This window comes from Chiloscyllium plagiosum, unplaced genomic scaffold (genome assembly GCF_037043375.1).
Source record: "Chiloscyllium plagiosum isolate Xiang-an unplaced genomic scaffold, Cpla_swu_hap1 HiC_scaffold_22, whole genome shotgun sequence".
Lineage (NCBI taxonomy): Eukaryota > Metazoa > Chordata > Chondrichthyes > Orectolobiformes > Hemiscylliidae > Chiloscyllium > Chiloscyllium plagiosum.
This window is the reverse complement of record NW_028270160.1, coordinates 12,525,912-13,102,627: the sequence shown is the minus strand read 5'-3', so window position 1 is coordinate 13,102,627 and position 576,716 is coordinate 12,525,912. Positions and strand designations below refer to the sequence as shown.

General features: G+C 43.6%; 3 protein-coding genes across 8 annotated transcripts in view; 2 read left to right on the top strand and 1 right to left on the bottom strand.

Moving 5' to 3' along the window:
* marveld1 (MARVEL domain containing 1) overlaps positions 1-2,426 on the top strand; it is a 3,067-nt gene extending 641 nt beyond the window's left edge. The window contains exon 1 of the mRNA XM_043712991.2: positions 1-2,426. This exon is cut by the window's left edge and continues 641 nt beyond it. The gene's annotated coding sequence lies outside the window, so the exon portion shown is untranslated.
* A 110,610-nt stretch (positions 2,427-113,036) lies between these two features.
* On the bottom strand, positions 113,037-496,597 carry LOC122561310 (zinc finger matrin-type protein 4). Of its 3 annotated transcripts, XM_043712992.2 has the most exons (8): positions 496,376-496,597; positions 487,493-487,597; positions 473,834-473,926; positions 367,814-367,973; positions 345,682-345,885; positions 208,829-208,925; positions 135,326-135,719; positions 113,037-119,579 (listed from the first exon to the last, which is right to left on the bottom strand). In XM_043712992.2, exons 2-8 carry the CDS (start codon positions 487,595-487,597, stop codon positions 119,538-119,540), a joined length of 1,095 nt encoding a protein of 364 aa, XP_043568927.2. In that variant the 5' UTR covers positions 496,376-496,597; the 3' UTR covers positions 113,037-119,537. The 3 variants fall into 3 exon arrangements, with proteins under 3 accessions (XP_043568927.2, XP_043568929.2, XP_043568928.2); XM_043712994.2 differs by lacking the exon at positions 135,326-135,719; XM_043712993.2 differs by lacking the exon at positions 487,493-487,597.
* Positions 496,598-542,708: 46,111 nt separating this feature from the next.
* Positions 542,709-576,716, top strand: part of zfyve27 (zinc finger, FYVE domain containing 27) — a 192,914-nt gene continuing 158,906 nt past the window's right edge. Inside the window, exons 1-5 of one of the 4 annotated variants that reach the window (XM_087998752.1) lie at positions 542,709-543,475; positions 549,889-549,959; positions 553,007-553,193; positions 559,026-559,121; positions 561,817-561,929. In XM_087998752.1, coding sequence (XP_087854878.1) covers positions 543,153-543,475; positions 549,889-549,959; positions 553,007-553,193; positions 559,026-559,121; positions 561,817-561,929 — 790 coding nt within the window. In that variant the 5' untranslated portion in view covers positions 542,709-543,152. The remainder of the gene's footprint in view (positions 543,476-549,888; positions 549,960-553,006; positions 553,194-559,025; positions 559,122-561,816; positions 561,930-576,716) is intronic. The other 3 variants (XM_087998753.1, XM_087998754.1, XM_087998755.1) reach the window with 3 other exon arrangements.

The following is a 576,716-nucleotide window of genomic DNA, read 5'->3' as shown; positions in this document are numbered from 1 at the left end:
TTAAAATTTGGGACAACCCTCCCACCTCCAAAACAAAATCAATGATGTGGCCAGTTTTGTGTTTCTCATTTCCCCCTGTTGTCTAAATGAGACAGACACTCTCTCCAGAGATTGCATTTACTTATTCGGGTTTTCTGTTTTATTTTTAAAAATTGGGACAACCCTCCCATCTCCAAAACAAGATCAATGATGTGGCCAGTTTTATGTTTCTCGTTCCCTTTCCCCTCTGCCAAACAAAAACAGAACATTGGACACTTATAGGATTACGGACTGGGAAATTGCACCAAGTGATGTGAAAAAATTCAGAGAGGAAGTTGGATTGATACAGTCATTATTGCATGCATTGGAATTTTCTTTTTATCCTGAATTGAAGAAGTTGAGCACGGATCATTTCCACACAGATCTTCGTGAGATAGGCAACACTGCTCCTGTGTTTGAGAGAGAGCGACAGAGACTGAGAGGGAGTTGTAATTTGTTGGCCTGTGAATTCACTTATAACTTTCTCCTCCACTTTCTGCGGCCCCAGATCAGCTACAACATTCCACAAGGATTTTAGGAGCTGAATAGATTTCCTCTCGGCAATCCGAACTAAACATCTGTGAGCACTGGTTGCTGGAAAAGGAGAAGGAAGAGACAGTCTGACTGGTTACCTTTCAGAATGGCTTGTTGTAGCCTGAAATATCTCTATAACGACATCATGTCCCAACAAATACTTTATTTTGTGGCATTAAGTACTTAACATAGCTGTCATTCTGGGCAGGATGACAGAATTCTGTTTATTATTATTATAGTATTCAACGTATATGCCAGGTGGGGGCTGTTCCCAAGTCTTCTGTCTTTTCTCTTAATAGCCAGTCTTCAGTGGGTTAGTCAGCCCTGTTTGCTTGTCTCTGGAACACCGTGCTGTAAAACAGCTGCTGTCTGAGCAGCACAAGCTTAGACATGTTAATGTAGTTTGAGATTTTACTAAGTATTATGCACATTTTTAAAATGTATATTTATACACTTTAATGCTTTACTTGCAATGGTGAAGGTTTTGGATATATTAGGGCACAGAGGTTACAAAGTAGACAGGATTTCAGCCTAAGAACATGAAGGAATTTGGGAATAAGTGACTGACTTGTGAGGCAGGTAGGATAATGGGCTCAGGAGTCAATAAGACGTTTCTGGGGAGAGAAGAGAATGAGTAGATGCATGGGTTTGGGGTTTATTGTCAGAACATCAGTCTTTTGGGACGGTCTGAGAAGGTGGGTGGTTGGGATCAGAAAATGGAGAAATTGGGGCAGCACTGTGGTCCGGTGGTTAGCCCTACTGCCTCACAGCGCCAGGGATCGGGTTACATTCCCTCCGTCAGGGGATTGTCTGTGTGGAGTTTGCACATTCTCCTCGTATCTGTGTGAGTTTCCTGCAAGTGCACCAGTTTCTTCCCACAGCCCAAATATGTGCAGGTTAGGGCAGATTTGCCATGCTAAATTGCCCATAGTGTCACCAGGGATGTGCAGGCCAGATGGATTAACCAGATAGGCCAGATAGGAAATGCAGTTACAGGGATTGTGTAGGGGAATGGGTCTGGGTGGGATGCTCTTTGGAAGATCAGTGTTGACTCGATGGACCAAATGGCCTGCTTCCCACACTGTAAGGTATCTGTGATTGTAGGTGGGTCAGTGAGTTTGGGAGATGGGGAGAAGGTGAGAAACACTAAGTTTCTTCCCACAGATCCTCAGCAAAAAAAGAAGCTGTAACTCCATGCTTCTCTCTCAGCAGACACCAACTCAGCACCTTGTAAGGACTGCCAATTGGCTGTGAATGAATTGCCTTCCCTGTGGGGATAAGATTGTTCGAAGAAAACATTTATAATTTTAGTAAGGAGAGGCCTATGCACCTGCGAGCTGCAGCTCGTGGCAATTTTGTATTAATTATTTTGTATGAAGAATGCCCAGGAGTGGAATCTAATCAAGGGGTTTGGTGGTTTATACATTGAATAGCAGATACCTGGGCATAAGTTACAGGCTTGAATCTAACTAAGGATTTTGTGTTTTCAAACTCTATTCATGAAAAGCCAAGATTTATTTTTAATTGATAAGTTGTGATTATAAACACCGTTAAGATTAGCTACTGCCACCAGAATTTGATTTGTAAGGACGAATTCCGTATAAAAATTGTTCTTTTGTGAAATTCTGGTCACGTTCTGCTCCCAAGTATTGGATGTGGTCCTATTGCATGTGACTATTACAGCTTTGGACCTTTTTTTTAGCACATTGGTATCAATAGGAAAAACCACACTTAAATCCAGTTGCTCTGATTCTACGCATCCTTCTTGTTTGATTTTCCTGACCCATTACATATATTGAGGAGAAAGTGAGGTCTGCAGATGCTGGAGATCAGAGATGGAAATGTGTTGCTGGAAAAGCGCAGCAGGTCAGGCAGCATCTAGGGAACAGGAGAATCGACGTTTCGGGCATTAGCCCTCCTGAAGAAGGGCTAATGCCCGAAACGTCGATTCTCCTGTTGCCTAGATGCTGCCTGACCTGCTGCGCTTTTCCAGCAACACATTTCCATCCCATTACATATATTACTATCCTTCCCCAGTCACCTGTCGCCACCATCACCTTCATGTAGCTTTATATCTGGTTTGAAAAGAGATTATTATTTCCCTTTTTGGCTATTTTTCTCAATTTAAGTGCATGGTTATCAGGTTCTGGGATCCTTGTACTCAAATTTAATTGCTGGTATCTTCCTCCCTCTTTCTGACATTTCTAATTCTTGCAAAAATCATCTTCCAAAAAATTCCATAGATTCTAGTAATATTCCTTCAGATTGGAGGTAGCAAATGTCACCCCATTGTTTAAGAAAGAAGCGAGGTAAGCCAGGAACTACAGGCCTATCAGCCTCACATCGTTGTTGGGAAATTGCTAAAGTCTATCATAAAGGCCATGATAAATGGATAGGAATGATCTGATTGGCACAGTCAGCACAGATTTGTGAATGGAAAATCACGTTTGACAAATTTTGGAGTTTTTGAGGATGTTGCTCGTAAACATGATAAGGGGGAGTTGATGGACGTGGTATATTTATGTTTTAGAAGGCTTTTTGAGAAGGTCCCCAGTGGGAGATTGATTAGAAAGATTAAAGCACATGGAGTAGGCAGTAATGTAGTGGCATGTTTTACAGATTGATCAACAGACAGAAACCAGAGAGTAGGTGAAAATAGGTCATTCTCGCTTTAGTAGATAGTGACTACTGGGATATTGTAAGGACCAATACTTCGGCCCCCAGCTGTTCACAATCTGTCAAGGACTTGGGGATGAGGACCAAATATATAATATTTCTAAATTTGCAGATGATACTAGGCTTTGCAGGAATGTGTGTTCTGAGGAAACTAGTGAATGGGCAAGAGCGTGTTAGATGGAATATAATGCAAAAAATGTGACATTATGCACTTTGATAGGAAGTAGAAATATGCACAGTATTTATTAAATGGTAAGAGGTTGACTATGTAGATGTGCAAAGGAACCTGGATGTCCTTGCCAGTAACACTGAAGGTGCAGGAAGATATTATGAAGGCTACTGGACTGTTAGCCCTTATTGCAAGAAGTTTTGAGTACAGGAGTAGTGAAGTCTTGCTTCAGTTATCTCTGAGTTTGGTTAGACCCCACCTGGAATACAGTGTGCAATTTCAGTCCCCTTACCTTAGGAAGGATATTATTTCTATAGAAGTGTCCACCAGATTTGTTACCAGGATGGTGGGACTGGTCTCTGAAGGACCTGTATTGCGCCTGCATTCTCCAGAGTTTCAAAGAATGAGAGGTGATCCCATTGAAACCAACAACATATTTAAAAGTATGTTTAAAAATAAGGGGGATGCCATTTTAGACCGAGGTGAGGAAACAATGTTTTACTCAGAAGTTTGTGAATCTCAAAATTCTCTGTGCCAGAGGGCTGGGTAAGTTCAATATTTGAATATGTTAAAAGTACAGGCTAATGGGTTTCTGGTTATCGATGATGGAAAAGGTTATGAGGATGGTGTAGGTAAAATGCATCAGCCATAATTTTAATAAATAGTGGAGCAGACTCAAGATGCTGAATAATTTCCATCTCTTCCTACGTACCACCTTCTTACGGCATTCACTGGGTTGAATTGTTTGGAGGTCTCTGTCACTCTTGACCAAACAAATAGGCTTGAGATAGAGTAGCGGGGAGGCCTTTGTTTATGGTTGGATCAAATATTTTGTGTCCTCCTTCCCTGGTTTCTCAAGAATGAGCATCTCTCTTCCCAGATTGTTTGGTGCATTGTTGGAAACATGTGGAGGGTGTACCACACCTTGCCAACGGCTGGCACACTTTGCCTTTGTTCAGGTCGGGGCAGCGAAGTCTTCTGTTCCTTGTACCCACTTGGGTTTCACTGGCATTCCCATTGGTCAATAACAATACAGTAACATGATTCACAGAGTTCTGTATTATTGCAGAGCCGTGGAATCATACAGGATTGAAAGACCATTTGGCCGTTGGCATTCATGCTATGGCTCTTTGAGAGGCATAAAAATCTTTCTCCCTTGTTCTTTCCAACTATTTATGCTTTTAGAAGTTAAATATAATGTTAATCAATTTCACTAAAATGGCGACATGTTTGCGCACCAAGTTCTTTTTTATCGCGGACTTCTAGGCCCAGGAAACTTACATCTACTTGGATTTATGTTTTTAACAGGTTATTCTGACTTATGACTCTTGGTTATATTGTTGGATAGGCATTGGTTTAATATAGATTAGTAGCAATATAGATTTGTTAGGGCCATGGGACCTGCATCGTAATGGGGAGCATTAATCTTTACAAGGGGTGTGGAGTCATTTTCTGATATTGTAGGATTCATATCACAGATTATCAGTGATTGAGAGAGTCAGAGACAGAGGCTGATGATGGCGCCATAGGCCAAGTAAGGCAGAAACTTAATTCTGTTCCTCCCTCTTCATGCCTCACCCTCACGCAAGGTGGCATCTTCAACTGGGAGTTTTCCTGGAAGGTTCTATCGCGTGACCTTTGATCAGACCTTTCACCTTCATTGGTCTATCCACCATGCACCTCCTTGCTAATTGAAATGGGTTCACGTTGTGATTGGATGAATACAGACTGGCAGTCAAACAGTCATTTATTTACACATTTCCAACTTTTTTTCCAATTAATATAAACATTGATAAAAATATAGAACAAACTCATACTTCTGTTTACTCGCTGATAATTTTCTCTTTTCTGAAGTATTGCCTTTGACAGTGTCTTAGAGATCAATTCCAGATCAATCCTATAAACACCATGGGATCTACCAGGACCTAAAAGAGTATAGGATGTTACCTTGAGTCATTCCTAGTTGAAGGGCTTACCTTCTGAAGAAAAGTTGAACAGTTTGAGTATATCCATTGGATTTTAGAAGAATAGGAGGTGATCACATTAATACATATCAGATCTTAACATGATTTAACAGGGTAGACTCAGAGATCCCTCCACTTTACCCCCCTTATGAGAGAGAATGGAATTAGGGGACACACACTTTAAGAACAAGAAGTCTTGCTTTTAAGGTGGAGATAAGGACCAATGGTCTCTCTCAGAGAGTGGCTAGTCTGTTCATAATAAAGCAGTGGTAGTTGGGTCATTGAATTTATTCAGCACTAAGTGAGAGAGATTTTTGAGAGATGAGGGGTTCAAGGGTTATGGGGTGCAGATAAGAATTTGGAGTTCAGACCTCAACATAGTCAGCTATGGTTTTATTAAATGGTGGCACAGGCTGAACGGGCTAAATGGCCTACTCCTGTTCCTAAACCCTGTGTTCCTATGATGTTGTAGTATTTTGGGGAATGTTTGCGATGCATCTTCCATGTATTATATATTACGCTTGATATTCATTACCTGATGCCAATAGGTTAGCTTTTAACTGTATTCTTGGACATCATGTACACACTTGACTGAGAATACAATACAGTGTTATTGTATTTTTTACTGTTATTAATAAGCTGTTTACCTTTAAGATATTCTTAACAATGAGTGTTTGTTTTACACTGTAATGTCCTTCCAACTTACCTTTACATACTAAACCAAAGAGATTTTGAGTAAACTAAATTTCTCACAGTTGGCTTGTTCCATGCATAATGATGTTTCGGCTCCCTTATCTCCCTCCTTTCTCTCTCTCTCTCCTCAAGGATGTAGCTCATCATTTCACTCCCTTGAAGAGCATGCCCAAGGTGCTACTCATTACCTTTGCAGTGAGAGAGGGTTTCAGTTCCTTCTTTATGGTGTTATGTTTGCACTGAGCAACACATTGGTCAGAGTCAGAAGTCACGCAACACCAGGTTATGGTCCAACAGACTTTTGGAGTGCTGCTGCTTTGTCAGGTAAAGTCATTTGACGAAGAAGCAGTGCTCCAAAAGCTTGTGATTTTAAATAAACCTGTTGGACTATAACCTGGTGTTGCGTGACTTCTGACTTTGTCCACCCCAACACCTCTACAACACATTGATAACAAATCCCTGTTTTAACAACCCGGAAAAGCCATCTTGTGTTTACATATTAAAGACTTTCTGCAGGAGTACCTCAGGGTTCTGTCCTCGGCCCAACCACCTTCAACTGCTTCATCAATGACTTTCCCTCCATCATAAGGTCAGAAGTGGGAATGTTCACCGATGATTATCTAATGTTTAGCAATGTTCACGATTTCTCAGATACTGAAGCAATCCATGTTCAAATGCAACAACATCTGGACAAAATCAAGGTTTGGGCTGAGAAGTGGCAAGTGATAGTTGTGCCACACAAATGGCAGGAATGACCATCTCTAATAAGAGGCAGTCTAGCCACCACCCCTTGATATTCAACAGTGCTACCATCTCTGAATCTCCCACTATCAACATCCAAGGGGTAACTACTGAGCAGAAGCTCATCTGGTCTTGGCATATAAGTACATGACTACAAGAGCAGGTCAGATGCTAGGAATCCTGCAGTGAGTAACTCATCTTCTGACTTCCCAAAGCCGGTCCACCAACTACAAGGCACGCGTCAGGAATGTGATGGAATACTCCCCACTTGCCTGGATATGCAGCTCTAACAAGAAGCTTGACACCATCCAGGAGAAAACAGGTCACTTGACTGGCACTACATCCACAAGCATCCATTTCCACCACTACCAATACTCAGTAGCACAGTGTGTACTGACTATAAAATGCCCTGCAGAAATTCACCAAAGATTCTCAGACAGTATCTGTCAAACAGGTGATCACTTTCATCTAGAAGGACAAGGCCAGCAGTTACATGGGAACACCATCCCCACCAGCAAGTTCCTATCCCAGCAATTTACCATCCTGAATTGGAAGTATATTGTCATTCTTTCACTTGGCTGGATCAAACTCCTGGGATTCCCTCCCTATTGGCATTATGGATCTACCTGTAACATATAGACTGCACCAATTCAAGATGGTGACTCACTACCACCTTGCGAAGGACAGCTACGGACAGGCCATAAATGCTGTCGAGAGGGTGGTGCTGGAAAAGCCCAGCATGTAAGGCAGCATCTGAGGGGCAGGAGATTCAACATTTCAGGCAAAAACCCTTCATCAGGCAATAAATGCTGGCCAGCCAACAATGCCTGTGTCCCAAGAGTGAAGAAAAAAAGTCTTCCAAGAATTTAGATGAGGAATAGTAGATATCCAAGAATAAGTTAACGACTGGTTCTAGATGCTTACATTAAACATTCTCAGAGCAGATACAGAGCAAACCTCCCTCTGCACTGTCTTGATATGTCAAGGAATATGAGGCAATGGACCAAGTGCTGGAAAATGAGATTAGAATAGTTAGGTGGTTATTTTTGACCAGTAAGATGGGTTGAAGGACCTTTTTCTGCGCTGTAGACCCTTATAACTATGGCTATGACCCATCCAACACTCCCAAGACAGGTACAGCAGAGGGTTAAATGGAGAGTAAAGTTTCCTCTTCACTGTCTCCATTAAACATTACTAGGACAGAGACAACACAGTGGTTAGATACAAAGTAAAACTCTCTCTGCACCTTCCTGATCAAACACTCCCAGGACAGGGACAGCACGGGATTAGATACAGGGGAAAACTCTCCCTCTCCTAAATCTACTAAATTTCTTCTACTGTTTTAAACTGAAAGGTAAGTTACCTCTACACTCCATCAAACACAGGGCAGATAGTGGTATGATGGCAGTGTCATGATGCTAATAATTCAGACAGACAGCCTAATGCTCTGAGGACTTGGATGAAATCCCAAATCTCATCTCAGCTCCTGGGCCTCTCTGCAGAAGTTCCACAAGGTGTTGTCCTTGGTTCAACCATCTTTAGCTGCTTACTCAATGACCTTCGTACCGTCATAAGGTCCATGGGGATATTTGCTGATGACTGCACAATGTTCAGCACCATTCACAACTCAGATCCTGAAATAGTCCATGCCCATTTTCAGCAAGTGTTGGACAATATCCAGGTTGAACTGACAAATGGTAAGCAACATTTGTGCCACCGACCCCCCCCAAGTGCCAGACAATGACCATCTCCAAAAAGAATTATCTAATCATCAGCTCTTAACTTTCAAAGAAATTACTATCATTGAGTCTACTCACTTCCTACATTGACCAGAAATGGAACTGGACTAGCCATAGAAATATTGTTTGTATGAGAGATCAGAAGCTGGGACTGCTGCAGTGAATCATTTACCTCGAAACCTGTCCACCATCTACAGGACACAAGTTAGGAGTATTTTGGAATATTCCCTACTTGCCTGGATAAGTGCAGCTTCAACAACACTTAAGAAACTTGACATCATGCAATACAGATCAGCCCTCTTTATTAGCACCACATTCACAAATATCCACTTCCTCCACTACCGACGCTCCATAGCAGCAGCGTATGTAATCTACAAGATACACTGCTTCACTAAAGTTGCTTCGACAACACCTTCCAAATTCATAATCTTCCATCTAGAAGGGCAAGGGCAGTAGATTGTTGGGAACACCAGCTACTGCAAGTTCCCCTCCAAGCCGTTCACCATCCTCACTTGGAAATATATCGCTGTTCCTTCACTGTTGCTGGTAAATGTCCAGGATTTCCCTCCCTAAGGGCATTGTGGATCTACCTACATCAATTCCAAATGGACTGCAGCAGTTCAAGAAAGCAGGTCACCACAATCTTCTCAAGGGCAACTGGGCACAGGTAATAAACGCTGGCCCAGCTAATGACACCCACATCCCCTGAATGTACCGAAAACATAAAAAACAGCAGCTGTTGGGATTTAAGTTCAATTCAAATCTAGAATTGAAAGCTAGTCTCATGACTATGAGCTCATTGATTTTCATAAAAACCCAACTTGGTCACTCAAGGAAGGAAGTTTGTTGTCCTTAGTTTGTGGAATCCCAGAATGACACCGTTGTGGTCGACTCTAATTGGCTTCTGAAATGGCTGAGCAAGTAACTCAGTTCAAGAGCATTTAAGGACAGGTGATATATTTTTGTAACGATCTTTGAAAAGAATTAAACATTTAAGACAGCTGGTTATGTCATAACATTTGACACTCCAGTCTATTCTCTGTACACTCTGTCAGTTGATCTGTAAGCAAGCAGCCTGTTAGTCATCCAGCTCACTATATGGGTAATTGTAATTTAATTAAACATATAAGTCAGATCATAAAATCCCTATAATGTGGAAGCAGGCCATTTGGCACATTGAGTCCACACCAACCCTTCCATATAACAATCCTTCTCCCTACTTTGTCCCTGTAATGCTGCATTTCCCATAGCAATCCATCTCGCCTGCACATCCTTGGACACTATGGACAATTTAGCACGGCCAATCCACCTAACCTGCACATCTTGGACTGAAGAAACCACATCACCCAGAAGAAATCCACGTAGACATGAAGCGAATGTGCACACTCCATAGAGACAGTCGCCCGAGAGTGGAATCAAACCCAGATTCCTGGTGCTGTGAGGCAGCAGGGTTAACCACTGACCCACTCTGGAATTCCTTCCCTAACAGCATTGTGGGTCGACCTCCACCAGTACCAGAGGGACTGCAGCAGTCAAGAAGGCTGCTCACCATCACCTTCTCAAGGACAACTTGACACAGGTAATAAATCTGTTGTATATGTATTTTATATGTGATTGGAGATGTCATATTAGTGTACATAATTAGTTAGTATACTTTCAGATATCTGACCTAATACAAACCTGACTATGTGGTATGAGGAGAGATGTGTAGATAATCTGTGAGACCACTCCAAAATGAAGGGCCCTAGACACCTGTATGCACATCTAGGCAAAAGTCAGGACTGCAGATGCTGGAAACCAGAGTTTAGGCACACTTTAACCCCAGGGCATCAATGTGGACTTCACCAGTTTCCTCATTTCCCCTCCCCCCACCTTACCCCAGTTCCAACCTTCCAGCTTAGCACTGTCCTCATGACTTGTCCTAGCTGCCAATCTCCCTTCCCATCTATCCACTCCACCCTCCCCTCTGACCTATCACCTTCATCCCCACTCCCATTAACCTATTGTACTCTTTGCTACCTTCCCCAACCCTCCTCTCTGACTTATCAACTCCATCCCCACCCCCATTCACCTATTGTACTCTTTGTTATCTTCTCCCCAGCGCCCCCCCCCCCTCCCATATTTATCTCTCCACCCTGGAGGCTTCCTGCCTCTATTCCTGATGAAGGGCTTTTGCCTGAAACATTGATTTTCCTGCTCCTCGGATGCTGCCTGACCTGCTGTGCTTTTCCAGCACCACTCTGATCTAAACCCCACCTGTATGCACATTTACTATAGTTAATATTTAAACTGTTACAGTCCCTGAAAACTTTTGAATCTAAAATATATCTCTAAATATACCACTGGCAGCTTTTTTCAAATCATACTTTGTTTGGCAGAGCCCAATGAAGTTCACATTTCAGCACAGACTTTCTAAGTTGCTGTAAGCTGCCATGATTGAGGGCTATCATTTTCTGAGTGAGTGGGCAACTCATTTTGAGATTATTGCTCTGTTTTTCTTGATATTGAAATTGAAATGGCCCTTTGTGAATGTTATTGCCTCCATCAGTCACACTGACAAGTTGAGTCATGAACCATTATTGAGTGCGTTGTTAATCTTAGTAGTGGAAGACAGATTGGGATGTTTTGTAGTATTGCCTCTGTGAAGAAATATCAAGGAAAGAGAGGACTTGCATTTTTGTAGCATATTTTACATCCTCAGGATCTCCCAAAGTGCTTTTAGCCCATGAGCTATGTTTGAATCAGTCATTTTTGTAATATGGCAATCCCTTTGCAAAACTGTCACAAGTAGCAATGCAATAATGATGAGATAACCAATATATGCATTAATATAAAAGCAAAGTTCTGTGGATGCTGGAGATCTGGAATCAAAATGGAAAGTGCTGGAGAAACTCAGCAGACTTGGCAGCATCTGTGGAGAGAGGAATAGATTTTTTGTGCAGTTGATCGGGGGTTAAATGCTAGCCAGGACACTTAATATAACTCTGCTCTTCAAAATAGTACCATGTGACTGTTTACATCCATCTGAGAGGGTAGAGCTGGTTTCATATTTCATCTAGAAAACAGAGCCTCCAATAGTACAATATTTCTACAGTAATAAACTGGGAATGTCAGTCAGACGTTGGCTCGAGGTCAAGTTTTCAGTTCCAAAGGAGAAATCTTACCATTGGGATTGCTTTCAAATTAGAAGGAAGATGCACATGTTTAATTTTATATCAAACTCCCCCTAATTTGTATGTCACTATTAATTTGCAATGTCTTTAAATAGGAATTAGTTCTGTTTTACAGGGGTACAATAGTGCAGTAATGTAAGTGGTTCCATTCGTGCGATTTCTCCAATAAATCTTGTAGTTAAAGAATTAAAAGAACAAAACACATATGTCAGAGTTTGGCTCAACCTCAGATTCCATAGTTTATTGAACTCATAAGATTGCCTCCCCAGTACAGATCCTTCCATGACCTTTACACAATACAAGCATTACTTAAGCTCATACTAATTACCACAGTTCAAACCCCTACAACTTGCACGCATCGACACAGTCAGTGACTGTTGTTGATTGTAGGCCATGATTGAGAGATAACCAGTTTCTGTCATTTCCCCACTGCAGTAATTATGCTGTGGTTTCCTTTTATGATGATTTATTTCACAAATATCGCAATAACATCTCATGGTGCCTTGTTGCTGCATCATCCAGTGTTTAACACCTCATTTATCCTTGGTTTATTCCACAGTGTGGTCTAGACAGGATTGATAGGACACAATGTTGTTTAGGTCACAAATGTTGGGAAACATGAGGCTGTAGGATTGATGGATGTGTTAATGCCTCTTTGTGCCATTGTTTGTGATAATATCACTTCCAATTGTTTGTGATAATATCACGTCCAATCTTTCATTGAGGTATAAACAATGACTGCAGATGCTTTAGGGAACATCTCTGGGACACCCGCACCAATCAACCACACCACCCTGTGGCCCAACATTTCAACTCCCCCTCCCACTCAGCCAAGGACGTGAGGTCCTGGGCCTCCTTCACCACCCGACGCCTGGAGGAAAAGCACCTCATCTTCCGCCTCGGAACACTTCAACCCCAGGGCATCAATGTGGACTTCACCAGTTTCCTCATTTCCCCTTCCCCCACCTCCCCCCAGTTCCAAACTTCCAGCTCAGCACTGTCCCCATGACTTGTCCTACCTGCCTATCTTCCTTTCCACCTATCCACTCCACCCTCCTCTCTGACCTATCATCTTCATCCCCACCCCCATTCACCCACTGTACTCTTTGCTACCTTCCCCCACCCTCCTCCCTGACCTATCACCTTCATCCCCACCCCGACTCACCTATTGTACTCTATGCTACCTTCTCCCACCCCCACCCTCCTCTCATTTATCTCTCCACCCTTCAGGCACTCTGCCTGTATTCCTGATGAAGGGCTTTTGCCTGAAACGTCGATTTTCCTGCTCCTCGGATGCTGCCTGAACTGCTGTGCTTTTCCACTCTAAATATTTTGTGCACCACTCTAATCCACAATCTTTCAATGAGCCAGGGGTTCTGCAAGGTTATAATCAACCTTTATAATTATTAATATTATATAAAAAAGGTAATGTCACTTTTTTTTAGTAGACCACAGAGCTGCTGTCTGGTTAGAGAGACAGAGAGAGAGAGAGAGGGACGGATGGTGTGGTTTAATCTGAAAGTCACCACACCTCAAGCATGGGGAAAGGTTGAGAAGGAAAGTCTTTTGTGGTAACCTAAATCCTGTGCAGGAATTAACCCACTTTATCTCAGCATGTTGCATCACAAACAGTCATCTATGCTAACTAACTCCCCTTATCTCTGTATGTTGTGTTTGGCGATCAATATTTCTTACAGTTCAAGGTCACATTTGGTTTTGGTTGTTGACCTTAGGATTTTACAGTTCAGTGGAGGTCTTTCAGTAATTTTAATATTGAACTAATGCACTTGTGATAAGAGCAAAATGCTGTAAAAAGTAAAATAGAAGCAGGAAGTGCTGGAGGAAAACAGTAGGTCTGGCAGCAACTGTGGAGAGAGAAACATTTTGAGTCTGATACGGCAGGTTCATAGCTCCTTGAAAGTGGAGTCGCAGGTAGATAGGATAGTGAAGAAGGTGTTTGGTATCCTTTCATTTATTGGTCAGAGTATTGAGTACAGGAATTGGGAGGTCATGTTGCAGTTGTACAGGACATTGGTTAGGCCATTGTTGGAATATTGCGTGCAATTCTGGTCTCCTTCCTATTGGAAAGATGTTGCAAAACTTGAAAGGGTTCAGAAAAGATTTACAAGGATGTTGCCAGGGTTGGAGGATTTGAGCTATAGGGCGAGGCTGAACAGGCTGGGGTTGTTTTCCCTGGAGCATTGGAGGCTGAGGGGTGACCTTATAGAGGTTTACAAAATTATGAGGGGCATGGATAGGGTAAATAGGCAACGTATTTTCCCTGGGGTTGGGGAGTCCAGAGCTAGAGGGCATAGGTTTAGGGTGAGAGGGGAAAGATATAAAAGAGACCTTTGGGCAACATTTTCACACAGAGGGTGGTACGGTATGGACTGAGCTGCCAGAGGAAGTGGTGGAGGCTGGTACAATTGCAACATTTAAGAGGCATTTGGATGAGTATATGAATAGGAGGGGTTGGGTGGGATATGGGCCGGGTGCTGGCAGGTGGGACTAGATTGGGTTGGGATAGCTGGTCGGCATGGACGGGCTGGACCGAAGGGTCTGTTGCCATTCTGTACATCTGTATGACTCTATGACTCCTTCAGATCTAGTAAACTGACAGCTGGATTAGTAACAGAGGAGAGATTTGGCTATGTTTTTAAGTTGTACCATGGGAGTTTGACAATTCTTATTTGCTCTTAAAATAGTTTTGGAATTGAAATCTGGTCTCAGCAAAAGTGACCATAGATGCACTGGATTATATTTAAAAATTCCAGCTGGTTCATGGGTATCCTTTAGGGAATGAGGCCTTCTGTCCTTGCCTGGTCTGGCTCTACTGAAAACAAAAAAAAAGGATATCAAAGTGGGCCAGGCAGCATCCTGGAGAGAAAACAAGCTAACGTTTCGGGTCTGGCTGTGATCTCCAGCATGTTTTGTTTTCAGTGCAGATTCCAGCATCTGCAGTAATTTGCTTTGACTTCGTCTGACCCTAAATGTGATTCCAATCCCACACTAACGTAGTTTCCTTGTCTAACAAGCCTCTCAGTTTTATTAGAGCTGAAAATGTGTTGCTGGGAAAGCGCAGCAGGTCAGGCAGCATCCAGGGAACAGGAGAATCGATGTTTCGGGCATAAGCCCTTCTTCAGGGCTTATGCCCGAAACGTTGATTCGCCTGTTCCCTGGATGCTGCCTGACCTGCTGCACTTTTCCAGCAACACATTTTCAGCTCTGATCTCCAGCATCTGCAGACCTCACTTTCTCCTCTCAGTTTTATTAAACTTCCACACAGATATAGAAGTAGGTCTGAATGCAGGCCTTGCTGGTGATACTGTCAGGCCAGGAACAAGAATAAAACTTGCAGAGAAAGCACTTGGTCTGAAGGGGAAAGTGTTTCTTTTCTCACTAGGACACCTTTAATCTTCCATCTGAATCATCTATCTTCTATTTAAATAATGCACAGAGAGTGGTTAAGGCAAATAGATCTACTTGAGGAGAAGCTGGATAAGCACACGTTGGAGGAAGAAATGAAAGGTTATTATGATAGGGTGGGATAAAGAGAGTTAGGAGGAGGCAATAAATACAGCAGGATCAGTAATGCCAATGGCCACTATCATACTTTCCAATGGCATGTTCCTCATGTCTTTGTGGTAAGGTTGAAGGCTCCTGTTCATGCAAAGGCGCAAACCATCCATTGATTGCTTAACTATGTCTTTGGGACCAAATACAGGGAAATGTCCCAGGAGAGATGCTAAGGGGCTGAATGGAGCAGTTTTAATTGTTAGCTGCAGCTCAGTGGTTAGCACTGACCCCATGGAATTAATAGGTTCAGGCACCAAATCTTGCTCTGGAGACTTGAGCAAATAATTGGGGCCAATGCTCCATGTGCTGTCATCTAATGAGCTGCAAGCCTTGTCCAACTCTCTGTCCCACAACTTTTACTGAAGAACAGATAAGTTTTCCCTAATGCCCTGGGTAATATTTCTTCTGCAACTGATCCCGAAAAAAAAACCCACAGATTTTCTGTTCTTGGAATGATGAATGCAAGTGTGTAGACTTTAGTCTGGTCATGACCAGAGTGTTGTTTGTGGGATCTTCCTATGTACATGATTTCCTATGTTGCAACAATGACTGTGCTTTAAAAGGTACTAAACTGGCTGCAAAACATTTTGGGACGTTCTGAGGCGCCACACAAAAGCAAGTATTTTTAAACTGGTTTGTATCTTGAGATTTTTGAAAGACAGCGGAGGAGAGAACATTGGAAACAGAGGATCAAGACAGAGGGGAGACTGGAAAATAAAGAAGAATGGTTGCTGGCAGAGCGTATGCTGTAAATTTTCTGGTCACCATGGTTTGTGCGTTCTTTTGACTAAGACTCGGATCTCATAACATTGGCATACAATGATCTCATTCATCAAACACTCACAGAGCTCCCTGTGAAGGGGAACCCACCCTTTCAGTGATGTACAGGATCATGAAGGATACATAATAGCAATGCAATTCATAATAACTGCCCTTTGGCCTTGTTCCAGAATAATGCTTCAAGAAATCCCTTATGTAGGATTTCACTCTGATGCCTTTGCTTGACAAGAAAATTGAAAAGTAACATACTAAGTATTCACTGCAGAATGTTGGTGAGGTAGTGGTAGTGGCTAACAATCGGAGGCCCAGGCTAATGATCTGGGACAACATATTCAAATCTCAACATGGAGTAAAGGGGTAGGCCACCTGGCCTGTTGAGCCTGCTCCGCCATTCAGTAAGATCATGGCTGATCTGTTCATGGACTCAGCTCCACTTACCCGCCTGCTCACCATAGCTCTTAATTCCTTTACTGTTCAAAAATCTATCCACATTCGACTTAGAAACATTTAATGAGGTAGCCTCGACTGCTTCACTGGGCAGAGAATTCCACAGATTCACAACCCTTTGGATGAAGAAGTTCCTTCTCAATTTGGTTCTAAGTCTGCTCCCCCTTATTTTGAGGCTGTGCCCCCCTAGTTCTAATTTCACCCACAAGTAGAAATAACCTCCCTGCCTCTACCTTATTTACAGAGGAACCTCAATTATCTGAATATCAATTATCCGAATATCGGATTATCCGAAGGGGATCTTAAGGTCCCGATAGAAACATTATGTCAAAGAGCTGTTTCAACCCTTATCGTGTCTTTTGTTGACAGGTACAATGATTAAAAACGAACTCAGCTCATTGAAATGTTACCGAGAACAGTCCTGGACAGTCCAGGCACCGTCTCTAAATGTCTGACCTCCCGTCCTCTCTCTCTCTCCCCCACACTTTCCCTGGAGTTCTACACAGGGGTGAACCCTAAACCCCCATCCCCAGATAATCCCTCCAATGTTGTTCTGTACAGGACAGAGGTGGAACCTGTCAGAAAGTTGTGTGTGTGTGTGCGCGCTATTTGGAGACTTACCCCAAAAAGGCAGCAGCAATCTTATAGTTGGCATCCAGGCCGGCTGCCGGCTGCCCTGGAGGGGGGCGCGGATGGGGGGGTGGGGTGGGGGGTTGCTGGTTGGCCGGGGGCATGGACGGGGGTCGGATGGCAGGTGGGAATGGATGGGGAGTGGTGGGGTTGGGGGAGCAGGGTTAGAGCTGCAGGATTGGGAGTGGATGGGAGGGGCAGTGTTGGACGGGGTTGGGAGGAGGCAGGGTGGGGGGGGGGTGCGGATGGATTAAGGAGTTTTGTGGTGGGTGGTAGAGTTTTGTGGTGGATGGTGGGCGGGGTCTCACGCACGGTGTGCTGCTGCCTAGCCTCCTGAACGGGGAGCAGACCTCACAGAAAGTTCTGAGCCCCAGAGGAAATCAATTAACCAAATAATCAATTATCCGAACGAAATAGTACCCGCCCATCTTGTTTGGATAATCGAGGTTCCTCTGTATTCTCTTCTGAATATTATGTTTCTTTAAGATTCCCCCCTCATGCTTCTAAATTCTAATGAGTACAGTCCCAGTCTACTCAATCTCTCCTCATAAGCCAAACCCGTCAACTCTGGGAATCAACCTGAAGAACTTCTTCTGCACCCCCTCCAGTGCCAGTACATCCTTTCTCAAATAAGGAGACTAGAACTGCACACAGTACTCCAGGTGTGGCCGCACCAGCATGCTATACAGCTGCAGCAAAACCTCCCCATTTTTAAAGTCCGTCCCTCCAGGCAAAATTTAAATTCAATAAATAAATCTGGAACTATCAGCACATCTCGTGGAGACCATGAAATCATCATTAATTGTCATAATAACCAAACTGGTTCATGTTCTTTGCCTACATGTGACTTCAGACCCATAGCATTGTGGTTGATTCTTAACTGTCCTTTGAAACAACTGATGCCCCAAACCCATGAAAGAATTGTTAAAATGATGAATGCATGACCTTTGTTACATGCAGGTCTAATTTCCTGGTTTATACCAGGCTCTGTATCATCATTCCTGTTTAATTTTCTACGACTTTTAAGTAAAGGCGCCTTTCCCATGTCTTACATGTTTATAACGGGTAAGCATACATGTTGTAGAAAATTATATGATGTTTTATTGGCTCTGTGATTTATATTAACAAATTTGAAAATAGAATCAAAAACGCTATTTCTAAATTTGCAGATGATACCAAATGTTGGGGGGGAAGGGGAGGAGGACTGCAGCAATTTCCAGGAGAACATTAGTAACCTTGTAAAATGTGCAAATAATTGACAAATGATAAATGTGAGGCTGCATATTTTTGTAGGATGAATGAAGAGGTCACTTATTACTGGGAAATTGCGAATCTAGATGGGACAGAGGAACAAAGGAGTCTTGGAGTGCAAACACATAAATCACTACGAGTTGTGCTACTGGTTAGCAAGGTCAGAGCAAGAGCAAGTCAAGCACTGAGCTCTGAGGGATCTCAGAGGCAAAATCCCATATGGATAAGTACGAAACCCATATTAAACCAGCTCAAGATCTACTGGCACAAGGTGGTCTTGAGCTGGTCAAATCTGGATTCAGGTGACCAGGATACTAACTGTTCTATTTATCAGAAATCTGGCACTGATAATTTTCATGACTTTTCAGAACGGACTCTGATTACCCAGCAGTAAACGCCAGATTGTATCTTTGTCTCAGTGTGTGCACTCATATATAAAATCCAGTTGAATGTTATACTCGTTGTCTTCTTCTATTTTTGATTCAGCTGCTGCCCACCCTGACTGCTCACTGTCACAATCCCTGTCCCCTCTCTGAATACCCACACTCACCAATTCTGCATTCCTCCCCTTCAATCTCTACCACCCTCACAGGTCTTGCCCCTAACTCCCCACCCTCATTGCTCCATCGCCCTCACAGTTCCTGCATGCCCCAATCCATCACCATCACATATACTACCCCTGACTCTCGACATCCAACATTCTGTCCCAACACTCCATACCGTCACAGCTCTCATATAGAATAGAAATGTTCCGAGGTTAAATCTGTATTGAAGCTTGGTTAGATCACACTTAGAATACCATGCATTGTTCCAGTTTGCCATATTATATAAACGATATTGGGGCACTGGAGTAGGTGCAGAGAAGACTTTTTTTACAGCAGAGAGTGGTGGGAGCTGGGTGGCAATGTCGAGGGAGCAGGTAGGCTTTTGGGAAGGCAAGTAATTGCTGTCCTAAGTATCAGGAAGAGTGGGAGCTCTAACCATGAAGGACTCTTGTGTGTTGTTAAGGTAAGGCTTTTCAATTTATATTTCTTGTGTATCGTGTGATTGATTAAAAGTTTAATTGGTTAATTGAATATGATCATAGCAGAGAAGTACTAGAAATTATTTAATACATAAATTGTAAAAGTTAATTAAATAAGTAGTTCTGGCTGGGCAGATGATTTGCTGTAGCTGTATGATGTGGGAGCTGGCTGATCCCATTGTGAACGGCAGTGACCACATCTGCAGCAAGTGTTGGTTGCTGGAAGAACTCTGGATCAGAATTGATGACCTGGAATCTGAGCTTAAAACTCTGCAGCACATCTGGGAGGGGGTGGGGGGGGTGCTACCTGGACGCTCTGTTTCAGGAGACAGTCACACCTGGTAGATTAAGTAATTCAAATTCAGTTAGTGATCAGGGACATCAGAGTGTGACTGTAAGTGAGGCAGGTAGGGGGATTCTGAGATCAGGAGTGGAGGAGCCTCAGCCCTTGACCTTGCCCAACAGGTATGAGATTCTTGCTCCCTGTATGGATGAGGAAAAGGGCTCTGGACAGGATGAGCCAGCTGACCACGGCACCACGGTACAGAAGGCCATTCAAGACGCGGGGAGCAAAAAGACAAGTAGTTGTTATCGGGGATTCTATAATTAGGGGGACAAATAGTATCCTATGCAAGCTGGATCGGGAGTCCCGCATGGTGTGTTGTCTGCCCAGTGCCAGGGTGCAGGATATCTCTGATCGGCTCGAAAGGATATTGGAGTGAGAGGGGGAGGATCCAGTTGCTGTGGTCCACGTTTGAATGCACAACAAAGGCAAAGCTAGGATGGAGGACCTGTTTGGGAAGTATCAAGCACTAGGAAGGAAATTGAAGTACCAGTCCTCAAGGGTCATAATCTCCGGATTACTGCCCGAGCCACGTGCCAATTGGCATAGGGATAAGAAAGTTAGGGAAGTAAACACGTGGCTAAGGGATTGGTGTGGGAAAGAGGAATTCCATTTCATGGGGCATTGGTATCAGTTTTGGAACTGGGGAGAATCTGTACCATTAGGATGGTCTCCACCTGAACCAATCAGGAACCAGTGTTCTAGTGAAAGGATAAACAGGGTGATCAGTAGATCTTCAAACTTCTGAGTCGGGGGGAAGGGAAAGGGAAAGCGACAGGGAGTATGGAGTTAAATGGAAAGATAAGCAGCAGGTTAGCATGGGTGCAGGTGGGTTTAAGCTCGAGGTAGACTAGGAATGCAACAACAAGGATGGATAACTCAGGACATCTTATGATTTCCAATATCTCTAATAATTATAAGAAAGTCAGCATTAGGGCACTTTACTTGAATGCTTGTAGTAATCATAACAAAGTAGATGAATTAACAGCACAAATCATTGTGACTGATTATGATGTGGTAGGCATCACAGAGTTGTGGTTGCAGGGGGTTCACGACTGACAGTTAAACATCCAAGGATTCACAACTTATCAAAAAGACAGGGAGGTGGGCAGAGGGGGTGGGGAGGCCTTGTTAGTTAAGAATGAAATTAAATCTATGTACCAGGAAATAGATAGGGCATGTCAGAAAGGCAGATGATGGTGATCACGGGGGACTTCAATGTGCAGGTGGGCTGGGTGAATAATGTTGCCGGAGGATCCAAAGAAAGGGAATTCATGGAATGCTTACAGTTGGCTTTTTGGAACACCTTGTGATGGAGCCCACAAGGGAGCAGGCTGTTCTGGACTTAGTGCTATGTAATGAGCCAAACCTTATAAAAGATCTAAAGTAAGGGAACACTTAGGAGGCAACAATCATAATATGGTAGAGTTCAGTCTGCACTTTGAAAGAGAGAAGGCAAAATCGGATGTAATGGTGTTACAGTTAAATAAAGGAAATTACAGGGGCATGAGAGAGGAACTGATGAAAATCGACTGGAAGCAGAGCCTGGCGGGGAAGACAGTAGAGCAACTTGGCAGGAGTTTCTGGGTGTAATTGAGGACACAGTACAGAGGTTCATCCCAAAGAAAATAAATATTATCCGGGGGTTGTTGGGGGGAGTGGGGGGGGGGGGGGGGTGGGATTAGACAGCCATGGCTGACAAAGGAAGTCAGGAAATGTGTCAAAGAAAAAGAGAAAGCCGATAAAGTGGCGAAAAGCACTGGGAAATCAGAAGATTGGGAAGGCTACAAAAACAAATAGAGGATAACAAAGAGAGAAATAAGGAAGGAGAGGCTCAAATATGAAGGTAGGCTAGCCAGTAATATTAGAAATGATAGTAAAAATGTATTTCAATACATAAGAAACAATGAGAGGCAAAAGTAAACATTGGGCTGCTCCAGGAAGGCTAGTGATGGGAGATAAGGAAATAGCTGAAGAACTTAATAAGTACTTTGCGTCAGTCTTCACAGTGGAAGACATGAGTAATATCCCAACAATTAAGGAGAGTCAGGGGGCAGACTTGAGTATGGTAGCCATTACAAAAGAAAAAGTGCTAGAAAAGCTAAAAGGTCTAAAAATTGATAAATCTTCTGGCCCCAATGGGCTACGTCCTAGAGTTCTGAGGGAGGTGGCTGAGGAAATAGTGGAGGCATTGGTTGTGATCTTTCAAAAGTCACTGAAGTCATGGAAAGTCCCAGATGATTGGAAAATCACTGTTGTAACCCCCTTGTTCAAGAAAGGTTCAAGACAAAAGATGGAAAATTATAGGCTGATTAGCCTAAACTTGGTTGTGAGTAAAATTCTAAAATCTATCATTAAGGATGAGATTTCCAAATTCTTGAAAGTGCAGGGTTGGATTAGAACAAGTCAGCATGGATTTAGAAAGGGTAGGTCGTGCCTGACAAACCTGTTAGAATTCTTTGAAGAGGTAACAAGTAGGTTAGACCAGGGAAACCCAGTGGATGTTATCTGTGTCAACGTCCATAAGGCATTTGATAAGGTTCCTCACGGGAAGCTGCTAAGTAAGGTGAGGGCCCATGGTTGTTGAGGTGAGCTACTGGTATGGATTAAGGATTGGCTGTCTGACAGAAGGCAGAGAGTTGGGATAAAAGGTTCTCTTTCGGAATGGCAGCCGGTGACAAGCGGTGTCCCACAGGGTTCAGTGTTGGGCCGCAGCTGTTCATTTTATACATTAATGATCTGGATGAAGGGACTGGGGGCATTCTGGTGAAGTTCACCGATGATACAAAGTTAGGCGGACAGGCAGGTAGTACTGAGGAGGTGGGGAGGCTGCAGAAAATTTTAGACAGTTGAGGAGAGTGGTCAGGAAATGGCTGATGAAATTCAACGTAAGCAAATGCGAGGTCTTGCAGGCATGGACTATTTTCTAATACAGGCATGGACTATTTTCTAAATGGTGAGAAAGTTCATAAAGTTGAAATACAAAGGGATCTGGGAGTGCTAGTCCAGGATTCTCTAAAGGTTGAGTCCATGATTAAGAAAGTGAATGTAATGTTGTCATTTATCTGAAGAGGGTTGGAATATAAAAGCAGTGATGTGCTTCTGAGACTTTATAAAGCACTAGTTAGGCACCATTTAGAATACTGTGTCCAGTTTTGGACCCTCAGGATGGACATATTGGCACTGGAGCGTGTCCAGCGGAGATTCACATGGATGATCCCTGGAATGGTCAGCCTATCATACAATGAATGGCTGAGGATCCTGGATTGTATTCATTAAAGTTTAGGAGGTTGAGGGGAGATCTAATAGAAACTTACAAGATAATGCATGACTTAGAAAGAGTGGACACTGGGAAATTGTTTCCATTAGGCGGGGAGACTATGAGCACAGCCTTAGAATTAGAGGGGGTCAATTTAGAACGGAAATGAGGAGACATTTCTTCAGCCAGAGAGGGGTGGGCCTGTAGAATTCATTGCCACGGAGCACAGTGGAGGATGGGACATTAAATGTCTTCAAGGTAGAGAATGATACATTCTTGATCTCATAAGGAATTAAGGATTACGGGGAGAGTGTGGGTAAGTGGAGTTGAAATGCCCATCAGCCATGATTGAATGGCAGCGTGGACTCGATGGGCTGAATGCCCTTACTTCCACTCCTATGTCTTATGGTCTTATGGTCTAAGATATATAAGAATGATACCAGAAATGTGTGGGTTTACAGGTTAGGAAAAGATCTGTGTTTCTTCTCTTCTAAAGAAAGAAGGATGAGGGATCTTTAAAATTATGTAAGATTTTGAGATAACGGATATGGGGAGAACGTTTCCACTTGTGGGTAAGAACATAGACCCCTGGGCTTGATTCCTGGTGATACTCACTCGGGCGACTGTCCACGTGGAGTTTACACATTTTCCCTGTGTCTGTGTGGGTTTCCTCCGGGTGCTCCAGTTTCCTCCCACAGTCCAAAGATGTGCAGGTCAGGTGGATTGGCCACGCTAAATTGCCCATGGTGTTCAGGGATGTGCAGGCTAGGTGGATTGGCCATGGGAAATATCAGGTGGTGGGGTTGGGTCTAGGTGGGATGCTCTTTGAAGCGTCAGTGTGGACTCGATGGGCCGAAAGCCTGCTTCCATTTGCCGAGAGGTGCGAGGGAGGAGCGAAGGACTGCTGGGAAGGTTTTAAGTGGGTGAGATCTAAACCCGAGACCGTCCACTGTAGGGCCTCCCTCCCACCCACCTCCTCTAACCTTCGTCAGAGTCTGTAAACTCAGTAAGTTTTCAGGTTTCTTTCTTTTTCTTCTCTTCCTTTGTTTAGTCCTGTGCGGGCTTTCAAAGTAGCGGGATATGGATGTTAGGGCAGTTGAATGTTCCTCCTGCAGAATGTGGCAGGTGAGAGACACTTCACATGTCTCTGCCAACTACATCTGCGGGAAGTGCACCCAACTCCAGCTCCTCGAAAACTGAGTTAGGGAACTGATGCTGGAGCTGGATGAACTTCAGATCATCCGGGAGGCTGAGGGAGAAATTGAGAGGATGTACAGGGAGGTGGTCACTCCTCAGGCACAGGATAAGGACAGCTGGGTTACAGTCAGGGGGAGGAAAGGGAACCGACGGTCAGAGCAGGGATTCCCTGTGGCCGTTCCCCTCAGCAATAAGTATACTGTTTTGGATACTGCTGGTGGGGATGGCCTACCAGGGGAAAGCCATAGTTGTCAGGTCTCTGGCATTGAGCCTGGCACTGTGGCTCAGAAGGGAAGGGGGGAGAATAGAAAAGTGCTAGTGGTAGGGGACTCAATAGTTAGACGGATTGACAGGAGATTTTGTGGTCAGAAATGGGACTCACAAAAGGTATGTTGCCTCCCCGGTGCCTGGGTCCGGGATGTTGCCGATCGGGTTTTCAGGATTGTGAAGGGGGAGGGTGAGCAGCCAGAAATCGTGTACATATTGGCACCAATGATATAGCCAGGAAAGGAATTGAGGATCTGAAAAGTGACTACAGAGAGTTAGGTTGGAAGCTGAAGAGCAGGACGTGTAGAGTAGTGATCTCAGGTTTGCTACCGGTGCCACGAGATAGTGAGGTGAGGAACAGTCAGTGAATGCAGCTTAACACGTGGCTGTGAGGCTGGTGCAGGAGGGAGGGCTTCAGATACCTAGACCATTGGGATACCTTCTGGGGAAAGTGGGACCTGTACATGAAGGATGGGGTTGCACCTGAACTGGAGGGGCACAAATGTGATTCAGGAGGGTTTTTAACTCGTTTGGAAGGAGGGGGTGGGAATCAGAGCCACATATCTGAGAGGGGGACAGTTGCAGATGGGGCAGTGACAGGCTGAATCTATCGGGAAGGTTTTTCATGTGATGAAACAAAGGGATTGGTTAAAGTATGTCTGCTTCAATGCAAGGAGTGTCCGAAATAAGAGTGATGAACTTAGAGCATGGATCAGTACTTGGGGCTATGATGTTGTGGCCATAACGGAGACATGGGTTCCACAGGGGCATTCCAGGATTTAGAATGTTTGAAAAGAATAGGAAGGGTAGTAAAAGAGGAGGGGGTGTAGCATTGCTAATCAGAGAGTGCATCACAGATACAGAAACGAAGGTTGTTGAGGAAGGTTTGTCTGCTGAGTCAGTATGGGTGGAAGTTAGTAACAGCAAGGGAACAGCCACCGCATTGGGGGTTTTCTACAGAACCCCTAATAGCAGTAGAGAGATTGAAGAACTCACAGGCTGGCAGATTCTGGAAAAATGCAGATGTAGCAGGGTTGTTGTTGTGGGTGATTTCAACTTTCCCAATATCGACTGGAACCTCCTTAGTGCAGATGGTTTGGATGGAGCCGTTTTTGTTAGGTGTGTTCAGGAGGGTTTCCTTACTCAGTATGTAGACAGGCCAATGAGGGGAGAGGCCATTTTGGATTTGGTGCTCGGCAATGAGCTAGGACAGGTATCAGATCTCGCGGTGGGAGAACACTTTGGTGACAATAATCACAACTGCCTCACATTGAGCATTGCCTTTGAGAGTGAAAGGAACAGTTACATAGGGAAGATATTTAATTGGGGAAAAGGAAATTATGATGCTATCAGACAGGAGTTGGGAAGTACAGACTGGGAGCAGTTGTTCCACAGAAAGGGCACAGCAGCCATGTGGAGACTGTTTAAGGAGCAGTTGTTGTGAGTGATGCACAAATTTGTTCCTCTGAGACAAGTAAGAAGGGGTAAGATTAAGGAACCTTGGATGACGAGAACAGAGGAGCTTCTCGTCAAAAGGAAGAAGGCAGCTTACGTAAGGTAGAGGTAGCAAGGATCTAGCACAGCTTTAGAGGATTACAGGCTTGCTAGAAAGGAGCTCAGAAATGGACTGAGGACAGCCAGGAAGAGGCACGAAAAAGGCTTGGCAATCAGGATTAGGGAGAACCCAAAGGCATTTTACTCATACGTGAGGAATAAGAGAATGACCAGGGAGAAGGTAGGGCCGATCAGGGATAGTGAAGGGAACTTATGCGTGGAGTCTGAGCAGATAGGAGAAGCCCTGAATGAGTTTTTTGCTTTGGTTTTCTCGAAGGAAAGGGACCTTGTTGTGAATGAGAACTTTGAGGAGCTGGGATACAGTCTTGACCAGATCAAGATTGATGAAGTTGATGTGCTAGAAATTTTGGAAAACATTAAGATTGATAAGTTCCCAGGGCCAGACCAGATTTATCCCAGGCTGCTCCAGGAAGTGAGAAAGGGGGTTGCCAAGCCGCTGGCGAGGGTATTTGCCTCTGCACTCTCCAAGGGAGTCGTACCGGAGGATTGGAAGGAGGTGAATGTTGTTCCTCTTTTCAAGAAGGGTAATAGGGAAACCCCTGGCAATTACAGACCAGTCAGTCTTGGGCCTGTGGTCAGCAAAGTTTTAGAAAGAATTCTGAGGGATAGGATTTATGACTATTTGGCAAAGCACAGTGTGATTAAAGGCAGTCAGCCTGGCTTTGTGAGGGGCAGGTCATGCCTCACAAATCTTATTGAGTTCATTGAGGAGGTGACAAGACTGGTCGACGAAGGTCGAGCAGTGGGTTTGGTGTATATGGACTTCAGCAAGGCATTTGATAGGGTTCCCCATGGTATGCTCATTCATAAAGTCAGGAAGTATGGGATACAGGGAGATTTGACTATATGGATTCAGAATTGACTAGCTGACAGAAGGCAGAGAGTGGTTGTAGATGGAAAGTATTCTGCCTGGAGGTCAGTGTTGAGTGGGGTCCTGCAGGGCTCTGTTCTTGGGCCTCTGCTCTTTGTAGTTTTTATAAATGACTTGGATGACGAGGTTGAGGGGTGGGTTAGTAAATTTGCAGATGACACAAAGGTTGGAGGTGTCGTCGATATTTTAGAGGGCTACTGCAGGCTGCAGCGCGACATAGACAGGATGCAGAACTGGGCTGAGAAATGGCAGAATGAGTTCAACCTGGATAAATGCGAAGTGATGCATTTTGGAAGGTGGATCACGAATGCTGAATATAGGATTAAAGACAGGATTCTTCGTAATGTGGAGGCACAGAGGGATCTGGGTGTGCAAGTACAGCAATAAGAACAAAACATGTTGCAGCAACTCAGCAGATCAACCCGTGGAGACAATGTCAATGACCATTTGGCCCATCCCTTTGCTGGATTTTTCATGGTTCTCATGAATGGATCCATGAATTAATCGCATGGATTCCAAATAAACCATCGCTCCTCCTTGTAGTGATTGTAATGAGGTCAACCAGGCAGACCCCATAGAATATGTCATCATGCCTCAGCTGAGGGGAGAGGTTGAGAAGGAGAAACAGAGGGATCTGGGTGTGCAAGTACATAGATCCCTCAAAGTTGCCACCTAAGTGGATAGGGTTGTTAAGAAATCATATTGTGTTTTGGCTTTCATTAACAGGTATATAGAGTTAAAGAGTAGCGAGGTTTTGCTGCAGCTCTACAAGTCCCTGGTGAGACTACACTTGGAATATTTTGTCCAGTTCTGGTCACCCTCCTATAGGAAAGATAGAGAGGCTTTGGAGAGGGTGCAAAGAAGGTTTACCAGGATGCTGCCTGGACTGGAGGGGCTTGCCTTATGAAGAAAGGTTGAATAAGCTCGGACTTTTCTCTCTGGAGAGAAGGAGGAAGAGAGGAGACCTGATCAATCGTACAAAATAATGAGAGGAATGGATGGAGTCAATAGCCAGATACTTTTCTCCAGGGCAAGATTGACTGGTACGAGAAGTCATAGTTTGAAGATATTATGAGGAAGGTATAAAGGAGACGTCAGGGGTAGGTTCTTTACGCAGAGAATTGTGAATGCATGGAATGCGTTGCCAGCGGTGGTGGTGGAAGCAAAGTCATTGGGGACATTTAAGCAACTGCTGGACATGCATATGGATAGCAGTGAGTTGAGGGGTGCGTAGGTTAAGTTAGTATATTTGATTAAATCTCGGCACAACATTGTGGGCCAAAGGGCCTGTTCTGTGCTGTACTTTTCTATGTTCTATGTTAATATGAATTCCCTGATTGGACCAGATTAATAGCCCCTATCAGGGAGCCCTGGCTGACAAACATAAACAGGAGTGTCAGAGGTTGTGTTCACCCTAATAGCTGGCTCTGAGGGAACTGGATCAGTGTCAATGACTCTCCACATGTAAATAAAGAGTAACTTGGTGACAGGATACCAGCCTCTGTAGAGTTATGTCACTTCTCTTCCCCATAGCCCTGGAACCTTTCTTCACTTCCTTCAAGTTGTAGGTTACTGCCGAATTTGATTCCAATGCATTTTTTAAGCATTCATTCCAAACCACAACAGCACAAAAGGATTTGTCATTCCAGCTCTGTTTCTTTAGTCAATCACTTCAAATCTGTGCCTTCTGGTTATTGATTGTTCTATGAATGGAAACAATTTCTCATCAATAACTTCATCAAAATAATTTCTGAGTTCAAACATCATTTCACCTACCATCCATGATAATCATAATTTTTCTATCAATCCTCCTCATCCACCTTCCCTGCTCTATGAACAACTTCAGCTTCTCCTGTCTCACATGACCACAGAGGTTCCTCAGACCTGGAACCTGTCAAATAAATCACATAGTTTTTCCTTAAAGCCTTAATAAAAATATAAACATGTATGGGGCAGGGAAACAAGGTAAATATCTTTTAAATCCAAAGCAACTTTTTACTGTGCAATTTTACAGTCTCAGGAAGTACCAATGAAGAACAAATGGTCCCTTCCTTTCTGAAGATTATTAATCACTTGCTGATTTCTGTTCCTCAGATTGAATGCCTGGGAATGTGGTGAGGTCTCCTATCTAAGGAACCATTGCAGCTTGTCAACATCCAATATACATATGAACATGTGAATTATAGACTGGAGGAGGCCACTCATCTCTTTGGGCCTGCTACGTCATTAATAAGATCATACATGACCGGAATACTCCACAATCCCACATACTCCCAATTATCTTTCACCATCTTGCTTTTCGAGAATCTATCCAGTCTGAAAAATTTTCATAGATTCTTCCTTTGAGGAAGAGAGTTCCAGAGACTCTGAATCATCTTTGAGAAAGATATCTCCTCATCTCTGTCCTAAATTGACTTTGTAACAGTGACCCCTAGTTCTAGATTCTCTCACAAGAGGGTGGCACAGTGGTTAGCACTGCTGCCTCACAGCACCGGAGACCCAGGTTCAATTCCCGCCTCAGGCAACTGTCTGTGTGAAGTTTGCACGTTCCCCCTGTGTCTGCGTGGGTTTCCTCTGGGTGCTTCGGTTTCCTTCCACAGTCCGAAGATGTGCAGGTCAGGTGAATTGGCCATGTTAAATAGCTGATAGTGTTAGGTGAAGGGGTAAATGTAGGGGAATGGGTCTGGGTGGGTTGCTCTTCGGAGGGTCGGTGTGGACTTGTTGGGCAGAAGGGCCTGTTTTTACACTGTAAGTAATCTAATCAAATCCATGTCCATCCTGCCAAGACCTCCCAGGATCTTATAAATTTGAATTAAGTCACCTTTTATTCTTCCAAACTCCAGCAGTTACAGGTCTAGCCTGTCCAACCTTTCCTCATAAAACAACAGCTCAATTCCAGGGATTAGCCGAGTAAACACTCTCTGAACTGATTCCAAACATTTACAACAGTCCTTAAATCAGGGGACCAATCCTTAACTGTATTCTGGACCATAGACAATAGGATCAACAACTTGCCTGCTCTTGGTGTCACAGTTGATATATAATCCAGAAAGAGTTTGTGGAGAAGTTCAAGTCTTTTGGTCTTGTTTAGCACCATTGCTGTGAGTTGAAGTTTTGTCACAGCTGAGTACAAAGTGGCAGAATGGTGTGAAAATGGACTAGTTGCGACAGTACCATGGTGCCCCAACAAGCAAACAAAAGCTAACTCTTGTCTTTAAACACTGTCTCATTGAGACTGGATTAGAATTAAAAAAAACTTGCATTTCTGCAGGGCCTTTAGCAAAGGAATTTGCCCAAGGTGCCTCACAGTACCGTTTTGATAATGATTTACATAAGGAGGATAAAATCATATGGAACAGAAGAACACTTTGTCTCATTGAATCTGTACGGCCAAAAATACATTGCTATCTACAGTAGTCCCATTTTTCCGCCCTAGGTCCATAGCGGTGAATGTTACACAAGGTCACGTGAGAAAAATGGGTAGATGAGTCACAGGGCAATGTGTTGAATTAGTTGGCTTAGTAATAGGAAACAAAGAGTAATGGTTGATGTGAAAACAGAAGTTGCTGGAAAAGCTCAGCAGGTCTGGCAGCATCTGTGAAGAGATATCAAAGTTAATGTTTTGGTTCCGGTGACTCTTCCTCAGAACTGATGGCAACACCGCATCCGGAACATTAACTCTGATTTCTCTTCGGGGATGCTGCCAGATCTGCTGACCTTTTCCAGCAACTTCTGTTCTTGTTTCTGATTTACAGCATCCGGAGTTCTTTCAGTAATGCTCGATAGTTGCACTTGTGAATGGAAAACTGTTTGAAGTGGTGTTCCGCAGGGTTGGGTGTTGGGACCCCTGCTGTTTGTTTTATACATTAACGATTCGGACTTGAACTTGGGAGACGAAATTGGGAACTTTGCAGATCACACAAAAACTGGTTGTGTAGTGTATAGTGTAGAGGATAGTTGTAAGCTCCACAATGATATGAACGTGTTGGGGACATGGACAGGAAAGTGGAAGATGGAGGTCAACTCTGATAAGTATGAGGCAATGCATTGAGGGAGCTCAGACAGTAAACAGGAATACAAAATAAACGTTAATATACTGTGAGGGTAGATGAAGTGAGAAATCTTGGCATGCAAGTGCCCAGATCCCTAAAGTTGGCAGTACAGGTACGTAAGGTTGAAAAGCAGTCATATGGAATGATTTCCGTCATTGGCAGAAGTATAGCATACAAAAGTAGGGATTCAATGATGAGGCCACAACTGGAGTATTGTAGGCAGTTCTAGTCACCATGTTACAGGAAGGACATGATTTCTCTGGAGACAGTGTTGAGATTTACTAGGATGTAACCAGGGCTGGTGAATTGTAGCAGAGAAAGTGAGGACTGCAGATGGTGGAGATCAGAGCTGAAAATGTGTTGCTGGAAAAGCGCAGCAGGTCAGGCAGCAACCAAGGAGCAGGAGAATCAACGTTTCGGGCATGAGCCCTTCCTGAAGAAGGGCTCATGCCCGAAACGTCGATTCTCCTGCTCCTTGGATGCTGCCTGACCTGCTGCGCTTTTCCAACAACACATTTTCAGTGGTGAATTGTAGATACAAGAAGAGAGTAGTATATTGGGGTTGCTTTCCTTGGAACGGAGAAGGCTGAGGGAAGACATGATTGAGGTATACAACCTTGTGAAGGGGAGAGATAGAGTTGACAGGAGAAATCTGTTTCTCTTGGCAGTGAGTTCAAAACCTAGAAGTCATTGATTGAAGCCAGGTGGCAGAAGGATGAGAGGGGGCGTGAGGAAAACATTATTCACACAGTGGGTGGTAGGTGTGGAATTTGCTGCCTGAATCGGTGGTGGAGGTAGAGACCGTAAACTCTTTTAAAAAGTACCTAGATCTGCACCTTTAGTGCATGCAAGCTGCAGGACTATGAGCCATGTGCAGGAAGAGGCGATTAGAAAGGGCGTCTGGGTGTTTTTGGGTTGGTATGGACAAGAATGGCTCCCTTCTGTGCTGTATCATTTCTATGGTTCTATCTTAAGGCCAATCTTAGAGAGATGCAGAGATGTTTAGAGCGGGAATTCCAGAGTTTCTGGACCTAGACGGCTGACGGTAGGGCTACCAATGGTGGAGTGATTAAAATCAGGGTTGTTCAAGAGGCCAGAGAGCACAGAGATTGAGGTGGGTTGGATGGCTGGCGATGACAAAAGAAACCAAAAATGTGCAGGTTTGGTGAATTGGCTGTGCTAAATTGCTCATAGTGTTAGGGATGTGTGAGTTAGGTGCATTAATCAGGGGTAAATATAGGGTAGGGGAATGGGTCTGGATGAGTTACTCTTTGGAGGGTCAGTGTGGACTTGTTGGACTTAATAGCCCATTTCCACACTGTAGGGATTCTTTGATAAGGTGGAGCCAGGCCACAAAGGATTTGTCGAGGCGAAGAATTTTAAAATCAACACATTGTTAGTATGGAGTAAAGGGTTAATTACTGGGAATAGCTGCTGAGCATATGCATAGAGAGCTATCATAGATGTCAGAGGACATGGACGTGGAGCCTTACTCTGTTTAAATTCCATAAAATTCCCTCCACAATGCCTTGTGACTGGTTATGGTTCATAAAGACAGTTCATGTCCACCTGCACAAGCTTAGATCTCAGCTTATTACACAGTGGCAGATGGTGACCAGACCTGGAACTGGAGGCAAGCGGTAATTAGTGCTTGAAGTGAAAGTGAGAGACAAGAGAAAGTTATGTTTGAAGAATGAGGCCAGTCCTGGAAAAGGAGAGAAACTCAATAGCAGCAGGAGGCAGTGAGTAACAGACTCCAGTACCCACTGAGGCACTGAATAGTGAAGATGGACAACCTGTGCTAAACCTGCAAAAATGTGAAAGAAAACCCAGAGTGAAGAGTGTGATAAACAATAAAAGTTAATAGGCTGAAGTAAATTTAAAAATATTACAGTCATTCAGACATCTTTACAAGGACAGAAAAGAAAACTGTGGGGCGGCACGGTGGCTCAGTGGTTAGCATTGCTGCCTCATAGCACCAGGGTCCCAGGTTTGATTCCTGCCTCGGCCGACTGTCTGTGTGGAGTTTGTACAATCTCCCCGTGTCTGCATGGATTTCCTCCGGGTGCTCCGGTTTCCTCCCACAGTCCAAAGATGTGCAGGCCGGGTAAATTGGGCCAGGTGAATTGGTTATGCTAAATTAGTCATGCTGCATTAGTCAGAGGGAAATGGGTCTGGGTGAGTTACTCTTCGGAGGGTCGGTATGGACTTGTTAGGCTGAAGGGCCTGTTTCCACACTGTAGGAGATCTAATCTAATCTACACTCAGACATTGTGCCCGTGTGAGGAAACCGGAGGTAGTTGACACTATTAAAGGACCCAAATGATGGATGCTAGTCCCAGCCAATCTGGAGAGCACATGGGTGGTAAGAGAGAAGCCTGAATTGTAATGGCAGAACACATAAAGGGGAGCTGGCAGATGTAGTATAGTTTGATTTGCAGAAGGATTTTAATAAGGTGTCTCAAAAGGTTTTTGCACAGAAATGAGCTCACAGTATTGAGAAATCTGTTAGCATCGATTGAGGATTGGTTAACAGGAGATGGAAAGTCTAGGTGAATGGGTCTTTTTCTGGCTGTGTATTGTAGTGCCATGAAGATCAGCTCGAGGGTCTCAATTTCCGATCTCCAATTACTTGGGGGAGGGTGCAGCTTATAATGTCTCCCAATGCGCTGACAGAGGGTGTGTTGTGCTGAGAGCTTGGGGAAATCGGCAAGACAGGTTGAGAAAACTATATGGATAGGAAAGGTTTAGAAGGATATGAACCAAGTGCAGGGAGATGGGGTTAGTGTGGATGGACATTATAGTCAGCATGGACCAGTTTGGGCCGAAGGGCCTGTTTCCATGCTGTAAGACTCTATGACTCTATTACAACATAAAAACAGATCACAGCAGTCTACAAGTGTCCGGACATGAGAGGAGGAACAAGTGGATTTCTTCCCGGGTTGGGGGGGTTGGGAGGGATGGAGTACAGCAGGACCATGGGAGGTGCTGAAATCTCCTGATCCTGCTGTCCCAGAAGTTGAATTCTCACATGCCGGTAATGGCAAGACACCAAATCCAGCATTGCATATGGGGCTATTCTTTTGGATGCTCGGCTACAGTGAGACCAAAAAGTCTCATACTGGCATTCACTCAAGTTTGGGACACAGGAGATATTAAAGTCAGTGAAAGGGTAGCTGCATGCTACACTTCACTGCAGTGGAAGTGGGATCACAAAGACTCATGTCCCTAACCAATGCATTTCTTGATTAATTGTGGCTTTGAATATTCTTTAGTTAGCAGACACTATGGACTGACGCTTACGTAGTGTACCAACATTCACACTTGCCTGTTATCACTGCAGCTCCAGAACCACAAAGGAAAAGCAGACCCTTCATTGCTCTCAAAAGCAAAGCTACAAATAGCAGGAAATAAAAGCAGCAAAGATGAAGGTGACCAGCCACAAGGGGGCAGACCATACCTTAATCTGGTCTTTCAAGGCACAGATAAGAGCCCACTAACATGTTGCTTAAGGCCTTGGATCTTCCTGGACTTGTGGTTTTGGTCAACACTGCTTGTGAGGTTTCTGCTGTCAGATTTGAGGACATTCAATCCTTTGTTGAAAAAGGGAACAAAGAGGCGATGCTGTTATTTCTTTTACAGAAGCAACCAAGGATGTGCGGCAGTAGCAATAGCTGCCATGGTTGGATAAAACAATTCCTCCCTGTGAAGAAAGCTGGACCATTATAAGGGAGCAGCAAGCAGACCTTAAATTAATTGAATCACAACCAACGAAGAATGAAACTTCCAAAATTTCTGTAGCCAGCAAACTCACCACAGCATCTAAAATGGTTCGGATTATGAGTATGATCATAGAATCATTGAGTCATACAGCATGGAAACAGACCCTTCGGTCCACCTGATCCATGTTGAACATAATTCCAAACTAAACTAAGCCCCACCTACCTGTGCTTGACCCATATCCCTCTAAATCTTTCTTATTGATGTACTTATCTAAATGTCTTTTAAATGTTGTAACTGTACCTGCATCTACCACTTCCTCAGGAAGTTCATTCCACACATGAGCCACTGTCTGTAAATAAAATTGTCCCTCATGTCTTTTTAAAATCTCTCTCCTCTCACCTTAAAAATGTGCTCCCTCGCCTTGAAATTCCCCACCCTCGGGAAAAGACACCCATCATTAATCCTATCTATACCCCTTATGACTTATAAATCTCTATAAGGTCACCTCTGAACATCTGTATTGGAGGTTAATACCTCAAGTGAAAGAGAGGAGTAGGTGGGATGGGGTCAGGGTGGAATATGGGAGTAAAATATTAAATGTTCGTGATTAAGTGGCACTATAAAAAAATTTGACTAAGATGTGAAGTAAAAGGTTAATTATCAGTTTGCTCTCAGAATAGCTACTGAGCATGTGCATAAGGAACAATAGAACATTGAACAGTCAGGCACAGTACAGGCCCTAAGCCCTCAAGCCAGCGGATAAAGGAGGAACAGTGGTAGTCTGGTGCACTGACCTCTACACCGCTGAAGCCAAACGCCAACTCGAGGACACCTCTTCCTACTGCCCCCTCGACCATGACCCCACCCCCCATCACCAAACCTTCATCTCCCACACCATACAGAACCTCATCACCTCAGGAGATCTCCCACCCACAGCTTCCAACCTCATAGTCCGGGAACCCCGCACTGCCCGGTTCTACCTCCTTCCCAAGATCCACAAGCCTGACCACCCTGGCCGACCCATTGTCTCAGCATGCTCCTGCCCCACTGAACTCATCTCTACCTACCTCGACACTGTCCTATCTCCCCTAGTCCAGGAACTCCCCACATACGTTCGAGACACCACCCATGCCCTCCACCTCCTCCAAGACTTCCGTTTCCCCGGCCCCCAACACCTCATCTTCACCATGGATATCCAATCCCTCTACACCTCCATCCGCCATGACCAGGGCCTCCAAGCCCTCCGTTATTTCCTCTCCGGACATCCCCAACAGTACCCTTCCACCGACACTCTCATTCGTTTGGCCGAACTGGTCCTCACCCTTAACAATTTCTCCTTTCAATCCTCCCACTTCCTCCAGATCAAAGGGGTAGCCAAGGGCCCCAGCTATGCCTGTCTCTTAGTTGGCTACGTAGAATAGTTGATCTTCCGTAATTACACCGGCACCACTCCCCACCTCTTCCTCTGCTACATTGATGACTGCATTGGCGCCACCTCGTGCTCCCGCAAGGAGGTTGAGCAATTCATCAACTTCATCAACACATTCCACCCTGACCTTAAATTTACCTGGACCATCTCTGACACCTCCCTCCCCTTCCTGGACCTCTCCATCTCCATTAGTGACGACCGACTTGACACTGACATTTTTTACAAACCCACCGACTCCCACAGCTACCTGGATTACACCTCTTCCCACTCTATCTCTTGCAAAAATGCCATCCCGTATTCCCAAGTCCTCCGCCTCCGCCGTATCTGCTCCCAGGAGGACCAGTTCCACCACAGAACACACCAGATGGCCTCCTTCTTTAGAGACCGCAATTTCCCTTCCCACGTGGTTAAAGATGCCCTCCAACGCATCTCGTCCACATCCCGTACCTCCGCCCTCAGACCCCACCCCTCTAACCGTAACAAGGACAGAACGCCCCTGGTGTTCACCTTCCACCCTACAAACCTCTGCATAAACCAAATCATCCGCCGACATTTCCGCCACCTCCAAACAGACCCCACCACCAGGGATATATTTCCCTCCCCACCCCTTTCCGCCTTCCGCAAAGGCCGTTCCCTCCGTGACTACCTGGTCAGGTCCACGCCCCCCTACGACCCACCCTCTCATCCTGGCACATTCCCCTGCCACCGCAGGAACTGTAAAACCTGTGCCCACACCTCCTCCCTCACCTCTATCCAAGGCCCTAAAGGAGCCTTCCACACCCATCAAAGTTTTACCTGCACATCCACCAATATCATTTATTGTATCCGTTGCTCCCGATGCGGTCTCCTCTACATTGTGGAGACTGGGCGCCTCCTAGCAGAGCGCTTTAGGGAACATCTCCGAGACACCTGCACCAATCAACCAAACTGCCCCGTGGCCCAACATTTCAACTCCCCCTCCCACTCTGCCGAGGCCATGGAGGTCCTGGGCCTCCTTCACCGCCGCTCCCTCACCACCAGACGCCTGGAGGAAGAACGCCTCATCTTCTGCCTCGGAACACTTCAACCCCAGGGCATCAATGTGGACTTCAACAGCTTCCTCATTTCCCCTTCCCCCACCTCATCCTAGTTTCAAACTTCCAGCTCCGCACTGTCCCCTTGACTTGTCCGGACTTGTCCGACCTGCCTAGCTCCTTTTCCACGTATCCACTCCACCCTCTCCTCCCTGACCTATCACCTTCATCTCCTCCCCCACTCACCCATTGTACTCTATGCTACTTTCTCCCCACTCCCACCCTCCTCTAGCTTATCTCTCCACGCTTCAGGCTCTCTGCCTTTATTCCTGATGAAGGGCTTTTGCCCGAAACGTCAATTTCGCTGCTCGTTGGATGCTGCCTGAATTGCTGTGCTCTTCCAGCGCCACTGATCCAGACTCTGAGTAAAGAACCTACCTGTGACATCTCCCCTAAACCTTCCTCAAATTATCTTAAAATTATACCCCCTCATGATAGACATCCCTGCCATGGGAAAAAGGCTCTGGCTATCCACTCTATCTATGGTTCTCAACATCTTGTACATTTCTATCACTTGTACACTTTTATCCTCACTCTCTGGCTATCTGGTGGAAAGCAATGTTCTATCCATGTTAGTACCTTGTCTCTAACATCATGGGCCCTTATCTTACTCAGCAGCCTCCTGTGCAGTACCTTATCAAAGGCCTTCTAGAAGTCCAGATAGGTAACATCCATTGGCTTTCCTTGGGCTAATCTGCCATTACCTCCTGAAAGAATTCTAATAGATTTGTCAGGCATGACCCCCCAATGAAACTATGCCGACTTTGCCCTATTTTACCATGCAATTCCATGTATTCATAAGTCTCATCCTTCACAATGGTTTCCAAAATCTTACCAACGACCGAGGTCAGGCTAATCGGCCTATAATTTCCCATCATTTGCCCTACTCCTTGCTTAAATGGGGGATTACATTAGTGATTTTCCAGTCCTCTGAGACCCTCCCTGACTCCAGTGATTCCTGAAAACCACCATTAACGCCTCCACTACTTCTTCAGCTATCTTCTTCAATGGTGTAGCCCATCTGATCCAAGTGTTTTATCCATCTTCAGACCTTTCAGTTTTTCTAGCACATTCTGCTTGGTGTTGGCCACCATACTCACCTCTGCTCCCTCAACTCTCATGAATTTCTGGGATATTACTCGTGTCTTCCAGCGTGAAGACTGACGCAAAGTGCTTATTCAGTTCCTCGGCCATTTCTTTGTGCCCCATTATTACTTCTTCAGCAACATTTTTCAGTGGCTCAATGTCCACTTTCACCTCTCTTTTGCCCTTTAAATATCTAAAGAAATTCTTGCAAACTTCTTTTATATTACTGGCTAGCTTACCCTCATATTCAATATTTTCCTTTCTTATTTCTGTTTTGCTGTGCAAACAAACAATGAGGTAAAATAGGTTATTAATAGAGGAAAATAGGAAAACAGTTGATTAGTCTTTATTCCCAGGTTCTGTTGTTAAGATGATCCTTACAACGCTTCTGCTGGTGAGCATGTTGCTTCAGTTTTTTTTCTTCAGTTGCTTCCACTGGATGGTAAGATACACAAGGTGGCTGGTACACTTAATAAAGAGTTTCTGATTTGTTGGTTAAAAATCACAGCTTACTACTACCATTGCTGAAAAGATTAACTAGTTTACTTCAGGCTTTTAGTGAGTTTTGACTGCAGAGAACAGTCTGCTTCCTTACTGAGGAACACTCTCTCTTTGTAATTTGTTCCCAATTCCAAGCTATTCAGTTACCTGAGAACTAATCATGCAGTTTTTGGACAAAAAATAGCTCTGTCACTGATAGCTGTCTCTAGTCCATAGACCAATCAATGTCTTGTTCAAACAGATACCTACACTGCCGACCATGGGCCTCAGGTTATTTGCTTTTCAAAACGTCCAGCACTCTTGCAAAATGTTGATTTTTAAAACAGCTCTTTCTCACTTCAGTCCCCCCAAAAAATCACATTCCTTATTCTTAGCCCTGAGTATATTCAATGAACCAGCCTCCATTACTCTCTGGAATCAAAAATTAATGACCTTCTGAGACAAGAAATTTATCCTCTTCTCTATCTGAAATAGGAGATTATTTTCAAAATGAATCCCCTGTTCTAGACTTCACTGATGAATAATATCCTTTCAGCATTGAACTTGTCATGTGGCCTCTGAATGTTTAATATTTTGATCAAACCACTTCCCATTTTTTCTAAACTTCAATGAGTTTAAGCACAATTTGCTCAGCCATTCCTCAAGACAACCTCATTCAGTTGAGTGAATTTTCTCTGAATTGTGTCCAATCAAGTGTCTTCTTCCATTAGTAAGAGGATCTAAAATGCACACAGTGTCCTAGGAGTGGTCTGCCTTGTACAGGTATGGGACAACTTCCCTACTTTATAATCCATCCCCCTTACAATAAAATCCAACATTACACATACCACATGAGCCAACACGCACTGCAGCACAGAGGAACTATGCAGAGCAGAGGAAAATCACGTATACCGTGTATTCAAAAAGAACAGGTACCCAATGAATGTAATCTGCCGATTTCTCAGCAACAAACCCAAACAAGCAGACAAAACACGTCCAGAAACCCTAGCCACTCTTCCCTACATCAAAGACATCTCGGAAATGACTGCCAGACTACTCAGACCCCTCGGCATCATGGTAGCCCACAAACCCACCAACACATGAAAACAGCAGCTAATGAACTTGAAAGACCCTGTACAGACAATGAGCAAAACTAATGTTATTTACAAAATACCATGCAAGGACTGTAACAAACACTACATTGGACTAACAGGCAGAAAACTAGCCACCTGGATACATGAACACCAACTAGTCACAAAAAGACATGACCCTCTCTCACTAGTATCCTCACATGCAGATAAGGAAGGACACCACTTCGACTGGGATAACACATCCATCCTAGGACAAGCCCCAAACAAAGACATGCATGAGAATTCCTAGAGGCATGGCATTCCAATTGGAATTCTATCAACAAACATGTCGAGTTAGACCCCATCTACCACCCCCTGAAAAAAGGAACAGGAAGTGACTTCACTACAGGAAATACCATCACCACAGGAAATGGCATCACCAACCCAAAGAAATCCAAACGTATAGATAGAAAGCAGGAATTTTCAGCATTGCTTCTTCTGAGGCCCACTGAAGATGTTACCTAGTAGGGTAACGAAATGTCTGGAAATGAACCTTCCAGCTCAGCGAGCAAACCTACATGCAAAACGTCAACCTGAGCTACAAATCTTCTCAAAACACGCTAATTCCACATACCTTCCTAATTACTTACTGTACTTGCTTACTACCATTTTGTTATTCATATATGAAGACAGCCATACCCCTTTCTACTGCAGCATTCTGCAGGCTTTCCAATTAAACAATATTCTCCAGTTTTATACTTCCTGCCAAAATGCACAAACTCACATCTTTCTGTATTAACTCCATCTGCCAAATTTTAGCCCACTCACATGTTTATCTAACACTTTGCAAACTCATATCTTCTCTATAACTTGCATTCTTATCTATTGTGTTGTCAGCAGACCCAAATAGTTCAAACCCAGCACCTGTCCCTGTGGCTCTTTATTGATTACAGTTTGCTAACCCGAAAATTATTTAGAACAAGGTAACATTTTGAGTCCAGATGACTCTTCATCAGAGCTATTCTGTTAGTTAGTCAGTCCCTCTATCCATGCTAACACCAATACCATAAGCTGTATTTTTATGCAGTAACCTTTTACATGGCACTTTATGAAATGCCTTTTGAAAATGCAAATGCACCACATCTAATGGTTCCCTTTATCCACCCTGATCATTACATCTTTAAAAACTCAAAATAAATTTGTTAAACACAATTTAAACTTCACAAAATCATGTTAAATTATGATCTTCCAAATCAGAGACAATGTTCAGAATAATAGATTTTCCCAATGACAAACTAGCCTGTGGATGGCCAATTGTATCCTCTGAAACTATTTCTCTTAAGACCCTAGGGTGTGGATTGTCAGATGTAGTTTTTCTCTACTGATTATATTTATTTTAAGTTTCTCTTTCCTTTTTGCTTCATGATTCTTTTTTTCACTATTCTGACAACAATTTAAGTTTACTGGTGAGAAGACAGACACCAAACGCTTTCTTCAAAGCTTCTGTCTGGTTCTGCTCTTCCATTATTAATTCAACAGTTTCATAATCTAAAATAGCAATGCTCACCTTTTCATTTTTCATTTTCATTTTAAATGAAATTCTACTTGTAGAAGCTCCTACTGTGTTTTCTTTTATATATCTGACTGGATCTCTTGTAGCTTAATTTCTCCCCTTTTTGAAGTCATCTTTTGCTGATTTGTAACTTGTTTCCAATTTTCTGGCTTATTGCATTCCTCACAGCATTGTATATAATTTATTTCAAGGAAGAAAGTTTAGCATTAAGTAGATTGTGGCAACTAAGTATAGCTTAAAATAAAGAATTAATTCTAAGTATGCACTTAATCTGAGGACTAGTTGCTGACAACAGCTCTACCTTGACTATGTCAACTGCTTTAGATATGAACCACCAGGGACTTGGAAAGCAAGTGGGCAGGAACGGAGGTCTAGCCTTTGTGAGCTGTGGGCTTCTAAGAGTATCATTGCTCATAGTGCCATCACTTAGGCACTGCACCAACATCCAAAGCATGTAACATTTTTCTATCTGTATTACCACTCCAGCCACTAATACAGCGCTGGCTTATTCCAGAGAAGGTACAACAAGCTCCAACAAACCAATTACAACCACAAACAGAAAAAAAAACCTGGGGTCTTACCAGAATGGAGAATTCTTCTGCCAAAAATTTCAGCGTGGCAGCTTCACTTGATAGCAGGTGCATCTACAATACTCACTTTCGCCAAGCAGGTTTGTATGCTCTGACAGGTTACCCTGGAGCCTGGTGTCAAATTCTTTGCGAACTACTGGCGCAACTGAGTCCACCACAATCAGTTTTATGCCTTTCAAGATAATGTTTTCTTCCAAGGATTCCACTCTTTTCAGCACATACAAGCTGTTATGGAGTTCTGAGGGATGGTCTCCCAGGAAAAGCTTTACTGTCAATGAAGTGGTTTTTAAAAAATTGTTGTCCATGTTGTGATATTTGTGCATTCAAGTCCCCTTACAAAGACTGTAGGAAAATAAGTAAGCAAGCCTTTTCTTTTAGTGATGTTGTTTGAGGTATAAACATTGGGCCAGGACAATGGCAGGAAATCTCCTCTTCTCTGAAAATAGTGTGGTGGGAATCTTTCAAATCCACCAGAAAACAGACAGCCTTGCTTAAAGGCAGCACCTTTGGCAGTGCAACCTCCCTTTAGCACTGCTCTGGGAATACTAGCCCAGATCATGTACTCTTTTAGGACTTGAATCTTTGACATCAGAGGCAGCAGTGTGACCCTCTGATCAAGGCTAGAGAAAAAAAGATTGCATTGTTCTGTAAGGGTGTATCCATGGAGTTTTGTTTGTATAGAAACAGTATTAATGGACCATTGAATTATAATAATGAAGTCTTAAAAACTGACTAATTACTGTTTGGATGATAAATTAATTGAACAAAGTACAGTCTCTGTCAACTTCATTAGTTGCAAGTGATGAGTATTTAGGGAGATTGTTGCTATTAAAACAACTTATGCATAAATCAGAAAGAACTCCATTTGCAGATTGATTGAAGCAGACAAATTTCTCTGGCGATGCCTGGATTGCCTTACATTTAATAAAGATTTATTTTGTTCCTTCTCTCTCAACTTCTGTGAACGTGGGATTGCAGGATGGGGGTATTCTCACGGTTGCTCTTTCCCTGAACCGTCAGTGGAAAGCAGTCCCGATTACGGAGAAAGGAATTATATTGTAGAGAAGCAGGCCATTCAACCCATTTGCACGGTGCTGCCTCTATGAGGGCATTGACTGCATGGGCCTATTTCCCATTTAGCCTGTACTACTGAGGTGAAGCCAAGGCTCATTTTAGATTAGCTTAGATTACTTACAGTGTGGAAACAGGCCCTTCGGCCCAACAAGTCCACACCGACCCTCCGAAGAGCAACCCACCCAGACCCACTCCTCTACATTTACCCCTTCACCTAACAATTTAGCATGGCCAATTCACCTAACCTGCACATCTTTGGACTGTGGGAGGAAACCGGAGCACCCGGAGGAAACCCATGCAGACAGGGGGAGAATGTGCAAACTCCAAACAGGCAGTTGCCTGAGGCAGGACTTCAACCCGGGTCTCTGGCGCTGTGAGGCAGCAGTGCTAACTGCTGTGTCACCGTGTTGCCCATAAGACATCTGGATGGGTAAATGAATAAGAAGGGCTTCAAGGGGTATGGGCCAAGTGCTGGCTGTGTTGCCATAGTCATACCAGACCAAAGGGGCTGCTCTTTTATTAGAGAGAGAGAGAGAAAAACACCTGGTGGTGATTTAATCTGAGGGCCACCAGACCTCAGGCAAGGGAAGAGGTTGAGAAGGAGAGGCGTTCATGGTAACCTCAAATCAGTGATGGGGATTGAACCCACACTGTCCTGGAAACCAATAACCCAGCCAACTGAGCTAAACCAATTCCTAAACAAGGAAGAGTAAGGGGTGAGAACTAGCCTCACTGATATTAACACATACATTCAGATGCAGATATGTACACATTCATAAACATAAACAAACAAATAAAACACTCACATTCATATCTTCACTCATGCACTCACACATATCCTCTCACACACATTCAAGCACTTGTACACAGCCTCATATACACATGCACACATATACACATTCAAAACACTGATATACACACTTGTACTCACACACCCACAGGCACACACACGTATACACATTCAACCACTTACAGGCTCATGTGCACAAACTCACATTCACACGCTAAGTAGACTTGTGGGTATGCTCACTCTGATAAATTAGTTTATGTACTCACATATACATATCTTTTTATACACTCATTTGTGCATTCAAATACACACTCATGCATTTATGTACACACATAAACAAGTAAATACATATATGCATCAGTGCAAATATATAAATAGTCATATACACATTCGGTTGTAAGCATTAATACACCCTCAATAGCCTCAAATATATACATAGACAGAAGGTTACCTGATGAATGAGCAGCGCTTTGAAAGCTTGTGGTTTCAAATAAACCTGTTGGACTATAACCTGGTGTCGTGTGACTCCGGACATTGTCTACCCCACACTGACACCTCCATATCATATCCACAGACACACTCAAGTACACACATACATATACATGTAAAAGGTACAGACACCCCATTTACACTTGTACACAATTTCAAGCAGGAAGGACAAGACAGCAGATACCAATTTTGCTGTCAGGGATTTGTCAATCTTTGTCTTATGCTGCACTCAATGATGTAACATGCCATGTCTTTGGGAAATCACAGTGATTGGACCTTAAATATAATTAATTGGTTGTGAAGCACTTGGGGACAAGTCAGAGAATTGTGATAAAGCTCTAACTAAATATCAGTTCTTAATGTTTTCTATCATGGGATCAATTAAAGACAAGAATGCAATATCAACTTAAAATAATTGACCGCAAGCAAAACTCTGAAGAATTCCCCAGTGATTCATCCTCATACACCCAGAGTGAATTTCACAAAGCTCCAGTTTTACGTACGCACATATGAATTAGGAGCTGAAGTAGATCAGTCAGCCACTTGAATCTGCTCCAATGTTCAATACGATCATAGCTGATCTATGTTGTAAATTATTCATTCCTACCTACTTCTGATATTTTCAGTACGCCTACCTAACAAGAAACTGTCTCCATCTTAAAATATACTCACTGACTCGGCCTCCATCGCCTTCCGAGGCAGAGAATTCCATAGTTGCACAACTGCCTGAGAGAAAGGATTTCCTTAACGCTACATTAAAATGGCAACCCCTAAATTTGAAGCAGTGCTGCCTTAATTCTGGACTGAGCCACAAGAGGAAACATTCAGTTCAGGACCATAGAATTCCTACAGTGTGGAAGCAGACCATTTGGCCCATCAAATTCACTCCAACCCTCCGAAGAGCATCTCACGCAGAACCACTCAATGCCCATAACCCTGCATTTCCCATGGCTAACCCACCTAGCCTGCGCAACCCTGAATACTATGGGCAATTTAGCATAGCCAATCCACCTAACTAGCGCATCTTTGGACTGTGGGAGGAACCAAGAGCACCCAGAGGAAACCCCACACAGACCTGGGGATAATGTGCAAACTCCACACAGACAGTTGCCCGAGGGAGGAATTGAACCCAGGTCCCTAGAACTGTGGGCAGCAATACTAACCACTGAGCCACCCACAATCCTACTCACATCGATCACCATAGCATGGATTGAAAAGTCATCACTTGCAGCACTGTTGACTTTCTGCTGAGTCTTCTGTGTCTGACCTTCTGTTCTGCCATCCTATTGAGAAACTGTACCCTGGGGTACTGTCAAATCAAAGCAAAAACCAGGGGATGTGGGAGCAGATGTAGGCCATTCAGCCCATTGAGTTTACTCCACAGTTCAATGAGATCTGATAATTCTCAATTCCACCTTCCTGATGACCTCTTATTGATCAAACTTTTGTCTGTCCCCTCGTTGAATATAATTATTGACCCAACCTTGACAACCCTCTGTGTTAACGAATTTCACAGATTCACTGCTCTCTGACAGAAGAGCTTCCTCCTCATCTTGGTCTTAAGTAGGTGCCCCATTGCTTTGAGATGATCCTGTTAGGTCCTACATTCTCCTACAACAGGAAATAACCTCTCCACATTTACTTTGTCAGGCCCTTAAGAATCTTGTATGTTTCAATAAGGTCTCCTGATTCTTCTAGACTCCGATGAGTACAGGCCCAATCTTTCCTCATAACAACATTCCTCCATACCCAGTGTTAACCTAATGAGTCTTTTCTGGACTGCCTCCAATGCTAATATACTTTTCCTTAGAAAAGGGACCCTAAACTGTTCACAGAATTCCAGTTGTGGTTTGATGAATCTCTTCTATAGTTTTGGCAAAATTTCCTTATTTTAAAACCCTTTGACATAAAGGCCAACAGTCCATTTGTCTTTACGATTACCTGCTGAACTTGGATGCTATAATTTATGATTTATGCATGAGGACCACCAAACACCTCTGCTTTCTGCAGTCACTCCCATTTAAGTAGTATTCAATTCTTCTTTTCTTCTTGCCAAAGTTCATACTTTATATTTTCCCACATTATATTCCATTTTCCAAGATTTTGCAGAATCACTTAACCTGCACTACAGAAGTATACCTGAAGAAGGTGCTTGGAGCCCGTAGACTGCCTACTAATTGCTGCATGTTTTACCTGATGCATGTGTGTGTGAAATTGTATGTATGTATGTGTGTGTGCTTGAGTTTGTGTGTGTATTTGTGTGTGTATGTCTGTGCATGTGTGTTTGTGTGTATTTGTAAGCATGTTTGTGTATGTGCTTTTGTTTTAGTGTGTCTGTGTGAGAGTTTGTGAGTGTGTATGCACGTGTATTTGTGTGTATGTGTGTTTGTGTGAAAGTGAGCTTGCATGCATGTCCCGTGCATCTGTGAGAGTGTCTCAGCTCACCCGATGTTGAAAAAGTCTTTTCTGTTTGATTACCTCCAGACATGACCATTTACAACTCCCTCAACACCCGTCACTCCCACCATCAACACTCTGCAAATCCAAAACCCTTCCACCCCTCTCCTGACTCAGGCTAAGTCCCATTCATTCATTTCCCTGTAACCTCTGACCTACATTACATCCTGCATAAACGATGTCTCAATAGCAAATCTCTAACAATATTGGATCTTTGTTTACAAATTTTTCTTTAGTCTCTCAACTTTATTTATCTGCTTTTGGGAGGTGAGCATTGCTGACTAAGCCAGCATTTATTGCCCATCTCTAATTGCCCTGAAGAATTTCTTCAATCGTACAAGACACCCACAATGCTGATGCAGAGGAAGCTCCAGGATTTTGATCCAGTGACACTGAAAGAACGGTGATATATTTCCAAGTCAGGATGAGGTGTGGCTTGGACGGGAACTTGCAGGCGTTGGTCTTAGCATGTATTTGCTGCCCTTTGGTTTTCCAGATAATAGAGATTGTGTGTTTGGAAGATACTGTTGAAGGAGCGGCACCCAGTCAGGCAAGTCTAAAGTATTCCATCACATTGCTGACTTTTGTCTTGTGGATGGTGGGCAGCTATTGGAAGACAGGGAATGTATTGCTTACTGCAATTCCGGAGAACTGGCTATGTCTAAACTTCTTGCCCCGCACTATACCAACATATCTACATTCCCCTATTTCCATGATGTGCATCCAAGTGCATCTACTGGTGACCATGACCTAAACTTAGGTTTAGGGAAGGACTATCCAATCAGCATCCCTCTCTTCCATTTAAACGCTCCTTAAATTCTACATTACCATTTTGCCTCAGCTTTTGGTCAACCATCCTGAATATGTCCTGACATGGTTCATTGTCAAATTTTACTTTATTAACAGATATTGCCTTGAAACATGTTGCTATGGATTAAATACACAGCTTTATAATACTGTTCCATTTTAAACATTTTTTAAACCTTCAATGTAAAATTGAATCGGTTGCAAAGGGAGATGCGGCTTTTCATGAAAATACTCAGAGACAGGCTCCCGTGTAATCTAATCATGGAAGGAGGGGCCCAAGTCAAAGCTAATTGAAAGTAATGTGGAAGTTTAATATCTGAACATAAATAAGGAGAAAGCTAGTCTTACTGTGTACAGACTCTCAGGGCCAGGTTTCCGTGGAGCTGAGCTGATTCAGGAGCCATTTGAAGTTGGAGTCAGAGTTGACTCTGGGACATTGTCCCCACTCCAGGTAAAACCTATTGCCAATTTTCATCAATGTGGGATTAGAGTCTGGGGAATCTTCCAGCATGAGTGATTCACCTCAACATTGAACCTTCTAAGAAGCATATTGGCTCGAAACATTCATTTTCGCGAGACCAAAGATTTAAAGATGCATCAAAGTTTTAAGCAAAGAAATGTCTTTCTCTCCAATCTGTATTTGGTTCTCAGGTGAAGGGGATGGACGAGGTTAATGTATGGAATTTGGCCAAAGCAGCAAATCTCCAAATCACTGCATGTCTTTTGAAAAGTCAATAGAGAAATTAATCACTGAATTACCTGCTTGGCTGATTTAAACATGAAATTAATTCCTCCAATAGCCATGTAAAAGAGTAATTCAGCCCATTGACAGTGAATACTAGGTGCTTGTTAAACCCCAATGGAACAATTGGTATTAATGAACCTGCGTGTTGGTATAATTGAGAGAGCTATTTATATTATTATGAGCCAACAAGGAGCAGTTCTTCGTAATAAGTCTGTGATCAAAATGACATCCCAGAGGCAATCACAGCTGCTGATCGATGTGTTTAACTACCCCTAAACCTTACCTGAAGTGAGTAGTTTGGAAAGCTGAATAAAAACAGAAAGGGCTGGAGAACTTCAGTAGGTCTGGCACCTACTGTGGAAGGAAAAACAGAGTTAAAATGTTGGATACAAGTCATTATTAGACTTGAAAAGTTAACTCTGCTTCTCTTACTCTACAGACCCTGTCAGACCTGTTGATTTTCTCCAGCTCTTCCAGGTTTTTTATTTCAGATCTCAAGCATCCACAGTACTGTGCCTGTATATTAGCTTGGAAGACCAATGTCATGTTGAGACAGACCAAGCCTGCGACACTCACATTGCATGAGTGAATAAAAAAAATGTCAGAATGGAGGGTCCTAGATTTCAAAATATCAAATTCCATTTTCTTATCATCCCTGAGCTCACAGACCAAATCCAATGAAGCAACATTTTGATTTTAAAATGCTCATCCCTCATTTTCAAATCACTCCATTGCCTTGTCTCATGTTATCTTTATTACAGCCCTACAACCATTCGAGATGGGTTTCGACAGCAATTGATGATCGTTCCATGGTCACCATCAGTGAGACTAGTTTTTGATTAAAGGCAGAGAGCAGGATAGTCATAGAGTCAAAGAGATGTACAACACAGAAACAGACCCTTCGGTCCAACTCATCCACGCCCATGGGATATCCCAAATTAAACTAGTCCCATTTGCCAGCATTTGGCCCACATCCCTCTAAACCCTTCCTATTCATATGCCTATCCTGAAACCTTTTAAATGTTAGAATTGTACCAGCCTCCAACACTTCCTCCAGCAGCTCATTCTATACAAACACCACTCTCTGCTTGAAAAAGGTACCACTTGGATCCCTTTTAAATTTTTACCTTCTCACCTTAAACCTATGCCCTCTACTTTTGGACTCCCTACCCTGGGGAAAAGACCTTGACTATCCATATGATTTTATAAACTTCTATAATGTCACCCCTCATCCTCTGATGCTCCAGGGAAAATGGCCCCAGCCTATTCAACCTCTCCTTATAGCTCAAAACCTGGCAACATCCTTGTAAATCCTTTCTGTATCAGTTTCAAGTTTCACAACATCTTTCTCATAGCAGGGAGACAAGAATTGAACGTGGTATTCCAAAAGTGGCCAAACCAATGTCTTGTACATCTGCAACATGACATTCCAAAGATGGAGAAATTCAAGAAGGGAATTCTGAAATGTTAGAACTAGAGGAGAGAGGGGAAAGATATAAAAGAGACCTAAGGGGCAACATTTTCAACACAGCGTGGTAGGTGTATGGAATGAGCTGCCATAGGAAGTGGTGGAGGCTGGTACAATTGCAACATTTAAGAGGCATTTGGAAGGGCATATGAATAGGAAGGGTTTGGAGGGCTATGGGCTGGGTGCTGGCAGGTGGGACTAGATTGGGTTGGGATATCTGGTCGGCGTGGACGGGTTGGACCGAAGGCAGATGTTTCCATGCTGTACATCTCCATGACTCTGTGAGATGGCTAAAGAGAGATTAATGTTGGAGCAATGAAAGTTGTTCTGACCAAAGTTTACTGGACTCGAAATGTTAACTCTGTTTTTCTCTCTACAGCTGCTGCCAGACCTGCTGAATTTCTCCAGCACTTCTTGTTTTAGTTTCTGCTTTCCAGCATCTCCGTTCTTTGTTTTTCTTTTAATGAAAATTGGGGATGCAGAAGAGGCCAGATTTGAACAGGAACACTGAAATCGTAGGGGGTCGTGGCACTGGAAGGAATACAGGTGTAGGAGGTGGGGAATGGTTATGAAGGGATTTGAATAAACAGATGAGGATCTAAGAGTTTCAATATCATTTAAAAGTTTAAGCAGCAAAAGACCAAAAGCAAAGCTGACTCATCAAACGATAAGGTGAAAGTGAGGACTGCAGATGATGGAGATTAGAGTTGAGAGTGTGATGCTAAAAAAGCACAGTAGGTCAGGCAGCAACCGAGGAATAGGAGAACCTACATTTTGGGCAAAAACTCTTCATCAGGAATGACCCTCGGGGGTGGAGAGATAAATGGGGGGTGGGGGGGGGGGGGGGGGGGGTGAGGGGGGGGGGCTGGGGAAAGGTAGTGGAGAGTGCAGTAGGTGGATGGAGGTGGGGGTGAAGGTGATAGATTGGAGGGGAGGGTGGAGCAGATACGTGGGAAGGAAGATGGACAAGTAGGACAGGGGGTCATGAGGCCGGTGCTGGGCTGGAAGGTTGGAGTTGGGGTAAGGTGGGGGAAGGGGAGATGAGGAAAATGGTGAAGTCCACATTGGTACCATGGGGTTGGAGGGCCCCGAGGTGGACGATGAGGCGTTCTTCCTCCAGGTGTCGGGTGGTGAGGGAGTGGCGATGGAGGAGGCTCACGATCTGCATGTCCTTGGCAGAGTGGGAGGGGCAGTTGAAATGTTTGGCGGGTGTCCCTGAGATGTTCTCTGAAGCACTCTGCAAGTAGGCGTCCAGTGTCCACAGTGTAGAGGAGATCACATCAGGAGCACCAGATACAATAAATGACATTTGTGGAAGTGCAGGTAAAACTCTGATGGATGTGGAAGGATTCTTTGGGACCTTGGATGGAGGTGAGGGAGTGGTGTGGATGCAGGTTTTGCAATTCTTGCAGCGACAGGTGAAGGGAGGGGAGGGGAGGTTGGGTTGTTGGAGGGCGTGGACCTGACGAGATAGTCATGGAGGGAACGGTATTTATGGAAAGCGGATAGGGGTGGGGAGGGAAATACATCTCTGGTGGTGGGGTCCGTTTGCAGGTGGTGGAAATGGCGGAGGGTGATGTGATATATGTGGAGATTGGTGGGGTGGAAGGTGAGGATCGGGGTGTTGTGTCCTTATTGCGGTTGGAGGGATGGGGTTCAAGGGTGGAGGTGCGGGAAGTGGATGAGATGCATTGGAGGGCATCATCGACCACGTGGGTAGGGAAATTGCAGTCTTTGAAGAAGGAGGCTATCTGGTGTGTTCTGTGGTGGAACTGGTCCTCCTGGGAGCAGATACAGTAGAGGCAGAGGAATTGGGAATAAGGGATAGCATTTTTACAGGAGGCTGGAGGGGAGGAGGTGTAATCCAGATAGCTGTGGGAGTTGGTGAGTTTGTAGAAAATGTCAGTGTTGAGTTGGTCACTGTTGATGGAGATGGAGAGGTCCAGGAAGGGGAGGGAGGTGTCTGAGATGTTCCAGGTGAATTTGTGATCGGGGTGGAAAGTGTTGGTGAAGTTGATGAACTGTCCAACCTCTTTCGGGAGCACGAGGTGGTACTGATGCAGTCATCAATGTTGTGGAGGAAGAGGTGGGGAGTGGTGCCGGTGTAACTCCGGAAGATGGACTGTTCCACGTAACCGACAAAGAGACAGGCATAACTGGGGGCCCACCCGGGTGCCCATGGCTACCCCTTTTGTCTGGAGGAAGTGGGAGGTTTCAAAGGAGAAATTATTGAAGGTGAGGACCAGTTCAGCCAAACGAATGAGAGTGTCAGCGGAAGGGTACTGGTGGGGACGTTGAGAGAGGAAGAAACGGAGGGCTTGGAGGCCCTGGTCTTGGTGGATGGAGATGTAGAACGACTGGATGTCCATGGTGAAGATGTGTTGGGGGCCAGGGTAATGAAAGTCTTGGAGGAAGTGGAGGGCACAGGTGGTGTCCTGAATGTATGTAGGGAGTTCCCATACCAGGGGGATAGGACAGTATCAAGGTATGTGAAGATGATTTCGGTGGGGCAGGAGCAGGTTGAGACGATGGGTCGGCCGGGGTAGTCAGGCTTGTGGACCTTGGGTAGGAGATAGAACTGGACGGTGTGGGGTTATAGTACCACACTCTTCACAATCGATAACAACATTCGACCAACACGACAGCGAAACAGATGTTGGAATCATATAGGAGTTTATCAAATAACACAATTAATCCTCAACAATATTTTCAGCAAGCCCTAGTCAAATGCAGCGTATTATTTTCAAAAATTGATACTGATCATTTAGGGAGATGGCCGTGAAACTTCTTTGCTTTTGAAGTTTCTTCCACTTTGAAGTAGCAATGCTCAGTTGTATCAATCCCTCAGGTCTCTAGTACGCTGATGTTTTAGCACACTGTGGCAGAACAGTTTAAAAGTAGTCTTTTAGATTTAAACTGACTTAACCTCAAGAAGTTCCAATGCACTTCACAGCCAATGAGGTTAGTGCAGTCACTGCTGTGATGTAGGAACAGCAGCAGTCAACTTGTGCACAGCAAGATCCCATGACAACAATGAGGTAATGAACAGATACTATGGCTTTTTAAGGACGTTAATTGAAGAATAACGTTTGGCCAGGACATCAGTGAGAACTCCCCTGCTGTTCTTCAAAATTGCGGCCTTGGGATCTTTTATGTTTGACTGACAGGGAAGAGGGACCTTGGTTTAACATTGCTCCTGAAAGTCAGCATCTCTGACAGGTCAGCATTCCCTCACGTACTGTGATTGTCATTCCTATAATGTGCTGAACTCTCTCCAAAATGACTTGATTCCACAATGTTCAGAGGTGAGAGTGTGACCCACTAAGCCACGGGTGAGGATGACCCACATTCAGTCCTCTGGCGCTTTGACCAAATGTCTCTTTACGCAGAGCATGGTGGATATGTGGAATGCACTACCAGCAGTGGTAGTAGAGTCAGGCACATCAGGGACATTTAAGCGACTTTTTGGATAGGCACATGGAAGATAGTACAATGAAGGGTATGTAGGTTAGTCTGACTTTAAAGTAGGATAAAAGGTTGGCATAACATTGAGGGCTGAAGGGCCTGTACTGTTCTGTACTGTTCTGTGTTCTCTGGTCACTCCTTATCAGTCAGTGTTGAGGTTATTCTGATCAAGAACTGTACTCCCACGCATGCAGTCACACAGGTCATTGGGTAGCTTCTGATTTGAAAACCACTTGATCCCAAACCTTCCCTGAAACCTCTGTAACACTGCTCCTTATTGACGTCCTGGCTGTGATTGATTAATTTGACAGAAAGTGAACCTGGGTTATTTGGCTGGACTCCATGTTGGCTGTGTCACAATTAATACAGTCACTGGAGGAGTGGTTGGGTGGGGGAGTGAGGTCACCATCTGAATCATAGAACCATAGAATTTTAAAGGACAGAAGGAGGCCATTTGGCCCATCATGTGTGTACCAGCTCCGAAAAAGAGTTATCCAGCTTGTCCCACTCTCCAGCGCTGTTGCTGTGGCCTCCTAAATTCATCCCTTTCAAATGTGTATCTAGCACATTTTAAATCCTAACAACTCTCTGAGTAAAGAAGTTTCTTCTCATCTCCCTCCTTGTCAACAATCTTGAAATTATGACCTCTAATTACTGACATGCCAACTAGTAGAAACTAAATATCCTTCTTTTCCCTATCAAAATTGTTCATACTTTTGAACACCTCAGTAAGGCCACCTCTTAATCTTCACCGTTGTACAGTGAATAAGCCCAATTTTCCTTATCTTTCCTTGTATCTAAAATCCCTCATTTCTGAAATGCTAAAGAGAGACTCAATCAAGGGGTGGTGGTGTTTATCGTTCACTCAGAGTCTGTGTTGGACTTCCACCAGCAGATTGTAGTCTGGAGCTATGGATAGTGATGGGAGAGGCTCCAACATTCTCTCCATCACACAACTGGACAGGACTCTCTCCCACTCTTACTGCCCATCATTGGCACACATTGGAAGAATTTGCAGATTGCTACTCAACCTGTTTGGCCATGTTATCAACATAACTTTCTGGACCATCAAGTCCTGGAGATGGCATTTAGACTGAGAGCTTCTGGTTCAGAGGCAGGGACACTATCCACAATGGCAGAAGAACTTCCAGTTAAGTGTTCTTTGTGTACAGTCTTAAGTAACACCATTTATTATATAAACTGATTGCCTGGAGAGTGTTGAGTGTCTCATTTCATGTCAGCTGCTGACTTCTGCAAAAGTGGGAACTGCTATGTAAATGAGCAAATGCACAAACCCCTTCAGGCATGGATCTGCACTGTCACACTCCGTGTTGCTGGATGGCTTGAAAGAGAATGCTTTCCTATCAGCAACAATTATGCAACGACTTTAATGTAGTGCAACATCACAAGGCTGTCCACAAGAACGATTACCAAACAAGATTTGACACTGAGTCACGTAACAAGTCATGAATACCGATGACCAAGAGACTTGGTCAACACGTTTGGTTTTAGGGAATATCTTAAAGTAGAAGGAAAGGGGGAGGTTGGAGAGGATCAGAGAGCTTAAATTGAGAAAGCCATACTGAATTAATAGAATGGATAGATACCGTCTTTCCAGTAGGAAGTGAGGAAGACACAAGAAGTGGGAGAAGAGGCAAGAAGACTGAAGGAAATGGACACATGGAAGCATTGAAACAGGTGTAGGAGTAGGCCATTCGGCCCTTCGAGCCTGCTCCACCATTCAATATAATCACGGCTGGTCATCCACCTCAATACCACTTTCTCCCAATACTCTATGATCCCTTTAGCCATAAGAACTATATCTAAATCTTTGTTGAAGACATTCAATGTTTTGGTCTCATCTGCTTTCTGTAGCAGAGAATTTCACAGGTTCAACACTCTCCAGGTATTGACATTTTTCCTCATCTTTGCCTGAACTGGCCTACTGTGCATCCTTCGACTGTGGCTGTTAGTTCTGGACTCCCTGGTCATCGGGAACATCCTTCCTATGTTTACCCTGTCTAGTCCAGTTAGAATTTTATTGGCTTATATGAGATTCCTCATCATTCTTCCAACTGCAGTGAAAACAGTCCAAACTGAGCCAATCTGTTTTCATCCATCACAAAGTGTAAGCCAATAAGATAGAGGGAAATAAGTAGAGACAACAAGAAACTGTGAAAGAAAGCTACAAACACATATGATTCGGAGATGCCGGTGTTGGACTGGGGTGTACAAAGTTAAAAATCACACAACACCAGGTTATAGTCCAACAGGTTTCATTGGAAGCACACTAGCTTTCGGAGTGACGGTCCTTCATCAGGTGAAGGAACGGCGCTCCGAAAGCTAGTATGCTTCCAATTAAGCCTGTTGGACTATAACCTGGTGCTGTGTGATTTTTAACTTTGTACAAACACACAGGCAGAGAAAGCAGTGAATGAGTTTCCAGTGGGTGTTTTCCTATGGGGACCCTGAGCCTGGCAAATGCCATCAGCCAAGCCCTTGGCACAACCTTGTGGAGGGTGTGGAGGAAGGAGATCAACGTCAGAAGTGTAGGTGATGACGACAATGTGGTCTAGGCCACTTTTGGAAAATGGCATCTGTGGTGAGAGAAACAGGGTTAATGTACTGAGTCCTGTGTGAGTCTTATTCAGAAGAAGAGTAGGGAAATGGGATTAACATCAGAAGTGCACATGTAAAATCAGTCACACAATTAAATAGTGAGAACTGCATGGGAGCAGGAGTTCGAACCTCATGTGAAGAGAATCTATATAATGGTCAAGCTATAAATAAAGAATTCTTGCAGAGATATCTATGACTACAGTAATAGTACTTTGGAAGACTAACTAAAGTTTTACCCCGAATGTGTACAAAAGTAAAAATTCAGAAAGAAGCTTCCTATTCAGCTGCCTCTATGCTTGTTGTCCTATTAAGTTGCCTGCAGAGAAGTCATCCAAAGAAGGACTTGTGGTTTGTAAGGCCATCATGACAGAGGGAAACCTTTCTGTAGGATTACAGTGGACAAGGTTACAGCCTGACTACTCTGTGGCCCCATCAATGGGGAATGAAGCCTCCAGCTCTGATTGACCTTCCATCGGGAGGCTGCCTCCATTGAGGCAGGAATTTTCAGAAGTGGTTGGGGAGCTGGTAAGATATTGAGAGAGTACTGATGCTGTTGCAAAATGGCCCCTAAGTTGGGGGCTAAATACCCCAATTGGCCGACTTTCATGAACAGGCCCCCAGTCCAAGCTCCCAGGCCAGGTACGGAAAGGTTCCCTGTCAATGGAACTGCACTGGGGAGCTGTCCCAGTTCAGCTCCTCCTATTTTCCAGGATAGGACCCTCTTCCATCCCTGATTCCCTGAGGCCTGGAAAACTCAGTCTCTGCGCTAAAAATATCAAAGCAGATGTCAATACAGGAAGAACGTTGGAAAACCCAGGTTGGTTCCGAGCTCTGTGTTTTGGAGATAAAATTACAGCTATGGATGAAAAAAAATGAGGAAGAAAGAGGTTAACAGAAAGTGTGAGAGAGGGCCAGAGGGAAACAGAGGAATCAGTGACAGAGATAGATAGAAACAATAAGAGGGGATGAGTGATGTGAATATGAGGAACAGGAGGAGACCATTCAGCCCCTTGTGCCTGTTCCACCACTTGGTTAAATTATTTTAGATCTTTCCTGTTCATTAGAGTCATAGAGATGTACAGCATGAAACAGACCCTTTGGTCCAACTTGTCCATGCCGACCAGATATCCAAACCCAATTAGCTCTCCTTATTTTCATTTCCCTTCATACCGTTGCTGAACAAAATTCTACAGAAATTTTCATTTGAGCCTCAACCTTCACATGTTTTTGGGTGAACGCTGTTTCCAGATTTCCAATGGGCAGAATCTCACAGGGGTTTGAGTGATGTTGGTGATGGTAAGATTTGTTGCAGAACTGGGTAAGAACTCAGGCATGGTCTATCTCAATGTTAGGGCCAACTCGCGGCGTCTTTTCTGCACCTACCCCTGAGTAACGAGGCATGTTTCTCACTAGGCAGTTGCCAATGAAAGGGCATCATTGCTCGTTAACTGACCATTAATGCTAACCATAACTCACCTTAATAATCAGCTTCCTATCTTACCAAACAGACTAAACCAAAAGCTGGGCTGAGAATTCTCAACATGGTAATCAGAGCAGGAAACTGGTGAATTCAACACACCCCTGACTGCAAACAACATTGGACACGGGGCACCAATATCTCAGGAGCACTGGCTACATGCATCCTCTCCCTCTGACATGTGCCAGCTTCTAAGAGCCATCAAGGCATTCTCTGATTCACTTACTGCACTTCAGTGCTGCATCTGAGGCTGCACCAGTAACTCTTACTGTATTGCTGCAGCAAGGACAGTCAGAGACACGCATCCACCTCATGGACTGCACCAGGCTGCAGCTCCACTTGCTATCACAGCACTCACTCACTCTGAGCCTACCTACATGCTCACATCACCTTTGCCATTCATTGCCTGGCCTTGCCTTCTTGCACTTTGCCACAGCCACACATACCAGGCTATCTTGTCTTCCCTTGCTGTTCAGCACAACACAAAGCCAAGAAGCTTCTCATGCTTGGTAGCAGACCTCAGTCAAGTCAAGGGGGATAGTCAGGGGGTTCTAGCAGTAAGTTAAGAGCAGCTTCAGATCCCAGTTCAGGGGCTGGGACATAGTCAGTCAGCCGCTCAGGATAGTCAGATGCTCTCCACATACAGGGTGAGAGCCGAATGTTGGCTAGCCCACCACCTGGCTTTAATGTTTGCTGCACAGTTGTTGGCTGTCTTCCTCCTGGAACGAGACAGGCACAGGTATGGTCAGTGTTTTAATAACTCACATTGTGATATCTTTCAGTAGCCCCCTGTTAGCAGTATGAAAGCTGATATACTTGGAGCATCAGTGACAATGTTATTTCTTCATTTCTCAGTTCAGGTATTGTGGGAGATAACACTGGGTGGCACAGTTGTTACTGTTGGTACAGATGGGGGTGAGGTGTCCTGAACGACTGAGTAGGTGGCACAGATGGCATGCATGGTTACTGGTCCCACGGGTTGTTGTGAGTGACAAAGTGAGGGACGATATTGCATGGAATGATGAGAGTGGTAGAGCATGAGCCTTGCTGGGATGTGGGTATGGTGGCAGAGTTACCTTGTGAGATATCTGAGGGAAGATGGTGGTACTTACAATGCATACTCACAAATTCACACCGACCCTCTCTCATACATGCTCTCTCTCATACACACACACATACATACGCCCCACACTCACACCCATGCACACATCCTCTCACAGGATTATACCCCATCACACTCACACACACACACCTTATCAAGTTTGCACACATGCAAACACACACTCTCTCACGTGCACTCACATGCATACACACTCTCTTTCTCTCTCTCATGCAAATACACACACATATAAGTCTATGGGGTGAATTTGTATTTGCAGAATTATATTTGCAGTTACATTCTATTTTGCTCAAAAAATGCACAATCTGCAGGCAGTCAATCCATGTAACATTTTATAAATTCCTACTTTGGAAATAGAACCAGTTTGACTCAAGATTGGGATACAGACAGACTCTAACCTCACACCTTTAATGCATTGTTTGAGTTGAGATGTCACCTTTTTTTTATAAAACCTTAAGTTGTCTTGAGAACATGACTTAAAAGAAGTTCTGGGGGTATATATTAATGAACTGAAACCTGCAACCCATTCTAAAAGATGAAAGACTTAACAACAATCTCGGTTTATTCAATATATTGTTTCAGTTGCATCACACTGAAACTTTTGCTATAAATTCTGTGTCTTATGGTCCTGCTTCACAGCTACCTGATGAATGAACAGCACTCCAAAATGCTTCCAAATAAACATGTTGGTCTATAATCTGGTGTTGAGTGATTTTTAAGATTGGAAGAGGACGCTGACCCCCTTCCCACATGATGAGTCTTCCTCCAAATGGCTGAGACTGCACTGACATGAGTAGCAACCTTCAGTGTTCTTTCCTGAGCTGGGAGAAAAGCATATCTCGAGTCTGCAACACCCTGCCTAGCAGGATTTCCAGGAACCTGGAAGCAGAGAGGAGTGCCAATCGCCCCCTGACTGCCATGGTTAGGGCAAAAGTCAAGAACATAGCTGTGGACTGATTGCACTTGTTTAGATGCACAACAGGCTTCTAAAGATGAGCAGGGCACAAGGGATGGTGATATTATGGCAGACATCTGCTAAGTGATGAACTGTTCTGGGCATGGTGCGTATGTGTGTGAGAAGATGGAGTTAGAATTGGATAAGGGAGCATCAAAGGGTTTACAGTAGCTAGTTAATGAGGTGAGTTTGCTATAATGCATTGAGAAATCTCAGGAGGTCTTGTGATGAGAATCCCTCCAGAAACCTTGGCACAACTCAGACTTAGCCAGAAAAAAGTAAGATTCACTTGGAAGTAACCAGCCCTTATGATTTCCTCCCTGAGGTTTGGTGCTCAGATTTCAGTTGGGGCCTAAGCAGTAATTTATAAAGTTGTAACATAATTCTCACTCCTTTGCGATATAGCTCCCTGGAGATACATGGTCTCACTTCAATAAGTTTAAATTCCTTTCAGACCTGTTCGATATCTTGTATTGACCTCTGTACAGCAGAGAGAGAGAGAGGCAAAGAGAGGTGCAGTTGAGTCAGAAAAAAGGAGAATGAGAAACAGAGAAAGTAAGGAATTGACTAGAGTATGAGATGTAAAGACTTACATATTTAACCATCAACTCATAAACCCCTACAGGCACTGTTCTGCTCTGTAACACACAGTGTCATTGGATCACTTGCAATTTCTATCAACTTGAGTGCAATTAAATGAGAGAAGGCACTTCCCAGAAGCATTATTGTGCACAGATTTGACACCAAACCACTCAGCAAACATTGGTCAACTAACCAAAGGACCTAGTAGGTTTATATATTGTTTGGTCATGACATGTGGGTATTACTAGCTAGGCCAATGTTTGAGATGGAGATGGTGAATCACTTTTTTGAACTGCTACAGTTGTGGGCTGTACTGATGCACTCACAGTACTGTTAATGAGGGAACTCCAAGATTTTGACCCGGCGACATTGGAGGAACAATATTTCCATATCAGGGTGGTGAGTGGCTTGGAGAGGAACATGCAAGTGGTGGTATTTCCATGCATCTGCTGCCCTTGTCCTTCTAGATGGTAGAGAGTTTTATAATTTGCTGTCTAAGACTTGAGCTACCATGTCCTGGATGGTGTTGAGCTTGTTGAGGGAGTTGTATCCATCCAGGCAAGTGGAAAATATTTCAACGCATTCCTTACTTGTGCCTTGTAGATGATGGACAGGCTTTGGGGAGTCAGGAGGTGAGTTAGTTGCTGCGGGATTCCTATCCTCTGACCGGCCCTTGTAGCCACTGCATTAAATGTCAAGTCCATTTCAGTGTGTGGTCAGTGGTAATCCCAAGATATTGATAATGGGGGATTCAGTGTTGGTAACACCATTTGGAGATGGTCATTGCCTAGCATTTGTGTGGTACAAATTTTACATTTTACTTATCAACCTAAGCCTGGATATTGTCCAGGTCTTGCTGCATATAAACATTGACTGCCTGGAGTCACATTAGGCTAGATCAGGAAAGATGGCAGATTTCCTTCTCTACAGGACATCCATGAACTAGATCAATTTTATTTTGCAACAGTCAATAATGGTTTCATGATCACCATTAGACTTGCTTTTAATTCGAAATGTATTGATTAAATTTAAAGTTACATCAGTTGCTGTATTGAGATTCAAATCCATGTCCCCGATCAAGACCCTGAACCTCTGGATTAGCAATCCAGACCAAGATTGGTTGACAAAGTGAAAATGTGGGAAAGAGATGGCATAGTATTGTAAAGATATGGAAATAAGGACAACAACTGGAACTTATAGAGCTCATTTAGAGTCGTAGAGATGTACAGCACAGAAACAGACCCTTCAGCCCATGCCGACCAGATATCCCAACCCAATCTAGTCCCACCTGCCAACACCCGGCCAATACCCCTCCAAAGCCTTCCTATTCACATACCCATCCAGATGCCTTTTAAATGTCGCAATTGTACTAGCCTTAACACAGTATAATATCCAAAATAGTTTCATTCAAATCTCATTAGATTAAATGTGCACTAAATTAGAGAGCTGACCAAAATCTTGTTATTTGAGTCATTTTAAGGGTCATCTTGAAGGAAGATTGGGAGAAAGATGTCTTTCAGGAAACTGCCATCCTTACCTGGTCTGGTCTATGTGTAACTCCAGACCCACAACAATGTGGTTGACTCATCACTGCCCTCTGGGCAATTAAGGATGGGCAATAAATGCTGGCCTAGCCTATGACATCCACATCCTGTGAATGAATAAAAAAATGCTGGATTAGAGAGGGAGTTTGAGAGTTTATAGAGAGATAAAGGGAGACAGAAAGGCCCAAAATGAAAATTGACAAAGAGAGAAGGAAACAAAGGCAACATACTTGAAGAAATGTCATTGGACTTAAAATGTTAACTCTGCTTTCTTCCACAGATGCTGCCATATCTGCTGTGTTTTTCCACCAATTTTTGTTCAGCGTACTTGAAATTAGCCAGAACAAGGAACAAAAGTGTAAACAGGAATGTAGAAGAAGGGGGAAGAGACATATGACAGACAAACACAGCAAGATAGAGGTAATAGAATCCAAACATAGAGTTAATGTTTCTTTTCCATTGACCCTATTCCATCATGGACCTGAATGGTTCCTGGACCCAAAATGTTAACTCTGCTTTCCTTCCAGACCTGCTGAGTTTTTCTTGCAATTTTTATTTTTGTTTCTGATTTACAGCATCTGCAATTCTTTGGGTATTTTTTGTTTTGCACATAAGTATAGTTAAACCTGGAGAAATAGATATAGATGCAGAAAAGGGAGACAGCAATGGAAGCAGAGGCAAGGAGAGGTGAGGGAGATAGAAAGAGAGGCAGAGGGAAAGATTGATCAAATGGGAAGTAGGAGAGGTACAGAGAGAAAGAAACTGGCACCTGCAGTTGAGTCTGATTGTAGAGAATTTATTCTTGGCTACAAGAGCAGCAAGGTTGATCAAATATTTAAGGGAATGTATCATTCCTCATGGGAGTGCCCTGGAATTCATGGCTGACTCATGGGGCCATGCAAGATTATGGATTTTTAGATGACATTCAATTCTGTTTTATAGTGATTACTGTCAGGTCACCGATCCATCAAATTCTCCTTCTTGCAATTTGAAAAACCAATAAAAAGCAGCACATCCAGATTAGTTCAGTCAGTCTTTGTTTTGATAAGAAAACACATTGCTTTAGATTAATTCCCATGTATGTAAAGAAAGTCCACTGGTGAGCTCACCAAAACATGGGCTCACATTTAATATCAGCAGTACTGGGGTAGTGTGGGAAGAGGAAGGGGAAATGCATTTATATAATGTCTTTCACAACCTCAGGATTTTCCAAATCACTTGACATCCATGAAATAAATTTTGAACTGTAGTTCCTACTGTCACATAGGAAATTCAGCAGCTCCATTTGCACATAGTCAGCTCCCTAATCAAGCAAATATCAGATAGTCTGTATTAATGAAAATGGTTGAGACGTTGATATTAATCAAGACAATACTTATATTATCATTGTAACATAGAAATTGGGTGTGGATTTGTGGTATTGAAGAATTCAACAGATGTTTATTACAGCTAATTATTATACACAAATATTGCATTGACAGGCGCATAACTGTTTGGGCTAACATTAATTTATTAAGTTAAAAATCACACAACACCAGGTTATGGTCCAACAGGCTTATTTGGAAGCACTAGCTTTCTGAGCACCGCTCCTTCATCAGGTTACTGCCAGTCACATGTCATGCTTCAATTTATCCCTGGAGTAAGATAAAGTCTGAGCCATTTATTTCTTCAGATCCCCTTCATTGATAATATCACGATCATGTCTCTTAGATGTATACGGAGTGTGAGGATAAGAGCCGGGAGAGCAGTTGGTTGAAGTGGTGTCAAGCAACCTTTTCTTTCTTTTAACTTCTCATCCAAAGGTTTCTTCTCCTCCACTAAAAAACTCCCTCAGTACTGGGAGTGTCAACTGGATAATTTTCAAATCTCTGATGTTGGGCTTGAACTAGTTGAGGTGCAGATCAGTTTTGGATATCTTTTAAAAAGTTCTGTCTTCTTCCCCTTTCTTAGTAACTCAGAAATGTTTGATTTGAAAATGTGACTGATTCCTCTGAGTGAAAGCAGACTGCTGTATCATTGTGAAAGCCATTGATTACATTGTTACAAGCCAAGAACACAACTGTCCCACTCACTACTTTCTTAATTCCTTAGATTTCTGAGGGTTCCCTCAGGGAACATAATATCTGTGAAAAATTCATACCTGTACTGCATTAATTATAACCTTTTTGTTTTATTAGTAATGGGATTTTGTCAGAAAGTTGGAGAACTGATTTGATAAGAGTTTAGGTCCAAGTATCCTAGCAACTACCTACTCTTAATGTCCACTGAGGTCAAAATGGGAGGTTTTGACCTTATCTGCTGCCTCTGAGGCATCTTGCCATTTTCATCTCTCAAGTCATCTCTTAAACATTGCCAAACCTGTTTTAAAAAAAAACCAAAATGGAAAATGCTACTAATTTAAAGACTAATCATTTGGATGTTGTCTTCGACTTGCAACCCAAAGAGTCTGAATTACATTGAACCCCACACCTTGAACAGTCAAAGGACATCTTGGAGCCAGTCTGACACACCCACTGCTACGAAAGGTGTTATAATTTCAAATTGCAATTTCTCTTTTCTCTTTCACCACTTACATCCCATGCATTCTCTCCAAGATATTCAAAACTTCATTGGCTGTATCCTATCTCATATATTGTCCTGTACATAGTATTCAAGGGAAACTTTGTGGGCCTGCCTCTATCTTACCCCAGGACTTGATGGCTAAGGAAAGTATGTTTGTAACTTATAAATCCTTCCAACACACTATACATAATATTCCTTCTTCATGGAATTTTTCAGAATGCCTGCTCCCTAGCAATGTCAAAATCCTGATATTCTAATCTCACCAAAATCTCACTTCACCATAACTCCACTACCTTCACTGTGTGTTTCTTCAATTGAGTATCAAGAAAGCATTTCGAACAGGGATGTTAGATGGATAAAAGGGCTTGTCCTGCCTGAACCCATGTTACTTTTCCACTTTAAGTCCTTTTTCATCCAGGAATGTAGGTTCCGAGTGTAGGCCAGTATTTGTTACCCATCCTTATCTGACCTTCAGGATATGGTAGTAAGCTAGTCTTGAACCACTGCAGACCGCTTGGTATGGGTAAACTCTCAGTTCTTTAGGAATGGCATTCCATGATTTTGACCCAGTGACACTCAAGGGATGACATTTTAGTTTCAGTTACAATGACCTTCTTTCATAGTCTAAAAGTCAATACAGATCTGATACCTTTAAATGTATTTACCTTTCTGTAACCTTCTCCTGCAAGGTGTTCTTTGCTTTCCTACAAAGTCCCTGCAGATTGGCTGTAGACATTCTACATGTCTGCAAATGATCAGTTCTGTGCAGATCAGATGGTGACAATCTCTTTCTAAGCAGAAATCAGGCCCATTGCTCAAATCTGAATAGATTATTTTCTATTTGTTCTTAAATTACTGAAGAGATTTTAATTCTAATGCCTGAATTAATGCCAGGATATTGGCTACTGTATCCCACCCTACCATTCAATGCCCCAAAATAATACTTTGCAATGTCTTCTTCTTGTCCTTTGGCATGTTTTTATTAATCCACAGGATGTGAGTATCAGTGGCTCGGCCAATATTCATTGTCCATTTCCAACTGCCCTAGAGAAGATGGTGGTGAGTCACTGTCTTGAATCTTTGAAGCCAATTTTGAGTAGGGCCATTGACAGTGCTGTTAGGGAAGGAGATCCAGGATTTTGACCCAGTGATCCTGGAGAAATGGTAATATATTTCCAATTCAGGATGCTGAGTTTGTTGGAGGGGAACTTGCAGCTGGTAGTGTTTCCATATATGTACTGCCCTTGTCCTTTTAGATGGTAGTGGTCATGGGTTTGGAAGGTACTATCACAGGAGTTATTGAATCTTGTCAATGGTACACACAGCTGTGATGGTGCGTCAGTGGTGGCAGAAGTGGATGTTGAAGGTAGTGGAGCAATAGGCTCATGGAGTGAGAAGATAACGGAACAGTCTTCCATGATGCATTAGGCATGCCGCAGTTAATTTGGGAAGTCAGATGCAGGTCAGGGGAAGGTCAGTTATCCCTTAAAATCCTCCTCGCAGATCTGCCTGTACCCCCAATAAGGCTGTACCTTCAGATTTTAGAAACTGTTTTGTAGCCAGTAATGTACAGAAGAAACTTATAATTATATAGCACCTTTCACAACCCAAGATGTCTCAAAGAGCCACAGATCATTATCTGTGCATTGTACACTGTGAGTTGTAGCCATTGTTGGAATGTAGGAAACAGGCAAGTCAATTTGACCAAAGCAAGCTGCCACAAACAGCAAAGTGAGAGGGACCAGATCCTATGCTTTATCACACTGATGTTGGTTGGGTGAGAAGCACTCTCCCCTCTATGTTTTCCTGCTGCTTTGGGACTTCCGAGATCTGTGTGTGGAAGTGGCTTCTGGAAGTGGTAGCACTGCATCAGCATGGTGATTGGCCTATATGGAATTTCCCAACAGCTACACAACCCCATGGCTCTGCAGCTTCAAGGGAATGTTGGCGAAAAATGTTAGACCCCAGGACAAACTTCCTCGCTCTTCTTCAAACATTGGCAGGGGATCGGTTAAAGCCACCTGAGGGGAGAGGGTGGACACCAAGCTTAATATCTCATCTGAAAGATGGCACCTCTGACACGTACTGCTCCCCCAGCCTTGACTTGCACATTTGTGTCCGTGGAGTGTGGATTGTGCCCACTACTGTCTGGCCGAGAGGTGAGAATTACCTGCTGTACTAGAATTACCTACTGACATAGAATAACATAGAAAAACGGGAGCAGCCCATCAAATCCCTTCTGTTGATTAACATGATTGTGGCCGATCGTCTATCTCAACCCTCTAGGCATGCTTTTTCCCACACTCATTAACACCTCTATCTTCGAGAAAGTTATCTATTTCTGTCTTAAATAATTCAGCGACTTGCCTTCTGCAGGGGAGAATTCCATTGTCTGAGCACAGGAATGGTTTCTCATCTCAGTCTGAAACAGTCTACCCTGTGTTCTAAGACTATGACTCCTTGTTGTGGACACTCAGCCAGGGAAAAATCACCCTTGCATCTAGTCTGTTCGACCTTGTCAGAATTTTATGTGTTGAAATAACATTCCCTGTCATTCTCCTAATCTTCTAACTGACCCAATCTCACTTCATGTAACAAAACTGCCAGCCAGGAATCAGTCTGGTGAACTTTTGATGGCTTTTCTGAGGAAAAGAGACCAAACTGCACACAATACTCCAGGTGTGGTCTTGCCAAGGTTCTGTACAATAAGACTTCCTTCCTCCTGTAGGAAATGCCTTTGTCATGAAGAGACGATGACCTAGCGGTGTTATTGATGGACTGTCAATCCAGTGATCCAGGTGATGTTCTGGGGATCTAGGCTTGAATCTTGTCATGATAGGTGGTTGAATTTGAATTCAAAAATTGAAAAAAAACCACTGGAATTAAGAGTCTAATGATGAGCATGAAACTATTATTGTTTTGAAAAATACCCATCTGGTTCGTTAATGTTCTTTAGGGAAGAAACTCTGCTGCCCTAACATGGTCGGGCCTACATGTGACTCTGGAACAACAGTGAAGTAGTTGACTCCTAACTGCCCAATGGGCAATGAATGCTGGCCTAGCCAGCAACACTCACATCCCATGAATAAATAATAGAAAAAGTACTCAAACCCTCTTGCAATGAAGCCAACATACCATTTGCCTTCCTAATGGCTTGTTTTCAATGACTGATGTACAAGGACACCCCTTTACACATCAACATTTCCCAATGTATTACTGTTTGAATATTATACCTGACATTCATTGCAGAGGGTGCAAGTTTGTTCAATGATACCAGGAGTAAGACTGTAGTGCAGCATTTCTTGTGGGTGGGATGGTGGTGAAGACAGGCGTCCCTTGAAAGTATGATGTGGAGTGGGAGGAGGTTGGAAGCACATCCACTGTAGTTGGGGAAGAACAAAAAACTCTGCCTTAAAGCTCTCAAACAAATATCCCACTGTAATCCGAGGGTCAACTTGCTCATTGCAAATGGGCAAATTTCCAGCTTTGTCAATCAATTTATTTTTGGATGTGCACGGGGAGTTCAGGCTGTAATGAGAACATTCATCCTGAACACCAAACCACTCGCAATGTTTACTACACTCTTAATTGCCGTCTTGTCGATCAATGTTAGTGTCCTTAAGTTAGTTATTTGATTCAACACACTATAGACTTGTTTCAACCACATAAATATTTATTACCACCAGCCTGAGGGTGTCTTCCAGTTGGAGAAATATTCCTATTATTAGCCTCTATGGAAAGGAACCTTCATTCTCATTAAGAGAGTAAATGTCTCTTGAGCTGCAATCAGCTTTTAATAACTCCTCTATCGACCCTTGGCTCTCACCTCTCAACATCTCCGATTGTAAAGATAGTCCTTCCATTCAGCAATTTAAATTTCATTCCGGTGATCGTAACAAAGTTTCTTTGAGAGAAGAGCTTAAGAAGTGCCTTACAGAAGGATGTCTTAGAGAATGTGGTACTTATGTTCAGAGAGACAACTGAAGACTTGGTTGCCACATTGCATGGATGCGAGTGAAGGTGAAATGCAGGTCATAATGGGAGAGATGGAGAGTTCTGGGGGGGGTCAAAATTCTAAAATGCTTGTGTTGCTGTAGCAGGAGCCAATGTGGATCAGTAAGCATTGCGGTGATGGCTGAGTTAGATGTGGAAACGTCTGGATAACCTAGGTTGATTGCCAAGCCCATCAACCCCTAATATGGACGCTGAGATTGGGGAACATTCAACTCTGGCCCTTAAAAAGATAGGAACATAGAAGGAAACTATTCAGTGCCTCAAGTCTGTTCTTTCATTGATTTGGATCATAGCTGATCTATATCTTGGATTCAACCATCTGTCTCTTGTCACACAACTCTTAATCCCTTAATCCCTTTATCCAACAAAGATCTCCCAATCCAAGTTGTGAAATTTCCAATAGCATTTTCAGGGACTGAGTTCTGGATTTTCTCATACCCTTTGTATGAAGAAACTTACAACTCAGGTGAAGGCCATTCAGCCTATTGTACCTGTGCTAGATCTTCGAAACAGCAGTTATGATATGTCCCACACCGCCAAGATTTGTAAATAGGCTTCTTATCCTTGAATGCCTGTCCAACTCCTTTCAAAATTATGAAAATTTCCACCACCTTTTTTGGTTGGATTGTCTTGATCCCAGAACTCAAAGAAGATCTTTTTGCCTGTAAACCTTTTCCCATTGATTTTAAACCTCTGCTCTGTGGAAGGTGATGTTCTAATAACAGTAATGTTACTGGACTGGTAATGCAGAATCCCAGGTTAATGTTCTGGGGACATGGGTTCAAGCCCCACCATAGCATTTGGCAAAATTTGAATGGTGACTACTGTCAATTGTTGTGAAAGCCCATCTGGTTCATTCGCATTCGTAAGGGAAGAAAATCTGCTGTTTTCACCTGATTTGGCCTACATCAATGTGTACCTATATCTCTTAAATTCCATCTGGGCAATTAGGGACAGGAAATAAATGCAGGCCTAGCGGATCAGGCCCACATTTTGTTAATGAAGAAATTTAAAAAAAAAGCCTAACTTAGAGGCAATATTTTTTCTCTATCAAAACTTATGTTAATGATAATGCTTGAGGAAACATCGCTATCAGGGATTGATTAACTCTGTGAGTTAGTTTATTTAAACAGTAAAACACATTATAAAATATGAAAAAATATTACAGTAAACCAACTAATTTCAGTATGTATGCAGTTTAGACCTGAAGTAGACTACCATCACTGTGAAAATTTCTAATAGGTAACTTTTCCTGTTGATGCGATGAATTTCTCCATAATTCCATCGTCTTTCAACTTCTTAATCAACCTTTTGTGTGACATTTCGTTGAATGCTTTCCTCAAATGCAAATGTATAATGGGCTGAATTGTATGGTCTAAAACAGAACAGCTCTTCTTCAGTTCTGATGAAAGGTCAATTGACCCGAAATGATAACTCTGCTGTCTCTCCACAGATGCTGCCGCACCTGCTGAATTTTTCCAGCAATTTCTGGTATTGTTACAATGAGAGGGGTTGGTGTGTTGCAAAGTGCAGCGTTGAAGTGCAGAAGCAGACTGTAAATGGATCGGGATGCGCTATGATGCTGAGGGAGGCATCACACTCTCTGCTGCGAATCTTTGAACTATCAACTTGTTCAAGTTGTCTCATTACTATTGGCAGAGTGTTGGCACTCTGACAACATAAGTGTGGGCATCAGGGGAGGGAAGGTTCAAGTCTGACTGTGATGCCAGTCCATAGTGTACATGCTTACAGTGGAGCAAGAGTACAGTATTGTTGATAGCACCTCAACTACTCCCCCTACTAGATTGTAGACAAAGTTAAAAATCACACAATGCCAGGTTATTATCCAACAGGTTTATCTGGAAGTACAAGGTTTCAGAGCGCTGCTCCTTTGTCAGGTAGCTAGTATGGCAGGATCTTCGGACACAGAATTTATAGTAAAAGATCAAAGTGTCATACAACTGATGCGATGTATTGAACAAACCTAGATTGCTGTTAAGTTTTAATCGCTTAAAATGAAGATGGAAGTTTCGATTAATTAATATGTAAATCCAAGTCACAGTCCGAGACAACTTCAGGTTTTATCAGCATGAAAAAGAAGGTGACATCTCATTTCTGACAATGCATTAAAGGTGTAAGGTTAGAGTCTGTCTGAATCTCAGCCTTGAGTCAGACTGGTTCTATTTCTGAAGTAGGAGTTTATAAAATCTTGCATGGACCGAGTTGCCGAGCAGAGCATGATAGCCAAGTTCGGTACCCAAAGGGAGGGCCTCAACCGGGACCTCTGGTTCATGTCACACAACAGGTGACCCCACTGCACTACACACACTCACAGACAGACGCATCTACACACACATATTCTGACACACGATCACATTCACACAGACCCTCTCTCGTACACACGCTATCTCTCTCTCTCTCTCTCACACTCACGCACACACAAACATATAAGTCTATGGGGTGAATTTGCATTTGCAGATACATTCTATTTTTTTTCAAACAGCAGGCTGTTGGCAGTCAGTCCGTGTGACATTTTATAAATTCCTGATGAAGGGCTTATGCCTGAAACATCGACTCTCCTGCTCCTTAAACAACCACCCAATGAAGGAGCAGTGCTTCGAAAGCTAGTGCTGCCAAATAAACCAATTGGACTGTAACCTGGTGCTGTGTGATTTTTAACTTTGTCCACCCCAGTCCAACACTGGCACCTCCACATCATGGATTGTAGACAGCACCTCAACTACTCTTACTGTGTAACTGGACTCCTCCTAATGGATTGTGCCAATGCTGGATTAGGGTGGATGAAATAAAAAGTTACATGACACCAGGTTACAGTCCAACCCTCTTCTATACCAAGTCCAACACTCACCCGTCACATGCTTTTGCCCTTCCCCCTCCCCTCTTTAGCCTCCTTGAGACTCCCCCCAAAGCCCCACCCCTGAGCTTTGCTGCATATTCACCATCCCCCCCGACGTTGAACTCTCTGAGGCCAAATGGTCTGTCCTCACGTTCATGCCCCTCTGCCCCCACCTCCACGATGTGGAACTCTTCTTCTGCTGCCTCTGCCAGTCCTGAAGAAGGGTTACACTGGAAATGTTGACTTCTCCACCTCCTGATACTGCCTGGTTTGCGGTATTCTTCCAGCCTCCTGTTTGTCTTGCTATGAAGGTGTAGGAGTGTACTGTACCTTTAAGAAAGTTAAAAGCTAGCAGAACTACCTGACAGCACCAAGTGTTCTGAACAAGATACAATGTAACCTTTTGGTTCAACAGCTGGTGTAGCTGGTTGCCTGGAGATAAAAACAAATTCCAATCAGTTTAAATTATACACCAAAAAAAACAAACTCTAAGCAAGTTTGAATTTAGCATATTGACAGTATTAAAAACTAATAACAATCCGATGCTCTGGGGGTATAAGACCAGGAAAACGTGAACAGTTGAGAGAGAACTGCCAGGAAGATACTAAGAGGAGCTTTGACAGCTGCCTGGTTTTGAAATTTGAATTTTTTGGTAAATCTTAATGGGGGTTTTATTGGAATAGTATCGTAGAAGAGAAAGATAAAAGATAGATTCGAGAAAGGAGTTGAAAAAGGTTGTTAGTTAATTATTCTCTGTTATACTTTAAGAAATAAAGTTGTTAATTTTTACTTTAAATAGCTCTTGGCCTCTCGAATTTTCACACGTTACTGCATGGGATAAATCGTTTCTGCTTGCAGATTTAAATTAAACAGGAGGGTTTATCCCGTGTCACAACAGATTGGGGGTTCATCCAGGATTTGAACAGTTTGAGACTTGGATTTGTGATTTGAACTGATTTGAATAAATTTGGGGTATGAAAAATCCCAGCAGTTTTAAACACCTACAGATTATTGCCGAGATAGAGTCATAGAGATGCACAGCACGGAAATAGACCCTTCAGACTAACTTGTTCATGCCGACCAAATATCCCAACCCAATCTAGTTCCACTTGCCAGCACCCGGCCCATATCCCTCCAAACCCTTCCTATTCATATACCCATCCAAATGCCTTTTAAATGTTGCAATTGTACCTGCCTCCACCACTGCCTCTGGCAGCTTATTCCATACATATACCATGCTCTGTGTGAAAATGTTGCCCCTTAGGTCTCTTTTATATCTTTCCTCTCTCACCCTAAACCTATGCCCTCTAGTTCTGGATTCCCTGGCCCCAGGGAAAATGCGTTGTCTATTTATCCTATCCATGCCCCTCATGATTTTATAAACCTCTGTAAGGTCACCCCTCAGCCTCCAATGGGAAAACAGCCCTAGCCTATTCAACCTCTCCCTATAGCTCAAATCCTGCAACCCCAGCAACATCCTTGTAAATCTTTTCTGAACCCTTTCAAGTTTCACAACATCTTTCCGATAGGAAGGAGACTAGAATTGCATGCAATATTCCAACAGTGTCCTAACCAATTCTTGTACAGCTGCAACATGACCTCCCAACACCTGTACTCAAAACTCTGACCAATAAAGGAAAGCATACCAAACACCTTCTTCACTATCCTATCTACCTGTGACTCCACTTTCAAGGAGCTATGAACCTGCACTCCAAGGTCTCTTTGTTCAGCAACATTCCCCAGGACCTTATCATTAAGTGTATTAGTCCTGTTAAGATTTGCTTTCCCAAAATGCTGCACCTCGCATTTATCTGAATTAAACTCCATCTGCCACGTCTCAGCCCATTGGCCCATCTGGTGAAGATCCTGTTGTAATCTGAGGTAACCCTCTTCGCTGTCCAATACACGTCCAATTTGGTGTCATCTGAAAGCTTACTAACAATACCACTTACGCTCACATCCAAATCATTCATATAATTGATGAAAAGTAGTGGACCCAATACTGAACCTTGTGGCACTGCACTGGTCACAGGCCTCCAGTCTGAAAAACAACCCTCCACCACCACCCTCTGTCTTCTACCTTTCAGCCAAATGACTAGTTCTCCCTGTATTCCGTGAGATCTAACCTTGCTAATCAGTCTCCCATGGGGAACCTTGTCAAACGCCTTACTGAAGTCCATGTAGATCACATCTGCTGCTCTGCCCTCATCAATCCTCTAATTTACTTCTTCAAAAAACGCAATCAAATTTGTGAGATTTGATTTCCCACGCACAAAGTCATGTTGATTATCCCTAATCAGTCCTGTCCCTCAGGATTCCCTCCAACAACTTGCCCACCACTGATGTCAGGTTCACTGGTCTATAGTTCCCTGGCTTGTCCTTACCATCTTTCTTAAACAGTGGCACCACATTAGCCAACCTCCAGTCTTCTGGCACCTCACCTGTGACTAGTGATGATACAAATATCACAACAATAGGCCCAGCAATCACTTCCCTAGCCTCCCACAGAGTTCTAGGTTATACCTGATCAGGTCCTGGGGATTTATCTACCTTTATGTTTTTCAAGACCTCCACTACTTCCTCCTCTGTAATATGGACATTTTTCAAGATGTCACCATCTATGTCCCTAGACATAAGAGCAGGAAAGCGTGAATAGTTGGGAGAGAACTGCCAAGCCACCAGCATGTACACTCTGCCCAAAACACAGCTCCCTTAAAGGTACCTTTATCAATCAGTGACCTGTGAAACAGAAATCCCTAGGAAGAAGAAGAAAATCTACAGAAGAAAGATACAAAGAGAAGGTTCGACAATTGCCTGGTTTTGACATTTGAATTTTTTTGGTAAATCTTAATCGGGGGATTTATTGGACTAGTGTTGTAGAAGGGGAAGGTAAAAGATAGGTTAGAAAAAGGAGTTGTAAATAGTTATTATACTTAAAGAAAAAAGATGTTAATTTTCACTTTAAATTGTTCTTGGCCTCTTGAATTTTCACAGATTACGACACAGGATAAATCTTTTCTGTGTTGCTGGTTTAAATTATGCAGGAGGGTTTACCTGTGTCATAACAGTCTATTATAGTCCAACTGGTTTACTTAAAATCATAAGCTTTTGGAGCGCAGTGCCTTCGTCAGGCAATCGAGGGCTTATGCCCGAAGCATTGACTCTCCTGCTCCTTGGATGCTGCCTGACCTGCTGTGCTTTTCCAGTGACAGACTTTAAAACTTCCTCAGGTTAAGTGGTACAGTGCTGGATTGAAGACAGCTCCTCAACAACTCCCCCTACTGGATTGAAGACAGCACCTCAACAACTCCCGCTTGGCAGTGAAACTGAAGCTCCCCATTATGATTGGAACCAGAAAAGTGTTAAAAGGGAAACAGGAGCTAACCCTAGGACATTTGCTTTTGTGAAGAGTGAAAATTACTGTTAGAGACCAGAGATGCAATTAAACCTGCAGTAATTTCACAAACTATCTGTCCAGTTTGTTCACTCTCTGCCTATCCTCACACATTGAGGGAGTGCAGCGTAGGTTCACAGGACAATTCCTGGAATGGCGGGATTACCTTACACTGAAAGACTGGAGCGACTGGGCTTGTATACCCTTGAGTTTAGAAGATTGAGAGGGGATATGATTGAGACATATAAGATTATTAAAGGATTGGACACTCTGGAGGCAGGAAACATGTTTCCGCTGATGGGTGAGTGCCGAACCAGAGGACACAGCTTAAAAATACGGGGTAGACCATTTAGGACAGAGATGAGGAGAAACTTCTTCACCCAGAGAGTGGTGGCTGTGTGGAATGCTCTGCCCCAGAGGGCAGTGGAGGCCCAGTCTCTGGATTCATTTAAGAAAGAGTTGGATAGAGCACTCAAGGATTGTGGAATCAAGGGTTATGGAGATAAGAGCTCAAAATGTGTTGCTGGAAAAGCGCAGCAGATCAGGCAGCATCCAAGGAGCAGGAGAATCCTTCTTCAAGGAGTCCTTCTTCAGGAATTCAGGAATCTCCTTTATGGAGATAAGGCAGGAACAGGATACTGATGAAGGATGATCAGCCATGATCATATTGAATGGTGGTGCAGGCTTGAAGGGCAGAATGGCCTACTCCTCCACCTATTGTCTATTGTCTCTATTGTCTATTGTCACAGTTAGCTAATCGGAGCCAACCACTGCACTCCCCCATTAACTGGCTGGTCCAGATCATAGCATTTGATCAATCATTTGCCCCATGACTGCAATCATATTTCACATTTTTGATGCTAACTTAATTCAACCATTAAACTAATCTGAGCCCTCTCAATTTCATTTCCTCAGACCCGGAATGTCACATGGAGTGAACACGAGATCCTTGCACTGTTGGTATTCCATTGGGAGATTTTGTTTTTGAGTGAGGCCATTCTTATTGAAAAACGACTTTGTTTTGCAATCTAAATGAGTAAAACATTTCAAGGGCAGTACAGGAGTAAAAATTGGACATAAAAATTGTCATTGAGCCATTTAGGCCAGGTAACCGAGAGCTTGGCCAGACAAATCGGTTTTAAGGAGAGTCTTAAAGGACGTTGAAAGATTTAGAGAATGAATTCCAGAGATTAGGATCAAGATAGCTGGGAGCACGATTTTCACGAATGAATTGAATTGAATTAGAATTAGCTTTACTGTTACATGTACTCAAATGTGTGCAGTGAAAAGTTTACAAGTTGCCACTTAGGGTGCCATCTTAGATACCTAAGATACATCAGTACAAGTTCTTAGAAAAGAAATTAGAAAAATAAAGAAATAAGAAGTCCAGCATCACAGATCATAGGAATAAATGAGAGAGTACAGAAATAAAAAGTTCAGGACAACAGTCCTTCAACCCAATTCACGCTGGTACCTAGCCTCCAGTCCACACTGGGCCTTGATCCCAGACTGCGCTGGGCCTTGACTCCAGACCGCGCTGGGCCTTGACTCCAGACCGCGCTGGGCCTTGATCACAGACCACACTGGGCGTTGGCCCCAGACCGTGTTGGGCCTTGACTCCAGTCCGGGGTTGGGCCTTGACTCCAGACCGCACTGGGCCTTGACTCTAGTCCGCGCTGGGCCTTGACTCCAGTCCACGCTGGGCCTTGACTCCAGTCCATGCTGGCCTTGACCTTGAGGCTGGAAGTTTAAGCTGAGCCCATGTCAGGCCGGAAGACTGCCACAGGCTACTGAATAAATCAGGATGACCCAGAGGCCAGCATTGGAGAAACATAGCCACGATTTTGGGTCTAAAGGTTGGGGGTGTTATATCGGTAGTACTTTAATTTCTCAGTATTTTCCTTTTATTAAATATTTGCCTTATGTTAAATTGAAGCACTGAAGACCAGATGGCAAAATTTAATAGCTTGGCATGACTGGTTGGCAAAACACTTCAGGAAAGGAGCAATTAATACAATAGATCCTTGAAATCTGAGTAAGTTCTATTGCTTATAAGTCTTGCAGGACAGCTATGTTGTTTCATGTGCATTAGTGAAGGTCACAGATCATGCAATCAAATACAGTATAATTAAGACATGAGATGAGCAAAGCCCACCATCAATGATGAATATTGAGCAAGTGATTGGCATTCTCATAATTGGCCAGGGGGTGGCAGACCTGTGTAACATAAGGACTCAACTTCACAAGGCACTGTGAAGTTTGGAATGAAATTGACAGATTCGAAAGGTTAACATACAGAAAGGCAGAGACCCTGGAATGAGTTACAGAAAGGAATCTAATTGAGGGGTTCTGGAGGTTTATGTATAGAATAACAGATACCCAGGTGTGAGCTAGAGAAAGGAATCTAATCAAGGGGGTTTGTATATAGAATAATAGATACTGGGACTGAGTTACTAACTGGAATCTAATCGAGGGGGTTTGTATATAGAATAATAGATAGCTGGGACTGAGTTACTAACTGGAATCTAATCGAGGGGGTTTGTATATAGAATAATAGATAGCTGGGAGTGAGTTACAGACTGGAATCCAATCGAGGGGTTTGGGGGGTTTATATATAGAATTACAGATACCCAAGAGTGAGTTATAGACTGACATCTAATCAAAGAGTTCAGGTTGGTTTATATTTAGAATAGCTGATGCTCAGGAGTGATTTACAAACTGGAGTCTAATTGCAAGGTTCGGGTGGTTTATGTATAGTATAACACTTACCTGGGAGTGAGTTACAGTCTGGAATTTAATCGAGGGGCTTAGGTGATATATAGATAGACTAACAGATACCTGGGAAATGGGTAAAGGGAACACAGTCATGCTGCCCAAACCTATTTCCTTTCTGTTTAAACACAATGACTGACCTGGTACATAGAGGCAGTGTATGCTGCTTTTAACATTGAATACCAAAGTAGGTTAAACATAATTTCTTTGTCTTATTCCTTCTTGGTTGCAACAATAATTTATATCTATATAATAGCACGTTTGATGTTGTAAAGTGTCCCAAGGTTCTTTGTAGTGGCATTATGCCCCTGTGCCTGGAGAGTTGGCTATTTAATTCCCCAGCGTGATAACCTTCCTTTGTGGCCTTTAATTTCTATGACAAGCTCCGAGTTACCTGCAATATCAAATTATTGACTGGGCTAAGTCTGGACTGTGCAGAATGAAGTTTCACCTCATCTGAAAACATCTATTGTGCGTAACCTGCTCTTGTGTGAATCAAACACCACACAGTCTATCGTATTCACGATTGGAATGCAGATGAGATAAAGCAAATTGCCTATTCCTGGAAGGATTGACATACTGGGAATTCCCAACTTGTATAAGTAAAACTTCCTCATGGTATCATTCTGCCTTTTCCCACTTCTTTTTAGGGTAATAACCAGTGCCAACTATTACATTCATTATTGCACAAGTTTATAAAAAATAAACAAATTTGCAAAAGAATAAGAAGCTTGGTTAAACCGATAACAGAAGAGAAATTTTGTGAGTGCTGAAAATCAGAAAGAAAAGTGCTGAGAATATTCAGCAAGTCTGGGACTATCTGTGAGGACAGCGACAGAGCTAGCATTTCAGGTCTGTGACCTTTCGTTAGAACAGGGGAAGGTTAGAAAAGTCAAAGCTTTTAAGCGAAGACGAAGCCAAGTCTAAAGGGGAATGGTAGCTGTGTGGAAAGCAGGATAGATTAAATGACTGAAGGAGTGATGGTGCAAGGTGAAAAGGGATGGTAATTGGACAAGTGAGAAAGTCATTGATGACCTTCATAGACCTGAAGCTGCCTGCTGAGATGGAAACTAAGACAGAAATACTTTTAATCAATCAGTTTAGAGATATTATTACCCATCTCTGGAGCAGGTGGAATGTGAATCCATACCTCCAAGGTTAGAGGTAGGGACACTACCACTGTACCATAAGCTAAAATGAATAACTCTTCTTGATAAATCGAGTTAGTTGACTTCTTCAGTCTTGTAACTCTCATCTAACATCTCAAATAGCTCAGCTGTTCCCTGTTTATGTATGCTCAAAGTTAATTATGACCCAATCCTTATTTCCCTTAACCCAGACCTAACTCTCTGACTCTGAGTGAAGTGGTCATAATTAGGCTGAAAGTCTGGAGAAAACACTCAAGGGAATAGGAGGAAAAGTTTATTCACACAAAGGGTTTTGTAAGTTCTGAAATCAAATGAAAGGACGGTGGAATCAGATTCCACAGAAACTATAGCGAGGAAATTGGCACATGCTGCTCTTGAAGATGAGCAACTTTCAAGAATAAGGGAGAAAGCAGGAGTATGGAACAAATTGGACATCCTCACAAAGAGATGGGCTGAATGGTCTTGTACAGTGCTGTAAGCCAATGGTCTAAGCTGAGGTTGTTCTCCTAACAGCAGAGAATGTCTAGGGGAGATTTGATGATTAAAGTCATCGACAGTTTTGGAGAAATGTCCATCGTACTTAAATCCAATTCACCTGCAGACTCCCCCCAGAAAATCTGAGGGCAGTGGCATATGATTCACTCTATAACAATTCCTCTAAGGACTGATTTAAAAGGCATGGTTTAGGTGTTGCCAAATTTAAGCACTCCCAATATAATGGAGCAGCTTGGGATTCTAAATCAGGGTAACAGCTGGGACAGCATCTGGATGGGAGCCAAGTAGAGTATGTCTTGGTGCAGACGTGAATGCTTAAAGTGTGATATTCATATAAGATCCTCCGAAACAAACTGGGAGGAAACTAATGGTGTGTGCATTTAGAGATATTGAGGGATAGAGTCATAGAGATGTACAGCATGGAAACAGACCCTTTGGTCCAACCCGTCCATGCCGACCACATATCCCAACCCAATCTAGTCCCACCTGCCAACACCCGGCCCATATCCCTCCAAACCCTTCCTATTCATATACCCATCCAAATGCCTCTTAAATGTTGCAATTGTACCAGCCTCCACCACTTCCTCTGGCAGCTCATTCCATACACGTACCACCCTCTGTGTGAAAGGTTGCCCTGTAGGTCTCTTTTATATCTTTTCCCTCTCACCCTAAACCTATGCCCTCTAGTTTTGGACTCCCCGACCTCAGGGAAAAGACTTTGCCTATTTACCTTATCCATGATAAAGCATATTAAAGCTGAAGTCTGCCGTGTTTATTTCTTTGCATATTTAAGGTAAGGCTTCGATTAAAATGTTGGCAAATGGGACTAGATTAATTTGGGATACCTGCTTGGCATGGATGAGTTAGACTGAATGGTCTGTTTCCATGCTGTACAAATCTGTGTCTCTATAAGAGCTCTTCTTCTTGATGTTGTTGCCCAGTAGCCCATGGGAGTTACCTCCCCCATAGGCAGGGCAAGGAGACTAGTACGAAATATACCCCATGGCAGACACTTTCAACTGAAAAAGATAAAAGAAATGAATACGTAATTAACACCTTTTTTCCAGCTGCTATCAATTCTGAAGAAGGGTCACTGGATTCATAACATTAACTCTTGTTTCCCCTCTCCACAGATGCTGTCAGACCTGCTGAGTTTCTCCAGCAATGTCAGATGTCCAGTTTTTAAAAAAAGTGGCTTATAATGTTGCAAACAATAAACACAAGTCTGAAGATTGGGAGTATCTTAGAAACCAAAGAATGGCGAGCAAAACGTTGATTAAAAGGGAAAAATGGAATTGATTAATTTATCGTTGTCTCATGCACTGAGATACAGTGAAAAGGTTCGCAATGCGTGCAATACAGGCAGATTGTATCATACAAAGTGCATCAGGGTAGCAGAACAGAGTGCAGATGACAGCTGCAGAGAAAGTGCAGAGAGAGAGAAAACAGAATTAACAGAATCAGAACAGAATCAGAACCAGCCAGGAATATACAAATGGACTGAAGGCCTTTCACAGGCATATAAAAAATAAGAATGGCTAAAGTCACCATTCAACCCCTGCAGACATGGGCAATAATCACGAGAAGTGGAGAAGTTGCAGAGATGTTTGACACGTGAATGTGTTTGTCTTCACAGTTGAAGATATACCTGAATTAGTAATCAAAAAACAAATGAGAGTGAGGAATTTAAAGATGATTAATATCAGTAGAGATAAAATATTGGAAAAAGGTAAGGAACTAAAAGGCAACACAATCCCAGAACCTGATGACTAATACCTAGGGTTTGAAATGAGGCAGGCACAGAGATAAAGAACACGCTGGTTATAATTTTCCAAAATTCTCTAGATTCTATAAGAATCTCAGCAGATTGGAAGTTAGCAAATGTAACATCTTTATTCAAGAGAGAAGGGAGAAGGAAAATGGTAAATCATAGGCCAGTCAGTCTGATATCAATCATCAGGAACATGCTGGGAACTTTTATTGAGCAATTCTTAATAATGTGCTTAGAATATTATTAGTATAATCAGATAAAAGCTAAAGCAAAGGCAAATCTTGTTTGACAAATTTATTAGAGTCTTTTCAGTCAAAGGGGAACTAGTGTTTTAAAATTAAAAACAGACAGTGGTGGAGAAACTCAGCAGGTCTAGCAGTATTTGTGGACAGAGAAATGTTTCGAGTCCAGTTTGACTTTCCTTTGGAATTCTCTCTCCACAGACCTTCAGAGTTTCTCCAGCAACTTCCATTTTTTAATTCCAGATTACCAGCATCTGCAAAGTTTCGGTTTTGAGTATTTTTGGATTTTTGCAACATATTAATTAAGGTGCTGCATAAAATGTTAATATGCAAGATGAGGGCCTTGTGGAGTTGGTGTAATATCTTAACCTGGATAGAGGAGTGGTTAACAGACAGGAAGCAGGGAGGGGCATTTTAATTTGACAGGTTGTAACTACTGGAGCGTCACAAATATCAGTGCTAGTCTCCGCTATTTACAACCTATATTAATGACTTAGACAAAGCAACCAAGAGTGTGCTGACAGCACAAAGTTCAGGTGACGCGGTGGCTCAGTGTTTAGCACTGCTGCCTCACAGCACCAGGGACCTGGGTTTGATTCCACCCATGGGTGACTGTCAGTGTGGGTTTCTGATGGGTGCTCCAGTTGCCTCCCACAGTTCAAAAATGTGCCAGTTAGGTAGATTGGCCATGCTAAATTGCCCACAGAATGTGTTGGCTAGGTGGATTAGCCATGGGAAATGGGGACAGAGGGTGGGCTCATCTTTGGAAGGTTGATATGGACCTGATGGGTCAAATGGCCTGCTTCCACACTATAGGGATTCTATGATTAAGTCGGAATGTAAGCTATGAAGAGAAGACAAAGAGATTGCTACAGACTGGCTAACTAAGATGGAGTATAGTGTGAAGTAATTATATATATGTTCATAAGAATACTTTTAAAAAGGCATAACTTATTTCCTTTGTCTCCAAAACCTGTGAGGGCACTGAGGCCACTTATAGTTGCTCCATTGATATCAATGAAAAGACCTAAGGCTCTAGGAAAATTAATGCTGAAAATGTGTTGCTGGAAAAGCGCAGCAGGTCAGGCAGCATCCAAGGAACAGGAGAATCGACATTTCGGGCATAAGCCCTTCTTCAGGAATGAGGAAAGTTTGTCCAGCAGGCTAAGATAAAAGGTAGGGAGGAGGGACTTGGGGGAGGGGCGTCGGAAATGTGATAGGTGGAAAGAGGTCAAGGTGAGGGTGATAGGTCAGACTGGGGTGGGGGCGGAGAGGTCGGGAAGAAGATTGCAGGTTAGGAAGGCGGTGCTGAATTCGATGGATTTGACTGAGACAGGGTGGGGGAAGGGGAAATGAGGAAACTGGTGAAATCCGAGTTCATCCCTTGTGGTTGGAGGGTTCCTAGGCGGAAGATGAGGCGTTCTTCCTCCAACCGTCGTTTTGTTGTGGTCTGACGATGGAGGAGTCCAAAGACCTGCATATCCTTGGTGGAGTGGGAGGGGAAATTGAAATGTTGAGCCACAGGGTGGTTGGGTTGGTTGGTCCGGGTGTTGCAGAGGTGTTCTCTGAAACGCTCCGCAAGTAGCCGGCCTGTCTCCCCAATATAGAGGAGGCCACATCGGGTGCAGAGGATGCAATAGATAATGTGTGTGGAGGTGCAGGTGAATCTGTGGCGGATATGGAAGTTTCCTTTGGGGCCTATCTCAGGCGACCGAATCAACACGGACATCTACTACAAACCGACCGACTCCCACAGCTACCTGGACTACACCTCCTCCCATCCTGCCCCCTGTAAAAACGCCATCCCATTCTCCCAATTCCTTCGACTCCGCCGCATCTGCTCCCAGGAGGACCAGTTCCAAAAACGCACAACCCAGATGGCCTCCTTCTTCAAGGACCGCAATTTCCCCCCGACGTGGTCGACGATGCCCTCCACCGCATCTCTTCCACTTCCCGCTCCTCCGCCCTTGAACCCCGCCCCTCCAACCGCCACCAGGACAGAACCCCACTGGTCCTCACCTACCACCCCACCAATCTCCATGTACAGCGCATCATCCGCCGTCATTTCCGCCACCTCCAAACGGACCCCACCACCAAGGATATATTTCCCTCCCCTCTCCATCAGCATTCCGTAGAGACCACTCCCTCCGTGACTCCCTCGTCCGATCCACACCCCCCACCAACCCAACCTCCACTCCCAGCACCTTCCCCTGCAACCGCAGGAGGTGCAAGACTTGCGCCCACACCTCCCCCCTCACCTCCCTCCAAGGCCCCAGAGGAAACTTCCATATCCGCCACAGATTCACCTGCACCTCCACACACATTATCTATTGCATCCTCTGCACCCGATGTGGCCTCCTCTATATTGGGGAGACAGGCCGGCTACTTGCGGAGCGTTTCAGAGAACACCTCTGGGACACCTGGACCAACCAACCCAACCACCCTGTGGCTCAACATTTCAATTCCCCCTCCCACTCCACCAAGGATATGCAGGTCTTTGGACTCCTCCATCGTCAGACCACAACAAAACGACGGTTGGAGGAAGAACGCCTCATCTTCCGCCTAGGAACCCTCCAACCACAAGGGATGAACTCGGATTTCACCAGTTTCCTCATTTCCCCTCCCCCCACCCTGTCTCAGTCAAATCCATCGAATTCAGCACCGCCTTCCTAACCTGCAATCTTCTTCCCGACCTCTCCGCCCCAACCCCAGTCTGACCTATCACCCTCACCTTGACCTCTTTCCACCTATCACATTTCCGACGCCCCTCCCCCAAGTCCCTCCTCCCTACCTTTTATCTTAGCATGCTGGACAAACCTTCCTCATTCCTGAAGAAGGGCTTATGCCCGAAATGTCGATTCTCCTGTTCCTTGGATGCTGCCTGACCTGCTGCGCTTTTCCAGCAACACATTTTCAGCTCTGATCTCCAGCATCTGCAGACCTCACTTTCTCCTCTAGGAAAATTAGTCTAATGTTCGTCCAGAGCTAAGATATTCCTTAAAGCATGGCATTCTGCACTTAAAGTGGGCTTCGGGAGAGGAAGCGGGGGACTCACTAAAACTCCCTTTAAACTATGCTTAGATCAAGAGAAAGGGTTGAGCCAGAACCAACAGCAAGGTATTTGTTATAAAAGTAGGAAGCAAGGATGATTGAGAGGGTTGGTCAATGGCTGTGCTTTATGAGCATTTCATTGAAACACATAATAACTGCAATTACTGGCCTGAAATCTAAATGACTTTTTCCTTATGATATCCTCGTACTGAAATGAAGTCCTTTCATAATCTATTAATGAAATTCTGAGACATTAGTTTAATGCCAGAAATTTCATTCCTTGCTTGCACTTGTTTTGCTGAAGCATCTGCTCACTGCTCGTTAAAAAAACCTCATCTGTTACCCAGAGCTGTTGGATTTAATGTCCCAAGGCACATCAATACAGACTGATTAATAATTTTGTGGCCATCTCCTCTCATTCCCTCTCTCTGCTTTCTCTATCTGTATCTCGTTTCTCATTTCTCATATTCCCATTTAGTGTTTTTCATTATTATTCTTATTGTCCCCATTGGGCCTCTTCTTCATTTTTAATTGGTTTCTAATCTCTATTTATTTACAGCATCCTAAAACTTCCAGTTGTTTTCTTCTTTCACAGCAAGTAAACTTACTCTGTAACTTGTGCAATTTAAGAAGAAGCCATGTGTTCCAGTTCCTCCTTTCACCTCACTTCTGTGAGAATGTTTCTTGTCTTCCTAATCCAATCCAAATTCTTTGTTGGCATTTTCCCTTGCTAGTCGCATGTGACACCCCAATAAGATGGTGGTCAAGAGGGGTTCTGCAGTTGGAGCTCTCCCGTTCCACCCATTCTTTATCTATTTCTCTCTCTTTACCTCCCTTCTCTTGGCCTTGGACACCTGGCCCTGGCCTCGGACATGGAGGGTGGGGGAGGTGAACAGCGTTCCTGAGCAGAACAGGGGCTGTGGCCCAGTGCAGTGCGTGGCAGTATCCAGTGGTCAGGGCATGTGGAGGCCCCCTGTGCCATTCTGCTGCGGCAAGCCCTTGAAGAGAGACTGTGATGTTTGTCTTTTGAACATCTTGATTTTATGACCTATGGTTATACTGTGTATGGCTGTAATATAACCTCGTTTCTTCATTTCTCTATTCTGTAACTAACGATTGTACCTAGGTACTCTGAGAAAGTGAGGACTGCAGATGCTGGAGATCAGAGCTGAAAAATGTGTTGCTGGAAAAGCACAGCAAGTCAGGCAGCATCCAAGGAGCAGGAGAATCGAAGTTTCGGGCATAAGCCTTCTTCATATGACCTTACTCTGAACCTAAGGTCATGATTGGAGATGCCGGTGATGGACTGGGCTGTACAAAGTTAAAAATCACATAACACCAGGTTATAGTCCAACAGGTTTAATTGGAAGCACACTAGCTTTCGGAGCGACGCTCCTTCATCAGGTGATTGTGGTTAATCACCTGATGAAGGAGCGTCGCTCCGAAAGCTAGTGTGCTTCCAATTAAACCTGTTGGACTATAACCTGGTGTTATGTGATTTTTAACTTTGTACCTAAGGTGGTACTCCGTGTTAGTGACATTGTTACACCGTTACTAATCTGTAACTAGACAAGCTCTGCCTAGGTACCTTAGTACCCAAAATGGCGCTATAAATGGCAACTTATACACTTTTCACTGTTCTCATTTGAGGACATGTGATAATAAAACTAATTTAATTCATTGAATTGTGACAACTTTTCATTTAACTCATCTACCTGATGTTTCATGCTGCCAATAGCCAGATTTAGCAGTTCCTCAAAATTAAAATTCATGTTCTTAGTTTCACTCATGGTCTTACCCCCCCACTAACTCTGTAACCCTTTCTAGCCCTCAGAATCTTTGGGATCTCAAACAAGAGCAAAATACTGCAGTGGCTTGAAGGGGAACTGGCAGGTGGTGGTGGTGTTCCCATGTTTTGGCTGCCCTTGTCCTAGATGGGAGTGGATTTGGAAGGTGCTTGGTGAATTTCTGCACTGCATCTTGTAGATAGTACACACTGCTGCTACTGAGCACCGGTGGTGGAGAGAATTGATGTTAGTGAATGTGGTGCCAATAAAGTGAGCTGCTTTATCCTGGATGATGTCAAGATGCTTGAGTGTTGTTGGAGCTGTGTTCATCCAGGCAAGTGGAGAATATTCGTCACACTCCTGACTTGTGTCTTGTAGATAGTGGACAAACTGTGGGGAGTCAGTAAGTTACTCACTGCAACGTTCCTAGCTCTGACCTGCTCTTGCAGACACTATTTATATGGCTTGTCTAGTTCCTGTTTCTGGTTAATGATAACCCTCGGGAACTTGATAGCGGGGAATATGGCAACAATAATGCCATTGAATGTCAAGGGGTGATGGTTAGATTCCATCATGTTGGAGATGGTCATTACCTCAGACTTGTGAATGGAAGCAAAATAAAAGCAGAAAGTACTAGAAATGTTTGGCATACTTAGCAGTGTCTATGGAGAGAGACAGATAACATTTTGAGCCTAAGAAGAATTTCTCTCTCCATAGACACTGCCAACTCCCTATGTGTCTTGGTGTAAACTTTAATTTGATAAAACTCCCATGAAGCCAGTTGGGGTGTTTGACTATGTTGAATATATTTAAATATTTAACATATTCTTAAATATGTTACAATTGGATGAGTGTTGTTCAATAGCAATTGCTGACTGACCTCAGATGGGATTGTGATTATGATTTTATTCCTATGATTGTATTTGTCTAAATTTTTAAGGAGGGAACAAGGAAGAGTGATGAAGGCAGTTGATGAGGTCTCTGTGGATTTTAGCAATCCTGTTGATAAGGTCCCACGGGAAGACTGACTGAAAAAATATAAACCCATGGGATCCAGGGAATGAAGCAAGCTGGATACAAAATTGGCTCAGTGACAGGAAACAAAGGATAATTGTTGGTGGTTATCTTTGGACTGGAAAACCTCGCCTCGAGCTGTGTTAGTCAGTTAGTTAGTCATAAATGTCAGAGCCATGATCAAGAAATTTGTAAATGACATTGGCCATGTGTTTGATAATGAGTAGGGAGACTGTAGACTGCAGGAAGGTATTATTGGTGGTCTTGGGATATCTGGTTGGCATGGATGGGTTGGACCGAAGGGTCTGTTACCATGCTGTACATCTCTATGACTTTATGACTCTAAGTGTTAGGTGACATATTTGGGGAGGTCAAATGAAGCAAAAGATTGAACAACAAATGGGAGAATACTGAGAGGTTTGGAGGAAGTGAGGGATCTTGGAGTGAACATCCACAAATCCCTGAGTGTTCCAGGACATTGCAACAAGGTAGTTGGGAAGGCAAATGGGATCTTTTCCATTATTAAACAAGGTATAGACTATAAGAGCCAGAAGACTATGTTGGAACTGTGTAAATCATTAGTTGGGTCACAACTTAAGTGCTCTGTGTAGTTCTGGTCATCTCACTACAGAGAGGATGTAATTGCAGCAGGGAGGGGACAGAGGGGATTTGCAAAGATGTTGCCAGGACTGGAACATTGCCATTTCTACTCCACAATCTGAAAGTCTCTAATAAAGACTTACATATAATTCTGCTACAATTGTTGAACTCTAACCAGATCAACCATATAAATAGTGTGGCTACAAGAGTAGGTCAGAGACTAGGAAATGTGTTGACCATTGACATACTCCCCACCTGCTCCAATGGCACTCAAGAAATTTGACACCATCCAGTACAAAACAGCCTGCTTAATAGACTTTACATCTGCTGCCTTCGATATTCACTTGCTTAGCAGTGTATACAGTCTACAAAATGCACTGCAGTAATTCACCACAGCTCCTTCAACAGCACCTTCCAAAACTACTCCCTCTGCCATTGAGGAGGAAAAGGGTTGCAGATACATGGAAACACTTGTAAGTTCCCCTTCAAGCCACTCACGAATCCTGACTTGGAAATAGATCACTGTTCCTTCACTTCAACTAGGTCGAAATCCTGGAATTCCCTCCCTAATGGTATTGTGGGTTCATTTGCAGCAGTTGAAGAAGGCAGCTCATAACCACCTTCTCAAGAGGCAGATAGAGATGGGTAATATATGCTGGCTCAGCTGACAATACACACACCCAATAGAAAAAAACATGGCTACCTATTTTTGGAAGCCAATGTTAAAAATTGGTCTTCACTATTTTAAAGTATTATGTAAGTCTGGCATTGCATTCCTGGTTATCAGTCATGGTCTGTTTGCATTTTTATAACAGTTTTAATGGAAATTAATTTGGTAACAGTATTTTAGTCTGAACAATATGATTTAATTTGCTTTATAGTTGGCAGATGTGCTCATCGGGGAACATGTGCAATTTCTATTTGTTAATATACCATAATTAAAATCTGACTCCCACTGACAGAATAATAAGGGTGCAATTTTCAAATGGTAATGGTAGTGAACCCACTTGTGGGAGACATGATTTGTTGTGCATGTTATAAATAAGCATGAATTATAATGAGAAAGATTGATTTGGTGCAGAGTGTAACATGAGATTGAACACATGGACAGCCCAAAGATCACAAAGCAAGAATTCTTTCTTGCATTGGCAACCTGTCATTACAAACATTGCAGGAAATTAAGGTTAAGCAAGGAAGTCAAAACATACATGTAGATTTAAGCCTATGGTTTATATCTGGTTGAGGAAATTGTTGTATCCCTGATTCTCCTTCTCATGAAACCTCCTTCCCCCAAAGACACACTTTCCTCGAGAGATTGTTTGTTCATATATGCCAGCTAACATGCCCAGCACCCTCCCTCCCTATTGCAACCCTGAGCAAGAGACTCTGTCACACGCTTCCTCATCACAATCTGTCTCCACTTCACTCAGGCTGTCACTCAATGACATTTCAGGTTCCACATCAGCCCCTGAGTGAGCTGCTCCACTTCCACATCTTCCACCGGACTCCTGGCCTCATGCAACTCTCCTCCCTCTGTCACTTGTTTTGAGATTGAGCCCTCCTCACTCCCAAAGTTATCAGTTCAACAACATGGGTGCAGCCACTCGATGTGTTCAGGAAACCAGACATTCTTACTGTTATTCTGACCCCTGATACTGCAATTTCAGTGGAATACCCTCAAAGAAACTGAAAGCTCAGAGTTAGCAATTTTAAAATGTTTTTCTTCTTAGCACCTCTCCCTCAGGTCTTTTAGATGCCAGCTTGAATCCTTGGTGTAACCTTGTGTGATGCTTGGTTGTTCATGCATCGATCTAGCCATCTCCATCAGAGGGTGTGGTGAGCTCTAGGGGATGGTACTCTGAAAGGTACTCTGGCCATCTTTACTCTCTGGCAGTAAGGTGCATAGATAGTCATGTAGAGTACCCTCAAAGTTTGGTGCAGCTCTTAGGAATGCCATAAGATCTTGCCAAGCTCCATCTTGCCCTTGAATTTACACCTCGATTACCGTGACTGCGATATAGAACACCAAAATAGACAAACTAATCGCATACTAACTTTCTGTCTGTAGTTGAGGCCTTTAGGTCACAGGAGAGTGTGGTTTGCATGAATTGGGTGAAGACTTTTGTGAATTGCTTGGTTGGAGATGGCTGGCATGAATCTTTGGGAACAGTGAAGTACTGAGTGCAGTAAAAGCATAATAGCAGCTAATGGGAGTAATCCAAATTGAATATATAAGATGCCAATTACCAGACAGCCAAAGCAGATTCAATTCCTTGAGGGACAGACATAAAAGTTAGATATTAACCCAAAAGCTAGGCTGTGACGCACAGTTAAGGTGTCTAGCAGTGAGTTAACCAAGTTCTGAACTGATTAATTGATTTAAAAAGTCAATAACAGTGAGTTAAGGTCATTCTTAGATGGAGGCTTAAAGAAATTTGATTAGAAAGAAAAATAAAAATTGGGAATGAAAATTGATGTTGCCATTTGAAGTATCAGAGCCCTAACAATGAAGTTCATGAAATTTTTACAATTCCAGTTTTGTTGGCCAAATAAGAAATTTTATCGATTTTATTCATTAAATTATAAACAATCAAATAAAGGAAGGGAGTGAATTTGTTCACATGATTAAGAATTCAGTGTGAGAATGCCACAGATGCAGAAAAAAAATCAATGCCAATGACATCACGGTAAACATCTTTGATACAGTCGAAAAACCATTGAATTTTATTGATTGATGCTGGTTTGAAAGACTTTCTACCCACAGATCTTTGGAAACGCTTCGGCCATCTTGGAAAAGGAATATCTTTAGTTCATCTCCATGAAGATGCCATATTGTTAAAGGAAAACTGAACTTTACATTGAAAACAGCATTAAAGCAATGGAAAATTCAAAGACCTTCAGTTTTAATACCAGATCAAACTTCATTACAACAAAGATTCTGCAACAATGTTAACCAACAAAGAAAAAAGCAGGACAACAAAATGAGTGTACTACAAGGTGATTAAAATTCTAAAAATCTTTATACAAATCAAGAAAATCGGCAAGTGCCTTACAACGATCAAATAAATTTCATCTAAACCAAGCCTTCTACCAGAAAATGTTAAGCTTTCAGATTCATTTGGTTAATCAGCAAATTGCCAGTAGTGAAAAGCACATTTGCTAAGATTTCAAACAGCTTCAGGATTGGACACCAACTCAAAAGTGGTACAGGCTCGCACACGTCTCTACAACATGGAAAGAATGTCAGATCAAACGATGCATGAATAGCAGACCAATAAGAAGCAAACTACATTTGACAATCTCCTAGCAGCTTTTCATCAATATTTCATTTCAAAAATAAATAGGACACTGTTGATCATGTTTCAATAGCAAATGTCAACATCCAGGAGCGTAATTTTAAAAATTCATTCATGGGATGAGGGTGTCACTGGCTAGGCCAGCATTTGTTGCCCATCCCAGTCGGCAGTTAACCATCTTGCTGTGGGTCTGGAGTCACATGCAGACCAGACCAGGCAAGGATAGCAATTTGCTTCCCTGAAGGACATTGAACCAGATGGATTTTTCCAACAAGCATAGATTTCATAGAATCATAGAATCCCTACAGTGTAGAAACAGGCCCTTCAGCCTTACAGGTCCACACTGACCCTCCGAAGAGTATCCCACCCAAACCCATTCCGCATTACTCTACATTTACTCCTAATCTACACATACCCAAATGCAATGGGCAATTTAGCACGGCCAATTCACCTAATCTTTCAACTGTGTGAGGAGACCGGAGCAAACCCACACAGACACAGGGAGAATGTGTAAACTCCACACAGACAGTCGCCCGAGGCTGGAATCGAACCTGGGTCCCTGATGGTGTGAGGCCGCAGTGCTAACCATTGAGCCACCATGCCGCCCCATAACAATGGATTCATGGTCATCATTAGGCTCTTAATTCAATTTGGTCAATGCTAGGATATTGATAGTGGGGGATTCAATGATGGTGGTACCATTGACTATTAAGGGTCAATGGTTAAACTCTCTGGTTGGAGATGGTCATTGCCTGGCATTTGTTTGAAATATGTAGCCATGAAAATTTTAAAAGGTTCTCATTTGCAGAATTGTTGTTCATCTCTTAAGTAGATCCGTCATTGAACTTTCTCACTCAAAAGAGGATCTAACAAGAGAACAATTTTTCAAATAGCAGCAAATTCAGAGCGTAGAAAACGTTTGAAGAAACAGCATATGGCAAAAATGCCATTTAAAGAAGAACATTCTATAGAGCATATTGACTAAATAAAATACAATCAGCCAAGAGACAAGCGGGGACAAGTCTTTCATCTGAAAAATACACCCTACATGATATTTTATTTATTTAGTTTAAAAATCTTCAATGTTTGTGACAACTCTGGGAATAGCAGGGCTTGGTTTCCAGTGTGTGTCACCCCAGTGAGACATGATCTTGAACGGGTTGTGGCGTTTCTGATAAGGCCAGCATTTATTGTCCATCCCTAGTTGATCTGGAACGGAGTGGCTTGCTTGGCTATTTCAGAGGGTGATTATGAGTCAACCACGTTGTAATGGATCTGGAGTCACATGTAGACCAGAACAGGCAAGGATCGTCAACTTCCTTCTCTAAAGATCCAACTGGGTCATCGTGTGTGCTATCTAAAAGATGCATTACATAATTTGCCAAAGATCCTCAGACAGCACCTTCAAAACCTATGACCACTTCCACCTAGAAGGATAAGGGCAGCAAATACATGGGAACACCATCCCGTGCAAGTTCCCCTCCAAACCACTCCCCATCCCGACTTGGAAATATATTGCAGTACTTTCACTGTCACTGGATCAATATCCTGGAATTCCCTCCCTAATGGCATTGTGGGTCAACCCACTGCAGGTGGACTGCAGAGGCTGAAGAAGGCAGCTCACCATCACCTCCTCAAGGGCAACTAGGGATGGCCAATAAATTCATATCACTGGACAAATAATCCAGGGATCCGGAATAATGTTGTGCAGAGATTGGTTCAAATGATACCATGGAAGGTGGTGGAATTTAAATTCAATTAATAAAATCTGGAATTGAAAAGTCATCCCAGCATTGTTCTGAGGAAGGGTCACCAGACCCAAAATGTTAACTCTGATCTCTTAGCAGCCAGACCTGCTGAGCTTTTCCAGCAACTTTTGTTTTTGTTTCTGATTTACAGCAACCGCAATTCTTTCGGTTTTTATGGGTAATAAATGTTGGTCAGCCAGCGATGCCCACATCCCACATATGAATTTTTAAAAATGACAATTGATGATAATTAATACATCGCTGTGACGAGTTTTCAATTCTGGATTTTATTGTATGAATTTAAATACCACCACCTCCTATGGTATAATTTGAACCAATGTCCACACAGCTTAGCCTGGATCCTGGGATTACTAGCCCAGTGAAATGAATCACAAAAAAAATCATCCAAGTTCAGTGAATAATAAGGAAGGAAAATAGAATGTTGGCCTTTATTTCAAAGGGAATATAATATAACATAGGGAAATTTTGCCAAAACTATACAAGACTGCAACTGAAATGTTGTGAACATTTTTGGGTCCATTATCTAAGGAAAGATGTACGCTGCCAAAGGAAGCAATTTGGAGAATGTTCACGAGATTGATCCCAGGCAGGGAACAATTTACATATGAAAGAAGGTTGAATAGATTGAGCCTGTACTCATTGGAATTTAGAAGAATGAGAGGTGACCTTATCAAAGGATATAAGATTCATAGGGAACTTGACAGGATAGGTGTAGAAAGGTTATTTCCCCTTGTGGGAAAGATCAGGGAGCATAATCACAAAATAATGGGTCATCTGTTTAAAATAGAGATGAGGAGGAATTGGCTGGGACATTAAGTATTTGTAAGGCTGAGATAGACGGATTTTTAATCAGTAAGGGAATCAAGGGTTACAGAGAAAAGGCAGGAACATAGAGTTGAGGATTAGTACATGATCTCATTGAGACATGATGGGCTGAATGGCCTACTTCTTATTGAGTAGAGTGTATTCTATTTAAACATTTTGGTTTCTCAGTCGGGAGTGCAGCTATTTGGGAAAACGAATGTCACCTTCTTAGAATACAATGACTCAGAATTTCTCAGAACACGTTCATCATTTATTAAAGTGCATGACATAGCATGCAGTGCTAACTGGGGGCTACATTAACCAATAGAGTAGTTTTTTTTATAATGAGCAAGTGAAACTCTGCATTTGGAAACCTTAAAGGCTCACTCTACCTTTGAAAAGGTCACTTGTCAGCTGTGGAAAGTGATTAAACGTTACAAGTAGCTTTCCCACTGTGGGACAGAAATCAATTGAAACACAATGTCCTGACTTCAAAGTCTCCCGGTCCCACGGGGTCACCGTCAACACACATTTTAAGATAGTTGCAGAAAGCTATGTTTTCAAATCTTACGTCCTTTTCTCGTTCAGCTGATGAGGCGGCTGCAAATGAGCTGAGCACATTTTTTGATGGTGTTCAAGGACTAACTATCATGACTAATGGGGAACTTGACATGAACTGTTTGCTTATGTTGTGAGTTGCTGTGACCTGATCCATGCTGTCTGAAAGAGTCCGATTCAGTAGAGAATGGAAAATGGATACCTATTTCTAAAGGAACAATAATTGCTGCCTTTGGGAAAATAGCTAGTTTGGGCATGATGGGCAGAATTGCCTCCTTCTGGACTGTTTGATTTCATGTTTCAGTGTACATAAGCCTTTAGAATCTTCAATATCCTAGAGTCACAGATTTAATAAGAATATCCAAAATACTAAGGGTGTTTGAAGAGCAGATAGAGGGAAACTCTTTCCTTTGGTGGGAGGGTCAGTAACAGTAGATTTGGCGTTAAGACAATTGGGAAAAGAACCAGATGGAGGAAGAGAATTTTATTTTATGTAGCGAGCTCTTTTGATCTGGAATACGCATGAAGTGAACTGGTGCAGTCCATATTTTGGACAATGCTACTTCCCAAGATGTTGATAATGTCAGAATTCAGGGATGGTAATACCATTGAGCTTTAAGGTTGAAGGTTAAGTTCTCTTTTATTGGAGATGGTCATTACCTGGCATTTCTGTGGCATGAATGTTAATTGAGACTTATCAGCACAAGTCTGGATGCTGTCCAGCTGGTGTGTGTATGGAATGAGCTGCCAGAAGAAGTGGTGGAGGCTCGTACAATTACAACATTTAAAAGGCATCTGGATGTGTATATGAAATAGAAGGGCTTTGGGGGATATGGGCCAATGCTGGCAAGTGGGACTAGATTAACTTTGGATATCTGGTCGGAACGAACGAGTTGGACCGAGTGGTCTGTTTTGACGTGGTTTCTATGACTCTAATTGCACTCTTCTTCTTTCATCTCTTCTATCTCTTTTAAGAAAATTGTTAAAATCTTTGATCAGGTTTTTGGTCACCTGTCCCTTATACATCCTCAAGTGGCTCTATGTCAAATTTAATTACAACACTTTTGTGAGGTATCAAGGGATGTTGTCCTTTGTTAAAGGTGCTAAGCAAATGCACATTGTCATTACAAATGTGATGTGATTCTTAAGTAGGGGTCTGTCATATTTTAGAATATCATTATTTGCTAGATCAAGTGCCTAATTGTGCTCCCATTATATAAAAAAAATGCATTCAGACATATATTGTGTTCTCCATATTGGTTAACCCATCATGCTTTTTCTTCATGTTATTTTGCTACTATTATTCCAGTAATGAAAGGTATGCTGGGAATGGGGGCATGTTGAAGTGAAGTAGATGGGGAGGTAATTGTAAATTGCAAGAAATAAATGGGGAGGCAGGCTAAAGCTGTGACACCTCTACAACAGCAATTGATGCCAGAATAATTGTAAATTTTAAAGGTGACATTGATAAACGTTTATCATTCTTTCTATTATTTGATGGTAATAAGGGATAGAGAATAAAGATGATCATGTAAAGCAAGTCACAGAATGGTAGAGATGACTCAAAGGGCTGAATGGTCTCCTCCTGTTCTCGTGCTTTAACAAAATAACATCCCACCAGATAATAACAAAGATTCAAAACAGGGGCTGATATGATTCATGCAGGGCAATGTAGGAGAAGGAACTGGAATATGAAAAAGAAATAATGTTATTCTGCCTTAGCAAACAACTAGACTTCATCTTGCACCTAGGCAGCTCACAGCCTTCAGGATTCAACATTGTATATAACAGTTTCAGAACATGATCACCCTCCTCCATGTCAAAGATTCAAGAACAACTTCTCCCCAATGTTACTGGACTTCAGAATGGACCTCTGAAACTTTAAATTTAATGTTGATCTTACACTTTATGCACATTCTCTGCAACCATATCATCGTATTCCTCACTCTGTTCTATAACCCTAATGCGGGGAGAAAGTGAGGTCTGCAGATGCTGGAGATCAAAGTTGAAACTTTATTGCTGGAACAGCACAGCAGGTCAGGCAGCATCCAGGGAACAGGAGATTCGACGTTTCGGGCACAGGCCCTTCTTCAGGAATGAGCAGAGAGTGTTCAGCAGGAGAAGATAAAAGGTAGGGAGGAGGGACTTGGAGGAGGGGAGTTGGAAATGTGATAGGTGGAAAGAGGTCAAGGTGAGGGTGATAGGTCGGAGTAGGATGGAGGCGGAGAGGTCAAGAAGAAGACTGCAGGTCAGGAAGGCGGTGCCGGGCTGGAAGGATCCGGCTGAGACAAGGTGGGGGGAGTGGGGATGAAGAAACTGGTGAAGTCCAAGTTCATCCCCTGCGGTTGGAGGGTTCCCAGTCGGAAGATAAGACGCTCCTCCTCCGACCGTCGGGTTGTTGTGGTTTGGCGGTGGATGAGTCCAATGACCTGCATATCCTCGGTGGAGTGGGAGGGGGAGTTGAAATGCTGTGCCACAGGTTGGTTGGGTTGGTTCGTCCGGGTGGCCCAGAGGTGCTCTCTGAATCGCTCCGCAAGTAGGCGGCCTGTCTCCCCAATATAGAGGAGGCCACACCGGCTGCAGCGGATGCAGTAGATGATGTGGGTGGAGGTGCAGGTGAATCTGTGGCGGATATGGAAGTTTCCTTTGGGGCCTTGGAGAGAAGTGAGGGGGGAGGTGTGGGCGCAAGTGTTGCACCTCCTGCGGTTGCAAGGGAAGGTGCCGGGAGTGGTGGTTGGGTCGGTGGGGGGTGTGGATCTGACAAGGGAGTCGCGGAGGGAGTGGTCCCTGTACACCTCCATCCCCCATCACGAAGGACTCAAAGCACTCCGCTTCTTCCTTTCCCGCCGTACCACCCAGTACCCTTCCACCGACACCCTCCTTCGACTGACCGAACTGGTCCTCACCCTGAACAACTTTTCTTTCCAATCCTCCCACTTTCTCCAAACAAAAGGAGTAGCCATGGGCACCCGCATGGGCCCCAGCTATGCCTGCCTCTTCGTAGGGTATGTGGAACAATCCATCTTCCGCAACTACACTGGCCCCACCCCCCATCTTTTCCTTCGCTACATTGATGACTGTATCGGCGCTACCTCGTGCTCCCACGAGGAGGTTGAACAGTTCATCCACTACACTAACACCTTCCACCCCGACCTCAAATTCACCTGGACAGTCTCGGACTCCTCCCTCCCCTTCCTAGACCTTTCTGTTTCTATCTCAGGCGACCGAATCAACACGGACATCTACTACAAACCTACCGACTCCCACAGCTACCTGGACTACACCTCCTCCCATCCTGCCCCCTGTAAAAACGCCATCCCATTCTCCCAATTCCTTCGTCTCCGCCGCATCTGCTCCCAGGAGGACCAGTTCAAAATACGTACAACACAGATGGCCTCCTTCTTCAAGGACCGCAATTTCCCCCCCGACGTGGTCGACGGTGCCCTCCACCGCATCTCCTCCACTTCCCGCTCCTCCGCCCTTGAGCCCCGCCCCTCCAACCGCCACCAGGACAGAACCCCACTGGTCCTCACCTACCACCCCACCAATCTCCATGTACAGCGCATCATCCGCCGTCACTTCCGCCACCTCCAAACAGACCCCAGCACCAAGGATATATTTCCCTCCCCTCCCCTATCAGCTTTCCGTAGAGACCACTCCCTCCGCGACTCCCTTGTCAGATCCACACCCCCCACCGACCCAACCACCACTCCCGGCACCTTCCCTTGCAACCGCAGGAGGTGCAACACTTGCGCCCACACCTCCCCCCTCACTTCTCTCCAAGGCCCCAAGGGAAACTTCCATATCCGCCACAGATTCACCTGCACCTCCACCCACATCATCTACTGCATCCGCTGCAGCCGGTGTGGCCTCCTCTATATTGGGGAGACAGGCCGCCTACTTGCGGAGCGATTCAGAGAGCACCTCTGGGCCACCCGGACGAACCAACCCAACCAACCTGTGGCACAGCATTTCAACTCCCCCTCCCACTCCACCGAGGATATGCAGGTCATTGGACTCATCCACCGCCAAACCACAACAACCCGACGGTCGGAGGAGGAGCGTCTTATCTTCCGACTGGGAACCCTCCAACCGCAGGGGATGAACTTGGACTTCACCAGTTTCTTCATCCCCCCTCCCCCCACCTTGTCTCAGCCGGATCCTTCCAGCCCGGCACCGCCTTCCTGACCTGCAGTCTTCTTCTTGACCTCTCCGCCTCCATCCTACTCCGACCTATCACCCTCACCTTGACCTCTTTCCACCTATCACATTTCCAACTCCCCTCCTCCAAGTCCCTCCTCCCTACCTTTTATCTTCTCCTGCTGAACACTCTCTGCTCATTCCTGAAGAAGGGCCTGTGCCCGAAACGTCGAATCTCCTGTTCCCTGGATGCTGCCTGACCTGCTGTGCTGTTCCAGCAATAAAGTTTCAACTATAACCCTAATGCACTTTATATATTATGATCTGCCTGTACTGCTTGTACAGTGTTCTACACTGTAAGTAATCTAATCTAAAATAAAACTTTTCACTGCACCCAGGTATATGTGACAATAATTAATCAAATCAAAAGTCAGTTACCCAACCCCACACCCCTAGGTCCTATCCACTGTTTGCCTATCTCTTTTATCACTCTCTCTCTGGGCTCCTGCCCCATGTAATCTATTCACTTCCACCTTGGATTAGTGGTGCTGGAAGAGCACAGCAGTTCAGGCAGCATCCAAGGAGCTTCGAAATTGACGTTTCGGGCAAAAGCCCTTCATCAGGAATAAAGCCCTGATGAAGGGCTTTTGCCAGAAACGTCGATTTCGAAGCTCCTTGGATGCTGCCTGAACTGCTGTGCTCTTCCAGCACCACTAATCCAGAATCTGGTTTCCAGCATCTTCATTGTTTTTACCTCATCAACATAAGTACCATCCTTTCTCTGTTATGTCAGTTCTAATGAAGGGCCACTAGACTTGAAACATCAACTCTGTTTTCTCTCTACAGATGCTACCAGACCTGTTGAGTTTCTCCAGCATTTTCTGTTTTTATTTCACATTTTCAGCATCAGCAGTATTGCATGTACATTCTGGAAGTTGAGATGTTGGGGAATTTTTGACTTTGTGCAATAGTATACAATAGCTGAAGGTGAATTAACTACTGTCTTTATTTACTACATTGAACTATGTTGAATGTACAATACGGAAATGGTCCATTCGGCTCAACTGATCTTTGACACTATTATACAGCATGCAGATATATTGGCTTCCCTTGACTGACTTTGTTGGAAACAGAAATTGGAAAAGATGTGAAATGGATTGCTGATTCTTCTTGTTTAAACCTTTGCAAAGTCTCGTTTTTGGCTGGAAGCAGGATTAACCATGAATTACAAACCTGGAATTGAAGGATCCGTTTGACTGTGAGGATCTGCACGAAGCATGTGGTATGGGCCAGGCCAGACCCCCTCAAAATATTTTAAGAAGCTAGCATATACCCGAACTTTTTCTTACGGATGTAGGATTGCTCGCTGAGCTGGAAGGTTCATTTCCAGACGTTTTGTCACCCTACTAGTTAACATCTTCAACGGGCCTCTGGGCGAAGCACTGCTGATGATTCCTGCTTTTTTGTTCTTATTTTAAAGGCAGATGTGAAGTGCATATTCCAGATGTGATGCAGTTGGTGAAACCACTCAGCTTTAAGCAAAACAGAATTTATTTACACACTACAGCCGAAACACGAACAAAACAAAAATGGAATTTAGAACAACTTAACTATTGGAAAACTTAACCAACCCAATACAGTAACTATTACTCATGAACTATTCCAATACTGTAACATCCCACAAGTGCACCCCTTGGCAAAAAGATAAATTCCAACACAGATTCTTACAGGCAGGATGGAAGAATATCCAAAGGGATTTCTGAAGGAGGTCAGAGGAGTTCTTTTGTGAAGCTTGCAACTCCCCTGGACTCACACATCTTGTGGCTGCTACAGTTAAAAACAAACTCGAAAAAAACCTGAAATGGGAGAACTGGCCACACCCCTTCCATTGTTAAACTTAGACCCTCAGCACCTCTGCCTTTACGACCTCTCTTCAAAATAACTAAGGACAAAATAACCTTTCTAAAGTGACAGCATTGTCACACATGAAACCACCAAACAACAGTCTGTTAATTATTTTTGAGGTGTTGATGTTGCTAAATGTAGCAACTGTTTTGTGCAAAGCAAAGTGTCATTAGAGTACATTATTGAAAATGTATTAATATCATTAGTTGGATGCATTAGCTCATTAATTTATAAACTGAACACTGAGCATGTGCGTGCGCGTCTTGATCTTTTGAAAAGAACAAGTGTTAATGCAGAGGACACAGACTACAGCAGCAACATCGTCACATTTTTGAAGAACACAAGCTGCTTGAATGGAGTCATTGAGCCTGCAATGCTTTCAGAGAGAGGTCAATTACCTAGTTTGTTGGAATAAAGTACATTGAATTTGAACTCAGGCAATGGGAGAGAAATGGCTCAGGGGTAACAAAAACCTTTAGTTCCTCTCTCTTTCTCTGAAGCACCCATCAGAGTCGAAAGCCCACTGGAAAGCCTCATTACTGCATAGAACATAGAACATAGAACAATACAGCACAGAACAGGCCCTTCGGCCCACGATGTTGTGCCGAACATTTGTCCTAGCTTAAGCACCCATCCATGTACCTATCCAATTGCCGCTTAAAGGTCACCAATGATTCTGACTCTGCCACTCTCACAGGAAGCGCATTCCATGCCCCCACCACTCTCTGGGTAAAGAACCCACCCCTGACATCTCCCCTATACCTTCCACCCTTCACCTTAAATTTATGTCCCCTTGTAACACTCTGTTATACCCGGGGAAAAAGTTTCTGACTGTCTACTCTATCTATTCCCCTGATCATCTTATAAACCTCTATCAAGTTACCCCTCATCCTTCGCCGTTCCAATGAGAAAAGGCCTAGCACTCTCAACCTATCCTCGTATGACCTATTCTCCATTCCAGGCAACATCCTGGTAAATCTCCTCTGCACTCTCTCCAAAGCTTCCACATCTTTCCTAAAATGAGGCGACCAGAACTGCACACAGTACTCCAAATGTGGCCTTACCAAGGTCCTATACAGCTGCAACATCACCTCACGACTCTTGAATTCAATCCCTCTGCTAATGAACGCTAATACACCATAGGCCTTCTTACAGACTCTATCCACCTGAGTGGTAACTTTCAAAGATCTATGAACATAGATCCCAAGATCCCTCTGCTCCTCCATCTTACTAAGAACCCTACCGTTAACTGTTAAAGTGCATTGTGTGTGTGTGTGTGTGTGTGAAAGAGAGAGTGAGAGTGCGTGAGTCTGTGTGTGAGAGGGAGACTGTGTGTGTATATGTGTGTGTGTTGTTGTTTTTCAAGAGATATTTTTCAATAAGAGTACTTGGACATGTTTGTAATTTTTATTTTTTTAAAAATAATATTAACAATCGAATTTGCTTGAATACGTTTTTATGTAATAAACTACTTTTTCCTTCACTAACTTCAGGAACTTGGCTGACTTGTTTCTGAAACTGAGCTACGTATAGCTTAATGTACACTTGCAATTGTCAATATCACTTTTTAAAAAAATTCTTAACTTTGTACACCCCAGTCCAACACCGGCATCTCCAAATCATTTTTAAATTCCGACACTGTTGTGGGCAATGAAGGAATATGACAAGGAAACAAACTCCTAACCTGGTTGAAATAACTTTTCGGATTATTGACCTTCAATCCATCAGTCTTTGAATTGAACTCTGGAGTCTTCCACTTTATGCCTGAGAGAGCAGATTTGAAAACTACCATCTGGGACTGTGCTCCTGAACTAATTGGGCATTGCCAGCGTAGATTTGTGAATGGGAAATTGTGTTTGATGAACTTGTTGGAGTTTTTTGAAAATGTTACTAACAAAATTGATACAGAATGTGGTACAATTACATTTTCGTAAGGCTTTTGATAAATTCTCCATAGCAGGTTGGTCAGAAAGATTAAAGCACGTGGGGTAGGAGGGAATGTGCTGTCATACATTAGATTAGAGTGGTGCTGGAAAAGCACAGCAGGTCAGGCAGCATCTGAGGAGCAGGATGCTGCCTGACCTGCTGTGCTTTTCCAGCACCACTCTAACCTAGACTCTGGTTTCCAACATCTGTAGTCCTCACTTTTGCCTAATGTGCTGTCATAGATTATTGATTGGTTGAAAGACAGGAGTCAGACAGGAGGAATAAATGGGTCATTCTGCCATTGGCAGGCTATAACTTGTGGGATACCACAGGAGGAGATTGTATTCTCTGGGCTTGTATTCTCTAGAGTTTCAAAGAATGTGAGGTGATCTCATTGAAACCCACAAAATACTCAAAGGGCTAGACAAGGTAAATGCAGGGAAAATTTTTCTTGGGTGGGGGTGCCACTTAGATCAGAGATGAGGAGAAGTGGATTTAGAATCCCTACAGTGGGGAAAGAGGCCATTCAACCCATGAAGTCTGCACCAAACCTCTGGAGAGCATCCCACCCGATGCCCACATTTAACATGGACAATCCACCGAGCCTGCACATTGTGCATTGTGGGAAGAAACCAGCACACCCAACAGAAACTCGCACAGACGCAGGGAGCACATACAAACTTCACACAGACAACCACCCAAGACAGGACTTGAACCCAATCCCTGGTATGGAAAGGCAGCAGTGCTAACCACTGAGCCACAGGACCACCCAGAGGCAGTTTTTACTCAGAGGCTGTGAACCTTTGGAATTCTCTACCAGAAGTGTGTGGAGGCTTAATATACAAATATGTTTAAGGTGAGATTGATAGATTTCTGATTATTAATGGCATGCAGGGTTATGCTGATGGGGTGAGTAAAAGAGTTGAAGTGTTCAATCACCCATGATCATATTGATTGGCATAGGAGGATTGATGGGCTGAATGGCCTATTTCTTTTCTTATTTTCTATGTCCTCTTAATCCTGCACTGGAAACACCAACCTCGAATATATGTTGAATTACTCGAGCTCATGAGCTTCTAACCCTGAGGTGAGATGCTACTATTAACTGAGACAAATGAATACAGAGTAATCCAATGTTAATTACATGCACAATTTAGCAAATTGCCATTTATTTTGTGATTGTTGTCATGCATTAATACAGCCTGGTTGAAAAGTACGGTAGGAAATGCAATTATTACAAGCCATTAATCTATTATTTGCTGAGTTGTTAATGTTTTATTTGCTTGACTTCTGCTGAGAGATTCCTTCACTTTAAAGCATCTAAAGCCCCAGGATTGGATCTGGATTTTAGACCTGACTTTCCAACAGAATTCCAAGGCCAAACATGAGGAATATTCTCCGAAATAGCAGAGAGGATTCTGAGAATTCACATCCATGAATCCTGGTCCAAGATGACCCTCTAATTTTGCTTCAGTGTATCAGACTTTGAGATGGAGTAGATAGGAAGGAACCAGTTTCTTCCAGTAACCAAACAGCACCAAGTTCAGATAACAGAGGGGATGAGGAGAATATTTTTTTAACATGGTAAATTATGATCTGGATTCAGCTCCTTGGAAAGATTTTTCTTGCATTTTTCCATACTGTGACAGATGGTGCAATGACCGGGTCATCCGAGGTAATCAGAGTTCCAAATTCTTCTTTCTTAAATGCCTGGCATGCAGAAGCAGGATGAGACTCTGAGGAGGATCAGAGTATCTCAAATACATATCTGTCACAAACTGATAAATCTGATTCCATGACCATAAATGACCATGACCACACAGGTGGAGAATTGGAATTTCAGTGTGACATGTTTACATTGAGTTCTGCATTGTAAATGGGGAATTGGGTATGGGGAATTTATAGAACATAGAACATAGAACAATACAGCGCAGAACAGGCCCTTCGGCCCTCGATATTGCGCCGACCTGTGAACTATTCTCAGCTCGTCCCCTACATTATCCCATCATCATCCATGTGCTTATCTAAGGATTGTTTAAATCTCCCTAATGTGGCTGAGTTGACTACATTAGCAGGTAGGGCATTCCACGTCCTTACCACTTTCTGCGCAAAGAACCTGCCTCTGACATCTGTCTTAAATCTATCACCCCTCAATTTGTAGTTATGCCCTCTCATACAAGCTGATGTCATCGGTCTAGGAAAAAGACTTTCACTGTCTACCCTATCTAATCCTCTGATCATCTTGTATGTCTCTATCAAATCCCCTCCTAGCCTTCTGCTTTCCAATGAGAACAGATCCAAGTCTTTCAGCTTTTCCTCATAAGACCTTCCTTCCAGGGCAGGCAACATCCTGGTAAATCTCCTCTGCACCTTTTCCAATGCTTCCACATCCTCCCTGAAATATAGGGACCAGAACTGTACACAATATTTCAAGTGTGGCTGCACCAGCGTTTTGTATAGTTGCAGCATGATATTGCGGCTCCGGAACTCAATCCCTCTATGAATGAAACCTAACACACCGTATGCCCTCTTAACAGCACTATCCACCTGTGGCAACTTTCAGGGATTTATGTACATGGACTCCAAGATCCCTCTGCACATCCACTCTACCAACAATCTTTCCATTGACCCAGTAGTCTGCCTTCCTGTTATTCTTCCCAAAGTGCATCACCTCACATTTAGCTGCATTGAACTCCATTTGCCACCTCTCAGCCCAATTCTGCAGTTTATCCAAGTTCCCCTGCAACCTGTAACATTCTTGCAAACTGTCCACTACCCCACCGAATTTAGTGTCAACTGCAAATGTATTAATCCATCAACCTATGCCTGCATCTAATTCATTTATAAAAATGACAAACAGCAGTGGTCCCAAAACAGATCCTTGTGGCACACCACTAGTAACCAGATTCCAGGCTGAATATTTTCCGTCAGCCACCACTCGCTGCCTTCTTTCAGAAAGCCAGTTTCTAATCCAAACTGCTAAATCACCCTCAATTCCATGCCTCTGCATTTTCTCCAACAGCCTACCATGTGGAACCTTATCAAAGGCTTCACTGAAGTCCATGTATACCTCGTCAACTGTCCTACCCACATCCACATGCTTGGTCACCTTCTCAAAAAACTCAGTGAGACTTATGAGACATGACCTGCCCTTGACAAAACCATGTTGACTATCTGAAATCAAATTGTTGCTTGCTAGATGATTATAAATCTTATCTCTTATAATCCTTTCCAAAACCTTTTCTACAACAGAAGTAAGGCTCACTGGTCTATAATTACCTGGTTCATCTCTACTGCCCTCCTTGAACAAGGGCACATTTGCAATCCTCCAGTCCTCTGATACTAAACCTGTAGACAATGATGACTCAATTATCAAAGCCAAAGGCTCTTCTATCTCCTCCCTAGCTTCACAGAGAATCCTCAGATAAATCCCATGCGGCCCAGGGGACTTATCTACTTTTACTCCTTCTAGAATTGGTAACACCTGTTCGTAACTAACCTCGATCCTTTCTAGTCTAATATCTTGTACCTCATTCTTCTCCTCTACAATATTCTCCTTTTCCTGAGTGAAAACCGATGAGAAATGTTCATTTAACAATTCTCCGATCTCCACAGGGTCCACACTCAACTTCTCGCTTTTGCCAAAGTGCTCATCTATCAAGAAATCAAACACCTGGCCTGGTTCATTACCATGTACCAGATCCAGTGTGGCCTCCCCTCTTGTTGGCCCTTCGGCGTACTGTGTCAGGAAACCCTCCTGTACACATTGGACAAAAACTTATCCATCTGATGCACTAGAGTTTTAGCATTTCCATGTTGGGGAAGTTAAAGTCCCCCATAATGACCACCCTGTTCCTTTCACTCCTACCCAGAATAATTTTGCTAATCCTCTCTTCCACCTCCCTGGAACTCTGCGGAGGCCTATAAAAAACTCCAAGCAGTGTGACCTCTCCTCTCCTGTTTCTAACCTCAGCCCACACTATCTCAGTAGACGAGTCCTGGTCAAAAGTTCTCTCAGCCACCGTTATACTATCCTTGACTAACAAGGCCACGCCTCCCCCTCTTTTACCACCTTGCCTGTTCTTAATGAAAGATCTAAACCCTGGAACCTGCAACATTCATTCCTCACCCTGCTCTATTCATGTCTCTGAATTGGCCACAACATCGAAGTCCCAGATACCTATCCATGCTGCAAGCTCACCTACCTTATTTCGGATACTTCTGGTGTTGAAGTAGACACACTTCAAACTAGTTTGCTGTCTGCCAGCACATTCCTGTGACCCTGAAATCCTGTGTCTGTCCTTTCTACTCTCATCCACCTGTACACTGCAGCTACACCTCCGGTTTCCATCCCCTGCTGAGCTAGTTTAAACCCACCAGAATAGCACCAACAAATTTCCCACCCAGGATATTAGTACCCCTCTGGTTCACGTGAAGACCGTCCTGTTTGTACAAGTCCCACCTTCTCCAGAATGAGCCCCAATTATCCAAGAACCTGAAACCGTCCCTCCTGCACCATCCTTGCAGCCATGAGTTCAGCTGATATCTCTCCCTATTCCTTGCCTTGCTATCACGTGGCACGGGTAACAAACCAGAGATAATCACTCTGTTTGTTCTAGCTCTCAGCTTCCACCCTAGCTCCCTGAAATCCTGCCTTCCATCCCTATCCCTCTTTCTACTTATGTTGTTGGTACCTACATGGACAACAACTTGAGGCTGGTCACCCTCTCCCTTCAGGACCCCAAAGATATGATCCGAGACATCAAGGACCCTGGCACCTGGGAGGCAACACACCAACCGCAAGTCTCGTCTGTTCCCAACAAACCTTCTATCTGAGCCTCTAACTATTGAGTCCCCAATGACTAAAACCCTCCTCCTTTCCCTCCTTCCATTCTGTGCAACAGGAACAGGCTCTGTGCCAAAGACCTGGGCCCCACTGCTTGCCCCTGGTAAGTTGTCCCCCTCAACAGTATCCAAAGCGGTATACATGTTTTTCAGGGGAATGACCACAGGGGATCGCCCCACTGACTGTTTATTTCCCCCTTCGAACAGTCACCCAGCTTTCTTCGTACCTAGGAGTAACTACTTCCCTGTAACTCTTATCTATCACAGCCTCTGCCTCCCGAATAATCCGATGTTCATCCAGCTCCCGCTCCAGTTCCCTAACACGGTCTTCAATGTATAATTTCAGTTACATCACACGGTAAACCTTTGCTATAAATTCTAATGCTGTACAATTGTGTCCTCCAGAACCCCCTGATGAAGGAGCAGCGCTCTGAAAGCTAGTGCTTCCAACTAAACCTGTTGGACTATAACCTGGTGTTGTGTAATAATTGATCAATTAAACCTGAGATTGAAAGATTTTAGCAGGACATTTGTATAAAAGGATGTAATGGTCAGATGGAGTCAAGGCACAGATAAACCATGATGTGAATCATAAGCAGAGTGAATTTGGAGGGCTAAATGGCCTCCTTCCATTCCTACGTTGGCAGAATGAAGAATTCCAGAAGAGTAATCCAGAATCCTTAATAATGTGGGATCAGGCGGAACGGGAGGAAAACAGAGGTAAATCTGTATTTCAAAAGGCAATTGTATTTTGGCAGTTTCAGGAGGTCATAGAGTCATGCAACCATACAGCACGGAAATCTACCCTTCAGCCAACCAGTCCGTGCCAACCATGTTCCCACACTAAACTAGGAGAAAGTGAGGACGGCAGATGCTGGAGATCAGAGCTGAAAATGTGTTGGTGGAAAAGCGCAGCAGGTCAAGCAGCATCTAAGGAGCAGGAGAATCGACGTTTTGGGCATGAGCCCTTCTTCAGGAATGAGGAAAGTGTTCCAGCAGGCTAAGATAAAAGGTAGGGAGGAGGGAGTTGGAGGAGGTTCCAAAGCCCCTCCTCCAAGTCCCTCCTCCCTCCCTTTTATCTTAGCCTGCTGGAACACTTTCCTCATTCCTGAAGAAGGGCTCATGCCCGAAATGTCGATTCTCCCTGCTCCTTAGATGCTGCCTGGCCTGCTGCGCTTTTCCAGCAACACATTTTCAACCCACACTAAACTAGTCCCACATGTCTGTGCTTGGCCCATATCCATCCAAACATTTCCAATTCATGTCACGTGCACTTTGATTTTGCATTTTTAACCGTAAAAGTATCAAAATGAATCAAAATAATAATGTTATATTACTGAAATATAATAATGACAAGAAATCTTGAAGAAAGCTTGCAATCTCAGCCAAAGGTTAATAGTTGTTCTTTTGATGTTGCAATAATAGCAGTCAATTTGGGCACAATGACATAGCATTTTTTTAATAAGGATGTTTCATGAGAAATAGATATTGGCTAGTGGCTTGTGAGATATGTACTGGCTAATGAATGGCAGAGCAGATTTGAGGAGCTGAATGGCCTACTCTTGTTCCTATTTCTTATGGCTAGAACTCAGGGTAGAACTCTGCCTTTCTTCATCAAAATATGGTGGCTCAGTGGTTAGCACTGCTGCCTCACAGCGCTAGGGACCCGGATTCAATTCCAGCCTTGGGTGACTATCTGTGTGGAGTTTGCACATTCTCCCAGTGTCTGCGTGGGTTTCCTCCAGGTGCTCCGGTTTCCTCCCACAGTCCAAAGATGTGCAGGCCGGGTGAATTGGCCATGCTAAATTGCCTGTAGTGTTCAGGGATGTGTAGGTTGGGAGCATTAGTTATGGGTAAATGTATGGCAATAGGGTAGGGGAATGGGCATGGGTGGGTTACTCTTCAGAGGGTCAGTGTGGACTTGTTGGGCCAAATGGCCTGTTTTCACACTGTAGGGATTCTATGGAATAATAATGGGAAGCTTTGACATTCACCTGTCATCAACTAACGTCTCATCTGCACCTCTGACTGTGCAGCACTCTCTCAGTACTGTGCTAGGAGATTCAGTATAAAGGGTTGCACTTAACCTCTGAAGTGGGACTTGATCACTTGACCTTCTTGTTTAGCAGCAGGAGCACTAACTCCTGCACCGTGAGTAAAACCAACGACACCCACATTAAAATAATTTAAAACTCACATTTAGGATGTAATCTGATCTTCCTAATAAGACACGAGCCTTTCATGATGGAACTGAAAATGTGTTGCTGGAAAAGCGCAGCAGGTCAGGCAGCATCCAAGGAACAGAAGAATCGACGTTTTGGGCATAAGCCCTTCTTCAGGAATGAGGAAAGTGTGCCCAGCAGGCTAAGATAAAAGGTAGGGAGGAGGGACTTGGGGGAGGGGCGTTGGAAATGCGATAGGTGGAAGGATGTCAAGGTGAGGGTGATAGGCCGGAGTGGGGTGGGGGTGGAGAGGTCAGGAAGAAGATTGCAGGTTAGGAAGGCGGTGCTGAGTTCGAGGGATTTGACTGAGACAAGGTGGGGGGAGGGGAAATGAGGAAACTGGAGAAATCTGAGTTCATCCCTTGTGGTTGGAGGGTTCCTAGGCGGAAGATGAGGCGCTCTTCCTCCAACCGTCGTGTTGCTTTGGTCTGGCGATGGAGGAGTCCAAGGACCTGCATGTCCTTGGTGGAGTGGGAGGGGGAGTTGAAGTGTTGAACCACGGGGTGGTTGGGTTGGTTGGTCCGGGTGTCCCAGAGAGGTGTTCTCTGAACCGTTCTGCAAGTAGGTGGCCTGTCTCCCCAATATAGAGGAGGCCACATCGGGTGCAGCGGATGCAATAGATGATGTGTGTGGAGGTGCAGGTGAATTTGTGGCAGATATGGAAGTATCCCTTGAGGCCTTGGAGGGAAGTAAGCGGGGAGGTGTGGGCGCAAGTTTTGCATGTCTTGCGGTTGCATCCGCTGCACGCGATGTGGCCTCCTCTATATTGGGGAGACAGGCCACCTACTTGCAGAACGGTTCAGAGAACACCTCTGGGACACCCGGACCAACCAACCCAACCACCCCGTGGCTCAACACTTCAACTCCCCCTCCCACTCCACCAAGGACATGCAGGTCCTTGGACTCCTCCATCGCCAGACCATAGCAACACGATGGTTGGAGGAAGAGCACCTCATCTTCCGCCTAGGAACCCTCCAACCACAAGGGATGAACTCAGATTTCTCCAGTTTCCTCATTTCCCCTCCCCCCACCTTGTCTCAGTCAAATCCCTCGAACTCAGCACCGCCTTCCTAACCTGCAATCTTCTTCCTGACCTCTCCGCTCCCACCCCACTCCGGCCTATCATCCTCACCTTGACCTCCTTCCACCTATCGCATTTCCAACGCCCCTCCCCCAAGTCCCTCCTCCCTACCTTTTATCTTAGCTGAAAATGTGTTGCTGGAAAAGCGCAGCAGGTCAGGCAGCATCCAGGGAACAGGAGAATCGACGTTTCGGGCATATGCCCTTCTTCAGGAACCTTTTATCTTAGCCTGCTGGGCACACTTTCTTAATTCCTGAAGAAGGGCTTATGCTCGAAACGTCGATTCTCCTGTTCCTTGGATGTTGCCTGACCTGCTGCGCTTTTCCAGCAACACATTTTCAGCTCTGATCTCCAGCATCTGCAGTCCTCACTTTCTCCTTTCATGATGGAACTGTCATTTTATGTTCAAAAAGTACAAAGCTCATTGTTTCCTAAATAAGCACCATTTTAATTATTCCTCATTCTGTACTTGTCACTAACACGTTGAATGGCTCTTTAACATGCAATTGAATTAACGAAGTTAATTGTTCTGCACTGTATGCTTGCAACACTCAAAGCTGTGCACTTGGAACATATTGTTTAATGTGAATGAGTGATAGCTGTAATTTTACACCTTGGCATACATTTGTAATGAAAATGGATGCTGTTCATTCTTGCCATATACTCATTAGAGGGAAGTGTTGTCTTTGTCCTTGCTGGGCAGCCTTCATCATAAGAACATGAGGATGTCATTCAGCCCCTCAAACCTGACCACCATCCAATTGATCTATACTCTTAACCCATTTTGGTCCTGTTGTTCTATAATTCTTAATATTATTAACTAGACTGAGTCATTTCTGTGCAGTCAGTGTAGACAATGCTTGGATGGTGTTAATGGATTGCAATTCTCTGAAGGAGTCTGAATGGCAACATGCATCTTGTAGCCTGGATCTATTGAGGCTTCAATGTTATTTTAATTCCTATGGCTGACCAGGAATCTCCATTGCTTTTACTGCCTGCCATGAGTGTGTGATTTTCAGATTAACACTCAACCTGTTTTAGTGTGTTGTGAATGCACCCTCCTTGACTATCAAATTCTGGATGGGACTTGAACATGAAGTTTTTTGACTCAGTGGATACTTGTTCTGCCACAGTTTTATTCTATACTAAGTCTATGCTTTATTCTATACTAATTAGAATGATAGAATCCCTACAGGGTGGAATCATGTCATTCAGCCCGTTGAGTCCACACTGGCCTTCCGAAGTGCATCCCACCCAGACCCAATGCCCTACCCAATCCCTGTAAACCTGCATTTCCTGTGGCTAATGCACATAACCTGCACATCCCTGGACACTATGGATAAGTTAGCATGGCCAGTCCATCCAATCTGCACACTTTTGGATTTTGGGACGAAACTGGAGCAGCTGGAGGGTACCCACATAGGCACAGGGAGAATCTTGAAATTCCACACAGACACTTGTAGGTGGGATTGAACACAGGTCCGTGGCGCTGTGAGACAGCACTGCTAACCACTGTACTACCGATTATGTCGGAATCTTCCTTCTTAGAAACCTGAGAACACACGAAGGCCATTCGGCACCATAAGCCTCTTTCAGCATTCAATTATATCACGGGTAATCATACCTTCACTCTGTTTACCCAGCTTGGTTCTATAACCCATGGTACTCTTATCAACAAAAGTCTAGCAATCTATGTTTTGAAGTTTTCAATTGACCTCTAGTTATTTTCTCCTGTGGGGCAAGACAGGTTCAAAATCCCCTCACCATTGTGCGTCAATTATATCATCCTGGAACAGTCTAGCTTTATGTTTGAAGCCATAATTCTCATTCAGCACCTCTCCACTAGAGGAAGTAGCTTTTCTCTATGTACAATGTAAACTCCAATAATAATCTCATTCACATCAATTAAACCAATCCTTTATCTCCTACACTTTTAGCCAATGTGTTGCAGTGTCCAGTGCAAAATCAAAATGAAGTCTATCCAGAACTTTATATAACCATGTTTCTCCTTCGTATTCCAGTCCCCTTGAGGTAAAGGTCAATATTTTATGAGCCATTTAAATTATTTTTCACATTTGCCAATATCGAAGGCAAAACATTTTGATACTGAAATTATTTCTTTATAACTTCTCCTATAACCAGTCATTCCTTTTCCAAAACTGACCAAGATGTGACCATATCCCAGTCCTTGTAGTGAACTGTATACAATATGAATGATTGGATAATCTCTCATCAATTATGTGTAAATGAATGGCATTGATCTTACCTATATTTTTGTATTGTGTAACTGCCCCGTCCACACAGAAATAATCCAGTATTCACTCGGAGATGTTGCTGCAGTTTTGTTCATGAGTTCTGTTTGCTGTGACACATGCCATTTTATTTTAATAGACTCTGTAGACTGTTTGCTCTGTAGCAAGTTGTTTAAATTGAATGTGTTTCCTGAGTAAACAGATGGCTGTAATATTGGCTGTTTTGGAATAAATCCAGATGGAAATCCTGACCCTGTCTCTAACTCACTGGAACATCACGCCATTCTTGTTAAAACCCCTGATAGCTGAGTGTTGTGAGGAACTCAATTAAAATAGAATCAACCCAGAATTAGCTAGCACCAATGTTCCATATGTGATCAGAAAGTCAGGAAGACACACAGAGATATTCAAGTGGCTTAAATATGACCAAACTAAATCAATAATTCTGATTTTGTTTCAGAGCAGAACATATTTTATTGTGAAAGTAATCTAAATACCTTTGTAATGGAAAATGAAACAGGTACACAATTGAAGGCTTGTTTTCAAACTGCACTCTCATGAGTCCACTGTGATATTTTATGCAGCTGTAATGGGATTGTATGCTTCCAGCAATTTTTTTTTATCATTCATTATTCAAAAAGGAAATATCATGACAGTTTACAAAATACATTTTGATCAATACCCCCTCGCCCAACACCATTCCCCCACCAAAACAAAAATTCAATTTGACAAAAATATGACTCTGGAAGGAAATGATTATATTTTTCAATACATTTCACAGTTGCCACGTTGGAATATTTGAACTACATAAAATGACTTAAATGCTTCATTTTTAGATTAGATTAGATTACTTACAGTGTGGAAACAGGCCCTTCGGCCCAACAAGTCCACACCGACGCGCACCCACCCAGACCCACCCCCCTACATTTACCCCTGCACCTAACACTACAGGCAATTTAACGTGGCCAATTCACCTAACCTGCACATTTTTGGACTGTGGGAGGAAACCGGAGCACCTGGAGGAAACCCACGCAGACACGGGGAGAATGTGCAATCTCCACACAGTCAGTCGCCTGAGGCAGGAATTGAACCCAGGTCTCTGGCGCTGTGAGGCAGCAGTGCTAACCACTGTGCCATTTTGTGTGTACATTTGTTGGAAAATATGGAGGCTGGCTTTGTGAGATAATTGGAGAGGCATAATTGTTCTGACTGCAGTGTCTGAGATTTGTCTCCTATCTTCAAGTGCAGAGGTGTGTATTTGAAGGGAGTTTAACACCCAAAAATGGATGAGTTATGGTCAGAGGGATGTGAAAATGTTTTGAACTTCCGATTTCTGCTTTTGGGTTTTAACAAAAGCAAAACAGAGAAGGAACGTGGACAAACTGCTCAGAGAGGGAAGTTGGACATTTCAATGTTATGATGAGGCTGTGGGCCTCATACTTGATCCCTCTTTTAGGTTCAATCCTACCCTCACATCTCAAGGGAGGCACGGACATCCTCAGGGGAAAGGTAGGCAATTTTTCAGCACTGTCTGTGGGCCAGGAAGAACGTGACTCGTGCCTGCAAACTAACCTCATTCCCTCTCTGCAATGGGACACTCCAAGATCAGAACTCTATTCCCTGTTATTGGATCTGCCTGCCAATAGCATCATCTATTTCTGCCGCTGCCAAAATGGCCTCCAGGATCACATCCCCAAATTTCATGAGGGAAGACAATCATTTGGTAGTCATGTCATATTTTAATGCAAATTGGAGACCCAGGCTAATGCTCTGGGAGCACAGACTCAAATCAAATTCAATTCATAAATCCAGAATTGAAAGCTAGTTTCAGTGATGGGTGATCATGAAACTATCACTGATTGTTGGAAAAATCTGTCTAATGTTCTTCAGGGGAGGAAATCTGCTGTCCTTACCCGATATAGTCTGCATGTGACTCCAGATCCGCAGCAATGTGATTGACTCTTAACTACTCTCTAAAACGGCCAAGCAAGCCACTCAGTTCAAGGCAATTGGGAGTGGGCAACAAATGTTGGCCTTGCCAGTGATGCCAACATCCCATGAAAGAATAAATTCCACGTCATGCACCACTCATCCACTCATCTTGCAATCTCCACGATAAGGAGCAGGATTGCATGTTCAATAGGGAATCAAACCATGTCAATCAGACTGGCTCGCTGATGGGGAGTCTGGTGAGTCAAAACCTTTGACGGTGTGGTTCAAACTCCGCACACCAGAGTTCTGTCCCTCTACCCTTGGGTCAGTGTCTGTTCTGAATGCTGATGTACCCAGCATTCCACCCATTTTCTTTTGGACAGTTACCAAAAGCTTGTCAAGGAACAGCTAAACCTCTGTTTGGTGTTGAAAAAGGAAGTGCGAGGTACTTCAGTGTTTCTGTTGATGTCAACTACTGGATTTGTGCGACATCGCTGAGGTCCCAATTTTCACAATATCAAGTGAACATTTTGATGGACAGCTCCAACAGCTTAGTTTGAGCATTTAAGTGAAATTCATAAGGGAGTCATGGAAGGAATTTCAATGCATCGAATGCTTTATAGTATCAAGAAGAGCATATTTTCTTTCAATATTGGCACCCTCAATCAATAACTAATTCAATAGGCATCCTGACAGAAAATAAAGTTACGTCTATGCTGGATAATAGGTGAGTTGGCATGTTAAGGCTAAGAGTTGTGGGTGGGGTAGTGAGAGTTGGCATGAGTTAGCATTAGTGGTCTAATGCCTCATGGGATTGAGTGGGGGCGTAGAGATTTGACAAGGCATAGGAAATGGGTAGAGGGCCAAAGGTTGTCATGGAGATATTATGGGCCATGGCGGTGGGTGGAAACTGGGGCACAGGTTGGCATTGAGGGTGTTTGGGTCACGGCGATGGTCACAGGGTAATAAGTGGCATTGATTGACAGAGTGAGTGAGGCATGGAGTGAGAGGGGAATTATAGGAGCAGAGCTGGAGGGAGGCTTTATTCTTAAACACAGCACAGAGTGCTTTCTGCTCAGCTCACCTCGGGAACCAGCACCATCCCCTGCTTTTATTGGGTCATCTGGCCTGAATCTCAGAAAATCTGTCTCCCGCCCTCTCCAGCTGGAAAGGTGGACGTTCCTATGCTCATGGAGCCGGGATTTCTTCCATCTCTGCACCCCTGGCTTGGGAACAAAGATCGGGGCCTCCAGGTTCTACAATCCATGGACTCCAAAAATCTGATTTCATTGGAGAGATCAGATGATTAGAATAGCCAGCTGCCTCTGGAAACTCTGTCCTAATCCTATCCTCACAAAAAGGAGTGATGCCAGGGTTGGGGCTTGAAATTTAGATCTTCACTTTGTTTGTTTTACCAAAATGCAATACCTCACATTTACCCAAATTAAACTGCATCTGCCACTCTTCAGCACATTGACCCAATTGATCAAGATCCCTTTGTAATCCTTTGTCCATTGTGTCATCAATTTTGATGTCATCTGCAAACTTACCAACCCTGCCTTCTATATTCTCATCTAAATAATTTATATAAATGACAAACGAAAGTGGACCCAGCACCGATCCCAGTGGAACACTGCTGGTCATGGGCCTCCAGTCCAAATGGCAATTTAGGGTCTGAGTTGTGTTATTAATAAGTCAATTTACAAGCTTCAGTCCCTTCTGGGATGTTGGATATCTCAGTTGGTTGGATGGCTGGCTTGCCATGACAGAGTGACGCCAACAATGTGGGTTCAATTCCCACAGCGGCTGAAGTCACCGTAAGGTTCTCTAGCCTGACCCTGACTTGAGGCACGGTGGCCCTCAGGTTAAATCACCACCAGCTGCCTCATTCTGGTGAGAGAACAGTGTAATGATCCTCTGGAACGACGGAGCTTCTACCGATCTCCTTTAATTGGCAATTCTGTCTAGGAGACAACCCGCCTTTCTGCCTGGCAGATGCAGGGAGTTGCTCCCAAAATGAAGCTAGACCGCACCAGAATCCTAATGTGATTCTGCCACACCTCACCATTTATCATGTGATTCAGGCTCCTATAAAATTCACTCAATCAAAGCCAAGAGAACCAAGGAGCCAGCAAAAATTAGGAACTGAAGGAAATTAGAATAGCAAAAATGTTGTACTGGAGAAATTAATGGGATAGAAAGTGGATGAATGCCCTGGCCCTAATGATGTACATGTGGGAGAGCTGAAAGAGGAGGCCGCTGTAGAGATAATGGATGTGTTGGTGGACAGCTTTTAAAATTATATATGTTTTGGAATTGCCCCTGTAGATTGGAAGGTAATAGATGTAACACCATTACTTAAGAAAGGAGAGGAGAGAAAACCTGAAAACCAGTCAGCCTGATATCAGTAGTAAGGGAAATGTCAAAATCTATTATAAAGGATGTGATAACTGGACACAGACAATAATGGTAAGGTTTGCCTATAGGGCAGCACGGTGGCTCATTGGTCAGCACTGCTGCTTTACAGCACCAGGGACCTGGTTTGATTCCTGCCTCAGGCGACTGTGTGGAGTTTGCACATTCTCCCCGTGTCTGTGTGGGTTTCCTCCGAGTGCTTTAGTTTCCTCCCACAGTCCAAAGCTGTGCAGTTTAGGTGGATTGGCAAAGCCAAATTGTCCCATGGTGTCCTGAGATGTGAAAGCTAGGTGAATTAGCCATGGGAAATGCAGGATTAGAAGGATAGAGTAGGGGGGTTGGGTATAGGCTGGGATGCCTGTAGGAGGTCGGTACAACTTGATGGGACAAATGGCCTCTTTCTGCACTGTCGGGATTCTATGATCTATGATGATTTGGCAGAGTTAACATTGACTTATGAATGGAAAATATTTTTCACAAACCTGTTAGATTTATTTGAAGATGGAACTAGAAGAATAGAACGAGTGGATGTGGTGTATTTGGATTTTCAAATTTTTGCTTATGTCCAACACTTGAGATTAGTAAGGACTAAGCCAAATTACAGAACAAGGTGAGGTAATATATTAGCAGATTTTGAGAATTGGTTAACAGACAGAGAATAGAGAGTATAAATAAATGGGTTGACAAGCTGTGGCTAGTTGGGTAACACATTGACTGGTGATTGAGTCCCAGGTATTCACAATCTATATTAACAATTTGGATATGGGGGCCAAATCTCATATTTCCACAAAACTAGGTAGGAAAGAAAGTTGTGGGAAGGATACAAAACAGCTTTATGGACATTTAGATAAACTGAATGAATAGGCAAGAACATAGCAATGAAATATAATGTGCTAAGATATGAAGTTATCTCTTTTGGTAAGAAAACAGAAATTAATAATTCTCAAATGGTGAGTGACCGGAAGTGATATCCAAAGGAGCATGTGCATCCTTCTTTGTGAGTCACTGAAAACTAACATGCAAGAATCAGGAAGGCAAATGGTATATCGACCTTCGTTGGAAGAGGATTTAGTACAGTATTACTGAAGACCTTTTGCAATTGTACAGAGCCAAGGGTGAGACTGCACCTGGGGATCTTGTGTGTAGTTTTGACACTTGCCATGGAGGAAGTGCATCAATGAAGGTATACCAGAGTGAGGTGCAAGATGCTGGGGTTAATCTCTGCAGAGAGATTGAGGAGACCAGATCTTTACTCTCTCGAGTTTAGAAGAACGAGAAGTGATCCCTCATTGAAGTATACAAAGTTCTTACAAGAATCATCTCTGCCAGGACAATGTTTCCCCCTCGCTGGGAGTCTACATCCAGGAAACACAGTCTCAAAATAAGAGGTAGGCCATTAAAGACTGAGGTGAGGAGGACATTTTTCATTCAGAAGGTGGTGAATGTTTGGAATTTCACTCCCCAGAGGGTGCTGGAGACTCAGTCATTAAATATGCCCAAGACAGATATTGAAAGCCTTCCAGATGTTGAAGATACCAAGAGATATGGGGGTATGCTGGAAAATGACAGTGAGGTGGACCAGCCACAAACCAGTTGGATGGCAAGGTGGCATGAGGGACTGAATGGCCTTCTCTTGCTCCTATTTTTGATATTCCTGTTGGTCAGGGGCTTGATCAGGAACTGGGAAACACTATCATCCACATTGAGTGGAGACATCCATTAAAAATGATTCAAGTGGATTCAAATATTGGACAAATCTCAGAGAAATGTCATTTTAATGGTTGCATACAGCAGCAACACAGGTCCTGGCCAGAAATGGAGATGACTGGGTAATCCCTTGTTCATCATACACTGGTGTAACTGACGGGAGTTCAATTTGGATTACATAACTCTCCTCCTGTTGCCACATTCTGTTGGAGAAATAGTTCTGTTTTTACCAGGAGCCATTGCTGTGGTTCAGTCCTGTTTAGCTGGGGTTTGCTGTAGCTGTGCTTCGTTGGGACTCTGTTGAAATCAGTTCTGTTGGACCTGACACTTGCCAGAATTCCTCCTGGCCCCAATTCATTAGCTGACACTCTGAGGGCAATAATTACTCCAATGTTTCTTTTCACCCAACATCTTTCAGTGCTGAAAATGATTAAAAATATAGCTTGACTGTTCCAGTGATAATTGCCTGGTGATCTGGGGACCAATTCCAGAATGGGGGAATGCCAATCTCTGAGAGAAATTACAATGGAAATATTATCACCCAAGCTCCAATTATCCACTTCCCAATTTGGCAGAACCTTGAGTGGGAAGCCAAATGGTATGACGTCTATTAGTTGTTTCTGTTTTTTTGCGTTTTTGACAAGATAATTACTGCACGAATGAGTAGGATCCTTCAATAAGCTGACAACACCCACCAGAGGAGGGCTAGCAGCCAGAGATTTCATGTAATTGGCAAGAGGGTGAGGGAAATTAGATTTTTTTTTCCCAATAAATGGTTATAATCTAGAATGCACCATCTGAAAATAGTGATGGAAGCAAATTCAAAGTAATGTTGAAAAGGGATTGGATAAATACTAGTAAAGGAGATGTCTGCAGGGCTATGGAAAAAGAACAGGAGAGGGACTGGGGATTGGGATTTGCTGGGTAACTCGTTCAAAGGGCACACATAATATGACGGGCCAATTGGCTTCTTTCTGTGCTACATGCCTCTAAAGTTACTCAGTAGGGAGTTTCCTAATATTGTGGTTAATATTGAACAAAGACTCAATACCAATCACTACTGGGTTCATCTGCAACATGATATAAATGTTTGAATTTTCACGTGGAACGGTAAATGCTAATTTCACCTTCCCCATGATAAAAAAAGCATTTATTGTGACCTGTACATTGTAGATTAAAGATTCGTTTTGTTCTCAAGAAATCAGTGTTCAGCCTGAGGTCCCCCTGCCCTTAATTTTCCCCAGTCTCTGCAGTTGGGGCACAGCGCCCCCATTATATCATCTTCATCCTTGAGAAGAAGTTTCTTCAGGGCTTTAGAGTCATCGAGACATAGAGCGTGATTCTCCTTCATCGTCTCTGGCCCAAGACGATTTTAGTGGGTTCCTACTGATAGTACGAACAACTCCCGACTCCTGTGGCCTGAGGCTGCAATATAAAAATGTGAAGATATTTCAATGGAGATGGGAGAGAGTTAGGAAAGGAGTTGACAAATGCATTGGACCAACAGTGACACTTGAATCATACAGACAAGATTTATGCCTGATCAGTACTACTGAGTAACTTAGTGGTAGATTGTTATGACATCATCATGTGACTGTCAGGTGATAGAAGATGAACTAGAAAGACTTCAGGCCATTTCTTGTCCAACATTTCCTTTATTCTCAGGTCAAATCTGCCGAGTTGCAATTGATTATAGATGGGCTTGGTGGGCTGCAACTTACATTTATATTCATTCGTGAGGGTATGAACAGCACTGAGATGGCCAGCATTTATTACCATCCATAATGGCCCTGGAGAAGGTGATGGTGAACACATGTTAGGGAGGTACACCCACAGTGCTGTTAGACTGGGAATTCCAGGATCTTAACCCAACGACATTGAAGGAACAGCCATATATTTCAACTCAAGATCATGTGCAACTTGGAAGGGAACTTGCAGGTGGTGGTGATCTCATGTTCTGTTGCCCTTGTCCTTCTAGATTAGTGGTGGCTCAGTGGTTAGCACTGCTGCCTCACAGCACTCGGGACCCGAATTTGATTCCAGCTTCGGGCAACTGTCTGTGTGGAATTTGCACATTCTCCTCATGTCTGCGTGGGTTTGCTCTGGGTGCTCCAGTTTCCTCCCACAGTCTAAAGATGTGCAGCTCAGGTGAATTGGCCATGCTAAATTGCCCATAGTGTTAGGTGCATTAGTCAGAGGGAAATGGGTCTGGGTGGGTTACTTTTCGGAGGGTCGGTGTGGACTGGTTGGGCCAAATGGCCTGTTTCCACACAATAGGGAATCTAATCAAAAACTGCAGATGCTAGAATCCAAGCTAGACAAGTAGGGGGCTGGAAGAATGCAGCGGGGCGAGAGGAGGTGGATGTGGTGAGGTAGAGATAGGTGAACACATGTAGTGGGTATGACCTGGCTGATTGATGGGAGGAATTCCCATCTATTTGTATTTACTTCTCCCTACCTCACCAGCCCACCACCCCCCCCCCCCCCCCTTCATCTGCAGCTCCCCTTACACCCACCCCCAGTCCTGAAGAAGGGTTACACCCGAAATGTTCACTTCTCCACTTCCTGATGCTGCCTGGCTTGCTTTGTTCTTCCAACCTCCTGCTAGTCTATTTTGTCCTTCTAGATGGCATAGGTCAAGGGTTTGGGAAATGCAGCTGAAGAAATGTTCATGAGTTGCCCCATGATTTGTGCGTTTTGTTTCAAACTAGTGGGGGTCCTTGTTGCCAAACATTCTTTTATCATCTTTCCAAGAACACAGAGGTCAAGGAACAATAAGTTTAGTTCTTGTAATGAGTTGAAAAGCCATCCTCAACCTTACCAAGTTCTTTGTCCAGGAACGGACTCTCTCCAACAGACCACTTTGTCACCTGAAGTTCCCAGGATGATGAGATGGACCAAAGGAGAAGGGCCACAGGCTGACCAGTGCCTCATGAAGCCTGATCATAAAGCCTATCAGCTGCCGTCAGGACAGTTGGGAAACAAGGATTTGAAAAAGAAAAGTTCTCTGAAGAAAGTGTGAAATTTGCATAAGGACTATCTTATGGAGACAAGTTACAAAGCATAAAACAGGAGGAGGATGTTTTAGCTCCTCTGGTCTCTTGTGTTTTTCTCGACCACAAGGTTGTTTGACACTATCATCACAATTATCCACGGACAGATTAGCAATAGATCCCTCCTACAAAAGTCTTCATCCATTATTTAATCGATTGATGCTTAGATTGCAATGACACTATCTGGAATCCCTCCAGCTCCCGAATAACAAGTTTCTAATCTTTCCCATCAATTAACCAATGCCTACGTAGCAACAGTGTGATCAACTTACAGAAATACCTCGCTGACCCAAATTTCCAATTGTTACCGAGAATCAATCTGGACAAAGGGAAGAAAGGAATTTGATCTAGGAGATGGATATAGCATTTATATAGCATCTTTTTTTTAGATTTCAAGGCATCTAGTGAATCTCTTAAGAGTCACACAGCTGATTGTAGGTAAACAGAGCCATCAATTTTCTGCAAAGTACAATCCCACCTAACTGCAAGTTAGATTTATTGTTACTTGCTGGTCCCCTTACTCTGTGCCCTTCCTGGCTACTGTCTTACAGAATTGTTTAATAGTGCAGCTCAGAAAATGGCCATTTGGTTTGTTCAAACGAAAAGATCTTGGCTATTCACCCTATCGATACCCCTCATGATTTTATAAACCTCTATAAGGTTACTCCTCAGCCTAAGATGCTCCAGGTAAAATAGCCCTAGCCTATTCAGCCTCTCCCTGTAGCTCAAACCCTGCAACCCTGGCAAATCTTTTCTGAACCCTCTCATCACTTGCCTTTCTTTATAACCTTCTCCATCCTACAACCTCCCACACTCTATTCTCATACCTTTGGTTTTGGTTGTGGCAATGGCAACCTTTACTGAGACTTTATCTGAATCTCAGGACTGACTGTGAGTTATACTGCTGCTGAACATGCGAGCAGCAGCAGTTGTAGCATTAGTTTCTCAATTAAGTTAGTTTAACTTAGATAGATTCAAGGTGCTGCCTTTTAGAAAAGCAAATCAGAGCAGGACTTATACAATTTGTGGTAAGGTCCTAAGGAGTTTGCTGAACAAAGAGACCTAGGACTGCAGGTTCATAGCTCCTTGAAAGTAGAATCGCAGGTTGATAGGCTAGTGAAGAAGGCATTTGATATGCTTTCCTTTATTGGTCAGAGTATTGAGTACAGGAGTTGGGAGGTCATGTTGCAGCTGTACAGGACATTGGTTAGGCCACTATTGGAATATTACGTGCAATTCTAGTCTCCTTCCTATCAGAAGGATGTTGTGAAACTTGAAAGGGTTCAGAAAGGATTTACAAGGATGTTGCCAGGGTTGGAGGATTTGAGCTACAGGGAGAGGCTGAACGGGCTGGGGCTGTTTTCCCTAGAGCATCGGAGGCTGGGGAGTGACCTTATAGAGGTTTATAAAATCATGAAGGGCTTGGATTGGATAAAGAGACAAAGTATTTTCCCTGGGGTGGGGGAATCCAGAACTAGAGGGCATGGGTTTAGGGTGAGAGGGGAAAGAATCAAAAGTGACCTAAGGGGCAACGTTTTCACACAGAGGGTGGTACGTGTATGGAATGTGCTGCTAGAAGACTTGCTGGAGGCTGGTACAACTGCAACATTTAAAAGACATCTGGATGGGTATATGAATAGGAAGGGTTTAGAGGGATATGGGCCAGGTGCTGGCAAATGGGACTAGAATAGGTTGTGATATCTGAACAAATTGGACCGAACGGTCTGTTTCCATGCTGTCTATGACTCTAGTTTATAATACAGTAGAGTATATATGCAGCAATAGTTGTCGGAGTCATCACAATATATTGGTAGTAGAGAATTAATGTAATTATTAATACAGGGAAGGATGGAGTAAAATACTGTAGGAATATTTAGGTCCTTTAGAAAAATGAGCAAGCAATGTGGGCAGTTGTACAGTAATGCTTTTGAAGGCAAATTGCAGATGAACAATGTTATTGGAAAATAATAACCAAACAGATTCAAGAACAGCTTCTTTCTGGATGTTATTAGACTGCTGAATGCACCACTTGAATTTCAAATCTAATGTTGGCCTTACATTTGTGTGTTTCATGGTGTGGCTGTAATCTTGTATGCCTTGCTTGTCTAACCCCCCCACCCCCAAGATCTGTATGTCCCTGTATGTTATGATCTGCCTGTGCTGCTCGCAAAACAAAACTTTTCACTGTACATCAATACATGTGACAACAATAAATCAAATCAAATTGAATAAATCTGGACCAGGAACTTGGGCCTATATTAATATAACAGCAATTAAGTAGCTCGAGATTCTTCATCAACAACTCACTTTCCGTCCCCACCACCAGCAATACTCAAGAAGCTTGACACCATCCAGGACAAAGCAGCCTGATGGATATTATTTAAAGGGAGAGACATTGTAAATTCTACAGTGCAGAGAAATGTTGGTGTCCCTTTTCCTTTCCAAGGGACATGGGTATCGCTGGCAAGCTCAGCATTTCTTCATTGTTAGTTACTGAGTGGTTTGTGTGGCTGTTGCAGAGGGCAATTAAGAGTCAATTACTTTGCTGTGGATCTGGTGTCAGGTGCATGCCAAACAGGGTGTGAACATTGAAACACAGAATATAGGAGCAGGAGTAGACTATTTGGCCCATCGAGCCTGTTCAACATGATCACGTCTGATTAGTTCCATGTTCCTACTTGTTCCCATATAACTCAATGACTTTAGACATAAGAGTTATACTGCTTCTTTCTCGAAAACAGCTGATATTCCTTTGCCAAACTCTTAAACCTGATGAGTTCGCATAACAATGATGACAGATTCATGGTCATTGTTATCAGGTTTTCAACTTTCTGATTTGCCCTTGCTGCAGGATGTGGGCACTGCTGGCTGGGCCCATATTTATTGCCCAATACTAACTACCCTGGAGATGGCTGCTCTAAATTTATGCATCAAATTTAAATTGCACCAGCTGCCATGAGCATGGGCCTCTGGGTTATAAATCGAGTGACTTTTAACACTGGGGAACCATTTGACTCTACCACACAACATCAACATGCGGGTACAGCAAGTAATTAGGATGGCAAACGGGATGTCAACATTATAGTAAGGAGGATTGGCTTGAAGGGCTGATTGGTCAATTTCCTGTTTCTCGATCTTATGTTAATCCACTATCTTTAACTTTCACTCCCTCCACCATCAATGCTCAGAAGCAGCAGTGTGTACCATCTCCAGGATGCACTGCAGCAACTCACAGGGCTCCTTTGACAGCACCTTCCAAGCATGTGAATTGTACCATAGGACATAGAAAAGTACAGCATAGAACAGGCCCTTTGGCCCACGATGTTGTGCCGAGGATTAATCCTAATGTAAAATAAACTAACAACTTACACACGCCTCAACTCACTGCTATCCATGTGCATGTCCAGCAGTTGCTTAAATGTCCCTAATGGCTCTGTTTCCACCACCACTCTCTGCATAAAGAACCTTCCTCTGACCTCTCCTTTAAACATTCCTCCTAATATCTTAAAACTATGACCCCTCGTACCAGTCAATCCTGCCCTGGGGAAAAGTCTCTGGCTATTGACTCTATCTATTCCTCTCATTATCTTGTATACCTTGATCAGGTCTCCTCTCTTCCTCCTTCTCTCCAGAGGGAAAAGTCCGAGCTTATTCAACCTCTCTACATAAGGCAAGCCCTCCAGTCCAGGCAGCATCCTGGTCAACCTTCTTTGTACCCTCTCCAAAGCCTCTGTATCTTTCCTATAGTAGGGCGACCAGAACTGGACACAATATTCCAAGTATGGTCTCACCAGGGACTTGTAGAGCTGTAGCAAAACCTCGCAGCTCTTAAACTCAATCTCCTTGTAAATGAAAGTCAAAACACTATATACTTTCTTAACAATCCTATCCATTTGGGTGACAACTTTGAGGGATCTAAGTACTTGTACACCCAGATCCCTCTGTTCCTCCACACTGCCAAGAATCCTGTCTTTAATCCTACATTCAGCATTCGAGTTTGACCTTCCAAATTGCATCACTTCGCATTTATCCAGGTTGAACTCCATCTGCCATTTCTCAGCCCAGCTCTGCATCCTATCTATGTCGCGCTACAGTCTTCAATAGCCCTCGATACTATCGAACATAGAACACAGAACATTACAGCACAGTACAGGCCCTTCAGCCCTTGATGTTGCGCTGACCTGTCATACTAATCTGAAGCCCATCTAACCTACACTATTCCATGTACGTCTATATGCTTGTCCAATGACGACTTAAATATACTTAAAGTTGGTGAATCTACTACCATTGCAGGCAAAGCATTCCATACCCTTACTACTCTCTGAGTAAAGAAACTACCTCTGACATCTGTCCTATATCTATCACCCCTCAATTTAAAGTTATGCCCCCTTGTGCTCACCGTCAACATACTTGGAAAAAGGCTTTCCCTGTCCACCCTATCTAACCCTCTGATTATCTTATATGTCTCTATTAAGTCACCTCTCAACCTTCTTCTCTCTAACGAAAACAGTCTCAAGTCCCTCAGCCTTTCCTCGTAAGACCTTCCTTCCATACCAGGCAACATCCTAGTAAATCTCCTCTGCACCCTTTCCAAAGCTTCCACATCCTTCTTATAATGCGGTGACCAGAACTGTACACAATACTCCAAGTGTGGCCACACTAGAGTTTTGTACAGCTGTAGTATAACCTCATGGTTCCGGAACTCCATCCCTCTATTAATAAAAGCTAAAACACTGTATGTCTTCTTAACAACCCTGTCAACCTGGGTGGCAACTTTCAAGGATCTGTATACTTGGACACTGAGATCTCTCTGCTCATCTATACTACCAAGAATCTTACCGTTAGCCCAGTACTTTGCATTCCGGTTACTCTGACCAAAATGAATCACCTCACACTTGTCTGCATTAAACTCCATTCGCCACCTCTCAGCCCAGCTCTGCAGCTTATCTATGTCTCTCTGTAACCCACAACATCCTTCGTCACTATCCACAACTCCACCGACCTTAGTGCCGTCTGCAAATTTACAAACCGTCCCCCATAACCGCCTCATCCAAGTCATTTATAAAAACTACAAAGAGCAGAGGCCCAAGCACAGAGCGCTGTGGGACCCCACTCAACACTGACCTCCAGGCAGAATACTTTACATCTACAACCACTCTCTGCCTTCTGTCAGCCAACCAATTCTGAATCCAGACAGCCAAATCTCCCTGTATCCCATACTTCCTGACTTTATGAATGAGCCTCAAAGGGCAAGGGAAACAGATACATGGGAGTACCATCACTTGTTATTTTTCTTCTAAGCCACTCACCATCCTGACTTAGAAATCTATTGCCATCCCTTCACTGTCACTGGATCAAAATCTGAGGAACTCCCCCCTCTAATGGCATTGTGGGCCTGCCTACAACTCATGGACTGCAGTGGTGCAAGAAAGCAGCTCACCACCAGCTTCTCCAGGGTAACTAAAGATGAGTAATAAATAAAGATAGGGATTCTATGATTCTTTGATAACTATAAAATGCTGGTCTGGCCCGTCTTACTAGGAACAAATAAACAACTGATCTGTCAACACAACAAGTAAATGTCTTGAATTTTAATTCATTCATGGGATGACGGCATCATTGCCCATCCCTAATTGCCCAGAGGGCAGTTAAGAGTCAACCACATCGTTGTGGGTCGCAAGTATATCAGACCACGTTAAGGATAGCAATTCCCTTTCCTAAGGGACATTAATGAGCCCGATGGATTTTTCCAACAATCAGCAATGGATTCATGCTCATCGTTAGACTCTTGATTCCAGATTTTTTTAAAATATCGAATTCAAATTCCACCATGTGTCGTGGTGGGATTTGTACCTGGGTCCCCAGAACATTACCTGGGTCTCTGGATTAACAGCTAGGCCATTGCCTCCCCCACTGTCACAAGAGAAAGTAAAGTTGTGCCACTAGAAGGATGAATGATGAGTAGATAAAAGACAGAAAATCTACCCCTGTACAGAGTATTTGTGAGGCAATCTTTACAGAACTGTATGCAATACTGGGCTCCTGCAGGTGCAGCATGCAATTAGGAAATTAAATCGTATGTTGGCCTTGAATACAGGAGCAAGGGTGCCTTGCTGCAGGTCTACAGGGTCTTGATAAGATGTTGTTTGAAGTATTGTCCGTATTATTGGTCTCCTTATCTCAGAAAAATGAACTTGGCCATAGAGGGCGTACAATGGAGGATGACCAGACTGATTCCTGGGATGGCAGGTTTGCCGTACAAGGAGAAGACATTGGTTGGATTGAGTTGACTAGGCCTGGAGTAATTCACTGGAGCTTAGATGAATGACAGGACTCTCTTTGAAACATATAAAACTCTAATAGGACTCGACTGACTGGATGCAGGGATGATGTTTCTCCTAGTTGAACAGTCCAGAATAAAGGGTGATGCCGTCAGGATGCAGGGTCATTTCAGACTGAGATGAGGGATAATTTCATCAGAGGGTGATGATCTTTGAAAATTCTCTACCACTGAAAGCAGTGGTGGCCATGTCACTGAATAGGAAGCTAGATAGATTTTTAGAAGCTAGAGGTGTCAAGGAGCAGGGGGATAGAACAGGAGCGTGGAGTTGAGATAGAGGATCAACCATGATATTATTGAATGGTGGAGACAGCTCCGTGGGCTAAATGGCCTACTCCTGCTCCTATTTGCAATGTTTCTATAAGATGGTCACCAGTAGTTCCAATTAATAGTCAAGAGAAACTTACTTGCCTAGAAAATGGCTACAATGTGCAATTTGTTACCACAGGAATTGTTAAGGCATTTAAGAGGAAGCTGGAGATTCACACGCATGAGAAAGGATATGCAAAGACTGTGAAATGAGAGGTGAGATGGAGTTTCTGGGGAGCATTGATACAAGTTCGGACTAGTTATGATGACTGACTTCACTCTGCGCTGCAAACTGCATGTTTTATCAGTTCATTCGTTGGATGGGAGTGTCGCTGGCTGGACCAGCATTTGTTTATTGCCCATCTCTAATTGCCCTTGAAAAGGTGGTAGTGAGCTGCCTGCTTGAACCGCTGCACTGGTGTACCTGTAATCCCATTAAGGAGGGAGTTCTAGGATTTTGACCTGAAGACACTGAAGGAACGGTGATTGGTGGGAATCTTGCATAATGTGACATTCCCATGTATCCATTGCTCTTGTTCTTCTAAGTGGTGGAGCTCACAGGTTTGGAAGGTGCATTCTAAGGAGTCTTGTTAAGTTGCCACATTTCATTTTGTAGATGATACACATTGTGCAGTAATGTATTGTAATGTATATAGGTGTTGTTGTTGTTATTGATTGAAATATAGCACAGCAACACTGAGCTGCTTTTACCCTGGATCACCTAACTACTCCTAACCTTGAGGTACTTGACATGTTCACTGGCTGAAGGGCTGGATAATTTTCCTGACTCACCATCTTTCATATAGGTGAGGAGAGATGGAAAAAAAGATATAAAGAAAAGTCGATAATTTTAATTGAATTTACTGGATAGAGAAACTCACCCTTGGCCTTTATTACAGCTGAGGCTACAGATTTACGACACTGCAATGTATTAGACATTGAGAATAGACCGATTCTGCAACCCACTCCCATTGCCTGATATCCCGGCCATCCTGAAATGGAAATGTTGCGCCATTTCTCTTGTCAGCCCATCTTTTCAGCTGAACGTGCCACTCTTTAACGCTGAGTGTAGTGTCAGAGGCTGTGACATCTGACCTCCAGCAGTCAACACTGTGTATCTTTCAAAGAAAGTTATATATCCACAAGTAAGAGCCTTGGCGAGTTGGCTGAAAATCTTTCTTGTTATTTAGCACAAACAGACCAATCATACAATGAGGATTGGCACAGCAATAATGTGGGTTCTTTATTTGAAGATCAGATCATGCACACACAATAGTAACTGGGAAGCTGTATGGAACATTTGGACTGGTGCTGTGCTCTGTCGACAGAACAATGGCTCTGCACATCACATCCTCTCTCCTGGCGAATAGTGATGGACAGTAGTTTAAGATATGCCCCTCAAAGATACAACACAACACATGCATAGAGTCATAGACTACAACAGCGAAGACAGAGGCTCTTCAGTCCATCTTGTCCACACTGGTCATCAAGCATCTATTCACTCTAATCCCATTTCCCAGCACTTGGCCTGTAGCCTTGTACGCTATAGAGTTTGAAGTACTCATCTAAATCCTTCTTGAATGTCACTTTCAGGCAGTGAATTCCAGCTTCTCAACTTCACCTAAAAAAGTACTTCCTTAAATCCTCTGTCCACCTCCTGCCCCTTGTGGAGATGAATTTCGCTTTCACATTGAAAATATCCTCCATCATGTTGTGTGGCAAAATCATTTTTCTAAATGGGTCAGGCTTCAAACAGATCTAGCAACTCATGACTGCACATCCATGAGGCACCGTAAACCATCAACAGCAGCAGAACTGTACTCCAGCACAATTTGTAACCTCATGGCCTGGCGTACTCCCCACTCAACCATTACCATCAGGCCAGGGGATCAACCCTGGTTCAATGGAGAGCGCAGGAGGGCATACCAGGAGCAGCACCAGGCAGACCTGAAGATGAGGTGACAACCTGGTGAAGCCACCAAATAGGACTACTTGCCAAACAACATAAGCAGCAAGTGATAGAGCTAAGTGATCCCACAAGCATTGGATCAGACCTAAACTCTGCAGTGCTTCCACATCCAGTAATGAGTGGTGGTGGACAATTAAACAACTCACTGGAGGAGGAGGCTCCACAAATATTCTTATCCTTAGTGGTGGAAGAGCCCAACATATCAGTGCAAAAATTAAGTCTGATTTGATTTGATTTAATTTTTTATTGCCACGTGTACTGAGATAGTGAAAAGTATTAGTTTGCGTGCTGACCAGACAAATCACACCTTACAGAAGTACATCAGGGTAATAGAACTGAATGCAGAATATAATGTTACAGCTACAGAGAAGTACAGAAAAAGACCAACCCAGACTGTAGCTTTAGGGTGCAGGGCCTGGAGTGTAGGGAGGTTAGGAACATGGCATCAATTTCAAACGAGGGTGCCTGTAAACAGAAAAGTGGCTTGAAGTGTGTATACTTCAATGCAAGAAGTATACGAAATAAGGTCGGTGAACTTGCAGCGTGGGTTGGTACCTGGAACTTCGATGTTGTGGCTATTATGGAGACATGGGTAGAACAGGGACAGGATTGGCTGTTGCAGGTCCCAGGGTTTAAATGTTTTAGTAGGGTCAGAGGTGGGGGTAAAAGAGGGGGAGGTGTGGCATTGCTTGTCAAAGATAGTATTACAGCTGTGGAAAGGACGATGGATGAAGACTCGCCATCTGAGGTAGTTTGGGCTGAGGTTAGGAATAGGAAAGGTGAGCTCACCCTGTTAGGAGTTTTTTACAGGCCTCCTAATAGTCCTAGAAACGTAGAAGAAAGGATTGCGAGGATGATTCAAGAGAAGAGTGAAAGTAATAGGATGGTTGTTATGGGGGACTTTAACTTTCCTGATATTGATTGGGAAAGCTATAGCTCAAGTTCATTAGATGGGTCAGTGTTTGTCCAATGTGTGCAGGAGGGTTTCCTGACACAATATGTAGATAGGCCAACAAGAGGTGAGGCCATACTGGATTTGGTTCTGGGTAATGAACCAGGCCAGGTGTTAGAATTAGAGGTAGGTGAGCACTTTGGGGACAGTGACCACAATTCGGTGACTTTTACTCTAGTGATGGAGAGGGATAAGTGTGCACTACATGGCAAGAATTATAGCTGGGGGCAGGGAAATTATGATGCGGTGAAGCATGACTTAGAATGTGTGGCTTGGAAAAGTAAGCTTCAAGGCAAGGGCGTAATTGATACGTGGAGCTTGTTCAAGGAGCAACTATTGAGTGTCCTTGATAAGTATGTACCCATCAGGCAGGGAGGAAAGGGTCATGTGAGGGAGCCGTGGTTTAATAAGGAATTGGAATCCCTTGTTAAATGGAAGAGGGCGGCCTATGTAAAGATGAGGCGTGAAGGTTCAATTGGGGCGATTGAGAGTCATAAGGTAGCCAGGAAGGACCTGAAGAGAGAGCTAAGAGCAGCAAGGAGGGGACATGAAAGGTCCTTAGTTGGTAGGATTAGGGAAAACCCTAAGGCTTTCTATAGGTATGTCAGGAATAAAAGAATGACTAGGGTAGGAATAGGTCCAGTCAAGGATAGTAGTGGGAAGTTGCGTGTGGAGGCTGAAGAGATTGGGGAGACACTGAATGAATACTTTTCGTCAGTATTCAATCAGGAACAGGACATTGTTGTCAATGTGAATACTGAGTCACAATTAAGTAGAATGGATGGCTTTGAGGTATGTACAGAAGAGGTGTTGGAAATTCTGGAAAGGGTGAAAATAGATAAGTCCCCTGGGCCTGATGGCATTTATCCTAGGATTCTCTGGGAAGCGAGGGAGGAGATTGCAGAGTCATTGGCCTTGATTTTTATGTCCTCGTTGTCTACAGGAGTAGTGCCAGAAGATTGGAGGCTAGCAAATGTGGTTCCCTTGTTCAAGAAGGGGAGTAGGGATAACCCTAGTAACTATAGGCCGGTGAGTCTCACTTCTGTTGTGGGCAAAATCTTAGAGAGAATTGTAAGGGATAGGATTTATGAACATCTGGATAGGAATAATGTGATCAAAGATAGTCAGCATGGTTTTGTGAAGGGCAGGTCGTGCCTCACAAACCTTATTGAATTCTTTGAGAAGGTGACTAATGAGGTGGACGAGGGGAAAGCGGTAGATGTGGTGTATATGGATTTTAGTAAGGCGTTTGATAAGGTTCCCCATGGTAGACTACTGCAAAAAATACGGAGGTATGGCATTGAGGGTGAGCTGCAGGTTTGGATTAGGAGTTGGCTGGCTGGAAGAAGACAGAGGGTAGTAGTTGATGGCAAAGGTTCATCTTGGAGTGCCGTTACTAGCGGTGTTCCGCAAGGATCTGTTTTGGGACCATTGCTGTTTGTCATTCTTATAAATGACCTGGAAGAGGGGTTAGAAGGTTGGGTGAGCAAGTTTGCAGATGATACGAAAGTCGGAGGAGTTGTAGACAGTGAGGAAGGATGTGGCAGGTTACAGCAGGATATAGATAAGCTGCAGAACTGGGCAGAAAGATGGCAAATGGAGTTCAATGTAGCTAAGTGTGAGGTGATTCACTTTGGTAAGAGTAACAAAAAGATGGGGTACTGGACTAATGGTTGGATACTTGGTAGTGTGGATGAGCAGAGGGATCTTGGTGTCCATGTACACAGATCTTTGAAAGTTGCCACCCAGGTAAATAGTGCGGTGAAGAAGGCATATGGCGTACTGGCTTTTATTGGTAGAGGAATTGAGTTCCGGAGTACTGAGGTCATGTTGCAGTTGTATAAGACTCTGGTGCGGCCGCATCTGGAGTATTGTGTGCAGTTTTGGTCGCCATACTATAGGAAGGATGTGGAGGCACTGGAACAGGTGCAGAGGAGGTTTACCAGGATGTTGCCTGGTATGGTAGAAAGATCGTATGAGGAAAGGCTGAGGCACTTGGGGTTGTTTTCATTGGAGAAAAGAAGGTTTAGGGGTGACTTGATAGAGGTGTACAAGATGATTAGGGGTTTAGATAGGGTCGACAGTGAGAATCTTTTTCCACGTATGGAGTCAGCTATTACAAGGGGGCATAGCTTTAAATTAAGGGGGGGTAGGTATAGGACAGATGTTAGGGGTAGGTTCTTTACTCAGCGAGTCGTGAGTTCATGGAATGTCCTGCCAGTAGCAGTGGTGGACTCTCCCTCATTATGGGCATTTAAGCGGGCATTGGATAGGCATATGGAGGATAGTGGGCTAGTGTAGGTTAGGTGGGCTTGGATCGGCGCAACATCGAGGGCCGAAGGGCCTGTACTGCGCTGTATTCTTCTATGTTCTATGTTCTAACATCATCATAGATACCTTACAGTGTGAAAACAGGCCATTAGGCCCAACAAGTCCACACTGACCTTCTGAAGAGTATCCCACCCAGACCAATTCCTCTACACTATTACTCTACATTTCCTATGACTAATGCACCTAACCTACACACCCCTGAACACTACAGGACAATTTAGCATGGCCAATCCACCTGACCTGCACATTTTTAGACTGTGGGAGGAAACCGGAACACCCGGAGGAAACCCACGCAGACATGGGGAGAATGTGCAAACTCCACACAGACAGTTGCCCGAGGCTGGAATCGAACCCGGGTCCCTGGTGCTGTGAGGCAGCATTATTAACCACTGAGCATAAATCGAATAACAGTGGGGAAGAAACTGTTCTTAAACTGTTGAAGCATTCACAGCAATCTTCAGCCAGAAGTGGATGATCCATTTCGGCCTCCCGTAATGGTCCCCAGCATCACACATAATTCAGCCAATTTTATTCAGTCCACGTGATATCAAAAAATGTTTGGAGGCACCAGACATTGCAAAGGCTCCGGGCCCTGACAACATTTCAGCAATAGGGCTGAAGATCTATGCTCCAGAACCTGCCACTCCCCTAACCATGCTCTTCCAGCACAGTTACAATACTGGCGTCTACAGGCATGTCTTGTACACAAAAAGCAGGATGAGTTCAACCAGGCCAATTACCATCCCATTAGTCTACTTTTGATCATTCATAAAGTAATGAGAGGTTTCATCAACAGTGCTATCAAGCAGCACCTGCTCAGCAATAACCTGCTCAGTTTCGCCCAGTTTAAGTTCTGCCAGGGCCACTCAGCTCCTGACCTCATTACAGCCTTGGTTCAAACATGTTCAAAAGAGCTAAATTCCAGAGGTGAGGTGAGAGTGACAGCATTTGATATTGTGGTCACATTCAACCAAATGTGGCATCGAGGAGCCCTAGCAAAACTGGACTCAATGGACATTGGAGGCAAACCTTTTGCTGGTTAGAGTCAATCCTGGCACATAGGAGGATGGCTATGGTTGTTAGAGGTCAGTCATCTCAGCTCCAGGACATCTCTGTAGGGATTCCTCAGGGTAGTGTTCTAGGCGCTACCACTTTCATCTGCTTCATCAGTAACTTTCCATCCACCATAAGGTCAGAAGTGGGGATGTTCACCGTTGATTACACAACACTGAGCACCATTCGTGACTTCACAGATACTAAAGTAGTCCATGTTTAAGTGTGACGTGAACTGGAGAATGTGCACGCTTGTGTTGACAAGTGGCAAGTAACACTCATGCCACACAAATGCCAGGCTAATACCATCATCAATTGACAACAATCCAACCAATGCTCCTTGACATTCAACGGTCCATCACTGAATTCCCTTTTTTGGAGTTACCATTGTCTAGAAGCTCAACTGGACTCAATACATAAAGACAGTGGCAACAAGAGCAGGTCAGATGCTAGGAATTCTGGAGTGAGTAACTTATGTCCTGACTCCCCAAAGCCTGTCCACCATCTTACAAGCCACAAGTCAGACATCCATTTGCCTGGATGGGTACAGCTCCAACAACACTCAAGAAACTCAACACTATCCAGGATAAAGCAGCTGCTTGATTTGCACTACATGCACAAACATCCATTTCCTCCACTACCAATGCTCAGTAGCAGCAATGTGTACTGTCTACAAGGTGCACTGTGTAAATTCACCAAGGATACTTAGATAACACCTTCCAAACCTATGACCACTTCCATCTAGAAGGACAAGGGTAACAGATACATGGGATCACCACTGCTTGCAATTCCCCTCCAAGCCACTCACATCCTGATTTGGAAATATATCACCGTTCCTATACTGTCACTGGGTCAAAGTCCTAGTATTCCCTCCCTAAGGGCATTGTGGGTATACTTTCAGCACATAGGCTGCAGCAGTTCAAAAATACAGCTCACCACCATGTTCTCGAGGGCATCTATGGGCGGCCAATAAATGCTGGTCCAATCAGTGATGCCCATGTTCCATGGCTGTATTTTAACAAAAGATAATTTGGTCACTAACACCGTTCTGTATGGGATTATTCTTCAAAACCACTCCGCTGGCTTTGAAGCTCTCTTGAGGTCAGGAAAGGTGCTACAGAAATGAAGTTTCTTTCTTTTTATGTAATACTTGTTGCCTCTTACCTCTCCGCAACCTGGGATGAGTTCAGGCCAGGTCCCTTGATCTTCTCCCCAGCCTCGCAATGCAGCCCCACAGCTCCTTTTCTCTCTCCCCAGCCTGGCCTCACAAGGTCCAGTTGGCCCTCCTTCACTGCCAACCTCCCTGCATTCTTCCCAGTTGGGTTTAGGCCACTGGAGCCTGGCATCACTGCCCATCAGGTTTCCCGCTTCCTGTCTGGCCCCACAGTGCAGTTGGCAGGTGGGCACCACACCCCTCCAGCTTCTTTTCTCTCTGGCTGGCCGCCTGTCGCAGCTGGTGACCTGGAGCAGCTCCTTCATGTCTTCGACCCGTTCCCCTCGGCCTCGCACTACAGCTCGAGCCATCGCTTCTGACCCTCCATTGTCCTTTGCCTCATCACTGTATAACAGCGAAGAAACCAATAAAGAGGGAACAAAGGTGATCAGGTGTCAATAAAACATCAAAAATAAGAAAATCAATATCTTTTTGTATGTATTACCTCTCAAGTTATGTCATGTCTACAGAATTAGCATAGGCCATTTGTCCCAACTGGTCCATGCCTGCCTTCAGGTAACCCATGAGCCTTTGCCTATCCCACTTCATCTTACCCTATCAGAATGTATTTCTATCCTTTTCCCCTCATCATGTTGATGATACTATGGCTTTAAGAAGTGTATTTTTACTTTTTCAGTATGAAGCAAGGTTGTGACGGAGGCACCGGGCAATTGGTTCCAAAGTTAATAATGTAAACAGTTTGTAGGCCTTCAGATATTTTTTTTAAAAGTTGGAAGAATAGAAGCAGCCTGAATGGGTGGGGTCAAGCGCCCACAGAACCAGGATTTTTAGTTTTGGCTTTTCAGTAGCAGTTGCTGGGGTCTTGAAGCTGGGTTTGGAAGCTACTTTCTCTCTGTCAGAGTTTTGTCTTGATTTTTTTCCTCCCGAACTGGGAGAATTGCATCTATTTTACTGAATTTGCCTTTGCCAAGGCTGTGTTTATGGGATGTTACTGTTCTGTAACAGTTGCTGTTTAATAGTTAAATAATCTATCATTCAGTTAAGTTTTCCAATAGATTTGCTATTACAATTTCTTCTTTCTTTTGTTGTATTTTAACTACAGTGTATGAATAAAGGATGTTTTGCTTCAAGGCTGACAGTTTGACCAATTGAATTGCATCTGGAATGCAACACCTGGCACTTGTCTTTAAAAGTAAGAAAAAGTGAGGGTGTAGGTTATCTTCTTCATATATTTTGAAAGCTTTTGGTCTGGTCCATAACACTGTAAATGTATCATCCAAACATACAATTGTTATGAACCATTGGGGTAGTGTGTCATAAATTGAGCCCTGCTATTCCTGTAGTTGTACCAAATGTAATTATATGTGTGGTATGCACAGTACCCCAATTTACCTGACTTTCAGACTGAGGCTGATTGAGAGCATGGACCACGTTTCTGTGTCAAACAAAAGTTAACATTTATTAAAAGTAAACAGATAAAAGCAACCGGCATATAACATTAGTAACTAAAAGTCTAATCCCCTTATACGCACCCAGTTACACACCTGCAAAGATACATAAATAGGGAAAATAAATTATTGGTGGAGGTGAAGTCAGTTCAGTCAGTCTTCGTTTCCTGGTTCTGATATTGAGATGATCCCATTTCAGTGAACCACGCGCTTGAGGTTCAGCCTTTCTCTGAAGCTTCCAGTGGTTTGTGAGAAGTACAAAATGACTGACTCACTTGGAAAATGTCTCTAATTTATTGATTCAAAAGTCACCACTCGTAGCAACTGTTGCCAGAAAGGTAACTGGTTTTCTTCAGGAGTAAGCTGAGTTTTGTTTTATGGCAGACAACAGGCAGCTTTTGTTGGGGAGAACAACAGGAAATACTTCTGTGTCATTCTCTCTCTTTCTCTCCGTAACTTGCTTCCAGTTCCAACCTGCTCAGTTAGCTGAGAACAAATCAGCCTCACTTGTAAACAATTCCTTAGCTCCCAATTCTCTGCATGTTGCAGGAACTCAGAACCACAAAGACTATATTCACAATAGATAACAAATTCTGTGCTGTAAATGATGCAGCCAGCCTGGTAAATCGCTGCTTCTAAATAAAAATGTTCTTCCTTATTATAAGTACAATACCTAAAAGGCATCTGGATGGATATATAAATAGGAAGGCTTTAGAGGAATATGGGCCAAATGCTGGCAAATGGGACTAGATTAATTTAGGATATCTGGTTGCCATGGACAAGTTAGACCGAATGGTCTGTTTCCATGCTGTACATCTCTATGACTGTATAAGTTCCATATTTTCATCAGTCTTTCGATAAAGAAGTTTGAATTCCCTATTTAGTTTATTTGTGATCATCCTATAAATATGGTCTGTGAGTGTGGTTTCTTTCTGCACATTCACCATATTAAAGCTTTTATTTTCGATGAGGTTTCTATTAGGTCACCTATAAGGTCCAAATTTTCTAGAGAGATGTACTGTTGTGTTCATTGTGAAATAGAACATGAAGTAGAAGGAGGGTAAACTTGAACACAGAATACTTTATTACAAGTCCTCTCAGCTCCACACTTGGTCTTAGACTGTCCTTCTACCTCCTGCTTCTGGGTCACCTGACCCACTCTCTTAAAGGGACAATACACACCCAACTACATACAAGTACCCCACCCCATTGATGTGTGAACCTCAAAGGTCTGGTATCAAACTTGTGAATCTCTCTCTGCACAAGGAGGGGTAGCACTGTGCTGTAGTGACCCAAGGTTCATGGGTTGCACTCAGAAGGTTGTATTGTTACTTGGCTGTGAGAATTGGAGGCTGAAGTCCCAATCTCGAGAATATGAACATGTAGGGCATTGATGGAGGAAACGAGGATCTTGCCCTTGGCTGTACAACCTGTGAGGGCCCATGTATCTTTTGTCAGGATAGCCTGCTGAATGAAGTACCCGACTGATGGACACCAGCAGTCCCCTCCCCTGGGATCTAGGACCTTGGGGATGGAAAAACCACCTACCGATAGGGGCTAGCCAATCATTCTCTTCTGGTTAGTCCACAAGCAACATCACTAAAATCTATGGTCTGGTTATTCTCTGACTGAGCTGTGTGGGAGCTTCCTACGTTCAGATTCACTGCTATAATTGCAATAGTGTAACTGTGAGGGCACCTCAAAAGCACTTCATTGGCTGGGGGACATCCTGAGGCAATGAGAGATGCCAGAGCAATTGAAACAATTCCAACCAATTTAACTGAAGATCTGTTAATGCTTATAGCAGATGGTTGGTTTGGAAGCTTTGCTCTGAGTTGAAAATCTAGGCCTCGAGACTTCCAATAGCCAAACAGCAGCAAAAACAAGTGACTTTCTATCTCCTACCTGTTAACTCTGTCTTTTATTGCAATTTGCAATTTTACAATCTATAATTGAACAATCAGCTGACAGTCTAATTAAAGACACTGCATCATCTTTGCTCTGACTGACTACACTCTCACTTCAGTTCATTGACATGATGTGACAACTCCACAATAATTGATTCCAATCTTTAAGCTCATGTGACGGCCTTTGATTTACAGAAAAGATGCAGTTAGTTACACTCTCATGTGACTTATCCTTTTTCTTATTAGCAACTGTGAAGATAAAGAACAAATCGACTGATCTGATTGCAATATCGAACGTGATCGGATATATCTAACACAGGAGGGCACACGCATTGCCTGTGGAGAATGTCTACATGCAATGGATGATACAGTGCGTGCTGAGCTAGCTGGTCTCATCTGGGGCTGTCAGCAGTTTGTTACAATCGTCAATGATTTATTCATTTTTTATTCACGACTTAATGAAAGAAAAATACTGCTGAAAATCTGAAACAAACACAGAGAATGTTGGAGAAACTTAGCAGGTCTGGTAGCATCAATGGAGAGAGGAACAGAATTAATGATTTGAGGCCTGTATGAATCTTCTTCAGAGCTGGTCGACCACTTCATTGGGCAGTTAGGGCAGTGCAGAGGGGAAGTAATGGCCTTCTGGTATTATCACTGGAGTGTTCATCCAGAGAGGAGAAATTGAAGACTGCAAGTGCTGGAGATCAGAGTCAAGAAGTGTGGTGCTGGAAAAGCACAGCCGGTCAGGCAGCATCCGAGGAGCAGGAGAGTTGACGTTTTGAGCATAACCTCTTCATCAGAAATGATGAAAAAACATTCCTTATGAAGAGCTCATGCCCAAAACGTTGACTCTCCTGCTCCTCAGATGCTGCCTGACCAGCTGTGCTTTTCCAGCATCACATGTTTTGACTGTTAATCCAAAGATCCAGGTAATGTTCTGGGGACCTCGGTTTGAATCCTGACAAGGGAGATAGTTAGATTTGAATTTTTAAAAGTGTCTGGAATTAAGGGTCAAATGAATCCAATGTTGATTACCGAGAAGAAAAAAAAATTCTGGTTCACAAATTTCCTTTGGGAAAGGAAACTGCAGACCCACAACAATGTGGTTGGCTCTTAACTGCCCTCTGGGAGGGATAATAAATGCTGGCATAGCCAGTGACACTCTCATCCCAATGAATTTTAAAAAATGTTACATCAATTGGAGTGGGTTTAGAATCATATGTAGGCCAGATCAGGTAAGGATGGCAGTTTCCTGAGACAAGTCAGAAGGTTTCCTTCCCCAGTGGAACATGAGAGAACCTATTGAAGTGGTGTTTATGAGAATTTGGTGGCTTCATGGTCACTTTTGATAAACAACAGCTTTTTAAACATCTCAACGCAGCATGGGATTTAATGCATTCTTGGGACTAATAATACAAGACTAGTATTGGGTTGCTGGTGCTGTATATTGTGCAATAGAGGAAAAAATAATCAGTGTTCAAACAGGACTCATAGCTCTGTGGGTAGCTCACATTGCTTTGAACTAAAGCCCCACTTTGAATCATTGAGATGTATAACATGGAAACAGATCCTTCAATCCAGTCCATCCATACTGACCAGATATCTTAAATTAATCTAGCTCCATTTACCAGCATTTGGCCCATATCCTGCTAAATCCTTCCTATTCATATACCCATCCAGATGCCTTTTAAATGTTGTAATTGTACACAGCCTCACCTCTGGCAACTCATTCCACACATACACCACCCTCTATATGAATTAGTTGCCCCTTAGATCCTTTTTAAATCTTTCCCCTCTCACCTTAAACTGACACCCCCTAGTTTTGGACTCCCCTACCCTGGGAAAAAGACCTTGTCTATTTACGCTATTCATGACCCTCATGATTTTATAAACCTCTATAGGTCACTCCTCAGCCTCCAATGCTCCAGGAAAAACAGCCCCAGCTTATTCAGCCTCTCCCTATAGCTCAACCCGTATAAACCTGGCAACATCCTTGTAAATCTTTTCCAAATCCTTTTAAGTTTCACAACAGCTTTCCTACAGCGGGGAGACCAGAATCGAATGCAATTTTCCAAAAGTGATCTAACCAATGTCCAGTACTTTAAGACACAAATGCAAGATGCGTGGTCAGGTGGGACCGCATAAAACCAGTTTCCTGACCTCCCTCCAAAGCAGACGTGACTGATCCCATGTTATGTTCAAAAAAGAGCTAGGTCAATATTTATCTCTCAACTGGCATTGCTGAAACCTGGTCATTTATTTCATTGTTAGTGGTAGGAGCTTGCTCTGCACAAATTGGTGGGTGGCACGGTGGCACAGTGGTTAGCACTGCTGCCTCACAGCGCCAGAGACCCGGGTTCAATACCCGCCTCAGGCGACTGACTGTGTGGAGTTTGCACGTTCTCCCTGTGTCTGCGTGGGTTTCCTCCGGGTGCTCCGGTTTCCTCCCACAGTCCAAAGATGTGCAGGTCAGGTGAATTGGCCATGCTAAATTGCCCGTAGTGTTAGGTAAGGGGTAAATGTAAATGTAGGGGTAGGGGTATGAGTGGGTTGCGCTTCGGCGGGGCGGTGTGGACTTGTTGGGCCGAAGGGCCTGTTTCCACATTGTAAGTAATCTAATCTAATCTAAAAATTGGTTGCGAAGTGCTTCATAGAGTATTCTGAGCTCTGAAAAGGCAGGAGGAAAATGAAAAGGCCGAGATTAATCTGTATATGGTTAAAGATGTGGTTTAGGTTTGTCAGGCCAGGTACAGGGGTTGGAAGGGCTATTGCAGCAGTGAGCTTTAAGGGACAGTGGCTTGAATGAATGATCATTCTTTGTGGAATAGTAGGAACAAGATGGGGAGAATCCCTGCAGTGTGGAGACAGGCCCTTCAGCCCAACAAGTCCACACCGACCCTCTGAAGAGGAACCCACCCAGACCCATTCCCCTATCCTAGGACTCTATACTTGCCCTTTACTAATGCACCTAACCTACACATGCCTGAATACCAGGGGCAATTTAGCACAGCCAATTCACCCTAACTTGCACATCTTTGGACAGTGGGAGGAAACCCATGCAGACACGGGGAGAATGTGCAAACTCCACACAGACTGTCGTCCAAGGCTGGAATCAAACTTGGGTCCCTGGCACTGTGAGGCAGCAGGGCTAACCACTGAGCCACCATACTACCCAGTTTTTGAGAAGCTTCTTATGGAGAGCTCAAAAGAGGGAGCATGTAGTATAATGGGGAGAAAGTGAGGTCTGTAGATGCTGGAGATCAGAGATGGAAATGTGTTGCTGGAAAAGCGCAGCAGGTCAGGCAGCATCTAGGGAACAGGAGAATCGACGTTTCGGGCATTAGCCCTTCTTCAGGAAGCCCTTCTTCAGGATTCCTGAAGAAGGGCTTCCTGAAGAAGGGCTAATGCCCGAAACGTCGATTCTCCTGTTCCCTAGATGCTGCCTGACCTGCTGCGCTTTTCCAGCAACACATTTCCATGTAGTATAATGGGCCTGTTAGATTAAACCTCATCAAGGTTAATTTTAATAGTCTGTGATTTTATAGAACAATGTGATTTACACTCATATAATCAGCATATCTAATAGAAAATAACATGGAAAGAAGCCAGTTTAAGGGAGTGGTCTCACAAATATCAATATGCTATAAAAATTTTATATTGTTTTATAGCTTTACCTCTTCAAGAATTATTGAAACTACTCCAACCCAACAATACAGTGAGGTCGGAAGACCAGAGGCAGCTTTGGAAGCTTGGTGAGAGTATCATAAACCAAAGAAATGGAAGCTGGAGTAGGCCATTTGGCTCCTCATAAGATTTCGGCATTTTTGGCAAAGATCAGCCTTTTTGCCCAACCCTAATTACCCTCAAACTGATAGGCTTCAGAGAGCAACTAAATGGCAACAATATTCTTATGGGTCTGGAGTCACATGTAGACCAGACCAGGTAAGGATGACAAATTTCCTTCCCTGAATGGCTTTGGTCAACAAATTGGGTTCTTAGGCCAACAGGTTTATGGTCACCATGACTGAGACTAGCTTCTAATGCCATACTGTTATAAATTGAATTTAAATTCCGGTTAGTGCCTTAGGTTTTGAGCCCATATTCCCATTGCATTTAACTGGGCCTCTGGATTAATAGTACAATGAATTTATGATGATGCCGCTCCCATCTGCCTGCTAAAATCATCATTGCTGACCTTTAACCTCAACTTCATTGTCTTGCCCAATAACCATAGCCATTCATTCTCTCAGTGTCTAGAAGTCTATTGCTTTCAGTCTTGGGCATGCTCAATGTGTGAGCATCCATAGCTCTCTGAAGTAGAGAGTTCTTAAAGTCTACCACTCTTCCCCCCCACTGAGTGAAGAGATCTCTCTGAATCTGAGATGTAAGTAACTCCTTGCTACACAAGCTGGTACTAGACTGCCAGCTGGGGAATCAGCCTCTTATCATTCACTCTGCAAAACCCCTTCAGGATCTTAATTCAGAAAACTATCCATCCGTCTAAACTCTAGCGAATAGAAGCCTATTCAAAGAAAAGAAAGATGTACAGTGACCTGAATCTTCTTGTATACACCTCCAGTACAATGCTTCAGTAATTTCTGTCTTAATATTTTTTCACTTTTTTTCCCACATGGAATAAAGCAATTGTGGAACCCAGTCAAAGAGGGAATGGATTTTGACAATCTTAAAAAACAATCATGGGAGAAATATTTTTCACTGTAGAGAGTCTAAAAAGGAGGAAGCTGAAGCAAGTGTTATTAAATTAGTATCAACCAAATTATGGTGTGACAGCTCTGATGAGTCATCAAATGAGTCCACTCTTTTGTCTCTTTATTTAGCCATTGAATAGCACTTCTACATTTGTAAGTACATTTAATATGACTGTAATAGCTTTTAAAAGACTTCTTTAAGACCAGTAAAAAGACAGTTCTTGAGAAATATGACGTACTGTGTGCCATTTTTATCATACCTTTATTAAATATTGCTTACTTACATGTAATTAAACTCTCTCCCACAAATTAATTGGTCCTGACCCTCAACTCCTTTTAAGTGATATTTCTTTGTTACAATCAGTAGAGTTAATATGGCACAGAAGACATCCACTTGGCCCATCAGCTTTCTAGAGGCCAATTCAATCAAACCTACACCCTCGGTGTGCCCTGGTACATTGAAAAACTTAAGTCCGTCAAGTACCCATCCAATTTCCTTCTGCCACCTTATAGGCTGTGGGAGCACAGGTTAATTGCCACTAGCAATGGCCTAGTGGTATTATTATGAGATGAGGAACCCGGTTTTAAATTCCACCATAGTACAAGGTTCAAATTTGAAATCAATAAAAATCTGGAATCAAAATTATAATGATGACCATGAATCTAAAATTGAATATTGTAACAATCCCATCTGGTTCAGTCATGCCTTTTAGGGAAATAATTGCCATCCTCACTTGTTCTGGCCTATATCTGACTCCAGACCACAGCAATGTGGTGTCTCTCAACTATCCTCTTAGCAGTTAAGGTTGGGCAATTGATGCCAGAATTAAAAAAAATACAGTTTTCCTTCCATTTTTCTTCCTGGCTGCATAGGCCTCTGAGGTCTGTGGGCTTTATTGACTTCAGGAATCAGAATTTAATGCCTCGTTCAGTGTGCTATATCCGATCACCATGCATGGATTCTTGAAGTGGCTTAGAGGGAACATTGACTACCAGTAACTGCTTAAAATAGATTCCTCTCGCATCCCTCCTGCATCTCTTGCCAGGTGTACAGCAAGCAGTGTACAGGTCATTTTACGCGTTTCGTTAAAGCAAATTCGCTGTAACATCATTGACGAATTGGGGACACTGTTTCTAAATCACAAACTTTTAAATGTGTAATGCTATAACACGATGCTGGTCCCGTTAGTAAATAGAGCGGCTATTGCGCGATTTTCTTACAACGCAAGATCGCATGAGAACGGAACTATCCCATTATAGCAGAACTGACTGTGGTACTGAGAGATCTTATAAGAGACTGAATATCTCATACCTTATTGTGAGTCCCACAACTATCCAGGTTTGGAAAGATTTAAAAGGGACCTGAGGGGCCACTTTTTCACCCAGAGGGTGGAATGAACTGCCAGAGGAAGTAGTAGATGCAGGTACAGTTACAATATTCAAAAGACATTTGAACAGACATATGAATAGGAAAGGTTTAGAAGGATTTGGGTCGAACGTAGGCAAGTGGGACTAGTTTAGTTTGGGAAACGTGGTTGGTTTGGACATGTTGGACAGAGGAGTCTGTTTCTGTGCTGTATGACTTTACGATTCCAAGTCTACAAAATGCTCCTGAAGACAGATTAGGCTCAGCAAAGTTTGCAAGGAGAAGCCAATACTGACAACGGGAATGAGCAGTACAACCCACTTGAGCTCTCCTAGGAATCTTGATTTCACGATGTTTAGAGAGCATTATGGTGAACAGTGTGCCACAGCAAAATAATCAATGCCTGTGTCAATGATAATGTTCCATGAGCAATAAACGTTCAATAATATGCCTGAGTGTAGGAGATAATCCACTTCACCAAATATCCACAACAGACAACTAAAGCTGTCCAACCTGATCAACAACTCATGTGAGACAAACTGCACATGGATCTATGGGAGTCTGGGCAAATGCCACCGTACATGGTCAAGAAGATGCGCTGCATGTTCTAGGCATCGATAATACCACAAAATAAAAAAAAAGACAACCTCTTCCAATTAGAAAGTGATTGTCCGATGCACAAATCCAGGATACAACAAGGAATAAAAGTATTTATTTCAATAGAGCAGCTATCCTCCAGGAAGGAAGTTCAGGAGATCAAAGATGGTGTGTGCACCAGGGCAGAGAGAGTACAATGTGGATAAATCCAACAAGACCCATGACACCACTTTGATTCAAACGATGGGCACCCTTTGACCACACTAATAAGATCAGAAGTCACATGGCACCAGGCTACGTCCAACACATTTATTTGAAATCACAAGCTTTCGGAACATTGCTCCTTCATTAAGTCCTAAAGCTTGTGATTTCAAATAAACCTGTTGGACCGTAACTTGGTATCCTGTGGCTTCTGACTTTGCCTATCCCAGACCAACATCAGCTCCTTCACATCATTAATAAGATCAGAATTTAGCTCTGATCCTGGATCATTCACTGAAAAGACCCAGTTATTGTTACAAATTTTTAATCAGTAAGGGAATCCATGGGTTATAGGGAAAAGGCAGGAAGGTGGAGTTGAGGATTATCAGATCAGCTGTGATGTCATGGGGCTCCAGATAAGATACTGGGCCAACAACATCTACAGAGAATTGTCCTCCTCAAAGGATATCTGGGAGGTAAGAGAATTCCCAGTGGAGATCAGAACCGGGGTTAACAGTCCTCAGGGAACTGTCCTTCCATTCATGCAAGTCTAAACAGAATGCATTCAAGAAAAGTGTGATACATCCAAATGGTCTGCATTTGTGAAATCAGACATAGTGGGGAATGTAATATAGTTATATATGTGATTGTATAAAGGGTTCAGAGTCGAGAGTGTGGCGCTGGAAAAGCACAGCAGGTCTGGCAGCATCCGAGGGGGAGGAGAATCAATGTTTCGGGCATGAGCCCTTTATCAGGAGGGTTGTATAATGGTCTATAAAAGGTTCACTTTCGAAAAGAAACTGAGGGAGAGATGTCATCCAAGGGAATGGCTCTGAAAGGGTTAATGTTCATGTTACATTTGCTTTGCTCATTCTGTCTATCTATCTGTACCATGTCCCTAAGGTCCTGACTAAGTGAACTTGTGCTTATTTACTATCATGCAATAAACTTGTATTATGCTTCTGTAAATACTTTTCAGTGGTGTATTTTCAACTACTGAAACGTATATAGACCTGAAAGCAAAGGAGGATTGGTTGCAGTGATTTCTTATCCATTACCACATGCTGGTTAAAGTGGCAAATACCACAATATTACATCTGTCTCCATAGCCATTCACTCACTGCACCACTGAAACATAGAGACAGCAGCGTGTACCATTTACAAGATGCTCGGCAGCAAGACATCCAGGTTCCTTCAACAGCAGTTTCCATTACCACAATCTAGAAGGACAAGGGCAGCAGGTGCATGGGAACACCATCACCTGCAAGTTTCCTCCAAGTCACTCACCATCCTGACTTGGAAATAGATCACTGTTCCTTCAGTGTCACTGGGTCAAAATCCTGAAATTCCCTCCCTCCCAGCACTGTGGGTATATTTACCACCCCACCCCCATCTCGGATTGTGGTTGAAGAAGGCAGCTGTCCCCTTCTTCTCAAGGTCAATTAAGAATGGGCAATAAACGCTGGTCTAAATAGAGGTGTCCACATCCCATAAACAAATAAAATATAATTAATAAGTAAACACAAGCAGCCTGAATAAATAACCCATGCTCCCGCTAGTTTGGTAGTAGCTTTCTGATTTTGATAATAATGCTCATCTACTCTTAATCCAGTTATTTATACTGTACTGGCAATAAATGTCCAGTCATAATAACACTCCAAATTTATGGAGGTATCCAAACATGAGAACACATCTTGCACACTACAGAAAGGACAAGTTAGGTATATTACTTATATAGAACTATACAGTAAATGATTAAAATAATTATTCTTTTAATCACTCACTTGCCATGTACAATGTCAGATAAATTATAATTTATATTTCTTAACTAAAAGCCCTTTTTTCACACGATATATTTCTTAGGCAATACTTGCTTCCTCCTATTGTCAAAATCCTGAAGAATTGTCAACCTTCAGAGATCCATCCCTCTGTAACTTAAAGCCTGGAGCCCTAAACTAAAACTATTCCCTTGGATCACTGTATACTGTCCCAGGACTAACTAAACTGTATACCATTTGGCATTCTATTTGATCCTGGGATGAATTGTGACCTCAGTCACCCATATCCAGCTCCAGCTCAATAGCATCACCCATCTCTGACCCTACTTCAGCTTGTCTGCTGCTGAAACCCTCAACCATGCTATATTTGCCTCTAGGAGAAAGTGAGGACTGCAAATGCTGGAGATCAGAGTCGAGAGTCTGTTGCTGGGAAAGCACAGCAGGTCAGGCAGCATCCGAGAAGGAGAATCGATGTTTCAGGCATAAGCCCTTCATCAGGAATTTGCCTCCAGATTTGATTTCACCTTGAAGTATTGTGCAGGTTCTCTTATACCATATATACCACATATACCACAGTGTACCACTTACGCCATGATACTGTAAGCCACAGGAGCGCAAGTAGGCCATTCAGCCCACTGAGTCTGTCATTCATCGAGACCTTGGATGATCTTATAATCTTCAACTCCTGCCTTTTCCCCATAACTCTTGCATTCCCTTGCTTATTAAAAATGTTGTCACATTCAAGGTTTGTGCGAAGATTTGTAGCTCGGGTGCTCGTTGTTGTGGTTCTGTTCGCTGAGCTGGGAATTTGTGTTGCAGACATTTCGTCCCCTGTCTAGGTGACATCCTCAGTGCTTGGGAGCCTCCTGTGAAGCGCTTCTGTGTTCTTTCCTCCGGCATTTGTAGTGGTTTGTCTCTGCCGCTTCCGGTTGTCAGTTCCAGCTGTCCGCTGCAGTGGCCGGTATATTGGGTCCAGGTCGATGTGTTTGTTGATTGAATCTGTGGATGAGTGCCATGCCTCTAGGAATTCCCTGGCTGTTCTCTGTTTGGCTTGTCCTATAATAGTAGTGTTGTCCCAGTCAAACTCACGTTGCTTGTCACCTGCGTGTGTGGCTACTAAGGATAACTATTATAGGACAAACCAAACAGAGAACAGCCAGGGAATTCCTAGAGGCATGGGACTCATCCACAGATGCAATCAATAAGCACATCGACCTGGACCTTATATACCGGCCACTGCAGCGGACAGCTGGAACTGACAACCGGAAGCGGCAGAGACAAACCACTACAAATGCCGGAGGAAAGATCACAGAAGCGCTTCACAGGAGGCTCCCAAGCACTGAGGATGTCACCTAGACAGGGGACGAAACGCCTGCAACACAAATTCCCAGCTCAGCGAACAGAACCACAACATGTTGTCACATTGACTAGGTCTCTGCACTGAGTGGACTAGGATCAGATCCAAATTCTGACCTTGTTTGTGTGTTCAATGGGTGCCCATCCTCTGTACTAAGGTGGTGTTGTGAATCATACTGGATTTGTCTGCATTATGCTCTGTCTGTCCTGATGCGCACTCCATCACTTGTGTGTGTATTACGAGGAAACATGTTTACATCAGAAAGGGCAAATAGCTAGCCACTTGGAGGCAGGTGTTGCTCATCTCCCATTTGGCCATTATTTTAATTCGCTAGCAACACCATCATTTATCATCCATCCCTAATAATCCCTGAGAACATGGGTGAACTACCTTCTCGAATACAACTGTCTTGCTTGGCCATTTCGGAAGGCATGTAAAAGTTAACTGCATTGCTGTCAATCTATTTAGGCCACACCATGGCAGATTTCCCTCCTGAAAGGATACTGCTGTAACAGATGGGTTTTTAGAACAATCCAAAAGCTCGAAACATAGAGTACAGGAGTTGGCCATTCAACATCTTGATCCTGTTCTGGGGTGGCACAATGGCTCAGTGGTTAGCACTGATGCCTCTTAATGCCAGGGACCTGCATTTGATTCCACCCTCAGATGACTGTCTGTGTGGTATTAACACATTCTCCCTGTGTCTGCGTGGGCTTCCTCCGGGTGCTCTGGTTTCCTTTACAGTTCGAAGGCGTGCAGGTTAGGGTGGATTTGCCCATAGTGTCCAAAGATGGGCAGGCTGGTTGGATTGGCCATGGGAAATGTGGGGTTACAGGGATAGGATAGGGATGGGTGGGATGTTTTCTAGCGGAGGGTTGGTGTGGACGGTGGGTTAAATAGCCTGTTTCCACACTGTAGGGATTTTATGATTCCATAATTTAAAGAGATCAGGCCTATCTCGATAAAACTGCCTTTGGCCCATATCCCTTAATATCTTTGCTTCATAAAAATTTATCAATCGCAAATTTAAAATGACTAACTGATCTACCATCAACTGCCATTTGTGGAAGTTGATTCTCAGGCCATGCATCCTCTCCAACCACTGAAATAGTTTATCTTTATCTACCCTGTCTTTCCTGCTGATGTCTTAAAGACTTCAAGATCAGAGCATCCCGTAACCTCATAACATTGAGGAAACAGCTCTAGTGTATATAATCTCTTCTCATAACCTAACACCTGAAATCTAGGCATCTTTCTTGGAAACACTCAGTTTGACTGTCAATTTAGGTAAATAATTGAATTTACATTCTCAGTTGTGGTGGTGGAACCACCTGTTCTAACCCTCGGGATTACTGCTTCAGTAATGTAACCATACAGTCATTAACAAATCCACCTCCTGAAGCCGCCGGAAGAATTCAATCACAGACTGACCAATAAGAGAAAAGTTGCTCTCATATATTGGAGAGAAGGAATATGTGAGGGACAGCTTGTCCAATCACAGGCTGGTTCTCTCTCACATTTTCTTCTGATAGGCTAACTCTAAACCTATCAGCAGTGAACATGAGAGAGACCCGAGCTTGTGACTGGAGCAGTAGCAAGCAGTGGGAAGCTGAGTGGTGGCAGTGAGCAAAGCTATCAAAGCTGGACATAGTGAGGCTATATGGGGAGGGCAGTAGATGGGGATTGATGTGAGACTGGTATGGTCAAGACCTGGTAAGTGTGGGGGTGGAAAACGTGCTCAGCAAAGGGCATTGAAGGGGTAAAAAGGAAGGAGAAGGACTTCAAATGGGGGAGAGTGGTTAAGGGGGTAATTAAGGGGCTGCAAAAGCATAAAGAGAAGAATGAGCAGTTTTAAACCTTTCAAAGGAATATTCATTTAACTGGGAGATAGGAAGACATTGAGATAATGAATTCCTTACAAATGAATGTGGAATCTTTAGCTTAAGGCTGCTGAAGTTCAGGAGTTAATATAATGGGAAAATGTACTATATGCTATTATAATGAATGTGCATTACATGGGTGGTTTAATTCTAAACACTTTTATTTCATAAGGATTTGCATTTATATGTTATCTTATTGCAAAGTATCTCACATACTTTGAATTTTTTGAGGTGCTGTGGCTATGTTAAGAGACAAGCCTCCAACCATTTATCTGTGACCATACCATAATGCAGAAAGAGTGGTTAGAGTGATGGCTTTTTCTAATTTAAAAGAGAAACTATTATTATCTTATACCTGCTTTCTTCTGGCAATTAAAATACTGTTGTTTCAAAGATATTAATGTTTTACTTGTGTGTAGTTGTAGTTTTAAGTTTAATGGAGTGGTAATGATTACTGATGATATTGTTGAATTCTTCTAATTCTGCTTCATTTGTGAGTCCCTGATAGGCCAACCTCAAATACATTGTCCTTCTGCCCAACTCATCCATGCTAACCACATATCTTCAATTAATCTAGTCCTATTTTCCAGTATTTGGCCCATATTCCTCTAAACCCTTTCTATTCATGTACCCATCCAGATGCCTTTTAAATGTAATTGTATCAGCCTCCACCACTTTCTCTGGCAGGTTATTCTAAACACGCACCACCCTCTGTTTGAAAAAGCTGCCCATAAGGCCCCTCTCACCTTAAGCCTATACCCCCTAGTTTTGGACTCTCCCACTCCGGGGAAAAGACCTTGGCTATTCACCCGATCCATGCCTCTCATGATTATACAAACTTCTATAAGGTCACCCCTGAGCCACTAAACATTAACCCCATTAAACACATCTTTAATATAATTAGATGCTTCAAGATGCTTCGCATGTCCATTTTAAAGCAAAATTATTTACTAAGCCACATAAGGTGATAAGAGGGAAGAGGAGCAACAGCTTAGCAAAACTGATAGGTTTAAGGAACTCTGTGCAGTAGATTGGATGAAAGGATGAGAGAGGGGATTACAGAGCTCAGACCAAGGCAGCTGGATGCCTACCCATGAAATATGGAATGGTTAAATCAGGGAGAGGCCAGAGGCGAGAAAAGAGACCTTGGAGGGTGGTGGGACTAGAGGAGATTACAGAGATAGGGAGCTGAGGGATTTGACAATAAGGTCAGGAAATGACATTGCCACAGTGACAGCTAGTGTAGGTTAGTGAGCACAGGCATGGTCGGATAATTGTGTAAGTACAGACATGGGCTAATTAGGTTTGGGTGGACCAGATATACCAACAGTAGGACTTAGGAAGCAAGCCTGCTATATTTCTTAGCAGCAGCTTAATGATATCCAATCCATTTGGTGTTTGAGGTTCGTAGTGGGGGTGAGGTGTTGGGTTTCAGAGAAATAGAAATGTGCATCTTAAAAGGAAAGCTCGAATAAAGAAACAATTATTACTGTGTTTCTTCATCAAAAGCCTCATCTCTTTAATGTGGTTACTTTGATTGGTTGCCAAACCAAACATTTTACTATATCCTAGTCACACTTCTAATATCATTTTATAATGAATATTTGAATAAGCTCTTTCTGGGACTCCATGAATGTTTGACTAGCTCTTTTGGAACACAAATCAAACAAAAAAGGAAATAACTGGAGTTTTTCTTCAATTTCATGTTAAATCTGTTGGGATAGAATGTTCATTGCATTTTTATTGATGGAAGTCAACACTAAAGGGCATCTGCTGTTCTGCTACAGGAAATTAGGCTTAGTTTAAGGTTTGGTACAGTTATTTAAATCTGTAATGTCTCCATGTCTATGTTTTTGTTTCTATTTCTATGTTTCTATATTTCTGTGTATGTTTCTATCTCACTCCCTCCAACACAGTTGAGGGCAGCAGGTTGGCTCAGACACCTGGGTTTGGTTCCACCCTTGGGTAACTGTATGGAGTTTGCACATTCTCCCCATGTGTGTCAGTTTCCTCTGGGTGCTCTGGTTTTCCTCCTACAGTCCAAAGATGTGCAGGTTAGGTGGATTGACCGTGCTAAATTGCTCTGTGTCCTGGAATGTACTGGCTAGGTGGGCTAGCTAGGGTTACAGGGATAGGGTAGGTCAGAGTGGGATGCTCTTCAGAGGGTCAGTACTGACTTGATGGGCTGAATGGCTTGCTTCCACATTGTAGGAATTCTGTAATTCTACATCAGACACCATTGGTCTTTGGGTTTATCCATGATTGCTGCTAGGACATATGATTAGAGCTAGATGGCGGTAGTGAGGCCACTAGTCAGCTAAACCCAAAATGGTTCCAACAATACTCATGCTGTTCAGGCAGATGGGTGAAGAGGTGGACACTGCATCGCTAGAATTAGGCTGATACCTGTGGAAATCTACCCAATCGCCTGGCCTGGATTAAACCCCATCTGAAGTGGCAGTGAGGGCAGCTTCAGTACCATTTTGGAACCTTAAGGGTTGTCTAGCACCCAAAGCTGGCTTTCAAAGGATGTTGTGCCAGCTCACTTTTTCAGGAGACTTTGTGATAATATGATTTCATAAACGTTTCATTGCAAGTCTAAATTAATTATAATGATAGTGATTCTTATTCCCCACAGGGCTGTCTGTCAGAGCAACTGCGAGAGGTTTTGTGCATCACATAAGCTCACTCTGTTTTTCTGTCCTTGGTGCGATAACTTGCCACGGTTAATTTGAAGTAAATGGTTGCAGCAGCGAATTATCGCTTAATGATCTGTAGCTCAAGGCTTGTGCATCTGATGAAAGCTGACACTGCCTTCTCCAAAGAAAAAAAAGTTATCATTATTTTGTTTAAAAGAATGAGGTGCCACAGTAAGTGTGATAAACTGCAATGGTACTAGAGATTGATAAAATGGGCTGCTGAGAAGCAAGTTCTGCATTTATATTGTACCTTTCACAACCTCGGATAGTCCCAACACATTTGTAATCAATGACACACTTCTTGAAGCATGGACTTCATTGTCATGTAGAAATCTGGCAGCAAATGTTTACACAGCAAGATCCCAACAAAGAACAGTGAGCCAGCAATCATTTAAGTGTTGTTGCAGGGTTAAATAGAAAGGGTCTTTTTTTTGAATAGGGATGTAGGACTTTTGCATCTGTCTGAATGGGCCTGCATTTCATATCTGATCTGTAGGAGGATACCTCTGGCAATGTTACATTCCATCGATACTGAAACTTTCCTGATAAAATTAGGGAGGTTGATGCATAGCAATTGTTTCTCTTTGTGGGAGGGTCTAGAACTAGAAGGCATACTGTCTGAATATGGGGTCACCCACTTAAGACAGAAATGAGGAAAAATGTCTTCTCTGAGAGGATAGACAACCTGTGGAATTCTTTATCCAAGAAGGTGCAGATGTTGGAATATTGAGAGAGACCAATTTTTAATCAATAAAGGAATCAAGGGTTATGGGGATAGGGTAGGAAAGTGGAGGGGAGGATTATTAAATCAGCCATGACTTCATTGAATGATGGACCGGATTCGATGGGCTGAATAGCCTACTTCTGCTCCGTATAGTCTTCTGTTCCATAGGAGTGCTAGCAAATAAGCCAAATTGACACATAGGAAGCATAAGAAATAGCAGCAACAATAGCCCAAGTGGTCCCCTTGACCCTGCCCTACCTTTCCATTAGATCATCATTGATTTTTCACATCAACTCCACCCACCTATGTCCCTTATTAGGCCAAATTCTATTAACCTCATCTTAAATATATTTAACAGTTGTATCCACAGGTTCCTTGAGCAGAAAGTTCCAAAGGTTTGCCATCCTCTGAACGAAGGAATTCCTCACACCGTCCTAACAGGCTGACCCCTTCTTCAGAGACTGTAATTCTGTCTTGAAGATTCCCTAGCCAATACATTTCTCAACATCTCCTGATGAAGGGTTTTTGCCCAAAACATTGATTTTCCTGCTCCTGGGATGCTGACTGACCTGCTGTGCTTTTCCAGCACCACTCTAATCTTGACTAATCTCCAGCATCTGCAGAACCTACTTTAGCCTATTTCTCAACATCTACCCTGTCAATCCTCGTAAGAAGTTTGAATCTTTCAATTAGAATTCCTCCTATTCCTCTTGCATCGAGGGAGGTCATTCTACACAAGCTACTCACTGGGTGGTTTCTGGGTTAAACAGCATAGCCAGTATGATAACGTTCTCAACATTCCTTATACTTTAGACCTTGTACCATATGCTGAGAAGATTGGGTCTTGTAGAGACAGATGTCTTGAGCTTATTAACAATGCTATGTACACAGCTGTAAGATTTCAGAATTACACATAGTCTAGGCTCTGTGCTCACTAAGTTGCTGCAACTACAGCAAAAATTACTGCAATTGCTATTGAAGGTAATTTGAATACATTTAGATTGGAAACTCCTTAAAGGGGGATAACAGAGTTATCTGCCTTAAATGGGGATAACAGAGTTTCCAAACTAAATATATTCAAATATACAGCTGATCTGCTCTGGAATCTATGTAATCACACAACACTCAACCTGTTGCTGATACTGATTCTTGAGAGAAAAAGTGATCTACCCTATACTTGTAAACTCTAGAATTAAGCTCTGAAAGTCTAATCTGATGGCTCTGATGGCCCTCCAATTCTCTTTCCCCCTCATTAAAATCAACCTCTACCACCAAGCGTTTTGGTCATCTGATCAGACGTCTTGTTTCCTGGCTTCTTGTATCTCTCTCATAATGAAAATATGCCATCCCCACTGACCTGTGGAAATATTGTGCCCCGGGACAGCCTGACTGGAGGTCTGGAGAAGGTGCCAACTATCTTGGGCATCTCTGACAGGTCTAAGTGGAGACAAAATAACTGCAGATGCTGGAATCCAAGGTCGACAAGCAGAAAGCTGGCAGAACCCTGCAAGCCTGACAGCAGGAGGTGGAAAAGTCGACGTTTCAGATATAAACCTTCTAAGTGGAGACCAAATGCAAACAGTGGAAGGAATATGACATCAGTGTCATGAGTCAAGGGGCATGAGTTTCCCACCTCTCCTCTTCTTCAAACACCACTTGTGGCGAAGTGATGGGGGATGGAGGGCAGAACTAACATTGGACTGGTTAAACACCTGAGGACCCACATCTCTGAGGTGGAAGACAGTTACCCTCCAATCTCAGCAACTGCCTAAGAAGAGACACTGGTAACAGATTTTAAGTTCTGAAGAAGGGTCACTGGACCCAAAACGTTAACTCTGATTTCTCTCCACAAATGCTGACAGGCCTGCTGAGCTTTTCCAACAATTTCTGTTCTTGTAACAGATTTCAATACTCCTGTGAATTTTCTAATGGTGGGGACAGTTAGCATGCTAGATATTTGGAGTGTGCTACACAACGATACAGATAGCATATGTTCAATTCCCATACTCCTTATTGGTTAGCAACAAGAGGGTGGCACTGAGGTAAAATCTCAACAAAGTCATACTTCCCCAACACTAGGACCCCAGCAGCCCACCCCCCAGTACAAATGGACTCAAACTTATAAAGGCACAGCACTTAATTTTATTTCTGTGCATGTCAAAAGCATGTTTATTTATCCCCATAAGGAGGGAGCTCTTGAGATCTGCCTCCCCATCTGCTAGTAAAGACAGGACAGAAGCTAGAATTAAGCAATACTCAGCCAACAAAGAGATTACACCGAGACAAAAAATGTACCTCCAGAGGTTTTACCATGTTAAAGCTCCTCAACAAATGGAACTTGTTGTAAACATTTCTTCTTGGGAGGCAATGGCCTAGTGGGCAATGGCCTAGTGGTATTATCACTGGACTCTTAACCCAGAGAACCAGATAATGTTCTGGGGACCTGGGTACAAATCCTGCTATAGCAGCTGGTGGAATTTGAATTTAATAAAAAAAAATCTGGAATCAAGAGCCAGGAATCCATTGTCGATTGTTGGAAAAGCCCATCTGGTTCACTGATATTCTTGAGGGAAGGAAACTGCTGTCCGTACCTGGTCTGGCCTACATGTGGCTCCAGACCCACAGCAATGTGGTTCAATATTAACTGCCCTCTGGAATAGGCGATAAATGCTGGACGCCCTCATATCGTGAATGAGTAAAAAACAAAATCACCAAAGCATTGTTGGTGGGATCTTGCTGTGCACAGGTTTGTATGAGATTTACCTACACCTCAGCAGTCAACTAAGTTACAAAGTAATTAGTTGTATATATAAATTGCTTTTGAAATGACACTGTAAGATGCACTGTCTTTCTTTCAATGTACACTTGCTTTAAATGGTCACAGAAAACCTAACTCTTAATTCTCCTCTGGACAATTCAGGACTGGCAATAAATATTAGCCCCAAACAGTGACTTCCACATCCCTTGAATAAATAATCTCCAGTCCCTACTTTTGGATGCAAGTGAAAATTTCCTCGCTATCAAATTCGTTCTAAATTTTGTAGAATTCCATTAGGTCACCTCTCAGTATTTTCTGGAGTGAAGGTGGAAAGGAAGAGATGGTTTGCAGTGGGGTACTCCCAGGTTTGAGTAGACAAGGTGGGGTACTCCCAGGTTTGAGTGGACAAGGAGGGGTACTCCCAGGTTTGAGTAGACAAGGTGGGGTACTCCCAGGTTTGAGTGGACAAGGTGGGATACTCCCAGGTTTGAGTGGACAAGGAGGGGTACTCCCAGGTTTGAGTAGACAAGGTGGGGTACTCCCAGGTTTGAGTGGACAAGTGGGATACTCCCAGGTTTGAGTGGACAAGGTGGGATACTCCCAGGTTTGAGTGGATGAGGTGGGATACTCCCAGGTTTGAGTGGATGAGGTGGGGTACTCCCAGGTTTGAGTAGACAAGGTGGGATACTCCCAGGTTTGAGTGGATGAGGTGGGGTACTCCCAGGTTTGAGTAGACAAGGTGGGATACTCCCAGGTTTGAGTGGATGAGGTGGGGTACTCTCAGGTTTGAGTGGACAAGGTGGGATACCTCCCAGGTTTGAGTGGACAAGGTGGGATACCTCCCAGGTTTGAGTGGACAAGGTGGGGTACTCCCAGGTTTGAGTGGACAAGGTGGGGATACTCCCAGGTTTGAGTGGATGAGGTGGGGTACTCCCAGGTTTGATTGGACAAGGTGGGGTACTCCTAGGTTTGAGTGGATAAGGTGGGGTACTCTCAGGTTTGAGTAGACAAGGTGGGGTACTCCCTGGTTTGAGCGGACAAGGTGGGATACTCCCAGGTTTGAGTGGATGAGGTGGGGTACTCCCAGGTTTGAGTAGACAAGGTGGGGTACTCTCAGGTTTGAGTGGACAAGGTGGGATACCTCCCAGGTTTGAGTGGACAAGGTGGGATACCTCCCAGGTTTGAGTGGACAAGGTGGGGTACTCCCAGGTTTGAGTGGACAAGGTGGGGATACTCCCAGGTTTGAGTGGATGAGGTGGGGTACTCCCAGGTTTGATTGGACAAGGTGGGGTACTCCTAGGTTTGAGTGGATAAGGTGGGGTACTCTCAGGTTTGAGTAGACAAGGTGGGGTACTCCCTGGTTTGAGCGGACTAGGTGGGGTACTCCCAGGTTTGAGTAGAGAAGTTGGGGTACTCCCAGGTTTGAGTAGAGAAGTTGGGGTACTCCCAGGTTTGAGTGGACAAGGTGGGGTACTCCCAGGTTTGAGTGGACAAGGTGGGGTACTCCCAGGTTTGAGTGGACAAGGTGGGGATACTCCCAGGTTTGAGTGGATGAGGTGGGGTACTCCCAGGTTTGAGTGGACAAGGTGGAGTACTCCTAGGTTTGAGTGGACAAGGTGGTGTACTCTTAGGTTTGAGTGGACAAGGTGGTGTACTCCTAGGTTTGAGTGGATGAGGTGGGGTACTTTTAGGTTGGAGTGGACAAGGTGGGGTACTCTTATGTTTGAGCTGGGTGGGGTATTCCAAGATTTGAGTGGAAAAGCAACACCAGTCAGCTTTTCCACAGTATCACGATGAAGAGGCAGAGTCTTCTGAATCTCAGAATGGCTGCTGCACACCAGTCTAAGATTATGCCTCCCCACACACAGTATACCTGGTATCACATGGGACACTGGGACGCTAACTGCAACTGACAGCAAGGTCCCTGAGGCAGCTCATGTTTATTTACAACCTGATTTCAGTTATTGTAGCTTTTGACATGCACGGAAATATAATTAAGTGGTGTGTCATTATGGGTTTGTGTCAATTTGCTGTGGGTGGGAGCACTGCTGGGATCCTAGTGGTGGGGAAGTAGGTCTTTGTGGAGATTTTGCCTCAGTATCTCTCTCTTGTTGCTAACCAACCATAACCTTTTTCCCAGTGTTTGTGACCAGCTCAGGTCAATCCTTGAAGGATTCAGTTACAAGGACAGATTCCATACACATGGCTTATATTTCCTTGAGTTTAGATAGTTGAGAGCTGATCTGAAAATAAAATTATTTAATTATTTAAAAGATTTCCACAAGAATAGATATGGAGAAATTATTTCCTCTGGTGGATGGATCAAGAACAAAGAGGAACAAACTTAAAGGTGAGCCTAGAGTTAATTTCAGAGGGAAGTTAGGAAGCAATTTTTCCATTAGGATTAGTGAAAATCTGGAACTCCCTCTTCTACAAAAGAGGGGGTGTCAATCGGAGTTTTCAACACACAGTTGAAAGACCTATGTCGGGTATCAAGAGATACAGCCCAAAGGTAGATGAGTAATATTGAAGTTATATTCAGGTTATGAGTTTGCTCGTTGAGCTGGCAGGTTTGTTTTCAGATGTTTTGTCACCGTGCCAAGTAACATCATCAGTGAGCCTCCAGTGAAGCGCTGGTGTTCTGTCCCGCTTTCTATTTAAGTGTCTTGGTCTGTTATTTCTGGTTATTTTTCTCATTATATTAAATGGCAGAATAGGCTGGAGGGTTGAACTGGCCTCTTTCCTTGCCTTCAGGCTAACACTGGGAACTTTACCTGGATACCTTAGACAAGCTGACTTATGTTGCTTTTCCACTCAAACCTTGGTGGGGCCCCTCCACTGCCCCACTTCCTCTTCACCTTTTCTCTGGGAAATAATGAGCAGTGATCCAATGGAGTTCTGCAGATTTGGAAAGAATTTGATAGCGCAGGTGCAGAGGGAATTTTCCCTTGTGGTTGAGTCCAGAAGTAGGGACCAGAGACTATTTTTAAAGATTTGTTTAAGGGATGTGGGATTCACTGTTTGGGGCCAACATTTACTGCCAATCCCTCATTGCCCAGAGGAGAATTAAGAGTCAAACCACACTGTAGCAAATAGAATCCCCACTGTGTGGAAGCAAGACAGTTGAGTCCACATCGACCATCAGAGGAACATCCCATCCAACCCCAACCCTATCTCTGCAACCCTGTGCATCATATCGCAAATCCCCTAATCTAGGCATCCCTGGACACTACAGGCAATTCAGTGTGGCCAATCCACCAACCCTGTACATCTTTGGACAGTGGGAGGAAACCAGAGCATTATGAAGAAATCCACCCAGACATGGGGAGAACCTGCAAACTCCACACAATTGCCCAAGGAACCTGGGTCCCTAACACTGTGAGGCAGCAGTGCTAACCACTGAGCCGCCATGCCAATCTGAAGTTAAATGTAGGTCAGACCAGATAAGGATGGCATATTTCTGTTCCTGAAAGGGCAAATTAAAGTCAATTGATAGTGGCCACTATTTTGGGCTAGTTTTTCCCTTTTATCCCAGTTTCTTAATAAATTTGAACTTCACCATTTGGAACGACAGGATGTCAAAGCTATATCTTCAGGACATTAGCCTTGAATGTCTGGATTTCTAGTTCAGAGACATTACCACTGCTTTGCCATTAAATATAAGAAGGTCACAAACAAATCCTACATAGAAGTTGGGAGAAACTATTTTTCTGTGGGATGGTTCGATAGTGAAATTTATAATCACTGACAGACATGGAGATGAATAGTATGGATGGTTTAAGGGATGGCGAGATAGATGCATGAGGTAGAAAGGAACAGAAGTATACACTGATAGGGTGAGATGAAGGGGAGGCCCATGTAGGGCAGAAACACCAGCATTAGGTAGTTGGGCCGAATGGCCTATTTGTGTGATGCAAACACTTGATCTCATTCTGCCTCTCTGTTGTACTTGCTCTGCTGATTGGATTACAGTTTCGAATCCTGCTCCAGGCATGAGCATGTTGACGCTCCAATGCAAGGTAGTGCTGCACAGTCAAAAGTGCTGCCTTTCAGATGAAACTTTAAATCAAAGTCCTTCTGCCCTTTAAAACACACAGAAAAGATCTCACTTGAACATTCTTGAGAAAGGCGACCATGCCTTTGACCCAAAACAGATCTGTTTATGAACATGGGAAATACAGTACCACAATGCTACTGGAGGCGGTTGGTGTTTTTTTAAAAACTTAGATTCCATACAGGGTGGGAACAGGCTCTTCGGCCCAACAGGTCCACACCACCCAGACCCATTCTCCTACATTTACCCCTGACTAATGTACCTAACACTACGGGCAATTTAGCATGGCCAATTCACCTGACCTGCACATCTTTGGATTGTGAGAGGAAACCGGAGCACCCAGAGGAAACCCACGTAGGTAAGGGGAGAACATGCAAACTCCACACAGACAGTCACCCGAGGCTGGAATCAAACCCGGGTCCCTGGCGCTGTGAGGCAGCAGTGTTAATCACTGAGCCACCATACCACCCCTGTCCTCATGTTGGTTACTACATTTCCTGGATTACAAAAAGTGACCCCACTACAAAAGGTCTGTCATTCATTGAGACACAATTTGGGATGCCCTGAGGGTAATGAATAGTGATACATAGATGCTAGTTTCTTTCTTTTCATCCCCTCCTGAATATTTACTTCTACATCACTTACAGTGTCTTGGGTTAGAGCACACAATATGATTTGTTATATCGTTAACTCCAGTTGCTGAGTATGAGTCCTTGGCCTTCCAAAGGATGACTAAGTGTCTGAGAAGGCATGCCAGAAACTTACAGACAGAAGCAGATAAAACTTCAGATTTACATTTCCTCATGCAGTTTAAGCACATTTTAATGGGATGTTGACCTAGCTTGACCTAACTTCATACTACAGTTACTTAAATTGTGGCAATAAATTAAAGTTGCTGTTAAATGTGACCTCATCTCTGAAAGATTCTTAAGGAGATCCTCACTCCTTTTTGGCTATCTAATTGGTTCTTTGAAGGTTTGAGCTTTATTGGACCTAAAGTTAAGTTAACCCAAGCTCTGCCTCATCCTATTGTAGGAAGGGTTGCTAACCCTGCTTTGAAGTACTCCTGAAGACTTGATTGCATGGCATTTGACCAGTTGTTGTTTAATTGGGAGATCAATCACCTATTCCAATAGACTCCTGTCAGGAGCAGGGAGAGTGTTGGCAACCCTTATCAATGAACTCAATTTTTCAGCATTATTCCCTTCATTGGCTTCTCAACATGCATAGAAACTATTTGTGTGTAAAGGAGGGGAGCATTTCGTCATTACTTTCTCAAGGATTGATAAAGAAGGGGATCCAGACTAACTTGGTAAGATGGATCCAAAATTGGCTTAGTGATAAGAGATGGACAGTGGTGGTAGAAGGCTGTTTGTGTGACTGGAGGCTGGTGATCACTGGTATATCTCTGGAATCAATGCTAGTCTTCATAATACACATAAACGAGGCTAGGAATACTGCAGTGAGTAACTTACACCTGACTCCCTAAAGGCTGTCCACCAACTAGAAGGCACAAGTCAGGAGTGTAATGGAATATTCCCCACTTGCCAGCTCCAACAACACTCACAAAACACGACACCATCCAGGACAAAGCACACTACTTATTTGACCCTACATCCTCAAATATCCACTCCCTCCACCACTCATGTTCAGTATTACAAGATGCACTGCAGGAATTTACTAAAGTTCCTTAGATTGCATTTTCAAAACCCAAGACCAATTTCATCTGGAAGGATATGCACAGCAGATATGTGTGTTAAATTCCATTTGTCCCGGATCTGTCCATCTGACCAAACCTGCCTATATTTTTATATAACTTAATAGCTTCTTCCTCAATATCAACCACAGCGTCATAGAGTCATACAGCACAGAAACAGACGCTTTGGTCCAACCAGTCCATGCTGCCCATAATCCCAAACTGAACTAGTCCCACCTTCCTGTGCTTTACCCATATCTGTCCAAATCTTTTCTATTTATGTACTTATCCAAATGTCTTTTAAACATTGTAACTATACCTACATCCACTACTTCTTCTGGAAGTTCATTCCACACACGGGCCACCCTGTGGGGGGGGAAAACTGCCTCTCGTGTCTTTTTTAAATCTTTCTCCTCTCACCTTAAAAATTGGTCCCTTAGCTTTGAAATCCCAACCTGCCATTCACCTTATTTATACTCTTCGTGATCTTATAAACGTCAATAAGGCCACCTCTCAACCTCTTACGCTCCAATGAAAAAAATCCCAGCCTATTCAGTTTCTCCTTATAACTCAAACCCTCCACTCCCAACATCATCCTGGTAAATCTCTTCTGAACCCTCTCCAGCTTAATAATATTCTTCCTATAATAGGGCAATCTGAATTGCTCACAATATTCCCTTCTTCAGGCTTATGCCCGAAACATCCAATCTCCTGTTCCTTTGATGCTGCCTGACCTGCTGCGCTTTTCCAGCAACACACACTACCCAGGACCCTACTATTAGCTGTGTAAGTCCTGTCCTTGTTTGTATTACCAAAATGCCATACCTCACATTTATCTAAATTAAACTCCATTTACAACTCATCAGCCCATTGACCCAATTGATCAAGATCTCTTTGTAATCTTAGATAGCCTTCTTCATTGTCCACGATACCACCAACCTTGGTGTCATCAGCAAACTTACTAATCATGCTTTCTATATTCTCAACTAACTCATATATATAAATGACAAACAAAAGTGGTCCTAGCACCACCCAGGCAATTTCCATTCCACAAACTTACCTATCTTACTCCAACATTCTCATTTTTAAAAATTCACCGATGGGATATGGGCATTTCTGGTGGGCAAGCATTTATTGCCCAGCCCTAATTGCCCTTGAGAAGGTGGGGGTGAGCTGCCTTCTTGAACCGCTGCAGTCCGTGTGCTGTGTGTTGACCCACAATGCTCTTAGGGAGGGAATTCCAGGATTTTGGCCCAGTGACAGTGAAGGAACAGCGGTATGTTTCCATGTCAGGATGGTGAGTGGCTTGGAGGGGAATGTGAAGGTGGTGGTGTTCCCATGTATCTGCTGCCCTTGTCCTTCGAGATGGGTCATGGATTTGGAAGGTGCCGACTGAGGATCTTTGAACCTCTGCAGAGCAGGAGTATTCTCATGATGTTCTGGCCAATATGTTTATCTTAATCTATATCATAAAAGCTAGATGATCTGATTACTTTTGTTGTGTAAGGCAGTCAGGACCTGAGAGAGTTATTAAGCATCAAGAGAATCAACTGCTCATCAGGATATAAAAGACTATCCTTGGGAGGAGCTACCTAGTGTCTTCAGGCTTGAGAATGTTATGTAGCTGTCTCCAATTTGTATGCCAGAATGTTTCTGTTGCAGTAGTGTGTGCTTCATCTTAGGTTGAGCCTAAAGACTCACTTATCGCAGATGTAGCTGTTAATTAATAAGCAATAAACATGTTCTGATGAACAAAACCAAGCCTATTTATTGCCGAAGACATTGTGTGGTCATCCTTCTCCACTGGGTACCAGAGACTTAGACTAATTCTGTAAGAAGGACTGGGGAAGTGAATTTACTGAAGATATCTCAAACAGGTTCCAGCAGACGGTAGACAAATACAAAATTACAAATCACACAACACCAGGTTATAGTCCAACAGGTTTATTTGGAAGCACTGGCTTTCGGAATGCTGCTCCTTCCAATCACCTGATGAAGGAGCAGCGCTTCGAAAGCTAGTGCTTCCAAATAAACCTGTTGGACTATAACCTGGTGTTGTGTGATTTGTAACTTTGTACACCCTGGTTCAACACCGGCTCCTCCAAATCATAGACAAATACAAGCATTGTTTCATTGCTATTTATGGGAGTTTGCTCTGTATAAAATGGCTGCATCAAAGATGGTCTGGTTTGAGAATGGATTACATTGTATCTACTCTTGGCCTCAGTCGGGTATTGCGTAAATACTTGAGGATGCTGGAGATCTGAACCAAACACAGAGAATACTGGAGAAACTCAGCAGATCTGTTAGCATCTGTGGAGAGAGAAACAGAGTTCATGTGTTGCGTTCAGAATGGTTCTGCTTCAAGCTTTATGCTGGTGTCAGCACATGCAGCTGTGTGCAAATTGCCTGGCACGTTTCCAACATTACATCAATAAATACCCTTTAAAATAAATACTTCCTTGGCTTTAGAGTGCTTTGTAACATCTGGTGGTTGTAAAACATGTTTTTTTTTCTGTTTTTCATTGAAAAGAAATATTACAGCTTCATCAAACCAAGATTCCATTGTTCATGCTGCCTGTTATATTTCTTCGTCTGCTTTGTTCCCTTAACTTTGGAAAGGAAAAGGTGTACCTCGCATTTGGGTAGCACCTGTCACGATCCCAGGATGTAATATAACATTTCCAATCAATGCAGTCTTTATTGGAATGAGAAGAAAATATACCGGTAATTCTCAACAAGTCTGGCAGTAATGATGGAGAGCCGGAAGAGAGTTAATACTACACGATGTTAATCTTTCATCAGAAAGCCTTTTGAAATATAGTCCCATGGGAAAACCAGCAGCCGATCTGAGTTTAGCAAGATCACACAGAGATTTATTTGAGGGATAAATGTTGGCCAGGCCACTATCCAGCTTTGAAACAGGTGTGCAATGCGTCATGTGGACCTGTCAGGGCACACGGGATCAGTTTATTGTTTAGGTAGCACCTCCATCAGCGCAGCACTCTCTCAGTAAAGGTGCTACATTTTCAGAGGGCCAGCGATGAGTCTGACCTGAGCGTCACCATGCCCCAGGAGAGGAGCTCGGCTGTGGAGGCAGGACCCTCGTTATGACATCTGCCCATGTGAGGTTTGAACCCTTGCTGTTAGCATCACTCTGCATTGCAAATCAGTTGAGCAATTCATCAACTTCACCAACAGATTCCATCCTGACCTTAAATTTACCTGGACCATCTCTGACACCTCCCTCCCATTCCTGGACCTCTCCATCGCCATTAGTGATGACCGACTTGACACTGACATTTTTTACAAACCTACTGACTCCCACAGCTACCTGGATTACACCTCTTCCCACCCTATCTCTTGCAAAAATGCCATCCCGTATTCCCAAGTCCTCCGCCTCCGCCGTATCTGCTCCCAGGAGGACCAGTTCCACCACAGAACACACCAGATGGCCTCCTTCTTTAGAGACCGCAATTTCCCTTCCCACGTGGTTAAAGATGCCCTCCAACGCATCTCGTCCACATCCCGCACCTCCCTCCTCAGACCCCACCCCTCGAACCATAACAAGGACAGAACACCCCTGGTGCTCACCTTCCACCCTACAAACCTCCGCATAAACCAAATCATCCGCTGACATTTCCACCACCTCCAAAAAGACCCCACCACCAGGGATATATTTCCCTTCCCACCCCTTTCCGCCTTCCGCAAAGACCGTTCCCTCCGTGACTACCTGGTGAGGTCCACGCCCCCCTACGACCCACCCTCCCATCCTGGCACTTTCCCCTGCCACTGCAGGAACTGTAAAACCTGCGCGGACACCTCCTCCCTCACCTCTATCCAAGGCCCTAAAGGAGCCTTCCACATCCATCAAAGTTTTACCTGCACATCCACTAATATCATTTATTGTATCCGTTGCTCCCGATGCGGTCTCCTCTACATTGGGGAGACTGGGCGCCTCCTAGCAGAGCGCTTTAGGGAACATCTCCGAGACACCCGCACCAATCAACCAAACCGCCCCGTTGCCCAACATTTCAACTCCCCCTCCCACTCTGCCGAGGACATGGTGGTCCTGGGCCTCCTTCACCGCCGCTCCCTCACCACCAGATGCCTGGAGGAAGAACGCCTCATCTTCCGCCTCGGAACACTTCAACCCCAGGGCATCAATGTGGACTTCAACAGCTTCCTCATTTCCCCTTCCCCCACCTCTTCCTAGTTTCAAACTTCCAGCGCCGCACTGTCCCCTTGACTTGTCCGGACTTGTCCTACCTGCTTATCTCCTTTTCCACCTATCCACCCCACCCTCTCCTCCCTGACCTATCACCTTCATCCCCTCCCCCACTCACCTATTGTACTCTATTCTACTTTCTCCCCACCCCCACCCTCCTCTCGCTTATCTCTCCACGCTTCAGGCTCTCTGCCTTTATTCCTGATGAAGGGCTTTTGCCCGAAACGTCGATTTTGCTGCTCGTCGGATTCTGCCTGAATTGCTGTGCTCTTCCAGCACCACTGATCCAAAATCGGGCACTCAGTCATTCCCCCCCAATGACCTTCAGTGTGCTGGATGGCTGGTTTGTAATGCAGAGTGACACCAGTAGCGCTTGTTCAATTCCCACACCGGCTGAGGTTACCCTGCAGGACTCTCTGAACCTCTCTTCTCAGCTGAGGGGTGGTGACCCTCAGGTTAAACTCACCACTAGCCATTTCTGTATAATGAGAGAGCAGCGCTTTGAGACTCCCTCAGTGTTGCACTGGAGCTCCTGGGTACGACCACGTGCTCAGGTCTGTGGAGGGGAACTTGAATTGAAAGCTGTTTCACTCAGAGGCACTATCTAATAAGCCAAAGCTAACAGGGCGGGACAGCTGTGCTGACCCAATGTGAATTCTTTCGTTTTTGTGGAGCAGCATTAACATTTCTGTGTCACCGTCTTTAGATTACTTTTGCTATCTTTGATTGTGGAAACCTAATTGTTCTCCAAGCAGAGAATAGAAACATTTCCTGATTTTGGTGAGCACTTTTGCTTTAATGGTGTTGTAATGAGGGCCATCAAACAGTCTTTAGTGCAGTCCAGTGCATGACTTGGCACCTTGATGCTGACTATAATGCAATTGCTTAGATTATGTGTTTGCAGCCTGTGCCTGTTATGCACATTTAGCGAAGGGTAGTAAGTGTGTTTGTAATAGATGTTCTGTGCTCTTGGTAAAACAATGCAAATGTTCCAGAATGCATTTCATGTATCTGCCTTGTCGTCTCTGAGGGTGGTGGGTTTGTGTCCCACTCCAGAAACGTGATCACTCGTACTGTAGTGACAGAGTTTAGATTAGATTATTTAGATTTAGATTAGATTACATTACAGTGTGGAAACAGGCCCTTCGGCCCAACAACTCCACACCGACCCGCCAAAGCGCAACCCAACCATACCCCTACATTTACCCCTTACCTAACACTACGGGCAATTTAGCACGGCCAATTCACCTGACCTGCACATCTTTGGACTGTGGGAGGAAACCGGAGGAAACCCACGCAGACACGGGGAGAATGTGCAAACTCCACACAGTCAGTCGCCTGAGGCGGGAATTGAACCCAGGTCTCCGGCGCTGTGAGGCAGCAGTGCTAACCACTGTGCCACCGTGCCTTTTTAACATCAGAAAAAAAAAGTTTCATTGGGTGTAAAGCTCTTTTGTACACCCTGAGGTCACGAATTATAGAAATGTGAGTTTTTCTACCTTTCCTTCATTCTTGATTCTCTCATCCTCCCACCCAAGAGTTGGAGTCCATGGACTTCCATTGGATTGGGCCACAGTTGTGGGTAAAGTCCTGAAGTGGTTTGTCATTGCCTTCTGGAGGAGACAGCTCACCAGGAGACTGGTCGACCATGTACCACCGAGTGTATTGGGAAGAGTCCTAGGGTGACAATCAACCTGTTTGGTCACATTACAAAAGTACCTTCCAAAATAAGGTGCCAGAGAAAGTGGTGGAGGCTTGTACAATTACAATACTTAAAAGGAAAGTGAAGGGGTAAATGAATAGGAAGGGTTTGGAGGGACATGGGACAAATGCTGGCAAATGGGACTAGATTAATTTAGGATATCTTGTCGGCATGGACGAGTTGGACTGAAGGGTCTGTTTCCATGCTGTACACTTCTGTGGCTATATGGATAACGGGGTGGGATTTGAACCTGCTGCTTTCAGCCAAAGGTAAAGATGCCACCCACTGCGCCAGAGGCCCTCCTCCCTCCTGCATGGCCACATTGATTCAATTCCATGGTTACTTGTCTAGCTCGAGTTTAATGTAAAAACAACCTCAGTTGACCAAGAGCGATATCTTCAAACGACTTCTTTATTGTTTCAACTCTGTGTCCGGGCTGTGTTCAACTGTTTCAAGTATATTTGCTTAGCCTTCAAACACATTTGGACAGGGCACTATGTAAATATAATCTGTTTTTTTGTTTCTCTGCGGTAGATTCATTCTCAGGCAACACGTCTATCAAAGTGGAGGTGGCAAAGTCATCAGATCATCATTAATACTTATCAGTAAATAGAGTCATAGAGCTGTACAGCACGGAAACAGATCCTTTAGTCTAACTCGTCCATGCTGACTAGATATCCCAATCCAATCTAGTCCCATTTGCTAGCATTTGGCCCATATCTCTCTAAACCCTTCCTATTCATGTACCCATCCAGAGGCCTTTTAAATGCTGTAATTGTATCTTCGACAAAATCTTTGACATGGTCCACAAGCCCTGTCTAGGAGTATTAATGTTATTAGAGAGTGATGAGATTGTGAAATTCACTAGGCAGAAGTGAGTACTGCAGATGCTGGAGATTAGAATCAAGGTTAGAGTGGTGCTGGAAAAGCACAGCAGGTCAGGCAGCATCCGGGGAGCAGGAAAAAACTGACATTTCGGGCAAAAGCGCGGTTTCCTAATAAAGGGCTTTTGTCCGAAATGTCAATTTTTCCTGCTCCTCGGATGCTGCCTGACCTGCTGTGCTTTTCCAGCATTACTCTAATCTAGAGTGTGAAACTCACTGTTAAAGCATGTAGTCAAAGAGGATAGTACAAATGTGTTTTAGCTGAACTGGATGAACACATGAAGAAGAAAGGAATAGAAAGATAGGGTGATAGGGTGGGATGACAGAAAGTGTGAGAGAGCTGGAAAAGACTCCATCTTGCATGGGTTGGGTAAAACGATCTGTTCCTATGATGTAATTACCATGTAGTGTTACGTAGTTCGGTTGTTGTACATTGATGCACAGCCCAGGATATGAGCAAATGAACAGGGTAGCCCCAGTCAGCCCGCAAGCCTGTCCCATCATTCAATTTGATCACGGCCAATCTGCACCTTAACTGCATCGATCTACCGTGGTTCTGTGATTCCCCTAACACCCTCACCCAACTGAAGTCTATCAAACACAGTTTAAAAGTTTTCAATTAGCCTGCAGCCTCAACAGGTTTTCTCCTTTTTTGGATGAGCAGGGGATAAATTTTTAAATTCCCACTACCATATAAGTGAATAAGTATTACTTTATGTACTCCTTTATGGCTTCACTCCAGTTGAAGGGTATCACCTTGCTCTTAATTCCCTCACTAAAGGAGATAGTTACTCTCTATCGACCCTGTCAATGCCATTTTCCATCTTAATCATCTTGATTAAATCAGCCTTTAAACATCTATATTCAAGGGGATACAAGCCCAGTTAACATCACCTGCTCTGGATGAGTTAACATAGAATAATATAGCACAGTACAGACCCTTCAGCCCTTGATGTTTTGCTAGCCTTTTATCCTTCTCTAAGATCAGACCAACCTACATACTCTTCGTTGTACTATCTTCCATGTGCCTATCCAAGAGTCGCTTAAATGTCCCTAATGTATCTGATTGTACTCCCACTGCTGGCAGTGCATTCCACGCACCCACCACTCTCTGTGTAAAGAACAGACCTCCGACATCTCCCCTAAACCATCCTCCAATCACCTTAAGATTATTCTCCATCGTGACAGCCATTTCTGCCATGGGAAAAAGTCTCTGACTATCCACTCTATCTGTGCCCCTCAACATCTTGTGCACCTCTGTCAAGTCACCTCTCATCCTTCTTTGCTCCAATGAGAAAAGCCCTAGCTCCATCAACCTTTCTTCATAAGACACGCCCTCCAGTCCAGGCAACATCCTGGTAAATCTTCTCTGCACCCTCTCTAAAGCTTCCACATCTTTCCTAAAATGAAGCGACCAGAATGGAACACAATATTCCAAGCGTGGTCTAACCAGGACTCTATAGCATTGCAGTATAACCTCACGGCTCTTAAACTCAATCCCCTGCTAATGAAAGCTAACGTATCTTAACAATATGCCTTCTTAACAACCCTATCAGCTTGTGTGGCAACTTTGAGGGATCTGTGGACATGAACCCCAAGATCCCTCTGTTCCTCCACACTGCCAAGAATCCTGCCTTTAACCCTATACTCTGCACTCAAATTCAACCTTCCTAAGTGCATGATTTCACATTTTTCCAGTTTGAACTCCATCTGCCCCTTATCAGCCCTGTTCTGCAGCCTGTCCATGTCCCACTGCAACCTATAACAGCTCTCAACGCAATCCACAACTCCACCAATCTTCATGTCATTGACAAACATATTAACCTGTCCTTCCACCTCCTCATCCAAGTCATTTATAAAAATCACAGAGAGCAGAGGTCCTAGAACACATCCCTGCAGAACACTACTGGTCACCGAGCTCCAGGCTGAATACTTTCCTTCTCCCACTACCCTCTGTCTTCCATGGGCGAGCCAATTCTGTATCCAGACAGGTTTCCCTGTATCCTATGCCTCTTTACTTTCTGAATGAGCCTACCATGGGGAACCTTAGCAAACACCTTGCTAAAATCCATGTATACCACATCCACCACTCTATCTTCATCAATCTGCTTTGTCAAATCCTCAAAGAATTCAATAAGGCTTGCGAGGCATGACCTGCCCCTCACATAGTCATGCTGACTATCTCTAATTAAACTATGGTTTTCCAAGTAATCATAAATCCTGTTTCTCAGAATCCTCTCCAATCATTTGCCCATTGCTGACGTAAGCCAGTGTGAAATCAACAGCTTGACCTTGACTTCTCTCCTTGTCACTCTGCAGCTACAGTTTGGTGAGAGTGAGAATCCATCCTTTATAATTATTCCTGTTGGCCCTCTCTTGTGACCCTGTCATTCAGCACACACCCTTGTCTCACTGGATATACATCCATGGGGTTAATTGGTAGAAGAAACTGCTTCTGTAACAGCTGCTTCCGATCAAACACGTGCAAACTCAAATGGACATGACATTGGCATCTCTTCGGCACTTCTGGTGAAGCTACATCTGCTCCAGGTAGCTCTTTGCAGAAAGCCAGGAGAATACTGCTGTGCTTGCTGTGCAGTAAGGCTGTTGCCAATTCTGCTAAACTAAGCCCATTGAATTTCTCCAATATTTACTTGACTTTTAAAAAAAATCAGGAACAAGCATTGACAGTGCTACAGGACCATCTGTGACACATGATTGGATGCTGGGATTGCATAAATCAGGACAATAATTGAGTAAAAGTGCAGGATATTGAATTACTCTCGATACAACTTAATAATTGACATTCAGAAAACAGAGGGAGGCTATTTAGTCTGTAACAGCTCTCTGAAAATGCTATCCACTAAGTTCCATTTCCCCTGCCCTTTTAAGAAAGAAAGACTTGTGTTTTTATAGCACCTCTCAAGACTTTGCAAAGCTCTTTACCAACAAATGGAGTGTTTCTGAGATATGCTCACTGTTTTATTGTATTTTCATGAGCCAACTTGCACACAGCAAGCTGCCACAAACAGCACTGTAATATTGATCAGATAATGTCTTTTTAGCGACCTTAGCCGATGGACCAAAACTGGCTAGGAGACTAAGTAATATTTCTGCTCTGTCTTGAATTGTGGTATCCATTTTAACACCAACATGTGAAGATCTCCATTTAATATTTCATTCTAGATATGGTATCCATGACAGTGCTGCACCCTTTCAGCCATGCACTGGATTGTCAGCGTAGATCTTGTGCTCAGGTCTCTAGAGAGGGACTTGAACCTATGACTTTGGGTGGCAGAGTAGTGAGCGCTATTGCTTCACAGTGCCAGAGACCTGGGTTTGATTCCAGCCTCGGGTGACTGTGTAGAGTTTGCACATTGTCCCTGTGTCTGCATGGGTTTCCTCACACAATCCAAAGATGTGCAGGTTAGGTGGATTGGCCATGGGAAATGCAGGGTTACAGGGATTGCGTAGAGGCATGGGTCTGGGTGGGATGCTCTTCACAGGATTGGTGGACTTGATGGATTGAATGGCCTGCTTTTACACTGTAGAAATTCTATGATTCGGGGACATGACTGTCACCAATACAGCCATAGCTGATATGTCTGCTTGAAGTCCACTGGATGTACAGAAATAAGCCAGTCACTCAGTACTTATTATAGAATCATTGAAACCCGACAGTGTGGAAGGAGGCCATTCAGCCCAGCGAGTCCACACTGACCCTCCAAAGAGCATTCTACCCAGACACATCCCCCTACCCTTTTCTTGTAACCCTGCATTTCCCATAGCTTGCCTGCACATCCCTGGACACTATGGGCAATTTAACATGGCCAATCCACCTGACCTGCACATCTTTGGACAAGGTCAGATAAAGTCACCACAGTCCCAGATGGTTGCTCTCTCATCAGAGAGGGACAACTCTTGGTGGTTCAACCTGAAGGTTACCACAAGAGGGATAAGGTTGAGAAGAAGGCATCTTCATGGTGAGCTCAAACCTGTAGTGCTAGCATCATACTGCATTCAAACCGGCCATCTAGCTGACTGAACTAGTTCTCTCAAAGGCACTGATAACCTGTTGGTGCTGATTAGAGAAGGAACTTTGGGGACACTTGCTTGCTCTAGGATCATTAAGTTCCTTCAGGAAACCAGTCTATCCCCTAAATTTGTGTTTTACTTAAACAATAAGCACTCTCTCCAATGCAGTACATGTGATTACCACATTGGGACAGCAAGATTACTGTATTAGAAACAGATTTGATAGGATGAAAGGCCTCTTCTGTAATGTATGAATCTATGATATAATTGGAACAAGAACTCATGGTTTTCAATGGAAGCCAACCTGGGTATCAACGGACACAGGACAGGATATCGAGTGAGGAAAGAATATTGAGTGAGGAGAGGATATCAATTATGAAATTGTTTGAGGAGGACACTGAGTGAGTATCATGAATAAGGAGGATGTCAAATGAGGACAGAACATGGAGTGAGAAAGATATTGAGGAAGGATATTGAGTGAGCAGGGTATCAAGTAAGGAGGATATAAAATGAGGGTACCAAGTGAGGAGGTGCGAGTGAGTGGAATAACCAGTAAGGAGAATATTGAATAAGGAGAGGATTTCAAGTGAGTAAGATATCGAGTGTGGAGGATATCGAGTGAAAGCAGGATGTTGATTAAGTCAGGAGGATGTTGAGTGAGGAGAGGATATCGAGTGAGGAAGATGTCAAGTAAGGAGAATATTGAGTGAAGAAGTCATTGAGTGAGGACAGGATATTGACTGAGCAGGATATTGATTGTGGAGAATATTGAATGAGGGGAGGATATCAAGTTAATAAGATAATGAGAGAGGAGGATGTCAAGGGAGGAGGATGTCAAATAAGGAGGATGTTGAATGAGTAGAAAATATTGAGTGAGGACAATGTTGAATGAGGGGAGGATGTGAAATGAGGAGGATGTTGAGTGAGGAGGATGTTGAGTGAGGAAGATATCAAGTGAGGAGACGATATCAAATGTAGAGGATAACAAATTTGTAAGATATTGAGTGAGGAGGACATCAAGAGAGGATAATATCAAATGAGGAGGATATGAGCAAGTAGAAAATATTGAGTAAGGATACTGAGTGAGGAGAGGATATCAAATGAGGAGGATTTTGAATGAGGAGGTTCTTGAGTGAGAACGATGTTGGGTGAGGATTTTGAAGAGATCTTGCTTTTGCTTGGTTTATTTTCTGCATGCTTACCCTCCCCATTCCAGACCTTTTATATTTTAGTGAAACATCTTTTATGCCTCTGTTGTAACATCAAAGGGTGACCCATCAATCATTGAGTGATTTCATGAACCCTTTATTGTTCTCTCGTTGACTTCAGCCTGAGGCTGAAGGCTATTCCAGTATGGAATGTATTTGATATGCAAGCTGGTTCCTGCTCTTGTGTTTCAAAACGTAAAAGTTATCTAATGTTTCCTCATTGCAATGAGAGAAAGGCCATGGGTCGAGCCCAGTATGACACTGCCTTGAATCAAACCTCTTCCTTTGAGGAATGTGAGACAGAGCCCCAGAGAGCAGGACAAATATGAAGACTGAGGAGACAAACTATGGAGGAGCATTCTAGTGAGGGTAAATTTGGGTTCGATCAGATATTTAATTTACTTTATTAATTTTTTTCATCTCCAGTGGGAGTTAGTGAGCTCTAGTATGTTCTATGACAGAATTCTATTACTGAGAGTTGACTGGATTATAAATTTCTGTGTTATTCAACATTCCTTTAGTTTAATGAATACAATAAGTTATTTTACAGTTCCCCAAATATTTGTCAAGCTTCAATGATATTAGGATGCTCTCACACACAACTGCTTGTGTGTGTCACTCAAGTTTGAAACAGAAAAGATGGTTAATATCTGTGTCAGTTCCTGTACCTGTAAAGTTGTATTCTGGATAACTGACTCTCACCTGGCGCTATGTGTCTCAATGTCAGCTCCTGTTCCTGTAAAGCTGTACTCTGGATCATAATTCACTCCTGTCTGATAACAGTACAACTTGTGAGATCATACACATTTGTGGGGGAAAGACCATTTCAATTGAACAACCTGCCCCTTTTGATTCATCTCTCCACCAGCTACAACCCTTCTGGCTGCATTGTTTCCCTTTCCAGATAAATGTCTAATTGTCTTTGCGCCATCAACTTCAATGACCTTCTCTGCTAACTCTGTGCACAATACAACTGCCCTCGGGGTGACAAACTTCCTGCCTGAATTTGTTTTTATTCTGGTAAAAACAATGACTGCAGATGCTGGAAACCAGATTCTGGATCAGTGGTGCTGGAAGAGCACAGCAATTCAGGCAGCATCCGAAAAGCTTCGAAATCGACGTTTCGGGCAAAAGCCCTTCATCAGGAATAAAGGCAGAGAGCCTGAAGCGTGGAGAGATAAGCTAGAGGAGGGTGGGGGTAGGGATAGAGTAGCATAGAGTACAATAGGTCAGTGGGGGAGGAGATGAAGGTGATAGGTCAGGGAGGAGAGGGTGGAGTGGATAGGTGGAAAAGGAGCTAGGCAGGTCAGACAAGTCCGGACAAGTCAAGGGGATCGTATTGCTGGAGGTTAGAAACTAGGATGAGGTGGGGGAAGGGGAAATGAGGAAGCTGTTGAAATCCACATTAATGCCCTGGGGTTGAAGTGTTCCGAGGCGGAAGATGAGGCGTTCTTCATCCAGGCGTCTGGTGGTGAGGGAGCGGCGGTGGAGTAGGCCCAGCACCTCCATATCCTCGGCAGAGTGGGAGGGGGAGTTGAAATGTTGAGCCACGGGGCGGTTTGGTTGATTGGTGCGGGTGTCTCGGAGATGTTTCCTAAAGCGCTCTGCTAGGAGGCGCCCAGTCTCCCCAATGTAGAGGAGACCGCATTGGAAGCAATGGATACAATAAATGATATGAGTGGATGTGCAGGTAAAACTTTGATGGATGTGGAAGGCTCCTTTAGGGCCTTGGATGGAGGTGAGGGAGGAAGTGTGGGCACAGGTTTTACAGTTCCTGCGGTGGCAGGGGAAAGTGCCAGGATGGGAGGGTGGGTCGTAGGGGGGCACATCCACTCATATCATTTATTGTATCCGTTGCTCCCGATGCGGTCTCCTCTACATTGGAGAGGCTGGGCGCCTCCTAGCAGAGCGCTTTAGGGAACATCTTCGAGACACCCGCACCAATCAACCAAACCGCCCGTGGGTCAACATTTCAACTCCCCCTCCCACTCTGCCGAGGATATGGAGGTGCTGGGCCTCCTCCACCGCCGCTCCCTCACCACCAGACGCATGGAAGAAGAACGCCTCATCTTCCCCCTCAGAACACTTCAACCCCAGGGCATCAATGTGGATTTCAACAGCTTCCTCATTTCCCCTTCCCCCACCTCATCCTAGTTTCTAACCTCCAGCAACACAATCCCCTTGACTTGTCCGGACTTGTCCGACCTGCCTAGCTCCTTTTCCACCTATCCACTCCACCCTCTCCTCCTTGACCTATCACCTTTGTTTTTATTCTACTGAGTTCCTTAATTTTAACCATGTCTCCTGCAACCTGAAACCTTGACCATGGTGACCAATTTGATAGGATCAATCTTTCTCCACTTAGAATCCATGTTAGGTATTGATAAACAATGGGACTGAAAGTTACAATGTCTTTTCTCATGATTTATAATTGTCATTTCTATGATTATCAAGATCTATTTTGACTGCAAAATGTTTTTCTGCTGCACTAGAATGCAGTATTGAGGATGTGCTGCATCCTAGAGCTGGATGGTACGTTAGATACGAGGTACGACCTGCTCTCTCAATGGCACGGTCACCACTTGGAGAAATTTTGGAAATTCTCCCTGGTGTCACAGCTATACTTATTCCTCAACCAAACAACCGATCAATGATTAGACAATCTGGAATATCAGAGTAGGAGCAAATTACCGCAGATACTAGAAATCACAGCAGGTCAGGCAGCATCAGTGGAGAGTGACAAAGTTAAAAATCACACAACACCAGGTTATTGTCCAACAGGTTTATTTGGAAGCATTAGCTTTCGGAGTGCGGCTCCTTCATCAGGTGGTTGTGGTTGAAGGAGCAGCGCTCCGAAAGCTAGTGCTTCCAAATAAACCTGTTGGACTTTAACCTGGTGATGTGTGATTTTTAACTTTGTACACTCCAGTCCAACACTGGCGTCTCCAAATCATGGAAAGAGACAGCAATCTAGCATTTCAAGTCTTGAAGACTCGACATCTGAGCTAGTGATGAAAAGTGATCTAGACTTGAAATGTTAGATTGCTCTCTCCCTACTAATGCTGCCTTTCCCGCTGTGATTTCCAACATTTTTGTTTTCAGTAGAATATCATAATTTGAGGCTAAGGAGTAGCAGGTTTAAAGCAAAGACGAAGAGGAGCTACTCTCAAAGGATTGTGAATCTGTGGACTTCACTATCCCAGGGTGTGGTGAATGCAGGGACATTGAGTAAATTCAAGGAGGAGAAGGACTGATTTTTAATTAGAAATGGGATGAAAGGTTATGGAGAGTGGGCAGAAATGTGGAGTGAAGGCTGAGATGAGATCAGACCTGATCCTATTACATGATGGAGCAGGCTTGAGCGGCTGACTGACCTATTTCTTATTTTAATTGCTGACTGTGGGAGCTATCCTTGTTAACTTTCACTGCCGTACACCATCAGGCATGCCCTGGGTTGCTAAACACTCAGGGATATCCTGAGGTTGTGAACTATGCTATACAAAAGCAAATCTTTCTTTTCTTCTTAAACAAGGAAATTCTGAGCCCAAACCAATGTATTTTTTTCTTTAAATATGGACATTTAAGAGCTTCAATCCATTTCACCATCATTCAAGCAAACCAGGAGCAGCATATTTAACAGGTTGCGTGACGGGGATATGTTTGTCAATTTTTAATGTGAAATTTCCATTAAATGATTGATCTCTGTGTGGATAATTTTTCTTTTGGAAATACTTAACCAATGTGCAGTGAAAAGGTCTGCAGTGTCTGTTTACTTGCTGTGCCTGTAAATGTGGTGAGAGAGACTGCACTGACTTGAACAAGTGCAGTCGGAGGAAACTCAAGGATAGGTCGGAGGCCAGGAATTCTACAGCTAGTAACTCCCCATCTAACTCAGCAGCATCTGCACCACCAGGTCCAAGATTACAAGTCAGCACTGTGACTGAATGTGCCTGATTTGGTGCACTTCCAACAACACTTCAACAGTTTGATTCCACCCAGGACAGAGCAGCCTGAATAGCATCCCATCCATAACCTTCAACATCTACTCCCTCCGTCAGAAAACTCGGAAAGGCATCATGCTGTAAGGTTGAGTGAAATAAGGGTTGATGGGAAAGGTGAGAGCAGTAACAAATTAAAAATACTATACATGAATGCACGAAGCATTAGACATAAGATGGATGAGCTTGAGGCTCTTTTGGAAATTGGCAGATACGATATTGTGGGGATAACTGAGATGTGGCTTCAAGTGGACAGGGCCTGGGAAATGAATATTCAAGGCTACACGTGTTATCGTAAGGACAGACTGACGAGCAGAGGGGGTGGGGTGGCCTTGTTAGTAAGGGATGATATTCAGTCCCTTGCGCGGGGGGACCTAGAGTCAGGAGATGTAGAGTCAGTGTGGATAGAGCTTTGAAATACCAAGGGTAAAAAGACCCTCTTGGGAGTCATCTACAGGCCCCCAAACAGTAGTCTGGATGTCGGATGTAAGTTAAATCAGGAGCTGAAATTGGCCTGTCGCAAAGATGTCACTACAGTTGTTATGGGGGATTTTAACATGCAGGTAGACTGGGAGAATCAGGATGGTATTGGACTGGAGAATCTGGGATTGCTCTCTGCAATGCAAGAAGGGGCCTGATAGAGGGAACCTCAATCCAGAATGGTTTCAATAAAATACGTAACATCGGGTTCCAAGGGATCCGAGGTACCAACAGACGTTTCTGTGGCCAGCAGCGAAAAAGCAGAATGGTGTATTGCTTCCCTGGTACCAGGATCAAGGATGTCTCAGAGAGGGTGCAGAATGTTCTCACGGGGGAGAGGGGCCAGCAAGAGGTCATTGGCCCCATTGGAACCAATGACGTAGGAAGGGAAAAGGTTGAGATTCTGAAGGGAGATTACAGAGAGTTAGGCAGGAATTTAAAAAGGAGGTCCTCAAGAGTCGTAATATCTGGATTACTCCCGGTGCTACGAGCTAGTGAGGGCAGGAATAGGAGGATAGAGCAGATGAATGCATGGTTGAGGAGCTGGTGTATGGGAGAAGGATTCACATTTTTGGATCATTGGAATCTCTTTTGGGATAGAAGTGACCTGTACAAGAAGGAAGGATTGCACCTAAATTGGAAGGAGACTAATATACTGGCAGGGAAATTTGCTAGAACTGCTCAGAGCAGTAGACGTGATCTATATGGACTTCATTAAGGCATTTGACAAGGTTCCCCATGGGAGACTGGTTATCAAGGTTAGGTCTCATGGAATAAAGGGAGAACTAGCCATTTGGATACAGAACTGGCTGAAAGGTAGAAGACAGAGGGTGGTGGTGGTGGAGGGTTGCTTTTCAGATTGGAGGCCTATGACCAGTGGAGTTGCCACAAGGATCAGTGCTGGGTTCTCTACTTTTTGTCATTTACATTTGTAAGTTTGCAGATGACACCAAAATTGGAGGTGTAGTGGACAGCGAACAAGATTACCTCTGATTACAACGGGATCTTGACCAGATGGGCCAATGAGCTAAGAAGTGGCAGATGACGTTTAACTCAGATAAACGCGAGGTGCTGCATTTTGGGAAAGCAAATCTTAGCATGGCTTATACACTTAATGGTAAGGTCCTAGAGAGTGTTGCTGAACAAAGAGACCTTGCAGTGCAGGTTCATAGCTCCTTGAAAGTGGAGTCGCAGGTAGATAGGATCGTGAAGACGGCGTTTGGTATGCTTTCCTTTATTGGTCAGAATATTGAGTACAGGAGTTGATACGTCATGTTGCAGTTGTACAGGACATTGGTTAGGCCACTGTTAGAATATTGCATGTAATTCTAGTCTCCTTCCTCTCAGGAAGATGTTATGAAACTTGAAAGGGTTCAGAAAAGATTTACAAGGATGTTGCCAGGATTGGAGGATTTGAGCTATAGGGAGAGGCTGAACAGGCTGGGGCTGTTTTCCCTGGAGCGTCGGAGGCTGAGAGGTGACCTTATAGAGGTTTACAAAATTATGAGGGGCATGGATAGGATAAATAGGCAAAGTCTTTTCCATGGGGTCGGGGAGTCCAGAACTAGAGGGCATAGGTTTAGGGTGAGAGGGGAAAGATACAAAAGAGAACTAAGGGGCAACTTTTTCACGCAGAGGGTGATACGTGTATGGAATGAGCTGCCAGAGGATGTGGTGGAGGCTGGTACAACTGCAACATTTAAGAGGTATCTGGATGGGTATATGAATAGGAAGGGTTTGGAGGGATATGGGCCGGGTGCTGGCAGGTGGGATTAGATTGGGTTGGGATATCTGGTCGGCATGGGCGGGTTGGACCGAAGGGTCTGTTTCCATGCTCTGCTTCTCTATGACTCTATTACATAAGGAGAAACCGGCACAACTTGGGGGAGCACAGGTTTCTAATTAGCTAAAGAACCAGAGGTAACACGATGAAACAAATTTGATTTGATGCAATGAGTCGCTGGAATAAGGAACATGGTGGAAAGACTAAAGAATAACTTCCAAAAGGGGAATGGATAAACACTTGGAAGAGAAAATCTGCCCAGTTATGGGCAGAGTGTGAATAGAATGGGTCTAATTATGCTGCCAATTTCAAAGAGCCAGCACTGGTATGATAGCCAAATGGCCTCCTGTGGGTTGGAATTCTATGACATTATGGCCTATTTTGGATCTAGTCATTGATGGGCACTACCTAGTGGGGAAGAGTGGAATTCCTCAGTTCTGGTTCCTTGGAATTAGCCACAGAGTTACCATGGGGCTTTCCCAGGAGACCTGGAACCTGTGTTATAGTCAGAAACTTCTGGAAAAGCAAGATGGTGGGTGCGGGAGTTGGGAAGATGATCAACAACTTGTATTTTTCCAACCCGCTTAATGTAGTGACACGTCTGAAAGAACTTCAGAGTAGCATTATACAGCCAAACAATCACATAGCCAGCTGTCAGAGAAGTACTGACTGAAACCTGGTGGACATGATAACTTTCAGAGAATGCCTTAACAGAGGAGAGAGAGAGAGAGAGAGAGAGAGAGAGAGAGGGAGGGAGGTTAGAAGAGCATAGCAGGTCAGATAGCATCCAAGGAGCAGGAGAGTCAATGTTTCATGCCAAACCCTTCATCAGGACTTTCCTGCTCTTGAGATGCTGTCTGACCTGCTGTGCTCTTCAGCTTCACAGCTTTTGACTCTGACTTCCAGTCCCGACTGTCTCCGAGAGGGAGAGAGAAGTGGTGAGGTGGAAAGACTTAGGGAGGCTATTTCAGAGATGAGGGCCCGAACAGCTGAATCGTTGGGACACTAATGCTGGGACAAAGTGAACTTGTGACTGCAAAATACAGAATTCCACGAAAATCATGGGAGCAGACAAATGAAGGGTTAAGGGGCATCTTCAAGGAGGAAGGAAAAATATGGAGCAATGTCGAATTTCAGAGGAGAAAAAAGGTGCCAAAAATGATTTGGCAACTGCAGGGTGAGGAAGATATTGTAACTATCCTATCAGAAAGAGATTGGGAAATAGTTGGAATGCAGGAAACACAGAGGATTAAACACTGAAGTAATAGTGGCAACTAAGTTTATACTCCTTGGGATACAGATGGCTAAAAGGTTGTTTTGATGAACATTCTATACAAAGAACAGAGGAAGAGCAGGCCACTTGGTCCCTCAAACCTGCAGCACCAATTTGATAACATTGTGGCTGATCTGACTGTGGCCTCAACTCCATCGACTTGTCTATTCCCAATAACCTCTGACTTCGTTGTTCATCGAGAATTTGATGCAGGTCAAGAATTTATTTATTGTTGCCTTAAAAATATTCAATGATACTGCCTCCGCCTCTCTGGAGAAGACAGTTCCAAAGACTCACAACCCTCTCAGGGAAATTCTCCTCATCAACATGTAAATGGGAGACCCATGATCGGAATATAGAGTCCCCTAGTTTATGTCTCTCCCAGAAAAAGAAACATCCCCTTTCAGCATCCACCCGGTCAAATTCCCTCAGGATCTTCCGTGTTTCAATAAGATCACCTCTCATTCTTGAATGAGGTTTATAAGGAATTGAGAGGATCAATAATGAAAAATGTTTTCGGATTGTTAGCATGTCCAGCAAAGAGAAACCCAATCTTAAAATCAGAGCCTGGCCATTCAGCAGAGAAGTTGGGGAATACTTAACCATGCAAATGTTGAACTTTCCTACAACAAAACAAACATGTTCAATTAATCACTTTAACTGTGGGGTCAATAAATAGATCTTTGCTCGTCAAGAGCAAACGTGGGTGGGTTATAGATCATTGAATAGCAGAAGAGATGTGAGGGGCAGACTGACCGCCTCCTCTTCCTTTGGTCATGAGTACAGCCATGTAAACATCCTTCAGAGTGGGGCATGCCGATTAATGCAGAGTGAACGGCTTTACTCTCAGCAACTCAAGTCACGACTGCTGCCTTAAGCCTCACAGCAGGCTAGGTGCTGATTGCGAACAAATTAGAACTGATGCCTTAAAATACTGCATACTGGGAAGATATGGAAATGTATACAGCTTCACAGAATCAACAAGCAGAGAGACAACTTTTTATACACTGCCTTTTACATGGAGATGAGCTCCTCCCACCCCTCTACCCCAACCTGTCCAATCCCTCTTCAGCCTGCATGTGTCTTATCCAGTTTCTCCTGAAATGTTTTTACAACTTTCAGCTCATCTACTCGCTGTTGGTAGCACATTCCATTCTCATCACTGTCTTAATGAAGAAGTTTCTCACAAATTCCCTGGTGGATTTATTAGTGAGTATCTTAATATTTATGGCCCCTAATTTCTGCAAACAAGTGGATGCATCAAAGTCATAGAGATATTTCTTTTTGTCATTCCTCAAACCACAGTTTCTGGTCCTCAACACTGCCTCTGTCCAGGTGTGTGTTGTTGCAGCAGATGCAAATGTAAGGTTCAACTGCTTTACAGTTGATGTAATCAGCATAATAGCTGTCACTCAACTGCACCTGTACTGGGGCTGGTGTCCCACAAGAGTGAGTGTGATGTTCTAATAATCCATTTTCATCTCTTCGTTCCTTGATCTCGGAGATCACTGGCCCACTTGAGACCAAACAAAGAATAATGAGAGGAGCTTTCTACCCAAGTGCCAGTCAGTTTGGTTCTTGATTTGCTTTACCCCCATCCTCTCTGCACGAGCTGGGTTTTTGACACAGGATGGACGGGGGGGGGGATTAAGCAGCAGAAATGGGGCACGAATCCTGCTCATTAGTGCTCAAATTGCTTGACAATACATTTCAGAAATTTTGTCTTTGGACTTAAATTGAGAAATATTCACCACTTCATGCGGGGCTGTAGGAAGGGGATTGGATCGAGACTTGCAGATAGCCAGAAGGGGCAGGTTGGGCTGAATGGCCTTCTTCTGTGCTGAAACCATTCTACAATTCTATAATCTGCTGTTATGTTAATTAAATGCGAATGGCTGAAAGAACTGGGGAAATAAGAAGCTTATAGATTTTCAGACGCTGCTGCCTCAGTTGCTGGATATGTTTCTTTCTTAAAAGCAATAACATACAAAGAGAGAGAGAGAAAACGCAGCCAAATGGTATCTTACAAAACCTATTCAAAAATTCATTGCTTCTAAGGCTTGTAGAAAATGTAATCATGCTGTGTGGCTCAGTGCCAGAGAGCTAATGGCTGAATGAACAGATGAAAGACTCTGTGAGTCAGTGTTCATCTGGTTCCTATTCTGCCACCTGATACTGGTGTGATACATCGATTAACAAGATGCAGAGGAATCGCGGTGATCAATCACTATTGATCAGACCCAGGTGTGAGATGGTCTTCCGCCATCCTGAACTCAGGCTCTGCCTAGAATAAAAGAATGACTGGGGTAGGAATAGGTCCAGTCAAGGATAGTAGTGGGATGTTGCGTGTGGAGGCTGAGGAGATTGGGGAGACACTGAATGAATACTTTTTGTCAGTATTCACTCAGGAACAGGACATTGTTGCCGATGTGAATACTGAGTCACAATTAATTAGAATGGACGGCTTTGAGGTATGTAGAGAAGAGGTGTTGGAAATTCTGGAAAGGGTGAAAATAGATAAGTCCCCTGGGCCTGACAGCATTTATCCTAGGATTCTCTGGGAAGCAAGGGAGGAGATTGCAGAGCCATTGGCCTTGATTGTTATGTCCTCGTTGTCAACAGGAATAGTGCCAGAAGACTGGAGGATAGCAAATGTGATTCCCTTGTTCAAGAAGGGGAGTAGGGATAACCCTAGTAACTGTAGGCCGGTGAGTCTCACTTCTGTTGTGGGCAAAGTCTTAGAGAGAATTGAAAATGTGTTGCTGGAAAAGCGCAGCAGGTCAGGCAGCATCCAAGGAACAGGAGAATCGACGTTTCGGGCATAAGCCCTTCCTGAAGAAGGGCTTATGCCCGAAACGTCGATTCTCCTGTTCCTTGGATGTTGCCTGACCTGCTGCGCTTTTCCAGCAACACATTTTCAGCTCTGATCTCCAGCATCTGCAGTCCTCACTTTCTCCTCTTAGAGAGAATTGTAAGGGATAGGATTTATGAACATCTGGATAGGAATATTGTGATCAAGGATAGTCAGCATGGTTTTGTGAAGGGCGGGTCGTGCCTCACAAACCTTATTGAATTCTTTGAGAAGGTAACTAAGGAGGTAGACGAGAGGTAAAGCAGTAGATGTGGTGTATATGGATTTTAGTAAGGCGTTTGATAAGGTTCCCCATGGTAGGCTACTGCAAAAAATACGGAGGTATGGCATTGAGGGTGAGTTGGAGGTTTGGATTAGGAATTGGCTGGCTGGAAGAAGACAGAGGGTAGTAGTTGATGGTAAAGGTTCATCTTGGAGTGCAGTTACTAGTGGTGTTCCACAAGGATCTGTTTTGGGACCATTGCTGTTTGTCATTTTTATAAATGACCTGGAGGAGGGGCTAGAAGGTTGGGTGAGCAAGTTTGCGGATGATTCGAAAGTCGGTGGAGTTGTTGACAGTGAGGAAGGATGTGGCAGGTTATAGCGGGATATAGATAAGCTGCAGAGCTGGGCAGAAAGGTGGCAAATGGAGTTCAATGTAGGTAAGTGTGAGGTGATTCACTTTGGTAAGAGTAACAAAAAGATGGGATACAGGGCTAATGGTCGGATACTTGGTAGTGTGGATGAGCAGAGGGATCTTGGTGTCCATGTACACAGATCTCTGAAAGTTGCCACCCAGGTAAATAGTGCGGTGAAGAAGGCATATGGCGTACTGGCTTTTATTGGTAGAGGAAATGAGTTCCGGAGTCCTGAGGTCATGTTGCAGTTGTATAAGACTCTGGTGCGGCCGCATCAGGAGTATTGTGTGCAGTTTTGGTCGCCATACTATAGGAAGGATGTGGAGGCACTGGAATGGGTGCAGAGGAGGTTTACCAGGATGTTGCCTGGTATGGTAGGAAGATCGTATGAGGAAAGGCTGAGGCACTTGGGGTTGTTTTCATTGGAGAAAAGAAGGTTTAGGGGTGACTTGATAGAGGTGTACAAGATGATTAGGGTTTAGATAGGGTTGACCATGAGAACCTTTTTCCACATATGGAGTCAGCTATTACGAGGGGGCATAGCTTTAAATTAAGGGGTGGTAGGTATAGGACAGATAGGGGTAGATTCTTTACTCAGCGAGTCGTGAGTTCATGGAATGCCCTGCCAGTAGCAGTGGTGGACTCTCCCTCTTTATAGGCATTTAAGCGGGCATTGGATAGGCATATGGAGAATAGTGGGCTAGTGTAGGTTAGGTGGGCTTGGATCGGCGCAACATCGAGGGCCAAAGGGCCCTATACTGCGCTGTATTTTTCTATGTTCTATAACAAGGTTGGCAGGCGTATGAGAACACCACTACATCAGAGCTCCTCTCTCCGTTACCCATCATCCTGACTTGAAACATAAAACTCCGTTCCTTCACTGCCATTGGGTCTAAACCCTGGAAATCCCTCTGTGGGTACCCCTGCACCAACAAGACAGCTGCGGTTGAAGGACCCAACTCACTGACCCTTTCTCAAGAGCAATTAAGGAAAGGCAGGAATTATTGGCTTTGCTATATTCTTCTTAAATTCCTGGAGGTCTTTCTTCCTATTTGAGATGCTCCTTCAAACCATATCTAATTGGGTGATATGGCAGGGTGGGTGGGGGGGGGGGCGTTGAATGATCCGGTGACACTGAATGAATGGTGATATATTTCCATGATGTGAACATACTGGTGTTGGACTGGGCTAGAAAAAGTCAGAAGTCACATGACACCAGGCTATTATCCAACAGGGTTTTTTTTTATAAATCACAAGTTTTTGGAGTGCTGCTCCTTTGTCACGGTAAAGTGACTTCACCTGATGAAGGAGCAGTGGTCAAAAAGCTTGTGATTTCAAATAAACCTGTCGGACTATAACCTGGTGTCATATGACTTCTGATGTATTTCCAAGTCAGGGTGGTGAGTGGTTTGGAGGGGAACTTGAGGGTGATGATGTTCTTATGTATCTGCTGACTGTGTCCTCTAGATGGTAGTGGTCGTGGGTTTGGAAGGTGTTCTCAGAGGTCTTGGTGAGTCACTACAGGGCATTATGCAGATGATAGGGACTGCTGCTATTGAGCGTCAGTGGTGGAGGGAGTGGATGCTTGCGGATGTGCTGCTGATCAAAGCCAGCTGCCTTGTCCTGGATGGTGTCAAGCTTCTTGAATGCAGTTGGAACTACTTCCATCCAGGGGAGTATTCCATCACACTCCTGACTCCTCTCCGAAGATGTGTAGGCTATGTGGATTAGCCATGGTAAATGAGGGGTTATAGAGATAGGGTGGGAGGGGGGGTGGGATGCTTCCCCAAGGGTCAGTGTGGACTTGATGGGCCGAATGGACTCTATCTGCACTGTAAGGATTCTATGGTTCTATAACTTGTGCTTTGTAGATGGTGGACAGGTTTTGGAGAGTCACCGGGTGAGCCATTCATTGAAGTATTCATAATTTCTGACCTAGTCTTGTAGCCACTGTGTTCATAAGCTGATTTCAATTGAGTTTCTAGTCAATGATCACCCCTGGATGTTTTTAATGAGGATTCAGTGATGGTAATGCCATTGAATGTCAAGGGTCAGTGGTTGGATTGTCTCTTATTGAGGATGGTCATTCCTGGTATTTGTGTGGTGCAAATATTACTTGCCACTTGTCAGCCCAAAAGCCTGGATCTTGTCCAGATCTTGCTGCACTTGAACATGGACTGCTTCAGTATCTGAGGGGTTGCATATGGTGCTGAACATTGTGCAATCATCCCCACTTCTAACCTTAGGTAATGTAAAGGAGAAGATAAAGCCATCACAGGCATAGTGGAGCATTGGGCTGCTCTGTCATTAGAGAGAGACAACTGGTGGTGGTTTAACCCAAGGGTCACCGTGCCTCAGGCAAGGGGAGTGGTTGAGAAGGACCGTCCTTCATGGCAATCTTAGTCAGTGCAGGAATAGAGCCCGTGCCATTGGCATCACTCTGTGATGCAAACCAGCTATCCAGCCAATTGAGCTGATGGAACCACCATACCAGATATGACAGGTGTTTCCTACCCAATTCCAACTGATTCCAACTTAGCTTGAACTCCTTGATGTCACACTCAGTCATTCTCACCACACCGAAGGATTCTCATATCCCTACGCTACCTCAATTCTAATAAACTCTTTCACTGAATGGACCCAAGAAATGAGATTCCATAGCTCTTTGAGGTAGAGCATTTCAAAGATTCACAAACCTCATTCCGATCATAAATGGCTGACCCCTTATTCTAAAGACGCCTCATACTCGATGGCTTCCTGCTTTCTGGAGGGTCTCTGCCATCTCATCCAAGGTGGAGGTTTCCTGCTTCTCCATGGGAAGTCAGTTGTTTCTCTGCACAAAATCACAATGCAGACCTCCTTCTGTAAATCCTAAAATAAACTGCAGTTGCAGCTTCCAGAATTTTATTTTGTTGAAGCTGTGGGTGAAACAGTCAGAGCCCAATCTCAAAGATTCTTCAAATTTTCTTCTTCCATTTGGTTCTTCCTTTAAATCTGATTCATCTGCTTTCTTGTCTCCTCAAATAAATTGCATCACTTTTCCAATGCTGTGGCCTCGGGATAATTTAATCTCACACCTTTGCTTTGTTTACTGTAGCTGTGCTTGTGGGGATTTCTGACATTGGAGTGGTGCTAGTTTGGAAGGGTATTATTACCCTTCCCAGCATGGTCTTTTGCGCTATTGGTGCAAAACTTCTACCTCTTGCTCTCAAGGAACTCTAATGTCACTTCACTAGCTCCCAACTAGTTCAACAGAGGATCCATCTATAAGGACTCCATCCCCTTCCCTTGGGGCTAGCCTTCATTCACCTTCTAACTGACAACAAATTTCTGTACCTCTTAGGTGAGGTTCTTCCTGGTGGAAAGCTACCAATTCTACCAGACTTGCTGATATTTTCCAATAAATCTATCCACAGATGTTATTACACACCTCTGAAGGAGGTGGAACTTCCTAGTTGAATGGCATGGAGACTATCACTTTGCCAGCATCCAAGGAGCAGGAAAATCGACGGTTCAGGCAAAAAACCCTTCATCAGGAATGATGGAGGGCTTTTGCCCAAAATTCGATTTGCCTGCTCCTCAGATGCTGCCTGACTTGCTGTGCTTTTCCAATACGCCTCTAATCTTGACTCTAATCTCCAGTATCTGCAGTACCCACTTCTGCCTACTATCACTGTGCCACAAGAGCCCAACCAGTGTTGGCGACTGCTTGTCTATGCATTTCAGCTGCCAACTAACTGTGTCTGCTGAATGCATTTAAAGCAGTAAAGCAGCACGTTTTCAGTGTTTTACTCTGGGTTGAATGGCTTCTCTTCAATGTTACAATGCACTCCAGATCACTATGTTGTATTGGGTTCTGGGGGAGTTACGGTGCGTGCAGGCACTAATCCTCCTCTCTAGATGCTTTCCTAAATAACTTGTTCAGAAATGTTATTACACACCTCTGGAGCAGGTGGGTCTTGAACACAGGCCTTGCAGCTCAGAGGGAGTGACACTACCATTGCACCACAAGAATTCTACCAATGCTTCATTCCATGTTGAGTCCAATACCTATTAATTATTGAGGGTAGAAGACAGACCTCTAGTGAATCTTAAGGAGAGGCACTCATCTTAAAGAGAATTTATTGCATTGTAGCATTTGTCACATCAGTGATGTAGGCATGATTACTTCAGACTATCAACAGCCAGGTATGTCACTTCTGACCTCATTGGGATCTAGGCAACAACATCTTTCTCAGGCGGCTCAGGAAATTTGGCATGTCCATAAGGGCCCTCACCAACTTCTACAGATGTACCATCGAGAGCTTACTATTCCGGAGCACAACAGCCTGGTACGATGACTGCTTTGTCCAGGACGGTAGGAAACTACAGAAGGTGGTGTGCACAGCCCAGACCATCACAGACACCAACCTTCCATCCATGGACTCCATTAACTGCAGAAAGACTGCCAACATCATCAAAGACCCATCCCACCCCAGTAATGCTCTCCTACTGCCTCATCCGTCAGACAGAAGATACAGAAGCCTGAACACATGCACCAGCAGGTTCAGGAACAGCTTCTTCCTGGCCGTTATTAGACTGATGAATGGATTCTCTAACTTTAAATAACGTTGACCTTGTTAATGCTGATCTTGCTTCATGCACCTCCTTGCAGTGTAACCTGGATGCTTCACTCTGTCTAAGCTCTCTATGATCTGTATGTCCATGCTTATGATCTACCTGTACTGCTCACAAACAAAGGTTTTCACTGTACTTAGGTACATTGACTACAATAAATCAAATCAAATCAAATTAAAGTCTATTTGATACTCCACTGAAAAACTATGCGACATAATCTGACAGGGTCGAGTTTAATGCCACTTGAGCAGTAACTCTTTCAGAATCGTGTACAACACAGAAAGCCGATGCAATTAGTTAAGAAGGTTCATTTCCCACTTGGCTCCAGATGTCCACAAGGGATGCGTCCCAGATCAACTTCTTGGAAGCCTTCATCCATGGTGGCAGCTTGGGGTTCTTACACTACAGCCAGGGAACCACTTGTAGAGGTTCTCCATCCCTTCCATACACACATCTGCACCTCTCTAACTGCACTAGGAATGTCGAACTGCAAATACCTATTTGTGCAGTTAAACTTAAAGCTGGAGAGAAGGTGCCTTCATTTTGAAGTGCTGTTCCCCTCATTAATCTGCTTTAATGTTCTGCTGCTCCTGGAATGCTTTGGATTGACCTTTCAGCTTTGCGACCTATTCCCATAGATAGTGAGCCTATTGATGGCACGCCTGTGGAGTGGCATGATGGGTTAGTGGTTAGTGGTTAGCACTACTGCCTCACAGCACCAGGGACCTGGGTTCAATTCCAGCCTCAGGTGACTGTCTGTGTGGAGTTTGCACATTCTCCCTCTGTTTGTTTAGGCTTCCTCCTGGTGCTCTGGTTACCTCTCACAGTCCAAATATGCCAAGGGAAGGTGGATTGGTCTTGCTAAATTTCCCATAGTGTCCCATGTGCAGGCAAGGTGGATTAGCCATGGGAAATGTAGGGTTACAGGGATGGGGTGCTCTTTAGAGGGTTGCTGTGCACTTGGAGTTGAATGGCCTGCTTCCACACTGTAAGGATTTGGATTGCTATGATCCTCCGGTCATTAACTGGAATCCTGGGGTAAAATTACATTGAGAAACTGTTTCCCCCATAAATGCAGACTTCTGACTCTCCATCTCAGCTTGGTGGTGGGGTTTCAGAAATCCACAGAGGAAAATTCTGCCCTGCCACCCCTCAGTGTCGTCAGATCCCAGCAGCCAGTTTTACACACTCCATCAGATGCTGCAACTATCTGTTAATCACTCTTTAAATGAATACACACCACTCTGTTTACCTTGAGCTTTGTTGCAATTATCTTGAGGTTCCTTTAAGAAAGAGTAAATTCCCGAGGTTTGGTTCATTTAAATAATTCCTGTGAGTAAAATTGAATGACGCACAACAAGCGAAAGGACCAGTGCTAATGTTGCTTCTTTGCACGTTAACAGCTTGTTAAATAGCAATTAATGAGGAACATGCAAATTTATCACACAATTACTGGGCTTGGTTTTTGCAGCTGGCATTACTTATTCCCTTTTCAATATGGAGTTAAAACAACTGGGAGAGAACAGGAACTGTAGGAGGCCATTCAGTCCCTTGAGACATCTCTGCCATTCAATTAGATTGTGTCTTAAGTCCAGTTAATCACTTTTGTTCCATATCCCAAGAAACCTTCAATCACCAACATTTTATTGATCAGATTTAAGAGTACCAATCTCCCAGCATCAAAAATTAATTATTGTGGATGCTGTCAAATGATCACCATAAGTTTTAAGTTATTTTTATATAATTCTCACATGGGATAGGCCAACATTTATTTCCCATCCCTAATTGCCATTGAGAAAGTGGTGGTGTGCTGTACTCCTTGGTATATAGCCTTCAGGACTCAACATTGAGTTCCACAACTTCAAAGCATGACTTCTGTCATCCATTTTGATGACATCTCTCCTCCTATCATATATCCCCCAATTCTATTGGCTTGTATGCATTAGGTTTATCCTGCAAGAACTCCATCCCATTCTCCCAATTCCTTCATCTCCGCCGCATCTGCTCGGACGAGGAGACATTCCACTCACCAGCATCCCAGGTGTCCACCTATTTTGAACAATATGCTTTTCCTCCCTCTATCATCCAGACAGCCCTCTGCTGCACCGCCTCCATTCCCTGTTCCACCTAAACCCCCTCACCCCTCCCCCCCACCAACGCAATAAGGACAGAGTCCCCCTTAGCCTCATCTACCACCCTACCAGTCTCCACATCCAACACATCATCCTCAAACTCTTCTGCCAACTCCAAATGAACCCCATCACCAAGAACATCTTTCCTTCCCACCCTCTCAGCCTTCCACAAGGACCATTCCCTCTGAAGGTCACTGGTTCACGCCACCCCACCACCGAACCCCCAGGTACCATCCCCTGCAACAACAAAAGATGCAAAACCTGCCAGCACACCACCCTCCACATCTCCATCCAAGGTCCCAAACAGTCCTCTCAGGTGAGACAGAGGTTCACCTGCCTCTCTTCCAACTTAGTTTATTGCATCAGGTGCTCCCAATGTGGTCATCTCTACATTGGGGAGACTGAATGTAAACTTCGGGAACAGTTCACCGAGCATCGCAGCCGGGCCCACAGGGATTGACCGGACCTCCCAGTCATCGTCTATTCCAATTCCCCCTTTGCACTCCCTCTCTGAGATGACCATCCTTGGTCTCCTCCATTGCCTAAACAAACCAAAGCACCTATTGGAGGAACAATACCTTATCTTTCGTCTGGGCACCCTAAACCCGGAGGACTTAACATTGAGTTCTCCAATTTCAAATAACACTCCTCCTAATCCCCCGCCTCCCTTCCCACCCTGTCCCCATCACTGCCATTGCTCTTTGCCACCAACCGGATTCATTCCTCCCATTGACCAACCCCAGGGCGTACCCTCTACCTGTCTTCACCTATCCCCACCTCACCACCCTGTCCCCGCCACTCCCTTTATCTATAGCTTCCCCCAAACTCACCCGAGTCCGGAAGAAGAGTTATACCCAAAACATTGACTTCTTCACCTCCTGAAGCTGCCTGGCTTGCTGTGTTCTTCCAGCCTCCGGCCTGTCGACTTTAGATTTTCTCTTAGCAGAGCTGGCTCATTATCTGATATTAACACCTACTCTTCCACCATTATCACTTCTCCGTTACCATTGGCACTCCTTTTACCTTTTGCTCTGGGGCATTTTTCCCATCTGTTCCAGCTGTTCCTCTTCTCTGCCTCTTTCTCCTACAGCATAAAACACAGCCCACTTCAGTTTCAATGAGGCATAGTGGACTCAAAATTGTTTGTCTCCGCAGATGGGTTTTTGACCTACAACGGTGTAAAATATTACTGGTGCAGACATGAAGGTGGAGTTGAAGCCACAATCAGATCAGCCTTGGTTTATTGAATGATGGAGCAAACTCGAGGGGCTGAATGGCCTATGCCTGCTCCCGTTTCTTATCTTACGTTTGGGATTACATTGCTTTAAAGGGTGGTGCTGGCAAATTCAATTAGAATGTGAATAAGTGAATCGGAAAAAAAAAACTTTAAGACAAAAGGTCCATGGAGATATTTTGAAATATTGTGGGAGCTGAACAAATTAAATGGCTCTTTCAAAACAGCCAGAACAGGCATAAGGGGTTGAGTGGTCTCTTTTGATAACACATTATGGCATTATTTTCTTTGAGAAAGCTTTTACCCTCCTGCTTTAATAGTTTAATTTCTCCTGTGAAGGTCCTTGGGGTATTTTACGATATTAAAGGCGCTATATAATTGCAAAATATTGCTGTCAACGTATCAGCAATCTGTCAGAAATGAGAAAGTTTTCATATTCACCTTGATGTGCCCAGCTCCTCCAGGTCGCTAATTCTCTCATCGAGGCTTCAAAGAATCTCCGCTACTGATGTTCAGGAGAGCACGGCGAACAATTTACTCACGCTTTGAGCTGACCTAACTCTTCATTCCAGACACGGAATGACCTGCAGTACCCTGCTGCCAATTCTCATTTGTGACATTACAAGCGTGAAACAGAGAGGCAGCAGGAATCTGCCTGTGAGCTCCATCTCTGCCTGGATAATGGAAATATACCACTGGGGGAAGGGCGGTCACCCTAACTGAAAAGCGTACACACACCATTCAATGTCGAAAAGTGTAGCGCTGGAAAAGCAAAGCCGGTCAGGCAGCATCCGAGGAGCAGGAGAGTCGACGTTTCGAGCATATGTACAAATTACTGGATGGCCAATCTGCTCTTTGTTCCCGCTTACAGGTACCTGCATATTGCCTGGGAAAGATATTGTCTGCAGTTGTGGGAGCTGCAGACTTGGCTCAAACTACTCCCTCTTAGCTAGAGAGCGAGAAGCTCAAAGTTATTAGTCTAAATTATGAAATTACCATTCATGACTCGACAAATGAACAAGGAGTTGCTGCAACCATAAGAATGAAAGAATCTAAGATTGTTCTCAGAGTAAGGAGTGATGGAAATGATTATATATTAGAGTTGCTGTGTGTTATGTTGGGATAGTGTCCCTTTAAGAATCGAAGAGTGTGGTGCTAGAAACCAGTGGGAATTTTGCCCCCTGATAACCAATGATTCTAGTTGGCTCCTTGATGCCGCAAGTGGATGAATGTAGCCTTGATGTCAAGAGCTATCAGTTTCATCTCAGCTCTGGAATTCAGCTCTTTAGTCCATGTTAGGGCACTTGAGAGTTACAGGTTAGCCAGGAAAGACCTAAAGAGAGAGCTAAGAGGAGCCAGGAGGGGACATGAGAAGTCACTGGGGGATAGGTTCAAGAAAAGCCCTAAGGCTTTCTACAGGTATATCAGGAATAAAAGAATGACTAGAGTAAGATTAGGGCCAATCAAGGACAGTAGTGGGAAGTTGTGTGTGGAGTCAAAGGAGATAGGGGAAGTGCTAAATGAATACTTTTTGTCAGTATTCACACTTGAAAAGACAATGTAGTCAAGGAGAATGCGGAGATACAGGCTACTAGACTAGACGGGACTGAGGTTCACAAGGAGGAGGTGTTAGCAATTCTGGAAAGTGTGAAAATAGATAAATCCCCTGGGCTGGATGGGATTTATCCTAGGATTCTCTGGGAAGCCAGGGAAGAGATTGCTGAGCCTTTGGCTTTAATCTTTTTGTCATCATCGTCTACAGGAATAGTGCCAGAAGACTGGAGGATAGCAAATGTTGTCCTCTTGTTCAAGAAGGGGAGTAGAGACAGCCCTGGAAATGATAGACCAGCATGCCTTATTTTGGTTATGGGTCAAGTGTTGGAAAGGGTTATATTTATAATCATCTAGAGAGGAATAAGTTGATTAGGGTTTTGTGAAGGGTAGGTTGTGCCTCACGAACCTTATTAAGTTTTTTGAGATGGTGACCAAACAGATGGATGAGAGTAAAGCAGTTGATGTGATGGATATGGATTTCATAAGGCATTTGATAAGGTTCCCCACTGTAGGCAATTGCACAAAATACGGTGGCATGGGATTGAGGGTGATTTAACAGTTTTGATCAGAAATTGGTTAGCTGAAAGAAGACAGAGGGTGGTGGTTGATGGGAAATATTCATCCTGGAGTTCAGTTACCAGTGGGGTACCACAAGGAACTGTTTTGGGTCCATTGTTGTTTGTCATCTTTTTAAATGACCTGGATGAGTGCATAGAAAGATGGATTAGTAAATTTGTGGATGGCACTAAGGTCGGTGGAGTTGTGGATAGTGATGAAGAATGTTATAGGTTACAGAGGGATATAGATAAACTGCAGAGTTGGGCTGAGAGGTGGCAAATGGAGTTTAATGCGGAAAAGTGTGAGGTGATTCACTTTGGAAGGAGCAGCAGGAATGCAGAGTACTGGGCCAATGGTAAGATTCTTGGTAGTGTAGATGAGCAGAGATCTCGGTGTCTAGGTACATAGATCCTTGAAAGTTGCTACCCAGGTTGATAAGGTTGTTAAGAAGGCATACGGTGTGTTAGCTTTTATTGGTAGAGGGATTGAGTTTCTGAAACATGACATCATGCTGTAGCTGTACAAAACTCTGGTGCGGCCACATTTGGAGTACTGCGTGCAGTTCTGGTCACCGCATTATAGGAAGGATGTGGAAGCTTTGGAAAGGGTTCAGAGGAGATTTACTAGGATGTTGCCTGGCATGGAGAGATGGACTTACAAGGAAAGGTTGAGGGACTTGAGGCTATTTTCATTAGAGAGAAGAAGGTTGAGAGGTGACTTAATTGAGACATATAAGATCATCAGAGGGTTAGATAGGGTGGGCAATGAGAGCCTTTTTCCTTGGATGGTGATGGCTATCATGAGGGACATAGATTTAAATTGAGGGGTTTTAGATATAGGACAGATGTCAGAGGCAGTTTCTTTACTCAGAGAGTAGTTGGGGCATGGAATGCATTGCCTGCAACAATAGACTTGCCAACATGAAGGACATTTAAATGGTCATTGGATTGGCATATGGAGGAGAATGGAATAGTGTAGGTTTGACGGGCTTCAGATTGATTCCACAGGTCGGTGCAACATCGAGGGCTGAAGGGCTTGTACTGCGCTGTAATGTTTTATATTCTATGTTCTATGCTTTAACCAAGGCTGTATGAGGTCAAGAGGTGAGTAACCCTGGCAGAATCCAAACTGTGCGTCAATGTTCTCCTGTTGGGGCACGCTGTGACTTTTGGGGAAAGAATTCTAAAACATAGGGCCCTGGCAGGTAAAGGTGTGTTTGCTGATAGTGGCTTGGTCAAAATCCAGGTTGGGCAAGAAGCTAGAGTTGGAGATTGTTTGCTGAGTTGTTGGACTGGAAGAGAGGGAAGAGGGGACTGGAGGAGAGGGGACAGGAAGAGAGGAGGCGATGCAGAGACTGAACTGTGAGACAAGTTTGGGATGTGAGACGTTGGTGGACAGTGAACCAGCGTGGGAAAGTGAGCACAGAGATGATGGGTGAACTGGATTTGGGGTCCTAATGGCAGAGTTTCATGATTTCAAGTGAATGTAAGGTGGCCAATAAGAGATAGTACAGGAGAGTGTGAGATCTAAGGATTTGAGCAGGTCGTCTGAGGCAGGGGGAGAAATGAGTGATGTTACAGAGGGAATATTGCTAAGCTGTTCACCTCAAGTAAACAACCTCTCTTTGTTCTTTCTGGTTGTGAGTTTATCAATATTACTGCATCCCTCATTCTGTTCTTCATTCTCCATGGCCTTTCCACTGAATATTTACTTGCTGTTCCAACCAGCCCTCAGCACTGTCGGAGATGTCAATGCTCCCAAAAATGACAGGCAATCAATCAAAACCGGATATTTTAATAATATTACTGGTGTTTTTCTTTAACACAAAGCTCTCCGTCAAGGGCTAGATGGCATTTTACTGCTCACAAAAGAAAGCGTTCAAATCTCAGTGGAGAGCCTGCGAATACAGACTGTTCTGAATGAGCCAAGCTCAGCATGCTGCACAAACAGGCCTGTGTGCCTTTGAGATTCTCCTGCATGTGCTTCTTCCCGAAGGCTCCCCTGAGCTACAAATGCAAAGACCAAGGCAGCGGGTGCCAAGTCAAGCCTCTTGTCGAGTAGCTAAAAACAGACTTATTTCAGAGAGAGAGAGAGAGAAAGGAAAACTCATTTCTGATGGTTCCCAGTTGCCTGTTGTTGGAATTTCAATGACATGACCTCCATCCTCCCTTGACCTTGACCATGACATTCACGACATTTGTAACTCCATATGTTCGTGAATACCACTTCCACAAGCACAGAGGGGAGAGATGATTAATATGTATGATGATAGACTTTAGCCATCCATTCAATTCAGGGACATGAGAGAGAGATAGAGGGGGGGGGGGGGGGCAAGAGAGAGAGAAATATGCTTCCATCAGAATGAACAAGCTAACAGGATGATATACATTAGGAACATGGGAACAGGAGTAGGCCATTCAGTCCGTTCAATACAATCATGACTGATTGAACACTTCAATGCTTTTTACTCACTCTATCTCCATCACCATGTACACCACTGGTAATCTATCAATCTCTACTTAACTGTACTCAAAGACTGAGCTTCCACAGCCCTCTGGTGTAGAGAATTTCCAAAATTCACAACCAATTTCTCTTAATCTCAAACCAAAATGGCATCCCACTTCTTTTGAAATAATGTCCCCTTGTTCTAGACTCCCCAGTCAGGACGAACATCTTACCCACAACTACCCTGTCTAGCTCTTTAAGCAATTTGTCGGTTTCAGTGGGACCACCTCTCATTCTTCAAAACTCTGAAGAATACAGGCCCAATCTCTCTTCATAGGATGGTCCCACCATCCTGGTAACAAATCCGGTGAACATTCATTTCACCCCCTCTTTGGCGATAATATCCTCCTTAAGACAGGGGGACCTAAACTGCACACAAATTTGTTCTAAACGAGTTCCTATGCAGTTGAAGCAAGGCTTCACTACTTTTGCAACTAATATCTTCCTGCATCTGTATGTCGCTTTCAGTGATTTATCAGGAAGGAGTCCTAGATGCCTTATGCTTGCCTATTCACTAAGCCTGTACAAATTCTCTTGAAACTGCTTTACATCTTCCTAACAACACACTGTAAATCTGGAAATATTACATTTGGTCCTCACCTCCAAATCATTGATTAAAATTGTGAACAGCTGGGGCACAAAGCCCGATCCTTGCAGTAACCACAAGGAGTGCTCCTCACTGAACCAAGTCACAGTCTGCCAAAGCTAGAATGAATAATTTATCCCTACTTTCTGCTTTCTGTCTGTTAGCCAATTATTAATCAATGTTGGTATATTACTTTCTAACCCTTGTGCTTTCAGCTTTCTATCTAGTCTTCGGTAGGGGTCTTTATCAAAAGCCTTCTGAAAATCTAATTATACTTCACCACAGGAACTCCTTTATCCAATGTTGTCAGTAACATCTTCAAAAATTTCCAGCAAATTCATCAAACATTATTTCCCATTTACAAATCCGTGCTGACAATGCCCTATCAGATCATTAACAATGAGAGGTGACTTAATTGAGACAAATAAGATAATCAGAGGGTTAGATAGGGTGGACAGTAAGAGCCTTTTTCCTTAGATAGTGATGGCTAGCACAAGGGAACATAGCTTTAAATTGAGGGGTGATAGATATAGGACAATGTCAGAGGTAGGTTTTGCCTGCAATAGTAGTGGACTTGCCCACTTTAAGGACATTTAAATGGTCATTGGATAAACATATAGACAAGAATGGAACAGTATGGGTTAGATGGGCTTCAGATTGGTTTCCCAAGCCACAGCAACATTAAGGGCCAAAGGGCCTGTACTGGGCTACAATGTTTACGTTCTTTAACAAACAGGTATCTATTTATTCCAGCCTTTGAAATAAATTCTATCATTTTCCCTGTTACTGAGCAGGTAAACCAGCAGATGTGCAGTGCCCTGTTTTCTCTCTTGCTCCCTTCTTATGCAGTGCAGTGACATTTGCACTCTTCCAATCTGCAGGGATCATTGCAGAATTCATGAAGATAATCACCAATACTTCAACTATCTCTTTTGCCATTTTCTTCAAACACTCTGGAATGTACACCATCAGTTCATGGGAATTTATCAACTTTCATCTACAAATATATTCAAGATGCTTGTATTTCTATCACTGATTTCATGGTGTCAGTGTGTCTCAAAGTGCTTTACAGCTGATGAAACGTTATTAAAGCATAGTCACAGATATTAAACACGACAGTCAATTTGTGCACAGCAAAATCTGAAAAGCACATTAACCATGTTAGTGATGCTACTTGTTATATAAGTATTGGACCAGGCCCTGGAGAAAACTTGGACCAGGCCCTGGAGATGCAGGAGAATCGATGTTTCAAGCATAAGCCCTTCATGAGGATTCTCATTCCTGATGAAGGGCTTATGCCCGAAACGTTGACTCTCTTGCTCCTCGGATGCTGCCTGACTGGCTGTGTTTTTCCAGCAACACATTCTCGACCCTGGAGAGAACCTGTCCGCTCTTCACAACATGTGATCTTTTGAACCAACTTCAGAAGGCACTGGGCTTACCAACCCAAAGATCATCCAAAAGACTGCAGATTAATCTCTGAGTCATTGATATGAACAAAAGTCAGGAAAACAAAGTCAGGTGTATTAACACAACTATTATGAACAGGATTGCGCTGAGATATCAATCAAGAATCTGCACTCAGGCCTCTAGAGTGGAACTTGTATCCATTTCCAAACCACCCATTGCACCAAGGCTAGATCCTAGTAAGTCTGTGCTCTCTCCTATTGGAGTGAAGAGAGGAGGCGATACAACTGCAATTAATGAATCTCACATAATTACTGCCATACAGTCATAGAGTCATACAGCACGGAATCAGACATGGTCCAATTTGTCCATGCTGACCAAGTTTCCCAAGCTAAACTTGTACCACTTGCTTGTGTTTGGCCCCATATCCCTCTAAACCTTTCCTATTCATGCATCTGTCCAAATGTCTTTTAAATGCTGTAACTTTACCCGCATCTACCACTTCCTCTGGCACATATCAATCACCCTGTGTGTGAAAACGTTGCCCCTCAAGTCCCTTTTAAACCTTTCTTCTCTCACCTTAAAATTGATACGTGAATATTATCTTTCTCATCCACATGCTGTCCCTCAATGATGTTACCAGAAAATAAAACCTCAGGTTTCACAAGGACACTTATAACCTGCCACCTCAGCACCATCTCTCCTAACCCTTCTGTTGTCACTGATCAATCATGTTACCAGTCTGACTTTCAGTGCTGGATGATCAAAAATGTTCTTCAGCTAAATATTTGGAAGACAAAAACCTGTAATAAGCTCCGTTCCTTGACAACCACTTCTATCCCTCACCCTGGACACATTTTGTATGTCTTCACTTAATTTGGATATCACTGGCTCAGCCAGCATTCATTGCCCATTCATGATTACACGTGACTAGGTGGGGTTTGCCATATGTGTATGTGTTTATGTGTAATACAGATCACCTTTAAAGTCTCTATATGCTGCGTGTATACAATATTGTGACTCTGCCTTACATGAATTTACAGAAATCATTTAGTTCTTGTAATGATTGCTTCATAACCTATATAGTATTTCATTGCTTTAACTAAACTAATCCACTGAGTTAATTAATCCCTGACAATAGATTGATTATTAGACTATTATCATTAAAATGATATGGGGACCAGGATTGGTAAACATCATGATTTGAGGCTGACATGCTTGAGCAATCAGAAAACAAGTTAATCTACAGATTGAACACATAGAAAACCATCTTCAAACATGCTAAAGTGCATGAGCCAGCCTTTGATGTCTTTGTTAATTATATACAGTGTTGAAAACACAGCTTGCTGCTAAACAGACTAATCCCTACTGAGAGGCCAATTTATCTCATGCGAGAACGTTAAGTGATCAAGGTACAATGTTAGATTTATAGCAAGCTTTCCAGAAAATTCCCTAGCTTAAATTGGGACACAGCAGACTTCCTAAAAGAATACAAAATAAACAATGTTAACGTTTTGAGTACGGTGACCCTTCCTTAGAACCCGGACCTGAAGATTTAACTCTGATTTCTCTTCATAGATGCTGCCAGACCTGCTGAGCTTTTCCAGCAACTTCTATTTTTGTTTACAGCGTCCACAGCTTTTTTGGCTTTTACAAAATAAACAGTATTCAGAGTTATGTTTTCTCAATATGGATATATTGATGCAGAGAAGAAGCTATTAAGATTTGTTTAGCAATTGAGAACTAAGGTGTGCACAGAATTTATACATCAGGATTAACAAATGAAGAGCTAAAAATTCTCAATCCATATTCATCCACTAGAATTCATGTCTTTCAGACAGAAGTTGATTATATTTTGATCAGAAGCAGAGAAAAGATCTCAAACAAATTGCTGGAAAAGGTAAGCATATCTGGCAGCATTCGTGGAAAGAAATCAGAGTTAACATTTCAGGTCGAGCGACCATTCCTCAGTCCTACCAGACTTGCTGAGCTTTTCCAGCAATTTCTGGTTTTGTTTCTGATTTACAGCATCTGCAGTTCTTTCAATTTTTATTTCGAGACAATGTCTCATTATGTGATTTTTCAGATGGGGAGCTTGGAAGCAGAACTGTTGAGTTGGTGATTCCATCCATCTCCTGTAACAACTTTCTAGAAAAATTTGCCAGACAAACCAAAGACTTATTGTGTTGATGAGCTACAGCATTCGTTAATGGTAAACAAAGTTTATGGGTCCTAAGTACAAATGAGATGGTTCACAAAATCGATAGACCACCCAAAAATAGCAAGACATGAGGCAGCTGTGTCCTTTTGCATGCATAAAGGAAATCACTAGCTTTTAATCAATTTCGCTTGGCACATGACATGCCATCCTGTATTCCCAATTCCTCCGCCTCCGCCGTATCTGCTCCCAGGTGGACCAGTTCCACCACAGAACACACCAGATGGCCTCCTCCTTTAGAGACCGCAATTTCCCTTCCTACGTGGTTAAAGATGCCCTCCAATGCATCTCATCCACATCCCGCACCTCCGCCCTCAGAGTCCACCCCTCCAACCGTAACAAGGACAGAACGCCCCTGGTGCTCACCTTCCACCCTACCAACCTTCGCATAAACCAAATCATCCGCCGAGATTTCCGCCACCTCCAAACAGACCCTACCACCAGAGATATATTTCCCTCCCCACCCCTTTCCGCCTTCCGCAAAGACCGTTCCCTCCGTGACTACCTGGTCAGGTCCACGCCCCCCTACAACCCACCCTCCCATCCTGGCACCTTCCCCTGCCACCGCAGGAACTGTAAAACCTGCGCCCACACCTCCTCCCTCACCTCTATCCAAGGCCCTAAAGGAGCCTTCCACATCCATCGAAGTTCTACCTGCACATCCACTAATATCATTTATTGTATCCATTGCTCCTGATGCGGTCTCCTCTACATTGGGGAGACTGGGCGCCTCCTAGCAGAGCGCTTTAGGGAACATCTCCAGGACACCTGCACCAATCAACCACACCGCCCTGTAGCCTAACATTTCAACTCCCCCTCCCACTCTGCCGAGGACATGGAGGTCCTGGGCCTCCTTCACCGCCGCTCCCTCACCACCAGATGCCTGGAGGAAGAACGCCTCATCTTCCGCCTCAGAACACTTCAACCCCAGGGCATCAATGTGGACTTCAACAGTTTCCTCATTTCCCCTTCCCCCACCTCACCCTAGTTCCAAACTTCCACTTCAGCACTGTCCCCATGGCTTGTCAGGACTTGTCCTACCTGCTTATCTCCTTTTCCACCTATCCCTTCACCCTCTCCTCCCTGACCTATCACCTTCATCCCCTCCCTCACTCACCTATTGTACTCTATGCCACTTTCTCCCCACCCCCACCCTTCTCTAGCTTATCTCTCCATGCTTCAGGCTCTCTGCCTTTATTCTTGATGAAAGGCTTTTGCCCGAAACGTCGATTTCGCTGCTCCTTGGATGCTGCCTGAACTGCTGTGCTCTTCCAGCACCACTAATCCAGAACATGACAGAGGCAGTGCAATTGAACAAAAGCTGATAGAATTACTGACCCAAAAAGACCATGCACAAAGACCATGTTTAAGCCATCAAAAAGGCCATCTGGTGTCGCACCAGAGGCATAAACATAAAGTGATCGGCAAACCAGAATCTGATGATGTACTCGACAGGACAGAATGTTGTCTATTGTCACACTCAGTCTCAGGGAGAACATTAAGGTCAATGTTCTGCTTGACATGTTTGCAAAAATTCAGTTTGTCCGCCCTCAGAAAACTGGTGACCATTCAGCATCGATTAAGATTGACACAGGAATGACTGCCAAAATACCACCTCTTTGAATTCTAAAAAACATGCACCCACAGGCATGAGAAGCTAACTTTCAACTTATAACAGTCCACTAATTCCATGCGCAAGTCCAATTAGTCCAACAGACAGCGCAGATGTTCTATATTCTGAACTAACATGCTGTGACTTCAAACTCGTCACGATCTGTGGAGTCTGTCAGACAATTGAGATAAAAGAGAAATTGCAGAAGACTATTCAAAAAACACTTGCAGAACTGAATATGAAAGAACACTTCACTCTCTTCTGAATCAGTGGAGCTAAAATTCCTGCTATGGAGACAAAAATGAACATTCAAGAGGAAGAGACTGAAGTATGAGCTCAGGGAAATTCAGACTTGGGCTTCCTTTCTCTGAGGTGATTAAAACTTTCAGGGATACATTGCTCCACACGCAAGGATGTATGAAGAGCTATAAGCAAAAGGAAGCAGGATGAAATATGAGCTCTTTGTTATCGATGCATTGAAAATGCTGCTGTTTTACAGGGTGATTTGGAGCAACCTGCATGTAAACAGATCAGGTTCAGAAGAAGCAGCTACAGAAACATTAGCCTGAGCCCAAAGTAATACTGAAATGACTGACAGACATGCAAAAACAGGTGGAGATGCACAGAGTATACAACAAATCACTCATGAGGCAGTCCCTTCAGAATAAAAGCCAATAATCTGGTGAAGAGACTCAACCAGGACAGAGTAAACCAAACAAGCATTGAAGCAGCAAGTGGAACTGGTCTAGGTTTCAATAAACACAACGTTGAAGAGGCTAGACAGTTATTAGAGCAGGTTATGAAGGTGACAATATGCAACACAAGGGTATAACTGATAGAATTAGAAGTAGCCAGGGTACAAAGCCAGAAGCTCCAAAATAAGCTGGAAGCTCTTAAACAGATCGGTAATGGCAAGAAGATTTGAACAAATTGAAATAGCTTTAGGTGTGAGATCAGTCACTGGCTAATCTGGATCAAACTTTGGCTGAAATGTGTCAGAATCATAGAATCCCTACAGTGTGGAAACAGGCCCTTTGGCCCAACAAGTCCACACCGACCCTCCGAAGAGTATCCCACCCAAACCTCTTCCCTATTATTCTACATTTACCCCTGACAATGCACTTAACTTACATATCCCTGAACACTATGGGCAATTTAGCATGGCCAATTCATCTAACCTAGACATCGTTGGACTGCGGGAGGAAACTGGAGCACCTGGGGGAAACCCATGCAGACATGGGGAGAATGTGCAAACTCCACACAGTTGCCCATAGCTGGAATCGAATGTGGGTTCCTACCGGTGTGAGGCAGCAGTGCTAACCAATGAGCCACTGTGCCATCAGGATGAGCAAACTCTGGGACAGCAACAGAAGACCAAGAAAGAAAAGCTTCTCGACCCTCCACATATCTTTAATCTCCTTCAGCCTTCCTGTTCTCTGAGAATTCGGTGCTGTAACAATTCTGCAGTTGTGCATACTCTCAATTTTCAATGACTTCAACATTAATGGTTCTTCCAGGCTCTAAGCTCTGGAATTCCTCCCCACCACCCTTTCCTCTTTTAGGATGTCCCTTAAAATTGACTTCTCTGACCAAACCTTTGGACACCTGCCCTGAGATTTTCTTTCTCTGGCTCAGTATCAAATTTTTATTGATAATGCTCTTGAGTAGCACTTGAAGGACTTGCTATGTCAAAAACGTTTTAGAAATGTAAGTTGTTGCATTGTGAATTTTGAGAGTATCCTGAGGATGTTAAAGAGCCAAAGGCAATAGGCCTGAGTGCATACACTCAATAGCAACTATTGCGATTGTGTTTAAAATCAGTGATCAATGGCAAAATAATTACCCCCCAAGAGACAGAGTTCCAAATAACTCAATATTATCTAAATTACTTGGAACAACGATCATCATCTGAGAATAAACTGCATAATTAATCGATTGCTACTGTGTTTGACATGACTGGAGGAACACTCGACAGCTATTTTACTGAATCCAGTAAATTAGACAAAACTCCTTGAAACATAGTGATCAATTTCTACAGTGAAAAAGTGTCTTATTTACTTATAGCCACAGGCCATGATTGGTTTGTGATCTTATTGTCTTGACCCTGCTATGGGACAAAATCCACAGCAATGGGAAATCGTTGCTTTGACCAGGGGAAACTAGGCCAAACACTGCTTGATCAAGGGTCACAAGGTCAAGGCTAGGAATCCACTTTAAAATCACAAAATGCCCAACACTCACTGTTCAAGGTATGTTCTTTGAAGTCAACCAGAAAGATGCATTAGGACATATAAGAGACAAGCATGCCAAAGGTGATCTTTTGGAGAGACAGTCTCTATTTCCAAAGTTTTTTTTAAACTTGCTCATGGGAATGAAAATTGCGGTGCAGGGAATGCACAGCAGGTCAGGCAGCATCCGAGGAGCAGGAGAGTCGATGTTTTGGGCATTAGCACTTCATCAGGAATGGGGACCTGGGGGGGGGGCGGAGGGAGAAGAGGGCTGAGAGATAATGAGGAGGGTGGGGGTGGGGGTGGGGGTGGGGGGAAGGTAGCTGACAAGGCCATAGGTTGATGCAGATGGGGGGGTGTTCGTGATAGGTCAGAGAGAGGGTGGAGAGGATAGGTGGGATGAAAGATAGACAGGTGGGACAGTTCAAAAGGGTGGGGCTGAGTTGGAGGGTTGGATCTGGGATAAGGTTGGGACAGGGGAAATGAGAAAACTGGCGAAGTTGGTATTGATGTCGTGTGGTTGGAGGGTCCCAAGGTGGAAGAAGAGGTGTTCTTTCTCCAGGTGTCAGGTGGCTTGAATTTGGTGTTGGGGGAGGTCCAGGACTTGCATGTCTTTGGCAGAGTCGGAGGGGAAGTTGAAGTGGTTGGCCATAGGGCAGTACGGTTGTTTGGTTCATGTGTGTCCCAGGAGATGTTCCCTGAAACTCGCAGAACATTTCAGGACACATCCGCCAACTTGCGGAACGTTTTAGGGAACATCTCTGGGACATGTACACCAAACAACCTTATCACCCTGTGGTCAATCACTTCAACTCCATATCCCACTTTCCCAAGGACATGCAAGTCCAGGATCTCCTCCACCACCAAATCCAAGCCACCTGATGTCTGGAGGAAGAACACCTCATCTTCTGCCTTGGGACCCTCCAAGACCTGTGCTCCAGACTTTCTGCTCCCCTAGCCGAGCTGTTCCAACACTGTCAGTGTGGAAAATTGCGCAGGTATGTCTTGTACACAAAAAGCAGGACAAATCCAACCTGGCCAAGTACTGCCCCGCCAGTCTACTCTCGATCATCAGTAAAGTGATGGAAGGTGTCATCAACAGTGCTATCAAGCAGCATCTGCTCAGCAATAACCTGCTCAGTGATGCCCAGTTTGGGTTCTGCCAGGGCCACTCAGCTCCTGACCTCATTACAGCCTTGGTTCAAGCATGGACGAAAGGGCTGAATTCCAGAGGGGAGGGGAGAGTGGCAGCCCTTGACATCAAAGCCGCATTTGACCAAGTGTGTAATCAAGATGACCTAGTAAAAGTGGAATCAACAGATATCAGCTGATTGGAGTCACACCTGGCAAATGGTTGTGGTTGTTGGAGGTCAGTCATCTCAGCTCCAGAACATCTCTGCAGGAGTTCCTCAGGGTAGTGTCCTAGGCTGAACCATCTTCAGCTGCTTCATCAATTACCTTTCCTCCATTATAAGGTCAGAAATGGAGATGTTTACCAGTGATTGCACAATTTTAGCACCATTCACAAATCCTCAGATACTGAAGCAGTCAATATTCAAATGCAACAAGACATGGACAAAACCCAGGCTCAGGCTGACAAGTGGCAAATAACAACTGTAGCACAAAAATGTTAGGTAATGACCATCTCCACTACAGACAATCTAACAGCCACCCCTTAACATTCAATGGTGCTACCATCACTGAATCACTCGCTATGAACATCCTGGGAGTTACCATTGACCAGAAACTCAACTGGACTCGCCACATAAACACAGTGGCTACAAGAGCAGGTCAGAGGCTAGGAATACTACAGCATGTAACTCACTTCCTGACTCCCCAGAGTTTATCCACCATCTACACAAGTCAGGAGTGTGATGGAATACTCCCGACTTGCCTGGATGGGTGCGGCTCCAACAACACTCAAGAAGCTTGAAACTATCCAGGATAAAGCAGCCCATTTGATTGGCACCTCATCCACAAGCATCTACCCTTCCATCACCGATGCTCAGTAGCAGCAGTGTGTACTATCTTGAAGATGCACTGCAGAAATTCACCAAAGATCCTTAGACAGCATCTTCCAAACCCATGACCCATTTCCATCTAGAAGGACAAGGGCAGCAGATACATGGGATCACCATCACCCTCAAGCTTCCCTCCAAGTCACTCACCATCCTGACTTGGAAATATATCGCTGTTCCTTCACTGTTGCTGGGTCAAGTTCCTGGAACAACTAAGTGCATTGTAGGCCTTGCTATCGCACACAGAATGCAGCCGTTGAAGAAGGCAGCTCACACCACCTTCTCAAGGGCAACTAGGGATGGGCAATAAATGCTGGCCCAGCTAGCTACGTGCATGTTCCATGAGTGAATTAAAAAAACCTAAATTAGATTCCAGTCTGTAACTCACTCCCAAGATCTATTATTCTATATTTAAACCCGTGAATCCCTTGATTATATTCCAGCCAGTAACACTCTCATGGCTATCTGTTATTCTATAGTGCCTTTTGGGGAAGCAGTATTTTCAGTTCCAATGAGATCTGATGCTCTGCTATTTCATCGACAAGCTGTTTAAAATGATTTGCTTACTTGCTCTGATGCTTGGAGCCCTGTAGGTGAGCGTGAAACTGTTCCACCGAGTTCAGGATCACATTACAGATGTTGCAGGTGTAGCTGCTTTTCAAAGCTGTTGAAGAAAAAGACAGAAAAATGTAAGGACCGAGTCTCTCGGTTCGCTGAGTCGGGTTTATGCCTAAATCCCCAGGCTGTGGTTAAATTCCACTGGCCTTCCCTCCCAATTCCCATCTCTCTGCCATTCTCAGTTCCTGTACAATTTGACTGAGTGCCTGGTCCCAGGCTAGCACTTCCCCAGCCCTGCACTTGAAAATAAATGGGTCAAAGGCCAGTCCAGGCAATCAGATCAACCCAAGAATGAAGCTCCAGCTCTGAGTTCCAGTTTGACATGCAGAACGATACTTGCATTTGAGGGGTTGCGAATGACTCCTCATGGAGACAGTAGGAATGTAAGGACGTAGACAGAAGATGGAAGGTTGCTTACCAGGCAAAAAAAACCCAATTCTTCCAGTACTTCACAATGTTTTCCAAGGGCAGAGTGTGAATGGATCAATATGGCAGCCTTGTAATCAGCCAATGAATTCTTCCACTACTTCACACTGTTTTTCAGGGGAACACCAACAGCTTCTTTAACTGATTGCCACTCGATATGCTTCTCTTCACAAAACACCTCGGGAGATTTACTTTGTTCAAGATCGATGTAGGTTATTGCTGCACCTCACTGGCCATCGACCCATGTAGGAGTGGCCCAGCTACAACATATCTTGGCTTCCATTCTCACCCTCCCTGTGAGTAAGGGGTCCGCTCCATCTCTAGATGTTCATTCCCCCCCACCGACCTCACCCATCACATTCCCAACCAATCACCACCCAACTGAGTTGGAGGGTCAAATGCGTGCCTTAAGCACAAACTGGGCTGCAGGCTTTTAAAAATCAAGCCAACATTACATCGATGATACATAGAACATACGAAATAAGAAAAGATGCAGTCTATTCAGCCCCTTGACTGTGCGCCCCCATTCAATAAAACTATGGCTGCTCCAAATGTATTTCAAATTCCACTTTGTTGAAACTTTATTGCTGGAACAGCACAGCAGGTCAGGCAGCATCCAGGGACCAGGAGATTCGACGTTTCGGGCACAGGCCCTTCTTCAGGGCCTGAAGAAGGGCCTGTGCCCGAAACGTCGAATCTCCTGTTCCCTGGATGCTGCCTGACCTGCTGTGCTGTTCCAGCAATAAAGTTTCAACTTTGATCTCCAGCATCTGCAGACCTCACTTTCTCCTCTTCAAATTCCACTTCCCTGCCTACCCCTGAAAACCCTTGATTCCCTTTCCTAACAAGAATCTATTCACCTCTGACTTTAAAATAATCAATGATCTTCCAAGGCAGAGAGTTCCCTCTGAGAGAAAATCTCCTCATCTATCTCTTAAAAAGGTTACGTCTAATTTTACATAATCAACGCTCCCTAGCTCTGGACTCCCCATCTCCCCCCACTGTGAGATTGTAATATTTTGCAGCACTCTGTAGCTATTATTTTTGGGGTTTGCGATGAATTTGTGCTTTTATGTGGCTGCACTCCAACCCAAGGGGGGCTTGGTCCATAATTAAGCCATATGAAAGTGAAAACAAAGTGGACAAAAATTTGAAAGCAAGGTCGTTATGTTAAATTTATACAGAGCCATGTTAGACTGCTCCTTCTTTTGTTGTGTGGTTTTTTTTCGCTCATATCCATACATTTATATTCCGGACAGACTCCTGAGATCAAGAACTTCCTTCAAACTTGGGCTTCTTTATGACACATCAAGACAAAATACTATATGGATGGTTCTCAAGCTCTATCTTACTGTCACAGTATTGGAAGATTACTCCATGAACTCTACTGTCTCATACTGTCAATCTACTCCACGTGCTCCCCTGCATGTGATTTTAACGTTAGACTTCAGGCTTCACCCTAGCTCTCCATGTGTTTCTCTCTTCTGTCTTAACTTCTCCCATTCTATGTTATTTATGCCCAGTGAGGAGCAGCTCAGTAGCACCATCGCAATGTTGCTTCAGGGTCCTGCAGACCTTATACAACGTGCTTCATATCTCAGAAAGATGTCAGAATATGAGAGGAAAGAATTAAAGCAAAATTATGCAATTAAATCCATCAGAACATTTTGCACGCTGGGACTTTTATTTTAGTGATAATGATTTTTAAAATTATGAATGGGTTTTTAGAGTGGACAAGGGCAAGATTCTTCCCCATCTCGAGGAGAACAGAACTAGCGGCCACAGATACTAATAAAAACATTTGCCATCAGTGAAGGAGAGAAAGAGCCGGAAGTTGTTGGAGTTCATGCTCAGTGACTCTACCCTGTGGGTACCAGCACCAGAGTGACCACAAAGGTTCTGGATCAGGTCACCCTCTGTAGAACTGTTTTGTCTCTGGCAGCACAGCAATTGCCTCTTAGACTAATCTCATTGACATTGAGTCACAAGGGTGAATGGAAATCATTGTTCATGCACCTACTGCAAGTGGCCCTGTGTGGCAGGACATCAAACAGGGCTTGAGTATAACAATGAACACAGAGGACGAACTGACACTCATTGTCAAGACTCATGTGGTAACACTGACCTAGGGCAAATAATGACCTAGTGGAATTATCACTAGACAGTGAGGAGAATCCCCCTCATTCCAGATGATGAGCTCACACTCAAAACGTCGACTCTCCTGCCCCTCGGATACTGCCTGACTGGCTGTGCTTTTCCAGCACCACACTTTTCGACTATTAATCCAGTGACCCAGGTAATGTTCTGGGGATCTGGGTTCAAAGCCTGTCCTGGCAGGCAGTGACAGCTAATTCAATAATCTGGAATTACTGATGTCCTTGAGGGAAGGAAAGCTGCTGTCCTTACCTGTCTGGTCTACAAGTGACTCCAGACCCACAGCAACACAGTTGACTCTTAACTACTCCCTCTGGGTAATTAGGGTTGGTCCATCCATTGATGGATGGATTTTCTCTCCATACATAACCTTGATATACTGGGAGGAGGTGTGTGTGTGTGTGTGTGTGTGTTTAGTCATTCAGTCCACTGGATGCAAACAGCAGCCTGTTATACAGTAGCAAGCAGACCCACAATCAGGAAATTACAGTTGTCGTTTTCTCGTGATTGGTGGAGATGAGGAAGGACCTTTGATCCCCCTAATCTCATCCTTCCAGAATACAAAACCAGTCCTGTCCAATTAAAGCACTTGCCACTGCGATAACTGTGTCCAGTCTCTTAGCCTTGAACAGTCAGCTCCAGTTATAAAATCACAGGGCATTTCACAGATTGAGCAAGACTATTTTTTGCCATGACAAGGTCATACGACATTCATCCCATTATTAAATGAGAGAAGGACATTACACAATCTCGAATCTCGCAGCTTGGAAAATGCTGTCTGGCAGCGTTTATGCTTCAAACAAAACTGCTACCACTTCACTTCATCTCATCCTATCAATATATTCTTCAATTCCTTTCTTGCTCCTGTGTTATTTAGTTTCCCCTTAAATGCGTCTGCTAAACTCCTGCCCACACCCTCTAGTAACAATTCCACATTCCAACAACTCCCTTAGTAAAAAGGCTTCTCCCGTTGTGCAAACTGAATTGAATCGAATTGAATTAGCTTTATTGTCACATGTACTGAAATCAGTACAATGAAACGTTTACAGGGCCATCCGAGGTACAAAGGTACCGAGGTACAGATGCTTAAGAACAAATCCTTCGGAAAAGGAAGTAGAAGAATAAAGAAATATAAAGTCCAGCAATAATTTAGCAAAATAGAGAAATAAAATGTTCAGAAGAATTATCTTTCCAACCCAGTCCATGCCAGGACCTGGCCTCTAGTAACTGAAAAGTGACCTTCACCATGTGTCAAATTTATTAATATCTGTATCCATAGAATCATGCAGTCATACAGCATGGAAACAGACCCTTCAGTTCAACTCGTCCACGCTGACCCTAATCCCAAACTAAACTAGTCCCACTTGCACTTGGCCCATATTTCTCTAAATGTTTCCTATTCAAGTACCTATCCAGATGTATTGTAAATGTTGTAACTGTACCTGCATCTCCCACTTCCTCTGGCAGTTCATTTCACATATGAACCATCCTCTGTGTGAAAACAATGCTGCTTAGGTCCCTTTTAAATCTTTCCCCTCTCACCTTAAAATGATGTCCCCTAGTTTTGAACACACCCACCTTAGGGAAAAAGACCTTTGCTTACCATCTTATCTATGTCCCTCATGATTTTATAAACCTCTAGAAGGTCACCCTTTAACCTTCAACATTCTGGTGAAAAAAGTCCCAGCCTTTCCAGACTGTGTTTATATATATCTCAAACCCTCCAGTCCTGGCAGCATCCTAGTAATTTTTTTCTAAACACTCTCAAACTTAATAATATCCTTCCTAGAGCAGGGCCACCAGAACTGTACACCGCAGTCCAAAAATGGCCTCACCAACGTCCTGTACAACCTCAACATGATACCCCAACTCCTGTACGCAATGGTCTGAGCAATGAAGACAAGTGTGCTAAATGCTTTCTTAATCACCCTGTCTACCTGTGATGTAACTTTCAAAGAACAATGTATCTTAACCACTATGTCTCTCTGCTTGACGACACTGTCCAGGGCCCTGCCATTAACTGTATAAGTCCTGCACTTGTTTGATTTACTATAATTGTTTTTCAGATGCAGAATGGTTCAGGAATAATGTTCTAGCATACAGGACTTACCAGCAGCTTTGAGGCGTTTTTTTCTTACTCATTCACGGGATGAGGGTGATGTTGGCTGGGCCAACATTTATTGCCCAGAAGGCAGTTAAGAGTCACTCACATTGCAATGAGTTTGAAGTCCCATGTTGGCCAAAACAGGTAACAATGACAGTTTCCTTCCCTAAAGGATATTAGTGAACCAGATGGGTTTTTATAGTCATCATTAGACACTTAACTCCAGAATTTTATTGAATTCAAATTCCACCATCTGCCATGGCAGGATTTGAACCCAGGTCCCCAGAACATTACCTGGGGTCGCTGGATTAACAGTCCAGTGATAATACCGCTAGGCCATCAAGTCCCCTAATTCTTGAAACCTACATATCACTGATAAGGCCAACATTTATTGCCCACACCAACCGCTCTTGAGAATGTTATGGTGAGCCTTATTTTTAAATCATTGCAGCCGCAGTGTAGGTCCACAAACAGTGCTTTTATTCTGTCGTGGTTTGATACAACTGGGGGGATGATTGGCAATTTCAGAGGACAGTTCGCAGTCAGTCACACTGCTGTCAGTCTGGAGGCAAGTGTGGGTCAGATCAGGTAAGGACAGCCAATTTCCTCCTCTGAAGATAATTAGCGGTAGGTAGGCAGTAAATATGGAGTGCTTAAAATCAGGAATGCTCAGAAGGTCAGAATAGGAGGAGAGCTGAGATTTTGGGATTGCCATTGAGCTGAGTTAAGCACTCAGGACTGTGGAATGGGATCAGAATTTGTCCTTCTCATTCAATAATGTAATATAATCCGGGCTACGGTGGAAAGGACTGGCAGTGACTTTGCTGTATCCGTAAATACAACAAACATTTAATTAGAACCGCAAGTTCAAAAGTCCAGTGATTGAAAAGGATACAGTCACTAATTGACAGACACATTATTGCTTGACAGAAACTAAATATCCTTCATTTTTATCTCAACAACAGTAGAGCTGGTAATTTTAACCCAGACTTTAATAGCCTGAGATAAAATAGTGTAATGTATTCTATCTGTACTTTGCATGACTCTGAAGCAAAACTCCCTGCTAAGAGCCATTGAATGTGGTAATGAGGACTGGACATCAGATACACAGCACTGGGTTACTTAATGAACTGTGACAGAAAACAAACTCACACGGACCAGGGCTTGGACCAGTCAGTTCAAACAATGCTTCAAATCTTATCAATTCATGGAAAGTCCTGGAATATGAACATAGAAAGAGGCCATTCAGCCCATCATTCCTGTGAGAGAGTCATCCACTCCCTTTAGACCGACCCAATTCTTTTCTGCAAGTTTCTGTTGAATGTGCTCCTCTTATTGTTTCAGATTACAACAACTCACTGTGCAAACAAAATTCTCCCTATACTGCTTCTTTTTCTTTCAACCCTCGGACACTTACCCTTCTGCCAATGGGAACAGTTTCTCCTTGTTTATATCATCTAGTCTTTTGAACACTTCCATCAAATTGAAATGCTTTATTCCTATAAATGAAGTGTGTCAGCCTTCTACCATTCAAGAAAAAACCCACTGACCCCTCTCCTTCCCAAGGTGTAGTGGTCAGAATCATAGAGTTCCAATGGTGTGCAAGGAGGTCATTCAGCCCATACCGACCCTCTGAGCAGCATCCCAACCAGATCCAACCCCTATACCCTATAAGCCCCCATTTCCCATGGCCAATCCTCCTAACTGAGACATCTTTGCGTCGTGGGAGGAAACCCACATGGGCGTAGGGAGAACATGCAAACTCCACAAAGACAGTCGCTCAAGAGTGAGATAAACCCAGGTCCTTGGCACTGAGGTAGTTGTGCTAAGCACGGAGCCGCCTGGTGAGAATAGGCTGAGGCTAAATACGCTGTGAAGGTTCATACAGCCAAATCAAGTGAAAGACATCAAATACACTCAGCCAATCTGGTACAGTTGGTACAACATCCACAAACACCCATCAGCAAAGATTCTTTTCATTCTAAACCATCAGATTAGCCGAGGCTATGGCTTCCCTCCCTTCACTTGGCCACTTTTCCTTGTTTGCTACTCTCTGCCTTAGCCCTAAACTCATACCTTTCCTTCATTATTTTCCCTATCTCCCGTCATATCCTCTCTGAGCTCGTCTTGTCCGGGTGAATCAGTTCATATTCACTCAATCCTAATCTGCTAAACTGCTGACCATCTTTCAGAGCCCCACGTGAGCTGACATTGTTGATGGTTCTCTGTCTTCAGGTAAGTCTCCAATAAATCTACTGTCATTACATCTCTTCTCAAAAAAAAATACTATCCTTGACCTGATCCATTTTGCAAATTATTTGCCCCATTTCCAAACTCTGTGAACATAGTGTCACCTCCCAAATCCATTTCCATCTTTCTCCAGGACTCCATGTTTCAATCCCTCGATCGAGTTTCAATCCCTGTCACAGTCCCAAAACAGTCAAAATTAACAGTGAGTGTGACTGGGACAAAGGTTAAATTTCCCTCCCCACCCTCTCTGCATTCTTCTTGACCTATCTGCAGCCTCTGACACAGTTGAAGATATCATCTTCTTGAATCTCTGTCAGCTGTTGCCCAGCTGGATGGGAACACTCTATCCTGATTCCATCATTGTCGACTGAATCAAAGCAATGGCTTTCTACCCCCACAATAGCTCCACAGAGGCCAGTATCCCATCATCAAGTCACCCTTCCAGAGCTCCCAGATTGGACCAAATTAACAGCCCCAATCAGGGAACTCATATTCTATGAGGTCCATCTGACTGACCTCGTTACACTCACTCCATCCCTTCCCCTCTGAGTCTGAGGACACTGACCAATTTTTTTTATTTAGCTCCTCCTGGGCATTTTAGCACCAAGTCAGGTTCCTCCAACCCTCCCTCTGCCATGGGTGGCAAGTAACTTGCAATAGCTCACCTCTTGTCACTAGAAGCATCTGAGAATAAATTCATTTTCTTTGTCAAGTGGCAAAGGCATCGAGGTGGCAACATTCACCATGTTCATCTCAGATTCCAAGGTATATTCAAAGTTTGATGGAGAGGGAGAACCCACAGGTTCTAGAACAGTCAGAAAGGCTGTCGAGCAGCCAGGCACATTTTGCTCCCACACTGTTTGTGAGTTTGCAGCTTTCATGTGGTCCACGTGGTTGCACTTATTCGAACTTTATACGTCACTGCACCTGAGCTCTCATTGACCATGTCTCTTACCCATGCAGGATCATTCCCATGATTCCTACACCAAACCCCGTCCCCTGAAGGAAACTGTCTTCCTCGCTTAGTGAAGTCTTGTGTCTGGCATTGGTGTTCTTAATGCTGTTTCACCCTCCAATCCAGGTCTGGGAAGATCAGATTTAACCTGGTGCGGAGCCTTTTCCCATGAGCAACTCTGCTGGAGTTATCCCTGTCTTTCCATGAGGGGTGGTCCTATAATCAAATGGGAACAGGAACAGTTTGGAAACTTATGAAGCTGTAAGCTGTTTCTTTAAGTCTGTCTTCAATCTTTGGACTGTTCTTTCTGCCAGGCCAGTGGATGACGGATGGTATGGAGCTGTCTTTATATGTTAAAAACCATTCGACTTCAGGGAATACTCAAATTCCCTGCTGGTAAATGATGGCTCATTATATGTGATCAACACTTCCAGGAGTCCGTGTATTGCAAAAGATGCGTGCAATTTCCCTGTCATTGTCCCCGTGTTTAATTAATGAACTCCATGCACATCCAGCCACTTTGAGTGGGTGTTCCACAATGACTAAGAACATTGAACCTATGAAAGGACCTGCATAATCGATGTGCAACCAAGTCCAGTGTTTGCCAGGCCATTCCCATGAATGTGGGGAAGCTTCTGGCGGTAAGTTGGCACTCTGGGCCATGTCTGCATCCAATCCTGGCCGACATCTTCATTTTGGAAACCCCTGGATGATCCTGGTAGAGTTCAGCCAGTATCTTTGCTTGGGATAGTTGGCCTTGTTCCCCATAACAATATGCGGTCCTCGGCTGTGAGCTGGTCTCTCCAGATCCAGAAAGTCTCCATTCTGGTTGTGATGACCCCTTGGTTTCCTCCATCACCATTAGATGTTTCAGTTTTGCCAGGACTGGATCTTTCTGCATTCAAAGTCTGATAAAGTCTGAAAACGTCAGCTGTGATTGGAAGTATGTCCCGAAAATTTAAAAACATCATGGACTGTTCCAGTGGTGATACCACCAGCGGTGTATCTGCCAGCAGGAGGTGAATGCCACGCATCCACATTTACTACTTAGCCTCCCGGACTGTGGTCCAATTTGTCATTATATGAGATTAGTATTTGACCCCAGTGCTGAATTTGGCCTGAAGCCATGGATAGCATTGCCTTGATCTCTTTAAGTAAACTTAGCAGTAGTTTGTTGTCCATTATTATTACAAATTTATATCTGTAAAGATATTGCTGGAACCACCTGAGTAAAAAGTATGACCGTCAAACCTTTCTTCTCTATCTGGGTGTATTTATGCTCCGTATTAGCCAAAGTCCTGGATGCACACACTATTGGGCATTCCTTTCCACTGGGCCACCAATAAGCTAATACTACCCCAATGCTGTACAGGGAGGCATTGCATGTCAATACAAGATCTTGCTTGTGATCATAGTGTGCCGACATCTTAGAGGATGCTAGCTGTTTCTTCAATTCTTGGAAAGCAATGTCTTGGCTGAGCCACCATTTCCAAGACTGGCCCTTTTTTAAAAGTTGATACAAAAGGTGCCAGAATGGAGGCCAGGTTATGTATGAACAGTCGATCTAAGCTCTGGTACAGATGTGGGAGCTGGGGCACCTTTGATTGCCCTCACTGGTGGTAACCCGGTCTTGTCAACTCCAGGTTGGTCACTTGGGGTGCCTGGAACACACATATCTAACTTTGAAAGCTTATGTACACCTGGGAGGAATGTCCAAGGCCTATATCCAAGTTCTCTAAGGTCTCCTTATTTGTCTTCCCTGTTGTTAGTATGTCATCTAGATAAATAGCGAACTGGGGTAGACTTTGTAAAATGTTCTCCATTTCTTGCTACAAAATTACACAGGACTGATGATATCTCAAATGGCAGTCTTGTGTATTGGTACAAACCCTTATGGGTATTAATTGTAGCATACTTCTGGGAAACCTCATCTAACCGCAATTACAAATTCACATGGCTCATGTCCATCTTTGTGAAGGACAGCCCTCCTGCCAGCTTTGTGTATAAATTCTTTATGTGAGGGGTTGGGTAGTTGTCCAGAAGTAGTTTATCATTTTGCTAAAATCCCCACAAAGGCGAACCGAGCTGTCGGGCTTCACAATCTGTACGACAGCTGCTGCCCATTCCACAAACTGGACTGGTTTGATGATTCCTTTGCTTTCCAGCCTCTTGATTTCTGCCTCTACTCTTGCACTTGAGTGACCTCATTACAATCAATGCACCCTCCAGTTTCTCATCAGCATATTGCCCCTCTGCAACACATCCGAAGGCACAGGTTTAATTTTCACACATAACACCGTTGACACCCAACTCTGCCTCACCATCATGTCTCTCTTGACCACCTCACTAAATGATCAGATTGAATATCCAACATCCATGGAGCATAACGTCCCTCCAAGCAATTTCTGGGAAGACTGGATCCATTGTTTTCAGTTCCTGCTCCAGACATCATTCCATAACTACTGACTGCTTCCTTCTCCCTGACAACAGTCTCAGAATAAACCAGCCTGATGACAATCTTGGTGTCATATTTGGGCCTGAGATGAGCTTCTGGTCACACATTTACTTCATTATTTAAGATTTGCCTCCTTCCAGCTCTGTAAATGGCTCCACTTTACCCCAGTATCAGCTCAACAGCTGCTGAAACTATTTTGATGCACTTGACAGTGTTCCTTCATATTCTCCCCAACATAAACTCGAGGTCATTGAAAACTCTGTTGTCCACGCCTGAGCCTGCAGCAGATCCCATTCTGCCCTCATTACTTGTGTTTGCTGACCTCTCGATCCATCAATTTTTAAATTCTCATTCTTGTTTTCAAGCTCCCCCTTACCTTTCCCTGTAATCTCCTCTAGCCCCACTTCCTGTGGGAGAGATGGAGGTTTTGGAATATTGCTGATGCTTCACAGAGTCATACAGGACAGAAATCAACCTCTCACTCAATCCTTATAATTCAAATCCTCCATTCCCAGCAATATCTTGGTAAATCTCTTCAGAACACTCTCCAACTCGATAATATCCTCCTATAGCAGGGCGACAGAACTGGACACAGTGTTCCAGAAGAGGCCTCACAACTTGTACAACCTCCACATGACGCCCCAACTCCTATACTCAATGGTCTGAGCAGTGAAGGCACATGTGCTAAACTCCTTCTTAACCGCCCTGTCTACCTGTTACAGTAACATAGTAAGTTGGCTTAAAGCATTTCACAGGAAGCTTATCAAACAACATTTCATACTAAACTACCTGGAAGACAAATCCCAAAAGTTTACTCAAACATATTTCCACTGGAACTTCTAAGAGTGAGCAGTGATTTGATTGTAGTGTACAAGATTCTGAATGGTCTGGACAAGGTGGACATGGAGAGGATGTTTCCACTTGTGTATCAGTCCAAAACTAGGGGGTACACAGTTTTAAAGTTAGGGCTCACCCTTTCAGGACAGAGACGAGATATTCCGTCCATCCCCGCCTCAAGAAGCCTGTGCAATTTTGGAACTCCTTGTCTCAGAGCTTGTTGGAAATGGGGTCACTGAATATTTTGAAGACAGATGTGAATAGATTCTTGCTAGGCAATGGATCGAGGGTTTATTGGTGGTAGGTGGGAAAATGGAATTCAGGACTCGAATAGATCAGCAATAATCTTACTAAATGGCAGAGCAGACTTGAGGGGCCAAATGCTCTTCTGCTTCCATTTTCTCTGTTTCCCTTCAGTGTGGAAACAGGCCCATTCGGCCCAACAAGTCTCCACTGACCCTCCGAAGAGCAACCCACCCAGACCCATTCCCCCACCCTACATTTACCCCTGACTAATGTACCTAACACTATGGGCAATTTAGCATGACCAATTCACCTAACCTGCACATTTTTGGATTGTGGGAGGAAACCAGAGCACCTGGAGGAAACCCACACACATACAGGGGAAGAACGTGCAAACTCCACACAGACAGTCGCCCAAGGAGGGAATTGAACCCCGGTCCCTAGTGTTGTGAGGCAACAGTGCTAACCACTGAGCTACCATACTGCCCCATGTTCTATGTTTTAAGGTCATCCCTAAAAGGTGGGGGCAGAGAGATGTGAGGCACAAATCCAGACATTAGAGTCCCAGCTACTGCAGGCTCTGCCTCCAAAGGTGGGCCAATTAAAATTAACAATGAGCAAGAGACCAGAGATTCAGGAGTGTTGACAGGCTGGCTAGGAAAGAGCGAGGTCTTGGGGAGATTTGGAAACAAGGATGAAAATGTCAACATCAAGGGTTTGTTGGACTGAGACATCAGCAAGAGATAGGGGAATGAGACTGGTTGTAAATTAAGATACAGAGAATAGAGTTTTGGTCAACTTCAAGGATGGGGAGGTGGTGTCGTAGCGGTAATATCACTGGACTAGTAACTCAGAGCCCCAGGCTAATGTTCTGGAAAGGTGAGTTCAAATCCCACCAGGGCAGGTGGCAAAATTTGAGTTCAATAAAAAATATGGAATTAAAATCTGACCTAATATGACAGTGTAACCTCTGTCAATTGTAAAAAGCCCTTAATCATCCGTTAATCCAAGATGGAGGACAGAAAAAAATGTGGCTGTAAGAGCTCCTCCTTTTTTGAGGTATTTTGGGTGTTGGACAGGAACAACAATTACTGTTTTATATACTGTATTGTTTTGGAACTTTGAGGGACAAAAGATCAAAACAACAGCACTTTAAAAAAATGGAAGACAGACAAAGGCAGGGATCACATGGTCAGAGAAAGAAACTTAAACTGCTGCCTGACACAGCAGTGAATCTGCACAGTTACTGCCTTTGCTGTTTGACGTCAAGTATTTCTGGACATCAGAGAGCATCTAAGAAAAATGAACAAACAGCGAAATTCACAGCTGACCTTGGAGGAACCTGTGTGGGAGACCTCGCAGCATAGGACCAGGTAAGTGCATAGTTTTTAAGTGTAGCCTTGCTGTAAATCTGTGTAGAGTGTGTAGAGTGGGTTCTTCCTTGATTATATGTTCTATTGAGATCTGTCTCTTGATTAAATTTCTAAAATATAAGCCAAAAGTATTAAGTTAGCCTGGAGCAGTTTTTTTTAGAACAATAAGATGGTGCTAATTTCTGGGTCTGTGGATTGTGAAGGAGCAAAGTGTGATGTGGTCTTCCTGTCCGATGTAGGAGTTTAGGGAGAGTTTCCATGTTACTGCTGGTTATGGCTGCAGGAAGTGTCAGGAAATCCTATCATTCATAGAATCCATGCAGTTTGGAAATAGGCCATTTAGCCCAACAAGCGCATACTAACCCTCCAAAGAGTAACCTACTGTACCTCTACCCTATTATTATATACTCCCCCCTGACGAATGCACCTAACCCACACATCGCTTAACACCACGGGCAATTCAGCATGGCCAATTCACCTAACCTGCACATCTTTGGATTGTGGGAGGAAACCGGAGTACCCGAAGGAAACCCACGCAAACAATGGGAGAATGTGCAAACTCCACACAGACAGTCGTCCAAGGCTTGAATTGAACCCAGGTCCCTAGCACTGTAAGGCAGCAGTGTTAACCACTGAGCCACAGTGCCACGTGGATTGGCTGGACCAGCAGTTAGAGGCAATAAGCAATTTACAGGAGCTAGGGGGTATGATGGATGGCAGTTATAGGAAAGGAGAAAATCGCAGATACAGTTAGGTAGATGGGTTAAGTCCAGGAAGGGGGCGGGGGTTTGGGTAGGCAGGTCTCCTGTGGCTGAGGTGTCAGTGGAGGAGCACTTTGGGGCCAGCGACCACAATTCTATTAGATTTAAAATAGTGATGAAAAAGGGTAGACCAGACCTAAAAGTTCAAGTTCTAAATTGGAGAAGTTGCAAGAGTTTGGAGGGATATGGTCTAGGTGCTGGCAGGTGGGACTAGATTGGGTTGGGATATCTGGTCGGCATGGACGGGTTGGACCAAAGGGTCTGTTTCCATGTTGTACGTCTCTATGACTCTATAACTGCGAATGTTGTAAAACAGAAATTGCTGGAAAAGCTCAGTAGGTCTGGTAGTATGCGTGGAGAGAAAGCAGAGTTAACGTTTCAGGTCATAGAGATGTACAGCACGGAAACAAACCCATCGTTCCACGAGCGAAAATATTAACTTTGATTTCTCTCCACAGCTTCTGCCAGACTTGCTGAGCTTTTCCAGCAATTTCTGCTTTTTTGATAGAAAGAGACTGTCTGTTTGCAACACGACAGTAGTCACGTAGAGCGGTAATATAGGAATGGATGAATATTTCAGGAGCTGAGCTGGTTCAGGGGCAAAGAAAGTGATGTTACAGGTTTGACAGTAAGCTGACAGAGATAGTATATTATCTGTTACAGTGAAATGCACACCTGCAAGGAGCTAAATGGCTTCAGGTGATGGAAAAGGAATTAGCAGAAAGCAAAGAAAATTATGACTCCATATATTAGCAAAACAACAGTTCAAAATTTATAATACATTTTGAACTCTTGCACACAATCTCATGAAAGCTCCTCATGGTTTTGATTCCTTGCAGAAAACAAATTGTTTTCTTGTAACTCATTATTTAGAATATAGCCACCGATCATAAACAGCCAGTTAATGTATTAACCATTAGCAAACAATTATTTGCTAAACATCTGTTGGATAATTAGCTGCCGGCAAACATTTAGCTGCTGGCTCATTTCACCTCTTAAATTTCAATGATTTCCAAGGTAGTTGCATTCATCTTAATAAAGGCGAGAAGATTTAGAGGATGAGAAGATTGAGAAAGGATTGGAAAATGTGTTCCCAAGACAAGTGATTCACCAGTGGTTCAGAGGCAGATGAAGAAGTTAGAAATAGCTTTTTAGGCAGGATTGTCAATGCAGGCTGAGGTAGCCCAGTCAGTGTGGCGCAACCCCATTTTAAGGACTCAGACTTCATGAGTAAAAATGAATGAGATGTAGGTGTGATCGAGTGAAGGGGGAGGGAAGATTTCAGCTGTTGAACTGCTCTGGCTAGTGGGCTGCTTTTATTCATCGCCATCACAGAGGTGGCCAAACAGCAATTAGAAGATTTGATGTAAAGGCAGATTTGACACAAAAGAAAACAGACAAGGTATCTTTTTGCTGGTTATTTTTACAGCCAACATTCAGGCTTCTATAAAAAAGAAATTGATTCACTAATGTTCTTTAGCAAAAGTAATCTGCCGTCCTTACTTGGTTTGCTCCACATGACTCCAGGCCAACAGCGATGTGGTAACTTCTAACTGTCTGCTGAATTGGCCTGGCAAGATACTCAACTCTCGGAAACCTTGGGGAATCTATGGTTCAAAGCATTGGGCAACATATGATGGAGGAGTAGGGAGAGGTTGTTGGAGAGCAGAGGAAACCCATGTTACTTCTTTACAGAATTGTCATGGTGTAGAAAGAGGCCATTTGGCCCATTGTGCCTGCTAAAGAAAGCCCATTGAATTGAGTGGCAAAAAAGGTACTTAACTGACCAGGTTTGGGCATTCTCTGTGGTCAATGACCCCAGGGAGTAGAAGTACTGCCCATCAAAAATTGCCAGCCTATCAGAGGCCACTAGGTCTATTGAATGGCAATGCTTCCAGGTCAGTGGTGATCACTATTGGTACTACACCAAGCCAGGGGCCCGTATCATTGCTTGATTGCAGACCACAAGTGGGTGATGGCAGGAGTGGTGCTAATCTGGATGGGATTCTGGGAAAGAGTTGTCAGCAGTAAGGCTGGGGAGCTGAGTATCAGAAGACCAACACCACCCCTTCCCAATCTGGTTCCCCTGATCAGGCATTGTATGCCTTTGAATAAGGTTCTCCCTCTCAGCCTTGAGCCTGCAAACCACTATGGACAGGTTTGTTTGCTCCCTGCCTGGCAAGCACCTTGTCTGCCACTGGATGAATGCCAGTGATGAATGGGATGAGGCACTTCAACAGGCACCACATGCCCCACAAAAGGTCTCAATGGATAGTGGAGTAGGTAGATCATTCAGGGACCTTCTTACAAATGACTTGATCAGGGTAGGGGCAGGAAAATGGAAGGGCTCTCACAACCATCACATCTTCCTCATTAAATGCCCTTCTGCCACCAAACTGACATGATGGGGAGAAATCATTTCTACTCTTAGAACTCTACAGGACAGAAAGGAGGCCATTTGGCCCATCATAAGCAGTGAATATTCCTGGGCCCTTGGAGGTGGGGTGTGAGAGAAGATGTCAGGAATGTGTTGCTGGAAAAGTACAGAAGGTCAGACAGCATCTGAGGAGCAGAAAAGTCGACATTTCGGGCCGGAGCCCTTCATTGGGAAACTGTGAGAAAAGATGGTCAGAAAATGTGTTGGGCTGGCTTCCTGAGGAGTTACTGCCTCCAGCCAATTTTCCCAAGGGTGAGATGAAACCAAGTTAAGGTTGCTAAAGTTTCATTTAGTGGTCATTTTGTGATAGGAAGGTGAGATTCGGGGGTGATGAAGAGGTATTCTGCACTGTCAGGAACTCAGTAATACACTGAAGCCAGCTTCATGGCAATTGCTCAGAGCATCTCCACTTTGGCTTACAGACCCAAGTATAAAGAAGTGGAAAGGTTGTATACAGCACATCCACAGGTATCTGGGCCTGTTTCTTTCTGCACACTGATCCCCAAGATTACCCTTATCACCATTTAGGGAGAACTTTTCTTCCCAGAGTTCAGTCATTAAATGGAACCATCTGCCTGAGTAGCAACATCTGTCCCAGTGGAGCTGACAGCTGTTTCACCCTTTGTCCCATCTAATTGGCCCTCCTTTCAGCTTTTCCTATTGGCTCACCCCTCATCCTTTCCAATTGGCCCTCCACTCAGGCCTTCTCATTGGCCCTCCCTTTATCGTCTCCGATTGGCCTACTCCTCAGCCTACCAATTGGCCCTCCCATTAGCCTTTCTGATTGGCTCTCTCCTCAGACCCTGCAATTGGCCATTCCTTCAGCTGTTCTGATTGGGCCTCACCAACTGCTTTGCCCTTCAGACCCTCCATTTTTGACCGCTCCGATTGACCCTCCTGAGTTTATTGTCTCAAACTGGATGATGCCCTTGGAAGTAGCCTACCTAATTGGTTGTTTACACTGATAAAAAAAGATTTTGAGGGTTCCTGTAATGCAGTGGTAGTGCCTCCATCTCTGAGCCAGGAGAACCCAGGTCATCCAGTGGTGTGTAATAAAATCTCTGAGCAGGTTGATAAGTTGATGGTAAAAACAATGACTGCAGATGCTGGAAACCAGATTCTGGATTAGTGGTGCTGGAAGAGCACAGCAGTTCAGGCAGCATCCAAGGAGCTGTTGATAAGTTGATGGACCTGGTGTGGGCTCAAACCTGAATATGGTTCTGACATTAGATTCTTGTCGCCTGTTGGATAAATCATCCCTGAAAGATCTCATACCCCAATGCGCGATCTCAACCCATTAACCCCAACTATTGCAAATTATTTCCTTTTCAAGCATTCTTCCAATTTCCTTTTGAGAAATCGCTATTGAATTTCATTCAGGGAGTACTCTAACAATTTATTGTATTAAAACGTTCCCTCACGTTGTCCCTTCTGACAATGTTGCGCAGTCTTGCCCGTGATGTCCACTTTGTGAAAACGTATAACTAAAAAGATGCTAAACTGTTGATATAATTCTCAACGTATCAACTGAAGTACACAGACGGTAGAGTTGGAAAGTGTGGTGCTGGAAAAGCACAGCAGGTCAGGCAGCATCTGAGGAGCAGGAAAGTCGACACTTCGGGCACAAGCTCTTCATGATGACGTCGACTCTCCTGGTGTTTGAATGCTGCCTGACCTGCTGTGCACTTCTAGTGCCACACTTTCTGATTCTGATCTGCAGTCCTCACTTTCTCCTCTGTACCACACAGTCGAGGTGAATATGGATAAGTACACTTGATGCACGTAATCATTAATTAACCTGCTCCAGGTGATTATCCTTTAATTATCTCTGTTTTCTGTAAAAATGATGAGTGCCTTGAAGATGTCAATTTAATTCACAAAGGAGTTAAATGGATGTGTTCAGTGAGAGGTCAAGATCCATCTGCTGAGCGTTGTCATGTGTAAAACATGAGCAATTTTAAAAAATAATTAAACCACCTCTTGGAATACACCAGAGGTCTAAGTTCTCAGAGAGAATCACAGAATTTTGCAGCTGTGGGGACAGAGAGAGAAACAAAGAGAGACAGAATGAGAGAAAGAGAGAGAGAGAGAGGATGTTTCTTTTGGTGACAGAATCTAGAACCCAGGGGTCACAGAGTGATAGAACATGGAAACAGACCCTTCGGTCCAACCAGTCCGTGCCAACCATAATTCTAAACGAAACCAGTCAAACATTTCTTATTCATGTATTTATCCACCATGTTCATGTAACTGTACCCACATCCACCACTTCCTCTGGAAGTTTATTCCACACATGAACTGCTCTCTGTATAAAAAAAATTGCCCTCATGTCTTTTTTAAATCTTTCTCCTCTCACCTTAAACATATCCCCCACCCTAGGGAAAATACACCTGCCATTCATCTTATCGATACCCTTCATGATTTTATAAACCTCTATAAGGCACCCCCCTCAATCTCCTACGCCCCAGTGAAAAAAAATTCCAGCATCCCCAACCCCTCCTTATAACTCAAACCCTCCATTCATGTCAATCAACCTCTGGTCACATGCAGGAATCTTTGTTTTGTATGTGACACCGTATTGTATATGTCCTGAGAGTGGTTAATGGGGCAGTTTAGGATTGTTGTTTAAAGATTATGGGACACCCATTATAAACAGAGATTAGGCATTTATTTTCTCTCAGAGGGTCATGAGACTTTGGGCTCTCTTCCTCGGCGTTAGTGGAAACAGCTTCCATGAAAGTTTCTAAGGCAGAGATAGATGGATTCCTGATGAGGGGCAGAGGTAGATGGATTCCTGATGAGGGCAGAAAGGTTATTGGGCATCAGCAGAATGTGGATTCGAGGTTTCAATCAGATCAGCCATGTTCCTTTTAAATGGTGAAGCAGATTAGAGGGGCCGAATGGTCTGATCTTGCTGCTTGTTCCTGTGTTTGTTCATTTGAGAAAAAAAACTATTCAGCCCTTCAGGCTAAACTGGCCCCATGAAAGAGTGAAAATGAAAGCAGAAAGTGCTGGAAATGCTTAGCAGCTCATCTGGGCAAGGAGGAACAGAGTTAATATTTCAGTTTGGTGACCTTCCAATAAAGGTTGTCCCACTTTGCTAAAGTTCCTCACTTATCACCCATACCTTCTTCAAATCTTTCCTTCCTGAAGTAAGTATCTATCTTTAAGATGCTTGTTAAGACTTTATCCTCCGAGCAAGTTTTGGATCATGTTTCCCAGTATCCCCTTTATGTGACCCATTGTCAAATCTGTTTCACACTTAATTCTATTAAACCCCTCAGAATGTTTTACTAAGTGTTTGACATTTACTATATAAATTCAAGTTGTTTTGTTCTTCCAGTGCTAACATTTAGGAGCAGAAGTAGGCCGTTCGGTCCATCGAGTCTGCCCCACCATTCAATCAGATCATGACTGATCTGATAATCCTCAACGCCACTTTCCTGCCTTATCCCCATACACCCTGATTGCCTTACAGTTTAAAAAATGCCTATCTCAGCCTTGAATGTGCTTTACAAAAGCACTCTACGATAAAGAAGTCCATGGATTCACAACTCTCTGAGAGAAGAAATTCTTCCTCATCTTAATCTCATATGTGTGATCTCTTATTAAGACATGATGCCCTCTGGTCCTACATTCTCCCACAAGCAGAAACAAATGCTCAGCATCTACTCTGTCAATGGGCTGATTACTCTTGAAGAAACAATAATTATTCTTACAGAATATGCTAAATCTAACTCCTTCCTAATTCTGACCAACTTGATTGGATTTCCCCCGTGGCCTGACAAAGGAATAACAGTTTCTCTTGTCTCATGGATAGAAACCAAACTACAAAAGGACCTCAGTTATCCTCTTCTATTTTGCGATTTCTATGCTCTGTCTGTTCATGGAACTAAAGCCTTCCATCTCAAGTATCAGTTTAGTCAATCTCTTCTTCATGGCCTTGATGTCCTCATTGTAATTGACTCCTAAACTCAACAGAATATTCTAATTGCAGCCTAACTGATGATTTGTACAGGATTAGCATTACACTTCTGCACTCTGTGCTGCTCCTCATGAAAAGGCAAATTTAAGATCTGTACTTTTGAGTTCTTATGTTCTAGCAGTGACTACACTTCAAAGGCATTTAATTGGTTGCCAAGCGCTCTGGGACATGTGGAGGTCATGAAGAGCGCTGTAAAGATACAAGTTCCATTTTCTCTTAGTTTTCACCTTGATGTTTGACAGTACACTGCTAGCCGTTGAGAGATCTCTCCAATGATGCAACTGACTGTGTGGAGTTTGCACGTTCTCCCCGTGTCTGCGTGGGTTTCCTCCGGGTGCTCCGGTTTCCTCCCACAGTCCAAAGATGTGCAGGTCAGGTGAATTGGCCATGCTAAATTGCCAGTAGTGTTAGGTAAGGGGTAGATGTAGGGGTATGGGTGGGTTGCGCTTCGGCGGGTCGGTGTGGACTTGTTGGGCCGAAGGGCCTGTTTCCACACTGTAAGTAATCTAATCTAATCTAATTAGTCCCTCTCCTGCTCTGTCCCCAAAACTTGACAATTTTTTTTAAAAGAAGAGATCCAATTCCCTTTTGAAAGTTGCATTTGATTTTGTTTCCTCCCCTTTTTCAGGCAGAGCATTGTGGATCATAACAACTCACTATGTAAAAATGCTTCTGTTTATCCCCCTCCACTCTCTGATGGCCAATAATCTTCAATCTGTGTCCTCTGGCTTTTGCCAGTGTAAGCAGTTACACCGGAATCAATTTTTTTTAACCAAAACCTTTCATCGTTTCGAGCAGCTCACTCAAAATCTCATACCTGTTCTAAGAACAGCCACAACAATCCAGCCGATGCTCTACCTGTGAAAGGTTCTTAAAATCCATTTCCTTGTAGCTTTCACACGATGAGTGCTACTAATATGGATAATACTTCCTTTCATCATGAATAGGCTGGGGATATTTTCCCCGGAGTGTCAGAGGCTAAGGGGTGACCTTATAAAAGTTTATAAAATCATGGGAGGCATGGATAGGGTGAATAGCCAAGGTATGGGAGTCCAAAACTGGAGGTTTAAGCTGAGAGGGGAAAGATTTAAAAGGGACCTAAGGGGCAACTTTTTCACACAGAGGGTGGTGCATGTGTGGAATGAACTGCCAGAGGAAGTGATGGTAGCTGGTACAAATACAACATTTAGAAAGCATTTAGATGGGTATATAAATAGAAAGGATTTAGAGGGATATGAGCTAAGTGCTGGCCAATGGGATGACATCAGTTTCGGATACCCGGTCAGAATGGACAAGTTGGACCGAAGGGTCTGTTTCTGTACTGTATATCTTTATGAGCCTCAAGAGCAGCACAGTGGCTCAGTGGTAGCAGTGCTGTCTCACAGCACTAGGGACCCAGGTCTAATTCCACCCTCAGGTGTATGTCTGTGTGAAGTTTGTATGTTCACCCTGTGTCTGTGTGGCTGATCGGGTTTCCTCCCACAGTTCAAAGATGTGCAGGTTATATGGATTGGCCATGGGAAATGCAGGGATGGGGGGGGGGGGGGGGGGGAGGCGGGGGGGGGGGGGGGGGGGGGTGTGTGAGATTGAGTGGAATGCTTTTCGGAACGCCATTGTGGATCCAAAAGGCCTACTGCCATCCTTTAGGGATTCTATGAACAGAGAGGTTTACTTGACCATTTCAGAGGGCAGTTAAGAGTCAACCACAATGCTCTTGATGTGTAGGTCAGATATCCTTCCCTAAAGGTATTGGTCCATCAGATGGACCTTTATAACAATTGATCATGATTTGCATGGACAAGCTTCCAACTCCAGACTGACTAGAACTCAGTTTCACTAAGTGCCATTGGAGATTTGAACCCAGTATAAACCTCGGCCTATTGATTCCACTGGGCTACCATTCACACACACACACACACACAGTAACAGTATCTGCGCTTTCACTGGCAAAGCAAAGGCTATTGAGGAGGATACAAAGAGGAGCCTGACCCATCACATGGAAGGTGAGGGCCAATTACTTCTACGCAACCTATTCAGAGACCTTATAACACACTTCTGATGCAGGTGGAACTTGAATCCAGGTCTCCTGCCTCAGAGCTGGAGACATCACCACTGCACCACAGGAGCCCCATAAAGTGAGAGCTATGGGCAGGGATGGGTAGGGCTGTGAAAAGGTAGAGTTGTCCCATGAACAAAGGCTAATTTAAAAGAGGATTTGAAAAAACGTGGTGAATGTCTAGTTGGGGAACAAGTTGATGTGAAATGAAGCAGGGAAATTGCTAACGAAACACAAAGCTAATCTCTAAGCAGCTTGTTCATCATGGAAATGAGATCAGAAAGCAGATGCTTGTTGATTAAAGGGCTTGCAGGTGGTATGGAACTGCACTGCAGATGCTATTAGTGAGAAACCGATCTGCTCAATTCACCGCAAAGTGCTGTAATTTACAGAATAGACATGGTATTTAACCTGACCTAGCTATTATCAAAATTGGCTTCTGCCTCCTTTTTTCCTGCCAGGTCTCTTTTAAAACTAGCGATGACCTTTCTCACATCAGTATTTTGATCAGTGGGTTAAATGTAGTATAGGTTAGTCATGTTGTCTGACTCAATCGACAGCAAATTCACAAAGTGAACAGCACCAGGTTGCGAAACAATTCAACAGGGCAAATAATCGTGAATGGGCCAACCCCCTTCCAACTGACTGCCTTTGCACTGATTTTGAATGGACTAAGCTCCTTTTCATTAATTCCTGGCATATAGAACTGCAACGGTCAAAATCCACTTTCACTGCATCGAATTCCAAAAGGTTTACTCATTCCCATTCGCTCCTGAGATTATATGAGTAAAAGCAAACTCACCATATTCCCAGCAGACCGTGGGACTACTCTCCCCTTACAGAGAGACAACCAGTGGTGGTTTAACCTGAGGGTCACCATGCCTCAGGCAAAGGGAGATCCAGAATCCTTCATGGTAACCACAGTTGGTGCAGGAATTGAACCGACGCTGTTGGCATCACTCTGCATTGCAAAGCACTGTGCAGCTAACCAAACCTTTCCTGTTTTATATATATAATCTACATGGACTCAGAGGATGAACACTTCCCTTTAAATCCATTGGACAGAGTGAATGGAATCACATATGACATAAAATCCTCACTTCGAAAGGAGTTTTCCAACTGAGTTCTTGAATTGTGTGTTTGTTGTAAAGCATTCTCCTTCTCCATGCCCCAATTATCCAGTGAAGGATCAGACAGGCACTGCAATGAGATCTTCCAAATAACTGCTTGCAGTTAACAGAACACTGTGCTACAGGCCCAATATTTTATGGTTAAACCGACTGGGATTCAGCTCCACTTGAAGGTAATGTTAATGTGGAGGCATGACAGATATATGTGTGTGCTGACAAGCTAAAGCTGTCATCAAAAGCACTGGAACATGCCTCAACTTTCAACAACTGGTGACATGAACAGAGTAAAGCAAAAAAGTTGAATACAAGAAAAAGACTCAAGCAACTGCATTTTATTTTCTCCCAGTGAGGGTGGGAACTATCTTTAAAATAATGAAAATCACAAGTTGTAATGGCACAGAAGAAGGCCATTTGGTCCAAAGAGGCCATGCTGGCTCTCTTTAGAGCCATCCAGTCAGTCCCATTCCCCTGCTCTAACACTAGGATTATTGCTCCGAACAGCCAATTCTGATCCCCCCTCACCTCTGCTCTCGTCCTCTTTTGCACTGACTTTCAGGTTTTCACTATTTGCTACAACAAAAGCTCTTTATCAGAACACTTCTCCCACATCTCTTTTCCAAAATCTTAAATCTGTGTCCCCTTTTCCTTGTACTATTGAATTGAATTTATTGTCACGTGTACCGAGTGAACAGTGTACCGTGCACAGTGAAAAGCTTTGTCTTGCAAGCAATACAGCCCATGGGAACAGTCTTGCTTTGTCAAGCAAATTCCTTATTATCTTATATCTCTATCCGTATTCTCTTCTGGAACACTTCTCCAACCCTAACCTTTTCGCTAAACTCCCAAACTCTGGAACCATTCTGGTAACTCTCTGCAGCATTTCAAGGACTGTCAAATGATACAGCGCAGAAGGGAGCCACAAAACCCCTACAGTGTGGAAACAGGCCCTTCGGCCCAAGAAGTCCACACCAATCCTCCGAAGAGTAGCCCGCCCATTTCCCTCTGACTAATGCACCTAACACTATGGGGCAATTTAGCACGTCAGATTTCACCTGACCTGCACATTTTGGACTGTGGGAGGAAACCGGAGCACCCGGAGGAAACTCACCCAGACACAGGGAGAATGTGCAAACTCCACACAGTCGCCCGGGGCTGGAATTGAACCTGGAACCCTGGTGCTGTGAGGCAGCAGTGCTAACCACTGTGTCACCCCAAGGACGATCAGGACAGATTGTTTCCCTCACTGGATATGGATTTGAAATGTCTTGTGTGTTTTTTGCCTTTAATAGAGTTCAACTCTATGGATTCCATGTGCTGTGTGTATACAATATTGTGATTTTGTCTGGCAGGTAGTCTGCTGCTGGTCTAAACTGCACATGCACAGAGAAGTCATTCGGTTAGCTGTAATGTCTGCTTCATAACTTATAATGTGTTTTATTTCTATAAATAAACTAATCCACTGAGTGAACTGACCCTTGATGAATGATTATTAGACCATCATCACTAATGATTAGATTACTTACAGTGTGGAAACAGGCCCTTCGGCCCAGCAAGTCCACACCGACCCTCCGAAGAGCAACCCACTCAGACCCATTCCCCTACGTTTACCCCTTCACCTAACACTATGAGCAATTTAGCATGGTCAATTCACCTAACCTGCACATTGTTGGACTGTGGGAGGAAACTGGAGCACCCGGAGGAAACTCACACAGACACGGGGAGAATGTGCAAACTCCACACAGAGTTCCACTGAAGTGGGAATTGAACCTGGGTCTCTGGCACTGTGAGGCAGCAGTGCTAACCACTGTGCCACCCATGGTGACAAAATGGACTCCTCACTTTGTTTTAGACAGTCCACTGACATATTGGGATTAGTTTCCAGAAAAGATGAGTAAGAACAATTAGATAAGGAAGACGTAGTGCCTACAAATTGAGCCCAGTCATTTACTAAGGTTGCTAACTCTCCAGGAATGCTCTAGAATCCCTTGGAAGTAAAGGTAAATTTTCAAAGTGGGGCTATCCGGGAGAGAAACTATCAGCAGATTAGAAAAACGCTTTGTTCACGAGTTATGAAAACGCCGAAGTTGGGGAACAGGCTATTTGATGGATAGTCATGTATGATCCAATCTGGCAATGATGAGACAATTTTCCTTTCTGATTGGTGCCAGGTGACCAATGATTGGTGAACAGGGATGAGCAGCATGAGGGCATGCGAGAGCACCTCCAGGAATATGTCCAACTTGAGTTGGCAACCCAGTTGCCCAATGTACTCTCTATGAATGATTGACGGGGCAATTGACCCATCATCTACTTTCTAGCCCATGTTGGTGCTGTCACAAAAGCAATATTACAGTTTGGGTTGGAGTTTTGTGGGAATTTGAATCTCCTTGGAACAGTTCCTCTGCTATAACTTTGAAGGCGATTTAATGGAGGTGTGTCAAACTAGTAAGGACCTAAATACACTAGATTTTTTTAAAAATCGAGAGATCAATAGCCAGAGACCACAGATTTAAATTGGCTAGTTTTAGGGTTAGAGTGGGGATTGAAGAGAAATATTTTCACTGAGAGACTGGCAGCACTCTGGAATTAAATGCCTCAAATAGAGATAGCAGCAAAATGCTTAATTAACTTAAAAACCACCAAATATCTATCTGGAGTGTCATAATTACAAGGCTACAGGAGTGGACAGTGGGAATAGTCTGGGCAGATCATTTATACCAGCATGGTCAGAATGGGCCGAACAGCCTCCATGCAGGCCAGAAACTTTTCCTGTTTCTAAAGGGGCCTGGTTGCGTGTTGGTAGCTGCAAAGAGTGGAATTGAGAGGGCTGGTGAATATATTGATCTTGTAGAAGATCAACTGCAGTTGATATCAAATCCTGATGATCTGATCCTTTTTTTGAGTCCAATGTACTGCTGATGAGTTATATTCCATGGACTTCCTTCCATCGTTTCATCCAGGAATGAACACTAGAGTTACCAACTCTCCTGAGTGTCTATCCAGAGTTGAGAGATGAAGTAAATATGAGTGAACACAGGCAGAAAAATCACACAAGGTATTGCAAAAAAAAGGTGTTTTATGTTCTAATGTTCAGAGTGAGAGACAGAGAGAGAGAGAGAGATAGACAGAGAGAAACTGAGCAAGAGAGAGACAGAGACCAAGACCGAGAGAAACAGAGTGAAGGAACAGGATGAGAGAGAGAGAGAGAGAACAAGACCGAGAGGAACAGAGTGAGAGACAGAGACTGAGAGAATGAGAGAGAGAGAATGAGGCTGAGAGGAACAGAGTGAGTGACAGAGACTGGCTATAATAACTGCAGCTACCGGATAGTATTGTGTTTAGCTGACAATCCAGAAACATCTATCCAGGTTACAAAGAGTCTATCCATTTTCTGATTGGTGGTGGGGAGGCTGGTGAATGAGGATGGATATGTCGGATAATCAGTGCAGGGGTGGGAATAGGGGTTGTTAGGGGGTGGTGTAATCTGAGGCCCAGCATTCTGTGGTCCAACATCCAGCAACGACCGCTACCATCTAGAAGGACAAGGGTAGCAGATACATGGGAACACCACCAACTGCAAATTCCCTTCAAAGCCACTCACCATCCTGAAATATATTGCTGATCGTTCACTGTTGCTGGATCAAAATCCTGGAATTCCCTCCCTTTGAGGCACCAATGCTGCCTGCGAATTCGTTGGGAAGAAAGATACACCGACACCAGTGTCTTCGATCGAGCCAACAGCCCCAGCATCAAGGCATTTTGTTTGACTGTGATGGGCTGGGCATGTAGTCCACATGACCGACACGAGACTCCCCAAGTGGGTGCTCTACTCCCGGCTCTGAAATGGCTGGTGGGCCCCAGGTGGACACAGGAAGCACTTCAAGGATACCCTCAATGCCTCACTGTCAAAGTGTGGCATTCCCACAGACACCTGGGGATCACTGGCCCAAGACCATCCAAAGTGGAGGAGAAGCATCCTGGAAGGTGTCAAGACTTGCTGTCGGGAAAAAATGGAAGCTGGGGAAAACCATGTAAGGAGCGCACTGCCAACCAATGCCCCATCCGCCCTTTCCTGTGACCACCCATCTGCTCCAAGTATAACAGACCCAGACAGCCACCTATAGACTTACCCTGAGAGTGGAGGAAAGTAATCCTTGTCTCCCCACCAATAATGATGATAGCGCGTGGCCTGTGGTGGCTCAAGAAGGTGCTTTCTCAAGGGCAACTAGGGATGAGTAATATGTTCTGGTCCAGCCTGCGGTGCCTGTGTCCCACGAGTGAATAAAGAAGAAGGGGGGAGTGTGGGTATATGGGGCCTGGAGGGAGGGGAGAGTACATCACAGCCTGAACCATATCCTGTTCACATCTGATGCCTCTATGGGGAGTTTACCAATCAGCCACACTTATAGTTTCTTGCCTTTCTTTTGGTTTACTATCATAAGCCCAGGTCAAGGACAAGGAATAGGCAAAAGTGAGGACTGCAGATGCTGGAAACCAGAGTTTAGATCAGAGTGGTGCTGGAAGAGCACAGCAGGTCAGGCAGCATCCGAGGAGCAGGAAAATCAACGTTTCGGGCAAAAGCCCTTCATCAGGAACAGACAGGAATAGTCTATTCCTGATGAAGGGTTTTTGCCTTAAACGTCGATTTTCCTGCTCCTCGGATGCTGCCTGACCTGCTGTGCTTTTCCAGCACCACTCTGATCTAAACCCAAGGACAAGGAATGCAGAGCAGGAATCGGCCAATCAGCCCCTTCCTTGTCTATTCTGCCATTTGATAGGATCATAACTGACCAATAGCCCCTTCTTGTCCTCTCCAAATATCTAATTCCATTAATGTCCAAACATTTATCGACCTCTGTCTTCAAGAAACTCAATGAGTGAGCATTTAACATCTCAGTTGTTGAGATCAACAGCCTCACTACAAGATATGGAACACCACCTGTTCTTACACAGCAAACACAAGATCAGGTGAGGCATTTACTCACTACCTTCCAATCTGCTGCCTGAACACACACTCTCTCTTAGTGCCAGGTTGTAATCATTGATGATATCCCAATTCCTAGATATACCAAGTGAGGGGGTTTATACATTTCAATCCGAGTCTTCTCTCCATCAGCAGTCATCGAAAGACACGTCAACTGCAAAAATAGGGTTTTTTTTTAATCAAGCATGTTATAGATAAGGGATTTTATTTTAAAAGCAGCACTGGATTGTCAAACTGTCTCTACGTGAAGTCACTTAAACTGTCAAAGCAGGTGTATATTTAGCTCTGACAGAAGGAGATTGCTGGCGATGTCCTAAAATATGCAATTAGCCTCCGCATACCAGTTCTGCTGCTCTGTACAGTAAACTCTGATCTGGTTAACTCTTAGGTGGGCACATGAGGGCTGAGTGTGCCAGCTTGGCTTTCCATAATGCTGGTAAAATGACAGTGAGTTTAGGTACCCTGATACACCCAGTTATGATACAGGCAGCCTGGAGTAATTATGTCATGTCTGTGATGTCCTGGTGTATTCACTCTTGGAGCATTCACTCCTGGTGTGTTCAATCCTGGAGTATCCACTCCTGGTGTGTTCAGTCCTGAAGGATCCACTCCTGAAAAGTTCAGTCCTGGAGTATTCACTCCTGGTGTGTTCAATCCTGGGGTCTCTACCTCTGATAATGTTCAATCCTAGAGAATCAGCCTTCAGACCTAACAGTCTATCCTACACCATTTCCTGCCTAATATAAATTCCCTTCAGTTCATCATCAGAGTACTGTATTGTGTGCAGTTCTGGTCTCCAAATTTGAGGAAGGACATTCTGGCTATTGAGGGGGTGCAGCGTAGGTTCACGAGGTCAATTCCTGGAATGGCGGACTATCATATGTTTAAAGTTTAGAGTGACTGGGCTTGTATACACTTGAGCTTAGAAGGATGAGAGGGGATCGGGTTGAGACGTATAAGATTATTAAAGGATTGGACACTCTGGAGGCAGGAAGCATGTTTCCGCTGATGGGTGAGTCCAGAACCAGAGGACACAGTTTAAAAATAAGGGGTAGGCCACTTAGAACAGAGTTGAAGAGAAACTTCTTCACCCAGAGAGTGGTGGGTGAATGGAATGCTCTGCCCCAGAAGGCAGTGGAGGCCAAGTCTCTGGATACTTTCAAGAAAGAGATGGATAGAGCTCTTAAAGATAGTGGAATCAAGGGTTATGGGGATAAGGCAGGAACAGGATACTGATTGTGGATGATCAGCCATGATCATATTGAATGGTGGTGATGGCTCGAAGGGCCAAATGGCCTACTCCTGAACCCATTGTCAATAGTCTATTGTACCCACTCCTGGTGTGTTCAATCCCGGAGTATCCACTTCTGGTGTGTTCAGTTCTGGAGTATCCAATTGTGGTACGTTCAATGCTGGAGCATTCATCCCCTTGAATTTTGTCTCCTGGCGTATCCAATCCTGCAGGCTTGGAGTGTTCACTGCTGATGTTGAAACCTGGTGTACCAATGCCTGGTGTGTTCAGTCCTGGAGTGTTCACTCCTGTTGTATCAGGTCAGCACAAACATTCATTCTGAAGTATATAAAGGAAATCTTTCCATTCATCAATCATTGGTATTTAATAATGTAAAGAATGGAGTATGAATCAAAGTTTGGACAAAGCAACTTGTCCCTGATCGTGTTCCCACGTGTATAAATCTCCCTGACATTTTGAAGAGTTATAAATGTACACTAACATGCAAACATCTCAGAAGAAAAATACATCAGTTTGATTCCTAGTCTTGATTTCATTTTTGAAGGCTGCAAAGTGATGAAAGCACACATTTCTCTCATAGGATTGCAACATTCTTTAGAAAAGATAATACCAGAACTGCTGAAAAACAGAGAGACTTTTAGCGAATTGCAGACTGTCCAGTTCCCTCTGCCATGGACTCTTCCACAACTCAATGCATCAGGCTACCAAAACTGTATCCTTCATTAGTACCGTGACTGGTGTCTGCACGTCTTTGATAGGTGAGAGCTGGAAACCATTCCGTTATAAACTAATCAACACTTGTTGGCTATTCACACTATATACAAGGTAGAACTTCATCTGATCCTTTTTCTCTCAGGTACCATCTTCATGAATGGTAAGGGCATGGAATGGCCTATGTGCCAATGTAGTTAACTCAGCCACATTAGGGAGATTTAAACATCCTTGGATAAGCATATGGATGATGATGGGATAGTGTAGGGGGACGAGCTGAGAATAGTTCACAGGTCGGCGCAACATCGAGAGCTGAAGGGCCTGTTCTGCGCTGTATTGTTCTATGTTCTATATTCTATAATGATCTGATTTCACCGATGATGCACTTTAACAATTAGCATAATAGCTACAAACCCTTCACACTAAACCCCAGTGTCAAACCGACAGTGTAAATGACAAATTAGAGATCTGTATGGTCAGCCCTTATGACCCAAGAACCTGCTTCCAAACCACACCAGACTTATTTGGTATCAAATCCTAACAGCGAAATGCGATCGACAAGGACTTGATAATATTTCATCCACACTGCATTTGAACCCAGCACCTGGAGGTGAAAGATCGGTGTATTAGCCCACAGGATTGCAATCACCCTGGTGATTTTGAAATGAAATCTTGCATTCTTAGAGCAACAGTCTCATCTTGAAGTACTTCTCAGGTGTTTATTTTGAAGTGTAATCTCAGTTTCAATGTTGGAAAAGCGGTAGCCAACTTGAGCTCAGCAAGATCCCATTTAAAAAAAACTGATGCAGCAATGACCACATGTCGCTTTGAAAAGCATGGAAGCTGGAATTCTGAAATGAAGACAGAATATACTACACCTCCATTCAGTCCACAGCAGGACCCAGAGTTTCGGGTCACTTAACATTTTAATTCTCTGTCTCGCTGTCAGTCTGATCTCTTTGTCCTCAGCCTCCTACACTGAAACATGAGCATTACATTGGGTTCAAAATCTCCGAGCCAAAGTGTTTGAATCTATTATTAAGGATGTAGTAACTGAACGTTTAGAAAGCAATGGTGAAATTAAACCGAATTGACATTAATTTACAAAAAAGGAAACCATGTTTGACAAATGTCTCAGAATGCTTCAAGAACATTAGTTATGGAATTGAGAAAGTAGAATGAGTGGATGTGATGTGTTTGAATTTTCAGAAGGCATCTATTTGCCAGACGGGAGGGTAAATGAAGGCAAAGGATTGGGCAAATGTATGAATTAAGACTTGGTTAACAGACAGAAAGCAGAGAGTAGGAATAAATGAGACATTCTCCAATTAAGACTGCAATAATCAGAAATTCTCTACCCAGAGGGCTGTAGAAACTCAATCATTGAATAGATTCAAGTCAGAAATCAATAGCTTCTAGAGACTGATGACATCAAGGCAGTTGGAGATAGTGTGGGAAAACAGTGTTGAGATGGATGATCAGCCATGATCTAACTGAACAGCAGAGTAAGCTTGGCAGGATGAATAGCTTATTCAAGTTCCCATGTCCTGATCATTAACACCTCTCCTATTTATGATACAGGATGGTGCTGAGAATGTTGATGCTGTTGCTGTTTTCATCTCCTTTGGATCCCTTACCATCTCCTTCTGCCTTGCACCATCAACCCTTTCAGCTTTTAATCACCCCCACAACTCCACCCTAACACAGACCCTCCTTTTTAATCTTCATTCCACTCCCCTATTGCCATGTTCTGTAACTTGGCTAAAATCTGTTAAACCTGCGATGTCTTCCACTTCTGAATAAAAAAAAAGCTTGAAATGTTAACTCTGTTTTTCTCCATTGATACTTTACTTAAAATCAATTAATGGAAAAAAAAATCCAGAATTGAAAGCTAGTCTCAGTAATGGCAACCATCAAGCTATCATCAATTGCTATTAAAAACCCCATCTTGGTTCCTTAATGTACTTGAGGGGAGGAAATTGCCATCCTTACCTGGTCTGGCCTACATGTGACTCCAGCCTCAAGGTGGGGTCATTTCAAGGAAAATTAGGGATGGGTTACAAATGCTGGCCTTGCCACTGAAGCCCACGTCCTGTGAAGGAATTAATGAAAAGAATGCCACCAGATCGACTGAGTCTTTGTCATTTTCTTCCATCACCATTTTACCATTTTAATATTGAGTAGGACACTGAGGGGAATTCCATAGCTTCTCTTGAATATGGTGAATCTGAGGTCTGATACAGTCATGTCACAGCGCTGAGAGTTTAGTGTTTCATCGGAAAGAAGGAATCTGATATAGCCCTCAGCACTGAATCGGAGCATCGCTAGGGTTTTGCATTCAGGTCTCTGCAGCAATGTTCCCTTTAACTCAGGCAAAGAAAGAAAGAAATAAGAGAGAAGATAGCTGTAGAGTGTTGCTTGAACCCACAACATCCTGAGACAAGGTGCTACCCACAGAACTATTATTACTAAGGCTATATGACAACAACCATTTATGCAGCATCTCTCATGCCATAAGGCAGCCAAAGACATGCGTTCAAAGCAAAGTTAGACATGGAGTCACTTAAGAAGATATTAAGCCAATGACCAAAAGATTGCTCTTAGGAGTAGGTTTCAAGGAGCCCCTTCAAGGAAGGAAACAAGGGAATGAGGTAGGACAGCTTAAGTAGGGAAATCCAGAACTTTGGGGCTGAGGGAAAATGAGGGCATGACTGACTCTAGTGGAGCAATTGGAATCAGCAATGCTGAGGAAGCCAGAATTAAAGGATTATAGATATCTTAGAGAGTTCTGGGGCTGGCAGAATTAGGGAGGGATGAGGAATTTGTGAAAAAAGGATATCAATTTTGAAATGAAGGTATTGCTCGACTAGGTGCCAGTGTATGTCATTGAGCACAGGGATGTGAGGGAAACAAGACTTGGTGTGAATCACTGCATAGCTCAAGGCCAATTCCAAGTTGCCGGAGGCTGGTATGTGGATTATCAGCCAGGAGTGGGGATGAATTGACAAATCTAGAAGTGACAGAGGCATAGAGAAGGAAGGTCTCAGCAGCAGAGACAGGGGCAAAGTCATGTGATTTTATGGAAGTAACAATAGCCGCTCTTTGTGATGACGTGAATAAATTGTAAGAAACTTATCTTGATGTCAAATGTGACACTGAGCTTGAGAGAAGTCTAGGTTCATTCACAGTAAGTTGGCAGGGCAGGCGATGGAGTCAGTAATGAGAGAATGTTCCCTATATCTGATCAACTAATTCAACACAGACAGGGCTATACGAATAGGACAGTGATATATTTGGCACAGTATTTAAAACACTCAGACACTGGGTAACAAGACAGCATACGGTACAGGAACATTCTTTATCTAAATAATGACGTTATTAGACTCAAGAGTCAACAGTGAACTGCTTGATGTTCTTTCAGCAGAGCTGCCTTATAAACATCGGTGTTAAATTACCTATAATTATTGTTTAATAGGTTATTACACATTATGGAAGAGAGCTTCATGCAGTCAAAAACAGTTCCATAGCTTCTACCACGAAATTTCTATATTACCAAAAGAGGACCCCTGCTGTTTTCAAATAATGCTGATTTTTCATAATTACCTTCTAAAAGGCTTTTACAAAACCTAATTAGACAGAAGATAATATGCCTGCTGTCTTGTTTTGTTGTAATAGAGTCATGCTACATTTTACAGAGAGAGAGAGAGAGACATGAGTGGAGCTGGGAGGGAAATGTGATTCACAGACAGGTAAATAAAGACAGAGGGAGAGAGAGGGAAAAGAACAGAGTGGACAGGAGGCAGTGATGGTTCTCAACTATTGTACACAAAGGTGCTTCTTGCAGGGGTAGAGATCACATGACGAAAGCAAGCTAGCCAGTACCCTAAAGGTACAATTGCATTTAGCGTTATAAAGTCATGGAGATGTACAGCACGGAAACAGACCCTTTGGTCCAACTTGTCCATGCCGACCAGATTATCTAGTCCCATTTGCCAGCTTTCGGCCTATATCCCTATAAACCCTTTCTATTCATGTACCCATCCAGATGCCTTTTAAATGTTATAATTGTACCAGCCTCTGGCAGCTCATTCCATACATGCACTATTCTCTGCATGAAAAAGTCGCCCCCAGGTCCCCTTTAAATATTTCCCCTCTCACCTTAAACCTATGCCCACTGGTTTTGGACTCCCTTATCCTGGGGAAAAGATTTTGACCATTCTCCCTATCCATGCCCCTCATGATTTTATAAACCCCTCTAAGGTCATCCCTCAGCCTCCAGGGAAAATAGCCCAAGCCTATTCAGCCTCTTCCTACAGCTCAAATCCTCTAATCCTAGCAACATCCTTGTAAATCTTATTCAAACATAATCATATCTAATAATAGGCTGTTCCTCCAGTGTTTGTTTCTTTCTACAGTAACATACCTTCTTTAGGGTGTCGAGAGTGCTGTGCTGGAAAAACACAGCAGGTCAGGCAGCATCCAAGGAGCAGGAGAATCAATGTTTCAGGCATAAGCCCTTCATCAGGAATGAAGGACTTATGCCTGAAATGTGAATTCTCCTGCTCCTCGGATGCTGCCTGACCTGCTGTGTTTTTCCAGCACAACACTCTTGACTCTGATACTCCAGCACCTGCAGTCCTCACTTTCTCTTTCTCTGGGGTGAGCCATTCTCCTGGTGAGTGTTGTTAATTGTCGCTGCAAATCAATTTAGTCTGGGACTGATGGGTATTCTGCACTCTGTGCAGGGGTGACATCACTGCTGCCTGATTCGCTGCCTGTTGGTATATATAGATACCTGTATCTGTCACCATGCATTCTGTCACACATCATGCACAATCAAGGTGATGAGTGCTCTACACAGGCCCCAAGTTGCTACGTGGGCTGCCTTTTCCTGAGAGTACTAAATGTTTACACTCTGCCTGGTGCTGTAATGCTCAGCTCTGGCAATAACTTGATGATTTTATCAAAGCGAAATTCGGTTTTCTGATGTTTCATTTTGATTTTGTCACTCACATTTGTCACTACTTTTGGCTTCAGTGGGGTACTTTTTTCCCTGTTGGAAAAGTAGTTTGAGTGAGGCATAACAACAGTATTTGGACTGGACTTCAGATATTTCTCTACTTGAGGATTGCCTTGTCCAAGTCTGTGCTGAATTTGTCCGATTTCTTTATGATCCCTTTGGCTGTTTTAACTGCTGCCTCAGCCTTTCCACGTGTCTGGGGAGACAATGTGTGGTATGGGATTTTTAAATCCTTTTTGAAAGGATTGAAATCTTCATTCATGAGTTGAGGGTCATTCTCACTTGTCACAATGCCTGGAGTGTCATTAAAAAAATTCTATAATCTCCCTGGTAGTTAATGATGTCAGTGTATCTAACTCTGTACTCAGAATCGCGGTCAACTGTGAAAAGGTAATCAATTTCTTCAAGAATGAAAAGGTCTTGGCCAAGCTTCATCCATGGTGATCTGGGATATCACATGCCATCAGTCGCTCTTCTGCTTGCTTGGCTTGGTTCAATTGTCAGCACTCCTGCCTCACAGCACTGGGGACCTGGGTTCAATTCCAGCCTCGGGCGAATGTCCGTGTAGAGTTTGCACATTCTCCCCGTGTCTGTGGGGGTTGCCATAGTAAATTGCCCAGGAATGTGTGGGCTAGGTGGATTAGCCATGGGAAATACAGGATTACAGTGATGGGGTGGGTCCAGTAGGATGCTGTTTGGAGGGTTGGTATGGGCTGAATGGCCTGCTCCCACACTGAAGGGATTCTATGACTGCATTGACTGATGCAGTTCTTGCTTCCATTGCTCATGTTTGGCCATTACAGCACTGATGAAGGGCTTATGTCTAAAACATCGGATTCTCCTGCTCCTTGGATGCTGCTTGACTGGCTGTGCTTTTCCAGTGCCACACATTTTGACTCTGATCTCCACCATCTGCATTCCTCACTTTCTCCCAGTACAGCACTTCCCTTGCCTTCCACAGACTAGACTTGATTTGTAGATGGTTTGCATGGATATGCTTCAGCATCTCTTCTTCCATCTCATTAAGATTAACGTCTCCATTTCTTTTGCAGGTCATTCATAATAGCTTCCACTCTGGAAAGATTCCTGACTATCTTCAGCTGCCTGCGTGGATATCCATCTGAACCAGAGGAAATGCCAAACAGCACATGTATCTCCTAAAAGACACCCAGAATGTAGTCAGAGATCTGCTGCTTCCATCCAGCTCCACTTCGAACATAGAACATTACAATGCAGTACAGGCCCTTCGGACCTCGATTTTGTGCCAACCTGTGGAACCAATCTGAAGCCTATCTATCCCACACTATTCCATCATCATCCATATGTTTATCCAATGACCATTTAAATGCCCCTAAAGTTGGCGAATCTACTACTGCTGCAGGCGGTGCGTTCCACGCTCTTACTACTCTCTGAGTAAAGAAACTACCTCTGACATCTGTCCTATATCTTTCACCCCTCAATTTAAAGCTCTGTCCCCTCATGCTAGCCATAACCATCCAAGGGAAAAAGCTCTCACTGTCCACCTCATCTAACCCTCTGATTATCTTATATATCTCAACTAAGTCACCTCTCAATTTTCTTTTCGCTAATGGGCGACACGGTGGCTCAGTGGTTAGTACTGCTGCCTCACAGTGCAGGGACCTGGGTTCGATCCCAGCTTCGGGCGACTGTCTGTGTGGAGTTTGCACATTCTCCCTGAGTCTGCGCGGGTTTCCTCCGGGTGCTCTGATTTCCTCCCACATTCCAAAAGATATGCAGGTTAGGTGAATTGGTCATGCTAAATTGTCTATAGTGTTAGGTGCATTAGTCAGGGGAAAATGAGTCTGGGTGGGTTATTCTTCGGAGGGTTGGTGTGGACTTGTTGGGCCGAAACGCCTATTTCCACTCTGTAGGTAATCTAACCGAACGAAAACAGCCTCAAGTCCCTCAACCTTTCCTCATAAGACCTTCCCTCCATGCTAGGCAACATCTTGGTAAATCTCCTCTGAATCCTTTCCAAAGCTTCCACATCCCTCCTAGAATGCAATACCCCAAGTGTGGCCGCACCAGAGTTTTATACAGTTGCAGCATGACCTGTGGCTCCGAAACTCAGTTCCTCGACCAATAAAAGCTAACACACTGTATGTCTTCTTAACAATCCTATCAACCTGTGTGGCAACTTTCACGGATCTATGTACATGGACACCGAGATTTCTCTGCTCATCAACACTACCGAGAATCTTACCATTAGCCCAGTACTCTTTTTCCTTGTTGCTCCTTCCAAAGTGAATCACCTCACATTTTTCCACATTAAACTCCATTTGCCACCTCTCAGCCCAGCTCTGCAGCTTATCTATATTCCTCTGTAACCTGCAACATCCTTCAGCACTATCCACAATTCCACCGACCTTAGTGTCATCTGCAAATTTACTAACCCATGCTCTCATCTAGGTTAGTTATAAAAATGACAAACAGCAGTGGCCCCAAAACAGATCCTTGCAGTTCACTACTAGTAACTGAACTCCAGGATGAATATTTCCCATCAACCATCACCTCTGTCTTCTTTCAGCTAGCCAACTTCTGATCCAAATCACTAAATCACCCTCAATCCCATGCCTCTGTATTTTGTGCAATAGCCTACCGTGGGGAACCTTATCAAATGGTTTACTGAAATCCATATGTTTGGTCACCATCTCAAAGAACTCACAAAGGTTAGTGAGGCACAACCTACCCTTCACAAAATCGTGTTGACTGCCCCTAATCAACTTATTCCTTTCTAGATGATTATAAATCCTATCTCTTATAACCTTTTCCACAACCGAAGTAAGGCTCACTGGTCTATAATTTTCAGGGTTGTCTCTACTCCCCTTCTGGAACAAGGGGACAACATTTGCTATCCTCCAGTCTTCTGGCACTATTCCTGTAGACAATGGTGACATAAAGATCAAAGCCAAAGGCTCTGCAATCTCCTCCATGGCTTCCCAGAGAATCCTAGGATAAATCCCATCTGGCCCAGGGGACTTATCTATTTTCACACTTTCAGGAATTGCTAACACCTCCTCCTTGCGAATGTCAATCCCACCTAGTCTAGTAGCCTGTATCTCAACATTCTTCTCGGCAACATTGTCTTTTTCCAATGTGAATACTGATGAAAAATATTCATTTAGTGTTTCCCCTATCTCCTCAGACTCCAAGCACAACTTCTCACTACTACCCTTGATTGGCCCTAATCTTCCTCGAGTCATTCTTTTATTCCTTATATACCTATAGAAAGCTTTAGGTTTTTCCTTGATCCTGTCCGTCAATGACTTCTCATGTCCCCTCCTGGCTCTTCTTAGCTCCTTCAGTACTCATTTCACATTGAGGGTAGTAAAGACCTTTGCCCAGGCAAGTTGTGGCAAAATACTTGGCATTGGGTAGTGAGGCCGATTCAAAACTTTATTAAGATCCAAAAATGGAAAATGCTGGAAAATCTCAATTGATCTGGCAGCATCTGTGGAGAGAAATCAGATTTAACATTTTGGGTCCAGTGACCCTTCTTCAGAACAAATGGTAGGTAGGAAAAAGTTGTTTTTTATGCAAAAGATAGGCAGGGGGGAGGGGGTAGAGATTAAATGAAAAGTGGAGATGGAGTCTAAAGAGAGAAGAACAGTTGGACAGACAAAGGAGTGGATAATGGTCAGCCTGTGAGAATGAATAGCTACTAATGGGACAATTAGTGGCTAACAATGGGTGGGGAGTAACAGCAGACCATAGAGTTATAGCGTAATTCAGCTTGGAAACAGGCCCTTCGGCTCAAATTGACCCATGCTGATCATGGTGCCCACTCAGCTAGTTCCAATTGCCCGCATTTGGCCCATTTCCCTTTAAACCCTGCACATTCAAATAATGATGCAAATGTTTGTCAATTGTTGTTTTTGTATCTTCCTCAACCACCATGTGATAATAAGGCCTGGTGTGTGGGGCTTGGGGTAAGGACATGGGAGAAGGTGCCTCAAGCCCTAACACTGTTGATCTCACTGTTGAGTCCAGAAAGCTGTAGAGTTCTCAAGTGGAAAATGAGGTGCTGTTCTTGTAGCTTGTGCTGAGCTTCGCTAGAGCACTGCAGCAAGCCTGAGACAGAGATGTTGACCTTGGAACATGGTGGTGTGTTGAAGTGACTTTATTAAGATCCCTTGGGTTGATGCGTGCTCTTAGTTTTCCAGCTTTTCTCATGCAACCATGCTGCTCATCCAGCCAGTCAGAGTTGGGATTTTCTCTATTACTTGACTTATTCTCTGTTTTCTCCTCATTAGTTCCCAAGTTGGCCTCACGCGATTCAAACACTTTGAGATGGTGTTCACAAGGAAGACATCTGACACTGTAAAAGACCTCTTTCTAATCTTTAAGTGTTTGTTCAGAAGTCAATTGCTTAGTGATCTGTGAAACATTGAAAATCTCTTGATTGTCAGAGTCATTGGCTGATACATCTCCAGCTCGTTCTGCTTGCTTTTTTATTCATTCACAGGATGAGGGTGATGCTGGCTGGGTCAGCATTTATTGCCCATCCCTAATTGCCCAGAAGGCAGTCAAAGGTCAACCATATTGCTGTGGGGCTGGAGTCACATATAAGACAGATTCATTTTCTAAAGGGCAGTATTATAGAATCCCTACAGTTTGGAAACAGGCCATTTGGCCCAAAATGTTCACACTGACCCTCCGAAGAGTAACACACCCAGACCCATTCACCTATCCTATTACTCCACATTTACCCCTGACTAATGCCCCTAACCTGCACATCCCTGAACACTATGGGTAATTGAACATGGCCAATCCACCTAACATGCACATTTTTTGGATTGTGGGAGGAAACTAGAGCTCCCAGAGGAAACCCACGCAGACACGGGGAGAATGTGCAAACTCCGCACAGTCACCCGAGGCTGGAATTGAACCCGGATCCTAGCACTGTGAGGCAGCAGTGCCAACCATTGAGCCACCATACTGCCCTTGGTGAACCAGCTGAGTTTTTCCAACAATGGATTCATGATTATCACTGGACCCTTACTTCCAGATTTTACTGAGTTCAAATTATATCATCTGCTGTGGCAGGATTTGAACACAGATTCCCAGAACATTACCTGGATGTCTGGATTAACATTCCAAAGATCATGGCATTAGGCTATTGCTTCCCCTTCTTTCTAGCTAAACATTTATGTGCAGGGTGATTCAGCTCCTTGCTGTTGGAGCACTGCTTTCCCACAGTGGATGTGAGACTTTTTATTCCATCTGATGTTCTCTGTAATATTTAGATGTTTCCCTCTTGTCTTTGATTTCCAACGGCTCTTATGCTAATTTTCCTTCCTTTTTCCCAACATGTTCCTCTCATGTGGCCTGCAAAGTCTTTTAGCATAAAGCATTCTCCCAATAGCTGATGATTGACAATCTCAGGGCTTCTGCACATGATAACAGTGAAGGTTTCTTTCCTCTGAGCAGATGTGCTTTCACAGTGGGAACTCTTATGGCTAAAACAGTCCAATCTCCCATAAGATCATCTTTAAGTTCATAGAATACAGCTAGACACATCAGTGTGGTCATATTCTAATCCATAGTGTTTCTCTTGCTTTGACCCCTGATGTTGTATAAATAACATTAATATGGGATTTGAAGCATGTCTTTGAAGGCTTCAAAAGGTCTCCAGTGTGGCTTTTCTGCTCCTCAAAGAGATGATTAGAGGATTAGATAGGGTGGACAGTGAGAGCCTTTTTCCTCAGATGCTGATGGCTAGCATGAGGGGACATAGCTTTAAATTGAGGGGTGATAGGTATAAGAGAAAGTGAGGACTGCAGATGCTGGAGATCAGAGCTCAAAATGTGTTGCTGGAAAAGCGCAGCAGGTCAGGCAGCATCCAAGGAGCAGGAGAATCGACGTTTCGGACATGAGCCCTTCTTCAGGAAAGGGCTCATGGGTGATAGATATAGGACAGATGTCAGAGATAGGTTCCTTACTTGGAGAATAGTGGAGGTGTGGAATGCCTGGCCTGCAACAGTAGTAGATTCACCAACTTTAAGGACATTTAAATGGTCATTGGCTAAACATATGGATGAAAATAGTGTTGGTTTGATGGGCTTTAGATTGGTTTCACGGGTCAGCACAAAATCTCAGGCCGAAGGGCACATAATGCGCTGTAATGTTCTATGTTCTAATTCAATGTGTTTCACTCTTTCTCAAGCATCAATAGCTGTTATTTTAATTTGTTCAGAATTTTTATCTAAATCATAATGGTTCCATCGCCACGCCATGGAAATGGAAATGCGTGCCTGCGTCTTTTTTACTTTCTGAAGCAGCAGGCAGTGTGGACATTGACGGCACTCAGAGCACAAGGAGTTACTGGATCGCAGGAAGCCAGCCAGTACACCGAGGGGATAACCGCATTTCTCCAAACATCCAGCAGGGATTGAAACTGGAGGTTGGTAATGCAAGGGAGAGAAACGGAGACAAAGAGCAGGAGGATGGAGAGGAGAGAGATGGAAAGAAAAAGTGTGGGAGGGAGACTGGGGTAAGCAAGAGCAGGAGAGAGACAATAAAAAGGCAGAAAAAAACAGAGAGAGAACAGGGACAGTGGCAAAGAGAGAGAGAAGCAGAGAAGGAAAGCAAGAGAACGTCAAGAGTAAATGTGAAAGCCAAGGACAAGGAAGAGAGTATCCTTCGCAATGGGTGCCAACTTGAAATATCCAAACTGCTTGGTGGTAAAACAGCCCTGGAAGAATATCTCAGCAATAAAAGATTGCTGTAGTTTCATTCTGTCCAGTTTGGATAGGCTAAGGGAGACTCACACTGCTGTTGCCAGACAAGGAATTTGGATGCACTTAAGAAACAACTTCTGAGTACAAGGCAGAATGGAAGCTTTCATCCCTTCTGCGTGGTTTGTGATCTGAGTCCGGTTCACAGAACACTAGGCAAGCGACAGTATTTTAATTCCAATCCTCATCTCTGACAGCACAGACTTTTTTTTTATTTCAAAAATATACTTTATTCATAAAATACTTTGATGATCTGTACAACTGGACATGCCATACATATGTAAACATTCCATTTGTTTGCATACCGAAAACAGAGTAATCATTCCTATTTACAGGTCTGTACGATTACATTTTTAGCTGAGGTGCCAGCAGAGCCCAAATGACTGCGCGGGCGCCCTGTTCTTAGATTAGATTACTGATTAGATTACTTGCAGTGTGGAAACAGGCCCTTCGGCCCAACAAGTCCACACCGCCCCGCCGAAGCGCAACCCACCCATACCCCTACATTTACCCCTTACCTACCATTACGGGCAATTTAGCATGGCCAATTCACCTGACCTGCACATCTTTGGACTGTGGGAGGAAACCGGAGCACCCGGAGGAAACCCACGCAAACACGGGGAGAACGTGCAAACTCCACACAGTCAGTCGCCTGAGGCGGGAAATGAACCCGGGTCTCTGGCGCTGTGAGGCAGCAGTGCTAACCACTGTGCCACCGTTCCGCCCACTAAGGTAGGCAGATGTTACACGGTGGTCTTTCCCCACCGCGCCTTGGCGGCAGCTGCCCCAAGCATCAGCACGTCCCTCAACACATAGTCCTGGACCTTGGAATGTGCCAGTCTGCAACACTCAGTCGGGTCAACTCCTTCAGCTGGAAGATCAACAGGTTTCGGACCGCCCAGAGAGCATCCTTCACCGAGTTGATGATCCTCCAGGCACAGTTGATGTTCGTCTCAGTGTGCGCCCTGGGGAACAGACCGTAGAGCACGGAGTCCCGCGTCACAGCGCTGCTCGGGATGAATCTCGACAAACACCACTGCATTCCTCTCCAGACTTCTTTTGCATAGGCACATTCCAGAAGGAGGTGTGTGACAGTCTCGTCCTCCCTGCAGCCACTTCGAGGGCAGCGTGCGGTGCGGCTGAGAGTCCGGGCGTGCATAAAGGATCTCACAGGCAGAGCCCTTCTCACCACCAGCCAAGCCATGTCTTGGTGCTTGTTGGAAAGTTCTGGCGATGAGGCATTCTGCCAAATGGCTTTGACAGTCTGCTCAGGGAACCGCTCGATAGGATCCGCCCTCTCCTTTTCCCGAAGGGTCTCAAGGACACTACGTGCTGACCACTTCCTGATGGACTTGTGGTCAAAGGTGTTTTTCTTCATAAACTTCTCCACGAAGGACAGGTGATACGGAACGGTCCAACTACTCGGAGCGTTCCGCGGCAGCGAGGCCAGGCCCATCCTTCGCAACACCAGGGATAGGTAGAACCTCAGTACGTAGTGACACTTGGTGTTTGCGTACCGGGGATCCACGCACAGCTTGATGCAGCCACACACAAAGGTGGCCATCAGGGTGAGGGTGGCATTGGGTGTATTTTTTACCCCGCTGCCTAGATCTTTGTACAGAGAGTCCCTTCAGACCCGGTCCATCTTTGACCTCCATATAAACTGGAAGATGGCCCGGGTGACTGCAGCGGCAAGGTTCTGGGAATAGGCCAGACCTGTGCCACGTATAATAGCAATGACAGTGCCTCACACCTGATGACCAGTTTTTTCCCGCGATGGAGAGCGACCGTAGCTTACATCTGCCCAGTTTCTGCCTCACTTTGCTGATACGCTCCTCCCAAGACTTGGCGCACGCCCCAGTTCCCCCGAACCAAATACCCAGCACCTTCAGGTGGTCGGTCCTGACGGTGAAGGGGATCGAGGATTGGTCGGCCCAGTTCCCGAAGAGCATGGCCTCACTTTTGCCTCGGTTTACTTTGGCCCCCGAGGCCTGTTTGAACTGGTCACATATGCACATGATCCTGACAGCACAGACATCTCGATTGAAGCCATGCTTTGAGCTCATGTCCCTGAGGTGAAAATGTTCTTTGTCAACACAAAGGAACCCATGCAGCCCCTCGTCAAGATCACAGTTACGGTGGTGTCAGTGTTAAACACTGATGCATTGTTCTATTGTTCCACTGTTAAGCACTGATAAAAGTTCAGTTTTAAAGCATTTGGTGATCTGCTGGCACAGAAAGTGGTCATTGTGGTATGGTGGTAACATCACTGGATTTACTATCCCAGCATCCCAGAGTCACATCCTGGGGAAAGAATACACACAAAACCCAATGGTGATATTGGACATCAGCAACAACAACAGAAATTGCTGGAGAACCTCAGCAGGTCTGGCAGCATCTGAGGAGACTAAGCAGAGTTAACGTTTTGGACCCAGTGACCCTCCTTTAGACCGGGTATTAGCTATGAAAAGACCATAAGATCATAAGACATTGGAGCAGAAATTAGGCCATTCAGCCCAAAAAGTCTGCTCCGCCAGTCAATCATGGCTGATAGGTTTATCAACCCCATTCTCCTGCTTTCTCCCTGTAACCCTTGATCCCCTTGATACCATCTATCTCAGTTTTAAATACACCAAATGACCTGGGATTCCACACATTCACCACTGTCTGGCTGAAGAAGTTTTTCCTTATCTCCATTCTGAAAGGTCTTCCCTTTACTCTAAGGCTATGGCATCAGATCCTTGTCTTTCCTACCAATGAAAATATCTTCTCAACATCCACTCTGTCCAGGCTATTCAGTGTTCTCTATATTTTAATCAGATCCTCCCTCATCCTTCTAAACTCCATTCAGTATAGACCCAAAATCCTTAAACGTTCCTCACATGTTAAACTTTTCATTCCTGGGACCATTCTCATGAACCTCCTCTGAACACGCTCCGAGGCCAGTACATCCTTCCTGAGATATCGGGCCTAAAACTGAGCACAATATTCCAAATGTGGTCTGACCAGAGCCTTATAGAGGCTCAGAAGTACATCACTGCTTTTATATTCAAGTCCTCTCAAAATAAATGCTATCATTGCATTTGCCTTCCTAACTACTGACTCAACCTATAAGTTTACCTTGAGAGAATCCAGGACTAGAACTCCCAAGTCTCTTTGCACTTCAGACTTCTGAATTTTCTCCCCATTTGGGAAATAATCAAATAATCCATGCTTATATATGCTGAAGAGGGGATGGGGGGGGTGGGGGGGGGGGGGGGGGGGGGGGGGGGGGAGGGAGGAGGGGGTAGGAGTAAATGGAGCCCAGAGAAAGAGAGAACAACAGTTAGCCAGAAAAAGGAATGGGTAAAGGTCAGCTGGGAGAATTAATAGTTGCTATGGGGACCATTAGTAGCTGACAATGGGTTGTTTGTGGTGGTAGCCCATGTGATAACAAGGTTTGGTGTGTGGGGATTGGGGTAAGGACATGGGAGAAAGTGGGCAGGCCCTAAACTTGAGATTGAACTTGATATTGAGTCCAGTAGGCCGCAGGGTCCCCATGTGGAAATACATCATGGGATACAAAATGAAACAGAGCAAGGTAGAGGACAAAAACACATCCCTCCTTGACGCACTCAATGCTTTCTACAAGCAGAATGCCAGCTGCGCGGTGTCACCTGCCCTGACAGCCCTGGATATACCTGTACCTGCTGTCACCGCTACAGACATCAGATCAGGCTTCCTGGGAGTCAATCCAAGGAGAGCGACAGACCCGGAGGGAAACCCGGCTGTACACTCAGATCCTTGTGGACCAGCTGATGGAGGTATTCACTGACATCTTCAAGCTCTCTCTCCTACAAACCAAAGTCCCTACCTGCTTCAAGAAGACTGCCATCATCCCAGTACCTAAGAAAGTACAGACAAGTAGCCTTAATGACTACCCGCTCAGTGGCTCTGACCTTCATAACCTTGAAGTGCTTTAAGAGGCTGGTCATGGTCCACATCAGCTCAAGCCTCCTAGCCTGCCTCGATCCCCTACAATTTGCCGACTAACATAACAGGTCCACAGTGGATGCCATTTCCCTAGCCCTACACTCATCCCTGGAACATCTGGACAACAAGGACTCCCACTCATCAACTAACACTCTGCCTTCAACAGCATTATCCCTTCCAGACTGATCTCAAAACTGTGTAACCTTGGTCTCAGCTCTACCCTCTGAAACTGGATCCTCAGCTTCCTGACCTACAGACCACAATCAGTGAAGATAGACAGCTGCACCTCCTCCACGATAACACTCAACACTGGGGCCCACCAAGGCTGCGTTCTCAACCACCCTACTGTACTCCCCGTACACCCACAACTGTGTTGCCAAATTCTGAACAAACACCAGGTTTGCTGATGACACCACCGTGGTAGAATGGATATCAAACAACAATGGGTCAGAGCATAGAGTGCTTGGAGGTGTGGTTCAATAATAACAACCCCTCTCTCAATGTCAGAAAAACAAAAAAAACTGATCATTGGCTTCAGGAAGAAGGGAGGAGAACATGCCCCATCTCCATCAATGGAACTGAGGTTGAGAGGGGGAGAGCGTCAAGTTCCTCAGAGTGAAGATGACCGACAACCTGTCCTGGACTTCCAACGGTCAAGATAGAACAACAACGGCCTCTTCCTCCTCAGACGGCTTGGGAAATTTGGCATGTCCATAAGGACCCTCACAAACCTCACCAACAGAGGCTACATAGAAAACATGCTATCCTGGTGCATAATGGTCTGGTATGGCAAGTGCTCTGCCCAGGACCGTAGGAAACTACAGAAGGTGGTGTGCACAGCCCAGACGATCACAGAAGCCAACCTTCCATCCATGGACTCCATTTACACGGCTCGCTGCTTTGGAAAGGCTGCTAACATCATCAAAGACCCATCACACCCCGGGAATGATCTCCTACAACCTCATCCATCAGGCAGAAGGTACAGAAGCTTGAACATGCACTAGCAGGTTCAGGAACAGCTCCTTCCCAGCTGCTATTAGACTGACGAATGGATTCTCTAACTTCAAATGATGATCTTGCTTCACACACCCCCTGTGCGGTGTAACCTGGATGCCTCACTGTTTCTAAGCTCCCTATGATTTGTGTGCCCTTGCTTACTATGATATGCCTGTACTGCTCACAAACAAAGCTTTTCACTGTACTTAGGTATACATGACTACGATAAATCAAATTGACAATAAATCAAAACAATGAGGTGATGTTCTTCCAGCTTGCACTGAGCTTTGCTGGAGACTGTAAGGAGCCTGAGACAGAGATGTTGGCCATGGAACATGGTGATGTGTTGAATTGGTGGGCAACTAGAAGCACAGGGTCATTTTTGCGGATAGATGTTCTGAAAAGCATTCACTCAGTCTATGTTTCGTCTCCCCGGTATAGAAGAGACTGCACAGTGGCTCAGTGGTTAGCACTGCTGCCTCACAGCACCAGGGACCCTGGCTCAGTTTTGGTCTCATGTGATTGTGTGTGGAGTTTGCACGTTCTCCTCGTGCCTGTATGGGTTTCCTCTGGGTTCCTCCCACAATCCAAAGATGTGTAGGTAAGGTGGATTGGCCATGTTAAATTACCCATTGTGTTCAGGGATGTGTGGGTTAGGTGCATTAGTCAGGGGAATGGGAAGGTGTGGCCTTGTTGGGCCGAAGGGCCTGTTACTACCCTGTAGGGATTCTATGATTTGAAACTGCTGTCCAATTTGTGCCATTCCCGTGATCACCCCATTTGGCTTTACAATACCGAGTAGGCCACTTGGAGCATCGAGCCGACTGCTCCATTCAATAAGATCATAGCTCACCTGATTGGAACCTCAACCCTACTTTCTTACCAACCCCCAAAAGCCTATACCCCTTGACTTACCAAATATTTATCTACCTCTGCCTCAATATCACTCAAAGACTGTGCTTCCATCACCTTTTAAGGAAAAGAGTCCCAAAGGCTCCCATGCCTCTGACTAAAGACGTTTCATCCCATTTCTGCCCGAAATGGGAAATCCCTTGTTGTTAAGCAATGACCCCCTAGTTCTGGATTGTCCCACACCACCCTGTCAATACCCCTCAGAGTCTTACATGTTTCATTAAAATCTTTCTCTCTAAACTGTGGTGAATACAAGCTAAGCTTGTCCCACCCTTTTTCATCAGATACCCCACTTGCTCCAGATAACACACTTGTTCCAGTTATGAAGTTGGAACATGTTATCCTTCAATCTCTCCCATCCTTCACCCCATCACAGACTTCCCCATTGTATGTTTCCTAACCTCCCCTATTTCACTTGTTCCAAACGTATCACGTTTCTCCCTTGTCCCAGGTTTGATGAAAAGAAGTAATGTTGACACTGTTGTTGTCTGCGCAGTTGCTGCCAGACCAGCTCAGTATTTCCGGCAGTTTCGGTTCCCATTACAGATTTCCAGCATTAGCTGACTTTTGCCTTTGTCTCTGGTCTGCTCTTTTCTCAAGCAACTTTTCTCATCCATCATTTAACTAATTCTCTTTTGAAAGTTACTGTGACTTGCCTACTACCTTTTCAGGCAGTGTTTTCCAGATTGTAAAATCCAACTATGATGAGAGCAGGCAGAGCCAATTACCCTGGGTGGTACAAGGATGCCTCTGGTACATTGTATTGGCTGGTATTGGCAGTGTGTTCACCTGGTGCCCACAGTATGGCAATAACAAGGCGCACAAAATGGATTGGACTCCTACTGACAAAATTGACCATTAGGTATAAGAGCACAAATAGGCCATTCAGCCCATCTCCTTCATTCAATTAGATCATGGACGATCTGATAACCATCAACTCCACTTTCCTGCCTTTCCCCATGCACTCTTGAGTCTCTTACTGATTAAATAACTATCTCTCTCAGCCTTGAGGATACTCATTGATCCAGCCTTGATAGCCCTCTGTGGTAAAGAATATCACAGACTGAGCAGATAGCTGGCTAATACTTTTATATAATGAAAATCTGAACAATTGTGTGAAGTGTTTTAAGTCATTCTGATGATATGGCAAAGTGGCGAATAGATCAAGATATTTTGATTTACTGTGTCAATCAGGTAGTTAAAAGGATTTAAGTTGAGACTCATTTCAGAAAAAGATTTGTATTTATATTATGCCTCTTTGTCATCTCAAGAATTCCCAGACATTATCTTTTTCACTCAACAAATATTCTTGGCTAGATCCTTATTGTTCATATCAAAAGTAGTTAGCTATATTTGTAACTGGAGAGAGGGATCACTTCGTGTAAATATGGCTGATTGACGAAGTTGAAGAGAGGGATGCCAATTCATACCTTCGTCCCTAGTCATATCAGTTAACCCTGGTGAGCTCTCTAGGTTCATTGCTCAGTCCTTTGAGCATAGGAGTTGGGAAACCATTTTGAGAGAATACAGAACATTAGTAAGTCCACCTGCTGTGTGTTGATCTACGATGCCATTAGGGAGGGAATTCCAGGATTTGACTGAGCAATAGTGAAGGAACGGTGATATATTTCCAAACCAGAATGGTGAGTGGCTTGGAGGGGAACTTGCAGGTGGTGGTGGCATTCCCATGGCTTGCTGCCCTTATCCTTCAAGATGGAGGTGGTTATGGGTTAGGAAGGTGCTGTCTGAGGATCTTGGTGAATTTATTCAGTGCATATTGTAGATGGTACACAATGCTGCTACTGAGCGTCGGTGGTGGAGGGAGTGGATGCTTGTGGGTGTGGTGCTAATCAAGTGTGGGCTGCTTTGTCTGGATGATGTCAAGCTTCTTCAGTGTTACTGGAGTTGCACCCATCCAGGCAAGTGGGGAGTATTCCATCACACTTGTAGATGGTGGACAGGCTTTGCGGATTCAGAAGGTGAGTTACATGTTGTCTTGGATGTTGTTGAGCTTCTTAGTGATCTTATAGAATGATGTGACAGGGTCAATGAATAGAATGGCCTCCTAAGGTTGCTATGTTCCTGAATGCCTTCTAATGCAATTTCATCATGCTGTGTTAGATATTTGTTCATAAAGATATTACAATAAACACACCTCATAATTATGAAGCCAATTACATTGCCACTCTGAATCACTGAGCAGTGTTCTTAGTTGTTGAGTGGGCTCTTATTTAAGCGTGGCTGTAGAGTTATAGACAATTCAAAAAGATGAGTGAGGAAGCAAAGTAGGTCAACATTGCAATCCACTTTTGTCTACACATGGCCATCACACAGTGCCATGGAGTTGCCCCAAATTTAGAGAAATACCTTGAAAGCCAAGCCATGGTAGACACAAAGCAATGTTGATAAGTATAAAGCATTGATCACAGAAGGCCCTGTGGCACAGAATTCGGCCCACTGTGTTCCTGCTAGCTCTCTGCAAGAGCAATTCACATAATCCCACTCACCTGGCTTTCCCTTGTAGCCCTGAATTTCTTTTCCTTTTCAGTTAATCATCAATTCTCTTTTGAAAGTCACATTTGAATCTGCCTCGGCCAGCCACTCGGGCAGTGCCTTCCAGGTTCTAACTACTCGCTGCGTGGGTCAGGTTGTCCTCATGTCTCTATTGCTCCTTTGCCAATCATCTTGAATTTAGGCTTTGTCATTCTTGATCCTTCCACTAATTTCTCCCGCTCTTTATCCATGCCCCTCATGACTTTAAAGACCTCGATCAAATCTGCTCTCAACCTTCTCTTCTCAGAAATGAACAATCCTTGCTTCTCCTATCTACCTACATCAGTGAAGTTTCTCAGCTCTAGAACCATTCTTGCAAATTTCTTTCTACACTGTTCCTCTTGGACTGTACATGCACCATGCAACAGATACTAGCCTTGGCTCCCAATGGGTGGTAGTCGAGAGTCATAGGGATGTACAGCACGGAAACAGACCTTGTCCATGCCAACCAGATATCCCAACCTAATCTAGTCCCACCTGCCAACATGCTGGGAAACCACAGCAGGTCAGGCAGCATCCAAGGAGTAAGAGACTTGCCGTTTCAGGCATAAGCCCTTCATCAGGAATGAGGATGAAGGGCTTATGCCCGAAACGTCGATTCTCCTGCTCCTCGGGTGCTGCCTGACCTGCTGTGCTTTCCCAGCAACACACTCTCGACTCTGATCTCCAGCATCTGCAGTCCTCACTTCCTCCTCAATGGATGGTACTCTTGCCGCTGAGTTGGAAGGGTGTAGATGTAAGATCCACTCTACAAACTTGAGTACAAACCAAAGGCTGACCTTTCCAATGTTATGTTGGGAGAACACTGCATCACAGTGGTCAAAATAATTCTTTTCTTCGAGGGCTGTTTATGAGACTTTCTCAGGGCATACTTATTGGTTTTCAGGGACTCCTCTTTTTTAAGATGGTGGCGGGGTAGGATACTTCAGCTGGAGCTCTTCTGCTCCATCCATTCATTTTCTTTTACTTTCCCTCTTTTGTCTTCTTTCTCTTCCTCTTCTTTCTTCCAAGCCTCCGACTTAGCAGCCTCAGAATTCTCAGCCTCAGCAGTGTGGTGGTCTCTTGGCCTGGCGTAGCATTCTCCTGGCTGGCGTGGCGATCTCCGAGCGGCCCAGCAAACTACGAGCGGCCCAGCGTGGTGGTCTTGAGGTGGAACGTGGTGGTCCCACTGGCATAATGTGGGACCTCTGGCCTCAAGGCGATACCAGAGTGATCTTTGAGCCTTGTGAACCCTGAGGTGAAGCTCGGAGCGGTATAGATTCAAGGTCCAGTGTGGATTGGAGACTTGGAGCCAGCATGGTCTGGGTCGAAAGATTGTTGCTCTGGACTTTTTTTTTCTCCATTTTATAATTTATTCCTAAACTCTGCAATGATAGACTTTTATTTCTCTATTTTTCTAAGAACTGTAACTATAAAGCTGTACATTGGACCTTTGAACGTAAGATGACACTGCAAGCAGCAACTTGTACACTTTTCACTGTACTCTTTTGAGTGCATGTGACATTAAAACGAATTTTAATTCTCTTTTATCCTCACTAACTCCATTATTAAATGATGCAGTCCCAATTCCCTCTGTATTCCTGTTAGTTTATTTCGTATTTTCTTCTTTAGAAAGACAGAATGATATAAACAACAAGTAGGTTGCATGTATGCAGATTATTAAACCATTTAACTTGGAACTTATGAATAAGTTGAAAAGCGTGTGGTGCTGGAAAAGCACAGCAGGTCAGGCGGCATCTGAGGAGCAGGAGAATTGGCGTTTCAGGCATAAGCCCAAAACGTCATTTCTCCATGTTCCTCGGATGCTGCCTGACCTGCTCGGCTTTTCCAGTGCCACACTTTTCAACTCTGACTCTCCAGCATCTGTGTCCTCACTTTCACTTATGAATAAGTTGCTTATGATAAATAAATCTCTTATTCTCTGCCTCCAAAATGGGATCATACATCAATTCATCGCATCATACACACCATCCACTCTATGCTCTGGGACAGTCAGTTTGAATATTTAGTTGATATTTAGAGAAACACCACCAAGAATCAAAAGATCCCATAGATTGGTATCTGTAATATTTTTCTGAAACCTATTTGATGCTACTGAGGGTTTGTTCAGCCAGTTCCACCCTAATACAATATCACTTTGTTGTGACTTTACAATGTGACCATCAATAGACTTATCTAGTACTGTAAAGCTTTCTTTTCGAGGGAATTTATTTTTCCATGAAGTTAAATTTGAGTTCAGCATTCTTCAAAACACAAGAGACAGACAAGTCTTGCTTCTTTGTCTGTGGGCGAATATCAAAGGAACGCCCAAGGTCTCTCTTACTCTTTGAAAACTTTTTACATAATTTATTCAGTAAAAGGAAACACTGAAGGCTTTCAAGACAGCCATGAAACTATGTGTCAGGTGATGGAAGATAGAGCTGAAAATGTGTTGCTGGAAAAGCGCAGCAGGTCAGGCAGCATCCAGGGAAAAGGAGAATCGACGTTTCGGGCATAAGCCCTTCTTCAGGAAGGGCTTATGCCCGAAACGTCGATTCTCCTGTTCCCTGGATGCTGCCTGACCTGCTGCGCTTTTCCAGCAACACATTTTCAGCTCTGATCTCCAGCATCTGCAGACCTCACTTTCTCTCCGATGGAAGATAAAGGTTCAGTCTAGAGATAATTTAATCCAATACTACGAAGAGTGTTTGCTGGGGAATTTTGTCAAACAGAAGGATAGGACAGAAGTACACATGAATGTATTGGAGTTGGCAAAGGAAGTGAATTTCCCATTACACATTCTCTGTTTGCAATCATTAGCAAGAGTTCACTGACTGATGGGCTTCAATGAGCAGTTCACTGCCCAACACACCCAGAGTGTTGAAAACATATGAACCAGGAACCCTTTCGGTATTGCTCTGCCATTCAATAGGATCATGGCTGTTCTGATTTTAATGTCACCTCCACGTTCCTGATTATCCTCAATAGTCTTTCATTCCCCTGATCATCAAGAATTTACCAACCACTGCCTTAAAAAATATTCATCAATTCTGTATCCACTGCCTTTTGAGGAAGGGAATTCTAAAGACTCACAACTCCCTGAGAGGCAAAGATATTTCATCATCTGTGGGTAACCCCTTATTTTTAAACCGTGACCCCCCAAAGGTTTAGATTCTCCCACAAGACGAAACATCCTTTCAACATCCACCTCATCAATTCCCCTCAGGACCTTATATGTTTCAATTAAGTCACCTCTGTCTGTTTTAAACTTACTTCCAGACTTTGTGTGTCAGGATGTTCATCCATAGAGGACATCTAAAAATCCTGCATTGTTCAATTCTCCACAAAGTACATGATTAATCACAACAGCTATATTGAAATGGACTTGATTGTGATTTGACCAGATAAGTCAGAAAGTTGTTCGCATTAAGTTATCTGCATAATTTCCCATGAAAAATGTCACATCAGTCCAAATTAAATTTGTCTCTGCAGTTTGCCAAGAGTGGTTGAGGAACCGTTATATGTTGATATATGTGGGTCGAACCCAGGATTGCACTGCTTAAGCCAGTCTGAGCTCTGGCACCATATTGGTAATAACAATTAGCTATTTTTAGATAGTGACTCGCACTGCCTGATGTTTGACCTGGTGTACGATGCCCACCATAGATGAAAAGCTGCATATATTCCTTGCCGCAAATCTCACCCGGGTGTGTCAGCTGCGTCTCAGTGGGTAACATGGAATCGCTCTTTGGGTCAGGAGATCATGCTTTAAGCATCAACCCAGGGGCCTTAGGACAAAATCTAGGCTGACGCTCCCAATGCCATTGCATTGCTGAGGGAGTGCTGCACTGCCAAAGGCTGAGTGACAAGCTGAGTGAGATCAACAAGGGATAATTCACCAAAGAGGTCAGGGAGCTGAGGGACTGACTTTGAGTCCAGTGGAGTTGGACAGGAGGTGGAGGAGGGCCTGGTGCTGGGAATTTATGAGTGGGAACGATGGGTGCATGGGGGGGGAGGGCTTTGCAGAACTCTCACTCCAAACGATTCTGATGCTTTTAAGAAATGAATCTAAATTGTTAGCAAGAAGCGATGTCTGGTCAGAAGGTATAGAATCAGTGTGGATGGAGCTGAAGAACCATAAAGGGAAAAAGACCCTCATGGGACTAATGTACACACTTCCTAGCAATGGTCAGGATGTGGGGCAGAAAATAAATTAAAAGATAGAAAAGGCAGGTAAAAAAGGAGCTATCACAATAATCCTCAGGTCTTCAATATGCAGGCGGATTGGGAAAGTCATGTTGGTAGCGGATCATAAGAAAAGAAATTTGTGGAATGTCTATGAGATGGTTTTTTTGGAGCAGCGTGTGGTATAGCCCATGAGGAAACAGATAATTCTGGATTTGGTGATGTGTAATGAAGTAGACTTGATTAGGGAGCTGAAGTGAAGGAACCCCTGGGAAGCAATGACCATAGTATGATTGAATTCACCCTGCAGTTTGAGAGGGAGAAACTGGAATCAGATGGAATGGTATTCCAATCGAGTGAAGGGAATTACAAAGACATGAGGGAGGAACTGGCCAAGGTGGACTGGACGGGGAGCCTAGCAGCGAAGACAGAGGAGCAGCAATGGCAGGAGCTTCTCAGGAGGAGAAGTCAGGAGGCACAGCAGAAATTCATCCCAAAGAAGAGGAAAGCTACTAAGGGGAGGACCAGGTTACTGTGGCTGACAGGGGAAATTAAGGATGGTTTGGAAGCAAAAGAAAAGATTAGTGGGAAGCCAGATGATTGGAAAGCTTTTAAAAATCATCAGCGAATAACTAAAAAAGCAATAAGCAGAAAATGAAATATGAGAGTATTTTAAAAGAAAAGAGAGAGGCAAGAATGGACATTAGATTGCTGTATAATGAGGCTGGGGAAATAGTAATGGGGTGCAAAGAAACAGCAGAGGAACTGAATAGATACTTTGCATCAGTTTTTACAGTGCAAGACACCCAGCATACCAGAGAGTAGAGACAAATGCAGTGACCATCACAAAGGAGAAGGTGCTGGGTAAGTTGAAAGATTTGAAGGTGGATAAGTCACTTGGACCAGATAGACTACACGCCAGAGTTTGGAAGGAGATACCTGAGGAGATTGTAAAGCCACTGGTGGTGATCTTTCAGGAAGCACTGAAGTCAGGGAGAGTTCCAGAGAACTGGAAAATGGCTAACGCAATCCCCCTGTTTAAGAAGGGAGGGAATCAGAGGTAGGATAGGCCAGAGATAGGCCGGTTAGCTTCATCTCAGTCATTGGTAAGATTTGAGAGTCCATTATTAAAGATGAGATTGCAGAGTACTTGGAAGCAAATGATAAAATCGGGCTGAGTCAGCAGGGCTTCATCAAGGGGAGGTCCTACCTGACAATCTGTTGGAGGAGGTAACGAGCAAGTTGGACAGAGGAGAGCCCGTGGTCATGATCTGTTTGGATTTCCGTAAGGCCTTTGACAAGGCTGCTACATAAGATAACAGCCCTCAGTGTTAGGGGCAAGGTACTGGCATGGATAGAGCATTGGCTGACTGGTCGAAGGCAGAGATTAGGGGTAAAGCAGTCTTTTTCAGGATGGCAGCCAGTGACTGGTGGAGTTCTGCAGGGATCCGTGTTGGGAGCACAACTATTCATGTTATACATTAATGATCTGGACAAAGGAACTGAGGGCATTGTTACTAGGTTTGCAGATGACACAAAGATGGGTGGAGAGCAGGAGGAAAATTGAGGAAGTGGGGAAGCTGCCGGAGGATTTGGACAGGTTGGGAGAGTGGGCAAAGAAGTGGCAGATGGAATACAATCTGGGAAAATGTGAGGTTATGCATTTTATTAGGAAGAATAGAGGCATAGAATATTTTCTAAATGGGGTAAGGTTTTGGAAATCTGAAACACAAAGGGACTTGGGAGTCATCATCCAGGTTTGTCTTAAGGTTAACTGCAGATTCTGTTGGAAGTTAGGAAGGCAAATACAATGTTAGCATTAACTTCAAGAGGACAAGAATACAAAAGGAGAAATGTATTGCTGAGGCTGTACAGGGCTTTGGTCAGGTCACATTTAGAATATTATGAGCAGTTTTGGGCTCTGTATCTAGGGGAGGATGCGTTAGCCTTGGAGGAGTCCATGGGAGGTTTACAAGAATGATCCCAGGGATGAAGGGCTTGTCATACGAGGAGTGGTTGGATTCAAGGTCTGTACACAATGGAGTTTACAAGGATGAGGGGGGATTTGATGAAACTTATAGAATACTGAGAAGCCTGGATAGACTGGCTGCAGAGAAGATGTTTGCACCAGTAGGACAGACTATGATTTAAGGGGTAAAACCTCAGAATAAAGGGACGACCCTTTAGAACTGAGATGAGGAGAAATTTCTTCAGCCAGAGGGTGGTGAAACTATGGAACTCTTTGCCATAGTGGGCTGTGGAAGTCAAGTCATTGAGCATATTTAAGATAGAGATAGATAGGTTTTTGATTAATAAGGGAATCAAGGAGAAGGCAGGAGAATTAGGTTGCGAAACATATAAGCCATGATCGAATGATGGAGTAGACTCGATGGGCCGAATGGCCTAATTCTGCTGCTTTAGCTTATGGTCTTATAGTTGCCGACTCAGTGACAGGCCTTGCCAATGGCTGTAGGTCAACCCAACAGCCATGACTGGTCCAAGCACGGACACAAAGGCTATAGAGGCAGACAAATCTGGGACAAAACAATTCCTGAGCTGAGATAGAAGGTCAAAATCCAGATCGGTCAGTCACCCAGGTCTGAGACGCCATCTTTCAACTGAGGCCTGTCCAACCTCTCAGTTGGACATAAAAGATCTTGGGTCGTTACTCAAAAGTAGAGCAGCGTAGTTAATCCTGACATCCTGAGTAACATTTCACCCTTAGCAAAACGGATGGTCAACTCATTATCTCATTGCTAATGGTGGGGGTTGGCTCTGTACAAACAAGCTATCCCTTTTTGTCTATTAAAACACGAACCACAATTCCTGCCTGATTGTAAAGTACTTTAAGACATCTCGTTACTGTGAAGCACTCGAAAGAAATGCAAGACTTTTCAATTAACTGAATTAAAATCATGCATTTAAGCTGCCAAGAGAGCATCAAAGTTTCCCTTTCCTGCTTTCTGTCTCAGACAGCAGCTTAGATGATAAATAGACGATTGAGCTATTGATGGTTCACAGGGGAGAGGAGCAAAGAAATCATTTTTAAGCCTTGATATTCCGATTGTTTTCTTCTGATAGGAAATAAAAGGAAGATTACCGACATTGTGAGCTTTCAAAAGATTGTAAAGCCACAGCCTTGATTATTACTTTACGAATGTTGAAATTGGAAATAAGTAGACGCATTAATCTATTCGGCCGGTTGAACGTGCTTTCCCATTCAATTAGATCATGGCTGATCTTCTATCTCAATGCCACTCTCCTGCACTTCCCCATATCCTTTGATATCTTTCATATGGTTTCCATTCGGAATATGAAAGACTGAGCCTCCCCAGTCTTCTGCAGTAGAGAAAGCCAATGATTCACCCCTTGACTGAAGAGATTCTTCCTCATCTCAGTCCCTTTATTTTGAAACTAAACTCCAGAGAATACAAGCCCTACCTTCTCAATATCTCCCCAAAGGACAGTCCTGCTAAATCGTGAATCAATCTAGCGTGCCTCTGCTGCACTCATTGTGTCATAGAGACACACAAAAAAATCGCCCTTTGACCCATGGCATCTGCCCTGGTCAAAAGAATCCTCTTACCTATTCTAATCCCATGTTAGGTGGATTAGCCTTGCTAAATTGTCCAAGTGTCCAGGATGTGCAGACTAAGTGCACATGGGAAATGCAGGGTTACAGGGCTAGGGTAGGGGGTTGTGTCTGGGTGGGAACCCTCTTTGGAGGGTTGGAGTGGATCTGATTGGCAGAATGGTCTGCTTCCACACTGTAGGAATTCTATGATTCCTTGAAACCTTCTGACTCCCTCCATGGAAGGTAAGGAGACCAAACCTGTGCACAATCTGGAAAAGGTCCACAATTTTTCAGCAGGAGCAGTTGCCCCTTTGACGTGGGAGAATCGGAACCAGAGGTTGACATTCATTTGTTGGCCTGCTTTTTAAATCAAGGCCCTCTTTAATTTTTCAAATGTGAAATTTGGACATTGATGCCTCAAAACAACAAAGTTCTTCTCCCATTGCATCTCGCAATTTGCAACCAATCATTATTAAGGTTTGCAATGAGTTCTCATCAGCAGCCAAGTAGGTGTCAGAATTCAGACAATGGTCTCATATCCCTGTCCTGCTTTTGGACATGGTAATAGGCAGTTAATGTATCACAATATGTGTGCCATACTGTCATAGACCTCGATATGTTTGCTGCTGTGTTAACCATATCTTCCATAGACTCTTACAACCCAGCAGGAGGCTGAAAGAGTTATCCAGTTGGTCCCATTCTTTCTTCTGTTTCTGATTTCTTTTCTCCATCCAAGTATTCTTTCAATTTCCTTTCCAAAGTTACGTTTAAATCTGCTTCCACTGCCCTTTCAGGCCATGTATTCCAATAACTCACTGCGTGAAATTGTTTCTCCTCTCAGATTCTTTTGCCAGTTATAAAGAAAAACTGTATTTTATTCAGGAAACATATTTGTTGCCCAAAGGTTTGGTTGCTGTGTGGCTTGCAATGAAAAGTTCCAATACAGACCAAACAATTGGGTTTGAAATTTGCAAATGGATTTACAAGGATGTTGCCAGGGTTGGAGGATTTGAGCTATAGGGAGAGGCTGAACAGGCTGGGGCTGTTTTCCCTGGACCATCGCAGGCTGAGGGGTGACCTTATAGAGGTTTATAAAATTATGAGGGGAATGGATAGGGTAAGTAGAGAAAGTCTTTTCCCCAGGGTGGAGGAGTGCAGAACTAGAGGGCATAGGTTTAGGGTGAGACATATAAAAGGGACCTAAGGGGCAACATTTTCACACAAAGGGTGGTGCGTGTATGGAATGAGCTGCCAGAGGAAGTGAAGGAGGCTGGTACATTTGAAAGGCATCTGGATGGGTATACGAATAGGAAGGGTTTAGAGGAATATGGGCCAAGTGCTAGCAAATAGGATTAAATTAGATTAGGATATCTGATCAGCATGGACGAGTTGGACCGAAAAGTCTGATTCCATGCTGTACATCATTATGATTCTACGTAGTTACAAAAATAGAGAAACAAATTCAGGAAGTAGGATGGAATTACTGAATGGGCTATGACGAGAAGAATAACTGTATTAAAATGATACTAAAATGACAAACTAATACTCCATTTTCTACATCACTGAAATAATTAAATATTTTGTTGAGGGCTTGGATTTAGTTGAATGTCTGAGCTGTTTTGATTGCTCTGGGGACTGATGGGCCACGTGGCTCTGAAATTGGATAGATAGCATCAGGGATTTTCCAAACTTGACACAAGTGTCAACTTTTCGATTGTGGAATTTCTTGATTTGCCATACACTATGAAACACGATTTTACCATGTTACAGGCTTCAGCAGGAAGTCCCTTTCCTGACAGGCCTGAGATTTCCTGAGCATGTGCAGATGACAGCAATGTCACATGATGTGCATGCTGCATTATGCCGTTTTTTTAACAGCTAAAGGTCCAAAGGGAACAGTGACCCCATGTGTCAGAGTGGCAGGATAAATCAAAAACCCAGCATGGAAGTATGGAAGGGAGCCCTGTGCCAATAGAAGGGCAAAGACTGACAGGAGATAGACCAGCCAAACAAGACACCACTGGAGGAAGAGCAGAGGAAGGGACCTTAAACTGACAAGAACAGGCTCTGGGAAGTTAGTGTTCATGAGGAGTCCAGGGAGCTATTTAGTGAAGTTGCAGCATGGAAGAAGAGGAGGCAGCAGCAAGTCATTGGCTCCAAGTTACTGGTTGGTTGAATGATGTTAAACATTTTAAGAAGTTAGCACTGCTGCCTCACAGCGCCAAGAACCCCGGTTCAATTCCAGTCCCAGGTAACTGTCTGTGTGGAGTTTGCACATTCTCCCCATGTCTGCATGGGTATCCTCCCACAGTCCAAAGGTGTGCAGGTTAGGTGGGCTGGCCATGCTAAATTGCCCATATTGTTCAGGGATGTATAGGTTAGGTGCATTAATCAATGATAAATATAAGATAGGAGAATAGTTGGGCCGAAGGGCCTGTTTCCACACTGTCAGGATTCTATGATTCTAAGTTGGCATTCAGCTTTGAGTGGCTCTTCAACCAGGAGTGTGGCCAGGACCTGTTACTAGAATGCAGCCTTGGGATTCCAGGCAACATAGTCTCAGGAGAAGAGATTAAACCACTGGGATGTGAGCAGGTGTTGCGGTGATCGATGGTGAAGTGGCTATTGAGGAAAATCCAAAGTCTGGACTTTCAGATGCAAGAAATCAAGTGGAATAGCAGAGTGTCAACCAGCCTTTATGAATCGTAGTAATTATTGACATCTCGGAGGGTTATTGTCAAACCTCTGGGATCTTCCTTGGTGCCATCTGTGTTCAATTCACAGTATAGTGTGTCAGCCAGAGTTTGTTAATTGACATTTGCAATGTGTGAATTCTGTTAGTATATAAACTAGACATTGTAGATTGTTTATTCTTCTGACTTTGTATAGTAAAGTTTATTTTGTTTGTTTTAAAAATCTTTTATCTTTATTCTCTTAGTACACACCTGGTACCTCAAACTTTGTCTACTTTAACAGGAAACGTTATTTGTTTCCACCCTGGAATGGGACTGTAACAAATCTGAGGGGCAAGTTGTATGATTGATACTGAGGCATGCGTTTTTATTCAAATCTGGCTGGTTTGTGGGTGTGAGAGGCCAGGGCACCAAACCATAGATATAGCTACTAAAGATCAACACCAGATCACAGACACGTCACAAGAGCAATGAGGGTTTGCTGCTCATCCTAAAATATTTTAAGTCTGTGTTCTTTACTTGCCAATACTCTTACTTTTGGAAACAGTTTCTCCATACCACCTCTATCAAAAATCCTTACAATTCTGAAACCTTTTATTAGATGTCACCTTTACTCACTTACAGTTGCTGTTCACACTAATAACCATTGGCTGCAATGTGACCTCCATTACACATACTAATTAATGTCATAGCCAGAATTTTACAGTAACAGATAAGATTTCACTACGGCAGCTATTTCAGATACACCTATGAAAGTCATTGTGTGCAACGGGAGGATGAATCTATTGTAAAATTATCCCAGTTCTCAAGGACTGACATCAAATTACTGGCTCTTATTTCTGCAGCTTCAGTAAAGGACAAACATGAGGAATTAGAGAATGGGAACTACCAGACTGTCTTTCCACGTACCATTGATGCGGCCTACCCAGCCATTTAACCTTTTCCATTGGCTCTCCACCAACTTGGACTTTACCCCGAGAAAAAGTTGTGTATAAATGCTCCCTCATTCTCAAAGGCAGCAAACAAACTTCACACCATTCTCCCATCCTCAGATCACTAGCATCCTATTCTGTCTTCCTTATTCTTCCACAGTGCATTAATATAGTGTTGCATTGACCACTAACCTTGACAGTTCAATAGGCATTCCTATACTTTTCAGTCAAACTCCAGTCAACAGTCCCAATCTGACTTTTACCCATTCCCTTCATCTGCCCTACTCTATTAACCATTTCAGTGCTAGAATGGAAAGGGTGTTTTGGTGGACCCTTGGAAGGGTATGAAAAGTAGTCTGCAACATGACTTTCATGCAAAATGCAAAATATTAATCTTCTAATGGTGTGTTTACACTTGCAATATGATTCCACGTTATGAATCTTAGTTATACTGACACAGCTGCAGTCATGACGTGAGGAATCTTCTTCTTTTAATTTGTTCCTGGAATGTGAGAAGTTTTTGCCCACCTCTCATTGCCCAGAGGACAGTTAACAGACAACCACATTACTGTGGGTCTGGAGTCACACGTAGGCCAGACCAGGGGAGGATGGCAGATTTCCTTCCCTAAAGAGCATTAGTGAACTAGATGTTTTTTTACAATAATGGCTTCATGGTCAACATTAAATTATTAATTTCAGATTTTAAACTGAATTAAAACTTCACCACCTGTCACAGTGGGATTCAAACCGAGCTCCCCAGAGTATTACTTTGGTGTGTAGATTAATAATCCAATGACATTACCACTAAGCATTGCCTTCCTCTATTTCATTAATGACCATTCCAGCTCGAGAATAGAAGGGAACATTATATGGAGCCTACAAGTGTAAGAAAGTCTCTGTTCAGGGTCATTTATAGGCAGAATGTGAAATGTTGATCCCCACAGTGGGATCCAAGCCCACGTACCCAGAACATTAGCTTGGCACTCAGGATTATTAGTCCAATGATATAACCAATACACTTCCAACTCCCCATTGACAAATTCTGGTTTAACAGGGAAAAGGATTACATGGAACCATAAGCAATGGATCAGTTTAATAAGAAATAAAAGGTGATAATAATACTCACTAAATAGCAAAATTAACAAATGAATCACTGGAAGTAATGAAACAACTGACAAAACTCAAATCATTCTTGTATTAAAATCTTTTCATGGTTTCTCTCCTCTATATCTTGACCCTATCCTCCAGCCCAAATAAATTTCATAGAATACTCGGTTCCTCTTGTACATTTCTTACTCTCTTTGCTCCAACACTGGTGGCTCTACCTTCAGTCTCTTGGCTTGAAGATCTGTAATTCCTACACAATTTCTCTGCCTGTCCTTTCTAATCCTGCAGCGAGTAACTCACTTCTGACTTCTAATAGCCTGTCCACCATCTACAAGGAACAAGTCAGGAGTGTGATGGAATATATCCCACTTGCCTGGATGGGTGTAGCTCCAACAACAATCAAGAAGCTTAACACCATCCAGGACAAAGCAGCCCCTGCTTGATTGGCACCACATCCACAAGCATCTACTCCCTCCATCACCGATGCTCAGTAGCAGTAGTATGTAACACCAGCAAAATGCCCTGTAGAAATGCACTAACACAGCATCTTTCTAACACATGACTCCTTCCATCTAGAAGGATGAGGGCACCAGATACATGGGAACACAACCACCTGCAAGTTTCCTCTCCAAGCCACTCACCATCTTGACTTGGAAACAAATTGCCGTTCCTTCGGGGTTGGGTGGGTCAAAATCCTAGAATTGCCTCCCAAACAGCATTTTGTGGGTTCACCTACATCAAAATGGATGGCAGTGGTCCGAGGAGGCAGTTCACCACCACCTTTCAAAGGGCAACTAGGGATGGGCAATAAATGCTGGGCTAGCCAGCAACACCTACATCGCATAAATGAATTTTTCTTTTAAATTACTCTGGATTTGAGTGGCTTGCGAGGGCCATTTTAAAGGGCACTGAAGGGTCAACTATACTGCTGTGGGCCTGTAGTCGTATGTTGGCTAGGCCAGGTAAAGATGGCAGATTTCCTTCCCTGAAAGGCATTTCTCAACCATATGGCAATAGTGGCCAATACCAAGTTAAAGATCACACAACACCAAGTTATAGTCGAATAGGCTTATTTGGAAGCACTAGCTTTCGGAGCGCTGCTCCTTCATCAGGCAATCCAAATAAACCTGTTGGACTATATCCTGGTGTTGTGTGATTTTTAACTTTGTCCACCCGAGTCCAACACCGGCACCTCCACATCATGGCTACCATTACTAAGACTAGCTTGCAACTTCACATTCAACTGATTGAATTCAAATTTCATTAGATCCTATTGTAGGAATTAAACCCATGTGCCAAAACTAAACCATGGATTATAAGGCCAGAGACCATACCACCACCTCTTCCCTAGCCACAGCATACTCTAATGCATTACTCAATTATTGCCAGGTTCACAGTTACATGCAATCTGTCCTCCTGGGCTCATTATTCCCAACATTATCTGTTCCTTATCACTCATGAATCTTGTGGGTCCTTGTACAAGATGATAATAATATGTATCCTAAGGGTTAAATTGTTTTGAGCAATATTTATTGTCCCTGGGTAAACAACAGGCAGTGGCCATTTTACGTGCAGCAAGCGCCCACAGGGAGCAACAATTCAGCATTTCCACAGCCACTGAGTTCAACAGAATCAGCATCTAAAGGTGTTGCAGCGAATGTGCTAAATTATCACATTATATATTGCACAGTGTTATCTGATATGCTAACCACTGGCCATAAATGGCTAGTTTGGAAATCCAGATGTGGTAATTGCATTCCTGATTTGAAAGTGAAGATCAGTGTCTTTGGAATTTGTGATCACAATGTCGGTATTCAAGTGAATTCTAATTTTTTTTGTGCGTTTGACATTAAAATGTTAAGAGGGAAAGCAGAGCTGCGTTTTGACCATTCCAACTGTCCTCTTCCTTGATCACTGGACAATGCAGATATTCAATAACTACAGAACCCCACGTGAGAAGTGAATATTTCAATATAATTAGTCCAGAGACCTTAAAGCAATGGCACTGGACCTATATCTATGATGAGGGCACGATGTAATTGGACAGTGCTGATATGCACTATTCAACCATTCACTTTTAATGTGCAAACCCCTCCTTACAGACCGTCCAATTCATGCCTGAATCAACCTCATGGCTGTCTAATTATAACATTGATACAGCAATTACTGATGTTAATACTCCATCACCAAATTCTCACACTGAAGCCAATAGGTCATTACCTTGCTCTGTCATGCATCTCCAAACCATCTGAAAAGCCTAATTGGAAAAACAGAGAGTGAACGGTCTGTACTCTGTGACAGGGAGGGCCACTGAGCAAATAAAACAAAATTCATTGAAAAATAAATTCACACAAGGACAAGTAAGATGGGAACAACAAAGTTTATAAATACGTGTGGAAATATGATTTGCTCCAAGGCCAGATTAACACAGTGAAATGAGTTTCTGCCTTATTGAATTAGCTGAGCTATAAATAACAGCAGGTCAACATCAAAAGAAGCCTATTGAGGGATAAGTTGGCTAGAATTATTGTCAAAGAGTAGGGGCGCATTAAATAAATTGCTTACGTTAATTTTTTGAAATGGAGTCAGGAGAAATTCAGGGTCTGTTTATCTTGGTTCAGGTATGCATATAACATATGGTCAGGAATGAATGATGGCAAAATGCAGCAAATAGGGGTGGCAATGGCCTAGTGGTATTATCAGTAGACTGCTAATCCAGAGAGCCAAATAATGTATAGGGGAACTGGGTTTAAATCCCGCCATGGTGAATGATGTAAATTGAATTCTTTACAAAATTTGGAGTTAAAAGTCTACTGATGACTGTGAATCTATTGTCGATTGTTGCAAAAATCTATCTGGGTCACTAATCCCCTTTAGGGAAGGAAACTGCCGTCCTTACCTGGTCTGGGCCTACATGTGATTCCAGACCCACAGCAATGTGGTTGACCCTTAAACTGCCCTCTGGGCAATTAGGGATGGGCAATAAATGCTGCCTAGCCAGTGATGCCCTCATCTTGTGAATGTACAAAAAAGAAATTAAACATGGGGGATGTTTAAAGAGACAGGATATGTCCCAACATCTTAAGGATATGGATATTATGTTCTGGTGAATGCTGTCTGCAACAACAGTGTGGAACTTGGGTCTGGGTCTGATTCCTGCATCTATCATTAAACCCAAACCTGAGCTGGGTCTGGCCTGAGCCTTGGTGCATTCTTAAACATACAATAGGGATTGTTAAAATAATAACCTGGATTAACCACTATGTTTATAGACACAGGCTACAAATACACGTGTAACCTATCTCCATCAAATACATGTGTCTCCATCAACTGGTGTGTCACATACTGTCTCTTATTGGGCAATGATCAAGATACATTTAAGATGCACCTACTTAGAAGCACATGGGACACATATCATAACAAATCTGAACTCAGCCTTCGCCTAGGCCTGAACTGAGCCAATTCCGGGCCTTGGCTAAGTCCTGCGCTGAGTCAACAAATTCTTTTTTCAGGCATCATAAATTGAATTGATTTTCCTTTCTCAGTCATATAGGGTCCCTGACAGGAACAGTTGCACATCTAGTCAAAGCTAGGGAAAGCTCTTCTTTGAATTTGCACTGTGGGATATTTTAAGCCTAATTGAAAGGATAAAGAGGGCTGCCATTTAACATGTCATCTAGAAGATGGGCTGGCTGACAGTGTGGCACTCCCTCAGTACTGTGCTGTGATTTCATTTGGGAATTCAGGGCTCAAAGCAAGGACTTGAACAAAATTGAAGTCAGTGGAAACTGGGGGAAAATTGGCAGGAGTCTTAGAGAGCAGATGATAGAGGCCAATTATGTTTAACCCAGGTTATCACTGCACAATCCTCAGAGTCCTCGGTTCAAACGTCTTCATCCTCTACACTGATGATCTCCTTTCATCATGAGGTCAGATGACTTTTCAGGTGCTGAAGCAGTTAGTATTCATTTGTAGTAAGCACATTTCGATTTGGGCTGACAAATGGCAAGTAACATTTATGCCAGGCAATGATCATTTTTAGAGTCTAACCATCACCTCATGACTATGCCATCACTGAATTCTTCACCATTGACATCAAAGGGACTATAATTGACCAGAAACTTGACCAGACCTATAAATACTTTGGCCGCATGAGCATGTCAGATGCTGGACTTTTTGTGATGAGTAACTCACTTTCTGACTCCCCAAAGTCTATTCACAATATACAAGGCACAACTCAGGGGTAATGTCCATCTGCCTGAATGCGTGAAGCTTTGATAATATTCAAGAAACTTGACACCATCCAGGACAAAGAAGCCCACTTGAACAGCACTTAAACACTAAGCATTTACTCCCTCCACTACTGATGCAGAATGGCAGAAGTGTATACTGTCTACAAGATGCACTGCAAAAATTCACCAAATCTCCTTAAACAATATCTACCAAACCCATGGCTAATTCTGTCAGGAGTCAAAAAGTTTGGCGTTGGAAAAGCACAGCTGGTCAGGCAGTATCCGAGGACCAGTAGAGTCGATGTTTCGAGCAGAAACTCTTCATCAGAATGTCATTGTCGGTGTAATTACAGCACATGGACTGCAGTAAATAAAGAAGACAGCTCACCATCCCCTTCTCAAGGGCAATTTGATTTATTATTGTCACATGTACCTAGGTGCAGTGCAAAGTATTGTTTTGTGTGCAGCAGAGGCAGATCATACCATACAAAGTGCAGCAGGGTAATACAATAGAGCGAGGAATACAATGTTATGGCTGCAACGAAGAGTGAGATCAACATTAAATTTAATGTTTGAGAGGATAATTCAGAAGTCTAATTAAGAGAACATTGTTAGTAATTTTAACAGACTTAGAATTGAGTTTTAAAAGTGCAGAATGATTGTAAGATATTAAAAATAAGATCTACCATAGAGAGCTGATGAAGTCACTATGCTTTGGCACCATTGTGGAAAAATTTTCTTAAAGATAGATTAAAAAAAAACTGGCCTTCTAACAACGAACACATCTTATGAACAAGAAAAAGATAACTCAATTAACTGAGAAGAAAAATTGCTATGAACTCAGATGTGAAAAAGTTAATTATCTGAATAATATTTAATGATGTTTTCCAACAAATATGTGGCAAATATTATTGACACTCTGCTGAATTCCCCATAGATGTTACATTGCAGTGAGAAAATTATCACCAGATTCTATTAAGAATATTTACGTCAAGAACAATAGATACTTCAGACTGAGTTAGAGACTGGCACCTAATCAAGGTGTTCAGATAATTTATTTATAGAATACTGGATACCTGTGAGTAGACTATAGATGAGTCCTAATTGAGGAGCTTAGATTTTTTTCTAATGCTGAATATTGTGTCCTCGGGAGAGAGCTACAGGCTGACATTAATTCAAAGATGTGGATAGTTTATATATAGAATATCCTGGAAGCAAGTTACAGGCTATCGTTTAATTGATGAGTTCATATATTATCAATATTAAATAATAAGTACCTAACAATGATTACAGGTTTTGAGTTGACAATGGATGACAACATCCAAGCTGCATAATGTTGAAAGGTGACATAACAAGGCCAAGACCAGACTGGTTGATGAATGAGGTGGAAATTAATACATAGGGAAAGAAAAAAATATTTTAAGCTCCCCCCCCAAAAAAGACAGAGCTAGTTGAAGATAGTTGAAAGGAGAATTAGTAATTTTCAGGGTGATACCAGGACTTAAAGGGCCACAATACCACATCATAATGAATATATTGGAGATTGAGGCATGATCTGATTGAGGTGCTTAATATACTAAAGACTACCTCTGACCTGGAAATATATCACCGTTCCTTCCCTGTCACTCAGTCAAAGTCCTGGATCTCCCTCCCTAACAGCATTGTGGGTCAACCCACAGCACAAGGACTACAGCGTTTCAAGAGGGCAGCTCACCACCACCTTCTGAAGGGCAACTAAGGATGGGCAATAAATGCTGGCCCAGCCAGCGATGCCCACATCCCACAGAACATTTGTTCTTGCAGAAGGCCAGCATGGCCAGAATTGGCTGAATGGCCACCTCCTGTGGTGTAAAATCCTGAGTGAAATTGAAGAGTGGAGGAGTTAACTAAGTCTGTCACATGATCTTCACAAGCCAAGGGTAGACCATTTTGAGATTGGAATGATTTGGCTCAGGACTCAGTAATATATGGGAAGCTGAGTACACACTGTTCCATGAGAGACAGAAATTAAATCTCTAAATACCTGAGCAGATCGGGGACAATGTGAAAAGCTCAAGGAAATTAAGACAGAAAACTGTCAATGCTCTTACTGGTAAATATATTTCAGGCGAAGCTGTCGTATCGAAACCCTTCAATCCCACGATCGAATCTGGTCAAAATCCAGAAGAGACACCACTACCCATCTCTGCCATTGCAAGGAGGAGTTGGCAGGAAAGATTGACAGAACCCACACGTGTCATTTTGAATGGAGGAGGCTGACGATGGGGTCCTGATAGGGACACACAACAACAACTTGCATCTATATAGTACCTTTAATGTCATAAAGGGCCACAGGATGTTCTGATGGAATGTTACTAAGCAACTTTTTTAAAATTGTGGGATGTTACAGACTGTTTGAGAATTTGGAATTCCCTTCCTTAAAAGGCAGTAGATACGGAAATAATTTTAAGGTAGAGGGGGTTACTGGGCAAATGAAAGATTATCAAAGAATATGCAGGAATGTAGAGTTGAGGTTAAAATCAAATCAGTCATGACCACATTGAATGGCAGAGCAGGCTGGAAGGGCTGAGTGGCCTTGTTCCTTGTTTGTATGTTGTTGCCCATTTCTAATAGTTTGCTAGAACCATTTCAGACGGCAGTTTAGAGTCAGCCATATTGCTATGGGTCGCATGTAGTCCAGAGCTGAAAATGTGTTGCTGGAAAAGCGCAGCAGGTCAGGCTGCATCCAAGGAACAGGAGAATCGACGTTTCGGGCATAAGCCCTTCTTCAGGATTCCTGAAGAAGGGCTTATGCCCGAAACGTCGATTCTCCTGTTCCTTGGATGCTGCCTGACCTGCTGCGCTTTTCCAGCAACACATTTTCAGCTCTGATCTCCAGCATCTGCAGCCCTCACTTTCTCCACATGTAGTCCAGACCAGGTAATGATGGCAGATTTCATAGAACATAGAAAAGTACAGCACAGAACAGACACTTTGGCCCACGATGTTGTGCCAGATTTAATCCTAATGTAAAATCTAATAACTCAACCTATGCATCCCTCAACTCACTGCTATCCATGTGCATGTCCAACAGTCACTTAAATGTCCCCAATGATTCTGCTTCCACCACCACCGCTGGCAACGCATTCCATGCATTCACAACTCTCTGTGTAAAGAACCTTCCTCTGACGTCTCCTTTATACCTTCCTCCTAATATCTTCAAACTATGACTCCTCGTACCAGTCAATCCTGGGAAAAAGTCTCTGGCTATTGACTCTATCCATTCCTCTCTTTATCTTGAACACCTCGATCAGGTCTCCTCTCTTCCTCCTTCTCTCCAGAGAGAAAAGTCCGAGCTTATTCAACCTTTCTTCATAAGGCAAGCCCTCCAGTCCAGGCAGCATCCTGGTAAATCTTCTTTGCACCCTCTCCAAAGTCTCTGTATCTTTCCTGTAGTAGGGCGACCAGAGCTGGACAATATTCCAAGTGTGATCTCACCAGGGACTTGTACAGCTGCAGCAAAACCTTGCGGCTCTTAAAGTCGATCCCCCTGTTAATGAAAGCCAAAACACCAAATGCTTTCTTAACAACCCTATCCACTTGGGTGGCAACTTTGAGGGATCTAAGTACTTGCACACCTAGATCTCTCTGTTCCTCCACACTATGAAGAATTCTGTCTATAATCCTATTCGAGTTCGACCTTCCAAATGCATCACTTGGCATTTATCCAGGTTGAACTCCATCTGCCATTTCTCAGCCCAGCTCTGCATCCTGTCTATGTCGTTCTGCAGCCTGCAGTATAGTATAGTATAGCTCTCTATACTATCGACAACATCTCCAACCTTTGTGTCATCTGCAAATTTACTAACCCACCCCTCAACCTCCTCATCCAAGTCATTTTTAAAAACTACAAAGAGCAGAGGCCCAAGAACGGAGCCCTGCAGGACCCCACTCAACACTGACCTCCAGGCAGAATACTTTCCATCTATAACACTCTCTGCCTTCTGTCAGCCAGCCAATTCTGAATCCAGATAGCTAAATCTCCCTGTATCCCATACTTCCTGACTTTATGAATGAGCCTACCATGGGGAACCCTATCAAATGCCTTGCTGAAGTCCATATACACCATATCCACTGTTCGACGGTCGTCGACCTGTCTTGACACCTCCTCAAAGAACTCAATAAGATTTGTGAGGCATGACCTGCCCCTCACAAAGCCATGCTGACTGCCTTTAATCACACTATGCTTTGCCAAATAGTCATAAATCCTATCCCTCAGAATTCTTTCCAAAACTTTGCTGACCACAGGCCCAAGACTGACTGGTCTGTAATTGCCAGGGGTTTCCCTATTACCTTTTTTGAAAAGAGGAACAACATTCGCCTCCTTCCAATCCTCCGGTACAACTCCTGTGGAAAGTGAAGAGGCAAATATCCTCGCCAGCGGCTTGGCAACCCGCTTTCTCACTTCCCGGAGCAGCCTAGGATAAATCTGGTCTGGCCCTGGGAACTTATCAATCTTAATGTTTTCCAAAATTTCTAGCACATCAACTTCCTCAATCTTGATCTGGTCAAGACTGTATCCCAGCTCCTCAAAATTCTCATTCACAACAAGGTCCCTTTCCTTGGTGAAAACCAAAGCAAAAAACTCTTTTAGGGCTTCCCCTATCTGCTCAGACTCCACGCACAAGTTCCCTTCACTATCCCTGATCGGCCCTACCTTCTCCCTGATCATTCTCTTAGTCCTCACGTATGAGTAAAATGCCTTTGGGTTCTCCTTAATCCTTCTTGCCAAGCCTTTTTCATGCCCCCTCCTGGCTCACCTCAGTCCATTTCTGAGCTCCTTTCTAGCAAGCCTGTAATCCTCTAAAGCTGTGCTAGATCCCCGCTTCCTCCACCTTACATAAGCTGCCTTCTTCCTTTTGACGAGAAGTTCCTCTGTTCTCATCATCCAAGGTTCCTTAATCTTACCCCTTCTTGCCTGTCTCAGAGGAACAAATCTGTGCATCACTCACAACAACTGCTCCTTAAACAGTCTCCACATGTCTGTTGTACCCTTTCTGTGGAACAATTGCTCCCAGTCTGTACTTCCCAACTCCTGTCTGATAGCGTCATAATTTCCTTTTCACCAATTAAATATCTTCCCTAGGTAACTGTTCCTTTCACTCTCAAAGGCAATGCTAAATGTGAGGCAGTTGTGATTATTGTCACCAAAGTGTTCTCCCACCGTGAGATCTGACACCTGTCCTAGCTCATTGCCGAGCACCAAATCCAAAATGGCCTCTCCCCTCATTGGCCTGTCTACATATGAGTAAGGAAACCCTCCTGAACACACCTGACAAAAACGGCTCCATCCAAACCATCTGCACTAAGGAGGTTCCAGTCGATATTGGGAAAGTTGAAATCACCCATAACAACAACCCTGCTACATCTGCATTTTTCCAGAATCTGCCCACCTATGAGATCTTCAATCTCTCTACTGTTATTAGGTGATCTATAGAAAACCCCCAATGCGATGGCTGTTCCCTTACTGCTCCTAACTCCCACCCATACTGACTCAGTAGACAAACCTTCCTCGACAACCTTCACCTCTGTAGCTGTGGTGCACTCTCTGATTAGCAATGCTACACCCCCTCCTCTTTTTCCACCCTCCCTGTTCTTTTTAAACGTTCTAAACCCTGGAACATCAGGCAAACATTCCTGCCCCTGTGAAACCCATGTCTCCGTTATGGCCATGGCATCGTAGCCCCAAGTACTGGTCTATGCTCTAAGTTCGTCACTCTTATTTTGGACACTCCTTGCATTAAAGCAGACTCACTTTAACCGATTCCTTTGTTTCATCAAGTGAGAAACCTTCCTGATAGATTCAATATATCCTGTCACTGTCCCGTCTGCAACTGACCCCCTCTCAGACATGTGGCTCTGATTCCCCCTGCCAAACTAGTTTAAACCCTCTCGAATCACACGAGCAAATCTCCCACCCAGGACATTTGTGCCCCTCCAGTTCAGGTGCAACCCGTCCTTCATGTACAGGTCCCACCTTCCCCAGAAGGTATTCCAATGATCTAGGTATTTGAAACCCTCCCTCCTGCACCAGCCTCGCAGCCATGTGTTAAGCTGCATTCGCTGACTGTTCCTCACCTCACTATCTCGTGGCACCGGTAGCAAACCTGAGATCATGACTCTACTCATTTTCTTCCCTACAGAACATTAGTGATCCAAATGGGATTTTAACAACCACCTATGGTCACTAGGTGAGCTTTTAAGTCTGGTTTTGGTTGATTACCTGAAATGAAATTCTCTTCTGGCCATGGTGGGATTTGAACTCACATCTCCAGCTAAGGAGTCCAGACGTTGTGATTTCTAGTCCAGTGACACAATCACTGTACAACCCTCTCACCAGCTTCTACAGCAGAAGAGAATCATTTAAAATTTTACAGCACAGAAAGAGGCCATTCAGCCCAGAGTGTCCCTTGCCAGCTCTTTGAAACAGTTGTCCAGTTAATCTCTGTGATCCCTTGAATCCCTGCGTTTCTAGTCACAGGACTGATCCACTTTTGAAATTGACAGTTCAATCTGCTTTCAGTTAATTCCATCCATTTTTAAATGGGAAAGCTTTGTTCTGCTCATCTCTTGGGGCTGTTTTGTTGTGGGGAGCGAACTAAGAACAGCATAAGGTTTTCAAAATCATGAGCATACTGAATATAGTGTATAGAATCAGAGAATCACAGAAGTGTACAGCACGGATACAGGCCCTTCCGTCCAACTAATCCATGCCGACCAGTTGTTCCATTTGTAAAACGAGAAAGCATAGATTTAAAATACTGTGCAAATGAAGCAAGGGTAATGCAGGAGAATGCTTTGGCACAGCAAGTAGTTAGGATCTGGAATACACTGCTGGAAATGTATGCAGGTAGGTTCAACTGAAGCATTCAAGAGGGCACTGATTGTGATTTGAATGGAAATGGTGTGCAGGAATATTTGGAAGGCGTAAGAGACTGGCACTGGGTAATGGAACTAGTGCAGGTTTGATGGACCGATTGGTCTCCTTCTACACTGTAACAATTCTGTAATTCTGTGAGCATCAGAAAGATTGTTTCCTCCAGTTGGGGCCATTGACAAAGGATTATTAATTCAAGACTTTCAAGATCCCCCTACCTCCCCAACACCAGCCATGGTTCCATCCCTTCCAACTGCCTTACCTGTCTGATTTCCTTCAGTTAAAATAGAGGCCTGTTCTTTCTGACACCATTTTCATGACTTGGGTTTCCATGTCTACTTGGGTGTGCTCCATCATTTATCTTCACACAACCCCTGCACGCCCCCATGTTGCCACACCACTGGACCCTGACATATCCAATGTCATTTACCCAATCGGAAAGCCAGCCTGACTGAACAATTTGTAACCTCCAGTGAGGCAACTATATCACCTCCCAGCTCAGCTTCCTTCTGCAACTATGACGAATGAAAGAACAACTTTGTGTTAAGGCCCATTCCTGTGAGCCACCATAGATAGTGTCCTTGAGATTAAATGCATAGTGGCTCAGTGGTTAGCACTGCTGCCTCCCAGTGCCAGGGACTGGGTTCAATTCCAGCCTTGGCACATTCTCCCAGTGTTTACATGGGCTTGCTCCAGCTTCCTCCCACAATCCAAAGATGTGCAGGTTAGGTGGATTGACTACGCTAAATTGCCCCATTGTGTGCATGGGAGGTGGGTTAGCCATGGGAAATGCAGGATTGGGATGCTTTTTGAAGGGTGAGTGTGGACTTAATGGGCCAAATGGCCTGCTTACACACTGTAGGGATTCTATGATTAATATTAAATTCCTGATGACTGCAGGGTTGGCAGCCCTCCACCAGCCTTCATAAAAAAAGAGACCAAATGATGCCCGATGTTGAAACTGAGGCAACTGTGCTTTATATAACATTGCACTGCACTACTGTGGGATAACTACTACTTTTAGAGTCACTGGCATCCTCCCAAAATACCATCAGAACCAAAATACATTCATATTAAATCCCCCCTGAAGATTTACACTATCATTAAGATTTGTCTTAGTCCATGGGATGAGGAGAATATTTATACAGATATAAATATATATTTCATGCCTTCTTTGTAAAGAGAGAAAGTGTCCCGCTTTTTAAAATTGATTTATTTTCGATATTCCAGTCACATACAAGGTAGAGAACAGTAGTTCAAGGAAAGAGCTCCTACTAACATTTCTCATCACAGAGCCAAGCAGGGGTCGGTTTCGTGAGTTTCCGAGTCTTGCAAATCACTGGTGACTTCTAATTAGATGCAGATTAAGGGAGAAGTGCTACAAATCTGGCACTGTGTATAAAGTGAAGGGCAGACCAAAGTCAGGAGTCCAAATCAAGGGTATTTATGGAAACAGCATCTCATTTTGAAGGGATTACTGTCTTCAAAAAGGAGATTAAATTACCAAACATTGCTCCTACACCAGGAAGCTCATAATGTTTGATCAAAGGGTGTTGGATTGAAAAAAAAAGAATTTTAATAAATGTTGTCAGCTAATGTCAATTTTTTTTCTCATTTCCTTTCCCTCTCAGACTGTCTCTCCAGAGTAGTTAGGAGTTGGAATGCACCACCTGGAAATGTGATGGAGGCCAGTTCAATGGAAGCATTCAAAAGGGGCACTGGTGATTATTTGCATAGAAATGATGTGCAGGGATATGGGGAAAAGGCAGGAGATTGGCACCAGGGGATAGAACCAGTGCAGACACAATGGTCTCCCTTTGTACCATAACAATTATCATTTTATTCTCCAAGAATTAACAAGTACTCAGACATAGAGTCTTTTCCCCAAAGTTAATTACTGCAGGGAAAGCATTTTAATTTCTCCCTTATCTGCAGTGTTTGCGTGTGTTTGGGATATTTGGAAAGCTAATTATTTATACTTCCAGATTGCAAATCAAGTTAATCAGCTTTATATTTTTGCTGTATAAGTTTTGTTCTTACAGTACATCAATAATTCTGTTGTCTATTAAGGAAATCTGATTCATGGATCTTTTTATTCTGAACCTAATATAAAAGGTATAACTGTCTATATCAGGAACTGGGTAAAAAGTAAACTTAATTTTACATTATGACCAGTGGAATAGTGGGATGAGAGAGAGACAGAGAGAGAGAAAGAGAGAGACAGTGCACTCCTCCAAATTTTGTTGCAACACTGATTAAATGATATACAAAGTGCTATCTCTGTAAAAAAATCAAATTAACGTGACAATTAAAGATTGAAAAGAAAGCAAAGTGCCAAGATAGAATAAAGGGAGATAATAAAAAGTGATTATTCTTGTAGGTTTTTATGCTTCTACTTTTGTTGAGCACTGAATTGGTAAAAATTCTTTTCTGAAATCCATATATAATCAAATGTTCAAAACATGAATTGTTCAAATCCCAATTGACTCCTCTATGGGCAGTGAAGTTCTTTCTTTAAGCCCATTTTACAGTCTTGTCCCCTGCAGTTGAGTCTTCTAAAAGGATTAATTAAGCACTGCTGCTAAATCTTACAATCTCACAACTCCCTCTTCTCTGCACACTAATATAATCATTAAAAACAAGTCAATACATACAGTGCAAGAAATATCATCTCATGAAAGAGATTTGGTATGGTATGAAATATTTAGATTCAGGAAGGTTTAATGCTTCCTTGGTCCGATAAATGTGGGATTTCAATTCAGCGAAGTGAGAAGTAAGGAATTGTTTTTCACAGCACACCTTGTACAACCTCAGGAATGCTCTCCCTGTCTTGGGAGTGTTTGATGGGGACAGCATAGGAAGGGATTTACACTATATATAACCCCATGCTCTCTCTGTCTTGGGAGTGTTTGACTAGGGTGGTGTAGGAAGGGCTTTACTCTGTATCCACCCCCATGCTCTCCCTGTCCTGAGAGTGTTTGATTGGGGCGGTGTAGGAAGGGCTTTACTCTATATCTAACCTCGTGCTCTCCCTGTCTTGGGAGTGTTTTATGCGGTCAGTGTAGAAAGGACTTTACTCTGTATCTGACCCCATGCTCTCCCTGTCTTGGGAGTGTTTGATGGGGTCAGTATAGAAAGGACTTTACTCTATATCTAACCCCGTGCTCTCCCTGTCCTGAGAATGTTTGATGGGGACAGTGTAGGAAGAGCTTTACTGCGTATCTAACCCCGTGCTCTCCCTGTCTAGGGAGTGTTTGATGGGCTCAGTGTAGGAAGGGCTTTACTCTGTGTCTAACCCCGTGCTCTCCCTGTCCTGGGAGTGTTTAATAGGGTCAGTGTAGGAAGGACTTTACTCTGTATCTAACCCCATGCTCTCCCTGTCTTGGGAGTGTTTGACTGGGGTGATGTAGTAAGGACTTTACTCTGTAGCTAACCCTGTGCACTCCCTGTCTTGGGAGTGTTTGACTGGGTTAGTGTAGGAACAGCTTTACTCTGTATCTAACCCTGTGCTCTCTCTGTCTTGGGAGTGTTTGATGGGGTCAGTGTAGGAACGGCTTTACTCTGTATCTAACATCGTGCACTCCCTGTCCTGGGAGTGTTTAATTGGGGCGGTGTAAAAAGGACTTTACTCTGTATATAACCCCATGCTGTCCCTGTCCTGGGAGTGTTTGACTGGGTCAGTGTAGGAAGGGCTTTACTCTATATCTAACCTCGTGCTGTCCCTGTCCTGGGAGTGTTTGATGGGGACAGTGTAGGAAGGACTTTACTCTGTATCTAACCCCACGTGCTCTCCCTGTCCTGGGAGTGTTTGATTGGGTTGGTGTAGAAACGACTTTACAGTGTATCTAACCTTGTGCTGTCCCTGTCCTGGGAGTGTTTGATGGGGGACAGTGTAGGAAGGGCTTTACTCTGTACCTAATCCTGTGCTGTCCCTGTCCTGGGAGTGTTTGATTAGGGCGGTGTAGAAAAGGCTTTGTTCTGTCCTGGGAGTGTTTGATGGGGATGGTGTAGGAAGGGTTTCACTCTGTATCTAACCCCGTGCTGTCTCTGTGCTGGGTGTGTTTGATGGGGACGATGAAGGAAGGTTTTTACTCTATATCTAACATGAAATTGTCCCTATCCAGGCAGCGTTTGATGGGGGATAGTGTAGATGGAGCTTTGCTCTGTATCTAACCGCATACTATCCCTGTTCTGGGCATCTTTGATGGGGGACAGTGTTTGCTCTGTATCTAACCTCGAGCTGAAACTGACCTGGCAGTGTCTGATGGGGATAGTATTGAGAACTTCTAGTGGCAATGGGACACATTCAGAAAAAAAAAGTGGCTCAGCGAACACAGTTGAGAAGTTAAGGTAATGGTGTTCAATGCAGCTTACACTCACCTTGAAACCCCAGTCTCTCATGGAACTACCCTTCCAAGTCGAGGATCTAGCTTGTGACCTTGCAATACTGTCACACTCCATTATAAAAAGTGAAAGTTGGACCAACTGCCAGCATTAAAATCGTTTACTCTGATTATGAATCGTATATGAAAGTCATCTCTGCTTGAAGATGATAATGAGGTATATTGTGGTGTCTGGGAATCCTCTTCAGCCAACGCAGTCACTCCTCAATGCTGATTGTTTCATACTGTGATCTGTTAATGAGCTGTGTGCTGCACATTTCATCTTGTAGCTGGTGCTGTGGTTACATTTCTAATGCATTTATCTCATTTTGAGATGGAGCATCAATGTCAGCACCAGGGCAAACAGTGTTGGTAGTTTATTATTAATAAAAACCGATACCATTTTCCACATTGTCTAGACCCAACAAGAGATATCACATTTGGGTACAATTAGTGTAGGTTTGTTTGTACTGTCAGTGTGACATTACCTTGCCTTCTGCCAGACGGTAATTAAATCTCTCAGAGATGTAGACATTGGATTCTTGATGTCTACACAGCCATGTCACTGGCACAGAATAATGTAGTTCTGTACTTTATCAATTCAGTGACTGAGATTTGGAAAGCAAAAGATGCCAATGAACTGAGTGCAGAAGGACATTGTGCTCTTGGAAATGCTAATTTAAAAAGTGATTTATTGCCATCTGTTTGTTGGGCTTAAGAGGTTTCCTTCATGTACCTGGGACTCATTCTCCCTTTCGAGACAGTGATAAGGACAATTTTTTTTTCCTTCAGAGGGTGAATAGAGCATTGAATTCTATTCCCCAGAAATTACTACAGGTTGAATACTGAATATCTTCAAGTTACAAGATGGTAATGAGACCAAAACCAGATCAGCTATGATCTTATTGAATGGTGGAGCATTCTTGAAGGGCCGAATGGACTACACATTCCTAAGTCCTAAGGTATGTCCTGTACACAAAAAGCAAGACAAATCCAACCCAGCCAATTACTGCCCCATCAGTCTACGCTTGATCGTCAGTAAAATGATGGAAGTTGTCATCAACATGCAATCAAACATCACTTGCTCAGCAATAATCTGCTCAGTGACGCCTAGTTTGGGTTCCACCAGGGCCACTCAGCTCCTGACTTCATTATAGCCTTTGTTCAAACATGAACTAAAAAGCTAAATTCCAGAGGTAACATAAGAGTGATGCCTTTGACATTAAGGTTGCATTTGACCAAGTGTGGCATTAGGAAGCCCTAGCAAAACTGGAATCAATGGGTATCAGGGGTAAAGGTCTCTGCTGACTGGGGTCATACTTGGCACATAGGAAGATAATTGTGGTTGTTCAAGGTCAGTCATCTCAGTTCCAGGACATCTCTGAGGCATTCCTCAGAATAGTATCTAAACCCAAAGTTCTTCAGTTGCTTCATCAATGACTTTCCTTCCATCATAAGATCAGGGGTGGGGATGTTCACTGACAATTGCACAATATTCAGCATCATTCGCAACTCCTCAGATACTGAAGCAGTCCAGGTTCAAATGCAACAAGATCTGGACAATATCCAGGCTTGGGCTAACAGGTGGCAAGTCATGTACACATCACACAAGTGTCAGACATTGATCATCTTCAATAAGACAGAAACTAACCATCTCCCCATGACATTCAATAGTGTTAGCATCACTGAATACTCCACTATCAGCAGCCTGGGGGTGACCATTGACCAGAAACTGAACTGGACTAACAATACAAATCCTGTGGTTACCAAAACTGTGGTCAGAAACTAAGAATCCTGCAACACATAATGCACTCCTGACTCCCCAAAGCCTGTCCATCATCTATAAGACTCAAGTCAGGAGTGTGATAGAATACGACAACACACAAAAAGGTCAACACCATCCAGGACAAAGCGCCCCACGTAATTGGCACCACATTCACTCACTCCACCACTCCTGCTCACTACCAGCAGTGCATACTGTCTACAAGACACACGGCAGAATTTCACCAAGGTTCCTTAGACAGCACCTTCCAAACCTACAATCCAATTACCATCCAGAAGGATAAGGGCAGCATTTACATGAGAACAGTACCATCTGTAATTTCCCTTCCAAGCTACTCACCAACCTGACTTGGAAATATCTCACTGTCCCTTCAGTGTTGCTAGGTCAAAATTCTGGGAATTTACACCCACCCACCCATTGGCATTGTAGGTCTATTTACAGCATGTGGACTGCAGTAGTTCAAAAAGGTAGCTCACCACCACCTGTCTCAAGGGGCAACTACGGATGGGCAATAAACTTTGGTCACCCAGTGACACCCATATACCATGAACAAATTTTAAAAAGTTCCTTTGTTCCGTTGACAAACTACCAGAAGAGAGTGGATAGTTTGCAACTCTGAGTCTCCCCAGGATTAGGCAAACTGATGGATTGCTGGTGAGTTTGAGTTGATCACACTCTCATTTCTGAGCTAAGGACATGGACACTCTAGACAGACACTGTGCTGCAGTGCTGAGTGGGTGCTGCCCTGTTGGAGGCGCCATCTTTCCAACGATTCTATACCAAGGCTTTATCTGCCTTCTCTGCTGGACTTAAATGATCCTATGACATTGTTTCTAAGAAAAACCAAAGGAATTATCCTGGATCAATATTTATCCCTTAACTGCTATCAATACCAATCATGTCGGGGCATGTATGTTGAAATTTACAGCCAAATAACGACAACATGAAACAAGTACTTAGTTGTCTATAAAACTCTTGAAGTTGTGAGATGTATTCTTCCCCGATGAACAGGTTTCACTTTCTTTTGTTTCAAATTATGAAGCTCTTTAGGGTAAATATAAAGTAGATGTCACCACTTTTGATGTCATCCAGAACTAAGGGCCATGAATATCAAAGAACTATGAATTCATCCAATCAGAAATTCAGGAGAACCTTCTTTAGTCTAGAGAGATGTGCGGATGTGGAACTCATTATCACATGAGATGCGTATTGGGATTTTGGGAAATCCTGAAGACATACAAGGTGCCATGAAAATGCGAGTTTCCCTTTCTGCTTTTTTACAGAATGCTCAGTGCAAAGTCTCAAGGCTAAGCAGCGGGGTTTACATTGTAAAGAGTTCATGTGCATCCTCAACTGCATTACCCTTTCATGAATTCAGCTCTTGGCAGAATGGAGAAATATCTTTTACAGCTGAAAAAACTGATTTGGAAAGAACAGCGATGCAACAGAACTCCAGTTATCAAATTTTGAAAGCTCTTTTCATCATCAAATGGTGCATTCTGAAGAAATTGTGGGTGGAGAGTGAAGCAATTGTTGGTGTTTGTGGGGAATCACTTAGATAGTGTGTTAGAAATCAAGACCCACTATTTCCCAGAGCTGTCACAAATATGAAACAATTTAGTCAAACTATCCAAAGTTGCTAGTTTATCTGACTGATGAACACACCAGGTTCATAAGAAAAGAGCTGTTTATTCTGAATAAACCATCTTTAATCCATGGCAATTAGGAAATATGAATTGCTAATTTATAACTCCACACTGAAACTGTACCCTTCTCAAAGTCTCCCTTTCACAAACAGACGCCCAAAGACAAACAAGACATGAGTATTAAGGATGGAAAAAGAAAATAAAATAGGGGAACATTTTTCAATAGTACCACTATGGGCCACAGGATTTGTTGAGTTGCTTTCTTCCCCTTCCTTTCAATTCCTTTTAGTTCGTGGCTCATTTGATGAGGTTGTTTGCTCATCAATGCTATCTTCCATTTGCTGGTTGAGAATTTTAAAAAATTCACGTTATACGAATTGACAAACACATGACACACTAACAGTCAACAGTCAGAAAAAAAACTACAAAGAAATGGGATCCCAAAAACAAAAGTCTCAAATCCCCCTATAATCAACATACTGAACCAACTAAGTCAACCACGTCAGGAGCCTCCAAATAAAAAACACACAGCAAACAGACGAAAAACAGCATAAAGAAACCCACACACCAGCACCCACAGTGAAATTAACTTTCCCCAGTAATACACAAAACGCAATGCACATATAGAAACACGATTCAATCACAACCTGCATAAGATGCAATACTAACACGATATACATGTAAGAGTACAGTGCAAACTGCGAGGGGCAGAGTCCACTCACAAAACAGGGGCTGTCCCTGACACAGGGGCCATTAGAATTTGTCTTTTCATTGAATTTGAAGTCCAGTTATTCTTCAGTCAACAGGTGAGTGGAAGACAGCTAGCTATTGAGGAAGATACTTTTTTGTACCTCCACACAAGAGAGACAACAGAGAGAGACTTTCTTTTGGTGCTTTATCTTTGCACTCTAGGTAATTCTGCGCTGTACTGACCCCACACAAGCCATGGTCACCTCGCCAGCAGCCAATCAAGATGTGTTGTCAAGTAATTATCCCCCTAAGTTCAGAATCGATCAGCTCCGTGGTATCTGTCTTTGTACTGTCACTGTGCTGGGGGGAAAGCAATGTTGTATAAAACTTATAAAGTGCTCGGTAAACATGACTTTTAAAAACTGCAATCAATTCTTTACTCAGCTTCCTTGGGTTTGAAGCAGTACCTTCCTTTTTCAGTCCACAGTCCGAAAATAAAGTGAATGAAAAGATTTGGTTTTCATGTATTGAAGATTCAAGGACGTGATGTTCGTACAAGTACAAGTTAACTAAAATATGCACCATAAATCAAAGGAGATCAAAATAAAAGCAAATGGCTTTCTTGGAAATGTTGGGTTGGGAAATGCAGAGATGCTCACAGAACTAATGTTTATGCGCTTGGAAAGCCAATTATAAATATTTAGAAAAAATATTTCTCTGGAATAACATTAATGTATCCATGACAATGCCTGGCAAGTAGAGCTGCCAAACATGATTAGATCTGTTTCAGGAGGTTACATCACACAATTCTGGGAATAAGGGATTTTAGATACAAGGAAGAATTGAGCTTGTTTGCCTTAGAGCAGAGAAGATTAAATGGTGATCTTATTGAGGTGTTCAAAACTATGAACAACTTTGACATGGTAAAGTAGGGTATTCTTTTTCCACTAGTTGGTACGTCAGTAATTAGGAGTGACAATTTTAAGATTGTCAGCAAGAGTGAGGTGAGGGGAAGGTTCTTTACTCAGAGAGCTATTAGGATTTGGAATGCGCTGCCTGGGCAAGTGTGGAGGCCAGTTTCACAGGAGGTTTCAAAAGAGAGCTAGATATATTGAAAGTGATGAATTTGGAAGTGCAAATGGGATTTGGGGTCAGGTGAGTATGATGCAATATTTAATGGATCATTCATACGACAACTTTAACGTAGTCTTTAACGTAGAAAGCCATCTCAAGATGCTTCACAGGATTGGCACTAAACAATATTTGATGCTGATTCACATGAAGAGGTACTATGACCTGTGAGCAAATCTTTGCCAAGGAGTTTGGATTTAAGGAGCGCATTAAAGGGCGGAGAGAGAGTTTGAGAGGTTTAGCGAGGGAATTCCAGAGCTCAGATAGAGGCTTGAGAGGTGAAGTCAGGATGGTCAAGAAATCAGAATTACAGGGTCAGGTAGACAGCACCATGACAATCTCAAATAACTGTAACACAGATGGAGGCCATTCAGCCCATCATGTGTACACCACATCCAGCTACAGCAGTTCAAGTGTATATCCAAATACTTTAGAAGCATTTCTGTCTTGATTGTTCTTTCCTCAACTCTTGCTAGCCTCCCTGGTTGAAAGTAAAATCCTCTTGGCTCTCCTATAATCCTGAAAAAAACACATGCTGTTGAAGAATTTTGTCTTGCACACATTAGGACATTTGCAAGAAATACTAAAATAAAGGAGGACAATATTTTATGCTGAGTGTTCCGAGGCAGAAGATGAGGCGTTCCTCAATGGTAGAGGTTGTAGAAAAACATTGCCGGGGTGGGATGGATCTTTGAAAATGCTGGTGACCTTTCCTTGACAGTGGGCCTGGTAAATGGATTCTACAGATGGGAGTGTGGCCTTTGTGATTGTCCGGGCTGAGTTCACCACTCTCTGTAACCGTCTCTGATCTTGAATGGTACAGTTGCCATACCAGGTCGTGATACATCCAGACAGAATGCTCTCGATGGTGCACCTATAAAAGTTGGAAAATGAAGTGTTCTGCCTCGGAACACTTTAACCCCAGGGCATCAATGTGGACTTCACCAGTTTCCTCATTTCCCCTCCCCCCACCTTACCCCAGTTCCAACCTTGCAGCTTAGCACTGTCCTCATGACCTGTCCTAGCTGCCAATCTCCCTTCCCATCTATCCGCTCCACCCTCCCCTCTGACCTATCACCTCCATCCCCACCCCCATTCACCTATTGTACTCTTTGCTACCTTCTCCCCAGCCCCAGCACCCCCTCCCCTCCCCCCCCCACCCCCATTTATCTCTCCACCCTGGAGGCTTCCTGCCTCTATTCCTGATGAAAGGCTTTTGCCCGAAACATTGATTTTTCTGCTCCTTGGATGCTGCCTGAACTGCTGTGCTTTTCCAGCACCACTGTGATCTAAACACTTATTGTCACTTGTACCAAGGCACAGTGAAAAGCTTTGTCTTGCGAGCAATACAGGCAGATCACAGAGTTAAGTAGGATAGATAAATAAATAATAGGTAAACAGCAGCAAAAGCAAAAACACAGGTACAGGCGAATGTGAAGAGTTTGTGAGTTCATTCAGGATTCTAACAACAGTAGGGTGGAAACTGTTTCGAAACCGGCTGGTGCATGTGTTCAGGCTTCTGTACCTTCTCCCTGATGGTAGAGGTTGTAGAAAAGCATTGCCAGGGTGGGATGGATCTTTGAAAATGCTGGCGACCTTTCCTTGACAGTGGGCCTGGTAGATGGAATCTGTAGATGGGAGGGTGGCCTTTGTGATTGTCCGGGCCGAGTTCACCACTCTCTGTAACCGTTTCCGATCTTGAATGGTACAGTTGCCACACCAGGTCGTGATACATCCAGACAGAATGCTCTCAATGGCGCACCTATAAATGTTGGCAAGGGTATTCATCATCATGCCCAATTTCCTCAGCTGCCTGAGGAAGAAGAGACGTTGTTGGGCCTTTGTAACCAGTGCATCCACATGAAGAGTCCAAGAAAGCTTGTTGTGGATGACCACTCCCAGGAGCTTGACACTCTCCAGTCATTCCACGTCTGTGCTGTTAATGTGTAGGGAGGCATGGGTAACATCCTGCCGAAAGTCAATAATGAGTTCCTTGGTTATGGCAGTATTGAGAGCTAGGTTGTTCTCAGTGCACCATTTTTCCAGGTCTTCCACCTCCTGTCTGTAGTCTGTTTTGTCAAAATCTGAGATTCAACCGACTATGGTGGTGTCATCAGTAAACTTTAAATGTCATTAGTCTGGTCCTCTTCATCATTATTGTATACATGTATGGAGAGATGATGGCTGTGTGATATTATGATTAGATTCTCTTACACTGTGGAAACAGGCCCTTTGGCCCAACAAGTCCACATCAATCCTCCAAAGAGTAACCCACCCAGACAGATTTCTCTCTGACTAATGCACCTAACACAATGGGCAACTTAACATGGCCAATTTACCTGACCTGCACATCTTTGGGCTGTGGGAGGAAACTGGAGCACCCGGAGGAAACCCACCCAGACACATGGAGAAGGTGCAAACTCCACACAGACAGTCGCCTGAGGCTAAAATCGAACCTGGGTCCCTGACGCTGTGAGGCAGCAGTGCTAACCACTGAGCCACCATGCCGCCTATTATCCTGTGTCCGTTAATCCAGAGATCCAGGCAATGTTCTCGGGACCTGGGTTTGACTCCTGTCAAGGCAAATGGTGAAATCTAACTAAAAAAGCTCTGGGTTTAAGAGTGTAGTGATGACCATGAACTGACTGTCAGGGGAAAAATCCATCTGGTTCAGAAATATCCTGCATGGAAGGAAACTGCTGTCCTTACTTGGTCTAATCCTTCATGCGACTTCAGAACCACAGCGATGTGTTTGACTCTGTAACTGCACCTCTGGGCAGTCAGGAATGGGCAATAAATGCTGGTCTAGACAGCAATGCCCATCTCTCGTGAATGAATAAAAAAAATTACTTCTGCCCTCGGCCTCAGCTGTTCTAAGGATCTCCTCATAGCATTGTAGATCTGGAGGAGATCTGAGACACCAGGAGTGGTGTGGCGAAGGCGAGATTTGAAAACCAGGATGAGACGTTTAAAAATGAATTATTTTGAGATGGAACTCTTGTGTAAGTTGCACTGCGTTGGTAAAGATCCAATGATTTTTAAAAAATTTATTCACAGGATGAGGGCATCAATGCCAGGGCCAACATTTATTGCCCATCCAAGAGGGCAGTTAAGAGTCAGTCACGTTGCTGGGGGTTTGAGGTTGCATGTTGGTGATAGAATCCCTACAGTGTGGAAACAGGCCAATCAAGCCCACACTGACCCTACAAAGAGCATTCCACCCTGACTCACCCATCTATTCTATCCCTGTAACCATTTCCCATGCTTAATCCACCTAACCTACACATCCCTGGAGACTATGGACAATTTAACATGGCCAATGCCCCTAACCTGCACGTCTTTTGATTGTGGGAGGAAACTGGAGCACTCGGAGCAAACCCACGCAGACACGGGGAGAATGTGCAAACTCCACACAGACAGACCCCTGAGGCTGGAATTGAACCTGGGTCCCTGGTGCTGTGAGGTAGCAGTGCTAACCACTGTGCTACCCTAGGTAAGGGCAGACCAGGTAAGGATGGCAGTTTGTTTCCCTGAAAGACATTAACCAAATGGATTTCTCTGACAATCGACAATGGACTCATGGTTGTCATTTGACTCAGTCATACAGCGCAGAGACAGACCTCTCGTTCCAACCAAAGTCCATGCCGACTATAATCCCAAACTAAACTGGCCCCACCTGCCTGTGCTTGACACATATCCCTCCAAACAAACATTTCTTATTCATGTACTTATCTCAATTTCTTTTAAACATTGTAACAGTACTCGCATCCGCCACTTCGTCTGTAAGTTCATTTCACACACGAACCACTCTCTGTGTATAAAAGGTTGCCTTCGTGTCTTTTTAAAATCTTTCTTCTTTCACCTTAAAATATATCCCCTAGTCTACAAATCCCTCACCCCAGGGAAATGACACTTTCCATTCACCTTATCTATAGCCCTCATGATTTTATAAGCCTCTATGATATCACCTCTCAACTTCCTACACTCCAGAAAAAGAATTCCAGCCTGTTCATATAACCCGAACCCTTCATTCCCAGCAACATCCTAGTAAACCTCTTAATTCCAGATTTTTATTGAATTCAAATTTCACCATCTGCTGTGGTAGGATTTGAACCCACATTGCAAGAACATTACCTGGGTTTCTGCATTAACAGGCTATCACCTCCCCAAAGAGAATAGTGTTATTAATGAACAATAAATTGGTTAAATGTCATGTTCAAATGAGCAGCTAGAAAGGTTCACCATTTGGAAAGGTGGGAGTTGGTACCTTCAGACTGAAGCTCACTTCACCTGCAACGTGTGCAGATTCCTAATCAGCAAGACGGTGACAAATACCTGGGGATATTATAGACATGGTGGGCAGTGTGAAACAGCCGGAGAGAGAGAAATGCATTATTTCTATGGAGACAACATTTATTTCTGTGACCTTACTGAATCCCAAAGTGCTTCACAGTCAATGAAACAATTTCTGAAGCGTGCTCACTGGTTTAACACAGCAGTTAATTCACAGACAGTAAAATCGTGAGGAGTGGAATCACAGGGGGACCCTGTGTTAAACAGAGCTTTGAGATGGCCTAGAGGTCCCTCTGCCACCCAGCTGGGCCTACCAACGTGCTATACATCAAAATTCAAATAGAAACACTGTAATGATGTGAATATATAAAATAAAATAATAATTATAAAATAAAAATGTCTTTATTTTGCAGTTTGTTCATGCCTCACAGTGGCCTCACCATGTGCAGTAGAAGGTGTTGGGAAATGTTGGAGTTTTTTTTGGAACACTCAGTTATCTTTTTCTACTCTGCATGCTGTGGTACACTCTGCAATGCCATCAATGTGGTCAAAAACCTTTGCGTTGCAGTCCAGTAGCAGCTTCATGGCTCCATTCAGGAAGCCAGGTGGGTGAGGTCCTTCGGGGTCAGTGGCATCCTCATTGGTTGAAGGATGTACTTGAAGAACAATCCACGATTGCGTCATCTGTCAGTTCCGTCAGCAGCGATTGGCGTCGTTCACCTTGGTGTCAGTTGCCATGGTTACCTCAGCAGGGATTTCCATGCTTGCCTCCTGCAGGTGAGCAATCGGTTCTCTGGCTGATTGGCCTCACTCTGCTCCTCATTATTGTTGGTGAATGGAGCATAGTCTTTAGTCAGGGAACCAGTAAGACTTCCACTGGCTGCAGCTTCCATCAACATATTCCATGCCTTCCTCATCAGGATCATAGCCCAACAATAACTGGTCTGTACCATTGCTCCTTACTGATTATTTTGATAACCTGAGAGCTCACGAACCATCGGTACTTAAATGTTAGATTCCTAATCACTTTCTGATCTATTGGATGGAGATTGACCCTGGTGTTGGAGGACAAGAACATTAGTTTGCTGGTTGTGAAGCCAGGGGCAATTGTATGTAATCTTCTTTTCTTCTGATGTTCCATTTGGTCCTCTTTCCTCATAAATACTGGAGACATTTAAGCAATGTTATTTAACCTCATAGTGCACGTGTCTTGAGACTCCTGTGAAATTTCCATTTTACGATTATTCCATGGTTTTCCAATGGGTGTACCAACTTGATTTTCTCTTCAGTTGCCACCATATTTAATGTTCTCACCAGTTTAGCCATTCTTGCAGCATTGCATTGAGAGCTATCCAAATTGAATGATGGCTTGCCTATCTTTTTGCGCGGTCATGGGGCCTAACTGTGCTCTGATTGGTTGGCTCATCATGTGACAAGCTTGCACAAGCTCGGCTGAATCCGGATTTACCAGTATGGGATTTCGGATTTTCACTAACATCCCTCTGAATGGATATCTTCTTCAACTGGCATGAATGGGCTGAATACAACTCCATAAAACTGAAGTCAAGGGTTATCCTATTTTGACTCATCATAGCAAGACTCCAGAGGCAACAATGAGATTAATGGACAGCTTATCTTCTTTTTACTAATGTTAATTGAGAGATAAGTATGGGACTAGCCAGGATACTGGGGAAAACACCTCCACTTCCTGTGGAACATGTGCCGCCAAGGTCCTTCTCATCTCCCTGAGAAGGCAGACACCTCCACAGGGAAATGGTGGCACAGGTTCCACGGGAAGTGGAGGTGTTTGAGGAGAAGGTGCCTTCTGACACACAGCACCTGCCTAAGTGCATCCCCTAGTGCAGAACTCAGCTCCCATACCCCAATCCTACATGGAATCATATCTCAACAGTTACCCCATCTCTCCTTGCTAAATTCCCACTGGCAATGCAACCCACTGGCTTAGAGCTTTACCCATTTTGTGGACGTTACTTGACCCCTCATGAGGAGGACATTGGTTTGTAGATGGAGTTGCTGCCGTATTGAATTCAGAGAAATGAGAAGCGTACATGAGGTAAATGTTGGGACTACCTGCCCATGAGGGCAGCTGAACACCTTTGTGCAGGCCAAGCACATGGCAACTCTGTAACACAACTATATGTGCACTCCAACAAAATTTACATGGCTTATGCATTTCCAAGTAACTAAAAAATAACAAAGAATGTCCCTGTGAGGCTCCCTTTCTCAGGGAGAAAGTGAGGACTGCAGATGCTGGAGATCAGAGTCAAAGGATGTGGTGCTGGAAAAGCACAGCAGGTCAGGCTGGTCATTCCTGATGAAGAGCTTATGCTCGAAACGTTGACTCTCCTGTTCCTCGGATGCTGCCTGACCGGCTGTGCTTTTCCAGCACCACAATCTTCGGCTCCCTTTCTTGGACCCTCTTAACTTATTTACCTATTTCGAGCACCAGGACCCTCCCAGACTTTATTTAAGATTTGATTCTCTGTTACTCACTATCAATTCAATCGTAATGAAGTCCTTTTATTAGATTAGATTAGATTACATTACATTACAGTGTGGAAACAGGCCCTTCGGCCCAACAAATCCACACCGGCCCGCCGAAGCGCAAACCACCCATATCCCTACATTTACCCCTTACCTAACACTACGGACAATTTAGCATGGCCAATTCACCTAACCTGCACATCTTTGGACTGTGGGAGGAAACTGGAGCACCCGGAGGAAACCCATGCAGACACGGGGAGAATGTGCAAACTCCACACAGTCAGTCGCCTGAGGCGGGAACCCAATGTCTAGGGATATGGAATTTTGGACCTAGCCAATTGGATGCAACAAATGCACCCTGTACCTCTCCTCCATTTCGCTCCCAAAGGATTGAATGCCTGAATTCCTGGTTCCCGTGATTTTGAAATATTCTTCTTAGACCTCTTCCAGCATTCTTGCTTCTCCAGTCTTCTCCTGGGGTGTGGGCCTTACTCTTCCAAAGGAGCAGACCTCACTGTGTTAGTCCTACCCTCAATGCTAGAGGCTGCAGCCAGCATTTCTCATACTCTTCAGCATGTTGTACATCTTATATCCCACCTAAAATTATCTGCCACATCTCCAGCTGTCTGGACCCCAAACTCTGGAAAACCCTCATCAAGTCTCCCTAGATTTAGATTTTATTGTCACGTGCACTCAAGTACGGGGTACAAGTGAATAGTGGACAGTGTCACCACACACGGCGCCATCTTAGATACAATATCTTAGTTACTGAAGTAGAAAAATAAAGAAATAAATTATAAAGTTCAGCACTGCAGTTTTTTTAGTATAAAAGTAGAAAAATAAAGAAATAATTCTCCCTAATCTCCTCTTCTCCCTTATTTTTTACATGTTCCTTCAATCGCAACACAGTGACACACCTGTCCAGGGATTTTTTTTTATTTGAGGGCTCTTAATTTCTCTGGGATCAAATTGTGATTTTTAGGAGTTGTTATTTAGTTTTCAGGGGCTCCCTTTTCATTCTTACTAATTAGATGATGCAGTCCCATATTAAAATTGGCTTCTGTATTTGTATTGGCATATGATGTATTGGGAATTACAAAGAAGCAGCATTAGAATTCATCACTAATCATGATTGCTTCATTAAACTGAAACATAAGTGCTTGTTTCCAAAAATAACTGACACACACTTCTGCATACAAAAAGCCATCACCCTAGACTCAGCCTTATGCAGCCTGGTGACATCACAGCCAATGCATTTCCATTGCTTTTAAACAAAGCTGGAATATTTTAATCAGGTATTCACTACCGCCTTTATTTCATCTCAGATTTTAGCTATAAAACTCTAATAGGACTAGACAGGGTAAATGCAGGAAAGGTGTTCTTGATTGACGGGGGGGGGTCCAGAAACAGGGGTCACTGTCTAAGGATATAAGGTAAGCCATATAGATTAGATTCCCTTCAGCCCAACCCGACCCTCCAAAGAATAATCCACCCCGACCCATTCCCCCCTGACTAATGTACCTAACACTATGGACAATTTAGCATGGCCAATTCAACTGACCGGCACATCTTTGGATTGTGGGAGGAAACCCACGCAGACAGAGGGAGAATGTGCAAATTCCACACTGACAGTCGCCCGAGGCGGGGACCAAATCCAGGTCCCTGGTGTTGTGAGGCAGCAGTACTAACCACTGAGCCACTATGCTGCCACATAGGAGAGAGTTGAGAAGAGATTTCCTCACTCAGAGAGTGGTGAGCCTGTGGAATTCTCTGCTGCAGAAAGCAGTTGAATGTTTTCACGAAGGAGTTAGATATAGTCCTTAGGGATCAAAGAGTATGGGAAGAAAGTGGGAGCAGGCTACTGAATTGGATGGTCATCCATGGTCGTATTGAATGGTTGAGCAGTCTTGAAGGGCCGAACGGCCTACTACTCTTCCTATTTTCTGTGCATCCATGTTTATATGTTAAATTTAACACTTAACACACAGTTTTCGTCACATTAGCATCTATTATGTTTTTTCCATAAGGTAATTCCTGAATGTGTACAGCCTCTAATGGGTTATCCCACATTCACTTGCAGAAATTAATTAGCTCAGTGACTGCAGGTTCTCCTGATTTCAAGTTACCTGAATATTACTTTGCCTGTACTTTCTCCTTTTTGCAGCCTCTTTCTCCCTTCCTTTGTAGCTTTCTTCATTTCACGCACTTGATGATTTGTGGCAAAATTATGGGGAAACATTCGATGGACATTGTTCCGATGTTGAGATCACTTCCCTCCATCTCGGATGCTTTTTACAAGCGGTGTGGTGAGATTCTCATTGGGTCAGAGTTGCCAGTTAACGGGGGTTATTGCTTCTTCAATGGCTTGTTGACAGGCCAACTAGCTTAATTAATATTCTGCTTCCTATCTTAACAGACTCACCAACAAGTGAGAAAGAGGAGGCAATGGTATTATCACTGGACTGTTAATCCATAGACCCAGGTAATACTCTGGGGACCAGGGTTCAAATCCATGAGAGTGGTAGAATTTGAATTCAATAAAAACACATCTGGAATTAAGAGTCTAATGATGAAAAACTCATTTGATTCACTGATGTCCTTTAAGGAGGGAAAGCTGCCATCCTTATCTGGTCTGGCCTACATGTGGCTCCAGACCCACAGCAAAGTGGTTGACGCTTAACTGCCCTCTGGGCAATTAGGGGTGAGCATTAAATACTGGCCTAATTGGTGATGCCTTCATCCTGTGAATTAGTAAAATAAAGCTCAACACAGAAATGAGAGTGGGTAGTTTGCAACCTCAGCTCACCATTTGCTCTGAAGAACCTCTATGTTGGACACTGGGCACCAATATCTAAGGGCACAGTCCATGGACACTAGCCACATGTGTCCAACATCCTGAGACAACAGTATCTGAAATGTACCAACCTTTTAAGATTCCTCACAGCCCATTTCTGATCCACTTACATGACATGTCAGTATCTCAGGCTATACCGGCATATCTCACTGTAATTTTTAAAAATTCATTCACTGGATGTGGGCATCGTTGGCATTTATTGCCCAGAGGGCAGTAAAGAGACAAGTACATTGCTGTGAGCCTGGAGTCACATGTAGGCCAGACAAGGTAAGCATGGCAGATTTCCCTCCCTATAGGACATTAGTGAACCAGATGGGTTTTTCCAATGATTGGCAACGGATTCATGGTCATCATTGGACTCTTAACTCTAGATTTTTATTGAATTCAAATTCCACCATCTGCCTTGGCAAGATTTTAACCTGGGTCCCCAGAACATTACCTTGGTCTCTGGATTAACAGTCCAGTGCTAACACCACTAGACCACCACCTCTCCTGTGCTGCAGCAAGGACAGTCAGAGACACATACCCAACTCATGGACTGGACCGGGCTGCAGCTTTGGCCTGTTCAACTGCTGTTATAGTTCTCACTCACTCCTCACACATTGTCTGGCCTTTTCTTATTGAGCTTTGCTCCCCTTGGCCACAGATACCAGGCTGTCTCGCCTTGCTTTTTAGTGCTGGAGAGACTGAAGAAACACCAAAGTAAGGTGATTGGCCAAAGAACCAGCAGTGACATGAGGACTATTTTTACACAGCAAGATGTCAAGGTGTGGAAAGTGCTGTCTGACAGCATGCTGGAGGTGGGTTTGACTGACGCTTTCAAAAGGTTTGGTTATTAATTATTTAAAGAGAACTAATTTGCAGGGCTTGGTAAAGGCGAAGGAGAGTGGGACTACCTAAGTTCCTCTCATAGAGAGCCAGTATGGACACAGTGGGCTGAATGTCCTCCTTCAAAATGGTCACCATGTTATGATTCAATGTTGCAAGGAATTCTAGGAAATGTGGCAGCCAACAATGTGCACACTACAAAGTTCCATAAACAGCAACGTGATCATGAGCAGACAATTTGTTTTAATGATATCCTTTGACAGATGAACATTTTCCAAAGATGTTTGAGAGAAATTCCCTGCTTAGCTGCCAAAACTTTTCCTGGGATCTCTTAACGTCCATCCGGAAGGTCAGAAAAAAAGCCCCAGTTTAACACTTCATGCTGAAGACAGGAGGTCCAACCATGCAGCACGCTCTCAGTGCTATGCTGGGAACTTCTGATTGGAACCATGGAAGGTCTAAACCTAATCTAAAATCTAAAATCTAAAATCTAAATCAATTCTCTAGAGTAGACTCAACTCCACAAACTGTTGACTCAGTTCTGGGAGTGTTACCCATGGATGGAAGCTGAGCATTGCTGGAGACAGAAAATTGGCCAGTTATTTGAGGGACTGAAAACATTGTGTGGGACAACACTATGGTTTGACAAGTTGTATTTTGGCCTGATATTGTTTTTGAGGAGAAGTTTTGAGCCATAGATACTGAGTTGTCTCTTCAAGGTGAATAAAATAAACAGCTTTTGAGGTTCTGGGCTCTTTGTTTCTTTAAAATTAGAACAATAGAAACAGCATGAATGGGTGGAGTCAGACTCTCAGGGTTTTACTAAAGCTTTCAGTAGTTGGGGTTTTGAAGTTAGCTGTGGAAGCCACTACATGCCTCTAAGCCTCAGCACAAAGTTGGTGTTCTCTCTCTCTGCCTGACTTTTGTCTTGGTGTTCTTTTTTTCCTGGACTGGAGAAACATCGCATGTGAGAACATCTATTTTACTGAATTTGCCTTTGCCACAAGTGTGTTTATGGGATGTTACTATCTTGGAACAGTTGCTGATTCGTAGTTAAATAATCTATCATTGTGTTAAGTTTTCCAATGGACTTAAAGTTATTCCAATTCTTCTTTGTATTTTAACTGAATGAAAACTAAAGTGTGCTTTGCTTAAAGCTGAGGAGAGTGACCAGTCGAATTACATCTGGAACATAGCACCTTACACTTGCCTTTAAATAAAAGTTAGGGTTTTGACTATCTCCTTCATATATTTGAAGGGGGTTTGGTTTGGTCCATAACATGCAGAGGGAGATGATTGGACTCTGGAAGGTGTGGGAAGGGACAGACCAAGAAAAGAAGGAGTAAGTGAAAACTACAGATGCTGGAGATCAGAGTTGAGAGTGTGGTGCTGGAAGTCAGACTAACACAGACCAAGGAAGGCCTGAATATACTCTGGGAGTTATTCAGTTTCTGTCTTCAGGAATTGCACCCAAGTGAGAGCAAGTCTGCCTAATGCCATCACCATGGAGATAATTGACCTCAGGGAGGTAACCATGGAATCCAATTGAACTGGATGTGAATGATCCCTTCCCCTGTACCCAAGATGCTGTTGACATTGGCTGTGCAAACAGAAATTATTTCACAATATCAACAGAAACAGAAAATACCCGATGGCACATACATAAATAAAAACTCTTTATGGCAATCACATTCTGTATTTTTAATGGGATCCTGGGGTGTGTGTGCATTGGAGACTAGCCAAGGGAATAGTGTGCTTAGGTAGCTGATTGAAGCAAATGCCTTCTCCTGCCTAAAGCTCTTTCTGAGTTTAATAGAAAGGAATAATTAGGATGCAACAACATGGATATACTGGCTCCCTCCTGCTTTCACCTCTGCACTAAATGGCAATTTCAATTAGAATTCCTGCTAACCCCTTCTCGTCCTCCATCAAGCTGACATAAACGCTCTTCAGCAAATTTCCAAGGCCACTTCCTAAGACTCACCCTCTCACATGACCTGCCCACTTGGTCATAGGACTGGTGAATATTCAGCCCATCCTCTGCATGCTGGCCCTCTGCAAGAGCAACTCAGCTAGCATTTCCCTACAGCCCTGCAAATCCTTCCAGAGAATCATATAAGTTGCTTTCAGAAAGCCAGGAGAGAGTCTGTCTGCACACTGTCAGGCAACACGTTCCAGATCCTCATGCACACTTCCTGCATAAGACAGGAAATGTTTATTTGCTTCAGTTCTGGTCCTTTTACACGTCACCTTAAATCAGTGTCCTCTTAATGGAAAGTTAGATAAACTAAAGAGGGAGAACAGAATCAAATGTAATGCTGCTTGGCTGAGTGAAGAGGAACTGGGAGCACATAAACATTGGCATTTAACAGTTGGGCTTTACCCTTCTCTGTGTCTCTAACCTCTTCCTACTACCCTTCAAACTCTCTGTGCTCCTCTGATTCTGATCTGCTGCACATCCCTGATCATAATTAAGTCACTGTAGTCCCACAAAACCATAGGGCTGTTGTCTCATATTGGAGAGAGAGAGAGAGTGAGAGAGAGAGTGAGAGTGTGAGAGAGAGATTAGTCCTTCCTATAGCATTTGTATCCTGGAATATTAAGTTGCCAGTCCTGTTCATCCCTGAGCCATGTTTCTGTAATTGCTATTATATCCCAGTCCCATATTCCTAACCATGCCCTGCGTTCATCTGCCTTTCCTGTTCGGCCTCTTGCATTGAAGTAAATGCAGTTTAATTTATCAGCGCTACCTTTTCTCTGCTTTGTCCCTGCTTGCACTGACTGCTTGACTCGTTTCTTTTCTCAACTGTACCAGTCTCAGATTGACCTCCTTCCTCACTATCTCCCTAGTAGTAATATCTGGATTACTCCTGGTCCTGCGAGCTCGTGAGAGTAGGAGTAGGAGGATAGAGCAGATGTATGTGTGGCTGAGGAGCTGGTGTATGGGAGAAGGATTCACATTTCTGGATCATTGGAATCTCTTCTGGGGTAGAAGTGACCTGTACAAAAAGGATGGATTGCACCTGAATTGGAAGGGGACTAATATACTAATGGTCAACCCTGAGGGTGAGGAGAGTGATTGAGAAGGACAGTCCTTCATGGTCACCTCAGTAGGTGCGGGAATTGAACCCACGCTATTGCCATCACTCTGCATCACAAACCAGCTGTCCATGCTGACCTACCCCCTGGATATCATTGGCTGGTGTGTCTTTCATTCCTGAGACCCTGGGAAACCGTCCCAAATAATTTCTGCCTCTCTACCTCTCTCTCCTTCCTCAATATCCTCCTCAAGACCTGTCATGTATTGTTTGCTAATGCTCCCAGGGATGTTCTATGATTGAAGTTGTCATTGCTGGTGTCAAATGGCCTGTGAATTCTATGGAACATTGAGCTTTTTAAGCCCCATTGTCGCTGAATGGCCAAACTTTGCATTTACATGAATACAAAGCAATTCTCAGTTTGCCTTGGCAGAGTTTAGCATGTGCTTCATAGCTGAGAGACAGATACGGGCAGAAGGAGATAGAATCAGGAAAGATGCCCAAAAGATTTTTGAAATGTTTATTCACAGCATGTGGGTGGTCCTGGTCAGGCCACCATTTATTACCCATCCACAAGGAAAATTGGCCCTCAATATGTGTGTGAATCAGATGATCAGGGCAAAATCAGAACTAGGTGTGATGGCTTATTGGCCAACAAATATGCAGACAAGAAGAACAGTTGAGACAACCACATTGCTGTGGTTCTGGAATTACATGTAGGGCAGATGAGGTAAATACAGCAGGTTCTTTCCATACAGATTTCCCTTAACATTCAATAATGGTTTCCTGATGAAGGGTTTATGCCCGAAACGTGGATTCTCCTGCTCCTCGGATGCTGCCTGATCTGCTGTGCTTTTCCAGCCCCACACTCTCGACTCCATTAGACTCTTAATGCCAGATTTTTCTTGAACTCAAATTCCACCATTGGATGTGGTGGGAATCAAACTCTGGTTCCCCAGAACATTTACCAGGGTCTATGGGTCGAGTGATAAAAACACTTAGCCATCCCCCCTCTCTTCTGTCAACGTCACTGGACTTTCTCATCCATGAAACTGTTCTGTAAATCTTTTCTGCATGCTCTCCAATGACTTCACATCTTTCTTAAAATGTGGTTGCCAGAATTGAACACAATAGGGGATTAAGGGTTATGGGGCGAAGGCAAGAGAACGGAGTTGAGAAATATATGAGCCATGGTGGAGCAGACAATTGGACATAGTTGAAGCCAAGTATATGTTTTATTAAGGTTCACTATAACTTCATTGTTTTTATGCACTGGGCCTCTATTTATACAGTTGAAGTTCCCATATGCATTTTTAGCCATTTCCTCACTATCCTCCTCATAGTTAACAATGCCAAGCCTTAAACTATCTGCAAATTTTGAAACAGTGCCCTGTAGATCCCAGATTCAATCACAGCATTGAAAGGGAAATTGCAAGATTATTGGGATAAAGAGTTGGACTAGTTGAACGCAAGAAATAAATGCAGACCATTTGGCTCGTCGAGTCTGGTCTACCATTCAACATGACTAGGGGCGTCAAACCCACTTACCCAACCGTTCCCCATATTCCTTGATCACCTGAAGAGGCCAAAGATCTGTCCAGCTCAGTCTTAAATGCATTCAAAAGTAAAACAGAGAACTGACACAGACTAAGCGACCTCTTCCTCAGCTGCAAGCATTGTCTGATTCAACAATTTGTCTTCAGTACTTAATTCAATGAATTGTTCTTCGTGTACGTATATTTGTTGGCCAATAAGCCATCGCATCTAGATCTAATCCTGCCCTAATCATCCTATTCTCACAAATATTGAAGGTCAATTTTCAATTTGTTTTGCTTGGTTGGGACATTAATAGCCTCAAAAATGGAGTTAGGAATGGATGTAGGTTTGCTTGCTGAGCTGGAAGATTCATTTTCAGATGCTTCGTTACCATATTAGGTAACATCTTCAATGAGCCTCTGGATGAAGCACTGCTGATGATTCCTGCTTTCTATTTATATGTTTGGGTTTCTTTAGGTTGGTGATGTCATTTCTTATGGTGATGTCATTTCCTGTTCTTTTTCTCAGGGGGTGATAAATGTGATCCAAGTCAATGTGTTTGTTGACAGAGTTCCGATTGAAATGCCACACCCTGAGAAAAAGAACAGGAAATTACATCATCACAGACGGAGGCTCAATGAAGATGTTACCTATTATAGTGGCGAAACATCTGAAAATTAACCTTCCAGCTCAGCGAGCAAACCTCAATGCGAGCTAAGAGTTAGGAATCCTACTGACCCACTAAAGGGGTCACTTTGAAAGTGACCACCCAAGGTACACTGAAGTTTGGAATTATTTTTTCCGTATTTTATTTGTATTCATCTCCAGTAAGTTTCCCCAGTACTGGTCACTTCCTTTGAAACAGTAAAGAGTATAAAACAGCCACGTAAATTGCAAGGTATCTATTGGAATGAATGAGCTTAACTTAGTGGCTATTTCATTCTTGTATTCTTAAGACAGGCCATCACATTAGCTTTGTCCTTTTAAAAATATCTTCTCAGGATGTGTCTGTCATAGGCAAGGCCGGCATTCATTGTCAATCCCTCGTTGCCCTTGAGAAGGTGGTGGTGAGCTACCTTCTTGAACTGCTGCAGTCCATGTGCTGTAGATAGACCCATAGTGTCCTTAGGAAGGGAACTTGCGACACTGAAGGAATGGCGATATATTTCCATGTGAGGATGGTGGGAAGTTTGAAGGGGAAATTGCAGGTGTGCGTGCTAACTGTATCTGGTGCTCTTGTCCTTCTAGATGCTAATGGTCATGGGTTTGGAAGCTGCTGCCAATGGATTTTTGGTGAATATTTGCAGAGCACTTGTAGATAGTACACTGCCACGACTGCACAGCTGTGGTGGAGGGAGTGAAGGCAATGATTAGGTGCTGGTGAAACATTGCTGATGAAGCACTTTGACAGAGGGAACAAGAGAAACAGAGAAAAGAGATGGAGAAAAAGTGTGAGTCAGAATAAGATGAAGGGGCAAGGCATTTGCAAAAGATAGAAAAAAAAACCGAGTGGAAAACGCTTGACGAAACTGAAGCATTCTGACCTCTAGTTCAGGAAGTCTTGTGTCTGAAGCCCACTTGTTCTGCGCTTTTAACTGAAGGTAGCGAGAAAAGAGAGCAGGTGTTCCTGTGATGAGACATTGAATTGAGGCTCTGTTCAATAAGAGGTTATAGATCGTGGCAAATTTGTTGAGATAGAATGGGCAGTTCTCCCAATGTCCTGGCCAAGCAGCCAGCTCAATCAAAAACAGGAAGCTTGTTTAACTGAGCACTGGCCTCATTGCTATGTATATGACTGTGCTGGCTGCAAAATGTTTACTTTACCAGGTCACCACATTTCCAAGTGTGTCTTTCTGTGTGAAACGTTTAATGATATTTCTGATGGATGAGAGGAGGCACAATATGTAAGTTACATTGCTGAGAAATACAATTGCCATTTGAGGCAGTGTAACTCATTAACCTATAAGTGCCTCTTCTGCTGTAGACCCTGTGTAGTGTAAATTGCTGGGTTGATGTTGCCTAGTTACATCTCTCTAGAGCCTTCACACACCCAGCATACACTGTTTTATACTCTCAAAAATGTCCCAGTTACGAAATGATTGCAAACTCATATACAGCAAGGATCATGTGCGTGTCTTTTTCCCTCCATATCAATGTCTTGCTGTGTCTCTCACACTCTCTGTCTCACTCTGTTTTATCTTTTTCTCATGCTCTGTCCCTTCTGCTGATTCTGACTCTGATTCTTTCTCTCTTCATTATCTCTATCTTTCTCGCTCTCTCTCTCCTTTGCCTTCATTTATTTCCTTTATGCTCTCTGCTGCTCTCGATGTTCCCTCTCTGTCTCTCCCACTCCTCTTGCTCTCACTGCGTTCTTTTCCCTGTATCAGTTCTCTATCTTAAAACATATTTGTTTTTGTACCATTAATATCAAGAAGAACACATGGCCACTCTCTGTTGGAAATACTTGCCCATGTCTTCACGGCTTCCAGACAGCTCCACTCCAATGTTCCCACAGACCTTTAGAATCCCTACAATGTGGAAGCAGGCCATTTGGCCCATCAAGCCCACACCAACCCACTGAACAGCAACTGACCCCATCCCTGTAACCCTGCATACCCCACGGCTAAGCTACCTAACCTGCACATCCCTGGAGACTATGGGTAATTTGGCATGGCCAATCCTGCACATCTTTGGACTGTGGGAGGAAACCCAAGCACCCGGAGGAAACCCACGCAGACATGGAGAGAATGTGCAAACTCCACACAGACAGCCACCCGAGGGTGGAATCGAACTCATGTCCCTGGGGTTGTGAGGCAGCAGGGCTAACCACTGAATCATCATCAGCCTCCTATCTTTCACCCAAATCTGAATTCATTCAGAACTGTGCTGCCCTTTTGAGGTATAGATAGGGTAGGTTGTAGGAATCTCTTCCCCATGGCAGACGGGTCTAAAACCAGACGGCACACGTTTGACATGGGGAGTAAGCGGGTTTAGAGAAGATCCTGGAAAGTTTCTTTTCGCCCAGAGGATGGTAGAAATATGGAACATGCTGCCTGAGAAAGTGTGGAGGCAGATACTCTCACAACATTAAAGAAGCATCTGGATGAGTGGTTAAAATGCGAGGGCATAATAAGCTAGGGAGCAAGAGCAGGTAAATGGGATTAGTGTAGTTTAGTGTTTTTTGATTGGCACAGACATGGCGGGCCGAAGGGCCTGTTTTTATGCTGTATGACTCTATGACACCATCTATGTGTAATTTGCACCAAATCCTGTGTACCTCTTACACCATGTGCTCCATTCCCTAAACTGGCTGCTGGTCCAGCAATGCCTTGAATTTAAAATTCTTATCTTTCTTTACAAAGCACTCTGTGGTCCTGCTTCTCCCTATCGCTGCAATCAGCTCCAAGCCACAACTCTCCAAGATCTGCACACTCCCTCTAATTCTGGCCTCTTGCACAGTGAGTTGCTTTACCACAGCCTGGACCCCAATTCTCTCCTCAGACTATTGCATTTCTCTCTTGCCAGCTATTTTTGACACTCCTTAAAAATCTACCCTTTTCCTGTTTGGATGGACGCACCTGTGGTGCGCCTCAGGCCACGAACGTGCGATTTGAATGCAAATGTTTGTCATCATTAACCTTTCGGAGCTGCAGCTGAGGCTCTGATTCCAGCGTTACCACATCAGATGGGGAGGGAGAAGGCATTCAGCCAGGGTGTGTTCAGCCCTGATAACCAGACTGAATGAAACAAGCCGTGAACTGAGAGATTAAACCGGAGCCAAAGAGAGAGACAGTCAGCTGGGACAAATCTCTGTACAGAAATTAAAGCAAGCAAGACAAACAATGGAGAGCCTGTAAGAACCAAAACTGATTTTCACAACAGCCACATTGCTAAGATTCTGGATTAACCATCTCATATTCAGAGATATCCTTCTCCTAATCTTACACCCTTTCTACTTCCTTCACTCCTTACACGGCACTGTAACTGTGCCGGCTTCTTCTAAAAGCTCTCCAATTAATTCCATTTCCCTCTGCTCTTTTGAAACAAACAGGAGGGAGGCTGATGTTTCTTTAACATATCAACTCCATCTCTGTCTCTACAAAGGTTTGAAAGAAAAGAAAACAAATAGGTCATGGTTGTGTTACTACATTCATAATCCTAACCCCATGGTGGTAGTTCAAGTTAAGGGATCTGGAGATTAAACGCTAGTACCAGTTACTGTCAGAATGAAGTGTCTGCTGGTCATAAACAGCAACTGGATCATCGAAGTCCATGAAGGGGAACAGCTTCTCTGACCTTACCCTGTCTGGGCATCAACATAGTTCACTCTTAAAGGACCTACGATGATGTCAGCAAGTCATCCAGAATACCTGTCCTGGGAGAATTTGATGGGGTCAGGGTGGAGGGAGCTTTACTCTGTATCTAACCCTGTGCTGTCCCTGTCCTGGGAGAGTTTGATGGGGCCAGGTTGGAGGGAGCTTTACTCTATATCTAACCCTGTGCTGTCCCTGTCTTGGGAGTGTTTGATGGGGGAACAGTGCAGAAGGAGCTTTACTTTGTAACTAACCTTGTGCTGTATCCGTCTTAGTATTTGATGGAGACAGTACAGAGTCATAGAGTCATAAAGATGTACAACATGGAAACAGATTCTTTGGTCCAACCCGTCCATGCTGACCAGATATCCTAAATTAATCTAGTCCTATTTGCTAGCACGTGGCCCATATCCCTCTAAACCCTTCCTTTTCATGTACCTATGAAAATGACTTTTAAATGTTGTAAATGTATCAGCCTCCACCATTTCCTCTGGCAGCCCATTCCATACACGCACCATACTCTGTGTGAAAAAGTTATCCCTTAGGTCCCTTTCATACCTTTCCCCTCTCACCCTAAACCTATGCTCTCTAGTTCTGGACTCCCCCATCCCAGGCAAAAAAAAACCTTGTCCATTTACTCGATCCATGCCCCTCGTGATTTTATAAGCCTCTATACAGTCACCCCTCAGCCTCCGACGCTCCAGGGAAAACAGCCCCAGCCTGTTTAGCATCTCCCTATAGCTCAAATCCTCCAACCCTGGCAACATCCTTGTAAGTCTTTTCTGAACCCTTTCAAGTTTCACAATGCCCTTCCAATAGCAGGGCGACCAGAACTGCACACAAAAAAACTGGCCTAACCAATGTCCCACCTCCTATACTCAATGCACTAACCAATAAAGGCAAGCGTACCAAATGCCTTCTACCAAAAGCAACTGGAGGGAGCTTTACTGTATATCTAATCCCATGCTGTGCCTGTTCCGAAAGTGCTTAATGGGGGACAGTTTAGAGTGTGCTTTACTCTGTACTTAACCTTGCGCTGTCCCTGTCCTGGGAGTGTTCGATGGGGACAGTGTGGAGTAAACTTTACGTTGTTCCTGACCTGTGCTGCACCCATCCTCGAGATGTTTGATGGGAAGCCGACTCTTCTACTTTGAGCCTAAACCATGCTCCGAATTGTTTGAACAAAATCCCATTTACACCAAGAGGTGATGCCTTAGGAAGGTGGGAGTAGCTGGAGGAGAAGGAACTTGTTTTAAACAGAATATAATTTTGTTGCTTTATTTCAAAACTACGTGGAACCTTGATAATTGAGACAGAGAGCAGCAGTTTCACCTGGCATAAGGTTTCATAATCAGAAGGCATATGAAGTCCACAGAGGCTGGTATCCCATTACCCTTTGTATGGAGAGTCCTTGACACTGATCCAGCTTCTTCAGAGCCACCTCTTCGAGTGAACAGAACTCTTGATTCTCCTATCTAAATCAGTCACCCAGTGCTCTCTGATTGGATCATATTAACAGCCCCAATCGGGGGAATTCATATTCTTTGAGGTCCATCTGTCTGACCTTGTTACAATCATTAAGATCATAAGACACAGGAGCAGGCCATTCAGCCCTTCAGGTCTGCCCTGCAATTTTGTCATTTTCCTGTCCGTCCCCTATAATCCTTCACTCCCTTGACGACACAGCTTCCACTGCTCTCTGGATTAAAGACTTGCAGAAACTAACATCCTTTGAGACAAGAAATTCCTCAACTCTTCATTGGGAGACTCCTTATTTTAAGAAAAATGTGGCCCCTGCTTCTAGTTCCACCCAGAAGGGGTAGCAGCATCCCAACATCTACTCTGTTAAGTTTCCACAGAATCTTATGTTTCGGTAAGATTACCTTTCATTCATTTAAACTCCAATGAGTCTAATCTCTGTCTGCTCAACCCTTCCCCATGAGGCAACCCCTTTATTCCAGGAATACACCTTCTCTGAACTGGACCGACAGCAAATGTATACTTCCTTAAGTAAGCTGTCCAAAACACTACTCAGAACTCTAGGTGCAGACTCACCAATGTCCCTACATGTAGCATGATGTCCCTACATTTATATTACATCCCACTTGAAATAAAGACAAACTTTTTTTTTGTATTCATCTGTGGCATCATTGGCTGGGTCAGCATTTATTGCCTGTCCCTACTCACCCTTGAGAAGGTAGTGGTGAGCTGCCTTCTTGAACCGTTGCTGTCCATATGCTGTGGGTTTACCCACAATGCCCTTAGGGAGGGAGTTCCAGGACCTTGACCCAACGACACTGAAGGAACGGTGATATATTTCCAAGTCAGGATGGTGAATGGCTTGGAGGGGAACTTGAAGGTGGTGGTGTTCCCATGTATCTGCTGCCTATGTCCTTCTGGATGGAAGTGGTTGTGAGTTTGGCAGGTGCTATCTGAGGATCTCTGGTGAATTTCTGTGGCGCATTTGTAGATGGTACACACTGTATTCTTATTCACTTGTATTTGGGATTCAAGGACACCCAGCACCCTCTGTACCACTGAATTCTGTGTTTTCTCTTCATTGAAACTATGTACTGCTTTTCTAATTTTCATGCCAAAATGGACAAATTCGCATTTTCCCACATTATATGTCAATCTGTGAAATTTTTGCTCACTCACTTAATCTATATACCCTTGTAGACTCTTTGTGTGTTCCTCACAACCGACTTTCTGACCTATCTTTGACTCATTAGCAAATCTGTCAATAATAGATTTGGTTCCCTCATCCAATGCATTAACTTTGATAATCTCATCCCCGTGACATCTCCATTAGTTTCAGTTTGTCGGCCTGAAAATGATCCATTTTTTAAGAACTCTCCCTTTCATGATCACTGCCAAAATTTCTATCCATGTGAATGCATTACTCCAATGTCATGGTCTCTGAACCTATGAAGTAACATTTTGAGTGACACCTTACTGAATGCCTTTTGTGAACCTTAATGTACCACATCTACTTGTTCCTCTTTATCTGCCTTTTTTGATACATCTCAAATTGGAAAATCAATCAGACAGGAAATGAGGAAAACTTTCCTTCAATAGTGAACTGTTGTGATCTAGAATGTACTTCCTTGAAAGGGCAATGGAAGCAGATTCAACAGAGTTTCAAGAAAGTATTTACCTGAAAAGAAGGATTGTAGGGCTAGGGGAGAAGAGCACAGGGAGTGAGTGTTTGAAGGGCATGCCTAGGAATGATGGACCAAATGTCCTCTTTCTCTGTTAATATCATTCTGGGTAATTTGTGCTGTCATCTCTGGTAATCTCCCTCTGCAAATAAAGATTCACCATTCAGACTGGGATGGACGAGAGGGCTTAGTGAATTTGACAGGAACAAGGTTTGCTGGAACCGTCTCTTTGTTTTGGATAGATCCACTTATGGGAAGTTCAAGTCTCTCTGAAATTAAACATATATTATACATACAGATGCATACATAAATGTATAAGAATGAAAAGTCTAGGTCTTTACTAGCCGTCTAATGAGCTGCCTGATTTAGCTGGCATACAGATAACATTATGAGAGCCTCTAGCCTGATAAGGAGAAGCCTTTATAATCCCCAATTACTGCCAAGACTGACTCAGTCATGTTTTGATAATAAATTCTAAAGCTGGGACAGATAAGTTGCACAAATTTACCTTGAGCAGGTAGGAAGAATGAGCACTGCTTTCCAGAAACCCATGGAGCATTTTGACTTAATTTTGAAACATTGAGTGGCTCCAGAATGAGAAAGCAGGCGCACTATTATTTCATGAATTTCTTTTTTCCAGCTGTTCCCCGCTTGCTCTGTCAGTGCAGATTTTTCCTGTGATTACCTACCCATTATGATTTGTCATGTGTGAACAGGAAGCACACGCAGGTCATTCAGTCACGGGAGGCATCACACCTCTGTCCACTGGCTGGCTATCTCCCTGGAGGCTGGGTCAGTCATGTCCTGCCTCTGATTGCCCTGTCTTCACATTACTGCCATTGGTCTCTCAGCATCGAGAGTGTGGTGCTGGAAAAGCACGGCAGGTCAGGCAGCATCCGAGGAGAAGGAGAGTCAGGCCTCATTCCCGATGAAGGGCTTATGCCCGAAACGTCGATTCTCCTGCTCCTCAGATGCTGTCTAACCTCTGTTTCTATTTCTGATTTACAGAAGCTGCAGTTCTTTCAGCTTTTATGTCAATCATTTGGTTCTCTGGCTTTCCACATCCAATCAGAAATTAAACAAAATTTTCATGACCCAATTGGATCATTTTTGACTTACTGTTAAAGAAATATGTTCCAAGGAAATAAACACTTTATTTTTCAACAGCCTCAGGTACTAATCTCCTTACTCTTGCTCACACTGTGGTGATGATGCTGAAATTGTTAATCCAGAAGCCTGGGTTAATGACTGGAAATATGAGTTCAAATCCCACCACAGCATCTTGGGATTTTAATAAAATGAGGCACCGTGGATGCTTGAGATTTGAAATAATAACAAAGTGTTGGAGAAACTCAGCAGATCCGGAAGCACCTGTGGAGAGAAGAACAGATCTCTGAAGCATAGTCATATTAGCTTTGAAACGTTAACTCTGTCTCTCTCCACAGATGCCGCCAGACCTGCTGAGTTTCTCCAGCACATTTGTTCTTTTCTATCTTTTAAATTAATTAATTGAATGAATCTGGGGTATGAAGCTAGTGTCAACAATTGTGGCTCTGAAGCAACTGGAGTTTCTTTAAAAAATCTGGTCATCTCATGTCCCTTTGGGAAGGTAATCAATCATTCTCACTTAGTCCAGCCTATATGTGACTCCAGGCTCACATCAATGTGATTGACTCTTAACCACCCTCTGAAATTCTACTCAGATATATTCAAGATGGCGGCTACAATTTGCCTTGCTGGTGGTCACCAAATCTCACGAATTAAGAAAATAAAGTGTTAAGGAGATTAATCTTTGAATTTTGAAGATTCCAGAGCAAGTCTGGAGGGCTGGTAATCCTCTGCCTCAGAGCTCCAGTGGTGGTTTTATTAACTTCTGTGTTGAAATGGCACAAGTTGTGATGGTCTGCTCTTAAATGCTGAACTGAAAATCCTGCCTCTGAGCAAATTAGCCTGAATCAATTGTTAATGTCCCAGTAATTACAAACACAGGCATCAGTCATGAATTTTCCTAGCTCGGGGAACTCACTGATGAAGCCATCCAACTTGAGATGACCTTCATGGTGTAATGTTAGAGGATTATTAGTGAGGTATTGATTCTGTAAAGTATAAGCACACACTCACAGTATGAAGGTTGTCTCAATTTACTTTCTGCTTGTCTCTAGCAATTTCAATTTCCTATTTTCTCTGAACAAAACTAATTTCGGGACAATTTTCTCAACCACCTCTTGGAATCTAATCTGGCCTTCAAAGCCTCATGTACCTGCTTCCCTTCCTTTGCATTAGGTCCTTGCTTATCAATTGCCTTTTGTGGATTTTGACTGGCAAAGGTAAAAATAAAAGCGTGGGTTTGACTAGAAAGAGCACAAATCAAACATATATGTTGTGTTTCTTTATGGCAAATGTATATGAATAGATTGACAAAAATGACACCTGAAGAACAGAAGTCCTCATAATGAGCTGGGTGATGGGTTAGGCCTAATGGACAATGAGAGGCCTGCAGCCTTTCTCTTCACTTCCAGTTGGGGAAGTGATTATCAAAGAACAGGCAAGAAGAATCCAGAATCCTCAATGGTCTCTGCAGACCAACCAGGAAAAGTACTCTTTCAAAATGTAAAAAAAGAATTTTGAAGAAGGACCCCAAACTTTAACTCTGTTTCTCTCTCCAACTATGCTGCCAGAGTTTTTCCAGCAACTTCAAGGACAGCAGAGAGCCTGATCCCTCAAACTATACTCTGATTTCATCTGGGATTTTGCTTCCACCACTCTCTGGAAGATCCTGGAGACTCTAGGGAAATCCTGGGAGGGTTAGCATCTTTACAGCCTGTCACCTGGACACGGATATGTTAACCTTGTGAGATTATCAGTGGAAACACAGCTCCTAAATAAAATTAAGCCTCCTTCTCTTTCATGATATTGGGAGATATCCCAAAGTCCTAGGTTTTGGAACTTTAACCGCACTTGGTGTCACTGTGACATATGTGGCACTTAGCAAGATGTAGCGAACAGCGTGCCATGATGGTTTGGTGCTTGGACTTCAAGTGTTTACAATTTAAATAAATGACTTAGATGAAGGGGCAGAAACTATGATAGCCAAATTTGCCAATGACTCAAAAAGTCAGTTGTGAGAAGGACACTGGAACTGACAAAAAGATACAGATAGTTTAAGTGAGTGGGCAAAAACGTGCAAATGGAGCATAATGTGGGAAAAGTGAAGCTATTTTTGGCAGGAAGAATAAAAATGAATTATATTATCTAAATGGCAAGAGATTACAGAGCTCTGAGTTGGAGAGGTATCTGGGTGTCCTTGTGCATGAACTGTTAAAGATTGGCATTCAAGTATAGCAAGTAGTCAGGAAAGCTAATAAAGTGTTATCATTTATCATGAAGGGAATTGAATGCAAATACAGCGAGGAAATGCTTCAGTCACACAGGATACTGGTGAGACTGCATTTGGAGCATTGTATACACTATTGTTACCTTATTTAAGGATGGCTCTAAATGCATTGGAGGTAGTTCAGAGAAGGCTTCCAGATGAATACCTGGAATGAGGTTGTCTTACGAGGGAACGTTGGCAGTCTCGGCTTGTAGGCACTGGAGCTTAGATGATAAGGATGCAACTTGATGCTGAAGAGTCTTTACTGGATGGATGTGGAGAGGTTGCCTCCTGTTTATGGGAGAAATCCATAACTAGGGATCATCGTTTAAAAACCAGGGGTTGCCCATTTAAAACAGAATGAGGCAAAACAACATTTCTCACAGACAGCTGAGAGTCTTTGGAATTCCCTGAAAAGGTGGTGGGAGCAGCGTTCTGCATATTTTTTAAGGCAGATTCTTGTTAAGCGAGGGGCTAACATGTTATTTTGGGGAGGCGGGATTGTGGCTTTGAGGTTATAACCAGATGGTATTGGATGGGGTAGCAAGCTAAAGGGGCTCAATGATCTTTACCTCCTCCTGATATGGACATTTGCAGCCATCAGGTTGAAAGCCTTGCAATGTAGCATGAATATGGAGGGAGCAGATATATCTGTGCTAGCTCTCTCAGGAGATAGAGATGCTACTTGACCAAATGCAGTTATAGATCTGGCTATCATTCAACAATCCTTCTTGTTACTGAAGAACACAGCCTCTTCTGTAGATGCTCTATGATGGTATGTCGCCTACCATCAATCACAATACGAGCCCAAGGCAAAGGAGGATTGTTGACAGGGAACGACCTTAAATAACCTTTACCCAGTACCACATGCTAGTAGAGGTGGCAAATACCACAAGATGCCCATGAGTAGTCAACCAAGCAAATACCATCTGAATGAAGCATGAATGACTTTTAAATTAGAGCTGTTCTGGGCTGAAGCCAGGAATTACTTCCTTCTCACAAAGGGAATCTGCAACACTCTCCCCTTAAAAGCTGTTCTGGATGGAGGGTCGGTTGTAAAGTTCATTGGGTATGGGAATTACAGAGAGAAAAAAAGGAGGGAAGAGAGTTAAAATAGATATCTGCTATGGTCTAACTGAATGGAGAAACAGAATGGATGGGCTGAATGGTCTCCTCATGTTTCGGGGCTGTACCTCTGAGCTACAGGAGGACTCTCACTGAGGATTCTATAGGAGGACTCTCTATAGCAGCCTCCCCACACTCCCTGACTGTGTTTGGACCGTTAGCTTAAGCTAATACTGGTTTGTGTTAAAAACGCATATAGGCTCTGGCCGGTGGTGTTTCCATGACAACTGACCAAGATTGCGAACACCTGAGCCAGGCTGATAGGTTCAAGTGCGTCACACTAGGGAAATAGTGAGCTGGGGTGTCACAGGGAGAGACTGAGAGAGAGAGAGGAGAGATGGAGAGAGACAGATAGATTAAGATGGAGCAAGATACAGAGAATTAGGAATATACATATTTAGATAAAGTGATGTGGAGCCTGATAGAGCTATGGAGTAGGATATGTTTTATATCTATGAGGTTTAAAGAGGGACAGTGATAGAGATAGACAGAGAGGCGAATAGAGAGACAGCAAGACACGCGATGGTTCAGTGGTTAGCACTGCTATCTCACAGCACCAGGGACTCGGGTTTAATTCCAGCCTCAGGCAACTGTCTGTATGGAGTTTGCACATTATCCTCGTGTCTGCGTGGGTTTCCTCCGGGTGCTCTAGTTTCCTCCCACAGTCCAAAGGTGTGCAGGTCAGGTGAATTGGCCGTGCTAAATTCCCATTGTGTTCAGGGATGTGGAGGTTAGGTGCATTGGTCAGGGGTAAATATAGGATAACAGAGCAGGGGAATGGGTCTGAGTGGGTTTACTTCAGGGTGTCAGCGTGGACCTGTTGGGCTGAAGGGCCTCTTTCCAAACTGTAGGGATTCTATGAAACTGACAGGATGCAGGTCTAAAGAAAGGGGTGGAGCAATAGAGACAGGGTGGAGGTATAAAGAAAACCGAGGTAGATAAAGATTGACAGAGTGAAACAGGGAGGGATACAGAGAGGGAGGTGAAGAGATAAAAGATAGAGACAGGGATATGCTGTACATAGAGATATAGAGAGATGAAGGTAAACACAATGTAAATAGTTAGTTTTGAGAAGATTTATATCTCAGGTTGAGGTTTGCTCGCTGAGCTATAAGGTTCATTTCCAGACGTTTCATTACCCTACTAGGTAACATTTTCAGTGTGCCTCAGGTGAAGCAATGCTGAAAATTCCTGCATTCTATTTATATGTTTGGTTTTCTTTGGGTTGGTGATGTCATTTCCTGTGGTGATGTTCTTTCCTGTGGTGAAGTCACTTCCTGTTCCTTTTCTCAGGGGGTGGTAGATGGGGTCTAACTCGATGTGTTTGTTGATAGAGTTCCGATTGAAATGCCATGCTTCTAGGAATTCCTGTGTGTTTCTTTGTTTGGCTTGTCCTAGGATGGATGCGTTGTCCCAGTCGAAGTGGTGTCCTTCCTCATCCGTATGTGAGGATACTCGTGAGAGAGGGTCATGTCTTTTAGTGGCTAGTTGGTGTTTATGTATCCTGGTGGCTGGTTTTCTGCCTGTTTGTCCAATGTAGTGTTTGTAATAGTCCTAGGACAAGCCAAACAAAGACACGCACATTGAATAGCAGAACACTGGCCGAGTTCTCTAGCACCTGGGATGAAAGCCGTCTCAGACTGATAGAATAAAACGATCTCTGTCCCTAAGGGATGGAAACGTTCTACATTAGATGAGTTTGGTGAATTTCCATTCCAGAATTAACAGCCACGGATGTAGCCAAAGGAATATCCTTGGGAACAGAGAATTCTCTGTTGAAGGGCATTTGTTTTTTATCAGAACAGTGCCATCCCTAAAAATGAGAAGCCATTTCATAAAGGGCTTCAGTCCATTTTAGGAATGTTTTATGTCAAGCCTAAATGCTTGCTTAGAAATTCATGCTAAAATGAACTCAAAGGTAATTACACAGGGATTCTTGTGGTGAGGCGATATAGGATCCGTCCAGTGTGCAACAGGACATTCAGCCCATTCAGTCCGTACCGACCTTCTGAAAAGCATCACCAAGAAACACCTCCCTACCCCATCTCTGTAACCCTGCATTTCCCATGGCCAATCCATCTAGCCTGCACATCTTTGGACTGCAGGAGGAAAGAGAAGCACCCGAAGGAAGCAGACACGGGGAGAATGTGCCTGAGGCTAGATTGAACCTGGTCCCTGGCGCTGTGAGGCAGCAATGCTAATGGCTGAGCCACCGTGCTGCCCCAAATCTCCACGCCTCTGAACCAGGATGCCTGGGTTCAAGCCCAACCCTTTCCACAAGTATGTCACCACAATGCTGAGATAGATTGATTAAAGATGCTCAGAGGCCATTTAGACCATCACATCCACGCTAGAGCGCTCTTATCATTTTCTCCCAGTGCTTCCTCTCCTTCTAAATTTTCATCCAATTTTCTTTTCAAGGTGCAATTGTCTCGATCTCAATCACTCCTGAGGGAAAGAGCTTTCTGTGTTTTAATGGCCCGCTGCCTAGTTTCTCCTCAACTCTCTTGAAGCATTCTGTTTCTAAGAATGATACTCTTTTTCTTGTAATGTGCATAACAATTCAGTCAAAGACAAATTTAAAAATGACTCTTTTTTCCTCTCTCTGAGGATACAAAATGCATAAGTTCAATTCAGTCAGTGATGGGGGAGACAGTGTGTAGTAGTGGTAGTGTCACTTACTGTAATACAACTTTTTTTCTCTTCATTTCTCTATTCTGTAACTTACGATTGTACCTCTGTACCTAAGATGACACTATGTGTTGTGACACTCTTATACTGTAAGTAATCTGTAACTAAAAAAGTCAACATTAGAGTGGTGATGGAAAAGCACAGCAGGTCAAGCAGCATCCGAGGAGCAGGAAAAATTGATGTTTCGGGCAAAAGCCCCTCATCAGGAATAAGGCTGGGAGCCTTGGGGTGGAGAGATAAATGGGGGGGTGGGGGGGGGGGGGGGGTTGCTGGGGGGAAGGTTGCTGACAGTGCAATAGATAGATGGATGGAGGTGGGGGTGAAGGTGATAGGTAGGATGGGAGGGTGGAGCAGATTGGTGGGAAGGAAGATTGACAGGTGGGACAGGTCATGTGGTCAGTGCTGAGCTGGAAGGTTGAAACTGAGGTAAGGTGGGGGGAGGGGAAATGAGGAAACTGGTGAAATCCACATTGATGCCCTGGGGTTGAAGTGTTCCGAGGCGGAAGATGAGGCGTTCTTCCTCCAGGCATCGGGTGATGAGGGAGCGGCGGTGGAGGAGGCCCGGGACCTGCATGTCCTCGGCAGAGTGGGAGGGGGAGTTGAAATGTTTGGTCACGGGGCAGTGGGGTTGATTGGTGTGGGTGTCCCTGCTCCTTGGATGCTGCCTGACCTGCTGTGCTTTTCCAGCACCACTGTAGTCTTGGCTCTGTTCTCCAGCATCTGCAGTCCTCACTTCTGCCCTGTAACTGTAGAAGCTCTACTGTGTTACCTTAGTACCAAATATAGTGCTGTAAGTGACAACTTATAAACTTTCCACTGTTCTCATTTGAGTTCATGTGACAATAAAGCTAATTCAATTCAACTTAATTCAAACCAGCCCAGGCAATGCTCTGGGCACTTGGGGTTCATGTCCTACCATGACTTACTGACCTACAGCATGGGAGCAGGCCCTGTGGTCCACGCTAACTATAATCCCACACTAAACGAGACCCACCTTCCTGAGCTTGGCCCATTTCCCTCCACACCTCTCTTATTCATGTACTTATCCAAATGTATCTTAGCCAGTGTAACTGCACCTGCATTTACCACTTCCTCTGGAAGTTCTTTCCACAACAAACCACTCTCCATGGAAATAAATGATCTCTCAAGCCATTTTAAAATCATTCTCCTCTCACATTGACTGAAATCCCCCATCTTAGGCAGACATCACCTTATCTATATCCCTCACGATTTTATAAACCTTTTGCGGTGGCTCAATGGTTAACACTACTGCCTCACAACACTAGGGACCTGGGTTCGATTCCACCCTTGGATGACTGTTTGTGTGGAGTTTGCACATTCACCCTGTGTCTGTGGGTGTTTCCTCTGGGTGCTCCAGTTTCCTCCCATAATCCAAAGATGTGCAGGTTAAGTGGATTGGCCGTGATCAATTGTCCAGGAATGTGCAGGCTAGGTGAGTTAGCCATAAGAACTGCAGGATTTGGAAAGGCCGGTGGGGGGGGGGGAGTGGAGAGTGGGTCTGGGTGGGATGCCCTTCAGAGGTCCAGAGTACATTTGATGGGCTGAATGGCCTACTTCCCACACGGTAGGGATTCTATGAGAACTGCTAGATTTGAAATACAAATAATGAAATCAGGAATTGGAAGCTGGCCTCAGTAAATTTGATTATTTGATTAGATTCCCTACAGTGTGAAAACAGGCCCTTTGGCCCAACAAGTCCACACTGACCTTTCCCACACTGACCCTTCAAAGACCCACTTCCCTCTGCCTAATGCACCTAACACTATGGGCAATTTAGCATGCCCAATTCACCTGATCTGCACATCTTTGGATTTAGGACAAAACCGGAGCACCCGGAGGAAACCCACGCACTCATGGGGAGAATGTGCAAACATCACATATACAGTTGCCCAAGGCGGGAATCGAAACCGGGTCCCGGGCGGGTCAAGGTGACCATGAAATCATCATCTACCATTGTAAAAATCCACCTCATTCATTAATGCCCTTGAGAGAAGGAAATCTGCCATTCTCGCCCAGTCTGGCCTATGTGAGACTCCAGACCCATAGAAGTTTGGTTGATTCTTGACTGCTCTCTGAACTGGCCAAACAACTACTCAATTCAAGGGCAATTAGTGATGGTCAACAAATACTGGCCTTGCCAGTGTCTCCGAAATCACACCAAAAGATCAGGAAGATGGACCTCTAAGATACAGCATTTACTATTAGCACTGGAATCCAAGCAGTTACAAAGTTGTCTGAAGAGTAGGGCTGTCGAATCAATAAAAAGCTTCTAGACATTAACTAATTGCCCTAATTAAAAATGACAGGCTGATCTTGGGCAGTGACAGATCAGCTTCTGGTAATATTTGCATCCTCCACTCGCCATCCAGGAATTCATAATTCTCTTTGATTGATAGACAGTACACAAACAAAATTTCATCTCTTACCTGACATACAACACAATGGTTTCCAAACGTGGTGCATGGGTTCGCTGAATAAAACAACAGGTGGGCACACTGAGTTCCTCAGTGAAAAGCCCCATATTCTCTCTGCCAGATCCATCCCCCCCAATCCTGGAACACTCTCTCCAAATACGCTTGGACAGAAGAGTTGGAAAAAGTGGTCAGAGGTTCTAAAGACTGTGTGGTCTCCTTCTGCTCAGCAGTATTCTACCATTTTATGTGAACTTCTGTAAAAATTCTCTCTTCACGATATTAAATATTCCGCAAGCAAAGTTTCAGAACAATATCTAACCATTCCCTCAGTGGAAATGGTGGAATACCAGTGTTTTCACTTGACTTAATAGCCCAGGTTCATGTAAGAAGGACCTGGGGTCAAATCCTTAGCCCAGTTCATAAAACCTGGAATTGAAAGCGAGTCTCAGTCATAGAGACTATAGATATATCATTGTAATACCCTTTAGGGAGGGAAATCTCTTATACTGGCTTTCCAACCTCTTTTGTCAGGCAGCTTAAACACATGAACCAACAGATTCAAGAGCAGCTTTTTCCTCAGTGTTATTAGACTTCTGAATAGACCTCTCAAATTTTTAATTTAATGTTGATCTTGTTCACCTTCTTTGCAGCAGTAACATTGAACAGTCGGTTCTGTTATAACACCGTAGCTCCGTTCTCATGCAATCTTAGGTTATAAGAAAATTGCGTAATAGCAGCACCATTTAAACTAAGGGGGCTGGGACTATGATATAACTAAGACCCAGTTCATGCTCTAGAAATAGTGTCCGAAATTCGTCAATCGCGTTATAGCGAATTCGCATTAACGAAACACGTGTTACAGCAGAATGACCTGTATTCCTTACTCTGTTCTATTAACCTCACGCACTTTGTATGGTATGATCTGCCTGTACTACACATAAAACAAAACGTTTCACTGTACCTAGGTACATAGTGTCATAGAGATGTACAGCATGGAAACAGACCCTTCGGTCCAACCTGTCTATGCCGACCAGATATCCCAACCCAATCTAGTCCCACCCGCCAGCACCCGGCCCATATCCCTCCAAACCCTTCCTATTCATATACCCATCCAAATGCTTCTTAAATGTTGCAATTATACCAGCCTCCACCACTTCCTCTGGCAGCTCATTCCATACATGTACCACTCTCTGCGTGAAAAAGTTGCCCCTTAGATCTCTTTTATACCTTTCCCCTCTCATCCAAAGCCCTCTAGTTCTGGACTCCCCGACCCCAGGGAAAAGACTTTGCCTATTTACCTGATCCATGCCCCTCATAATTTTGTAAACCTCTATAAGGTCACCCCTCAGCCTCTGACGCTCCAGGGAAAATAGCCCCAGCCTGTTCAGCAGCTCCCAAGAGCTCAAATCCTCCAACCCTGGCAACATCCTTGTAAATCTTCTCTGAACCCTTTCAAGTTTCACAACATCTTTCCAATAGGAAGGAGACCAGAATTGCATGCAATATTCCAACAGTGGCCAAAACAATGTCCTGTACAGCCGCAACATGACCTCCCAATTCCTGTACTCAATACTCTGACCAATAAACAAAAGCATACCAAAAGTCTTCTTCACTATCCTATCTACCTGTGACTCCACTTTCAAGGAGCTATGAACCTGCACTCCCAAGGTTTCTTTGTTCAGCAAAACTCCCTCGGACCTTACCATTAAATGTATAAGTACAACTAAGATTTGCTTTCCCAAAATGCAGCACCTCACATTTATCTAAATTATCTCCATCTGCCACGTCTCAGCCCATTGGCCCATCTGGTCAAGATCCCATTGTAATCTGAGATAACCTTCTTTGCTGTCCACTACACCTCCAATTTTGGTGTCATCTGCAAACTTACTGACTGTACCTCTTATGCTCGCATCCAAATCATTTATGTAAATGACAAAACGTAGAGGACCCAGTACCGATCCTTGTGGCACTCCACTGGTCACAGGCCTCCAGTCTGAAAACAACCCTCCACAACCACCCTCTGTCTTCTACCTTTGAGCCAGTTCTGTATCCAAGTGGCTAGTTCTTCCTGTATTCCGTGAGGTCTAACCTTGCTAATCAGTCTCCCATGCGGAATCTTGTCGAATGCCTTACTGAAGTCCACATAGATCACTTCTATTGCTTTGCCCTCATCAATCCTCTTTGTTACATCTTCAAAAAACTCAATCAAGTTTGTAGACATGATTTCCCATGTACAAAGCCATGTTGACTATCCCTAATCAGTCCTTGCCTTTCCAAATACATTTACATCCTGTCCCTCAGGATTCCCTCCAACAACTTGCCCAACACCGAGGTCAGGCTCACTGGTCTATAGTTCCCTGGCTTGTCTTTACCGCCCTTCTTAAACAGTGGCACTACGTTTGCCAACCTCCAGTCTTCTGGCACCTCACCTGTGATTATCGATGATACAAATATCTCATCAAGAGGCCCAGCAATCACTTCTCTAGCTTCCCACAGAGTTCCCTGATCAGGTTCTGGGGATTTATCCACCTTTACTCGTTTCAAGACATCTAGCACTTCCTCCTCTGTAATCTGGACATTTTGCAAGATGTCACCATCTATTTCCCTATAGTCTATATCTTCCATATCCATATGTTCCACAGTAAATAATGATGCAAAATTTTCATTTAGTATCTCCCCCATTTTCTGCGGCTCTACACAAAGGTCGCCTTGCTGATCTTTGAGAGGCCCTATTCTCTCTGTAATTACTCTTTTGTCCTTAATATATTTGTAAAAACCCTTTGGATTCTCCTTAATTCTATTTGCCAAAGCTATGTCCCCATTTTGCCCTCCTGATTTCCCTCTTAAGTATACTCCTACTTCCTTTATACTCTTCTAAGGATTCACTCGATCTATCCTGTCTATACCTGACATATGCTTCTTTTTCTTGACCAAACCCTCAATTTCTTTAGTCATCCAGCATTCCCCATACCTACCAGCCTTTCCTTTCACCCTGACAGGAATATACTTTCTCTGGATTCTTGTTATCTCATTTCTGAAGGCTTCCCATTTTCCAGCCATCCCTTTACCTGGAAACATCTGCCTCCATTCAGCTTTCAAAAGGTCTTGCCCAATACCGTCAATATTGGCCTTTCTCCAATTTAGAACTTCAACTTTTAGATCTGGTCTATCCTTTTCCATCACTATTTTAAAACTAATAGAATTATGGTCACTGGCCCCAAAGTGCTCCCCCACTGACACCTCAGTCACCTGCCCTTTCTTATTTTCCAAGAGTAGGTCAAGTTTTGCACCTTCTCTAGTAGTTACATCCACATACTGAATCAGAAAATTGTCTTGTACACACTTAACAAATACTTCTTCATCTAAACCCTTAACACTATGGCAGTCCCAGTTGATGTTTGGAAAGTTAAAATCCCCTCCCATAACCACCCTATTATTCTTACAGATAGCTGAGATCTCCTTACAAGTTTGTTTCTCAATTTCCCTCTGACTATTGGGGGATCTGTAATACAATCCCAATAAGGTGATCATCCCTAACTTATTTCTCAGTTCCACCCAAATAACTTCCCTAGATGTATTTCCAGGAATATCCTCCCTCAGCACAGCTGTAATGCTATACCTTATCAAAAATGACACTCCCCCTTCTCTCTTGCCTCCCTTTCTATCCTTCCTGTAGCATTTGTATCCTGGAACATTAAGCTGCCAGTCCTGCCCATCCCTGAGCCATGTTTCCGTAATTGCTATGATATCCCAGTCCCATGTTCCTAACCATGCTCTGAGTTCATCTGCCTTCCCTGTTAGGCCCCTTGCATTGAAATAAATGCAGTTTAATTTATTAGTCCTACCTTGTCCCCCCTGCCCTGACTGTTTGATTCACTTCTGTTCTCAACTGTACCCGTCTTAGATTGATCTCTTTCCTCACTATCTCCCTGGGCCACACCCCCCCCCCCCCCAACTTACTAGTTTAAATCCCCCTGAGCAGTTCTAGCAAATTTCCCTGCCAGTATATTAGCCCCCTTCCAATTTAGGTGCAATCCTTCCTTCTTGTACAGGTCACTGCTATCCCAAAAGAGATTCCAATGATCCAAAAATGTGAATCCTTCTCCCATACACCAGCTCCTTAGCCATGCATTCATCTGCTCTATCCTCCTATTCCTGCCCTCACCAGCTCATAGAACTGAGAGTAATCCAGATATTACTACCCTTGAGGACCTCCTTTTAAAATTTCTGCCTAATTCTCTGTAATCTCCCTTCAGAATCTCAACCTTTTCCCTTCCTATATCGCTGGTTCCAATGTGGACAATGACCTCTTGCTGGTCCCTCTACCCTGTGAGAACATTCTGCACCCTCTCTGAGACATCCTTGATCCTGGCACCAGGGAAGCAACACACCATTCTGATTTTTCGCTGCTGGCCACAGAAATGTCTGTCTGTACCTTGGACTACAGAATCCCCTAACACAATAGATCTCTTGGAAGCCGATGTACCCCTAGTTGCATTACAGCCAGTCCTAATGCCAGAAACTTGGCTGTTCGTGCTGTGTTCCCCTGAGAATCCATCACCTCCTATATTTTCCAAAACAGCATGTGACAGTAATAAATCAAATCAAAAATTAAATCAAATCAAATCTGCTGTCCTTACCTGGTCTCGCCTGTGTCTCCACCCTGACAGCAAAATGGTTGACTCTTAACTGCCCTCTGAAATGGCCCAGTAAGTCACTCAGTTTCAGGGCAATTAGGGATGGGTAACAAGTGGCCAATACCATCCACATCAAAGAATACAGAAGAATTCTACATTTTCTAGACACCTTGAAAGATGCCTTTCTTTGAACAGTCATGATTTCAGCACGTCTGAGCCAGCAATATGTTTGTGATTTATAAAAAAATTAGTTGCGCACTGTGAATCGGTTGGGTCAGAATTGATAGAATCTTAGAATTGTGCAACACAGCCGAGGCCACTTGTGTCTCTACAGTCTTCAATCGAATATGAAAAGTTCTTTATGCAGAGGGTGGAGGGTGTTTCAGTTCGCTGTGACCCAACTCACATCATATATAACTCTATCATAGGAAAAAGTGAGGGCTACAGATGCTGGAGATCAGAGTTGAGAGTGTGTTGCTGGAAAAGCACAGCAGGTCAGGCAGCATCTGAGGAGCAGGAAAATCGAGGTTTCGGGCTGGAGCCCTTCATCAGGAATGATACAGACCCTTAGAAAATAGGTGACAGGTTTAGATAAAGGATCTGGATCGGCGCAGGCTTGGAGAATTGAAGAGCCTATTCCTGTGCTGGCATTTTCTTCGTTCTTTTTTCTTTTTGAGCTATTTGGTTTATTTCACACCTCTGCTCCTTCCTTTTCAAATATATATATTTCTCTAGTCTCGAACTGAACTTATTACTAAATTGCTTCCACTGCTCTCATTGGCAGTACATTCCATATCATAGCAACACATTACACAAAAATAGACTGTTCCAGTTTTGCTTTCTTTTATATTTGTTCCTTGGATGTTGCTGGGCAAGCTGCCAGGATTTATTTCCCTTCCTTTATTATACATTGCTGTGGGTCTGGAGTCACATGTAGGCCAGCGCAGGTAAGTTCCTGTTTTGAATACGTTAAGAATGTCAAGTGAGCCAGCCTGGCTCTGTTGGCAGCCCTTTTACTTCCGAAAGTAGGCTGGTTGTGGGTCTGAGTCCCAATGGTTACACGAACACCATTAGCCTCGCTTTTAATTCCAATTTTTGTTTTATTAAATTCAAATTTTACCATGTGTGCCCTGGATAGGATTTGAGCTCACGCCTTCAGTCTGAGGTTTTAGCCCAGTGACATTGCCATTCCACCATTGCCTCCCTATACTATCAGCAGCTTCCTTGATATCTTTCATCTCTGCTGATCTCTGTCGTGAACATGTTAAATGACTGAGCCTCTACAGTTCTCTACGACAGAATATTTAAACGATTCCCAAACCTTCTGAATGGTACTGTTTACACATTTTAATGCTGCTTGTGGGATCCTACTCCAGGTAAGACAAAACAGCTGCAACGCTGTCATCATTGCTTGAAGCAGAGGCGCTAAATAAATGCAAGGTTTGCTTATCCTCTGGGAGAGGGGGAGGGATGGGGAGTCGGAGGGGGCTAATGATGTGTACCCAATGTTTCTGATGTTGATGGACAGTCTATCTGTTGTGATGCTTGCAATGTCAGAAATGTGAGTTGCAAGCTGAAAGGACTGGCGTCTTGTCCTAAGCGATAGAAACACTCTGTGGCCCTCCAAGTCAGCTCCCTGATCCACATTCCTGTCCTACATTCAGGGATATGTGCTACAATACAAGGGATATAAATACATGAATGAGGAGAAAGGACTGATTTTCAGAGTGTGAGATTGATGATGCTCTGTCAGAGTACCGCTGGAATCTCTCCAATCAATCTACACTGTACCTGACCTCAAAGTCACCAGCACTGTGACTAAATAAAGATGTGGAAATATAGTTCCCATTTTGAGAACTGCCAGTGTTCCAATGAAAGGCATAGAGTATCAGATGAGATAAATACTCTGCAGCAAACACATCCTCTCCAATTTCTGGGCTATATTCTCAAGTTCAGTATATTACAGGGAATGCCAAACTGCTTTCATTGACTTGTTCTTTTAGAATATTCTGTTCTTTTCCCTGGTCACTGTAAATGAATACTAGCATTTATCACACTAAATTTTTTTCTCGCACACTGCATAATGAAACACAAGGACTACTGATTTGTCAGGAACCGACCTATTCCAGGGATGCACAGTAATGTGATGAATGTCTGACTAAATAGGATCTGGAATACGCCATTCAGCCCCTCACCATTCACTAGGATCACGCCTGCTCTTCTATATGAACTCCAACCTCCTGCCTTATTCGCACATGTCTTCATTCCCTTTGTGTCTAAAAAGCAACAGATTGTTTTCCTGGACATAACAAAGACTGAGCATGCGTGGCATTTCAACATTGAGAATTCCAAAGACTAGTGAAGAAATTTCTCCTCTCAGTCCAAAATGCCTGACCCCTTATCCTGAGAATATGAACTCTCTCCTCCTGTATCATATCCATATGCTAGCCCTTGGTAACACCAGCTGTAAATACAGCACTGATAACATCCTGTTCGATCTCAATGCCAGTTCACTTAATGCAATGATTCTAAATTAGATAAAATTTTGTCAAACACCCATCCCTAAACGTGCAGGAATTTCCTTCAGTTAAATACTGGAAAATCCAAAAGACATGCTTTGAGCTTTCTGTCATAGTCACCGGTCTTTAGTAATGCAATTCTTGCTAACTAGTTGGCCATGAACCAACCTGGGTGTCAAATGTGTTTCTGTCTGCTTAAATGGAAACCTTAGCTTTTTAAGCCCTAAACGTCGATTTTCCTGCTCCTTGGCTGCTGCCTGACCTGCTGTGCTTTTCCAGCACCACTCTAATCTAAACTCTGGTTTCCAGCATCTGCAGTCCTCACTTTGGCTTAAATGTGTTTCCAAGTTGACCACACATCCACTCCAAAGAGGTAATGATGGAGTTGTATAAGATTTACGTTAGGCCACAGATGGAGTACTGTGTGCAGTTCTGGTCATCACATTCTCGGAAGGATGTGATTACAATAGAGAGGGAGCGGAGGAGGTTCACCAGGATTTTGCCTGGGCTGGAGAGATTCAGCTTTGAAGAGAGACTCAATAATTTGGGGTTAATCTCCTTACAGCAGAGCACACTGAGGGGTGCGGGGAATCTGATTGAGCTGTACAAAGTTCTGAGGGGGATACAATATAGATAGGGGATACAATACAATATAGGGGATGAAACTTCCCTTTCGGTCAATAACTAGGGGGCACAGTTTTAAGATAAGGAGTAGGAGTTTTACACTGGCCTTGAGAAAAAGCATTTTCACCCAAAGGGAGTGGTGTATCTGGAACTTGCTGCCTAAAGGGGTGATAGATACTGAACCCCTCAAAACATTTAGGGAGCGTTTAGATGATCACTTGACTTCCTATCGCATAAAAGGCCAAGTGCTGGAAAATGGGATTACAATTGCTTAATATTTGATGACTAGCATGGATATGATGGGTTGAGGGGCCTCTTTCTGTGCTGTAAAAACTGCAACTGTATGACCGTAAGGAACACCGCCCATCCCATCCCTGAAACATCAATCAGCTCCGCTCCTCCCTTTGCAGATTTAACCTCAACATTCTCCGTCTGAGACCCTAGACTTGACAATTCCTAAATGTTCCTAGCTGACATCTCACTTTTGACTCTCCATAAATTCGAGGCCTTCCAAAACTCTTTTGCCCATGTCTTAAACCGACACCATGTCCTGTTCACCTTCTGCTTGCTGACCTACACTGGCTTCTAGTTCATCGATGTCTCGATTTTTAAAATGCTCATCCTCATTCAGGTCACCCTGTAGCCTCAATCTGTCACCTCCTCTGGCCACACAACTCTCTGAAATCTCTGTGCCCCTCTTATTCTGGCCTTTTGCACTGGGAAAACTGAATTCTGACAGGGTGGCTATGGATAGCATGCTTTCTGTTGTGGGAGAATCTCGAATCAGGGATCACCATTCAAAAAAAATAAGAAACTGCCCATTTAAGGCAGGGATGAGGAGAATTTCCTCTCGCTGTGACTTTGGAATATTTTTAAGGCCGGACGGATAGATTCATGCTAAGGAAGGGACTGAAAGATTATCAGGATTTGGTGGGAATGTGGAGTTAGCTATCAGCAACAAACAAAAACAGAAATTGCTGGAGAAACTCAGCAGGTCCAGCAGCTTCTGTGGAGAGAGAAAATAGTTAATGTTTCGAGTCCAGTGACCATTCTTCAGAACTGGAGCAGCTACGAAACTTGCTGTTTATGCTGATGATGGAGGTTGTGGACTGAAGGGGGCAAGGATTCAAGAGAATAAAGGGAATATAGGGATGATGGTCTAATAGCATTATCCTGGATTATTACTCCAGACACCAAGATAAATTTCCAGGACATGTGTTCAAACCCCATCATGGAAGATGATGGAATTTGAATTCAATAAAAATCTTGAATTAAGACCCTAATGATAACTGTTGTCAATCGTTGGGAAAAACCCATTGGGTTCACTAAGGTCCTTTAGGGAAGACACTACCATCCTTATCTGGTCTGGTCTACATGTGATTCCAGACCCACAGTAATGTTACTCCCAACTGCGTTCTGGGTAAATGGGTGGCCTAGTCAGTGATGCCCTCAACCCATGAATTAATAAATAAAATGGAGTGGTTCGGAGAGGAAACCCAGAGAGAAATGGACAATAAATGCTGGCCTATCCAATGAGACCCATATCCCATGATTAAATGGGAAAGAAGCAGAAAGGAGACCATGGCTCATGCCTTCTATTTTTTTAAAGACATCCAGTTTTCCATGATTCTGCAAAAGTCTGACCCACATACGTTCGATGTGGTTACCTCATGAAAATAATGTTTTTAAGTTAACGCAAATCAGGGCAGGACTTATACATTTTATGGTAAGGTCCTGGGGAGTGTTGCTGAACAAAGAGACCTTGGAGTGCAGGTTCATAGTTGCTTGAAAGTGGAGTCACAGGAAGATAGGATAATGAAGACGACATTTGGCATGCTTTCCTTTATTGGTTAGAGTATTGAGTATAGAAGTTGGGAGATCATGTTGTGGCTGTACGAGACATTGGTTCAGCCACTTTTGGAAATATTGTGCAATTCTGGTCTCCGTGCTACAGGAAGGATGTTGTGAAACTTGAAAGGGTTGAGAAAAGATTTAAAAGGATATTGCCAGGATTGGAGGATTTGAGCTATAGGGAGAGGCTGAACAGGCTGGGGCTGTTTCCCCTGGAGCATCGGAGGTTGAGGGATGACTTTATAGAGATTTCTAAAATCATGAGGGGCACAAAAAGGATAAATGGGCAAGTTCTTTTCCCTGGGATGGGAGTGTCGAAAACTAATAGGGCATAGCTTTAAGGTGAGAAGGGAAAGATTTAAAAGGGTCCTAATGGGCAACTTTTTCGCATAGAGGGTGGTGTGTGTATGGAATGCCAGAGGAAGTGGTGGAAGCTGGTACAATTACAACACTTAAAAGGCATCTGGATGGGTATATGAATAGGAAGGGTTTGGAGGGATATGGGCCAAATGCTGGCAAATTGGACTAGATTTATTTAAGATATCTAGTTGGCATGGATAAGTTGGACCGAAGGGTCTATTTCCATGCTATATGCCTCTATGTCTCTATAACTTGTGCAAAGTTTACTTCAATGGAAATATTCTATCTTGCTGGTATTTTTTCAGTTTTACCCAAGGCAGTCCCTCTGCCACTCCACAGGGCTCCTTATCAAAGGAAAAGTATACTGGTGTTGGAGGCAGTTCAGAGAAGGTTCACTAGGGTTCATCCTGAGAATGGAGCAACTGTTTTGTGAGGAGACGTTCAGCAGGTTGAGTCTGTAGTCATTGGAGTTTAGAAAACTGAGAAGCAACCTGATTGAAACATACAAAATTCTTAGATGACTTGGTGAGGTGGATGTGGAGAAGTTGTTTGCCCTAATGGGAGAGTCTAGGTCCAGAGGACATCGTCTCAGAAAAAAAGGGGGTCACCCATTGAAGACACGGATGAGGAGGAACCTCTTCGCTCAGAAAAGAGTGAATCTGTGGAATATTTTACCTCAAGGTTGCATCATTAAATATATTTAAGGCTGACAGGGACAGAATTTTAATCAGTGTGGGAATCAAGGGTTATGGGGAAAAGGAAGGAAAGTGGAGTTGAGGATCCTGTTGAATGTTGGATCAGGCTTGAGGGGCTGAATGGCTTACTCCTGTTGCTACTGCTTCTGGTGGTATAGAGTCAAGGATTATCAAATCAGCTGTGATCTTATTGAGTGCTCGAGCAGGACTGTTGGGCTGAATGGCCTGCTCTGTTCCTGTGTTTTATGGTTATGAGGCATATGAATCCTTTGTTATTACAGAAGACTTAATTTTGTCAATTTAGTTAATTATTGTCACAAAACTCCAATCAGATCTCCTTCAAAGCAAATGAGAGAAGTATTGTGTTCGAATAACATTTCTTACCATAGGGTGTTCGCCCGAGGAGACCAGTTTATCCCTTTGAATGGGGTTTACATTAGCATGTTGCGTGTTTGTGGATACACTTGACTTGAACTCTGTTTAAAGGAATGGATTTTGAATCAGTTAGTCAGGCCGATGTTCTGAGATTTGCCAAGCTGTCTTTTCATAAAGATACCTTTAGGATATAAAAAAGAATTCAACATCGGATAAAAAAAAAACTAAGATGATTCCTGACTGAAGTAAGTTTTTCTTCAGCTGCAATACTCAAGTATAATTGTTTTTATTTGATTTGTTTTTTTGATTAAGATGTGATGATGCAATTATTCGTCTAAGGCCACTTATCAAAATTAGAATCTGGGAAAGAAAGGTCAGACTGTCTGTCCTTATGATGGATGACTGGACTTGCGAAGATTGTTGGCAACAATGTTGTCTACCTTTAATAAGGAAAGATTTATGATTGTAGACATTTTTAATCAATCTGTCATAACACACCTCTGGGACAGGTAGAACTCAAACTGAGGCCTATCGGGTTTAGAAACAGAGACACAAACGCTGTTCTACAACAGAGTTAAGACTATACCACTGTCTGTTTTGACTGCCTTCATTTTATTTTGTGTGTCCGATTCATTTGCCTGTTTCAGGAGATTGGTCCTTTTTAGTCAGGAAATTTGTATATGTTTACTTCAAAAGAACCCTGACTGCCAATTCTGAAAGAAAGTCTTGCACCTGTATAGTGACTATCAAAATCCAGGGCACTGAAGAACATTTTACAGCCATAGAAGTCACTGTGAAATGTAGTCACAGTTCAACATAGGAAATATGGCAGCCAATTTGCATACGGGAAGTTCCCACAAAAGGGCAGTGATAGCAGAAATCTATTTTAGTGATGCTGTTTGATGGATACATATGTGTGTCAGTGCAGGTGGGGGGGGGGGGGAAGTGCACAGATCTCCTTCAGAACAGTATCGTGGAATGTTTCACCTCCATTTGTGAGGGTCTATTGGGAGTCAAGTGTCAGTCTCTCATCCATGAGACAACATCTGTGCCAGTGTAGCCTCTAACTATCAATGTGCATGTTCAGTTCTCTGCAATGGACACTGAGCTCATGGCCTTCAGGTGAAAGTCTATTAACTACCAAGGGACGGCATGGTAGCTCAGTGGTTAGCACTGTTGCCTCACAGTGCCAGGGACCTGGGTTCAATTCCTGCCTCAGGCGACTAACTGTGTGGAGTTTGCATGTTCTCCCCGTGTCTGTGTGGGTTTCCTCCCACAGTCCAAAGATGTGCAGATTAGGTGAATTGGCCATACTAAATTGCCTATAGTGTTCAGGGTGTGTAGGTTAGGTGCATTAGTCAGGGGAATGGGTCTGTGTGGACTTGATGGGCCGAAGGGCCTGTTTCCATACTGTAGGGATTCTATATCAAGCCAACCATGACAGTCTGGATCCTACTCATCCCAACCAGTGTGAAGGGGACAAGACCCGGAGGGACATTAAATGTGGGATTACTTTGGAAACCTCAGGGAGGGGAGCAGCAGTGAATGTTCAGGGCCTAGAAAAGTAATCCAGGCTGTTTTAACTCCAGGATCTGACCCTCTGAGATTGCAAAACCCTACCTCCCCAGGCGCAATCTGATTCTTGGACATTTCTATTTAATAAGGTACCATTCATAGATATGCAATGTTCCATTCATCAACATCTATAACCCCTTTGATAGTTCCAAGGGCAAACTAGATGTTTTCCTTTGTTCAAGGTGACCCTGATCATTTCTAATTTCATTTAGTTTCAAGTTTCTAAATGAATGTGAATAATGCCTCCCAGACATCAAATCATCTGCCTTCTCTGTGCTGAACGTTGTACTCTTGGTGAAAATGGACAAATAAAAGCTCTTTCCTGCTTTGTAACAACGTTCCTATTCTCTTCCAGTGCCTAGAATGAATCTGCAGGAACAACACTGTGAGGTTCTATTTTGTCTGGAGGTATTTTTGTGAGCCTCTCTCCATTTTTCTTTGAAAGTACTGATTGCTGCTGGCGACTAAGTGGATTGAGCTCACGCAGTAATCTTCTCTTGCAAGCTGAATTTCTGACCTGGTCTTTAATCCTTTGTCTTTCGCAAAATAGAACATAAGAACTAGGAGCAGGAGTAGGCCATCTGGTCCTTCAGGCCTGTTCCGCCATTCAATAAGATCTGATCTTTTTGTGGCCTCAGCTCCACTTACTCACCCTCTCACTGTATCCCTTAATTCTTTTATTGTTCAAGAAAAATCTATCTTAGCTTTAAAATCATTTACCGAAGCAACGTCAACTGCTTCACTGGTCAGGGATTCCATAGATTCACAACCCTTTGGATGAAGAGGTTCCTTCCCAATTCAGTCCTAAATTTTTCCTTTTGTTCACTCCGGTGACACGGACAGCACTGGCGTTCCAGTTAGCTGTGACCCAATTAACATCACATATAAACTCTATTGTAGGAAAAAGTCAGGGCTGCAGATGCTGGAGATCAGAGTCGAGAGTGTGGTGCTGGAAAAGCACAGCAGGTCAGGCAGCATCCGAGGAGTAGGAGAATCGGCATTTCGTTCATAAGCCCTTCATCAGGAATGCCCGTATGTCCGAAATGTCGACTCTCCTGCTCCTCGGATGCTGCCTGACCTGCTGTGCTTTTCCAGCACCACACTCGTAACTCTATCATAAACTCAATGTCTTGCACAAAGGCAAATATCTGAGATGCCTTCTTAACCATCTTATTTGCCTCTCCTGCTGTCTTCAAGTATATATAGACATATACACAGGCCTCTCTGGGCCTTTGTACTTCATAGGGTCGACCATTTAATGTGTTCTCTGTGCTCTGTTAAACCTCCAAAGTGTATCACCTCACACTTCTTGACATTGAATTTCCTTTTCCACGGGTCTAGGTAACTGGCATTGGAACACATTAGTTAGATACACTGGTTAGTTCCCTTTGTATCTTGATGATGTGGAGGTGCTGGCGTTGGACTGGGGTGCACAAACTCAGAAGTCACATGACATCAGGTTATCGTCCAACAGGTTTATTCAGAGCGCTGCTCTGAAAGCTTCTGATTTCAAATAAACCTGTTGGACTATAACCTGGTGTCATGTGACTTCTGACTACATCCTGATGGGTAGAGCTGATCACATGGTGTCCATTAACCCTTTCAGGTACAAAAGGCAACAGTGGGATCTCTGGCTTGCTAGACAAATGCCAGAGTGTGCAACCTGTACTGGGTGCCATATCGCTGCTTCATTAGATGTTGCAGACAAGGCTGAATGAATCGTAGCCAATACAGAACCACAACATTCTCCAGCGACAGGGACATCTCTTCATTCTCGCCAAGATGTAAAGTGTGATGACCCTATGGAAATGGATCAGGCTTCTGCTCGGTAGTGACACTTTGATACAATTGTCTAGCTTGCTGATGTATTTCAGCTATTGGTTAACTTGGACCACATTAACATGCACCCAGACCTACAGGTAGGCCAGACCAGGTCACGATGACAGATTTCCTTCTCTGAAGGACACCTGGTCACTTTGTATTACATGATTTTGGCTGCTTGGTCACTTGGTAGAATTTTTGTTTCTAATTTTGTTTTAAAAAACTCAAATTCACAACCCATCTACTAACTTTCCTTGAATTATGAGTATCTGTTTTCCAGTAATTTGCCGAGCTCTTAAAGTGAATTCTAGATCACGAAGCCTCAAACTACTGTGGTGCGAGGCAGTTTCATTCTCTTGATCATTAGTTCACTGCAAGAATTGCCAGTCTACTATATCCACATGATGGGATCTCCCTGGATGATTTCACAGTTTGGCATGTGAGCAGAAATCTATGCAGAATGGTGCGTTATCTACCACATTACTCGACGTTCTTACCTATTTCAAAAACCTTGATTTACAATATGCGCTTCAATGAATCTTGGCTTCTCACTGGAGTGGGACATTTTTCACTGCAATTAAGCTGCAGGCATTTATGTTAAAAAAAACATTCACTTCCAGTGAGTATTTTGCGATCAATTTCTAGCCCTAGGTTTTATTCCATGCTCAGATATATTTCCACATTTCAGAGATGATGCCAAAGGCAAAACTACAGGCTGAGCCTGTTGTCAAGGGAAGAGGATGGGGGGAAGAGGGTTGGTGATGGGTAGGAATGGGAACAAAACCCCAAATGTTGATAAAATGTAATGGTGGAAAGAGGTCAAGACCCATGGGAGGGAAGGGCAGCATCAGCAAAGGGTGAGGGGGGGGGGGGGGCGGCGGCTATCCTTTCACTTTTGTGGGTCTACATCAAAACTACAGACATAGAATCACAATCACAAATTATTACAGCACAGAAACAAACCCTTCAGTCCAACTTCTCCATACCAACCACATATCCTAAATTAATCTAGTCCCTATTGGCCCATTTCCCTCTAAACTCTTCATATTCGTGAAGACCATTCAACCTACCTCCCTTGTACCTTTCATGACATCTAGTTAAACACTGAGTGCTCACTAATGTTTTATGGGCAGTGTGAATTTCTGACAAAGCAATGGCCATGCAGCCAGAATATTCTCCACTTTTTATTGGACCCCAGTGTAGCCTTTTGAGTCGCTGGGGATTGATAGTCAGCCTGACCATCTCTTACTATGCAAACAAGGTACAGTCCTTTGGGGTTGTCACACACATTGGAAATGGTGGACATTCACATGTAGTCAGTGAGATGCTGCTCATGCAGCCACTCCTGCACTCTGAAGTAAGTGCCAAGGGATTGGGGCTGGAACTTTCCGGGAGACCTGAATGGAAAAGGGTTGCCCAGTCTCACTGACCCTCTTAGCTGTGCAATTCACCGTGTTGGACATGTCTGGGAATGTTAAAACAAGACTCAATGGTAACGACCACAGTAGCCTCAGTGTCAAAGCTTGGACATAGTGAGAACTGCAGATGCTGGAGAGCCACAGTGGATAAAGAATGGAGCTAGAAGGAAAGTCCTGTTGAAAGGTTCTGACCAGAAATGCTGACTCCCCTTCTCCTTTGATGCTGCTTGATCTGCTGTGCTTTATCCAGCGCCACTCTTTATCCACTCAGTGCCAAAGCTTCCATGCAAATGATGGGGTGAGATACAACAGCATAACTTGGCAATGTAAGGAAAGGGCGGGCAGAACATGCAACAGAAATAAAGAAATCCTGCATCTACACTGTCTGAACCTTGATGAAATTCTGGCCTGTAAGCCCTCCCAGATGTTGCGTTATGTCTTACACTCAGTATCCCTTCCATAAGAAAGAGGAGTAGGCAGTTCAGCACCTCAAGCCTACTTCATCATTCAACACCATTAGGTTGATCTCACCTTGGCCTCAACTCCACTTTCCATAACCCTTCAACCTGGCACTAATTAAAAATCTGAGATCTCCTCCTTAAATTTACTCAGTGTATTGACATCCACTGCATTCTGGGGTCAAGACTTCCTCAGATTCATGATCCTTTGAGAGACATAATTCCTCCTTAGCTCTTAAATCTGCTACCCCATAGCCCTTAAATCGATGGTCTCTCGTTCTAGATTTTCCCCACATGAGGAAACATCCTCTCCTTGCCTACTTTGTCAATCCACTTTAGCATCATATAGACCTCAATTAGAGAGAGAGAGAGAGCGAGAGAGAAAGCGAGAGAGAGAGAGAGAGCGAGAGAGCGAGAGAGCGAGAGAGAGCGAGAGAGAATGCGTGACTGGGTGTGCAAGTATGATGGACACACTCTATCAAGCCTCCACAGACACACTCACACACAGTCTCTCTCTCTCACACACACACGACTATGGGGTGAATTTGCATTTGCAGATTTATATTTGGAAATGCATTCTATTTTGTTCAAAAAGCACACAATCTGCAGACAGACAATCCATGGGACATTTATAAATTCCTACTTTGGAAACAGAACTAGTCTGACTCAAAGTTGGGATACAGAAAGACTCTAACCTCACACCTTTAATGTATTGTCTGAGCTGAGATGGCACCTTTTTAAAATACTGATAAAACCTTATGTTATCTCGGGACTGTGACTTGAAAGCAATTCTGGGATTTACATATTAATTCAAGGTTTGTGCGAAGATTTGTAGCTCGGGTGCTCGTTGTTGTGGTTCTGTTCGCCGAGCTGGGAATTTGTGTTGCAGATGTTTTGTCCCCTGCCTAGGTGACATCCTCAGTGCTTGGGAGCCTCCTGTGAAGCGCTTCTGTGGTATTTCCTCCGGCATTTATAGTGGTTTGTCTCTGCCGCTTCCGGTTGTCAGTTCCAGCTGTCCGCTGCAGTAGTTGGTATATTGGGTCCAGGTCGATGTGTTTGTTGATAGAATCTGTGGATGAGCGCTGACCCAATATACCGGTCACTACAGCGGACAGCTGGAACTGACAACTGGAAGCGGCAGAGACAAACCACTATAAATGCCGAAGGAAACAACACAGAAGCGCTTCACAGGAGGCTCCCAAGCACTAAGGATGTCACCTAGACAGGGGACGAAATGTCTGCAACACAAATTCCTAGCTTTACATATTAATCAACTGAAACCTGCAACTCATTCAAAGCGATTAAAGACTTAACAACAATCTAAGTTTGTTCAATACATCAGTTGTATGACACTCTGATCTTTTACTATAAAGTCTGTGTCCTATGATCAAGCACTCTGAAAACTTGTACTTTCAAATAAATCTGTTGGACTGTAACCTGGTGTGGTGTGATTTTTAACTTAGTCCACCCCAGTCCAACACTGTCATTTCCACATCATCCTTCCACAGGTAAGGGGACCAAAACATTATACAGTTTTACCTTGAGAAGCACACTCATGACACCATCGCTATGTCATAGATCTGGCCTGCTAGTATTAGGGCAGCACTATACTGGGGATCACATGAAACATGACATGCTATTGAAAATGTATTACTCTGCATAACTCAAAAGTTTAATTCATCCAAACACTGATGTGCCTGCGATTGTAATGTCTATACACTAGTCAATTGTATTACATGAGTCTGTTGGATTTTTCAAAACCATATTATCCAGGCCCAGTTTCTTAGTCACATTGCCACATCAGCTCAAGATACTCTTCCAGGGACAAAACTCAGATCACTGGGTGTCCGTCATTCTATGTATAAACCACCTGAATACTTTGATTAGATTCCAGTTTGTAACTCACTAGGTATCTGTTATTCGATATATGAACCACACAAACACTTCAAACAGATTCCAGTCTGTAACTCCTTCTTGGATATCTGTTGTTTGATATATAAACTACCTGAACCCTTCAATTCAATTCCAGTCTGTAACTCACTACCAGTTATCTGTTATTCTCTGTGAACCACCCCGAACCCCTCATTTAGATTCCAGTCTGTAACTCACTCCTTATCTCTCATTTATATATGCTCGGCTAAGCCCTCCACTGGTTCCAGTTTGTAAGTCGATCTCAGATATATGTTATTCTATATGTAAACATCCAAACACCTTGATTAAGCCCCAGCCTGTACCTCACTCACTGGTATTTGTTATTCCTTCTTCAATTTACCAACACCATAAATTGTTAATACCTATTTCTCCTGTCCCATCAATACAAATCAGTCAACATGTAACGGCTGGAACATGAGTAATAAAAGCCTCTGTGCTACAATGCTTGACTTGGTAGCATAAAGTTAGATTATACACTTATACCCATTAAATCAAATGTAGTACCTATTGAATTATTCCAAATGCTTGATTCCAGATTAGTCTAATAGCTGGACTGCAGTTATGAAGGAATGGATTTGGTTCATTGTTATCCATCAGTAAGGGACAGTGACAAAGCTATTTCTGATGGTATTTTAATGCACATCCTGGCTGACGCCCAGGTGATAAAAAAAACTTACATTTACATAGCATCTTTTGTTGCCTCAGGATATCACAAAGGACTTTACAGCTAATGAAGGGTAGCAATTGTCTTTGTTTGTATACTGGTGGAATTCATTATAGACCACGACGACACATTAAGGCCAAACTGATATCCACTCAAAGCAGGAAGAAGAGAAGAGAACTTGCATTTACTTTGACAGTGCCTGTCATAACCTTACAGCATCACAAATTGGTTCGCAGCCAATGAATTGCTTTCTGAAGTGGATCCATTCTTGACATGTAGGAAGCATGATAGCCAGCATGTGCACAGCAGGACATGACAATTATCTGATAATCTTTCACCCTGGGGTATTCAGTCACGCATTGCAAACTTCCAACACTGTCCTTCGGGACCATGGCTCATGGGGCCTTAGTTTAACATTCACCCCAAAGCCAGTACCTCTGACAGTGCAGCATGATGGCAGTCCTGCCTTGGGAATGTCATCCCGGATTTCAATGTTTATAAACCTTGCTCAGGGTTTAACACACCATCGTCTGACTCAGTGGTTACCCACCGAGCCACAGCTGATAGAGAGCATGAGGCTAGCATCTAGCAGCTGAAAGGCAAGCTTAACTTTGATTACTCGGATGTTCTTTAAGTATTAGTTTATTTACTTCATTGGCAGCAATAAACCAAAGCCAATATTGTGACTGAATTCACAACCACTTAGCCTCAGACAACTGTTGTGTAAATCTTTAACCATGTTGCCAAGCAGTCAATAGATTTTTGGAAAGGGTGTGGGACAAAAGACAACTAAATGGAGTTGAAATGAGGTTGAGTCATTCCTTTGAAGTAGATGCTGGGAAAGTATCTCCCTTAGGCTGGGGAGTCTTGGACATGGAGTCACAGCTCAGAATAAAAGGGTCAGCCCTTTAGGATGGAGACGAGGGAGAAATGAGGGTTTGAGGGCCTGAATGGCCTACTCAAATTGCTTATGTTCTTGTCATCCAACAGAGAGCCCACCCCTCCTCCGCAGCAGCAGCAGCATCACCAGGGAGGGAGCTAGTGGCTGGTGCTGGAACACACAGGATCCAGGAGGGACACAGGCCGCAGGACAGGAGGGTCTGTGCAGCGTTGTAGGGGGACGGAGGGGTAGTGTGGTCAATGGAGAATGTGGATTAGAAGCCAGGGCTCGTCCCCTCTCTCACACCCCCTCCCCCTGCCTGCCTTGATCAGGCACTGAGCATCTCTGACCCCCACCCTCACTCCCACACCTCAGTCACCCAGCTGGAGACTCTGGTTAACTGCCACAGAGAGGGTGTACCGGTGTTGACATGGTCCTCGGGGTGACCTCACTGGGCACAGGCCATCCTGCTCTGGTGTAGGGCGAAGGCACAGCATCCTCCTGCCCGCCTAAATACCCTCCCCATCACCCAAGCACTCCAGGTGCGTAATAACATTCCCACCAATGGCCTCAGGAATCTCAACATTTAATCAAAGGCCTTTTCTGCTAATCCACATGTTGTAGGGCCTGATCCTATATTGTACAACTCTCTGTCCACCGGGTTTCAGATAAGCAGAGTTTTACAGCTGTTAGGATTTGAAATGCGGTGCCTGGGAGAGTGGTGAAAGTGGATTCCAGAGGAAGGTTTCAAAAGAGAGCCGGATATGTATTTGACAGTGATGAAGTTAAAGGGCTATGGAGGTAGGGCTGGAGAATGGGAGTAGTTGGGTATCTCTTTCGGGAGCCAATACAGACATGATGGGTCGAATGGCCACTTTCTGTACTGTACAATTCTATGGTTGTGGGCAGTCGGTTGATTTTGCAACAGTGGAGGGAGGTGGGGGATGAGGTCAAGCTGCATTTTGTCGGTAACTTATGGTGAGGCCTGAACAGTGCATGATGTCACAGAGAGCTGGCAACTATTGGGAGAGGAAACCTACAGTGTAACGTTTTGCTCAGCTTGGATTAATAAGCGGAAGAACTGCCTTGAAGGAAGGAAAGAAAGGGAGCAAGATCAAACAGCAACTGTATAAATATTTGATGAAGTGAGAAAAAGCAAGAGAGAGAGAAAATCAAGTTTTGCTTCGTAAAATATTGAGGATGCTTCGGAGAATCTGGGACTTAAGCCAAAAGGAGAGTCTTAAGAAAAGCAAGCAGCCACATGTACCTCTGAGGGCTTCTGAATCCAGGGTCTCACCGAGCTGCTCCAAGAGTTTGGCTCTGGCTGCATTCTTCTTGTGTTTCTTGCCCTCATAGTGCTGCTGGGCCATCATCGGGTTGTTGAACCAGGCACTACACAGCTGGCAGAACTTCTCTGTGGTGGGACCTGAGAAGATGGGAGCTACAGGTTGCAGCACGTCAGGAGGAGACTCTGGGATATAAAATAATAATTACAGGGTAAATATCATATCTACCAAAACAACCCCACAAAGAACGAGTACAGCTGTGAAACAGGCAATTCTGTATGCTCCCATTCTATCCTACCCCTCTCCGCCTTCCAAAATATCAATTCCCTTTCCTCTCGCTTGCAAGGAACTTGCATTTATCTAGCGCCCTTCACCTCTTTCCCCAATGACCATTCCTGGTGGCATTTGCCACCTTCACCAGCATGTGAGGGTCACTGCCACCAGTCCTCCTTTGTCTGGAGCTGATCTCGAGATTAGGGACAGAGGATGCAGCCGCATGGATTGTGAACAGAGGAGGCTCTTAGATGAGAAGGTTTGTCACATGATAGCAATTAGTACAATTACAACTGGTGAGCCGGAATCACTAGAACCTTAACGAACTAGTCCAGGCACATCTGTTCCCTCTGAAAACTAGGGAGAACGCCCTTGGGGGAGTGTGTGCGAGATTGATGTAATGTGAACATTAACCTTCAAGGATATCCCAAAGCATTTCCCAAGAATTGTTTTACAGTCTGAAGTACAGTCATAGTTGTAATGTCAGAAATGTGACAGCCATTGCTTGCATAGCAAGCTCTCACAAACAGCAATGACATCATCTGTTTTTGAGCACTTGTGTGTTGAGGGATAACTATTGGGCAGGACAACCGGCAGAACTACAGTACTTTGAAATACTGTTATGGGATCTTTTACCGCCCAACCTGAAATAGGATAGGCACAGTCCTGGTTTAACAGCTCAGCTGAAAGGCTGCTGAGAGTGAGGAGTTCCCTGAGTTTATTGATAAATGAAACCAGGAAGGGCTTAGGAATCCTTCTCTCTCTTTGATACTGTTCATATGGAAATTGGAATATTGTTACTGGATATGAATCTCTGGACCACAGACCTCCAACCTGGAGATCTGAGGCTGATGTTTCATGATGCAAGAGTTAGGAAAATCTTCTGTTCTGCCTGGAGGTTGGCAAATGTGGTGCCACTGTTTAAGAAGGGTGGTAAGGACAAGCCAAGGAACTATAGACAAGTGAGCCTGACATTGTTGGTGGGCAAGTTGTTGGAGGGAATCCTGAGGGACAGGATGTACATGTATTTGGAAAGGCAAGGACTGATTAGGGATAGTCAACATGGCTTTCTGCGTGGGAAATCATGTCTCACAACTTGATTGAGTTTTTTGAGGAAGTAACAAAGAGGATTGATGAGGGCAGAGTGTTAGATGTGATCTATATGGATTTCAGTTAGGCATTTGACAAGGTTCCCCATGGGAGATTGATTAGCAAGGTTAGATCTCACAGAATACAAGGAGAACTATCCATTTTGATACAGAACTGGCTCAAAGGTAGAAGACAGAGCATGGTGGTGGAAGTGAATTTTTCAGACTGGAGGACTGTGACCAGTGGAGTGCCACAATGATCGGTGCTGGGTCCTCTACTTTTTGTCATTTACATAAATTATTTGGATGCGAGCATAAGAGGTACAGTTAGTAAGTTTGTAGATGATACCAAAATTGGAGGCGTAGTGGACAGCGAAGAGGGTTACCTAAGATTACAACAGGATCTTGATCTTGATGGGCCAATGGGCTGAGAAGTGGCAGATGGAGTTTAATTCAGATAAATGTGAGGTGATGCATTTTGGGAAAGCAAATCTTAGCAGGGCGTATATACTTAATGGTAAGGTCCTAGGTAGTGTTGCTGAACAAAGAGACCTTGGAGTGCAGGTTCATAGCTCCTGGAAAGTGAAGTCGCAGGTAGATAGGATAGTGAAGAAGGCGTTTGGTATGCTTTTGTTTATTGGTCAGAGTATTGAGTACAGGAGTTGGGAGATCATGTTGTGGCTGTACAGGACATTGGTTAGGCCACTGTTGGAATATTGTGTGCAATTCTGGTCTCCTTCCTATCGAAAAGATGTTGTGAAACTTGAAAGGGTTCAGAAAAGATTTACGAGGATGTTGCCAGGATTGGAGGGTTTGAGCTATAGGGAGAGGCTGAACAAGCTGGGGTGCTTTCCCTGGAGCGTCGGAGGCTGAGGGGTGACCTTATAGAGGTTTACAAAATTATGAGGGGCATGCATAGGATAAATAGGCAAAGTCTTTTCCCTGTGGTTGGGGAGTCCAGAACTAGATGTCATATGTTTCTCTGGTGAGAGGGGAACGATATTAAACAGACCTAAGGGGCAATCTTTTCACACAGAGGGTGGTACGTGTATGGAATGAGCTGGTAGAAGAAGTGGTGGAGACTGGTACAATTGCAACATTTAAGAGGCATTTGGATGTGTATATGAATAGGAAGGGTTTGGAGGGATATGGGCCGGGTGCTGGTAAGTGGGACTAGATTGGGTTGGGATATCTGGTTGGCATGGATGAGTTGGACCGAAGGGTCTGTTTCCATGCTGTACATATCTATGACTCTATGACTCTATGCTGCATCAGGCGCACTGGAGCGTGGGAGGTTGAGGGGTAACCTTATAAAGGTTTCTAACGTCAACAGGGGTAAAGATAAGGTGTCTTTTCCATATACTGGGGGACTTCAAGACTATGGGACATATTTATAACGTGAGAGGAGAAAGATTTTAAAAGACATGGGGACAATTTCTTTTGCACAGAGACTGGCTCGTGTGTGGAATGAACTTCCTAAGGAAGTAATGAGTATGGGTGTAGTTACAATATTTAAAAGACATTTGGATAACTACATGAATAGGCAAGGTTTGGAAAGATATGGGGCAGAAGCAGGCAGGTGGGACTAGTTTAGTTTGGAATTATGGTCGGCACGGACTGGTTGGACCGAAGGGTCTGTTTCCGTGCTGTAAGGCTCTATGACTCCAATTCCTACTCAGCCACACATTGAGATGTAGTTTATCACTGTCACATGAACAGCTACCAGGACTTGTTCCCAGCAGTCTCTTCCAACAATGAAATCAAAACAAGAAATGACAGCTTTACTTAAAATATCTGAGGGTATAGAGCTGGGGATTAATCATTTCTGAAACAGGGGTTTCTGTTTTACCGGGAAGTGCATCCTATGCACGTAACTGAGTGAAGAAAAGGCCAATTGCATGAATTCTTAAGGAAAGTTGTCCCATCAGAATGTGTTTCTCTGCCGTCCATTGAACACAGGAGTACAGAGAAAGAGGAAAGAAAAATGTAAAGACTTTGCAGCCAAGTCACTACTACCACTTCTTCAGTACTACCTGTCCCTCCACCTATCTTTGTGTTACCTGCAGACTTAGCCCTCAGTTCCTTCATCCAGATCATTAATGCATAATTAAAGCTGTGGTCCCAATATTGAAGGAAACAGAGCTGCTGAAAGTTGTTTGAGCTGGAAGAAGCACACGAGGGCAGATATGGAAACCAGAGTTATCTATGCATTGTCCTGAGATATAAAAGGTAAAGTCGCCCTCGTCCTACCAGTTCACAGGGCTGCTCTCTCATTTGAGAGATGACTGGTGATGGTTTAACCTGAAACCTGAGGGTGAGGGGAGAGATTGAGAAGGAGAGTCCTTCATGGTAACCGCAGCTGGTGCAGGAATTGAGCCCATGCTGTTGCCATCTTTCTGCATCGCAAACCAGCCATCTAGCCAATATAATACACAACAAACCAATTAAAACACAGCACCATTTTCTGATAAAGCAAAACAGAAAGGAATTACTTCATTTAAGAAGTAATTAGTTGAGTACTTGAAATGTTGCATCACACAGGGCTAAGGAGCAAGTGTTAGAAATTTGGATTAGATGACTGATGCAGACACGATGGGCTGAAGGGCCTCTTGTCATGTTGTAATAATTCAATGACACTACAGGTGAGTGGATTGAAAATTAAAGATAAAAAGCATTGGAGTTTATTATCTGACAAATGGTGAAAGCAGGGACAACAGGAATATAGCAAATAATTCCAAACCTAATATTCCTTATATGAGTGTTATAGAGAAAGTAAAGTTTTTTTATTCATTCACAGGATGAGGGAGTCACTGGCCAAGACAGCATTTATTGCGTATCCTTAAATGCCCAGAGGGTAGTTAAGAGTCAACCACATCGCTGTGGGTCTGGAGTCACATGTAGGCCAGACCAGTTTCCTTCCCTAACGGACATTTGTAAACCAGATTGGTTTTTTTCACATCATTTGTGGTCATCATGAGATTCTTAATTTGAGGTTTTTATTGAAATTACATTGCACCATCCGTCTTGGTAGGATTCAAACCCCAGGACATGTTTCTGATTAACAGTTCAACATCAAGACCAGTCAGCATCGCCTCCCCCAGTCATAATGTAAAGAAAGATACTGTAAATTAGTTAATGATTTGACTCAATACAAGGTAGAGAGATAATAAAATGTATTTTCTTGATGTTGATCAACTAAATAGAAGCCATGAAACCAGCACTGTTGCTGACATTTATAAATAACAAATCAGAACTTCGTGAAATGTGATTTTTGAGAAATCACTTATTGAAACCAATGAGATCTTTGATCTTCTCCAATTCTGTCCTGTCACACCTGATATGAATTTCATTGCACTACCCACAGTGGTGATCTATGCCTGTTAGCTGTCTGCACCTTAAATATGGCAATCCCTACATAATTCTCTCTGCCCCACTGCATCCTAAAGATGTTTCTTCAAACTTAGCTTTCACCAAACTTAAATTTACCTGACCCAATATTGACTATAGAGTCATAGAGTCATAGATATGTACAGCATGGAAACAGACCCTTCGATCCAACCCGTCCATGTCGAACAGATATCCCAACCCAATCTAGTCCCACCTGCCAGCACCCAGCCCATATCCCTCCAAACCCTTTCTATTCATATACCCATCCAAATGCCTCTTAAATGTTGCAATTGTACCAGCCACCACCACTTCCTCTAGCAGCTCATTCCATACACGTACCACCCTCTAAAGGTCTCTTTTATATCTTTCCCCCCTCACCCTAAACCTATGCCCTCCAGTTCTGGACTCCCCAACCCCAGGAAAAGACTTTGCCTATTTACCCTATGCATGCCCCTCATAATTTTGTAAACCTCTATAAGGTCACCCCTCAGCCTCTGACGCTCCAGAATTAAACTCCATCTGCCACTTCTCAGCCCATTGGCCCATCTGGTCAAGATCCTGTTGTAATCTGAGGTAACCCTCTTCGCTGTCCACTACACCTCCAATTTCTGTAAACTTACTAACTGTACCTCTTATCCAAATCATTTATGTAAATGACAAAAAGTAGAGGACTCAGCACCAATCCTTTTTTATGTGATGTGATGTCAAATTCTGTCTGATCAAGCTCTTGTGATTCAGCATGGGATGTTTTTAGCATGTCAGCGGTGCTTTGTGAATGCAAGTGCTTCGCCTGCCAGCTATTCACACCATATATTAATGATCTGGATGTGGGAACTAAATGTGTTATCTCTAAATGTGTAGATGACACAAAGCTGGGTGGGAGGGTGAGCTGTGAGGAGGATGCAGAGATGCTTCAGTGTGATTTGGACAGACTGACTGAGTGGGCAAATACATGGCAGATGTAGTATAATGTGGATAAGGGTGAGGTCATTCACTTTGGTAGCAGAAAACAGGACTATTATCTGAATGGTGATAGATTGGGAAAGGGGAGATATAATGTGACCTATGTGTCCTTGTGCACCAGTCAGGGCAAGTAAGCACATAGGTGCAGTAGGTGGTGAAGAAGGTAAATGATATGTTGGCTTTCATAGCAAGAGGATTTGTGTATAGGAGCAGTGCTGTCTTGCTGCAATTATACAGGGCCCTGCTGTTGTTACCCTCAATAGTAACCTTCACTAATGGCCATTTTCAGCCATTCCTTCTACAGAACGAATTGAGGCAATGAAAGCCCTACTTAAGTGTCATCTTCTCAATCGAATGAAGCACTTCTGGGGTTGGACAGGCTATCCACTGAGTCCAGAGCCTGGCAATGATTCGGAAGTGTACCCCTGACAGGAGGTCAGTGAGTATTGTACCCTGATTTCCGTTCCCCTCTGACAGAGTTGTGAAGCTAAACTGACAAAAATAAAAACTGAGGAAGGGTCACCGGACTCGAACTTTGATTTCTCTTCACAGATGCTGCCGACCTATTGAGCTTTTCGAGCAACTTCTGCTTTTGTTTCTGATTTACAGCATCCACAGTTCTTTCGGTTTTTATTAAAGCTAAACTGACAGCCCTGACAACTATGGACCTTTATTACTGTGGGACCTTCCAGAAGTCTCTGTAGACTGCCCCTATTTTGAAGCAGCTTTATGCTCAACTTCTACATCAAGAGATGAATGGAGGTGCAGCATCTATTTTACATCTCTATTACTCCTTCACCACAACAACTCCATTGGTTTTGAACACCCTTGCCTGTTCCACTCACCCACCTCCCTTTCTGTCTTCAGCAGAAAAAAACACCACTCTTCCAAACCCTTTCAATTTTGAAGAAGAATCATTTTGGATTCTATTTCTCTCTGCACAGATGATGACAAAATTTATTTCAGATTTCCAGCATCCAAAGTAGTTTGCTTTTATGTAAGCTTAGCAAGAACCTGCCATGTTTGAAATTTTAATTTTAATTTAAACAGAGCACGACAGTTAACTATCAGTCATCATTAACTGGTGTATACACCATGGCAACACCTCAATCAGAGCCCACTTGCCAATTATTTAGTGCTTTCCTCTCATATGGTAAAAATGTCATTTTTCCTTCACTTTGGTATTTCTTGTGAATTATACTGATGAGCTCAAGATGAAATCCTTCAACAAAGTAGGCTTAACCTTGCCAGATGTTGGCTAAATGTTATTTTGTGGAAGGTTTCTCTCAACAAGGCCCAGCATGTTTCTTGTAACATTGTCTCAAATGTGCTGCATTAACTATGTACCATGCCTTTCTCATGCAACGTGAGCTGAATTCTCACACTCACTTTAGGTGGAAGTTCTCACAGCTGCCTGATTATCCCAGGATTCCTAGCACCAGCGCCATCTTGGAACCCCAGGCTTGCACCAGTCGTTCATTGGCAGTCTGGAGATAGCCTTCACTATGCATTTGGTGATACAGCAGCCACAAAACAATGCTTCTCAAGGATACAGGTGGCCCAGCTGACATTTCCTCGCACATATAACTGCACAATTCCAACCCAATCGCTGTTTGAGCATGAAGTCACGCAGGTCACCTGTTCTCAGCTACATGCCATCCTACAACTCCTCAGTCAGGGCTCCTCTTTCCCCAGTGTAGCTGAGCATCTTGTCATCATTCATTGTGAGACCATCACCTCCCTTAAAAATGCCTCCTAGCTTTGAACTCCCTCACCTGAGGAAAAGACTCTCATCATTCACCTTATCTATGTCCCCCATGATTTTATAAACCTCAATAAGGTCACCCCTCAATCTCTTGTGCTCCAGTGAAAAAAGTTCCAGTTTTTCCATTCTACTTTTTTATCCCAGCCTCTCCATTCCCGACAATGTCTTGGTAAATCTTGTCTGAACCCTCTCCGATTTAATATTATCCTTCCTTGAGCAGAGTGAACGGAACTGCAAACAGTGTTCCAGAAGAGGCTTCACTAATGTCCTGCACAACCTCAACATAATGTCTCAACTCCTGTACTCAAAGATGTGAGCAATGAAGGCCTTCTTAACCACACTGTCTACCTGTGATGCAAATTTCAAAGAATGATGTACCTGAACCCTGAGGTTCTACAGTATGACTCAGGGCCCTACCATCAACTATATAAGTCCTGTCCTTGTTTGTTTAACCAAAATGCAATACCTCACATTTATCCAAATCAAACTCCATTTGCCATGCCTCAGCTCATTGACCTGCATGGAAAGAGTTTGGGGGAGTGAAACACTGGTAGAGCGGTGATAGTAGTAAAGTCTTGTCAATCAGAGACACAGGCTCTGGAGACATGGGTTTGAGCCCTGCTGTGGCTGGTGGAAAATAAATTTTCATCCACTCATCATGTGGAGATTGACTACCTAAACAATGGTGATATTTTGAAAAGCACCTCTTTGTCTATTCTGGCTCGTTCAGAGATTGCACAAAAAATTTTACATTCCTTCAATGTGATTAGACAAAACAATGAAGCCTATTTTCAGCAATGCACAGCGGTTTGTGGGTACACTCTCCCAGTGGCTTCTCTCCTTTGGCCTCTGATCCCCCCTACAGGGCGTTGAAAGTGATAAACTGAGTTGCCAGATAATCAGTTTCCATTCAGAACCCGGACTGAAGAATGGTTGAATTTCCGACTGTCATCCTTACCATTATAACAAAGTTACAGAGAGGGATGGAGATCTAAATGAGGTTGCTACAAAGAGCACCTTCATTCATCCAACACTCAGGCTAATGATGTGCCACTTGCTCTAGGTCTTTATGACTCATGTGTACTGAATACTACAGCACAATGACTATGTTATTGTCCTAATAATCCCGAGACCATGACTGGGAGGCAAAAGTTCACATCTCACTCATTGCAACTAACTCAATTCATCATTAAGTTAGAAGTTTGGGTTGGTAATGGTTACCATGAATTACTAGCTTGCTGTCAGGTTAACTTTCACAGTTTGACCTATATTTAATTCCAGCTCCATGGCAATGTGGCTGGCCAAGCCATTCTGCTGTCTTCAAGGAGATATCTCATCATCATTTTCTCAAGACCGATTAGGTCTAGCAACGTCTACATCTGAATAAATATAAAAAAGCAATATCTTTGTTCCTAAATATAGATGCATCATTGGGTTAAGAGTGGTAATTGTATGATGATCAATTTGACCATGATTTGCAGCCTGCCTGCCCTTTGACCTGTGAACCTATAAGCTACTTCTGACTCCCATTAAACTACTCTCTCTGCCTGAGATCAGTCAAGCTTGGAAGCTGCTGATGTTATTGATCTTTGCCTTCAAGAACAGTGTGCTGGAGAAGGTTCTAAACTTGTTAGAGGTGGGAGTACAACCATGCTTTAGATTATATGACAAGTTCTCATATAGCCTATCACAGTCAGTCTCAGATAATCAGGGTTAATGGACCTGTGGAGATTTTACTTCAGGTTAGTTTGGTCAGCACAGCAGAAGGTTGGAATTGAGTAGCGTTTATTCTACCGCTGCCTGTATGTAACATGTTTTAAAATTCAGCATAACATTTACCAAATTCACTGTCATCTGGATGACTGCTAGGTTTAATCTAAAAGTGGCTGCACTGTTTTATCGTTTCTTTTCCTCTATTTTTTCATGATGCTAGTTTGATCATTGATTCTTGAACGTTGCTTGACTGCTTAAGCCTATGGAGGGAACTAGTGAGTCAAGTGACTGATTCCGGTCACAGAGAGAAGATTCCCCGCGAAATACAACATATATATAGAAAGTTCTGGAAGGCTTTAATATTTAAATAAATCAATTGAACTCAGAATTATCTCTGCATTACTCTGGGTTCGATAAGGTATACAGCAAATCAATCTGAATATAGCTGACTCAATCGATATCATGAAAAATGAACAACCTGGTCATTTTTTACATAGTCAGGAGTCACACGATACCAGGTTACAGACCAACAGATTTACTTGAAGTCACAACCACTGCTCCAAAAGCTTGTCATTTCAAATAAACCTGTTGGACTGTAACCTTGTGTTGTGTCACCTCTGACCTTATATACCCCAGTTCAACACTGGCACCTCTACATTATTTCTTACATAGTTTGTGTGACCTTGCTATGTGCAAATTGGCTGCAATATTTCCTACATTACAAGTGATTGCACTTTGAAAATTATTTAATTGGCTGTGCAGCACATGAGCCTTCCATAACCACACCTTCCCTTACCTTCCTCAATTGACATGCTCCCTGCCAGGTGTGTTTTGGAAAGGGAAGGATATATAATACAAGGAGGGCAGTTAGCCCACTACCTTCCCCTCCACGTGGCAGCACAGTGGCTCAGTGGTGAGCACCCTGCCTCACAGCGCCAGGGACCCAGGTTCAATTCCTGCCTCGGATGACTGTCTGTGTGGAGTTTGCACATTCTCCCTGTGTCTGCGTGGGTTTCCTCCGGGTGCTCTGGTTTCCTACACAGTCCAAAGATGTGCAAGTTAGATGAATTGGCCAAGCTAAGTTGCCCGTAGTGTTCAGGGATGTGTAGGTTAGGGGCATTAGTCGGAGGAAATGCAGAGTAATAGGGTAGGGGAATGGGTCTGTGAAAGATACTCTTTGGAGGGTCGGTATGAACCTGTTGGGCCTCGTGGCCTGATTCCACACTGTAGGGATTCTATGATCCTATGATAAACCCAAAATACATGGGGTGAGAGGGCACAGAAATGGCTACCATGTGCGCTTAAATAACTAAGTGGTAATTGAAATTGGTACAAGTTCAACTGGCACCGTAAATACTCTGTTCACATAAGATATAACTTTTAGCACAGGTGAGCAGGAATCACAGAATCATAGAATTCCCACAGTGTGGGAGCAGCCAATCAGCCCATCAGGTCCACACTGACTTTCCGAAGTGCATCCCACCCAGACGCATCCCCCTGCCTTATCCCTATAACCCTGCATTTCCCATGGTTAATCCACCCAACCTGCACATCTTCAGACTTGGTTGGGAATTTTTTTTAAGAGAAGTTTATAAAATGGCAGAAATGAAAGGGGGTCTTTGTGGGGGTCCATGCAGGTCTGTACCCTCTTTACTTTCCACCAGCTTGTTCTGAAAAGAAATTACAGCCCTTCCCCACCTCCTCCCTCGGTATTCCAAATCTTCACCCACCCAATACCTGGGAACAACATTGGGCCAGGTTCCAGTGGAACTCCTCATGAACCTATCTCATAGAATGGCAGTAAGTGAGGACGGCAGATGCTGGAGATCAGAGCTGAAAATGTGTTGCTGGAAAAGCGCAGCAGGTCAGGCAGCATCCAAGGAACAGGAGAATCGACGTTTCGGGCATGAGCCCTTCTTCAGAAATGAGGAAAGTGTGTCCAGCAGGCTAAGATAAAAGGTAGGGAGGAGGGACTTGGGGGAGGGGCGTTGGAAATGAGATAGGTGGAAGGAGGTCAAGGTGAGGGTGATAGGGCGGAGTGGGGTGGGGGCAGAGAGGTCAGGAAGAAGGTTGCAGGTTTGGAAGGTGGTGCTGAGTTCGAGGGTTGGGACTGAGACAAGTGGGGGGAGGGGAAATGAGGAAACTGGAGAAATCTGAGTTCATCCCTTGTGGTTGGAGGGTTCCTAGGCAGAAGATGAGGCGCTCTTCCTCCAGCTGTCGTGTTGCTATGGTCTGGCGATGGAGGAGTCCAAGGACCTGCATGTCCTTGGTGGAGTGGGAGGGGGAGTTGAAGTGTTGAGCCACAGTGTGGTTGGGTTGGTTGGTCCGGGTGTCCCAGAGGTGTTCTCTGAAACGTTCCGCAAGTAGGCGTCCTGTCTCCCCAATATACAGGAGGCTCACTTTCCTCATTCCTGAAGAAGGGCTCATGCCCAAAACATCGATTCTCCTGCTCCTTGGATGTGCCTGACCTGCTGCGTTTTTCATGGAATCGCAGTGCCTACTAAAGCACAAGGCCCAACCAGGGCTGTTGGAGCTCTAAGCCTACCAGAGGAGGTGCAAATCTCGCTAGTAAACAACTTGGTGAACAGGAAATTGTGGCTATGGGCTGGGCTTTAATGAACAAGTCAGCTTCCCTGCTGGGGGACAGCACGGTCTACCCTGTCTTGTAATTTTCAGCCTGGTGTGTATGGGATCTGGGTCTTAGTCCACACCAACCCACACCCCAAGCACCTAGTTAATGCCAGGTGACCCCTGATTGTGATTGGTACCATCCATTTACAACATCTTCTCCGGCTCTGGCTATATTCCTGGTGGCCTGGAATCATAGAGTCACAGAGATGTACAGCATGAAAACAGACCCTTCAGTCCAACTCGTCCATGCTGACCAGATATCCTAAATTAATCTAGTCCCATTTGCCAGCACTTGGCCCATATCCCTCCAAACCCTTCCTATTTATGTACCCACCCAGATGCCTTTTAAATGTTGTATTTCTACCAGCCTCCACTACTTCCTCTAGCAGCTCATTCCTTACAGGGACCACAGTTAAATGAGATCCAGCCATTAAAATCAGGCTTCTGGTTCATGGCATCTGGGTGTGCTACCAGTTTCTGGATATAAATTCCTGTAGCTCTCTTTCTACATCAACTTAAAGAAAAACAGCCTCAAGTGCCTTTGTGTAACCATGTAGGGATGTACGTCACTGTGAGTTTGTAAGTGTGTGCATAATTGTGAGTCTGCGCGTCTTATGTGTGCATATAAATGTAGAAAATAAGTGTAGGTTGATCATGAAATCTCAGTAACCCATTCCCACTTTCTTTCCATACCCCTTGATCCCTTCACCTGCAAGGGTCATGTCCATCTCCATCTTGAATACATCTAATGAACGGGCCCTGACAACTTTCTGTGGTAGAAAATTCCACAGGTTCACAACTCTGAGTGAAGAAATTCTTCCTCATCTCAATCCTGAATAGCTTACCCCTTATCCTTAGATTGTGGTCCCTAGTTCTGGAGATCCCCAAGGATAGTATTACGGTGGCAGAAAGGATGTTTGAGGACTCGTCTACTGAGGTAGCATGGGCTGAAGTTAGCAACAGGAGAGGAGAGGTCACCGTATTGGGAACTTTCTATTGGTCTTTGAATACTTCCAGAGATGTAGAGGAAAGGATAGCAAAGATAATTCTGGATAGGAGCAAGAGTAACAGGGGAGGTGTTATGGGTTTTTTTTTAACTTTCCAAATATTGACTGGAAATACTACAGTTTGAGTACTTTAGATAGGTCAGTTTTTGTCCAATGTGCACGGGAGGGTTTCCTGACACAGTATGTAGACAGGCCAACAAGGGATGAGGTCACATTAGATTTGGTGCTGGGTAATGAACCCGGCCAGGTGTTAGAATTGGAGATAGGTGTGCACTTTACTGATCGTAACGACAATTTGGTTATGATTACTTTAGCGATGGAAAGGTACAGGTATATACCGTAGGGCAAGAGTTAGAGCTGGGGGAAAGGCAATTACAACGTGATTACGCAAGATTTAGGATGCATAGCATGGGGAAGGAAACTGCAGGGCATGGGCACAATTGAAATGTGGAGCTTATTCAAGGAACAGCTGTTGCGTGTTTTTGATAAGTTTGTACCTGTCAGGCAGGGAGGAAGTGGTCGAGCAAGGGAGCAATGGTTTACTAAAAAAGTTGAATCTCTTGTCAAGAGGAAGAAGAAGGCTTATGTTAGGATGAAATGTGAAGGCTCAGTTAGGGTGCTTGAGAGTTACAATTTAGCCAGGAAAAACCTAAAGAGAGAGTTAAGAAGAGCCAGGAGGGGACATGAGAAGTCATTGGTGGATAGGATTAAGGAAAACCCAAAAGCTCTCTATAGGTATATCAGGAATAAAATAATGACTAGAGTAAGATTAGGGCTAATCAAGGATAGTAGTAGGAAGTTGTGCAGGGAGTCTGAGGAGATAGGGAACTGCTAAATGAATCTTTTTCGTTGGTATTCACACTGGATAAAGACAATGTTGTTGAGGAGAATACTGAGATACAAGCCACTAGACTAAATGGGATTGAGGGTCACAAGGAGGAGGGGTTAGCAATTCTGGAAAGTGTGAAAATAGCTAAGTCCACTGGACCAGATGGGATTTATCCTTGGAATCTCTGGGAAGTCAGGGAGGAGATTGCCGAGCCTTTGGCTTTGATGTTTATGTCATCATTGTCTACAGGAAAAGTGCCAGAAGACTGAAGGATAACAAATGTTGTCCCCTTGTTCTGGAAGGGGAGTAGACACAACCTTGGTAATTATGAGCCTTACTTCGGTTGTGGATAAAGTGTTGGAAAAGGTTACAAGAGAGACGATTTACAAACATCCAGAGAGGAATAAGTTGATTATGGATAGTCGACACGGTTTTGTGAAGGGTAGGTTGGACATCACAAACCTTATTGAGCTCTTTGAGTTGGTGACCAAACAGGTGGATGAGGGTAAAGTGGTTGATGTGGTATATATGGATATAGTAAGATTCTTGGTAGTATAGATGAGCAGAGAGATCTCGGTGTCCATGTACATAGATCCCTGAAAGTTGCCACCCAGAATGATAGGATTGTTAAGAAGACATACAGTGCGTTAGTTGTTATTGGTCGAGTGATTAAGTTTTGGAACCACGAGGTCATGCTGTAGCTGTATTAAACTCTGGCGTGGCTACACTTGGAGTATTGCACAGTTCTGGTCACTGCATTATAGGAAGGATGTGGAAGCTTTGGAAAGGGTTCAGAGGAGATTTACTAGGATGGTTCCTGGAATGGAGGGAAGGTTGAGGCACTTGAGGCTGTTTTCATTAGAGAGAAGAAGGTTGAGAGATGACTTAATTGAGACATATAAGATAATCAGAATGTTAAATAGGGTGGACAGTGAGAGTCTTTTTCCTTGGATGGTGATGGCTAGCATGAGGGGACATAGCTTTAAATTGAGGGGTTTTAGATATTGGACAGATGTCAGAGGGAGTTTCTTTACTCAGAGAGTAGTAGGGGGTGTGGAACGTACTGCCTGCAACAGGAGTAGACTTGCCAAATTTAAGGGCATTTAAATGGTCATTGGATAAACATATGGAAAAAAAATGGAATAGTGTAGGATAGGTAGGCTTCAGATTGGTTCCACAGGTTGATGCAACATTGAGGGCCGAAGGCCCTGTACTGCGCTGTAATGTTCTCTGTTTTATGTCCTTCCTGTGTTTGTATGCATGTGTGTATATGTGTATGTGTTTGCATGTCTATGAGTACTGTGTTGTGCACGTGTTTGTATGTCCATGTGTGCATGTGTGTGTTGTTCCAATGTGCATCTATGTGTGTTTATTTGTATATGTGTGCATGTCTGCATATGTTTGTGTGAATGCTCGCAGCTTTGTGTGTGCATGTGCACATACCTATGTTTGTGCTAGTCTGCATGAATAAGAGCATTTCTTTCCAGGCAGGGTGAAGAGCTGTCTTGGCTGTATTGTCTCTGTGGTAGGATGTCCCACTTACATCGTCACAGCTAGTGCATGAGCTGATTCTGAACTGGAATGCCAGGGAGATAGATGTATGATGAAACTGCTCAAGAGCAATTTGGGGCATAAAGCAATAACAATGACAATAACTTGCAGTTATATCTCACTTTAAACTGGTAAACCATCCTCAGTGCTTCACACGAGAAATTATGAAATGAAATTTGACAGTGAACAATAAAGCAATATTACAGTAGGTGACCAAATTTCAGTCAGAGGCAAGGTCTAAGGAATGTCTCAAATGAGAACAAAGATGTAGGGAGACAAGGAGGTTTAGGAAGTGTATACTAAAGCTTAGGACCCACGTGGGCCACAAAATGGTGAAGCGATTGTAAGTGGGGTTACTGATGGAATTGGAGGAGCGCAGTTACCTGGGGGAAAGGGTTGATGGTCCAGACGAACATACAAACGTAAAGAGAGGGTGATGTTTCAGAGATGTGAAAACCACAGAGACCATTTTAAAATTGTCAGACCAGGAGCAGCTGCAGGTCAGTGAGCATAGAGGTGATGGGATAAACTTGGTGAAAGTTAAGGTGTTTGCAGAGAATGTTTGGAACAAGCTCATTATTAGCTCTATGGAAGTTGGGAGGGACAGGTAGTTTTGCAGCAGTTGGGAGGATGCAGAAGGTCTTGGATAGGCTAGGAGAAAGGCTAAAGAATTGGCAGATGAAATACAATGTGGGAAAGTGTGAGGTTATGCATTTTGGTAGGAAGAATAGAGGCATAGCTTTTCTAAATGGGGAGAGGCTTCAGAAATTTGAAGCACAAAGAGACTTGGGAGTTCTAGTTCAGGATCCTCTTAAGATTAACATACAGATTCAGTTCGCAGTTAGGAAGGCAAATGCAATGTTGGCATTCATTTTGAGCAGGCTGGAATACAAGAACAGGGATGTACTTCTGAGGCTGTATAAGGTTCTGATCAGAGCACATTTGAAATATTATGAGCGGTTTTGAGCGCCGAATCTAAGGAAGGATGTGTTGGCATTGGAGGGGATCCAGAGGATAATTAAAGAATGACCCTCGCGATGAAGGGCTTGCCATAATGGAAAGGTTGAGGACTCTGCTCTGTACTCAGTGGAATTTAGAAGGATAAGGGAGGATCTCATTGAAATTTGCAGAACACTGAGAAGACTAGACACAGTGGATGTGCAGTTTCCACTAGTAGGACCTAAGGGCACAGCCTCAGAGTGAAGGGATGACCCTTTTGAACTGAGATGAGGAGAAAGTTCTTCGGCCAGAGGGTGGTTAATTTGGGGAACTCATTGCTGCAGAAGGTTGTGGAGGCTAAGTTATTGAGTGTATTTAAGACAGAGATAGAGAACTTCTTAATTAGTAAAGGGATCAAGGGTTCTGGAAAGAAAGCAGGAGAATGTGGCTGAGAAACACATCAGCCATGATTGATTGGTGGAACAGACTTGAATGGCTTAATTCTGCTCCTATATCTTATGGTCTTTTGGGAGGCTAGGTAGGACTGGGTTTGGAATGGCCAAGTCTGGAAGTAGCAAAGACAAGAATGAGGGTTCCTACAGAAGAACAGCTGATGCAGGGTCATGGTTAGGCAATGTTACAGAGCTGGTGATAGTGCAGAAACGTTGTTGGAAACTCATCTTGGGTTCAAATGTGACACCAAGATTGTTAATGGTCTGGGTTGGCCTCAGATAGTGGGCTGTGGCGAGTTGTGGGGCTAAGAGCTAGGGAATAAAACAAGCAAAGACATTTCAAACAGAAAACCATATTTAATTAAAAACAATATCATGGGATGTGGGTATTGCTGGCTGGGCCAACATTTATTGTTTGTCAATAATTGCCCTTACAAATCTGGTACTGAGCTACCTTCATGAACTGCTGCAGTCCTGAGGGTGAAGGACCATCCACAATGTTGTTCGGGAAGGAATTCCAGGGTTTTGACTCAGCAACACCGGAGGAATGGAAATATATTTCCAAGTCATTGGGTAGGTGATGGCCTAGTGGTATTATCACTGGGTTGTTAATCTAGAGACCCAGGTAATATCCTAGGAGCCCCAGTTCAAATCCCGCCTCAGCAGATGGTGGAATTTGAATTCAACAAATATCTGGAATTAAAAATCTACTGATGACCATGGATCTATTGCCAATTGTAGGAAAAGCACATCTGGTTCACTAAGGTCCTTTAGGGAAGAAAACTGCCATCCTTAACTGGTCTGGCCTACATGTGACTCCAGACCCACAACAATGTGATTGACTCTTAACTACCCTCTGGGCAATTAGGGATGGGCAATAAATGTGGGCCTAGCTAGCGATACCCTCATCCTGTGAATTAATTTTTAAAAAGTCAGGATGATGTGTGACTTGGAGGAGAATCCAAAAGTGGTGACATTTCTATGCATTTGCTATGTGGTATGGGTCATGGGTTTGGAAGGTGCTATTGAAGGAAGATCAGTGAATTATTTCAATGCAGCTTAGAGATGCATCTGCTACTGAGTGATGCTGGTGGAGACAGTGGATGCTTATGGATGTGGTGCCAATCAAGTATCCTAGATCGTATCAAACTTCTTGAGTATTGTTGGAGCTACACCCATCCAGGCAAGTGGGAGCATTCCATCACACTTCTGGCTTGTGCCTTTTAGATGGTGACAGGCTATGGGAGTCAGGAGGTGAGCTACTCACTGCAGGATGCCTAGCCTCTGACCTGTTCTTGTGGCTACTGTATTTATGTGGTGACTTCAGTTTAGTTTTTGATTGACGGGAGTTCTGAGCAAGTTGATAGTGGGTCATTCAGTCAATAATTCCTCTAGAAGTCAAGGGATGATGTATAAATCATGTCTTGTTGGAGATGATCATTGTCTGGCACTTGTATGGTTCCAATATTATTTGACACTTATCAGTCTTAAACCTGGATATTATCCAGATCTTGTTGCATTTGAACATGGGCTGTTTCAGTATCTGAGGAGTTGCAATGTTGCTGAATATTCTGCAATCATAAGTCAACATCCGCACTTCTGACCTTATGATGGAGGGTGACATTGATAAAGCAGCTGAAGATGGTTGGGCCCAGATCACTAACTTAATATACCAGTTGCTGGAATGTTGTCAGGGCCCACAGTCTTTGCAGTATCCAGTGCTTCCAACTGTTTTGGATATGTCACGTGGAGTGAATCAAATTGGCTGAAGGCTGGAATCTGTGATGCTCGGGACCACTGGAGGAGACCGAGATGGATCATCCTCTCAGCACAGTGGCTGAAGATTGCTGTAAATGCTTCAGCCTTACCTTTTGTACTGATGTGTTGGGCCCTTCCAATATTGAGGAGAGGGAAATTTCTGAAACATCCTTTTCTAGTGAGTGGTTTAATTGTCCGCCACAACGCATGACTGCATGTGGCAGGACTGCAGATGTGAAATAATGAAAAGCGGTGGCTTTAGGATTTCAAAAATGCACAAACAAATGCATGTGAAGCATTTAATCAGAAACAAGTAATGGAATTTTGGAACATTGTAATTAACATGTTTTTAATAATCAGCTAAATAGTCGCATCACTGATTCCAGTTCTGATTTCCCAAAGGTTAGTCTCCCTGGCACTGTGATCATTAAGAATGATGTTTTGCTAATTTAAATCGGTGCTCGATAAAATTAACCTTCAGTACATTATTGCAAAGGGCTTGCAATTAGATTCAACACACCCGCGTCTGAACATTACATTTCAGGTACTGGAAACCGTCCTAATGGCTCCTCTTCAGATAACAAACTCAGCTGCTTGCTTCCATTTGGAGAAGCATTAAAACAGAACACACATTCCCGCTAATAGCTGGAGACCATGCTCCATGCACCCACAAATAAATAGTCATAAACTCTTAAAAGGAGACTATTCATCCTGTTAAGTCCTTAACCCTTGGTACAGAGGAAGATGTTGCATATGTACAGCACTTATTGTAACAACAGGACATTGCAAAGTGCTTCACAGTCAATGAAGTACTTTAGAAAAGTCACCACTATTATGATATTAGGGATTTTGGCAACTGTGCAAGGTAGGTTCCCACAAACGGCAATATGATAATGACCACTGGGTTGGGTGATGTAAGGTGTGTGATTTGTATAGAGTTGAATATCATTCATTTTAGAGTTTTCAGTCATGTAGGTTTTGATCTGCATGTTTGAAGGGGTTTAATGACTAACTTGTACTTCTGCAGTCATGGTGATTTCTCTTAAAATTGTCTGAGAGAGAGTGCCTGGTGTTCACTGAGATTTTATTTTCATTGGGACAGCTTACAATTGATCAAAGTAAACAAGCAGTTAGCATTAAAATTTCACTTTAGATATTTCTGGAAACTGTTCTTTATTGATTAGGTGAAACACCTATAATATGAAAAATAATTTTGGGTTCCAGTTGGGATTCTGCAGAAGTCTCAGCTGAAGCTGGATGTATAACATGGTATCCCCTGAGAAAAGGTAACAATTTAGAGCTGTTAAATAAGTTATCTTAGTGTAAAGAGTTTAGTTTGAAAATTCCACACCAGAAGTGTTTGGTTAAAACTCTGAATGGTTACTTGAACCTGATAAAGTTTATGCTCAGTGGTATGAAGGTTCAAGGAAGTGGCTAAAAGATTCTTAGGGCCATGAATTAAAACATCTGCAAAGTCAAACCCTATGTGTGATAGAGAAAGGAATTTTCTCTCTGGTATTTGGGTACTGTAATGGAATACTTTTGGGTTTAAAAGCGTGAGTTGTTTACTGAGTTTTGCAATCTTTAAATAATTGTTATATGTAAACAATTTCATTTATTCTAATTTATCTTCACTTCTTTTGCGTAATATTCTTTAATACTGCTTTTTTGTTAAATGTGCATCATTGCATGTTTGTGTTTCAGTGAAAGATCCCATCACTAAAACTGAACAAAATATGATCCATCAAGCCAGATTTCAATCTACAATCTGATTTGTCCAGTAATAACATTGTCTGGGATTATAATATACTCATGCCTCTGACTGGATAGTTACCAAAGCATTTAGCAAGCTTGCTTTCATTGCTCAGACCTTTGAGTATAGGAGTTGGAATGTTATATTAAGGTTGGACTGGACATTGGTGAGGCCTCTTCTGGAGTACTGTGACCAGTTCTGGTCTCTCTGTTACAGGAATGATATTATTCTAGCTGGAGCAGGTTCAGAAGAGACTTACCAGAATGTTGCCAGGAATGGAGGGTTTGAATTATAAGGAGAGGCTGAATTGGCTGGGGCTTTTCTCACTGGAGAGTAGGAGATTGTAAGGTGACCCTATAGAGGATTACAAAATCATGAGGGGTATAGATAAGGTGAATGGAATATGTCTTTTCCCTGGAGTGGGGGATTTCAAGACTGGGGGCATATTTTGAAAAATGAGAGGAGAAAGATTTAAAAAAGATATGGGGACTTTTTTTATTTACAAAGAGAGTGGTTTGTGTGTGGAATGAACTTTGAAAGGAAGTAATGAAAGTGGGCTACAATATTTAAAAGACATTTGGACAAGTACATGAATAATAAATGTTTGGAAGGAAAGGGGCAAGTGCAGGCAGCTGGGTCTAGTTTAGTTTGGGATTATTGTTGGCACTGAAGGCTCTGTTTCCATATTGTATGACTCTATAATTCTAAGGTTGTGGATTCAAATGTTACTCCAGAGACTTGTTGAGTGCAGGACTTAGATTGACATCTGATGTTGGTACTGAGGGAGTACTGCTCTCTTGAAGGTGCCACTGTCATTGCTGCCAGTCTGCCCCCGCCCCCAAAAGATCAAGGGGTACAATCTTGAAGAATTTTGATCACGTAAGCAGTTTTTATCAAGTTGATTGAAGGATGGATACATGCCAGGAGACTCAGGAAGACAACCTGTTCTCCTTCAAAATCCTCAAAATGAGATGTTTCACATGTGCCGGAGAAGACAGGCTCCAAATATGGGCCTGAAAGGGTTAATACTGAGACGTTCCAGAAGCAGCACCCATTACGATGACGAATATGGACGTAATGTGGACCAGCCCCAGATTAGGATCTCAAAGGACTGAGCTCCAATATCTGGTTCCCTTCAAAGACTCCGTAACAATGACGATCAGATCAATGTAACCAGGAATCAGAAACCAACACCACAATAAATGATATAAAAACCAAAATGAACTGCAGATCAGAATCAAAAACAAAAACAGAAATTACTGGAAAAGTTCAGCAGGTCTGACTGCATTTACCAGATGACCTTTTCCAGCAATTTCTATTTTTGTGGCACAATAAAATATATCTTGTTAACCACTCTTAGCGACTCTTCCAGTTAGACCAGGAAATGGTTTTCCTTGACCACATTAGATCAATTAGACCCTGTCACTTCTTATTCTTGAACAAAATGTTGACAACAGACTTCATCATGAGCAGCAGGTCATACTGCGTAGTGAATGTTACCATACACCATGATATTATGAAGAAGAATCATACTGGATTGGAAAGGTTAATTCTATTTCTCTCCCCTCCCCAGAGCTGCTGCCAGACCTGCTAAGTTTCTCCAGCATTTGCTGGGTTTGTGATGACAGGCAGTACCTCTGAGAGTGCTACACTCCCTCAATACTTGCACTGGCAGAGTCAGTACAATTTTGCACATGAGCCTACAGACCGGTGCTTGAACCCATGATGTTCTACTCTGGCACCACAATGAGAGGGGACTGACACTTCTTACTTTCCAGGACAACCCTGGAAGACCCTAGTGATTACTTTACACAGGGGTCTGTGATGTTTGTGTTGGATGCCGACTGCTAGGGGTGGAGACCTCATCAAGGTGGTAAAAACAATGACTGCAGATGCTGGAAACCAGATATCTGGATTAGTGGTGCTGGAATCATCAATCAACTGTAATCTTTGAAGAGCCTCTGACAACATGATTCCCATTGAGATGTCCCCAAGGAGGCTTACCTGTTGTCCTGGGAGGTACCGGTGGCTCTCCCAGCACCAGTCTCATTCTCTTGGCATGCGTTTTGCCTTGGTAATGGGACTGTGCTACAATTGCTGAGGTGAAGAACATGTTACAGAGGGTGCAGCACTTGTTCTTATCCACTTCTCCATCATCACTTTCCTGGAGAGAGAACGAGAGAGAAAAAAAAGAGGATTATCACACTACCTGATCTCCAAAACAAGAAAGTACATCTGCCTTAATTTACCAGTTACAGAAAGAGACCTTCATTTCTGTAACAACGTCTCACAAACATGAACAAATGGAGCGACTTCTATTTTTGTGGTAGTTTTCACTATTTCAGGTCAACCTAAGCCACTTTAGGACAAATGAAGTAGTTTTGACAGCTAAAATGAAATCAGGAATGAAGCATTGAACTTGCACAGCAAGCTCGCAGAAGCTGCAAATGTAATAATGACCAAATAACCTTTCAGTGAGGTCACAGGAGGGATAACTATTGTTCAGGACACCTTCTCTTCAAAGAATGTGACAGAATCCTTTCCATCCACCTGAGAAGGCAGACAGAGGTTTCAATTCTCATCTGAAAGGTGGCATAGCTGATAGTGCAGCATTCCTTCAGTACTGCATTGGGAGTGCACCTAAAGCCTGACCCGAAATATTAACTCCGATTTCTCTCCAGATGCTGCCAGACCTGCCGAGCATTTCCAGTAACTTCTGTTTTTGTTTTCAGAGCGCTGCTCCTTCACCTGACCAAGGAGCAGCGCTCCAAAAGCTTGTGATTTCAAATAAACCTGCTGGACTATAACCTGATGTTGTCTGACTTCTGACCTTGTCCACCCCAGTCTAACACTGGCACCTTCACATCATGACAATCTTCTGACTCAGAGATACATGGGACACACAAGAATTAGGAGCAGAAGTAGCCCATTCAGCCTATCAATCCTACTCTGCCATTCAATATGATGTTAAAAATCACACAACATCAGGTTATAGTCCAACCTGTTGGACTATAACCTGGTGTTGTGTGATTTTTATCTTTGCATACACCAGTACAACACTGGCATCTCCAAATCATTCAATTTGATGATTGACTTGTGTCCCATATTCCGATTGTACCCCTGATCAGTTTTCCTGGCCCGGCCTAACAAGAATCTATGGCCACCACCTTCTGGGTACAAATTCACATAACCAGCCGTGAGAAAAAGATGAGAGTGCTATCACTGAGCCAGAACTGACACAGTTTAAGCTAGATAAGTTTTTGTTTATTGAATTATTCATGGGAAAGTAAAAATATTACCTTTTGGTAACACTTGCATCCTAGTCCCATATAATCAGTCAACCGGGAAACGCTCAGTACAACGCACTATCAATCTTCACGCTGAGTTATTAGTTTCTGAGCATCGAGAGCAAATGGATGTTTTACACCACAGTATCTCTGTAATGAGATGTATCACCGATCATCCCTTCACTGCCATTTGGAATTTACTCAAGGCCATCTTCATCCTGACAACACCCTGTCCCTGGACAGAGCCTAGACTTCAGTTTCCTTGGGCTTTCTGATGTTGTGTTACTGCAACTTGGTCAGACATTCATCAGAAACCCTAATGCCACTGTGTGATTTGGCACACTTCAGAAGAGTTGGGGAAGGGGTGGGGGGTGGGGGTGCAAAAAACAGTATGGAGAACTCATGGGGCAAGAGATTGGCACGAGGTAAAGAGGTTTGTGCAACAAGCTGGTACAGATATTTAAATTAGATTCCCTACAGTGTGGAAACAGGCCATTCGGCCCAACAAGTCCACACCAACCCACCGAAGAGTAACCCACTCAAATCCCTTTTCCCTCCAACTACTGCACCCTACACTATGGGCAATTTAGCATGGCCAATTCACCTAACCCGCCCATCTTTGGACTGTTGGAGGAAACCGGAGCACCCGGAGGAAACCCATGCAGACACGGGGAGAATGTGCAAACTCCACTCAGATAGTTGCCCCAGGTTGGAATCAAACCTGAGACCCTGGTGCTGTGACTCAGCACTGCTAACCACTCAGCCACCTGATGGGCCGAAAGGCCAGAACTATAGAACCTCTGAGGAAATTAAACTCACAATGAAATGGCGAACAGGGGTCCAACAAAGGGTTTAATTATGATGAAAGATTACAGAAATTGGATTTGTATTCTCAGAAATATAAAAGCGTTAACAGTGAGTTGACTAAGGTTTTACAATTTGAAAAATATATATATTGGCTAGTTGTGGGATAAACCTAGTAACCTTAAAATAAAAGGTAGGTCATTCAGGGGTAAGTTTGGAAGCTCTCCTTGATATATTGGGTAGAAGAACTGTAGCACTCTCTTCAACAAAAAAAGCAGGAGATTTGAGCTTGATTAGCTTTCTTAAAGCTGTGATCGTCATATTTGCTTTGTAGGCAAGGACATTCAGACATATAGGGTTGCGGCAGATTGATGGATTGAAGAGACAGCTTAACTCTGCACTCACTGAATGATGGTGAGGCCGTAGAAGCTGAATGGCCTCCTCCTGTTTTTTTTATTTATTCTTTTGTGGAATCTGGGCATCACTGGCTGGGCCAGCACTTGTTGCCCGTCCCTATTGGCCCCTTGAGAAGGTAGGTGGTGGTGAGCTGCCTTCCTGAACCACCATAGTCCACCTGCCATGGGTTGACCCACAATGCTCTTAGATTGGGAATTCCAGGATTTTGACCCGGTGACAGGTGTGCTGGCAGGTTTTGCTTCTTTTCTGGTTGTTGGGGAATCTACCTGGGGTTTCTGGGGGAGGGGAGGTTGGAGGTGGTTGGTGTGGATATTGGCACGAACCAAGGAGTGGTGAAGGGAAGGGAACTTGCAGAAGGCAGAGGGGAAGATGTTCTTGGTGGTGGGGTCTAACTGGATAGCGGAAGTTTTTAAGGATGATAATTTGGATGTGCAGACTGGTGGGATTAGATTAGATTAGATTCCCTACTGTGTGGAAACAGACCCTTCGGCCCAACCAATCCACACCGACTCTCCAAAGAGTAACCCACCCAGACCCATTTCCCTCTGACTAATGCACCTAACACTATGGGCAATTTAGCATGGCCAATTCACCTGACCTGCACATCTTAGGACTGTGGGAGGAAACTGCAGCACCTGGAGGAATCCCACGCAGACAAAGGGAGAATTTGCAAACACCACACAGTCACCCAAGCATGGAATTGAACCTGGTACCCTGGTGCTGTGAGGCTGCAGTGCTAACCACTGAGCCACCATGCCACCCCAAAGCTTAGATTTTCTACAGTATGGGAACAGGCCCTTCAGCCCAACAAGTCCACATCAACCCTCCGAAGAGTAACCCACACAGACCCCAAACCTATATTTAGACACAGGGAGAATGTGCAAACTTCACACAGACAGTCACCTGAGACAGGAATTGAACCCAGGTCCCTGTAGCTGTGAGGCAGCAGTGCTAACCATTGAGCCACCAAGGGATGGTAGGTGAGGACAAGGGGGATCCTGTCTTTATTGTGTTAGGAGGGGGCGGGGTTCAGAGCAGTGGAGTGGGGAGTGGATGAGGTGTGGTCGAGGGCTGTCTGGATGACAGAGAGTGGGAAAGCACATTGATCAAAATAGGTGCACATCTGGGATGCTTGGGAGTGAAATGTCTCCTCATCTGAGCAGATGTGGCAGAGGCAGAGGCAGAGGAATTGGTGCCATCTCCCCTACCAAAACCCCTGAACCCCAGGTACCTTCCCCTGCAACCACAAAAAATGTAAAACCTGCCAGCACACCACTCTCCACACCTCCGTCCAAGGCCCCAAACAGCCCTTCAAGGTGAGACAGAGGTTCACCAGCCTCTCCTCCAACCTAGTTAACGACATCAGGTGCTCCCAATGTGGTCATCTCTACATTGACGAGACCCAACATAAACTAAGGGAACGTTTCATCGAGCATCTCAGCCGGACCTACAGGGGCTGACCTGACCTCCCAGTCACTGCCCATTTTAATTCCCCTTCCCACTCCCTTTCCGACATGACTACCCTTGGCCTCCTCCATTGCCACAGTGAAACAAACTGCAAATTGGAGGAACACCACTTCATCTTCCACCTGGGCAGCCTACAGCCCAAAGGACTCAACACTGAGTTCTCCAATTTCAAATAATCTCCCTTCCCTTCCCCGACTCCCTTCCCAGCCCCTCGCCCCTCCCTTCCATTCCTCTGACTAACCCTTCCTTCCTCCCATCGATCAACCAGGCCGTACCCTCCACCTGGGTTAACCTATCCCTACCTCAGCACCCCGTCCTTCCCCCCAATCAAAAACCTTCCCCACCCCTCCCTTTATTTGCAGCTCCCCTTTCACCCACCCCAAGTCTTGAAAAAGGGTTACACTCGAAACGTTGACTTCTCCACCACCTGACGCTGCCTGGCTTGCTGTGTTCTTCCAGCCTCTTGCTTGTCTGCTATGTACAGGTTATCTGCAGCATTTTCTGCATTATAACAATGGCTACCCTTCAAAAATACGCATTGACTGTGAAGTGCTTTGCGATGTCCTATGGTTTTGGAAGTCACTGTAGAAATGTCAATCCATTCTGTCAATGGAAATGGGTGGGATATAGTTTGATTAACAGGAATGCTCAGGGATAAACAGGATCCAGGATACACATTGGGAATGTAGCACAATAGTATTGAATTTTGCCCTATGCTGATTATCTCATGTGCCTTTTCAAATCAGAGGTTTTATTGTATGAAGACCTAGCAGCACTGAAGACAGCAAGAGTGGTGTGCAAAGCTCCGTCAATAATATGTACAATTGACAGGCATTGCAGCTGGGGGTCCACACTTCCAAGATTTTGAGCAAACATTATGATCCATGTTTGACAGTTGGAATTCTAATTGGAATTAAAGCAAATCCCCACCAGCTCCTCAGTTCTGAGAGGTGTTTTGATAAATTGTCATTATGCAAAGTGTATCAAATATGCAGAGGCATACAAATCTCACAGCAGGAACAAGTGTTAATGCAAATTTACTGAACAGGTTCCCTCTGATTTCATGATTCCTCTGTAAGTGACATGTTTTCTCTGCACTTTATAACTCTGTCCCATTTCACTTTGTAAACAACCTACTAAACACGGGGAAGGTTTATTGGAAGAATGGAACAATGCTCAAATTTTTTAAATGCTAGTTGACAGAATCTGGGTATCGTTGGCCAGAAGAGCATTTATTGTCCATCTCTAATTGGCCAGGGGTCAGTTGAAGTCAATCACATTGCTGTGGGTCTGGAGTCACACGTACACCAGACTAGGTCAAGATGGGCAATAGGTGTGGGTGGATGAGGAGACTGGAGGGGGTGTTAGAATGGGGGCAGGGGCCAATGGAAGCTATAATCAAGAAATAATCTTTCTTAAATTTGTAAACTAAGGAAAACGCAGCTAACTGAGTTCCAAGGAAGCTTTAAGTAATTGAAGTAATGAAGTCTTTCTAAATGAATGTGGAAAATCCAATTTAAGGCTGCAAAGTTCAAGAACTACCATTTTTGGAAAAGTGTAATGGATCCTGCTATAATGAGTACTATGTTAATTGATAAATTTTCATCTGAGATTGAGATCTAAGATCTAGTAAAAAGGGTAATAACTGCATAATTATAATGTTCCAGCTTTCTGCAAATGTTTTGGAAACACATCAACTATGATCTCACGGTCTGTGGAAATTTTGTTCAGGGCGAAAACTTTTTGTATGTTGATATGTGTGACAATGATTTTGCGTGAAAAGTTGTTTCCTAATGTGTGACAATGATTTTGAAAAACAAAACCTTCTGTTATTAACTTATACCTGTTGTTTTGCAGTTAAATACAGTGGTAACAGGAAATGAATATTTTTCTTGAGTCTCGAGGTTTTAAGTTTAGTGCAGTTCTTACTGAGGATGTTGATCAATTCTTCGAATTCTGTTTCAACATGAATAAAACCTTATAACATAACCTTATATGTTAACTTAGATATATAAGATACTATAACTGTGTGAGTGCAACACTTTATAAAATGGGTTAGTAGCAATAAAAATATAGCTGCTGAAAATCAAAAGGTCACCCTTGAGAAATCTCAAGAAAAGCCTGAAAAGAAACATGTAACTTTTGCAAGGCACAGCTTTGGTTCCCCTCCAATAAGCACAGACAAAAAACAAAGGAGGAATGTAACCTTGTACCACACCAATCAAGTTTGCAGAATTCAACAGGACCACTTCATATCTACATGTTTAGAAATTTGAAACCAATATATGCAAATACACAGACAGTTAGTCAAGGCACATGTTCAGACCTTATGAAGTCTTGCTAAGGATGTCAGTTGAAGGGTGATACAAGACCATCTGATATTGTTCACCCAAATTGGCAGTCTCACTTGGATTTCAGGGCATATTCTTCCAGCAAAGCAACTATTGGGAAAGGTGCCTGTCACTAAAAATGTAAATTGATTAAAGGCCAGGATGTCTGTTTCACAAGGTTAGAATACATTTCTAATTTGTTTGATTTACTTGTTGCCAGCAAGTTATTGTTCTTTTCAAAAAATGAACATATTAAATTACTTTCTATTCTAAAGAGACATATATTGTATGTGTTGTGTGGTGAATATTCACCCTCCTTTTCCAGGCTCAGTTTGGTGAAGATGGATGATCCCAAATATACACAGTGAAATAGAGGCACATCTCCCAGGAGACAGGCACTCTCAACTGAAAGGAACACACTACTGAGGAACAGGAGGCGGCCATTTGGCCCTTTGTTCCACCTTTCAATGTGATCATGGCTGATTTGCGACTTAATGTCCATTGACACAGCTTTGCTCCTTCTCCCCTTATACCTTCAGAAATCAAAAATATATCAATCTCAGATTTAAATGTTTTGGGCGGCACGGTGGCTCAGTGGTTAGCACTGCTGCCTCACAGCACCAGGGACCCGGATTTGATTTCCAGCCTCGGGTGACTATCTGGGTGGAGTTTGCACAGTCTTCCCATGTCTGCTTGGGTGTCCTCTGGGTGCTCGGTTTTCCTCCCACAATCCAAAGATGTGCAGGTTAGGTGAATTGACCAGGCTAAATTGCCCATAGCTTTCAGGGATGTATAGGTTAGGGGCATTAGTCAGGGGTAAATGTAGGGTAATGGGGTAGGGGAATGGGTCTGGGTGGGATACTCTTTGGAGGGTCATTGTGGACTTGTTGGGCCAAAGGGCCTGTTTACACACTGCAGGAATTCTATGATTATATGTAACATTAATCAGCCATCAATTGTCATTTATGGAAGAGAGTTCCAAATGTCTATACCAGTTTGCGTGAAAAGTTGTTTCCTAATTTCACTCCTGAAAGATTGGTTTATAGACTCTACCCTGCGTTCTAGGTTCCCAAAGAGAACTAATTTCCCTCTATTTATCTGACAAAGCCGTCCTTAACTTGCTAAATTCCCAGCCATTAAATTCCTAAATTGTGGCATCTCTTGCAGATTTATCTTTAAATTAATTTCATTCTAATAAATCTACCATCTCCACCTTCTTCAGATATGAAGCTCAAAATTACTCAGTGACTTCAGCAGTGGTCTATGTAAGGTCACCTCATTCAAACCTTTATGTAATTCAATCAATTCAATTAATTTGAATGAACTAAGGAGGCAGTAATTTAATATGATGCAGTAAAAGCTTCTGCTGATTGCCACTCACATATGTAGGCTAACAGCTTCTGTAGTGATTGGAACCATGGAACGCACTGACTATGAGATTCATGATTGGAGCTGTTAACCTATTCCAATTGGGAGCCCTACTAACATATATAAGCAGGAGTTGCACCTGGTACAGAGGGAGGAGGGCAGGTCTGAGGACCTCTTTGTGGGTCTGCTCCTGGGCCTGGCCAAACTGGCCATAAACTAGGTGCAGGCAGTGAGCTGTGGAGATGGTTGTTAGGGTCAATTGCCTGCCCCTCTTCCACGGTTACGTTAGAGCCCGGGTGTCTCTGGAAAAGGAGCACGCGGTGTCCACCAACACCCTGGAGTTGTTCAGGGAGAGGTGGGCGCCGCAGGGAGTGGAGTGCATTATTTCCCCCTCCAACTCTATTTTGATTTAATCCCTGCCCCCCCCTTCACTGTTTGATCACACAGCACTGTCCCTTGATGTGAAGGGCACTGCTTGTCACTGGCCACCCGGGTGTTTCTTTTCTTCCTGATGGTGGAAATTGAATAAAGATTCGTGCACCTTGTGTCTTTCACTGTGTCTCACACCTGCACACACACACCATGGGTGCAGGGGAAAATAAACACTACTGCAGTTAGGTGGTAGTGTGGAAAAAACAGTAAAAAAAAAACAGGAGTGTCAGAGGCTCTATTCACTCTAACAGCTGGCTCTGAGGGAGCTGGATAAAAAAAAAGACAAAAAAAAACAGGAGTGGCAGAATGTCTCCACAGTCTAGGGACTGGCTTTGAGCTAGCTGGTCACAGCCATGTACAGTGCACATGTAAATAAAGGGTGACTTGGTGACAGGATATCAGCTCCTGTGTTATGTCAGTTTCACTGTCTGAAACTGTTTCCATATGAGACCTCATTATCATACAGGATACCCTGTTCAGATCATTTATCACTGTAAATCATGTGAACTCACGGGTGGGCCTCAGGCTGAAGCTTTTCATCGTGACATGTGCCCAGTCTATCTCTGATCGCCTGGGCGGTGGGGGGGGGGAGCATGTGGAGTTGTAATGGTGGGGGACGGGGTGTGGTAAGATATCTTTAAGGTTGAACCAGCTTCCTTCACATGTTGTTGCATGCTGCCATTATGCAGTAGCAGCACAAGTGGTATTTACTACAAACAGGGTTCTGACATTAAATGAAAGCATGTTCTGCCGGTCATACAAATGAGTAAGGTGATATATGAGTTTCAGTGCCAGTGTGATGCCAAGTATATGGACCATGCATTCCAAACTCTGGCAGATCATATCAAGCAGCAACTTCCTTTGACTCTCTGCAAGAAGTAAGGTATTGATCACAATCAACCAGCCTGTGTTTGCAAAACTCACACGATACCCCATATTGGATATGATTCAGCAACTCAATAACATTTACTGGATGACCCTGCATATGTGAATTATTATATTGATAATCAATTTAGGATTGTCAGTTGTGCCTGCAGTGGGGTGCATTTGCACATACTGGAAGCTTCGTATATGAGTACACAGGGGCCAGTTCTTCACAGAACAAAAGGACATGTATTTACACTGTGCATGTTTCAACTCAACAAAACAGTGGCAGCCATTTGCCAGTTCATTTCTCAGGTCAAATCCTTGATCAAGCAGAGTCATAGACTCAGAGGTGTACAACCTATAAACCTATAAATCCTCCCTTTTCATATGCCTATATAGAAGCCTTTGAAATGTTGTAATTGTACTAGCCTTCACCATTTCCTCTGACAGCTCATTCCGTACATGCACTACCCTCTGCATGAAAACGCTGTCACTTAGGTCCTTTCCCTTCTCACCTTAAACCTATGCCCTCAAGGTTTGGACTCCCCCCACTCCGGGGAAAAGACCTTGTCTATTTACCATATCCATGTCCCTCATGATTTTATGCACCTCAATAAGATCACCCCTCAACCTCCGACACTCCAGTGAACACAGCCCCAGCCTATTCAGCCTCTCAGTGTAGCTCAAACCCTGGCACCATCCTTGTAAATTTTTTCTGAAGTGTTCTTTCAAGTTTCAAGAATCCTTTCAAGTTTCACAACATCCTTCCTATAGGAGGGAGACCAGGATTGCACACAGTACTCCAAACGTGGCCTAACTGACATCTTGTACAACCACAACATGACTTCCCAAATTCTGTACTCAATGCATTGACCAATAAAGGCAGGCATACCAAACGCCTTCTTGATTTAAAATTTAAACAATGCCTGGCATTAGCCAGTGCATTTTCCATAGCAATACTTCACCAAAGTACACTGGCCAACCAATCAATTCTCTCTTATTACACAATATAAATGTTGGTTTTCCACTTAAACTGATATTCTTGCACATCATCCTGATAACAGCAATATGAAGAGCTTCAAAAATGTCTTTTTACAGCAATACTCAAAAATGTTAACTATTGAACAAACAGTTTCTGAATAACTTGCCAAGGGACAACTAGTAGAAGATTTCACTCACCTTTGTAGATTCATGGCATTACAGTAAGAGAAGACAGAATCCAATGAGATTATCTTTGAGGGCATGAGTATTGTTTCATATTGTCAACAGAATGGAAATCTGCAACTACAGAGGGTTTGCAGAAATATTTTCCACTCCAATCATCACTGAAGAAATGGCAAAAATCAACAAATTTTGCAAGAAGACACAATGATGACAAAGATAATGAACAATATGATCCATTGAGTTTATAGATGAATCTTTAACTGAAGCTGTTCAGATGGCATCACAATCTGGCAAGCAAATTATTAAGATTTGTGGGCGGCACGGTGGCACAGTGGTTAGCACTACTGCCTCACAGCGCCTGAGACCCGGATTCAATTCCTGCCTCAGGCGACTGACTGTGTGGAGTTTGCACATTCTCCCCATGTCTGCGTGGGTTTCCTCCGGGTGCTCCGGTTTCCTCCCACAGTCCAAAGATGTGCAGGTCAGGTGAATTGCCCGTAGTGTTAGGTAAGGGGTAAATGTAGGGGCGTGGATGGGTTGTGCTTCGGCGGGTCGGTGTGGACTTGTTGGGCCGAAGGGCCTGTTTCCACGCTGTAATGTAATGTAATCTAATCTAATCTAATCTAAAAGTTTACAATTTTACGTTAGGTATGAACACAGTCAGAAGTCACATGACACCAGATTATAGTCCAGCAGGTTTATTTGAGATTACCTGATGAAGGAGCAGCGCTTTGAAAACTTGTGATTTCAAATAACCCAATGGGATTATAATAGGTTGCTGTGTGCCTTCTGAACTTGTCCACCCCAGTCCAACACCACCACCTCCACATCATGAACACAAGTTCAACACGTGAATACAAATTCAAGATGAACATTTCATTCTTCATTTTTGAGGGAAGAGTCATCTGGTATCAGAAATCATGCTCACTAAGCAACAAGCCCCAAACAGCACGACTAAGGAAGTGATCATGTTGGGTGTCACAGTAAAGCACCACAGGAGGAGAATTCAAGTTTCCAACCTCATCAACAAGTTAAAATTCATATATTTCAACATAGATCGGTTGGCAGATTGACAGTAAAGATTGGCTTGTACAGACTGAAGCTAGTTTGCATAAGTCTCTTTGAACTCATCTCAGACGTGGGATGACCAACATCCACAGAGTCAAGACATTGCCAAAAAGAAACTGCCAGGCACAGGAATCCAGGATAGTGCCAAGAATAAATTGTCTGGCCCATAAATCTTGGGTATTACAGAGAAAAAAAAATGTGTTCGTCAGGACAGTCTTCTTCCATGAAGGAATTTCACTTGGATTGAACATTCCCCAGATGATGTAATTTAGCAATTACCTGTTTCAGCAGGGAAAGGCTCACTGGCTGCCACTCAGGAAAAGATCTGTTTATTCCTAATCATTGTTTCCTGTTTGTCAACCAGGGCCATGTCATAACACTCACCCAGTCTCATGTGGTTCAATTTTACATGCTAATCTCTTCAGAGGGACCTTATTGAAAATCTTCTGGAAGTCCATGTAAGCCACATCAACTGGTTCCTCCTTGACAACTCTACTAGTTATATCTTCAAAATTTTCTAGTAGATTTGTTACGCATGATTTCCCTTTCATAAATCCATGTTTGTCTGATCCTGTCGCTATTTTCCAAGTGTTCTGCTATTTTATCCTTTGTATTTTCCCCATTATCGATATCAGGCTATAATTCTCTGTTTCCTCTATATCTGCTTCTTTTAAATAGTGGGGTTACATCAGCTTCCTTCCAATCCATAGGAACTGGTCCAGAGTTTATAGAAGTTTGGAAGATGACCATCGATGCATTCACTATTCCTCAGGCCACTTCCTTAAGTAATCTGGGGTGTTTTATTATTGGGTCCTAGGGATTAATCGACTTTTAATCCCATCAATTTCCCCAAAACCATTTCCCCACTAATGCTGATTTCTTTCAGTTCTTCCCTCTCACTAGACCTTGTGTCCCCCACCATTTTTGGGATATAATTTCTAATCTCCTTTGTGTGGACAGAACCAAAGCATGTGTTTAATTAGTCTGCCATGCCTTTGTTCCCTTTATAACTTATCTTGCTTCTGACTGGAAAGGACCTACATTTGTTTTCACTAATCTTTTTCTCTTCACCTACCTGTAGAAGCTTTTACAATTAGTTTGCATGTTCCCCATCATCTTATTCTCCATATTCCATTTTTCCCTTCTTAATAAATCCCTTTGTCCTCCTTTGCTGAAATCCAAATTGCTCCCAATCCTTAGGTCTGCTGCTTTTCTCTTTGGCCAATTTGTATACCCCTTCCTTAGATCTAATACTATCCCTAATTCCTCTTGTCAGACATGGTCAGATCTGCTTTCCCATTTTATGAAAAACCAATAGAACCACGGATGCTGAAAATCAGGAACAGAAACAGAAATTGCTAGAAATTGCAGGTGTGGTAGCATCAATGGAGAGATATCGGAGTTAATGTTTTGGGTGCAGTGGCCCTTCCTCAGACCCTCTCTCCTCTGTTCTGAGGAAAGGTCACTGAAAGCGAAACGTGAACTCTGATTTCTCTCCACAGTTGCTGCCAGATCTGCTGAGCTTTTTCAGCAAACTGTTTTTGTTTCCCATTCTTTAAATGCTTGTTACTGCCTTTCTACCGTCATCCTTTTAAGTAACATTCCTTAATCTATCATAGCCAACTCAGGCTTCATACCATCATAGTTTCATCCATTTAGACTCAGAATTCTATTTTCAGAATCAATTATACCACTCTCCATTTTAATGAAGGGTTCTATTGTATATTATGGTCACTCTTCCCTATGGGGCCTTGCATAGCTAGGCTGCCAATTATTCCTTTTCATTACACAAAATCCAGTCTAGGATGCCTTTTTTCTGGTTAGTTCCTCAAGGTATTAATCCAGGAAATCATACCATCCACGCTCTGGGAATTCTCCCTCTGTGAATTGTTATTGATCTGATTAAAGTCACTCATTATTATAGTTGTTTATTGCAATCCAATATTTATATAATAATTATGTTGTTAAGTCTCTACCTTAGAGCTTGAGTTCGGAGTGCTGTGAGAATCTAGCATCCCAGTCTGCCAATGTGTTTGCTTTCCAAGGAGATGACAAGGGAACACATATGCTCCAAACTTGCTCCAAAATGAGTCAAGAACACTAGTAGACATTGATATCTTTTCTTAGGGGAGAGGGACGTAGGAGTAGTACATAAACATACATAGTTTCTGGGCAGAATGAACCTGGGGGAGGGGGGTGGAGAAAGTGCAGGATGTGGGATTAATGGCTATATACTAATACCTGTACTGCACTATCAATAATGACAGACTATTTTTTCTTTATTCATTCATAGGATGAGGGTGGCGCTAACTAGGCAGCATTTATTGGCCATCCCTAATTGTTGAGAGTCAATCACATTGCTGTGAGTCTTGAGTCATATGTAGGCCAGATCAGGTAAGGACAGAAGCGAACACTGGATAGGTTTTTCCTGACAATCAGCAATGGATTCATGGTCATTAGACTCTTAATTCTAGATTAAAAAAAAATAGAATTCAATCTCCAACCATGTGCCGTGGCAGGATTTGAATCTGGATCCTCAGAATGTTATCTGGGTCTCTGGATTAACAGCCCAGTACCACTAGGCCATCACCTCCCTCCTGTGGAGCTATGGATCATGTGGAACCAATACCTGAATAAAGAAGTTTCTTGTAAATTCCTTCTGAAACATGGCTTGATAGATAAATAACTCATAAAGATTCCTTTGCTTGCACTAATGTGGTATCTCACCCCGAAACTATGTTTCTACAATGATGGACCACCTTCTAGAACCACTGCAGTCTACAGGATGTAGGTGTACCCACAATGCCAGGGAGAGAGTTCCAGTATTTTAACCCTGTGACCATTAAGTATTGACGATAAAGTTCCAGGACAGGGTGGTTTGTAGTTTGGAGGGGTAGTTGCAGATGGTACTGTATGCATAGATCTCCTTCTAGTTGGTAGATGTTGTAGGATCAGGAGAGTTACTTTGGGTCCTCCTTTAGCTAGTGTTGTGGTTGTTAGCACCTTTTAGGAATGACCTGGAGATGCAGAGAATTCCTTAAGATAGAAGTCACAGAATCACTAGAGTGTAGAAACAGGCCCTTCGGCCCAAAATGTCCACACTGACCCTCCGAACAGTAACCCACCCAGACCTTTTTCCTTACCCGCAAACAAAAGCTGTGGCCATCAGAATAGACAACCCTGAAAAGCCTGTGAACAGCGAGAGCACGCTAATGTTTATGCTGTTCTAAAAGCCACGTGCCATCCCTGTTACACTAGCATAACCAATCACACTAAGCCTATATTATATTCCCTTAACCAATCAGACTCTGCCACAATTATCTTCCGGATTGTTGCAGACCATCACATTGTGCTGTGGTCATCTTTCTTCACCTTTTGTCACCTGACCGGCCGCAGTCACACAAGGCTGACTCGATCATGCAACCCAGACCTTACACTCACGCAACATCCCAACATGTGTTACTTTGTAGTTGTATATTCATATCTACTATAATAGCCCCCCCAGCCCTCATGGTATATCAATGGTGGAGGGATTGATTGGTATTCCTGCATTAAACAATCAAGCAAGCTGCTCTGCCTGTCCAAGTGGGAGAGTTAATAAGACAGAGACAACCTTGTTTTCACTTGAAACCCGGAGATACACATGTAGTCAAGGCATTGGATAGCAATCAGGAACAAGAATTCTGGTTAATTTCCCCTATCCTTTCAACCAGTTTCTATGTAGCCCATGCTACTGCCTCCAATACCAATACCTGTGACACCCTGCCCCACCTAGCCGAATCTAATATCAACTTCCGCAAACATACCAGTATTCAACCACTGGACTGTTTTGATCTTTAAGACCTAAAGAGGAAAGAACCTGCTTTATGGAAAGCTTCAAGACTTCACAAAGTATTTTACAATCAATTGTGTATCACAGAGTTCCTGCAAAGCAGAAAGATTTGGCCCATCAAGTTTGGGCTGACCCTCCAAAGAGTATCTCAACCAGACCCACCCCACTTTTCCTATCCCTGTAACTCTGCATATATCATGGCTAATCCACCTAGCCAGGATATAATGGACAACTTAGCATGGCCAATCCACTTAACCAACACTTAATCTTTGGACTATGGGAAGAAATTACAGCATCCAGAGGAAACCATTGCAGACACAGAGAGAATGCGCAAACTATACACCGATAGTCACCTGAGGGTGGAACCGAACCTGGGTCCCTAGGGCTATAACGCAGCAGTGCTATCCACTCAATCAGCATGCTACCCACTTCTGAAGGTGTTTTGTTCAATGAAGAAATTGGCAATTTTCACACAGCAGGGTCCCAATGAGATAGATGACCTGATTGTTTAGTTCTCGATATGCTGACGAAAGAATAAATGTTGCTCAGGACACTTTGGAGAAAACACTTCAACATAGTGCCGCAGGATCTGAGTATGCAGGTGGTACCTTGCATGAACATCTACCCCAGAGAACAATACCTCCAATGGGAGAATGCATCTTCAGTGCTGTACCAGAGCATCTGCCTAAAATATGGGCTTAATGGTATAGAGTGGGACTCAATCACACAACTTTCATGACTCAAAAGCAAGGGTCCTACTCATTCAGACACATCCAATACTGTGGGCGGCACGGTGGTTAGCACTACTGCCTCACAGTGCCAGAGACCCGGGTTCAATTCCCGCCTGAGGTGACTGACTGTGTGGAGTTTGCACATTCCCCCTGTGTCTGTGTGGATTTGCTCCGATTTCCTCCCACAGTCCAAAAATGTGCGGGTTAGATGAATTGGCCATTCTAAATTGCCCGTAGTGTTAGGTGAAGGTGTAAATGTAGGGGAATGGGTCTGGGTGGGTGGCAGGTCGGTGTGGACTTGTTGGGCCAAAGGGCCTGTTTCCACACTGTAAGTAATCTAATCTAATTACATCAAGGAACATCACCGCTAGCTCTTGAAGCTTGTGCTGCTTTTATTAAGCAAAGAAACCTGCCTGAAGAGTTGTAGACTGCAGGACAAGTTGAAAAGACCGTAAGATAAATCAAGTAGCAGTGATTAAGAGATCCACTTGATATAATTATAGGCATTTCAAAGTAATTAATTGCGCGTAATGCACTTTGAGGTGTTTTTCAAAAGACACAATTAAGTGCTGTATAAATACAAATATGTATTTTTGGTGATTAAATGACTCCCAGCTTATGATTTCACAGCCTTCAATTATAAGATGAGTCAGAGTCTAGGCAAGGTAAGGAGTTGGAATGAGAGACAACGCGGTGATTTCAAATCGTGAAACATTCAGGTGTAGAGATGTGGAGGGCTGAACTTGCTTGAAGCTTAAGGGAAACAAGATAGCAGAGGTTGTTAAAATGAGAAAGACAAGACAAATTACATTAACGTGAAGCTGCAAGCGAGAGGTGAGAGAAGGATAAACTGACAAGCATCCTCATGCATTTTCTCCAACAGTACAAAAGAACCCGTGAAGCAGGGAAGGAGCATCTCACATTGCTGTGGAACAGCGAAGTAAAAATGTTGTTAGATATCTCAGCAGTATTGGGATTGTATTAACATTTTGATAGTGCAATTCTGGGGAAGAGAGTCACATTAATATTTTGGGATTCCAATGCAAGTGTATGTACAGAATGAAAAGTGGATAATAATGGAGGTAGGCAGCAATGTGGAGTAATGTGATTAGTTGTGATCTTACTGAATGGCAGAGGAGGGGTCAGGCAGCCCATCTCTTGCTCTGAATTTGTATGTCCGAATGCTCAACCTTGTTTTCCGAGGAAGCTCACGTAATTTGAGGATCGAAGACAATCAATAATTCACGAACCCGTACTGGTCTTTGATAAACACCTTGTATCGAATAGGTCGGTTTGTTCGTGAACCCAAGACTAAAATGGGGGCAAAAGGTCACACTGACAGTCAAATCTAGGGTTGCCTCTCTTCTAGCTTCAGCCACTGAGAACACAGGAAACCAGAAGTTATTTAGTCTCAGTCAATTCACACAACTCGCTAATGTAGGGAAATGTAGTGTGCTCCTTATTTCATATTACACAAAGACAAGTTGCACGAATTGAATTAAATCAGGGCCATTGTATCTGTTTTCCCTCATCTAATACTGCATAAAATTGAAGCAGATTAATCAACTGTATCCAGCCTCACGTGAGCAAATCTTTACATGATGTATTTTTAGAATAGCTGAAGGCAGATACACCCGGGCATGAGCAAATGACACAAAATCCCCAATTCTAACTCGCTGCACCTACATCTAATGCAATGGAGGTTGAAATCAGACCAGAGTGATAATCACCTTGTCAACATGCAGTATCATTTTAAAATGCAGGAACTTTTTAAAATAATCTCTACAGTGTGGAAAGACGCTCTTCAGCCCACACCAATCCTCCGAAGAGAATCCACCCAGACCCATTCCCCAAACCTATTGCTCTACATTTACCCCTTACTAACTCACACATCCCTGAACACTATGGGCAACTTATCACAGCCAATTCACCTGACCTACACATCTTTGGATTGTGGGAGGAAACCAGAGCACCCAGAGGAAACCCACACAGACACAGGAAGGATGTGCAAACGCTACACAGACCTTTGCCCAAGGCAGGAATTGAACTCAGATCCTTGGTGCTGTGAGGCAGCAGTGTTAACCACTGAGCTACTGTGCATTCTGTACAGTTGGGAAAGATCTAATCTTAGCGAGAGCTTTGCGCATATTCTGCGGTCAGGGTTTGTTCATGTGATTTGGGCCCTCGTGCCATTTGACCCTTGGTAGTGCACTGTGCTTTCTGTACTCAGCCGTTGTGGTTCAACATGGATCCAGGGCCAGAACAGTCCCAGTGAGGGAAGAAAAAGGTGCTTTAGAAGTTTTCTCTGTGGATTGGGAAGAGTATGAGGGATTCTCTGTGTGTCATGAAGAATTTTCCATCTTGCTATTCTCTGGACTTCAACTCCCCTTCATATATTTGCTATTATCATGGGACAGAAGGCATTTAAGATGTTTATAATCACTAGAGAAAAAGTACTAGAAAGAGCAATGGGAGTGAAAACCGATAAATACCTTGGACCTGAAGGCCTGAATCTCATTGTCTTGAAAGAATTGTCTGCAGATAATGGTGAATGCACTGGTTGCATCTTTGTGAAATTCCCTAGAATCTGGAAGGTTCCCAGTAACATCACTGTTCAAGAAATGAAGGAGATGGAAAATAGCAAACTACAGGTCAGTTAATCTAATCTCTGTTATTGGGGAAATGACAGAAACAAATTGCAGGTCATGGAGAAAAACATAAAACAGTCATGTAGTCAACCAGTTTTGTGAAAGGGGAATGTCCCGAGCAACGTTATGAGAGTGTTTTGAGAAAGTAATCAGCAGAGTGAATAAAGGAATACTAGACAATTTACTGTTTTCGGGTTTTCAAAAGGCATTTGAGAAGGTAGCACCTAGGATGTTACAGTACTCTGTAACAGCTCATGGTGTTGGGGAGGTGACATATCAGCATTGATAGAATATTGGCCAATGATGGGAAACAGAGAGTTAGGTTAAATGGATCATTTGCAGGATGGTAAACTGTAACTAGTGAAGATCTACAAGGTACACTGCTGGCTCTTCAACAATTTATGACCTATTAATTATTTGAATGAAGAGATTGACTGTATTGTCGGCACATTTGTTGATGATACATAGATAGAAAAGCAAATTGTGATGAGGATACAGTCAGAAATGGGATACAAACCGACAAGATGAGGGGCAAGAAAGTTGGCAGATTGAGCACAATATGTGGAAATTATGAGGTTATCTACTTTGGCAGGAAGAGTAGAAAAATAGATATTATTTAAATGGAAAGAGACTGCAGAAAGACATGGCACAGAAGGATCTGAATGCCTTTATATGTGAATCACAAATGGTAATGAGATGCAGCAAGTAATTAGACAAATGAAATATTGGCTTTAATTGCAAGGTGCTGTGGAGTATAAAAGCAGGGGGGGGTCTTGCAACAACTATATAGGATGTTCCTGAGACAGGGTCTGGAGCACTATGTACAATTAGTTAGGTTTTTGATTAACAAGGTTGCCAAAAGTGGCAGGCAGGATAGCGGAGTTAAAGTCACAATCAGATCAGCTGTGATCTGTGAACGAGAGGCTGCACTGCTGTTATTCCTCACTGAGAGTATAGATTAGATTAGACCATAGAATCCTCACTCTGTGGAAACATGCTCTTCCACCCAAAACGTCCACACTGACCCTCTGAAGAGTATCCCACTCTACCTCTACCCCCTTACTCTACATTTCCTATGACTAATGTACCTAACCTTCACATCCCTGAACACTATGGACCAATCTAGCATGGCCAATTCACCTAACCTGCACATCTTTGGACTGTGGGAGGAAACCCACACAGACACAGGGAGAATGTGCAAACTCCACCCAAACATTCGCCCGAGACTAGAATCGAGCCCAGGTTCCTGGTGCTGTCAGGCAGCAGTGCTAACCACTGAGCCACCATGACACTCATTGCTATATGCCACCCCACATTTTCAGCATCATGATGCCACTTGGAGTCCTGATTTTCACATTGGAAAGCCCTGGCCTATTGGCATTTGATGAACGTATGCTGCTTAATATTTATTCGAGGGTGAGTGGGTGGGTACAATTAAGGAATGTGTGAAATCTTAATACTAACATGGGGATAGTATGGTGGTTCAGTGGTTAGTATACTGCCTCACAGTATCAGGGACCCAGGTTCAATTCCTGCCTCGGGCAACTGTCTGTGTGGAGTTTATATGTTGTCTATGTAGGTTTTCTCTGTGGATTGAGAAGAGTATGGGGGGTTCTCCATCTTGCTATTCTTTGGACTTCACTTCCCCCTTATACGATTGTGATTATCATAGGAGGTAAATGGGAGGAAGGCATTTAAGATAATTATAAATTTATTTGGCTATGCAAAATTACCCATAGTGTTCAGAGGTATGCAGGCTAGGTGGATTAGCCATGGAAAATGCAGGGTTATAGGGATGGGGGGGTGGGGGGCAGCGGCTGGGTCTGGGATGCTCTTGGGAGGGTTGGTATGGGATTGATGGTCCAAATGACCTGTTCCCACATTGTAGGGATTCTATGAACTTATCGCACATTGGTGAGGCTGCAACTAGAGCATTTGGTTTCCTTACTTAAGGAAAGCCAGACGTGTTCAGTTAATCACTCACAACCCAGGCCTGATTCCTGGGATGAGGCAGTTGTTTTAGAGTCGTAGAGATGTACAGCACAGAAACAGACCCTTCGCTCCAACTCGTTCATGCCGACCAAATATCCTAAATTAACCTAGTCCCATGTGCCAGAACTTGGCCTATATCCCTCTAAACCCTCCCTATTCATATTCCCATCCCGATGCCTTTTAAATGCTGTAATTGTACCACTTCCTCTGGCAGCTCATTCCATACAAATGCCATCCTTTGCATGGGGAGAAAGTGAGGTCTGCAGATGCTGGAGATCAGAGATGGAAATGTGTTGCTGGAAAAGCGGAGCAGGTCAGGCAGCATCTAGGGAACAGGAGAATCGACGTTTCGGGCATTAGCCCTTCTTCAGCCCTGAAGAAGGGCTAATGCCCGAAACGTCGATTCTCCTGTTCCCTAGATGCTGCCTGACCTGCTGCGCTTTTCCAGCAACACATTTCCATCCTTTGCATGATAAAGCTGCCCCTTAGGTCCCTTTTAAATCTTTCCCCCTCACCCTAAACTTATGCCCTCTAGTTCTGGACTCACCCCACCCCCAGGGAAAAAAAAGTAGATTGGATTGAGACTCACCAGAGGAGAATGTGAAGTGACCTTATTGAAACGTGTAAGATATTGAATGCGTGTGGACCTAGCACTGGGAAGCAGTTTAAAGATAAGCATTCTTCCAGGTAATACAGACAGGAGGAGGAATTCTCTCAAAGGATCTGTGGAATTTTCTTCCATGGAGAGCAATGGAGGATGAGTCACTGTGTACATTCAAGGCTGAGTTAGATGGATTTTTGATTGATGTGGAGATCGAGGATTATGGGGACAAGTATCGAAAAGGCCAGAATATAATGAGTCATGATTTTATAGGATTTTGGAGCAGGCTTGATGGGCTGGTCCTATCCCTTACAGACTCATTTTGATGTAACTCTCTGCCAAATTCTGTCAAGGAAAGATTCTGAAATGCAATGTGCCCATCAGCAATAATATTCTAGTCCAAATATTCACACAATTGTTCCAAGGGTAAGGAGCTGAACTCAAATTTAAAATCAGACACCAAATACTGAGGCAAGGTAATGAATTATTAATTGTCTTAAATCCTTGGGGAAACAAAGTCCAAACTTGGCTCATTTGCACCTAATCCACCTTTGAACTTAGTGATTCTGTTATGAAAATGGTTGTGCACTGTGTGTTTAAGGCCTGATTTTCCAGTGTAACTTTCTTCTCCAAAACCTCCATGTTAAAATGTCACAAAATCTGATGGCCCTATAGTGAAGAATCCTAGCACCAATTTGGGCAGCACGGTGGCTCAGTGGTTAGCACTGCTACTTCACAGCACCAGGTTCCTGGGTTCGATTTCAGCTGACGGTCTGTGTGGGTTTTCTCCCACAGTCCAAAGATGTGCAGGTCAGGTGGATTGGCCATGCTAAATTACTCATAGTGTTAGGTGCATTAGTCAGAGGGAAATGGGCCTGGTGGGTTACTCTTTGGAGGGTTGGTTTGGGCTGAAGGGCCTGCTTCAACACTGTAGGGAATCTAATCTAAGTCAGACATTGCTGTTCTATAACAATCTGAGATGATCTTTTCTACTCCATTAGCTTTCTTGTACTGCTGGAAAATAACATGTGGAAAAGTGTCAGTTTATCCTTCCCTCACCACTAGCCTGTGGCTTCTTGTTACTCCGAGGAGAAAGTGAGGACTGCAGATGCTGGAGATCAGAGCTGAAAATGTGTTGCTGGAAAAGCGCAGCAGGTCAGGCAGCATCCAAGGAACAGGAGAATCGACGTTTCGGTCATGAGCCCTTCTTCAGGAATGAGGAAAGTATGTCCAGCAGGCTAAGATAAAAGGTAGGGAGGAGGGACTTGGGGGAGGGGCGTTGGAATTGCGATAGGTGGAGGGAGGTCAAGGTGAGGGTGATAGGCCGGAGTGGGGTGGGGGCGTAGAGGTCAGGAAGAAGATTGCAGGTTAGGAAGGCGGTGCTGAGTTCGAGGGATTTGACTGAGACAAGGTGGGGGGAGGGGAAATGAGGAAACTGGAGAAATCTGAGTTCATCCCTTGTGGTTGGAGGGTTCCCAGGCAGAAGTTGAGGCGCTCTTCCTCCAACCGTCGTGTTGCCATGGTCTGGCGATGGAGGAGTCCAAGGACCTGCATGTCCTTGGTGGAGTGGGAGGGGGAGTTAAAGTGTTGGGCTACAGGAGGACCAGTTCCAAAACCGTACAACCCAGATGGCCTCCTTCTTCAAGGACCGCAATTTCCCGCCAGACGTAGTCGACGATGCCCTCCACCACATCTCTTCCACTTCCCGCTCTTCCGCCCTTGAGCCCCGCCTCTCCACCCGCCACCAGGACAGAACCCCATTGGTCCTCACCTACCACCCCACCAACCTCCATGTACAACGTATCAACGTCCGTCATTTCCGCCACCTCCAAACGGACCCCACCACCAGGGATATATTTCCTTCCCCTCCCCTATCAGCATTCCGAAAAGACCACTCCCTCCGTGACTCCCTCGTCAGGTCCACACCCCCCACCAACCCAACCTCCACTCCCGGCACCTTCTCCTGCAACCGCAAGAAATGCAAAACTTGCGCCCACACCTCTCCCCTTACTTCCCTCCAAGTCCCCAAGGGACACTTCCATATCCGCCACAAATTCACCTGCACCTCCACACACATCATCTATTGCATCTGCTGCACCCGATGTGGCCTCCTCTATATTGGGGAGACAGGCCGCCTACTTGCGGAACGTTTCAGAGAACACCTCTGGGACACCCGGACCAACCAACCCAACCACCCCGTAGCCCAACACTTTAACTCCCCCTCCCTCTCCACCAAGGACATGCAGGTCCTTGGACTCCTCCATCGCCAGACCATGGCAACACGACGGTTGGAGCAAGAGCGCCTCATCTTCTGCCTGGGAACCCTCCAACCACAGGGGATGAACTCAGATTTCTCCAGTTTCCTCATTTCCCCTCCCCCCACCTTGTCTCAGTCAAATCCATCGAACTCAGCACCGCCTTCCTAACCTGCAATCCTCTTCCTGACCTCTCCGCCCCCACCCCACTCCGGCCTATCACCCTCACCTTGACCTCCATCCACCTATTGCAATTCCAGCTCCCTTCCCCCAAGTCCCTCCTCCCTACCTTTTATCTTAGCCTGCTGGACACACTTTCCTCATTCCTGAAGAAGGGCTTATGCCCGACACGGCGATTCTCCTGTTCCTTGGATGCTGCCTGACCTGCTGCGCTTTTCCAGCAACACATTTTCAGCTTCTTGTTACTCCAATTTGTTTGTCTATTTTCATTTTAACAAACTCTCCTGTCTTGTCTCTCTTAAGCTTTGAAGAAGTCTTCCTGAATACCCTTCCTCCCATTTGAATCTGATCGATGTGTCATCATAAATCATTGTTCTGTCTCTCCTTCTGACTCCTGATTCAGTCCCTCCTTCCTCTCATGGTTAAAACATCAATTTAGACATCTCTCTGATCTTTGATAGGAAAGGTTCACATTGGTATGGTATTTTTTATCTCACAGATATAAACAGCTCAAAATGTTCTTCGTAAAGAATTCATTCACAGGTTGAAGATGTCATTGGCTCAGCCTTCAATGCAGGGGAGGGGGTACACGGAGGCTCAGTGGTTAGCTTTGCTATCTCACAGCGCCAGGGAATGGTTCGGTTCCAACCTCAGGTGACTGTCTGTGTGGAGTTTTCACATTCTCTCTGTGTCTGCGTGGGTCTCCTCTGGGTGCTGCAATTTGTTCCCACAGTCCAAGGATGTGCAGCTGAGGTGGATTGACCATGCTAAATTGCCCGTAGTGTCCAGGGGTGCGCAGGTTACAAGCCATGGAAAGTGCATGGTTTCATGGATAGGGTAGGGGGGTGGGTCTGGGTGGGATGCTCTTCGGGACAGGGTGGTGTGGACTCAATGGGCGAATGGCCTGCTTCCACACTGTTTATTGCCTCTTATTGCCTCTTCTTGAATCAAAAACAATTATTTTGGTGTGACTAGAATTACTGAAGTAAATTCAACAATTATTTTGAATACAGCAAGATCCCACAGAATAAGGGCCATGGAAAACAGGTGGGGTGTGAAAAGGTGGGGAGTGAGTGAATGCATTTGGACTCCCTGTTGGCTCCCCAATGCTGTGCTGGGTTTGATTGACTATCGCAGGCTTGGAAGCCTGGATGTGCTCCCTAGGGGCAAGCTGCCGATAGCTCTGATGAACCAAGAGGCTCCATCATCCATCCCATTCATACCCAGTTTCTCTGGTGCTGGCCCTTCCATTGAGTCTGGAGCCAGGAACCCAGAGTCAGCCCCCTCGTGGCGGGCCAGGAGATGATGAGCTGGCTCTTCACAAACATCCAGAGGTTGAAATGGAGTGGTTGGAATTGGCACAGAGGAAGATGGTTGTCGTTGCTGGAGGTCAGTCATCTCAGCACCAGGACATCTCTGCAGGAGTTCCTCAACGTACTGTCATAAGTCCAATCATCTTCAGCTGCATCATCAAAGACCTTTGCTCCATCATAAGGTCAGAGGTTCGGATGTTTGCCAAGGATTGCTCAATGTTTAGCGTCTTTCTCAATTTTTCAGATACTGAAACAATCAATGTTCAAATGGTACAAGATCTGGACAATGCCAATCTTGGGCTGACAAGTGGCAAGTAACATTTAAGCCATACAAATGCCAGGCTATGACCATCATCAACAAGAGTCAATCTAACTGGTTCCTCTTGCAACATGTTTGAGGTGAGGGATGCCATGGATGTCCCTGCTGATTACACTTGCAGGAAGTGCACCTATCTCCAGCTCCTCCAAGACCGTGTTAGGGAACTGGAGCTGGAGTTGGATGAACTTAGGATCATTCGGGAGGCAGAGGGGGTCATAGATTGGAGCTTTAGGGAAGTAGTAACTCCAAAGATGGCAGATAGATGGGTGACAGTGAGGGGGACTGGGAGGAAGCAGCCAGTGCAGGGACCCCCTGCGGCCGTTCCCCTCAAGAACAAGTATACCGTTTTGGATACTTGTGGGGGGGGGGACTTACCAGGGGTAAGTAACGGGGCTCAGGCCTCTGGCACGGAGCCTGTACCCATTACTCAGAAGGGAAGGGTGGAGAAGAGCAGAGCAATAGTAATTGGGGACTCGATAGTTCGGGGCACAGATAAGGCAGTTTTGTGGGAACGAGAGATACTCACGTTTGGTATGTTGCCTCCCAGGTGCAAGGGTACGTGATGTCTCTGATCGTGTTTTCCGGGTCCTTAAGGGGGAGGGGGAGCAGCCCGAAGTCGTGGTCCACATTGGCACCAATGACATAGGTAGGAGGAGCGCTGAGGATGTTAGGCAGGCTTTCAGGGAGCTAGGTTGGAAGCTCAAAGTTAGAACGAACAGAGTTGTTGTCTCTGGTTTGTTACCCGTGCCACGTGATAGAGAGTCGAGGAATAGAGAGAGAGAACAGTTAAATGCGTGGCTATAGGGATGGTGCAGGAGGGAGGGATTCCGGTATTTGGATAACTGGGGTTCTTTCTGGGGAAGGTGGGACTTCTATAAACAGGATGGTCTGCACCTGAACCTGAGGGGCACCAGTATCCTTGGGGGGAGGTTTGCTAGTGCTCTTGGGGGGGGTTTAAACTAACTCTGCAGGGGCATGGGAACCTAGACTGTAGCTTTGGGGTGCAGGACCTGGAGTGTAGGGAGGTTAGGAACATGGCATCAATCTCAAAGGAGGGTGCCTGTAAATAGGAAAGTGGCTTGAAGTGTGTATACTTCAATGCAAGAAGTATACGAAATAAGGTCGGTGAACTTGCAGCGTGGGTTGGTACCTGGGACTTCGATGTTGTGGCTATTACGGAGACATGGGTAGAACAAGGACAGGATTGGCTGTTACAGGTTCCAGGGTTTAAATGTTTTAGTAGGGTCAGAGGTGGGGGTAAAAGAGGGGGAGGTGTGGCATTGCTTGTCAAAGATAGTATTACAGCGGTGGAAAGGACAATGGCTGAAGACTCGCCATCTGAGGTAGTTTGGGCTGAGGTTAGGAATAGGAAAGGTGAACTCACCCTGTTAGGAGTTTTTTACAGGGCTCCTAATAGTCCTAGAAACATAGAAGAAAGAATTGCGAGGATGATTCAAGAGAAGAGTGAAAGTAATAGGGTGGTTGTTATGGGGGACTTTGACTTTCCTGATATTGATTGGGAAAGCTATAGCTCAAGTTCGTTAGATGGGTCAGTGTTTGTCCAATGTGTGCAGGAGGGTTTCCTGACACAATATGTAGATAGGCCAACAAGAGGTGAGGCCATACTGGATTTGGTTCTGGGTAATGAACCAGGCCAGGTGTTAGAATTAGAGGTAGGTGAGCACTTTGGGGACAGTGACCACAATTCGGTGACTTTTACTCTAGTGATGGAGAGGGATAAGTGTGCACTACAGGGCAAGAGTTATAGCTGGGGGCAGGGAAATTATGATGCGGTGAGCCATGACTTAGGATGTGTGGCTTGGAAAAGTAAGCTTCAAGGCAAGGGTGTAATTGATATGTGGAGCTTGTTCAAGGAGCAACTATTGAGTGTCCTTGATAAGTATGTACCCGTCAGGCAGGGAGGAAAGGGTCGTGTGAGGGAGCTGTGGTTTAATAAGGAATTGGAATCCCTTGTTAAATGGAAGAGGGCGGCCTATGTAAAGATGAGGTGTGAAGGTTCAATTGGGGCGATTGAGAGTTATAAGGTAGCCAGGAAGGACCTGAAGAGAGAGCTAAGAGCAGCAAGGAGGGGACATGAAAGGTCCTTAGTTGGTAGGATTAGGGAAAACCCTAAGGCTTTCTATAGGTATGTCAGGAATAAAAGAATGACTAGGGTAGGAATAGGTCCAGTCAAGGATAGTAGTGGGAAGTTGCGTGTGGAGGCTGAAGAGATTGGGGAGACACTGAATGAATACTTTTCGTCAGTATTCAATCAGGAACAGGACATTGTTGTCAATGTGAGTACTGAGTCACAATTAAGTAGAATGGATGGCTTTGAGGTATGTAGAGAAGAGGTGTTGGAAATTCTGGAAAGAGTGAAAATAGATAAGTCCCCTGGGCCTGATGGCATTTATCCTCGGATTCTCTGGGAAGCAAGGGAGGAGATTGCAGAGCCATTGGCCTTGATTTTTATGTCCTCGTTGTCTACAGGAGTAGTGCTAGAAGATTGGAGGCTAGCAAATGTGGTTCCCTTGTTCAAGAAGGGGAGTAGGGATAACCCTAGTAACTATAGGCCGGTGAGTCTCACTTCTGTTGTGGGCAAAATCTTAGAGAGAATTGTAAGGGATAGGATTTATGAACATCTGGATAGGAATAATATGATCAAGGATAGTCAGCATGGTTTTGTGAAGGGCAGGTCGTGCCTCACAAACCTTATTGAATTCTTTGAGAAGGTGACTAAGGAGGTGGACGAGGGGAAAGCGGTAGATGTGGTGTATATGGATTTTAGTAAGGCGTTTGATAAGGTTCCCCATGGTAGACTACTGCAAAAAATACGGAGGTACGGCATTGAGGGTGAGTTGGAGATTTGGATTAGGAGTTGGCTGGCTGGAAGAAGACAGAGGGTAGTAGTTGATGGCAAAGTTTCATCTTGGAGTGCCGTCACTAGCGGTGTTCCGCAAGGATCTGCTTTGGGACCATTGCTGTTTGTCATTTTTATAAATGACCTGGAGGAGGGGTTAGAAGGTGGGTGAGCAAGTTTGCGGATGATACGAAAGTCGGAGGAGTTGTAGACAATGAGGAAGGATGTGGCAGGTTACAGCGGGATATAGATAAGCTGCAGAACTGGGCAGAAAGGTGGCAAATGGAGTTCAATGTAGGTAAGTGTGAGGTGATTCACTTTGGTAAGAGTAATAAAAAGATGGGGTACTGGGCTAATGGTCAGATACTTGGTAGTGTGGATGAGCAGAGAGATCTTGGTGTCCATGTACACAGATCTTTGAAAGTTGCCACCCAGGTAAATAGTGCGGTGAGGAAGGCATATGGCGTACTGGCTTTTATTGGTAGAGGAATTGAGTTCCGGAGTACTGAGGTCATGTTGCAGTTGTATAAGACTCTGGTGCGGCCGCATCTGGAGTATTGTGTGCAGTTTTGGTCGCCATACTATAGGAAGGATGTGGAGGCACTGGAACGGGTGCAGAGGAGGTTTACCAGGATGTTGCCTGGTATGGTAGGAAGATCGTATGAGGAAAGGCTGATGCACTTGGGGTTGTTTTCATTGGAGAAAAGAAGGTTTGGGGTGACTTGATAGAGGTGTACAAGATGATTAGGGGTTTAGATAGGTTCGACAGTGAGAATCTTTTTCCACGTGTGGAGTCAGCTATTACAAGGGGGCATAGCTTTAAATTAAGGGGGGGTAGGTATAGGATAGATGTTAGGGGTAGGTTCTTTACTCAGCGAGTCGTGAGTTCATGGAATGCCCTGCCAGTAGCAGTGGTGGACTCTCCCTCATTATGGGCATTGAAGCGGGCATTGGATAGGCATATGGAGGATAGTGGGCTAGTGTAGGTTAGGTGGGCTTGGATCGGCGCAACATCGAGGGCCGAAGGGCCTGTACTGCGCTGTATTCTTCTATGTTCTATGTTCTATGGTGCACCTTAATATTCAAAGGTGTTGCGATCACTGAATCCCCCACTATCAATATCCTGGGGGTTATCATTGGCCAGAAACCCAACTGGACTCGCCACATAAACACAGTGGCTACCAGAGCAGGTCAGAGGCTAGGAATACTGAGGCAGGTAACCATTCCTGACTCCCCAAAGCCTGTCCATCATCTACAAAGCACAAGTCAGGAGTGTGATGGAATACTCCCCAATTGCCCGGGAACAATATCCAGACTTGGGCTGAAATGTGACAAGTAACATTCATGTCACAAAAGCCAGGAAATGACTATCTCCAACAAGACAGAATCTAACCACCGCCCCTTGGCATTCAATGGAAATACCACTGAATCCCCCACTATCAACATCTTGAGGGTTACCATTGATTAGTCCCCCAAGTCCCTCCTCCCTACCTTTTATCTTAGCCTGCTGGACACACTTTCCTCATTCCTGAAGAAGGGCATATGCCCGAAACGTCGATTCTCCTGTTCCTTGGATGCTGCCTGACATGCTGCGCTTTTCCAGCAACACATTTTCAGACATGACTAGACAAGCCATACAATTACAGTGGCTACAAGACCAGGTCAGAGGCTAGGAATTTGCAGCAAGTAACTCACCTCCTGACTCCCCAAAGCCTGTCCATAGTCTACAAGGCACAAGTCAGGTCTCTGATAGAATACTCCTCACTTGCCTGGATGGATACGGCTCCAACAACACTCAATACACTTGACACCATCCAGGACAAAGCAACTCACTTGATTGGCACATCATCCACAACCATTCCGTTCCTCACCACCGACGCTGAGTTGTAGCAGTGTGTCCAATCTACAAGATGCACTGCAGAAATTCACCAAAAAATACCTTTCTAACTCATGACCACTTCCATCTAGAAGGACAAGGACAGCAGAAACTTTGGAACACCACCACCTGCAAGTTCCCCTCCAAGCCATTCACCATCCTGACTTGGAAATACATCATTGTTGCTTCACTGTTGTTGAGTCAAATTCCCTCCCTACCAGCATTGTGGGTCTACCTACAGCGTTTAGACTGCAGCAGTTCAAGAAGGCAGCTCACCACCACCTTCTCAAGGGCCACGAGGGACGGGCAGTAAATGCAATGTCACTTTCCACCCTTCAAGGGTCTCCCTGTCCATAATGGTGGCCCTAAACATTGTTGATCCTTCCATTTCTGTGCACTGTTCTGCAGCCCTCCAACAACAGCTCTGTTTTAAAGTGCTATGGCATAATCCCTCAGAAACATCCACCCCTTCCACTGGGGACTAAACGTGTGGACCTTCCACACGTGAGCCACTCTGTGTAAAAAATTTGCCCTTCGTGTCTTTTTTAAATCGCTCTCTCTCTCTCTCTCACCTTAAATATGTGCCCCCTAATCTTGAAATCCCCCATCCTAGGAAAAAAGACACTTACCATTAACTCTATCTAAATCCCTCATGATTTTATAAACTTCTATAATCCCCTGTGCTCCAGTGAGAAAAGTATCAGCCTATCCAGCCTTTCTTTATAACTCCATATCTGTCAACAACCTGGTAAATCTCTTCTGAACCCTCTCCAATTAAGTAATATCCTTCCTACAGCTCGGCAACCAAAGTTGGATACAGTATTCCAGAAGAGGCCTCACCAATGTCCTGTATAAGCATTAGCATGACTTCCCAACTTCTATAGTCAAAGGGGTGAGCATTGAAGACAAGTGTGCCAAACACCTATTTAATCATCCTCTACAAATGTGATGCAAACTTAAAAGAATTATGTACCTGAACCCCTAGGTCCCACTTTCCTGGTTAGAGACTTGAAAACTCCACAGCAGGAAGGGAAATGATTTTGTTGAGAATATTAACCATCCCTGCAAAGCTATATTCATGAGGAGAGAACTGAAATACTGGAAACATTTTCACTACCACAGAGAATATTCATGCAGAGTTATTAAATGGAGTTTTGTAAAATGTTGAAGGGTTATGGTGAATTGGAAAAGACTCTTTCCTGTCACTCCCTTTTAGTGACGAGGTGCCATGATCTCCATTTCATAACTTTGCTGAGAGAATGGGGAAAGAAACTGGGAGATTTTTCAGGGAATGGTTCAGATTGGAAAGCTTTGCAGGGGGCAATGACTTGAGGTGAAGGCAACTGCTCTCTAAACTGGAAACTTGCATTGATATTGGAAGGAGAAGATGGTTTAAGGCAGTACGGAGAGCACAAGACAACAGTATTAATTTTGGAACACTCTGACAAAGCACATAAGCAAAACAGCTCTCCCTCAGTCTTGTAAAGTTCTTTGGTCAAGTAACTGATTGGTATCAGACTAACTGTTCTGCCAATGATTTGGAGATGCCGGTGTTGGACTGGGGTGTACAAAGTTAAAAATCACACAACACCAGGTTATAGTCCAACAGGTTTAATTGGAAGTACACTAGCTTTCGGAGCGACGCTCCTTCATCAGGTGATTGTGGAGGGCTCGATCGTAACACAGAATTTATAGCAAAAATTTGCAGTGAGATGTAACTGAAATTATACATTGAAAAATTGATTGTCTGTTAAGCCTTTCATCTGTTAGAATACAGTGATAGTTTCACTTCTTTCATGTGTAAATCACAAAACCCTTTTTTTTAAAGTTGCATTCTCGGGTTAGCTGTTAACAATGGTGATAGCTAGACAATATGTTGAAGGTGTTAGCCCCCTGTGTTCTCTGTCTATGCCATGATGTTTAGATTGATTCTAATCTAAAAAGTGAGATAACAGAGTTTTACATAAATTCATGCAATTTTTGAGCAAAGTGCAATGTAACTCTGCAAGTACAAATTCACCACATAAAATATATGTGTGCATGTGGGTCTTTGTCAGTCTGTGTGTGTCTGTCTGTCTGGGGTGGGGGTTGTGAGTGTGAGAAAGTGTATGTGTGTGTCTAGTGAGTGCAGAGTGTCTTAAGTCTGTGAGGGGGTGCATGTGTGGGAGTGTGTGTGTCTATGAGGGTGTGTGTGGGTGTCTGTGTGCACGTCTGTGTGTACCTGTGTCCATGTGTATGTGAGAGTGTGTGTGTGTAGGAATATCTGTGTGTGTATGTGTAGTGCAATGGTGATCACCTGTAATGTGACATGAACCCCCTCACAGACTTAAGACACTCTGCACTCACTACACACACACACACACAAATGTTTGCTATAAATTGTGTGTGTTAGGATTGAGCCCTCCACAATCACCTGATGAAGGAGCGTCGCTCCGAAAGCTAGTGTACTTCCAATTAAACCTGTTGGACTATAACCTGGCGTTGTGTGATTTTTAACTTTGTTCTGCCAACGTTTAACTACACTGGCTAAAAGATGACCCTAGTGCTTCAATCATGATGCTATGCAGAGTACGCACTGTTTGATTCACTTCGGGGGGCTTTAAAAATCTGCCATCCTTACCCAGTCTGACCTTCATGTGACTCCACAACCATGTGGCCAAATCTTAATTGTCTTCTGAAATGCCTTAGCAAGTCACTCAGTTCAGGGGCAATTAGAGATGGGTAACAGATGTTGGCTTAGTCAGTGATGGCCACACCTCATGTCAATATTGGCATGATTTATCTTCTATCAAAGACATCCAAAGCCCAGTGGTCATACTAATGCAGCCATTAAATTCAAAAATCCTTAATTTTGTTCATTGACCAATATCATTAGTCATCTTCTCACAGTGTCCCTTAATCACTCTCAGAACCACAAGTCTCTCCTTTATTCCACCTCTATATTATTTGAATGGGCTGGCACTCTAGAAGGGAAGAGTCTGATGATCTCAGTTGACATTATTATTGGACAAGTCAGATCCCAGACTAAAATCTAGCTTGATAGATTTTTTTTGGTTTTGGTTTTCGAAGGTGGTCTTTCTCTGAAACACAAACATGCATTGCTACGAATACTGTTTTAACAATAAAACAGAAGTTTATTACTGAAAAGAAATGAAAATAAATTAGAAGAAACAAACTACTGAAGTATAATCCAAGTTTATTAATTCATATATACCCGGTAAAGTACAATCCCTTTAATTCCCATAGCACTCCATTACAGCATTCACACCAGGGAGAATTACCTTCTCTTTGAGAACTATAAGGCTGAATTTAACTGTGACTTCAGTGCTATGTTTTGAGAAGCACTTAGTCTTTGAGAAGCCTGAATACATAAACTTTCTCTAATCTCCTGGTTTGAAACTGTCAAGGTTACGACTTACACTGAGGTAATATATTTGTTAACCATTCTAACCTATCTCCTTTTGCCAGGAATGACTATGGTCCACATCAAACTTCAGTCAAGAGTTCTGCAAAAACTGTCTGAATGAAACTCCAAATACTTTATTCCTGAGCTATAGATGTCTGCCCTAATCAAATAATAAATGAAAATTTTCAGAACCTTTCAAGCAGTCTAATAAAAAAACTGTTCATGGCTTGTAAAATCTCTCTAATGTAACCAAATTCCCATTAGCTTCTAAGAACTGTCTGGGCACTATTTATTGCCTATCCCTAGTTGCCCTTAAGAAGGTGGCGATGAGCTTCCTTCTTTAACCGCTCCAAAGATGTGCGTTAACCCACAATGGAATTGTGATGGAATTTCGACCCAGTGACAGGGAAAAAATTGTGATATATTTCCAACTCAGGATTAAAATCAAAACAAAACCTGTTAGCTAACTGTCATACAGATGAACAGCATGGAAACAGACCATTCAGTTCAACTCGTCCATGCTGACCAGATATCCTAAATTAATCTAGTACCATTTGTCAGCATTTGGCCCATATCCCTCTAAACCCTTCCTATTCATATACCATCCAGATGCCTTTTAAATGTTGCAATTGTACCAGCCTCTACCACTTCATCTGGCAGCTCATTCCATACACGTGGAAACATTGCCCCTTCGGTTCCTTTTAAATCTTTCCCCACTCAGTCTAAACCTGTTCTCTGGATTCCCCCAATCCAGGGAAAAGACCTTGCCTATTTACCCTATCCATGTCCCTCATGATTTTATAAACCTCGAGAAGGTCACCCTTCAGCCTCCGATGCTCCAGGGAAAACAGCCCCAGCCTGTTTAGCCTCTCCCTGTAGCTCAAACCCTCCAACCCTGGCAACATCCTTGTCAATCTTTTCTGAACCCTTTCAAGATTCATAACTTCATCTTATAGGAGGGAAACAAGAAATGCACACAATATTCCAAAGGTGGCCTAACCAATGTCTTGTATAGCTACAACATGACCTCCAACTCCTATACTCTGATCAATAAAGGCAAGTGTTCTAAACACATTCGTCATTAACCTATCTACCTGTGACTCCACTTGCAAGTAACTATGAACCTGCACTCCAAGGTCTCTTTGTTCAGTTAGTTAACTTCTGCATTTTAAATTATTCTTTCTTTGGTTGTATTTTAACTACAGTATTTAAATAAATTGTGTTTGGCTTAACATCGAGTAGTTTGACCAGGCACATTGCATCAGGAACAGGCACTTCACTTTTGCCTTTAAAAATTAAAAAAAAGTTAGGATCTAGGCTACCTTCTGACAATATCTGGTCTAGTCCATAACAGATGTTAAAACCTAGGACTTGCATGTCTACTCAGGGAGATCCAGAACATGCCAACATAATCAAGAAGGGATGGGGGTGGGGGGGCAGGTTTTCCCAGTGTCTGACACTCAAATACTATCTAGCCTTACCCCTTGCCTTACATTGCAACAGTGATTACACTGCAACGAAATATTTAATTGACTGGAAAGCACTTTCGGAGGTCATGAAGGAGCGACAATCTTTTTCTAAATAACACTGACGTGATTGCCGTGTAGAGAGGGAGGAAGAGAAATAATTAGGACTCTACTGCATAGATTTATTTCATATCTCGATCCCCAGGAGCCATAATTTCTTGGAGACCATCTTTATCCTTAATGAAGCACAGCAGCGGATGTTTCTTTCCAGTGCATGTCCTCAAAGACAGAAGTATGGTGTGGGGTGGTGTTTGAAGGGGAATCAGTTTTCATTCCTCTAGCAAGCTCCTTACAAGCTGCGAAAAACGCTGTTGCTTCAACGTGAAAAATAACATAACAGACCATAAAGGATTCCTTTACCATATTGCTCAGATGACCGACAGCAAACAATGGGTGTTTGTATGCATCTATGTTCTGTGGGTGTGTATATGTCCGTGCTCGTGTTTGCATATCTGTGTGTCCACCTGTGAACTTGCATGTCTGTGTGTGTGTGTGTGTGAGACCATGTGGAGTTTGTCTGTTTTTTGTGAGTTTATGTGTGTTTATGTATGTGTACCCATGTGGAGTTTATGGGTCTGTGTGTGTATGTGTCTGGTTTCGTGCGTGTGCCTGTTTATTTGTATTTGTATCCATGTGTGTGTTCATATGTCTGTGTCTGTGTGTGTCTGTTTGTGTCTGTGTGTATTTGTGTGTGTGTATGTGTGTGAGAGAGACCATTTGGAATTTGTGTGCCTGTGTCGGTTTGTATATACATTTGCTTGTATGTCCACGCATGTGTTTGTGTCAGTGCCTGTGTTTGTGTGCTTGATTTTGTGTGTGTGTCTGCAACTGTTTTCACGTGTGTGCTTGTGTGTGTCCATGCACAGTGTTTGTGTGTGCCCATGTGTGCATTTGTCTGTGTATTTCTTTCATGTATGTGTGAATCTCTTTATACGTGTGTGTAAATAAATGTTTGTACATGTATGCATGTTTGTGTTTTTGCTGGTGTATCCGTGTCTATGTATCACTTCACACAAATAGCAATGAAATAAAGTGACTAATTTGTTGTTAAGTGTTTGTTGAAGCATAGGTATAGGTCAGTATGCTGAGAGAATTCCTTCTTTCAATGGTGCTGTGAGACCTTTTACACCTATCTAAGAGGACAAGCAGTTGAGCCTCAGATTAGCTACCATCTAAAGGACATTACTTCCAAAGATACAGTGCTCCTACAATATTTGATTTGATTTGTTTAATGTACATGTTTATGTGCTCAATTCTCTGAAGTGGTACTTGAACCTGCAAAGTTCTGCCTCAGAGCTAAGAGAGCCATCCACTGAGCTCACTGGCTCTCAGCCATGAAGGATGATGCCTGCCAAGGTGGAACAGGCCCTGTTTGGGGATAAAGAGCCGAGAGAATGGGCAGCTGCCACCAGGAGGGGAGCCAATAGTTTAGTGAAGAATTAAGACATTATCACAGGCCGGTTTCCACATGAAAGAAGCTGCTTCAGCCCATTTCCTCCCATCCTTTCAGAATACCAACTGGACTGCCTCAGGAACCGGCTGTTTTTAGTGAAGTGCAGTGTTCTGTCTTTAATGTGATTGATGGTTCACTTGCAAATGTTATCTTTTTGAGTGAATGGTCCAGGGCTCTCAAGATGTCTATGCACAAGCTTGAAAGTCTAATGGTGCACATCTGCCACAGAAAACATGTTTCACTTATTTTACAATCCTGACCTGCTCAAGCTTTGATACCTCACACATGCAAACATACTTTGCTGTCTGACTTTGCACACCTTCATGGATCATACTGCCAGGCTTTGTCAATATTTTCTCAACCTGTTCAGAGACATTATGAAACACCTTTGGAGCAAGTGGGACTTGAACCCAGACATCCTGGTTTAGGAGTAGGGAGACTACCACTGCAACACAAGAGCACTCTACTGTCAACATTGTATAAGGAGCAAGTCAATCACATTGCACTGCTTTTTGTTTGTGACTTGCACTCAGATTCAGAACGGACCAAACCTCTCCCCACATTTATAGAATCTGATAGACAGAAGGAAGCTATATAACCCATTGCATCTCTTTGTAAAATATATTCGATTATCCCCCTTTCAGGTTGTACATTTGCTCGGTGAGCTGGTAGATTTGTTCTCAGATGTTTCATCACCATTCTCAATAACATTATCAGTAAGCCTCTGGTGAAGGGCTGGTGTTCTGCCCCACTTCTGATGAAGGGCTTATGCCCAAAACATCGACTCTCCTGCTGCTCGGATGCTTCCTGATTTGCTGTGCTTTTCCAGCGCCACACGTTTTGACTCTGATCTCCAGCATCTGCAGTCCTCACTTTCTCCCACTTGCTATTTATCTGTCTCAGTTTGTTGTGGTGAGTGATATCATTTCTAGTCTGTTTCTGAGAGGTCGGTAAATTAGGTCTAAATCTATATGTTTGTTAATGGAGTTCTGGCTTTAATGCCAGGTCTCTAGGAATTTCTGTGCATGTCTTTGTTCCACCTGTCCTAGGTGGATGTTTTGATCCAGTCGAAGTGGTGTCCTTCATCTGTGTGTTTGGATACCAGTTAGTTATACCACCAACCAGCTAGTTGGTGCTCATGTATCCTGGTGAATAGTTTCCTGCCTGTCTGTCCAACGTAATATTTGTTGCGGTCCTTTCAGGGTATTTTGTCTTTGACATTCATTCTATTGGTTGTTGGTCCTTTAAATTCATCAGGAGCTGTTTAGTGTGGTGGTAGGTTTGTGGCCTATCATGATGCCGAGGGGCCAGAGTAGTTTGATCATCACCTCAGAGGTGTCTTTGATGTATAGAAGGGTGGCTAGAGTCTCTGGGCATGTTGTGTCTTCCTGTTTAGGTCTGTTGTGCAGGACTGCACTTATTGGGTATTAGTTGTTCCTGAATACGTTGTAGAGGTGTTTTTCTTCGGCTTCTCATAGTTCCTGGATGTTGCAGTGTTTTGTGGCTCATTTAAGTAACGTCCTGATGCAGCTCTGATTGTGTGTTGGGATGATTGCTTCTGTAGTTGAGTATCTGGTCAATGTATGTCGCTTTCCTGTAGACGCTGGTCTGCAGCTCTCCATTAGTTTTTCATTCTCCTGCGCTATACAAAACACCCTGCAAGGACTGCAACAAACATTACATTGGACAGACGGGCAGGAAACTAGCCACCAGGATACGTGAACACCAACTAGCCACCAAAAGACATGACCAACTATCACAAGTATCCAAACACACAGACGAAGAGGGACACCAGTTCAACTGGGACAAAACATTCATCCTGGTACAGGCTAAACAAAAACACGCATGGGAATTCCTATAGGCCTGGCATTCAAACTGGAATTCCAGTAACAAACACATAGATTTGGACCCCATTTACCAATCTCTCAGATCCAGAACTGGAAACGATATCACCCACCACAACAGACCGAAACAGGTTAATAATAAGCAGGACAGAACACTAATGCTTTTTTAATGATGTTGCCTAGCATGGTGACAAAATGCTTGAGGACAAATCTACCAGCTCAGTGAACAAACTTACAACCTGATCCACAATCTGAGCTACAAATCTTCTCCAAATTCACATAGCTCTCTCTCAGCTCTGCAAATTTCCCCTTTTCAAGTATATATTCAACTTCCGTTTCAAAGTTGTCTTTGAATCTGTTTCTACTGGCCTTTCAGTCAGTAAACTCTGGATGTCATTCAATAAAAAAACTGAATTCCTCATCTCCCTGAGGTTCTTTTGCCAAGTACCTTAAACCTGTCTCCATTGGTTATTGATCAACTCACCACTGGAAAGAATTTCTCCTTAACTGCTTGATCAAATATAGCAGGCATCACATATAGTTCCAATGGCTAAAACTCCTTTCCAGAGCATAGAATCCCTACAGTGCACAAGCAGGCCATTCAGCCCATTGAGGCCACACTGATCCTCCAAAGAGCATCCCACCCAAACTCATCTACCTACCCTAGGCTTGTAACCCTGCATTGCCTCAGCCAACACATCTAATCTTCACATCTCTGGACATTATGGGGCAATTTAGAACAGCCAATCCATCTAACCTGCACATCTTTGGACTGTGGGAGGAAACCTGAGTACCTGAAGGAAACCCATGCAGACACGGGGAAAATGTGCAAACTCCACACAGACAGTCGCCCAAGGCTGGAATGGAACCCAGGTCCTTGGTGCTGTGAGGAAGCAGTGCTAACCACTGAAGCACCGTACTCACCTATACTTTATTCAGAATTCTCTTCTCAGTTTCATAAGGAGGGATAAGGAGGGCTGGTAATCAGGAGACAGGAATTTAAAGTGTTGGATTATGAATTATGAGAACGGGAAATTAGATATTTGGACATTATAGATTACAAAGGTTAGCCACATGATTGTTTGGAACTGGAATGTCAAAAAGTTTACAGGAGACTATGGTTTATTTCATATATCCAAAGCAAACAAATTACTTTGGAAATCAGTGTCCATCAAAGCATTAGAGAGTGATAAGGGTGGAGTACAATTGCCTTAATTATTGAGCAAAGAGACCTGAAAAACCCAAATGGATCTATGCTGCCATTGCCTATCAACAGCCTCTGGACAGGGGCCAAGTGTGTTCTTCTCATTACACACCTGGAAGCTGTGGGCAATTGCTGGAGAAATTTACAAGGACTGTCTCTCTTGGTCTCTCGGAGTTAAGCGAAAGAAACACAATCTATATCTCACTCAGTGGCTGGGAAAAACCTGATAAAACTTAAAACATCGGGACTCCTGTTTCTCAGCTGGTCTGAAGATTCCCCAGGTTAGTGCGACCGAGAGTTATACGCACTCATCGACAAGAAACCAAAGAACATAAGAATGAGGAGCAGGAGTAGGCAAGTTAATCCCTTGAGCCTGCTCCATCATTCAATATGATAGTGACTGATCTCAACTCCACTTTCCTGCCTGCTACCCATAATCCTTTAACCCATTACCAATTAAAAATCTGCCTATCTCCTTCTTAATGTTCCAGTGTCCACCATATCCTGGGTAATGAATTCCATAGATTTGTGAGCCGTTGAGAGAAGTAATTCTTCATCATCTCTGTTTTAAATGTCACCCTTCATTCTGAATCTATGACCTCTCGTTCTAGATTGCACATACAAGAAGAAACATCTGCTCTATGTCCACTTTGTCAATCCATTTTAGCATTTATATCCCTCAACTGGATCTCCTCTCATCCTTCTAAACTCTGGAGAGTTTAGGCCTAAACAGCTCAATCTCACTTACCTCTGGGCCTGTGGATTCAATCTAGTGAACATCCTCAGAGCTACCTCCAAAGCAACTACATCCTTCCTCAAGTAAGGGGAACAAAATTGCATACAATACTCCAGGTATAATCTTACTAATGCCTTATAGAGTTGCAGCAACATGTCCCTACTTTGATATTCTATTCTGATAGCACTAAATGCTAAAATTCCAGTTACTTGCTGTTTTACCTGCAGATTAGTTTTCTGCGAATCATGCATGAGGACTCCTGGACCCCTCTGCATTGAAGCACTCTGAAGTTGGTCTCCATTTAGACAATAAGTTGTCTTTCTATTCCTCCGACTTATCCAGTTATACCTTAAACCTTATATCCAACTTATATTTCCCGCTTATCTACATTAAACTCCATCTGCAAATTTTGGCCCATTCATCCATATCAATTTATAAATGTCCTATTTCTTCATTACAACCTACTTGCCTATTCCAAGAAACTCAGAGAAAGTCACCTCATTTTACCCTTTTAGTTTCGTCTCTTGATTCACCGGATTTTCCTGTTTCTCTATACATAATTGCTCTACAGAACAGTGTGTTTGTGTCTTGCCTTGCCTGTGATGAATGTGTTTAGAATTAAGGGAGATATAGTTTAAGTCACACTGTAGCTTAGTTCATAACCAGTTTGCCATGTGTATGAAGAATGCACATGTTAATTCTGAGTTTATTGAAATCCCGGTCATAAGCTTCTCTTGTTCTAGTTAACAGTAATAAAGAGAAACAAATTGACCAATTTAGATACTTGATTAAGGCATTCACACTTCTGGTAAGGTTCGGGGAGTGCTGGGGCTCGATTCCCATCAGAGTCCTAACAAAGATAGAACATAGAACATAGAATAGTACAGCACAGAACAGGCCCTTCAGCCCATGATGTTGTGTCGTCCATTGATCCTCATGTCAGGTAAACCTAATGTACGAACTCTCAAATTGACCAAGGGACATGAACAACAATGGAAATCTTTTTGAAACAGTGAACTGATGTAATCTGGAATGCATTTCACAAAAGAGCACTGGAAGCTGATTAAACAGTAACACTTAAAGTGGAATTAGATAATTATGTAAAGAGGGGGAAAAAATCTAGGTCTACAGGATAAGAGCAGGAGAGAGATTAATTGGATGGCTCTTCCAGAGAAACAGCTCATTCACAATGATCCAAATGGCCTCCTTTTGTGCTGCATCACTCTATAAGTCAATGATTCTATGATTATGTATAAAAAAATTCTCCAATTAAATGTTTTTTACTGTTCAGCACTATTCCACACAGTCCATCTACTCTGGTCAAATTGTGCCTGGACACAGCAGGAAACTGCAGAGGATTAATCAACTTTATACAAAATATGTGAACATCTGCAATTATTTGTGTTCAGTTGCTGAATGAACAATTAAATAGACCTGATGTTCACCAGTCTCCGAATTGGCTGTTTTGTTCAAGTATAAAAGGTTTTGATCTAAGCATAAAATTGTCAGGCAAAGAAAGATTTGACTCCATTTTGAAATTCAAGTCTTTTCTAACAATAGTCAACCACTTTCTTTAGAGAGTACCAAGAGAATATTACAAATCAGCCCAAAGGGAAAGAACGTCTCTCAGTATGAACCTGGAGACGAGAGGTTTCATTCCTCAGATTGAAGTGAATTCCCTTCAGCCTTAATAACCTTGAAGTAACTACAGAGATCACTTTGCATTCACTTCCCACTTGTTAACGTGAGCACTGTTGTGATGTGCCCATGTAAGGAAACCCTTTGATCTTGGCAGAATAGGACCCCTTTGTCACTGGTGGGGCTTTTGCTAACAGTCTGGACCCAAGGAAGTCAGTCCTACCTGAGGAGAGTTGCCTCTTCAATGGAGTCCTTCCCTTAATTATGGAGACGTTGGTGCCATGAATCTGTAGAGACCCAGGATTGCACAAAATGCAGGGTCAAGGCAAGTCCCTTGTTGGTGGGGGGAGGGTTGTCAGGTTGAGGGTCGCAGTGAGAATGGTCACAGAATTCAGATGCAAGGGCAGTAGATGTAGCTCCTAGCACCATGTCCAATCCCTCAACAAATACTTAAAAAACCCCAAAGAAATGAGGATGCTGAGGATCCAAAGCAAAAACAGACGTTCCTGTGTTCTCAAATGGGTCGCCGGACCTGAAACGATATCACTGCTTTCTCTCTACGGATGCTGCCAGACCCACTGAGCATTGCTAACAATTTCTATTTCTGTTCCTCAATCAGATAATGCGTGCCTTTAATCAAGTAAACCCACTCCCCCATGTGACAAGCTGCACTGACAGGTTGACCTGTTGGGTAGATCTCAAGTCCTGCTTACAACTGGATTAGTCTGAGGCTAGGCCCAAGGCTTTTACAGTCCTTAACTGGCTACTGGCCTGAATTGGTGGTAGGATGGGAAGGTTGAACATGAGCCTTCTCAGCCTGGACAATCCCTGCTAGTGAAGAGGCGGCAGCAGGGTTTGAGTATGTCACTATTCTGCCTAGTTACATGATCTTCCTGCCTCCAATCTCACCCAAGATTCTATCCCAGGAATTGTTTACTGCAGGGGAAGCTGGGGAGATGCCAGATGTGAAAATTGGTGGAATAAGCTCCAGCAGTCAGAATTCCAAACAAATAGACTTAATCCCTCATATTTTCTCATCCAGGTGCAGATTACATAATGGAGTGAGTGAACAAATATTTCTTCCCCATAATCCGTATAAACACAGGGAGCTAGCTGCTTTGGAAAAGAAGCTGGTATAGACAATAATTTTCATCTACATGGCACCTTTAGAAAAGTAAAACATCTCAAACTGGTCAGATTATTTACTTAATCAGATAAAAATGTGAAGATATTATAGAAAGCCTGGTCCAAGATGTAGGAATTGAGGAGTATTTTAAAAGGGAGCCAAAAGAAATAGAGGTGGTTAGAGAGCGAATTCTTGAACTTAGGGCCCAAGATAAGCCACATTAGTTTTCTTGATATTTTTTTAAATGAAATGAGTAGAAGGTAGGCATAATTGTGAGATTTTCTCTATCAATGATGCCTCCCTAAATTTTAAAAAAGGAACTGGAGATTTGAGATTCCCTCCTGAAATATTAAAACTATGAAGAAAAATGTTCCTTCAGTATTATATCCTCATAGTGAGAGTCCCTCTTTGAAAGAGGATCCTGTCAATTTATAAATAAGGGGAGGCCATTCATCCTATCGAGTCTGTACTGGTGCTTTTCTAAAGCAAATCAAAATCAGTTTCATAGCTTCACTCTTTCTGATATGCCGGGACAGGACACAGAAATACATTTTTTCCAGTGCTCTTACTGAAATATTTTTGATGACTACTCAATGTTTTTCTTTATCTGTTCTCACTAACTCAGGTGACACAGTCATGTATGTAGAGCACTCAGACTCGCACAGAAACAGAATTAGAAGAATTCATCAACATCCTCAATAATTATCAACCCACCATAAACTTAAAGCAAGGAAGAATTAACTATTTGATACAAGTTAAACTTAGCCACAAATTTTATTCTTCCAAAGAAGCTGCCACACACAAAAGTCATCACCCTAAACATATGGGCCAAGGACTGATGAGGTCACATCTAATGAGTTTCTAATGCATAGGCAAAAATCAGGAATATTTTAACCAGACAATTGCTATCCTTTTTTAATGGAATCTTTGAACTCAAATTCTGAATAAATTCCATAATTGAACAGCATTCATCACAATAGTGTCCAGTATTGGCAAAGTGGCTTGGTGGTTGGAACTGCTGCCTCACCAGCGTCAGGGACCCAGGTTCGATTGCAGCCTCGGGCGACTGTCTGTGTTTGCACATCCTCCCTGTGTCTGCGTGGGTTTCCTCTGGGTGCTCTGATTTCCTCCCACGATCCAAAGACGTGCAAGTTAGGTGAATTGGTCATGCTAAATTGCCCATAGTGTTCAAGGATGTATAGGCTAGGTGCATTGTTCAGATGTAAATTTAGTATAGTAGGAGAATTGATCTGGTGGGTCACAGCTTGGTGGGTTGGTGTGGACTTGTTGGGCTGAAGGGTCTGTCTATATGCTATATTATTCCTATTGGCTCCCTAGTGAACATATCAATAGCAAATGAGAGAGACAACCCTGTAATTGGAGGAGCAACTCGTCAGACATTTGGTCCATTGGGGGTGACCTTCCTCTGACTGAACAAAGCTGTGATGGAACTTCCTGGGTGTTTGTGGAGTTTACGGGGTATTTTGCCGCTGAGTATTTTGCACCCAGTTTTAGATCCAGGAAAAGAGTGCGCATTTCTCTGAGCGAGGGCTCCTAAAACTGGAGCCCTTGCTCATGCTTTGACTGTTGAAGGTGGAAAATACCCACTTTACCCACCCTGGACATCAGGAAAATGGAGGCTTCCAGTTTAGCAGCTGGGACACATCAGAGGGATTTTATACTGAAGATTCTGGAAAGGTCCATTGCCCAACAATGCTGATGTTTCACACAGAACTGACTGAAAAAAAAGATGGCTATGGCTTTCCCATTTTTACTCATTCATGGGATATGGGTGTCGCTCCCTGATCCGGTATTGATTGCACATCACTAAATGTCTTTGAGAAGGTGGTGGTGAGATGCCTTCTTGAACTGTAGCAGCCCATTTGGTGAAGGGACACCAATAATGCTGTTAGGGAGGGAGTTGTAGGATTTTGACCCAGTGACAGTGAAGGAACAGCAATGTATTTCCAAGCCAGAATGGTGAGTGGCTTGGAGGGGAACTTGATGGTATTCCCATATATCTGTTGCCCTTGTCCATCTCAAAGGGAGCGGTTGTGGGTTTGGAAGGTGCTGTCTGATGATCTTTGGTGAATTCCAGCAGTGCATCTTGTAGATGCTATGCATTGCTACTACTGAGTATCAGTGGTGAAGGGGGTGGATGCTTGTGGATGTGGTGCCAATCAAGTGGGCTGCTTTGTCCTGGATGGTGTTAAGCTTCTTGAGTGTTGTTGGGGCTGCACCCATCCAGGCAAGTGGGAAATATTCTATCACACTTCCGACTTGTGCCTTGCAGATGGTGGACAGGCTTTGGGGCATCAGGAGATGAATTACTTGTTGCAATATTCCTAGTCTCTGACCTGCTTTTGTAGCCACTGTATTTGTATGGCTTGTCTCGTCATGTTTCTGACCAATGGTAACCCTCAAGATGTTGATAGTGGGGATTCAATGGTACCTCCATTGAATGCTAAGGGGTGGTGGTTAGATTCTGTCTTGTTGGAGATAGTCATTTCCTGGCTTTTGTGACATGTATGTTACTTGTCACGTTTCAGCCCAAGCCTGGATATTGTCCAGGTCAGCAAGTACTAGGACATGGACTGCTTCAGTAACTCAACAAAGAAGTCCAAGAATTGTGCTGAATATTGTGCAGTTATCAATGAACATTCCCACCTCTGTCCTAACAATGCAAGGGAGGTCAATGAGACAGGTGACGCAGCTGAAAGTGGTTGAGTGTATGGTACCACCCTCAGGAACTCCTACAGAGATGTTCTGGAGCTGAGCTGACTGATCTCCGACAACTACAGCCATCTTCCTTGGTGCCAGGTATGACACCAACCAATGGAGGGTTTTGCCGGATTCTCATTTACTCCTGTTTTGCTGGTGCTCCTCAATGCCACACCTGGTCAAACATGGCTTGATGCCAAGGTGGTCACTTTGACCTGTTTGGAGTTGCCCTGTCTAGGTGATGGGGTATGTGTCAGGCCATGAGGTTACAGATTGCATTAGAATACAGCTCTGCTATTGTTGATGACCCATGTGGGCCCTTGTGGATGCCCAGTCTTGAGTTGCATGACCTGTTCAAAATCTATCTCATTTAGCACAGTGGTAATGGCACACAGTACGATGGAGGGTATTCTCAATTTGTGAAGGTGGGACATAGTCTTCATCAGGACATCTCTCCTCAGGGTTTCTGAACCACCTTCAGCTGCTTCACGAAATGATCTTCCTTCCATCAGTTAGCGGTACTGTCTTTTAGAAGATTGAAGACCCTCTCAGGTGGGCATGTAATGATCCTTTGATCACGATACTGAAAGATAAGTTCTACCCCGGAGTACTGGTCAATATTTATCTCTTGACTAACATCAGTAAAACCTAGATTATCTGCTTATTATTATGTTACTGTCTGTGGGAGTTTGTTCTGTTCAAATGGACTGCTCCATTTACACATTACAATAGGGATTGCACAATTAGTTGTTTGGAATTTTGGGATCACCCAAGGTTGTGAAAGATGGTAGATAAGTGCAAACCTGTCAGTTTTTTCTTTCTTGCCTCCTCCCTTTTTCTTATTAACCATGTTTGAGAGTTGACTTAGCAAGTTCAGTTTGATGATCACTCATACAACTGGTTCTGTCCATTTGTTTGAACTGCTCACTGCCTTGCATTGACTGAGCCATTGTCGATAACATGGGATAGATTATTCACATCTACCTGTTGCATGTCAGAGTTGTGAAAATGTGATGGTAGGTTTTCAGAATGATTAAGTCCTAATGAAATAGCACAAAAATGAACATAGGATGACAAAATCAATATTGAGTTTACAGATAAACTGAAGGAATCTCAGTTCACTGTCGGATGTTGGTCAATTGGATTGGATCAATATAATGAAATTCTCTGCCTAACGGTATTAAGAAAATACTCTTGCCACAAGGATTGCAGTGGTTCAAAGTGCCCCCTGCAGCTTTCTCATTATATTTACTGCAGGATGTTTAACATGTCCTTGTCATACTCAGAGAATGGGAAACTACTGATGGCAATCTAAATGATTCAAAACAGTAAAGGTTACAATCTGGGTTTTTGTAGTGTATGAGTTGATTCATGTGTCAGATCAACCTGCATAACATTACCCTTGTATACATTCAAGCTGAACAGTAAAACCTCCACCTGCTGGTCTATGACAGCCTTATAAATCTTCCCTTTGTCCTATCCTGCTGGGATTTCCCTGATTTAAGTGCTTCCTCCCTGTGTCTACCCTGTTGGACTATTTCTGATTCAAAGCAGTTCTGATGAGATTGGTCCAGGTCATTGATTTGAAATGTCACCTCTTTCTCCCTCTCTGCAGAGATAGCCTGATGTGAATTCTCAGCATCTTCTGATTTTACATGATTCAAACTGTTCTTCCCAATGTTTACCCTCAACCAATATTATTAAAAAATCTTATTTGGTAAAGAGACACATGAATGTTTCTAAGTTCACTGATGATACAAAGTTAAGTGGAAAGTTAAGCCATGGGGAGGACAGGAAAAGGCCACAAAGGTCTGAATCTTTTATAAGCACAAGTTGTGGAGAGATTCCTGCTGCAAGACTTTGCAAGATCTCTCAGTGCATCTGACCAAACCTATTTACTACCCTTACCACCTCTATGTCATCCCTCTCATCCCAGTCTATTCCCATCTTCCTATGCGCTATTCCCAGAACAATTTACCACTCAGGGAATTTCCATTGAAAGACGGGCATCCCCTGTGCCTTTGCCATCTTTAAAGTGCTCCCAGCGAAATGTTGGCAATCTGGTGTTGCTCCCCACCAGCAATGCCATGGCATAGCAGTATTAAAGCCAAACTGCTCAGGGCTGACATTCTCCCATTCTTTCACTCAATCGCTGTTGGCCACCCAGTTTACCTGTCCTTAGCTACATCCCATAGAGTCACACAGCACAGAAACAGACCCTTCGGTCCAAATCATCTAGCTTCCCAGACTAAACTTGTCCCACATGCCTGCGTTTGACCAATATCCCTTCACCAAAGATCCTCAGACAGCATATTCCAAACCCACGACCACTTCAGTCTAGGAGGACAAGGGCAGCAGATACAAGGGAACTCCACCCCCTCCACTTCAAGCCACTCAGCATCCTGACTTGGAAACATATTGCTGTTCTTTCACTGTCACGGAGTCAAAATCCTGGAATAAGGGTATTGTGAGTCAACCTACAACAGGTGGACTACAGCAGTTCAAGGATGCAACTCACCCCCACCTTCTCAAGGGCAACTAGGGATGGACAATAAATGCTGGCCAGCTAGCAATGCCCACATCCCACAAACGAATAAAAAAAGTTCCTGTTCATTTACCCAACCAAATTTCTTTTAAATGATGTATCTGTACCTGCATCTACTACTTCCTAAAAGATCATAAGACATAGGAGCAGAAATTAGGCCATTCAGCCCATCAAGTCTGCTCCGCCATTCAATCATGGCTGATGAGTTTCTCAACCCCATTCTCCCACTTTCTCCCCATAACCCTTGATCCCTTTTACAATCAGAAACCTATCTATCTCAATGATGTGGCCTCCCCAGCATTCTGTGGCAGTGAATTCCATAGCCCTACCACTCTCTGGCTGAAGAAGTTTCTCCTCTGGCAGTTCATTCCACAAATGAACCACCTTCTGTGTGAAAAAGTTGCCTCCAAGGTCCCTTTTAAATCTTTCTCCTCCCACCTTAAAAATATAGTTCCTAGTTTTGAACTCCCCCACCCTGGGGAAGGACCTTTGCTATTCACCTTATTTACGCTCATGATTTAAAAACCTCTATAAGGTCACCCCTCAACCTCCTACACTCCAGTGAAAAAAGTACCAGCCTCTCCAGCCTCTCCTTATAACTCAAACCGTCCAGTCCTGGTAACATCCTTGTTAATCTTTTCTGAACCATCTCCAATTTAATAATCTCCTTTCTATAGCGTGACAACCAGAACTGTACACAGTATTCCAGAAGAGGACTCATCAATATGCTGTACAACCGCAACATGACGTTTCAACTCTTCAGTGGTCTAAGCAATGAAGTCAAGCTAAATGCTTTCTTAACCACCCTGGATAAAGTGAGGGCTGTGGATGCTGGACATCAGGGTCGACAGTGTGGTGCTGGAAAAGCACCTTCATCAGGGCTTATGCCTGAAACGTCGATTCTCCTGCTCCTTGGATGCTGCCTGACCTGCTGTACTTTCCCAGCACCATACTCTCGACTTCTTAACCACCCTGTCTACCTGTGATGCAACTTTCAAAGAACTATGTACCTGAATCCCTTGGTCCCTTTATTTGATAACACTACCCACAGCGCTACCATTAACAGTACAAGTCCTCCCCTCCCCAGGTCACCACTACTCTGTCCCCAGTACCCACTGGAGATGCACATCTTGTCATTGTCCAGTAGGGGAACACATACAGGCAAAATATCAGACAATTCCAAACATTAACTTCTATTTACAGCCACTGACAGAAACGCAACCAATAGTGGCTGCAGTTTTCGCTCACAATGCAGACTGAATGTGTATTCTTTCATCTGTTTGATCTATTGTACCAGGGTCTCAGTGACTGGAATTAGGAGTTATCAGGTCGAGCCCATTTCCACCCGTTACCCCATATTGCTACATTGAACTTTACTCCAACTGTACTCACTGATCCCTGACATTACCCCTTAATGTGCTCCTTTATGCTCTCCCTGCGAAAGTCATGGTGATGCTCACTGCCAATAATGCCTCTTCTTGTAGCCACTATACCTTCTGATACTGCTCCGCATAACCCCCCAATACATCTTGAGTGTTCGGCTATCACCATCCTTGTCTGTACCAGTCTACGTGCCATCCCTAATCTTGACCAGTACTCCTTTCTGCAGTAATTCCTCCCCACCATCACTGCTCCTGCAAGGCCCCCTGAATGATCAATGATCCCCAGGAGTCTCTTCACCCCAGGCCTTTCCAAAGTTCCTCCCAGGGGTACAATAGGGTAGAACTGGACACCCAGCCACAATAGGCAACATTAATGCAAGTGAATAAGAAACTGAAAAAAAATATATAAGGTAGGAAAAGATTAGAAAGGAAATTGCAGAGCCTCACTACCTGATGGCACAGCCACCAATGATAAACTGATTAAAATCAAGATACTCAAGGGACCAGAAATAAATATGAGCAGTGGTCTTAGAAGTTTATCCAACTCATTCCACTATGAAATTAGATCATGGATCTTAACTCCATCTTAGCTCCATATCCATGTGTAACCTTTTCCAATGAGAATCTATCAATATCAGTCTTCAAATCATCAATTGGTACTATCATCCTAATAGGAAGAAAATTCCAGAATTCAACAACCTTTTGTCTGAGAACAATACTTCCTGACATCACCTGAAATGGTCTGTTTTGAATGAAAATATTTTTTCCCCAGCTTATTCCCTTTGCTCCACTGGCTAGGCCAACATTAATTACCCATCCCTGATTGCCAAAGGGCAGTTAAGAGTCAACCACGTTGCATGGCTTTGGAGTCATATGTAGGCCCAGACCAGGTAAGATGGCAGATTTCCCTCCCTAAAGGGCATTAGTGAGTAATAGAATCCGTACAGTGCAAAAGAGTGCATTTGGCCCATCAGGTCTGCACCAACCCTCCAAACAGCATCCCAACCAGGCCTGTCCCCCTACCCTATCCCATAACCCCACATTTTACCAGGGCCAATCCATCTAACCTGCATACCTTTGGACTGTGGGAAGAAACCAGAGCACCTGGTGGAAACTCACACAGACACAGGGAGAATATGCAAACTCCACACAGTCACCGGAGGGTAGAATTGAACCTGTATTCCTTATGCTGTGAGGCAGCAGTGCTAATCGCTAAGCAACCGTGCCATTCAAAGAGAAGCAGATGGGTTTTTAATGACAATTGACAGTGGTTACAATTATGCCAATCTTTATTCCAGATTTTCATTGAACTCAAATTTCACGATCTGCCACAGTGGGATTCAAACATATCCCCAGCATATTAGCCTGGTGTTCTAGATTATTCATCCAGAGACACTAACACCACACCATTGCCTCCCCATTCAGCCCTCTTGAATCCTCATGATGCAGTCAACTCTTCTGAGGGCGTAGGTTGTCCCAGGTACGGTCTCCTTAGTGGTATTTGAGGCCACCATCCTTTCTCGTGAGAGGCACTTTACTGCTTATTTAACCCACTATCTTGTCAATAGGACAGGAAACCCTGCAAGATATTTATTTTTCCCTGAAGCTGTTTATATACTATTCTGCTGAATCCGAGATCAATTAATTAAGTATTGTCTCACCTGTGGAAAGACCAAAATGAGGAACTATAAATGTAAGAGAGTCATTAATAAACCCAATCTGAAATTCAGGAGAATTTAGCCAGAGTGTGGTGAGAATATGGGACTGCCTATCACAGGGAGTGGTTGAGATGAATAACATTGATACTTTAAAAAGGATTCTAGGTAAATGCATAAGGGGGGATAGAATAGAAAGGTATAATGAGGAGCTACATAAAGTAATCTGGAGCGTAAATTCTAGTATAGATCTGTCAGGTTGAATGGCTTGTTTCTGTGCTGTAGCGCTGTTATTTTATCTTGTCTGTGTTCTCACCCAAGGCACCTAGCCGAAAACCCCTTTGTCTGTGACTGCCATCTCAAGTGACTCACGGACTACCTCCATTCCAGTTCGATTGAGACCAGTGGGGCTCGCTGTGCCAGTCTGCGGCGCTTGGCAAACAAGAGGATTGGACAGATCAAAAGCAAGAACTTCTGCTGCTCAGGTATTGTACTGCACGCTGCTGTCTGAAGCTACAGCCCCGTGGGAGACAGTCAAGAGAGTTAAGCAGAATCAGTCAGGACTCCCAGACTATGGGTACAAGAGTGCTGCAGTCACATTGATTTATCAGACTTGTAATTGACGCTTAAACTAACAGCCTAGCACAACACAAGTTCAAATCCCATCACTGACAAGTTTGAAAATTTCAATTCAATTTAAACAATCTGGAAATAAAATTAATTGACCATGAAGCAGTTTGGATTATTGTAAAATCCCATATGAATTTCTGCTCTTGAATAAGGAAAGGGCTGCAGTATTACTAACTGATCTGAATCTATTGTTATTATGGTCCCAGTGGAAGGTAATTCTGGGCAAGTCAGAGTCCAGAGTGAAACCTGGTTTAATAGCTCCTAAATTTTCTTTTGCGTTTTGGTTTCCATGGTGATTAGTCACTAAACATATTCACAAGAGGCTGCTAATGTATGTTTAATAAAAGAAAATAAGTTTGTTACAGAAAAGAACAGGAAAAACAAACTATATTTAAAATATAATTTGGAAAGATCTCATCATGAACAGCACAAAAGGAAAATTCAATCCGTTTTCTCATCAATATCCTTTACAGATACTCAACCCCAATGAGGTATCATGCCTATCTTCACTCTTTAACTTTTATTTAACTGATAAGATTTGCAAGGGTTTTCTCTTGATAACTTTCTGCACATACACCAACTATCATTCTCTCTTTCTTTCCCTGTGATACCCTGGCATGGCTAACTCATTGACCTTTCTCATGACTTCAAAGTATAAACTCAGGGCTTTGTCAGCCTTGTTTACTTGGTCTAGGAGAAAGTGAGGACTGCAGATGCTGGGAGGTCAGAGTTGAGAGTGTAGTGCTGGAAAAGCACAGCAGGCCAGGCAGCATCCGAGAAGCAGGAGAATCTACATTTCGGGCATAAGCCCTTCCTGATGATTCATTCATTCCTGATGAAGGGCTTATGCCCAAAGCATCGATTCTCCTGCTCCCTGTTGACTTGGTCTGCATATATTATTGAGCTGTGTAGTACTCGAGGGAGAATTCGAGACTGGGTGGCACCAAGAATCTTTCAGTTGAGGATTCTGCCTGACAATTGACCTCCGATTGATTAAACTAGAACGTTAAAAAGCTGCAAGTACCGAGAACTGCAGAGGAAAAAAAACATCCAGAGCCTGCAGACAGACAGCATCTATCACTGTATCCCTCTCACTCTGTGGGGGAAAAAGACAGAAAAACCAAGGAAGCTTACAAGAAAGAATTCTAAAACAAAAAAAAGACCTAGGTCCAACTAATCTACTGCTGACTGGAAGGCGACTGTCACCTTACAGACAACAGTGTTGCATCATTGCTAAAATCAAGAGGACTGTGCGAAAATAACTTACCACCTTGAAGTCTGGACTTTCGATCATTGTCGTTTATGTTTAAAATCATTTGTGTTTGTCTGTCTTAATTATGAATGCGTGTGAATAGATTTGGGGTTTTGAAGAGCTATAGCTAATCACATGTAATAAATCCTTTCTTTTCACTGCTCTTGTTAACGTATGTTGTAATACAGAGTGTTCATTTCTGTTGTTGACAAAACCTGGTGTTAATTGCTTTTGTCTTGAGTAGCAGTCAGTTAGGTAAATCTAATTGGGATTTTGTGTATTTTGTGATGGCTTGAGGAACTGTGGGGAACAATTTTGAGCATTTCCAAGACTGGAGACAATGATCTGGCTGTATTATCATTCGACTATTAATCTGGAGACCCCGGTATTGACATGGGAACCTGGGTTTGAATCCTGCTGCGGCAGATGGTAGAATAGGAATTTAATTTTAAAAATACAGCTGGCATTAAGAATATAATGATGACCATGAAACTGATAACGATTGTCAAAAAAAATTCCTCTGGTTCACTCACGCCTTTTAGCAAAAGAAGCTGCCCTTCCTACCTGGTCTGGCCTACATGTGACTCCAGACCCACTGCAATGTGGTTTGACTCCTGTGAGCAATTAGGAATGGTCAAAAAGTAATGACCCGGTCAGTGATGTTCACATCCTGTGAATATATAAAACAGACTTCTCAGTTAAGTCCTAACAATTTATCTATGAAATTTGGGGTGGCACGGTGGCTCAGTGGCTCAGTGGTTAATACTGCTGCCTCACAGCACCAGAGACCCGGGTTCAATCCTAGCCTTGGACGACTATCTGTGTGGAGTTTGCACATTCTCCCTGTGTCTGTGTGGGTTTCCTCCCACAGTCCAAAGATGTGCAGGTTAAGTGAATTGGTCTGCTAAATTGCCCATAGTGTTAGGTACATTGGTCAGAAGGACATGGGGCAGGGTGGGTTACTCTTCGGAGAGTTAGTGTGGACTTGTTGGGCTTAAGGGCCTGTTTCCATGCTTTAGGGAATCTAATCTAATCTAGATGTCTGAGAGTCCTGTCAGGAAGACTTGGCACTTGGTTTTCAGAAAACCATTAGAAGAGAACTTTTATAAATTGGCAATGCTCCCTCCTTTGAAGAGCTAGCAGTATTGCCATGTATCAGCTTCGACTAAATATGTTCAATATTTTATCGAAAAAGCTATATGGCATTTATGTTGGTTCTATAAAGCCCTCAGGAAATCCCAAAGGATTTAACAAAGAACTGGTTCTGAAGATATGGCCAGACTTCAAACAATAGAAAAAAACACATCAACCAACTTGATGGAGCCAGTTCCTGAAGTGTAGACAGATGAGTGACCGATGCCTCTTAGCAATTCAGTGGTGCACAGCACTGAAGCGTGGACCTAGATTTAGCATCGATGTTGAAGTATGTGTTGGCAGCAAACACATCGTTCTTATAGCCATAAATGAGTGTACTACAGACAAAGCAACGACACATTGAAAGAATTTACATAATGGTATGATGTGTGAGTATAAAGCTTAAATTCTTCTAAGATTTATTTTGATTGATCTTGCACCTCACCAGGCTTTAACTAGAATCATACAATTAATTATATTCAGAGAGAACCAACTTACTCTGGGCAAACAATAAACAAGATGTGCAAAAGTGATGGTTTTACAAAATGACTCACACTCTTGTATTAACGTCACATGACTCACAGTGCGGTGATGTCACATGATTCCCTGTAGCAATACTCCAAGTAAAGGAAGAACGAACTTCGATTTCCATGCAGCACCTGTCCTGACCAGAGGACATTACAAAATGCTTCACAGCCAGTGATGTTCTTTTGAAATGTAGCCAGTGTTGCAAAGTAGAGAATAGGGACAGTAAGATTCCACACCAAGAGCAATGAGAAAATGACCGGGTTATCCATTTTACGCAAAGCATTGCTCAGTCCATAAGACAATAAGATATAGGAGCAGAAGTAAGGCCATTCGGCCCATCGAGTCCACTTCACCATTTAATCATGGCTGATGGGCATTTCAACTCCACTGACCCATAATCTCCCCGTAGCCCTTAATTCCTTGTGAGATCAAGAATTTATCAATCTCTGCCTTGAAGGCATTTAATGTCCCGTCCTCCACTGCACTCTGTGGCAATGAATTCCACAGGCCCACCCCTCTCTGGCTGAAGAAATGTCTCCTCATTTCCTTTCTAAATTGACCCCCTCTAATTCTAAGGCTGTGCCCACGGGTCCTAGTCTCCCCACCTAACGGAAACAGATTCCCAGCATCATGCATTATCTTGTAAGTTTCTATTAGATCTCCCCTCAACTTTCTAAACTCCAATGAATACAATCCCAGGATCCTTAGCCATTCATCGTATGTTAGGCCTACCATTCCAGGGATCATCCATGTGAATCTCCACTGGACACGCTCCAGTGCCAGTATGTCCTTCCTGAGGTGTGGGGCCCAAAACTAGACACAGTATTCTAAATGGGGCCTAATTAAATCTTTATAAAATCTCAGAAACACATTGCTGCTTTTATATTCCAATCCTCTTGAGATAAATGACAACATTACATTTGCTTTCTTAACCATGGACTCAACCTGCAAGTCAACCTTTAGAGAATCCTGTACTAGTACTCCCAGATCCCTTTGTACTTAGGCTTTATGGATTTTCTCACCATTTAGAAATAGTCCATGCCTGTATTTGTTTTTCCAAAGTGCAAGACCTTGCATTTGCTCACGTTGAATTTCATCAGCCATTTCCTGACCACTCTCCTAAACTGTCTAAATTTTTCTGCAGCCTCCCCACCTCCTCAGTACTACCTGCCTGTCCGCCTAACTTTGTATCATCGGTGAACTTCACCAGAATGTCGCCAGTCCCTTCATCCAGATCATTAATATATAAAGTGAACAGCTGCGGCCCAACACTGAACCCTGTGGGACACCACTTGTCACCAGCTGCCATTCCGAAAAGAATCTTTTATCCCAACTCTCTGCCTTCTGTCAGACAGCAATCCTCAATCCTTGCTAGTAGCTCACCCCGAACACCATGGGCCCTCATCTTACTCAGCAGTCTTCCGTGGGGCACCTTATCAAATGCCTTATGGAAGTCTAGACATTTCCCTGGTCTAAACTACCTGTTACCTCTTCAAAGAGTTCTAACAGGTTTGTCAGGCATGACCTCCCCTTACTAAATCCATGCTGACTTGTTCTAATCCAACCCTGCACATCCAAGAATTTAGAAATCTCATCCTTAATTATGGATTCTAGAATTTTACCTAAAACTGAGGTTATGCTAATCAGCCTATAATTTTCCATCTTTTGTCTTGAACCTTTCTTGAACAAAGGGGTTACAACAGCGATTTTCTAATCATCTGGGACTTTCCCTGACGCCAGTGACTTTTGAAAGATCACAACCAACCCCTCTGCTATTTCCTCAGCCACCTCCCTCAGAACTCGAGGATGTCGCCCATCAGGGCCAGGAGATTTATCAATGTTTAGACATTTAGCTTTTCTAGCACTTTCCTTTTTGTAATGGCTATGATACTCAACTCTGCCCCCTGACTTTCCTTAATTGTTGGGATATTACTCATGTCTTCCACTATGAAGACTGATGCAATGCACTTCTTCACCTATTTCCTTATCTCCCATCACTAGCCTTCCTGCATCAATTTGGAGCGGCCCAATGTCTACTTTTGCCTGTCATTTGTTTCTTATGTATTTAAAGAAATTTTTATTTTCATTTCTAAAATTACTGGCTAGCCTATATTCATATTTGATCCTCTCCTTCCTTATTTCTCTCTTTGTTATCCTCTGTTTGTTTTTGTAGCCTTCCCAATCTTCTGATTTCCTAGTGCTCTTGGCCACTTTATAGGCTTTCTCTTTTTCTTTGACACATTTCCTGACTTCCTTTGTCAGCCATGGCTGTCTAATTCTCCCCACCCCCCCCAAATAATCCTTTTCTTTGGGATGAACCTCTGTACTGTGTCCTCAATTACACCCAGAAACTCCTACCAGTGTTGCTCTACTGTCTTCGCCGCCAGTCTCTGCTTCCAGTCAATTTTCGTCAACTCCTCTCTCACGTCCCTGTAATTACCTTTATTTAACTGTAACACCATTATAACCGATTTTGCCTTCTCTTTCAAACTGCAGACTGAACTCTACCATATTATGATCGTTGCCTCCTAAGTGTTCCCTTACTTTCAGATATTTTATAAAGTTTGGCTCATTACATAGCACTAAGTTCAAAATAGCCTGCTCCCTAGAGGGTTCCATCACAAGGTGTTCCAAAAAGCCATCCTGTGAGCATTCCATGAATTCCCTTTCTTTGGATCCACTGGCAACATATTCACCCAGCCCACCTGCATATTGAAGTCCCCCATGACCTTGCCTTTCTGACATGCCCTATCTATTTCCTGGTACATCTTACGCCCCGGCCCTGACCACTGCTGGGAGGTCTGTACATGACTCCCATTGTGGTTTTTTGCCTTTCTGGTTCCTCAACTCCACACATACAGACTCCACATCATCTGACCCTATTGCCATTCAGTGCCATAGGTTTAATTTTATGCTTAACTAACAAGGCAACTCCGCCCCCTCTGCCCACCTCCCTGTCTTTTCGATAAGTTGTAAATTCTTGGATGCTTAACTGTCAGTCCTGAACCTCCTGCAACTATGTCTCTGTGATGCCTACCATATCATAACCATTCACGATAATTTGTGCTGTTAATTCATCTACTTTGTTATGAATACTACGAGTATTCAGATAAAGCACCTTGATGTTAATTTTCTTATCCTCATGATTTCCAACATCTCTAGTAATATGTCCTAAGTTATCCTTCCTTTTCGCTTCATTCCTAGTCAGCCTTGAACTTAAACCCTGCACACATGCTAACCTGCTGCTTACCTTTCCCTTCCCCCCGACTCACAAGTTTAAAGTCCTAGTGACCATCCTATTTATCCTTTTCACTAGAACACTGGTTCCTGATTGGTTCAGGTGGAGACTGTTCCAAAGGTACAGATCCCCCCTAGTTCCAAAACTAATGCTAATGCCCCATGAAATGGAATCCCTCTTTCCCACACTAATCCCTTAGCCATGTGCTTACTTCCCTAACTTTCTTATCCCTATGCCAATTAGCACGTGGCTTATGCAGTAATCCAAGATTATGACCCTCAAGGACCTGTTCTTCAATTTCCCTCCTAGTGCTTGATACTCCCCAGACAGGTCCTTTTTCCTAGCCTGGCCTATGTTGCTAGTGCCAACGTGGACCACAATAACTGGATCCTCCCCCTCCCACTCCAATATCCTTTCAAGCCAGTTGGAGATGTCCTGCACCCTGGCACTGGGCAGGCAACACACCATGCGGGACTCCCGATCTCACTTGCAAAGAATCCTATCTGTCCCCCTAATTATAGAATCCCCGATAACAACTACTTGTCTTTTTGCTCCCCGCGTCTTGAATGGCCTTCTGTACCGTGATGCCATGGTCAGCTGGCTCATCCTGTCCAGAGCCCTTTTCCTCATCCGTACAGGGAGCAAGAATCTCATACCTGTTGGGCAAGGTCAAGGGCTGAGGCTCCTCCACTCCTGATCTCAGAATCCCCCGACCTGCCTCACTTACAGTCACACTCTGATGTCCCTGATCACTAACTGAATTTGAATTACTTAATCTCCCAGGTGTGACTGTCTCCTGAAACAGAGCGTCCAGGTAACTCTCCCCCTCCCGGATGTGCCACAGTGTTTGAAGCTCAGATTCCAGAGCATCAATTCTGATCGGGAGCTCTTCCAGCAACCAACACTTGCTGCAGATGTGGTCACTGCCGTTCACAATTGGATCAGCCAGCTCCCACATCATACAGCTACAGCACATCACCTGTCCAGCCAGAACTACTTATTTAATTAATTTATACAAATTTATGAGTTCAATAATTTCTAATACTTCTCTATGGTCTTATTCAACTCACCAACTAATAGTAAGCTTTTAGTCATAATAGCCATAGTAATCTTGCTTCCAAGGCAAAAGGCTGTTAATTTGCATCTTCGACCACAGTCACAGGTCAATCGGCATGGAAACAGACCCTTCGGTCCAACTCATCCATGCTGACCGAGTCTCCCAAACTAAACTAGTCCTATTTGCCTGTGTTTGGCCCACATCCCCGTAAACTTTTCTTATTCATGTACCTGTCCAAATGCCTTCTAAACGTTGTATCTGTACCTGCATCTACCACTTCCTTTGGCAATTCATTCCACAAACAAACCGTCCTCTATGTGAAAAAGTTGCCCCTCAGGTCTTGTTTAAATCTTTCACCTCTCACCTTAAATCCATACCCTCTAGTTTCCAGAGAGTCACTGCAAAGTAAAAATTCTCTCAAATATTGCTCAGTCATCACCTCTTTCACTCCTGTCCGACGACATCTGGCTTTCAACCTAATGAAATGAGTCCTACAGTGCTGTTTATAAATACACATTTAGAACATTTGCATAATTTCTGTAATTTATTACATCTGTCTTTTATCTTTGCATATTAACTGAGCCCTGATGAGCTTCTGATTGCATATGCAAGACATGTTAAAAGGGTACAGTATTTTCAAAACCCTGTCTTTAATTCCATTTGAAATTTAAATATTGCAAGGAATTTACAATTTATAGGCTGCTCTCATAAACATTTAAAAACCACCTCGGTGTACCATTAAAGGCATCTCACAGATCTAACAGCCACACTTAAACCTTGAATAAAACCAAAAAACCGTAGATACTGGAAATCTGAAGTAAAAGGAGAATTTGCTAGAGAAACTTAGCAGATCTGGCTGCATCAGTGGCAAGAGAAACACAGTTTTGAGTCCGGTATCATTTCTTCAGAATGTTTGAAAGTTGTTCTATATTGATTGCAAAAACTTTCTTTTAATAATTACGTGTCATAATATCTGCATATTAAATTTTGATTTCTTACAATTCCTTGTATATTTCTTTCTTTTGCATAGAAGTACATTATATTCAGTATAAAACTCACTCTTGTAATTATGGTATTGAATCTGGGTGTCAACAATAACACCTCCACTTTCTCAGCAATCAAATGAAGAAGAAGGGAAAACAACTTAAATATTTATAGTGTTCTTAACAATCAATACACATTATAACCAATGAAATGTTTTTAAACTGTAGGGAGAATTGTAATGTAGGACAAGTGTTACCCTGTTTGGACACAGGAAGTTCCCACAATCAGCAACATAATAATGATCAGAGAAGCTGGTTTTGTGCTATTTATGATGTTATTGAGAGATCAATATTCAACAAGACACGGACTGAGGAGTGAACTCCTTGAATTTTCCTTGAAATAGTTCCAAAGTGCTGTGAGATTTTTTTTATGCCCAACTGAGAGGACACACAGGACGTTGGTATCACAAAAGAACAAAGAACAGTACAGCAGAGCAACAAGCCCTTTCCAGACTGCAACGACACACGATATTTTCCTAAATTAAAACCCTTATCCCTCTAGTCCCTGCCTAGTCATATATCTGTCAAGAAAATGAAGGAAGTTTTTTACTGCCTGATCTGAAAGTCTGCCTCTTTGACAAACTGGGAATAGATTAAAACTAAAAGTATGGTTATTAAGTCATGTAAATTGAAGCCCAGTGAAGGTTTTTGGACAGATGTAAGAGTTATAGGTGCATGCATTCTGTTATATTGATAAGATATGAAAGAGATCAAAATAACTATTGAAATCAAAATTTACTGTCTTGTCTATTTAAAACTGAACCTTACTGGTCTCAAAACATGACTTCTTGACTACTGCTAATCATGTGATGTAAGTTTGCTACAATTATGTAAAAGTGAATACAAGGACAGAGTTTAGGCACCCCATCCTTTGGAATCTTTCACCTTTCATCGCGCGCACATTACAGTCGATAGGCATAACATAACAGTGCAAAAAAATACCTCAAGGAACTGCGGGTGCTGGAAATCAGAAGAATAAACAGAATCTGCTGGAAAAACTCAGCAGGTCTGACAGCATCTATGGAAAGAAACCAGAGTTATCGTTTCGGGTCCAGTGTCCCTTCTTCAGAACACAGTGAACAATAGAGCAGTAGACAATGTGTCTCCCTGTTAGGGACTTGTAGGAAAAGGAGAGTCATCAAAACTGATTGCTCTTGAGGAGGTGCTAATAACCCCATCCATCTCCTAAAGTGAGCAATGAATGCTTGACCAGAGATGTAGAAACTGATTATGGTTTTAAAACTGGCTCCCTCATAGGTCTGTCACATGAGCCTTTGGTATATTTTAATGTCACATTTTTCTGGATCCCAGCCCAATTTGCTTTCAACACCCGAACAGAAAACAGCAAGATTCTGATAGTGAAGCCTTCCTTAAGTCTGAATGCCCACAAAAATTTGTTTCTGAAAAGCTACCTGTATTTAAAAAGTAAATAAATTCCCAGTGTACAACATCGTATTGCTGTGTGGACACCAATAGTTAAAGTCAGTCTGCTGCTTCCAGCCCCCTTGGCCATGCCTGAATTCAAATGACTGACAAATGGAACCCCGGAAGAAGGGTCACAAGACTCAAAAATATTAACTTTGTTTCTCTCTCCACAGTGGCTACTGGTCCTGCTGAGTTTCTCCAGCAATTTCTGTTTTTGAACCTTCATTGGACTTTGATTCTCATGAATTAATTGCCATATTTTTGGATTTAAATATATCCCTGGTAATAAAACTATATTCCTTCTTACTTTCATTCTTATGTGCATGTGCGTATCTGTCTGAGGTCACAAAGACCACCCAGAGTCTAAATGTGTGATAAAATTACTCATGAGGGTGCATTGGTTACAAAGGCCTAATGAATACATCTCTTCTTCCTCAGGCAGCTGAGGAAATTTGGCATGATGGCGAATAACCTTGCCAACTTTTATAGGTGCGCCATTGAGAGCATTCTGTCTGAATGTATCACTATCTGGTATGGCAACTGTGCCATAGACAGTTATGGAGAGTGGTGAATTTGGTCTGGACAATGACAAAGGCCAATCTCCCATCTACAGAATCCATCTACCAGGCCCGGTGTCAAGGATAGGCTGCCAGCATTCTCCAAGATCCATCCCACCCTGGCAATGCTTTTCTACAACATCTACCATCGGGGAGAAGGCAGAAGCCTGAACATATGCCGGTTTTGAAACAGTTTCTACCCTACTGTTGTTAGAATGCTGAATGGACTCACAAACTCTTAACATTCACCTGTACCTGTGTTTTTGTTTTGCCGCTGCTTACCTATTATTTACTTATCTATGCTACTTAACTCTGTGATTTGCCTGTATTGCTCACAAGACAAAGCTTTTCACTGTGCCTCAGTACATGTGACAATAAATTCAATTCAATTCATTGCTTAAACTTGTGAGATTGAGTTTTTTAAAAAATTGATTTCACCAAAAAGGTTTGAGAAACACACTACAAACTATTCAAAATTAAACCCTCTGGGTGAGTTTGCCTTTTTCCTTATGTGGCAATTATCTCTCATAATATGAGAAACCACATGGATACCATGGCATTGAGGAATCCAAAAGATATTTGTTCTGACTAACTATCAGCTACAAACGTTACATTCCTCATATGCACAAATATTCAAGCTGCTATTACATAATAGCCGGACTCCTTTGTGTCCATTTGTTGGATGGTCAAGTGAAGGTCCATTATTGTCCAACACCTGTTTATAATTAGTGACCTTAGTGACCTTAGTGTCACTAAGTCTGGGTCAGTAAGTCTGGTTTCAGTTCCACCTCAGGTTGTCATGACATGGAGGTGTGTCATAATGTATCCAAATAGGTCGATTAAAAATAATAAACGAATAAACACAGTCTAAATCATTGATTATTGGGTTAGCAAGAGTTTGCTTGTAATATATAACTCCATATATGAGTGCATAAAGATTGACGCCAGTTCATTCCTTCTGAAATATACCACAGCAGCCCACAGATGGGAGTAAGGGGGCTCCACCAACTGGCAAGTAGATGGATCTATGTATAGGGAGTCACCTAGGTCCCTGAAGATTAGACAACGAAAGATTAATTTTATCTGAACAACACACATTCCGATCGTCATCAACTCAGAGTGTTCTGGAGAACTCAAACTGGTACTAGGGTTGGGATCAGATAACCATTCCCATCCTGCCCATACCCAATGGCAAGTAAATGACAAGGATGCATTCATAATGGCATGGGTTTATCAAAGACATTAACAAAAACCGAAATTGCTGGAAAAACTCCACAGTATTTGTGGAGAGAAATCAAAGTTAACATTTTGAGTCTGGTGACCCTTCCTCAGATCCTTTCTCATTAGCCAGGCACTGATTAGGTGCCAAATTCTGAAACTGCTTCCTCAAACCCTCCCTCACTGACCCTGCAGACTCTAGAGCCAGGTGCCTTCCCATCAGAAACTGAAGGACTTTATGTTGTTCAATTGCAAACTTCAATGCAGGAGTGTCTCTGTCTGTAACATCACGGAGCTAAGGCTAGCCTTCTCCAGATTTACAACTCAGAAACTCAATGAAATAAAAGTGTACAAGAAGTAAGGCACTTCACAAAATACCCTGTGCACTCATTTTCAGATGAGGGATGAGTCACTTTTAGCATTGCAGAGAGGTATTTTTGTTTCGCGATCATGACAATAATTCTACCCAACATAATCTCATTATGAATATGTATGTTTGATTCTAATTGAGGAAAGTTGTTGATGTCAGAACCTGTCTTTGGTTTAGTGATGATATTCAAATGTAGGCAGATATCCTCTCCTGTACTCATCTCAGTAATGTGTCATCAATCACATCACAAACAGGAACAGGCTATTCAGCCCCTCAAGCCTGTTCCACCACTCAACGAGGTTGATATCTCCATCTCTCTCTCTCTCTCTCAACTTCGCTCTTGAGATTTTAGTATACATAGAAACATAGAAGTTAGAAATGGGATAGGCTATTTAGCCCATCAAGCCTAGGCTGCCATTCAACATGATCAGAGCTGACTAGGAGAAAGTGAGGACTGCAAATGCTGGAGATAGAGTCGAGAGTGTGGTGATGGAAAAGCACAGGTCAGGCAGCATCCAACGAGCAGAGGAATCGACATTTCGGAATGTCGAATTCATCAGGAATTTGACGAAGGGCTTGAGCCCGAAATGTCGATTCTTTTGCTCCTCGGATGCTGCCTGACCTGCTGTGCTTTTCCATGATCAGAGCTGATGTCCATCTCAATCTTATACTTTTACTCTTTCCTAATAATCCTTGACACCATTAGCTTTGAAAAATCTATCGATTTCTTGCCTTGACATTGCCTTCACAATTTTCTATGGAGAGAATTCCATTGTTAACCATCCAGTGAGTATGAAAAGTTCACAGAATCATAGAACTCCCACAGTGGTGGAGCAGGGCATTTGGCCCATTGAGTGCCCACTGGCCCTCTGAAGAGCATCCCTCCCACTCCCACTCTGTCACTGTGTGGTTGGCTGTAATGGCATCACGTTCCTGCATACTGACAAACTGGGTGCTAGTGCAAGATGGGAAAACTCTCTCCCTAGACCCACCCACCCTTCTCACACATGATCAGGGACACCGTCCTCGCTCACCCTCACCACAACGTCACAGGGTTTATATCAAAGCTTTAACTGGGGAGGGCCAGGAGCTCTGAGGAAGTTGGGAGGATGCTGGTGTAGAGGTTCATGAAGGCCTTATGCCCGAAACGTTGACTCTCCTGCTCCTCGGATTCTGCCTGACCTGCTGTGCTTTTCCAGCGCTACACGTTTTGAGTCATAAGTACAGGGGAGTTTTCACAGTGTCCAACTCAACATTTAACCTTGAACCATTCCTACTCCAATCACAACTCAATCCTGTTAAGACAGCAAAATATCTCAACATGCTATATAGAGGTGTTAAAAAGCAAAATGTGATAAATCTTTGAATCAAACAACCTTCCACTCTGAGATATCAATCTATGAAAACCTCTTAATTTCCTCCAAATTAGGTAACATAATTGTTAGAATCAAGTCAAATCAACACATTTCTCAGGGAATAAATTGTGCCTAACCATCAGCCAAGTCTCAAGAATAAATAAACACAACTCTTGCATAAATTGTAATTGTCGGTAAATGTCTAAGCAGCTTAATCCCTCACGCTGATGTCCTGCCAATCTTTTTCTTTACTCATGATTATATGTGAATGATGTTCCAGGCACACACCCTCATCAACAGGAGCAAATGACACATAACAGCAGTGCAGATCTTTCAAATGATGTTCCTCCAAGGTCCTCTCTTCCTGTCAAATGAACATTGAAGATTGCATGGCACCCCGACTCAGACAATGTGTATATTGAAAATTCTTTAATGTACCAGGAACATAGGAACAGGAGTAGTCCATTCAGCCCATCAGTCATGCTCTGCTATTCAATAAGATCATGGCTGATCTGTGGCCTAGCTCCCTAAACCTGCCTGAGGCCCATATCCCTTGATTTCCTTGTTTAATACAAATTTGTCTATTTCAGATTTAAATTTAACAATTGGATTAGCATCGACTGCCAGTTGAGGAAGAGGGTTCCAAACCTCCACCACCATTTGTGTGTCAAAGTGTATTCTAACATCTATCTTGATGGCCTGGCCCGAACTCTCAGTCGGTGCCCCTGGCTCTAGAATCTTCAACCAGTGAAAATAGTTTATCTATATCTCTGCTGTCTTCCCCTGTTAACATCCTGAAGACCTTGATTAGATCACCCTTAACTCTCTTAATCCTCGAGAATAAAGGCCTAATTTGTATAATCCCTCCTTATGATATATGTCCTGCGGTCCACGTATCATTCCTGTAAGCCTGCATTGTACTCCCTCCAGGGCCAAAACATCCTTCCTAAGGTATGATGCCCAGATCTGCTCACAATACTCTAACTTCAGAGATTCTGAGGACATATAAAGAATCTGTTCGCAATTAGAATGACCTCTGCATCACCCTGCGATAGGTAAGATATACATCAACTCAATCCAAATTTAACAATTTAAGCAGATGCTCAATTGAGGAAAGTCGTTGAACTTGGCCAACTGAACATTCTGATCTGAGTTAGAAAGTTTTCTTTATTCATTTCACGGGATGAGGGCATCGTGGGCTGAGTCAGCATTTATTCCTCATTACCCATTCAGTTAAGAGTCAACCATATTAGATTAGATTAGATTACATTACAGTTTGGAAACAGGCCCTTCGGTCCAACAAGTCCACACCGACCCGCCGAAGCGCAACCCACCCATACCCCTACATTTACCCCTATACCTAACACTACGGGCAATTTAGCATGGCCAATTCACCTGACCTGCACATCTTTGGACTGTGGGAGGAAACCGGAGCAAACCCACGCAGACACGGGGAGAACGTGCAAACTCCACACAGTCAGTCGCCTGAGTCGGGAATTGAACCCGGGTCTCTGGCGCTGTGAGGCAGCAGTGCTAACCACTGTGCCACCGTGCCGCCCACAACATATTGTTGTGGGGCTGCAGTTACATATAGGTCAGACAAGGTAAGGATTGCAGTTTACCTCCCTGAAGGACATTAGTGAACCAGATGGTTTTTTTTCTGACAGTGGATTCATGGTCATTGTTATATTGTTAATTCCAGATTATTTTATTGAATTTTGCCATGGTGGGATTCAAACCCAGGTCCTCAGAACACTACCTGGGCCTCTGGGTTAATAGTCAAGTGATAATACCACTAGGCCTAACAAATTCAGTGAGCCACCAATCTTGCAAGTAGATTTTAAGGTGGGACCAGTCCTTATGGTGATACGGTGTTACTTGACCCATGAGACTGTGACAGTGAAGCCCGACTTTGGAGTCTGCAGTCTGGTGCTGGGCATGTATTCACCTGAAAATTACAAAAGAACGTAAGAAATAGGAGCAGGGATAGGCCATTTGGCCCACTGAGTGTGCTTCATCCTTCAATACGATCATGGTTGATCATCTACCTCAACGCATCTTCACATATTTTAGTTCTCCGGTAGATGGAGATTAATTTAGATAAATGCGAGGTGTTGCATTTTAGTAAGGCAAACCAGGACAGGACTTATACAGTTAATGGTAGGGCCCTGGGGAGTGTTGCCGAACAAAGTGACCTTGGGGTACAGGTTCATAGTTCCTTGAAGGTGGAGTTGCAGGTAGACAAGGTAGTGAAGAAGGGTTTTGGTATGCTTGCCTTTATTGGTCAGTGCATTGTGTATAGAAGTTGGAATGTCATATTGTGGGTGTACAATACATAAGTTAGGCCCCTTTTGGAATACTGCATTCAATTCTGGTCTCCCTGTGATAAGAAAGATGTTAAACTTGAAAGGGTGCAGAAAAAATTTACAAGAATGTTGCTGGAGTTGGAGGGTTTGGGCTATAAGGAGAGGCTGAATAAACTGGGGGCTATTTTCCTTGCAGCACAGGAGGTTAGGGGTGACTTTTTGAGATTTATAAAATCGTGAGGAGTATGGATAGGGTGAATAGTAAAGGTCTTTTACCAAGGGTAGTGAAGTCCAACACCAGAGGGTGTAAATTTAATATGAGAGGAGAAAGATTTAAAAGGGAGCTGAGGCGTAACATTTTCACGCAGAGAGTGATGCATGTCTGGAATGAGCTTCCCAGAGGAAGTGCTGGAGGCTGGTGCAATAACAACTTTAGAAAGGCATCTGGATGGATATATAAATAGGAAGGGTTTAGAGGGATCTGGGCCAAATGCTAGCAAATGAGACTAGATTAATTTAGGATATCTGGTCGGCATGGACGAAGTGAACTGAAGTGTTTGTTTCCGTGCTGTATGTCTCGATCACGCTCTGTGCCAGTTGCTATGTGTTGGGCCTTGATGTAGCTGGTGAGATGATTAGTGTTTTTCTGATAGTTCTGGCAAGCTGCATACACATAGGAGAAAAGAAATTTAAAAATGAAAATGATCCAACCAATTCACCTTTTACTATCCTGATAATTGCATGATACAACAACAGTGAAGTCATTGACTAATTATATCGGTCAATCTCTATCAATGAATACACCACAGACCCAAAGACACTGGTACTACTTTAGGGTCTGAACAGATCACAGTGTGTAAGTAGGCCATTTGACCCATCGTGTCAACACCTACTCTCCTAACAGCATTCCAGCCGGACCCCTACCCTATCCCTGTAACTCTTTATTTCCCATGGCTAACCCACCTAGCCTGCACATCTTTGGACTACGGGAGGAACCCCACGCAGACACGGGGAGAATGTGCAAACACCACACACATAGTCACCCAACGGTGGGATCAAACCCAGGTCCCTGACGCTGTGAGGCAGCAGTGCTAACCACTGAGCCACTGTGCCCCCATGCTGCATTGTGGTCTTGTCCCTACCTCTGATCCAGGAAGTCCACGTTCAAGTCCCTGCCCAGAGGTGTGCCATAACAGTTGATTAGAAAATATTTACAACAGACTCAAACATTAAGTGAGGGTGAAAGAACTAGGGAGTATAATGATCTGTTCCCCATAAGTAGTGTTACACCAAGCACTCATCATGTGTTAAATTACACAAACACTGCATACCAAAATTGTTATTTTGTGAAAGAAATCCATCTACGCTGTATTTGAATGAATCAATGTTAAGACCTTCAGTCTTCTGTGCCAGGGAGTGACCACTTATTGAAATATCATTTCTCAATAAATTTGATGTGTCCTTTAGTTCAATTTGTTCAGAGACAGCTTGTCATGGTCTACTTTATCCAGTGGCCTTTAAATTACTAAAGATAGCAGTCACATCATTCCTCCACCTTTTCCCAAGTCACAACATGCCCAAAACTCCTCCTCTGCAGCTGGTGATCTGAGATCTCCTCAGAAACGTAATTGCTGGAGACTGTGGAACAGTGGGGGCCTGGTTTTCTTTGAGTGGAAATGCTTCTGTGATACAATAGCGACATTACTTGCGTACAAAGATAGAAGTTTGAAAAGCAATCCCCTTGAATCATTGATTGAAGTATTCTTAAGACGAGAGGAAAAAGTGCAAAAAATAAATTAAATACAACATCTCCCTGAGGGTTATCTCTAGGTATGGGAGATGGTGTCTACTGTGCTTCAGCAGGTAACACTTTCATCTCTGTCAGAAATTGTAGTTTAAAGCCCCACTTTGGAGACTTGAGAATGTAGTCTGAATCTCCCAATCCAGTACATAGAGAGTGCTGCGATGTCAAAGGAGTTCGAATGAAATATTAATCTTAAGCCTTCTCGGACAAATGTAAAAGATCATCTATATTACTTTGTACATGAGCTTTCCCCAGAGTTCTGGACCCAATATTAATCCCTCTCAAAAATAACACATGTCCTGGCTAGGTGAAATATTGCTATTCAGTGGAGCTGGCTACATACAAATGTTCTACTGAGTTTCTTATATAACAACAGTAGCTGTGCATGAAACATAGTTCATCGGCTTTGAGAGTGTGGTGCTCATTCCTGATGAAGGGCTCTTGCCTGAAATGTCGATTCTCCTGCTCCTTGGATGCTGCCTGACCTGCTGTGCTTTTCCAGCACCACTCTCTCGACTCTCATCTCCAGCATCTGCAGTCCTCACTTTTTCCCACACGTCATTGGCTGTCTAGTGCTAGGTGATGACTTCAGCTTGTGTATACAGATAGATGAATCTTTCAATGAATTACTTTGCTGAGCCTAATGACCTATTTACTCTGTTTTTATTTGATGGCATCGGTTGAGGATGGATTGTTGGTCAGGACATTGAAATGTTTCTGTGGTGGGGGGGCGAGGAGTCATAGAGATGTACTGCATGGAAACAGACCCTTCATTCCAACTCATCCATGCCAATCAGATATCCGAAATTAATCTCATTCTATTTGCCAGGATTTGGCCCATATTCCTCGAGACCCTTCCTATTCATATATCCATCCAGATGCTTTTTAACTGCTGCAATTGTACCAGCCTCCACCACTTCCTCTGATAATTCAAACCATTCACGCACCACCAGAGATTTAACATAATTTGTAGGAGGATTAGAGGAGAGTTGAAGAGGATGTTACTTGTCATCTAGTAGGTTGTGGGACCTGGATCTACAGCTTGAAAGGGTGGTAGCAAAAGAAACCCTCGTTATATTAAAAAAAAATTAGATATGCACTTAAAATAAGCTCCAAGGCGATGGACTAAGCATTGGTGTTAGGTTGGCTAGATTATTCACATCCAACATTGACACGATTGGCAGAGTGGCCTTTGTTTATACTGTCAAAGTCTGTGATTTTATGAAACCATGCAGTGAGATGAGAGTGCTACCAACTGAGTCAAGGTAAAAAGCAGAACAGAAATCGCATCAAGGACTGAGTGGAGCAGGACATCAATCATGTTTTTGCATATTGGAATAAATTATTCAAATAACATCCATTAATAGCAATACTGTAGTCAGCAGTGTACAACAAAAGCTCCAGCAGCAAGTAATATCCCAGGCAGTGTCAATGGCAGACAGGTTTTCCTGTCAGCCTGATGTTTGCATGTAAAAGAAATGTCACATTATCAGAATTGTGACATTTACAATCTGTTGATGTAAGAAAAGTGAGATCGTAATTTCCATAACGCCCTTCGAAACCTCAGGATGTCCCAACACAATTTACAGCTGATGCAAAGTAGGCACTGCCGCAATGTTGGAAAAATGACAGTCAATTTGCACACAGCAAGCTCCCATCACCAGCAATAATGACCAGATCATCTGTTTGTTGGTGCTGTTGTTGAGAGGTAAACATTTGCTAGGGAACCAAGGAGAAATCTGCTGGTCTTCAAATTAGTGCCAAGGACAATTTATTTCCAACGGAGATAGCTGACATGGGCTTCAATTTAAATTCTTACCTGGATGATAGCTCTCCTGACAGTGCAGCACTCTATCACTACTGTACCAGGAAGGTCAGAGCAGTATCTGGAGGGGGATTTCAACTCAAGACTTTCTGATGTGCGCTGCATACTGAGCCATTACTGGGCTTTAGACAACCCAGTGAGAAGACAAGGCCAGCAGCAAACATTTTAACTATAAAAAGCTAACCATTATGCTCTGTGGAATCTAGACACAGCACTAATAGAAATTCACAATCCAATTCAGAATCCTATGTAAATGAACGCCACGGTCATATAAACACTCCTTGTGTAAGTCAGACTACTACAGCTCCTTCAATAATGGTTATTACAAATCATTATCAATAACTTTATGACACAGATGGTCTATAAAGAGGTACTTAAAATGATGGATAGATTAGACGTTCAGGACATACTATAGAACAGACTGGATGAAGCCCTTGTTTGATGCTGTGAAACAATATCACTCAGCAGGTTTCCTGGTGGGTGGAAAGATAGGATTTGTGTTTCAGGAGTGAGGGGTGTCCCGGGTGGGGCAGGCGCCAAGATAAGGTAAAGGAAAAATAGTCCCACTCTGTCATTAGGAGGAGAGAGAGGGAGAGAGAGAGAGAGAGAGAGAGAGAAAGAGAGAGAGAGAGAGAGAGAGAGAGAGGAAAATGACTGTCAGAAAGTTAGTGAGAGGGTCATCATGTTGCAGGCGAGGAGTGAGGTAGAGATGGCAGGACCTTCATGGAGACCTCAGCTGGTATGGGAACTCAACCCATGCTGTTAGTATCATTCTGCATTGCAAATCAGCTGACCAAGCTAACCACAACACACACACAGCTCCAGCACCCACCTGTTTAAAGCCCCCACCACTGCCCTCCCCACCCCCTCCCCACCCCCACCTCACCCCCTCCCCCGACAATCCCATTCCCCATCCATGGCTCCGTGAGCTACAGTCTTTCCTCTGGGGTACAAGTTCCTCACTAGAGACTTGAGCCTGTAATCTCAGTTAACACACTACACTGCATGGGCTGAGGGGGTGCTGTACTGCTGCAGGCCATACAGCACAGAAACAGACCTTTTGGCCCAACCAGTCCACGCTGACCATCATCCCAAGCTAAGTTAGCCCCTCCTGACTGCACTTGGCCCAAATGCCTCCAAACGTTTTTCGCTCATGTCTTTTAAACATTGTAAATGGACCCGCATCCACCACTTCTTCAGGAGGTTCATTCCGCACATAAACCATTCTCTGTGTAAAATATTTGCCCCTTTTAATAATCTTTCTCCTCTTACCTTAAAATATGTCCCCTGGTTTTGAACTCCCCCACTCTAGGGAAAAGACACCTGCTATTCATCTTAACTATGTCCTTCATGATTTTATAAACCTCTATAAGGTCAACCCTCAACTTCCTATGTTCCAGTGAAAAAAGTCCCAGCCTATCCAGCATCTCCTTATAACTCAAACCATCCATTCCCGGTAATATCCCGGTAAAACCTTTCCAAACCCTCTTCAGCTTCATAATATCCTCCTCTAGCAGGGTGACCAGAACTCCCGAAGCGGCCTCACCAACATCCTGTACAACCTCTCCAACAAAATAGGGCAGCATGGTGGAGGGCAGCACAGTGGCTCAGTGGTTAGCACTGCAGCCTCACAGTGCCAGGGTTTGATTCTAGTCTCGGGAGACTGTCTTTGTGGGGTTTGCACATTTACCCTGTGTCTGCATGGGTTTCCTCTGGGTGCAGGTCAGGTGAATTGGACATGATAGATTCCCCATAGTGTTAGGTGCATGAGTCAGAGTGAGTTGGGTCTGGGTGGGTTGCTCTTTGGAGGGTCGGTGTGGGATTGTTGGGCTGAATGGCCTGTTTCCACACTGTAAGGAATCTAATCTAAAATGTTAAAGCATAGACCATGACTGTCCTTTCAGAGGAATGTAAAAAAACTCCCACAGCACTCTATTGCCCTGGCGAATATTTATCCTTCAATCAACATCACAAGTATTATCTGGTCTTTGTCAAACCACTGTTTGTGGGGGTTTGCTGTGTACAGATTAGCTGCTGCGTTTCCTACATTATAACAGTGGCTACAATTCAAAAAGGCCTTCGTTGGCTGTAAACCAGGTTGAGATGCTCCAGCTTCCTACTAACAGATGTGATGGAATTGCAAATTATTCCTCTATGCATGAGTTTGTAGGTTTAGAAATATCAGTGTAATTATGAGATGTACATAACTGGTCATTTATACCCATTAGACTAGGATTACCTGATGCTGCCTATGAATATTGTATCTGAACGTGAGTCTGAGAGGCTAAGAGATGGAGTGTTCCGTTTAATATTGAAGTTTGAAGGACACAGCATCATTCAGCACTGCATCATACTATGAGGCTCAATCATATCCTGTGACTGGGCAAAGGATTCTCAACATTCAGGCAGCTCAAGGAGTGTTTGTGACTGCCTTCCATTTTATCACAATCAGAGAGAATGTTACTCACATTATATTCCAATAATATTCAGAGAGGAACAACAATAACAAAGTATATTTATATAGCACCTTTAACACTGTAAAGCTCCCCTAGGCTCAGAAGTATCCAGCAATGTTGCTCATTACAATTCTTCGCAATTTGCACTCGCCTTTTATGCAGTATAAATGTTGACCTTCCCCTAGAATGGTATTCTTCAAAATTGCCCTAATGAGTGCAATACTTTCAGCAATTTCTTAGCTTCTTATCAAAGATATATTTCTGAACAGTAAAGAAATTTAAGGGTTATGGTGAGTGAGTGGATAAGTGGAGCTGAGTCCATGAGAAGATCAGCCATGATCTTACTGAATGGTGGAACAGGTTTAAGGGGCCAGATGAAGGGCTTTTGCCTGAAACATCAATTCTTCTGCTCCTCGGATGCTCCCTAACCTGCTGTGCTTTTCCAGCACCACACTCTTGACTCTGATCTCCAGCATCTGCAGTCCTCACGTTCGCCTCAATGGGCCAGATGGTGTACCCCTGCTTCTATTCGTTATGACCTTATGTCATACTTATCATTCTGCGGCACCAAACAATAGTTATATAGAAAATTAACTGAAACAGGGAATTGTCCCAGAAGATTGGTGAACAGTTAATGTCATTCCTTCATGTATAGTAGCAAACAGAACAATCTGAGGGAACTACTAATGAATTAGTTTAACTTCAAGGGTATTAAAGGTAATGGAATCAAAGATATAGTAGAATACATTTAGTCATTGAAACCATGCTAAAGAATAGTCAACACGGATTTTAAAAGAGAACATCATCCTTGACCAACCTGTTTGAATTATTTAAGGAAGCAAAGGGAAAAAGTGGCACGGTGGCTCAGTGGTTGGCCCTGCTGCCTCACAGCACCAGGGCCCAGGTTTGATTACAACCTCGGGTGACTGTCTGTGTGGAGTTTGTACATTCTCCCCATGTTTGCGTGGGTTTCCTCCTGGTGCTCTGGTTTCCTCCCGCAATCCAAAGATGTGCAGGTTAGGTGAATTAATCAGGGGTAAATGTAGAGTAAAAAGGGAATGGGTCTGGGTGGGATACTCTCCGAAGGGCCTGTTTCCACACTGTAGGGATTCTATGATTCTAGATAAAGGTATTGCAGTGATATAACATAATTGGGTTTTTGAAATGTCTTTCCAACAGATTTATGACTAACATCAGAATATGTGTAATCAGGGGATGAGTAGCAGAATGATTGAAAAACAGAAAACAGAGAGTCTAGATTAACCATGTTACTCAGATTTGCAACAGATGGGAAGTGGCAATACACAGGGATTTGTGCTAGAGCCACTATTATTCATTATTTATACAAACAATTTGGACTCTTAAGTCAGAAGTGCAACTTGTAAAATTTACTGCCAATACCACATTGGAGATGTAGTTAATATCGAAGAGGATTCCATCAGATTGGGTGTGCATTTATTAAATGAGCGTCAATATCGATAAATGTGAGATTTTAGTTGAAAGACTAAGAAAGCTGCTTGGAAAATAAGCATCCACATGAGGTAGAGGATTAGAGCTGTTTGAAGGTGGAGCATTTGAGACCATTTAAAGAGTTGATGCACATTAATAAGGTAATAAACACACACACACACATTCACTCTCACATTCATTCTCTATCACACACACATACACACACACAATCAAAGCATTGGGTATTATGCAACAATATTATAGAGTCATACAGCATGGAAACAGACCCTTCGGTCCAATCAGTTCATGCTTTTGGGCGGCACGGTAGCACAATGGTTAGCACTTCTGCCTCACAGCGCCAGAGACCCGGGTTCAATTCCCACCTCAGGCGACTGACTGTGTGGAGTTTGCACATTCTCCCCGTGTCTGCGTGGGTTTCCTCCGGGTGCTCTGATTTCCTCCCACAGTCCAAAAATGTGCAGGCTAGGTGAATTGGCCATGCTAAATTGCCCGTAGTGTTAGATGCCGTAGGGGTAAATGTAGGGGAATGGGTATGGGTGGGTTGCGCTTCGGCGGGTCGGTGTGGACTTGTTGGGCTGAAGGGCCTGTTTCCACACTGTAAGTAATCTAATCTAATCTAATGTAATCCAATCTAATCTAAACATAATCCCAAACTATACTATCCCCACCTGCCTGCTCCTTGCCAATATCCCTCCAAACCTTTCCTGTTCAAGTACTTATCCAAATGTCTTTTAAATGTTGTATTTGTACCCGCATCCACCATTTCATTCCATGCACAAACTACCCTCTGTGTAAAAAATTCACCCCTCATGTTTTTTTTAAATCTCTCCCCTCTCATCTTAAAAATGTACCCCGTAGTCTTGAAATCCCCATCCTAGAGAAAAGACAACTTCCATTAACCCTTTGTAAACCTCTCATTATTTTATAAACTAAAACGTGTAAGAAACCTTGGTTAGAACACACTATACTCTGGTCTTCATATTTTAACAATATAGAAGCAATGGGAGAAGATATCAGATTGACTACAGTTATACCAGGACTGGGAGTCACACCCATCTGGATTGATTCAATATTCTGAGAATCTTTTCTGTGGACAACAAAGTAGTTTTAAGAGGTCTTTAAGATTATGACAGAACTTTAGACAGGGGAGACGTAGGGTAGACATAGAGAAAATGCTTTCATTTATGGACAACAGCAGAACTAGAGGACATAAATATAGGTAGTCATTACTAAATCCATAGAGAATTCAAGAGAAACTGTTTTACCCAGAAGATCGGTGAGAATGTGAAACTTATTTCCATTAGGAATGGTTGAGATGAAAAGCATAAATACACTTCAGGAGAAGCAAGATGAACACAGATCTTATGGCACAATGCAATCTCATAGTATGCAGCATTCATTACAAAATGGATGAATTGTTAGCACAGGTGAAAATAAATATGTCTGACATGACAGCCATGATCGAGTTTTGGTGGCCAAAACTGGGACTGGCATATTGAAGGATATTTGATATTTTTAAGAAGATAGGAAGCTAGGAAAAGCTGGTAGGATAGTTTTGTTAATTAAGGTGTCATTAGCACAGCAATGAGAGACATTCATTTGAAAGAACAAGATGTAGAATCAATTTGGGCAGAAATAAGAATTGCAAAGATAAGGGATAACCTATGGGGACAGGCCTCTCAATAATAGTTATACTGTAAGACAGATTATAAAGGAAGAAATAAATGAAATATGTAAGAAAGATGCCACAACAATCAGAAGTGACTTTAGTCAACATTCAGTAAACCAGATTGGCAATGCAAGCCTGGAAAATGAGTTTATAAAGAGCATTTAACACAATTTCCTGCAGGAGTATTTGCCACAGCTATCCAGCAGCAAGCTATTTTTGACATCATCATAAGAATTGAAAAAGTATTATTAATTAGCCTCATGGTAAAGGTACAGCTGTACAGGGCCCTGGTGAGACCACACCTGGAGTACTGTGTGCAGTTCTGATCTCCAAATTTGAGGAAAGACATTCTGGCTATTGAGGGAGTGCAACGTAGGTTCACGAGGTCAATTCCTGGAATGGCGGGACTACCTTACGCTGAAAGACTGGAGCGACTGGGCTTGTATACCCTTGAGTTTAGAAGACTGAGAGGGGATCTGATTGAGACATATAAGATTATGAAAGGATTGGACACTCTGGAGGTAGGAAACATGTTCAAAGTTTGGGAGAAGATTTGTAGCTCGGGTGCTCGTTATTGTGGTTCTGTTCGCCGAGCTGGGAATTTGTCTTGCAAACGTTTCGTTCCCTGTCTAGGTGACGTCCTCAATGCTTGGGAGCCTCCTGTGAAGCACTTCTGTGATGCTTCCTCCGGCATTTATAGTGGCCTGTCTCTGCCGCTTCCGGTTGTCAGTTCCAGCTGTCCGCTGTAGTGGCCGGTATATTGGGTCCAGGTCGATGTGTTTGTTGATAGAGTCTGTGGATGAGTGCCATGCCTCCGCTGGTGGGTGAGTGCCGAACCAGAGGACACAGCTTAAAAATAAGGGGTAGGCCATTTAGGACAGAGATGAGGAGAAATGTCTTCGCCCAGAGAGTGTTTGATGTGTGGAATGCTCTGCCCCAGAGGGCAGTGAAGGCCCAGTCTCTGGATTCATTTAAGAAAGAGTTGGATAGAGCTCTCAAAGATAGTGGAATCAAGGGTTATGGAGATAAGGCAGGAACAGGATACTGATTGAGGATGATCAGCCATGATCATATTGAATGGTGGTGCAGGCTCGAAGGCAGAATGGCCTACTCCTGCACCTATTGTCTGTTGTCTATACGGTATTGAAAGCATAACATGACAGAACTTCATGTTCAGTTTGATGTACAGAAGTGGAGTTTCCCCTGCCGGGGCTGCCCAGAGTATTGCAGACTGGCACATTCCAAGATAAGGGACTACAAGCTGAGGGACACTTGGGGCAGCTGCTGCCAAGGTGCAGTGAGGAAAGACCACTGTCTGAGATCTTCCTGCTGAAGGTAAATGGGGCTCCGCTCGGTTATCAGACCCTCCTAGTGTCTCAAATATATGTAAGTATTAGTTTTGTGTAAGGGAGGACTTTGGTTTTCTTGGGATAGTCGAAGTTCAACGTTTTGCTTGTTTGCTTGATATGCAACTGTGAAGAACCAAATTGCTTTGTGTCAATGTACATATACAAAGAGATCTTATAATGAAAAATGTATATTTTTGAATCAAAAAAAGAAACTTGTTGGTCTTCCAGAACAAGGAGTTGACATCGAGTGAGTGTTACAGACTGCCACATTCCAAGGTCCAGGACTATGTGCTGAGGGACATTTGGTGCAGCTGCTGCCAACGTTCAGTGGGGAAAGCCCACCGTCTGAGGTCTTCCTGCTAAAGGTAAATGGGTCTCCTTTCAGTTATCTGACCCTCCCAGTGCCTCAATTGTATATAAATATACTATTGTATGTGTAAGAGAGATCTTTGGATTTTTGGATAAAGTCTAGGTCTAACGTTTGTTTTCTTGTTATTCTACTGTGCAGAATATATATTTTATGAATAACCTATATTTTGGAAATAAAAAATAACTAACGCTTTAACCTGGAATAAAGGCGATTCTGAGGGTACGAAGGTAGAAGTGGTTAATGTGAATGTAAAAACTAGGTTTAAAGATGGGACAACAGAGATACAGCAGCATGCTTTCAAGGAGATAGTTAATATATAAATCTTTGGTAGCAAAGAGCTTAAAACATTGCTAAAGGGAGACTAGATATTGAAGTTTTTTGTCTTGCACTCATCAGCACCAGGATGTAAGAAACAGATTTGAAAAGACTGAACATTTTACACAGAACGAGAAGAGGGTGTTGATTGGTTAGGACATCATTGGCCAGAGATGCAGCAAGAACAGTTAACTGTCAATCTTAATTCCCAGGCCTGGCATGTAGATTCAGACTGATCGAGGTGTCACCATGGAGACACAGAAATGATTGGCTGTCTCCATTATTCCATTTTCTTTTGAAAAAGGTGCAATGTGTGTATAACTTCCTTTTGCCCACATAAAATAGGGCTCTGGGTATTTATGTACGTAGTTTCCAGCACACACAACTGCATCAGACTGTCAGCCCGACTGATGGTATTAAATTGGATTCTGGTGTAACTCAGCACAGTCTGAATTATTTAATGAATGATTTGCAACAGCAGAATCACATTGAATGGTGGATACATTTTACTGAGGCTTTCTATCACAGGCTGGTTGAACATGAATGGCCAAAGTAAAGTTGCTGTTTGATACAGTGTGCCAGTGGGTTGGAAGGTACAGGAAGTAACTCCATCAAGGTTGGTATCCCATCACCAAATAACCCTTTATTTACATGTGGACAGTCACAGCCAGCTCTGAGTGAACAGAACCCCTGTTACATCTTGGAGACAGTAAAGACTGTAATACTGGAAGTCAGAAACAATAGATGTGAAGCTGGAAAAACACAGCAGGTCAGACAGCATCCCAGGAGCAGAAAAGTCAACACTTCAGGCCAAAACCCTGACTTTCCTGCTCCTCCGATACTGTCTGACCTGCTGTGCTATTCCAGCTCCTATTTGCATCTGTTAGCCAGGGCTCCCTGACTGGACCAGATTAATAGTCCCAATCAGAGAATGCCTATTCTGAGAGATCCAGCTGCTGATCTCATTACAATCACTACACACAGTATTTAATAACTTATAGGAAAATATTTGAGAAAGAAAGACTCTTTGAGAAGGATACATTGTCTAAATAGCAAAGTTAAGAATCGTATCAAATTGAAAGAAACCTTTCCCCTGGAGCCAATGCTTGCAAGGTCAGTGTTGGAGCCCAGAGTTCTGGAGTTCCCTCTCTGAACCCTTTTGTGCCTCTCTCTCCTCCTTTCCGATGGCTCTTTAAACCTGTCTGTTGACCAAGCTTTTAGTCACCTTCCTATAAGTCCTCATTTCAAATTTTACATGCTCACACTCCCGTGAAGCACTGTGAATGTTCTACTAAGACTGTAAGAAATAGGAACAGAAATAGGCCATTCAGCCCCTCAAGCCTGCTCCACCATTTGATAGAATCATAGCTGATCTGATAATACCCAAGTCCACTTTCCTGCCCTTTCCCCACAACCAAACATTCCTCTCCTGATCAAGAATCTATCTATCTCAATACACGTAAGGACTGTGCCCCGACAGCTTTCTGTGGTGAGCAATTCCAAAGACTCACAAATCTGAGAGAAAAAAAAATCTTCCTTATTTCAGTCTTAAATTGGCACCTCTTCATTCTGAGACTACGTCCTCTGGTCCTAGGCTCTCCCATGAGGGGAAATCCTCTCAGAATTTACCCTTCAAACCCCTTAAGAATTCTTCACTTTTCTGATACAGGCTCTACACAAATGTAATTTCCTACTGCTGTGTACTGCCATACAACAGCAGTGATTACACTTTGAGACCAGTTTATTGTAAAGCGAGCGCTTGGGGACATTTCTGAGAGATTTTACAATGTGCTGTGTGAGTGTTAGCTCTTCCTTTAAGAGAAGACACAGGCAGTTGATTTATAGATTAAACATTGGAACTGACAGGCGAGAAAAGAAAGGACCAGTTTACAATCCTCCGTGAACCAGCGCTGTCTTGAGAAGGCATCAACTTTTCCTGCAGTTGTCTGCTAAGACAGATGGTTGGTCTGTGAGTGCACATGTAGCAGTTTGATGCCCATGATGTTGCTTTCAGTAGGTGTTGAATAATGTAGGCCCATGTAACACGCCTGTGAATTAATTTTCTTTCACTCTTACACTTGCTCCTAGCTTTGAAGTGATTGCTGGCATACTTGAATGTTTCACACTTCTTCTGGCTTTGTGCCTCATGCTCTCAAGAGAACAAAGTCCTGTAACACTCCCAGAGCACTGCGTTCCTTGTTTGCTCCCGCATCCCCTTGCTCCACCGTTGACAGTCACGCTTTCAATCGCCTGGGTCTGAAATCCAGAATACCCTCCGTCAACCTCTCCATCTCTCCCACTCCTTTACAAGATCTTTCTGAAAACTACTTCTTTGATTGAGCTTCTAGTGGAATTATTATTGGATTGTTAATCCAGAGGCTTTGGTAATGTTCTGGGATCCCGGGTTCGAATCCTGTCATGGCAGATAGTGGAACTTGAATTCAATAAAAATCTGGAATTAAGAAATCTAATGATGACCATGGATCCATTATCGCTTGTTGGAAAAACCCATCGGGTTCACTAATGTCCTTCAGGGAAGGAAATCTGCTATCCTTACCTGGTCTGGCCTATATGTGACTCCAGACCCACAGCAATGTGGTTGACTCTGGGCAATTAGGGATGGGCAATAAATGCTGCCTAGCCAGTGATACACTCGTCCTGTGAATAAATAGTTTTAAAAATAACAGTAATGTTCCTATTATTAGCCCAATGCCAGGCTATCGAGGTTCTACATAGGGAAAGAGATCCTTCAGGCGAAAATGAGGACTGCAGATGCTGGAGATCAGAGTCAAGATTAGATTGGTGCTGGACAAGTGCAGCAGACCAGGCAGCATCCGAGGAGTAGGAAAATTGATGTTTCGGGAAAAAGCCCTTCATCAGGAATCAGGCTTTTGCCTGAAACATTGATTTTTCTGCTCCTCGGATGCTGCCTGACCTGCTGTACGTTTCCAGCACCACTCTAATCTTGACTCTGATCTCCAACATCTGCAGTCCTCACTTTTGCCTGAAGAGATCTTTCAGCCCATCAAGTCTGTACTAGTCAAAGACAAGCATCTAACTATATTAATTCCATTTTCCAGCACTTACTCGTTAGCCTTGCAAGCCTTGGCATTGCAAGTGAGTGTCTAAATGCTGCCTGATAACATTGCTTTGAAGCACCCATTTGCTAAATTAAAGGTGCTAAAGAGATGCAGGCTGTTGTTGTTACTAACTCATATAAATTTGTGTTAAGGATGAAAAAATAGAAGTACTTGGTGTTTAGAAATGGTAGGGAGAGAGTCTGCTTAGACCCTCCAATGACTCAAGGATTACAGCAGACACTCAGGAAAGTGTGGTTGAGGCCATGATAAGAGCTGTCACCACCTTATCAATTAACATCACAGGATCGAGAGGCCTAATGGCTTCCTCTTGCTCCTGTGACTGTCTCTTGCTTTCTCCTGGAAGGTGGAAGTGCCAGCGTCATCCCAGTGGGGAATTCTCACACACCTCGCGGTCAGGTGGCTGTTTATTCATGCTCACCTCCACTGTCATCAGCACAATACTCAAGGCTGACTCTCCCAGGGCAGCAGCAAGCAAGAGCTGGGCTGTTTGGAGATGCCATCATGAAAGATTACACCGAGGCTCCTCCCATGGGGACATAAACGATCCTGTGACACCATCAGAACAGCAAGTTCATTCACTCCTGAATCAAGGTAAAGTTACTCTCATCTGTCATTAGAGAGATGGTGGTTGTTTAACCTGAGGGTTGTCACACCTCAAATGAAGGAGAGGTTGAGAAAGGCATGATATCCTCACTCTGTGCAGGAATTGAATCCATGCTGTTGGGCTCACTCTGCATTGCAGACGCACTATCCAGCTAACTGAGCTAACCATCCACCTTATTTTTCTCTCTAACCAAAATTGTTGACTTGATCTTCATCACACTGCTGCGCAAGGCAGCTTACTGTGTGATTACTGACTGGTGCATTCTTTTCATATGACTGCATCTCAGAAAGTAATTCAGTGAGCTTTGCGAGGTCCTGAATTTGAGAATTGTTCTGAAATAGATAACCAAACACTGCAGGTTATGACCACTACCAAAGTGAAGCATTTGCCTTGGACACAACTGAATCCCAATGTCAAGAGTTTATAGACATTAGCTGGCCTTTCACAGACTTATCCGTGATTAGCAGGGTGAGCTGAATGCATAGTTGTCACATTAACATCAGAGAACTTGGGAACTAATGCCAGCAACGGTGCCATTGCATCTACCAGCTAAGCACAATTGAGGCTTTCTGGAGGTTTACAGTCCACAGTCTGTCACATAACTCTGCAAATGACAAACTGCTCACAAAGGACCGTTCTTGCCAACCAATTGCATATCCCGCCTTTCTCGCCATTCTGACAGCTTCGGGACGATTCTGAATGAGATGAGGAAATGTGAGGAAGCTGTGTTACAGAACTGAATGATTGTCTTCACTTGATTGCCTGTTGAGGGAATCATCGAGCTACACGATGAATGTTACTCTAAATGTTGCTTCAGTGCTTGACGGCCTAGGTTTACAAGCAGCACAAACGAACTCGACTGATTAGCAGTTGTGTAGTTCCTGAAGTACCCAGGGACATTAAAAGGAGAAATTGATCCATGAGTTGATATTGTGCCAGTCAGGAATTAGATAACAGCCAATTTTCATTATTTTGTTGGAATTCAGGTCAACACACTGTAATAGATTCAGTTAAAATGCCCCTAATTACTGCAGAACAATTTTACTCTAACATGATTCATTGCGGTGATTATCTAGATTAAGAGATATTGATGCTGGAATAAAACTAGGCATTCTGTGTCAGTGTGAGGTCAGAAGAAAGCCAACACCTGTATTTATAGGTGTTTGCAATCAACCTGTTTGGACATATTATGATACAGTAGGTGGGATTTGAACCCAGGGCTCAATACAACTGCACCACAAAAGTCCTGAAACCTGCATTTATCTCCCGGTTCTTCAAAGCTTCTGAGCAATGTTTAGGAGCAATCTGAACACAGCAATCTTGTGTTACCCAGTTGGCAGCCATTTTGGAAACACAAAGTCAAAAACAAAACCTTATATTTATATAGCACTTACCATGACCTGAAGACATCGCAAAGCCTCTCACAAATGATGAGGCACTTCTGAACTTTAATTTGTGTTTCCATGCAAGAAAATAGAGCAGTGGACATATCCACAGAAAATCCCAAATTCAGCAACATGTTGGTGAAGGGTAAATGTTTGTCCAGGACATGGGAAAAACTCAAGGTCCTTCTTCAAAATGGTGGCTTCGAGATCTTTCATGTCCAACTGAGAGGACGGACCAGGCTATGGTTTAACATTTCATCTGAAGGATGGAACAGTTAACCCATTCTGCTGTCTGATAGGTAACCTTGCAGTTTGTGTCAGAGAGGTCAAATCAGTTTGGGTTATATCTGCTGGAGTTCAGGAGATTAATGGGGAGGTGGGGGGGGGGCGTTGCCCCTGAAATCTATAAAATTCTAACAGGACTAGACACGGTAGATGTAGGAAGGATGTTCCTGATGAGCAGAAAGTCTGGAACCAGGGATCACAAACTAAGGATACAGGGTGAGCCATTTAGGATGAAGATGCAGAGAAATTTCTTCATGGAGAGTGGTGAATTTGTGGAATTTGTACCACAGAAGGCCATTGAATCCAAATCATTGTATGACTTCAAGAAGAAGTTGGTTATAACATTTGGGGCTCAAGGGATCAAATAGGTTTGGGGGAAAAATGGGAACAGGCTATTCAGTTGAATGATCAGCCATGATTGTATTGAATGACAGTTTAGGTTTGAAGGACCGAATGGCCTACTCCTGCTCATATTTTCTATGTTTCTATGCATTGGCACATACATTTGACTTTAAAATCAAATGAAATGGACATGTAAGTATTGCTTGCCGCATTCCGCACCCACCTCCTAAGACAAAGTCATCCCTTGGCCTACTACCTAGCTGGTTCTCACCCAGAACATTTTCAGACAGAATATGTTGAGATAGGGAGGCCAAGCATTAGGAACAAACTTTAAGATGGAAAGATATCCCAAGGATATTATGAAGAACAGATACTTCAATGAGAATCCAGTGACAAGTAATTCAAATGGTCCGTCAGAGCAGAGCCACACAATGTGAATCAAGGCCAATTCATCTGCAATTGAGATTTTAAGCCTGCTTGCTCTGCTTGTGCTAATGCGTGAAGTACAAATTAAAATGTGTTAGCAGGTAGGAATAGAGAGAAATAAAAACCTGCAAGACTTGCATTTAATGAGTGAGACTTTGCAGGTCTGAAAATAAATGATATAAAGTCTAAAAATACCGGAAATCTAGGGCAGGGGAGCAGCATCTCTAAAGCCGCATATCCTTGGAACTTGCAACAGTGACACAACCTATTGGACGAGAGCTTTGTTTTTGTTTAGTGTCTGACCATTATCGAAGCATCAGTTTACTGTATGAGGGCAGGATTGACCCACAGCAGCATGAGGAGGTCAACAAGGCCGGTGCCACTTCCTCTCCAGACTGAACGAGAGCCTTGCGGCTGGCACCAACCCGAGCCACAGCGGCCAACCAGCTGGTGGTAGAGTCCGAGTTACTGTGGCAACATGAACTTTGACATGCATGCTGTAATCCAGAATTGTGGATAATGACAGCGGAGACTCTGACCTTCTTTCCCATCAATGAACGTTCCAGGATTCTCTCGCGGTTTTACTGCACGGCAGTGGTGTGCCTGAAAGATTTGCAGGTTGGTAGTCAATCTGTCTGCTTTGTAGAGTAGAGAGTAGAGTAGATTTTATTTGCCATTTCTACCATATACAGTAAAAATGAGGTAGCGATCCTCCAGGACTGAGGGTGCTACATGGACAACACAAATTAGATGATCATACAAAGGGCGGTATAAAGTGCATAAGAATTGCAAATATGAAAATCACAGTGTAATAAAAAAATGATAATTAATAGACATTGTTCTAGCAGCAATGTGAAGTCGTGCAAAGAATTTCAGATGGAAAAGAGTCCAATCATCCAGTGTTAAGGAGCTTGATGGCTTGGGGGGAAGACACTGTTGCACAGTCTGGCCATGAGAGACCGAATGCTCTGGTATCTTCTGCCAGGTGGCAGGAGGGAGAAGAGCTGAGTGAGGGGGGTGTGAGATCTCCCACAATGCTCTTAGCCTTTCAGATGCAGCTTCGTTTGCCATCCTGCCCTGAGCTGGGACTTGAAACTCGAGCTACTAGCTCAGAGGCAGGAACACGACCAACTGCAACACAAGACATCCCCCTAAGAGTGACTGCTGCAAGGTTAGTATGTACTGGATAACGAGTCCCACAGACTGTCATTCAGCAAGGTTTCTTTGTTAGCATCCTCACTGCGATCTCCTCTTACCCAGAAGGATAAGGGCAGTAGATATGTAAGAACACCATCATCACTTTGAAATTCCCCTCCAAGCCACACAGCATTGTGACTTGGAACTACATCACCATTCCTTCACTGTTGCTGGGTTGAAATCCTGGAACTTCCTCCTTGTGAGTTGACCTATACCTCATGGATGCAGTGGTTCAAGAAGGCAGCTCACCCCAACCTTCTCAAAGGCATACAGGATGGGAAATAAATGCTGACCCAGTCAATGACTGCTTCATTGCCAGCATTAATGAGTTAACAACAAAAGCAATTAAATCGTACACTTTTCAGACTTCCAACATCAATTAATTAATGCTTGAAGGAATGAGACACCACATTCGCAAAAGTTAATTTTCTCATGCCAGAGGTGAACCGGCAGTGATTAATGTTATCAAGTCATTAAGCAGTTATTTATAATTGAAATGCTAAGTCATTATTTTTGTGATAAGTTTAGTTCTTTGTTTTTCCCAGAGCGTTACAATGCTGATACACTGGTAATCAAGTCCCATTATTTCAAGAGAAATCCAAAAATGTAAATCTCCAATTGAATCACCGAGATAGTTTAATAACTTTGCTGTTAGTGTTAGCTGGGACATATAGGTCTTCCATTAGGTTTCATCAGTGAACACAAAACCCAAATTATAATGAACAAACGTGATCATTACAAGTGACAAAATTAAGTATTAACCACTAGGCAAAATTAAACCATGCCCCCTTAAACCTCAAGGACACACACATTCATGCAGAGGAGATGAGATGAGAATTAAAACTCTGCAGAGTTATTATGGGTGTGAAAAAAACAGTCAAAAAGGAAACAATTGTCTATCAAGACTGCAAATCACAAGGGTAGAATGAGGTGACTTTTTCACTATTTTTGTGGTTTACGTCAATGAAATCACATTGCTGTCAGCCGCAGAGTGATGGAAGTTCATCAGTTTAGGTAGTCGGTCAGTTAGACCCAGGTCTTTAATTGAGTTAGCAATTCAGTTTTAAGAATCCGAGAGAGAGAGAGAGACCACTATTTCCTTGCAAATGTCTCCACAACGGTAAGAAACATTCTATTTTCCAGGGGAGAGTTAGAGACCTTCATTTTCTGCATTTTCAAACTGCCCCACTCCCCAGTCTGTGGCAAATCAGAAACTAACAATTCAAAAACTGTTGCTAGCCAATCTGCAGCCCAATGCTCCTTCCACCAGTTAGTCTCGCAAAAGTAACAATTCAATCCAATCTATGAGCAGCTTTGCTTTCCCAAAGGTTTCTGGACTTCTTTTGTAAACAAAACGTGAAGCATAACACAGTTCCATTTTTGACTTTCAAGTTTCCAAAGCTCACATGGTAAACTCTCTGCACCACAGGCATTCTCCAAAGCTTTCGTTTTCATTCCAAAATATGTGTGTGATTCAAAAAAGTGCAAGGACATCGTGCCTTTCAAAGCATTTATTGGAATGGCTTGTCAATCATGTGGAGCGATTAGAGAAGTTAGAATTATTCTCTTCAGGAGCAGTGAGGGTTAAAAATAATTTAGCACTGGCTTTCAAACATTTTGAAGGTCTTGATGGTAATTATTTTGATGGTAATTACAAAAAGGAACCAGAAGTGAAAGGGAAAGGAATTTTCTTTATGGAGTGAATTGTAATGATCTGAAATGTGCTGTTGAAAGCACATTCAATAATATTACCCAATGGGGAACTGAATGAACATTTCACAAAAGAAAACCTTTAGGATTTAGGGAGAGAGTGGATGAGTTAGAATCATAGAATCCCTGCAGTGCAGAATGAGGCCATTTGGTCCATCAAGTCTGCACCAACCCTCTAAAGAGCATCTTACCCAAACCCAGTTCCCCCGGACTCTATTCTGCACTTCCCATGGCTAACCCATCTAGCCTACACACTACAGGGCAATGTGGATTAGATTTCCTACAGTGTGGAAACAGGCCCTTTAGCCCAACAAGTCCACTTCAACCCTCCGAACAGTAACCCACCCAGACCTTTATCCCTCTGACTAATGCACCTAACACTATGGGCAATTTAACATGGCCAATCCACCTGACCTGCACATCTTCAGCCTGTGGGAGGAAACCAAAGCACCTGGCAGTCATGGGGGCAAATGTGCAAACTCCACCCAAGGCTGGAATCAAACCTGGGTCCCTGGCACTGGGAAACAGCAATGCTAAGTACTCAGCCACAGTACCACGCAATCCTAGCAGCCGTGTATCTCTTTCAAGGAGCAACATGAACACAATAGGCTGAGTGGCTTCCTTCTACACATGATGTGCTTGCTAATGTTGATCTCTCTTTACGCCCTGTGCAACGTTACCTGTATGCCTCCATCTAAATCTTTTTTCTGTACATCCTTGCTTACTATGATCTTCCTGTACTGCTCGTGAACAAAGCTTTTCACTGTACTTCAGCGCACGTGACAATAAATAATTCAATCGATCAATCAATCAATCAATCAATATTGTATCCAGTGTAACCTAGGGGATGGGGAGCATGACTTGATTGCCAGAACTTCTACCTCTTCAAAGCACTGGCCAACAAATTTTATGAAAGCTGAAAGATCAATGGAAGAACTCATTTGTAATATTTACAGGAAAGCTGGTCGTTTATTTTCATTATGTTCTTTGTTTCAAAGTAAGGTCTCTCTCACAATCCCAGAGGAACAGAGGCAGGATGCCGGACAGCAGAGAAATTGATTTCTCCAGTCTGCATTTAAGAAACACTCACTGTGCAACAACTAAAAAGCAATGAGTCACAAAAACAAAAGAATAACGCCCGAACAATTACCATCAGATTGTGGACACTGTTACTGATCACTTGCTTCACCAAATTTATGTATTTGCTTTGTCCCAGGCACCTTTTAGATGTAAGTGACGAAAATAGGAATAAGAGGAAAGCATTTTTCGAGCAACTTGTGTGACCTCAGGATGACCCAAAGCACTTTTTGTTTTTCTTTATTCATTCCTGGAATGAGGGCATCACTGGCTAGATCAGCATTTATTGCCCATCCCTAACTGCCCAGAGCGCTGTTACAAGTCAATCATATTGCTGTGGGTCTGGAGTCACATGTAGGCCCGACCAGGTAAGGGTGGCACTTTCCTTCCCTAAAGGGCATTAGTGAACCAGATGGGTTTTTTCTTCCAAGCGACAATGGATTCATGGTCACCATTGGACTCTTAATTCCAGGTTTTTATTTTATTGAATTTATCTGCCATGATGGGATTCCGAGATTAGATTAGATTAGATTCCCTACAATGTAGAAACAGGCTGTTCAGCCCATCAAGTCTTCACCGACCCTCTAGAGTGTAACCCACCCAGACCCATTCCCTCACCCTTTATTTACCCCTTACTGATGCACCTAACACTATGGGCAATTTAGCATGGCCCTAAGTATGCATCTAATCATCACATCTTTGGACTGTGGGAGGAAACTGAAGCATCTGGAGGGAAACTCACGCAGACACGGGGAAAATGTTCAAACTCCACACAGACAGTCAGCCGAGGCTGGAATCGAATCTGGGACCCTGGTGCTGTGAGGCAGCAGTGCTAACCACTGACCCACTGTGCCACCCCAGGACCAATGTCATTTTACACACTAAGATCCCACATACATCAATGTAACAATTTTTGGACATACCATACTAGTTGAAGATTAGTGATGAGCCAGGACCCTGTTTGAGAATCTCCTGCTCTTTAAGGAATAAAGCTGTGGGGTTCCATAGTGTGTATCTGAAAGCGTAGGTGACCCTCAGTTTAATGTCTCCCGCAAAAGACTGTACCTTTCACTCTGTAACGTTCCGTGAGTTTTGGAATCAGCAGTGACTGCCAAGAGGTTTTGCCCCTTAATGTTGTTATATAATAAAGGCTGAAGGAATGCCTAATTGAATGTGGGAATAGGTGATGAATGTATTACTTGAGGGTTAATTGGGTAAGGATCATTTGTTTAAGTAAGGGGAATTAATAATCAGGGATGTGTGAATTTTATGGAGTATAGCTAACAGAAGAGAAGCTCCCATGAAAAGGGTGGACCTGTTTAAGTACAGTTGCCTTCCAAAGTATAATAGTGGTAGCAGAAGATGGTTAAGTCAAAATGTGAAGTTTTGGGCTATGATTAGCTATCCTGTTTTCATGAAGTGAGTCTTATGTCTAGTGGATGAATGAAGTTGCAATGTGGACCTGGTTTACATCTTTATGAAATCCAAATATGGCCATAACACTTCTGTTACCACAACGAAGGAGGATAAGAAGCAAAGTGTTTTTATTAGAAATTGAATTGCGATGGTATTAATGATGATAATGATAAACGGTTTATTGATTGATTATAAGGTGTGTTCAGATTTTGACAAATTTATGATGACTGAGGATAGCACCATGAAAGGAGATATGATGGACTTTAGGAGGTTGTGTGCAAGACAACAGAAGTTTCACTAGGAACTTCTCCAATATGTGTTCACATTTAATCTATTTAGTATTTAAGACTGTGCCAATGAATCCAGTATGGACAGATCTATAGTTTTGCTGGAGGCTACATTTTCAGATAAACATTCACATTTTTATTTATGGGATGAGGGTATCGCTAGACCAGCATTTATTGTACATCCCTATCTTCTCAGAGGGCTGTTAAGAGCCAACCACATCGCTGTGGGTCTGGAGTCACATGTAGGCCAGACCAGCTAAAGATGGCAGTTTCCTTCCCTAAAGGAACCATATGGCAATCAACAATGGATTCATGGTCATCATTAGACTTTTAATTCCATGTGTTTATTGTATTCAACTCCACTATCGACTGTGGAGGGATTCAAACCCATGTTCCTTAAACATCTCTGGATTAACAGTCAACAATAATACTACTCTGCTTCCCCCTTCCCTCCTCACACTGCTAAAGAAGATATCAGAAATTCTAAACCTTACTAGGAAAACAGGATTCAGATCACAAAGGGAGACAACTGGCAACATGAGATGTGAAGAGAGTTTCGGATTTGCAATAAGAGAATGAATCCCTGAAATGCTCAGGGTGTAATCAATAGATTTTTCAAAGTACCACGATTCCATGAACAACCCCAAACACTAAATTATTTGAAACACAACATAAAACGGAAGACTCAGAGAAAAAGATGAAGACTCAGATCAAAGAGACTGCATTATGTTGTTCACAAGCGGTTTCAGTGATTAATGCATGAGTAGCAGATTCTTTCAATTGCACAGCATTAGACAATGGATCCATACCGTCAGTGCGTACAACAGCCTGGCTAAAATGTGACCGAGACTCTCTGAGTAATGAGGATCTGAATAAAGCTAAGGGAATTGAGAGTTCTACCAGTTGTGGATCTGGAGATGACAATATACTAAAGAATGGGCATTCCTTCTGAAATAGCTGGCACCGATCATTACATAAACACAGATGTATTCTTCAATGAAATACCATAGTTATTCAGTCAGGCATTGAGGTGAAACTGAATATGGGAAAACAACAAAGATATGGTCTGTGGAAAATCTGTCAAATTTGCAATTTACAGCATTAAGCTACCAATGTCCAATAGGAAATAACCTCTCCATTAAAAATAATTAAAGTGTTATTGATGTCAAGGAGTAGAAACTTGGAATACAATTGGCCAATTCTGTTAAAACTTCATGAGAAATGTGTCCAGCCACCACTGAATCCTTACAGTGTGGAAGCAAGCCATTTGGCCCATTGAGTCCACACTGACCCACCCCATCCTTGCACTTTCCATGGCTAATCCACCCAACCTGTACATCCCTGGACCCTATGAGCAATGTAGCATGGCTAGTGCGCCTAACCTACATATCTTTGGACTACGGGAAGAAACCCACACTGACATGGAGAATGTGTAAACTCTTCACAGACAGTCATCTAATGGTGGAAATCAACTGTGGCCCATGTGCTGTAAGGCAGCAGTGCTAACCACAGAGCGACTGCGTCACTCATCCTCAAAAAGGTTAAAAAAAATATAGTAAGGAACAGGGCATACGATAAACTCACAGAAGAAGTAAATAACAGATGCAAGATTTGTAAGAGATGTCAAAGGACAGCATATAAGCTTATGCTTTTCAAGAGATTTAAAGGTGGAGGTGAAAAAAAACATTCACATTTTGTAGATTTGGCAACTAGGCTTAGTCAGTCAACAAAGCAACCATAGGGCTGTTCTCTCATTTAGAGAGAGACAACTGGTGGTAGTTTAACCTGGGGGCCACCATGCCTCAGGCAAGGGGAGAGTTTGAGAAGGAAAGTCTTTCACGCGAACTTCAGCTGGTGTGAGAAAGTAAAGATGAGAAAATAGTTGTGGATAAGGTAATTGAAAATTGGATTGGAACCGTACTTGGACTACGTACAAAATCTGTCATCGATAAGGTCAGGATTTGCTAACAATTAATTTAAAGATGTGTGTAGGAATACAAGCATAATAGTTATGAGCAATTCCACAAAAAGTACTTTTAGCAATGGGGTATGTGAAAAGAATGATCCTGTAATTGATATAATGGTTCATGAAATTCTGGCAGATCAGCCAAACTGTAAAGTATTATCTGCAGTAATGTGGGCTGTCCAGGGTAAGAATTATGTGAGAAGACAGTTGAAGGATACGGTCTGTGCCAGTTAGGTGTTGTAGGATTCCTGAAGTTCCATCAGTAATAAGTGATCAGCCCCCATCTTGGGAAGGAGCAACAATTAGTTCTACTTCATTCGGACCATTTAATTGTGCTGCAGGCAAATGGCTTTCATTAAAGCTAATGTCTCACGAAGAGTTCAGTGAGCCTTAAGACACAAGGTAAGGTCATCAGACACCAGTTTCAATCAGGAAGGTATGGGTTATTCTAAGAGCACGGGGCTTAAAGAATAGAAAGTATAGATTACAAATTTGCAGATTCTGAAGAGGTTATAGAAAATAATGAGAAACCAAGTATCTCTCAAACCCAAATGTTGCACAGATTTGGGGATCAAATGGTCAATATGAGGCCATTAGTCCCAAAGGACAACTGCCAATGTGGGAATTAAAGTCAATTATTGACCAGAAGGGGCTAATCAACAGAGAGATGTGACCATCATAAATATAGCAAGAAAGGACACTGGACAATATAAGTTCTGGATGAATTTACAGGATGAGGGGTGGGATGGTAGACCCATGGATTGGGAACATCAGGTACAAAAATGGAAAATAAGAAAACATAGTGTAGGCTCAAACTCCTGGGTCCAGGAGTGAACATGCTCCTAAAGAGATCACAAACTGTTGAAAGAAAACACAGTAACAGGATGGGGATGGATAACTGTGTCAGTCCAGAAATCATTGCTTTCAGAGCACCATTTGGAAGGTCTGGGTTCCAGTGATTGGTTTTTGGCCTATCTGTCAGTCAGGATTCCAGAACTACGGAAACTATTCCTGGATGTGTGTACATTCCTGTTGAGACTACAAAATGGCCAACACCAAACAGGAGCATAACTGATACCAACACTCAGGAATGGTGACAGCTCATTGGGAGGAACTTAGTCATCAACGAGAAGAAGGTTCAGTTACATGTAGGCCAGCTCAGCTTTTTGCCTCTATCTGTTCAGGTGAATCCTGTCCATCTCACATCTCCTCCCCAAGATAAGAATATAAGAACATAATAGCAGAACAGTAGAACATAAGATAAAGGAGTAGCAGTAGGTCATTCAGCCTCTCCTGCCTGCTCCTCCCATTCAATAGGATTGTGTCTGATCTCACCTCAGCCTCAACTCCACATTCTTGGCAGCTCTCCATAACCCTCTAACCAGCTATTAATTAAAATCTTTCCAAACATAAACTGGCACTGCCAGAATGTTCAGGGTTTAGATGGAGAGGAATTTGTTAAGTGTGTACAAGAAAATTTTCTGGTTCAGTATGTGGATGTACCTACTAGAGAAGGTGCAAAACTTGACCTACTCTTGGGAAATAAGGCAGGGCAGGTGACTGAGGTGTCAGTGGGGGAGCACTTTGGGACCAGCGACCATAATTCTATTTGATTTAAAATAGTGATGGAAAAGGATAGACCAGATCCAAAAGTTGAAGTTCTAAATTGGAGGAAGGCCAATTTTGACGGTATTAGGCAAAAACTTTCGAAAGCTGATTGAGGGCAGATGTTCACAGGTAAAAGGATGGCTGGAAAATGGGAAGCCTTCAGAAATTAGATAATGAGAATTCAGAGAAAGCATATTCCTGTCAGGGTGAAAGGAAATGCTGGTAGGTGTAGGGAATGCTGGATGACTAAAGAAATCAAGGGCTTGATTAAGAAAAAGAAGGAAGCATATGTCAGGTATAGACAGCAGGAATCGAGTGAATCCTTAGAAGAGTATAAAGGTAGTAGGAGTATACTTAAGAGGGAAATCAGGACGGCAAAAAGGGGACATGAGATAGATTTGGCAAATAGGATTAAGGAGAATCCAAGGGATTTTATAAATACATTTAGGATAAAAGGATAACTAGGGAGAGAAAAAGGCCCCTCAAAGATCAGCAAGGCAGCCTATGTTTGGAACCACAGGAGATGGGGGAGATATTAAATGAGTATTTTGCATCAGTATTTACTGTGGAGAAGGACATGGAAGATATAGAATGTGGGGAAATAGATGGTGACATTTTGAAAAATGTCCATATTACAGAGGAGGAGGTGCTAGATATTTTAAAACGCATAAAAGTTTCAAAGAGGATTGATGAGGGCAGAGTGGTGAACAGTAAGGCATTTGACAAGGTTCCCCATGGGAGACTGGTTAGCAAGGTTAGTTCTCATTGAATACAGGGAGAACTAGCCATTTGAATACAGAACTGGGTCAAAGGTAGAAGATAGAGGGTGGTGGTGGAGGGTTGTTTTTCAGACTGGAGGCCTGTGATCAGTGAAGTGCCACAAGGATCGGTGCTGGGTCCACTACTTTTCATCATTTATACAAATGATTTGGACGTGAGCTTAAAAGGTATAGTTAGTAAGCTTGCAGGTGTCACCAAAATTGGAAGTGTAGTGTACAGCGAAGAAGGTTACCTCAGATTACAACGGGATCTTGATCAGATGGGCCAATGGGCTGAGGAGTGGCAGATGGATAAATGTGAGGTTATTGAAAGGCAAATCAAAGCAGTAATGGTAAGGTGCTGGGGAGTAGTGCTGAACAAAAGGATCTTGGAGTACAGGTTCATAGTTCCTTGAAAGTGGAATCTCAGGTAGATAGGATAGTGAAGAAGGCATTTAGTATGCTTTCCTTTATTGGACAGAGCAGTGATTGGGAGGAATTGGGAGGTCATGTTGCAGCTGTACAGGACATTGCTTAGGTCACTTTTGGAATATTGCGTGCAATTCTGGTCTCTCTCCTATTGAAAGGATGTTATGGAACTTGAAACAGTTCAGAAAAGAGTTACAAAGAAGAATGTTGCCAGGGTTGGGGGATTTGATCTACAGGAAGAGGCTGAATAGGCTGGGGCTGTTTTCCCTGGAGCGTCTGAGGCTGAGGGATGACCTTATAGAGGTTCATAAAATCATGAGAGACATGGTTAGGGTAAATAGACAAGGTCTTTTCCCTAGGGTGGGGGAGTCCAGAACTAGAGGGCATAGGCTAGAGTGAGAGGGGAAAGATTTAAAAGGGACCTAAGGGGCAACCTTTTCACACAGAGGGTGGTGTGTGTATGGAATGAGCTGTCAGAGGAAGTGGTGGAGGCTGGTACAAATACAGCATTTAAAAGGCATCTGGATGACTATATGAATAGGAAGGGTTTAGAAGCATATGGGCCAAATGCTGGCAAATGGGGCTAGAATGGGTTAGGATATCTAGTCGGCATGGACGAGCTGGACTGAAAGGGCTGTTTCTGTGCTGTACATCTCTATGATTCTACCTCCTCCTTCAATTTATTCAGTGTCTATCACCAGCAGAGATTGTGCTTAGAAAGCATGTCAGGATTAATCTGCGAAGCTATGATCTGTCCAATGTGTTAAGCAGAGAGTCATACAGCATGGAAACAGATCCTTCAGTCCAAGTAGTCCATGCTGACCATGTTCCCAAGCTAAAGTAGACCCACCTACCTGCATTTGGCCCCTATCCCTCCAAACCTTTCCTATTCATGAATTTATCCAAATGTCTTTTAAACGTTGTATCTGTACCTGCATCCACCACTTCTTCTGGCAGTTCATTCCACAGTCTCTGTGTGAAAGCAGTGGCCCTCACACCTTTTTTAATCTTTCTCCTCTCATCATTAAAATATGCCCCCTGGTTTAAAACTCCTTCATCCATGGAGAAAGACCCTTGCTCATCACCTTATAAATCATCCCTCATGATTTTATAAACTGCAATAAGGTCACCCATTAACTAACTTTGCTCCAGTGAAAAATAATCCCAGTTTATCCAGCCTACATTTATAACTCAAACTCTCAACTCCCGGCAACATCCTGGTCAATCTTTTCTGAACCCTCTCCAACTTAATAATTTCCCTCCTACAACAGGGTGACCAATCTGGGTCGAGAGTGTGGTGCTGGAAAAGCACAGCAGGTCAGGCAGCATCCGAGGAGCAGGAGAATCGACGTTTTGAGCCTTGGGGGTGGGGTGATAAATGGGAGGGGGGGTGGGGCTGCAGGGAAGGTAGCTGAGAGTGCAATAGGTGGATGGAGGTGGGGATGAAGGTGATAGGTCAGAGAGGAGGGTGGAGCAGATAGGTGGGAAGGAAGATTGACAGGTGGGTCGGGTCGTGAGGATGGTGCTGAGTTGGAAAGTTGAAACTGGGGTAAGGTGGGGGGAGGGGTTAATGAGGAAACTGGTGAAGTCCACATTGATGCCCTGGGGTTGAAGAGTCCCGAGACGGAAGATCAGGCGTCCTTCCTCCAGGTGTCGAGTGGTGAGGGAGTGGCGATGGAGGAGGCCCAGGGCATGCATGTTCTCGACAGAGTGGGAGGGGGAGTTGAAATGTTTGGCCATGGGGTGGTAGGGTTGATTGGTGCGGGTATCCCGGAGATGTTCTCTAAAACGCTCTACGAGAAGGCGTCCAATCTCCCCAGTGTAGAGGAGACTGCATCCGGAGCAACAGACCCCAATGTAGAGGAGAAGAAATTTCACCAACGTCCTGTACAACCTCAACGTGGAATCCCAACTCCTGTACTCAAGGTTTGAGCAATGAAGGCAACCGTGCTAAACATCTTCTTAACCAACATGTCTACCTGTGATTCAAATTTCAAAAAATTACACCGAGGTCTCTCTGTTCGACAACACTGCCCAAGACCCTACCATTAATTGTATAAGTCATACCATTGTTTGTTTTTCCAAAATGTAATTCCTCACATTTATCCAAATTAAACTCCATTTGCTACTTGACCAAGATCTCTTTGTAATCTTCAATAACATTCTTCACAGTTGACTGTACCACTAATTTTGGTGTCATCCACAATCTTACTAACCATGCCCCTCTCCTACATTTTCATCCAAATCATTTATACGAATGACCAACAAAAGTGGACCCTGTACCGATCCCTGCAGAATACGCTGGTCACAGGCCTCCATCCGAAAACCAACCCTCCACCACCATCCTCTGTCTCCTACTGTCAAGCCATATTTGTGTCCAATTGGCAAACCTATCCTGAATCCCATGTGATCTAACTTTTCTAATTAGTCTAATAGAACCTTGCAAAAGGCTTTACTAAAACAATAGGAGAAAGTGAGGACTGCAGATGCTGGAGATCAGCGTCAAAACGTGTGGTGCTGGAAAAGCACAGCCGGTCAGTTAGCATCCGAGGAGCAGGCGAGTCGACACTTCGGGCATAAGACCACATTCCTGATGAAGAGCCTGTGCTCGAAATGTCGACGTTCCTGCTCCTCGGGTGCTGCCTGACTGGGCTGTGCTTTTCCAGCACCACACTCTTGATTCTCTTCAATCTTTTTGGTTACTGCCTTAAAAACCCAATCAAGTTTACAAAATACAATTTCCCTTTTAACAAAACTATGCTGACTATTCCTATTCAATCCTTGCCACTCCAAACACATGTAAATCCAATCTTTCAGAATCCCCTCCAACAACCCACCCACCACTGATGTCAGACTCACAGGTCTTTAGCTCCCAGGTTTCTCCTTACAGCCTTTCTTAAATACCAGCACAACATTAGCCACCCTCTAGTCTTCTGGCATTTTAGGACTAATGTCTAGAAAAACAAGGGAGAGTGACTGACACACAGGTCACAGAGTCATAAAGTATGGAAACAGACTCCTCGGTCCAACTCATCCATTCAGACCGAGTTTCCCAAACTAAACTGGTACCACTTGCCTGCATTTGGCCCATATCCCTCTAAACCTTTCCTATTCATGTACACATCCAAATGCGTATTTTAAATGTTGTAACTGTACCTGCATCTACCACTTCCTCAGGCAGTTCATTCCACACACAACCCACCCTCTGTGTGAAAACGATGCCCTTCAGGTCCCTTTTAAATCCTTCTCCTCTCACCTTAAAAATATGTCCTCTAGTTTTGGATTCTGGGGAAAAAACCTGTGTCCATGCCCCTCACAATTTTATAAACCTCAATAAGGTCCTCCCTCTACCTCCTGCGCTCCAGTGAAAAAGGTCCCAGCCTATCTTTATAACTCAAACCTTCCATTCCCAACTCCATGTGCATAGGACAGGAGGTCAGAGACATCAATCTTACACATGTCACCTATAGACATTTCCAAAATGTGCAATGAGTTTAATTCCCACAAAGTCACAACATCTAATGGAGCAACATTGAACAGAAACAGAAATCAACACAAGTAACTGCACAATACTTCAACTATGCACAAAACATTCATAGAAAGAAGCTTGGATAATCAAGATACTGAAGACCATCGGGACAGCAATCAACCTGCTAACAAGATGATAGATTCCAAAACACCTACAAGTTCAAAGCAACCAAGTGTGAAGTCTAAATCTCTGAAGTGTTAAGATATCACAGGTTCTGATGGGATTGTCAAACTACCAGAACATAATTCAGACTCTTAAACTCATAAATATTTTAAATTCTTGTTTCTGTGTTTCACACTTAGTAATCTGACTTGGGCAAAAATGGGGATGTTATATTGTTACTTTGAGAACTGCGTTGCATTAAGAGCTGGATATACTGATGCACCAAGGATGAAACCACAACCTCCACGTGTAGCCTATCAGAAACATGTCAAAATCAGGATAATATATAGTTAGCTGGAACTGCAAGTTCGATCATCCAGTACAGAAGAGGACCTTCAACTCAGCAAGTCTGCACTGCTGAAGTTGTAGCCTGAGCTGTTCAAACAGTCCGGATAAGACTTTGAAATAAACTGGCTAAATAAAGCCAAAAGTGTGGGTTCATTCCTGCACTGGTTGAGGTTACCATGACGGACGCTCCTGCTCAACCTTTCCCCTTGCCTGAGACACAAGTGACCCTGAGGTTAAATCATCATCAGTTGTCTCTCGAATGAGAAAGCAGCCCTGTGGTCCACAAGGACAATTGTGACTTTATCTTTATATCTGTTAATTATCTTAATAACATCACACTATATGTGGTCTATGATTCTATGACAATGTGACCATTATTTGATCAAATTTAACATTAAGGACCCTAAGCAAAACTGGAGTCAATGGGTATCGAGGGTAAACTCTCCGCTGGCTGCAGTCATGCTGGTCTGCAGGAAGATAGTTGCGGTTGTTGGAGGTCAGTCATCTCAGCTCCAGGACGTCTCTGCGGGAGTTCCTCAGGGTAGTGTCCTAGGCCCAGCCATCTTCAGCTGTTTCATCACTGACCTTCCTTCCAAAATTTATTTTGAAGCTAATGAAGTATATCCTTGACCTTATTGGTAAATAGCTAAAGTATTGAAATATATGATGTGACCAGTGGAGAACTGGGTCTAAACCCCCCTTGGCTCCCAGCCTCATTCCTGATGAAGGACTTATGCCTGAAACATCGACTCTCCTGCTCCTCGGATGCTGCCTGACCTGCTGTGCTTTTCCAGCACCACATTCTTAACTCTAGTCTCCAGCATCTGCAGTCCTCACGTTCTTCTAGAAAGAGACAGTTCATAGCTCCTGCCTTAGTGAAAACAATGAATACACATACACCGTACACATACATGCACACACTCCTCACGCACACACTCACCTCAAATGCACACTCACTTACATATGCATCTAAAATGCACTCACTCACATGTGCAACTCATGCACACAACCGCCCACAAATGCAACTCACACACACTCAGCTCAAATGCACACATTCACTCACACACACATTCACACGCACAAAGCTCATTCATACACATTGCTCTCACACACAACAGAGCTTTCAATACACACACAGACAGAGCTCACACAGACACACACAAACACACACATACAGAGCTCACACAGACACACACAAACACACACATACAGAGCTCACACAGACACACACAAACACACACATACAGAGCTCATACATACACAATGCTCTCACACAAACAGAGCTTCCATACACATAAAAACACACACACGTTCATCTTCTCCCTCACAAACTGCTGTCAGAGTAGAGACTACTCCATCAACGCTTTAACTAGAAAGGAAATATTAATAACTGCAACACAGATGTGTTTTTTGCTCAGAGCAGTAATCCACTCACAGGGGAGCAGGCCACAAACAGCTCCACTACCTTATGGTCATCTGAGAGCTCACAATGTCACTTTGGTGCCAAATCAAATTTCACTCATCTTGTATTGAAGAGACTGCCCTACTTTCACACAGAATACACAGGAGTTTGTTGTCTGGAGGCCTTGATTACATAAACCTGCCACTCGGTTTGAGTGGAACATCAAGTGTGTCAGACCAACTTAAAACTGAACTTAAATCAGAAGCACAGTTCAGGTGGAAAGTGGAATCTAATTTTAAAACAGAGTAATTTTAAAATGAGGATTAACTGAGTGGGAATGAGGTGGGGTTTTGGTACATTTCCCCACAGCTTCACTTCCAATCACACTCTCAGACTATCACACTGACATAAACTGAGCCTCGCATTTACAAGCTGATGTGGACATAGTTTATTCGGGAGTTCACCCAAGTGGATTTTCAGGGTTCTGCTGTGGCCACCAAAGTCAGGCCTGAGGCCCGGTGTGTTTGTAAAGAAGAAATTGATGCCTGTTTAAAGCTGCCCCCCCCACCACCACCTCCTTCCAATGCACAGGAAATGGGGATATGGATGGGGGAAACAAGGGGTTTGGTTGGGAACAGCTTCCCTGAGCACAGGTCACCAAAGTGAAGCTCTGCATCAGTCGCATCGTCTCCCTGCTCCACACCACCCCTGTAGGCCATGAACAGTCTCCCCAACCCCACACCTCCTCCTGCACTCTCCCAACATTCCCTCCTGTAGCCTCTTTACCCTTGTCACCCTTCCTCCACCACTACCCCTCCCCTCTTTGTCCCCAACACTCCCCAAAAGAAGAACGAGTGCAACTTGCAAATAGAATCACGGACTTTCTATAGTGTGGAAAGACGCTATTTGGCCCATTGTGGTCCACACCAACCCTCCGAACAGCATCCCACCCATATCTAACTCCCTACCCTATTCCTGTAACCCTGCATTTACCATGGCTGTGGGAGAAAACCAGAGTACCTACATAGACATGGGGAGAATGTGCCGAAACCACAGACAGTCACCCGAGATGGGATCGAACCCAGGTCTGCAGCGCTGTGAGGCAGCAGTGCTTAACACTGAGTCATCTTGCCAACCTGCATTGGTCACCTACTGACAATGACACAAATTGGTCAGACTATCTCAAAACTGTATGACCAGTATACTCACTTCCAAGCATTACTGTTTGTTTCCCTTTAGGTGCCCCCCAGATCCCCTCTTCTCCAACCTGCTCTCCTTCCCACTGCATCTCCACCTCCCACATCATCTCCTGTTCCCCCACATCACCATTCCTTCTCCTCCTGCATCCTCTACTCCTCCTGCATCCCTGATTCCTCCTGCATCCCCTGCATCCCCTTCTCTCCCCTACATCCTCTTTTCCCCACTATGCTCAGCAAAGGCTTCTGCCAATAAATTCCCCCCATACTGATTCACGGTGGTAGCAGCGTGCACCCTTTTGCGAGATGCAGTGCACCAACTCATTTAGGCTCCTTCGACAGCATCTTCCAAACCCATGACCTCTACCATCTAAAAGGCCAAGGACTGCAGAACCATGGGAACACTGGCTCTCCTCCACCCAGCTACTCATCATCCTAAATTGGAAATACATCACCGTTCCTGGTAAAAATCCCAGAACCATGCTCTGTACTAGTGCCGTGGGTGTCATGACAACCTATGGACAGCAGTGGTTCAAGATGGCAGCTCATGGACACTTTCTCCCCAAAATGGAAATGCAGACCCCTAGTGTGCAAAGTTAAAATGTGTGAGATTGTAGATATGAGATATGAACACATTTTCCTCCTCGTGTGGCTGTGTAAGGAGCTACAGTCACCAGGCATAAGGGAGATTTCGCCAGTGTTGATGCTCCTCACTTAATAAATATTACACATGTGGTCAGAGGCAGAGTAGCCTAAACACAGAATTTTAGTCTCACACTGAAAACTACAACTTTCAGCCCATGAACACACCTGCACTCAGTAAAAACTGGCAACTGGAAGTTTAATTAAGTATACTGAAGTAACTACAAACATTTAGAGATTTGTACTGTATTATAATTAGGTTGAAGGTTGAGACTCTGTGTATAAGTCGAATCAAACTGAGGTCTATTCACTGTACCAATGGAGAGATCTGTTCATGTTTGTACAGACACTGTAGTGAATGAATCAGAACTGTAATGGGGTCAGCCGGGGTCATAGGGTATGAGTTCCCTGATTGGGTCTGTTAAACTGATCCAATCAGGGAGCCCTGGCTGACATATATAAGCAGGAGTATCAGAGGTTCCATTCACTCTGAGAACTGGCCCTGAAGGAGCCGGATCAATGTCAAGGATTCTCCGAACGTAAATAAAGGGTGTCTCGGTGACAGAATACCAGCCTATGTGGAATTATTCAGCTGAGTTTGATAAACATGCTCTGATCTATTGATCTGCATTGCTTCTCCTTTCACTCACACTCATGGAGCGGTAAGGAGTCCAGGACACACGCTTGATCTGAATTACCTCAGTCACCTTCAGCAGGGAAGATCTCAGGGAGATTGTAATGGCCCCCAACCCACCTGAATAGAGATTAGATTTTTAAACATCAAAATCTGATCGCTAACCAGTGAACCCTGCTCAAACTAAATAACTATGGATCAGGGGTGAGGATGACATGGGGCTTGAAGCACAGTTTAATGTAAATCAGGACCATAAGGTTTGGAATATTGGAAAATTAGAAAAGAATTGTGTGGCATATTCAAACAAAATAGATGTTGGAAGTCCCTCTTTGCGAGACTATGTATGTATGTATGTCCGGAGTTGAAATGTCTAATACTAAAGGACATGCATTTAAGGTAAGAGGGGGAAAGTTCAAAGGAGGGGCAAGTTTTTAACCGAGAGAGTGGTCGCTGCCTACAATGCACTACCAGGGGTAGTGGTGGAGGCAGATGTGATAGGGGTGTTTAAAGGTCTTTTAGATAAGCACATGCATAAGCAAGGAATGCAGAAATATGGGCCTGGGTAGGCAGAAGGGATTCATTTAATTTGGCATCATGTTTGGCTCAGCATCGTAAGTAAAAGGGCTTATTCCTGTGTTTTCTATATTCAATGTATTATAACACCTTCTAAGTTCTCCCTGTGTTTTATGTTGTCTCTACAAATCCTTTCCGCTTTCTGGGATAAAATTCAAAGGATATGGTCCTCCCCGTCAGGAACCTTGGCCCAAACAGTTATCATATATCTGTCCGAGTCCTGGAAGTGAGGTTGATGAGCTGCCCTTCAATGGGACTGGGGAGGGGTGTGGGGTAGATGGGTGAGGGGTGTGGGGCAGATGGGTGAGGGGTGTGGGGCAGGAGGGGTGTGGGATGTTGGAGGAGCGGAGTGGGATATATGGGGGAGGGGTGTGGGATGTTCGGGGAGGGAAGTGGGACATATGGGGAAGGGGTGTGGGATAAGTGGGGGAGGGGTGTGGGGGAGGGGTGTGGGGTAGGTGTGGGAGGGGTGTGGGATAGGTGGTGGAGGGGTGTGGGGTAGTGAGGGAGGTATGGGGTGATGGGGAGGGGTATGAGGTAAGTGGAGGAGGTATGTGGGATAGGTGGGGGAGGGATGTGTGATAGGTGGGGGAGGCGTGTGAGGTAAGTGGGGGAGGTATGTGGGATAGGTGGGGGAGGGATGTGTGATAGGTGGGGGAGGGGTGTGGGGGTTGGGAGAGTGGTATGGGGTAGGTGGGGGAGGGGTGTGGGGTAGGTGGGGAGGGGTGTAGAAGCAGGGCAGAAACTGAAAACCTCTGGCTCAACTCCAGTTCCTCTCAGGTGAAGGTGACAGGGGCCCTTGTGTTTAGCACAGTTACTCACTGGGGGAGTCTGAGCAATGTTTGACACAGCAATATTCCAATTCCATTTGCACGAGGCTAGCACTGCAAAGATCAAAGGAGGTGGATGGCAAAAAATATCGTAGCAAAGCATATTTCTCCCAGAAGAAAATTATTGAAGGCTTGCAAAAAGTGCAGCAAAAGTGCTAACTCAGAGCTTACATGAGGAATTAATCCAGCAAGTCAGGGCATACCGGGACTGACCGTATGTTTCAGATTATTCAGCACCTTCGGAGGTCTGTGATATCATTAGTTCAGTGTAGCTTGAGAAACGCAGTTATATTATACCTCACTGGGGTGGTCTGCTGGAAATCAAACCCAGATATTCCTGGAATTGGGGCTTAGAAATGTTGACTCTCAAAGTACACAAAGTCCCCAGTTTATATGTCTGATAGGCTCAGGTTCACAGAAAACACTGACTATGTTTCTATACTTAAACTGCTTTTCTCTTTACAATTACATCAATTATAGTCTCCGGTAAACAGTAATGAACTGTCAACACATAATCCCACTGGTTATAACTCTAAAACCCTCACCTAAACCTCACACCTGGCCTGACATCCAAAAACATTGGTGTTTGGGTGGAGGGAAAAAATGAATGGGGAAACAGTTCAATGGCTGCAGTCCGTAGTGCTCACTGCCAAGATATTTTAGTTATTCAATTTCTCATCTCCAGGCTGTTTTCACCTCTCGAAAGTAGGGACAGGTAATTTTAAAATTTTAATGGGATGTGGGTGTCACTATAGCATACCCCCAGTTGCCCAGAGGGCAATTACGAGTCAAATGCATTGCCTGGGATCTGGAGTCACATGTCGGCCAGACCAGGTAAGGCCAGCAAATTTCTTTCCCTAAAGGACAGTAATGAATCTGATAGGTTTTTACAACAATTGACAAAGGTTCAATGGTCACCAGATTTTTTATTGAATTCAAATTTCACCATCTGTCATGATGCAGTTTACATCCCTGTCTCCAGAATATTAGCTGAGGGTTCTGGATTACTAGGAGAAAGTGAGGTCTGCAGATGCTGGAGATCAGAGCTGAATGCCCAAAACATCGATTCTCCTGTTCCTTGGATGCTGCCTGACCTGCTGTGCTTTACCAGCAACACATTTTCAGTTCTGGATTACTAGTCCAGTGAAGCTATCAATACACCACAGCCTCCCCTATTCGACTGATACACTAATTGCAAACTCTCTGAATTACTGTTAAAGATCACAGATTGCAGCAAATGGCGGCTTCCTTTAGGTTTCATATATTTCACTGGAAGGAAAAACACACCTTCTGCCACTTGCAGCAGTCCAAAGGCTTCTGCCAGCAACATTCACACCCACAAGCTGTTCAGCTGCTCAGGAACCAATCAGATCATTGTTGTCAGGCAGATGGCTTTTGGCATCCACAATTCGTCGCAATTCCATAAACCAATAAGCGACCCTGTTGACAGCTGAATCACACCTTTTACACTCTTTGGTGCTGGTCTAACTACAAAACAACCATAGCTCCATTGCTTAAACATTATAGGTCAGGGCACACTCTGGGCTGTCTGGTTGTTTCAGATTATACAGCACCTTCAGAAGTCTATTAGGTAAGTGTAGTTTGAGGGATGTGATTACTGTTACACTTCACTGGGGTAGTACACTAGCCCAGTGGGAGTCAGGTAGCTCGCTTTTAAAAACTGCACCAATCCTTTTTCCAGTTAGGTCAGAATCAAACACAGAGAAAAATGAAAAGATACTGCCTTCACATTACTTACTGGGTTATCAGGACGGAGCTTCTTGGAGGGCGGTCCTCCATCCTCTGGGTGAAGCATGTAGTATAGGCGTACCTTGTTTGCATGTTTCTTACTCTGCGAAAATACAAAAGGACACACGGCTTAGGAGCAAAGAACGATTCACACAATCTTTCATAAAACATGAGGAAGCGGGTCATTGAATAAGGGAAGTCATTCAAACACATTAAACACGTTCCCATCCACTCACAGAGCAATCTGGAATTTAGAACTGCTGCTGGCCATTTGACCCTTTGCCCTTGCTTCACCATTCAGTGAGGCAACGGCTGATCTGATTGCTCCATATTCCCTCCTACCTCCATAAGCTCTCACTTGCTTTCTTACCAAGAATCCAAATACCCCTGCCTTAAAGTCATAGAGATGTACAGCACAGAGACAGACCCCTTGGTCCAACACTTCCTAAACTCATCTAGTCCCATTTGCCCGCATTTGGCCCATTTTCCTCTAAACCCTTCCTATTCCAGGTGCCTTTTTAATGTTGTAATTGTACCAGCCTCCACCACTTCCCCTGGCAGCTCATTCCATACACGTACCACTCTGCGTGAAAAGGTAGGCCATCAGTTCCCTTTTAAATCTTTTCCCTCTCACCTTAAACCTAGGGCCTTTAGTTTTGGATTCCCCTGGGAAAAAGACTTTACCTATTCACCAAATCTGTGCCCCTTAGTAGTTTATAATCCTCGATAAGACCACCCCTCAGTTTTTTGATGCTCCAGGGAACATGGCCCGAGCTTAAAGTCATTCAAAGACCCTGCTTTCACCAGCTTTTTAAGATGTGGAGAGGACATTTCCATTTGTGGACGAGTCTAAACCTATGGGTCCCTGTTTAAAAATAAGGGGGTCACCAATTTAATACAGAGGTGAAAGCATTTTATTCTCACAGAGGGTCTTTGGAACTCTCTCCCTCAAAAGGTGTTGGAAGCAGATTCTTCCACTCATGTTTCCTTTGCCCAAGACCACAACGAATTACAGAGAATAGTGAACACAGCCCAGTCCATCGCACAACTGGCCTTCCATCCATTGACTCTGTCGATATAAGCCGCTGCCTGGGGAGAGCAGCCAACAAAACCAAAGACCCCTCCCATCCCGGTTATACTCTCTTCCACTGTCTTCTGTTGGACTGAAGATACAAATATGTACCAAACGATTCAAGAACAGCTTCTTCCGCGCTGTTATCAGAATTATGAATAGACCTCTCATATACAAAGGAACCTTGATTATCTGAAGTACACGGATGGGGAGTTTTTCGTTTGGTTAATCGAATTCCGGATAATCGAATGCCGGATAACATTGTTTAGCTGAGCATAGGGACATTGCGATCTTGCCAGATAATCTGATATTCGGATAATCAAATGCCAGATAATCGAGGTTCCTCTGCAATAGAGTTGATCTTTCTCTGCACCCTCTCTGTAGCTGTGACATTATATTCTGCATTCTGTTCAATTCCCCTGATGTACTTAGGTATGATTTGGCTGGATAGCACACAAAACAATACTTTTCACTATATCTTAGTACTTGACAATAATAAATCAAATCAAATCAAATTTTGAAGTGGAGGTAGGTAGATTCTTGATAGGCACGGCAAAGTAAGGTTATCGGGAAGTGTTGAATAATTAGATCAGCCATGACCTTATTGAACAGCAGAGCAGATTTGAGGGGTAGAATGGCCTCCTCATGATCCTAATTTGTACACTCACATGTCCTTGCATTGCAACTCTCTGCTGAGTGTCAGAAGTCATGCACAGGTCAGTAACAGATGACACAGTGAACATTCTGTGACATTTTAAAATTGTGATGCTCTTTTGCAGAAACGCCTAAAGGCACGACGGATCTTCTAAGTAATTGTCGAAACATTTGGGGTGAGTTTTGTCAGAGCTGAATTTTTTTCAGGGAGACTGCCACTGGGATTACAATCGAATCCTAAGCCCACACTCTGCATGACCTGCTGATATTCAGCTCTACTGACAGTAATATGCCCTGATGGTGGGACTGCATTCAAGAGATGACCCAACGTGGCTGCTGGTGATTTTACCACTATCACACCTCTCACTCGCCTTCCTGTCGGCCAATAAAATCCAGGACAACAAAATTTCGGTACATCACAGTGAATTATTAATTGGTCTATTACAGAGAAAAAATAAGATTAACACTAGACAATAGAGATAAAAGAGCCAGACTAGATAATAGGGCCAGTGCAGGCAAGATAGGCCAAATGACCTCTTTCTACATCTCAATAATTCTATGATTTGATAGTGACTGGTTCAGCCAGTTTAATAGCTGTCAGAAATCTAGATATAGATCCAAGAACCTTTCTACAGTTAAGTGAAAAATACCGGGAAAATGGTTAAGTCAGTATTTTTTTTAAAACACACCCTTTGTGTGTCATGAACTTACAAAAATAAAAATAATTCTTTTGGAGCACAATAGTAGCAGCTGAGATCTAGAAAGGAGCAAAATCTTTCGTGTTACCCTGGAAACAGTAAGATGTATTGACCTCACAACCAAGGACATAAGCATTATGAACTGCAAGGAATGGCCTGTCATAGTTGACTAGTGGTGCAGTGGATAAATTATTTACAGTATATTATCCAATACTGTTGAGTAGCAGGACTCAAAGTTACAGTCGCTGTTCCACAGTGGATGGCTGGCCAGTCACAAGTGGAGCCAACTTCCCATCACCTCCGGCTGTGTGAAGGTGAGCAGCAAAAACAGTCAGACCTCTTATTGCATTGTTTCAACTGCCTGAGGTAAAAGGCAAAAGGTTGTGAGTTCAAACCCCACTTCAGAGACTTGACCAGACAATCCAAGTGCAGGGCAGAGGGAGTGCTCCACTATTGCTGTTCTTCAGGAGGACATTTTTGAGGCCTGTTTGCTCTCTCAGATCGATGCAAAAGATGCCACAACCTGAAGAACATAGGAATTTCCTGACTGATACTTGTATCTCAACCGACATCATAAGAAAAGAAGTCACTGTCATTTTGGAGGAGGTTAGTGTATATAAGTTGGCAGCTGTTTTTCCACATTACATCAATGAGCGCATTTCAAAGAGGTGCTCAATTTAGCTTCCCGATTCCTGAAGGAAACCCTCACCCACCAATCCTTAAATCCCCCTGTCCATTGTTTATAACACACCGACTTGTCCCAACTCTGGGTGTGAAGTGAGCAATGTCGGTGGGCTTGAGGGGGTGTATTTAAATTGCAATGATCGCCCAGGCTGTCAGCAGGAACACTGAGGTGACCCAGGTTCCAGTCTGGAAAACTCCATGGTGTTTTCCCAACCCTCCATTGAATGAGACAAAGGGAATCCCCTTTGCGAAGTGACTGCCACCTGCTGGGTGATTGGCAGCATTACAGCAGAGGAATGAGAATCGATCCATTCAATACAAGAGCCAACCCTCAACCTGTATTTATGCAGCATCCTGAATGTCATAAAATGTCCGCCTGCACTTCACAAGGGCATTACAAAATAATAGTAGACACTGAGCCACATAGGATATTATCAGACCAGATTTCCAAAGCTTGGTCAAGGGCTCAGTTTTGTGGAGCATATTAAATTAGGGTGGCATGGTGGCTCAGTGGTTAGCACTGCTCCCTCCCAGCTCTAGGTACCCTTGGGTGACCGTCTGTGTGATGTTTGCACATTGCCCCTGTGGGTTTTCTCCCACAGTCCAAAGATATACAGGTTTGGTCATGGGGAAATGTAGGTAGGCTGCTCTTAGGAGGATTGGTATGGGCTGAATGGCCTGCTTCCACACTGTAGGGATTCTATGAAAGAGGGAGAGAATGGAATTGAGGTGAAGTTTAAATTTGCAAATCCAGAATTTTGAGACAACTGCCAATGGATGAGCGATTAATATGGGGGATGCTCAATAGGCCGGAATTAAACCTCCATTTCCTCTCAGCTTCCCTCTCAATTCCGGTAATGTTGCTGCTTCCCTTTCTGACCCACCTGACAATTTCGACCTGCATCTCCCTTTCCTGAAACCGGGTTCTGATTTACAATTCAAACAACATCACTGGAAACCATAACATTGCAGTCAGTGGGAGCTTGCTGTGCACAGACTGGCTGCTGTTCCTCAGCAGTCACCATGTTTCACAGTGTAAAGTTCTTTGGGAGGTCTTGAGGCAGAAGGATTATGTTTCTGGTTCACTTCGATTGGACTAATTTATCGCAGAGTGGAGTCAGGCTTGAAATAACTCCAAAGAGGCCGGTATCCTGTCACCACCTTCCAAACCCACGACCACTTCCATCTAGAAGGACAAGGGCAGCAGATGCATCGGAACTCCATCACTTTCAAGTTCCCTCCAAGCCACTCACCATCCAGATTTGAAAATATATCACCGTTCCTTCACTATCGTTGGGTCAAAATCCTGGCATTCCCTCCCTAAGGGATTGTGGGTATACCCATAGTAGTTGGACTGCAGGAAGCAGCTCACCACCACCTTCTCAAGGGCAACTAGGGATGGGTAATTAAAAAGTTGGCCAGCCAGCAATGCCCACGTCCCAGAAATGAATTAAAAAAAACCAAGTGACCCTGTATTTACACACAAATAGTCCTTGTCTTTAGTTCTGCCTCATTCAAAGTGTCAGAATCTCTGACATTCCCCTTCCTCTGTCAGCCTGGGCTCCCATATTGGACTGGATTCACTAAACGTGTGAATGGTTAGTTGGATGGTAACCTCCTCTCCCCTCAACCCTGGCTAGCTCCAAAGCCAGAATGTAGCTCCTTTAATTCCCCATGTATCCCAAAGCAGTAGTGATGCAGTGGGTAGAGTCCCTGCCTTTGGCCAGAAGACCAAGGTTCAAAACCCACCTTGGGGCTTGCTCCCCATGGAAAGCATGTCTGTAACATGGACAATCAAGTTAAGGGTGAACTTGTCAAGTCTATCCAACATGTGCCAATAACCAGAGTCGGAGAGATTCATAGAATCAAAGAATCCCTACAGTGTGGAAGTAGGCCATTCGGCCCATCAAGTCCACATCGACCCTCTGAAGAGCGTCCCACCCACATCTCTGGACACTACGGTCAATTTACCATGACCAATCCACCTAACCTGCACGTCTTTGGACTGTGGGAGGAAACCCACGCAGACACGGGGAGAATGTACAAACTCCACACAGACAGTTACACATGGCTGGAATAGCACCAGGTCCCTGGAGCTGTGAGGCAGCTTTGCTAACCACTGAGCCACCGTGCCATCCCTGGTGACAAAAAGAACATTGAATTCTCTGTTAGTTAATCATAACTCTGGGACTAGAGTGTGCATATTGCCATGGGGGGTGGGTGGGGAGTAGGCTGCTTTTTGGTTCAGTTATCATAGAATGCCTAAACTGTAGACACAGACCATTCAGCCCATCAAGTCCACACTGGCCCTCCCATCCAAATCCACATCCCTACCCTCTCCCTGTAGCCCTGCACTCCCAATGGCTAACCCACCTAGCCTGCTCATCCCTGGACACTTTGGGCAATTTAGCATGGCCAAACCACCTAACCTGCACATCTTTGGACTGTGGGAGGAAACTGGAGCACCCAGAAGAAAGTCATATAGACACAGAGAGAACGTGCAAACTCCTTACAGCCAGTCACCCAAGGGTGGGATCAAACCTGTGTCGCTGTTGTGAGGCAGCAGTACTAATCACTGAGCCATGTGCCACTCCAGATGGCCGTGCGGGAACATTTTGATGCCAATCAATGGGGCTTTGATCTCCATTCTGCCTGTGGTAGATTTGAGACCTGTACCTTGCCCTACCTGTGGTGCTGAGGGTAAAACCTACTGTTGGCAGGGAATTGAAGAATGAGGGCTGTCTATTCAAAACAGTGGCAAGACAATGCTCATCAGGAAATCCCAGTCTCTAACATCTGAGTGTGTAACTACACTGCACCAAAATGTGTTGAAAATAAGTTAAAATACTGTTTCTTCTCATCATGCATTCTCAAATAAATTACTTTGTCAAGTGCCAGTTTATATTATAATTATTTGCTTCTCGTTTTATTACCAAACTGACATTAACTGAATAACAAAAATTTTTATGAAGCATTTAATGGCAAGTATTTCATGAAACAGCCTGAAACTGATAGTAGGGACAAACTACAGCAGATGCTGGAATCTGTCCTGAAAACACCAAATGCTGGAGATCACTGCGGGTCAGGCAACATCCGTGGAGAGAAAGCAAGCTAACATTTTGAGTCTAGATGACTCTTCATCAGAGGTCCAATGAAGAGTCATCTAGATTTGAAACGTTAGCTTGCTCTCTCCCCACGGATGTTGTCTGACCTGCTGTGATCTCCAGCATTTGGTGTTTTCAGTCCGAACCTGATGTTTGCTGTAGCTGCACTGAGTTTGCAGCAAGACACAAACCAGAGTTTGGGAGTGCTGGATGGAGAGAAAGTGAGAGATGGAACGTGTAAGTGAAAGACAGAGAACAAAACACTGCAGATACAACAGAAGAAATTAAGGATTTGCATTTTACAAGTCCATGGGATTGCCCAATTACGTGCAGTTACTTTGGCACACAGCAAGATTCCAGAAACAGTGATAGGATAATGACTAGATAGTCCAATTTGTGATATTGTTTGAGGTATAAATATTGACTAGGTCACTGGAAGGAATTCCCATCCCATTCTCCAAAATATGGTCACGAGATCCTTTATTTTTACCTGAGAAGGCAGGTGGGGGTTTTGATTTCAGGTCTCATCCTAAAAATTGTTCCTTCAACAGTCCAGCGCTTACTCAGTACCATGCTGGAGTGTCAGCTTAGAGTTTCATGCTTCACTCTCTGGAATAGGACATAAACCCACAACCTTTTATTCCAGCATTTATTACCCATCTCTAATTGTCCAGGTAAGAGTGGCAGTTCCCTTCCCTAAAGGAATATGAATGAACCCAGTGGGTTTTATTCTGATTATCAGCAATGGTTTGTTATGAAGTTGTGGGTGTACTGTTCCTTGAAGGGAGTTGAAATTTCTGGCTAGCACAGTGTTCTGAACAAGGTAACAATGTAACGTTTGGTCAAATAGCTAGAAGTAGTTGGGTTGCTAAGAGACTGAAACAAATTCAAATTTGGTCAATCAGTTTAAATTATGCCCCAAGATACCAAATTCCAATCAAGATTGAATTTAGTATATTGATAATATTAAAACCAATGAAACGATCCAACGTTTTGGGGTATAAATATCAGTCATTTTTAACAGTTAGCCAGAAGAGAGAACTGCCAAAAGACCAACAGATGTAGGTTGCTAGTTTAAGAGCTCTCTGAGAGGCACCAGTCTGTGGATGAACCCTGCACAGCAGAACATTGAGGCCAACCTGAAGAGAGAATCTACAGAGGAAACTCGGCAAAGCTGACTGGTTTTGAAATGTGATTTTTTTTGGTAAATCGTAATCGGGATTTTTTATCGGACTAGTAGAGGGGGAGGTAAAAGATAGGTTTAAGAGAAAGGATTTGTAAATAGTTGTTAGTTCATATTCTCTGTTAGACTTAAAGAATAAAGTTGTTAATTTTTGCTTTAAATAGAGACCTCTGGGATAGCTGTTTGCCTCTTGAATTTCAACAGATTAAAGCACGCAATGAAGCTTTTCTGTGTTGCTGGTTAAATTAGCAAAGGGATTTACCCATGTCGTAACAGGTTTTATAATCAACATGCTCTCTTATTTCCCAGATTATTGTTGAATTCAAATTCCAGCATATGCCCCAGCTGGCTTTAAACCCAGATCCCCAGAATATTACTGGGGTCTCTGGAGTTAACTGTTTAATCAATAATACCACGAGACCATCGCCTCCCCCTCACTCTGACTCAGAGTGCTACTAATGGAGAAAGTAAGGTCTGCAGATGCTGGAGATCAGAGCTGGAAATGTGTTGCTGGAAAAGCGCAGCAGGTCAGGCAGCATCCAGGGAACAGGAGAATCGACGTTTCGGGCATAAGCCCTTCTTCCTGAAGAAGGGCTTATGCCCGAAACGTCAATTCTCCTGTTCCCTGGATGCTGCCTGACCTGCTGCGCTTTTCCAGCAACACATTTCCAGTGCTACTAATGGAGTCTTGTACACAGCAGATATATTTCAGGAGCAAGGTAGAGGCAGAAGCGTGAAAGAGGGAAAGAAAAGCAAATATGAAGAAAGGACTGAAAGATGCTGGAAGAGATTAGGGATACCTTATAACATCTAAGAAGTATTTAGATGTACACTAGTGATGCCAAGGCAAACAAGGTTCTGGGAGAAAGTGAGGGCTGCAGATGCTGGAGTTCAGAATCAAGAGTGTGGTGCTGGAAGAGCTCAGCAGGTCAGGAAGCCTCAGAGGAGCAGGAGAATTGACGTTTTGGGCATAAGTCTTCCTGATGAAGGGCTTATGCCTGAAATGTTGATTCTCCTGCTGCTTGGATGCTGCCTGATCTGCTGTGCTTTTCCAGCACCACATTTTTGATACAAAGTTCAGGCCAAATGTTGGAGAATGGGACTAAAATAGTTAGGTGGTTGGTTTTAGCTCAATAGACTGAACGGCCTTTTTCCTATGGTGTAGAAGTCTGTGAGGAGAAAGTGAGGTCTGCAGACGCTGGAGATCAAAGCTGAAACTTTATTGCTGGAACAGCACAGCAGGTCAGGCAGCATCTAGGGAACAGAAGATTCGACGTTTCGGGCACATGCCCTTCTTCAGGAAGTCTGTGACTCTATCACTGTTTCATGTGTAACTGTGACACACTTTAACTATTTAAAGGTGAGGCAGACATATGAGTCCAATTACTCTGATCCTTGGGCTTTTCCTCCTATCTGACCCAGGTTTAATTCATCCTTCTGTCTGCAACTACCATTCCACTATTACTAATTTGCATTACCACCAACGTGATAATGACAAGACAAAAACCCATTTGTCAGTGTTGCTGACTGAGGGATGAAGTGGATGAGCCAGTGTTGGACTGGAGTGGACAAAGTTAAAAATCATACAACACTAGGTTATAGTCCAACAAGTTTATTTGGAGGCACTGGCTTTCGGAGCACTGCTTCAACCACCTGGTGAAGGAGCAGCGCTCTGAAAGCTAGTGCTTCCAAATAAACCTGCTGGACTATAACCTGGTGTTGAGTGATTTTTAACATTGTCTGAGGGATGACTGCCCTTACACACCAGGGAGGATTTTTCTGTTTTTCTTCATTAATTGCACAGTTAGATCTTTCTCTCCAAACCTTGCAGCTTCCTGAATTGGAACAACATTACTGTTCCTTCACAGTTGCTGGGTCAAAATCTGGGAATTCCTGCCCCAGCAGCACTAGATGTACCTATCTGCAAAGCCCCCACCTAATCTGTTCAACAAGGTATATCATCACCACCTTCGAGGGCAATTAGGGACTAACGTTGGCCCAGCCAGTGATATCCACATCCTGTGAAAGAATTTAACATCTCATCCAAAGAAGCTTCCATATTCCTTTGAAGATTGTTAGTCTTTGTACTCAGGTCTCTGGCCTTATTATTCCTGTCTTCACTGAGTTGAAGTGGTTTATATTCTTTGACATTAGCTTCAAAATTGCAGAATTCATTTGCACTCTGCTCCAAGGGTTCTCTACATGGGTCTGACCTGATGCTGTGGTCATCTAGATATAGTATTAACCCTACTCCATTGATAACAACCTTCAACCCACGCCACAAAATTGAGCTAATAGCTCAGGAAGACAATCCAGTGCAGTATGAAGGGAGTGCCGCACTGTTGGAGAAGCCGTCCCTCAGATGAGATGCTAACCCAGTATGTACGTGCCCTCAGGAAAAATTCCCTGGCCATTATTCTGAAAAAAAGCAGGGGATCCCCACCCACCCCAGTATCCTGGCTAATATTCATCCCTCAGATAACAACATTTAAATGTCTGACTTGTTCATTATTACGTTGGAAGCTTGTGGGAGTTACAGCTTGTGGTTGTCATGCTTTCCTACATTAAAAACTGACTAGATATCAAAGGAATTTAACTTGCTATAAAGTGTGTGTATGTGCGTGATGTGCACCTCCAATTCTCTTGTTTCTAATGGATCCTGAGCAGGGATATCTGAAGCACAGACAGACACACGATGAGGAAGAGTAAGATAAAGTCTGCACTCTCATCGGAGAGAGACGGCTGGTGGTGAGTTTAACCTAAGGGTCACTGAATCTCAGGCAAGGTTGAAAAGGCTGGATCTTCATGGTGACCTCAGCCAGTGCGAGGATTGAACCCATTCTTTTGGCATCACCCCGCATTAGCAGCCAGCTTACAGAGCTAATCCTGACCCCCCTGCAATGGGGACATGCTTACAAGTCAGAGTCAGGAGATTGTCCAGATCTCCAGAAGCTGTGAAACTCCCTCAAACTGAGCTCAAGATGTTTACAAACAGTAGCAATGTCACACATGACAGAAAATCCTTTCCTCCCAAAACAATAAAATGATCTCATGCTTTATCCTATTGCCAATAAACTGAGAAACCACTGATAAAGTAATTGAGCAGCTTTTGAAAGTCTAATAAATTTATGCAGAGTAATGGGTCTGTACATCTTATGACACAACAATGTTTTTTTCTTTTTGCCTTACATTCTGTACAGTTCTGAAATTTTGTTCCTTTCTAGCCCTAAACACTGTGACTCTCAGCCATTTCTGATGAGCAGAACAGTGACATGAAACATGAACTCTGTTTCTCTCTCCACAAATGCTGCCCAGCTCGCTGGGCATTTCCTGAGTGTTGGCTGGAAAGTGCGTCAGGATATGCTGTGATCATGAAGGGTGCTACAGAAATGTAAATTCATTCTTGGTTTGGCAGGGTGGCTCAGCACTGCTGCCTATCAGTTCTAGGGATCCAGGTTCAATTCCAACCTTTGGTGATTGTCTGTGTGGAGTTTGCACGTTTTGCCTGTGTCTGCGTGATGCTCCTGTTACCTCCCACAGTCCCACATATGCAGGTTAGATGGATTAGCCATGCTAAATTGCCCAGAGTGTCCAGGGATGTGTAGGTTAGGTGGATTAGCAATGAGAAATATGGGGATAGGGTGGGGAACTGGGTCTAGTTGGCTTGCTCTTTCGAAGGTCAGTGTATACTCAATGGGCCGAATGACCTCTTTCCACACTGTGGAGAGTCTATGATTCAGTTGTTTTTCCAGCACTTCCCGTTCATTTTAGATGCCATACTAATGTAACAAATGACTGCATTGATTCATTAATGTGAAGGTCAGAGGTGGTAAGGGGTTTTCTTAATACAGAGCTGAAAATGTGTTGCTGGAAAAGCGCAGCAGGTCAGGCAGCTTCCAGGGAACAGGAGAATCGACGTTTCGGGCATAAGCCCTTCTTCAGGAATCCTGAAGAAGGGCTTATGCCCGAAACGTCGATTCTCCTGTTCCCTGGATGCTGCCTGACCTGCTGCGCTTTTCCAGCAACACATTTTCAGCTCTGATCTCCAGCATCTGCAGACCTCACCTTCTCCTCATTTTCTTAATACACCTGAGTACATGAAACAACCACATTCAGTGCCTCAGGCCTGCTCCACCATTCAATAAGATCATGACTGACCAGACTGAGGCCTCAAATCCACATTCCTGCCTGTCCTCGGATAGCTTTTCACACTCTTGTTCACTCAGAATCTATCCGTCTCTGCTTGAAAAAATATTCAAACACTCTGCTTTCAAAACCATATCAGAAAGAGAGTTCCAAAGACTCATGACCTTCTGACCAAAACTTGCACCTAATCTCTGTCCCAAACCGCAGTGCTAGATTCTCAGACAATAAGGAACATCATCCCCACATCTGCCCTGTACATTTTGACAAAATATTTACGACAAAACTTTCAGGAACCAGAACATTTGTCAAATGAAAAGTATCATGTAGTTAATCTTCCACTTTGAACTGACAGAGTTTCTCATTATAAGAAAATACATAGAACACCTGAGATTTAGCTCTGCATTCAGCCTGCAATCTATCTGATGTGTTGAATGCCCCAGTTTTGAGGAAGCTTTATTCTGTATTTAACTCAGTGCTGTCCTTTGTCTTGCAAGTGTTTGATGGGGACACTGTAAAGGGAACTTCACTCTGTATCTAATCCAGTGCTGTACCTGTTCTGGGAGTATTTGATGGGGACAGTGTAGAGGGAATTTTAATCTGTATTGAACCCTGTGGTGCACCTGTCCTGGGAGTGTTTAATGAGGACAGTGTAGAAGGAGCTTTACATTGTATCTGAGTTCATGCTGTACCTCTCCTTGGAGTGTTTAATCAGGACAGTGTAGAGGGAATTTTACTCTGTTGTACCCGTTCATGGAATGTCTAATGAGGACAATGTAGAAGAAGCTTTATTCAGTATGTAAACCTGTGCTATCTCTGTCCTGGGAATATTTGAAACACTCTTTGAGCTCCCGTCCTAAGCCTGGAAAGCCAATCTCTTCTACTCAAGGAGAGCCATCATTGCAGAAGATATTGCAAAATGAAATGATGAATGGGCAGTGATCTGTTGGACGTACAGGCTCCCTGGGATCTCGTGATGTACTTTCTAATGTTCATCTCAAACAGCTCTCCTTTTGACAATGAGCACAATGTTCTATGTTTACCAAGGGCTTTTGATCTGTCTCAATATGTTTTGATCAGATCCCTGACTCCTGACATCTCTGGAAGATTGGCACTTGCAACTTTAATGGACTAATCACCTACTGCCTGTGGGTTTCCTGCAGTCAGTACAGGTACACAATCCCTTATCCAAAATCCCTGGGGCCAGCTGTTCTCCGGAATTCGGAATGTTTCAGATTTCGGAATAAATTACATTTTCACAGCGAAATAAAAAAGGGGCCTAACGGTAGATGCACATGTGAACAGTATGAGACACAATTGACACTTGCCAGTGCTGGGCCATGTCGCCATGTCACATCTGAGTGACATGGTTCGAGTGGGGGTGGTGTTAGGTCACCAGTTCCCACGCCAAAATGACGCTCCACACTCCACGAAAAATTTTCTGATTTTGGATTTCAGAATTTTGAATAAAGGGTTGTGTAACTGTACCTGACAATGACTTTGAATATATGGAAAAGCCTTTGGATCCAGGCAACTTTGACTCTCAGTTGGTAGCCTTCCCCCACTAAAGTCAAAAGCTTGTGGGTTCATGCTCCATTGCAAGGAGTTGACCACCAAGTCCAATCTGACAGTGCAGTGCAGTACTTAGGAAATCTTTCACTGTCTTTTACATGAACTGTGGAACAAGTGCTTCATCTGACCTCCCAGGTGAATGTATAAGATTTGGTGCCACTATTTCAAAGTTGAGCAGTATTGTCTTGGCCAACGTTTATACCTCAGCCAACGACTGAATACAAAGATCATCAGTGGTAACACATTGTACTTTGTGGGAACTTGCTTTGTACAAATTGGCTGCCATGTTGCCTATTTACAAGAGTGATGATCTTAAATCACTCTGAAGTGCTTTGGGAAATCATGAGGTCATGAAAAACGGGACATAAATACAATTCTTTCTATCATTTCTTCCATCCACTTAGGATATGACTCTTATTTTTGTTTTATTTTTAATTCCCAAGCAACTGGAGGAAGACCCTACTGTCTCCTGACGAGTGAAACAGCCTGCTAAAAGGATTTAATCTTTTGGGAAGGGTCAGGGGTTAGGAGTGGGTGATAGAGTGCCAATATTCTTTACCTCGTAATGTGCTACTCTCTGGGACTCAGAGATTAACTGTGCATTGCAGATGTTACAGTAACTGTCTGTGAACAACTCCGTTTCACCTGTCCCCGCAGATTTCATCTGCAAAAGAGAAAAAGAAGATACACAGACAGACATAAGACGCCTGGAGCGACATTGGCAGCTGGAGGCTGAAATAAATAGTGTCTGAGTTAATTGTACAGACCCCAGTGAGATTGTGCACTTTATTTAGAAAAATCAAAAGAGTTCTTTGAATTGGAAAGAAGACCAGAAATCCAGACAAAACACGTCTGTTAACTCTATCTCATTCTGGCTGTAGAAACAAATTAATTGTCATTTGAATCCATTTATAGTCCCCACTCCGATATGCTTCCCCATGGCCTCCACTGCATATAAGTGATGAAAATATAATTCCTTTCACTCACAATATTTGACACCTTGTGCCTGCAGTATTCAGACAGACAACAATTAGGATTCCATTGGAAAGTTTATTTGTCTTCTTTTGCTGGGAACTGTTGTGTTCATGTCGAGGTTCTTTTAGTTTGATTCCTTCGATATTCCCGTTGCTTAAATCCAATCAGGAATTTGGGAAAAACATCTTTACCCAGATTGGTGAGAATGTGGAACTCGCTCTCACAGGGAGCGGTCAATGTATTTGAAGAGCTTCTAGACAAACGCATGAGGGAGAAAGGAATTTCAATGGCAATTAGGGATGAACAATAAATGCTAGGCTTGCCAGTGATGCTATATCCTGTAAATGAATAAAAAAATTAAAAAGCTTTAAATGAAGGTGGGTAACAGGAGACTCATGCAGATTATAAACACAAGCGCAGTCCAATGGGGCAGAATAGCTACTTTCTGTGTTATGTATTTTACATAATACAATTTTAAATTAGTGACACATTCACAAGGGAGCCTTTTGCTTTGTGTATTTTTGTACCTGCATCGATGTGCTCAGATTCTAAACAGACTGATTGAGGAGAAGGGACTTTCTTGAGGCGTAACTTCTTAATAAATTGTACTTTAATAGCAAATATTATGATGCTTCAGTGCTACACCAATCTAATCTGTTACAATATATGAAACCTAGACTTCTGAGGTTAAATTACGAGGAGAAATTATACAATTTAGGCCTGTTCACTCATGAATTTAGCAGGTTAAGGATCTGATTGGAGTCTTCAAAGTATTATTGGGGAAACACAGGGTAGATAAAGACTTTCACTGGTTGGGGATTCTAAAACTAGGAGAAAGTGAGGACTGCAGACACGGGAGATCAGAGTCGAGGGTGTGGTGCTGAAAACATACAGCAGGTCAGGCAGCGTCCGAGGAGCAGGAAAATTAATGTTTCAGGCAGAAGCCCTTCATCAGGAAACTAGGGCCATAGTCAAAATACGAGGACTGTTCAGGAGAAATGTTAGGAAGCACTTCTACACACAAGTGTTTGGGACTCACTTTCATTGACAGCAGTGGATCAGTCATTAATTTTAAATCTGAGATAAATAAATTTTTGTGAAGCAAAATTATTAAGGAATATGGGCCAAAAGCAGGTATATGGAGCTAGGCTACAGATCAGCCATGATTTTATTGAATGGAGAAATGTGCAAACCCGAAAACAACATTCCCCGCTCGTATACTTTCCACATAATGAATAGCACAGTTAAAAGTCTGAATGAAACCAATATCCTTCATTTAGTCTCCTTTCAAAATGATCTGCTCAAAGTCCTGACTGTTAGTTTACATATACTATCCTGTCTCTGGACCTAGATAGATTACACCTCCTCCCACCCTGCCCCCTGTAAAAACGCCATCCCATATTCCCAATTCCTTCACCTTCGCCGCATCTGCTCCCAGGAGGACCAATTCCAAAATCGAACAACCCAGATGGCCTCCTTCTTCAAAGGCCGCAATTTCCCCTCAGACGTGGTTGACGATGCTCTCCACTGCATCTCCTCCACTTCCCGCTCCTCTGCCCTTGAACCCCGCCCCTCCAATCGCCACCAGGACAGAACCCCACTGGTCCTCACCTACCACCCCACCAACCTCCAGATACATCGTATCATCTGCCGTCATTTCCGCCACCTCCAAACAGGCCCCACCACCAAGGATATATTTCCCTCCCCTCCCCTATCAGCATTCCGGAAAGACCACTCCCTCCGTGACTCCCTCGTCCGATCCACAGCTCCCCACCAACCAAACCTCCACTCCCGGCACCTTCCCCTGCAACCGCAACAAATGCAAAACTGGCGCCCACCTTACTTCCCTCCAAGGCCCCAAGGCCCCAAGGGATCCTTCCATATCCGTCAGAAATTCACCTGCACCTTCACACACATCATTTACTTCATCCGCTGCACCCGATGTGGCCTCCTATACATTGGGGAGACAGGCCGCCTACTTGCGGAACGTTTCAGAGAACACCTCTGGGACACCCGCACCAACCAACCCAACCGCCCCGTGGCTCAACACTTTAACTCCCCCTCCCATTCTGCCAAGGACATGCAGGTCCTTGGCCTCCTCCATTGCCAGACCATAGCAACACGACGCCTGGAGGAAGAGCGCCTCATCTTCTGCCTAGGAACCCTCCAATCACAAGGGATGAATGCAGATTTCTCCAGCTTTCTCATTTCCCCTCCCCCCACCTTATCTCAGTCCCAACCCTCAGACTCAGCACCACCTTCTTGACCTGCAATCTTCTTCCTGACTTCTCCGCCCCCATCCCCTCTCCGGCCTATCACCCTCACCTTAACCTCCTCCCACCTATCGCATTCCCAGCGCCCCTCCCTCAAGTCCCTCCCCCCTACCTTTTATCTTAGCCTGCTTGGCACACCCTCCTCATTCCTGAAGAAGGGCTTATGCCCGAAACGTCGATTCTCCTGCTCCTTTGATGCTGCCTGAACTGCTGCGCTTTTACAGCAACACATTTTTAAGCTCTGATCTCCAGCATCTGCAGTCATCACTTTCTCCTATGTCTCTGGACCTAGTCTTGTTCCTATCTTCCTAACACTGATGGACTATTCAATTAGCTATACTGCTCAAGACTAATCATTCAACTTCACTTCTTCTTGCACATGTTTCTCCCTCTCTCTCTCTCTCTCACACACACACTCTCTGTGTGTCTCTCTCTCTCTCCAACTCATTAGCCTAGTTCATCTAATTAACTCTGTACACATTGTGCTATTTATACCCTATGAGAGAAGCTCTGTAACATCATCATAACGTTGCTCCAGGGTCCTGAAATCTTTACACACCTGGGTAGCTGTTACACAAAATCTCATTTACTGGCTTTTGGGTGGGATTAACCTAAAGTCACCTTGCTTAGTCCATCAGTGGTAGAATCAATGACTCCTTCCTCAGGGATTGTAACTTCAAAGTTCCAATTAGGAGAACATAACCTTGTGGGCCCATGATGTTCATGTGAATGATCTATGGTTTTCTAGCTGTCAAACATAATCCGCTAATGCTCACCATCAAATCTCCTCCAAGAGGAGCCGAAGACTTTTGGGAACATTGCAAGATTTGTGTGAGTGAGGCCCCTTTCGGTCATGGCTGACCATAGGTTGCATCCTGTTTGTTCTGGCTTTCTGCTTCCCTGAAGCAATGTCACTTGTGACTGAAGAGACCAATACTGGAGTGACAGTCCCGGTCGCAGAGGTCACATCTGTATGTGGTCATTGATCTGCTCGAGCTGTTGTACTCCTTCCTTGGTGCCCACTTGTCTGCTGCAGCACTCATCAGCTTCTTTTCCCCTGTTTTAAGGTGTTGGTTCAGGGTGCTTCTACATCTCGTACTGTAAGCTGCAAACCTTTCCCAGGATTCCATAACAATATCAAGCCCCTTCATATCCCTCATGCAGATGTCCTTGTACCGCAGCTCAGGACGCCCAGTGGGTCTCTTCCCGGGTGCGAGCTCTCCATTGAGGATGTCCTTTGGGATGCGGCCATCCTCCATGCGGTGGATGTGGCCCAACCAGCACAGTCACCGCTGCCTGAGCAGAGTGTACATGCTGAGAAAGCCAATGCGAGATAGGACCACTGCATTAGACTCTCTGTCTTGCCAGGATATGCCCAGGATACAGCGGATACTCCTCAATTGGAAGACGTTCAGTCTTCTCTCCTGTCTGGCACTATGTAGTCTATGTTTCACTGCTGTTATTGCACAAAGCAAGAGTTAGCACTGCTGTAAATGATGCACCAAAAGAAAATTGTCTAGACAGTAAGAAATCAGCTGATGAAACCACATTAAGTGCCAATTCCAGTAGTCTGGAAAATCACTCAGCTCCAGTTATCAAGAGTTTAAGAAGTTTCACGGAGTGGCTCAGATATCCCAGATTGTGTCTTCTTTTGAAATATTTGCTTTTATCTCCATTTCAATTCATTCTCTTTCTCCAAAAGCAAATGATTAAATAGGGGTGGCAGGGGCACAGGCAATTACGTGTCATGATTACTGATTGCTTTTAACTCTGAATTCTGTCCACAGTTGGTGAGAAAGTCAGGGAGAGTTGCAGTCACTATCCTAAAGTGGACAGAAATGGCCCCACATGACTCCCTAAGCTAAAATATTAACAGATAATTGAAATGTTAGTTAGATTGAAATGATTATTATTTTGTTATAAATTACGTTGTTTGCTATGCTGATGCATTTTTTAAAAAAAGTTGTAATTTATTATCATTCACAAGGTCACTCTAGACGGATCGTGCAGTGATGGTGTCATTATTTGCCAGAACAATTACTCTCTTCCTCCTTCTCTGATGTTCAGGGACCTGCTCGTACTCCGTTCCCCAGCACACTGACTGACCTTCAACAATGCTGCCGTCATGTACAAACCTGTACATTGAGTCTCTGTAGCACAGTTAAGCGCAGCAAGCCCAGTGTCTACCTGACATTTTGCCTCACTCACATGACTCTCTGTGTCGTTCTAATTCTGGAGGCACTCTGATCAATTGTAGCTGCCTTTCAGCCACCTATTTTAAGGTTAGTTAATTGTGTAAAGACTTGGAGTAAATTATGGCATGTTCCTAGTCTGTGGGCTCATAGATTCATAGAGTCATACAGCACAGAAACAGACCCTTTGGCTCAACCGGTCCATGCTGAACATAATCCCAAACTAAACTGCCTGCTCCTGGCCAATATCCCTCCAAACTTTTCCTATTCACCTTCTTGTCCAAATGTCTTTTCAACGTTGTAATTATACCCAGATCCACCACTTCCTCAGGACTTTCATTCCACATGTGATCCACCCTCTTGTGTAAAAAAATGTGCTCCTTGTCTTTTTAAAATCTCTGCCCTCTCACCTTAAAAATGCGCCCCCGTTCTTGAATTCCCCAATCCAGGGAAAAGACAACTACCATCAACTCCCTCTATACCCCTCATTATTTTACAAACTATTATAAGGTTGTCACCCAACCTCCTACGCTCCAGTGAAAAAAGTCACAGTTTAGATCAGAGTGGTGCTGGAAAAGCACAGCAGGTCAGGCAGCATCCAAAGAGCAGGAAAATCGACGTTTCGGGCAAAAGCCCTTCATCAGGAATGGTGCCCGAAGCGTCGATTTTCCTGCTCCTCAGATGCTGCCTGACCTGCTGTACTTTTCCAGCACCACTCTGATCTAAACTCTGCTTTCCAGCATCTGCAGCCCTCATTTTTGCCTTAAAAAATGTCACAGCCTATCCAGCCTTTCTTTGTAACTCAAATCCTCCATTCCCAGCAATATCCTGGTAAATGTCCTTCATCATCAGAATCACTCCTGTTACATGCGCACCCAGAATATTATCTGCTCATATGTTTTACACATAACAAACAGCACAGTTGAAAGTCTGAATGAAACCAGCAATCCTTCACTCAATTTCCTTTCAAAGTGATCTGCTCCAAATCCTGAATGTTAGCCTACACACACTATCCTGTCTCTGGGACGACTGTGGTGATGGCTTTAACATCAGAATAAAATAGTTTGTACTCACTCGGATGTGGATGGAGACTATGGATCGAAATGTCTTTAATGAGCCTCTCTTTGAAGAGGTCAGTATGTATCAGAAAGAAACTCACATCAGTTTCTCAACTCCCAAATGGATGGGAACAACGATGAGTGGGGCATCAAAGATAAAGTAACAAATGTAAGATAAACAGAGAGAAGGAAGAGAGAGAGGAGATAGAGAAATGAAAGAAAGAGACGCGCAATGATTAAAGAATTTGAAGAGAGATGGAAAGGCACAGGATAAATAGATGAATCAATACATAGATAGATAGAATATATAGGTATATTGGAAAATCATCAGTGCAGCAATAGATGCCAAATTATGATGACAATACAAATAAAACAAATAATGATATTTTGTAACATAGTTACAGATAATTATTTTAAAATGCATAAATCAATAATAGGGTTGCATAATTATAAACATATCACAATGCAAATAAAGCACGCCTCTTTCATTTGCGGAATAAAAATGAAAGGTCAACTGTAATCTGCGTTTTTTATTAAAGCCCACAGGCCATGATGTGTCAGTGTGAGTTATTAAATTCTCAATCATTTACATACGATTTACCAAGTTTGTAAAGTAGGGGGTTGGGCGGTCTCCCAGTCCCTTTGTTCTGTTTCTTATTTGGAAACAATGTTCTTTCTCCTCAATTCCACCACACTATTTCTTTCATGTGGTTGTGGCAAGAGATAGAGGCCATCAAAGGTGGCATTCTGGGGTTTTCTAGTGAAGTTGGAATGAGAGGGATAGCGAGTGATAGAAAGAAAGAGAGAGTGTTAAAAACAGAGAAATAGAGAATGCAAGAAAGATATAATAGGGAGAAAGAGAGTGATGGTGATAGAGAGAGATATAGAGAGAGTGATAGAGAGATGGAGTGATAAGGAGAGAGAAATAGAGAGTAAGAGAGAAATATACCTAGAGAGAAAGAGAGTGATAGAGATATGGACATTGGAAGAGAGAGTAATAGAGATAGAGAAACAGAGTGATAGAGAGTGAGAAAAGATGAGAAGTAGATAGCAATACAGAGTTAGAGAAAGAGAGAGAGGGACATAGAGAGGAAGCGAGCTCAGAACTCAAAATTATCCACAAGCTAACACTTTAAATCAGTGTGGGATCTGGGTGACCGCACTAGGAGATGGGCAGTAAGGGCTGTTTTTCCAAGTTGGCTTAAGGTATATTGTTGTGGCAGAAACCAAAGAACTGTACAAAACCCGACTTGGCAGGATGTGCTGTGAACACTGCTCGAAATTCAGAAGTGTCCTTATTCTCAAGCACTAAATGTACCCAAACCTTGTCGAGAACAACAATTCAACCACAAAAACAAAATGACAGTGAGGAGTCAGGCTGGAGGAAGTAGATTTCACCTTGGTAGCAACTTTTCTTTCAGTGGAGAAGAAAGGTCAGGGTTATCATCAGTGTATTTTCTTTAAACCCAAAGACAATCCCTACACAAACCAACTGTTACCACAACCAAGAAAGGTTGAAGTCAGCAAAAGTACAAGTTTGAATCATTGCGATTGATTTTCAAAACCTTTAAAAACACATTCATGACCTGAAAGTGATCAGTGAAATTCCACATGAACCTGCACTTCAGATTTTTAATTGCATACAACATTTCTGTAACAGAAAGTGTCCCCACGTATTGTATAGACATTGATAAATCTGATAGGAAGTTCAGGTGAAGTGTCTTTACCTGGACAGGATCTAAACATGGGCACCCCAGCTCATGGGAAAATTAAGGCAGATTGCTTTGATGCATATGCACAAATCAGCTAAACATGGGAGAGAAAAGAAGACAATATTCTGCTGAGAGAGTGACATGAAGCAGGAAACTCGAGTAAAGTGTAAACACTGATTGAGTTGAATGGCCTGTTTCTCTCAGCCCTATGTAGCTTCTAATATAATACCATAGCCAATTTACAGGGAAAACAAATACAAAGTTCATAAACCAAACTGGTTCTATAATATAAAGATCCCCAGTGTTGAAACTACCTACTTAGTTTTGCCAACTTTCTCAGAAATATCCCCTCAACCAGGTGCTGAACAGCTCTTTGCAAATTAAGAACCATCCTGTTACCTGTGAAGAAGTCTAATGATAATGAAAGGAGCCATTATATCTCTACAGATGCCAGTGCTGACATACACAAAGGAACTGCAGGAGGGGTGTGAAGAACTAATTTCTGTAGGATAGAGAAGGAAATCTTTTGTATCTCTTTGGGAGAAATTCTGTCTATTTGCTTGATGATTCTCAGTAACAGAAAGCAATATGAAAAGGTTGTTTAGCCAAAACGGTATCACTCAGGTTCCTTACCCCTCCAAGATCAGTGTGAAGGTGGCTGGTTCCTATGTAGAAGACTGTCCTCAGAAAACACAATGAGAGGAACAAGATTGGTAGACCATTTCTGGCGCCCATGACAGCACAAAAAGTGACCTGTTTTGTACTTTGTGTCCAAAGGCACTGCCAGCTGACTTGGTTTAAACTGTGAACTTTATTCTTTTTAAACAAAATCTGCAGAAACGCTTTCTCTCTTCTGAGGTAGCCTCACAGTCATAACACTTTAACACGTTTGGAGGGAAGCGATTTTGTTTTAAGTATCTAAATATTTAGCGATTGGATATTTAATAAACATCCTGACAATTAGCATCAGCGCCTGTCTCTCACTAATGAGAACGTTGTTTATTTCTCTACATTTTACTCAACGTTGTTGGAAAAGTAGTCAACAATTTGCACACTCAACAGCACTAGCCCAGTCATAGGTTAAAAAAAATGCTGACTTGGAATATATAATTAAAATCACAATATACTTTAAAAATCGTTAAAGTGAGACATCCGATCATCTCATTAGTTTAGTTTTACGGTACTGTAAATATTTGTAACATCATATTTTCATGACATTAAAATCGACTCACCCTGAACTCGTTAGAATGGGGAGGAATGTTGCTGTTTTTAGTTTCTTTTCTGCCGGTTTTTCGTTTCTCCTTATCCTTCTGTCTTCAGCCCCCTGGCCCCTATCTCGGTGAGATGGTGTCGGTGAAGGGACAGTGTGTGTGTGGAGATGTGATGATTTGCTAGTAATCTGGGATGGACGATTCTCTCTACGTGACACTATGCCTGGTACCAAACACACAGCGCCTCCAACATTCAGTCTCACGAATTGACAGAGAGAGAGAGAGGAAAACAATTCTTTCCTCCTAAGTAAATGAGTTATTTAGGCCAGAAATGAAACATAAAGGCTGGCTCATCTCAAATTCCACACCCAACGCTGCCCTGCTTTTCTTTACTACGTGTATCTTTCCTCTTTCAAAGTCAATGATGGAATGAACTGCTATGTTCAAAGCCACTAGAAGATTTTATTTTTCATTAACCCTTTATTGTATTACAGCATCACAATGAACATATTGTGTGGAGTTTGCACATTCCGTGTCTGTGTGGATTTCCTCCGGGTGCTCCGGTTTCCTCCCATAGTCCAAAGATCTGCAGCTCAGGTGAACTGGCCATGCTAAATTGCCCATAGTGTTAGGTGCATTAGTCAGAGGGAAACAGGTCTGGGTTGGTTACTCTTCGGAGGGTCGGTGTGGACTTGTTGGGTCGAAGGGCTGTTTCCACAATGTTGGGAATCTATTCTAATCTAATCATTTGGGCTTCCTCAGTGCATAGTCAGGAGAGTACAACAAAGAACTAAGAACAATACAGCACAGAAACAGGCCCTTCGGCCCTCCAAGCCTGTACCACCACATTTTGCCCTTCCTTACTAAAAACTGTCTTCCCTTACAGGATCTGTGTCTCTCTACTCCCTTCCTATTACTGTATTTGTCCAGGTGCTTCTTGAATGCTACTATTGCGTCTGCTCCCAAAATCTCCTCTGGCTTCGTGTTCCAGGCACTCACCACCCTTTGTGTGAAAAACCTGCCTTGCACATCTCTTTTAAACTTTCCCCCTTGCACCTTGAACTTGTGTCCCCTAGTAACTGACTCCTCCACCCTGGGAAAAAGCCTCATACCTTCCACCCTGTCCATGCCATTCACAACCTTGCAAACTTCTATCAGGTCACCCCCTCAACCTCTTGCGTTCCAGTGAACACAAGAGGTTGGCGGCACGGTGGCAGTGGGCGGCACGGTGGCACAGTGGTTAGCACTACTGCCTCACAGCGTCAGAGACCCGGGTTCAATTCCCGCCTCAGGCGACTGACTGTGTGGAGTTTGCACGTTCTCCCCGTGTCTGCGTGGGTTTCCTCCGGGTGCTCCTGTTTCCTCCCACAGTCACAAAGATGTGCAGGGTCAGGTGAATTGGCCATGCTAAATTGCCCGTAGTGTTAGGTAAGGGGTAAATGTAGGGGTATGCGTGGGTTTCGCTTCGGCGGGTCGGTGTGGACTTGTTGGGCCGAAGGGCCTGTTTCCACACTGTAATCTAATCTAATCTAATCAAACCCAGTCTAGCCAACCTTTCTTCATTGCTAAAATCCCCCATACCAAGCAACATCCTGGTAAACCTTTTCTCTACCCTCTCCAAAGCATTCACATCCTTCTGACAGTGTGATGACCAGAACTGTATGCAATATTCCAAGTGTGGCCTAACTAAGTTCTATAAAGCTACAGCATAACTTGTCTATCCTTATACTCAATGCCCCTTCCAATGAAGGCAAACATACCAGAGGCCTTTTTTACTACCTTACATACCTGCGCTGCCATTTTCAGTGATTTGTGGAGCTGCATACCCAGATCCCTCTGTGTATCAATACTCCTAAGGGTTCTGCCATTCACTGTATAATTTCCACCTGTACTTGACCTTCCAAAGTGCATCACCTCACGTTTGTCCAAATTAAACTCCATCTGCCATTTTTCTGCCTGCGCCTCCAACTGATCTATATTCCACTGTATCCTCTGACAATCCTCTTCACTATCTGCAACTCTACCAATCTTTGTATCTAAAGTTCTTTCAAGGAGAAACATGTAAGGGAACAAAATCAATTAATAATGTCACAAATGTAGGTTATGATTCTAAAAACATTATGGGGACATGTTTCCTAGGAAATCAAAACTGGAATCTAAATATTCAGGGGCGTGTGACTTTTTGAAAGAACAGTGACAAAGAGGGGCTTACATTACAGGAGGATAGAGATGGATTGCTCAGATGGGTAGATCAGTGGCAGGTGGAATTTTTAACATAAAGTTTGAGGTGATGCATTTTGGAAAAAGTAACAAGACAAGGGAGTACTCAATGAATGACTCATGCTCAGAGGTTCAGAGGAACAAAGGGATTTTGGTGGACTTGGCCATGGATCCCTGAAGGTGACAGGACTGGTTAACAGGGTAGTTAAGAAGGTATAGAATCATAGAGTAATATGGCACAGAAACCTATATCTTACGTTTATCAGTCATGCTACAGACTCTAAGAGCAGGGAGGTTATGTTGGAGCTGCTTTGACCCTTGATTGGGCCACATCTGGAGTACTGTGTGCAATTCTGCTCACAGCACAAATAGGAAGGATCTTATTGCACTAGAGGCAGTGCAGCGGAGATTAACCAGGATATTGCCTGGGATGGAGCAGTTTAGTGTTGAAGAACAGTTGGATAAGTCCGAGTTATTTTCTTTAAAGCAGAGAAAATTGAGGAGGGCCGTGACTGAGGTGTATAAGATTATGAGGGTTATGTACAAGGTGAATAGAAAACAGCTGTTCCCCTGAGTTGATGGGCTGGCAGGAGGTTTAGAGGGGATTTGAGAAAAACGTTTTCACCCAGAGAGTGGTGGGAATCTGGAATGCATTGTCTTGGGGTAATTGAGGGGGGATACCTCACAATCTTTAACAAGTACTTGGATGAGCACTTGAAGTACCATAACATTCAAGGCAAAGGGCCATATGCTGGAAAGTGGCACTGCTGTGGATTTAAAGTTGTTGTTGTCAGTGTAAACTTGATGGGCTGAAGGGCCTCCTCTTTAAAGTATGCTGTTACAATTCTACTTTATGATTCTATGAACAGGCTAGGAGGGAAAGAGTGTTTGAATGGTATTGTTGGCATGGGATTGAGTGAGTGTGATAGCAAGAGATGATATTGGATTGAAGGTTTAGAATCCATATAGTTAGACGTAATAGAGTCAGAGCATCATACGGAATGGAATTAGATCCTTCATGCCAACCAAGTATCCTAAACTGAACTACTCGCACATATCCTTCTAACCCTTCCTATTCATGTACCCATCCAGATGCCTTTTAAATGTAATTCTGCTCACTTTTGCCACTCCCTCCAGCAGTTTATTCCATACATGCACCACCTTCTGTGTTAAAATGTTGCCCCTTAGGTTCCTTTCAAATTGTTTCCCTAAGGGATAGTGAAGAAGGCTTTCCTTTATTGGTCAGAGCATCGAATATAGGAGTTAGGAGGTCATGTTGCGGCTGTATAGGCCACTTTTGGAATATTGTGGGCAATTCTGGTCTCTCTCCTACAGGAAGGACGTTGTGAAACTTGAAAGGGTTCAGAAAAGATTTACAAGGATGTCGCCAGGTTTTGAGCTATCGGGAGAAGATGAATAGGCTGGAATTGTTTTCCTTGGAGCATTATAGGCTGAGGGGTAGCCTTATGAGGTTTATAAAATCATGAGGGGCGTGGAGAGAGTAAATAGACAAGGTCTTTTCCCTGGGGTTGGGGTGTCCAGAGCTAGAGGGTATAGGTTTAGGGTGAGGGGGAAAGATTTAAAAGGGACCAAAGGGGCAATATTTTCACACAGATTAGATGATGGTATATATAAGGAATGAGCTGTCAGAGAAAGTGGTGGAGGTTGGTAAAATTACAGCACTTAAAAGGCACCTGGATGGGAAGGGTTTAAAGGGATATGGGCCAAGTGCTGGTAAATGGGACCAGATTAATTTAGGATTGGCATGGATGAGTTGGACCCAGGGGTCTGTTTCTGTGCTGTACATCTCTATGACTCTGACTCTAAGATAGAATTTGAGGTATCAAGGTGGATAGCAAGAGAGACCTTAAATATATAAAAAAAGAGAGAGAGATACCAAAGTAGACATTTGCAGCTTAGAGAACAAAGATGGGCAAGTAATAATGAGGAACCAGGAAATAGCTGAGGAGTTGAATAAATATTTGCATCAGTCTTCACAGTAGAAGACATTACTAATGTTCTAAAATTACTCAATAATTAAGGGGAAAAATAACTTCCACTAGAGAAAACATGCTAAAGAAACTATTGATGCTAAAAACCAATAAATCCCATGGATCTGCTCGGATGCATCTGAAAGGAAGTAGCTACAGAAATAATGGATGAAGTGGTCATAATTAGATTAGATTTTTTTTTAGATTAGATTAGATTAGATTAGATTACAGTGTGGAAACAGGCCCTTCAGCCCAACAAGTCCACACCGACCCACCGAAGCGAAACCCACCCATACCCCTACATTTACCCCTTACCTAGCACTACGGGCAATTTAGTGTGGCCAATTCACCTGACCCTGCACATCTTTGTGATGTGGGAGGAAACCGGAGCACCCGGAGGAAACCCACGCAGACACGGGGAGAACGTGCAAACTCCACACAGTCAGTCGCCTGAGGCGGGAATTGAACCCGGGTCTCTGGCGCTGTGAGGCAGCAGTGCTAACCACTGTGCCACCGTGCCGCCCCAAATCTTCCAGGAAACCTTTGATTCTGGAACAGTCCCAGAGGATTGGAAAACTGACATTCAACATCTTTATTAAAAAAAGCAAGGAATCAAAAGAAATCTGCGAACTCTCGGCCAGTTAACTTAAAGTATGTTATTGGGAAAATGTTAGAGTCTATTATAAGGGATGTAATAGCATTATCAATGCATTTAGAAATATGTAACATGATTAGACAGAGTCAGCATGGCTTCATGATGAGGAAACTATGGCTCACAGATTTACTAGAATTCTTTGAGGAGGTAACCAATAGGATAGATAAAGGAGAACCAGTAAACATAATATTTTTGAATTTTGATAAGGTGCCACACATTAGGCTATTTAATAAGATAATGAGCTGTTGGAAGTAATATATTAGCATGGATGGATGATTAGCTAACTTAGAGAAGACAGAGAGTTGGAATAAGGGGGGCATTTTCAAGATGGCAACCTGTGACTAGTGGAGTGCCACAGGGATCAGTGCTGGGACCACAGTATTTATAAAATATATCAATGCCTTGGATGAGGCAGGTGAATGTACTATCATCAAGCTCATGGATTATACAACAATAGATGGGGAGGCAGGTGGTGAGATGACACAACGTCTGCGGAGGGATATCGACAGGTTAAGTGAGTCAGTAAAACCTTGGCAGACAAAATATAATATGGGGGAAGTGTGAAGTTAAGCACTTTAGCAGGAAGAAAGACAGCAGAAAGCTACAGCATAGTGGGATTTGGGAGTCACAGAGTCATAGTCATAGAGTCCGATAGCATGGAAACAGACACTTCGGTCCAACCACTCCATATCAACCATCATCCCAACTAAAACTAGTCCCACCGGCCTGTTCCTGGCCCATATTCTTTGAAGCTTTTCCAATTCATGTACTTATCCAAATGTCTTTTAAACATTGTAATTGTATCCACCACTTCCTCAGCAAGTTCATTCTACGCGTGAACCACCCTCTGTTTAAAAGATTTGCCCCTCATGTCTTTTTTAAACCTCTCTCCAACAATACAATACTGGGTTAAGTCACTAACCACAAATACGGAAATAGAGATGGTACCATGGCCGAAACTGGAAGGGAAGCTCAGGCACCAGTAACATTATGGCACCACATTGTCCAAGCGGCAGAATTAGTACATCTTCCTGGTCAGCACAGTCCCCAAGTGTGTAAAAACTAACTTCCATTTTACGTTTTGTGGCCTTTTAGATAATTATTTTATTAAACTGAAACATGTGTACTCAGGCTATAACTCTGACAATACTGCTCCTGTTGTGGGCTTCAAGTTACAGGTTGAGACACAAGAACGTAACCCCAATACAGAGTACTTCACCCAGTAGATTAGATTAGATTACTTACAGTGTGGAAACAGGCCCTTCGGCCCAACAAGTCCACACCGACCCGCCGAAGCGTAACCCATCCATACCCCTACATTTACCCCTTTATCTAACACTACGGGCAATTTAGCATGGCCAATTCACCTGACTTGCACATCTTTGGACTGTGGGAGGAAACCGGGGCACCCGGAGGAAACCCACGCAGACACGGGGAGAACGTGCAAACTCCACACAGTCAGTCGCCTGAGGCGGGAATTGAACCCGGGTCTCTGGCGCTGCGAGGCAGCAGTGCTAACCACTGTGCCACCGTGCCGCCCACAATAGCATGGCTCAAAATAATTGACGCATGCACAATGAGACCACCTCGTGTTTGAATGACAAAAAGTTAGTATCCTAGTTCAGTGAGTAATAGGGAAGATGAATAGAATGTGGGGCTTTATTTCAACGGAGTATAGAAATACACAAGTTAAATGAGATTTACAATGTTGTTGCCTGAATTGGAATGCATTAGCCATAAGGAGAGGTTGGACAAACTTGGATCACTTTGGCTAGAAGGAGGCTGAGGGTGACCTTATATAAGTATATAGAAGAATATAAAAGTACTTATAGAAGTATATAAAATTATGAGAGGCTCAGAGAGGGTGGATAGTCAGAGTCTTCTTCTCAGGGTGGAAATGCCAATTACTAGTGGGCATTGGTTTAAAGTGAAAGGGGGGAAGTTTAAAGGAGGCAGGTTTTTTAGACAGAGGGTGGTAGGTGCCTGGAATGCACTTCCAGGGGAGATAGTAGAAGCAGATACAACAGCAACATTGAAGAAGCATTTAGACAGCCACATGATCAGGCAGGGAATAGAGGGATACAGCCCATGTACGGGCAAATGGGATTAGTTTAGAATTACATCATGGTCGGCACAGACATGGTGGGCTGAAAGGCCTGTTCATGTGCTATACTCATCTATGTTTCTATATTCCTATGTTTCTAAGTTCTAGTACAGAGTTTTGGTCAGACCTCATCTGGAGCCCTGCACTCAGGAATCACAAATGCAACCAACTGGTTTGGACTCTTGTGGCACATTGGTAGTGTCCCTAGCTCTGAACCAGGAGGACCAAATTCAGTGCTATCTTTCCAGAGGTGCATAATATCATCTCGGAATAGGTTGATTAGAAAATAACTTCGTCTGAAAGAAGCCGGGATTTGAAGATGTTGATCTACGGGGCCAGGTTGCATCAACCTCAGCTCGCCAGAGTTGATGGGCACATTTTTAACTTCCAGAACTAGAGGGCATAGGTTTAGGGTGAGAGGGGAAAGATATAAAAGAGACCTAAGTGGCAACTTTTTCACATAGAGGGTGGTACGTGTATGGAATGAGCTGCCAGAGGAAGTGGTGGAGGCTGGTACAATTGCAACATTTAAAAGGCATCTGATGGGGATATGAATTGGAAGGCTGGAGGGAAATGGGCCGGGTACTGACAGGTGGGACTACATTGGGTTGGGATATCTGGTTGGCATGGACAAGTTGGATTGAAGGGTCTATTTCCGTGCTGTACGTCTCTATGACTCTATGACTGTATAAAGAGATTCAGCTGAGTAGATTTGGAGAATTTGCTCTATCTGGTGAAAGAATCTCGAACCAAACATCATGATTTTAAAATCAGAGCTAAATGATTTTGGAGATAAAATCAGGAAGCACATTTTTGCTTGACCAGTGGTGGAAAGTTGGAACTGTATCCTGTAAATGCCTTCAGTCAGGGCTTTAAAGGATGAGCGTAATTGGTTTTATCAGATAAGAATATCAGGGGATGAGAAACCAAGGCAGTTGGATTAAGCTGGTTCACCATGTTAGAACTGCACAGTAAAATAGTCTTGAGAAGCTGAATGACGTCCTTATGCTCCTGTTGTTTACGTCATTTGAAATTGAAGTTTGTGCAAACTGTTCTCCTGAAGGTGCTGTACAGAAGAGCAACAGCAGGTGGAGCTGTAAGAAGCAGCAGCAGAGTTTGGAGTAATTGCTTAATAAAGGATCCATATTGTTTGAACATACATTGTTCAATCTTAACCTGTCTCTGTCTTCGACAAGGCGCTAAAGCCTCACTTTAGCCAAAAAACTTACAGTTTCTATCATTGGAACAGTGGCAGTGTTAATCAAGTGGGTGCTGAATCTCTAAGGAGCAATCCATTTCAAGGTGCGAAGGAGCTGAACCTTATTAGATGGGGAGGTAGGACTGGGAGGGAAACAGGAAAGGTCAACATCAGACTGGTGTTTCTCCACGTTCCCATTTCCAGGAGATCTTGCCGAAAGTGGGTGAGGAATGGAAGTAGGCAAAAGTTAGGACTGCAGATGCTGGAGATCAGAGTCGAGAGTGCAGTGCTGGAAAGGCTCAGCAGGTCAGGCAGCATCTGAAGAGCAGAAGAATCTACGTTTCAGGCAAAAGCTCTTCATCAGGAATGGCTGAAGAGCTTCAGGGCAGAGGAGATTGCAGTGAGAGAGAGAGACTCACTGAGATCTTTGTAGAGAGAGGAGGAGAACTTCTTCAAGGTAGGCATCCTTGGAACGGGATGCGCACTAAGTTTAAAATCAACCAGGCGAAAGTGAGGACTGCAGATGCTGGAGATCAGAATCGTGATTGTGGTGCTGGAAAAGTACAGCAGGTCAAACAGCATCCAGGGAGCAGGAAAATCAATGTTTTGGGCAAAAGCCCTTCATCGGAAACGGAAGTAGTCAGGGGGATAAATCCGCTGGGATGTTCCCGGCATCAGAGCAATGTCCTAGTGGTCGGCTGGAGCACAGGAAAGAAAGGGGGCACCTGCAACCCAAAAAACAACTTACCTGGGGGTGGGGTGGGGTGGGGCGGAGGGGGGAGTCCCCTCTGACATTGAATAATTCAACAGATGTTTAGTACAATCAACTATAATGCACAAACATTACACTGCTCAGGGACATAAGTGCCTGGACTAACACTAAATTGGTACATTACAACTGAGGAGCACACTGCCAGTAGTGTATCATGCTTCAAGAGATTCAAGGTAAGATGGTGTATGAGACCTTTATGCCCTCAGGTCACATGTTATGATGTCATGACAATGTCCTGAATATGTCTCTGAGGAATAACAGAGCAAACTGGAATAGCTGAAGAGATAGCCATAGATGGTGAGGGGTCAGAGACATTAGGAAGATAACAAAACTGAAGGTGAACAGAGACAATTAATCTAGAAAAGAAATAATGAAGAAAAGACTGAAGCTGTAAAGAAATATAACAAACAAGAAGGAGGAAGAAGAGTTAAAACCACAGGTGATGTTCCTTTTTAAATCAGTGAATTCAATTCTTAATTCTGTTGACAGATGATGGATGAATAATATGTAAGGAACCACCAGCACCTGTTTCAAATCCAAACCAGACTGATGGCACAAATGACCCCCCTCTAGCATCCCCACCCCCCCGCCCTCTTTCTGACAGCTGTGAATGAACCAGACCCCAGAGGAAATCTTGTGTTAATCTCATGGAGTCTTGACTGAACAGTAATTAGCCATTTCACTTAGAATGGTTCCAAGAGAATTCGAGAGAGAAATACAAATGGCCCACTGGTGCAATAAGCAGCTGAAATATTCGAAAGATTGGGAATGATGAGAAACACAGGGCACATTCTGAAGACATCTAACGTATAATTTATGTTCCATATTCAACTGGCATTCACATAAGCAAAGTAATGATCAGAGTAACAAATGGGAAATAAATAAAATCTCATGAGTCTTTTGTTATTTGCTTCAAGCTAATATAAGTTTGAGGGTCGGAATTGAACAGATTCAACTTACTGGTGCTCTATACTGTGTAGAAACTTTATTGCTGGAACAGCACAGCAGGTCAGGCAGCATCCAGGGAACAGGAGATTCGACGTTTCGGGCACAGGCCCTTCTTCAGGGCCTGTGCCCGAAACGTCGAATCTCCTGTTCCCTGGATGCTGCCTGACCTGCTGTGCTGTTCCAGCAATAAAGTTTCAACTTTGATCTCCAGCATCTGCAGACCTCACTTTCTCCTCTATACTGTGTAGACAGGCAGGAGGCTGGAAGAACACAACAAGTCAGGCAGCATCAGGAGCTGGAGACACCGGTGTTTCGCGTGTAACCCTTTTTCAGGACTTCCTGCCTGTCTATTTTGGATTCCAGCATCTGCAGGTTTTCTTTTGGCTCCACACTGTGTGGCAGGCCCGTCCCCATACAGACAGAGGCAATCTGAATTCCAACTTTACTGAGTTTCTTCAGACATTGAGGGGAGCGTGATGGCTGAACCTAGGAAGAGAAGTAGATTAACTGACTCCAGTGCCATTGAAAGTATCAAGACTGTCGTTGGGATAAGCTGCTGCCTCCCATTGTAATTCATAGAGTCATAAAGCATGGAAATAGACCCTTCAGCCCGACTCATCCATGCTGACCAGGTTGGCTAACCCGAACTTGTCCCATTTCCCTTGAAGGAGGAAAGTATGCACAGCAGATGTTGGTGATAATGGGTGGGGAGGGGAGTGGGGGGGGGGGGGTTCTCGTGTAATTTTTAGTCAGTCTTTTGAACGCTCAGATCAGGGAAGAAACTGGTGCTGTCCCTGTCCTGGGAGTGTTTGATAGGGGCAGTGTATAGGGAGCTTTACTTTGTATCTAACCCCACGATGTCCCTGTCCTGGGAGTGTTTGATGAGGACAGTGTATAGGGAGCTTTACTTTGTATCTAACCCCACGATGTCCCTGTCCTGGGAGTGTTTGATGGGGACAGTGTATAGGGAGCTTTACTCTGTATCTAACCCTACGATGTCCCTGTCCTGGGAGTGTTTGATGGGGACAGTGTAGAGGGAGCTTTACTCTGTATCTAACCCTGTGCTGTCCCTGTCCTGAGAGTATTTGATGCGGACAGTATATCTTGATTTAGCCAGTCATTCTAAATGCTTTGAAGGCCAAATACACCTTTAATATATCTTGTTTATTTTCCACCCTACAACTTTCACAACTGTTTCCACCAAAGTTGTTCAATTTAAAAATGAGCCATCTCTTTGCACCAAGCCCTGCACAGCCACTGCAGTTGTTTTGTTGTTGAGTCTTTGTCTGGGTCTCCTTGACCTCACTGTCACTTAAGAGCATTTAGCGCCCTTCCCGAGAATTATTTTTACTCACTTGTGTGATTTGGGCATTGTTGGCTGGGCCAGCATTTATTGCCCGTCCCTAGTTGCCCCTTGAGAAGGTGGTGGTGAGCTGCCTTCTTGAACCACTGCAGTCCACCTGCTGTGGGTTGACCCACAATCCAGGATTGTGACCCAGAGACAGTGAAGGAATGGCAAAGTATTTCCAAGTCAGGATGGTGAGTGGCTTGGAGGGGAACTTGAAGGTGGTGGTGTTCCCACGTAGCTTGTCCAGTTAGGTAGAAATGTTCATGGATTTAGAAGGTGCTTTTTTTTTAGATTAGATTAGATTACTTACAGTGTGGAAACAGGCCCTTCGGCCCAACAAGTCCACACTGACCCGCCGAAGCGCAACCCACCCAGACCCATTCCCCTACATTTACCCCTTCACCTAACACTACGGGTAATTTAGCCTGGCCAATTCACCTGACCTGCACATCTTTGGACTGTGGGAGGAAACCGGAGCACCCGGAGGAAACCCACGCAGACACGGGGAGGATGTGCAAACTCCACACAGTCAGTCGCCTGAGGTGGGAATTGAACCCGGGTCTCTGCCGCTGTGAGGTAGCAGTGCTAACCACTGTGCCACTGTGCCGCCCACCATGCTGTCTCAGGATCTTTGGTGAATTTCTGCAGTGCGTTTTGTAGATGGTAGCAGCTGTGTGTACTGACCATCGGGGGTGGAGGTAGTGGATGCTTATGGATGTGGTGCCAATCAAGTGGGTTGCTTTGTCCTGGATGGTGTCGAGCTTCTTGAGTGTTATTGGAGCTGCACCCATCCATGCAAGTGGGGAGTATTCCATCACACTCCTTTAGATGGTGGGCAGGCTTTTGGGAGTCAGGAGGTGAGTTACTTGCAGCAAAATTCCGAGCCTCCAATCTCATCTTGAAGTCACTGTATTTATATGGCTGGTCTAGTTTAGTTTCCAGTGAATGGTAGCTCTCAGGATGTTGTCAGTGGGTGGGGGGGGGGGGGGGGGGGGGGGGTTATATAACACCATTGGATGTCAAGGGTTTAGATAAATGTAAGGTCATTTTGGTAGGACAGACCAGGCAGGACATACAGTTAATGGCAGGGACTTGGGGAATGTTGCTGAAAAAAAAGAGACCGAGGGATACAGGTTCAGATTTCCTTGAAAGTGGAGTTGCAGGTAGACGGGGTGGTAAAGAAGACATTTAGTATGCTTGCCTTCATTGGTCAGTGCATTGAGTACAGGAGTTGAGATGTCATGTTGCAGCTGAACAAGACACTGGTGAGGCCAATGTCAGAGTACTGTGTTCGATTTTGGTCTCCCTATTAAAGGAACAGTGTTGTTAAACTTGAAACAGTGCAGAAAAGATTTACAAGGATGTTGGAATTGGAAGGTTTGAGTTATAGGGAGAGGCTGAATAGGCTGAGGATTTTCTCCCTGGAGCATTGGAGGCTGAGGGGTTTATAAAATCATGAGGAGCACGGAGAGTGTGAATAGTCAAGGTCTTTTCCCCAGCAGAGGGGAGACCAAACCTAGAGGGCAAAGGTTTAGGGTGAGAGAGGAAAGATTTAAAAGAGACCTAAGGGGCAACTTTTTCACACAGAGGGTGGTGTGTGTCTGGAACAAGCTGCCAGAGGAAATGGTTGAGGCTGATACAACTACAACATTTAAAAGACATCTGGATGGATATATGAACAGCAAGGGTTTAGACGGATATGGGCCAAATGCTGGCAAATGGCAAATAGATCAGTTTATGATAGCCGGTCTTGCAGACGAATTGGAGTGAAGGGTTTGTTTTTGTGCTGTATATCTCTTGTTCAGATTGTCATTGTCTGGCACTTGTGTGGTGTAAATGCCACTTCAAAAGATGACTTGCTCGCTGCTGCTTGACTTGTTGTTTTAATGTATTCATGGGTTATCAGCATCACTGGCTCAGCCAACATCCATTACCCCTTCCTAATTGTCCCAAAGAAGCTCTGCTCAGCTGCACAAATGTCAAGATTGACTCGGTGTGTCTTAAATCCAATTGGATTGCTGTGACTTAGCCAAGTGCAGGTGGACATAATGGGTGGGAAGAGGAGGTAGGGAAGGGTCATCTATACCTGTGTAACATAATGAGCTTAATATCAGACCTACTTCCTCATGAACCTCAATGAACATGAAAACTCTGACTTAAAGCCCCAAGAACACTGTATAAGCTCCCTCTAGACTAACACAATGTTTGAAAAATATGGAATCAAGGAATGCAGAAGCAAGACATTGTGTCATTGCTTTCATGTCAGCACTGTCCAAGGTTTGCTTACCTTTTCCTGCTCCGCTGACTTCCACTGTCGCCCTGCAGTGTTTTCCTCAGATTCTTACCAATTCCCTTTTGAGAGCCATGGTTGAATTGTCATCCACTACACCTTCATTCATGATGCATTCCAGGTCTGAACAACTCACAGAATTAAGGAGCTTTTCCTCTGATCCTTTTGCTAACCTACCTCAACTCAGTGACTCTGCCTTCTGGCCCCAAATTCAATGGGAATATCTGTCTCTCGTATCATACTCTATTTCTCACAAAGATTCTACCCAATAATCTCCTGTAGTCTCTTTAATTTTTCTGCAGGTTATGACTACAGTCACCAGGCCAAATGACCATCATAGGGTAAACTATAGGTGAATGTGTTTGTGCCAATTCAGCATCACTCATGCACATTTAATTTTGAAGGTCATAGGTTCATTGTTGGACTTTTTTATTGGCAAGCTGTTTCACTTACCATCCCTACCCTCAGTCCCCTCCAAAGTAGACAAATAGGAGGCTGGAAGGATCAGGAGGTGGAGATGTCAACATTTCAGGTTGAAACCCTTCATCCTGATGCTGCCTGACTTGCTGAATTGTTCAGCCTCCTGTTTGTCTACTTTGGATTCCAGTATCTGCAGGTTTTTTATTTGTCCCATCCCTGTCCACTTGGTTCTGTCACACTGATTGGTGTAAACTGACTACAGGCTGAACCCAGGGTTTTTAAATTAGATGTGGTGCACAACTAGAACTGAACATTAAACAGTGGGAGGGCAGAAAGAGGTTGAGTTCTGCAAATACTCTGCCAGTCTTTTTTCCAGAGAATGTAACAAAGCAATTAAAAAGAGTGAAAGGGACTCATGTGCACTGACAGAGAATTGGCTGTAAAACACACACATTTGACTTGTTTTACATTAAATTAGATCTACAAAACCTCAAGTGATCTGTTGATAGGACTAATAAAGTGAGAATTCTTGTTAAGGAGAGCCTTGTATGTTTTATCAAAGGATTTTACAAATTAGCTTCGAACCCCATACTTGAGGAGGGCTGGAATTACATTAATGAGAATATTTTTTATGAAGGGGCACTTTCTGCATGTGATCATGAAGAGAATGATCTTCATTGAACTGTTCTTGTGAGTCACGCAGGATATGATTGTAAAAATGTCCTAGAGTTTCCTCTTTTCTGAGGTTTCCCAGTGGTACTTTGGAAGAGTCAAACCTTGGGCCCAAAGTTGCAGCAAGGGAGGGGTGGGGAGCTGGTGAGTGGAGAGTCCTTACTGGGGATTATGTTCAGTCTGGTGCATATGGGATCAGGATGTTCTCTTAAGATACTTTGAGACCTCTGCACTCCTCCAGTACTGTTGTCTTGCACCTTCCTGCAGTAAGATGTTGTGCCCCAGCCTCAGCATTGGGATTAAATGTAAATGTGTGAGGAGCCCCAATCTGACATGGCTGTTGCCTGTAGTCACAAATTGGAGCTAGCTCCACCATCCAGTTAAGAGTGGGTGGGTGGTCTCTCAGAGGTAAAGGAGCTGCAGCCTTGCCCTTTCAGTGAAGGGAGACAGAAGATGGTATGCCCTCAGAGCAAGGGGAGAAGTGGGAGGTGTTAGTGGTATTGTCACTGGAATGAGTAATCCCGAGACCCAGCCATGATGAAATGGCAGAGCGAACCCTATGACCGAATTCTGCCCCTGTATATTATAGAACAAGGAAAGGTCCCACTTTGGCCCCTCATGACTGTGCCAATCATGATGCTACTCTAAACTAATTACGATTGCCAGCATATGGCCCGTATTCCTCTATTCCCTGCCTGTTCATGTATCTGGTTAAATGCCTCCTAAATGTTGCTGCCATATCTGCTTCCATAATCTTCCCTGAGTGCCTTTTAGGCACCTACAACCCTCTGTGCAAAAAAAACTTTCTTTGCACATCTCTTTTAAACACCTCCTCCCCCCACCTTAAACCACCTACGCCCCCTAGTATTTGATATTTCCACCTGAGGATTAAGACTCTGACTATCCACCCTATCCATGCTTCTCATTTTATATGCATCTATCAGGTTGCCCCTTCAGCCTCTGATACTCTAATGGAAACAACCCAAGTTTGTCCAACCTCTCCTCATAGCTAACACACTCCAATTGAGACAACATCCTGGGAAACCTCTTTTGCACCCTCTCCAAAGCCTTCACATCCTTCCCATGGTGTGGCGACCAGAACTGCACACAACACCCCATAGTCTTATGGACTCAGGCTCATATTTTGGGGACATGGGTTTGGATCGGTCGTCCTTCTAATTTTCTTCCAGACTGCGTGGGCTTCTGAGGTTGGGGCGTGGCAGTGGCATCTGGAATCAGAACTCAATGCCATGATCAGTGTGCCAACACCCATTACCACACATGGAAACTATGGAGCGGCTGCGTTTGTGCAAGGCTTAAAGGGAACATTGGTTCGAATCCCACCATGGCAAGTGGTGAGGTTTGACTTCAGTTAATAAACCTGCAATTGAAAGCTTGTCGAATGATGACCACTAATCAATGGTTCAATATAATGTGGTTTTGGGGAAGGAAATGTACAAGTCCCTACCTGGTCTGTGACTACAGGCCAACAACCATGTGGTTGACTCAATCCTCCTCCCCCTCTGAAGACACACAGTTTGAGGCTGATTAAGAATGGATGATGCAGTGATTATAATGAGGTCAGCCAAGTGGACCTCATAGAATATGAGTTCCCTGATTGGGGTTGTTAATCTGGTTCCATCAGGGAGCCCTGGCTGACATATAAACAAGAGTCGTGGTTGTGGGTATGTTCATCGAGCTGGGAAGTTGACTTGCAGACATTTCGTCCCCTGTCTCAGTGACATCTTCAATGCCTTGGAGCCTCCTGTGAGGATTGACATAAACGAGGGTGTCAGAGGATCTGTTCACTCTGAGATCTGGCTCTGAGGAAGCATCAAGTACAATGTACGTATAAATAAAGGATGACTTGGTGACGGGATACCGACCTCTGTGGAGTCAATTCAGGTAAAAGAAATGCCAGCAATACTCACATTCCATTCAAGAAAAGAGCATTTACAGAAAGGATGGCTACACCGCAGCCACCATTCTGGAGGGAGAAGCCCTTCAAGGCAGAGGCAGGGTGTGGAGGTGGGGGATTGGTAGCCACTTCCTCGGAAAATGCCTCAGGGAGGGGATGGTGTTGACAACTGGCATGCTGGTACATTACCTGGCTGTGCCTACCTTCAGATCAGGAAACATCTCTCCCAGATCGTCATTGCTCCATTGGAGACTCCCCTTCCAGATGTTTGGGCTTTGAAATTCTCCCTCCACACTACTCTGCTTCACTCTCCCTGAGCTCTGCTGGAACAAGATTAATGGGCTGAATGGCCTACTCCTGTTCCAATGTTCCTAAGACACTCCTTAAAACATATTTCTTTGACTAAGCTTTAGATCACCTGCCTTAAAACTAATGCCACTAATGTCCTTTAGGGAAGGAAACTGCCCCCTTACCTGGTCTGGCCTTCTTGTCACTCCAGTGTGGTTGATTGTCAACCATGAGACATGGTTGAATCTTAACTGGCCTTCAGGCTATTATGGATGGGTAATAAACGACACCGTCATTCTATGAATGAATAAAACTAAATGTCCTTAAGTGGCTTAGTGTGAAATCTTATCTCATGGGATATTTCATGACTTTTGTGGAATATGTAAATAGAAATTGTTGTTGTTGTTACTTTCATAGTTTAGAATCAGGGACGAAACTAGAGAAGGGAAAATCTGCACAAAAAGACAAGGCATAATTGTACAACAAAAATGATTTCTAACCCTTTTTGTAATCTTGGCTGATGAATAAACTGTTCCAGGAGCAGCTCTATTAAACTCATATATCTGAGCTTCAGGCAGCAACATAGCATTATTAAAAAATCATTATAATATACAGTCAGTTTGAAAGATACAGCAAGGTCTTCCATTGCAGCTGAAGTTAAAACTTGTTCTTATATTGAGTCAGTGGCTCAATGGGTCTTGTTTCCATGGTAGAAGGTTGTGGGTTCAAATCCCACTCAGAAGAATTCAGCAAAAAGCCTAGGGGAGCACACACACACTAGTTCTGAGGGAGTGCTATACAGTCGGAGGGGCTACCCTGCAGATGAGATGTTAAAATGAGACCCATCTTTCTAATCACTTGAGGTTTAAACAGTCAAGTGTGGCACAGTACCTCAGTGTTTTGCTTTACTGCCTCATGGTGCCAGGTACCCAGGTTTGATTCCACCCTTGGGTGACTGTCTGTGTGGCTTTCCTCTGGGTGCTCTGGTTTCCTCCCTCAGTACAAAAGATGTTAAGGTTAGGTGGCTTGGCCATGGGAAATGCAGGGTGATAGGGTGGGATGCTCTTTGGAAGGTTGGTGTGGACTCAATGGGCAGAATGACCTGCTTCCACACAATAGGGATTCTATGACTCTCAGGTAGACAGAGAAGATCCCACAGCACGAACTGGAAGAAAAACAGAAAACCCCAGGCTGATAGAAACAGCACAATCAAAGTAAGCAGATCAGCTGGCTATTATCATATTGCGGTATGTGGGATCTCGCTGTGTCCAGTTTGGCAGTGAGGTCTCCCACACTATGGTATTGACAATGGCTCAAAGGCTGTACATTCTGATGCTGTTAAGGGGAACAGGAAGTGGTGGAGAGTGGCTGGTTTTGGAAAGTGGGTGACAGATACCCAATACTGATATTGAGGAGGAGCAAAATGGGGCACAGCCAGGACTGAATGGCAACTGAGCTCCGTCTCAGCAGCAGAACTCACCCAGCAACACAAACATACAGGACGGCCCTCTGAACAGACTTCTTATATAAATCAATCAATTGGAAACAATGGAGATGGTTAACAGACGAAAATAAAATGCAAATGATTTGGTGATGGAATTAAAAAAAGTTAGTTGTGTGTATGAACACTTCTAGATATTAGAGCACTAAGGCTCTTGTGGCACAGTGGTAATGTCCTTACCTCTGGGCTTGAGAGCCAGGCTCAAGCCCCATCTCCCCCAGAGATGTGCAATTACATCTCTGGACAGATTGATTAAAGAATACCTAAAAGCTGCGATCTGGGGAAGTGCTTATAAATTAAAGTTTTAATTAGAATAATGGGTGATTTGATGGGGGCTATCCACAATAAAAACAGCTGAATTCTAGGTTACAAGTTATCATCTCCATATTCCTTCAGTGTGCCTGGAAGGCACTTTAAATCCATGGACTATAACTGATTCAAACACACCCATGCGGCAAGATCAAAGATTGAAATATTTGCCACAATCTTGGTGCTAAGTCAAGGTCCAGACAAAAAAAAAAGAATGATTGTGAACAGATCCTGCTGCACACTTCTGCACACCAGGGGGTTACTGGGCAAGGAAAGAGTCAGGTTCTGGGTTCTTGCCATATAGTGGTAGTGTCCCTTCCTCTTGCCCAGGAGGCAGGATTCAAAACCCACGTGCTCTCGAGCTGTGTTATAATATCTTTGAATGGATTGCCTAGAAAACCTTATTAATAAAGACCTGAATTCTAAAACCTTTAAAGGAAAGTAGGCAGTGGATCGCATGGATTATCTCCAAATCCGATGCTCTCTAGCTTTAGTTCCTCTTGTGTTTTCTCCCTTTTGTCTTTTTTTTTGTCATTTTTTCATTGCCCCCTTGTGTTTTCTGCAATTTGTCAATTTGTTTGGCTCAATTGGTGGTGAGTTTATTTTCCGGACGAAAAGGGGCAGACTTCATTCCCAGTGGGATCGTGGTTTCTGGATTGGCAAAGATTCCAGAAAAGCAAGGTGGAAACAGGTGTTTGTGCTAAATGATAGATTTGAATAAAGCCTGTTGTAAATCTCTGTCTTTCGCTGCCTAATTCACTGTATGGATATCAGTGCCCAAAACAACAGTGGCCACACTTGAGAAACAATGCCTCATTATAAAGCCCTTTGGCACATTCTGTCAGGAAATGTGCTCCAAATTGATCCAAATGCAATTCCTGTTTTGTATCGGTAGAGACAAAATCTAGAACCAGTCAATCAGATTGGTGCAGGAGTTTTCAGAACCAAGAAAAAAAGGACCCCCTTCTCATTCTGTATGAATTGGTGTGCCCTTTGCAATTTGGTATTCTTACAATTCTCTCCTGGTGTGTGAGATGGAAAACTTCAATAGGATGCATCTTTTCTCAGCATTACAGAAAGAAAGCCAATGTTTGACAGTAAAAGAGGAAGCTCCCTGAAGGTCACACTAGACCCACCAACAACTAAAAAACCAACTGTCTAACAAGCTATGCTTACCCAATATAATCCAATACACACATCTAGAGTCTGTGTATGACCACTCTTTCATTGACTCCTTCGTCCTCGTGATCATCCCCCACCCACCCTCACATGCAATATTGCTCCACAAATTTGGAAAGTGTAAAGGGGATGAATTTCCACATGGTTGGCTAGGTACTCACTCCCTCACACATTGGTGCTACCCTTTCTAGAAGGGCAGTGGAAAACAATGCGAGGGTGTGTGAAACCTTGACAGCTCCCCCACCAACATCCCCCCGCCCTCAGCCTCATCTGGTTTATTAAATCGATTTTGTAGGAAGACAATTTGCCATCCACACCCTGGTCCGGTCAATCTGTAATGTCAGGCACAGAGCAATGTGATTGATTCTTCCCTGTCCCCTTTAGTGACTTCGTAAGTTACACAGTTCTGTACAAGAAGGTGGCTCATTACCTCCTTCTCAATGATAACTGGGAATGGAAATGCTGGCATAGAGTGATGCTTACGTCCTGTAATGAAGAGGAAAGGAGTGACTGAAGTGAAAGCTGTAGGGCAAGATTGCTGGCTTTTGTGTGTAATCCATTAAAACATTTGAAGTGGTTAAGCTGTTTTATAAGCTGTGGCTTCAAGCTCATCTCAGATTGATATACTATGCAGATAAGCAGCGTTTGAAGTTTTGAATTAACATATTGACTAACTTAATGCTATTTATATATCTCATCCTCAAATTTCTCCAGCATTTGAATGTGAATTTCTAATCTATTATTGAAACCTTGGCAATGAATTATGTATCTCTTTCAGCTGACTGGTTTGCAGATATCAGTCTTCTCCCTCCCCAACCCCGATACTTTTATGCTGTCAAAAAGCAAGATTTTGTGCCATTTCTGTACATGTCCAAAGACCACCATGTTCCAGTTTCCTCCCTGGAATTTTTCCTCCTCTTCCCTGAAATATCTTGGTGTCTATTTTGACAAATTTCATGTGGCTTTTATGGGTGCATGACACCTCAGAATAGAGTTATGGCTCTGCCAGTTCTGGTTATATTCTCAATGAAGCCTGTGCCATTCTGAAAGGGGCCAGGCCAAAGCAGCCAATGTACCAATCAGTGTACCAAGCAGTCATTGTACCAATCAGCACCTTCAACATTCCCTCCCTTCACCACAGTGTGGCAGCAGAGTGCACCACATACAAGATGCACTGCAGCAACTTGCCATGAGTCACTGGAGTCGGATCCTGGAAACCAAAGTTGAAAAATGTGGTGCTGGAAAAACACAGCAGGCCAGGCAGCATCCGAGGAGCAGGAGAATCGACGTTTCAGGATTCCTGAAGAAGGGCTTATGCCCAAAACGTCGATTCTCCTGCTCCTCGGATGCTGCCTGGCCTGCTGTGTTTTTCCAGCACCACATTTTTCAACTCTGGTCTCCAGCATGTGCAGTCCTCACTTTCTCCTGGAAACCAAACCCCACTACACCCAGAGTTGGCATAAAAGGTGAAAGTTTAATTAACCCACAAATTGTCCAACTTTATTTCACTGTCTAATTCAGGTTAAAATCATACGCACATCAGGTTTGTCATTAAGAAGAAAATAACTGTTTGTTATAATCAAACTGTTTTTGACCAAGGACAAGTAAAATTGTGGATTGCTAATATATAACTCTAACTTAAACCTTACCCTTTAAAAAAAATTCCTATACTCATAAAAAGAGATGAACAAAGAGACGAGACGAGACCCATGTATTATAATAGAGGCAAAATACTTCAGATGTTACTTTTCTGAAATCAAAACAGAAAGTGCTGGAGAAACCCGGCAGGTCTGTCAGCCTTTGTGCAGAGACAATGTTTCGAGACCAATGTGGCACTTTAGCGCAACTGAAGTGGGCTGCAAAATGGTGATGTTCATGTTGCTGGAAAAGGGAGGGGTAAGTTTGACTGATGGTGAGGATACTGAGCTGAAAATGTGTTGCTGGAAAAGCGCAGCAGGTCAGGCAGCATCCAAGGAGCAGGAGAATCGACATTTCGGGCATGAGTCCTTCTTCAGGAATGAGGAAAGTGTGCCCAGCAGGCTAAGATAAAAGGTAGGGAGGAGGGACTTGGGGGAAGGGCGTTGGAAATGTGATAGGTGGAAGGAGGTTAAGGTGAGGGTGATAGGCCAGAGTGGGGGTGGGCGCGGAGAGGTCAGGAAGAAGATTGCAGGTTAGGAAGGCGGTGCTGAGTTCGAGGGATTTGACTGAGACAAGGTGGGGGGAGGGGAAATGAGGAAACTGGAGAAATCTGAGTTCATCCCTTGTGGTTGGAGGGTTCCTAGGCGGAAGATGAGGCGCTCTTCCTCTAACCGTCGTGTTGCTATGGTCTGGCAATGGAGGAGTCCAAGGACCTGCATGTCCTTGGTGGAGTGGGAGGGGGAGTTGAAGTGTTGAGCCACGGGGTAGTTGGGTTGGTTGGTCCGGGTGTCCCAGAGGTGTTCTCTGAAACGTTCCGCAAGTAGGCGGCCTGTCTCCCCAATATATAGGAGGCCACATTGGGCGGATGCAGTAAATGATGCGTGTGGAGGTGCAGGTGAATTTGTGGCAGATATGGAAGGATCCCTTGGGGCCTTGGAGGGAAGTAAGGGGGGAGGTGTGGGCGCAAGTTTTGCATTTCTTGCGGTTGCAGGGGAAGGTGCCGGGAGTGGAGGTTGGGTTGGTGGGGGGTGTGGACCTGACGAGGGAGTCACGGAGGGAGTGGTCTTTTTGGAACGCTGATATATGATGGTGAGGATACCTACAGCAAAGGACAAAGAGAATTCTAACGGCAAGGAGGGAAATGATCTGAAGTTGTTGAAGTCAATGTTGTGTCCTGAAGACTGTAAGGTTCCTTACAGGAAGATAAGGTGCTATTCCTCCAGCTTACATTGAGCTTCATTGAAGCACTGTAGCATGATAGCAATGTGCTATCTTCAAATAGCAAGCCACTAGGAGATCGGGTCCCAGCATCCACCACACTCTGGGGGACTAAATTTCCTTTGAGAGAAATACCCCCCACCCACCATCTCTGCTGTAAATCTGAGTATATTCAAGGCAGAGATAGATTTCTCATCAATAAGGGAATCAAGAGCTATTGGGAAAAGGCAGGAAAGTTAACGGTTATCATGATCTCATTGAATACCAGAACAGACTCAATGGTTGAATGGTCTACTTCTGCTCCTATGGTCTTATATGAGTAGTGCTGATAGTGAAACAGTTAATTTTCAGATTCTTGCATCTCCAATTTTTGTCCTGATTTCTTTTTGACGCTGACTTCGCTGGCTAGGCTGGAACCCAACGTGTGGAGTGAAATAGAGTCTCTCCTTACCTGCAGTGCAAGGGATCTAACTGCTGTCTTCAGGCTGTGACCTTCAGAGCATGCTAGTCCACACTAGCACACCAGTTCATTAACAGACACAGATTGTAATTGGCTGTAGTTGGTCTTTAACCACTCATTTGTTTATACCTGTAATGTTGAAACACACACAAACATAATGCATAGGAGTCATGATTTGGAGATGCCGGTGTTGGACTGGGGTGGACAAAGTTAAAAATCACACAACCCCAGGTTATAGTCCAACAGGTTTAATTGGAAGCACTAGCTTTCGGAGCATCACTCCTTCACCAGGTGATTGCGGAGGACACAATTGTAAGGCACAGAATTTATAGCAAAAGTTTACAATGTAGCTTTTGCTATAAATTCTGTGCCTTACAATTGTGTCCTCCACAACTCCCTGATGAAGGAGCAGCACTCCATAAGCTAGTGCTTCCAATTAAACCTGTTGGGCTATAACCTGGGGTTGTGTGATTTTTAACATAATGCATAGGAGATAGCTTTCTGCTCTCTCTCTCTCTCTCTCATTAGAGAAAGAGATGACTGAGGGTCGCCATATCTCAGGTAAAGGGGAAGGCTGAGGAAGAGAGTCCTTAAGACTGTCAGAAATAGGAACAAGAGTAGGCCATTCGACCCATAGAGCTTTCTCTTCCTTTCAGTGGAAACATGGCTGAGCGGACATCCCTCACACCCACTTTCCTGAGCTTTTCCAGAAACTCTTGATCAAGAGTCGATCTCAGCCTTAAACATACACAAAGACTCTGCCCCCCACAGCAAACTGTGGCAAGGACTTCCAAAGACTCACTAGCCTTTGAAAAGAGAAAGTCCTCCTTGTCTCAGTTTTAAATTCATTGTGGTAACCTCACCCAGTGCAGGAACTGAACCAACACTGTGGAGGAAAATTGTTGGAGATCACAGCAGGTCAGGCAGCCTGGAGAGAAATCAAGCTAACGTGTCAACCTTAGATGACTCTTCATCCAGACTGAAAATGTTAGCTTGCTCTTTCTTCACAGATACTGCCTGGTCCACTGTGATCTCCAGCATTTTTTGTTTTCAGTACAGATTCCAGCATCTGCAGTAATTAGCTCTGATACTGCTCCTGCTCCTCGGATGCTGCCTGACTGGCTGTGCTTTTCCAGCAACACCCTCTCAACTCTGAAACACCCACTTCACTAACCAGCTCCCCAGCCAACTGAGCTAACCAATAATCTTGTTGCAACCACGGGAAGCACACTCCTGTAGAGTCTTGGGATTGGTTCTTTTCCAGAATTTGAAAGATTTTTTTAAAACCTGTCATCGACAGCCACTGATGTCAACAAATTCCTCAGTGAGTTTCCTCAGTCTGTCCTTATGACAATACTGAGTTGTCGGTGCTCTACTGATTCTGGCCTCTTGCTGATCGCAGACTTCCACCACTCCGTTATTGGAGATTATGTCTTCATTGTCAGACTTTCACCTTCAGAAAGTCCACCTCTCTGACTTGCTTCCCACGTTCAGACATTGCTCTAAACCTTCCTCATTGACCGAGTGTTTGTTCACCCATCATAATGTCTCCTTTTGGCTCAGTCTCCTTTTTTTCATGCCCCTGCAGAGCACCTTGAACATTTAACGCAGTTACAGCTGCTAGTTAAATGCAAGTTGTTATTGCTATTGCACTGCCATACAACAGCGGTGATTACAGTTTGGGACCAGTTTATTGTAAAGCGAGCGCTTGGGGACATTTCTGAGAGATTTTACAATGTGCTGTGTGAGTGTGAACTCTTCCTTTAAGACACAGGCAGTTGATTTATAGATTAAATATTGGAACTGACAGGCGAGAAAAGAAAGGACCAGTTTGCAATCCTCCGTGAACCAGCGCTGTCTTGTGAAAGGAAGTTGTTCGCTTCCTGATTTATACACTTAAAGACACCAATGCCTGAAAAACAAGAATGCCATGATAAAACATAGGAACAGAAGTAGGCCATTCGGCCCATCAAGTCTATTCCGCAATTCAACAAGATCGTGGCTGATTTGATAATCCTTCACTTTCCTGCCTTTCCCTGAACCTAGATTACTTTATTGATTAAAAAAAAATCAGTCGACCCTCAGCTTTGAATATACTTAGTGACCCAGACTCCATAGCCCTCTGAGGTCAAGTATTCCACAGATTCGCTATTGTCTGAGAGGTGAAATTCCTCCTCATCTCTGTGTCAACACTCATTTAACACAGAGTTGAAGAGGATGACTGATATTAGTTGTTCGACAATTGTTTGTCTATATTTGATGGTAGCTAGCCTCACTGCTAAATGTGTTCCTCCCATTTTACTCAGGTACAAAATAAGAGCAATGTAAAAGAATGTGGTCCTGCCTGTTAGCGCTGAGTAAGGTATCTGCTCTTAATCATCTGGGTGTGGCTGTGCATCAAAGATTCATCTGAGATCAATACAGTTTTGTTCAGCAAAGGTATTATGGGGAAGTGATGGCTTAAAGGCATTATCACTAGACCTTGAAATAACTCCACGAAATCCAGTATCCCATCACTAAGTCATCCTTTATTTACATGTCCCTAGTACTAGACTCTGATCCAGCTCCCTCAGAGCCAGCTCTCAGAGGGAACAGATCCTCTGACACCTCTGTTTATGTCAAGCCTCACAGGAGGCCCCAAGCACTGAGGATGTCACCGAGACAGGGGGCGAAATGTCTAGAAATCGTCTTCCCAGCTCGGCGAATGGACCCACAACCACAACTCCCGTTTGTTTATTTATTTATCTACCTTTACCCCACACTCCCCAGCACCCACGTTGTGTGTGTGCAAGTGTCGGACACAGTGAAGAACAACGTGTGTGTAAATCTTTATTTACATTCCACCACCAGGAAGAAAGGAAACACCCGAGCGGCCAGTGACAAGCAGTGCCCTTCACATCAAAGGGCGATGCTGTGTGATCAAACAGTGAAGGGGAGGGCAGGGATTAAATCAAAATAGAATTGGACGAGGAAATAATACACTCCACTCCCTGCTGTGCCCACCTCTCCCTGAACAGCTCAAGGGTATTGGTGGAGACCGCGTGCTCCTTCTCCAAGGACACTCGGGGCCCTAACGTAACCGCGGAAGAGGGGCAGGCAGTCGGCCCTAACGACCCCCTCCACGGCCCGCTGCCTGGACCTGATAATGGCCAGTTTGGCCAGGCCCAGGAGCAGAATCACGAGGAGGTCTTCAGGCCTGCCCTCCCTCCTCCGTACCGGGTGCCCGAAGATCCGGAGCGTGGGACTGAAGTGCAGCCAAAAGCAGAGGAGGAGGTTTTTAAGAAAATCAAAAAGGGAGTCCAAACGCCCAATCCCAATATACACGTGGTCCACGGACTCCACAGCGCCACAGAACAAGCAGTTGGGCCGGGAGTCCGTGAACCACCGCAATCTGCGGTTGCAGGGGACCGCTGTGTGCAGCACCCTCCACCCCAGATCCCCGAGAGAAAGGGGGAGGACTCCTGTGTAGAGAGATGACTCCTATTTATTTATTTTTTGAACATGCTTTTTTCTCTTTTCCCCCACACTACCGCCTAACTGCAGTGTTGCTTATATTTTCCCCAGCACCCATGTTGTGTGTGTGCAGGTGTGAGACACAGTGAAAGACACAAAGGTGCACAAATCTTTATTCAGTTTCCACCATCAGGAAGAAAGGAAACATCCGAGTGGCCAGTGACAAGCAGTGCCCTTCACATCAAAGGGCAATGCTGTGTTGAGCACTCTCACCAGCTCTTTCACTCGCTCTTCCTCCCCGGTATCAATGGCATAAAAACCATTTTGTAGCCCCTTACAGCTCTGAAGAGGAGTCTTATGGTACTCGAAGCATGAACATTGTTTCTGTCTCCAGCTGCTGCCAGACCTGCTGCAGTTTTCAAGCACTTTCTGTTTCAGCTCAGATCTCCAGCACTTAACTTTACTTTCCCTTGGATTTATTCTCTTAGGGCCATGTGCCTGAACCACTTCAAAGATCAGAGCTATCGATGGGATGTCACTGAGCAAGATCAGCATTTATTTCCCAGAGAGCAATGAAGAGCCAACCACATTGCAGTGGGTTGGGAGTCACCTGTAAGCCTTGTAGCTGAGCACCTCCATCCCTAAAGGACATTAATGAACCTGATGAGCTCTGCCTAACAATGGCTTCATGCTCATCATTAGACTCTTATTTCCAGATTTGTTTTGAATATTTTAATATTAAGTTTTTTTTCAAAACCCTGCTATGGCAGATGGTGGAATTTGAAATTAATAAAAATCTGGAATAAAGAGATTAATGATGATCATGTTACTGTTGTCAGTTATACAAAAGATCCATCTGATTCACGAAGGAAACTGCGATCCTTACCTGTGATCCACCACTCTCTGGGCAATAAAGGCTGACCCAGCCAGCAACATCCACATCCTGTGAAGGAATAACAAATAACAGAAATTCCACCAGCTGCCATGGCAGAATTTGAACCTAGGGTCTCCAGAACATTACTTGCATCCCTGGATTAATAAAGCATCTCTGACCTTTGTATAACAGCTTTCTTCCATCTCTATTCACAGACCTGTATTAACAAGGTTATGCATTGCTTTTGAAGCACGGGTCTTGTCCTACCCTCAGTGCTGTGGCTGCCCCATACATCTGCCTTTTCCCAGTTCTGGCCTGATGTGATTCCCAGTCCATTCACCCAGCTATTGGTCACCATTCACGCAACTGCGTTGGTTCTCAGCTTCAGGATTCAGTCTCTAAACTTCTTTCTTTCTCTCTTTCCTCCTTTATGGCACTCCCCAAATCCAACCTCTTTAGCCAAAGATATGGTTGCCTATTCTAATCCCACATTCCTACAACACTTTGGGATATTTTATGAAGTTCAAGGGGCTGTAAGTTTTCCTTTATATATTTTATACTTTAGCTTTATTTTGGCAGTCTTGCCTCTGAACCGGGAGGCACACTCAGTACTGACACTCTCCTGCAGCACTGAGAAAGTGCTACACTGTTCGAGGTGCTGGGTGAGATATTAAACTGAGGCCCTGTTTCCCTCTTGTCTGGAAAGAAAAGATCCATGGCACTATTCTATAGAAGGGCAGGGCAGTTTTACGGCCAATGTTCAATCCTCATTGCACACCACCAAAACTGTCACCATATTGTGGTTTGTGGGATCTTGCTGTGAACAAATTGGCTGCTGTTTTTCTGACGTTAACGGTAACTGCACATTTTTTAGACTCTCATTGATTAATTAAGTGCTTTTTTTGAGATGTCACGAAATTGACAAAGACTGGATATAAATACAAAGCTAAAGTATTTTTGGCACAGTGGTAGTGTCCCTACCTCTGGCCTAACAGACCTGGGTTCATTCCCAGTTGCTCCAGAGGTTTGCAATTACATTAATTAAAGGCACCTATAAATACAAGACTGTCAGTGAGCTGCTGTCCACTAAAAGTCAGTGTTTGGTGCCACCTGCTGTCTATTCAGCAAATGACATCCAACATCATTTTCTCACTGAACGTCATGAACTTAGGGGAAGTATTTTCCATTCAGACAGTATGCAACACAGTGGAAGAGAGTGAGGGGTAGTAGTGAGCTCTGTTGCCTAATTGCATGTAACTTTCTATTGCTGGAGACTCATTCGTGAGTATATGGGAACAAGGGAGCATTTTCCCCTTCCACGTTACATAATGGTTTACTTGTTAAACATGGTACCATCCTTTTTGGTCCTGAAAGGAGGTGCGTTCACCAAATTCCTGTTCTTCAGAGCTTAAACCGGAGTTGCTAGCAGACACACTTTGAAACTTTAAATCTGAAGTGTAAATGCGCCTGAGACTTAAATTGAAAGGACATGTCACTGATGCTAGTTGGAGCATATCTTCTCGTCTTGATCCCTTCTATCCTTTCCTGTTGTTCCCTGCCTGCTATTTGAGGTGAACGTAAGAGATTGCACACACTGGTCTGAAGAGGACCTGGGAGATTACCCTGTGTCCTGATCAATATTTTACCATTCATGCACGTCACTAAAACATTACCTGGTTACTACCACCTTTCTGTGTAGGATCTTGTTGTGATTAAATTGGCTGCAGTTCTTCCTCCATTATAACAGTGACTACACTTCATTGAGTGCAAGGCATTTGGAACAACGCAAAGTCATGTAAGGTGCTACACGAATGCAAACCCTTATTTCTTTCACACGCACTTCCTGGAAAGGAATGTCTATAAAATGAGCAGCAAGTGTCCTCTTCATTGCCAAGGGCATGCAGTGGATTTTGGGCTGAAGAGAGCCTTTGGCCTATTCTCTGAGAGACAGAATCTGAAGACTTTATAATATTTGTTGTTTAGAACTCCATAGAAAGACGAACATTTTATGCCATTGTCCTTCCCACAAAACAGCTTCTCAGAATGTGTCACACAGAATTTACACTATACATCCAACTACTTAGTACCATACCAATGACTAAACTTCTCACAAACTTCCTCCCACCTTATTAGACCCACAAGAAACAGGAACAGATGTAGGCTATTCAGTCCCTCAAGCCTGCTCCTATCATTCGACAAGATCCTGGTTGATCTGGGATTTCCCTGCCTTTTCCCCAAACCCTCGAATCCCCTCCTGATCACAAATCTCTCTCTCAGCCTTCAATATACACAAGGTCACTGCCCTCCACATCTCTCTGTGGCAAAGGGTTCCAAAGACTCAGTGCTCCAAGAGACAAAATCCCTCCTCAGCTCCACGCTTCAGGCTCACTGCCTTTATTCCTGATGAAGGGCTTTTGCCCGAAATGTCGATTTCGAAGCTCCTTGGATGCTGCCTGAACTGCTGTGCTCTTCCAGCACCACTAATCCAGAATCAGTTATAATTTTGTCTTGCCCCATCAGAATCTATTCCTCTCTCATCTATGCATTTTCCTGTAACCCTTTAAAAATACCTGTGCTGTTTGCCTCAACTACTTCCCGGGGAAAGAAGATTCACCTGAATTCCCTGTTGTTAAATCTTTAGGGCCTGTTATGTATTTATGAACCCTAGTTTTGGACTCACAGTATAAGTGTGAATCCGTTCTTTTGTCAATTTTAGCAAAGCTGCCCGGTGCCATGGTAAAGGTCTCTATTAGATAGGCTTTTTGCCTTTGCTTTGTCTAGCCTCAGCCTAATTGTTTTTGTTCTTTTTAAACATCTCGGTTCCTCCTTGGAAATCTTTTAAAAAATTCATTCACAGGATGTGGACACTGCAGGCTAGGCCAGCGTTTATTCCCCAGGCGGCTGTGGGCCTGTAGTCACATGACCAGGTGAGGATGGCACTTTCTTTCCTGAAAGAAGAGTGAACTAGATGGTCTTTTTCAGACAATCGACAACAGTTTCATGGTCATCCTTTGATTCAGAATTCCAGATTTTAAAAAAAATTGAATTCAAATTCTACCATGGCAAGATTTGAACCCGGATCCCCAGATTAATAGCGAAAATACTACCAGGTCATCACTTCCCCAACATTTTGGCTGGTGTCTCAATATCCTTTCTGAGATAGAGGGCCAGAACCAGACTGCAAACATATTCTCTTAATCACCTCAATGATACGGTCAGATACTTTAGACAAGGCCTTCATTATATTGATACTAGTGTTACTCGTGGAACACGCTTTTTACTCTCTCCTGTAGGATCTTTTACAGGGGAGCCAATGGCTGAGTCATATTATCACTAAACTGTTCGTCCAGAGACCCAGGTAATATTCTGGGGACCCGGTTTGAAACCTGCCGGGGCAGATGGCGGAATTTGGATGGAATAAAAATCTGGAATTAAGAGTCTAATGATGACCATGAATTCATAAGAACTAGGAATAAGCCCATGGAGCCTGCTCCACCATTCAATAAGATGATTTTTACATGGACTCAGATCCACCTGCCCATTCTCTCAGTGTATCCCTTAATTCCTTTATTTTTCAAGATAAATCTATCTTAGCTTTAAAAACGCTTATTGAAGTAGTGTCAACTACTTCACTGAGCAGGGAATTCCACAGATTCACAACCCTCTGGGTGAAAAAGTTCCTTCTCAATTCAGTCCTAAATCTGTTCCCCTAATTTTGAGGCTATGCCCTCTTGTCCTAGCTTCATTCACCATTGTAAACATCCTCTTTACTTCTATCTTATCTATTCCCTTCATAATTTTATATATTTCTGTATGATCCCCCCCTCATTCTTCTGAATTCCAATGAATATAATCCCAGTCTACTCAGTGTCTCCTCATATGCCAGCCCCCTCAACTCTGGAATCAACCTAGTGAACCTCCTGTGCACCCCCTCCAGTGCCAGTACATCCTTTCTCAAGTAAGGAGACCAAAACTGCACACTGTACTCCAGGTGTGGCCTCACCAGCATCTTGTACAGCTGCAACATAACCTCCCTGCTTTTAAAGTCAATCCCTTTAGCAATTAAGGAAAAATTCTATTTGCCTTCCTAATGACTTGTTGTATCTGCAGACCAATCTTCTGTGATTCATGCACAAGGACACCCAGATCCCTCTGCACAGCAGCATGCTGCAACTTTTTACCATTCTAGTAATAATCTATTTTGCTGTCACTCCCACCAAAATGTAGGACTTCGCATTTATGAACATGGTATACCTTTGGTCATTATCTTTTGTCAGGAAAAGTCCATCTGGGTCACTAATGTCCTTGAAGAAAGGAAACTGCCATGCTTACCTGGTCTGGCCTACAAGTGACTCCAGATCCAATGCAATGTGGTTGACTCTTAACTGCCCTCTGGGCAATTAGGGATGGGCAATAAATGTTGGCCTAGCCAGTAATGCCCACATCCCATGAATGAATAAAACAAAAATTCACCCAAGAGCAGACAGGCCCACAGTTTAATCTCTTGTCTGAAAGACTGCCCCTCTGATGGAGCAGCACCCTCACTCATGGCTACACTTGATTTTGCGCTCGAGACTCAAGTGTAAATTGAACCTATATCCTCATCATCAGTGGCAAAGAGGTCACGAAGAAGGCAGCAGATGTGGGAGGCTGTGGCTGACAGCACGAGTGTCATTGTGGAGAGCTGCTGTGTTTTCTTAAGAGTTGCAACAAGGTGAGCTGCTCGCATTGAGGCAATGGAGCAAGGTTTATCATGTTTGTGATCCAAGTGTTGCACCAGTTGGAGGACCATGAGAGAGTTACTAAATGCCAAAAATGTATTGATCTGAGAAAAAAGGTTCACTGGCTTTGGGGAAAACAGGGTGAAAGTTCTCTCTGAAGGAGGGAATGGCTTCTTTGCTATAGAGTCATGGAGATGTACAGCACGGAGACAGACTCTTCGGTCCAACCCGTCCATGCCAACCAGATTTCCCAACCCAGTCTAGTCCCACCTGCCAGCTCATATCCCTCCAAACCTTTCCTATTCATATACCCATCCAGATGTCTTTTAAGTGTTGAAATTGTACCAGCCTCCACCACTTCCTCTGGCAGCTCATTCCATACACGTACCACCCTCTGTATGAAAAAGTTGCCCCTTACGTCTATTTTATATCTTTCCCCTCTAAACCTATGCCCTCTAGTTCTGGACTCCCTGATCCTAGGGAAAAGACTTTGTCTATTTCCTAACCATGCCCCTCAATTTTGTAAACCTCTATAACGACACCCCTCAGCCTCCACGCTCCAGGGAAAACAGCCCCAGCCTGTTCAGCTTTTCCTTACAGCTCAAATTCTCCAACCCTGGCAACATCCTTGTAAATCTTTTCTGAACCCTTTCAAGTTTCACAACATCTTTCCAATAGGAAGGAGACCAGAATTGCACACAATATTCCAACAGTGGCCTAACCAATGTGCTGTACAGGCACAACATGACCTCCCAACTCATAGAACATAGAACAATACAGCGCAGAACAGGTCCCTCAGCCCTCGATGTTGCACCGACCTGTGAACTATCCTCAGCTCGTCGCCCTACACTATCCCAAAATCATCCATGTGCTTATCTAAGGATTGTTTAAATCTCCCTAATGTGGCTGAGTTGACTACATTAGCAGGTAGGGCATTCCACACCCTTACCACTCTCTGCGTAAAGAACCTGCCTCTGACATCTGTCTTAAATCTAACACCCCTCAATTTGTAGTTATGGCTCCTCGTACAAGCTAATGTCATCATCCTAGGAAAAAGACTTTCACTATCTACCCTATCTAATCCTCTGATCATCTTGTATGTCTCTATCAAATCCCCTATTAGCCTTCTTCTTTCCAATGAGAACCGACCCAAGTCTCTCAGCCTTTCCTCATAAGACCTTCCCTCCAGACCAGGCAACGTCCTGGTAAATCTCCTCTGCACCTTTTCCAATGCTTCCACATCCTTCCCGAAATATGGCGACCAGAACTGTACACAATTTTCCAAGTGTGGCCGCACTAACGTTTTGTACAGTTGCAGCATGATATTGCGGCTCCGGAACTCGATCCCTCTACCAATGAAACCTAACACGCCATATGCCTTCTTAACAGCAATATCCTGGGTGACAACTTTCAGGGATCTATGTACATGGACTCCAAGATCCCTTTGCACATCCACACTACCAAGAATCTTTCCGTTGACCCAGTACTCTGCCTTCCTGTTATTCTTCCCTAAGTGAATCACCTCACATTTAGCTACATTGAACTCCATTTGCCATCTCTCAGCCCATTTCTGCAGTTTATCCAAGTCCCCCTGCAACCTGTAACAGTTTTCCAAACTGTCCACTACTCCGTCTTCTGCAAATTTACTAATCCATCCACCTATGTCTGCGGCTAAGTCATTTATAAAAATGACAAACAGCAGTGGTCCCAAGACAGATCCTTGTGGCACACCCCTAGTAACCAGACTCCTGGCTGAATATTTTCCATCAACCACCACTCGCTGCCTTCTTTCAGAAAGTCAGTTTCTAATCCAAACTGCTAAATCACCCTCAATTCCATGTCTCTGCATTTTCTCCAACAGCCTACCATGTGGAACCTTATCAAAGGCTTTACTGAAGTCCATGTACACCACGTCAACTGCCCTACCACATCCACATCTTGGTCACCTTCTCAAAAAAACCCAATGAGATTTGTGAGACACGATCTGACCTTGACGAAACCATGTTGACTATCTGAAATCAAATTGTCGCTTGCTAGATGATAATAAATCTTATCTCTTAAAATCCTTTCCAAAACCTTTCCTACAACAGAAGTAAGGCTCACTGGTCTATAATTACCTGGGTCATCTCTACGGCCCTTCTTGAACAAGGGCATAACATTTCCAATCCCCCAGTCCTCTGGTACTAAACTTGTAGACAATGATGACTCAAATATCAAAGCCAAGGACTTTGCTATCTCCTCCCTAGCTTCCCAAAGAATCCTCGGATAAATCCCATCCGGCCCAGGGGACTTATCTACTTTCACTCCTTCTAGAATTGATAACACCTGTTCGTAACTAACCTTGATCCTTTCTAGTCTAATAGCTCGTACCTCATTCTTCTCCTCTACAATACTCTCCTTTTCTGGAGTGAAAACCGATGAGAAATGTTTGTTTAGCACCTCTCCAATCTCCACAGGGTCCACACTCAACTTCCCACTTCTGTCTTTGACTGGCCCTATTCCTACCCTAATCATCCTTTTATTCCTCACATACTTTAGGGTTTTCCTTTATTCTATTTGCTAAAGACTGTTCATGTCCTCTCTTTGCCCTTAACTCTCTTTAAATGCTTCCTAGCTGATCTGTAACTCTCCATCACCTCATCTGAACCATCTTGTTTCATCAACACATAAGCCTCCTTCTTCTTAACAAGAGATGCAATTTCTGTAGTAAACCACAGGTCCCTTTCCTTATCACTTCCTCCCTACCTGATAGGGACATACCTATCAATGATATGCAATATCTGTTCCTTAAACCAGCTCCACATTTCCATTGTCTGCATCCCCCGCATTTTGCTACCTCATTCTATGCATCCTAATTCTTGCCTAATCACATTATAATTGCCCTTGTCCCATCGATAACTCTTGACCTGTGCCATGTACCTATTCCTTTCCATCACTAAACTAAATGTAACTAAACTAAATGCAACATCCATTCCTCACTCTGCTCTATCCATGTCTCCAAAATGGCCACAACATGGAACTCCTGTACTTAATACTCTGACCAATCAAGGAAAGCATACCAAACACCACCTTCACTATCTTATCTACCTGCGACTCCACTTTCAAAGTGCTATGAACGTGCACTCCAAGGTCTCTTTGTTCATCAACACTCCCAGGGACCTTACGATAAGTGTATAAGTCCTGCTAAGATTTGCTTTCCCAAATGCAGCACCTCGCATTGGTCTAAGTTAAACTCCATCTGCCACTTATCAGCCCATTGGCCCATCTGGTCAAGATCCTGTTGTAATCTGAGGTAACCTTCTTCGCTGTCCATTACACCTCCAAATTTTGTTGACAGAGATCCAATGATACTGGCAAAGTCATCCTTTCGAGGCCACCACAGCCTGTGGAGAATTTTCCAAATTAAATGGAAATCATTTGCAAAGAGAAATTGGATCATATTGCATCATACACATTCAGCCTATCAGGCTTGAGTTGGGAAAATGAAGTCCAATTAGTCCCGGTCCCCTGTTCTTAGCCCACAGTCCTGCAAATGCCTCCTTTTTAAATATTTATCCAACTCCATCTTGAAGGTTATAATTGAACCTGCTTCTCACACTGTTTGAGGCAGCACATTCTGGATTACAACAACTTGCTGCATAATAGAAAGTTTCTCCTCATCTCCCATCTTAGCTTTTTTGTTAATGGTCACACATCCGTGTCCTCTCATTACTGAACTTTCAGCTTCAGAAACAGTTGCTACCTATCCATTATATCAAACTCTTCATCATTTTAATGCCTTGAATCAGTCTGTAAAGAGGACAAACCCGCTTTCTCGTCAAGGATTTTGGTGACAGTGTAAAGCTTTTAGAAGTATCCATGTTGCTAAAAATGGAACTTGCACATATACTTAAGTGGCTAAGATTTGGAGGTGCCAGTGTTGGACTGGGGAGATCTCATACTCCACAACCACCTGAATGAGCAGCGCTCCAAAAGCTAGTGCTTCCAAATAAACCTGTTGAACTATAACCTGGTGTTGTGTGATTTTTAATTTAAGTAGCTAACATTCACTTCTCTCTTTACAGAAACTTTCAACAACATGGACCATCAATATGCTGGAGGCCAACGTTTTCTGTTTACCTGTCTTCATGTATGTAATGGCCCCGATTTTCCTGGAGATTTGTAATGGCGTTGGGCTTGTTGTATAATCAAAAATGGTCAAGGACATTATGGTGCAAGTTACGTTACAGCATTATTTTCATTTCGCTGAATTTTCCCTGGACAGTTTTCACACTTAGCCAATAATGTTTGCCAAAATCAAGAGAATTCCTTATTGTCGCATCTCAAAACACACCCAATTCCCAATGGCGATTGCAAATTTCTTGGATTTGTTTCAGTTTTCCCACAACAGTCATTTTAAATTAATAGGGTCACAATGATAATATGCATAGGTTAAACCACTGAGCGCTCTAAATAGCTGGTGATGAATTCATGCCACAGTTTGCTGGGGAGCAGATTTAATTTATTGTCGTCACATGTGCCTAAGTACCGTGAAAAGCTTTGTCTTGCGAGCATTACAGACAGAGCATAGCAAACAAGGACATAACTACACAGGAGGTGTACAAAGCAAGATAATAATTTTTACAGACTTAGAATTTAGGTTTAAATGTGCAGAACAGTTATTAGAAACATGAAAATAAGATCTGCTGTAGAGAGCTTGCAAAGAGTCGGTGCCATCTTAAATCTAGTGTAGACGATAAAACTTCTAAACTGAAGTGGCCCAGCCAGACAATGTTGCCGGTGAGGTTCACACCAGAGCACTAAGAAGAAACAAGAGTGATTTGTTGACTGAAGATCAGCAGAATGAAACATGATGATTTAAAACCTGGTTATTGCTGTCATCAACTTAGCATTCATTGATGGATCCAGGAACACATTCGGTGCCTCGTCAGATGTGATATGTTAGCACAGGGAGATAGGAACAGGAGAAGCTTTGGAACATGCTCCACCTTCCAGTTCGATCACGGCTGATCTGCAGCTCAGCTCAATGGAGCTGTCTTAGTTCCCTATCTTCTAATAACCTGAGGCAACAAAAACCCATTTATCTCAGTCATGAGAATTTCAATTCTCTCTCAGCATTGAACCTTTCAGTGAGGAATGCAAAGATCACTTTGAACACAAACTGCCTTTCTAAGGCCACCAGAACTGCCAACACAACCTTTATCTGGGGAGTTATCATAAACTGACCAGGCATCACAGTGCACAGTCTATCTGTATCAGAAACAAAACTGAATGAGTCCTATTTCAAATGAATGTGCTGGGAAAGTTAGGTCTTTGGGTTTTCACATCCTTGCTTACTAAATGAATGCTTTTGATTTCTTAAGTTGAAGGCGGTCCCTTTTAAGAGAGTATTAATTTTCCATGTCCCAGAGAGTGTTTCCACTTGCTTCAATAATTAGGGAAAAAAATGATCATATGCAGGGAAACAAGCACATTTCTTAATTATCTGAGCTGTTGCTTTTACTTATGCATACAGAGATCCTTTGTGGAGTTGGCAGGTTGTAGAATAACAATTGCTTCAGGCATGAACCACCAAACAAACTTACTAAATCATAATTCAACAAGCAAAAAAAAAGGAGGAACAGAACCAAAACTTGACTTGAACAAAGATATGTTATTGCCCTGTGGCAGTATCAAACATTAATTTTGTTTTGGATGTTCTGAGGTTGTTTTCCCTTTTATTGGAGGAGCCAGCACTTTAAGGTGAAGGACTGGATTTTGGGTTGCGCAGCTAGAGTTGGGAAAGTTCCTATTCACCAGACTCTGGAAACAGATGCTAAGACATCCTGGGAATGGGCAAATATTAGGGTGGGCATGTTAGAAGACCTGCTTTGTCTTTTTTGTGGTTTTATACTGCAAACATGAGTTTGGGTTCAAGATAGAGTAACTGAAAAGAAGGTAGGGTCAAGGACTGTATTCAGGCTTGGGCTACTCCATGACACTATTGATTACATGCTGGATCAGTGGTGCTGGAAGAGCACAGCAGTTCAGGCAGCATCCGAGGAGCTTTGAAATCGACGTTTCGGGCAAAAACCCTTCATCAGGAATAAAGGCAGAGAGCCTGAAGCGTGGAGGGATAAGCTCGAGGAGGGTGGGGGTGGGGATAGAGTAGCATAGAGTACAATAGGTCAGTGGGGGAGGAGATGAAGGTGATAGGTCAGGGAGGAGAGGGTGGAGTGGATAGGTGGAAAAGGAGCTGGGCAGGTCGGACAAGTCCGGACAAGTCAACGGGACAGTTTTGCTGGAGGTTAGAAACTAGGATGAGGTGGGGGAAGGGGAAATGAGGAAGCTGTTGAAATCCACATTGATGCCCTGGGGTTGAAGTGTTCCAAGGGGGAAGATGAGGCGTTCTTCTTCCATGCGTTTACTATTGATTACATTTTAAGTCTACCAGCTCGTGTGTTGGCCTATCCATGTGCTTCTCTGCCATGGGCTTACAGAGAGATGTAGATGAGTATATTCATGAGGAGACTGTCAAACTTTTATATGCTAAGAAATCAAGAAATACGGGGATCAGGTGAGAAAGGAGAATGGCGCTAGAAGATCAGCCACAATTCTATTGAACACCAGAATAAGCTGCAGGGGTTGTATGATCAACACCTGTTCTTATTTTTAATGTTTTTCCCAACTTCTATCTTTAATTAAGCTACAATTAGCTTAATTAAGTCATGGCTCCCTCATCCATTTTTACTAATCATGAAGACTATTTGATTTAGCTAGTCTTCTTTGGAGATGCCATGTCTTGTGCATTTTTGAAAAAACAATGTAGCATCATGAATGTCATACAATCATACAGTTCAGAAAAGACCCTTTGATCCATTGTGTCCATACTGCCAAAGCTACACTAAATTTACACTGATCCCACCTACATGCAATAGGCCTATAGCCTTGAATGTTATGACATTTCAAGACCTCATCCAAATACGTTTTAAAGTTTGGAGGTTTAGTTTAATGGTTTGGAGATGAATGTTTAAAGGTTTCCTACCTCAACTACCCTCCCAAGCAATGCATTCCAGACCCCCACTTCCCTTTGGGTGAAACATTTTTCCTCAAATCACACCTAAACCTCCTGCCTTTCATCTTAAAATTATGCTGCCTTGTTCCTGACCTATTTATTTACCTTGTTCCTGACCCTCATAATCTTATACATGTCAACCAGGTCACCCCTCAATTTTCTCAGCTCCAAAGAAAACAACTCAAGTTTATCCAGCCTCACTTCATAGTTGAACTGCTCCATCCCAGACTGAGAGCTCATACATATAAATAATTCTATATTAAAAAGAAATCATTCTCCACATACCTGAAAGTAAATCAAACAACATTTTTGTGTTTGACTGAATGGTCTTACTACTTTCAAAGTGGACAATTATTACAACAAAATTTCTAAGAATGATTTGTGAGGAAAATTTTTTTTAATGTGCAACATGACAAATTAAAGAAAGCAATATCATGTGCAAAATCTTAGTCAAAATTGATTATTTTTTGTTCTTGATAGGTATATTTTAAAATCTTAAAATATAACCACACTCCTTTTGTACAGCTGAGCAGCATGGTCACCAGAAAGGGCTGAACTTTACTTTTTTCAGCTTTGTCAATTTTGTTGCATTTCACATAGGGCTTCTCTCCTTGAGGCCCAGTGGGATTTCACGCCTTATCATACCAACCTCGCCTTATTAACTACCCAGCCTGCCTCTGTGATGCCCCTCTCGCCCAATTCTCAACTGCTTGTTCTGTGGTGCTGCGGAGTCTGTGGATCATGTATTGGCTGTGGGAGCTTGCACTCCCTTTTTGATTTCCTTAAAGACCTTCTCCTCTGTTTTTGGTTGCACTTTTGTCCGACGCTCCTGATCTTTGGGCACCCGTTGCAGAGGAGGGAGGGTAGGTCAGAAGACCTCCTCATGGATCTGCTCCTGGGCCTGGCCAAACTAGCCATAAACAGGTCGAGGCAGTGGGCTGTGGAAGGGGTCATTAGATCCGACTGCCTGCCCCTCTTCCGAGTTATGTCAGCGTCCGGGTGTCCTTGGAGAAGGAGCACACGGTGTCCACCAACAGACTCGAGATTTTCAGGGAAAGGTGGGCACCGCAATGAGTGGAGTGTTTTATTTCTCCCTCCAACTCTATTTTGATTTAATCCCTGTCCTCCCCTTCACACAGCATAGCCCTTTGATGTGAAGGACACCGCTTGTCACTGGCCACCTGGGTGTTTCCTTTCTTTCTGGTGGTGGAATCTGAATAAAGATTTGCCCACCTGTTGTCTTTCACTGTGTCTCTCAACTGCACACACACAACATGGCTGCTGGGGGAAATATAAACACTACCGCAGTTAGGCGGTAGTGGAGGGGTAGAAGAAAAAAAGAAGAAAAAAAACAAGCCCAATTCTACTGCTCAGTATACCTTGAAGAACATTCCATTCTTGGCGTCTAATCTCCTTGTGGCAGGTGGTAAGATAGGAAGCCGCATTTTAATGAAGTAAGATGTGCAGTTAGTCAGGCCAATAACAAGCAACTGTCCCCTCTGATCTCCCCTAGTGAGAATCTCATCTCAACTGGAAAATACAGAAAACTACTCCCAACATCGAGAATGGCCTCACTGGATTTCTAACACAATTCTCCCACATTTCTCACTGTAGCCTACATTGCTCACAGCCCTATAAGGTTCTGCTCAAAGACTTAATTGAAGTCAACTCAAGATGTCTGTGTACAGTATGTGGGCCTCATGGTATAGAACACATGACCACAGTGAACTAGGACATAGGAGAAAGTGAGGACTGCAGATGCTGGAGATCAGAGTCAAAGAGTGTGGTGCTAGAAAAGCACAGCCAGTCAGGCAGCATCTGAAGAGCAGGTGCGTCGACATTTTGAACATAAGCTCTTCATTGGGAATTCTTGATGAGGAGTTTATGCTCAAAATGTTGACTCTCCTGCTCCTCGGAAGCTGCCTGAGCGGACTAGGACATACACTTGTATTTCAATCTGAACATCCCATTTTTGTGCAAAAAATAATTGCATGTATCATCATATATGTTTTAAGTTACCAAATGTATACATTACTATTTTCATGCTTCAGCAGTTACATAAGAACAGGAGAAGGCCATTCAGCCCTTTAAGCCTGTTCCCATTCAATGGAATCATGGCTGATCTGTGACTGAACATTATTTTCTTAAATATTTAAGGAAAGGATGGCCAGAAAGCTGGCCTGGAATGGTACCTGTGACAGCTGCAATGAGAGAAGTCGGATCAGTAACAGTACCTTGAAAGGCCAGGATGAGTACGGGTAGATGCTCATTGAGGGGGGGTTACCATTTCCGCTTGACTAAACACTTGAGTTTTTTTATTCATTCACAGGATGAGGGCATCACTGGCTAGGTCAACATTTATTGCCCATCCCTAACTGCCCTATGTGCAACTGAGAGTCAACCACATTGCTGTGGGTCTGGAATCACATGTAGGCCAGACCCGGTAAGGATGGCAGATTTCCTTCCCTAAACCACATCAGTGAACCAGTTGGGTTTTTCCAACAATTGACAACAGTTTCATGATCATTAGACTCTTAATTCTCTATGGTCTCATACGAAAGGAACATAATTCTCATGATTTGGTACTGTTGAAGAATTTACAAGCAAATGCAGTGTTTCCTATTCCCTGTACTCTTCGGTAAATTCTTCCTGTATCCTGCCAAATGAAACCCTAAGAGCTTTCAGCACTTCTTTTATATGCTACATTTCTCCATTATTACTGCTGGTCGTACAGATTGGCTTCAGCATAAGACTAGATGAAGCATTCTGCTCTCTCTGAGATGGAACAATATCAGAAGAACCTCGATAATCTGAATCAAGAACTTACGATACAAGTACCACAGGATTGACTTCCTTAAACAACAAAACTAGGCCTGATATAGCATGCTCGAAGAGTGTGGTGCTGGAAAAGCACAGCCGGTCAGGCAGCATCTGAGGAGCAGGAAAGTTGATGTTTTGAGCATAAGCTCTTGAACAGGAATGCTCGAAATGTCGACTCTCCTGATCCTTGGATGCTGCCGAATCGGCTGTGCTTTTCCAGCATTACATTCTTCGACTCTGATCTCCAGCATCTGCAGGCCTCACTTTCTCACTTTTGCCAACTCAGCAAGGATTTTTTCTGATTCTATAAAATACAAGACACCTTAATGACTTGAATGGCCTTTAGTTGAAAGTACGTGGCCTCCCAGACTCTGAATCTTGACTCCTGATTATCTAAGGTGCGCAGTGTGAAACCATTCTAAACTGGAGGAGAAAGTGAGGTCTGCAGATGCTGGAGATCAAAGTTGAAACTTTATTGCTGGAACAGCACAGCAGGTCAGGCAGCATCCAGGGAACAGGAGATTCGACGTTTCGGGCACAGGCCCTTCCTCAGGAAATCCTGAGGAAGGGCCTGTGCCCGAAACGTCGAATCTCCTGTTCCCTGGATGCTGCCTGACCTGCTGTGCTGTTCCAGCAATAAAGTTTCAACCATTCTAAACTGTCAGGGTTCACTGTAATAGCTGCTGCTGAACCAAAAGAATTAGTATCAAAATTCTTGACTTTCAATATTACTGACCAATAAGTATCGATCATATCATCAAGTTACCATTTCAAGTCCAAATAAAAAGTTTCTGGTTAAGGCATCAAAAAAGACAAAGAATGAAATGGAGCTGGGGATCAAGACAGCTTTGAGACAGCATGAGGTGGTGCTGATGGAGAGAGAGGTTAAGAGTGTGCATATCAAGCACATTATACAAGGTGTGAATCTCAAGTGTGGCTGTCCAAGGAGCATTGAACATCCTGGAGATATCTGTAACATTGGGTGGATTCGAAACATAGAGGATGGAACTTCAGTTAGAATACAGGTGGGGTAAGTCAGGGCTGAAATAACTGAGGAAGGAGATGTGGCTTTGCAAGAGACACTTCATAGCCATTTGTATCAAGCACTGGGAGGGGAATAGAAAGTAATGAAGGATTCAAGATGAAAGATTCAAATGGAAATCTTGTTGGAGAGGAGAGCAGAACTCCTTCAAGGTGGTTATACCTGGAAGAGAAGTGGCAGCGAATTAAACATTCAAATAAAAATAAAGTAATTTAGACAAATGACCTAATCATGCTAATTATGTGTTTGCGCTAAAGCAAGGAAAAGGTACATAGATTTTTGAACAGTAAAGGAATTAAGGGTTATGGTGAGCCGGCTGGTCAGTGGAGCTGAGTATTGAATGGCGGAGCAAGCTCAAGGGGCCAGATGGTCATGATCCATTTGTGCACATGCAGCTACATGGTCAGAGGTATAGTAAGATTTTTACTGACACATTGTTACTGACCTCTCTAGTAAGAAGAAAAGTTTTATCCTGATCTATGCCCCTCATAATTTTATGCACCCCAATCAGAGTACCCGACAGCTTTCTTTTCTCTAAGGAAAAAAATGTCTTCCACAAATTGCAAATCAGCAGCTTTGAATTTCTAATGGCTTAGTGATATTATCAGTAGATTATTAACACAGAGAGCCAGATAGCATTCCGGGGACCTGGGTTCAAATCCTACCATGGGAGATGGTGGAATCTGAATTTTAAAAACATCAAGAATGAAGGCTCTGATTCAAATCATTGTCAATTGTCAGAACAGCCCATCTTCTCCACTAATATGGGTGGCATGGTGGCTCAGTGGTTAGCACTGCTGCCTCATAGCACCAGGGACCTGGGTTTGATTCCAACCTTGGGAGACTGTCTGTGTGGAGTTTGCATATTCTCCCAGTGTCTGCATGGGTTTCCTCTGGGTGCTTTAGTTTCCTCCCACACTCCAATGATATGCAGATTAGGTGAATTGGCCATGCTAAATTGCCCATGGTGTTCAGGAATGTGTAGGTTAGGTGCATTAGTCCTCATCCATGATGAAGGGCTCCTGTCTGAAATGTTGATTTTTTTTTCCTGCTCCTTGGATGCTGCCTGACCTGCTCTGCTTTTCCAGCACCACTCTAATCTTGACTCTGATCTCCATTGGTCAGGAGTCAATATTCGATAATAGGGTAGGGGAATGTGTCTGGGTGGGTTACTCTTCAGAGGATTGGTGTGGACTTATAGAGTCATAAAGTCATAGAGATGTACAGCATGGAAACAGACCCTTCGGTCCAACCCGTCCAAGCCAACCAGATATCCCACCCAATCTAGTCCCACCTGCCAGCACCCGGCCCATATCCTTCCAAACCCTTCCTATTCATATACCCATCCAAATGCCTCTTAAATGTTGCAATTGCGCCAGTCTCCACCACTTCCTCTGGTAGCTCATTCCATACACGTATCACCCTCTGTGTGAAAAAGTTGCCCGAGGTCTCTTTTACATCTTTCCCCTCTCACCCTAAACCTACGCACTCTAGTTCTGGACTCCCTGACCCCAGGGAAAAGACTTTGTCTATTTATCTTACCCATGCCCCTCATAATTTTGTAAACCTCTATAAGGTCACCCCTCAGCCTCCGACGCTCCAGGGAAAACAGCCCCAGCCTGTTCAGCCTCTCCCTGTAGCTTAGATCCACCAACCCTAGCAACATCCTTGTAAATCTTTTCTGAACCTTTTCAAGTTTCACATCTTTCCGATAGGAAGGAGACCAGAATTGCATGCAATATTCCAACCGTGGCCTAACCAATGTCCTGTACAGCCGCAACATGACCTCCCAACTCCTGTACTCAATACTCTGACCAATAAAGGAAAGCATACCAAATGCCTTCTTCACTATCCTATCTACCTGCGACTCCACTTTCAAGGAGCTATGAACCTGCACTCCAAGGTCTCTTTGTTCAGCAACACACCCTTGGACTTATTGGGCCGATTGGCCTGTTTCCACACTGTAAGGATTCTAACGTTAGGGAAGGAAACTGGCACCCTTACCTAGTCTGGCTTACATGTGACTCCAGTCCCATAGCAATGTGGTTGAATCTCTACCCTCTAGGCAATCAAGGATGGGTAATGAATGCTGGACTAGTTAGTGACATCCAAGCTTCATAAATGAATTAAAGAAACATGGCATGGATGGTGGTCACCTTTGTTAAGCAGGAAGCTACTTGCATCCCTACAAGTGGGTTGGTTAGCTTGGATGGCTAGTTTGCAACGCAGAGTGTTGCCAATTCAAAATGAATTTATTCCCATGCCAGCTGAGATTACTATGAAGGCTCAACTTCTGAAACTCTTCCCTCACCTAAGGCATGGTGACCTTCATGTTAAACCACCACCAATCGTCTCTCTCTGAGATAGAGAAGGCCTATGGTTTGGTAAGACTACGTTGGGCTTGAACATTTGTAATATTTTCTAATCAAGCTGTTCAGAGATCTTAATGCACAATAGCGGGAGGTGATGGCCTTGTGATATTAACACTGGACTGTTAATCCAGAGACTCAGATAACGTTATGGGAACCTGGGTCCAAATCACGTTATTGCAGATGGTGGAATTAGAGTTCAATAAGTAAGTAAGTATCTAGAATTAAGAATCTAGTGATGGCCGTGAATCGATTATCGATTACCATCTGGTTCACTAATGTCCTTTAGGGAAGGATACTACTATCCTTATTTGGTCATCAGGAGGCTGGAAGAACGCTGCAACATCAGGAGGTGGAGAAGTCGATGTTTTGAGTGTAACCCTTCTTCACAACCGAAACGTGGACTTTTCCACCTCCTGATGCTGCCTGGCTTGCTGGGTTCATCCAGACTCCTGCCTGTCTGTTCCAGCCACTGCAGTTTTTTTTGCCTCTAATCCTTACCTGGTCTGGCCTACATGTGACTCCAGACTTACAGCAATGTGGTGAACTCCTAACTGCCCTCTGGGCAATTAGGGATGGACAATAAATGACCATTGATGCCTTCATCCTGTGAATGGATAAAGGAAAAAAAAACTACACGAGCAGGTGAGCCTCCTTGGTCCAGAGGTGGGGGTACTACCATTGCACTGCAACAGGTGACTTTACCTTCATCTGCTGCTACTGGCTCCCAGGGAGGTGAGAGTGCCCCCTGCAGCAGCCGTGGGGGGTTACAACCACAATCCTTCATCGATGCGAGCGGAGTTCGATTGCTGCGGCCTGCCGCGGGGTGGTGAGGTGGGGGCGGGGACTGGCAGGGAGGGAGGGGGAGGGAGGGGGAGGGAGAGGGGTGACGGTTGGTTCCGAGCGACAGACAAGAGAGCGAGGGCGGAGGAAAGAAGCGAAAACACCCGGAGCGGTCCGGCGGGGGAAGAGCAGCGCCTTCCGGGGAAGCACCGGAGTAGGAGAAGGAACCTCCGGCGGCCCGCAGCGGGGAATAAAATTTTTAAAATTACGCGGAGGTGGAGGAGAGAGCGGAGCGTACGAAACTGTCATGGCCGCCACTGGGCCTCGTCTCCTAGCAACCGATTGACCCCCCCGTGACCCCTGTATGCTGCCAACAGCCCAACATTGTGTTGACAGGACTGGGGTCCCATTGCAGCAGCATTAACTCAATTTCATTCAAAATCACTACACCTGTCCCTATTGTTGCATATATAACTGCACATCAATGTGGATGTTTCGATATTAGAGGTACACCTGGAACATTTATATTTTGCTGTTACAAAAATCTGGAGCTATGCAGTCTGCTGCGGGCACTTCCCCTACTTGGGAGGCTGCAGGGCTGGCAGAGAGTGGAGGTGAGAGGAGGAACTCTGCTGGGAGCCCCCCTGCTGCCACCACAGCCACCAGCACCGTTGCTGCCAGCTGCACCAGCAGCTCCCCACTCAGTGCCAGCAGCCCCCTGCCGGAGATGGAAGCCAACCCCCCGGCGGAGCCCAAGACCAGGCACAGACCCCCTCAGACCTTTGACCTCCTGAGCCTGGTGGTGGCTTTCAAGAGGCTAGAGTTCTTCGCAGAGCCGCTGTATGATGCCTGGGAGATGGTGAAGTATTTAATCAGGTGTGTTGTATATTTATGTTTCTCTTTTGCAATTTTCCCCTAACTTGGTGCCTGATGTTCTGTGGTCCTCTTTGCTATTTCCAATGGTTTCTTTTTGCAATAATTCACTGAGCACCTTTTCTTTCCTCCTGTGTTTGTGGGAACAGAAATAGGGTAAAGAGCCAAGAATAAGCATGCGCTATTTAAGATGGTATTTTCCATTGCATAATGATATATTTTAATGCAACTTTGTTAGCTAATGGAAACTAGTTTATTGAACACAGCTACATTTGAGAAATACACATGACTGTTAAGAGATTTGACTTATGAGTTGTAAATATAAAGACTGTAATTATAAGATTCAGACTGAGAAATATTTTATTTTACCAACATACCATTTAGGCCTCTTAGCCCCTTGAGCCTGCTCTCCCATTCTGTAAGGTCAAGGCTGTGCTGATTACTCTACAGTCCTGCTGACAGGATGTCAAAAATGTTTTACAATCGCTAAAATACTTCTTGAATTCAAGCCACAGAGGCAATGTTGTAGTCCATTTAGACACAATAAGATTTCAGAAACAACAATGTGATAATTACCAGGTAACATTGTTTCTGTAATGTCTTTTGTGTGATAAATATTGACTTACGGCACCGAAGGGGATAGTTCTGTTCTTTGAATAGTGCTGTGGAATCTTCTACATCCATTTGAGAGGGTAGATGGGGCCCCAGTTTAATGTTCTGCTTGAAAGTGGGACCTTTGATAATGCAGCATTACCTTCATACAGCCTGGAATGCAAGCTTGGATATTCTGTTCGGGTTTTTGGAGTGAGACTTGAATATGTGCTTGGTCACCTGAGTTAAGCTGAGAATGGTACTCACTGAGCTGAGGCTGCAACCCAGATGCTTGACATATTTCCAGGACAAGTGGATGTATACTTAGTAAGTTTGCAGATGACACCAAAATTGGAGGTGTAGTGGACAGCGAAGAAGGTCACCTTACATTACAATGGGATCTTGATCAGATGGGCCAATGGGCTGAGAAGTGGTAGATGGAGTTTAATTTAGATAAATATGAGGTGCTGCATTTTGGGAAAGCAAATCTTAGCAGGACTTATACACTTAATGGTAAGGTCCTAGGGAGTGTTGCTGAACAAAGAGACCTTGGAGTGCAAGTTGAAAGTGGAGTTGCAGGTAGATAGGATAGTGAAGGAGGCATTTGGTATGCTTTCCCTTGGGGAGTACAGGAGTTGGAAGGTCATGTTGTGGCTGTACAGGGCATTGGTTAGGCCACTATTGGAATTGTGCGTGCAATTCTGGTCTCCTTCCTATTGGAAAGATGTTGTGAAACTTGAAAGGGTTCAGAAAAGATTTACAAGGATGTTGCCAGGGTTGGAGGATTTGAACTATAGGGAGTGGTTGAACAGGCTGGGGCTGTTTTCCCTGGAGCGCTGGACGCTGAGGGGTGACCTTATAGATGTTTATAAAATCACGAGGGGCACGGATAGGACAAATAGACAAAGTCTTTTCCCTGGGGTGGGGGAGTCCAGAAATTGAGGGCATAGTTTTAGGGTGAGAGGAAAAAGATATTAAAAAGTACGTGTATGGAATGAGCTGCCAGAGGAAGTGTTGGGGGCTGGTACAATTGCAACATTTAAAAAGCAAATGGTTGGGTATGTGAATAAGAAGGGTTTGGAGGGATATGGACCAGGTGCTGGCAGGTGGGACTAGATTGTGTTGGGATAGCTGGTCAGCATGGACAAGTTGGACCGAAGTTTCCGTGCTATACATTTCTATGACTATGTACATGAATATATTGGGGATGGTAGGTTTGCAATTTCAGAACACTGATTGAAGTGGGCTAAAAGTTTTCTTGTCATGAGCAGGAGGAACCTTGCCTGTTTAACATCACTGTCACGTAGTGAAGTGACAGTGCAATCTGTTTCATCAATATTTGTGCTTATAATACACATAGCAGTGATTTGAATTGATGTCCATTTTGGGAGCATGTCTAAAGGGCTTCCATGTAACCTTAAGTTCTGCTGGTCTAAACCTAGTGCACTAGCTCTGATCTGCTCATTCATGATGTCAGAATCGCATGGCTAAATTAGTTCAGTGCGATTTGGAAACCAGTTGTCCTTGCCCTGGAATGGTAAGAGGATTTTGATTGTGAAGTGCTAAGAGGATTTAGCAGCTGAGCGTGTGGTGCAAGGCGGTGCTGTTTAGGATGTTTGAATCAAATGTGCTGACATGTGAGCAACCTGGTCATAGCTGTTTGCATTCCAGCCTAAAATCCTGCTTGCCCATCAGCAGTGTCCTCTGTCAGGCCAACATCCCCAGACATTGAGATACTGCTTACTGTCAGAAGACTCCTATTTTGAGCTCTGTCATGGCAAGTGGCTACCAGCAAGGTGCAGGAAACACTTCAAGGATGTTCTCAAAATCTGCCTGAAAAAGCAATATCCTGACAGAATCATGAGAATCCATTGACTGTGATTGTCCAAACTGGGAAAGAAGCATCTCGAACATCTTGGACGGGACCAGCGCAAGCAATGAAAGGAGCGTGCAGACCCGCAGGCATCCCATCTACCCATCTCTTCAGGTACCACTGTATCGTCCATGCTTTTGCACAGATCCAGCATTGGGCTCTTAGTCATGTCAGGACTCATCACCCTGGAATGGACGAATGTAACCTTCAATTCGAGGATCTGCCTAACGAGAAGAGAGCAAAGATACTACAAGAGTGATATTAAATATGATAAGTCATCAGATACCTCAGAAGTTACAATCCTGGTAATGTCTCCAGCCCGTGTGCAGTAGCAGCCAGAGAAACCAGAAATGAATGCATTGGATGATTTGGTATGGGCAGAACTTTGGAACGGCTGCACACACAAACACAGCTTAGTGGAAACACTGCTTGGAGCGGCAGTGACTAATGAATCAATACAATCAGTATCGTCAACCTTATTTAAGTGAATTAGTATGAGCAATTTGTGCCCTCTTGTCCCATTAAAGACCCCAATAATAATATTTTCATGCTGGTGATTTAACTGTAGAAAGAAAATATTTCTATTTCCTCACATTTGGAACATGCATTATAGTTGCAGAAGGCCATTGGCCGTTAGCACTAAGATGAGAAGAAACTTCTTCAATGAAAGATTTGTGAAACTTTTGAATTTCCTATCATCATTGGGCGTTTGTTTGTTGTAACTTCCAGAACAGTTCAATAGATTTTTGAAAAGTAAAGGGTATATGAGGATTGTATGAGTGGGTGGAGCTCTGAAATAGAAAAAAATGTTATGATTTTTGGTAAGTGGTGGAACAAATTTAAGGAATCAAATGTCATCTTTACACTCCTTTCTTTACACTGTCCTGCTGTTCTGAAATTTATGATAAACCAATGTGGCAATTTACTGCTTATAAATGATTACATATTGCTGTCAGAATTTACAAAAGACATGTACCAAAGTGAATTGTGTAGTTCACTATACGGTTTGTGATTGCTAAGCATTGGAGAGGTGCTGCACTGCTGGCCTCTGGATGCAATCTTGACTAGATGTCTTACTTCTTTGTGTAAGTGAACAGTGAATATCCTGTATTACAATTCACAGAAGAACAAGTTTTGACATGATCTGGAATCATAGAAACATTGCAGCACAGAAAGAGCTCAGTCAACCCCTATGTCTGCGCTGGCTCAACATTTTAGCCACCGCTTCAAATCCCACTGATTCCTAATGAAGGGCTTTTGCCCGAAACATCAGTTTTCCTGCACCTCGGATGCTGCTTGACCTGCTGTGCTTTTCCAGCACCATTCTAATCAGCTCAACTGTCAGCTTTCTCTGTTCTAAGAGAGCATCCGTAGCCTATCCAGTTTTTATGGGGGGGCGAAGTGAGGACTGGAGATCAGAGTCAAAAAGTGTGGAGTGGAAAAGCAAAGCAGGTCAAGCAGCATCCGAGGAGCAGGAGAGTTGATGTTTTGGGCATAAACTCTTCATCGGGAATGTGGGGGTGGACCCAAGATGGCTGAGAGAAATAGGAGGGTTGTGAGGCTGGGAGGAAGGTGGTTTAAAAGGTGATAGGTGGATAAAGGTAGGGGGTGATGGTGATAGGTCGGAGTGAGGGTAGAGCAGGTGGGAAGGAAGATGGACAGGTAGGACAGTTCAAGAGGGTGGTGTCGGGTTGGACATGAGAAGAGATGAGGAAACTGGTGAAATCGACATTGATGCAGTGTGGTTGGAGGGTCCCAAAGTGGAAGATGAGGCATTCTTCTTCCAGGCGTTGAGTTTGGCTTTGGAGGGGCCCGGGGCTTGCATGTCCTTGGCAGAGTGTGGGGGTGGAGTTGAAGTGGTCAGCCACAGGGCAGTGGGCTTGTTCCGAGTGTGTGCCCCAGAGATGTTCTCTGAAACATCTCGCAAGTTGGCCTTCTGTCTTCCCAATATAGAGGAGACCACAATGAGAGCAACAGACACAGTAGATGAGGTGTTTGGATGTGTAGAAAAATCTCTGCCGGTTACGGAAGGATCCTTTGGGGTCTTTCCTGCAATTTTCAAGCCCTGGCAATGTTCTTGTAAGTCTCTCCAGCATCTCTCTCCCCTGTATCCTGTGTACTTTAATTTTTCTGGCCAGTCTGCTGCATGGAAGCCTTACTAAAATCCACCATTAGCCCTTTGACACAGACAGATTCTCTTTCGTTTGATCGCATGGAATGTGCATATCAATCTTCATGTGGTCCGATATTCCTTTGTCAGACTTGAGGTAAGTTTGATTCTATTGTCTTTCCACTACAACATCCCCAGAGCCAACATTACTCCCTTCTATTGTCTCAGACCAGAGGTAAGGTCAAGCTTTGCTTTGCTATCAGCTTCTTATTGCCTGAATATACTGACCAAACACAGGAAGTATTCTGTGGCAGGTGGTCGAACAAGACTCCTGCTGGTGAGTTGATTATATTTGCAAAAAAAGTTCACAATTTAAATTTCAGGATTTAGAAGTTTTTTTTAAAGAAAGGGAAGTCATGAGTTAGCAAGGAAATCAGGCAGGACTTTTCTTACTCACAGGTGAGTTGTGAAATAAGTTACCAGGGCAAATCATTCAATGATTGCATGATTAGAAGTCTCCCCATCTACCCTTAACACTTTTCACTGATGTTTCAGTTATAACGTGTGATGTAACCTTGAAGGAAATAAAATGGTGAGTTTTGCTGAGACGTCCTAATCCAACATCTTTAGGATTACAGGGGGACCCCCGTATCTGCGGGTCCAGTTTCCGTGGTTTCAGTTCCCTGCGATTTACTGCAGCCTGAATATATATTACAGGGAACCTTCCAGAACCAAGGACTGGGGGCTGCTGGGAAGGTAAATTTCCCATTTAAATGAATGGGCTCACACCTATCCGCGGTCTCAGGCTTCCATGGTAGGTCTTGGAACATATCCTCCGTGTTTATGGGGGGACTACTGTACTAGATTGATTGACTATAAAGGCTCATTCTCTGTCTATGTTTCTTCCTACCTGATTAATCTCTGGTTTTGTTCAGTGGTTATGTGTGAGAAAATTATATTCCAAAGATATTGTTAGGAAATACATTTCTTCATTGAGTGGCAAGAGGCCAATTTTAATGTTTGGATGTAATAGCTATAAATATAATTTCTTTTGTGGTGTTTCTGTAACATTATAATTTCACATTTTGTGGTATTTTATTCCATTTTTTAAATTTAATTGTGCATGTTGTGACAAAGTCAGATTGCAATTAAGGTACTGCCACCTCAGTAAGGCACTATGTAACTCTTTTATTTTCATTTTGAAGGGATATCTCATGAGCATGAACATTTAGTTAGGAAGGATATCTGCTGTTAAGTTTTCTCCTGCCTTCCAACCAGAAATCCCCGACAATGTGGAAGCAAAGTATTGGGAGCTAAAACACTGGTGATTCTATCTCTCCTTCGAGCAGGGAAGGTTTTCAGGGCCAGTTTTAATAGAGGTGTTCAAAATTACAAAGGGGATTGGGTAGAATAAATTAAACTATTCGAAACTGATAGGGCTGATAACAAGAGGATGAAGGTTTGAGATGACGGTTTTTTATTTTTTGCAGTGCATTGTCATGATTTCGGATGAACCATTTGAAAAGATCGTAGTAGCATCTTGAATAATAGCTTTCAAGAAGAACGTGAATGTATGCTTGGAATGAAGGCATTTGCAGTTCTCTGCAGATAACTATTTCAGTGTGGTGGTGCAGGGATGCTGGGCTGAAAAGCCTCCTGCTACATGGTTTGAATCAGTATTTAATGAGCTTTGCATTTCTAGCTTTGCTTTAATGCAAACTGCAGCTGCTAGTCTATGTGTACCCTAATGTTGACATATCACTAAGGGACTTAGTTTTGAGCAAAGGGTTTTATAGTAGTCAGGTGCTGCCAGATTTATTAATCGAGTTTATTGTTTTGCAGATGGAAAGCACCGAAATGCTCCATGTTGTGTTGCATCATTCTCAATGTGTTGTTCCTGACGCTTACAGAAGGTAAGATCTGATTGTTAATATTAGTGATCTCCAGAATGGGGAGTGTATTCGGATAACTCCCTTTTTTCTTTTACCTTTTGAGGCCAGGGATAAATAGGGAATCAGTGCTGGGTCCCTTATTGTTTGTGATATAAAAAAATGACATAGAAAAAATGTGAGGGAATGATAAGCAAGTTTGTGAATTACACAAAGATTAGCCTGGTGTTCACCAGTGAGGAAGAAGGTCTACAGGAGATTTGACAAATTGATCAGATGGGCAGAACTGGCAGATGGAATTTAACCTTGACGTGGGTGATTGTGATGAAGTAGCAAGACAAGGAAATATTCAATAAATGGCAGGACATTAGGAAGCTCAGAGGAATAGAGGGATCTTGGGGTGCTTGTCCATAGATCACCAAAGGTGGCAGAACAGGTTAATAGGGTAGCTAAGAAAGCATACTGGACTCGCCTTTATCAGTATTGGCAGAAGACCAGGGAAGTTATTTTGGAGCTGTACAGAATTTTGGTTAGGCCACAGCTGGAGTACAATGCGCAGTTCTGGTCAGCACACTGCAGGAAGGAAGTGATTGCACTGGAGGGGGTATGGAGCAGATTCATCACGATGTTGCCTGGGATGTGGCAGTTTAGCTACGGAAAGTGCTTGGATAAGCTCAGGTTGTCTTCTTTAGAGCAGAGAAGGCTGAGGGGAACCTGAGAGAGAGATGCATAAGGTTATATGGGCATGGACAGGGTGTACTGAAAGCAGCCATTCCCCTTAGTTGAGGTGTCAGTAACAAGGTAAAGGCCAGAAATTTAGAGGGCATTTGAGGAAAAAAATGTTCACCCAGAGGGTGGCGGTACCTGGAATGCACTGTCTGGAAGGATGGTTGAGGTGGTAAACTTCACAGCATGTGAACAGGTAACATTTGTAACATCCAAGGCTATAGGCCAAGTGCTAGAAGGTGAGACTCTTGTAGACTTTGTTTGTTGGGGCAGACTCAATGGGCTGAAGGGCATCTTCTATGATTCTCGACAACTATGCTGGCTGTAAGGTTCCATTATGAAATAAAGTTAGGTAAATTCAGTCTAGTTCTCAGTGGGCATGAGAGTGGTCTCCTTCTTTAGAACAGAACATATTAGATGGCCTCCTTCTTTAGAGACTGCAATTTCCCTTCCCGCGTGGTTAAAGATGCCTTCCAACGCATCTCGTCCACATCCCGCACCTCTGCCCTCAGACCCTACCCCTCCAACCGTAACAAGGACAGAACATCCCTGGTGCTCACCTTCCACCCTACCAACCTTTGCATAAACCAAATCATCCGCCGACATTTCTGCCACCTCCAAACAGACCCCACCACCAAGGATATATTTCCCTCCACACCCCTTGCCGCCTTCCATAAAGACGTTCCCTCCGTGACTACCTGGTCAGGTCCACGCCCCCCTACGACCCACCCTCCCATCCTGGCACCTTCCTTTGCCACCGCAGGAATTGCAAAACCTGCGCCCACACCACCTCCCTCACCTCCATCCAAGGCCCTAAAGGTGCCTTCCACATCCATCAAAGTTTTACCTGCACATCCACCAATATCATTTATTGTATCCGTTGCTCCCGATTCGGTCCCCTCTACATTGGGGAGACTGGACGCCTCCTAGCAGAGCGCTTTAGGGAACATCTCCGGGACGCCTGCACCAATCAACCACACCGCCCCGTGGCCCAACATTTCAACTCCCCCTCCCACTCTGCCGAGGACATGGAGGTCCTGGGCCTCCTTCACCACTGCTCCCTCACCACCAGACGCCTGGAGGAAGAACGCCTCATCTTCCGCCTCGGAACACTTCAACTCCAGGGCATCAATGTGGACTTCAACAGTTTCCTCATTTCCCCTTCCCCCACCTCACCCCAGTTCCAAACTTCCAGCTCAGCACTGTCCCCATGACTTGTCCTACCTGCCTATATTCTTTTCTACCTATCCACTCCACCCTCCTCTTCCCCCCCCCCCCCCAACCTATCACCTTCATCCCCTTCCCCACTCACCTATTGTACTCTATGCTACTTTCTCCCCACCCCCACCCTCCTCTCGCTTATCTCTCTACCCTTCAGGCTCTCTGCCTTTATTCCTGATGAAGGGCTTTTGCCCGAAACGTCGATTTTCCTGCTCCTCGGATGCTGCCTGAACCACTGTGCTCTTCCAGCACCACTAATCCAGAATGAGAGAGTACTGGCTTGGCAGTAAAGTAGTGATCTCATAATCATAGAATTTTCCAGAATAGGAGGAGAGCGTTGGGCCCATCGTGACAAACTGGCCTCTCATTTAAGACGGAAATGAGGGTTGTTAATCTTTTGGGTTACCTTCCTCAATGAACAGTGGAAACTGAGTCAGTTGAGTTCATTTTTAAGGCTGAGTTGGATGGATTTTTGCTTGACAAGGGCATTAACAGTAATGTGTGGCAGACAAAAAAGTGGAGCTCAGGCCACAATCAAATCAATCATGCTCTTATTGAATAGTGGGGTAGGCTTGAGGGACCAAATGCTTTATCCTTCTCTTCTGCTCTTGTTATGTTCTTATTTGCACCTGCCATTTAGGAATTTGATGTTTTCAATTACCATAAATACATTATCCTGGTGCAGAAAGGGACACTGTTGTGATGCAAATACCCACTGGGATCTACCCCGATAGCTTTGATGGAAGACTGCTGCAGGATTTGAATCATCTCCCAAGTGACTGCTTCTGGCCTGTCTCCAAGGTTCATGGTGGGAGTTTGGGAGAATGGTTGTAGAAATTCTACTCGTTTTTTTTCCTGGGCCTTCTCCATGTAACCTATGCCCCACCTGATACTAAAAATCTCACAACACCAGATTATAGTCCAACAGGTTTATTTGAAAGTACAAGCTTTCATCTAATGTGGCAGTATTTGTATGGGGCTCAAATGGAGTAGCTCTTGACGCTGACACAGACTATCTGAAAATGATCAGCTCCTCACCAGTTTTAGCGAAAGTTCCAATGCAGGGTTTTTTTTTTTGCAGCTTATGCTGGAGGTCATTTATTGTCTTGTTTTCTCTTCTGCAGCTGGCTGGTTCATTCTTCTCGCACTAGTTATTTCTACCCCTGCTGTACTTGGGTATTTGCAGAACTGCTGCCAGGAGCAGCTCAGTGAGCAAGCCCTCGCAAGACAGAAAAATCACAGTGTCCGAAGAGAGGATCTTCAAAAGGTTAAAATCAGCAGACAGGAAGCTCTGGTTGAAATCAAAGCTTTGTAAGTTTACCTTTGATGATCGTGTGATGCAGTGATGGTGCAGTATTTATGTTGTACCTTCCATAACGTGGGGAGTTTTCAAACACACTACAGTCATTAATGTACTTCAGTACTCTAGTCCCTGTTGTTGTGCAAGTAAACAGAGGGAGGGGCAGCATGGGGAATTTTTTATTGGGCCAGTAATCTGGAAACCCGTCTATTAATCTGGGTCATGAATTCAAAACTCCTGGTAGCTGGAGCATTTAAGTTCAATTAATTAAGTGTATCTGAAATGAAAAGGTAGTATCGGTATTGATGAACAAGAAGTTACCAGATTGTCATAGATACCTATCTAGTCTTTTGTGTGCTTTGGAGGAAGATATGTGCCATTCCTACCTGCTTTGGACCTATATGTGACCAATGTGTTGATTCTTAATCTGTCTTTGAAGCAGCATAGCAAGCAACTCCATTAATGGCAGTTAGGGATGGACAATAAATGTCCTTCAGAGATTAGAGTGGTGCTGGAAAAGCACAGCAGGTCAGGCAGCATCCAAGGAGCAGGAAAATCGATGTTTCGTGTCCTCGGATGCTGTCTGATCTGCTGTGCTTTTCCAGCACCACTCTAATCTTGACTCTAATCTCCAGCATCTGCAGTACACATTTCCGCCTAATAAATGTCTTTGCCAGTGACACATCACAATTTATAAATGTATTAAGAATGCGGCTCAGTGCCCACAGTTTTATAACATTGGTCAGTTCATCTGTTTTAGTGATGTGGGTTGTAGAGTAAATATTGGCCGAGATAGTTGTCTTTGAAGTACAGGTCCGGTATCTTTATCCCAAGGAATTTTCGAAAGCAGACCCAAACCAACTTGTAAACACGCTGAGTTTGGGAAAAAAACTTCAATTGGCCAGAGTGGATCTATAGGATAAATGTATCTGAAAGCAACAAATGTTGCTTATCCAAAAAAGAAAGCAGTCTTGAGATTTCTGGATAAAGTATTCCAGACCCACAGAATATTTTATAATGTTTAAAATCTTTTACATTAATCTAAGAGGCCAGACAGTGCCTTTGTTTAATGCCTCGTCTGAAAGATGACCTCTGTAACAGCACAGTGCTCTTCGAGGAGTATAATCACCCAGATGTTTGTGCTCAGGTCTCTGCAAATGGCACTTTAACCCATGTCTTTTTGATTGGGGAGTACTACCGTTGGAGCCAAGGCTGATGCAGTAACCTCTTTTTCTCACTACAACTGATGCTTTCGACTGTGGACCTTGGTGTATAATTTACAGACTTTAGTGATTGCATTTTTCTTTTGATTTGCATAGTTTAAAAAGACTTTGAAAATTTGGGACTGGTATCTCATTGGTGGATATGTTAACATTGGAACATCTCAGAACTGTGTTAGTATCCAGAGCTTGAAATATATGCAAATTACCTCCCAGTCACTGCCCATTTTAATTCCCTTTCCCACTCCCTTTCCAACATGAACATCCTTGGCCTCCTCGTTTGCCACAACAAATCAAACCGCAAATTGGAGAAACAAAACCCTGTCTTCTGCTTGGGCAGCCTACAGCCTAGAGGACCCAACACTGAGTTCTCCAATTTCAAATCACCTCCTTTCCCATCCCCTGACTCCCTTCTCCCCCCCCCCCCCCCCTCCCCCCTCCATTCCATTCCACTGACTGACCCTTCCTTCCAGCCAACAACCAGATGCATTCCTTCCATCGACCAACCAGGTCGTACCCTGTACCTGTGTTCGCCTATCCTTACTTCACCACTCTGCCCCCCTACACCCACCCCCAGTCCTGAAGAAGGGTTACATCTGTAATGGTGACTTCTCCACCTGATGCTGCCTGGCTTGCTGTGTTCTTCCAGCCTCCTGCTTGTCTACCTTAGATTCCAGCATCTGGAGAGTTTTTTTGTCTCAAATACCTATAATGGTTAGAAAAATGGGACACCTTGTTTTTAAAAAGAGAGTTTCTGTGCCATAAGAACAACTGTTTTAGAATTTAGTTCCTTTTATGTACTTATAAAAATTTAAATTGAGTGTTTTACACACTAGCTTGAACAAACCAGTTCATGGCATTAAGTAAATAATATAATTAACACAGGTCAGAATTTAATGTGAAAATCAATTGAATTATCAGATAATTCAAATAAGATCATTTTCAATCAGTGGTAAATTGCTTGCTGCATTCTGGTTTCAGCTGGATGAGGAAATGACTGTTTGATCTTTTGTTCTGAGCCCCTCCCAGCTATTTCCCTTCAACATTTGTGCATTGCTATAAAATTCTCAAAGGTTGTTGTGATGAGGGAAAGTAGCTCCTGTTTGTTCATTCATCCAGCAGAATGACAGCAAATCACACAAAGGAACAGATGCTTGTTTTGTGTGACTGCTTCATCCTTCTCCTGCCCCACCTTTCTCTCCACTCTATTGATTCTGTCTTTCTGCTGATCTTGCATGGAAGCCACAGATTATGTGTAGTCAACACGAAGGCAGAAATAACTTCGCTGCACCCTTGCGGCAAAGAGCCTAAGGGCATTTACTCCAATAAGGCACTATGTAAATACAAACAAACCATTGTTGCCAACATGTCAAAATAATTTTTCTATTAAAATTAACCCCTTTTAAAGCCTCAGTAATTTGCTGTTTAAATTGATATAGACTAAAAGAGTTGCAACTTCATATTCAAATACGCATAGACATCATGGATAGAATGTAGCTTTCATAATTGAGTAGGACATAATCTTTTCCTGTCAACTATTGTTTGTATAATAAACCTGAAGTGCTTTGAGATACCAACCCCCTCAACTTGACTGTTGCCATCCTTTCTTTGTTGGTTTCCATCCTCCATCTTGCATAAATCTCAACTCATTTAGAATTCTGTGAGCTGTGTTTCATCTTGTAATAAGCTCTTATAATGCATCGCTGTTGCTGATGGACGCTGGTCCTATATTGACTGCTTTGTAAAATTTTTATTCTCATGTTTGGATCGTTTTGTTGCTTTCCTTCCTACAGCTACCCTTGTAACTTGGTCCTTATAACTCCAGTTCTCATAAGGTTTCCTCTCCCACTGTTGGTGACTGTGTTTTCAGTCTTATAAGCTTCATATTTGAAATGTCTTCCTTAAACACCTCTAACCCAATCTCCTGCTAGCTCTACTGCCCTCTTTGTTCCCTCTCTTTAAGACCCTCCATTAAAACTAACTTTTGTAAATTCTTAGTTACCTTTTGGATAGGTGATGGTATTTCGACTTGATGTTGCATTGCGAAAGTATAGTGCTTCCTCTATGCTGTTGACTAGGAAGTTCCATAATACATGACCCAGTGATGATGAACGAATAGATGTGTAACTTGAAGGGAACTTATTGTATGACTTAGAAGTCCTTGTAGGCAGTGGAAATGTTGAAGTTGCAGAGTTAGGGGAGATGCTGCAAAGAAGCCTTGGAAACTTGCTGTTTTGTAACAGTACATACTGCAGACACAGTATACCAGTGGTGGAGAGAATGAATGGATGGTTAGTGGATGGTCTGCCACTCAAATGGATTATTTTGTTCTATAGGATGTCAAGTTCCCTGTGTGTGTTACTTTGGCACATATTCAGCTAAAGGCAAAGCATTTTCCTCACTTGTATCTTCTAGGTGATGGTGAGACTTTGAGACTGAAGGTGGTGAGCCACTTACCTTAGAATAGCCATCTCTAACCTGCTTTATGACCACCAGGACTTAGCAGGTGGGAGAATCAGTAATGAAATATAAGTTATTTAAATTGCAGCAGAGTGCCGTCAGTATCCAGATAGGTTAGAGCTTTGATCTGGTTTATTGATTTAGGATTGCCTTGCTATGACCATACTGTTGTTCTGCTTGTAGGATATGATTAGTACCTGAAACTTGTCTAATGTAAATATGGACTGCTGCATATCAGGCCAAGCCTGGGTATTTTTCAGGTTTTGCTGTGGACATGGACCACATTGTTACCTGAGGAACTGTGCTTCTGTAACCACCAGCAAACCGCTTCATTTGTGACCTCGCAATGCTGGCCTCCAACTTACACCATCTGCAAATTTAAGCACGTCTAAAACTCTGCTGCTTATTCTCATGCCATTTCTATTCACCCATCACCCCTATGTTTTTCGATCATATTACTTTCTGCTCCTACAACACCTTGATTTTAAATTCTCATTCTTGTTTTCATTTCCTCGATGGCATATGCTCCTCCTTGTCTATTACCTGCTTCAGCTCAGTGCCACTTCAAGCTCTTTAAATGCTTTCAATTTTGGCATTTCCCATTTCTTTTTATTCTATCATTGGCAGTCATATTTTCTGCTGCCAAAGTTCAAAACTCAGAAATTCTCTTCCTAAATTTTCTTCATCAGTGTCTTGTATGTGCTTTAAGGTGCTCCTTAAAACTTATTCTTTTGACTAAACTTATAAACCACCTGGTCCTTACAAAAGCAAAATGCTCTGGAAGCTGGAAATCTGATCGAAAGCCAGCAAATGCTGAATGATTCAGCAGGTCAGTCAGAATCTAAGAAAAGCAGAATTAATATTTCAGCTTATAACCTTTCATAACAGTTCATTAAAGCTTGGAGTTCAGTGGATTATCTTTTGTGCAGTCTTGTATTGATATGACACTTTTGGCACAGGAAAGTATCACAAGATATGATCTTAACCATGTAATAATGATGCATCTTCAAACGCGTGAACTTGAGATACAGCATGGACTAGTTTTATTGATCCCCTACAGCTGAGATGGTGGGAATTTGACAGTTATAAAAAAACACATGAAGTGCATGGATAGGGCAAATAGGCAAGGTTTTTTTTCCTCCAGGATGGGGATTCCAAAATTAGCGGGCATAGGTTTAGGGTGAGAGGGGAAAGACATAAAAGGAACCCTAAGGGGCAACTTTATCATGCAGACAGTAGTGTATGTATGGAATGAACTGCCAGAGGAAGTGGTAGAGGCTGATGTAATTATAACATTTAAAGGCATCTGGATGGGCACATAGGATGGGTTTAGAGGAATATGGACCAAATGCTGGTAAATGGGACTAGTTTAAGTTAGGAGTCTGGTTGGCATGGACGAGTCGCACCGAAGGGTCTGTTTCTGTGCTGTATGATTACAGGACTCACCTGTAGCTGGTGTGGTGCAGTTCATTGGTGTAGTAGATAGAGGAGAATGTGGGTTTACATGCGACTGATGTCATCGTTCATTCTTTGAGTTTGAAGAAGCAGCTAGAATATCATTCTCATTTTCTGCAGTGAATTATTTGAGTGCGTAGATCTATTGGTGCACACTGAATGGGTTTACTGGGTTTACTGGGGTTGGGATCTTGATTTTTCAAAGTGAGACTTCCTGATCTGTTTTTACATTAAATGTGAGCAATGCAAGAAGCCTGATAATAGGAGATATCACATGAATGAATTGTCATCAGATTTACTCATCCTGAGCAAGTGTTTATGGATTGAACAAAACAAAAACCAAAGAGCTGTTTACGTTGGAAATCCGAAACAAAAGCAAGAATTGCTAGAAAAACTTGGCAGATCTGGCACCATCTGTGAAAAGAAAGCAGAGTTAATATTCTGGGTCCAATGACCCTTCAAAACTGATTGTAGCTCGGAAAATGTTGGTATTTGTGCTGAAGCTGGAATGTGGGAGGGTGCACAAGTGAATAATAGGTGGAGGTGGAAATGGAGCCCATGTGGAGAGAAACACAATTCCACAGACAAAGGTCAACCTGGGAGACTCAATAGCTGCTGATGGGATCCATTATTTGGATTAAAATACATGCTGAGTGCTCCTTTTAATAATAATGCTTCCATCTGGTGTTTGTTTTTCTCTCTCTATAGTTTAATTCACCTGGATGAGATGGTGAACAAGACCTGTAGCAGCTGCGAGGCTGCATACCGAGTCCTATACTGGGAAGACCATTCGCTATCTGTCCTGTGAGTGAGTGTTTGATTGTTTTAGAGGTGAAGGTGGTTGGGGGATGAAGGTATGATGCGGGACAGTAAGCATGCAGTGAATTTCCTAACCTTGGCCAATATAGTGATTGAAATAGAACAAACATGACAATGTAATCGTTAAAAGAGAGAACCTATTTCTGTTTAGGACCGCTTGTGATTTCAGGGTGTCCGAGAATGCTCTACAGCCAATGTCACCCATTTCTACAGTTGTAATGTAGAAAATGCAGTGGCTAATTTGCACACAGCAAGCTCCCACACGCTTAGCCCCTTCTATGTCTCTCCAAACTCCGAGACCACTATTTTTCCAGTTTTGGCCCACTGCATGTTCTGATTTTAATTCTTTTTTTTTGCCACCATGTCTTCTGCCTAGTGCTGAAATAACCTCCCTAATATTTCTCTTCTGGATCTCGTTCCTCCGTTTAAGTCAGTCTTTAAAACCTAGCCGTTTGACCAAGCTTTTGGTGATCTATTCTCAATCTCTTATGCCAATCAGTGTCACGTTTTATTTTCCTTATGCTCTTTTGAAGTTTCTATTGATAGTTGGGGGATGGCTGGTACTAAAATTGTCTTCCCCATCCTCGAAAAATTAGTAAATACTGATTCAATGAAGAGCTACAAATTAGATTTTTTTTATTGTTTTGCTCCACAAAGGTATTTTTAAAGTAGTATTCAGGGCTGAAGCAGGTGGATGGGTTTCAGTTTATGTCTTTAGTTACGATCCCAACTAGTGGCAATATTGGACTCGTGATTCCTGACTGAGATGTGGTGAGATAGACCATAAGTTATATCTTTGCAGTTTGATTATGAAGGTGAACAGTCACTGAACATGTTTGCTAAAGGATACCAATGTACTTTAACAAAAGAAATCAAATGACAACGTCATTGACACTATATAAGAACTATTTGAAACAAAAAGATAAACTTTTTACTTTCAACACCAACCTTAGAGATGCTGAAACCTCAGTGAAGGGCCACTTTAAAGTTTCTCGTTCAGGGGGTACAGCTGTAATTAGTTTTGTTCTGGCAAACTTCTGTATTCACTTAGTACTATTTTCTTGTTGATGTCATTTGACACACTTAAGCAAACTGATAACTTGGCTTCCTTCCTTCTTAATATGGATTCGTGGTTCTGTTCGCCGAGCTGGGAATTTGTGTTGCAGACGTTCTGTCCCCTGTCTAGGTGACATCCTCAGTGCTTGGGAACCTCCTGTGAAGCGCTTCTGTGATGTTTCCTCCGGCATTTATAGTGATTTATAGTGATTTTAGAGTAATTACTATAAATGCCGGAGGAAACATCACAGAAGCGCTTCACAGGAGGCTCCCAAGCACTGAGGATGTCACCTAGACAGGGGACAGAACGTCTGCAACACAAATTCCCAGCTCGGCGAACAGAACCACAAAAATGAGCACCCGAGCTACAAATCTTCTCACAAACTTTAATATGGATTCCTTAAACTGCCATTCCACAGCCTTCTGTTCCAAGGTTTCACTTCCTAATAAGACCAAGATGTAGGAGCAGAATTGGGCCATTCAGGCCATTTTTGTCTCCTGCCATTCAATCATGGCTTACATGTTTCTCAACCCCATTCTCATACCTTTTCCCCAAAACCTTGATCCCTTTGTGAATCAAGAACCTATCTATCTCTGTTTTAAATACACTCAATGCATTGGCCTCCACAGCTTTCTGCAATAATGAGTTCCATAGATTCACCACGCTCTGTATGAAGAAATTCCTCTTCTCAGTTCTGAAGAGTCATCCCTTCACTCTCAGGCTGTGCCCCCAGGTCCTAGTCTCACCACCTAGTGGAAGCATTTTCTCCGCTTCCACAGTATCCAGGCTTCTCAGTATGATGTAAGTTTCATTCAGATTCCCCCTCGTCCTTCTAAAGTTCATCAGGTGTAGACCCAGAATCCTCAACTGCTGCTCTTGTGACAAGTGCTTCATTCCCAGGCTTATTGTTGTGAGCCTTCTTTGGCTTCCCTCCAACACCAGTGCATCCTCCTTCCCAAAATTGCTCACAATAATCTGACCAGGGCCTTGAACAGCCTCCGCAGTATATCATTGCTCTTGTATTGTAACCTTCATTACGCCACTCAGGATGTTTCTCTTGCCTAATTTTTCTGGAGACTACTAAATTGCATTGCTGGTCTTGCAGGCTTTTTTTTCTCCCTGAATGACCTTCTATTTGAAAGGAACCTGCATAATTACTTCCTCACCCAAATAGTTCTATATTTTCTAAAATGAGCCCATTTCTGTCTCTGTTTTTGTGTCATGAGACGACTTGTTGCAAAATAGAAGTTCATTTTTTTTTCTCCTTTCTACTTGGTTTTCTAAGGCACTGCATTAATCATCTTGAGGCTTTTTTTTTAGCTTGCTTTATTTAACTGCATGTGAACAAATTTCCAGACACACACTGGAGCTATTCTCAGAACTCAAAAGTGAAACTAAGTCTTTCTTAACATTGACAATATAGGAAAGCTGTATGTGAATTTTCCACTTTAGAATTTGGGTTTCCAAATAATATTAGATCATGAACCTTCTTCACAGTAGGGCAAATGATGGAAAGGGTTCAATGACCCCTCCTGTTATACAATGCATGGAGTCATCCGAACCCAAGTTTAGAATCTGGATTTGCTAATGCTGGATGTTCACCGTACTCTGTGTTTTGTTTAGGTTTTATGGGAGCCTGTTGGGAACCCTCTCCATCGTTTATTTCCTCCCACTCTGCTGGGTCATGGTTCTTCTGAACAGTTTGTTATTTCTGGGAAATGCAGATTTCTATAGGGGTAAGTGATTGAAAATGTGGACGTGATGGTCTAATTGATGAAAATATACTGGTGAAAGGGGAGATTAAGATCTGGGTCTCAAGTGCTTCCTCAACATCTATATAAAATTGAGAGTGCCCTTGTCCGTATCTCACTCCTTTGTCTGATGTTTCCAGTTCAGAGTAATAGGTATTTGTGACTGAGGAGTTATGAGCTTCCCAGTTGCCTCAAAAGATTAGCTGATTCCTTTAAAGAGCAGGAGAATGCCTTCCTGCCTCAGAATGCTGAGAGAGGCAGGTGAGGAAATTGCTGGGGCCTTTATATCCTCTTCAGTAACAGGAGAGGTCCCAGAGGACTGGAGAATAGCCTGTGTTGTTCCTTTGTTTAAGAAAGGCAACAGGGATAAATTGGGAAATTACAGGATAGTGAGTCTCATGTCAATGGTAGGGAAATTACTGGAGAAGATTCTTAGGGATAGGATTTATTCACCTTGGGGAAAAATATGGACTTATTAGTGAAAGGCAGCATGGCTTTGTGAGGGGATGGTCTTGACTCACAAACTTGATGGCAGTCTCATGGCAGGCTGATACAAAAGGTGAAGCCACATGGAATCTGCGGGGAGCTAATAAGGTGGAAACAGAACTGGCTTAGTTTTCGAAAACATTAGTGGTAGAATGGTGTTTTTCTGACTGGAGGTCTGTGACCAGTGGTATTCTGCAGGAATCATTACTGAGCCCCCTGCTGCTTGTAATATATATAAATAATTTGGAGGAGAATGGAGGTGGTTTGATTAGTAAGTTTGCAGATAACACCAAGATTGGGGGAGCTGTGAAAAAGTGAGGAGAATTGCCAGACGGGACAGCAGGACATAGGCTGAGAACTGGCAGGTGGAGGTTAATCTGGAAAAATGCGAGGTGATGCATTTTGGAGGATCAAGTGTAGGAGGAAAGTATGGAGTAAATGGCAGAACCTTAGTAGCATCAACATACAGCGGGATCTAGGAATATATGTCCCCAGTTCCCTGAAAATGGCAGCACAAGTGGATAAGGTGGTCAAGAAAGCATAGGGCATGCTTGCCTTCATTGGTCGGGGCATAGAGTATAAAAATTGGCAGGTCATGTTGCAGTTGTATTGAACTTTAGTTAGGCCACATTTGGAATATTGAGTACAGTTCTGGTCACTGCATTATCAGAAGGATGTGGAGGTTTTGGAGAGGAGATAGAAATAGATTACCAGGATGTTGCCTGATTTGGAAAGTATTAGTTATCAGGAGAGATTGGAAAAACTTGGTTTGTTTTTGCTTGAATGTTAAAGGATGAGATGGCGTCGTGATATAATGTTATAAATCTCTGAGAGGCGTGGATAGATGGTTAGTTAGAGTTTTTTTTCCAGGGTACAAATGTCAATTACTAGGGGAAATAGGTTTAAGATAAAAAGTAATAAATTGAAGGAGATGTGAGATGCAATTTTTTTTAAACTGAGGGTGGCAAGTGCCTGGGATGTGCTGCCCGAGGAGATGGTGGAGGCGCATACAATAGTGACGTCTAAGAGGTGTCTTGACAGATACATAAATAGGTGGGGAATAGAGAAATGCAGACTGCATAGAAGTACAAGGTTTTTAGTTCAGAAAAGCACCATGTGTTGGTGCAGTCTTGTTGTGCTCTACTGTTCTTTTGTAGTGAACCCAATTTTATTGATTTTAAATGGTGCCATGTAATATGGTGGGATTTAAATTCATGTCTCTAGGCTATTGATCTGGGGCTGAAGATTACCTGTCCAGTGACACTGCCATTGCTCCACCATTTCCCCCAATGCAGTATTGTATACAACCATGCTGTGACCTTTGAATGAGACATTCAGTTTAATGCTCAGTAGGAAACAGATGTATGTTTTGCAACTGAATTATGACAGTGCAAACCTCATTTCAGGTAGGATCCTTGCAGCCAACAGATAATATAAAACTACCTTTTTTAATACATACACAGTTAGATTCAAGAACAACTTCCTTGCTGATTTCAAAATTTTGTAGGACTTCTCAAATGTTAATGTAGATATTTTGCGGCTGCAACACTGTATTCTGCACTCTGTTCTGCTACTCTGATGCACTTTGTATGTACGCTCTGTATAGCATGCAAAATAACACTTTTTCACTGCATCTTGACATGTAACAACATGTGACTCAAAACTCAAGCCAATAGTTTTTCTGCTGCTGTAATTTTACATCGTGACTGAACTTGAACACAGTTAGCAGGCATGGTGTCGCACTGCATACCCAGTTATAATTCAGTGAAATCTATTTAAAGTCAGACTTGGTGAGAGACCAGATTTTTCAGGGATGACTTTGCTGAGAATCAATATGTAAGAATTAGGCTGCTTGTTTTCAGGATAGAATTCAGATACTCAATTCTTCAAAATGCTGCTAAAAATTGTGGAAAATTTGAGGACAAAATTTGACTAGTCGCTGTAAACCTATGGCCCTAATATTAGGGAATAAAGGCTTCTTTGTTATTATTATAAGCAAGGGACACCTTGTTTGCTGCATCCCGTCTGAATCACCCTCTGTTAGATGCCCCGCCCACCCCATCTGACAGGCTCCGTGAAAACGGTAGGTAATATCTGAAAGTTGTGGGTTCCAATCTCACTTCAGAAGCATAGTATAAACATTAGACTGACACTCCATGTGCCAGGGCTTAATGGATTGTTGCTCTTTTGGAGCTGTTGGTTTTGATTGAAATGTTCAGCCCAGAAGGACTTGAAAAGAGCCACAGGCACGTTTGCTAAGAACAGGTGAGTTCAGGTAAAACTGATCACTGCAGCTTGTGGGAGCTTGCTGTGTGCGAATTGGCTGCAGTGTTTCCTGTATTCCAACAGTGGATTATGGTTCAAAAGTATTTCATTGACTAAAGCATAAAGGTTATGAAAGCTGGATGAATACAAGTTAATTTTCTGTTGGTATAATGGGGTGAGCCTTCATATATTTCCTGTGATGAGAGAAATGATTCTGAGGCTACAAAATAATGTGTAGGTGAATGAAGACTCAGTTGGTCTAATCCATCATCGGTGTCCCCACAGCATTACAGGGCTCTATGCAATGATGTAAGCATCTGTGAAGCCAATGCTGGAAGCCCAGGATCAGAGATTACTGATCTGACAGTAGGTTGGTAGGCCCACAGACAAGTGGATATCTACACATTCACCACAGCACAAATGAGACATTTCCTGATGGTAGGCAATTTGGAGTTTTTGCTCTTGGACAGTACTTTTGTGATGCAGTTAAACCACTAGTTTAACTTTCTTCATATGCTGAATTGTCTGACTCTGTTTACATTGTTGTTGTGAATTCCAGCGCATCTGCACTCACTGGATTGGGCAACATTTCTATTTGTGCGCTTCCTGTGAATGTTGCAGATGCCACCTTTTTAAAAGGTGGAAAGAGTCCGCATGCCCAAGAGGTGCCCAGTGTCATTCTAATGCAACAGAAATCAACAACCAGTCTAAAAGATGGCACTGCGAATCATTTTGTTTGAATGAGAGGAGCTGGTTTGTGAAGCCTTTGAAAGGTGGCTGCTGCTGCAGTGTAGCCCAAGTAACAGCACCATTCCCTGGTTAATCCAGACCCTGGCCATTTGAGGGAGGGGAGAAGAGGGAAGGCAAAAACAGTTGCAGCTGCTGCTTCAGGCCCCAGGCAAGGCCTCCTGAGAACTGGGAGAGTTCAACAAATGTGAGGTAGCTGAGGAAACCTACACCATGGATACTTGGGGTAAGGGGAACCTTAACTTTGTCAGTGGTGTATGCTTAGCCACTTCCTGTAGCCTGTCGCAGCCAGCAAACCGTAATCAGCTCTGCATGCGCAGGGTCCATTTTGGCACTTTCAGTAATCACTCCATTGCTCTGGCATATCCATAGCCCATGCATTAATTGAGGCTTGATTCCAATCATGAAAGTGCTGCCACATAGGAAGTGTGTAGATTTTGGTGGCATAGTTTTTGAATATGATCACAGTTGTCAAAACCTGACTGGAAACCAGTTCCTGGTGTAAAAGTTATTTTCCATGGAAATGCATATACAGTCATTGCAATGAAGTCTGTCCCCATAGGATGCTATAATATCTCCTTTTATTTGTTTCCTCATTGATCTTTAATACTGATCATTAATTTTTGTTTTGTACCCTGATCTCATCCCCTTGAATGCTCCCCCTTGTGCCAAACGTGCCCCGAGGCACTGATTCAAGTTTTGATAGTGTTCTGTCTTCCTGAACTGCAAAGGTTAAATTCCAAAGAGAAATTACATAAATTAGGGTTCTATTCCCTGGAAGTTAGAAGGTTAAGCGGTGACTTAATTTAAGTTTATAAGATATTAAGGGCAGATGGAAATTATTTCCACTGTTTGGAGAGTCTTGCACTAGGGATGCAGTCCAACAATTAGAGCCAGTCCTTTCATGAGTGAAATTAGGAAACACTTCTGTGTGCACAGGGTCGAGAAGTTTTGGAATTTCTTCCATAAATGGCCATTCATGTAAGATCAGTTAATTTTAATACTGAAATAGATGTTTTTTTTTAGTAAAAGAATTGGAGCAAAAACCCCATGCAGATATAGAGAGAAGTCACAGAACGGGTTAAATGGCAAGTTTCTCACAGAGCAGCAGCTGGGAGGTTTCGTGCATGCTGATCGCTGTGCTGATGCGTTTGTATTTGCATCTGATTCTGCAAGATGCTGTGATGCATGGACCTCCAGAAGACACCATGAAATGGAAAAAAAGAATTAGAGGGAATGAATGGTCATCTTTTTCCCAAGTTCCTTTGTTATTGCATCCAAATGGTTATTGTTCACATGTAGATCAAGACAACAGGTGTTGTCAGACTCTTCAACTAATATAGACATAACATTAGAATGGCCGCAATGGAGTTTACCTGGTTTTTACCTTGCATATTCACCACCTACCTGCATTTGGTGGGTTTCAGTCAGTGAAAACCCCGACTAACCAACTTTTCTTTCCTCGGTTTCACCCTTGCTCACGGCACTGAAGTCAACTTTCTAGGAACCGTACTCCCTCCTTGGTTGAGTTCACTAATTCAGCATGGAGCACAGATTAAGCCTGGGATTTTCCTGGCCCTGTTCAGCTTGAGTTGCAAGTAATCTTTACCAAGTGTTTATTTTACATCTCCTTCGCAAAGTTTTGTTTCACTTTTTTTGTTCCTGCTTACTGTTTGATGTGCTTTTGTCTGTTTATTTTCCTGTTGTCTGTTCCTTTGATTTTGGGTCTCCTTTCCCAGTTCAGTCAAGATAATTATTTATCTCCAGCTGGTAATTTTTCTGTTGCTGTCTCTATTCACTCATATCCCTCTGGTCTACAGACTTCAGACACGTTTACTTTGCAGAGACTGTAACTTTGTTTACATATTGTTTCAAGTGGCTGAGGACAGCCAAAATCAATAACACTGTCTTACTCTGTGGAACTTAGCTTTTAGCACTGAGTTCTGAGGATAGGTGAGACGTGCTTTAATGCCATGCACTAACTGGAATGAGAGATATTATTAGGTTAGAATTGAGCTGAGAAAAAAAGTAAGTTTTGTGAATCCTTGGTCATAATTTGGGGTTGTCCAAACTGATTTTGGGCAAGACCCCTCTAGCTAGCAAAAAGAGAGTCCTTTGATTCGATTAGTATCCCCAACCTCACCATCAAACCAGCTGACAAGGGAGGCGCAGTAGTAGTTTGGCGCACTGACCTTTACACCGCTGAGGCCAAACGCCAGCTCGCAGATACCTCCTCCTACCGTCCCCTTGACCATGACCCCACCCCCCACCACCAAACCATCATCTCCCAGACCATCCATAACCTCATCACCTCAGGGGACCTTCCATCCACCGCCTCCAACCTCATAGTCCCACAACCCCGCACCGCCCGTTTCTACCTCCTGCCCAAAATCCACAAACCTGACTGCCCCGGACGACCCATCGTCTCAGCCTGCTCCTGCCCAACCGAACTCATCTCGGCATACCTCGACACGGTCCTGTCCCCATTAGTCCAAGAACTCCCCACCTACGTTCGTGACACCACCCACGCCCTCCACCTCCTCCAGGATTTCCGCTTCCCCGGTCCCCAACGCCTCATCTTCACCATGGACATCCAGTCCCTGTACACCTCCATCCCCCATCACGAAGGACTCAAAGCACTCCGCTTCTTCCTTTCCCGCCGTACCACCCAGTACCCTTCCACCGACACCCTCCTTCGACTGACCGAACTGGTCCTCACCCTGAACAACTTTTCTTTCCAATCCTCCCACTTTCTCCAAACAAAAGGAGTAGCCATGGGCACCCGCATGGGCCCCAGCTATGCCTGCCTCTTCGTAGGGTATGTGGAACAATCCATCTTCCGCAACTACACTGGCCCCACCCCCCATCTTTTTCTTCGCTACATTGATGACTGTATCGGCGCTACCTCGTGCTCCCACGAGGAGGTTGAACAGTTCATCCACTACACTAACACCTTCCACCCCGACCTCAAATTCACCTGGACAGTCTCGGACTCCTCCCTCCCCTTCCTAGACCTTTCTGTTTCTATCTCAGGCGACCGAATCAACACAGACATCTACTACAAACCAACCGACTCCCACAGCTACCTGGACTACACCTCCTCCCATCCTGCCCCCTGTAAAAACGCCATCCCATTCTCCCAATTCCTTCGTCTCCGCCGCATCTGCTCCCAGGAGGACCAGTTCAAAATACGTACAACACAGATGGCCTCCTTCTTCAAGGACTGCAATTTCCCCCCCGACGTGGTCGACGGTGCCCTCCACCGCATCTCCTCCACTTCCCGCTCCACTGCCCTTGAGCCCCGCCCCTCCAACCGCCACCAGGACAGAACCCCACTGGTCCTCACCTACCACCCCACCAATCTCCATGTACAGCGCATCATCCGCCGTCACTTCCGCCACCTCCAAACAGACCCCAGCACCAAGGATATATTTCCCTCCCCTCCCCTATCAGCTTTCCGTAGAGACCACTCCCTCCGCGACTCCCTTGTCAGATCCACACCCCCCACCGACCCAACCTCCACTCCCGGCACCTTCCCTTGCAACCGCAGGAGGTGCAACATTTGCGCCCACACCTCCCCCCTCACTTCTCTCCAAGGCCCCAAAGGAAACTTCCATATCCGCCACAGATTCACCTGCACCTCCACCCACATCATCTACTGCATCCGCTGCAGCCGGTGTGGCCTCCTCTATATTGGGGAAACAGGCCGCCTACTTGCGGAGCGATTCAGAGAGCACCTCTGGGCCACCCGGACGAACCAACCCAACCAACCTGTAGCACAGCATTTCAACTCCCCCTCCCACTCCACCGAGGATATGCAGGTCATTGGACTCGTCCACCGCCAAACCACAACAACCCGACGGTCGGAGGAGGAGCGTCTTATCTTCCGACTGGGAACCCTCCAACCGCAGGGGATGAACTTGGACTTCACCAGTTTCTTCATCCCCCCTCCCCCCACCTTGTCTCAGCCGGATCCCTCCAGCCCGGCACCGCCTTCCTGACCTGCAGTCTTCTTCTTGACCTCTCCGCCTCCATCCTACTCCGACCTATCACCCTCACCTTGACCTCTTTCCACCTATCACATTTCCAACGCCCCTCCTCCAAGTCCCTCCTCCCTACCTTTTATCTTCTCCTGCTGAACACTCCCTGCTCATTCCTGAAGAAGGGCCTGTGCCCGAAACGTCGAATCTCCTGTTCCCTGGATGCTGCCTGACCTGCTGTGCTGTTCCAGCAATAAAGTTTCAACTTTGATCTCCAGCATCTGCAGACCTCACTTTCTCCTTCGATTAGTATTGCTTGGTTTGAAATCAAGGTGAACAGTCAGTGTCTGTCTTACTATCTTTCTCCTCATGTGGAATAAAAAAGGGCTCCAATGAAGCAATGCAGATGAAATACACTATTTTATGTGCTTGGTCGATATAACCATTGCTACAGAAATAATTATTTAAGGATTGTGAATGATGTAACAACATTGATGTTTGGGATGGTCCCTGGGTAGAGGAGCAGGGACAGAAAAATCACAGTTCCAGAAGCAGCTAGAAGCTGTGATGGGAGGGGAAGAGTTGGTAGGTCCCTCAGAAGGCAGAACCTTGATGGACTGCCTTATCCCTAGGGATTGGCAACGAGTTGAAGCATTTTGAAGCCTGCTCTTCAGGAAATGGTACAGGTTATTTTGGCACTGCAAGCTGTCAAAATGTTGTTCTCAGAAAGTGATCCTCTATTGGTGCTACTCCACCACATCATAGTTTGGTCAGCTGAAGGTACTCTGTTATTTCGGACCGATAGTCAGTGGTGATAAAAGTGAGCTCCTACGGTCTGATGCAGATTTTAAAGAGTAAAAACTGCGAGTAATACAGAACAATAAGTGTACAGCTTCCCCCTCCCCCACCCACCCAATCCCTGCTCTCCATAAAATTACCTCAGGTGATAGCAACTGGTGCTGAATTTGGTCAGACACAGCAAAGACGTGGGTCATCAAGTTTTGATGCAGACTGTGTTGTTTGTATTGCGTCCCAATTGTTCAGTATTGGTAACTGCGTGGGGTGTATCATTGACAACCCTGGCAATGGTTCCTTCAACGTGGCTAAGGGCAAGAACCCTCTTTCCTCACTTCCAGGATCATCGAAGCTGCTCATAGTTTCAGCTGTCTCGCACACTGAGATCAGCTAACTCAGAATGCACCACTGGTAGCTTTTAGTACTGTAACTTAGTTTGGTTTCTTGTATCTCACAAAGCATTTGCCAAGTTGCCTTGCAGACTGGGGTCAACTTATTGTGGAGTCTTCAGCAAGAGTTGTGTACATCTCTGAAGAAGTGAATAGACTCCACAAATGGCAGAACAAGTAGCCTGGGACATCCATTTACGACAGTTAATCTGCAGGAGAATAATGAGAAATATTCCATAAGTTTCACCATGCCATTAAAGCAGAATGAGTGTGTACTATCTGCCTGAAGACCTCCAAAGCCTATAATTAAAATCTGATCTGTGTATTTTCAGAATCTTCTGGTTTCCCCCAAATTGAAATGCTGGGTTCATAAACAAACAAAAGGAAGCTGGTCAGCCTCTCACACTAGTTCAACCATGTGTTCCGATTGTGGTTCTGTGTCTTAGCTCCACCACTGATCTTGCTTCCATTGACATACTTTCCCAACAAATACCAATCAATCTTGAGCTGAGAAATTTTTGGGAACCACATTTCAATGTTTAAAAACAAACACCCGATCAATGGATATTTAAATTTCTGCTGTGCAACTCACATGACCTTTGACTGAGACAGAATGGCAAGAAGTTGTTTTGAGGTACATGTTTGCTTTTCTGACTGAAAATGGCTGGATTGCAGCCTAATGAATATTAGATAGAATGTTTGTTTGCAAAGATTAAGGATACACTTAACAGATCAGTGCCCTGTGAGTTGCTCCTGCGGATTGGAATGAGTTATGCATCATGTTACCCATGTTGCTTTTTGCTTTTGTTTGAAGGCTATTTTGATATTGTTGAGCATTTCCCGACAGGGTCAGGGGAAGGGCTGCTTCCTCGCCCTACTCTTCAACCCCCCATCCCCCCACCCAGAAACATCTACTCTCTGTGTACTCGTGCATATGTTAGTGGCTGGAAAGGGGCTTAACTAGATTTGCATTTAACAGCCGAGCAGAATGGAATCATTTGTACTGTGTTACAGCATGAAATTCATTCCAGTGAGAGGATAATGACGGATTCACAACTGCGCTTTTCTTGCAGGGTATAAGAATCTGAGCTCCTTCCAACCTGTGGCCTGTTTTAGCTTTGCTTCCTGCAGAACTTCATCCTGCTTTTAAGATAGCAGCAGATTTATAGATCCACTTTTTGGAGGATCTGCCATTTTATAGTTTTGGGCCAGCAAGTCATGTTTAATGGCATAACTGTGGGAATTTTTGATTTAGGGAAAGAAAGCTTTTCATTTCTGTTGCACCTTTCATGACTTTGGGCCATCTCGAAGTGACTTCCAGCCAGTGAAATTAATTATTGCCGGTAATCCTGTTACAATGCAAGAAAGCCAGTGCTGATTTACACACAACAAGCTCCCGCAGAGAAATGCTAGGCAATGACCACCTTCAGCAAAAGAGAACCTCACCATCTCTCCTTGATATTCAATGGTATTAACATCTCTAGATTCGCCACTCTTGAACATCCTATTTGGAAGAGGGCTGGGAGGTGATGGGACGGTGAGGAGGAGGAGTGGGGTGGTGGCAGTATGATGTGTGGTGGCTGACCAGAATCAGGATATGAATTGGACCAGCCAAATAAATATTGTCGATTCAAGGGCAGGTCAGAGGCTGGGAATTCTGTAACTCAGGAGAAAGTGAGGACTGCAGATGCTGAAGATCAGAGCTGAATAATGTGTTGCTGGAAAAGCGCAGCAGGTCAGGCAGCATCCAAGGAACAGGAGAATCGACGTTTCGGGCATAAGCCCTTCTTCAGGAATGAGGAAGGTGTGCCAAGCAGGCTAAGATAAAAGGTAGGGTGGAGGGACTTGGGAGAGGGGCGTTGGGAATGCGATAGGTGGAAGGAGGTTAAGGTGACGGTGATATCAGCGTTTTGGAAAGAAAACAACCCAGATGGCATCCTTCTTCAAAGACCGCAATTTCCCCTCAAACATGGTTGACGATGCTCTCCACTGCATCTCCTCCACTTCCCGCTCCTCTGCCCTTGAACTCTGCCCCTCCAATCGCCACCAGGACAGAACCCCACTGGTCTTCACCTACCACCCCACCAACCTCCAGATACATCGTATCATCCTTCGTCATTTCCACCACCTCCAAACAGACCCCACCACCAGGGATATACTTCCCTCCCCATCCCTATCAGCATTCCAGAAAGACCACTCCCTCTGCGACTCCCTCGTCAGGTCCACACCCCCCACCAACCCAACCTCCACTCCCGGCACCTTCCCAGCACTTGCGCCCACACCTCCCCCTCACTTCCCTCCAAGGCCCCAAGGGATCCTTCCATATCCGTCACAACTTCACCTACACCTGCACCTCCACACACATCATTTACTGCACCCGATGTGGCCTCCTCTATATTGGGGAGACAAGCCGCCTACTTGCGGAACGTTTCAGAGAACACCTCTGGGACACCCGCACCAACCAACCCAACTGCCCTATGGCTGAACACTTTAACTCCCCCTCCCACTCCGCCAAGGACATGCAGGTCCTTGGCCTCCTTCATCACCAGACCATAGCAACACGACGCCTGGAGGAAGAGCGCCTCATCTTCCGCCTAGAAACCCTCCAACCACAAGGGATGAATGCAGATTTCTCCAGCTTTCTCATTTCCCCTCCCCCCACCTTATCTCAGTCCCAACCCTCAGACTCAGCACCGCCTCTTGACCTGCAATCTTCCCGACCTCTCCGCCCCCACCCCCTCTCCGGCCTATCGCCCTCACCTTAACCTCCTTCCACCTATCGCATTCCCAACGCCCCTCCCCCAAGTCCCTCCTCCCTACCTTTTATCTTATCCTGCTTGGCACACCTTCCTCATTCCTGAAGAAGGGCTTTTGCCCGAAACATCGATTCTCCTGCTCCTTGGATGCTGCCTGACCTGCTGCGCTTTTCCAGCAATACATTTTTCAATTCTGTAACTCACTTTGACTCTGCAATGCTTGCCCACATGGTGGCCCTGAACAACATACGAATCAGGAGAATGATGGAATGCACTCCACATGCCTGGATGTGTGTATCTCCAAAAACGCTCAACAATCTCAATGCCATCCAGGACTTGATTGGACTGCCATGTATCACCTTGAATATTTACTCCATCTACCACCAACACACAGTGGCAGTGTATTAGCTACAAGATGCACTGCAGCGACTCTCAATTGCTCCACTGAATGCATCTTCCAAACACTCACTCTCCACCACCTAGAAAGACCAAGGTTTGGGAGCACTACTACTTGCAAATTTCCCTTCATCCATAAAATATCTTGACTTAGAAATATTTAATTCTTCTTTCACTGTTGGTTGGTCAAAACCTTGGAACTCCCTTGCTAACCGTACCTTCTCCAGGGCAGTTAGAGATAGAGATAGGCAATTAATACCAGCCGAGCCAGTAATGTCCAAGTCTCATGAACAGAATTTTTTTAAAAATAAGGTAATAACTGGAATTTTTTTAAATTGAGAAATACGTTTTGGATAGAATACCCTTGATCATCATCAAATTGGTGCCATGAAGTTTTTTTTTACACTGACGGAGCAATGAACTCCTTTACATTTAAGCAACACTCTTCTGTTGACAATGTCTTAAGCCACGAAGCAAAGGCTGTTTTGGTCAGTGTGTGTCAAAGGCAAGTGATTGCAATCGTAACTTGTGGGTTAAGATATGAACAAACTGTTGAACATTGAGGATAGAGGAAGCATGAATTTTACATCGTTGTAATTTGGGAAAATCTTTAGTATGCAGGAAAGTACGTGGAGTTAGTAGTGTTTACAGTATAGAAATGGGACATCTGTTTAACTGGTCCATGCTGGTGTTTGTATTCCACAAGCCAACTTCAAACTTATTTCATGAACCATATCAAATAATAACCCTTTGTTTCTTTTTCCCTTCTATGCATACCTAGGTTCCCCGAAGTAAAGAAGTCACATGATGCGGGGTTATACTCCAAAAGGTTTGTTTGAAATCAAAAGCATTTGAAGGGCTGCTCCGACATCATTTTCACCTGATGGGGGAGCAGTGCTCCGAAAGCTTGTGCTTTCAAACAAACCTGTTGGACTATAACCTGGTGTCTTGTGACTTCTGACCTTGTCCACCTTAGTCCAACACCAGCACCCACACATCATGGTCCCCTTAAATACATCTATGCTAATTACTTCAAGTATCCCCTGTTTTAGCAAGTTCAGCATTTTAATCAGTCTCTTGAGTAAAGATATTCTTCCAGGGTTCCCTACTGGGTTTACTGGTGACTATATTACATTTATAATTCCTTACTTTGGTCTCACATACAAGTGGAAATTTCTACATCTACGTAAATAATGGTCAAAACAACAGTGAAAAATTGGAAGTAAATAGCAAGTAATATAAAAACCATAGCTAAAAATCTTTGCAAGTATATGGTAAGGATTAGAGTAGCTTTCTGTTATTCATTCGTGGGATGTGGGCACTACTGACTGGATCAATATCTATTCCTAATTACCCTTATGAAGGTGGCGGTGAGCTGCCTTCTTGAACTGCTGCAGTCCTTGTGCGATAGGGACACCCAGAGTGTTGTTGGGAAGGGAGTTCCATCATTTTGACCCAGTGGTGGTGAAGGATCAACAAATCTAGTTCCAAGTCAGGATGGAGAATGACTGGGAGGTGTGTTTGCAGGTGGTGCTGTTCCTATGTATATACAACCCTTGTCCTTCTGGTGTTATTGAGGGTGCTGGTTGAACGAAACTTGGTAAGTTACTGTTGTTCACATTGTAGATGATGTACACTGCTGCCGCTGACTGCCATTGGTGAATGTTAAAGGTAGTAAATGAAATGTTAGTTAAGTGGGTTGCTTTTTCCTGGAGGGTGTGAAGCTTCTTGAATGCTGTTGGAGCTGCACTATTCCAGGCAAGTGGCAAATATTCCATCATACCCCTAATTTATGCTTTGTCGATCATGGGCAGGCAGTGGGGAGACAGGAGATACATCTGCTCAAAGCCACTCAGAGGATGAGACTGAATCAATAATGGAAATCATGGAAATGGCTGAGGATTAGTAAATAGATTTAAATAAGGGGATATGCGGGATTGTCCACTTTTGGAAGAATCAAAAAGCAGAGAATTCTATTTAGACTGTAACAAGTGGTACAAAGAGATTTGCAGTGTCCTTACACATGAATCACAAACGTTAGCATGCAAGTAATTATAAAGGCAGATGGAAGTTGGGCTTTTGCAAGGGGGAATAGAGTATAAAAGTGCTAGAGCTGTACAGGGCATTGGTAGAACTCTACTGCGGAGTACAGAATTGGCCTTCTTACTTAAGGAGGCATATACTTGCATTGGAGGCAGTTCAGCGAAGGTTCACATAGCTGAAAGAGATTGTCTCATGAGGAATAGATGAGTGGGTTGTGACTATACTTATTGTGGTTTAGAAGGATGAGAGATGACCTTATTGAAACATGTATGGCTCTGAGGGGGCTTGACAGGGTAGCTGCTGAGAGGTTATTTCCTTTCATCAGAGATAGAAATAAAAGATACTCTTTAAGATGAAGATAAGGAGAATTTTCTTTATTCAGTGAGTCTTTAGAGTTATTGAATGTATTCCAGGCTGAATTTGATAGATTTTGATTGCCAAGGGAGTTGAGCATTACAAGGGACAAGCAAGAAAGTGGAGTTAAGTTCACAATCAGATTACCCATGATTTTATCAAATGGTGGAGTTGGCTCAAGGGGCCAAATGACCAAGTCTTGCTCCTATTTCTTATAATCTTATCATTTGAACAAATCTTCCTTGACCTCTAAAGTGCCTTGATGTCATATTTGTAATACATAGACCAGAGCTGTGCACAATGCTTTTGTATGCTCTAACCACAATCTGTGCAAGTTTAACATAACTTCTCTGCTTTTCAAATGTCTTTCTCTTCAGCAATGAACCCCCAGTGCTTTGTTGCATTTCTTTAATAGGCCTTTTAACCCATGTCACAACTTTTAATGAACAATCTATAGAACATGCAGATCCGGTACACTGTTTCAAATTGATTGTAGATTCATTTCCAGCAGTTTCCGCTGTCAGTCGAGTCATAATTAAAGTAAAAGCACCAGTTTTGGTT

Coding starts and splice junctions, on each gene's coding strand:
- LOC122561310 (XM_043712992.2), bottom strand. CDS start 487,597: ATGAAATCTGCGGGGACAGGTGAAACGGAGTTGTTCACAGACAGTTAC. Junction 473,927..487,492: donor AGAGAGTAGCACATTACGAG/GTAAAGAATATT, acceptor GTATTTTCGCAG/AGTAAGAAACATGCAAACAA. Junction 345,886..367,813: donor GGTACCTCCCAGGACAACAG/GTAAGCCTCCTT, acceptor TTTATATCCCAG/AGTCTCCTCCTGACGTGCTG.